Below are 547,538 nucleotides of genomic sequence, written 5' to 3'. Positions count from 1 at the left end.
GATTAACAAGAGTTGGAAGGGATCTTGGAAGTCTTCTAATCCAGGGGTCTCCAACCTTGGTCCCTTTAAGACTTGTGGACTTCAACTCCCAGAGTTCCTCAGCCAGCTTCAACTCTGGGAGTTGAAGTCCACAAGTCTTAAGGAGACCAAGGTTGGAGACCCTTGATCTAGTCCAAGCAGGAGACCCTATGCCATTTCTGACAGATGGCAGTCCAGTCTCTTCTTGAAAGCTTCCAGTGATGAAGCTCCCGTAACTTCTGAAGGCAACTTCTGTTCCATGGGTTGATTGTTCTCACTGTCAGAAAATTTCTCCTGATTTCTAGGTTGAATCTCTCCTTGTTCAGTTTCCATCCATTCTTCCTTGTCTGGCCTTCAGGTGCTTTGGAAAATAGGATGACCCCCTTCCTCCTCTCTGTGGCAGCCCCTCAAATATTGGAACACAGCTCTCATGTCTCCCCTGGTCCTTCTCTTCACTAGACTAGCCAGGCCTAGTTTATTTATTTATTTATTTATTTATTTTGTCACAACATCATACAAAAAGATTATATAGTATATAAACATATATATGAGTAAATGTTAGGAGGTATAAGCATATATATATATATATAGGAAGAAGAAAAGAAAAACAATAGGACAGGAACGGTAGGCACGTTTGTGCGCTTATGCACGCCCCTTATGGTCCTCTTAGGAATGGGGTGAGGTCAATAGTAGAAAGTTTTTGGTTAAAGCTTTTAGGATTATGGGAAGAGACCACAGAGTCAGGTAAAGTATTCCAAGCACTGATGATTCTGTTACAGAAGTCATATTTTCTGCAATCTAGATTAAAGCGGTTAACATTAAGTTTAAATCTATTGGTTGCCCTTGTATTATTGCAATTAAAGCTGAAGTAGTCTTTGACAGGAAGGACATTACAATAGATGATTCTATGAGTTAAACCTAGGTCTTGTCGAAGACGATGGAGTTCCAAGTTTTCTAAGCCTAGGATTTCAAATCTGGTGGGATAAGGTATTTTGTTGTTTTCAGAGGAATGGAGAACTCTTCTTGTAAAATATTTCTGGACACGTTCAATTGTATTGATGTCAGAGATGTGGTGAGGGTTCCAAACAGGCGAGCTGTATTCTAGAATTGGTCTAGCAAATGTTTTATATGCTCTGGTTAGTAGTGTGGTGTTTTTGGAAAAGAAGCTACGCAAGATTAGGTTTACTGCAACCGTTCCTGCAACCGTTCTTCATATGTTTTAGCCTCCAGTCCCCTAATCATCTTGGTTGCTCTTCTCTGCACTTTTTCTAGAGCCTCAACGATTTTTTTATAGTGTGGACAAAAACACACAAACATGTGCGTGAACCACACAAACATGAGTTTCCATCCCTATTTCTTCCTTTACTTCCCCCCCCCCTTTTGCAAAGCTATTCCATCATCAGAGCGGTAATAACATTCTAAATTTCTGAGTGTTTTTGGAAGGCAGCCTAACCCTAAGTTCAAGACAAGGTGAAAAATCCTTTTTGAAAAACTAAGCAAAACAAAACCCCACAACAAACAAATAAATAATAACTCAGCATGCACAATAATACCTCTATACAGGTAGCCTGCAACTTATAACCATTCATTTAGTGACTGTTCAAAGTAACAATGACATTGAAAAAAGTAACTTGTGACCATTTTTCACACTTATGACTGTTGCAGCATCCCCATGGTCACGTGATCAAAATTTAGATGCTTGGCAACTGGCATGTACTTACGACGGTTGCGGTGTCCCAGAATCATGTGATAACTTTTGTGACTTTCTGATGAGCAAAGTCAATGGGGATTCACTTAGCAACTATATTAATAACTTAACAACTGCGGTGATTCACTTAACAACTGTGGCAAAAAAGGTTGTAAAATGGGGCACAACTCACCAAACAACTCTCTTGCTTAGCAACAAAAATTTTGGGCTCAGTTGGGGGTTGTAAATCGAGGATTACCTGAATTACAGAGTGGCTTTTGCCTCTTATATAATAATAATAATCTTAAATAATATCTTAAATAATAATTCGAAAGCCACCTATCTTGTGATTGAACAGGCAGTTAAGCTGTTCCACAATAATAAACAATAACAACAACAATGAACAAATAAATAGCAGTTCTTCAATTGCCAATTGTCTAGATCTGGCAGCATTCATGAGCTTAACCTCGTTAAATTGTCTGGATTTTGCAGCTTTAAATCCAGATCCTGCAAACGGCGGATTCCCGTTTGCATTCTGCAAGGATTAAAACAAACTTTTCTGTCTCTTTGTAAAGGCTGCAGGAGATGAGACAATGGCAGAGACGGAGGTGGAGCAAACCAGCCAGGATGGACAGGTGTGTCTGGGTTTTTGTTTGTTTGTTTGCAGGAAATTCCATCTCCCCCCCCTCTTTTGTGTGTGTGTATGTGTGTTTCTACCTCCTTTAGCCCCTGTTATGCTGTTTTTACCTCCAACTGACAGAAGTGAGATTGAAGTTCGCTCATGTGCTGGCAAAGGCCTTGGGAACTGTGAAAAGGGCAGGGGGAATCGCTGAGTCCCTGCTCCCAACCCACAGTTTCTCTCGCGCTTTTTCTTTTCCGATTGTTTTGAAGGCCAGGAGTGCCAAAACTGGACGCCCTGAATCCTGAGGTCACGTGTGGACACTGGTTGTCCTGAAGTCAAGAGTAAAACCAGGTCACGCTTTGGGAATGTACAACAATGATCCTCTTTCATGCCTTCTCCGAAGCTGGCACGGTGTTGGAACAAAAGGCCATCGCGTTGGCACTCCGAAGCTCTGCCGAGGGAGGACGGGAGGGATTGATACTGGCAGCTCCAATACAACCAGAAGCATCTTATTTATGAATTATGCTTTGGTTGACCTTTGACCTTCTCCCCTCCTGTAAATTTGCTCCCGGAGCATCCATTCATCTCCCCCCCCCCCGCGCCCCAGGGGTTATTCTGAGATCCCTGAAGTCACCTGGAATTAAGGCAAAAGTCTTGAATTCAAGCCACCTTAAAATCCATCATGGTCAGCATTTGACCTGACTCCGCCAATTTTTTTAAGAGGAGGGGTGTGTGTGTGTGTGTGTGTCTTGCAATTTGGAAGGATTTAACACAGGTAAAGAGGGAAGCGGTGGCTCAGGGGCTAGGACGTTGAACTTGACGATCGAAAGGTCGGCAGCTCGGCGGTTCGAATCCCTAGTGCTGCTGTGTAATTGGGTGAGCTCCCGTTACTTGTCCCAGCTTCTGCCAACCTAGCAGTTTCGAAAGCACGTAAAAAATGCAAGTAGAAAAATAGGAACCACCTTTGGTGGGAAGGTAACAGCGTTCCGTGCGCCTTTGGTGTTGAGTCATGGCAGCCACATGACCATGGAGACGTCTTCGGACAGCGCTGGTTCTTTGGCTTTGAAACGGAGATGAGCACCGCCCCCTAGAGTCGGCAACGACTAGCATGTATGTGCGAGGGGAACCTTTACCTTTACCTAATACAGGTAATCCTCAATTTACAACGGTTCATTTAGTGACCGTTGAAAGTTACAACGCACTGAAAAAAAAGTCTCTTAAGAATGTTTTTTCACGCTTCCAATCCTTGCATCATCCCCATGATTATGGGATCAGAATTCAGACGCTTGGCAACTGACTCATACTTACGACGTCGCAGTGTCCCCACGTCAAGTGATCCCCTTTTGCGACCTTCTGACAAGCAAAATCAATGGGGAAGCCAGATTCACTTAACAGCCGTGTTTCTAACTTATCGACTGCAGTGATTCACTTAAAGACTGTGCCAAGAAATGTTGTAAAATGAGGCAAAACTCAGTATTGTCTCACTTAACAACGGTAATTTTGGGCTCAGTCGTGGTCATTAGTCAAGGCTGCCTGTAGTTTACCTTCCCAGCTCAGAGAGTACCCAAGACCCCTGAGCTACTGTATAATACTGCCTTATCGATAGTTTACCTCCATAATAGAAAGCCGCCATCTGGTCATATTTTATAGGTATGGTAAATTTGTACATGTAGAATACAGATGGTCCTTGACTTACAACCGTATGCCTGCCCATTGTTGTGGTCCGTCAGCAGCCTACGGAGCTGGCAACAGAGTTGGACAGCGATGAGGCTGAGGTGAGGCCAGGGCCATTGGGAAGTGAGGTGCGAACTCCAGAGCTTCCAGAGACTGATAGTAGTGAGGCAGAGGAACAGGAGGAGCCTGTTCCTAATGCACGCATGAGAAGAACTGCCAGAAGACAAGAGCAGCTCAAGCAAAAAGGACAACTCAGGAGTAGGGCCAAGAGATGATTGGCCCCTCCCATAAGGCTTAAAACAGACCAGCACCAGTGTTTCAGCTTTGCCGGAAAACAACGTTATAGCTTCGTCTTCTGCTGCGTGTATGTCTTTGTTTTTGTGGCTTCTGGACGTTTGCCAGGAAGGGCCTTTGGCAGTTTGCCTAATTGGACTAAGGTTTGTGAGATAACTGAAGAATTTATGTTGGGAGGCATTTGTTTTACTTTGAGTTGAATGTTTTTGAGTTGAATTTGTTTTACTTTGAGCTGAATGTTCGAACAAAGTTTGTTTTTCCACGGACTAAGTTTATTACTGCCTACTTGGGCTTGGGTCACAACACCCATCATGGTCATAAATTGTGAGCTGTGAAGTCAAGAGTTGTGAAGGTGAGGGAAGCATGTTCTCCAGGGGCCTAGAAGAAAAACAGAACTATTTATAGTTTTAAAAACCTGGCAAATCTATACTCGAGATGACTTCACTGTGAGGGATTATATGAAATGCTCCTTCATTAAAAAAAATTCTTATTTACGGAGGCTAAGTGCATTCAAGCTTATGAACCTTCATCATGTGCCCTACCCAAAGAGGAGACCTGAACAATTCGTGTTTCTAATTTAGAATCATAGAATTCTAGAGCTCGAAGGGTTCCAGGAGGTCATCTAGTCCACCACCACCCTGCTCAGGGGAAGAATCCAACTTAAACTACTACTGACAGGTGGATCTCCAGATTTCCCTTCAGCAAATCGATCTCTTTTTGGGAGAATTTGTTTCAATGTGGTTCTCTTATTGTTAAGAGATCTTTTCTTATACTGGTAGTCCTCCACTTACGACCACACAACTGAGCCCAAAGTTTCTGTTGCTAAGTGAGGCTTCCTTGCCATAGTTGTTCAGTGAATCACTGCGGTTGTTCAGTTCGTAATGCAGTTGTAAAGTGAGTTTACAATGGTTTCCCCATGGATTTTGCTTGTCAGAAGGTCACAAGAGAGGATCACATGACACTGCAACCGTCATAAATGTGAGTCAATTCCCAAGCATCTGAATTATGATCATGTGACCTTGGAGATGCTGCAGCGGTGGTAAGTGTGAAAAATGGTCGTAAGTCACATTTTTCAGTGCTGTTGTAACTTTGAATGGGACACTGAATGAACCATGGCAAATCAAGAACTATCTATATCCAGGTGGAATCTGCGTTTCTATATTTAGAAGAAAATTCAGGGATGACAGTTTTAACGTGAAAGTCAGGAAAGGGATCAATGAGCCTGCATCTTCTGCTGGCTCCTGAATCATGGCTCCTGAATGGTTTGGACTAGCCGACGTTTCAAAAACAGTCTGCCTTCAAACTTCAAAAAACCCTGAAGATTTGGAGAGAAAAAAAAACCCCGTAGTTCACACCTTTAAAATTTTCCCATGCCTAGAATTAAAGAACTCCATTAAAAAAAGAAGAAGAAGAATCTAATCCGGAATATCTAAACCAAACTGAGATTTCCAAGATTACTCAGAAGGAAATAAAATAAAGTTGTTTAACGATCGGACGAATAACTTCTCTTCCACCGCCTCTCGTTGATTGCAGCTCCTGCAATCCCTGCCAGACCATCTTGCCTGGGATTGATGGGATGTGTAGTCCACCATTTACAGAAAACACCAGACCGTGGAAGATTTTGCCAGCTCTCCTCAAAGTACAGCTTTGAGCATCCTTTTCCCTTAAAAAAAAAGAAAAAAAAAGGATTAGGTGAACTTTCTGAATGCAGGCGCCCGGCCGTAATTTTCATGGGAGAATCAAAACATGAAAGGGTTGGGCTGCAGCTTTTCCTCAACCAAATTCCCTTTCTCAGCTGGTTTTTGTTTGTTTTGGTTTTTTGTTCTCATTTTCTTCCTAGCCAGTTAATACAACTGGAATAAGCCAGGCGGTGGCCCTGGGTGGGAAGCCTTCAGCAGGCAGGAGAGACACTTAACCCTTTCCTCAGCCCCTGGAGAAGTCCTGCAGATCCCCCCTCCCCACTTGAAGCCCCCGTTCCTTGGAAAATATGAATTTGGAGCAGCAGATGCATTATTCAGTTGCGGCTTTGTTTTCCCTCCATCCTCAATGCAACAGGCAAGCCCAAACTTGGCTTCCTCCTGAGAGTCATGAGTGGAGACGACTTTTGGAGGGACCCTCCCTCAGAGATGGAGCAGACGGGTACAGACAGAAGACTGCAAAATTGGGGTGAGGGGCCGTCAAATAAACCATCCAGACTAGACAAGCGAAGGTTGGCGGTCTGTACGAGGCCTCGCCTCGCCTCAATCCGTGCTGAGGATCAAAGCACCTCCTCAGCCATTTGATGAGACAGAGAGAGAGAAGTAAGCCCAGCTGTAATGAAAATAAGAGCGGTAATTATGAAGATATTCCTTTCGGAGAATATTAGTGGTTGTTTTCATCTTTAGGTGGGAATGGCCGTTTTAATGCATTTGAATGAACCTTAAGAGTTTGCTTGCCAGCTGAAGCCTCAACCTATGCAAAGCGTTTTCGCCTCCTTCTTGGTTGAACGGCTGTACTTTCCTCGGTTCTCCCTGCCACTGTCCCTTTTCTAGCGGTTCTCCTGGCTGAGACCTGCAAAGGCGTGACACCTTCGGCGCTTGCGAGGTTTCTGCATGTTCCAGGTGGCAAAGATGCAGCACTCGTTCTTATAAAGAAGCAAATAATAAGTGAATAATAAATAAGACAGGTTGGTGTATTGGTTAAGGTGCTGGCCTAGAAACCAGGGGACAGTGAATTATAGTCCTGCCTTAGGCACAGAAGCAAGCTGGGTGACTGGGCCAATCACCAGCAGACTGAGAGTTCTAGTCCCACCTCAGGCATGAAAGCTAGTGGATGACTGGGCCAATCACCAGCAGACTGAGACTTCTAGTCCCACCTCAGGCACAAAAGCTAGTGGGTGACTGGGCCAATCACCAGTGGACTGAGAGTTCTAGTCCCACCTCAGGCATGAAAGCTAGTGGGTGACTGGGCCAATCACCAGCGGACTGAGAGTTCTAGTCCTGCCTTAGGCACAAAAGCCGGTTGGGTGACTGGGCCAATCACCAGTGGACTGAGAGTTCTAGTCCCACCTCAGGCACAAAAGCTAGTGGGTGACTGGGCCAATCACCAGCGGACTGAGAGTTCTAGTCCCACCTCAGGCACAAAAGCTAGTGGGTGACTGGGCCAATCACCAGCGGACTGAGAGTTCTAGTCCCACCTCAGGCACAAAAGCTAGTGGGTGACTGGGCCAATCACCAACGGACTGAGAGTTCTAGTCGCACCTTAAGCATGAAAGCCAGCTGGCTGACTTTAGGCCAGTCCCTCCCTCTCAGCCCAACCTACCTCACAGGGTTGTTGTTGTGGGGAGGAAGGAGCCTTATGTATCTTTGTTGCCTTGAGTTACTTATAAAGTAATGGAAGCAGGGTAAAAAATAAAGGGTCACTTAAGAGGCACAGGAATAAGAAAACTGTTTGTTGTTGTTTTTTGCCTTGGAAGGACCTTTTCGTATAGCTCAGTTATTGGTTCATTCCCACACATTGCGGTCAAATTGGGTGGGAATCTTGCCTGTGATAATGCACATAATTATCTCTGGTGAATTGCATGTGCGTTATAGAAATCGTGGGTGGCAAATAAAACCCATGAAAAGGAGCACACGAGATTGCTTGAAAGGAGGAAGGAAGGAAGACTGCAGCCCTGACCTCCTTCCCAAGGCACAACTTAAAATGTTTTCAAAATGAAAAGTTGCTGCCGAATGGCAAAGAGAAAAATAAGTTAAAAGAATAGCGTCTAACAAGAAACCTCGGTTTACCTCAAGTACCCTGGGGTGCTGCAGTGGAATAATCAAGAGTATTATACTGAAAGCTTTTTTACATTCAAGAAGGGAAGATGATTGGCGTAAAATTGTGCAAACAGCAGGATTGCTTGCTGGGGGAGGGGGGGATATGCAGCCGACAGCAAGATCGAATTGAAAGCTTTGAAAAACAATCAAACCGAAGTGGATTCTGATAAACGAGGGTTTGACAAAGGCTCCAAAGCCAGAGATTTGCAGGATTTCTGGGGCACCCAAAGGTTTCCACATGTGCTGGATTTCAATAATTTTTTCCCCCATTTCTAGCCTGCAGAGTGATGCTTGCTAGAGATGAGACAAATTTGAGGACCAAAACAGTCTGGAAGACCCAAGATGGCAAAAGGAAGACCTCGCCAAGTGGACAGTAGTAGATGCTGTTCACAAGATGGGAAAGAAGACCTTAAATGGAGCAGAATGGAGAAGTAACGGATAGAACAGAACAGAACAGAACAGAACAGAACAGAATAGAATTCTTTATTGGCCAAGTGTGATTGGACACACAAGGAATTTGTCTTGATGCCTATGCTCTCAGTGTACATAAAAGAAAAGAATCAAGAATCATAAGGTACAACACTTAATGATAGTCATAGGGAACAATAAGCAATCAAATCATATTAGGAAACAGTCAATATAAATCTTAAGGATACCAGCAACAAGGTTAGAGTCATACAGAAATCGTGGGTGGGATAAGTGGCTCCCATAAGTGGGAGGAGATGGGTGATAGGAACGATGAGAAGATTAATAGTATGAGAAGATGAAACAGCTGTCCAGTGCGCATGCATGCAATGAAACACGGAAGAGCAGCTGGCGAGGGCACGTGTGCCCGCAGAGAGGGCTCTGTGTGTCACCTCTGGCACGCGTGACATAGGTTCGCCATCACAGCCCTATAGCATTTCAGACAAATGATTGTCCGATGTCTTCTTAAAAAGCTCCAGTGTTGGAGCACCCACAACTTCTGCAGGGAAGTTGTTCCACTGATTAATTGTTGTCACTGAAAAGAAATTTCTCCTTAGTTCTACAGTTCTCTCCTTGATAAATTTCCATCCATATAACTGTCTGGTTTGGTTCTGCAACCCAACAAGACAGACACAGACTTCAGAGGATCATTAGAACTGCAGAAAAAACAAGGGCTACCAACCTGCCTTCCATTGAGGACCTGTATACTGCATGAGTCAGAAAGAGGGCTGTGAAAATATCTACAGACCCCTGGCATCCTGGACATAAACTGTTTCAACTCCTACCCTCAAAACGATACTATAGAGCACTGCACACCAGAACAACAAGACACAAGAAGCATTTTTTTCCGAACGCCATCACTCTGCTAAACAAATAATTCCCTCAACACTGTCAAACTATTTACTAAATCTGCACTATTATTATCTTCTCATCATTCCTATCACCCATCTCCTTCCACTATGACTGTAACTTTGTTGCTTGTACCCTTACAATTTATATTGATATTGTTTCCTGATTGCTTATTTGTACCCTATGACTATCATTAAGTGTTGTACCTTATGATTCTTGATGAAAGTATCTTTTCTTTTATATACACTGAGAGCATATGCACCAAGACAAATTCCTTGTGTGTCCAATCACACTTGGCCAATAAAAAATTCTATTCTATTCTATTCTATTCTATGAATATTCTATGAATATTCTATTCTATGAATATTCTATGAATATTCTATTCTATGAATACTCTATGAATATTCCATTCTTGGATGATAAGCAAAACACCTTCAAGGAAAAACAAAGAAAGTCCAGTTGCCTGTTGAAAAAAGCACTTTTGGGACAACCATGACCTGGATGACTGAGAATCTCCATAGATAGTTACAATACCACTAAAAAGGTATAGGGCTTCGTTCTCATGGCCGCCATCTTGGCTTTTTTGAACCATCTTCTCCCTGCAAACAATCTTTGCATCTGAAACAACATTTTCCCTTTGCTCCATGGCAAAGCCAGTTGAATAGTGAAGTGGACCGTGAGGCCTGAATCTGTGGTGTTCTCTTCCCTAGGAGATCTCCTTAGTGCTCAAATCAAGCAAGGATTTTAATATTTTCTTTCTCCGCTTGGCTTTTCGCTTCTCCTTATAATGCAACAACTGTTTAGTCACAGTTCTGGAATGTTTATTGCTTTCATTTCAGGAATCACGGTGGTATTTTTATTGTTTTCTGGATGGCTTTTTCCAGGCACCCTGCATGGGAAAGGCAGGATAATAAAATACTTGAAACAAATAAATAACTGATAAAAGAACAAGGCCGCAAATGAGAACACTTCCCTGGCATCTGTCCTCTGATCTCTGACAAGGAAACCATCTGTGTTGATCCTGCCGGGGTTCGTAACTCCTTCCCTTTGCAGGGCACATCGGACTAAGCCATGAGGATTCAAGAAGAGGGCAAACTGTGCCAGACGAAAAGCAAATGCCCATCATATGCTGAAAATGGAAAGCAAGTAATAGTCCTAAAAGTAGAATTAGCCACACCAGTCAAGAATGGTTGCAGGAATTGGGTTGGTCTAGTAGTCTAGTGAAAAGAAGGATTAGGGGTGACATGATGGCAGTGTCCCAATATTGGAGGGGCTGCCACCAAGAAGAGGGGATCAACCGATTGTCCAAAGTACCAGAAGGCAGGACAAGAAGCAATGGATGGAAACTAATCAAGGAGGGAAGCATCCTAGAACTAAGGAGAAATTTCCTGACAGTTTGGCAATTAATTGAGAAGTTGTGGATTCTCCATCACTGGACATTTTTAAGAGCAGATTGGACAACTATTTGTCTGAAATGGTATAGGGCAGGGGTCTGCATACTTGGCTCATTTAAGACTTGTGGACTTCCACTCCCAGAGTTCCTCAGCCAGCTTTGCTTTCAATTCTGGGAGTTGAAGTCCACAAGTCTTAAAAGAGCCAAGTTTGCAGACCCCTGGGATAGGGCGGTGATGGCTACCCCCCAAAATGCAAAGTATGTGTGGGGTCCCCACATGCACCCCTGTACATGCATACATGGCCCCCTGCACGCGCCCCACCCCACCATGTATGCGCTGGCCACCCCCACACATGCCCCGCCCCCACACACGTGTGCCACCCTGCGCTTGCGGTCACAGCCCCCACATGCACCCCGCCCCACATGCATCCGCACCCCCCCCCCACACGTACCCCATCCCGTACATGCATGGTAGAGACTCGAAGACTAGGTGGCCAATGGGAGGCGCGCACGCACGCATGGCGAAGCTGAACTGGGACGACGGCTCATTTGCCCACAAAGAGGGCACTGTGTGCCACCTCTGGCACGCGTGCCATAGATTCGGCATCACGGGTATAAGGTCTCCTGCTTGAGCCAGGTTGGACTAGAAGATCTCCAAGGTCCCTTCCAGGGGTGGGTTCTAAATTTTATTACTACCGGTTCTGTGGGCGTGGCTTATTTTGTGGGTGTAGCTTGATGATCATGTGACACTGGGCGTGTCTTGGCGGTCATGTGACTGGGTGAGAGTTGCTTGGCCGTCATGTGACTGGGTGGGCATGGCCAATAACAATAAATAATAAACAAAGTATACAAAACAATAAGAGGTACCAAAAACCAACTTTCACACTTTACACACACACACAACACAACACAACATAACTGACTCACACACAATGTAAAAGCAGCTGCACTTCACCCAAAAGGGCCCCTGAAACAAGCAGGAACCTCACAAAGCCACAAAAAGCCCCAAAACCAACTTTCACACTTTACACACACACACAACACAACACAACAGACTCACACACACACACACAAAATGCCACATACAGCTTTGTGAGATTCTCTGTGTTTGTGTAATTAGAGTGAAACACTACAGAAACACACCAAATCTCAGAAAGCTGCACAAATATTTTATTATTTTATTTATATTTTTTAGATCAGGGGTCTCCAACCTTGGTCCCTTTAAGACTTGTGGACTTCAGCTCCCAGAGTTCCTCAGCCAGCAAAGCAGTTGCTGACTTGATCAGATGGATTCTAGGCAGGTTTGTGGACTTCAACTCCCAGAGTTCCTGAGCCAGCAAAGGCACATGGATTGCAGGAAGGCATAGTCAGTTGCAGCTGATGCAACTGATTGGAGAAGCGAAGGAAAGCGAGCCCGAAAGGAGCTTACTTAATAAAGTAAGTGAGGAGGGGGGATTGGGTGGGCCAGAGGAAAAAAAGTTTTTAAAAGGATCCTCTGAGGATCCCTGCTCAGCCACGCAATCATCAGAGGGTTTTTTTTTTCTTTTAAAAGCCTTTTTTTGGGCTGAAGAAAAGAGGCTTTTAAAAGTAAAAAAAACACAAACCTCTGATGATCGGAGAAATGGTTCAGGGGCGTGGCCAGCCAGCCATTACTACAGGTTCTCCAAACGCCAGCAGAGTTTTACTACCGGTTCTACAGAACCGGAGCAAACCGGGGAGGGGTCCCTTCCTACTCTGTTATCCTGTGATTCATATTCAAGTCAAGCCTGCTTTGCAGTTTAATTCATAAGCCGTTGATTCTCTACCATCCATCTCCAAAATCATTCCAAAATTGGAGAGCAGATAAATCAGAATTTTCCAACCGTGGTAACTTTAAGATGCTTGGATTTCAATCTCCCAGAATTCTCCTGGCAGCATGCTGGCCTCGGTTCCTAACAATGAGAATGTCAAAATGATGAAGGATGAGTTGGGATATCATGATATATAAGCCAAGTCCTTTTTTACCTGCATTAGGGTGTCAGAATGACACACACAAATACATAAAGGATGGAGTTTGCTTAAGGAAACCATAAAATACAGGGGTGAGGAGCAGGGGTGGGCTTCAAAAATTTTAGCAAGGGGTTCTCTGCCCGGTTGCTGGGTGGGCGTGGGCCTCCTGTACCACTGTGGGGGAGGGGGGGTTGCCCTCCCCGGGCTCCGGAGGCTTTTCTTGAGCCTTCGGGTGGGTGAAAACAGCCTCCCCAGGCTCTGGAGGCCCTCTGGAGACTAGAAACGGGCCCATTTCTGGCCTTCCTGAACTTCCAGTAGGCCCGTTTTTCACCCTCTCCGAGCCTCCACATGCGCCCTGCAGTTACCTGCATCCAAAACAGGCCACGTGGGGACTCCTGGGAGGGGTGGGGAGGGATGCGAGGGGTCAGGCAGGAGTGGGATTTGGGGGGTTCTCCAAACTGCACAGAATCTTAGCTAGCGGTTCTCCCGAACCCCTGCGAACCCCCAGCAGCCCACCCCTGGTGGGGAGATTCCCAGCTAATCAGAAGACTACCTTTAATATACTTTTGGGGTTATCATTGTCTATTTTGAAGAAGTAAGAGAGAGACAGTTTGGTCTAGTGGTTAAAATGCTATCCTATAAACCGAGAGACATGGCTGACTGAGGAATCCTGGGAGCTGAAGTCGACAGATTGTAAAGTTGCCCCACCCCTTACCTGGAGTTGTCCACCTCTCACCTGGAGCGCTCAGGGCAGCTAAAGGATGAGATGCACTTTTTTAAAAATGCGGTCTGCACTTCCCCAAAGGTGCTTTTTTCAGGAGGCAACTGGACTTTCTTGTTTTTTTTCTTTTGAAGATGTTTCGCTTCTCATCCAAGAAGCTTCTTCAGCTCTGACAGGATAGTGGGGAATGGAAGGATTTTATATTCCTTACAGATTTATATCCTTCTATTCCCCACTATCCTGTCAGAGCTGAAGAAGCTTCTTGGATGAGAAGCAAAACGTCTTCAAAGAAGTCCAGTTGCCTCCTGAAAAAGCAACTTTGGGGACAACCATGACCTGGATGACTGAGAATCTCCACAGACTCTCTGCACTGACAGCACTTGAAGAAAAATTGACATATCTGGTTAGGGAGAAGACAATAACTAAATTCACCAATGATTGGAAACCTCTTATGGACGTTTTGCTGTAAGTGGGAAGAAAATGAACATGGGATTTTATGGGTTTGACTATTAGAAAGGGTAAAACGTTGGAAAAAGAACTTATGAATTTTAGGCAGAGGATAAATACAAAAGATTTATAACTGCTGTAAAGAAGATTGGAACTCAATCTATTCCTTTTCTTTCTTTCCTGTCTCTTCTCCTCCTTTTTAATCTACCATCTTTTCTTATTTTTTTTAGTTTTCTTATCTTCTTAAGTTTTTATTGCTTTCATCCTGAAAAAAAAATCATTCTTAATAAAAAAAAACATTTAAAAATGCTGCCTACGCTAAGCACTAAGGAAATATTTTAAATGTTTATGATGTGGAAAGCGAAGCAGGAAAGTACTGTTGACTAAATGCTGATGTGTGCCAAGCTCATTAGCCCTTTACTTTAAATCTCCAATTGCCTATTTGATGCTAAGAAAGGTATTTCATAAATGTACACAAAAATACGAGTAAAACTGCAAGATACGTGTTCCTTTCAGAATCTCAGTGTTAATCACGTCTTAGAAGCTGGATTGCTTTTAAGAAATGATTCCAGTAACCAGCTTCTGATTTTGAAATGGCTCTTATGTGTCTCTAAAGCAGTTTTCAATTTTTAAATTCTAATTAGGAAGCATAAGCTCTTTGAAAATGCATAGAAAGCTTTTTAAGAAAACGATGGAGTAGCATTGCCTACTATACTCTAGTCTGTCTACACGTACATACATACATATATATATATATATATATATATATATATATATATATATATATATATATATATATATATATATATATATATATATATATATATATATATATATATATATATTTGTTTTCTGAGGTTTTCACGGGTGTTTGTATATAGGTCTTTGGTTGTTCGGGTTTTCTCCCGTGTAAAATTGGAAGTGTCTTGGCGACGTTTCGACGAAGTCTCATTCGTCATCTTCAGGCTTCAGCTTCGTGCTTCTGGGAGCAATGTGTGATCGCAGCTGTTTCTTCCTTTTAACTAATATATATATATATATATGTAGGTCTTTGGTTATTCGGGTTTTCTCCCACGTAAAATTGGAAGTGTCTTGGCGACGTTTCGACGGTCTCATTCGTCATCTTCAGGCTTCAGCTTCGTGCTTCTGGGAGCAATGTGCTTCTGGGAGCATTGCTCCCAGAAGCACGAAGCTGAAGCCTGAAGATGCTATATATATAGATGTATATATATATATGGCAAGAAAGATGGTGTGTGTATGTGTGCATGCGTGCGTGCTTAGTGAAACATTTGTTAAGTGAGTTTTGCTCCATTTAAAGTCCTTTCTTGCCATAGTTGTTAAGTGAATCATTGCAGTGGTTAAGTTAGTCACAGGGTTGTTAAGTGAATCCAGCTTCCCCGTTGACTTTGCTTATTGGAAGGTTGCAAAAAGTGAACATGTGAACCTATAATTTTCAGTGCTGTTGTAACTTTGAACGGTCACTAAATGAACTGTTGTAAGTCCCTGTAAAAGGCTGGGTTCAGACACAGCATTAATATTGGCTATTTAGGTACAGAACATTAGAATTTTCCTCTCCTCTCCTTACAGTTCTCTTCCCTCTCTCCCTCCCTCTCCCCCTTCCTTCCTTCCTTCCTTCCTTCCTTCCTTCCTTCCTTCCTTCCTTCCTTCCTTCCTTCCTTCCTTCCTTTCCTCCCTCCCTCCCTCCTTCCTTCCTTCCTTCCTTCCTTTATCCTTCCTCACCTCTCGTCTCCCTGCCCTGCCCTGCCCTTCCCCTCCCCTCCTTACTCTTCCCTTCCCTTCCCCTCCTAATCCATCCATCCATTGCTGTTAGACTCCTCAACCTTTATTTTTTCCATTTCTTGGCATTTCCTCAACTTTAAGCCTCCCAGTTATAATTGAACAAAAATCCAGTTTTCCACTACATCAGGCGTTCCTGTCTAAGAAACTTCCCGAGTTGTGCTGAAATCCCACCCCATCTGAAGTTAAATGGCAAGACAGCTTCTCCCCTCCATCTTCCCATCCTCCCTCTTGGTGCCTGAAACCTGTTCCATTATCAGCTCTTGACAATCTTTGTCTCAGGTGGTTCATCGGCTCCTTGCTTTGTGCCTATTTTTACTGCACTCTGCAATTACAGCTCAGCCAAGCTATAGAGAGAAAGGCCCACCGTACTGTAATTTACTGAATGGGGATATATCATTAGAAGATTTAGTGCTGATTATACTGGAGTCTCGGTGGAAAGCAAAGATTACGGTCCCCGACACGACATGAAAAGCTGGATGTCAGAAGTTGAATGCCAACCAATTTCTCAAGAAGGCTGCATACGACTTACCAGAAGCACCAGCTCAGTAAGTATCACTTGTTTTGCTTCCATGAAGATTGAGCCATGTAGACCAGGAAGGAGATATAGAAGAAAGGCTGTATACTGGTTTACCTATTGAAGTGTCACAAGGAAGGCCATAAAATGGAACAATGGTCATTTGATCCAGTTCTACAGAGGAGTGATTGAGTCTGTCATCTGCATCTCTATAACTGTCTGGTTGGGGTTCTGCAACCCAACAAGACAGACACGGACTTCAGAGGATCATTAGAACTGCAGAAAAAACCATGGCTACCAACCTGCCTTCCATTGAGGACCTGTATACTGCACGAGTCAAAAAGAGGGCTGTGAAAATATTTGCAGATCCCTCGCATCCTGGACATAAACTGTTTCAACTCCTACCCTAAAAAGGACGCTATAGAGCACTGCACACCAGAACAACTAGACACAAGGACAGCTTCTTCCAGAATGCCATCACTCTGCTAAACAAATAATTCTCTCAACACTGTCAAACTATTACTAAATCTGCACTACTATTAATCTTCTCATCGTTCCATTCACCCATCTCCTTCCACTTATGACTGTATGACTGTAACTTTGTTGCTTGTATCCTTATGATTTATATGGATATTGATTGTTTCCTGATTGCTTATTTGTACCCTATGACTATTATTAAGTGTTGTACCTTAGAATCCTTGATGAATATCTCTTTTCTTTTATGTACACGGAGAATATATGCACCAAGACAAATTCCTTGTGTGTCCAATCACACTTGGCCAATAAAAAATTCTATTCTATTCTATTCTATTCTATTCTATTCTATTCTATTCTATTCTATTCTATTCTATTCTATTCACAACTGTTTCACTCAGCAAGGGGGAATTTTGGGTTCAATTGTGATCGTAAGTCGAGGACTACCGGTATTATTGGAGTGTGCTGGTAAATGCTGGGCCAGTTCAGGCTAAGGAAGGGTGGAATTCTGCAGCTGATCTGTTATCTTCTTTAGTCTCTTTCATCTGACCCCTCCTTTTTCTTTAGGTCTTTGATGTTTGAATGTATTTGTCAAATTCGGAGGAAGAGACGGGAGCCATCCCTTAAAATTCCTTGCGACAAAAGGCCCGTCCTTCTCTCATTTTGCCAAAGGAAAAGATGGGACAGGATGATTGAAGAATTCCTGATAGGAAGCAGCACCAATTGAACGGAAAGCCTTAGAGGGAAATGTTCACAGCCATTCTTTCCAGAATTCCTTGATGGTAGTACATCTCAAGGTATGCTCAGGCTTTCAAACCCATCTTATGGCCACCTTCAAAACCTAGAGGTTAGATTTATGCACAGTGCCCTAAGCCCAAGTGAACACAAGTTCCAATATTTGAGGGGCTGCCACAGAGAGGAAGGGGCTCAAGCTATTTTCCAAGGCACCTGAAGGCGAGACAAGGAATAATGGATGGAAACCGACCAAAGAAAGATTCAACCTGAAAATAAGGAGAAATTTTCTGACAATGAGAGCAATCAACGGAAGTTGCCTTCAGAAGTTGTGGGAGCTCCATCATTGGAGGCTTTCAAGAAGAGACTGGACTGCCATTTTTCAGAAATGGTGTAGGGTCTCCTGTTTGGGCGGGGGGTTGGACTAGATGACCTACAAGGTCCCTTCCAACTCTGTGAATCTAATCTAACCAAATGGCACAGGTAGTTCTTGACTGACTACAGTGGAGCCCAAAATTCCTGTGGTTGAGCAGAATTTTGTGAAGTGAATTTTTGCCCCATCTTACAACTTTTCTTGCCACAGTTGTTAAGTGAATCACTGCAGTTGGTAACATGGTTGTTAAGTGAATCTGGCGTCCCCATTGACTTTGCTGGTCAGAAGGTTGCAAAAGGGGATCGCATGAGCGTGGGAAACAGCAACGGTCGTAAGTAGGAAGCAGTGAAAATTCAAGTGTCTGAATTTAGATTACATGATCATGGGAAAGGCTATGAAGATTGCAATTGTGAAAAATGGTCATAAGTCACGTTTTTCAGTGCCATTTTAACTTTGAACGGTCACTAAATGAACTGTTGTAAATTGAGGACTACCTGTATTTCTTTCACTCATTCACACAACATGCTATATGCATTGCAACTGTATATGATGGCTTGCTTAACCACATGCTGGCTTACAAACTACCCAAGTCTATTTGGATCAAGATCAGCATGTCATAAATGCCTTTGGCCGAAGCCTTTGCTGTCTTTTTTCTGCCAATTCCTGCATCAACGCTAGTAGACTTTCTTTTTAGGAGAGTCATGTATGTAGATTTATATCATGAGCTGAATTGTGGTTTGTTTTAGTTCGTTGAGTAAGTCACATAATACAGAAGCCTGGCTCAAACAAACTTGGTTTAGTGCAGGGGTGTCAAACTCAAGGCCTGCAAAGTGTTTAGATCTGGCCTGTGGGACCGCCCTGGAAACAATGAAGGACTGACCCATGGTGCCTCTGTCAGCAAAAACAGGCTCCCAAACTCCATTTTCGACTGCGATGGCCTCCTGCAACCCTCTGCCAGTGAAAACGGAGCTCCATTTTCATCGGGAGAGGGTTGCAGGAGGCCGTCGCAGATGAAAACGGAGCTCGGGAGCCTGTTTTCACAGACAGAGGGTTGGAAGAGGCCGTCGCAGCCGAAAATGGAGCTAGGGAGCCCGTTTTCACGGGCAGAGGGTTGCAGGAGGCCATCACAGGTGAATATGGAGCTCAGGAGCCCGTTTTCACAGGCAGAGGATTGCAAGAGGCCATCGCAGATGAAAATGAAGCTCGGGCGCCCGTTTTCATGGGCAGAGGGTTGAAAGAGGCCGTCGTAGCCGAAAACGGAGCTCGGGAGCCCATTTTCACTGACAGAGCACTCAGGCCACCACAGGCACCTCCGACATGAGTGATGTTAAGCTGATCATGCCCACCTGGCCCCCTGAGATCAAACACCACTCTGATGCGGCCCTCAGTGAAATCAAGTTTGATACCCTTAGTGCGCTTAGTGCGACGTTCCTTCAGCCAATCTTTGCAGCTTTAGAGGTTGTCCTGGGTTACACTCTCAAGTGAGCCCCAAATTTCCATTTGCTAAGCAAAAAAATAGATGAGTTTTCCCCCCATTTTATGACTATTCTTGACACACTGGTTAAGTGACTTGCTGCAGGTATTAAATGACATGGTTGTTGAATGAATCTAACTTCCCCACTGACTTTGCGTGTCAAAAAAGGTCACAAAATGTGATCACAGGACCCCAGGATACTGCATAAATACGTCATAAATACATGCCAAGCATCCAAATTTTGATCATGTGACCATGGAAAGGCTGCAACCCTTATGTGAAAAATGGTCCGAAGTCACTTTTTTCAGTGCTGTTATAACTTCGGTCACTAAATGAAATATGCTGTTTCCCCCAAAATAAGACATCCCCTGATAATAAGCCCAATCGGGCTTTTGAGCGCATGGCAATAAGGCCAAGCACTTATTTCAGGGTTCAAAAAAAAATATAAGACAGGGTCTTATTTTCGGGAAAACATGGTATCTAAGCCAAGGACTACATGTAGGGCATGATGGGTTGCCTCCGGTTCAGACCGGTTTTATAGAACTGGTAGTAAAACCGGTGGGAGGCTCCGCCCACTGACCTGAACATCATCAAAAGTTATCTGCGCATGTAAGCACGCGGGCATGATGCAAACCAGTAGGAAAGGTAAGTAGAACCCATCCCTGATGTAGGATTGTTTTATCAATTGATCTTGTTTAATATGAAATGACAAGTTTGTATCTTCTATTTGCTCATGTGTTGTGTTGTTGAAAAATGGGACATAAGCTTGAGAGCAACTTCATTTGAAGGACCTCTACCCAACCCACAAGAGTGGAGAGGCAGGTATGTTATGGGTACCTTCTCTTACGGAGGTCTATCTGGTGGGACCAAGAAGGGCCTTTTCCATGGTGGCTCCCTCCCTGCAGAACATCATCCCTGTAGAGATACGACTGGCCTCCACTTTGATTCCTTAAAGACAAGATTTGACCAATGGGCCTAGGGATCCTAGACCCGTGATGGTGAACCTATGGTACGTGTGCCCAAAGTGACACACGGAGCCATGTTGGCCTGGCACACGCGGCGGCGCCCGTTCTTCTTCGGGGGTTTTCTGGCACGGATGCGCACACAACGATCAGCTGGCCTTCTTGCATGCGGCAGTGCTGTAAACTGGAAGAGCTGGTCTTCTGATTTCCTGCATGAGCGTGCGCGGCGGCCAGCTGATCATCGTGTGCGCATGTACGCCAGAAACCCGGAAGAGTAGCTGGCTGAAACTGGAAGTTCAGTAGCTGAAACTGAAAGTTCATTTTGGGAGGGTGCCCTGGGCAGCTCCTCTTCTGGGTTACAGCCCAGACACTCGGCACTCGGTGCCGAAAAAGTTTGCCATCACTGCCCTAGACTGATACGGAGTCCGTCAAGTGCCTGGTTTGATTGTTACTGCCAGAGGTGGAGTTTAATGGGGTTTGTATTTGGGCATTATTTCTCTAAGCTACCCAGAGTCACTCTGAGTTGGGTGGACATGCCAATTTTCTAAATTGTGCTGTTTAATTACTCTGTGCTAGTTAGCGATTTTGGCCCCTTCAGATCAGGCTGGTGTTCCTGGTAACTGTCTGGATAAGTCCCTTCAGTTTTCTTGGCAAGATATTCAAAAGTTGTTTGCCATCATCTTCCTCTTCCCAGGACTGAAAAGGAAGAACTGGCCCCAAATAACCCAACTGGTTTCATGCCTCAGGCAGGAGTAAATCTCCAGTACTAGTAGTAGTAGTAAATACTACCTGCTGGCTTTAACCACTGCACTAAACTGGCTCTTAACAACTTTTAGGCGACTCCTTTAATTAGGACCTGAACAGCTCTGGAATCTTTTCAGAAGCCGGGCAAGAAAACACAACTGCTCTAACATCTGGCTGACCTTGGTTGTCCTTTAAGCAGGTTTTATTGTGTGGGATACACCTTTATGGGGTTTTCCAGCCTTCTGGATGACAGAGATTGCAGTAACTTCTCGGAGTTCAAAAAGTCACAAAAGGAAGGAAGAGCCCAGAAGCTGAATTTTTGTCTTCTGAAAATAAATGTCAGTCAACCCCAGAGGGAAAAACAAAAGAGGCATTCTTGCACTTCAAAGCTGGACTACAACTTTTGACGAATAGCCTTGAAAAATAGCCTTATCAACATATCTTACCTAGTTGTTTTAGAAAGAATTGCACAGCCGAAAAAGCTTGGGCAGTATGCAATGACTTTTGCTTCGTTTACAAAAATATTAGGAAGTATTTTCCCCATTTTTTAAAAGAAAAAAATGCAAAACAAAAGTCTCGTGACAAAAATTAAGTTTTTTTTTTCTGAATACCCGTAGTCCTTGATTGACAATTGAGCCCAAAATTTCTGTTGCTAAGTGAGACATTTGTGTGAGTTTTGCCCCATTTTATGATCTTTCCTGCTGTTGCTGGTAAGTGAAGCACAAGTTAGTAACACGGTCGTTAAGTGAATATGGCTTCCTTCCCATTGACTTCGCTAGTCAGAAGGTCGAAAAAGGTGATCACGTGACCCCAGGACACTGCAACCGTCATAAATGTGAACCACTTGCCAAGCGTCTGAATTTTGATCAAATGACTCTTGCGAATGCTGCAACTGTCGTTAAGTGTGAAAAACGATCCAAGTTACTTTTTTCAGTGCCATTGTAACTTTGAATGGTCACTAAACGAACTGTTGTGAGTCAGGGACTACCTGTATTTTGTCTTTTCCTTAAGTTTTCATTGTATAAGGGTTTACAACAGGGATGTCAAACTTGATTTCATTGAGGGCCGCATCAAGGTTGTGTTTGACCTCGGCGGTGAGGGGTCGGTATGGCCAGGGTGGGTGTGGCCAGCTTGACATCACTTGGGTCGGGAGCGCCTGTGGGGGCCCAAGCGCTCTGCCAGTGAAAATGGGCTGCTGAGGTCCATTTTCACTGGCAGAGGCACCACGGGCCAGTCCTTCGCTGTTTCCAGGTTGGCCCCGCGGGCCAGATCTAAGCAACCCGCGGGCTGGATTTGGCCTGCGGGCCTTGAGTTTGATATCCCTGTTTACATTGATGTCAATTCCAAAGAAATGGAAGTGGAAATGGAAATGGAGTTTCTTTCTTTCTTTCTTTCTCTCTCTCACACACACAGAGCCATCACCTAGCCTGGTGTCCCTGTTTGGTCACAATTTTCATCTTGTGCCAAGCTGAGTCCACTACCCTTTCAAGCAACAGGCTACAAACAGCACACTATAAGAGAGAAAACAGCCACCAATTGTTAATTTTTATCTTTTTTTTTTAATTTGGCATTTTGTTATTTGCATTTATATTAAAGCAAAGTGCATCTTTTCTTATTTTTCTTGTTTATACACATTGCACAATACATAAATAATGATGCTTATAAAACGTCTTTGTATTTACAAGTAATAATATATTTATATATAACATAAAATACATTTTTCTTTAATAAATCTCAGGGTTTTTTGTTTTGTTTTTTTAAAAGAAGTCTGCTGTTATTTTTATTTTTTTTTCCAAAGCACTTCAATGCTAAAATTCCACGGACGATGCTTTTCTTCTTTAGCATTTAGAAAAATAGCTTATGTTAAGGTCTAAACGTGCTCATTGAGCTAAGAACAGTGTAAAATTATCATACTAAGTGTATGAATCGAAGAAAAAAAAAATACTAACATACTAGCCAAATGACTGCAGTTTCTGGATGCAAACAGTTATTATCTTAAATCTGATCAAAACAGGGGACAGGGAGTAGATACTGAACGTCAGCTTTGTCCGTTGAAAAGAGAAAAGGGGGGGTACCAAGTCTGACTTGAAAATCCATTTGAAAAGTCCAGGCCAAATAATTTTTTTTTGGGGGGGGGGCGGTGTTTACAGGCATTGTAAGTGATAGCCAAGCCCAGAAAAATGGCTATTTCTTTCCCAAACCTGTGCAGCAGCTTCTTCTGTTTTTTGTTCCATCCACAAGGTCAGTCAAAAGCAAGGGTCTCCAACCTTGGTCCCTTTTAAGACTTGTGGACTTCAACTCCCAGAGTTCCTCAGCCAGCTTTGCTGGCTGAGGGACTCTGGGAGTTGAAGTCCACAAGTCTTAAAAGGGACCAAGGTTGGAGACCCCTGGTCAAAAGGATTAAAGTTGCAAGTAGATACCATAGAGAGGAAGGGAAGGAAGAAACCTTTTTACACCCGGTTGGCTAAACTCTTGCATTTCTGCATTAACGTCCCCACAGTGACTCTTGCAAAATTGTGCCGGTGGCTATGCACCACCCAGCCTCACCTTCCTCAGACCGGCAAGGAGCTGCTTTGCTTTATTTTATCATTTTATTAATTTATATTTCATCTCTCTTCCCTGCATCTCTCTTGCAACGAAGAAAACAGACGGAGTGACCGACCTGAAGCAAGGTAGAACGATCCATGGGGTTTCAAGTTATCCAGAAAGGAAGGCATTTTGCCGAACGGGAGTGATCCAGGACCATTCGTCTGGTTCTAGAATGCAATGCAAGTAGTCCTCGACTTACAACCGCAATTCAGCCCCTGCAAAGGTTCTGTCGTTAAGCAAGACCGCTTTCAGTGAGCTTGGGCCCATCTTGCGACTTTTCTTGCCACTGTTGTTAAAGTGAGTCGCTTGCAGCTGCTATAAACTAGTAACACGGTTGTTAAGCGAATCTGGTTTCCCCGTTGAGTATGCTTCTCGAAAAGTTGCAAAAGGAGGCAATCACGTGACACTGCAACCGTCGTAAGTATGAGTCCGTTGCCAAACGGCCAATATTCTGATCACGTGACCATGGGGATGCTGCAACAGACGTCAAGTGTGGGGAAAAAATAGACAGACGTCACTTTTTCCCCCCCAGTGTCGTTGCAACTGGTCACTGAACGAATGGTTGTAAGTCAAGGACTAAACTGTAACTGCTTGCAGGAATCTATTCTACCAAACCTCTTGCAAGCCAGATAAAACCCCAGACCTTCCTTCCATCTATGGCCACTGAAGGAAACCCAATCTTGGTGTATTATGGCACTTCTAAGCGTGGATTGATAAACTCTGCTGAAATCAGCAGAACACCCCAAGTGCGCAGAGGTGGTATGTATTTATCAGAGGAAACACAGGATTCTCTTGGGACAAAGGGAGGCAAGAAAGAATAACACAGCCCGAATCCAAGAAAAGGTACAGTGGAGACCGTAACCTGCAAATCCTGCAAAATTGTGATTGAATCCCAATTGAAAAGAGAGCAGTATGAACCTCTCTTTTAACCACAACTTAAACCTTTTCCCAACTTTCTCCCTCCATGGGAATCTCCTTTCCTTCTGGGTTGTTGGTCATCTACATTTTTTAAAAAAAAGAAGTAGTATCTCCACATCGCCCGCCCACCCCAAAATAAAAAAGACAAGAGAAAAGGAGGGAGGGAGAAAGAAAGAAAGAAAAGAGAAATCTTCCCATAAGCTATTTCTCAAAACAGAACAAACAAACAAAAAACGTTTGCACACCATAGCAAGCACTCAAAAGGAAACGTTTTAGCAGCAAAGTCATTATAAAATGTCACTGGTTGAGCAGCGGTTCCCAAGCTTGGATACCCTGGAAAGTGGGTGGACATCCAATTCCCAGAACTCCCTTGCTGACTGGGGAATTCTGGGACTTGACGTCCACCTCCCCCCCCCCTTCAAGACGCCAAGCTCGGGAAGGCCTGCGGTTGAGTCATCGGTTATTAAAAATAATCTCCAGCCAGCACGGACAACTGCTGATGAACTGTCTTGTATAGCACTGGCCCCAGCCTTTCACGAAACTGATCTGCACCGTGAAACCCGTCCAAGGTTGCTGCATGAATTCGTGGTCGTTGGGCCTCTGCAAACTGTACGCTTTCTCGTAATCGAAGGCTTTGATGGAAAAGCCCGGAAACACTTTGTGAACCAACAACGTCCTGGAATCCGGGTTGTCCAGTGTGGCCGACTTGATAAAAATCGGATAACTGCTGCGGTTATAAAGCCATACGCCGTCGACTTCTTTGCTCAACTGGATGCCATAACCGATCTTGGCACGGACTTTCTGCACCAGATGGTTTTTATTGTCCGAATTGAGCTGTCCGAGACAGAAGCCGTTCCCCTGAGGTAGATCGTAAAAGATATCCAGGGAAGGTTCTTGGACCGAATACAGGCGCCCAACGCGGGTCTTCTCCTCCCAATAGGCCACCACGCACCAGTGTGAGAGATCCCCGTGTTCCTGTAGAACTTGAGAATCTAGGAAAAGACGAGAAAAGAGAGAAGATCTCAGGTTAATCTCCTAAAAGGCCAGCGTTTGGACTGAAACAATTTAACAGGCCTGAATACAGGAAGTCCTTGACTTATGACAGCTGCTTAGTGACCAGAGTTATGGTGGACCCATCCAGAAGATACGTATGACCCGATTCTGAAGTTCAAGCTCAAGGTTTAGGATGTTTTTTTGCTGAAAATCAGCATTTATTTCCAGTTAACACCCAATAGTTCACTTATCAGCTACCATGTTTGCTTAATACAAGGGTAGTCAACCTTTTTATACCTACCGCCCACTTTTTCTAACCGCCCACCGTTCCACAATAATGGTGATTTAAAAAGTAGGGAAGTAACTTTACTTTATAAAATTTATAATTTGACAAAACCCCTACCGCCCACCATGAAAGCTGGAACGCCCATTATTGGGTGGTTGGGACCAGGTTGACTACCACTGGCTTAATAGATGTTGTCTTTGCTTAATGGCCACTGCAAAAAGTCATAATATCGCATGAGTGATCTCTTTATGATGTATAATGTCCATAATGGGTATGATTGTTATGGTCATAAGTCAAGGACTTCTTGTACAATGGCCTGGGGCAGGATGTTTTTTTTTTGCATCTATAAACATTTGTTTAACGATAGAATAACAGAATACAGAATAATAAATGATGTGACTTGTATCAGCGTCACTGTCAAAGAAACCAGGCCATTTGTGTAATTGATTGATATCATTATGTAAATGATGTTGGCTTACAACAATTCTGATTTAATGGACTTTTATGAATAACAGACCATCTCACCCCCTTTCTGTTATAATGAACTTTATACTTCTCAAAACCTTTTGAATCAAAAGGGACTGAAGTGAGAAATCTTGACAGCATATCCATTTTCAAACTGTACTTTAGCCATTTTTAACCTTTTAAAAACACATCTGTAAAAAAGAATAAAAATCCTAGCATTTGGTTTAACTTGGCCAGATTCAGATTTTTACTGATTCCATGAAAGTTCAATGGTGTCTCCACATCTTAGAACAGCGTTTCTCTACTTTGAAGACTTGAAGATGTGTGGACTTCAATTCCCAGAATTCCCTAGCTAGGTTGGCTGTTCCATGGATTTTACTGTCACTTTTGAGCACTTAAGAGTAATATTTGGCCAATGGGTCTCTTTAAGCTGATAGAGACTTCATGGCCTTACTCCCAAAGTCATAAAGATCAGATGTGAATATGGATTTGGAAGCGAACAGACTACAGTTTAGGTGACCTCTTAAAAACCCTCCATATATACGGAATCCTACACTGAGGGATGACCTAAGAAGATTTCTTTCAGATTCATCTTTGCATCCCCTTTCTTTCAATTGCCAACAATTTATATTATTCATGGACCGCGGCCAAGCAAATCAGTTGTGAAAGTAATAGGCGAAGAAGATGCTTTAAAACTGCTTTATGCTGTGATATCTTCTATATGCCATAATTCTCCCACCCACCCTGCAATCCCACCTCCCCCTCCTCTCTCTTGGCAAGCCCTCGCTGCACCCTTTCAGTCCAAGCCAAGAGTAAATCAATGGCAGATAACATCTTATCGAAGACCTGCTAATTGACCACAGATGTCTTTTTGTGATGTCAAATGTGTGTAAGCGGAACTGACAACACACAGCCTAACCCCACTGAATGGATCAAACGTTTCTTAAAAGATGGTCCGCGCCATTAACTTTCTTCTTGCTATATCGCAAGTCATTAAAGTAATTCGAAACTGGAAAACTAGACCAAGATATCCCTTTAGCATAGGTAGTCCTCGATTTACGACCTCAATTGGAACCAGGATTTCCAACTGCAAAGCAAGGCGGTTGTTAAGTGAATTTCACCTGATTTCAGGACCTTTCTTGGCCTCGGTTATTAAGCAAATCGCTGCAGCTACTAAGTGAATCGTGCGGTCGTTAAGTAAAAACCTGGCTTCCCTCATTGATTTGGCTGGTCAGAAGTAAGCTGGGAAGGTTACAAATGGCGATCCCATGACCTTAGGGGTACACTGAAACCACGGTAAGTACTGTACGGGCCAGCTGCCAAGCCCCGAATTTTGACCATATGATTTTCGGGACGCTGTGGCGACGGTTGTAAATTGTGGACCAGACGTAAGGGCTGCTGTAACGTAGAACACTCGCTAAACAAAAAAAGTTGCAAATTGAAGACGACCTGATTTAGAGGCCGTTGCTCATGCCTAGATTTCTGCTCATAAATCAAAAATAAAGAAATCCAAATTGAATTGCGGGCTTCACTCTCCTTTCTCACCAAAGCCCTTCTTTTTTTTAAAAAACTATGTTTGGCGTTAAAACAGGGGGGGTCAAACTCAAAGCCCGGGGACTGGATCCGGCCCGTGAGGTGCTTAGATCCGGCCCGCAGAGCCACCCTGGAAACAAGGAAGGACCGACCCACGGTGCCTCTGTCAGCGAAAAGAGGCTCATTTGAGGCTGCAACGGTCTCCTGCAACCCTCTGCCAGTGAAAACGGAGCTCGGGAGGGCTGCATGCAGCCCTCCCGAGCTCCGTTTTCACTGGCAGAGGGTTGCAGGAGACCGTTGCAGCCTCAAATGGAGCTCGGGAGCCTCTTTTCGCTGGCAGAGTGCTCAGGCCACCACAGGCCCCCCTCAAAACGAGTGACATAGAGCTGGCCACGCCATGCTCAACCCGCCCAAGGTCAAACACAACCCTGGTGTGGCCCTCAATGAAATCGAGTTTGACCCACCTCTGTGTGTAAAAGAAGGGGCGAAGGAAATTACTACAAACTTTCCATGATGGAAATCAAAGGCCAGTTCTTATTCCGTGCTCTTCCTCTTCAAATCTGGAAGCGTTCTATTATTTTCTACCGCTTTTTCAAGAACCAGAAAGATGCAGAAGAGCCTTGCCAATTGTTTGCCAATTGGATGATTTTGCTGGAAGTTGCCCTTCTGCAAAGTTTTAATCCATACGCTGGCCAGCAGCCTAAACATTTCCAAACTTCCTTGCGACGGTTATTTATTTACGTATTCTCGAAGCAGGACGGATCAAATTTCCATCTAAAAATTATTTTAGCCAAAGACAGAAAGCTAAAATAGGTTGTTATTTATTACTGTCAAGGAAGTCCCCCACGTCTGCTTGAAAATCAGGCCAACGAAGCAAAAGAAAAAAAAAATCAATACAATTTCTATCCTAGACAATCACAATGAGCTCCGCGAGCAAGTCTATGCTCGTTTTTATTTATTTATAGCATTTTTTTGCCCTATATTTAGTCCCGGAGATTCGCAGAGCAGTCTGACACAGACAAAATAAAAATGGCTAGGCTTTCACACAGCTTAATAGCCTGGAACAGGGGTCTCCAACCTTGGCAACTTTTAAGCCTGGAGAACTTCAACTCCCAGAATTTCCCAGCCAGCTTTGTTGAAGTCCTCCAGGCTTAAAGTTGCCAAGGTTGGAGACCCCTGGTCTGGAAGATATCACACCAAAGGAGAAAAAGCAGGAGGAGGGAAGAGGAAATAAAAACATTTCAAGACAAAAACACAGTGAGCAATGAAATTTAGGATTATATTGAATATTTCTTTTCACACTTGCTGGGGAATTCTGGGAGCTGAAGTTCACATATCTTACAAGTTTTGGGGGAAAAAACCACTGATTTAAATGAATTGGTAGAGAAGGGCACCTCTCTTTTTCAACACACCTTTGGGCTTTCTTTTCTTTTTTGCTCTCTCTACTTCTTGTACCTCTTTTACTAGTGCTGCACAATGTTGCCTCTAACTATGCCCACTGAAACCCAGGATGGGAGAACTGAACAAGCCATGGTAGAAACAAACTTCAGTTTTTGCATCAAGAATGCCTTTCACCACACTCTCCCACAATGGTCTACACAGCAGGGGTCTCCAACCTTGGTCACTTTAAGACTTGTGGACTTCAATTCTGGGAGTTGAAGTCCACAAGTCTTAAAGTGGCCAAGGTTGGAGACCCCTGGTCTACAGGACAATTCTTGCAATCTGGACAGGGAAAAACGTGGTTCACCTTTACAACTATTTGGGGAGGCATTTTTCCCCTTAAAAGAAAAAAACAAAAACGAAAGTCTCTTGCTTTCATGCCAAAAGCAGCAAAATGCAGACAAAGAGATCGGCAGGCATGAAAATAAATAAATTAGGTAGGCCTATGGAGATTCTCAGTCATCCAAGGTCATGGTTGTCTCAAAGGTGCTTTTTCAAAAGGCACCTGGGCTTTGTTTTTTCCTTGAAGATGTTTCACTTCTCATCCAAGAAACTTCTTCAGTTCTGGGTATATTTTACACCCAGGGTATAAATAAGGGTATATTTGTGCTGAAGGCTTTTGGGAGCCACTGCAAGAAAGAAGGCCCTCCAGATTGATTCTCACCTTCCCAAAACCTGCGCGGATGCCCCTGGCAATCCTGAGACAGACTGGTGTCAGTTAAAGAGACAGTTTTCGGATTACCTTAATAGCTGCAGCCTAGATAAATTGCAGGGCTTCCTCTGGGTGTGTGTGTGTGTGTGTGTTTGTGTAGAAAGAGAGAAGGAGAGAAACTTTCATTATGTAGTTCCCTTAAAACAGAGGTCTTCAGACTTGGCAGCTTTAAGACTTGCGGACTTCAACTCCCAGAATTCTCCAGCCAGCATAGCGATGCTGGCTGGAGAATTCTGGAAGTTGAAGTCCGCAAGTCTTAAAGCTGCCAAGTTTGAAGACCTCTGCCTTAGAACATAGTGGCACACCTCACAAGACATTGTAGTGACCTCGTTGAGAATGCAGAGTGGGTTTGAGTTGTCTTTCCCAAAGAGCGACCTAGTTCAGACCGAACACAGATAATCCTCAATTTACAACCACCATTCGGATGAGAATTTCTGTTGCTAAGCAAGGGGGTTGGTTTAAGTGAGCCGGGCCTGATTTTATGACCTTTTTTGCCATGATTGTTAAGGAATCATTGCAGTTGTTGGTCGCTAAATGAATCCAGCTTTCCTCATTGGTTTTGCTTTGTCAGAAGCCAGCTGGAAAAATTGGGAATGGCGTGGAAGGATTGGGAATGGCCTGGGACTCTGCCACCATCTTAAGTATATGCCGCTTGCCAAGTCTGAATTTTGATCACATAAACACACGGGGGATGCTGCAAACAGTTTTAAGGGCAAGGATTGGTTCTAAGTGACTTTTTTCGGTCACTCAAAATATGCTCAACAGCTATGCATATTTTAATAAGCTATGGACATTACTTAGGGTTATCATTGGAATTCCCACACAAAATGTCCATGAATGAGGCAACCGCTTCTGGATTTGATCCAGAAAGAGTTACCTCAAATGCCAAAAGATTCGTTATGTGTTTTAGGCCCGTATTTTTCAACCTTGGCAACTCTTTATGATGTGTGGACTTCAACTCCCAAAACTCCCCAGGCGAAGTAGCTGGCTGGGGAATTCTGGGAGTCGAAGTTCCACATCTCTTAAAAGATTAGCCAAAGTTGATACAACTAATCTAAGGCCAGCATAAAAGTCAAATGAGGCGCATTTGTATCAATACTTTTCAGATTCTCCCATCATTCACTAGTCTAAAATTCACAGCCGTCTAACTTAAGTTAGACCTGGAGATGCACCTGCTCAAATGCAGATGAACATCAAGTTTACAACTCAACTGAAGAGCGATCTCTTTTATTTGTTGCCTATTTTAATGATAACACCTTATAACACACCTCCTTCCTCAATTGCTTTTCACTGTACAACTTCCAATTGTTTTGTGGGAGCCCACTTCACAGATTGTCTCATTATTCAGCCCCCCAGCTGGGCAATTTGTTCAGAAGCAAAAGACCACATTGGTAAATACGTCATGGAGACAGAAGATCCCAGCTTATTTACATGTCAAGCTGCAGGCAATTAGCATAATTTGCTAATCATTCTGGAGAAAGAGGCAGGCTCCAAGCTGTTGGATGATTATGCTGCATTCAATCTTAGTTTAGCTCTGCTGAAATGCCTTGGCTTCCATGGTGAAAAATTCACATTTTTACTTCTCTCCCAATGTCTCAATAGACCAGGGGGTCAAACTCAAGGCCTGGGGGTCAGATCCGGCCCATGGGGTGCTTCAATCTGGCTCATGGTGCCACCCAGGAAACAAGTGAGGGACTGGCCCACGGTGCCTCTGCCAGCAAAAACGGCCACCTGAGCTCTGTTTCTGGCTGCGATGGGCTCCTGTAACCCTCTGCCAGTGAAAATTTTCTCTGGCAGAGGATTGCAGGAGGCCGTGGCAGCTGAAAACGGAGCTCGGGAGCCCGTTTTCACTGGCAGAATGCTTGGGCCACCACAGGCGCCCCTGACATGAGTGATGTCAAACTGGCCATGTTCCCGCACCCCCGAGGTCAAACACAACCCTGAGACAGCCCTTAATGAAATAAAGTTTGACATCCCTGTCCAAAAGCTAAGCATAGGAAAGAAATTAAGAGTTTTGGGGGGGAGAAATCAGGGGTGAAATGCTTCCGGAATAGACCGGATTGCGCCGATCATGGCCGGTAGTTAGGCAGAGCAAAGCTGCGCCCACCCGCCCAGGTGTCATTACTTCCTGGTTTTAACCAGGAAGTAATGTGTTTTTTACCTTCTGTGCATGTGCAGGTTTTGTGCATGCGCAGAAGGTCTCCATGTGCATGTGCACTTCTGAACCGGTAAGGAAGGTAAGTAGATTTCACCCCTGGGGAAAATATTTTCTGAGGTTGGCGCAGTGAAAAATGGCAGATAGGAACCCCTCTGGAAATGGTTGCTCTTTGTTGGGCTCAAGCACCTACGATGGTATGGTTGCCACAGGTGCATGGAGAGGATTTCTTCAGGTAGAATCCAAGTGGCCATTTGAACTGCCCAGCAGGTGGGGCCAGGGTCAACTAGACTCATAATGCACTCCCAACCGATGTAATTTAGTGTAAGATTAAAAAGCAGGACAATATAGCTTAGTCAACCAACTATAGCTAAAAATACCGACTTAGGGCGATATATGAACCCAATCAAACTCACCTACACCTTCCAAAATGTTACTCAATCAAAGATCAGGTGGGAAAATAAACGTCTAGACGCGGTATAGGAAACAAGACCACCGGTCTTCCTGAAGATTTTAAGAAACCCAGAGCTGTGGTAGTGCTACCTTAACTAACTCAATACGACAGAACCCACTCAATGAACATTGAGGTGAGGTTTTATTTTTATTACAAATCCTTTAAAACCTTTGAACTCCTGGAATATTCTGGAAAGGTTTTCTATGACTGAGAGTTATTGTGGCCTGAAAGCCACCAGTCAATTTAAGGAATATCAGCCTTCTCTACTTCTTTAAAAAAGTGAAAAATAAACTAATAGACTTCTATCCCAGATTTTTTTTTTTTCTCAAAAGATGGCTTCTCTTATTTTTCTTCCACCGGCCAAATCCCGACCGTTCCTTCTTATCTTGGCCTCACTCTTTCCACATCTCCTATAAATGCTTCCTTTTGAGGAGATCTGTCTTCTCCATTCATCATCAGAAGCCACTGAGCTACCAGAATCTATGGGCGGGGGGAGAGAGAAGTCAAGTTCTTAATTATAATTATGGGTTTCAATTGTACACACATAACTACCAGCCTGTCTTTGGACACATACCAATGCCCGAGAGTCTACCTTGAAGTATCTCTAGTCTTATCAATGTTGTTGTTATTGCATCCCTATGTAGAGAACAGGTAAATAGGATCTGGCTGCCTCTTGATTTTGCACACTTTGCTAAAAACTAAGAGGAAGGGCATGAAATTTGACAAATGGGTTAAAACAGGGCTCTCCAACCTTGGCAACTTTAAGCCTGGAGGACTTCAACTCCCAGAATTCCCCAGCCAGCAATCATCAAAGCCACATTCATATCCAAGGTTACAATGGCACATGGCAGCATAAAATTGGGAAGTTTGGCAACAGATTCATATTTATGACGGCTGCTGGGTCCCCAGGTCCCCATTTTTTTTGCAACCTCCTGACAACCAAAGTCGATGAGGAGCTGCAGGTTAAGGAACTTAACACCTGCGGCAAGGAAGGTCGTAAAACGGGGCAAGATTCCCTTAGCAACCGTTTCACTTTGCAACTGAAATTTTGGGCTGAGGAGTGGGATGTATGTCAAGGACTACTACCTGTATTTCAAAAAGCAGAGCCGAGACCTACCGAAGGGGGAAAGGAAAGACGGTTGGAATTAAATAATTAGGCTGGCCGTATACCAAACAGCATAGAGGCCATTTACAGTAAATATTATGAATGGATCTGGCTGGATTTCTTCATTGTCTCTCTCTCTCTCTCCCTCCCTTGCAAAACCTCTTTTCTTTTTCCTGAGCTAAGTAGAAATTTGGCCTTCAGACACGACAGTACTCTGTAATTTGCATGGCTGATGAAGTCTATAGCCTGCGACAGAGACATGGAGTCAGTTGGCTTTAGTCTAACCACTAGAGACAGGCAGGGCTGCCCTCTTTGGTGTGTGCATTTGTGTTTTTTCTAGCTATAAAGCAAACTCATTCACGGTCTGCGTGGCTCCGGCTTGCTAGCTTTTAAAGAAAATACAATTAGGCTTAAAAAAAAAATCCCCCCCCCTTCTTCTTCTTCTCTCTCCCTCCCTCTTGCATTCTTCCTCTTTGGATTGTTTGCAGCAGTAGTAATTGATTACTTGTCATAATTAGAAGGCAGCAGTGACTAATGAAGCATTTATGAATCAATTTTTGTTGGCTTTTCAAATATTCTTGTAGACATGTATGGAGACTGGGGTCTTTTTGTTCTGGGCCCCTCTCTTAAATACTGTACACACAGTCAATCCTTCCCAAAAAAATAATTCTAGGCGCTCCTGTGCTTATTTACACATTATTATAGTTCCATTATTCCATTCATTGCAAAGAGAACATGTTCCAGCTGAACCTAACATTTGGAGATATGAAGATATCAATTTGGGGAAAATGTTTTGGACTTTCATGCAAGGCAAAAAAGAATGAATATTAATTCCTTAAAATAGATTTCACTAATCACCTGCAATTTCAGACTTCTAGACCAAAATATCTAGAAAATACAAGCAGGTTGGAATAACAGAGCTGGAAGGGACCTTGGAGGTCTTCTAGTCCAACCCCCGGCTCAAGCAGGAGACTCCATACCATTTCATTCAGACAAAATGGTTGTCCAATCTCTTCTTAAAAGCTCCCAGTGGCTGGAGCACTCACAACTTCTAACTTCTGTCAAGAAATTTCTCCTTAGTTTGAGATTGGTTCTCTCCTTGATATCATATAATCCTGGGACACTGCGATCGTCATAAATATGAACCAGTTGCCAAGCATCTGAATTTTGATCACATGATCATGGAGATACTGTAAAGCAGAGGTCTTCAAACTTGGCAGCTTTAAGACTTGTGGACTTCAACTCCCAGAATTCTCCAGCCAGCTATGTAAAGGTTGTAACTGTGAAAAATGGTCATAAGTCACTTTATTCAGCGCTGTTGTAACTTTGCACGACCACTAAATGAACTGTTGTAAGTTGAGTTATCTGTAACTATCTTGAGGAAGGCAGAAAAATCTAGAGTCCAGCAATGTACAAGTGACTACTGACTACTGACCTCTGGAGAAACTAGACTCTTTGCAAATATCAATGGGCCTTGAACAAGATCTCAACAGATTTCAAAACAAAGCCCAGCAAGCAGTAAATTTATAAGGCCTACTCAATGCCATTAAGGCCTAATAATGGGTCATAAGAGTTTTAAAAAAAAAGTGACTTCCATATCCAAGACCAAAATTTGTTTTATTAACTCTCTGACAACCCTGTTCTAAAACGGAACAGTGCTGTTGTAACTTCAAATGGTCACTAAATGAATGATTGTGAGGACTACTGTACCTATGGGCCACCTCTTTTAGTGCCTATTGGCTCCCTTGCTCCACCTGATGTTTTACATTTCTGAAACATTCTTCTTTAATTAAAGGTAAAAGCCAGCCTCTCGTATCAATTTACATACCTCAAAACTGGTCCCTCAAGCTGTCTTAGCAAATAATTTTAAACAAATACATTTGTGCAGGGTTGCAACCCAGCATTTTGAGTAAAGAGCAACGTTCACCTGTCCCCTAAACATCAAAGGTAACCAAGAAGAAGAAAGGAAACCATGTGAATCTACAAGCTAGGTGTGTGTTGTGTAGCTGCTTGTGTTCCCACAGTGGCCAGGTTGTAAACCAATTCTTCAAATGCCAAGCAGCCCCAAGAGGGCTTAAAAAAAAAAGAGGGCTTTAAAAAAAAATTGTGACCCATCTAAGAGCCAAACTAAACACATCTGAGGAGTTTTTCTCCCAGTTTCATTGAACTTGAAGACTGACCAGGGCAAGTCATCGTATTTTAAAACTGTTTATTCCTTATCTTTTAAGAAAATAACAGCCGGAATATGGCATTTGTGTATTAAGTGAATTCCGAAAGGTTTTCTCCCTTGGGAAAATGCAACTGATAAAAATCATCTTTCCAGATCATCAGGCAAGGCTTCCTAAACAAACAAATAAATCTTGTGGGTTTTTGGTCTGCTTTTGAACTTTTGCAGGCTTTTTGCAAGCGCGGTGCTGCTGCCCTGTACCATATTAAAAAGTCCCAGAATCACAAAAGGGGGGAAGGTATCCTGTTGCCCCATCCTTCCTATTTAACAGATGACATTTCTAAAACTTTGTTCACTATACTTGCCAAGATGTCTATATTAAGAAGGCTTGTAAAAAACAAGACAGCCAAACCTGTCCCCTCCCCTTCCTAAATGGAGTGTAGCAATACCAAGATTAATGCCAAATATTTAGCAGCGTTCATTTTTTCCTCCTTCCCTGCAGACGGCATTCCTTCCAGCTACGCTCCGATTGCGCATAAGGGTGGGAGCATAAAACAGAAGAGAGACCGCTCACGATAGCAACTGCGACACCGGAACAAAACTTCTCTGCTTGCAAAACCCCAAAAACTCAAATATTTGCCCCAAAATCTCTGAATAAGAGCACCACCGTCCCTGTCCTAATGTTCCCTTTCATTATATTCATTTTATGTATTCAATTCATGCTTATACTTAAATGTATTATCTAATATGTACTCAGCAAATACATAAATTAAAACAGCTCCCCAGCTTCCAAGATCTCCAAAACTCAGAGTTTTACCCCAAAGCCTTTCAATTATTATTTTCCCCCCCCTGGAGAAAACAGCAAAGGAAGAATTTTTTCTGAAGGTTTCTTTAAAGATGGGCGAAACAAGTTATTTCTGAATATCGTTTTTGGGGATTCTTGTGCCTTATTATAAAAGATGCAAAACTGGGTAGACAAGACAGCCTGCTGAATGTTTTACCAAAATTGCCAGCCGGTTTAAAAAGTTCTGTTCCCGGATTTGATAGGAGGAAAAATATCCCCTGCTCTACTACCCCCATATGCCGTCTTCCTCCGCCAGCCTTTCTCCCTCCCTCCCTTCCTTCCTTTACAACCTAATACCCTCTTTCTCCTCTGGCCAGGCCTCTACTTAGAGGCAAAACCAGCATTCAGCGCCAGGCTGGAGACAAGACTGCAGACTGGAAAAGTTAATCATTACTTCTGTCTGCCTTCATAATCTAATCACTTCTGTGCCTAAGCGTATACAGAAAAAACCACTTCTCTTTCTCTCTCTCTCTCTCTCACACACACACAGGCAAGCAGACAGGCTCAACTGCCTTTGCCAAGCTGATGCCCTCTGGACGGCTGTCCTGCAGACCGGGATTCGTGGGACTTGTAGTCTGAGCAGCTCAGGAAGGGCACCCGAATGAGGAAAACAGAGGATTTGGCTAGAAAACACTCTGTGCCAAATTCACTTCCTTTCCCCCCAACTGGGATTCCACCGCCCAGAGAATGAAAAATCGAGGGGGGGGGGGCGCGGAGAAAACCCTCTTCCTAAAAATAAAAGAGGAGGTTGCCTTTATGATTTCCCCAACCCGTTGGCACCCCTCCTGAACGCAGGGAGTTAACAACACTTAACAAATCTGACATCTTTGTAAGTAATTAATCCTCCCCGCATTCCTGGGAAGCTAATGGCACAAAACAAGGAATGGCGAGAGGAGAGGAATGACTTTTTAGTTTACTTTAAAAAAAAAAAGGCTAGACAGCACTTTATTCTTATGACAAAGCCGCCCTAAAGAAGACAAGCCGGCTGATCTTTTTGCTGCTAGTAAAAAACAAGACACAAGGCAGGCTGTACCTTCCTTGTTCATCTCCACAAGTCATCAGCTATCTAGGGCTAGGATAACCCACCTGATACTCCACCTCCCCTTTTTGGGGTTTTTAACTACAACTCTCATCATCCTTTGCCACAGGGAGCAGAGATCCCCAAGTCATATGCAGGGGTCTCAGTTGGGGCTTCTCCATCCAACCAAGGCAGCTAGCCGAAGATAAAATTTCAAAAAACCTCAAAACCCTAGCAAATACAGGTAGTCCTCGACTTACAACAGTTCATTTAGTGACCGTTCAAAGTTACAACGGCGACTGGAAAAAAAAGTGACTGATGACCGTTTTTCACACTTACGACCATCTGCAGCACACACACCCCATGGACACGTGATCAAAATTTGGACGCTTGGCAACCGACTCATGATGACTGCAGTGTTTCCAGTAATCCTCCTTTTGCGACCTTTCGACCTGCAAAGTCAACGGGGAATCCGGATTCACTGAACAACCGTTGTTACCAGCTTAACAGATGCGGTGATTCACTGAACAACCGTGGAAAGAAAAGTCTACTATGGGTCAACGACCCGATTAACAAAGGTTTCACTGAGCCATCTAAATTTTGGGCTCCATTGTGGTCATAACGCACAACCACAACGGAGCCCCGAATTTCCGTTGCTAAGTGAGACAGAGGTTGAGTGAGTTTTGCCACATTTTTATAACCTCTCTTGCCGCAGTAGTTAAGTCCTATCACTGCAGATGTTAAGTCAGTAACATGGTTGTTTTAAGTCAGGGGTCTGCAAACTTGGCTCTTTTAAGACTTGTGGACTTCAACTCCCAAAGTTCCTCAGCCAGCTTTGTCTTAAAAGAGCCAAGTTTGCAGACACCTGTTTTAAATAATCTGGTTTCCCCTTTGACTTTGCTTTGTCAGGTCGCAAAAGGGGACCACATGACCCCGAGGTAAATATGACCAGTATAACTTCAAATAGTCACTAAATGCAAAGCTGTAAGTCAAGGATTATCTGTATATAATAAATTGAATGCAGTTGTTGTTCAGGCATTAAGTTGTGTCTGACTCTTTGAGATCCCATGGACCAGAGCATGCCAGCCCCCCTTGTCCTCCCGTCCCCAATATCTCCTGGGGTTTGTCCAAATTAAGGTTTGTCACCATCTAACCCCCTCTCATTCTCTGCCATCCCTGTCTTCTTTTGCCTTCAATCTTTTCCAATGTCAGGGTCTTTTCCAATAAGTAATTTAAAGGTAAAGGTAAAGTAATTTAAAGGTAAAGAGGCTAGCAAAAAAAATATATATAGGTAAGTCCGAGGGTTACAACAGCAACTGGGAGTGGAATTTCCACCACAGCGCGTAACATGACCAAATTGCTCAGTGATAACAATTCCAGCACTCTCCGTTGCCTGTTGTTAAGTGAGGACCACGCGGGTCATTATGTGAGAACTGATGGGAAGAGGCAGGAATCTAGGCAGGCCAGTGGATGAGAGCTATAGAAAAACAGTCATTACAGAGTGCAAAAAGTGGGGAGTGTGTTGGCTAAGTCTTAAAATGTATATGGCAGTATGAAGAAACTTGTTAAGTTGACCAATTTTCAGGCATTGCTATAGATAGACTGGCTAAGCAAGTTCCTTGCAGAGGAAAGTTTCAAACCAGGAACTCTGGAGGGCCAGGGACAGGGGTTATTCCTCTGCTCTGGTCCTGTTAGACCTCTCAGCGGCTTTTGATACCATCGACCATGGTATCCTGCTGCGCCGGTTGGAGGGATTGGGAGTGGGAGGCACCGTATATCGGTGGTTCTCCTCCTATCTCTCTGACCGGCCGCAGACGGTGTTGACGGGGGGGCAGAGGTCGACCGCGAGGGGCCTCACTTGTGGGGTCCCGCAGGGGTCGATCCTCTCGCCCCTGCTGTTCAACATCTATATGAAGCCGCTGGGTGAGATCATCAGTGGCTTTGGGGTGAGATACCAGCAGTACGCTGACGACACCCAGCTGTACTTTTCCACCCCGGGCCACCCCAATGAAGCTGTTGAAGTGCTGTCCCGGTGTTTGGAGGCCGTACGGGTCTGGATGGGGAGAAACAGGCTCAAGCTTAATCCTCCAAGACGGAGTGGCTGTGGATGCCGGCATCCCGATTCAGCCAGCTGCAACCGCGGCTGGCTGTTGGGGCGAGTTATTGGCCCCAAAGGATAGGGTGCGCAACTTGGGTGTCCTCCTGGATGACCGCTGTCGCTTGAAGATCATTTGACGGCCGTCTCCAGGAGGGCCTTCCACCAGGTTCGCCTGGTTCGCAGTTGCGCCTTCCTTGATCGGGATTCCTTATGCACGGTCACTCATGCGCTCGTTACCTCTCGCTTGGATTATTGTAATGCTCTCACATGGGGCTCCCTTGAAGTGCGTCCGAGGCTTCAGTTAGTCCAGAACGCAGCGCTGGTGATAGAGGAGCTGCACGCAGCTCCCATGTAACACCTCTCCTGCGCAGGCTGCACTGGCTACCTGTGGCCTCTCGGGTGCACTTTAAGGTGTTAGTCACGACCTTTAAGGCGCCCATGGCTTAGGACCTGGGTACTTACGGGACCGCCTACTGCTACCACATGCCTCCCACCGACCCGTACGCTCTCACAGAGAGGGACTCCTCAGGGTGCCATCCGCCAAACAATGTCGGCTGGTGGCCCCAGGACGGGCCTTCTCTGTGGGGCCCCACACTCTGGAACGAACTCCCCCCGGGCTTACGCCAGATATCTGACCTTCGGACATTCCGTCGCGAACTGAAAACATATCTTTTTATTCGCGCGGGGCTGGCTTGAATGAAATTTTAAACTTAAATTTTTAGCAATTTTAATGGGGTTATTGGTTTTATGGTAAATTTCTTAAATTTCTCAGGCTCATTTAATAAGTTTTTAACTGATTTTAATTTTGTATATTGTATATTGTTCTTTGTTGGTTTTATTCTGCCTGTACACCGCCCTGAGTCCTTCGGGAGAAGGGCGGTATAAAAATCAAATAAATATAAATATAAATATAACTGCTTAATTTATAGTCCAATTTCTTAGCCACTCTATTTCACTAGCTCTCGATTAGTATTACAGTACATTAAGCCTCATTCAACTCAATGGGACCTATCTATCCAAGATTTCAGAGGATCGCATTAAAAATGTCCTAACGTAGTTGGGACCTGTGAATTTGTCACGTTCTCTTGGGCTCTCACCTGATTGAAATGAGAGCATGTGAGCAGTTTTTTCAAAAATATCTTTTCCTCTTTTTCTTAAATTGCCCCAAATGACTCAACTTAGGGGGTCTGCCGCCAGCGAGAATGGTCCATACATCCGCCATCACAGAAACTTTATTTTTTTGCTTCTCAAATCAACATGTCCAGTAAAAGTGATAAAGGTCCCCCTGCTCAGTGGTGAAATTCAATTTTTTTACTACCAGTTCTGTGGGCGTGGCAGGGGAAGGATACTGCAAAATCTCCATTCCCACCCCACTCTGGGACCAGCCAGAGGGGGTATTTGCCGGTTCTCTGAACTACTCAAAATTTCCGCTACCGGTTCTCCAGAACCTGTCAGAACCTGCTGGATTTCACCCCTGCCCTTGGCCCATAAGGCAAGGACCAGCCCTTTAAAAGTTCCTTGCTTTGGTTCAGCGATCAAATGCATTTATCTATTCCGACAAAAGGTAGCATCGAACAAGGTTTCTCCAACAAAGAACTGGGAAACAGAACTCAACCTACATCTATAAATGGCAACCAGAAGGAAACTATTTTATCTTGCTGCTCTGTGTTTGGCTAAGGAGGGACATCTAGTAAATGAAAGAAAAAATAATCTCTTTCAGCCATCTAAAGTGCATTAATTTGAGGAAGTCTGGTTTAGGTAATTTTCAAAAATTCATCCTTGGGTAATCTTTCTTATTCAATCAGGTCTGCTATGGAAATCCTCAATACCCTTAGCATTGTTAGATTTACTCTGGAATATATCCATCCATCCAAGTCCCACTGACCCTCAGGAGGTAAAGGAAAAATTGCCCTGAACTCTTCAATACAAACACACCCACCTATTCTGGAACAGTGTTTTTCAACCTTGGTGACTTTAAGATGTGTGGACTTCCAACTCCCAGATTTCTAGTACCTGGAGAATTCTGGGAGCTGAAGTCCAGACATCTTAAAAGTCATCAAGGTTGAGATGCGCTGTTCTAGAATACGAGCCTGGGAGACGGTTGCAGTCATGTGATCCCGGGGGTCATGTGATCTCACCTTTTGCGGCCTTCTGACAAGCAACGTCAACGATGAAGACAGATTCTGTAAATCAAGGATGACCTGTATCCTTTCCCGCTATCTCGAATGTATTATTGTATGTACTGGAAAAGAACACCTTCATTCTTCCTTGGTGTGTGTTAGGATTCCTCTGGAATACTTTACAGACGCCGCCGAACTTGTGATCTTGCTCAAGTTCTTGCTATTTGTCTATCAAACTTACTGAAAGTTCCAGAGCATCAAAGAGTATCTGTAAATTAAGTCCACCCACTTGCCATTCCAAGTGATACAGCCCGAGGCCATCTTTAAACGCAATAAAGTGAAAGCTCTTTAAACATTCTCAGCTCAGGTTGATTGGGCTTCAGAAATTAATCAGCTTCTGCCCAAGTGTGACTACGCAACTTGCCATAAAATGAATCTGGAGCTTTTTAGAAGGCGGATATTAAATTACCAGGCAATAAACTTCCATTGAAACTTGGTCATTTGCCTTGATTTGGAAAAAAAAAATAGACAATAAAAAAAAAATATTTGAACCTCTTTGTCAACAGAAGGGAGCCTGTGACGAGGGTCTTCAAACAAATTACAGGTAGTCCACGACTTACAACTGTTCATTTAGTGGCCGTCTGAAGTTACAGTGTCACTGGAAAAAAGGGGACTTGTGACCATTTTTCACATTTACGACCTTTGCAGCCTCCCCATGACCGCGAATTTGGATATTTTGGTAACAGGTTCATATCTATGATGGTGATCCTGACAAGCAAAGTCAATAGGGAAGCCAGATTCACTTAACAATAACCGTCTTACTAACTTAACCGCTGCAGTGATCCACTTAACAACTCTGGCAAGAAAAATTGTAAAATGGGGCAAAACTCACTTAACAACTGTCTTGCTCAATTAGGGTGATAAATCGATGACTACCTGTACCATAAAGATTAACCCATGTGTGTTTATCAGATGCCTATTTTATATACATGCACAGTCTGTTCGGATAGATCTATTTATAGGTATAACCTTGCTTAATCTGAATAAACAAAAAAACAGTCTTTTTTGAATGAGCTAGGACAGGGGTCTGCAAACTTGGCTCGTTTAAGACTTGTGGACTTCAACTCCCAGAGTTCCTCAGCCAGCTTTGCTTTGCTGGCTGAGGAACTCTGGGAGTTGAAGTCCACAAGTCTTAAAAGAGCCAAGTTTGCAGACCCCTTCACCTAGGAGAACCCAAGAAAGCCATTCCTGTTCTCCAGATAGAGCTCAAAGTCTTAATCTCCTACCAATGGATCTTCATTTTGCCACATTTTACATGGAACCACATTTTACACGGAAACTTCTTTCTCGTTGTAATAAAAAATAATGATTGATGATAAAAATGTAATTGACAATGATTAACAACGGAAGAGGAAAAATCAAGCAACCCAAAAGACTACGCCTAATTCTCACTCGTTGGCATGTAGCATGCCACTAGATCTAATGCAGTCAAGAGACCCACATTTTTTTCCTTGCGTTTTTGTATACATTTAAGTGGAACTTAGCATAAAATTCCTGCCAAAGCAGAATCGCGGCTGGTGGTTTTTACATTTTTTAAAATCACGCCAGGAAGAAAAGGGAACAACCAACTGGATGAAAACGTCCATTTGTAGGCACTTTTGGAACAAATAAAGCAAAATGTAATAAGCGTTATGAATTAAAGAGGGATTCCTTCACATTTGCAAAGACTGTCTTCTGTAAAATGATTTTAAGTATTTCTTTAGATTGCCTTGACCCCCCAAATGGGGTTTTAACATTTTAAACATTTCTTAGGCAGCTGTGGGCAGGATCAACATCTCTTCTATATACAGAACTTTCCAGAAACAGGAGGAATACTTCGTCATATCAGTTGGAATCAGTGGTGAAATTCACATTTTTTTTACTACCGGTTCTGTGGGTGTGGCTTGGTGGGCGTGGCAGGGGGAGGATACGGCAAAATCTCCATTCCCACCCCACTCCAGGGGAAGGATATTGCAAAATTTCCATTTCCACTCCACTCTGGGGCCAGCCAGAGGTGGTATTTACCGGTTCTCCGAACTACTCAAAATTTCCACTACTGGTTCTCCAGAACCTGCTGGATTTCACCCCTGGTTGGAATGCCTTTTCCTTCAGTTCTCCTGTAGTCTTCCCCTTTTTTGTCTATCCCATAGTCTAAATGGATCGATCTCTCAGCAGACTGGATGGTCAGAGCTTTTTAAAGTTTGTTTGTGGCTTTCTTCTTCCTATCACAATTCATCCCTCCTAAAGATTTTCCCCAGTGTATCCTTTTTAAATCCCAGAATTCCCCAGTCAGCTTGACTGCTGCTGAGAATTCTGGGAAGTGAAGGCCGTATATGTATATCTGGAGTTTTGTTGATTTGGTGAATCTATCTGAAAGATTGAGAATGGGATATATGCACCATCTCAAGGGTTGATCATATGTACAAGCTACTCAAAGTAATGATATTTACAAAAGAGTCCTGGAAATAGAGGAAGTGAATAAACAAGGATTTTAAATCTTTAAAGACTCACAACAAGCAAGAATTATTCCCTTTGCTATCCTCACAGAAAAGATTGCTTCAACAAATATCTGAACCAGATCTTTGCAAAATGGCAAATTTATGCATACTAGAACTGCAGCATTTAGAATTCTAATTCAACAGAACATTTGTAGCTCAGGGTTGAATTGCGAAGTCTCTGGCGGTCCCCGAACTTGGTTTTTTTTCTTGCAGACAGTTTCATTATCCACATCTTCAGAAGATGGGAAGATGCTACCTAGTTGGGTAATGAAAGGTCTACAAGAAAACAACCCAACTCAAGAGAGCAGAACTCTAATTCAACATGTTTATTGGTATATGACATTTTCAAAGTGCCTTACTAACATTTGCGTGTGCTTCAAAACATCATTTTCAAATCAAAATGCAGAACGTTTTCATAAGGAGTGTTAAGTCAACTTCTTAGGTGATGGGCAGGTTGTGATGGACCAGCCCATCTAAAACAGCTGCAGAAGGCCGATTTTTGCAATGAAAGGTCAATGCTCATTTTTCCAAAGGTCGTCCTTTAAGCAGCTCACTTTAGAGACTCCTCCATTCCCGAGATACACCTAATTTTTCAGGCCTAAATGCAAGATATCTAAAATCGTCCCTCATTTTGCCACTCAGTAAGTACACTTCATTCAGTCTAAAATTATGTATGGAGAAACTGCAGACCTAACAGTTGAAAAACAGGACACACAACGCTAACGTGTAGACTTTCAAATGAAGGAAGTTTCAAAATTGTGCCGGTGGGTATAGGTGGAGGGGGGGAAAAAATAAAACAAAAGAGAGACAACGAAACAAGCCAAGCCACCTCAGATTTTGTTCAAAAGGCCTAACTAACTCTGTGGCGCAGTGGTGCCTTGCTGTGTTTTGACAAATCTTCTCATACTGACAACTACAACCTCAGGCTTTCATTATTGTTATGAAAACAAACCAACGCCAAAAATGAAAGGGGAAAAAAAGTCAGACCAAAAAAACACTCTTTGCTCTCCTTTTCCTACAGAAACCCTTCTCTGTGTTAAGAGAGCCAGTTTGGTATAGTAGTTAAGGTGCTGACTTAGAAAAACCAAGAGATTTCTAGCTTTAGGCATGAAAGTCATTTGGGAGCCTTTGAGCTGATCACCAGTTTTAATCCTGAGTTAGGCAAGAAAGCTGTCTGGACAATTCGCAGCCAATCACCTGGAGATTGTGAGTTCTAATCCTGCCTAAAGGCTGGATTATTGGGGGCCAGTCACCAGATGATTGTAAATTCTAGTCCTGCCTTAAGGCACAAAAGCCATCTGGACAATTTAGGGTCAATCCGGCCAGAAGACTGTGAGTTCTAGTCCTGCCCTAGTCCTGAAAGCTGACTGGGTGACTTTGGACCGGTCTCTCTCAAATCAGTCCAACCCACCTCACAGGGTTGTCACTGTGAGGGGGGGGAAGGGGAGAGGAAGGTTTTGTATTTATTTATTTTATTAAATTCACACTTTGCCCATCTCGCAATTCAAAGCGACTCTGAACAGTTTATATACAGTGTAATATGTATGCTCGCCATCTTGAGTTACTTATAAAGTAATAAAACTGGGATAAAAATAAAATTTAAAAAAACCAATAAAATAAAAAACTAAGTTACTTGGCTAGGAAAGACTAAGTTTCTGCTTTGTGCTTACTCAAGAAAGGAAGTCAGCTTCGTAATCCAGGCAAGAAAGCATCTGGTTCTTGATATGTACGAATCTGGGAAGCCAGTCAAATTAGATGCAAATGCAAAATTAAAAAGATAGCAATAATACTCTCATCACCATCTCATTCTTCCACGTATCGGCAACTTGCCCTTAGTATCAGTCAGATCCAGGCATCTGGAATAACTGGGTTTGAATAGATACTCAACAGAAACTATGAGGACTCAATATTGGTTGTCAACTCATTCGTTCCAAAGGACAAAATTTGTCTTGCACTCCAGGGGAGCCTGGAATTACAATACAAAATCAACCAAAGGGCCTAAACCCATCTGTGTGCAATAATTGCATGAAATTAAATGGCAATTTGCGTATCATTTTCATGAACCTAGGATGAGCCAAATTATCACTGATGTGCATGTTGGTGCATTGGTTTTGGCTGAATTCTCATTCTGAAAGCTTCAAACTATTAAAGAGGAGACTCTTTATCATCTCTGGTGTTCTTGAGATAAAGCCAAGATTTATCAGATTTTTTTTTTTAAATCTTAATTCAGAGATTTGTAAAACAAAGCTAAAACTGAAACCAGAAGTCTTCCTTTTAGGTTTGATGGACAAAGACCTTGAAAGAAAATCTGGGGTTCCATTACTATTTATGTGGACAGCAGAGAAAACCTTATATGCACAAAGATGGAAAGAGACACTAATTTGCACCATGGAAGAATGGATGATGAAAGCGATGAATTGGCCAAGATGGCAAAATTGACTGCTTTAATTAAAGAGAAGAATGTGTCTCATTTTACTTGGAAACCACTTATGGACTTTGTGCTTGAAACTGGAAAAAAAATATGAAACTTTGATTTTAGGTTTTGATGATTACAATGACTCTGTTGTTACTGAAATGACCTGAAATACTGAGAAATGTAATGCATTTTCTTCCAAATATCTCTTCTTTCTTCTTTAACTTTTCACTTTTATTTATATTTTATCTTAATCAATTTCAATGGGGAAAAAAAGAAACTTCAAAGGGTGGGAAAACCTGGAGAAAAACCTTTGGATTTAGACCTTCAAGTTGTGAAAATCTGAGGATCTGCAGACAGGATTTCACAAATGTTGACTATCAGACTATGAATTTTCAAAACAAACTCATCCGTCTGATCGTAGGCAGAAACAGAAAACTCAGCTCCATCTGTGACTAATCTTAGCCAGGCCAATTCAGTATCTCATTCTTATCAAAGGTTAGTTTGGAATTTATCTCTAATGTGGTTTAAACTTCTCAGCAGATCTGCAAACACTTTCTTAGACATCTCCCTGGAATCCAAGGCTAGCTGGAAAAAACGGGAAAAATGTTAGGATCTGGGAGAATTTATTGTTTGAGTCCATCTGAACCTACTTCTCTTCTCTTCCTAACTAGTCAGAATAACAAAACCCTACCCCCCCCCAAAAAAAAAAAGCAGGAAGATTTAGGATCAAGGTCACTGCTTTCCCGATTAAGATGGAGACAAAGAAATGCGATTACATGATCATTAGCAAGAAGCCATAATCCCCCCTCTCTCTCCACATTTGCTTAAGAAGGGGTTAAATTGCAGGTTTTTTTGCAGAGGCCAAATCCACCAAGATCGCTATAAAAGTAATTTCCGTGTGTGTTTGTGTGTGTGTGTGTGTGTGTGTGTGTGTGTGTGTTCTGAAACAGAAAAAAACTTTCAAAGGAATTTCAGGGGGGGAGCAACAAGAAAGAAAAGCAGTGTAGCTCCACGCTTTTCAAGGCGAATGAACACACTCAAGAGTGCTTTAAAAGGGAGATGCAACAGAGACTGATCCCACCCACACCCTCCTCTCTGCAAGGTTAAAAGGGTAACGAAGCACCGAGCAAATTTTTATGAAGTCTTTCCTTTCTCTCTCCTCCCCCCCCATCTCCCCCCCCCAAATCCGGCTCCACCGCCATCATCGTTCTCCCCCCCCCTCCTCTTGAAACCGAGATAATGACGCTGGGTGGGAAACCAACTTTTCAGTCTCAGCAGTAACTTTTTAACGGCTTTTTGGGGAAGGAAGCGGAGAGAAAAATGCAAAGGGGGGCGGGGGGGCGGGAAAGATTTCTCCCATAAGCCGAGACAGGAGGCGGCGGGCAGCGTTCAAGTAGAGGTGACTCTGCTATTCAAATATTTTTTGAAATAATAAAAATAAAACCAAGCCTTTCGGACACAACGCCGCTCGCTCTTGCGCTCTTTTTGAACAGCGGGACTCTTAAAGAGGTTGATCTCCCTCTTTTGGCCTTTTGTGATGCAATATCCTCTCCTTTTTCTCTATTTCCCCCGTTTTTTTTAAGAATGGGGTGAAAGTTACTATTATGTCTTTAAGCAAACATGCCTCCCCCTTCTATAAAACATGACGCTTTTTTGGGGTGGGGTGTCATTTGGGGTAAACTCTGAAGAGGATAATGCTTGCCCAAAATATTACAGGCTGAAGGTTTGCCAACCTCTATTATGTTGTGTACCTTCACTGCTTTCATTGATGGGCAGCCTATATTTTTCAGACGCCTGTAGGCTTTTGATTAACCAGTCACTCCGGTCCACAAGCCAAGGATTAAGGGATATGCCCTCTAATTCAGAGAGCTCGCTGTGATTTATTTTTTATTTTTTTTAAACCTCCCAAATTACCACCTCGAGCCGTTTTGTGTCTCTGACATCTGGGGAGCAAATGTAAAAGCCAAGATAGCAGCTTCCATAGAGTGGCAGCCATTTTGATTTTTTTATTTAATTCCCTGTACGTCCGATTCTCTCTATACGACGATTGTACCTTTTTGACCATTGGACCATGCCCACTTAATTATGGTTAATTTCATCTTTGTTCTTATTGAGCAGATGAATTCCTTTTCCAGGTCCTTGATGACCTCTGAGCTTGGTTGCTTTCTTGCAGGCATTGCATTACCCAACTAGGTGACATCATCAGTGCAGTAGCAAGTGGTGTTACCTTGTTGGGAAATGAAACATCTTCCAGAAAACACCCAAGCTCAGAAAGCGACAAGGACAACCCCCCCTCCACAATTCTAATCTGAGCTACAAATATTCTCTTCTATTGGTACTGAGTTTTATTAAACCATGGGTTTCACACATGAACTGCCGCACAATGCTTGAGTCACATGGATGTCACACACAAGCTGTTAAATTTGCCTAATCCGTCTCTCCTCCACAGTTCAGCAGAGGTAGAGATTGTATCGGCAGAATCTGGCTCAATCACGCACCAAGGTTAACTTTGAAGGACGTTACCTCAAGGCCCAGGTAACTGACAGCAGAGCACCCATGAATGCAGCTATTCAAATGTGACCGAGTTAAAAAATAACCCCAGAGAGTTTAGAAGAAATCGGTCCTTGCATCGCGCCGTGAATTTATGACAGATTTTTTTTACATCTCTTGTTAGCAGCCTTAACCTGGAAAGATTTGAATATGATCCAAAGTTGTGAAATGGTGTTTAGGCAGGCAAGCTTCCCAGTCACACCAAACAGTTGAAGATGAAGCGCGTGCACACACACATCCCTAGACTGACAACCAAAAGAAATATATCCCATGTAGGGCACCCTGATTAAAATTCCCTTGCACGAAGCTGCAGACAATGTGGCCCCACGTGATGAAATGACTTACACATTCCCTGCAGCTTAACACCAAACAAAATTAAGAGTACACCCAAGATTGTTAATGTTGCTTAAAAGAACTAATTAAAAGCCAGCGGCTAAAGATCCCAGGAGCTGCCAAGCTTTTTTGGTTCTCACCATTTTGCCAAGTGTCCTGAAACAACACCAGCCCACATTCCTGTTTTTAACAACGCAGTTCCTGAACAGGGTGGAAGACTGTTCCCCAGCGACACCTTAGAACAAATTCTATGAAAACACACACACACACAACGCAACAACCAGCACAACCAACTGGCCCGTAAAATGCCCAGTTATTTGGGTAAAAAGTTAAGGAAGTAAATATGAACTTTGCTTTCTTCCTGTGCCACAACTTGAATGAAAGCCAGGTAACTGCACTTAATATCATTGAACTGAAAATAAACTGCAAAGGAAACTATCTGAGACACTGGGCAGGGAGCCAACCTGCCTTCCATGGGGCACATTCAATCCGATTCAGAAACGTGGCCCTGGCTGGCATGACCTTTGTTGAGGGTTGTTATGGCTCCTTCCTGAATCTTTGGGGAAACCTGAGGCCCAACAGTTAGGAAACACTACCGAAAGGCTAGATTCCTGCAATTCTTCAACACCATCTATGTTGAGACTCCAGAAGGAGGACAGGGAAGAAGAGTAAGATGGTCAGGGGCGACTAGAGGCTAAAACGTACGAAGAACAGTTGCAGGAATTGGGTATAATGAAACGTTTAGTTTAATGAAAAGAAGGATTAGGAGTGACACCATAGCAGTGTTCCAATATCTGAGGGGCTGTCATAAAGAAAAGGGAGTCAAGCTATTCTCCAAAGCACCTGAGGGCAGGACAAGAAGCAATGGATGGAAACTAATCAAGGAGAGAACCAACGTAGAACTCAGTTAATCAGCAGAACGGCTTGCTTTCAGAAGTTGTGGGTTCTCCAACACTGGAGGTCTTTAAGAAGAGATTGGACAACAAGTGGGGGTGGGACTAGAAGACCTCCAACAATTCCCTTCCACCAATTCCGAAATCCAATATTTAGGTTTCAGTCAGCCAGCCATCATGGCAGCTGCGTACCACAATCTTCAATCAACACAACATCCACCTTTACCATCCTAGAGATCTGTCAAGGGCCGTAGACTGCTTTTCAGCAAAGCTGAAAATCTTGGCGTAACCCGAGTTACTCAGGAACAAGCAGTCAAGAAGACGACTAGCTCTTAGTAGACCAGTCACAAAGGCTTTGGGAAAGATAATTCAGATACCGTGATGTGTCTATGACTAAAAAGATTAAGAATTGCACAAGCCATGACATTCCCAGGGGACACTATGAGAGAGAAACTCAGAAAGAAGCAGAAGACGACAAATGACACTTTTGAACTTTGGCGTTGAAGAAGACACCTGAGAAGATCGTGGTCAGCCAAGAAAGCAAACGAATGGATCATCAAACAGATTGACTCAAAAGTTCTCACTCGAGGTAGAAATAACCAGGCTTGATTTAATTCCACTTTGGACACATTTATGTGAAGAAGACCCAGCTCTCTGGAGAAAGCTCCGAAGACAGCAACCAGAAATAAGGTGATGGTGATGGATGTGCCATTGGAAGACCTGAAAGGTCAGGTCAGGACAAGGCGGTTTAGGTTAGGACAACACAAGGCACTAGCTAAGTTCAAAGTTAACCTGTTGCAACTCAAACAACTAATTATAGACAGAAATTATAAAGCATGGGAAGAATGACTGGAAGCAAAATCCGTCAGAAATTATCCCGAAGCACCTGAGGGTTTGCATACTTAATGAAAGAAACAATGGACGTTTCTTTGTGACACAGAATATCCCACATAAATGCATTTAGAAAAACCCCATGGCTGGCATTCCAGGGTGGCAGCCGATCTTATGAAGAGAAACTGCAGGAAATTTCCATTGTAAATTGAGTTTATTCCGTAGCTTTTGAAGAAGAGCTTTGAGAAGACCAGGCTGGAAGGTTGAGACTGAAGACACAGTATGATCTTCTGCCGCTCGATGGATTCCAGATGGGTTGAATTTCCTTCATCCTTCCCCAGCCACATAATTATGGACCGTAAGAATTAAAGAAATGAGGAAAGCTGAGAAAAATTGCTCCGTGGATTGTGGGTTCTTTTTTTTTTTTTTTGTTACTTGCATGTTTAGGCGGTAAATCTCAAAGTATAAATAGTCCTCAATTTACAATCATTCATTTAGTGACCATTCAAGGTAACAGCGGCTCTAAAGAAAGTGGCTTATGACCGTTTTTCACACAACCATTGCAACAGCGCCCTGGTCACATGATCAAAATTTATGTGCTTGGCAACTGGTTCGTACTTACGACGGTTGCAGTGTCCCAGGATCAAGTGGTCACCTTTTGCAAGCTTCTGACAAGGAAAATCAATGGAGAAGCCAGATTGACAGCTGTGTTACTAATTTAACAACTGCAGTGAGTCACTATAACTGTGGGAAGAAAGGTCTTTAAATGGGACAAAGCTCACTTAACAGCTTGCCTTGCTTAGTAACAGAAATTTTGGGCTCAATCGAGGTTGTAAGTCGAGGACCTGTATATTCCCAGTTCATCAAAGGCCATGTAGCTGCATGATCAACTTTCCAGTCTTCCAGGTGAAACCATATTAGGGAGAAAGAAGAAGTTAAATCTATTTTCTGCCAGCCAATTATATGCCATACTGCAGCTTTCTTAGCCTCTGACTCTTCAAGAATGTGGCCTCGATTCCCAGAATTTTTAGCCATGCCAGTTGCATAATTCCATAAGTGGAAGATCACACATTTGAATGCAATAAACAGACTGTCACATACTCAAGTTCTCCTTTTCCCCCAATTCAATAGCAGCAATAGGCCTAGTTAGCACATCTATTACAGCTTCTCCTGCATCAACAGGTGGCAAAATGGTTAGAAGGCAGTATTGGAGACAAACTATGCCCACAGCCAGGTGTTCGATTCTGACCGTCTCAAGTTTGACTCAGCCTTCCATTTTTCCAAGGTCAGTAAAATGAGGACCCAGATTGTCGGGGGGCAATAGGCTGACTCTGTAAACTACTTAGAGAGGGCTGTAAAGCACTATGAAGTGCCATTGCTATGAAAACCATACCATCGTGAGCAATGGGTTTGCTTAATGACCGTGGTATTCGCTTCACGACTGCCACAGAAAAGACCAGAAAATCAGATCAAATAACATGGCCAACCTTTTAATGACTCTTGATTTACAACTGTAATGGGCAGGCTCCATTGTGGTTGTAACTCAAGGACTGACTACCTGTGTTCACACTATTTAAACCAGCGGTGGGGAACGATGTCCCCTTTATGACTTGTGGACTTCAACTCCCATAATTCCTGAGCCAGCCTGGCAGAGGAATTCTGGGAGTTGAAGTCCACAAGTCATAACATCGTTCTCTATCTCTGAATGGAAGCGTTTTCCACTTTACATAACCAGCCACTACTTGGTTTTATTTTAAGCAGGGTGGAAACCTGTCACTATTTTCTTGAGGAAAAGGGAAACTGGGAATCTTAAGTACCTGGTGAGGCACCCAAGATACTGGATTCTTCTTTTAGCTCCCTCCTCTGTTCCTCCACTTGCTCTTCGCTCCAACCGCAGCTATTTAAAATTATCCATCTGACTCAATTGCCAACCCTTTTTACATGTCCGAGGAAACCATCTCAAAATGCTGTAAGTTTTCACCACTTCCTCTGGGTGAATTTTATTTAGCTGGCAGATACATAAATAAATTCACGCTCACAAACTTTAGGATTGTGCTAAGATTGTTAAAACGCACCTCTCTCTATATATTGCTACGCCAGGATCTTTGAAAAAGAAGCTTGCAAGAAGCTTGAAAAAATGAGGAATGTGAATGCAGACAGGAAAAAAAAGCTGCATTAGAAAAACCACTCACCAAGTTTTTATGTAGCTCTTGATAGCAAGGGCTGTTTTTAACAAGAGTATGGCTCCCCCCCCCATCTCTCACTGCAAGTAAAATCCATCAAATTCCCACCAAAAGCTGGACTTTATTATTAATGGCTTCTATCCAGATACGCCATGAATTTTAGATACCCAATGAATTTTAAATTGGTTGCAACTTACTTCCACTGCTTCTACGGAATTCGAGCTATAATTCTCCACACTTACCTAGGAATCATGAAGCGTGGCCAAATATAACAACCTCTCATGCCAAGCTGGGATATTTTAAATCCCACTCTTAGTTACAAAGCAACTTTAATTGGACTACAGCCAGTACTATAAACAATTAAACAAAAATATTTTATCAACGGGGGTCTCATACCAGCAGGGGTGAAAAAGCCAAAATGGAGCTACGCCTGCACAACTGACACGTTTTTTTAAAAAAAAACTTATTCCTTTTTAAGATGTCACGACGCGTATAAAAAGAAGTGGGACTTTTATTTGCACCGTTGCCTCTGCCATCTTGGTTGCTCCCTTGCAGGCATCCGTCTCATAAATTTCAATGAAGATGAAATCAAGAACAGCTGCAGTGGATTAATACAATCACTGGGGGAAAAAAATAATCAGAACTGGGGATTCTTTACTTAAATAACTGTTAATCAAGTTCTTCAATTTGCTTTGTTAACTCCCAAAGGAGTATGTTAATATTCCTCCCTAGGAGTAAAGGTTGTAAAGGCCTCAAGTTGATTCACTTTAAAAGGAAATATAGGGAGTCCATATTTACGTTGCTAAGTGAGGCATTTAAGTGAGTTTTGACCCAGTTTACGACTTTTCTTATTAAGCTGTTAATTGAATGGCTGCAGTGGTTAAGTTAGTAACACAGTCATTAAACAAATTGTTGTAAGTCAAGGACTACCTGTATTAGCAATTCGGGGTTGAACTGGGGGGCCCTTGGTGTTTTTCAGAGATTATCAAGGATCCCGCCGCTCACTTTCTATTTGTTGCTACTTTGCCAGATCTCTGGTTGTGGCAAAGTTGCAATCAGCAACATCAGTGGTGAAATCCAATTTTTTTTAACTACCGGTTCTGTGGGCGTGGCTTGGTGGGCGTGGCTTGGAGAAGGATACTGCAATATCCCCAGTCCCTCCCCACTCCTGGGGGAAGGATATTGCAAAATCATTCATTCCCACCCCGCTCTGGGGCCAGCCAGAGGTGGTATTTGCCAGTTCTCCGAACTATTCAAAATTTCCACTACCAGTTCTGTTCGCTGAACCACTCAAAATTTCCGCTACCGATTCTCTGAACTGCTCAAAATTTCCGCTACCGATTCTCTGAACTGCTCAAAATTTCCGCTACCGATTCTCGGTATAGGGATAGGAGGAGGAGAAGAAGGAGAAGATAGAGGGTTAGAAAGGATGGTAGTGAGAAGTGGGAAAGAGGAGGGGAAGTAGGAAAGCGAGGAGAAGGTGGTGGGGGAAGTTTAAGAAGGATGAGAAGGGAAGAAAGGATTAAAGGGGGGAGTGGCAGTCGAGCAGCCCTGACTGAGTATAATTTGAGTATAGGACTGATTGTTGGATAAGTGATTGTATTGTACACTGGTCAAATTGTGGGAATTATTATGGAAAAATAAAAAAATTTTGCAAAAAAAAAAAAAAAAATTCCGCTACCGATTCTCTGAACTGCTCAAAATTTCCGCTACCGATTCTCTGAACCGCTCAAAATTTCCCCTACCGATTCTCTGAACTGCTCAAAATTTCCGCTACTGATTCTCTGAACCGCTCAAAATTTCCGCTACCGATTCTCTGAACTGCTCAAAATTTCTGCTACCGATTCTCTGAACTACTCAAAATTTCTGCTACCGATTCTCTGAACTGCTCAAAATTTCTGCTACCGATTCTCTGAACTGCTCAAAATTTCCGCTACCGGTTCTTCAGAACCTGCTGGATTTCACCCCTGAGCGACATGCACCATACAATACAACTTCCAAAGATCTCTGGTGGATCACCAGCTTGATATCCTTGCTATAGGTCTTCAGTGTGTTGTTCTTCTAACACTGTCCATGAAATCTGTGGCACACCCAAAGGTGCTTTTTTCAAGAGGCAACTGGGCTTTCTGGTTTTTCTTTGAAGACGTTTCGCTCCTCCTCCAAGAAGCTTCTTCGGCTCTGAAGAAGCTGCTTGGATGAGAAGGGAAACGTCGTCGAAAGAAAAACCCAGAAAACCCAATTGCCTCTTGAAAAAAGCACCTTTGGGACAACAACCATTGATTGGGAATCTCCGTAGACAAATCTGTGGAACATTTTTTACAATAAACCATGGGGAATGTCTGTTCTGCACTTTGCGCAAATCTTTAAGTATAGTCTGTATGGAAGTAACACTGGACAAAGAAGGGACAAAGTAAAATAAAAGTTTAGAGCTCAAAAATCTACATGAAATGACTCGCCCAATTCCCCGTCTCTCTTCATACTGCTGACTTGGTTACGCTGTCACGAGGAGAAGATGTATGAAGGGAATTCCTGCACTCTATCCTAGCCTGGTAGGCCTCCTGCCTTATTTCAAAGACACGACTGCTCTCATCTTACTTCTGTCTCGGATAACCTTGTCCTTTTGTGGACCGGCCTTTTTTTTTTTTTTTAAGATAAGCCATTTCAGGTTTCTGCACCCAGTTTCTTTTGCAAAAATTCAACCAACAAGGAGAGAGAGCATCTCCAGCTCATTTACTTAGAGAGTGGCTTACTTATTTGGGCACGGCGGATTTCTATAAATACCAAATTAAGAGATTTGAGGAGTGGGAAAGGCTTAGCTGAGATAAGCTAAGACAGAGGTCTTCAAACTTGGCAGCTTTAAGACTTGTAGACTTCAACCCCCAGAATTCTCCAGCCAGCGTAGCTATGCTGGCTGGAGAATTCTGCGAGTTGAAGTCCACAAGTCTTAAAGCTGCCAAGTTTGAAGACCTCTGCTATAAAGGTTGTAACTGTGAAAAATGGTCGTAAGTCACTTTATTCAGTGCTGTTGTAACCTTGGCCACTAAATGAACTGTTGTAAGTCGAGTTATCGGTAACTGTCTTGAGGAAGGCAGAAAAGTCTTAAAGCTGCCAAGTTTGAGGACCTCTGAGCTAAGACAAGTGGGTCTTCGTTTATTACAAAGACATCAGTTGGTGTTAACATAAAAGGGAAGGGAAGAGACTGAAATATAATTGGCATTTGTATGAGTGACATCATCTCACCCATGCTGAATTGGAGAGCTGGACACATAGCAATCTCCACTACCCATGTGGTAGCCAGGAATGGAGGTGGGGGGGGGGGAGAAAGGAAATTATGGTGAAGAGACACAGACAGTCAAGGAAGATGAATGTTTATCTCTTCATAATGGGCCCAGCAAGGATCAAAAGTCAGACAGGATTTTTCCAGAATTACTTTCCATCTCATAATGAAAGACAACCAACCAACCAACCACCCGCTCTTCAGAAGTTTCTTATAAAAAAAGGAAAAAGAAGTGAATGGAAGAATAATTAAAGCTATGCAATTGCCTGAGCCGATCTGTAAGCCAGAGACACCAGGTTGCAATAGATCTTCACTTCATGAGACGTGGAGGTAATCCTCGCTTTACAACCGTTCAAAGTTGCAACACTGAAAAAAGCGACTGTTTTTCACGCTTAGAACCATTGCAGCAACCATGATTGCATGATTGGACTCTGGGCAACTGGCATGGATTTATGATGGCGCGATCCCCTTTTGTGACCTTCTGACAAGCAAAGGCAATGAGAAACCAGATTCACTTACCAACTGTAGCAAGAGAGGTCATAAAAGCAGGATGGGGAACTCCCTTAACTGTCTCACTTAGCAACGTAAATTTTTGGTCTCAATGGTGGTCGTAAGTTGAGATCCAGCTGTAATTTTTTTCCTGCCTTAACAAATAAATGACTTAACATATGACTATCATTAAGTGTTGTAAGTATTGTACCTTGATAAAGGTATCTTTTCTTTTATGTACACTGAGAGCGTATGCACCAAGACAAATTCCTTGTGTGTCCAATCACACTTGGCCAATAAAAAATTCTATTCTATTCTATTCTATTCTATTCTATTCTATTCTATTCTATTCTATTCTATTCTATTCTAAAGAGTATTTTAAGAGTAAGACATTATGCTGGATAGAGCAGGTGCAACTTTCGAGCTACATGAAACCAGCGTTGAGGTTTTGGTATCTCACAAAACAAGAGGGGAGTAAGATTAAAAAAACAATTGTGCCCATGGAAAGCTTACTCATTTACATCGACCTAGCTTTATTATCCTCACTTCCAACTGTCCTCATTTGCCCAGAGTGACATCACCGCCTGTCGTAATACTCCCAAGGTTGCTTTCTCCAGCATCTCACTCATCTTATTAATATAGCTACAAGGAACAGTAGCAGGTGATGAACTCCCTGATATGTAAAAATATTTTTAAAAGAAAATCTCCCCCTACTCCAAGTAATTCTGACAAGTCTTTCCTACCCCCGGGGAAATGTCAAGTTTCAACTCAACTCCTGATGACTGGAGATATTCAACTGGACTCCACGCTGCTAAATAACTCAAACGAGACTGGGATGTAATTTGAAGTACAATGGGAACACGCCACTGGAAATGTAAGCATTAACACGGAATGGCTGCAAACAATCTTGATAAAATAACTCCCGCCCATTCAGGCATTGCTAAAATTTGAAGCCGTTCCTCTGCATGCACCAGATGGCTAGATAACCTTCCTCCAACCTTGCTTGGGAATAAAATACTGAATTTATATTTGCAGGAGAAAAGGCAGGCCGGCTTCAAACAATGCACAGGGCACAGCTTCGTGGGAAAACAAATATGCGCGCAAGCATAACTGGTCTACAAGCCAAATACTCAAGAGGGTGCAAAGCTAATTCATAAAGCCGTTGGAGAGTTGTTGGTGAATACAAACAGTCCTCGATTTACAACTGTTCATTTAGTGACTGCTCAAAGTTACAACGGCAGCACAAAAAAAAAGGTGATCTGCGACCATGTTTCACCCTTACAACCACTGCCACATCCTCATGGTTACATGATCAAAACTCAGGACCCTCGGCAACTGACTTATATTTATGACGGTTACAGTGTCCCGGGGTCATGTGGTCCCCTTTTGCGACCCTCTGACAAAGCAAAAGTCCACCGGGATTCACTTCACTAAATTAACAAATCGCAGGGACTGTAATGGCGACTATGACTTTCTCCAGGTTAGAAGAAGCTCAGATATTCAGGACGTGGCCTGCTGTTTTTTTAACCAGGATAAGATACCCTCCTTTCTGCCCCCCTCACACAAGCATGGGAGGTCACTGCAACCTAGGAATCTCCCCCCATAGCACTGGCTCTGGACAGCACTGTAAACATTATCCATTCCTGCTCCGAAGACATAAAGCAGGCATTGAATGAATGAGGGAGGGAAAGGTTAGCCGAGAATGATTTACCCCAGGAGGACAGGATTAAGGGAGAAAGGGTGGGGGGGGGGGGGAAGGAACAGATCCAAGCCGCAAATTCCACCCCATTTTTTTCCTCTCCCCACCCCCCCCTTCTTCTCAATTTGAGGTTTTAACCTTTTGGAAGATGCTCCATTAAGAAAACAAGAGTGAAACTCGCTCCTAGGAATTCAGTTTGGCTGGTCTGCCCAAGTTCCTTCTCCTCCCACCTATTTCCTTCCCCGTTTATTTTTCCAAGCGGGCCAGATGACATGAAAAGAGCATCAGGGAGTGAATTAAAGGTCATTGCTGCAGGAACCGGTCCTTTCTGAAGACCCCCACTACAAGGATTAAAGTTCTGACATTCCACCCTCCTTCCTCCCCTTCTCTCAATATACACAGGTAGTCCTCGACTTGCAACCGCTCGAAGTTACACCAGCACTGGAAAAAAGTGACAAAGAGCATGTTTCACACTTACGACCGTTGCAGCGTCACATGGACAAAATTCAGACTGATTCACGTTTATGACCGTGGTAGCATCATGTGATCCCTTTTGGTGACCTTCTGACCAGCAAAGTCAATTTGGGAAACCAGATTCACATAACCACCGTGTTAGTAGTTTAACAACTGCAGGGACTCAACAGTGGCAAGGAAGGTCGTAAAAGGGAGCAAAATTCACTTTAACAAATGTCTCACTTAGCAACAAACATTTGGGGCTCAATTGTGGTCATTAAGTTGAGGACTACCTGTATCTGACTATCATTATGTGATGTATCATTGTTAAATTTGTACCCTATGACTATCATTAAGTGTTGTAAGTGTTGTACCTTGATGAAGGTATCTTTTATGTACACTGCGAGCTTATGCACCAAGACAAATTCCTTGCGTGTCCAATAAAAAATTCTATTCTATTCCATTCCATTCCATTCTATTTTCACACTCCTTTTCTTTTCTCCAGCCAAAAGGAACCCAGTCCTCCCTGAACTCCAGTCCTTTTACTCTTCCCATCCTGAACTGAGCTTCATTCATTGGCCGGAAGTCCACAGCTTCTTCAATCAAGCCAGGATGGAGAACAACAGCTAACGGAACAAGTGAAGGACAAGGTCAGGTTGGATATTTTCAAAAGCAGCTGGTCTCTTTTGCTTGTCCTTCTAAAGCAGATCACCCACACGCATCCTCTGGACATCGTCTTCCTAGAGAATCCGCTCAGTCCCATAAAACAGAGCAAAATTCCTCTTATTCTTCTCTCAAAGCTCCCTCTTTCCGATATGTATTGAAGATGGACAGTGATTAATATATGTAATTATTTATATGAATGTGTGTGTGTGTGTGTGTGTATACACACCCATACACACCTACACATGTTATGTATACAGCATGTGTATGTGTTATGCATGTGTACACTTTTGAGAGCAGGCCACAGAATTTCATTTTTAATGTGTGCTAGTGTGCCTACAGTAAAAAATGACAATAAAGGCTGTCTGTCTGTCTCTCTATACATCCATCTCTATCTAGTTGTCTATCGATCAATCATCTATTATCTACCTATATCTATCTATCCATCCATCCATATCTGTCTATCTATCTGTCCATCCATATCTATCTATCTATCCATCCATCCATCCATATCTGTCTGTCTGTCTGTCTATCTATCTGTCCATCCATATCTATCTATCTATCTATCTATCTATCTATCTATCTATCTATCTATCTATCTATCTATCTATCTATCTATCTATCTATCAATCTATCTATCAAGCATCAAAAAAACACCAGCTTTTCTCTGAATTCTTCAAATGGCGTTCAGCTACGAGAGTGTCTGCCCTCCAAAAGCTCAAATACCTTCTTCCATACATACAGGTAGTTCTCGACTTACAACAGTTCGTTTAGTGACCATTCGAAGTTACAACGGCACTGAAAAAAGCCACATACGACCGCTTTTCACACTTACGACCTTAGCAGCATCCCCGTGGTCACCGGATCAAAATTCAGGATGCTTGGCAACGGGCTCATATTTACGACCATTGCTGACGAAGTCGATGGGGAAGCCTGATTCACTTACTGGGTTACTAACCAACCGTAGGCAGTGATTCACCGAACAACTGTGGCAAGGAAGGTCGTAAAATAGGTCATAAAACTCAACTACAGAAATTTTGGGTTTAGTTTGTGATCGTTAAGTCGAGAACCACCTGTATGCAATGAAGGTTGACTCAGCCTTCCATCCTTTATAAGGTAGGTAAAATGAGGACCCAGATTGTTGGGGGGCAATAAGTTGACTTTGTATATAGTCAGACTATTGCGTGACATAGTGTAAGCCGCCCTGAGTCTTCGGAGAAGGGCGGGATATAAATGCAAATAAATAAAAAAAAAAAAGGCCAATTTATTCAGACTACAAGGCACAGACCTGTTTATGAGAAAACCAAACATGTGTTCAACTATAGAGAATCTACAAACCCACATTCTCTAACTGTAGATAGTCTACAAGCCTTAATCCTCAAAAAAGATGCAGGAATATTCCGGAAAGTCATCTAAAGGCAGGGGCCTCCAACCTTGGCAACTTTAAGCAAAGCTGGCTGGGGAGTTCTGGGAGTTGAAGTCCACCAGGCTTAAAGTTACCAAGGTTGAAAGCCCCTGATCTAAGGGGTTGTTGATAAAGAGAGCACATCCGATTTGCAGCATAAACGAGATTTCTTTTTATTTCCCAGGTTGGCATTTGTAGCAAAGGCAAGCATGGGACCTTTATCAAGAGATCTGGTTGCAATTCAGAACGCGGCCAATTCAGAAAAGGCAGTTTCTTACCCACTTCAAAAACATATGAAAGAGGAAAGAAGCAGGGGAAAGGAGAAAAAAGAAGGGGGAGAGGAATGTTTACTTTCACTAACTCATCCCCTATTTAAACTTCAGTAAGTTATTACAACTTTTCATTGCAGATAAAAGCAGCCCAGATGTCCGATAACCGCTCATTTAAAAAAAAAAAATCCACTTTCCAGCAAGCTATCTCAGGGGTGCAAAGGCAAAAAGAAAAGAAAAGAAAAGTCAAGAGTCAATGAACATTTAGCACTTTAGAATAGAATAGAATAGAATAGAATTTTATTGGCCAAGTGTGATTGGACACACAAGGAATTTGTCTTGGTGCATATGCTCTCAGTGTACATAAAAGAAAAGATACGTTCATCAAAAGAACTCCTATGTAAAATCTTGACTGGTGCGATCCCAAGTCCTACATTTTAAAACAGAAAACCTCAAAGTTGCGAATGCTTCTTACTTGTCTTTCTAGCTAGGCAAACATGTAATGCTCTCTACATGGGGCTCCCCTTGAAGTGCACTCGGAGGCTTCAGTTAGTCCAGAATGCAGCTGCGCGGGTGATAGAGGGAGCTACGCGTAGCTCCCATGTAACACCGCTCCTGCGCAGACTGCACTGGCTGCCTGTGGCCTTTCGAGTGCACTTTAAGGTGTTGGTTACGACCTTTAAAGCGCTCCATGGCTTAGGACCTGGGTACTTACGGGACCGCCTGCTGTTACCACATGCCTCCCACCGACCCGTACGCTCCCATAGAGAGGGACTTCTCAGGGTGCCGTCCGCCAAACAATGTCGGCTGGCGGCCCCCAGGGGAAGGGCCTTCTCTGTGGGGGCTCCCACTCTCTGGAACGAGCTTCCCCCTGGTTTACGTCAAATACCTGACCTTCGGACATTCCGTCGCGAACTGAAGACCCATCTTTTTATTCGCGCAGGGCTGGCTTAATTGGATCTTAAAAGGGAATTTTACCAATTTTAAATGGGGTTTTAATTGACGATGATTTTTAACATCAGGCTAATTTTGAATAAGTTTTTTAAGGGTATTTAAATTGTGTATATTTGTATTGTTGGTTTTATTTTGCCTGTACACCGCCCTGAGTCCTTCGGGAGAAGGGCGGTATAAAAATTAAATTAAATAAATTAAATAAAAATTCAAGAATTGTTCCAAATTTATCAGAATTCTTTTCTTTGGTCCGTGAAAACAATCCTTCCTCTTCATTAAACATACTTGCAAAAGTATCATTAAGCGTATTAGGTTGGGTTGGGTTCATTCTAGGCTCTCTACAAGAAACACCAAATTTGACAAAGACCCTCCAGAATCCGGAGAGAGGAGATTAAAAAACAACTGCAAGGATGAAAACTTTCAGAGAAAAACATCTTTATTATTTATTATTACTATTTTTTGTCTTTTTCCCTCCCGGAGAAGTTATCTAAGGCTTCTCTCTTAAGAAAGCATTCTGCTAACCAGGCGAGCAATGCGATTTCCTGCTGCCCCCAAAATCCCCACCCTTCTTTCCTTTTTCGGCAGCAGACCAGACAGCCCGAGATGTTATCGAATTCACAAACCTTTTAAAAAAGAGGCTCCTTTTAAAAAGCTAAAGTCTTCGTTTGCTCATTTCATGTGGTATCCTGCGGAACTGAGCCCCACCCTCTGGCATATTTCATTTTTTTTTCTCCCCCTCTCCTTTTTCAACTATTGAAGCATTCTTATTGTACAGCCTGATTTCTTCTTTTTTTGGTAGAGTTTTCCCTCCCCGCCCCTTAACTTTCTTCTACACAACTCTTGTTTCAAGAAAGTTGAAAGGGAATCCATGTTTTTTTAAAGCGAGTGATGGAAAACCTTACACTTCTTTTTTTCCTTGCCTTCTGATTAATTCTTATTAGCTGCCTTTGAACATGCAGAATCATCTCCTCTCAAATAACACGCGGAGGGGTATATATTACATTGGGGGGGCTGGAAAGCAAACAAGATTCACATAAACACAAGCCACCGCTGAAAGCAATTCTTAAAAGACTGAAAAACCCGCACATACAAACAAGACACACAAATGTGGAGCGCACTTACTGGGGAGGGGGGAGATGGGGGGGGAAGGATAGTCTTCCCGCATTCCAGTTGTAAACTAATGAATGGGAGTACGGATCTTGTATAAATCCAACACCGGATTCCTCTCGGCCAAAGAAAACTAACTTTCAATAGGTGCGCAAGTCCAAACGAGTATTTTTTGGGGCACTAAGCAAAAAAGCTATTAAGGGTTTGCACGCTGCATCAACCAGGAGGAAAACGGGAAAGCTACAAGGCCTTCCTGTGGGATGAGGGTTGGTTGGCTGTTCAAGGGTTCCTCTGTAGAGCAGGGGTCTTCACAACCTTGGCAACTTTAAACCTGGTGGACTTCAACTCCCAGAATGCCCCAGCCAGTCCACCAGGCTTAAAGTTGCCAAGGTTGGAGACCCCTGCTCTAGAGTAGCGTTTCTCAAAACTTTATACATGTGGACTTCAGCTCCCAGAATCCCACCCCCCATTACCCCCAGCCAGTATGGTGCTTCTCGGGGCGGGGCTAATCTTAAAATGTTCTTTTTTTCCAAGTTCTTCTCCTCCTCCGAAGATCAGCCATTCCCAGATTAAATTGCAAGCCACCAAAAACGCCTTACACCCAAAACCTTAATCACCAGAAGCCAGCCTCAACTTGCAAACTTGCAAAAAAAGCAGGAGCCTGCTCTGGCACACCCTGTTAACAGTGGACAGTCTATAATTTAGCTCTCTGTGCATAAATCACCTAGGCAGACGTTGCCTTCAGCGGAACTGTGGTGCTTGCCAGCCTACCAGCATCTTTGTCTAGGCTCCCATACAGCTCTCGACGACGGAGGACAGATAGTAGCTTGTAAGACCAGAAATGTGATATATGACCAACTTAATTCCACAGCTGGTAAAACTCGGTCTTACAGCCGTGCAATCGGAGGCCAGGCCAGATGTTGATGAACTACAGTTCCCAGCAGGGGTGAAATGCTCCCGATTCTGACCGGATTGCGCGGGGCGGGTAGTTTGGAGAACCGGTAGGAAAAATCCTTCCCACCACCACCACCCATGCCTCGCTGTTCTTCTTCTCTGTCCCTGAAGCTCTCGGTGGTGATATAGCTGCAAACAGCCTTAAATGACTGCTGCGGCATTTCAAAGGGCCACAGCTGATCAGTGCTGTAGTGCCTCTATTTTTAAAGAAGGTAGACCGGCGCGCTCCGAAAAAAAGGCGATTAGTAGACCAGTGCCTCTATTTTTAAAGAAGGTAGACTGGTGCGCTCCCAAGTTTTGTATACTTTGTTTATTATTTTTATTATTTTTTATTATCATTGGCCATGCCCATTCAGTCACCTGACCACCAAGCCACGCCCACCAATTAAGCCACGCCCACAGAACAGGTAGGGAAAATTTTTAGATTTCACCCCTGGTTCCCAGCATTCCCAGGAAAGGCTATTTTTTTGCTAAGGATGCTGGGAGGAGTAGAATTGTTTAATGAAACAAAATGGAAAGAAGACAGACCACGCTACAAAAAACCAAAACTTGAAAAACCCTTACTCCTGTTCCTGGCCTGTAGAACTAAAGTGCAACACATTTAAAAATGCTCAGAAATAATCAAAATCTGGAACATCCAAGGTAATTATTCTCTTGAGGCTAGATTATCACACACATTCTTATAAACTGGAAGATTTTCCGATATGGGGCTGTGGGGGAAACGAGACTTCTAGCAGAAAATGCAAAATAACTGTGACCTATTTGCAACCTTTTATGAAAATGCAACAGAGGATTTCAAATCACAAGGAAAATGCAGACTGATTTATGTCTGAAAAACAGGGGAAATTCTGCACAACAATCCATCCATTCCACATCTGCTCGTTGGTGAGATCCTTCAGCGTGCTTACACACTTCATTAGCTCGACTTTCTCTTCATTCCCAACACTGGTGAACATACAACAGCTGTCCAACCCCCGATGTCCACAGATGGCACAACCACCACTTCCAAAATTTCTAGCCCCCGAGGGAAAACTCCTGCTAAGATTTTCATTCCTGGAAAAGCATTAGATCTATTCTACCAGGCAACAGGGGTTATATCAGGATGCTGCTTACAACACAGATTCACAACTAGGTGGCAAAGAGCCATCAAGTTTCTCAACTGTGTCTACTTTTAAGATGCATGGACTACAACTCCCAGAATTCCCCAGCCAGCTGGGAGGTTGAAGCCCACCTATCCTAGAGCCAACCCAGTTAAGAAACACTGCCCTAGAGCAGGGGTCTGCAAACTTGGCTCTTTTAAGCGAAGCAAAGCTGGCTGAGGAACTCTGGGAGTTGAAGTCCACAAGTCTTAAAAGAGCCAAGTTTGCAGACCCCTGCCCTAGAGTAGCATTTCCCCATCTTACCAACTTTAAGGTAGTTGGACTTTCAACTCCTAGAATTCTCCAGCCAGAATCATGGCTGGCTGAGGAATTCTGGGAATTGAAGTCCACCTATGTTAAAAGTTGCCAAGGTTAGGAAACACTGTTCCAGAGGTCCAACCTCCTTTGTGAGGGGAAAAAAAAACATACAACAACAAAAGGGGCACAGAAGAGATCTTGAGTCTTACCTGCGAGCCCCTCAGGGGCCAGAAAATTAGTTCCCCTCGTTTCGGTGGAAGAAGGCACAGACTCTGGACAACTCGCTATAAGACAAAAACGAATGGAGAAATAAGTATGACATGACGCTGACTCCCTCCCCAATACTTTAAAGCCAGGGTTGGGCTGCTGGGGGTTCGCAGGGGTTCGGGAGAACCTCTAGCTAAGATTCTGTGCAGTTCGGAGAACCACCAAATCTCACTTCTGGCTGGCTCTGCCCACCCCACCCCGTCCCGCCCTCCCAGGAGTCCCCACGCGGCCCGTTTTGCATGCAGGTAAGTGCAGGGAGTGCACTGAGGCTTGGAGAGGGCGAAAAATGGGTCTACCAGAAGTTCGTGAAGGCCAGAAATGGGCCCACTTCGGCCTCCAGAGGCCCTCTGGAGTATGGGGAGGCTGGTTTCGCCCTCCCGGAGGCTCAAAGAAAGCCTCCAGAGCCTGGGGAGGGCAAAAACATCCACCACCGCCCCCCCGCTGTGGTGCAGGAGGCCAACTAGGCCACGCCCACAATGGCCACGCCCATCCAGCAACCGGGCAGAGAACCCCTTGCTAAAATTTTTGAAGCCCACCCCTGTTTAAAGCCCAATACAAGGAGGTCTCTAGCTAAATGAAGCAATATTCCACAGAGTTTACTAGGAAGCGATTACTAATTGTCTGCACAGAGCTATGTTTCATGCAACACCGAACCCTCGTCTGCTCCATCATTAGTCAAAGAGAGGAAGATTATAGACTGGCTGCAAGTCATCCTCCCTCCCAATGCACAACCCCTTTTCTTCAGTTCAACTGGTTTTGTTTTCTTGGTCAACCCCGGCGACCGAATTCCAATTTGCTGAACCAAAGCTGAGAAATCCAGAAGGAATTTTCATGGCTACCGTACGGCCTGTCAAATTGAGAAACTCAGCCAAGCCGGATGGCTGAAAAGAAAACATATTGCCAAAGATGTTTCATTCTGTTCTCCTTAAAAGAAATATATATATCAGTGGTGGGATTCAAATAATTTAACAACCGGTTCTCTGCCTTATTATTATTATTTATTTGATTTTTATACCGCCCTTCTCCCGAAGGACTCAGGGCGGTGTACAGGCAAAATAAAAAACAGGCAATACAATATACAATTTAAAATGCAAATTAAAAAACTTACTGGGGAGGGGGGAGATGGGGGGGGGCTTAATGATTTCTTCCAACAACCAGTTCACCAAACTGCTCAGAAAGTTAACAACCGATTCTCCCGAAGTGGTGCGAACTGGCTGAATCCCACCACTGATATATAGGTATTCCTCGACTTAAGGTAAAGGTAAAGGTTCCCCTCGCAGATATGTGCTAGTCGTTCCCGACTCTAGGGGGCGGTGCTCATCTCCATTTCAAAGACGAAGAGCCAGCGCTGTCCAAAGACGTCTCCGTAGTCATGTGGCTGGCATCACTCAATGCTTGGCGGAACACTGTTACCTTCCTACCAAAGGTGGTCCCTATTTTTCTACTTGCATTTTTTACGTGCTTTCAAACTGCTAGGTTGGCAGAAGCTGGGACAAGTAACGGGAGCTTACCCCATTACACGGCACTAGGGATTCAAACCGCTGAACTGCCGACCTTCCAATCGACAAGCTCAGCGACTTAGCCGCTGAGCCACTGAGACCCTTCAGTCCTCGATTTACAACCGTTCATTTAGTGTCCGTTCAAGGTTACAATGGCTCTGAAAAAAGAGTGACTTATGACCCACACGACTGTTGCAACCTCCCCACGGTCACGTGATCAAAATTCAAACGCTTGGCAACTGACTCGTACATGTGACAGTTGCTGGGGTCAAGTGATCCCTTTTTGCGACCTTCTGACAAGCAAAGTCAGTGGGGAAGCACTTAACAACCGTGTTACTAACTTAACAACTGTTGTGATTCACTTAATAACGGTGGCTAGAAAGGTCGTAAAATAGGGCAAAACTCAACAACAGAAATTTGGGGCTCAATTGTGGTCATAAATCAAAGACGGGCCTGTGTTTCGCTGAGAATTGCCCCTCTCCCTATATGTTAAAGCAGGAGTCTCCAACCTTGGCAACTTTAAGACTTGTGGACTTCAACTCCCAGAGTTCCTCAGCCAGCTTTGAATTCTGGGAGTTGAAGTCCACAAGTCTTAAAGTTGCCAAGGTTGGAGACCCCTGTGTTAAAGTATGGTCAACTTATTCTCTCTATCCTACCCCAAATATGCTTCCCCATCAAATCATTGGAAAGTGTAATCTTTTAAAGCTGAGGCCAGGAAAAATACATAAATTATAAGTTGAATCTATCGCTCTGCCCAGCCAAAAACCGCTGGCACTTGGTCAATATGGCTACGTAAATTTGAACAACCTGTCGGAAGAGAGATACGTTCTTTAGAACGGCCTATTTTTAAACAACCGAAAATTATTTTTCCAATAATTGCATCCCTTCTTTCACAGATATGGAAAGAACCCACTTTTTAATGCCCGTCACATTCCATAATCTCCTTTTTATCAGAGTTAAGTATAACCCTGAACAGGAATATACAGTTGAACAGGATGCACTTAATCAAACTGAAAACAATGGAACATACAGGAAATTGAGTTACTTGTGAAATACTGTAGACTTTCTCAATGTGTGGCATTTCAGTGGTCTAAGGAAACAGCTATTTTATAATTAAAACTTTAACAAAGGGGGAAAGTGGCCATCAGACAAATGCTTTGGTTTGGAGACTTCCCTTAACCAAGGATCTAGGCCTCATTGAGGCAGTTTGGGTAATGCCATCTCATAACAAGGGGCAAATTAGGTGTGTGGGTGTATGGGGGGGGGAGAGGAAGAGAAGAGACAAAGTGCTGTACGGAGTATTGGAATGTAGCTCCTCCTCTTCAGATGTCACATGCACAAAAGGGGTGGGGCTTATACGATGACGCTCCATCCCGCATCTTGGTCATTCCCCTCTCCCTGGACACCTGAGGCCGCCTTTAACTTTGCACCCTTCAACTATTTCATCACTTGTAACCCCCAACAAGCACAATGTCACACACACAATGTATTTTTACATTTGCAACTTTACATGAAATCATTTAAAGCGTACTATTCTGAATGCCTTGAAGAACATCAACGACTCATATAGTGAAATTCGCTAGGACAGATCCTAATGATATAAAGAAGACTTTTAAGACTTTCACCTAAGCAGATCTATTAGATCTGGGCTGCAAGATCTGTAGATCACTGGACAGCAAGCAAACGATAAAGAGTTTTGTGTCTCTGTTTTGCCCTGGTTTCTGACCAGAATTTAGCAGCCAGATACGGCAGGCTTACACATGAGTAACACGGTGCTAGTTCAGCTTTTAAAATCAGCTTTTGCATCAAAGTGAAACCAACGAAAACGCCCCAAACCATCAAGGTAAAAACAGTGAAAGTGAAAACATGAGGTAACAGCATGACAAGATTTCACCCATCATGGGGGGAAATGGAAATGCACAATAATGTGGAAATACATGCACCAATTTTGTCTCTCTGCCCCTTCCAAAAAGACCACACTGCTATCTCTTTGGTCATCTGCGCATAGTTATAATAATTTACCATCCTGTTTTACTACTTATCTTCTCTTTTTTTTTAAAAAAAAAAAAAACCTATTTTAATTGCACATCTTTGAATATTGTATTCGATTAACCTGAGATTTTACAACCTCTTTACAAGTTTTTAGAACATCCTGATCTTGGGGAAATACCCCATTTTTATTTATCTCACAAGAGCTGATTATTGGGGAGGACGATATTGGATGTCCTCTAGTTGCCATTTCAAGAACAGAATTTTGTAGTGAATTTTGTAGAAACAACTATCCTCAATGAGATGAAGGCCTATTTTGGTAAAGAGAAATTGCCAAATCGATGCCCAACAATATTTTGACTTAATTCAATGGGTTTGTTATTGGCTTACAATAGGAAGAATTAAATCTAGTTGTGCACTTCTCATTTTAATGCTTTTCTTGCTTTCAGACGCAAAAGTGGCCTCTAACCAAGACAGATAGATAGTCCTCGATTAACAACAATTCGTTTAGTGACGGTTCAAAGTTACAATGGCACTGAAAAAAGTGACTTATGACTATTTTTCACACTTAAGACTGGTCACGTGATCAAAGTTGTAGCAAAAGAAATTTTGGGCTCAATTCAGATCATTAAGTTATTCCTATACACACTGCAATCAGTTAATATACAGACAGATGAGGCTATCTTTCACAAAAATTTCCTGATTTAATCATTGGACAAGTCGCTTATTGGTATCTGAAAATGATCCTGTTTAGACTCCACAGTTGCTAATATTAAACTCCTTAAATTAAGTGTTATGGCTTTCTTAAGAGTTCACGAGAAGTCATCCTGAATAAGGCATTTAAGAGTGACTAACACCTCACTCAACACTTCATCTAAAAACATTTCTGACAGTAATGGTATCTTGTGCCAGGATGCAGAGAGAGAGAGAGAGAGAGAGAGAGAGAGAGAGAGAGATGTAGATGATAGGTGATAGATATAGATGATAGATAAGGATAGATATAGATGATTGATAGATAAGATAGTAGATAGATAGATAGATAGACAGACAGACAGACAGATAGATAGATAGATGGATGATAATCTCATGAAGACATGAAGTCACAAATGCATTTACTTTAAAGCAGGGGTCTCCAACCTTGGTCCCTTTAAGACTTGTGGACTTCAACTTCCAGACTCTGGGAGTTAAAGTTCACAAGTCTTAAAGGGACCAAGGTTGGAGACCCCTGCTTTAAAACACCGCTTCTCAACTTCAGCAACTTTTAAGATGCGTGGACTTCAACTCCCAGAATTCCCCAGCCAGCCACGAAATCCACCCATCTTAAAACCCCTGAAATTGAGAAACAGTTCGGAACTGCTAAACTCAAGAGCATAGCTGCAACGGGGTTCAAATATCCTGACTCGAAAATATATAACACAGCAACAACTTTTCAGATTTACTACACTTCCTGAAGCTCTGGAAACCAGTCTTTAAAAAAAAAAAAGAAAACCAAAAGGCCAGCTTTGATTGCAGCTTTGATTGAAACCCCTTTTTTCTCCTTATCTGAATGCGAAATTCACCTTTTGACACATACCAACTGCTACTTTGGCATTAAGGGCTGATTAAATCCACACCATTTGAATATAACTGGTGTCTGGGCATAGTTAAAAATTTGTGAGCTAACTGCTACAAGGCCTTCATAGATAGAGCCCGGGGACGTGGGCTATTCCTCCATATGGTTAATAGTACTCTATAAAAAGAGAAAACGGCTCCGGAAATGAACTTTGAATCTTCAAAACAGGCTTACTACTACAGCAACCTGAATCCTTTCCTATGCAGGGGGAAAAAAAAGAAAGAAAGAAAACTCTTCCTCTGAATTCAAACCATTTCTTGAGCAACACACTTTGGGTTTCAAGTACCCAAAGGGAGGGGGGAAGGGGGGAAAAAAAGAAACCCCCCTCCCAAAATTTGCAAGAGAATAAAAGACATACAATTTCCTTACTTGCTCTCCTCACAATGGCCTTGATTAAACAGGAAGTTTGATGAGAGTCAGAGGTTATAATAACCACCTGCAGTGACAGACTTATGAATTATTTTTGTCTCCTGTTCAGGGCTCCACTGCCAAATGGGCTTCGAGGAAGAGAAGGAGTCTTCCGGAAGCGCCTTTGCCTTTTTTACACTTCCGACTGGCTCTATTAATCACTTCCCATTAGCCGATACGCAGAACTTTTCCTTTCAAAAAACCCGGCATTGTCAAGGTTTGTGGTTTCTTTTGACTGTTTACACATCATTCACTACTGAATAAATATTGCTCTCCTTTGAGCTGAGAAGCAGGGCCTGCTTGTACAGCAGGAGGGAGGTTTGTAAACACCTGCCCGTAGGTTTTATTCCTAGCATCTTTACCAAAAAACAAAAACCGATAGCCCCTTCTGCCATTACTTCTCTCCCCTGCCTCCCCATTGTGGCTGGCTACAGGCCATACTTTTTTTGAATGTCCGTACAGGGACAGCTGTTGGTAAAAAGGAAAATTAAAAAAAGGAAAGGCTTTCCTTAAAACCTCCACAAAGTTTAACCAACTTTTTACACGTAAGCCTTGGACAGCAAAGGTGACAAACAAATAAGTATCGGAGAGCATAGAACACCAGATAGAGGTCACTAGAAGGCAAAATCATGAAACTAGGCATCTCACTTATGCTGGCCATATCGTGGGAGGGAATTGACTGGAGAAAGGAAGGATGTTTGGAAGAGTTAGTATGCCAAAGAACACAGTGGGTGGACACTTATCAAGTGTTGAACTGAACTCAGAGCTGAACTCAAAGAAAGTAGTGCAAGATCAGAAGATGCGGAGAGACCTGGCCCACAGTTGTCATCAAGAGTCATCAGACACAACTAAATGGATAACATCCTTTTTCTCATCATCTGTAAACCAAATATAACAACTAAAATGTAGGTCTAGGAAAGCAGGTTCAAATCCACCCCGAGCCAGCCCATTCTCTGTCAGGCCATCCCTGCCTCTCTATGTTGAGGTTGTGAGGAGCAGCAACCTTGAATGATAAAGCTATCCAAGATGTGAGAAAGGTATGCCTTTCTTTTTTTTTTTTTTGGGAAATTTTCACACATTCCTAATTTCATATTCCAAGCAAATATGTTTGGGATTGGAAAGTTCCTTAGCATTCAACGGAAATCACCATAGCAGAACTGGATTGAAAGGAAATAAGCACAGAATGAGATGAAGATCTCTTGGAGTTCCAGATAATTAATTCTCCTTCTCCTACAAAGCTCATCAAAGTAAAGCTTGGATTATCCATTACCAAATAAGTTAGCTGCAGGAAGTACCATCTGATCTTAGATGGCCACCAGCTCAATTTAGGTGGAATCTTAAGGAACCTCAGATTTTTACCCAGATGGGAGACTATCTATACCAATAATAGCTCAACAAAAAGGAAAACTTGACCTCTCTCCTGCTTTGCATTCATTTGGTTTCAGCTGTGGGGTGAATCTCAGTCAACTGTGATAAATGCAATAAAATCCTACTTTTGGCAAACCATGACCATGTGAATCCAATCAGGACAAGATACCCCTTCTGAGTGCATCAAAATTAAAATTAGTATCTTTTGCCTCTCTCTCTCTCATATACACACACACACACAGAGAAATCTCCTCCCCAAATTCTCTTCATCATAGCAGCTTTGTTGCTATAGCAAGCCAGAAATTCTTTGTGATATGCTATAAATCACACAAGGAACTACCAGAAGATCCAGATCTTCCAATCCCTGAGGCAGAGTTGCTTGTTCAACTGCAACAGCTTCTCCTGCCCAAGTCACAACAGAAAGTTCAGAAGGCCACAACAGTGTACAGCAGACATACATCACAAACTTGTTTCAAGATCAGCAACCTTAATGAACTACAACTCTTTTTATCCACAGTAAACACTGCCAATGGCAAGGGTGCTGGGAACTGTAGTCTAGTAGCAACCGCCTTTGCTATATTTAGGCCTGCCTAGCTTTATAATCTTCTACCTTCGGTCACCTTTTCACCTATCTCCATAATCCTGTGTAGGCAAATGCTAACCCACCTTTAAGAGAAGACCAAAAACTGTAATTACTTGCAAGCATTCTCCTTTCACAAAGTGGGTGAGGAAACCACGGATAAATGTATCTAAGACAGATCTCTTAAAATTTGAGGGCTCATCTGAAACACGGAAATGTCACAATAGGCCATGAGATCAAGGTCATGAAGAAGTCCCAGTGAGGTTGTATACAAGAGTTTGTGAAACTCCATTCTACAAAAACTGAGTTGACACCTTGCAGAAACAGATTTTCTGCAACTGATCAACAGAATAAATGCTACCGGCTCACCTAAAAAAATAAAGGGATGGAAATAAACTTGTTCCCCAAATTGATGCATTCAAGATGGCTCCTACGGCTATCAAAATTATCATCCAATACAGGTAGTCCTTGACTTGCAACAACTCACTTAGTAACAGTTCAAAGTTGCAACAGCACTGAAAAATGTGACTTATGACCATTTTTCAGAGTTACGACCTCTGCAACATCCCCATAATCATGTGATCAAAATTCAGAGGCTCATATTTATGACAGTTGCAACGTCCAGGGGTCACATGATCGATCCCCTTTTGCGACCATCTGACGAGCAAAGTCAATGGGGGAGCCAGATTCACTTAACAACTGCAGTGATTCACTTAACAAAGTAAGTGGCAAGTAAAAATAGGGCAAAACTCACTTTAAGAAATTTCTCACTTAGCAGTTACGGTCAAAACCCGAGGACTATCTGTATTCAATAAACACAGCGTTTTTCCTAATCCCAATGGTCAAGAAAATTAGCTCATTCCTGAAGCGCATTATCTCATTCCTGGATCCCTTTCCTGGTCATACAACAATGTGACCAATCCTTGGGAACTTGATAACCCCTAACTTGTTTCTTAGAAGGACAGATCAGCACTTCCTTCTCAAGCTGTTTCATCTAACTGTAATTTTCCAACCTTCCTACTGGATAAACTTGGCAGAGGCAGCACCAGTTCTCATATCCTTCCTTAGCATGGTCCCTTATGCCAAAGAACTCACAATGTACCATAGTATCAAAGATGGACCACTTTGTCAAGAGCACCCAATGTTTTTCAAGGACCACCGTTTAAATTGGGCAAGCTTAATCAGATCCAGAGAACAAAGCAACTATTGTCCTTTTTTTTTTTTGGATGAGTAAGGATGAGAAAGGTAGGTGACAAGCATGAGTTTGTAAGAGGATCTTTCGAAGCCATGCCCAAATTATATCCTTCCCTATCATTAGGAGGTAATCTGTGTGGACAACCTCTCTGTAATCTCTATTTTTGCTCCATTAATTGTCAGAAGAGATATGAAGTGGTTTTGTGGAATTTTATTTCTCCTCCACATTTCTGGGGCTTCCCCCCTCCCCCCCCACTCTCTCTCCCTCTTTTCCACAATGCCAGCCTATTTATCTAGCAGAGGGTGAGCCCGCTGCCAGCCAAAAGTTTATGCAGACAACCGCAAGAGCGCTTGGTGCCAGCCTCAAACGGGCTTCTTCCTTGGCAGCTTGCCACTCAATTACAAGCAACAAGCATGCCGAGCAAACTGTGCTAAAAACATCCGTGTGCCTCTTTGCATTTTTTTTTAAAAATACTTTATTTGGGCCCAATAAAATGCAAAACAGAAGGTTTCAGGAAATGCTGCTTACCTGAAAGTGCACTTCTTCTAGGATTAGTCATTTAAAAATAAATAAATTAAAATGTTCCAAATGTTCCAGATATTATAAAAAATAAAGTTGACAGGAAGCTATGAACTTTCATTTTGCATCTTAAAATGAAAGATTTATTTCATCTTTATGAAATATGAATTTTCTTTTCATTTTCCAAAGGAAGAGTCTGGAGATCCCAGCTACAATCCTACAGTCACTTAAAACTTGGCAGAGGAACTATGTGAACTTACTTCCAAGTAAACAGCCAGAAATCTTCTCAGAGATGATTTAAATAATTCCCCTGCAATAGTGCAGAAGGCTGAACTAGAGGATCTTTAGCGGTCCCTTCCAACTGTAAAACGCCATATATAAAAGTGCAGATGCCCTATTGCAAGAGGACCTGATTAACTAAAAAAAAAATGGAATAGCACCAAAGACACAGCTAGAAAATCCAATTTAACGCCCTCTCCTAGAATGTATATAGACTGACTTTGACTGCAATCCTATATCTATAGACCCAGGCATGAGCCCTTTAGAACATGGATTTGTTGCCATAAACAGGTATCTACAAGAACAGCCCTTGTAAAAAGTTCTTAGACAGCCCTTTTTATTCAGGAGTCAAGCTCACTTATCATAATGGGAAATCCTTCCGATTAACTTGGCAAACCCACGGGCAAATTAAGAGCTAAAAAGAGCAAAATAATAGCAGCAATACAGTCATAAAAAAAATTCAAGAGTTTGGAATAAGGGAGGACAATGACAGGAGAGGGAGAGAAGAATGAAAAAGAGAGAAAGAGAGAAAAAGAAAGAAAAGAAAAAAGAAAGAGAGAGAGAGAGAAAGAAAAAAAGAAAGAAAGAAAGAAAGAAAGAAAGAAAGAAAGTTTGCCACCCAACGCTAGTTTTACTTAGTTTAAAAATGAGGTCTACTTACCCGTTGGTTTGAGAAAATCCATTGGGTATCTGGAGTAAGGAGGCGGGGGAGACTCTGGAATTAGAAAAGTACAGAGAAAATAAAATCAGAGCCATGGGAAGAGGGGGGGCAGAGATAGGAACTTATGATAAGAGAGGCATTCTTGTAACAAAACTGTTTGTCTTAGCCTGGCGCTTGGAGGCAGGGCAACTTGGCGGTAACTGCCTTGATATTTAACTGCCAGATAAACAAAGGGGGCCTCACTGGCGCCAGCCTCTTGCGCTATCTGTGCTCCTGTAGCTGTCTCGGCAGGGGCTTTCTGGCTGCACCCAGCGCTCCAGTCCTGGAAATCGCCAATTGATCCAGTGCTCCCGATAATCCCAACTCCACTTACTTGGCAAATGCAATTTAACAAAAAAACGTGGGTGGGGGGGGGAAGACAGGAGGGGAAAAATAGCTGGGGGGGGGGGAGGCACCCAATACAGATGCATTGTTCTCCCTGCCTGGCACCCCCCACTCCAATTGAAAAATCCGCCTGCACTTGGACATAACACAGCGCCTAAAAAGTTTGCAAAGTGGGGAGAGAAGGAGGAGGAAGAAGAGGTGGGCTAAAGGCTTTAATATATATATATATATATATATATATATATATATATTGGAAGGGGGGGGGAAGGCAAGGCTGCCCACTAATGGGGTTTAAATCTACCAAAGCAAGCCTCTCCCTTCCAGATCATGAACTTAATCCCCCCCCTTTTAAAAAAAAGGGGGGGGGAGAAAGACCCTTTGCAATTTCAACCATGCTGCGGGGAAGATTCTCTTTCTCTTCTCTATCCCACCCACCCCCACTTTTTATTTTATTTATTTTTTTAGCCAATGTGGAAACTTAAAGGCAACTTGGCAAGAGGAGAAAAGCAAACAAGATTGAAGGCCTGGAAATTATGTGTTGGCTTTTATAGTTTTGAGGCAAAGAGGCCCAAGGTAGGCGGGAGGGCACGGAGGATGCAGGAGCCAGCCAAAGGTTGGAAGGCACTTTTTTTTTTTTTTGGCTAAAATGGCTAGATTTGTGTATTAAAACTAGAAAATCTCTTTTATTTAATTACACACCCTGGGCTTTTTTTTTTTTTTTTTGCACAAAAACACTGCAACACTGCCTGCCTGCCCCTGGTTGCATCACCATTTTAAAAATAATTTACTGTTCAAATTCGGAAACATTTCTTTGCTGAAAAGAACCCTAACACATAAAGCTGCCATCTTCATCCATTCCTCCCCCTCCTTCAAATGGAAGGCACTTCAAATGCACACATCTTACACAGGAGACTCTCAATCATTCCGATCAGGGTTGTCCCAAAGGTGCTTTTACAAAAGGCAATTTAATTGGGTCATTTTTTCTTCCAATTTTTTAATGCACCCACAAAAGTATCCAAAATGCAAGCCGATTTTCAGAAGGGGCCTAAAATCAAGGCTGCCCAATTCTGCCTCCCACTTCCACTTTTTCAAAATTCCACTTGGAATATCAAGAAAGAAATTAAAAGCCTCTTTTGGGGGGGGGGTGTCTATGTTTACATTTATTTCCCTTCCCCTCGAGAGGTTGGTGGGACACACACAAACACACACAGAATCCTGGCTGGGACAATACTCACATCCCAAAGTGGACCTTCCTAACCTATAGCCAGTCGCCTTTCCCCGCTCCTAAACTGATGCAGGTGCAGGAGATTTAAGGATAGGATCCTGGCATCTCAGGTCGGTTCACCTGAATTCCCTAATGTTAGATCCCCACCTCACCAAGGGGGATCCCAGAGGAAGTTTCCAATCAAGGCAGCGACCCCACCACCACCACATCTCAAGTCTCAAAAGAGGGTGAAGGCTTTGTTTTGCAAACTGCGGGCATTTTGGGGAGGGGGGAGAGAGGCTGGGGGAGGAAAGGGGGAGGAGGGGGGAGAGTCAGCGTTGGCAAGAGCCCGATGCAAGCCGGCTTTTTTTTTTCTTTTCTTTCCCCATTTTTCGGCTCAGCACGTACCTAACTCGCAGAGTCTGCTCAGGTGATAGGGGTTGCAGCAGGCTAAGTCCAGGTGAGTTTTCCCGTAAGATTCACAGCCGCAAAGCCGCTTGACTTCCGAGCCAGGCCGGAGATCGGGCCATCGGAAGATTTTGCAAAGGAGCAGCGGGAGGGAGTACCAATGCTGGCCCAGTTTGGAGTCCACTTTGGTGGGCAGCAGGAGGCAGGAGGTCCTGGTGCCTCCGCGGGATTCGACGGCTTGGAGCAAGGTCTCCAGGTGCTTCTCCTTCAGCCGCTTCAGCACCGAGTGGGCCAGCGCTTTCAGTTCAGCCTCCGATCCGCCGTGCGCCTTGGCCGCTTTCCCCGGCTTGCCCAGGCAGCAAATCCGGCTCCCGCCTCCTCCTCCGCCGGCCCCATGAGGCCGTCCGTCCGCAGCGCCTTCTGCGACCTCGCCGGCGCCTTCCTCCCCGCCGGGCGCCCGGCTCCGCCAGAGTCTTCGGACGAGCACCGATCGTTTGGTCCTGAACATGCGGGACGAGAAGAAGGTTCCCCGGCTAAAAAACGGGCATGTCGTCCGCAATTCATGAAGGAGTCGGGAGCCGAGTCCAGGCAGCCAGTAGAAGGAGCCTGAAATGATCGGGACGAAGAGGGAGCTGGGGGGCGGCGGAGGGGGCGCTGCTGCTGATGCGGCGGCTGGAGCGAGACCCAAAGCGAAGTGCAGCATGCGCCAGTCTTTTAGCGGAGTCTCTCGGCTGGAAGGCGCCCGCCAAGGCTCCCCTTCCCTTTCTTCTCACTTGATGATGGAAAGGGGGCGCCGGGAGAAGCAGACCCCGAAACGCAGCGGCGGGGAAAGCTGGGATCCGCCCGCCCGGGGAAAAACCGGCATGCCAAACCGGGGACTCCTCGGGAGGTGGGGGGGGGGGTCGGGTCGAAGATGCCAAAACCGAAGCGGAGGGTCAGATCGCGCCCGCCGGGGTTCTCCTCCGAACCCTTCCCGGCACCACCACCACCCCCAGCCCGCCCGTCCGTTCCTCCTTCCTTGCCCCCCCAAGCGAGGCTTTTAGTTAGATCCTCGGCGGCGATCCAAGGAGATCGAGGAACCCCTCCAAAAAAATACTCAGAGAGGGAAAAGAAAGAAAGAAAAAAAAAACCCAAGCAAAACAAGAAGTCCGAGGGATCAATTCAGGATCAGATCTTGGGGATCGAGGCAAAAAAAAAAAATCTACCTGTTTCACGCACACAAACAAAAAAAAAACCCCAAATAGGCAAGAGAGCGAAGAAGCAGCAGCCCCTTTCGTGGGCCGGTATCCAACGGCCGAGGCTGCGAAGCTTCTCCGGCCAGAGCCCCGCCGCTTTTTCCGCCCGTCGGGGTCTCCTCCGAGGAGGAGGGCGGGGTGGGCGCGCGTGCCTCCTCCGCCGGGCCGCCCCCACTTCTTCCTCCTCCTCCTCCTCTTCTTCGGCCCTAGGAGTCGCCGGCTCCCTCGGGACTGTCTGCCCTTCGCTCGGCCGCTTTGATCTTCCTGCCGGCTCGGCCGGACCGACGGAGCCGCGTTTGTTTGGTTTCCTCGCCCGTGTAGACGGAGAGAGAGAGAGAGAGAGAGGCGAGGCGAGAGAGAGGCTGGAAGCTCGGCGATCTCCTCCTCCTCCTCTTGCAGCAGCTCTCTCCGCCCCTCCGCGCGTCTCCCCGCCGGCGCCTTCTCGCGGGCAGCCCCAGAAGCAGAAGGAGGGGAAGGCGGAGCGGCGTCAAAGGAGGACCCGGCCGGGGACGGGCAAACAAACCCAACCGGGGTCCGCCTTGGCAAGCCTTTGTGGGCAGCGGCGCTGCAGTGCTCGGGGCTCGGCTCCTTCTTCTTCCCCTCCACCTCCACCCGCCGGCTCTCGGCTTAGCTGAGCTTAGCTCGCCCGCCGCCTCCGCCTCCTTCCAGTTTGTGCAGACGGAGGAGGAGGAGGAGAGGGAGGGAGGGGCGCTCCCGCCCGGCGGAATGGAAGAGGAAGGCTTGCGGGCGTCGGGAAAGGGGGAGGGAGGGAGGGAAGGAATCCACCTCTCTCTCTCTTTTTTTTTTTTCTCTCTCTCTCTCTCTCTCCTTTCGCCTGGCCCTTTTTTCTTTCTCCTCCTCCTCCTCCGGCCCCTTCCCCACTCCCCACTTTCTGCCTCGCTTTCCCTCCTGCCTTCCTTTCCCCGCGCCTGCCTGCCTGCTTGCTTTTTAACCCTCCCCCCAAAAAAAGGTACTTTGCACAACCCCCTCCGCCTCCTTTTCTTCCCCACCCCCCACCCCTTTTTGGGGGGTTTTAAATTGAGCGGGTGATGCTTGCGATGAAGCCGCCCCTAGTCTTTCTTGCAAGGGGGGGCCGGAGGAAGAAAATCATTCGGGGGGTGGGTGGGGGGAGAAGCGAGTGGCAAGGGGGGCGAAGCAAGGAGGGGCTGGCAAAAGGGGGGGGAAAGGAATGCAACGGGGGTGCAGCGCGAGCGGCCGATCGCTTTTGCTTTCTGGGCTCCGCACCAGCCGGACGGACGGACGGCCCCAGCCAACCTCGGCTTCTCTTCCTCCGGGCCTCGCCTCCCCCTCTCCTTCCCTTCTCTTCCCCTCCCCTGCCTGCCTCGTTTGCTCGCTCGCAGACTGTGCAGCGGCTCTGCTCTGCTCAGGCGCCCCGCCTCCTCCTCCTCCCCCCCCCCTTCTCTTCGCTCTGGTCACGTGGGCGTCTAGACACCCTGTCGCTTTTTTATTAAAAAAAAAAAAAGAGGCTGTCTTGCGCGAAGACGGCGTCGAGTTTCTGAAAGCTATTTCCCCCCCCCTCCCCTCTCCTCCCCTTCTTGCAATTCCTGAGAAGGCAAAAGAGGGGGAGGAGGAGGAGGAGGAGGAAAGCCGTCGGTCTCGGAAAGATTGAAGGAAGAAAAGTCCCTAGGAGGAAAACAAACCCAAAACTCCGAAGAGTCGCGTATTAAAAGCAGAAATTCCCCCCCCGCCCCGAACAGGGGTCGATGGATCGTTTTTAGACACACACACACACACACCAACCATCCGCTTTTGCTTTTCTTCGTTTTTTCTAAGAGCGATGGATGGGAAAAACCTGAAAAAGTTTTGCAGAGTCTTGGTGACCTTTGAATAAGGCTAATAAATGCGGAAGATTTCCCACCCTCCTCTCTTTTACCGCCAGTTGATTTACTTGGTTTGTTTGCTTGTTTCAAAAAAAAAAATAGCTTTCGTTCGCTTGCTTGGTGCGGAAAAGGGAAGAAAGAAAGAAAAAAATCCCCCTGAAACTTTATTTTCAGAGGCGAACCGGCAACCCGGTCTTGCGGCACCTTGAAAGGCAAATCCGAATATGACGGCACGGGTTTTAAAATTGTATAGGCGCGATAATTTCGGATCCCTGCGCGAATCTCTAATCCGCAACGGATCAAGTTGCTGGGGGTTTCTGCGCCTGGTGTGTTTGGGGCTTTGCTGGGCTGGGTAGCGGGATGGGGTGGGAGTGGAGATCGCTTTTCCAAGCCTTTCCGAAGGATCTCATTGAGATTCATGGGGCGCATCCTGACAGGCTGACTAGAACAGAACAGAACAGAACAGAACAGAACAGAATAGAATAGAATAGAATAGAAAATATGGAATGGAATAGAATAGAATAGAATAGAAAATGTGGAATAGAATGGAACAGAACAAAATAGAATAGAATAGAAAATATGGAATAGAATGGAACAGAACAAAACAGAATAGAATAGAATAGAATAGAATAGAATAGAATAGAATAGAATAGAAAATATGGAATGAAATGGAATAGAACAGAATTGAACTGAATTGAATTTTTTATTGGTCAAGTGTGATCTTTGTCTTGGTTCATAGGCTCTCAGTGTACATAAAAGAAAAGATACGTTCATCAAGGTACAACACTTGGAACACAGAGTTGGTCTAGAACAGTTTAAAGTTGCCAACGTTTGAGACCCTGGTCTAAAAATCACCATGCAATATAGAAAGATTGTGTGAATTTGTTCCGGCTACTATGTTAACCTGGCCATATTTTCCCCCAGCATAAATTGCCCTGAAATGGAGCAATTTCCACCCCCCACCTCTTGCAGCAGATGCTTTCACAATCCATTTTGAAATGAATAGTCCCTTCACATCCTTGCAAGTTTTGCTGAGGCCCCAATCCGGTGTTTTTAAAAACTTTTAAGATGGGTGGACTTCAACTCCCAGAATTCTCTCAAGCTGGCTGAGAATTAAAGAGAATCTTAAAAGTTGACACATTCTGTCTGGGGAATTCTGGGAGTTAAAGTCCACCTATGGCTGTGATGGCAAACCTATGGCACACGAGCCAGAGGTGGCAGGCAGAACCCTCTCTGTGGATACGTGCGCCATCGCCAGCTGGTCTTCTGTTTTCCAGTGCGCAAATGTGCGCCAGCCAGTGGACTTTGAATGCACTGCGCCAGCCAGCTGATCTTCACGCATGCCAGAACACCAGAAACCCGAAGACTAGCTGGCTGGTGTGCATGCATCTGCGTTTCGGTTTGGGCATTCAGTGCCGAAAAGGTTCACCATCACTGACCTATGGTATCTTTAAAGTTGCAGATTCTGACGGGAACTCTGGAAGTTGAAGTCCACCCATCTTAAAGGGCCAGGTTCTGACTGGGGAACTCTGGGAGTTGAAGTCCACCCATCCTAAAATTGCCAAGTTTGAAAAGCACTGCCTTAGACCCAGAGCCGAAGAGGGAGCTGTGTGCCCAGTGCTTCCTTCACCCAGCAAGACTAAAGAGGGTCCCATCTGCTTAGAATTTGGTTGGGAGGTGATCAGGAAATCCCAGTGTTTCATTTATTTTTATGTTATTTATTTATATTATTAGCTTTAGAAATAATTCAAGGCGGTGAATATATCCAACACACACCTTCCTCCTCTTATTTAGCAGCCTGAGAAGTCAAAAGAACATCCAGGAAAGACGCAACAAGAAACCACGTATATCTCTAGTTGATGAGGATGCCATGAGTGTGTTTAGGAAGTTGTCAGGATCCTAACTGAGCTTGAAGGACATTGTTGGAAAAACTCCTCTGAGTTTGCCACATCCGTTCCATGTTGAGATGTAGACGTGGCTCTTCCTCAGCTTTGTGGCCAACAGGTTATGAGATGGGTAATAGAAGGTGGGTGGGAGATCTCTTGTTCAACATTCTGAGATTGGGGTATCTCCAATTCCATGTCAACCTCCAATTCCAAGGAAGTTCCCTGAGAAATTCTTTAACAGTCCAATTCAGTCTTCCCGTCTTCAGTTCTGAGTTATCCCAGATTTATGCTTAGAACTCAGAGGGAAAATGATCTTGTGCTCCATTTGGTCCAGAACATGGTCTTTGGAGTTCTGACAACACCGAATATAGTGTTACGGTGTTGGTGATCACCTTTAAAGCCCTTCGTGGCATGAGGTCCAGGTTACTTGAGGGACTGTCTCACCCCACTGGGACTGCCCTGTCCCAACTTGTGATGGCAGAGGAGGCATGCTAGGGGTCCCGTCAGCCTGATTATTCCAACTGGCAGGGTCCAGGAAGAGGGGCTTCTCTGCTGTTGCCCCCGGAACACCTTGCTTTCCAATGTGAGGTTGGCTCCAACCCTCCTGTCCTTTCATAAGGGCCTAGTTTTGCCAGTTGCCCCATTGTTTCCAGTGGGGGAAGAAGACAGTGGAGGTGGCTGATGGAGTAACAGCAGATCCCACCTCCCCCCATTCCTCCCCCACCCTCCCTGCATGTCCTTAAATTTTAATCTTTGGTTTTAATTCATGTTTTCATGTCGATATATATTTTTATAATAGTCATCCAGAGTTACCTTATGGTAAAATGGGCATCCAATAAAGATAGATAGATAGATAGATAGATAGACAGACAGACAGACAGACAGACAGACAGACAGACAGACAGACAGACAGACAGACAGACAGACAGACAGACAGACAGACAGACCGACCATCATTTGTGTTGTAAATGTTGTACCTTGATGAAGGTATCTTTTCTTTTAGCATAAGCACCAAGACAAATTCCTTGTGTGTCCAATCACACTTGGCCAATAAAAAATTCTATTCTATTCTATTCTATTCTATTCTATTCTATTCTATTCTATTCTATTCTATTCTATTCTATTCTATTCTATTCTAGATAGATAATAAATAAATAAGGAGTGGCCTGGAAAGGTTGCCTGTCCAATTCCTCAACCAAATTACCCACCACTCTCATGTGGATTAAAACATTAACAATGAAAAGAACAATTTTAAGATAATTAGAAATGCATTAGAGCAGAACAACAAAGCCAAACAAGTTTCAGCAAAGAAGACTAAAACTAGCTGAAATAACTTTTTAGAAACCGCAACTACAGAATAGCTTTTTCTGTCATTAAAAAAAAAAGGCAAAAGAAAACTAATACTTTGAAAGAGCAGCTGCAGCAGCTGTTGGCATGCTCGCATCTAGTTGCACGGTCCAGTCCACAGATCATGTGCGCCAGAAGGACAACCAATATTTGGGGGTGGGGGGAATTAAGTTTCTTAGTTTCCCCCCTTTTCTTCATGTAGGTGGGAGATGGACACACTGGGGAGGGGCTAAAAAAAGACGGCCACCAGAACCTCATGATCTTTACAACCAGATCTAATAGCAGTGTTGCAACCACCATCTTGATTTTATGGATGGCTTTCCGTGGATGCCCCTGATGGCCAGGAATGGAGCTTTGTGTAAAGTTTTACTAGCCCAACATCTGTGGAGATTCTCAGTCATCCAGGTCACGGTTGTCCCAAAGGTGCTTTTTTCAAATGCACCTGGATTTTGTTTTTCCTTGAAGACATTTCGCTTCTCATCCAAGAAGCTTCTTCAGTTCTGAAGTTGTAATTGTCAGTTCTGAAGAAGCTTCTTGGATGAGAAGCGAAACGTCTTCAAGGAAAAACAAAGTCCAGGTGCCTTTTGAAAAAACAGTTTTGGGTTATTAGCCCAAATAATTGACCTGCTATACCAGAATAGAATTCTCAGATTAGAGTTTCTTTATCTCTCTTCCAGTAAGCTGGGCTTCAGCCAGAAAGAAATTTGCAATTAACACAGTTCCCAGAGTTACCCAACTGACTTTCATGGCTGAGGCAGGACTTGAACTCACAGTCTTAACCGCAAAACTAAACTGGCTTTCTGGCTTTTCATGCCTTAAAGATGTTCACAGTTCTGATCAACTCCCTATTGCTCTTTCTGGAATATCTTGAGCTTTTTCCCCATTAATATGGTAGTTTCTCAACCGAGGATCCAGATTGTTGGGGAGGCAATACAAGTTGACTTTGTATATAATATACAAATGGATGAGACTATTGCCTTACACAATGTAAGCCGCCCTGAGTCTTCGGAGAAGGGCGGGATATAAATTCAAATAATAAAAAAAAGAAAGAAAAACAATAGGACAGGAACGGTAGGCAGATTTGTGCACTTATGCATGCCCCTTATGGTCCTCTTAGGAATGGGGTGAGGTCAATAGTAGAAAGTTTTTGGTTAAAGCTTTTAGGATTATGGGAAGAGACCACAGAGTCAGGTAAAATATTCCAAGCACTGATGATTCTGTTACAAAAGTCATATTTTCTGCAATCTAGATTAAAGCGGTTGACATTAAGTTTAAATCTATTGGTTGCTCTTGTATTATTGCAATTAAAGCTGAAGTAGTCTTTAACAGGAAGGACATTACAATAGATGATTCTATGAGTTAAACTTAGGTCTTGTCGAAGGCGACAGAGTTCCAAGTTTTCTAAGCCTAGGATTTCAAGTCTGGTGGGATAAGGTATTTTGTTGTTTACAGAGGAATGGAGAACTCTTCTTGTAAAATATTTCTGGACACGTTCAGTTGTATTGATGTCAGAGATGCGGTGAGGGTTCCAAACAGGTGAGCTGTATTCTAGAATTGAGAATTCTAGAAGAAAAGAAAAGAAAAGAAAAGAAAAAATCCTTGAGAAGGCAGGCAGAATTACTTAACCCCTCCTCGTTTTATCTGATGCCGGCATTTAACTTAATTCAGATTCATTAGCCTTCTTTCTTGATGCCCTTTCTTTTAACACGGAAAGCTTTGGGGTATTGCAGACTGACATGTGTAAGCTGCCGCAGTTCTGAAATTAAAAATAATCATAATTTGCTCTGCTTTGTAATGCCATTCCCCTTTATTATACAATTGAAAAATGACTATGGTTAATACGGAGCCAGACAAAACCGTGGGCCTCAACAGGCTGTCTCCAGAAATGACTACAATTCTTGGGTTTGTGGGGCAAAGTGGTATTTCGAGAGTCTGCTTCCCAAAGGGGTATGCTTCTGGAAATCTTAGTCCACAACTACCTTTGAAGAGTTAATGACAAGTGATAAACCTAGGTTAATTTGCAATGCAATTCAACATTTGGCAGACAGCTGGAGCCGAGGAACTGTTAAAGTAATTGTCTAACTAACGGCACTAGGGTGTGACAATTGGAGTATAAACCAGAAAACTAGACATGTCAGAGATATAATCCCCCTGCAATCTCAGGCACCACAAAGAAGCAAGGAAATGATCCTTCTCCCTCCCCCTCCCATCCTGAACGATTAAAATCACAATTCTTGTTACAAAGATCTGAGAATCTGTTCCATTAAACTACTGTATTTTCTTCTAAAGACGCAGAATAGAATTAGGCTGTGTCCTCTCTTGACTATCCATCTAGCTATCTCATAATGGGAGCTGTTCTACCTTTTTACATCTTATGTTGTGGTAATGCCATTATTCAACCAATTAAAGGCTTACAAAATCGAATGCAAGAGGGTTTTGTGTTTCTAAGAAGCCTTAATCAGACATGATGGTTAAAAATCCAGGAGATGATGGGTTACTAGGCTTAAAGATTCATTCTCTGGGTTGCTGTGAACAGGGCCCGCCAGGTAATATATTCCTGTCTAACTTCTGCAGAAGACACAGGGCATTTCATTACAAGACACAATTCAGCTATTGCCATGTTCATTTCAATGGGGACTTTGTGGTAAAACTAGTACCAGGCAGAGAAATTATCTTTTCCCCCCTCCATACCTACTAGTAGTTCTTCTGATCCAGTTTGAAAGGAATATAGTAAATCTGATAAAATTCTTACAGGTAGAATGTTATGAAGTTGCAAGGAGACCATTTAGTGGTTGAGGCACCAGACTAGAAACTAGGAGATTCTGAATGTCTATGGAGATTTTCAGTTATCCAGGTCATGGTTGTCCCAAAGGTGCTTTTTCAAGAGGCAGCTGGACTTTCTGGTTTTTCTTGGAAGACGTTTCGCTTCTCATCCAAGAAGCTTCTTCAGCTCTGACAGGATAGTGGGGAATGAAAGGATATAAATCTGTAAGGAATATAAATCCTTCCATTCCCCGCTATCCACTTACGGGACCGCCTGCTGTTACCTTATGCCTCCCATCGACCCGTACGCTCTCACAGAGAGGGTCTCCTCAGGGTGCCGTCCGCCAAGCAATGCCGGCTGGCGGCCCCCAGGGGAAGGGCCTTCTCTGTTGGAGCACCTACTCTCTGGAACGACCTTCCCCCCGGTTTGCGCCAAATATCTGACCTTCGGACCTTTCACCGGGAATTAAAAACTCACTTATTTATTCAAGCGGGACTGGACTGATTTTTTAAATTTTAAATTTTTAATTTTTAATCCTTTGTAATTTTATATGGGGTATTTTAGGTTAGGTCAATCTGACGGTTTTAATTCGGCCACTATTGAATAGGTATTTTAAATTGATATTTTAACTTTGTATACTTGCTGTTTTTATCTTTGGCTGTACACCGCCCTGAATCCTTCGGGAGAAGGGCGGTATAAAAATTTAAATAAATAAATAAATAAATAAATAATAAATCCTGTCAGAGCTGAAGAAGCTTCTTGGATGAGAAGCGAAACGTCTTCAAAGAAAAAACAAGGAAGTCCAGCTGCCTCTTGAAAAAGCACTTTTGGGATAGGAGATTGTGAGTTCTAGTCACACTTTAGGCATGAAAACCAACTGGTGACTTTGGGCCAGTTACTCTCTTTCAGCCAAACTCACCTCACGGGGAAGTTATTGCTGTTGGGGAAAATAAGAAGAGGAAGGAATAATGCTTTGCTGGGCCTACCATTTTGACTTTTTTGACCCCTTCCCCTAAGCAGAACCCTGACTTTGAGACATGGCCTCCACAGAAGGTTTTCCTCCTGTGGAAAAAAAATTGGAATCAATGTTTTGCCCATGTCCCTCCCGCCCCCTGATCCAAAAATTGGTTGGGCAACTTTGAAAAGAGGTTTCTCCTCAGTTCTAGCGAAAATATTCAGAAGTGACTGATCACCTCGAGACAGACAATAATTCAGAAAAAGGGGTCTGAATCGAGGGTGGCCTGCTGGGGGTTCGCAGGAGTTTGCGAGAACCTTTAGCTAAGATTCTATGCAGTTCGGATAACCCCCAAATCCCACTCCTGGCTGGCCCGCCCCGCCCCGCCTCTTCCAGGAGTCCCCACACAGCCTGTTTTGGATGCAGGTAAGTGCAGGGCGCATGTGAAGGCTTGAGGAGGGCAAAAAACGGGACTAGCGGAAGATTGGGAAGGCCCATTTCCAACCTCCAGAAGGCCTCCAGGGCCTGGGGAGGCCATTTATTTATTTATTTATTTATTTATTAATCATACTTTTATACTGCACTATCTCCCGTAGGACTCAGGGCGGTTCACAGGCATATTAAAAAACAATATAATAAATAAGCATTAAAAACCCAATTAAAACTAAATATTATCATGGCCAAATCACTAAAAACGATAAAAACCCATTAAAAAACCCTTAAAATTTAGTTAAAACATTTTATTCTTAGGCTAGTCCTGCGCGCTGAAATAATAAAGTCTTCAGTTCACGTCTGAAGGTCTGGAGGTCGGGGAGTTGTCGTAATCCCGGAGGAAGCTCGTTCCACAGGGCTGGTGCCGCCACAGAGAAGGCCCTCCCCCTGGGGGTCGCCAACCTACATTGTTTGGTCGACGGCACCCTGAGGAGGCCCACTCTGTGGGAGCGCACGGGTCGCTGGGAGACAATCGGTGGCAGAAGGCGGTCTCGAAGGTATCCCGGTCCTAAGCCATGGAGCGCTTTAAAGATGTTAACCAAAACCTTGAATTGCACCCGGAAGGCTACCGGTAGCCAGTGTAGACCGTTCCAGAGGCTCAAGGAAAACTTCCAGAGCCAGGGAAGGACAAAAATGTTCCCCCCACCATGGTGCAGGAGGACAACTCGGCCACGCCCACCATGGTGACACCCACCCAGCAACCAGGCACAGAACCCCTTGCTAAAATTTTTGAAGCCCATCCCCTGGTCTGAATAGTTCTCAGCCTCAATATATTATTTAGGACAGGGGTCTCCAACCTTGTCAACTTTAAGACTTTTGGACAAGCTTTGCTAGCTGAGGAACTCTGGGAGTTGAAGTCCACAAGTCTTAAAGTTGCCAAGGTTGGAGACCCCTGATTTAGGAAGATGCTTAGAAGATTGATATTATTCTTTTGTCAACTTCTTGGACAAAAATGAAAGAAGCGTAGATTCCATTAATGGACCCAAGATATTATAATATTGAAAGCAACCAGCTCTTTCCTTTGAAGTTGCTGACATGCCTCCTAAAAATTTGGACGATCATCCTAAAGTGGTTTTTTTTTTTTAAACAAAATTCAGTGCTTTTAAGTTCCACTGTCTTCCAGAGGGATGCTCATGTTTCCTATTAGATCGATACTATTTAAAAAGACTTCCTTTGGCTGAGTCTAAGGTTTAATTTTATCCTTCTTGTTTACAGGGTAATCCTGGGACTTCCCATCCTATTCGTTGGAAATGTGCCTCTCCCTGAGAGTTACAAAGTAATAATTGGGATCAATATTTTTAAAAAAAAAAAAAAAAGATCAAGGCAGGATCTTAAGACAAGGGGGAACTTCTAAAAAGTTATCATCCTGCAGTTTTCTTGACAAAGAAAATGAAATAGTTTGCTGTAGTCTTCAACTTATTTAAACTCTGTTTCAATAATTGGTAGTTTAACCTTTTGTACTTGCTTTTACGACGTTGTTAGCTGCCCAGAGTCATTGGGCAGTGAGATGGTTAGCATATAAATATAATAAATAAATAAATATCCTCCTCCTAGGAAATAATTTACTGTTTTCTAAAACTTCTCAATCTTCCTTTCAACCCTTGATCTTCCTTTATTTAATTGCAGGTGGTCCTTGACTTACAACCATTCGTTTAGTGACTGTTCGGAGCTCCAATGGCACTGAAAAAAACGTGACTTATGAACGTTTTTCACACTAACAATCTTTGCAGCATCCGCCTAACCGCGTCGTTACTAATTTACAACTGCAGGGATTCACTTAACAACTGTGGCAAGAAAGGTTGCAAAATGGAGCAAAACTCACTTAGCAACAGTCGTGCTTAGCAGCAGAAATTTTGGGCTCCATTGCCATCATTAAGTCAAAGACTACCTGTATTTAATTCACAGGGAGTCCCGATTCCCTCACATTTCTGGTGCTTTATTTAAATTCTCCCCAGACGCAGCCCTTCAAGGTTATGACATCAAGATTTCAGGGTGTTTAGGGTTTTTTTTGTCTTTTCCTCTGTGCTTTTTACTTCATTTCTTGAGCTTGTCTTCTTACTCTCTAGAAAACCGCAAAGCTCCAAACTACAGTTCATTCTCAGTGTATCCTGAAGCCAGGAATAGTTTGGTCATCATATTGAAGGCTATGGATTTTGCTGTCTGCTTCTAGTTTGCAATGTTTATTTTAGTTAACACCAAAGACTTTAGAAATAATCCTTGACAGACTGTATATTTTGGGCAGAAATGTTTATATGTTTCCCAAAGCGTGGCTTTGCTGCCCATTGAAAATGTCTCTGTTTTGTTGCTATTTCAACTTATCATTACTCCGGCGACGCATAAATCAGGATACATTCAAGATGGATTTTTCTCAAACTCCTCCGAAGATCAATTATTATCAGACTTCTATTGGTTTTCTGTTTCATTAGTACAGCTGAATCGCTTCGGGTTAGAACTTAATGACTTTTTACTTCTGGAAGAGAAGGGGGGGGGCTGAGGGCGTAAACATTTTCCCTGCCAACAAGGAAATGGATGTTGGCATTTTGAGAATTCCCACTGAATTGCCAAAAAAGCCAACGCAGTCCTAGGCTGCATTAACAGAAGGATAGAATCAAGATCATGCTTAATAATAATAATACCACTTTATAATGCCTTGATAAAATCACACTTGGAATATTGCATCTAATTTTGGTTGCCCCTATATAAAAAAGATGTTGAGACTCTAGAAAGAGCGCAGAGAAGAGCAACAAAGATGATTAGAGGACCAGAGACTAAAATATACAAAAAACGGTTGCTGGAATTGGGTATCTCTAGTTTTAGAAGAAGGACTAAGGGGGGGTGACATAATAGCAGTGTTCCAATATCTAAGGGGTTGCCACAATGAAGAAGGGGTCAACCTTTTCTCCAAACCACATGAAGGCAGGACAAGAAGCAATGGATGAAAACTCATCAAGGAGAGAAGCAACCTAGAACTAAGGAGAAATTTCCTGACAGTTAGAACAATTAATCAGCGGAGCAACTTGCCTCCAGAAGTTGTGGATGCTCCTAACACTAGAATTTTTAAGTGGAGATGGAACTACCTTTTGTCTGAAATGGTATAAGGTTTCCTGCTTGAGTGGAGTGGGGGGGGGGGATGGACTAGAAGACCTCCAAGGTCCCTTCCAGCTCTTTTATTCTGTTAATTGCTTGTCCACCTCTGAAGAAGAATCACAATATGGACTGTTGACATTTGAACTTGTAAGTAGCTTCTTGCACTGAAGTGAACACATGCCCAGGAAGAGAATTTCCATAGAAGTCCAATCAAACTTTAGATTTTAAGTGTTTTGCAGTGATGGTGAAGGAGACAATGAAACAGCGTTCCATACCTTCTGAGCATCATGCATGGACCAGCAGAACATTTGTGGATGGTGAAAGGACTTCTGAAATCTATTTCAGTATAAAAGTAGACCCTTAACTGCACAATGTACATCTTTGACAACAGCCTTGAAGAGTAGATGATCCCCATCTTGAGTTTTCTCAGCCAAAACACCATCTAGAGCAATTTTGATATTGGGTGTGAACTTCAGTTACTGGAATCTTAAGGATTAAATAATATGTTTGATCAAATCTGGTTGACCCCTTCGGTCCTGGCAGTTCTTAGATTATTAAATGGAACAAGGAAGGGATATCTGGCTGAATCCAAGGAGAAAGAGAAAAAGAAAGATAAAGAGGGTATCAAACTTCTTTTAAAAAAGCAGTAATTCATTCTAAACAAACCTAGTCCTAACCCCAATAACTTGAACAACTACAGTCAAGATCAAGTAAGGTACTCATACCACTCTATAAAGCAAGACATTGAGACTCTAAAAAAGGTTCAGAAAAGAGCAAACAGGATGATTAGGGGACTGGAGACTGAAAACATATGAAGAACCGTTACAGGAACTGGGCATGGCTAGTCTAGTGAAGAGAGGGACCAGGGGAGAAATGATAGCAGACTTCCAATATTTGAGTGGCTGCTGCAGAGAGGAAAGGGTCTAGCTATTTTCTAAAGCTTTTTTAGTGTTAATTTTAATTGGCCAGTTTATAATTAGTTTTTTAATATGTTTTTAAATTTTGTCTATGGACTAGTTGTTTTTACTTGGCTGTTCACCCCCCTGAGTCCTTCGGGAGAAGGGCGGTATAAAAATCTAATAAATAAATAAATAAATAAAGCACCCGTAGGCCAGACAAGGAATAATGGATGGAAACTGAATAAGGAGAGATTCAACCTAGAAATAAGGAGAAATTTTCTGACAGTGAGAACAATCAACCAATGGAACAGAAGTTGCCTTCAGAAGTTGTGGGAGCTTCATCACTTGAGACTTTCAAGAAGAGATTGCACTGCCATTTGTCAGAAATGATGTAGGGTCTCCTGCTTGGGCAGGGAATGACCTACTGGATGACCTACAAGGTCCCTTCGAACTCTGTTCATCTATGATCTGTAGTCCAGTGGCCAACTATTCTCTTCCTGAGTAAAATGGCCAAGAATAAGCAGCCCTTGTAATTCTTATATGATTATTGAGAACTAGTGCAATTTGATTTGTGGACAAGACTATCTTAATTCTGTTGACTGACCATATTAAATCCCCAGGCTTTCTCAGTAGCTTCTGGTATCATTGACCATGATATCCTTCTAAGCTGGACATGGTGGAACAATTTGGAACTCCTTCCACTTGTACTTGCATGGTTGTTTCCAGAAGCTATCTATTAATATTAATTAATTAATTAATTAATTAATTAAACTAAACTACAAACTAAATTACAAACTACATTAATTAAACTATTTAATTAATATCAACTTGTTTGAACTATGGTGCTGAAGAAGGCTCCTGCATATTCTTTGACAGCAAAGGTGATTAAGAAGCAAATACTGGAGTCCATAATATCAGAAATGTCACTAGAAGGCAAAATCACAAAATTGGGTCTCACTTACTTTGGCCATGTCATGCAAGGGAATTCACTAAGGAAGCCAATTATGATTGGAAGAGTTAGTGGTCAAAGGAAACCAGGTCACTAAAGAACACGGTGGCTGGATACCATCAAAGCTGACACCAGCCAGAACACAGAAAAACTCAAAGAAATAGTGCAAGCTCTACAGATTAATGCAGTCTGTTATTAACACAGCTGCTTGCAATTACTGCAGGTTCAAGTCCCACCAGGCCCAAGGTTGACTCAGCCTTCCATCCTTTATAAGGTAGGTAAAATGAGGACCCAGATTGTTGGGGGCAATAAAAGTTGACTTTGTATATAATATACAAATGGATGAGACTATTGCTTAACACAATGTAAGCCGCCCTGAGTCTTCGGAGAAGGGCGGGATATAAATTCAAATAAAAATAAAAAAAATAAAAATAAAAAAAGATCGGAAGATGGGGAAAGATCTGACCCATAGAATCACAAAGGTTCAGACACACACTGAATGGACATCATCATCATCCTCATTAACAGAGGGATAGAATCAAGATCACATGAAGTGTTAATACCATTTTATAATGCCTTGGTAAGGCCACACTTGGAATACTGCATTCAGTTTTGGTTGCCACGATGTTAAAAAAGATGTTGAGATGCTAGAAAGAGTGCAGAGAAGAGCAACAAAGATGATTAGGGGACTGGAGGCTAAAACATATGAAGAACGGTTGCAGGAACTCGGTATGCCTAGTTTAATGAAAAGAAGGACTAGGGGAGACATGATAGCAGTCTCAAGGGTTGCCACAAAGAAGAGGGAGTCAAGCTCTTCTCCAAACCACATGAAGGCAGGACAAGAAGAAACGGATGAAAACTAATTAAGGAGAGAAGCAACTTAGAACTAAGGAGAAATTTCCTGACAGTGAGAACAATTAACCAGTGGGACAACTTGCCTCCAGAAGTAGCGAATGCTCCAACACTGGGATTTTTTAAGAAGAGGTTGGATAACTATTTATCTGAAGTGGTGTAGGGTTTCCTGCCTGAGCAGGCGGTTGGACTAGAAGACTTCCAAGGTCCCTTCCAACTCTGTTATTCTATTCTATTCTATCTATTCAGACCTGACCATCTGATGACCATTCTTTAGATTTGAAAAAAAAAAATGAGGTTGGAGTGGCATCTAGGAGCCTTATGCCTACTGTCACAGCGATGGGCACCATATTGCAGATCTTCATCACAGGGTAGAACTCCTAGAACAGGGATCCTCAACCCCCAGTCTGTGGACTGGCACTGGGCCACGGCATGGCAGAAACCAGGCCGCGCAAACAAGCAAAGCCCCATCCGTGGGATGCAGGCAGCACATGAAACCACGCCCTCTCCGGTCTGCGGGAAAACCCTCTCTCCATAGAACTGATCCCTGGTGCCCAAACAGTTGGGGGCTGCTGTTCTAGAAGACCTTTTCCAAAAATTCCTGCCAAACTAAGTGAACTATTTAACCATCAAGAAGCGGGTCTTTTGGAGAACATCCAGCTTTTCAAGGGTTGCCAAGAACAGGGGTCTCCAATCTTGGCAACTTTAGGCCTGGTGGACTTCAACTCCCAGAATTCCCCAGCCAGCTGGGGAATTCCGGGAGTTGAAGCCCACCAGGCTTAAAGTTGCCAAGGTTGGAGACTCCTGGCCTAGAATCGTCTCTCTGATCTCTTTAGTGTTGGGTGAAGATCAGTAGTGGGTTTCAATTTTGTTTGCTACTGGTTTGCTCATGGGTGTGCGTGCACATGTGTGCAACACTTCTGCGCTTGCACAGAGACATTTGGGCAGGTGGGCGGAGCCTCCTGCCGCTGCTGCTACCAATTCGCTGGATCCAGGGCGAACCAGTAGCAACCCATCACTGGTGAAGATCCATACAGTACAAAGTACGTTCTGTACATTTTAATGTGACTTTTGCATTCTGGGTTCCTCTGAGCCAGATTATATAATGGGTTGAATTACCCGAGGCTGTGATTTGTGTCTCTTTTCCTTTGGTTGCTTTTAATCTAATGGCTTTGCGCTCTGTTCAGCATCCAGATTATTTTTATGTTTATGTATTGCAAATCACCCAGAGAACTTTTTAAGTTATACGATTTCCTACTAATGTTGCAAATAAATAAACAAAAAAAAAGTTTGCTAATGGCCGTGTAGAAGAGGTACAATCTTGCCAACACATGTTTTTAATAAGAACAAGACAACACATCCACATTTGAAAAGCATTTTTGCACCGTTTGGGTAGGTGGTAAATTATAGATTTGGATTCTGTTACAGCCAGAGATTCACTGTCTCAGGGAGCTGGGAAACTATCAGTTCTTCCTCTTATCACATAATCTACCTAAATACAATTTTATTATATGCATCAATCGTGGAGGATAAACCCAAAAATTCAGTCCTCGGTTGGGTGGATTGTGTTTTTACCATGCATTTACATATACTAAATGCACCTTAATAAGTACATTTTAAGACCTCTGAGCAGGGGTGAAATCCAGCAGGTTCTGACAGGTTCGGGAGAACCAGTAGTGGAAATTTTGAGCAGTTCGGAGAACCGGTAGCAGAAATTTTGAGCAGTTTAGAAAACTGGCAAAACCTCTGGCTGGCCCCAGAGTGGGAAGGGAATGGAGATTTTGCAGTACCCTTCCCCTGCCACACCCACCAAGCCACGCCCACAGAACCAGTAATAAAAAAATTAGGGTTTCACCCAGTGGTGGTATTCAAATAATTTAACAACTGGTTCTCTGCCCTAATGACCAGCTGGGTAGGCGTGGCTCAGTGGTCATGTGACCGTGTGGGAATGCCCAACTCAACGTCACTCACATCGATGGGCGCTTCGCCTTAGCTGTTACAATGTAATAAGGGTTAACCAGAGAGGCAGTTTCTGTAAGCAGGGCAATAAAGATTAGGCTAGAAACACCATCAGAATGTTCCTTCCTGCCTTCCGTACAGGATTAGCCCTGTAAAGTGGAAAAATACAAAATAAGATGTCTTCCAACAACCGGTTCTCCGAACTGCTTAGAAAGTTAACAACCGGTTCTCCCGAATAGGTGCGAACTGGCTGAATCCCACCACTGGTTTCACCACTGCCTCTGAGCATTTCATGACATCAATTTTAGGATTAGCCCTGTTGGTCCACTGGGCAGTCTTACCAATCAATCAACACATGAATAGTGTTAAATTGGCATTCAGAGTAGTGTGGCTGCCTAATCCCTGGATTATTATTTCAGGGAGTCTTCGATGTACAACAGTTCGTTTAGTGACTGTTTGAAGTTACAACAGCACTGAAAACAGTGACTTACAATCGTTTTTCATACTTACGACCATTGCAGCATCCCTATGTTCACACAATCAAAATTCAGACACTTGGCAAGCGACTCATATTTATGACGATTGCAGTGGTCTTGGGGTCGTTGATCCCCTTTTGTGACCTTCTGACAAGCAAAGTGAATGGGGAAGCCAGAGCCACTTAACTACCATGTTACTGACTTAACAACCGCAGCGATTCACTTAATAACTATGGCTGGAAAGTTCGTAAAATGGGCCAAAACTCTCAATTAGCAACAGAAATTTTGGGCTCTATTTTGATCGTAAGTCGTGGGCTACTTGCATTCATTAGCAATCTGGGAAACCCAATGGGGGAGCTTCATACTGGAGGTGGTTGAATAATTAAAATTTATTTATCCCGCCCCCACCCCCACCCTGGTATGTCTGGCTCCCTTCTTTGTCATCTTGTGTTAATAATTTTATCTGCTGTGGTTTTGTTTTTTTTTAAATTACGATTGATGACTTTATTATTGCAATATCCTTCCTGTTAAAGACTACTTCAGCTTCAATCGCAATAATACAAGAGCAAACAATAGATTCAAACAATGTTAACCGCTTCAATCTTGATTGCAGAAAATATGACTTTTGTAATGTAGGAATTTAGTACCCACTCCCCTCCTAGAAGAATGAAATATTTTAGAAAATATTTAAAAAGGCAGAATATATTTCCCTGGATGAGAAATGGAGAAACATGCTCTTGGAAAGCGGCCCCCACCTTTGTTAATAGCCCCAGAAAGACAAAAGACATCTTATCTACAACACAGAAGACCTTCAGCTCCAGGGTGATGGGATTAAGACATGGCCCTCATGACAAAGATAGGATTAGCCTCTACCGATTTAGCAACAGAACCTTACCACATGGCAAGGCTCAAGCAAGCTTGAGAGACAACCTACAACATTAGCTAAGACTCCCACCCCCGGGAGTGTGACAACCAATCAGGATACTCTTCCTGTGCCCCAGAAAGTTCAGAGCTCAGAAAAAGCATAAAGCCAGGGAGCACACAGGATCTCGCCCCTTTTCTGTTCAGGATCTCAAGCCATGTGATCCTGGCCACCATTAAACCATCTTTCCAAGCAGTCTCCATGTTTCCAGTGTCTTTGTCCCCACTTGGAACTGAACACAGATGGATATTTCTTCCAACAGTAACAGAGTTAACGCTTGGAACACACTACCTGACTCTGTGGTCTCTTCTCAAACTCCCAAAAGCTTTAACCAAAAACTGTCTACCATTGACCTCACCCCATTCCTAAGAGGACTATAAGGAGCGTGCATAAGTGCACAAAAGTGCCTACCGTTCCTGTCCTATTATTTTCTTTCATTATATGTGCTTGTATATAATGTTGTGACGAAAAATAAATTAAAAAAAATGTTTTTATGTTGTAAGCTGCCCAGAGTCATTGGATATGAGACGGGAGGCAAATCTATTTTATAAGAAATAAATACATAAAACAATAAATTATACAGGTGTTGATGATGAGAATAATTTTAAAAATCCAAAACAGGCCTTATAGTGACTCTGTAGTTGCTGATTTAAATTGTTGCATCCCCTTCCCTCCACTGTTCCTTTCCTAAAGATACTCATCCATTTCTGCAGCTCTCATTTAAATATTAAATAGCCCATTAAATTGCTAGACGGTGTGGCTGCAAAGATTCACAATGGAGCAGGTTGGGTCTTTTCCCACACCTTATGGAGAGAGACTAGCTAACAATAGGCAGAAAACACAATTATTGTACTTTAAAAGCTGATGTTGTTAACTCTACCTGAGCTTAGCTTTTAAGTGGGAATATCCTGTTTTGTTTTGTTATTTTGCATCTTGGACGTAGACTGGAAATTGATGGAGGAAATGGCCTATTGGTTTAGCGCTGTAGGCTTTCTAGGGTCCCTCTTACTGGAGCCAGGCTCATCCCCAGGAGACATAAGAGTTCCTCCAAAACCACCGCTGGCTATTCATAGACTATCCTAAAAACATTTCAGAGTTTGCAAAGTCCAGGTGGGCTCAGAAGTTAAAATTCCCCTGCTAGGTTTCTAAAACTAGGTGAAGTTGGAGGTCCTGTCTTCTTGGCTCAGTTTTATTTTTATTTATTTATTTTATTTATTTATTTGTTATCGTCCGGTCTCCAACCTTCGCTTTGTGACGAAGGTTGTAGAGAGTGTGGCGGCATGTCAATTACCCCAATACCTGGATGAATCTGTCTATCTAGACCCGTTCCAGTCCGGCTTTCGGCCTGGATACAGTACGGAGACGGCTTTGGTCGCGTTGGTTGATGATCTCTGGAGGGCCAGGGACAGGGGTTATTCCTCTGCCCTGGTCCTATTAGATCTCTCAGCGGCTTTTGATACCATCGACCATGGTATCCTGCTGCACCGGTTAGGGAGTTTGGGAGTGGGAGGCACCGTTTATCGGTGGTTCTCCTCCTATCTCTCTGACTGGTCGCAGACAGTGTTGGCAGGTGGGCAGAGATCGACCGCGATGCCCCTCATGTGTGGGGTGCCGCAGGGGCCGATTCTCTCGCCTCTCCTGTTCAACATCTATATGAAGCCGCTGGGTGAGTTCATCAATGGCTTTGGGGTGAGGTACCAACTGTAAGCTGATGACACGCAGCTGTACTTCTCCACCCCAGGCCACCCCAACGAAGCTATCGAAGTGCTGTCCTGGTGTCTGGAAGCCATACGGGTCTGGATGGGGAGAAACAGGCTCAAGCTCAATCCCTCCAAGACGGAGTGGCTGTGGATGCCGGCACCCTGGTACAGTCAGCTGCAGCCGCGGCTGGCTGTTGGGGGCGAATCATTGGCCCCAGTGGAAAGGGTGCGCAACTTGGGCGTTCTCCTGGATGGGCGGTTGTCTTTTGAAGATCACCTGACGACCGTCTCCAGGAGAGCTTTTTATCAGTTTTGCCTGGTTTGCCAGTTGCGCCCCTTCCTTGACCGGGATGCCCTATGCACGGTCACTCATGCTCTGGTTACCTCTCGCTTTAATTATTGCAATGCTCTCTACATGGGGCTCCCCTTGAAGAGCACCCGGAGGCTCCAGTTGGTTCAGAATGCAGCTGCGGGGGTGATAGAGGGAGCCGCACGTGGCTCCCATGTAACACCACTCCTGCACAGACTGCACTGGCTACCTGTGGTCTTTCGGGTGCACTTCAAGGTTTTGGTGACTACCTTTAAAGCGCTCCATGGCTTAGGGCCAGGGTACTTACGGGACCGCCTGCTGTTACCGAATGCCTCCCACCGACCCGTACGCTCGCACAGAGAGGGACTCCTCAGGGTGCCGTCTACCAAGCAATGTCGGCTGGCGGCCCCCAGGGGAAGGGCCTTCTCTGTGGGGGCTCCCACCCTTTGGAATGAACTTCCCCCTGGACTTCGTCAACTGCCGGACCTTCGGACCTTCCGCCGCGAGCTGAAGACCTATCTGTTTATTCGCGCATAGGATTTAAATAGTTTTAAAATTTGATATAATTTTATAAATTTTATGGGGTTTTATTATTTTAATGTTTTAATTCGGCCATACGTCTAATAAGTTTTTTAATTCATTGTTTTATTTGTATATTATTGTCGTTTTATCTTGGCTGTAAACTGCCCTGAGTCCTTCAGGAGAAGGGCGGTATAAAAATCCAATAAATAATAATAATAATAAAATAATAATAATTTTGTCACAACAATATATATAAGTATCATACAAAAAAGATTATATAGTATATAAACATATATATGAGTAAATATTAGGAGATATAAGCATATATACATATACATATACATATACATATACATATATATATATATATATATATACAAATATATATATATATATTTGTATATATATGAAGAAGAAAAAAGAAAAACAATAGGACAGGAACGTAGGCACATTTGTGCTCTTATGCACGCCCCTTATGGTCCTCTTAGGAATCGGGTGAGGTCAATAGTAGAAAGTTTTTGGTTAAAGCTTTTGGGATTATGGGAAGAGACCACAGAGTCAGGTAAAGTATTCCAAGCACTGATGATTCTGTTACAAAAGTCATATTTTCTGCAATCTAGATTAAAGCGGTTAACATAAAGTTTAAATCTATTGGTTGCTCTTGTATTATTGCGATTAAAGCTGAAGTAGTCTTTAACAGGAAGGACATTACAATAGATGATTCTTAGGTCTTGTCGAAGGCGACAGAGTTCCAAGTTTTCTAAGCCTAGGATTTCAAGTCTGGCGGGATAAGGTATTTTGTTCTTTTCAGAGGAATGAAGAACTCTTCTTGTAAAATATTTCTGGACATGTTCAATTGTATTGATGTCAGAAATGTGGTGAGGGTTCCAGACAGGCGAGCTATATTCTAGAATTGGTCTAGCAAATGTTTTATATGCTCTGGTTAGCAGTGTAGTGTTTTTGGAAAAGAAGCTACGCAAGATTAGGTTTACAACTCTTAGAGCCTTTTTTGCGATGTAGTTGCAGTGGGCTTTGGCACTTAGATCATTTGATATGAAAACTCCAAGGTCTTTAACAGGGTGGGGGTCATCTGTAAGGTAATGTCCATCTAGTATGTACTTAGTTTTAGGGTTCTTTTTTCCAATATGTAAGACTGAGCATTTGCTGATTGAGATTTGGAGTTGCCAAGTGTCTGTGGATTTTTCAGTTGTTGCTTGCTCGCTTATTTATTTATTTTATTTTGTAGTTTGTGTTAGCGCTGTGCAGGTGTGGCTGTGTGGAAGTCCAAGTGTACAACTTTTCCAATTTGATGAAGAGACTAGTGTTTGTCTACTTTGATCAGTTTAAAATAATAATAATAATAATAATAATAATAATAATAATAATAATAATAATAATAATAGGTCTGGACTTTGTTATTGTTGTTAGTTGCGAAGTCGTGTCCAACCGATTGTGACCTCATGGACAATGTTCCTCCAGGCCTTCCTGTCCTCTACCATCCCCTGGAGACAGGGATTGAAATCCAGCAGGTTCTGGCAGTTTCAATTTTGAGTAGTTCGGAGAACCGGTAGTGGAAATTTTGAGTAGTTCGGAGAACCGGCAAATACCACCTCTGGCTGGACCCAGAGTGAGGTAGGAAGGGAGATTTTGCAATATCCTTCCCTCAGGAGTGGGGAGGTAATGGGGATTTTGCACTATTCTTCTCCTGGAGTGGGGTGGGAATGGAGATTTTGCAATATCCTTCCTCTGCCATGCCCACCAAGCCACGTCCACCAAGCCACACTCACAGAACCGGTAGTAAAAAAATTTGGATTTCACCACTGCTTGGAGACCATTTAAGCTCAGTCACTGACTTCAGTAACTCCATCCAAATTGGAGCCCCTCCCCCCCAAAAAAATTGATAGTGGTTGTTGTTAGTTGCGAAGTCGTGTCCAACCGATTGTGACCTCATGGACAATGTTCCTCCAGGCCTTCCTGTCCTCTACCATCCCCTGGAGACAGGGATTGAAATCCAGCAGGTTCTGGCAGGTTCAATTTTGAGTAGTTCGGAGAACCGGTAGTGGAAATTTTGAGTAGTTCGGAGAACCGGCAAATACCACCTCTGGCTGGACCCAGAGTGAGGTAGGAAGGGAGATTTTGCAATATCCTTCCCTCAGGAGTGGGGAGGGAATGGGGATTTTGCACTATTCTTCTCCTGGAGTGGGGTGGGAATGGAGATTTTGCAATATCCTTCCTCTGCCATGCCCACCAAGCCACGTCCACCAAGCCACACTCACAGAACCGGTAGTAAAAAAAATTGGATTTCACCACTGCCTGGAGACCATTTAAGCTCAGTCACTGACTTCAGTAACTCCATCCAAATTGGAGCCCCTCCCCCCCAAAAAAATTGATAGTGGTTGTTGTTAGTTGCGAAGTCGTGTCCGACCCATCACGACCCCATGGACAATGTTCCTCCAGGCCTTCCTGTCCTCTACCATCATTTGGAGTCCATTGAAGTTCACGCCTCCTGCTTCAGTGACTCCATCCAGCCACCTCCTTCTTTGTCGTCCCTTTGCCCTCAATTAAATTCCCAGCATTAGGCTCTTCTCCAGGGAGTCCAGGACTTTAACTCCCAGAATTCCCTAGGTTGAAGTCCATGCTGGCTGCTGGGGAATTCTGGGAGTTGAAGTCCAAACCTTTTAAAGTTGAGAAAAACTAATCTAGACTCTTGAGTGAGAGAGCGAAGGGAAGAACAGAGAATTACGTGGAAGGTCAATGAAACGGGGTTCCATTCCATTGGTTTTCTCGTTCTTCAAGACTTCTTCCTTGTCCCGTCTATGCCAGGAAAGGAAATATAGAAAGTTGCCACCGCTTGTAGACATACATGTGCACGAAGCAAAAGACGAAAACTCTGCCCAAGCTTGAGGCAGGTCCCTGGTAATTTAAGTAAGCAGCAAGGAAGGCAATTTGGCTGTCATTCTGTGTAATGAACTGAGGGAGATAGTCTGAAGATGAAGAGGGAAGATTATGGAGGACAAGAAGGGCCCGCAGCAGCAACTTCGCAGACAAGCCAGCCCTCCACAAGGGGATTGTGGCCCAGAAGTCTGAAACCGAGCGATCTCTGGCACAGAGTTGGTTTTTCTCTAAATCCAGCCTTCTCCAAGTGGGAGGGAAGGCGCCCCAGCTTTGCAACGGAGCCAAAAAAAAGAGCAAAGTCGAAGGTTAGGCTTTGCATCAGTGGTCATATTCAGCCAGTTCTATCCGATTCAGGTGAACCAGAAGTGGGTATTCAGCAAGTTCTGACCAGTTCTGGAGAACCGGTAGCGGAAATTTTGAGTAGTTTGGAGAACCGGTAGTAAAAATTCTGATTGGCCCTGCCCCCATCTATTCTTTGCCTCCTGAGTCCCAGCTGATTAGGAGGAAATGGGGATTTTGCAGTAACTTTCCCCTGGATTGGGGAAGGAATGGAGATTTTACAACATCCTTCCCCTGGAGTGGGGTAGAAATGGAGATTTTACACTATCCTTCCCCTGCCATGCCCACCAATCCATATCACGTCCACCAAGCCACGCCCACAGAAGCGGTAGTAAAAAAATTTGAAACTCACCACTGGGGTGAACCAGTTGTGGCGGATACAGGAGGCTCCGCCCACCTGCCCTGATGTCATCACATCCTGTTTTTGTTGCTCTGCGCATGTGCAGAAGGCTCTGCGCATGCATGGAGGTGATGTGTGCGCTCACATTTGCGAACCGGTAAAGAAAGTCAGTGAATACCACCCCTGGTTTGCATCAATGGGAAGAGAAGGAAAACCCATTGAGAAGGTCTCTGGAGTAACTCACTGTTCTGAAAATGAAACAACTCTTAATAAATAAATACAGGTACAGATAGTCCCCGACTTACAACCGTTTGTTTAGGGACCGTTCAAAGTTACAGCGGCACTTGAAAAAGTGACTTATGAAAACCGCCCTGAGTCCTTCGGGAGAAGGGCGGTATATAAATTAAATTAATAAAAAAAAATGACCATCGTTCACACTTATGAGCATGATCAGGTGATTTACATTTGGAAGCTTGGCAACTGTCTCACATTTATGACGGTCGCAGCGTCCCGGGGTCACACGATCACCTTTGTGACCTTCTGACAAGCAAACGCAGTGGGAACGCCAGATTCATTTAACAGCAGTGTTCCTAACTTAACAACTGAAGTGGTTCACTTAACAACTTCAGGCAGAAAGGTGGTAAAATGGGGGCCAAAACTCACTTAACTCACTCACACAAGAGTGAGTGGCGCAGTGGTTAGAGTGCAGTACTGCAGGCTACTTCTGCTGACTGCCGGTTGACTGCAATTTGGCAGTTCAGATCTCACCAGGCTCAAGGTTGATTCAGCCTTCCATCCTTCCGAGGTCAGTAAAATGAGGACCCGGATTGTTGCGGGCAATAGGTTGACTCTATAAACCGCTTAGAGAATAAAGCACCATGAAGCGGTATATAAGTCTAAGTGCTATTGCTATTAAAACATTTCTCGCTTAGCAACATAAATTTGGGGTTCAGTTGTGTTCGTTAGCTGAGGACTACTTGTACTCCTCCAGTTATGACCCCCATTGGCACCGGAACGTCTGTTACTAAGTGACGGAGTCATGAAGTGAATTGTGCCCAATTTTATTAGCCTTTTTGCAGCAGTTGTTAAGCGAATCATGCGGTCCCTAACTGAATCCAACTCCCCACTTCCCAGTGACTTTGCTTGTTGGAAGCTGGCTAAGAAAGTTGCAAGCGATGATCATTTCACCCCAGGATGCTGCAACAGTTGTAGGTACACGCAGGTTGCCAAGCACCCAAATATGGACCATGTCATGTGCCCAAAAAGATGCTGTGGCGGTCGTAAGTGTGGAAACTGGTCATTAGTTACTTTTGTTTTAGTACCATCCTAACTTCAAATCGTGGTTAAGCGATTGGCCATAAATCAAGGACTACGTATAATTAAAAGGAAGTAATGCAGTTAAATAATAAATAATGCCTTGCAAGAGGCTGGAAGTTAAGATTGCTGGCCCCACCAACTCCTTTTTCTTTATATCTTTTTTTAAAAAGTCACAGATAATTGGGAGGGGGCCCTTGTCACAGCATGTACATAACTTCAGGGGCTCATGGTTATTATTTTCCATTTTAAAAAGATGCTTTTTCTAAAACAAAACAAAACAAAAGCCACTTATTCTGCAGTGCAGTTCCTGGATGCGAGGATAGGTAGTCCTCCACTTATGACCAATCACTTAGAGCAGGGGTCTCCAACCTTGGCAACTTTAAGCCTGAAGGACTTCAACTCCCAGAATTCCCCAGCCAGCTGGCTTAAAGTCGCCAAGGTTGGAGACCCCTGGCTTAGAGAACGTCGATTATGGTCGCTAAGTCGAGGGCTACCTGCATTTTAAAAGTAAGCCCTTACACTGCAGTTCTCTCTCTGTCCCTGGAGTTCTGCAAAAGGGAATTCCAGCCCTTAAAAATAAATCCCATTTTTGGCAGGTGGCATGCAAAGACGCAGTTATTAAATTCAGGTTTAATCAAATCATAATTAAACCCCAACCAACTCCCTTAGGTATAAACCCAAAGCGCTGAGCTTGGGTTTGAACTAGGCTTACAGCCCCATGAGAAAACAGAAGCATCCCATTTTGGAATTTTTGACGGAGTTATTTAATTCAAAAACCACTTTCATTTAATTTATCCCACTTACCAAGTGCTTACTACAGGATATTTCCAAGCTAATCATCTGGAAGGAAAGAAAGAAAGAAAGAAAAAAAAATTGGCCAGCTCCCAGGGGTTGGATAAGCGATGCCTATCTGAAAAGCCAGAGTTGTTAGGTGAATCACCCACACTTACTGAGAACTCAAACCAATTTTTTTATATATATATAGATATAAAAAAGTTCACGGGAGACAGAAACAGACAGCTTGTGCCTAGAATCTCTTTAGTTGTGTCCCTTTACCCTCCGCGTACAACACCTGGGTCCAAAATGCACATTTCCCATAACAACAAGAGCTTCAGGTTTGGATGCCCAAGGCTAAATAGACCTGTGCCCTTCCTTATAGACCAAGCCTTGCCAAAGAAAATGAGGCATCATGCTTGGAACTTTTATCTCCCAAGGATTAAAGGAATAGCTGACTAGGATGAGTTGGTGTTTCACTCCTAGTAACGAAAAGCTGAACATTCGGACTGTTAGAAGGCAGGGCTCCAGCTTTGGAGAATGAGGAGGTTCCTTAGATGTGGAGGATGTCCCTGTAGTCCTGAGGCCTTTCCAGGAAGCCTATCTGCCAATGGGCCATCATGACATGCCAGCTACTGTACAAAGAAGGATGTCAAGAGGGTAGAATTTGGGCAGCCCCTGAAGAAAGAGAGATAGGCTCTCTTGGCGTCTAGACTGGCTTTAGCAGTGAGCGAAGGCTGTTTTTCCCTAATTAAAAACAAGGAGCGTCAACCACAGGCTGAACGCAGCCGTCAAAGGCTTTTATTGGAGTGGCTTAGATTTCTTACCTTTCAGGGGAACCTAAGCCAGTCCCCCCAATTTGCTAGCGTCTCCCAAAGGATTGGCTTTAATTCCTAAAAATTCCCAAGCGAACTTTGCCCAAGAAAGTTGGGAACGCTGCAATCTGCAGCCATATCGGAAAAGGCTGGTCAATTTGCACAGGCTGCAATCTACTCACTAGGACTTCCAGGGAGGCCCAACATTGGCAGCTTTAAGACTAGTGGACTTCAACTCCCAGAATTCCCCAGCCAGCCAGTTGGGAGTTGAAATCCACAAGCCTTCAAGCTGCCAAGTTTGGAGACCGCTGATCTCTGCCATCTTTTTGGAAGAAAATTTTGCAGGATTTACAGCTCTACGCAGCGTGCTGACCATTCCCCAAAGTGGAGACCTTCCCATCTGCTCTTCCCATAATCCCCTAGCCTGCCAACGTTTCAGGTGCCTGCAAGAGCCAATCCGACATACAAGTTGGAAAGGCTGGCATATGGTAGATAGACAAGAGAACCAAGCCATGAGGTCTTTACCCTGACAGCTGTCCAGCACTGCAGCCTATTATCACCCTTTTGCCCACCAGAGAATTTACGTTGAGTTTAACAGCTTCGTTTGTACTAAGCTATCTCTTGAGTATCCAGGGCCAAGCAGCAAAGGACTTTAACCCCCCTGCTCAAGTCACCGTCTAATCCCGTGATGGCGAACCTATGGCACGCGTGCCAGAGGCGGCATTCAGAGCCTTCTCTGTGGGCACATGCGCTGTGGCCAGCTACTCTTCTGGTTTCCGGCGCTCATCAGCTGGTCTTCGCAGGCGCCCGAGTGTCAGAAACTGGCCTGAAAGACGGGCAAAAATGGCCAAAAAACAGGCCGTTTTTCAGATCATTTTTTTGGTGCGTTTTCAGGCCATTTTGGGCTGTTTTCAGGCCACTTTCAGGCCATTTTTGGGCCATTTTTCGTGCTGTTTTCAGGCTGTTTGGGGGCTGTTTTGGGGGCCGTTTTCAGACCATTTTTTTCTGAAAAATGGCATGTAAATGGCCAAAAAACAGGCCATTTGTTGGGCTGTTTTCAGACTGTTTTGGGGGGCATTTCTCAGGCTGTTTTCCGGGCCGTTTTCCGTGCCATTATCAACCCAAAAAACAGCATGAAAACGGACAAAAAATGGCCAAAAAACAGGCATGTGCATGCCAGCCAGCTGGTCTTTGGGTTTCCGGTGCTCTGGCACGCGCACATATACGAGCATGCACTTTGGGCACTTGGTGCCAAAAAGGTTCACCATCACTGGTCTAATCTCTTTTTAAAAACCTCCAGTGATGGAGCAGCCACAACTTCTGGAGGCAAAGCTGTTCCACTGGTTAATTGTTCGCACTGTTAGGAAGTTTCTCCTCAATTCCAGTGTTTTTTTTGTTTTTTTTTGTTTACATTTATACCCCGCCCTTTTCCGAAGATTCAGGGCGGCTTACAATATATAAGGCAATAGTCTCATTCTATTTGCATATTTTTTTTTTTTTTTTACAAAGTCAACTTATTGCCCCCCCAACAATCTGGGTCCTCATTTTACCTACCTTATAAAGGGTGGAAGGCTGAGTCAACCTTGGGCCGGGCTCGAACCTGCAGTAATTGCAGGCTCTGTGTTCTAATAACAGGCTTCTCTATTGCCTGAGCTATCCCGGCCCCGGTTGCTTCTCTCCTTGATTAGTTTCTGTCCACTGCTTCTTGTCCTGTCTTCAGATGCTTTGGAAAATAAATTGAGCGCCTCCTCTTTGTGGCAGACCCTCAGATACTGGAATACTGCTATCATGTCATTCCTAGTCCTTCTTTTCTCTAGACTAGCCATACCCAATTCCTGCAATTGTTCTTCATGTGTTTTAGTCTCCAGGCCTTTATGTTTGTGTTGTGTTTGTGTTGTGTTGTGTTTGTGTTGCTCTTCTTTGCACTTTTTCCAAAGTCTCAAAATCCTTTTTCTAACCCTAATGTGATCAAAACTGGTGGCAGTATTCATATAATACTATGCTTATGACGTTATATATTATATAATTATATGATATTTTATAATATAATTAATATTTTATAATATAATATAATTAATGGGACGTAGTGGCTCAGGAGCTACGACATTGAGCTTGTCAATCGAAAGGTTGGCAGCTTGGCGGTTCGAATCCCTAGTGCTGCCATGTAACGGGGTGAGCTCCCGTTACTTTTCCCAGCTTCTGCCAACCTAGCAGTTTTGAAAGCACGTAAAAATGCAAGTAGAAAAATAGGGACCACCTTTGGTGGGAAGGGAACAGTGTTCCGTGTGTCTTTGGCGTTGAGTCATGCCGGCCACATGACCATGGAGACGTCTTTGGACAGCGCTGGCTCTTCGGCTTTGAAACGGAGATGAGCACCACCCCTTAGAGTCGGGAATGACTAGCACGTATGTGTGAGTGGAACCTTTACCTTTACCTTTATAATATACATAGTATACATAATAATATAATACAATATAATTTCAGGAACAGTTTTTCCCCAAAGGCCATCACTCTGCTAAACAATAATTCCCTCAACACTGTCAAACTATTTACTGAATCTGCACTACTATTAATCTTCTCATCGTTCCCATCACCAATCTCTTTCCACTTATGACTGTATGACTGTAACCTTGTTGCTGGTATCCTTACGATTTATATTGATATTGATCGGTTCCTGATTGCTTATTTGTACCCTAAGACTATCATTAAGTGTTGCAGCTTAGAATTCTTGATGAACGTATCTTTTCTTTTATGTACACTGAGAGCATATGCACCAAAGACAAATTCCTTGTGTGTCCAATCACACTTGGACAATAAAAAATTCTCTTCTCTTCTCTTCTCTTCTCTTCTCTTCTCTTCTCTTCTCTTCTCTTCTCTTCTCTTCTCTTCTCTTCTCTTCTCTTCTCTTCTCTATAAGCCATTACAACAGGGCTCCTTGGCAACTTTAAGAAGTGTCCCAAAGGTGTTTTTTTCAAAAGGCAAGTGGACTTCTTTTTCCCCCTTAAAGATTGAAGAAGCTTCTTGGATGAGAAGCAAAATGTTTTCAAGGGAAAAACAAAGAAGTCCAGTTGCCTTTTGAACAAGCACCTTTAGGGCAACCGTGACCTGAATGGCTGAGAATCTCCATAGACATTTAAGACATGTGGACTTCAGCTCTTAGAATTCCTCAGCCAGTCATGCTGGATGGTGAATTCTGTGAGTTGAAGTCCACAAGTCTTAAAGTTGCCAAGGTTGGGGACCCCCTATATTACAATGAAGAAGCCAACAAAAACAAAAACTGTTTATAGACTGAAGCTGAAATGGATGTTTTGAGAGTAAAGATTTGTGTTCTTTAGGGCATTTTATCCTAATGTTTCATTGGCAGAGGAGATCGATCATGCAACACGCAAGGACCAGTGGTGGTATTCAGGTGGTTCGTACCGGTTTTCAGGCAACCTGGTAGCGGAGATCATGGGCCCCGGCATTAAGGCATCCTATTTAGCCACGTTCTCGAGGCTGGGTGCATGCGCAAAAGGCACACACACAAGCACAGTGTATGCATAGAAGGCTGGCAAACCAGTGGTAAGAATATGTGAAACCCACCACTGGCCAAGATCTGGATCCATATAAGAATGTAGGAAGTCTGCGAGAACAAAGGTGGTGTCATGGTTATTGTTTATATATTATTAGACTTTTCTTCCATCTTTATTATGTTTATAAGGAAGTCAAGATGTTGAATATACCTAATATTCTTTCCTCCTCTTGTTTTTCCCACAACAACTGCATGAGGTGGGTTGGACCGAGAGAGAGTGACTGATCCAGAGTGATCCAGCTGGCTTTCGTGTCTAAAGTAGGACTAGAACTCACATTCCCCTGGTGATTGGCCAAAAATCACCCAGCGAGCTTTCGTGCTGAGGGCAGGACTACAACTCACAATCTCCTAATTTCTAAATCAGCACTTTAACCAGATGTTGATTAACCAGCAACCTAAAGTTCAAACTCCCTTTAGCCATGATAATTCAATGGGTAACCATCTGGCTTACATCCTCTCTTGTAGATAAACTAACTTGCGTAAGGCTTATTGTGGGGAAAATGGGAGGAAAGGATGATCCATATGCCATCTTGAGCACCTGAAAGAAAAGAAACAAATAAAATGGGAACAGTAGAATATCTACATCAGGCCAAAAACAATCTTTGCTCAATCAGCCAATGGTTTGACATAGAACAGGGATGTCAAACTCAAGGCTCGTGGGCTGGATTCGGCCCAGGGGTGCTTAGTGGCCTGCAGGGCTGTCTTGGAAACAGCAAAGGAACGGCCCACGGTACCTCTGCCAGCGAAAACGGGCTCCTGATCTCCGTTTTCGCTGGCAGAGGGTTGCAGGAGGCCATCCTAGCCGAAAACGGAGATCAGGGGCCCGTTTTTGCTGGCAGAATGCTCGGGCCACCACAGGTTCCTCTGACACGAGAGGCCACGCTCACCCTGACCACCCAAGATCAAACACAACCCTGATGTGGCCCTCAATGAAATCGAGTTTGACACCCCTGACATAGAACATAGAATCCTAGGGCTGGAAGAGCCCTCCGAGGTCTTCTAGTCCTGGGGTCTCCAACCTTGGCAACTTTAAGACTTGTAGACTTCAACTCCCAGAATCCCTCAGCCAGCAAAGCTGATTGAGGAATTCTGGGAGCTGAAGTCCACAAGTCTTAAAGTTGCCAAGGTTGGAGACCTCTGTTCTAGTCCAACCCCCTGCTCCAGCAGGAGACCTTATACCATTCCAGTCAAATAGCTGTTCAGTCTATTTCTGAAAACTTCCAGTGATGGTGCACTTACAACTCCAGGAGTCAAGCTATTCCACTGATTCTTCTCATGAAAAATTTCTTCTTACTTTAGATTGGATCTCTCTTGAATGATCTTTCATCCTTTACCTGTTGTCTTGCCCTCATGATAATATACTTCACTCATCACAAATCTCCTGAAGCTAGATATAATGTTGACTTTTAGCTCTCGGTACACTTTTATCCCTGAATTATTTCCAATCTGCTTTTAAAGCCATGGAAGGTAAAGGCTGTAATGAATTCCACCACTTGCTTGGATGCTGTATGAAGAAGATATTTGGTTGATGTCTTCTCCAGCTACTTCCAATCAGCTCCAATGGATAGTTATCAAAAGCAAAAATCACACTAGACTGTATTTCATGTCTTGCTAAAGCTGCAATTCTGCAACCAAAGCTGTAAATAGAATAGAATAGAATAGAATAGAATAGAATAGAATAGAATAGAATAGAATAGAATAGAATAGAATAGAATAGAATGGAATGGAATGGAATGGAATAGAATTTTTTATTGGCCAAGTGTGATTGGACACACAAGGAATTTGTCTTGGTGCATATGCTCTCAGTGTACATAAAAGAAAAGATACGTTCATCAAGGTACAACATTTACAACACAAATGATGGTCAATATATCAATATAAATCATAAGGATTGCCAGCAACAAAGTTACAGTCATACAGTCATAAGTGGAAAGAGATTGGTGATGGGAACAATGAGAAGATTAATAGTAATGCAGATTTAGTAAACAGTTTGACAGTGTTGAGGGAATTATTTGTTTAGCAGAGGGATGGCCTTCGGGGAAAAACTGTTCTTGTGTCTAGTTGTTCTGGTGTGCAGTGCTCTATAGCGTCGTTTTGAGGGTAGGAGTTGAAACAGTTTATGTCCTGGATGTGAGGGATCTGTAAATATTTTCACGGCCCTCTTCTTGATTCATGCAGTATACAGGTCCTCAATGGAAGGCAGGTTGGTAGCAATTATTTTTTCTGCAGTTCTAATTATCTTCTGAAGTCTGTGTCTTTCTTGTTGGGTTGCAGAACCAAACCAGACAGTTATAGAGGTGCAAATAACAGACTAAATAATTCCTCTGTAGAACTGAATCAGCAGCTCCTTGGGCAGTTTGAGCTTACTGAGTTGGCGCAGAAAGAACATTCTTTGTTGTCCTTTTTTGATGATGTTTTTGATGTTAGCTGTCCATTTTAGATCTTGCGATATGATAGAACCTAGAAATTTAAAGGCTTCTACTATTGATACTGTGTTGTCGTATTGTGAGAGGTGGAAGTATGGAAGGGTTGAGATGATATAGACATAGATATAGATGTAGATGATATATAGATGATATATATATAGATGTAGATGATAGAATATGCATGCTATTATGTATCATTCATTTTGTCTATGAGGGAAGTCAGATGGCAGCCAGTAATTTAAGCCCCACTCCTTTTTGTACACATGTAAAAAAGGATGGGGAATTCTGGGAGTTGAAGTCCACAGGTCTTAAAGTTACGGAGATTAGACTCCTCTGATCTAGATCAAATCTTAGAGAAGCAAGTTAGTTCAGCAGTCATAAACTGCTTTCCAGAATTGTGCTAAAGAAAAGACAAAAATGTACAAAGCCTCACCTTATGCTAAAGTGAGTTCCAACCTCTGTAAAGGGGAAATGGGATATTTGATAAATACATGTTAAAACAACAACAACAACAACCCTTACCTCTTCAATATATTTTCTACAATGCTGCCTTCAAGACTCTCTTGTTCCCCCCCCCATCTGATTTCAACTCCTTTTAACTTCTTGCTTCTTATAAAAACGACCGTTTAATTAAATCAGTGATGAATTTATTTTGACGCTTGCTCAGAGCTGTGTGTCAAGAGAAGGAATCAATTAATTCAAAGCCAAAGGTTAAAAGGAAATAAAATCATAAGGATTCTGGTGTTCTAGTTATTTAAAAACAACAACAACAGGAAAGCAAAGCAAAGCAAAGCAAAAACCTCTGAAAAGACGCACATAATCCACAGACAGAAAGACAATCTTTGGTTATACTTGATGGTAGGAAAAGGCTGGAAGGCTCTAGAATTATTTTAAAAGAGAAAGCCAAACAATTATTATCTCCTAAAAACCTTACCAAAACCAGGAGGTTAAGAATAAATGATTTCATCTATCCATAAACAAATGTTTTCCTAAACTGGTCAAGTTTTAATCACCACTGTCCCTAAGAGCAAAGCAATATTGCAATGCTTGTAATTGCAATTAATGGCTCCTTCATCTACTGCACAATATGTGTAGCTCAGGTTTTCCAAGACTACTTAATTAAACCTGTTCAAGGAGTTATAAAAAGGCAGTTTCAGACAACCTGCCGATCCAAATAATTAGCTAACTGCCATAAGGACGATGACAAATATAAGAGCCAGAAATAAGGAAAATGAGAAAAAAATAATTAGTAATAATGTAATAGTTGCAATAATGTTAATCAACTATATAAGTTAACAATCAACAATGTGCACTGTCCATAACAGGGGTCTCCAACCGTGGCAACTTTAAGCCTGGAGGACTTCAACTCCCAGAATTCCCCAGCCGGCAAAGCTAGTGGGGAATTCTGGGAGTTGAAGTCCTCCAGGCTTAAAGGGCTAAGGTTGGAGACCCCTGGTCCATAATATACCACCCTTCATACCACTCTTTTAGATTTAGGATGGTGATATGTTGCTTGCAAAGATCCTATTGTACACAAGGGGGAGTAAGGTTACTGGTAGCCATACCTCTTTGCAGCCATCTAGTGGCCCTCCATATCTTTGCAACACAGATCTGATTTAATTCAAAGCAAAGGTTAAAAAGAAATAAAATCATAAGGATTCTGGTGTTCAAAACAAAACAGGAAAGCAAAGCAAAAACCTCTGAAAACACTCACACCCACCCATAATTACACACATTTTTCAAGCTGGTTGTTGAAATAATTTGTTTCCTGGATTTGTACAATTTATTGAAATAATAATAATAATAATAATAATAATAATAATAATAATAATAATAATAATAATAATAATAATAATAATAATTATTATTATTCTTTATTTATCTTTATTCATTACACATGAAACTCAGTCAACTGAACATTAAAAAAGGCATCACAAATACCATTGGCTGGTGTTAATGGTTCATATGGGTTGCTGCCAGCATCCTAGGTATCAACCAAGTACCTTCAAAAGATGTACAAAGTTCCAAGTGGCACAGTTTTTTGCAGTTCTGCTGGTGTTATCGGTTTTCTACAACTGTGATATCTGTTGTTGTTGTTGTTGTTGTTGTTATTATTATTATTATTATTATTATGGTCAAAGGGAGAAAACATTCAGAAGTATCCAGAAATGATCTTGCATATTTCCAAGATTTAAAGATTCAACGTTTTAAGGCACATATAGCCAGGAGATTTCTGTATAGCACATTTCCTGAAATTATCTTATGGAAAAGCTCACAATGAATGGTCATTTCATAATAAGTTTCCAAGCGCTTTTCGTATTATTTGAGTAGCGCAGCCATCAAGTAACGAGGCTGGAGACCAGGGTAGTGACAACAGCTCTTTACTTCTGCACCTAAGATGGCGCCGACGAAGGCTGCCTCGGTGAAATGCTCTCTAATTGTTTCTTTATTTCTAATTGTTCTCTGTGACTCACTACGGATTTCCTACTCACGAGACCATCTGCTAAAAATTAAGGAACATTTCTTTAAGGAGCAGCTTTCTTTAATCTCACCCCCGCCTGTCTTTACAAACACGGAGGAGATTCTAACACAGGAGGAGGCAATTCCCACGGAGCCATGGATTACTAAAAAAACCAAACGACGGAAACGAAGGAAACGAGGTAAACGATCTGGGATCTTAATCAAGCTAAGAACTCGCACTAAAACTCCTCTGCCTTCAATTTTCCTAACAAATATACGCTCACTTGCAAATAAGATGGATGAAATACTTCTCTTAAACAAATACTATTCTGATTTTCGCAATTCAGCAGTCCTATGCTTCTCTGAAACCTGGTTAAATGAATCCATTGAAAATAGCAGCCTGAACATTCCAGGATTTCAAATTGAACGATCAGACAGGGTTCCAGAAACATCTGGTAAAAAGAAAGGAGGAGGCTTATGCCTATATATTAATTCAACCTGGTGTCAAGATTTTAACATAATTTACAAATTCTGTGACAACAATTTAGAGACTCTAATTATCAATTGCAAACCTTACTATTCGCCTCGTGAATTTTCCTCATTTCTTCTAATTGCTGTTTATGTCCCACCACAAGCCTGTGTAAACGAGGCATTACGAACTCTAGCTGACCAAATCATGGAGGCTGAAGCCAAACACCCTGATTCACTGGCCATTGTTTTGGGAGATCTAAACAAGGCAAACTTAAGGAAAGAACTACCAAAATACTTTCAGCATGTCAATTGTCCCACCAGAGGCAAGAATACTCTAGACCACTGCTACACAACACTAAAAGATGCCTATCGGTCTTTACCACGTGCAGCTGTAGGACACTCTGATCATTGCATGATTCACCTTGTACCTGCTTACAGGCAAAGACTTAAAGCCATAAAACCAATAATTAAATCAGTGAAAACCTGGACGGAGGAATCAGAATTAAAGCTACAGGCATGTTTTGACTGCACTGATTGGAATATTTTTAAAGATACCTCTGCAGACCTGGATGAACTCACAGATACTGTAACATCATATGTCAGCTTCTGTGAAGACCTATGTACCTACAAGGAACTTGCGAATACACAGTAATAACAAACCTTGGTTTACACCTAAACTTAAGCAGCTCGACATTCCAAAGAGGAAGCCTACAGAAAAGGTGATAAAATGCTGTACAATCAGGCCAGAAATGCACTAACAAGGAGATAAGAGCAGCAAAAGAAGCTACTCTGAAAAGCTAAAGAATCAATTTTCAGCAAATGAACCAGCAAACATGTGGAAAACTCTTAAAAATATCACCGGCTATGGCAAACCTCCTTCCCAGGCTGAAGGTAATCAACAACTGGCAGATGACCTGAATGAGTTTTACTGCAGGTTTGAAAGGAAACTACAGCCACCTATCTCCACAACCCCCATCTCAGACACACCAACAACAGCCAAGCCTCCTACAACTGACCCCATTTCATTGGGTTCACAACCCCTAGTGATCACAGAAAAGGAAGTGCAGGACCTATTTCACAGACAAAAGCCAGGAAAAGCTCCAGGCCCAGACAAGATAACTCCTTCTTGCTTAAAAGTCTGTGCTGACCAATTGGGCCCCATCTTCACCCATATTTTCAATAAATCACTAGAGATGTGCTATGTTCCTTCTTGCTTCAAACGCTCTACCATCATCCCAGTGCCAAAGAAGCCCACCATCAAGGAACTGAATGACTACAGACCAGTTGCTCTAACATCTGTAGTCATGAAAACCTTTGAAAGGCTAGTGCTTTCCTACCTGAAAACCATCACGAATCCGCTTTTAGACTCCTTGCAATTTGCATACCGAGCAAATAGATCAACAGATGATGCTGTTAATATGGCTCTGCACTACATCCTACAACATCTTGAGTCTCCAAAGACCTATGCAAGGGTCCTCTTTGTAGACTTTAGTTCAGCATTCAATACCATCATTCCAGACATTCTTCTAACTAAGCTAAACCAGCTACAGGTACAGACTTGTAAGTGGATCACAAGCTTCCTAACAAACAGGAAGCAGCAGGTGAAGCTAAGCAAGATCACATCAAATACCTGTACAATTAGCACAGGGGCCCCCCAAGGCTGTGTGCTCTCCCCACTTCTCTTCTCTCTGTATACCAATGACTGCATCTCCAATGATCCATTTGTTAAGCTACTGAAGTTCGCAGATGACACAACAGTGATTGGTCTCATTCGAGACAATGACGAATCCGCATATAGGCGAGAGGTCGAACGACTAGCCTTGTGGTGCAACCAAAACAATCTGGAACTGAACACACTCAAAACCGTAGAAATGGTGGTAGATTTTAGGAAAAACCCTTCCATACTTCCACCTCTCACAATACTTGACAACACAGTATCAACAGTAGAAACCTTCAAATTTCTGGGTTCTATCATATCAAGATCTCAAATGGACAGCTAACATCAAAACATCATTAAAAAGGACAACAAAGAATGTTCTTTCTCGCCAACTCAGTAAGCTCAAACTGCCCAAGGAGCTGCTGATCCAATTCTACAGAGGAATTATTGAGTCTGTCATTTGCACCTCTATAACTGTCTGGTTCGGTTCTGCAACCCAACAAGAAAACACAGACTTCAGAGGATAATTAGAACTGCAGAAAAAATAATTGCTACCAACTTGCCTTCCATTGAGGACCTGTATACTGCACGAATCAAGAAGAGGGCCGTGAAAATATTTGCAGATCCCTCGCATCCTGGACATAAACTGTTTCAACTCCTACCCTCAAAGCAGCTATAGAGCACTGCACACCAGAACAACTAGACACAAGAACAGTTTTTTCCCGAAGGCCATCACTCTGCTAAACAAATAATTCCCTCAACACTGTCAGACTATTTACTGAATCTGCAGTAATTAATTTAATTTAATTAATTTAATTAATCGTTTCATAGTTCCCATCACCAATCTCTTTCCACTTATGACTGTATGACTATAACTTGTTGCTGGCAATCCTTATGATTTATATTGATATATTATCATCAATTGTGTTGTAAATGTTGTACCTTGATGAACGTATCTTTTCTTTTATGTACACTGAGAGCATATGCACCAAGACAAATTCCTTGTGTGTCCAATCACACTTGGCCAATAAAATTCTATTCTATTCTATTCTATTCTATTCTATCAATGTGCAGGTTTGACTGGCTCTCTGCATAAAGACACCCATTGTCTTTGTTTCTGCATTTCCTTGCAGAGTTGAGATTCTTGAAGGATGTTTCCTGGCCAGGATCTTGTTGGAAAGGTCAGAGAAATAAATTATTCTTGCGTATAACCGTGTCTGAGTTCATTCAAACTTTTAAGGCATGTCCATGACATCTGCCGCAGTTGGTAGACTTTCTAGCTTCTTCTACAGCTTGTTCTGGTTTGGGTTATGTCTTATCTGATCAAGAGTTCTGAAAAACCTGACAGCTTCCATATTTTTGTTCTTGTTATAATTCTGTTATAATTAAAAGTGGTATTCAAGCTATCAGACTTTTCTATATACTGGATGGACACAGCTGTGATTTGTCACCGTGCCAGCTCTTCGGAACAGCATCCCTGCATCCTTACATTTTGATGATGTTTAAAAAGTGGGAATGGAAAAAGGGAATCTCAAGTCCTGGAGCAGAATTATAGTTAATAAAGATAGTCCTCGATTTACACCAGTTCATTTCATGACCATGCCACTGTATAATGCCTTGGAAAGGCCACAAAAACATCATTAAAAAAGGACAGCAAAGAATGTTCTTTCTGCGCCAACTCAGTAAGCTCAAACTGCCCAAGGAGCTGCTGATTCAATTCTATAGAGGAATTATTGAGTCTGTCATTTGCACCTCTATAACTGTCTGGTTCGGTTCTGCAACCCAACAAGAAAAAAACACACTTCAGAGGATAATTAGAACTGCAGAAAAAATAATTGCTACCAACCTGCCTTTCATTGAGGACCTGTATACTGCACGAATCAAGAAGTGGGCCGTGAAAATATTTACAGATCCCTCACATCCAGGACATAAACTGTTTCAACTCCTACCCTCAAAACGACGCTATAGAGCACTGCACACCAGAACAACTAGACACAAGAACAGTTTTTTCACTCTGCTAAACAAATAATTCCCTCAACACTGTCAAACTATTTACTGAATCTGCACTACTATTAATCTTCTCATAGTTCCCATCACCAATCTCTTTCCATTTATGACTGTATGACTATAACTTGTTGCTGGCAATCCTTATGATTTATATTGATATATTGACCATCAACTGTGTTGTAAATGTTGTACCTTGATGAACATATCTTTTCTTTTATGTACACTGAGAGCATATGCACCAAGACAAATTCCTTGTGTGTCCAATCACATTTGGCCAATAAAAATTCTATTCTATTCTATTCTATTTGGAATACTGCATCCAGTTTTGGTCACCACGATGTAAAAAAGATGTGGAGATTCTAGAAGGACTGCAGAGAAGAGCAACAAAGATGATTAGGGCAGTGGGGAAATCCAAATTTTGTTACTACCGGTTCTGTGGGCGTGGCTTGATGAGCATGGCAGGGGAAGGATACTGCAAAATCTCCATTCCCACCCCACTCTGGGGCCAGCCAGAGGTGGTATTTGCCAGTTCTCTGAACTACTCAAAATTTCCTCTGCCGGTTCTCCAAACTGCTCAAAATTTCTGGTTCTCCAGCACCTGTCAAAACCTGCTGGATTTCACCCCTGGATTAGGGGACTGAAGACTAAAACATATGATGAATTATTGCTGGAATTGGGTATGCCTAGTTTAATGAAAAGAAGGACTCGGGGTGGCATGATAGCAGTGTTCCGATATCTCAGGGTTGCCACAAAGAAGAGGGAGTCAAGCTATTCTCCAAAGCACCTGAGGGTAGAACAAGAAGCAATGGGTGGAAACTAATCAAGGAGAGAAGCAACTTAGAAGTAAGGAGAAATTTCCTGACAGCTCAATTAATCAGTGGAACAACTTACCTCCAAAAGTTGTGGGTGCTCCAACATTGGACATTTTAAAAAAGAAATTAGACAACCCTTTGTCTGAAATGGTATAGGGTTTCCTGCCTGAGCAGGGGGTTGGACTAGAAGGCCTCCAAGGTCCCTTCCAACTCTTATTCCATTAATTCAAAGTTGCAACAGCACTTAAAAAGTGACTTATCACCGTTTTTCAAATTTATGACCTTTGCAGCAGCCCCATGGTCACATGATCAAAATTTGGATGCTTGGCAACTGTTTCAGATTTATGACGGCTGCAGTGTCCCGGAGTCATGTGAACTTTTATGAACTTCTGACAAGCATAGTCAATGGGGACGCCAGTTTCACTTAACAACCATGCTGCTAACTTAACAGCTGCAATTATTCACTTAACAACTGTGATAAGAAAGGTCATAAATTTATTTTTCATATATTTTTTCTAATATGTTCGTTTTTAAATTGTCGTTTTAATTGTACATTTTTGTGTTTTTTATCTTTTGGCTGTACACCGCCCTGAGTCCTTCGGGAGAAGGGCGGTATAAAAATTTAATAAATAAATAAATAAATAAAAGGGGGCAAAACTCACTTAACAAATGTCTCACTTAACTTAAATTTTGGGCTCAATTGTGGTCATAAGTCAAGGATCACCTGTAACTTCTACCATGGACAGTGCTACAATTTTTTTCAGAAATATTCGACATGGCTTTATCCTGGCACGTTTAAACTTGGTAGACCATTTGAGATTAGCAACACTTATTTTTACATTTTATTTAATGCAGTGTAGATTCCCCCTGATCAGATGATTCTGGGGAGATTACATTTTTAAAAATGTAGAGGGTATTCTGGCCTAAGAACTTATTAAGATAACGCAGAGGCTTGTCTGATGCAAGAACACTTTAATAACTGACAGGAACAATAACAACCATGAATCAACTTCGGTTGGTTTCACCCATTAAGAACAAGACCCCCTTAGACAGCTGCTTAAATACTAGCTGTCAAAACAGAGGAACCAATAGGAACACTCCAATTTCCCGCTCCTTTAGTGCCTGCGTCTCAGCCAATCAGAACGCTTGGCAACTAGCCCGGCTGAGACGCGGTCGTAACTATGAGGACATAACATGGGGAGTGGGGAGAAAGAGAGCATAGCTATCAGATAAATTGTACTTAGGATCATTTTAAACAGATTAGAGCCTTACATGAAAAGGGAATTGCCCAGGGGTGAAATTCACTTACATTCCCTACCAGTTCGCAAATGTGCGCGTGCTGCACAAATTAAAAATATTGTGTAAAAGTTTGCACAATGTTAAATTCACTTTCCTTGGTACTGATGTGTAGATTGACCTCTTCAATCCAGTGGACATTGTGTTCTCCAGATCTGCTGATATGATTTAATTAGAACTTTCATTAATTCTTGCGTACATATTCATCTTCAACCTGAACCTAGCTATGAAGTTCTTTGCATCAATGATTGGGACATTTATGATAGAAGGGTATCGGGGCAACCTACAACACAGATATTCCTTGAAAAATAGTACATAATTGACGTAATACACCAAGAAGTATGACAACATTTCTTATCTTGTCTTTTTTAGGAGAAACACTCCATAATAACTACAAATAACTATATAAAGTTAAGTCAGTCTTTAAGCCCATTGTTAAATCTAGAGTTCTAGACCACACAGAAGCATATTTTCTGAGTTTTAAAGCATGGAGACTTTTCAAGAATGAGTAATAAACTCATATCCCAGATCCTTTGTTTAAAATCCGGAGAGTCAATTTATTTTCAATCACGTAAAATTATTTTTTCTGCCATGGCCTATGTTTGATAGAGCTAAAACTCAGGGTGAGTGGACAAATTCACTTTTTAGTACAGTATCAACATTACATTGAGATCCTTATCCACAGTATAAATTTTCTTTTCCAAGTTGTCTTAACATATGCAGTGACTTGGAACCACAAATAAGGTTGCAGCTGTTCCAAGATCAAACCATATGAGTGAAAAAACCCTAAAATTTCAGAGGTTGCTAAACTAGAGCTTCTGGGCCATTCTGTTTAGTTAGGTTTAGGGTTTAATATTTTTCCAAATGGATGTCATTAAGTATTTCAGATTTATGATGCAATCTACCAATATCTTTGAAATAACAGAAATAATAACAGAAATAATAACAGAAATCAGCCAACTAAAGAAAAGATAACGTATCTTTTCTTTTATGTACACTGAGAGCATATGCACCAAGACAAATTCCTTGTGTGTCCAATCACACTTGGCCAATAAAATTCTATTCTATTCTATTCTATTCTTTTCTATTCTAAAGTGTTGATTCCTTGTTTAACACAAGCAACCCAACACAGGGGTGTCAAACTTGATTTCATTGAGGGGCGCATCAGGGTCAGGGGTGGGTTCTACTTAGCTTCACTACTGGTTCACATCGTGCCCGCGCACGCATGCGCTCACTCATGTACGCCCACTCTTCTGCGCATGCACAGAAGAGTTTTGATGACGTTTGGGTCAGTGGGCGGAGCCTCCCGCCGGTTTTACTACCGGTTCTATAGACCGGTCTGAACTGGGGGCAACCTACCACTGATCAGGGTTGTGTATGGTCCCGGGAGGGGGGGCCGGGCACGTGGCTGGGGCATGGTCAGCTCGACATCACTCGTGTCGAGGGGGCACCTGTGGTGGCCACCTGTGGTGGGCAAGTGCTAAGGCAGGACTTCCCTCAGGTCCTCGCTCACTCTCATTATAAACTCCTCCCTCCCTCCCTCCGTTGTGTCTTTAGTTTGTTTTGCTAGCCTTCTGCCAGCGAAAACGGAGCTCAAGTGGCTGCACGCGGCCTCCGTTTTCACTGGCAGAGGGTTGCAGGAGGACGTCGTGGCTGAAAACAGCCCGGGTGTTGTGTCTTGCCCACTCTCATAGCAGCCGGGGCCTTCTTATCTGCTCCCGAACACGGAGGAATGTATGCCTCCCGGCCCCAGTCCTGGCTCCATGCCCAGACAAGCTGAAGAGGAGGGGGCACCTCCCGGTCCCAGCCCTGGCTCCATGCCCAAGCAGGCTGCAGAGGAGGGAGCATCCCCCAGCCCCAGCCCTGGCTCCATGCCCAGGCAAACGGAGCAGCTAGACCCCTCCCCCTCCTCCACAGCATGTGAGCCTGAGGAAAGTTTATTTCCAACAGCTGCTGATTGGAGTGACCCTCGTATCAGAAGACTGGATAGGCGGAGGCAACAGAAGGAAGGGAGGGGCAGGCCTTAATGAGTGCTGAGTCATGGAGCCACACCCCATGGCCTATATAAAGGATCTGCTTTCTGGCAGTCTCTGAGTCAGGCAAAGTCGAACTTATCTTGCTGAAGTCACTTACTGGTCTCCTGCCTGCTCTGAGGACTTTGCTAGGACTTTGGGCAGAGCTGCAGAGGCAAGCCTGATTCGGATTTCCCTGACCCGGCCGTCAGCGGAGGAGTGGGACACGACATCGGGAGGGCTGCATGTGGCCCTCCTGAGGTCTGTTTTCACTGCCAAAGGCACTGCGGGGCGGTCCTTTGCTATTTCCAGGGCAGCCCCACAGGCCAGGTCTAAGCACTTGGCGGGCCAGATTCGGCCCATTGGCCTTGAGTTTGACACCCCTGCAGCAGAAGATCTTGCCTGCTGTTTTCATATTTGGGTTATTCCACAGCATCACATTTTCATGAGATTTCGGATCAAAGTATGTAACCTTTTGCCCAAACTGTCTTTCATGCCTAAGGCAGGACTAGAACTCACAATTTCCTAGTGATTGGTCCAAAGTCACACAGTTGGCTTTCATGCCTAAGCAGGACTAGAATTTAAGAGTCTGCTGGTTTCCAGGCCAGTACCTCACCGTTGAATGAATTATAGTTAACTAAAGGATAATTAGAACTGCAGAAAAAATAATTGCTACCAACCTGCCTTCCATTGAGGACCTGTATACTGCACGAATCAAGAAGAGGGCCGTGAAAATATTTGCAGATCCCTCGCATCCTGGACATAAACTGTTTCAACTCCTACCCTCAAAACGACGCTATAGAGCACTGCACACCAGAACAACTAGACACAAGAACAGTTTTTCCCCGAAGGCCATCACTCTGCTAAACAAATAATTCCCTCAACACTGTCAGACTATTTACTGAATCTGCACTACTATTAATTTTCTCATCATTCCCATCACCAATCTCTTTCCATTTATGACTGTATGACTATAACTTGTTGCTGGCAATCCTTATGATTTATATTGATATATTGATCATCAATTGTGTTATAAATGTTGTACCTTGATGAACGTATCTTTTCTTTTATGTACACTGAGAGCATATGCACCAAGACAAATTCCTTGTGTGTCCAATCACACTTGGCCAATAAAAATTCTATGAACTATTCTATGAACTATAAAGTCTAGATACACATATAGAAATACATATGTGACGTAGTACTCAGATATGGAGGGCTTCCGATTAGAATACAGGACTTACTTTTTAGAGACACTCGTTTCTGTTTCGAAACCTATCTTTATACCTGCGTATAACCACTGAGTGAATGGAAGCATTGTGTACTCACTAAAAGTTTATAATGCACATACTGTATGCTTCAAGTTTTGTCTGTCAAGATATATGTTTACACTGATTAGACAAGTAAAATAAATAATCTACAAGGACATTGTCTGTAGCAAGTTACCCTTAGCCTTGTCATATGTGTGACCCAAAGTTCAATGCCATCAAGAAACCAATGACATTAAACTATTACTTTGTTGTACATCTGACCTTTTTAGCTTGCTTACTCAGTGTCTGGCCACAGTCATTGACGAAATGTACTTTGCTTTAGTTTTTGGGAGCGTCTAGGGCAGGGATGGGCCACCTCAGACAGTCCTCGACTTACGATGCCAATTGAGCCCAAAATTTCTGTTGTCAAGTGAGACAGTCGTTAAGAGAGGTTTGCCTCGTTTTATGACCACAGTTTTCTTACCACAGTTGCTAAATGAATCACTGCAGCTGATACATTTGTAACACGGTTGTTCAGTGAATGCGCCTTCCCCATTGACTTATGCTTGTCAGAAGGTTAGAAAAGGGGCCCGCACATGACCCCCAAGACACCGCAACCGTCTTCAATACCAGTCAGTAAAATCTCCATTCCCACCCCACTCCAGGGGAAAATTACTGCAAAATCCCCATTTCCTCCCGATCAGCTGGGACTCGGGAGGCGGAGAATAAATGGGGGTGGGGCCAGTCAGAATTTTTACTACCGGTTCTCCAAACTACTCAAAATTTCCGCTACCGGTTCTCCAGAATTAGTCAGAACCTGCTGAAACCTACCTCTGAAGCCCACCTCTGGAACTATCTATATTGCCCCTTCATCGATCGACTTCAACTCCCAGAATTCCCGAGGCAGCTCAGGAATTCTGGGAAGTTAGCTCATAAACGGGCCGTAGTTACTCTAGCGAAAGGCCTGACTTTTTTCTTTTTTTTTACTGACAGAAAACACTCAACATTCATGTCATTCCGACTTAAGGTGCTTCTAAGTGAGACTTTACGGTTCAATCACCCAGCTGCATTCAAATGATGGGCGTCGAGACTCTACCTTCTCCTTGAAACCCTGTTTTCATAACTCTTTCCACTGAGTATGGATCAGTCGCTATGTCAGCTGTTTCTGGAATCACCTTCAGACACCAGACGGCTGTAAAACTCTCTGCAGAGGCGTACCCTTTAGCTCATTCAGGGATGTCACCTCCTAAGGAAGACACCACGTTCTTGCCAAAGACATTTTGGTCTGGAGAATTTTGATTAGGTACCTATATGCCATACATGAGAAGGCCCAGCCCCGCAGTCTTACTTTCTGACCTCACCTCCAAAGGAGAAGCAGTTCGTTTTATTTTTATTTTTATTTCTGCAACGTCAGGGAGCTGCATTAACATAATTCCAAGACACTTCCTTTCCCCCCCCATCCACCCCCCCAAAAAAAAATACAGGGGAAAAAAAACCCAACCCCAACCCTAATTACCATTTAAATAAAGTCAGGCACTATATATGTGAAACTTTTATTGTATGGAGAAACTCAAGAGATTATAATGTATTGCTCTTAAGGTAGATCTTAAAATCCAACCAAGTTTGAAAGAAAATGGTGCTTCTTACTTTTGAAATTCACTTAGATGGAGTGGATTCGCTTCAGCTTTGGAATGTAATGGAAAATTACACAACTGGATTTGACTCCTGTTAAGATGGCACATAAGTAGCAAAATCATTCTGCCAAATTGCCTTAAGAAAAGGGTTATTTTTTCATTTGTGGTGGTCATGTGATAAAGTTATACCCCTTTTGCAATAATAATAATAATAATAATAATAATAATAATAATAATAATAATAATAATAATAATAATAATAACAACAACAATAATAATAATAGAGAAATAACTACAGGAAGTTCTTGACTTAGGACCGTAATGGAGTCTGCCCATTATGGTCATAAATTGGGTTAGCACCAGAGGTGGGTTTTAGCAGGTTCTGACCAGTTCTGGAGAACCAGTAGCGGAAATTTTGAGTAGTTCGGAGAACCGGTAGTAAAAATTCTGACTGGTCCCGTCCCCATCTATTCTCTATCTCCTGAGTCCCAGCTGATCCGGAGGAAATGGGGATTTTGCAGTAATTTTCCCCTGGAGTGGGGTGGGAATGGAGATTTTACAGTATCCTTCTCCTGCCACTCCCATGAAGCCACACCCACCAAGCCATGCCACGCCCACCAAGCCACACCCACAGAACCGGTAGTAAAAAAAAATTGAAACCCACAACTGGTTAGCACATGACCAGATGAGAATCTATGATTCTCATAGAATACTCATTGATAGTGGTTGATTAAATGAACACATGGTCGTTAAGTGAACCCACTGTTTGCTGTGTGATTTTTTTGTGAAACCAGAAGTAAATGCTGGTTTTGGGGAAAAAACATAAATTGTGCTCACGTGATTACAGGGTGCTGAAACCACTTGTAAATGTAGGCTGGTTGGAGAATGAACGAAATGCAGTCATGTAACGGGGGTGGGGTGGGGGACTGGGGGGGGGAGAGGCTGGCTATTGGAATTTTGGAATTGGGTCATTAAGTACTCTTGAGGATGGGGCCGTCATAAGTCGACGATGATTTGTATCATCACTAAAAGAAAGAATTGAATGCTCTCTAGGGCTAAGCCAAAACAACAATTGTGTAATACTGGCAAACTTTAGATAATATAACAACTGAGTTATGGATTAGTAACGTCTCTCAAATTGCCGCGTTAACAAAAACCATGGCAGGTAAGTGTAAAGGGACCCCGAAGACTTATGTGCTGCACCTCACATTCCCTGGCTGAACATTTTCTTCAAATTGCCATGTTATCTTCTCCCCTCCCTGAGTGTGATTCAGTGTATCAATATGCTTTGAGTCACAGCCATGACAATCCATCTGCCCTCTGAGGCTGCAGTGCCTAGGCAGGAACCCACAGGCATCTCTCCATCACAAAACTTTACAAAATTGAAAAGGAGGAGGGCAGGGGGGGGTGTCGGCTTTTCCTTCCTTCCTATCTTCCTTCCTTCCTTCCCTTCTTCCTTCTTCCTTCTCTTCCTCTCTCATCCTTCTTTCCTTCTCTCCCTTCTTCATATCTCCTTCCTTCCTACCCTCCCTCCTCCACCTTCCTTCCTGCTTACTTCCTTGTCCCTCCCCTTTCCTTCCTCCCTTCCTTCCCTCCCCTTCCTTGCATCCTTTCCTTCCCTAGCTTTCCTTCTTTCTTCGCTTCCTCTCTCATCCTTCCTTCCTTCTTTCCCTCCCTCCTCTCCCTTCCTTCCTTCCTTATCCCTCCCCTTTCCTTCCTTCCCTCCTTCCCCTTCCTTGCTTCCTTTCCTTCCCTCCCTCTTTTCCTTCCTTCACTCCCTGTCACTCTCCCTTCCTTCCTTCCTTCCCCCCCTCCCCTTCCTTCTTCCTTCTCTTCCTCTCTCTCCCTTCCTCATCTCTCCTTCCTTCCTTCTCTCCCTCCTCCACCTTCCTGCCTGCTTCTTTCCTTCCTTATTCCTCCCATTTCCTTCCACCTTTCCCTCCCTCCCTTCCTTCCCTCCTTTTCCTTCTTTCTTCTCTTCCTCTCTCATCCTTCCTTCCTTCTCTCCCTCCTCCACCTTCCTGCCTGCTTCCTTCCTTATCCTTCCTCCCTCCCTCCTCCCTCCCTTCCCTCCTTTTCCTTCTTCTTCTCTTCCTCTCATCCTTCCTTCTCTCTCCCTCCTCCACCTTCCTGCCTGCTTCCTTCCTTCCTTATCCCTCCTCCTCCTCCCTTCCCTCCTTTTCCTTCTTTCTTCTCTTCCTCTCTCATCCTTCCTTCCTTCTCTCCCTCCTCCACCTTCCTGCCTGCTTCCTTCCTTCCTTATCCCTTCCTCCCTCCCTCCCTTCCTTCCTTTCCTCCTTTTCCTTCTTTCTTCTCTTCCTCTCTCATCCTTCCTTCCTTCTCTCCCTCCTCCACCTTCCTGCCTGCTTGCTTCCTTCCTTATCCCTTCCTCCCTCCCATTCCTTCCTTCCTAGCTCCGTTTCCCTTCCCCCACCCCCAAGTCCCGGGAAAACCGAGGTCAGACCCTCCAAGTGTGAAGGGGAGGGAGGAGGGTCTTAGTCCCCCGCCCCCACAACAGGAGCCCTCCGGGGGTCCCAAAGGGGCGGCTGGAGCTCCAGTTGCAGAGCAGACGACTCCAACTCCCATCGTCCCCTGCCTTGCCCCCAGTCGGTTCAGCTCCCGCGCCGCGTCTCCCAAAATGACCCGGAGGAGCCTCCCCTTCTCCCTTCTTCCCCCGTGCCGGGCTTGGAGCTCCGGAGCGCCCCGAGCGAGCGGGGCTGTTGCCGGTGGCTCCGCGGACCGTCCCTCCCTGGCCGGCCGGCCTGCCTGCCCTCGCCCGCCCTTTGCTCGGCTGCTCCGTCCCCGCCCCAGCGCCGCCGGCGGCGGCGGCGGCGGCTCCTCTGATGCCGATGACTCAGGCGGCGGCTCGCCAAGCCAGCCCGGCAGTCGCCCCTGCCCCCGCCGCTCGGGCGATGAGTGGCTGCCGAGCCGGAGGGGGCCGGGCGGGAGGGCCGGACGGGGCCAAGCCAGGCCAAGGGCGCAGGGCGGCGCGGGGCCCCGCGGGCGAGGGAGACGGCAGGCGCCGCCCGGACCCGCTTGCGCAGCTGCCGGCCGCCCTCCAGCCCGACGGGGGCCGGGGGGGCGGCTGCAGGGAGCCGGGAAGGGGTGGAGGAGGGGGCCGGTCCCGTCCTGCGAAGAAACGCCCGTCTTCCGCGCGGAGTGCGGAGCTCTCGACCGGTCCCCGGTGCGAATTCTGCGCGGTCTTTCAAGCCCACCTCGCAGGGCTGTCTCGAAAGGGAGGGGGAAGGGCGGAGAAAACCCCTCCCCCCCCCGGTTGCATCCTTTGTTTTCATTGATCATATTTAGGTTTTCATGTGTACCTATTTTTATGTCTGTAAGCCGTCCAGTTATCTCGTGGTAAGATGGGAGGGATGGATGGATAGAGACAGATGATAGACAGACAGAGAGATTAGATAGTATACATATTTGTATACGTGTGTACATACGTACTTACGTACATATATACATATCTATATATGTTTTCTGAGGTTTTCGCGGGTGTTTGTATGTAGGTCTTTGCTTATTCGGGTTTTCTCCTGCGTAAAATTGGAAGTGTCTTGGCGACGTTTTGACGAAGTCTCATTTGTCATTTTCAGGCTTCAGCTTCCCAGAAGCACGAAGCTGAAGCCTGAAGATGACGTTACGCTGAGAAAACCCAACAACCAAAGACCTACACACACACACACACACACACACACACACACACACATATACATACATACACATACATACACACACACACACACACACACATATTTGCTGACAAAGATAAATGATAAAGACAATTTGCTGCTCCCTCCCATATTTGAGTAGAACAGGTTGCTTCATAGTAACCCCCACCCCCACCAAATAGATCAATCGATAAATAGAAAGATTTTATTGGCTACTCACCTACCACAATACAGAAATTATGTGTATAATATACTACCCAACCCAGAGTTGTCACCCAGGGTGTCTTTAACAGTAACAGTTGGATGGGACCTTGGAGGTCATCTAGTCCAACCCCCTGCTCATGCAGGAGGTCTGTACTGGGGTTTGAACCACCGAACTGCCGACTTTTTGATTGACAAGCTCAGTTTCTTAGCCATTGAGCCACCTAGTCAGGTGATGGGTGTACAATAATGCAGATTTGTATTTATTTACACACTTCCAATTTTACACGGGAGAAAACCCGAACAACCAAAGATCTATATACACACACCCGTGAAACCCACAGAAAACATATATATATATATATATATATATATATATATATATATATATATATATATATACATACATACACACACACACACACGTGTATGTATATGTTTGTGTGTGTGTGTGTGTGTGTAGGTCTTTGCTTATTCGGGTTTCTCCTGCGTAAAATTGGAAGTGTCTTGGCGACGTTTTGACGAAGTCTCATTTGTCATTTTCAGGCTTCAGCTTCCCAGAAGCACGAAGCTGAAGCCTGAAGATGACGAATGAGACTTCGTCGAAACGTCGCCAAGACACTTCCAATTTTACGCGGGAGAAAACCCGAATAAGCAAAGACCTACACACACACACACACACACACACACACACACACACACACACACACATATACATACATATACACACATACACACACACACACACACACACACATATTTGCTGACAAAGATAAATGATAAAGACAATTTGCTGCTCCCTCCCATATTTGAGTAGAACAGGTTGCTTCATAGTAACCCCCACCCCCACCATATAGATCAATCGATAAATAGATAGATTTTATTGGCTACTCACCTACCACAATACAGAAATTATGTGTATAATATATACTACCCAACCCAGAGTTGTCACCCAGGGTGTCTTTAACAGTAACAGTTGGATGGGACCTTGGAGGTCATCTAGTCCAACCCCCTGCTCATGCAGGAGGTCTGTACTGGGGTTTGAACCACCGAACTGCCGACTTTTTGATTGACAAGCTCAGTTTCTTAGCCATTGAGCCACCTAGTCAGGTGATGGGTGTACAATAATGCAGATTTGTATTTATTTACACACTTCCAATTTTACACGGGAGAAAACCCGAACAACCAAAGACCTATATACAAACACCCGTGAAAACCTCAGAAAACATATATATATATATATATATATATATATATATATATATATATATATATATACATATCTATATATGTTTTCTGAGGTTTTCGCGGGTGTTTGTATGTAGGTCTTTGCTTATTCGGGTTTTCTCCTGCGTAAAATTGGAAGTGTCTTGGCGACGTTTTGACGAAGTCTCATTTGTCATTTTCAGGCTTCAGCTTCCCAGAAGCACGAAGCTGAAGCCTGAAGATGACGAATGAGATTTCGTCAAACGCCGCCAAGACACTTCCAATTTTACACACACACACACACACACACACACACATATACATACATATACACACATACACACACACACACACACACACATATTTGCTGACAAAGATAAATGATAAAGACAATTTGCTGCTCCTCCATATTTGAGTAGAACAGGTTGCTTCATAGTAACCCCACCCCACCATATAGATCAATCGATAAATAGATAGATTTTATTGGCTACTCACCTACCACAATACAGAAATTATGTGTATAATATACTACCCAACCCAGAGTTGTCACCCAGGGTGTCTTTAACAGTAACAGTTGGATGGGACCTTGGAGGTCATCTAGTCCAACCCCCTGCTCATGCAGGAGGTCTGTACTGGGGTTTGAACCACCGAACTGCCGACTTTTTGATTGACAAGCTCAGTTTCTTAGCCATTGAGCCACCTAGTCAGGTGATGGGTGTACAATAATGCAGATTTGTATTTATTTACACACTTCCAATTTTACACGGAGAAAACCCAACAACCAAAGACCTATATACAAACACCGCGAAAACCCCAGAAAACAAATATATATATATATATATATATATATATATATATATATATATACATACACACACACACACACGTGTATGTATATGTTTGTGTGTGTGTGTGTGTGTAGGTCTTTGCTTATTGGGTTTCCTCCACGTAAAATTGGAAGTGTCTTGGCGATGTTTGTGAAGTCTCATTCGTCATCTTCAGGCTTCAGCTTCGTGCTTCTGGGAAGCTGTAGCCTGAAGATGACGAATGAGACTTCGTCGTAACGTCGCCAAGGCACTTCCAATTTTACACGGGAGAAAACCCGAACAACCAACGCCCTATATTCAAACACCGCGAAAACCCCAGAAAACAAATATATATATATATATATATATATATATATATATATATATATATATATATATATATATATATATATATATATATATATATATATATATATATATGTCTTAGGTTTAATATATATATATATATATTAGAATGTGAATAGAATTCTTTCTTGGCCAAGTGTGATTGGACACACAAGGAACTTGTCTTTGATGCATAGGCTCTCAGTGTACATAAAAAGATAAGATACATAATTATTTATGTATATGTATTATGTATATGTGTGTGTAAATAAATACAAATCCGTACATTATTGTACAACCATCACCAGGCACCCTCCAAACACGCAAGCAGACCCTTCCTGAATTGGGTTACTGTGGGTTGGGTTACCCTGCTGGCTGGGGACTCTGGGTTGGGTAGTCCCCGCACCCTGAAAGGAAGGGCAACCTTAACCTTAACCCACCCAACCTGGTGCTCCTCCTGGTGACAAAGTGGAAAGGCAACTCCTCCCTAATGGATGGGGACCCGCCCTGGGAGACGCTTTCCAGGCCCCGAAGGAGGTGGGCTTTTTGGCTTTTTTTGCCTGGCTGCCAAAGCCTTGGGAAGTCGTTGGGAAAACTCCCCAATGCCCCTGGGTGGGTCTCCAGCTTCAAAGCTTGGCAGCTTCCAGAGAGGCCGAGGTAGTGACCACAGCCTCCTTCGGGGTCAGAAAGGAAAAGAAGGGGGGGAAAGATTCGGGCTGGAGGTGAAAAACTGGTTCTGCCGCTCGGGGATTGGCGGAAAGCGGCTGTGACATCACACCTTGGCAGATGCCTAGTTGCCATGGCTACAAAGAGGGTGTTGCAAAACTCTCAACCCTGTTTGTCAAGCTTGGCCACTTGGAGAGATGTGGACTTCAACTCCCAGAATTCCCCCAGCCAGCCTTGCTGGCTGGGGAATTCTGGGGGTTGAAGTCCATACCTCTCCAAGTGGCCAAGCTTGACAAACACTGTATTAAAGGCAAGCACTGACCCCCCCACGAATGTACCACTGGTGGAGTTTCCTAAAATAATGAAATGGTATGAAATGAAATAATGAATAATAATAAAATTGAGTGGAGTAGAGTAGAGTAGAGTCGAATACTGTAGAATAGAATAGAATAGAATAGAATAGAATAGAATAGAATAGAATAGAATAGAATAGAGTACAGTAGAGTACAGTAGAGTAGAATACCGTAGAATAGAATAAGAGTAGAGTAGAGTAGAATAGAATACTGTAGAATAGAATAGAGTAGAGTAGAGTAAAGTAGAGTAGAATACTGTAGAATAGAATAGAATAGAATAGAATAGAATAGAATAGAATAGAATAGAATAGAATAGAATAGAATAGAATAGAATAGAATACAGTAGAGTACAGCAGAGTACAGTAGAGTAGAATACCGTAGAATAGAATAGAGTAGAATAGAGTAGAGTAGAATACTGTAGAATAGAATAGAGTAGAGTAGAGTAGAGTAGAGTAGAGTAGAATAGAATAGAATAGAATAGAATGAGATAGAATAGAATGGAATAGAATAGAATACAGTAGAGTACAGTAGAGTAGAGTGAGTAGAGTAGAATACCGTAGAATAGAATAGAGTAGAATAGAGTAGAGTAGAATACTGTAGAATAGAATAGAGTAGAGTAGAGTAGAGTAGAGTAGAGTAGAATAGAATAGAATAGAATAGAGTACAGTAGAATACAGTAGAGTACAATAGAGTAGAATACCGTAGAATAGAATAGAGTAGAGTAGAGTAGAATAGAATAGAATAGAATAGAATAGAGTACAGTAGAGTAGAATACCGTAGAATAGAATAGAGTAGAGTAGAGTAGAGTAGAATAGAATACTGTAGAATAGAATAGAGTGGAGTGGAGTGGAATGGAATGGAATGGAATGGAATGGAATAGAATAGAATAGAACAGAGAACAGTAGAGTAGAATACCGTAGAATAGAATAGAATAAAATTAAATTAAATTAAATTAAAAATAAATAAACAAAATAAAATAAAATAAATAAAATAATAAAATGAAATAAAATAAAATAAATAAATGAAAATAGGTCAGATTACCTGAAATGCGTGGCTAGGGAGAACCTAAAGGTAGATTTGGTGTGAAACAGAAGCAAATCTGTCTCTCAGCAGGATGAGGGAAAACAAGGAAAGCTTTACTCTCACAGAGAAATGACCTCGGACTTTGGTTCTATTTTTAGGGTGAATTACATAGTTAAAAAAAAAACGTGTCTGCGGTGATGGGGTGTGGGTGGGAGCCGCCGTTTCATCTGCCTCTTTGCTTTGGAAACTCAAGTGGTTTCAGGGGTGGATTGATAACCTGCTTTCGCCTCTCATCCAAGTTGGTTCGCTGCAGGAAGCTGTTTGCGGGGCAGCCCTTGAAGAGGGTTCAGTAGCAACGGGGTAAAACGGCGGCAGCTTGCTTGTTCCTCAAAACAGGACAAAACCCCCCAGATAAATAAGTATCTTTGTGCCCATCCGCGGATTTAATCTTACCGCTTAGGGACTTTCTTTCCAAGAAGATGGATTTGAGGCTAAGAGGACTAGACAGGTAATTCCAGGGGTGAAATGTTCCCAGTTCGGACCAGATCGCCCGATCCGGTAGTGATGATGGCGGGTGGTTCGGAGAACCGGTAGCAAAAATCCCTGCCCCCCCGCCCTAGCTGAGCCACGCGATCATCAGAGTTTTTTAAAAAAAACTTTGAAAAGCATTTTTTCTTCTGCCGAAAAAATGCTTTTAAAAGTAAAAAAAAAAAAAAGCCTCTGATGATTGTGGGGCTCAGCTGGGATTGTCAGAACCCTTTAAAAGCTTTTTTTTCCTCTGGCGGTCCCAGCTGAGTTGCCTGATCATCAGAACCTTTTAAAAGCATGTTTTCTACAAGCTCTTTGGCGGAAGAGGTTGTCGGAAGAAAAAAAAAAAAGTTGGCCACGCCCATCCAGTCACATAACCCGCCCCCAACAAGCCACGCCCACAGAACTGGCAGTAACAAATTTTACATTTCACTCCTGGGTAGTCCTCAATGTACGACCACAATTGAGCCCAACATTTATGTGGCTAAGTGACCACATTTCTTAAGTGAGTTTCCCCCCCCAAGTAATGACTTTTTTTGCCACATTTGCTAAGTGAATCGCTGCAATTGTTAAATTAGTAACAAGGTTTGTTAAGTGAAACTGGTTCCCCCACTGACCTTTACGAGTCAGAAGGTTGCAAAAAGGGGAATCACGTGACCCCGGGACACAGCAACGGCCATAAAGGTGAGTCAGAGGTCAAGCATCCAAATGTAGATCATGTGACCATGGGGTTGCTGCAACGGTTATAACTATGAAAAATGGTAATAAGTCACGTTTTACAGTGCTGTTGTAACTCTGAACGGTCACTAAATGAACTGTTGTAAGCCGAGGACTACCTGTACTTTCATTTGGTCCGACAAGGATCTTTTTACAACATGAGGCTTTTAAAGTTAAGCTAAATTTTATTGTATCTGGTTATGTGTCTTTTCACTGGCCATTTTTAAACCTTCAGTTTGACAGGTGGTCCTCGATTTACAACTGCAAATGAGCCTAAAGTTTATGTTGCTAAGTGAGACATTCGTTAAGTATGTTTTGCCCCGTTTTATGACCTTTCTTGTCACAGTTATTAAGTGAATCCCAGCAGTGGTTAAGTTAGTAACATGGTTGTTAAGTGAATTGGGTTTCCGCAGGGGTGGGCTGCTGGGGGTTCGCAGGAGTTCGGGAGAACCTCTAGCTAAGATTCTGTGCAGTTTGGAGAACCCCCAAATCCCACTCCTGGCTGGCCCCGCCCACCCCACCCCTCCCAGGAGTCGCCACGCAGCCTGTTTTGGATGCACGTAAGTGCAGGGCGCATGCAGAGGCTCGGGGAGGATGAAAAATTGGCCTACTGGAAGTTGGGGAAGGCCAAAAACGGGCCCATTTTTGGCCTCCAGAGCCTGGGGAGGCCGTTTTTGCCCTCCCGGAGGCTCAAGGAGAGCCTCCAGAGCCCAGGGAGGGCAAAAACACCGCCCCTACCATGGTGCAGGAGGCCAACTAGGCCACGGCCACCATGGCCACACCCACCCAGCAACTGGGCAGGAACCCCTTGCTAAATTTTTTGAAACCCACCCCTGGGTTTCCCCATTGACTTCGCTTCCCCCGTGGCCCCAGGACACTGCAACCGTCATAAATATGAATCAGAGTTGCCAAGCGTCCAAGTTTTGATCACTTGAACTATGGGGATGCTGCAACGGTCCTTAAGTGTGAAAATAAGTCACTTTTTTTTTAATAAAAAAGTTTTATTTCCATTTTCCAACAACCTATTCAATGTATAGCAGGGGTGTCCAAACTACGGCCCGCGGGCCAACTGCGGCCTGCGGGTCAGTTTTTATTGGCCCGCAGCAAATTCTGAAAGTATAACTGAATATGGCCCTTTTCGGCCGCCTCCTGGTGCTTGCCCGGTGGTTCGCTGTGAGGCTCACGGCTCCTCCCCATGGGCGGGGAATAATGAAGGGAGGGGGTGGAGGAGGCGGCGGCGAGCGGGAAAGAGGCTGCTGGCCGTGCCCGACCCCAGCAGTTTTACCCTCGCCTTCCTCGGGCCGCCTGGCGAGGCTCCTCGTGCCTCCACCCCTTGGGCAGGGAATAACGAAGGGAGTTTCAAGTTCATACCAAATACAAAACAAAAGCCAAGATCAGGGGTGTCCAAACTTGGTCTCTTTAAGACTTGTGGACTTCAATTCCCAGAGTTCCTCAGCCAGCTTTGCTGGCTGAGGGACTCTGGGAGTTGAAGTCCACAAGTCTTAAAGAGACCAAGTTTGGACACCCCTGTTCTATGCCCATAGCCACATCCACTCAGTCACATGAGCAGTTAGCCATGCCCACCCAGTCACATGAGCAGTTAGCCACGCCCACCAGTCACATGACCACCAAGCCACACCCCAAAATAAGCCACGCCCACAGAACTGGTACGAAAAAAATGTAGACCCCCCCCCATTCAATGGCGTGGCCCGGGCCTTTGCTTATTTTTCTGTATTTGGCCCTCACCAAAAAAAGTTTGGACACCCCTGATGTACAGTCTCTTATTCAACATTAATCATTAACTTTCATTGATTACTTTTATTTCATTTGAAATAAAATCGGGGCTGCTCAGCTGCCATTTCAGAAGGGAATGGAAAGGGAGAGAGGAGTAGAGAATAGAATAGAATAGAATAGAATAGAATAGAATAGAATAGAATAGAATAGAATAGAATAGAATTTTTTATTGGCCAAGTGTGATTGGACACACAAGGAATTTGTCTTGGTGCATATGCTCTCAGTGTACATAAAAGAAATGATACGTTCATCAAGGTACAACATTTACAACACAAATGATGGTCAATATATCAATATAAATCATAAGGATTGCCAGCAACAAAGTTACAGTCATACAGTCATAAGTGGAAAGAGATTGGTGATGGGAACGATGAGAAGATTAATAGTAGTGCAAATTTAGTAAATAGTTTGACAGTGTTGAGGGAATTATTTGTTTAGCAGAGTGATGGCCTTCGGGGAAAAACTGTTCTTGTGTTTAGTTGTTCTGGTGTGCAGAGAGAGTGAAGGAAGAAAGTAGGTAGGAAAGAGAGAGGTAGAAGAGGGGGAAAGGAGAGGAAGAAGAAAAGGGAAAGAGAGAGGGTTAGAAAGGGTGGAAGAAGAGAAGAGTGGGGAAGGAGGAGAGGAAGTAGAAAAGTGAAGGAGAGGAAGGATGAAGAAAGTAGAAGAAGGTAGAAGGAGGTAAGGTTGTGTTAAGGAAGGAAGTGATAGCTGGGCAGGTCCGAATAAGTCACTTTTTAAAGTGCTGTTGTAACTTTGAACAATCACTAAATCAGGGGTCTCCAACCTTGGTCCCTTTAAGACTTGCGGACTTCAACTCCCAGAGTTCCTCAGCCAGCTTTGCTGGGAGTTGAAGTCCACAAGTCTTAAAGGGACCAAGGTTGAATAGTTGTACATGAAAAACTACCTCTATATTGTTTTATCATAATTCCGATTCTGGGCTGCCTTTTCCTTTTGTTACAGATGCTGCAGGAGGGTAAAGTCATGAAGCGAGATAAACGGAAACCCAACCAGGGGACTGGAGGCGTGGACTGGAAGAGTGAGCAATCAGGAATGATCCCAGCCCTGAAGAAACTCCTTCTGTTCTGTTCAAATGCAGCCGGTATGCAACACTTCAGGTGAGGCAACCTCAGTTCAATTTCCTTGCATAACCTCTGTCTCGTATCGCCTCCCCGGTTTCAGTTCCTGATGAGTATTTTTTTTTAAAAAAAACACATCTGATCAACCTATTGATCTTCCTACTTTATGAGCATGGTGTAAGTGCCCATTGTACAGATAGAGCTGGAGAGTACTTTGCATATTTAATGATGCTATGTAAATAACATGAAACATTTGAAACATGCACACTACAGTCATAGGAAGGCGGGACATGACAGTGCTGTGAGTATCTTTAAGAAAAGGAGAGCAGTTACACAGGCAATCCTTGACTTATGGTGTAATAGAGAATGGAACTACGGTTGTAAGTTGTGGAGGTCATAAAGAGTGGGGGGGGTGTCACCGTGTGTCCATGCCCAATTTTACAAAAATATTTTGTGGCAATCCTTGAGTGAATGCCGGGGTTGTTAAACAAATGCATTGGGGGGGAAACTTCGTAAATTGAAGTCATGTGACTGCAGTTGTCGGAACTTTGAAATCAAGTCTTAAGTGGCTCTGGGTTGGTTCTGTCTTAACTTTGAATATCACTAAGCATAAGTCAAGTACTTACGTCATAAGTTCTTTGTTGTTGTTAGTTGCAAAGTCGTGTCCGACCCATCGCGACCCCATGGACAACGTTCCTCCAGGCCTTCGTGTCCTCTACCATCCTCTGGAGTCCATTTAAGCTCACGCCTACTGCTTCAGTGGCTCCATCCAGCCACCTCGTTCTCTGTCATCTCCTTCTTCTTTTGCCCTCAATCTTTCCCAGCATTAGGCTCTTCTCCAGTGAGTCCTTCCTTCTCATTAGGTGGCCAAAGTATTTGAGTTTCATCTTCAGGATCTGGCCTTCTAAAGAGCAGTCAGGGTTGATCTCCTCTAGGACTGACCGGTTTGATCGCCTTGCAGTCCAAGGGATTCGCAGGAGTCTTCTCCAGCACCAGAGTTCAAAGGCCTCAATTCTTTGGCGCTCAGCCTTCCTTATGGTCCAACTTTCACAGCCATACATTGCAACTGGGAAAACCATAGCTTTGACTCTACGCACTTTTGTTGGCAGGGTGATGTCTCTGCTTTCATAAGTCCTTGGACTACAGGTATGACCCTAATGGAGCCTGCCCATTACGGTCAGATGTCATAATGGTTGGTTTTAATTTTGCAGCGGTCGCTAAGCGAACGCCATGGTTGTTAAGCAAATGCTGTGGTCAGTAAGTGGACACTGCGGTTGTTACAGGAATGCCGCAGTCATTAAGAAAAGCAATACTTCACTTCGGGCACAGCTTTGCTGAAAAGTGGAAGTCAATCCCAGCTTTTGGCAAAACCGTCATTAAAATTCAGTCATTTGACTGCAGGACGTTAGAATTGGTGTTATGGTGGCACAGTGGTTAGAGTGCAGTACTGCAGGCTACTTCTGCTGACTGCCAGCTGACTGCAATTTGGCAGTTCAAATCTTACCAGGCTCAAGGTTGACTCAGCCTTCCTTCCATCCGAGGTGGGTAAAATGAGGATCCAAATTGTTGAGGGCAATACGCTGACTCTGTAAACCGCTTAGAGAGGGATGTAAAACCCTGGGAAGCGGTATATAAGTCTAAGTGCTATTGCTATAATGTGGACATGTTACTGAACACCCAAACTTGGTGGGCCGTGATAGCTCAGGCTGGTAAGAAGCCTGTTATTAGAACACAGCAGCCTGCAATTACTGCAGGTTCAAGCCCGGCCCAAGGTTGACTCAGCCTTCCATCCTTTATAAGGTAGGTAAAATGAGGACCCAGATTGTTGGGAGGGGCAATAAGTTGACTTTGTAAATATACAAATAGAATGAGACTATTGCCTTATACACTGTAAGCCGCCCTGAGTCTTCGGAGAAGGGCGGGATATAAATGTAAATAAAAAATAAAAAAAAACCAAAAAAAAAACCCTTTAATCATGTGGCCATAGAGGGAGACCAACAATTGGCACTTCGAATCCATTTTGTAAGTCCCCTTTTGGGATGGGTGGGTCAGTCATAATTTTGAAAGCTAGCTAACTGACCGGTCGTAATTTGAGGGCTACCTTTTATTCAGATACGCTACAAAGGTTTTGTGCATTTATTTCATTAGGGCCAAAGAGCTGTGATACCCTATATGGGAGTCATAAGATGAGGAATTGAGCAAAATCTGTTGACCGTCAGAAGTCTCACCCTATTTTTAGAATTCTACATTTTTGCAGAATGGAGTAATCAAAACATTTTTTTAAGGAGAGATTCTAAGATAGATGCACCCTCACCTGTGCACCAAATGAACATTAAAAAGGTGATCTGGATTAATGTTCCATTGTGTGAGCTGAAAAGCTACCACTCATCCTATAAAACAGGGGTCTCCAACTTTGGCAACTTTAAGGCTTGTGGACTTCAACTCCCAGAATCCCTCAGCCAGCAAAGCTGGCTGAGGGATTCTGGGAGTTGAAGTCCACAAGCCTTAAAGTTGCCAAGGTTGGAGACCCCTGCTATAAAAGATTGATGTATTGTTTCAGGCAGAATACAAGTACTCCCCGATTTACAACAGTTCATTTAGTGACCATTCAAAGTTACAAAGACACTGAAAAAAAATATTTATGACTCTTTTATGACTATTGCAGCATCCCCATGGTCACGTGATCAAAATTCAGACACTTGGTACATATTTATGACAGTTCCTGTGTCCTGGGGTCATGTGATCGCCTTTTGCATCATTCTGACAAGGAAAATTAATGGAGAAGCCAGATTCACTGAACAACCCTGTTACTAACTTAACAACTGCAGCTGGCTAGTCTAGTGAAAAGACTGGGGACTGGGGCTGACCTGATAGCAGTGTTCCAATATTTGATATTTGTCACAAAGGAGAGGGGGTCAACCTATTTTCCAAAGCACCCTGAAGCAGGGGTGAAATGCTCCCAGATCGGACCGGATCGTGCGATCCGGTAGCTATCGTGGCCAGTAGTTCAACGATCCGGTAGCGCCACTCACCCGCCCGGGTGTCATTACTTCCTGGTTTTAACCAGGAAGTAATGTGTTTTGTTTTGTTTTGTTTTGTTTTTTGTTTACATTTATATCCCGCCCTTCTCCGGAGACTCAGGGCGGCTTACAGTGTGTAAGGCAATAGTCTCATTCTATTTGTATATTTACAAAGTCAACTTATTGCCCCCCCAACAATCTGGGTCCTCATTTTACCTACCTTATATAAAGGATGGAAGGCTGAGTCAACCTTGGACCTGGTGGGACTAGAACCTGCAGTAATTGCAGGCAGCTGTGTTTTAATAACAGGCTTCTTACAGCCTGAGCCACACCGCGGCTGCGGTTATCTGCTGTGCATGCGCAGAAGGTTTTGCGCATGCGCAGAAGGTTTTGCGCATGCGCAGAAGGTTTTGCGCATGCGCAGAAGGTCCGTGTGTGCATGTGATGTGCATTCGCGGCACCTGCACTTCTGAACTGGTAAGGAAGGTAAGTAGATTTCACCCCTGACCCGAAGGCAAGACAAGAAACAATGGATGGAAACTTATCAAGGAGAGAAGCCACCTAGAACCAAGGAGAAATTACCTGACAATTAGAACAATTAACCAGTCAAATGGCTTACGTCCAGAAGTTGTGGGTGCTCCATCACTGGAGGTTTTTAAGACGAGATCGAACAGCCATTTGTCTGGAATGGTTTAGGGCTGTGATGGCAAAACTCTGGTACGTATCCATAGTGGGTTTCACTTACCTTCACTATCAGTTCCGAACTGTGAGGGCTTGCATGCTTGCTTCGCTCCCATGTGGCACTTCTGCGCATGTGCAGAATGTCCGTGATGATGTCTGGGCAGGTGGGTGGAGCCTCCCGCCATGGCCGCTATCTGTTGTGACCCAGGTTCCTGGACCCGGACTCCTGGACTCGGATGATTCAAAAAGTGAGGGAGAAGACCTGGCAAGCCCTGCTTCTCTTGGGCCCTCTCCCTCCCTGGCACCCACTCAAAAGGAGGAGGAGGGGCCGGCAAGGCCTGATTCTCTCAAGCCTTCTTCTGATTTGGCAATGCCCCAAGAACAGTTTTGGAGTGATACAAGACTGCGCAGACGTGACCGGCGCACGCAGCAGAAGAAGCGTTGGGATAATTCGGCCACCATTGAATAAGTATTTTAAATTGATTTTTAACTTTGTATATTTATTGCTTTTTATCTTGGCTGTACATCGCCCTGAGTCCTTCGGGAGAAGGGCGGTATAAAAGTTTAATTAATAAATAAAATAAATAAAATAAAGCCAAGGAATGATGGTCATGCAGTGAGATCTGCAGAGACTATAAATAGGAGGCGGGACTTCCTGGTTTTTTGTCTTGGACAAAGCAATGAATTTGCGCGGGCAAACTGTATCAATGGAGGGAAGAATATATTCGTGAGTAATTCTGGCCTTATCTATAATTTCTTCGTTATCTCCAGAAACTTGGCAGGCCCGTGGGTAGACGTGGCCAGGACATTTATCTATGTAAATAAAGTAGAAGAGGAGGCCTTTGACTGACTCTTTGTTGGGAGTATTGGGGGAGGGAAACAGAACACTATCTGTACACCCAAACTGGGGCGTACTGGTATAAACTCACCAGTGGCATGCATGCCACAGGCAGTACGTAGAGCCCTCTCTGTGGGCACGCGAGCCGCTGCCCTAGTTCATCTCTGCCATGCAGGGGGTGCGCGTGCATGCGCGGGGGAGGAGTGAATGCGGGGTGTATATGTGCATGTGCAGGGGGGCGATGCATGCATTCATGGGGGGCAGGGGGCATGCGCGGGGGCGTGCATGCCCTGCATATTGGGGGTTTGGGCATGCTTTGGGCACTTGGTCTGGAAAAGATTAGCCATCACTGTGCAGGGACTAGAAGACCTCCAAGATCCCTTCAAACTCTGTTATTCTGTTATTATTCTGTTATTCTGGCCTTAAAATTTATTTATTTATTTATTTTGTCACAACAATATATGTAGGTATCATACAAAAAGATTATATAGCATATAAACACATATATGAGTAAATATTAGGAGGTATAAGCATATATATATATATGTATATAGGAAGAAGAAAAGAAAAAAACAATAGGACAGGAACGGTAGGCACGTTTGTCCGCTTATGCACACCCCTTATGGTCCTCTTAGGAATGGGGTGAGGTCAATAGTAGAAAGTTTTTGGTTAAAGCTTTTAGGATTATGGGAAGAGACCACAGAGTCGGGTAAAGTATTCCAAGCACTGATGATTCTGTTACAGAAGTCATATTTTCTGCAATCTAGATTAAAGCGGTTCACATTAAGTTTAAATCTATTAGTTGCTCTAGTATTGTTGCAATTAAAGCTGAAGTAGTCTTTAACAGGAAGGACATTACAATAGATGATTCTGTGAGTTAAACTTAGGTCTTGTTGGAGGCGACGGAGTTCCAAGCTTTCTAAGCCTAGGATTTCAAGTCTGGTGGGATAAGGTATTTTGTTATTTTCAGAGGAATGGAGAACTCTTCTTGTAAAATATTTCTGGACATGTTCAATTGTATTGATGTCAGAGATGTGGTGAGGGTTCCAAACAGGTGAGCTGTATTCTAGAAAATGTGGGAATGCAGCTTCTAACAGCTAATTTAATTAACTGCTTTAGGATTATCTGTGAACCCAGATATTTTCCCAAGTAGCTCCTTTGATATGCACTACGAGGACTTCGATTGGTCCAAATGTTGCTTGGAGCTCAAATCACAAATACAAATCCTAGTTTCCAGGCATTCATTTTGTCAACCAGATTTGGTCTCCAGACTTCATGCAAGGAGGGGCTTTTCACGTTGAATTTTGGCCTAAAGGCACAAACTAATTCTCTTTTCAATTCTCTACAGGGGAAAAATAGTCTATCACGGCTAAAATTTTATCTCTGCCAACATGGATTTTGAGGATGCCAAGAAATTACTTTTTAAACATATCCTTGCTGGGTTGTTTTAATCGTATATTTTATTTTTCAAATGCAGTGGGATGCTTTCGAGGTTCACCGGTTCGTACAACAGTGTTTCTCAAACTTGGCAACTTGGAAATGGGAAGACTTCAATTCCCAGAATCCCCCAATCAGCATTGCTGGCTGGAGAATTCTGGGAGTTGAAGTCCGCCCATCTTCAATTGAAAAACACTGTCCTAGCGTTGGAGAAAGCTATTTATCTCTTTGAAGTTTATATTTGGGCCATATGGAGTCCAACCCCAGCTTATTGTAGAAATCTAAATTAATGCCTCTTGAGAGGTGGCTGTTTAAGCCAAGGGTCTCCGACCTTGGCAACTTTAAGACCTGTGGACTTCAACTCCCAGAGTTCCTCAGCCAGCAAATCAAAGCTGGCTGAGGAACTCTGGGAGTTGAAGTCCACAAGTCTTAAAGTTGTCAAGGTTGGAGACCCCTGCTCTAAGCACCTTCTTTTTCCAGCAAAGTGGAGTTGGCCACCTCAAGGGTTCCATGGTCTAGATGTTCCTAGGGACCTTAAATCTTTTTTAAAAAAAGCGGGTTCTATTTCCAGGTGACATTTTTTTCAGTATGTGAAGAAGCTGTTGTATATTTTGGATGTTCTTTTGAAGGCTGAAGCTGCCCAGCTCTTTCAGTCATTCTGCTGGGTTTCCAGGGAAACGTCTAGTCTTAAGCAGTTGAAATAGATACCCAGGTTCACATTTCTTGGCCTTTCGGTATTGCACAGAACTTTAGATGAACTTGCAGAAAGTCAGAATTACCTGGGTTGGCTTCAGGCCAGGAAAGAAACACACAGTAAACACCCTTAAGCTTGCAAAAGGAGTTATTGGATCATTAACCACCTCAGCAGACAGGATGTGAACCCATGAAATCGTATTATGCGTTCCTTCGCGTTGCACAAGCTTGTCGTGTCACAAAAGTTTTGCCTTTCCCCTTCCACCCTGTCTGAGGAAAGGAGATTTCCCTACCTACTGAAAAACCTTCGTGAATTGTTCTCGAAATCATAATGATAAGAGACATCCAGTAAATTAAATTACTGAGGATGCCGCTAGACAACTACGTGGGGAAGAGAGCGGGTGTATGTGTGCCTGTGTGATAAAAAAAACGCCTGCTAGGTGCTAATTAATCAAGCTGATTAAGCCTCAATTTGCAGGTTATCTTGGCAGCTACTGAGTGTGAGCTTTCATGCCAAGCCAGTCTGCACATTGTAGTTAACAAAAAAGCATCAATAATACACATGGGTATGAGTTTGCATCCCCCCCTCTCTCTCTCACCTGTGTCTGTGTGTGTGAGAGAGAGGGAGTGAGAGAGGGGTGGGTGGGAGAGAGAGAAAGCGAGGGAATGAGGAAGAGAGTTGGGAAAAAAGAGAGAGAGAAAGAAAGGGGAGAGGAAGAGAGAGAAAGGGGAGAGGAAGAGAGAAAGAGAGGAAGCAAGAGAGAGAGAAAAAGAGAGTGAGAAAGAGAGAGAGAGAGAAAGAGAGGGAGGGAGGGAGGCCGATTCTTGTGATGTGGTATGGAAAGAATTAAGTCGCTAACACAACAATCAGCCTTTGCTTATTATGTCAATCGGTCAGCACAATCATAATGCAAGTTAGATGGTTTAGGAATCTACCTACAGTTGTCTAGCTCTGAATTGTCTTTCTCCAACTCATGTACGAGCAAGGGAATTCCAGAATGAATGCTTATAGACTAGGGCAGGGGTGAAATGTTCCCGATTCGGACCGGATCACACGATCCGGTAGCGATCTTGGCTGGTAGTTCAGAGAATCGGTAGCAATCGCGGTGTGAGGCTCCGCCCACCCGCCCAGCTGTCTTACTTCCTTTTAACCAGGAAGTAATGTGTTTTGTACCCTCTGCGCATGCGCAGAAAAGTTTTGCGCATGCACAGAGGATGTGTGCATGCATGTGACGCAGGTGAGCGAAGCGGCCGTGAACACGTGGCATGTACACTTCCGAACCGGTAAGAAAGGTAAGTAGATTTCACTCCTGGAATAGGGGACTTCATCCTTGGCAACCTTAACACTTTCTTAAAGACTTGTGGACTTCAACTCCCAGAATTCCAAGCATGCTTAGAATCCTGGGGGTTGAAGTCCACAGGTCTTCAAGTTGCCAAGGTTGGAAACCCCTATTTATAGAAGACATTGTAGGAGAAGAATCCTGTTGGTGCAGGGTAGCCAAAATTCAGGAGACACCCGGTCACCCCTTTTCTGACAATCCACTTTATTAATAAAGGAAAATATTTATAGCTCAGGATTGAAATGAAGGGTCCTTGGTGCTCTCTGAACCTGGTTGCTTTCTTGCAGATGTTTTATTTCCAAACTAGGTAACATCACTAGCACGCCTCCCACCGACCCGTACGCTCTCACAGAGAGGGTCTTCTCAGGGTGCCGTCCGCCAAGCAATGTCGGCTGGCGGCCCCCAGGGGAAGGGCCTTCTCTGTTGGAGCACCTACCTTCTGGAACGAACTTCCCCCCGGTTTGCGCCAACTACCTGACCTTCGGACCTTTCGCTGTGAATGAAAACTTATTTGTTTATCCAAGCAGGACTGGCTTGATTTTTAAATTTTCAAATTTTGAATTTTTAATAATTTTATATGGGGTATTTTAGTTTGGGTCAATTTGACGGTTTTAATTTGGCCATTATTGAATATGTATTTTAACTGATATTTTAATTTTGTATATTTAATTGTTTTAATCTTGGCTGTACACCGCCCTGAGTCCTTCAGGAGAAGGGCGGTATAAAAATTTAAATAATATAATAGTAGTGGCCAAAATTGTGGAAACCTTTTGGGAAAAGTGTATTTTCTAAAACTAGCTAATAACACCACTTTTTTTTATTAGTACCATAAAATTATATATCAATGGAAAGATAATTTAATCAAGAATGTAATGCAATAACTTTTATGAAGGGTTTGCTATTAGAATTGCAGTTACAGTATAAAGAAGAAAAGTGAAACACGTAGAAAAAACAAGATATGCAAAATTTATCACCATGTCAGTTAATATTTAGTTGGGTAATCTTTAGCATGAATTACAGCCTTACAACGTCTTCCCATGGAGTGAACCAAGTCTTTGAGTTCTGCAGCTGTTCTAATGTGAAACCAAGATTGAACGATGGCTTCTATTAACTGGGTTTTATTGCCGGGTCGCTTCTGACTAACAAGTTTCTTTAGTCAGCTCCATAGATTTTTCAATTGGGTTAAGATCTGGGCTATTCCCCAGGCCATTCCAGCAGTGGAATAGGATTATCTTGAAACTCCAAAAATGAAAAAAAGTGGTGTTATTAGCCATCAAACCTCAAAAATACACTTTTCCCAAAAGGTTTCCACAATTTTGGCCACTACTGTTTGGGTAATGAAACATCTGGAAGAAAACAACCAAGCTCAGAGAGCCCCAAGGTTCCCTCGTAACCGACTTTATTAAAAGGCAAGGCCTTTCACTGCGTGCATCTGATGAAGTAATTCGAGTTTCCGCCTTTTAATAAAACGCGTTAGTTGGAAAAAGGACATTTCCTGAAAGTTTTGGGGTTTTTTGTTTTTTACTCATAGAAGGGTAATAGAGATGCAGCTTGCAGCTTCTCTATCCTGGAATATTCTGAATGCCACAGGCTATCCCAAGAGACTCTGGCACGCATTCATGCTGGCAACTATGATAGTCTCTTGCGAATTCAAAACATCCCAAGCCAGATGTGTAATCAAGATTTTTAACCGTGACCAAAGTGGCCTATATTACAGCAAAGAGAGTTGAGGTCCTTTCATGTATGTGTACAGTATGTGTGGGCATGAACATATATGTTTACACATGTGCAGGCAGTCCCATGTCGTTCATAGGGGTTGAGTTTCCCCTCACCGTTAGCCACGCATGCTGTCCTTGATGAGAAGTCGCCTGTCCGTTGCAGTTTAGTAAGATTCTCCGTTTGAGCCAGCGTTTGTAAAACGATATTTCTATATTTACTTAAACATCTATTTAAAGAGAAATCCTTCATAATTACTCACCCCCAGATAGATGATACTGTTTTGGCTGTGTTTATTTAGTTTCTATTAGCAATTGGCAAAATGTCTGCTCTGGTCTTAAAAGAAGATCTAGATGAATAGCCACTTGATCATAAAATAATGTTCCTTTCTTTTTAATTTTTTTTTTAAAGAAAAACTTGTGGGAAATGGCATGCAGAAGTCCACGGAGCATTAAAAAAAAAATCTCTCACAGGGATGGATGCAGGGGTGAAATGCTCCCGGTTTGGACCGGATCGCCCGATCCGGTAGCGATGGTGGCGGGTGGTTCGGAGAACTGTTAGCAAAAATCCCTGCCCCCCCCACCATGTCCAGCTGAGCCACGTGATCATCAGAGGTTTTTGGGGTTTTTTTACTTTTAAAAGAATTTTTTTCTTAGGCCGAAAAAATGCTTTTAAAAGTAAAAAAAATAAATGATTGCGCGATTCAGCTAGGATTGTCAGAGCCTTTTAAAAGCATTTTTTTCTACAACCTCTTCGGCCGAAGAGGTTGTAAAAAATGTTTTAAACGGCTCTGACGATTCCAGCTGTGTTGCCTGATTGTCAGAGGCTTTTTTTTTCTTTTAAAGGCAAAAAAATGCTTTTAAAAGAAAACAAAAGCCTCTGACGATTAGGCAACTCAGCTGGGATTGTCAGAGCCTTTTAAAAGCATTTTTTACAACCTCTTTAAAAAGTAAAAAAAAATGTTGGCCATGCCCACCCAGTCACAGTACCCCCCTACCAAGCCACGCCCACAGTAACAAATTTTACATTTCACCACTGGATAGATGGATTAAAGAGAAGAGGCTAAAATTCTCAAATGGATCAAGCAACATTTTAAACTGCCCCGTCTGAGGGCCAAGGCAATTGCTGAGAGAGGCCTATCTTCTTCAAACTAGTGCCCCCCACTCCCGATGAGTAGGGACCACAGCACCCAGAATCCCCAGCCAGCAATAAGAATCTGCTTTCCATTTTGCAAAGGAAGGCACACACTGAAAAACAGCACCTTTGGACCTTGAAAGGGCCAATCTGCTAGAGATGGACAGTTGATATTTGGGGGGGGGCTAGATTTCTCTTTTTGGGGAGCAGGAAGTTGCAGCTAAGCAACCCAGAGCATGACAGAGACGTAAACAGGGTGAAAGGGGGATATTCAGTGAGCAATGGGAGTTATCGATGGGGTGTTTTGTTTTCAAAAATGATCGAGTCTGTTTTAAGATATATATTATCGTTTTCCAGTTCCATGTCAAACTGTAGATCACATTGTGACCAGTTTATTTATTTATTTATTTATTTTGTCACAACATTATACAAAAAGATTATATAGTATATAAACATATATATGAGTAAATATTAGGAGGTATAAGCACCAATATATATATAGGAAGAAGAAAAGAAAAGAAAAAAAACAATAGGACAGGAACGGTAGGCACATTTGTGCGCTTATGCACGCCCTTTATGGTCCTCTTAGGAATGGGGTGAGGTCAATAGTAGAAAGTTTTTGGTTAAAGCTTTTAGGATTATAGGAAGAGACCACAGAGTCAGGTAAAGTGTTCCAAGCACTGATGATTCTGTTACAGAAGTCATATTTTTTGCAATCTAGATTAAAGCGGTTGAAATTAAGTTTAAATCTATTGGTTGCTCTTGTATTATTGCAATTAAAGCTGAAGTAGTCTTTAACAGGAAGGACATTACAATAGATGATTCTATGTGTTAAACTTAGGTCTTGTCGAAGGCGACGGAGTTCCAAGTTTTCTAAGCCTAGGATTTCAAGTCTGGTGGGATAAGGTATTTTGTTCTTTTCAGAGGAATGAAGAACTCTTCTTGTAAAATATTTCTGGACACGCTCAATTGTATTGATGTCAGAAATGTGGTGAGGGTTCCAGACAGGCGAGCTGTATTTTAGAATTGGTCTAGCAAATGTTTTATATGCTCTGGTTAGTAGTGTAGTGTTTTTGGAAAAGAAGGTACGCAAGATTAGGTTTACAACTCTTAGAGCCTTTTTTGCTATGTAGTTGCAGTGGGCTTTGGCACCTAGATCATTTGACATGAAAACTTGTAAGCTGAAGGCATACACCGGTCCAATATCTGATTTTTTCAAAATAATAAACAATGCAGCACTTCTAGATCAGGGGTCTCAGTAGTTCAGAGAACTGGTAGTAAAAATTCTGACTGGCCCCGCCCACTGGCTCCATCCCAGCTGGTTGGGAGGAAATGGGGATTTTGCAGTAACCTTCCCCTGGATTGGGGAGGGAATGGAGATTTTACAGTATCCTTCCCCTGCCATGCCCACCAAGCCACACCCACCAAGCCATGCCATGCCACGCCCACCAAGCCACACCCACAGAACCGGTAGTAAAAAAAATTGAAACCCACCACTGGACTTGGTCGTAAGTACCCCAGAGTGTCCGTCGTAGCTTTGAATGTTCACTAAGCTACTACCGGTTGTAAGTTGAGGACTAGCTGTACTGTAAGTGCTCTGTCTTCCAGCTTTTTCCGTTTCCCTCTAAATACCTTAAGGCAAGTGTTTGTCTTAAAAATAATGTGGAAACAGGTTTTTTTCCATATCGCAAAGTATTTATGAGACTCGACAGTTAGCTTTGGGTCTTTTCCCAGAAGGAAGCCAAGAGACGTGAAATGTGCATTACTTGGAGATTGTGTCACAGCCTGGTGTGCAATAGAATAGTATACGCATCTTTGGCATGCCCACACAGTCCGTCTGTGACAAAAAGAAGAAATGGGCAAAAGAGAAGACGGGGAGATGAAGTAATCGCGACTCTCAGAATCGGATGAAGTATTTCAAGGAAGATTGTCGAAACCGATGAAGAAACAACAGGGAAATCTCAGCCTTCAGTCCTGCCATGGCTAGAGACAAACGGAGAGTCATCCATAAATCATACCGGAGTCTCTTGCAAGTTTGGCCAAGGGAGAGAGTTTTGATGTGTCTTAGGTGTGGGACAGCCCTATAGGATGGGTTTCCTTTGATAGATCAGTCACCAGTGGAAGAACTAGGTTTGTAGGTGAAAAGGAAAGTATTTCCTCCTGATCTTTTTCTCTTCCTTCCTTCCTTCCTTCCTTTCTTTTTTCTTTCTTTCTTTTTCTTCTTTTTTCTTTCTCCTTTGTTCCTTCCTTCCTTCCTTCTTTCCTTCCTTCCTTCCTTCTTCCCACCCTCTCTCCTACCTCCTTCTTTTCCTTCCTTTTTCCTTCCTTCTTCCCACCCTCTCTCCTACCTTCTTCTTTTCCTTCCTTCCTTCCTTCCTTCCTCCCACCTCTCTCCTCCCACCTTTTCCTTCCTTCCTTCCTTCTTTCCTTCCTTCCTTCCTTCCTTCCTTTCTTCTTTCCTTCCTTCTTTCCTCCCTGCCTCTTCCCCTCCTTCCCTCCCTTCCCCATTTCCCCTCCCTCCCTCCCTCCCTCCCTTTGTAGAACTATGTTTTCCATCCTGATCAGTGGTAGATTTCAAATTTTTTTACTACCGGTTCTGTGTGCGTGGCTTGGTGGGTGTGGCATGGCTTGGTGGGTGTGGCTTGGTGGGCGTGGCAGGGAAAGGATACTATAAAATCTCCATTCCCACCCCACTCCAGGGGAAGGATACTGCAAAATCGCCATTTTCTCCTGATCAGCTGGGACTTGGGAGGCAAAGAATAGATGGGGGCGGGGCCAGTCAGAATTTTTACTACCGGTTCTCCGTACTACTCAAAATTTCTGCTACCGGTTCTCCAGAACTGGTCAGAACCTATTAAAACCCACCTCTGATCCTGATCATGGTTTTTATCCTTCCTTAAATGGAAGAATGTCTAATTAAGGTAGCCACATCTGCTGCCCACAGCAGTCTTCAGAACATGGCATTCTTGGTTCACTACAACAGTTCTGTTCTTTGCCTTTAATAAATAGACCACTTTGTGCTGCCTTCACTCCGTCATCTCCAGGTCTTTGTGATAATCTCTGGCAGGCATAATACTTCTGAGTAGATCAGGGGTCTCCAACCTTGATCCCTTTAAGACTTGTGGACTTCAACTCCCAGAGTCTCTCAGCCAGCAAAGCTGGCTGAGGAACTCTGGGAGTTGAAGTTCACAAGTCTTAAAGGGACCAAGGTTGGTGACCCCTGGAGTAGATAGTGTAGGCCAGGGGTCTGCAAACTTGGGTCTTTTAAGACTTGTGGACTTTTTAAGACTTCCTCAGCATTGCTGGCTGAGGAACTCTGGGAGTTGAAGTCCACAAGTCTTAAAAGAGCCAAGTTTGCAGACCCCTGGTGTAGGTTTCTTAGGAGCTTCAGGTGAGCTCATATCAGCACAAGTTTTCTTTTCCCTAAAATTAAGCACTCTGTGAACTCCTGGACTTGTCCTCAGGAGTTGGCATTCAGAAAGTTTTAACTTGTCACCTTTCAGGGATACGTTTCTTTGTAGGATAGCGACAGACGTCTCCTCCAGACCCAGAAGGGAGGTTTCAGCGCAGCCCTTATGAAATGAAAATTTGGGAATGACAATTCAAAGCACCGATGGAAACTGATAAAGCCAATCAGGAGGGCAGAGAATTTTGCAGGTTATTTCCACGGAAGCCACTTCAGTAAATTAAAAGGCCATTTCAAACTTTAAAGCTACTCATGGGATGCTGACATTTTAACTACCGGTATGTAAATAATCTACAATGAGTCTTCCCTCAACCGGAATACTCTACATTCAAGGAAGCTGTCTCAATGAATAATCATTGAAGCCATTTAAAGTATTTACAAGGCGATGGCACAAACCCAGCACAGCTATAAGCAGAGGGATGAATGACCACATCAGAATATTGGTTTCCTTATCTCAAGCATCTCACACACACATAGAAAATACACCCAAATAGAGAGAGCATCATAATTCTGTTCAATAAACTCCTACGGGCAAATAGGTATCAGTTGGGCTAGGTTGGAAAATGACAAGCAGTTTTCTGTTAGGCATACCTGACTCAGTCATATGTGGAAATAGAAGTAACTTGGTGTGAGTAGGGAAAGCGGCTGTATGAAAGTGAAGATCTCTGCTATTGTTGCAACACGGTTGCATGAATACGCAAAACTCTTAGTTGTCTTAGCTGTTTAGGCTCATAGCACCTGTGGCTCATAGCTAGGCGCGCAACCTTCAAAGGCGGAACCTCACTTACCTGTTTTGAAAATTGTCATATATTCTTTCCGCATGGAAGCATAGCAACATGGACAAGGTTAATATTTAGTATCCAAATCCAGAAATCAATGAAAATGCTTGCTTGGTCTCATTGTCTAAGATGGGACCACAGATACTTAGGTAAATTGGTTGGACAATGGACCTTAGAAGGGTAAAACAAATTCCATTGGGATGTAGTTGCTTTTGGCTTTATAGATTTAATTGTTATTAAATACTATGTTGTATCCTGTATTTGAATTTATATATAGGAATTTATATATAGGAATTTTATAACTCCCAATACAGATTTAGATGATAGATAGATAGATAGATAGATAGATAGATAGATAGATAGATAGATAGATAGATAGATAGATAGATAGATATAAAGATATAAAATGATGGGGAGAGATGGATGGATGCAGATGATAGAGAGAGAGATACAGATAATAATAGATGAGTAGCGATAACGGTAGATGGATAGAGATGGTAGATAAATGGATAGAATTATAAATAAATAAAACCAATTATTGTATTTTAATGCTATATTTCTACTTAGTTTGAACACCCAAAACAAGTAACAAGTCTATTACAACATAATTTAAAACCAATATAAATATAAACTGTTAAAAACATTAGTTCTTCTGACTAGTAGGGCAGCAGACAAAAACAGAAAGATTGGGATAAACCAGGATCCATAACCATAATTTGAAGTTGGTCAGGATCAGGTTATTCTGACTTCCATATCTGGTGTGTCACAGTTCAACATATAAAAGCCTGCTATTACTTACATAGCTTCTTTGGTAAAGAAAGCCAAAGTCTCAAAATCTAATGTAACTGAATGCAATAAACAACAAAATATTATCTCAAAACTAAGTTCTTACTGCTAAAGATCTTTGACATAAGCTTTTTGCAAGAGCTGATCTCTATCCCAATTTTATAATGCAGATTTTCCTCCTCCCAAAGTTTTAATACCAGTATGCATTTAGAAATGTGGTTTGATTGAATAACAGCTATTAAAATACCAAACTTGGTTTTACTGGCGCTATCAGCATGAATCAGGAAGTGGGAAGTTTCTGGGGTCAAGAGGCCAACATTTAAAAAATGACTGTTGAAAGGTAGCTCAGAAGATGGTGCCAACCTACCAGCCAAGATTTTATTGGTCTGATAAGAATGGCAGTGTATTATAGTCTGTAATCTGCAAAAAAAATAATAAAATAAAATATGACATTTGTGTTTGTCTCTGCGTGAGTCTGCCAAGTTTTACCCATATTTATGAGGGCTCACCTTGCACAATCTTATGCATCTGTGGCTGTGTTCATACAATACATTTTAAGCAAGTCCCTTAAAGCTTAACGGCTGCTGTTACGCATCTGAAGCTTGGCTTCTTTTAACCATTTTTGTGGGTTGACGAAGTTGTCCAAAATCCAGCCATTTTGTAATTTTACTTCACTATATTATGCGAATTCCAGAAAATGGATGAACTCAGCAGTCATGTTAAGTATGGGGAGATAAAAACAAACAGGGGTCTCCCACCAAGATAAGAACCACCCAATCAGGCAGTTATTCAAGGATACCATACATGATTATTTTATTTTATTATTTTATTTTACTTTATTATTTTATTTGCTTTATTTTATTTATTTTACTTTATTATTTTATTTTATTTTACTTTATTATTTTATTTTATATTTTATTTTATTTTATAATTATTTCATTTTATTTATTTTTTTAATTTTATTTTTTACCAAATTTCTACACTGGCCATCTCCCCTGAGTGACTCTGGATAGTTTGACATCCAATGGAGTTTTTTTTTTGTTTTTTTTTAAACATAATTAAGAAAGAGGGTTAAAAACGGAATTAAAAGGGAGTTGAAGTTTTATTTATTTATTACATTATGCACGGCTCACGCGTCATCAGAGAACGATTCTCAAAACTGAGAGGTTAAAAAATAAAGAATTGGAGGGAGCACCCTCAAGACACCAACCAGCCCCAGGATTGTAGTCTATCACTGTTAGAAGCCATGCCAATTGCCAGAGCCAGGTCTTGATGCTTATCCCAAAGGGATAATGGGGTACCCAACTCACTTCTGGGGCTAAGATGTTTCAAAGGAGTGAGGGTAGCGAAAAAACATCTCTCTTCCTACATCCCACCAGTTGAAATTCTTTACCTCATAGGATCTTCAACATAATGACCCTGTCTGATCAGGTGAGATGGGTCAACATAATTGGGACAAGATGGTTCCTCAGGTAACCTGGTCCCATGCCATGAAGGATTTAGAATAGAATAACTGTTGTGACCGAGGCCCAAGTAGTGATTACTAAACACAATATCGGCCTGAACAAACTTATTTTATTAAAATAGCTGAGAATTAATCAATTCTCGGCTTAGTCCAAAACAAATTCTTAATAAACAGTCCTGCGGCCTTATCACCAATCTTTCTTGTCTTTGGCAACTTGCCAAAGGCTTATAATAATAATAATAATAATAATAATAATAATAATAATAATAATAATAATAATAATAACAATAATAATAACAATAATAATAATTTAATTTTTATACCGCCCTTCTCCCGAAGGACTCAGGGCGGTGAACAAGCAGATAAAATAATACAATACATTTCAATAAAAACACTATTTAAAAAACTTATTCCAAGGGCCTAAATTTAAAATACAATACAAAATATAAAATAAACCCCAATAAAATCCATGTTTAAAAACCCTATTAAGCCAGTCCTGCTCGGAAGAATAGATATGTTTTAAGCTCGCAGCGAAAGGTCCGTAGGTCAGGAAGTTGTCGAAGTCCTGGGGGAAGCTCATTCCAGAGGGTAGGTGCCCCCACAGAGAAGGCTCTCCCCCTGGGGGTTGCCAGCCTACACTGTTTTCTTGGCAAACCCCCCATAAAGTTCAAGAGACGCTGACAAGAAGCAATGGAATTCAACGTTGCTTTTCCACAAAGAACCCAATGGCTCGTTGCTGCTCTTTTAAGCTTTATGGGAGTGGCCAATCATCTTCTGGCCTTACTCCCGAGTTGTCCTTTTTGCTTCAGCTACTCTTGCCTTCTGGCAACTCTTCTCATGCATGCACTAGGAACAGCTCCTACTGTTCCTCTGCATCTCTGCTGTCCGCCTCTGGAGGCTCTGGAGTCCGCGCATCGTTCCCAGATGGCCCTGGCTCCATCTCTGCCTCTGACGCAGAGCCCTCGTCCAGGCTTTCCCCTGACTCCAGAACTGGCCTATCATCCTCCCAGCCTCCTCACTGTCTGACTCCACTGCCAGGTCCGCAGGCTGCTGGCGAACCACAACAATAACAGAGTTGGACGTGCCACCCCCATTGTGAACTGGTAGTAAAAGGTAAGTAGAACCCATCCCTGCTCCAGTCCCCTAATCTTCTTTGTTGCTCTTCTCTGCACTCTTTCTAGAGTCTCAATATTTTTTTAACATTGTGGTGACTAAAACTGAATGCAGTATTCTAAGTGTGGCCTTACCAAGGCATTATAAAGTGGTATTAATACTTCACGTGATCTTGATTCTATCCCTCTGTTAATGCAGCCCAGAACTATGTTGGCTTTTTTGGCAGCTGCTGCACACTGCTGGCTCATATTTAAGTGATTGTCCTCTAGGACTCCAAGATCCCTCTCACAGTTACTACTATTGAGCAAGATACCACCTATACTGTACCTGTGCATTTTTTTTTCCTTGCCTAAATGTCAAACCTTACTTTTTTCACCGCTGAATTTCATTTTGTTAGAAAATGCCCAACGTTCAAGTCTGTCTGGCTTTGAAGTCCGGCTTTAAAAGTGATAACCAATAGCTTGAACTGGAGAATATTGCAAGAACTAGAAAACCTTTTCATGAAAACAATGCAATATGTAAAGTGTAAGATGCAACACAAGGCTTTTGTTTAGTAGATTCATAGTTCTAGTTTTCAGGGTTTCCCCACAACATCCAGGTGAAAGGTGTTGGGCTGAGAGAGAGGGACTGGCCCAAATCACTCAGCTTTCTTCCATGCCTGAGGCAGGACTAGAACTCTCTTTTGGTGATTGGGCCAAAGTCACCCAATCAGCTTTCATGCTTAAGGTAGGACTAGAACTCATTGTCTCCTGGTGATTGGGCCAAAGTCACCCAATCAGCTTTCATGCTTAAAGCAGGACTGGAACTCATTGTCTCCTGGTGATTGGGCCAAAGTCAACCAATCGGCTTTCATGCTTAAGGTAGGACTAGAACTCATTGTCTCCTGGTGATTGAGCCAAAGTCACCCAATCAGCTTTCATGCTTAAGGCAGGACGAGAACTCATTGTCTCCTGGTGATTGGGCCGAAGTCACCCAGCTGGCTTTTATGCCTGAGGCAGGACTAGAACTCACAGACTCCTGCTTTCTATGCCAGCACCTTAACCACTACACCAAACCGATTCGTGATTATTATAAGTGTGATTATCATATTATTATTAGTAACGATGTTAGGGTTAATTGTTGATATATTTTAACAATTAAAATTGATTTTGTGTTTGTGTGTTTGGGATTTATAACCATCTTTCAATGGACTAGGAATGCTCAAAAAGTGATCCATTAAACATCAATAAATTAGAGAGCCTAATTAGAGCCCTGGGCTTAATTGTTGCCAAACATTGTGCAAATACTTGATTGCAATGTGGAAAAAAAAATTCAAATCTTATCTGTCAGGCTGATAAGAGCAATAACATCAGTGTTGTTGATTGAAAAGCTTCTGACCAAGGTTTCTAATCTCCTATTCTTTTTTTTCCAGTTGTTTCTTTTTGAATAATCGTATGAAACTACATCATCACAATAGGTGCCAGCACCTAGCAGGCTTAAAAAAAAGCTAAGAGGAAGTATCCTTCTCTTTTTTTTTCTTTTTGTCCGTCCAATCATGTCCGATTCTTGGAAATTGCTTGGAAAAATCCTTGCAGTCTTCTTGGCAAGATGTTCATCAGCGGTTTGCATTGGCTCCTTCCTAGGGCTGTTGTCAAGTGACTGGCCCAAGGTCACTCAGCTGTCTTTGTGTCCAAAGCAGAACTATAACTCATGGTCTCCTGGTTTCTAGCCTGAGGCTTAACCAAACTGGCTCTCAACCCTTGGTCAATACCAGTGGTGAAATCTAAATTTCTTTCCTACCGGTTCTGTGGGCATGGCTTGGTGGGGAGGGTCATGTGACTGGGTGGGCGTGGCTATGTGACTGGGGGATCAAAAGACAGAAACTCAGAAACAATGTCCTGCTGGAGCAGGGTTGGACTAGATGACCTCCAGGTCCATTCCAGCCCTGGATTATCCTCTGAAGCTGCGTCTAGTGCCAGGTTTGTAGTCCTTCCATCCTCTCCTTTTCCCTCCCTCCCTCCGTCCCTTTCTTCCTTCCTTCCTTCCTTCCTTCCTTCCTTCCTTCCTTCCTTCCTTCCTTCCTTCCTTCCTTCCTTCCTTCTTTCTCTCTCTCTCTTTCTCTCTCTCTCACACACACACAACCCCCCACCTCCCACTTTTTAATTTATTTATTTATTTAGATTTTTATACCGCCCTTCTCCCGAAGGACTCAGGGCGGTGTACAGCCAAATTATAAAAACAACACAATGTACAATTAAAACAAAAACTTAAAACAAGCATAATCTATAGATGGCCGAAATGTAAAACAAACAAATTTAAAACCCTTAAAATTTATAAATAATAACCCCAATTAAAATTGTTTAGAATTAAAAATTTAAGCCAGTCCCGCTTGAATAAACAAATGCGTTTTCAGCTCACGGCGAAAGGTCCGAAGATCGGGTAATTGGCGCAAACCAGGGGGAAGTTTGTTCCAAAGGGTAGGAGCTCCTACAGAGAAGGCCCTTCCCCTGGGGGCTGTCAGCCGACATTGCTTGGCGGACGGCACCCTGAGAAGACCCTCTCTGTGTGAGCATACAGGTCGGTGGGAGGCATAAGGTAACAGCAGGCGGTCCCGTAAGTACCCGGGCCCTAAGCCATGGAGCGCTTTAAAGATGGTAACCAAAACCTTAAAGCGCACCCGAAAGACCACAGGAAACCAGTGCAGACTGCGCAGGAGCGGTGTTATGTGGGAGCAGCGTGAGGCTCCCTCAATCACCCGCGCAGCTGCATTCTGAAGCCTCCGGGTGCACTTCAGGGGAAGCCCCATGTAGAGAGCATTGCAATAATCCAAACGAGAAGTGACAAGAGAGTGAGTGACCGTGCATAAGGCATCCCGGTCAAGGAAGGGGCGCAACTGGCGGACCAGACGCACCTGGTAAAAAGCTCTCCTGGAGACGGCCGCCAAATGATCTTCAAACGACAGCCGTCCCTCCAGGAGAACACCCAAGTTGCGCACCCTTTCCATTGGGGCCAATGACTCGCCCCCAACAGTCAGCTGCAGTTGCAGCTGACTGTACCGGGGTGCCGGCATCCACAGCCACTCCGTCTTGGAGGGATTGAGCTTGAGCCTGTTTCTCCCCATCCAGACCTGTATGGCTTCCAGGCACCGGGACAGCACTTTGGCAGCTTCGTTGGTGTGGCCCGGGGTGGAAAAGTACAGCTGCGTGTCATCAGCGTACAGATGGTAACTCACCCCGAAGCCACTGATGACCTCGCCCAGCGGCTTCATATAGATGTTGAACAGGAGAGGCGAGAGAATCGACCCCTGAGGCACCCCACAAGTAAGGCGCCTCGCGGTCGATCTCTGCCCCCCTGTCAACACCGTCTGCATCCGGTCAGAGAGATAGGAGGAGAACCACCGATAAACGGTGCCTCCCACTCCCAAACTCTCCAACCGGTGCAGCAAGATACCATGGTCGATGGTATCAAAAGCCGCCAAGAGATCTAACAGGACCAGGGCAGAGGAACAACCCCTATCCCTGGCCCTCCAGAGGTCATCCACCAACGCGACCAAAGCTGTCTCCGTACTATGTCCGGACCGGAAGCCAGACTGGAACGGGTCTAGATAGACAGCTTCATCCAGGTACCAGGGAAGCTGCCATGCCACCACACTCTCTACAACCTTCGCCACAAAGCGAAGGTTGGAGACTGGACGATAATTTCCTAAAATAGCCGGGTCCAGGGAAGGCTTCTTGAGGAGGGGTCTCACCACCGCCTCTTTCAAGGTGGCGGGGAAAACCCCTTCCAACAATGAAGCATTTATAATTCCCTGGAGCCAGCCTCGTGTCACCTCCCGTGTGGCCAGCACCAACCAGGAGGGACACGGGTCCAGTAAACATGTGGTCGCATGTAGCCTCCCCAGTAACCTGTCCACGTCCTCGAGAGCCACAGCATCAAACTCATCCCAAATAACCTCAACAAGACGCGTCTCCGTCATCTCATTTGGATCATCGCAATTTTGGTCTAAACTATCCCGAAGCTGAACGATTTTATCGTATAGATAACCGTTAAACTCCTCAGCACGTCCCTGCAAGGGGTCATCCCGCCCCTCCTAATGAAGGACAGAGCGGGTCACCCGAAACAGGGCGGCTGGGCGGTTATCTGCCGACGCAATGAGGGTGGAAACGTAAGAACATTTTGCCACCCTCAGTGCCACTAGGTAGGTCTTAGAAAAAGACCTAACTAGTGTCCAATCAGCCTCGGAACGGCTAGACCTCCAGGTACTCTCTAGGCGTCTTCTCCGGCATTTCATCTCTCTCAGCTCCTCAGAAAACCAAGGAGCCAATTGAGATCTGCGCCGGGTCAGAGGCCGCAAAGGCACGACACGGTCCAAAGCCCCAGCTGCGGCCTGTTCCCAGGCCGCTACTAGTTCTTCAGCCGTGCCGTGGGCAAGATTCTCAGGGAACGGCCCAAGCTCCGTCAGGAACCTCTCGGGGTCCATCAGGCGCCTGGGACGGAACCAACGCATTGGTTCCGTCTCCCTGTGGTGGTGAGCGGTGGTCCGAAAGTCCAAGCGAAGGAGAAAATGATCTGACCATGACACAGGTTCCGTCAGTAAATCTCCTAATTCCAGATCATTTAACTACTGTCCAGAGATATAAATCAAGTCCAGTGTGCCACCCCCAATGTGTGTAGGGCCATCAGTTACTTGAATCAGGTCCAAGGCCGTCATGGAAGCCAGGAACTCCTGGACCGCTGTTGATGACAAGCCGGCCGATGGCAAGTTGAAATCCCGCATGACCAAAAGTCTGGGAATCTCAACCGCCACTCCGGCAAGCACCTCCAGCAGCTCAGGTAGGGCTGTAGTCACGCAGCAAGGAGCCAGGTACATGATCAACAAACCCATCTGATTCCTATGGCCCCACTTCACAAGGAGGGATTCACAACCGGCTATCTGAGGTACAGTGGACTCCCTCGGCTTTAGACTTTCTCTAATCACAACTGCCACCTCTCCACCCCTACCTTGGGCTCTCGGCTGATGGAATGCTCGGAAACCCGGAGGGCACAGTTCAAGAAGGTACACCCCCTTCTGTGCCCAACTAGGTCTCCGTAATGCCCGTAAAGTCCGCGGCCTCCCTCTGAATAAGATCACAAATCAGGGGAGCCTTATTAACCACGGACTGGGCATTGCACAGCATCAGCCGAAGACCCAAACTCTGAGGGTCTTGACCATCCGGGGAACGAATACGGACTGAGGGGCCGGAGCACATGATCGCTTTTAAACAGCGAACACGTGCCACAAAGAACGATGCAGCCCCTCGCCTCCACCATATCTGCCCCTCCCACTTACCGTACAGATGGAACGATACTCTACACTATGAACACCCCCTTCCCCCCCCCTTCAGACTAGGTAGAATAATGTCGTGAGCAGGCACAGGGACTGGACATACCCTCCCAGACGGGTTTCTCCCCTTACCTGACTCTTCCCTCCCCCCCTTTAAAAAACCCCTCCCCGACGAGTATCCCCCATTACCCGACTTCACCCTCCCTCCCCTTAAAAATTTATCTAAAAAACCCCAAAGGTTCCTTCTTGCCGCATGCCATCTCTCTGGGTCCCAAAACCCATCCTTGAGATAGGCCCCCGATAACATAGGGGGCCATTCCTGCGAGGCGGGGGAACCTCGCAGATGATGGAGTTCCAACGAAGAGTATCTCATATCTCATATTGGGCCAAACTTGTTGTTTGGTTGTTAAAAAAATGCTTTTAAAAGTAAAAAAAAAAAAGGATTTTGACCATCGCGTGGCTCAGCTGGGCAAGGGGGGGCAGGAATTTTTGCTACCGATTCTCCGAATCACCCATTGCTACCAGATCAGCTGATCTGATCCAAACCGGGAGCATTTCACCCCTGGATAGTACCCACAAAGGGTACTAGGTTGGGGGATTAAAAATAACAAAATCTTCTTGCAGGAAGACAATCAGAGGTGGTATCCAGACGGTTCAGACTGGTTCACCCGAACCGGTAGTGGAAATCGTGGGTCGGCCTGTCCACCTGCCCTGGCTCTATACCGTCCTATTTAGGCATGTTTTTGAGGCTGGGCGCATGCGCAGAAGGCAAGCAAGCGAGCAAAGCGCATGCACGGAAGGACGTGCGCATGCGTGGACGAGGCAGGCACGAGTGAAATGAATGCGTGTGCGTGCATGCGCGCTCACATTTGCAAACCGGTAGGGAAAGTGAGTGAATATCACCCCTGAAGACAATGGCAAAGTCCTTCCTGTTAGGAAATATCAGAGCACAATTCCCCCCTCTGGTTTTCTCTGAGGTTTTCAGCTGAGACTAAAATCCCTTTGGAAGCTGAACTTTGCATGGCTGGATGCGGAACGAAGCATGACCTGGAAATAATTTGGTTGCCATGGCTTTCCTGGGTGCAGCCTCCCAGAAGCAGAGAAGCAGCAGCTGGCAAGCAGGTTGGGTATGAATGAGCATCTGTGCTCTCCAAAATAGGCCTTGGATGGCAGAGTCCCCTTGGGTGGCCCTACGGGTCATTTATTGGGGTTTATGAAAACTGTGCTGAAGACTCAAGCGCAACACATATTCTAGATAACTTAGGAGCATCTATGCTTGGCTCTGGTATTCAAGAAGGAGGATAATATATAAGTGATAAAAATTTGAGTTCGAGAAGATGGACAGTAATTTGAGAAATGGACTTATGAAATTTGAAGGAATATACAAGTGGGAAAAAAAATTGAATTTGAGAAGATGGATTAATTTTAAAAATGGACTGTAAGAAGTAGTAATATGTGAAGTTGGTATTGCTTCTCTTCTTTTTTTTTATTATTCTTTCCTATCTTTTTATTTTTATTGTGAGGGGATCTAAAGTTTTAAATTTTTAAAGGTGGGAGGTTATGTATATTTTGTATACGTTAGATTGTGATTGTTGGTCATAATACCCGGTATTTGCTCTGGGAAGTCTGGGGAAGGGGAGGAGGGGGAAGGGGGAAATGATACATGGATTGATTATTAATGTACAGTAATTTTTGAAGATATGAAATTAAAAATTTTTAAATGATATTGGGGATGCTCGACTGCCATTTCAGGAAGAAAAGGAGAGAGGAGTAGAAGGAGGGAAGAAAGTAGGTAGGAATGAGTAGAGAAGGAGGAGGGGAATAAGAAGGTTAGATAGGGTGGAAGAAGGGAGGAGTGGAGAAGGAGGAGAGGAAGTAGTAAAGTGAAGGAGATGAGGATGGATGGGAAAGTAGTAGAGGGTAGAGAGGGAGGTTGTGAAGAAAGGAAGTGGCAATCGGGCAGGCCTGAATCAGTAATAAATAAAAATTTAATGATTAATGATGGATAATAGTTTGTACATAAATATGATGTTGGAAAATGGAAATAAAAATTATTTATATATAAGAAGGAGGATAATGATGATTAAGCTGGCTGGGTAAGTCTGGGAGTTGACGTCCACAAGTTTTAAAGTTGCCAAGTTTGAAGACTCTTGTTCTAGGCCAGGGGTCTGCAAACTTGGGTCTTTTAAGACATCATCATCATCATCATCATCATCATCATCATAATATCAGAGTTGGAAGGGACCTTGGAGGTCTTCTAGTCCAACCCCCAGCCCAGGCAGGAAACCCTACACCATTTCAAGACAAATGGCTATCCAACATTTTCTTAAAAATTTCCAGTGTTGGAGCATCCACAACTTCTGCAGGCAAGTTGTTCCACTGATTAATTGTTCTAACTGTCAGGAAATTTCTCCTTAGTTCTAGGTTGCTTCTCTCCTTGATTAGTTTCCACCCATTGCTTCTTGTTCTACCCTCAGCTTTGCTGGCTGAGGAACTCTGGGAGTTGAAGTCCACAAGTCTTAAAAGAGCCAAGTTTGCAGACCCCTGTTCTAGGCTAGCAAGTTGATTCTCTGGATGGAGGAGATACAGCCTCAACGTCACTGCAGAAGAAATATTGAACTGCCGCTTTAGTGTAGAGATTGTACACGAAACAGGAAGTGGATGCCTTCTGGTTTTTTGACCCAGGAAGCAGAGTGTCTTAGAACAGCTGTGTCTGCAAGGGGGCAGAGTTCTGATTTTCATAATATGGGTCCCAAACTGAATTATGATCAGGCCTCTGCAAATTAAAAATAACTTGTTTTCTTAAATGCAGGTAGTCCCGAATTTACAAACATTCATGTAAGGATTACTCAAGAGTTACAACAGGACTCGAAAAAGTGACTTGGTCCTCACACTTACAACCACTACAGCATCCCAAGAGTCACATGATCAGATTTTGAGCGATTGACAAATCATTGCAATGTTCCGGGGTCATGTGGTCACCATTTACAAACCATCCCAGGAGGTTTCCAACAAGCAAAATTGATGGAGAAAGCTGGATTCGCTTGACAGTATGATTCACTTAACAACTGCAGTGATTCACTTAACAACCATGCTAAAAAGGTAAAATTGGACATGACTCGCTTAACCATATCACTTGGCAATGGAAATTCTGGTCCCGATTGCCATCGTAATTCGAGGACTATCTGTAGTTGGGGCTTATTCATGAACAAGGATTCATCAATTATCCCAATCAGATTGACCTACTTTTATAATGTACCATGTGCTGTATTTCTATCTGATAATCATTTGGGACCATACAATCTTAAGAGTTGAACGTTACAAGGGGAATTCATTTATGGAATATTCCTCTCCACTTTTAAGTATACAACAGGTTCTCCAAAGTTGTAGCAGGCAGAACAAAAGTCTAATTAGGACATCAAGACAGAGTTCTCTATCACAGATGTCTGCTTGGGTGGGGGGGTGAGGTTGGACTAGATGACCTACAAGGTCCCTTCCAACTCTGTTAATCCGTATCTGTATCAGATGCTCTCCAGATGCATTGACTTCTATCTCTAGAATTTCCCACCAACGTAGTAGCTGTTAAGAATCCTAAGAACGGAAGTTGGTCAGATTTGGCTCAGAGACGAGCCATCTTGCATCTTTCTGCATTGAACCTTTTCCCCCAAATTCCTATTTTCTTTGTCTAGGCTTCTACTGAGGCTCCAGACCAGGGATGTCCAAACTTGGCCCCTTGGAGAGTGGTGGACTTCAACTCCCAGAATTCCCCAGTCAGCAACTTGCTCATATTTATAGCTCATGCTGACTGGGGAATTCTGGGAGTTGAAGTCCACCACTCTTCAAGGAGCCAAGTTTGGACACCCCTGCTCCAGACCATCCCAAGATCTTCATTCATAAAATTTCTGACCAAATTAACCAGGAATCGGCCAAACGCATCGCACGTTCTCCATCCTCTTTCACTAACACAGCTGCAAAGAAAAATCCAGAAGTGTTGCTTCTGGTTTTTTTTATTTTTTATTTTTTTGTTAACCGCAGTGTATTGTGTCAGCCAGTTTGACAGACTGTGGTTTATATTAAAAAAAGGGAATTGAAAAAAATGGCTTGCTTCAAAGTTAAAGTTTTTGATTCCTTCTTCTAGATATGTTTTTCCTCCATTATTGCACCAAACTGGAATGAAGCCAGCTTTCCACACAATACAGTATCTCTTCCACAAGATTTCTTGTTTTCTGAGGTTGCCCTAATTGTCCACCTTTTCCTTGAGTAATATTTCCTAACAAATCAGCTTAATTTAATAAAAGAACTTCCCCTGTCAAATCTCAGCTTTGCTTACTCTGCCTCAGTGGCTTGCATAGCCACCATCAACAATGTCCATAATGCCTTCACATATCTAAAGGTTGTTGCAGTGATAAAAAAAAAAGCCACATCTAGAGATGAAAATACTCCCCAGTTCTAGATCTGGATATAGTGACCGCTGCTGCCACGGAGATTCAAAATGGTGGCAAACAATGCTTGTCATGGCATGAAAAACAGCCAAAGGGAATAGAAACAAGCTACCACTTTGAATTCCTGAGACTAACTAGAACAGAGGGTCTCCAAACCGGCAACTTTAAGATTTGTGGTGGCTGGGGGATTCTGGGAGTTGAAGTTCACAAGCCTTAAAAGTTTCCAAGTTTGGAGACCTTTAGTCCAGAAGAACAGCAACCCATCTGCATCCCTCCAGGATGTTTCGTACCTCAATTCCCATTAGCCTCAGCCAGCAAAGCTAGTAGCAAGGAACTGTATTTAGTGCAACGCAAAGCTTGTGGAGGGCACCAAATTGCTTACCTTGTTTGAGAATCATTGCAATATTTAAACTCCTTTATTATTCTCAGGGTTATCGTAACGTTTAGCAGCACTGCACTTTTGTCCTGTCACCAGAAATGACATGCAACCATTTATGGAAAGTCGAAACACTAATAATATCACCTTTTAGAATAGAATAGAATAGAATAGAATAGAATAGAATAGAATAGAATAGAAGCTCGATGGGACCTTGGAGGTCTTCTAGTCCAGCCCCCTGCTCAAGCAGGAGGACCTATACCATTTTAGATAAGTGGCTGTCCAGTCTCTTCTTAAAAACCTCCAGTGATGGAGCACCCACAACTTCTGGAGACAAGCCATTCCACTGGTTAATTATGCTCACTGTTAGGAGGTTTCTCCTTAATTCCAGGTGGCTTCTCTCCTTGAGTTTCCAACCGTTGTTTCGTGTCCTGCTCTCTGGTGCTTTGGAGAATAATTTGGCAAGAAACAGACTCACCAGTCAGAAATTTGTCAAGAGTCACAAAGTGAAGCAGAAACCAGTTTATTGCATGTTAAATATGCTCTTGGAAGAAGAGTGGGGTGGGGGCTAACAGTTAGACACACAGAGTTATATATTTCTCCAGTTTTTTATTCCCTCCACCTAAACCAGGGGGTCTCCAACCTTGGTCCCTTTAAGACTTGTGGACTTCAACTCCCAGGAACTCTGGGAGTTGAAGTCCACAAGTCTTAAAGGGACCAAGGTTGGAGACCCCTGACCTAAACCACAAATCTTCCCAGGATGCCTGTTTCTCCTCTCCATGAATTTCCCCACGTTTAATCTCTTTCCCCATCTTTTGTCCAGTTCCCCTTTTTTCCAGACTACCGTTTGTCCCTTGCAGCGTAAGCGTAATAAATGAAGGCAAGCGGTTAATTAATTTCTCCACTTTATACGGTACTAGACGGTGTGGTTAAAATTGTTAACTAATCTGCTTGCCCAAGCTGACTCGCTTATCGGAATAGCAGGCCCTTCCTGTTTTCCAGTCTTGAACTTTTTACCTTTAACGTCCCAGCGTCCCACTGAACTTTTAAACCCACACCTCTTAAAAATTGTTTTCTTTGCAAAAAACCAAAACCAACATTATCTCCATCAGTTTCTTTCAATTTGACCCCCTCTACTCTGTGGCAGCCCCTCAAATACTGGAACACTGCTATCATGTCACTCCTAGTCCTTCTTTTCTTTAGACTAGCTAAACCCAAAACCTGCAGCTGTTCTTCATGTGGTGTAGTCTCCAGGCCTCTTATTAATTCCCACTTACCATTACAGTGACTTTAGGGCAGGATTTTCTGCTTGTTATGAAATCACTTTTCCCTGTTATGTCATTGCAAGTGTTCCCGATTTGGGATGGCATGCTACTGTTCGCGGCAGCTTAAACCTGCTGGTTCATCACCTACTTTGCAGAGCAGGGGTCTCCAACCTTGGTCCCTTTAAGACTTGTGGACTTCAACTCCCAGCAAAGCTGGCTGAGGGACTCTGGGAGTTGAAGTCCGCAAGTCTTAAAAGGACCAAGGTTGGAGACCCTGTTGCAGAGGATGGAATCCCCCTTAAATTGGTCCAGTCCTAACAATGGTCTTTAATACCTATATAAAGATACACTTTCTTTGGGTGCTATAACAGTACAATGTCTACAATTCTTGCCATGCAAGCAGAAGGTGACTGGATTTGAAACATAGCAAAAGTTCTTTTTTTATTAGTCTTTTCCCCCTCCCTGAGCGTTTTACATTTCCCTGCGCTTTTTTTTAAAACAAAGCAAAAACCTCCAATGGTACAAGATTTGGCCATTTCTCCAGTCCACCTGAGTGAAATGGATTTTATCTTCAGCTTCCCGATTGCTCAATAAATCCATTTGAAAGCTATTTGAAAACTGGGCTGAAACAAATCACAGAGTCTCCTTGGTTTATGGCCCACCATTGAGCCCAAAATTTCTGCTGCTAAGGAAGACGACGGTTAACGGAGTTTTGCCCCATTTTACGACCTTTCTTGTCACAGTTGTTAAGTGAATCACTGCAGTTGTTCAACGAGTAACGCAGTTGTTAGATGAATCCGGCTTCCTCATTGTCTTTGCCCCTCAGAAAGTTGCAAAAGGTGATGATCACATCACCTCAGGAAACTGCAACCGTCATAAATACAGACAAGGGTCGGAATTATGATACCATGACATGGGGATGCTGGAACAGTCGTTAAGTGTGAAAAACAGTCAAAAGTCACTTTTTTCAGGGCTGTTGTAACTTTGAACAGTCACTAAATGAATAGTCGTAAGTCAAAGATTACTTGTACTTAATAATTAACAGAAAGCTTACTCAGTACATTGAAATATTTTTTAATTCTGTAATAGGGCCAAAAGTCTCCCTTCAACAGGACTTGTGGGAATATATGATAATAATAATAATAATAATAATAATAATAATAATAATAATAATAATAATAATAATAATATCAGAGTTGGAAGGGACCTTGGAGGTCTTCTAGTCCAACCCCCTGCCCAGGCAGGAAACCCTACACCATTTCAAGACAAATGGCTATCCAACATTTTCTTAAAAATTTCCAGTGTTGGAGCATTTACAACTTCTGCAGGCAACATCAGTGGTGAAATCCAATTTTTTTTACTACCGGTTCTGTGGGCATGGCTTGGTCGGTGTGGCTTGGTGGGCATGGCAGGGGAAGGATACTGCAAAATCCCCATTCCCCCCCCCCCGGGGAAGGATATTGCAAAATCTCCATTCCCACCCCACTCCTGGGGGAAGGATATTGTAAAATCCCCATTCCCTCCCCACTCCTGGGGGAAGGATATTGCAAAATCTCCATTCCCACCCCACTCTGGGGCCAGCCAGAGGTGGCATTTGCCGGGTTCTCTGAACTATTCAAAATTTCCGCTCCTTTTACTTTTAAAAGCCTCTAATGATCCCAGCTGAGCTGTGTGATCATCAGAGACTTTTTAAAAAAACTTTTAAAAGCATTTTTTCGGCCGAAGAAAAAATGCTTTTAAAAGTTAAAAAAAAACCCCTCTGATGATCGCGCGGCTCAGTTGGGCATGGGGAGGGGGCAGGGATTTTTGCTACTGGTTCTCCGAACCACTCGCCGCCATCGCTACCGGATCGGGCAATCCGGTCTGAACCGGGAGCATTTCACCCGTGTGAGACCCATAAAAAAAATTGATGGCTTATACCTTTGTGGCCAACATCTTGAGTTTTTTTTTTTAATCACATCCTGCTTCCATGGATTTTTTTTACCTATCAATGGTAGTTTGTCTTTGATTGTCTCAAACAGTTCCCAGTAATGGGAACTCTAACCCTGAGGCTTAGAGCAAGTGAGCCCGGCCAGGAAGGTTGTTCGCTGTTGTGGTTGTTTAGACTTGCATTGAGTTTTCTATTTGGTTTCCCTCTCCTCACACACACATACACAAACACACCTTTGTTTACACTTGTGTCTTGGCTCACAGGCTTGACTCTTCCCAAGCCACTTAGGTTGTTCACTTTGGAAAAAAGCTGCTTTATGCATCAAGAGAGCTAATAATGGCTGAGGCACAGCAGATCCTGTTTTCAAGGAAAACAGAGGATCATGGCCACTTATCCTCCTCTTTTAAGATACATTTTTGATTGATTAATTTGTACTCCTCCTTTATTACAGGTGGCCTTCGACTTACAACACCATTCAAAGTTACAACGGCGCTGAAAAACGTGGCTTAAGTTACGACCTTTTTTCACAGTTACGACTTTTGCAGTAGCCCCAGGGTCATGCGATCGAAATTCAGATACTTGGCAACTGGTTCAAATTTGTGACGGTTGCTGTGTCCCAGGGTCACGGGATCCTCTTTTGCGACTTTCTCACAGGCAAAGTCAGATTCCGTTAACATCCGGGGTACTAACTTATCAACTGCAGTGATTCACTGCAAGAAAGGTCATAAAATGGGGAGCAAAACCCAATTAACAAATGTCTCACTTAACAACAGAATTTTTCGGCTCATTTGTGGTCGTAAGTTGAGAACTTACCTGTATTTTTACAAATAACTCCAGGTGATGAACGTATCATTTCTCCTCCTATTTGGTCACTGGCCCAAAGTCACCCAGCTGGCTTTTGTGCCCTAAGGCAGAACTAGAAATTTCTGTCTCCTAGTCATTGGCTCAAAGTCACTTAGTCAGTTTTCATGCCTGAGGCAGGACCGTCTCCTTGGCCATTAGCTTTCATACCTAAAGCAGGATTTGAACTCACGGTCTCCAGCTTTCTAGCGTAGTGCCTTAACCAGAATGAATGAATGAATGAATTCATTAACTCTGCCAATCCTTATCCCACTACAGGAAGTCCTTGACTTTTGACTGGTTGCTTAGTAACCGTTCAAAGTTAGGATGGACCTCAAAAAAGAAACTTATGACCCAAATTCGAAATATTGATTCCTGCTTCCCGGTCACCGCAGGCACATGACAGCCTTTTGGCCAATCAGAAGACTACATTTCCAACCACCTGCCATGTTGGTCATGTGACCTCAATTTTGCCATTTACTTCTGGTTTCCAGTAAAAAATTCCCCACAGAAGCAAAGGGCTCAATTAATGACGGGGGTGTTCACTTAACAACTGCAGCATTCTCTTATATAACCACCTTATTTACTTAATGACTGCTGCAAAAGAAAAAGGTCAAAAAATCGGTTACGGTCAAATGATGGCTCTCTTTAGGACCATCATGACTTACGACCAAAATTGCGAGGTCAATTATGGTCATAAGTCAAGGACTACCTCTAGATGCCTAGCAAGGTGAGCACCAGCGTGTGCGAACACAGATCTTGGCTTTCGCTGCCTTTACTTTTAGAAGTACCTTTGGATTTTGTCCCGAAGACAAAGAGGCATGCATTAGCAAAATCTAATTTTATTCCACCGGTTCCTGCCTCAAAGCAGTGCCAGCAGGAAACATGATTCCCTTAAAACTGTCTTGGTTAATGGCTGATTTGCTTGACTGACTTGGAGGGTAATTACACATTTCTAGTCCAGAGTTCCTTCAATTGCATCCAAGTAAAATGAATGAATTCTGACCCTCTTCCTTCTTTTTAGCTCACTGGGGGGATTGTTCATTTAATCGTCTGCTGCTCTGGCAGACACAATTCCAGAGTCCTCTTTACTCTACAGATGTTTGGCTGTCTGCACACTGTGGTTTGGTAATAAATTATTGGGTATGCATCCTAGGTTAGCACTGTGCAGGTAGTCCTCGACTTACAACACTTCGTTTAGCGACCGTTCCAATTACAGGGGCACAGAAAAAATGTGATTTAGGACCATTTTCCAGAGTTATGACCTTGGTAGCATCCCTATGGCCGCGTGATCAAATTCAGATGCTTGGCATCCGATCAGCGGCGAAATCCTCTGAAGTCTGCTACCAAGTGTGTGCTTCGCTTGCGCAACGCTAAAAAAGGAACATTTTGAAGCCTTCCGAGTCTGCAAAGGTAAGTAGAACAGTGAGGGGGGGGGGGATCCACTGTGCCACATGATATAGATTTATTAGAAAACAGGAAATGCGATGATTATAGCTAATATAAATCGTGCGTCACAACTGATTGTCGCCCAGCTGATCGTCGGAAATACCAGTTTGGCCGAACCGGTAGCATTTTTTACTGCCAGTTCGTCCGAACCGGTCCGAGCAGGTAGCATTTCACCCCTGCATCTGACTCATATTTATAATGGTTGAAATGCCCTGGGGTCATGTGATCCCCTTTTGTGACCTTCTGACAAGCAAAGTCAATGGGGAAGCCAGATTCACTTAATAACCGGGTTATCAACTAACCAGCTGCAGTGATTCACTTAACAACTGTGGCAAGAAAGATCGTAAAATGGGGCAAAGCTCACTTAACAAGAGTCTCACTTAACCACATAACTTTCGGGCTTAATTGTGGTCGTAAGCCGAGGACTACCTTTACCTCCTACTCATCTTCATGTGAAGTCTTGCACAAATAACAAATTTTGTCTATGATGTGATTTAAGAATGGATTGCATTAAGGCAGTGTTTCTCAACCTTGCTGGGTTGTTTTAGTTGTGTGTTTTATTTTTCAAATGCAGTGTGATGCTGCTTAGCAGGTTCACAAAAACCCTTAAAAAACTTTAAGACTTGTGGACTTCAACTCCCAGAGTTCCTCAGCCAGCAAAGCAAAGCTGTCTGAGGAACTCTGGGAGTTGAAGTCCACAAGTGTTAAAGTTGCCATGGTTGGAGACTCCTGCATTAAAGAATCCAGTCATGATACAGGTAGTCCTCAACATACAACAGTTTATTTAGTGACCGCTCAAAGGTACGACGGCACTGAGAACGGTGACTTCGGACCGTTTTTCACAGTTACGACCTTTGTAGCATCCCCATGATCATGTGATCAAAATTCAGATACTTGGCAATTGCTTCATACTTGTGACCACTGCTGTGTCCCAGAGCCACATGATCTCCTTTTGTGACCTTCTATAACAACCAAGGTCAATGGGGAAGCCAGATTGACTTCACAACCAGATTACTAACTGATCAACTTCAATGATTCACTTAACAACTGTGGCAAGAAAGGGTGTAAAATGGGGGCAAGACTCACTTAACAAATGTCTCACTTAACCACAGAAACGTTGGGCTCAATTGTGGTCATAAGTCGAGGACTACCTGTATAGAGTCCCTCAACAGGCGAGTGCGTTGATGGCTGTCACCCTCAAAACAAATTTGGCCCTTAGAAAAAACCCACGTAGGTTTTCTCAGCATTTTTAATCAAGTTATAACAAAATGTAGCTGCATTTTACACAGCTCGTGTGGAAATTTGTGAAGTAAATTAACTTCCTCTCAGGAAGCACTACGGGTAGTTCTCAACTTAGGACTACAATTGGCACAAGAATTGCCGCTGCTAAGCAAGGGGATTGTAAAGCAAGTTCTGCCCAATTTTACCATTTTTGGCATGGTTGTTAAGCGAAGCACTGCAGTTGTTAAGTGAATCACTTGGTTGTTCAGTGAAGCCAGCTTTCCCCATTGACTTTTGCTTGTTGGAAGCTGGCTGGGAAGATTGCAAAAGGCAATCTCACAACTATTATAAATACATACCGGTTATTGAGTGCCCGCATTTCGATGATGTAACCAAATTATGTAATTATGCAGATGTTGTGACCGTTGTAAGTATGAGGACTGTTTGTAAATCACTTCTTTCAGAGCTGTTGTAACGTAGAACAGTCACCAAATGAATGGTTTTAAGCCGAGGACTGTATCACACGTTTCAAAACATGGTTTGTTTCAAATATTTTCAGCGCTAACTCATCCTATGTGTGTTAGCTCACATGTTTTTTCTCATTGATGAAATGTGGACAATAGGACCTTGGCCACTTTAAGATATCTGGACTTCAACTCATCTTTACGTGACCAAGGTTAACAAATACTGCTTTACTCCAACCCCTTGCCAAGGGCAGGAATCCTCAGGCCATCCCAGATAAATAGTTGCTAGGTTTTGTTTAAAAGACCCACATTGACGGAGTCCCCACAACTCCAGAATTATTATAGGTTGCTGCCCTGTGGAAAAACAAAATCTGGTTTTTCAAGTTATCTTACACATTCTCTCTCATTTTTGCTCTCTTGCCTCATTGCCTGGATGAACTTAAAGTGGTGGTTTAAGGGGGAAAAAACAAAATAAGTGGTGTGGAACTATTATTTTGGAAACTGTATTTTTGTTGCTGCATTTTTCTGTTTGGTAGCCACATCACACTTCGGTCTCATATTCTGTTTGTGTTCTATTACCACTCCGAGATCTTTTTGACAAGCACAACTGCCAGAGTTTTCCACTTCCTGTATTGCAGTGTTTGTTCAAATATGAAATGACTGAACGAAACAGGAGGGTGCTATCACATTTAACTGCCGGTCGCTTTTGAGAAAATGAGTCCAAAATCTGAAAAGAAAATCATTTATAATATATACGTATCTCAACATCTAGGAATATACAGGTAAGCCTCGACTTACAATCATTTGTTTAGTGACCGTTAAAACAAAACTGAAAAAAGTGATTTAGGACTATTTTTCGCACGACCTCGACCACGTGATCAAAATTTGAACACTTGGCCCTGGCCTGTAATTTATGATGGTTGCAGTATCCTGGGGGGGGTCATGTGACCACTTTGATTCAACCTTCTGACAAGCTGTAAATGGGGAAGCCAGATTCACTTAACAGCGGTGTCACTAACTTAACAAGTGTGCTGAGTCAGTTAACAACTGTGGCAAGAAAGATCGTAAAATGGGGCAAAACTCACTTAACAACTGTCTTGCTTAGCAACGGAAACTTTGGGCTCAAAAATTGAGGACTACATATGTATAAAGGAAGGGAAAAAAGATACATAGAAAAAAAGACATACCATATTTTTCGGTGTATCTTCCGCTCCGGACTATAAGACGCACCTTCCTTTTTTGGGGAGGAAAACAAGAAAAAAAAAATCTGCCTCCCAGCAATTTGTCTCCTTGCAGCAAACAGCCCGATTCAGTTTCAGTTTCAGTACAGCCCGATAAGCACAAGAAAAAAAAATCTGCCTCTGCCTCCCAGCAGTTTGCCTCCTTGCAGCAAACAGCTCGTTTCAGCTTCAGCTTCAGCACAGCCTGATTAGCACAAGCAGCTGATTGTCGGTTGGATCGGCCTCCCGATGATCAGCTGTTTCAGGCTGCAGGGATTGCCATAGCCTATTGCCGCCTCTGCGCACCCCATTTTTTGGGGTGGGTGGGGTGGGGGTTGGCATGGGCTACATTCGGTGTATAAGACGCAGCCAAATTTTCACCCTCTTTTAGGGGGGGAAAAGTGTGTCTTATACTCCAAAAAATACGGTATTCCCCAGCAAGGAAGCTAAATTGTAAGAGACTTTTAAAATTATCTATTCAACAATACAGTATATTCCCCTAAATGACATTGGGTTTATTCAAAGAAGTGCTATTTCATTTAGGGCAGTGTTTTTATCAACTTGGTGAACATTAAAGATTTCCATTTCCAGAATTGCCAGGCAGCCATTTAAGTGAATCATTTCAGTTGTTAAATGAATCATGTGGTCATTAAGTGAATCTGGCTTCCTAGCGTGACTTTGTCAGAAACCGGCTAGGAAAGTCCCAAATGGTTATCATGTGACCCCAGCCAAGTATCCATGTTTGATCACATGACCATGAGGATACCACAATAGTCGTAAGGGGAGGAGCAGCTGTAAGTCACTTTTAACTTTGTAACTTTACTAAATGAATGGTTGGGACCATCCATAGCTTTGCTGGCTGAGGAACTCTGGGAGTTGAAGTCCACAAGTCTTAAAGTTGCCAAGGTTGGAGGCCCTTGCTCTAAAGCTTCTCTCAAATATCTTCAATTTTTCTACTTTCTTGTCAATTTTTGACACGTATAAGGAGGGGGGAAAGTTGTCATTTTGATTTAGACTTCTGCTTGGGCTAGCGTGACTAGGAGTTGACTGCTCATCTTTGAAGCCCCCAAAGTTTGGGATGATTGTTGTTTTTAGTGGTTGACTTGGCCAAAACGACAAAGTCATTGACATGGAATGAAATAAGCCTAGCAGAATTTAAACTAACCCACCCACCATACCATGCAGACTAACTTCACCGATATTTAGATTTATTGTTTTAACATACACAAAATAAACTTGTCGTAAGCCTCTGTTGGGAATAGGGTGGAGATCATTGTTTAATATAGCGTTTCTCAACTTTGGCAGCTTGAAGAGGTGTGGACTTCAACTCCCAGGATTCCCCAGCCAGCAAAAAGTTTTTGCCGTGGCTGGGGAATTCTGGGAGTTGAAGTCTACACCTCTTCAAGCAGCCAAAGTTGAGAACATGGCTGTAGTAGAACGTGACAGTTTGAATGAATTGAGGCCGGTGGATTTGAGGATAAAACTTTTCATATCTCTACAGCTGTTTTCAGACATTTAGTGCTGGGCTCCAAATCAAATCATATTATGGCTTAGCACAGGGGTCTCCAATCTTGGCAACTTTAAGACTTGTGGACTTCAACTCCCAGAGTTCCTCAGCCAGCAAAGCTGGGAGTTGAAGTCCACAAGTCTTAAGGTTGCCAAGGTTGGAGACCCCTGGCTTAGCACACTACTCTGTGAACTGATCATGGACAGCGGTGGATCACATTAAGTTACTACTGGTTCGCGTACAGGCTCACTTCATGCACGCATCTGCCTTCTGCATATGCGCCTGGCCTTCTGTGCATGTGCTTTGCTTGTGTGCCTTCCGCGCATGCGCCCAACCTCAAAAACATGCCTAAATAGGATGGCATACTGCCAAGGCGGGTGGGCAGGTCCACCCGCGACTTCCGCTACCGGTTCGGGTGAAGTGGAGTGTTGTTGTATCTTTGCAGTATTGGCTTGGATCAGGGGTGAAATCCAACAGATTCTGATAGGTTCTGGAGAACCGGTAGTGGAAATTTTGAGTAGTTCGGAGAACCGGCAAATACCACCTCTGGCTGTCCCCAGAGTGGAGTGGGAATGGAGATTTTGCAGTATCCTTCCCATGCCACACCCACCAAACCACGGCCACAGAACCGGCAGTAAAAAATTTTGGATTTCACCACTGGCTTGGATCATATTTATGGCACAATGCCGTCATTTCCAAGAAGAAGAAAAAATAGTTGAGAAGTAAAATTATATATTCACGTCCACATACAATAAAACAGGTGCTGAAGAATAGGACGGAACAGTAAATCTAATTCTTGCTTTTCGGATCATTCATTTATACAAGTCTCCAATTTCTCATCCCCTCCACCTACACAGGAAAGTAGGGATCACAACTTGTGGGAGTCTTAGGAAATAAATCCACAAATACTGGCTGCATTCACACATTGCCTTAATCCACGTCAACATGTCATTCAAGATGACTGGGAGGCTTAATGTGCTGTGCGAACCTAGCCAACTGGCCATTATTCAAGAATCTATGAACGGAGAAACCATAATCTGTGAATCAAGTCTAGATATGAAAGTGTTCTTGGCTAATCTTGGTGTGGGACCATTTCAGAAATCCAGATAGTAAACTAGTAAGTGAAAAACAAGCTGGGAGAAAGTTGTTGCAAGCCATTTTTATACAGGTAGTCTTCGATTTATGACCAGAATTGGGATTTTGTGTCACGAAGTGACGTGTTTGTTAAAGCGAGCCCAATTTTACAACCTTTTTGCTGTGGTCATTAAGCGAATCACATGGTTTTTAAAGGAATCTGGCTCCCCCCACTGACTTTGCTTGCTGGAAGCCAGCTGGGAAACTAGCAAAAGGTTATTATCACATGACCTGGGATACTACAACTGTCATAAGTGCGAGGATTGGTTGTAGGTTACTTTTTTCAGCAGCATTGTTAACTTCCAATGGTCACTAAACAGATGGTTGTAAGGAATACCTGTTTTGAAACCTGTCTTGCTAGGAAAGGTTGCTTCATTCATTTCACAGAATGCCTGTCTCCAACTGGCACATAACAGAAGCTCATTTAAAAAAAGTGGAAAACATGTTATATGTCCCTAAAAAAAACCCCACCATATGAAACCACCCTCCTCCGACACCTGAAGTAGACTCATATTTTCCAAGGCCTTTGGAAACTTTATCAGGGAAGGAGCCCTATAATTCTCAGAAAGATCAATGGAGATCTTTCAATCAGAATACAGCTGGAAGGGACCTTAGAGATCTTCAACCTTGATCCCTTTAAGACTTGTGGACTTCAACTCCCAGAGTTCTGGGAGTTGAAGTCCACAAGTCTTAAAGGGACCAAGGTTGGAGACCCCTGTTCTAGTCCAACCCCGTGGTCAAGCAGGAGACCCTCTACCATTTCAGACAAATGGCAGTGCAGTCTCTTCTTAAAAACCTCCAGTGATGAAGCACCCACAACTTCTGAAGGCAAAGCTGTTCCACTGGTTAATTGTCCTCACTGTTAGGAAGTTTCTCCTTCGTTCCAAGTTGCTTCTCTCCTTGATTAAGTTTGCATCCGTTGTTTCTTGTCTTGCCTTCTGGTGCTTTGGAAAATAGGTTGATCACAATAGATTGATGTCAGACCTATCTTAGAACGGGGGTCTTCCAACCTGGCAACTTTAAAACCAGAGGTTGGTTTCAGCAGGTTCTGACCAGTTCTGGAGAACCGGTAGCGGAAATTTTGAGTAGTTCAGAGAACCGGCAATACAAATTCTGACTGGCCCCACCCCCATTCTCTACCTCTCAAGTCCCAGCTGATGGGAGGAAATGGGGATTTTGCAGTAACCTTCCCCTGGAGTGGGGTGGGAATGGAGATTTTTCAGACTTCCCCTGGAGTGGGGAGGGAATGGGGATTTTACAGTATTCTTCCGCTGCCACGCCCACCAAGCCACGCCCACCAAGCCATGCTACGCCCACCAAGCCGCACCACAGAACCAGTAGTAAAAAATTTTGAAACCCACCACCTTTGTAGACTTCAACTCTCAGAATTCTCCAGCCAGTATGGCTGGCTGAGGAATTCTGGGAGTTGAAGTCCACAAGTCTTAAAGTTGTTAGAGACCCCTGGATAAAAATAAAGCCACCCAGCAAAGTGGTTTTACATCCAGCAAAGAGTTATCCTTTTGCAGCGATATTTGGCTGCAGTTTGTGGTTCTTATAGAACAGTTTTCAAGACTTCCGACAATACTGGCTTGCAATTATCTTCTTCAGGAAGATTACTTTTTTTCTTCAACTTCCTCGTTTCGTGTACAGTCATGGGTCTTCCTGGATGTCCCCCATCCAAACACTGACCGCTTCTGCCCTTGCTTAGCTTTGGCAGGATCACCTACACTGGAGAGTGCTGCCCACTGCTGGAAATAACACACTGCAGTGTTCTGAAGGAGAGTTAGCAAGGCTACATCGGTCCAAATGGGGTCAAACACGGTTAAAGGTGGTTCTTGCCTTAGGGGAAAAACTGTGCTCTTCAGAACAACGATACAGCCCCAGGTGAGGAATTGTATGTTTTAGAACAGGGGTCTCCAACTTTGACAACTTTAAGACTTGTGGACTTCAACTTCCCAGAGTTGAAGTCCACAAATCTTAAAGTTGTCAAGTCTAAAGTTTTGCTGGCTGAGGAATTCTGGAAGTTGAAGTCCACAAGTCTTGAAGTTCTCAAGGTTGGAGACCCCTGTTTTAGAAGACAGGTAGTTTTCTAACCCGTCCAGAACCCAGGTTGAATGTCAACTAATTGCATAAATGCATCAGCTATTATGAGCACCACTGTTGGCTTGGATGGAGATCTTAAGCAGTGGTGGTGGACACGGATACACACATCAAAGGACTTGAAACTGAGTCCTATCAAGGGAAGTTGAAGAACCAGGCACAGACTTGCGAAGACAGAAGTGGGTGTCTATTACAAACCAAGATGACAAGAAACAGCAAAAAAAAAGAAGGGGGGGAAAAAAAGCATTGGAACACCATGATGTAAATTGCGGCCTGTCGGAGCTGCATTTTGACACTGGACGCAGGAACATAAGTCATGGGGTTTGTGTCTTGACATTTCAACACCTGTTTTGATATTTGCTTTCCTTCGCTGCCTCTTGAAGGCCTATATCAAGGGGTTTCCAACCTTAGCAACTAACTGGGGAAATCTGGGAGTTGAACTCCACATATCTTAAAAGTTGCCAAGGTTGCTTACACTGAGAATGAGAGAACATAGAAGCAGCACTGCATGGACTGCGGAAAAAAGCCAAAGGCTACTACTCCATCATCCCCTAATACAGGGTTACATAAGATTAGCTTGAGAGCCAGTTTGGTATAATGGTTCAAAGTCCTTTCCAACACTTATTCTGGTTAGCATCTCAGGCTAGAAACTGGGAGACTGGGGATTTTAGTTCATCTTGGGCAAAAAGCCATCTGGGTGAACTTGGGCCAGTCCCTCTCTCCAAACCCTAAGAAAGAGGCAATGGCATTCTACTTCTGAGAAACATGCCACAAAAACTGCAGGGACTTACCCAGGTTGTCTCCACCAGACACAATTGAAGAGAAAGTAGGAAAAAAGATGACCTAATAGAAACAATCGTGCTTGAAATAAAATCCTTGTTGATCCTGGACTTGGGATGGGGAACTGATGATAAACTTGAAACTTTGCTGTACAGGTAGTCCTCGACTTACGACCCCAATTGAGCCCTAAATTTCTGTTGCCAGTGAATCAAGTGAATCACTGCCATTGATAAGTTAGTAACCCGGTTCTTAAGTGAATCTGGCTGCCCCATTGACTTTGCTTATGAGAAGGTCGCAAAATGTGATCACATGACCTTGGGACACAGCAACCGTCATAAATATGAACCAGTTGCCAAGCATCTGGATTTTGATCACAAGATCCTGGGGATGCTGCAAAAGTTGCAACTGTGAAAAACGGTCCTAAGTCAATTTTTTTCCAGTTGTAACTTTGAATGGTCACTAAATGAACTGTTGTAAGCGGAGGACCAACCGCTAGCCTCTGAAGTAGCCCATGTGAAGGACATTGGGAAGAGGAGGAGGAGAGGAGGAGGAGAGAGTGGAACCAACTTTGCTCCAGAAATGGAGGTAGTGACAGATTTTATTTTCCTGGGCTCCAAGATCACCGCAGATGGGGACTGCAGCCAAGAAATTAAAAGATGCTTGCTCCTGGGGAGGAAAGCTAGGACAAATTTAGACAGCATTCTAAAAAGTAGAGACATCACCCTGAAAACAAAAGTGCCTATAGTCAAAGCTATGGTTTTCCCAGTTGCAATGTATGGCTATGAAAGTTGGACCGTAAGGAAGGCCGAGCGCCAAAGAATTGAGGCCTTTGAATTCTGGTGCTGGAGAAGACTCCTGCGAGTCCCTTGGACTGCAAGGCGATCAAACTGGTCAGTCCTAGAGGAGATCAACCCTGACTGCTCTTTAGAAGGCCAGATCCTGAAGATGAAACTGAAATACTTTGGCCACCTAATGAGAAGGAAGGACTCCCTGGAGAAGAGCCTAATGCTGCGAATGATGGAGGGCAAAAGAAGAAAGGGATGACAGAGAATGAGGTGGCTGGATGGAGTCACTGAAGCAGTAGGCGTGAGCTTAAATGGTCTCCAGAGGATGATAGAGGACAAGGCCTGGAGGAACGTTGTCCATGGGGTCATGATGGGTCAGACACAACTTTGCAACTAACAACAACAGCTATCGATTTTTTTTGGGGGGGAGCTCCAATTTGGATGGTCACAGTGAATGATGTGAAGATGAAGAGACGAAGGTTCTCACAACCTTCGCATCGCACTTGACATCATACCTTAAACCAGAAACTCACCAGCCAAACCATCAGGGTTTGGGTAACACACCTCCACAGAGATAAAATAAAATAATAAAAAAAAAAACCCAAGTGCAAATGCACTTTTTCCACTGACCTAGCTTTTGGGAGTGGGGTGGGGGTTGGACCAGGTAATTCTGACTTCCTGCAAGTTCATCTAAAGTTCTGTGCAATACCGAAAGGCCAGGAAATGTGAACCTGGGTATCTATTTCAACTGCTTAAGACTAGACGTTTCCCTGGAAACCCAGCAGAATGACTGAAAGAGCTGGGCAGCTTCAGCCTTCAAAAGAACGTCTGAAGTATACAACAGCTTCTTCACATACTGGAGAAAATGTCACCTGGAAATAGATCCTGCTTTTTTTTTTAAAAAACATTTAAGGTCCCTTAGAACATCTGGACCATGGAACCCTTGAGGTGACCAACTCCACTTTGCTGGAAAAAGGAGGCGCTTAGACCAGGGGTCTCCAACCTTGGCAACTTTAAGACTTGTGGACTTCAACTCTCCATCTCCCAAACTGAGATGGAGGAATGCTGATGAGATAATTTATGTATTAGATCAGGGGTCTTCAAGCGTGGCCGCTTGAAGACTTGTGGACTTCAACTCCCAGAGTTTGTTTGTTTGTTTGTTTGTTTGTTTGTTTACATTTATACCCCGCCCTTCTCCGAAGACTCAGGGCGGCTTACAATGTATAAGGCAATAGTCTCATTCTATTTGTATATTTTTTACAAAGTCAACTTATTGCCCCCCCAACAATCTGGGTCCTCATTTTACCTACCTTGTAAAGGATGGAAGGCTGAGTCAACCTTGGGCCGGGCTTGAACCTGCAGTAATTGCAGGCTACTGTGTTCTTAATAACAGGCTTTACCAGCCTGAGCTATTCCGGCAAAGCTGGCTGAGGAACTCTGGGAGTTGAAGTCCACAAGTCTTCAAGCGGCCAAGCTTGGAGACCCCTGGACTAGATGACCTACAAAGGTCCCTTCCAACTCGGTTAAATCTCTTCCAAGGTGTGAGAACTTGGCAGCCCAGAAATGGAGAGACGTTGGTTCCAAAGTCCCAAAAACAAGAGCCGGTTTGGTTGGCTTGGCTTATCTCGAGATCAGCGGCTGAGCACAAAAGCCTCTCTTAGGCAAACCAAGAGGGTCGCAGCCCTCCCCTCTCCCCCGCACAAGCCAGGATCCCTTTCCTCATCCCACCCGAGTTTCTGAATGGTCGCGCGGGAATCTGCCGCCGGGCTGCCCGCCTGTTCTCCCCCTCCTCTCTCTCTCTCTCTCTGCCCGGCCCAGCGACTGACTTCTGGGGGCCGGAGAGCATACGTGACTTATCGGAGCTGCCCGAGAGAGGCAGCCAGCGCCGGAGGAGCCCGTCAGAAAGGCTGGGAATCTTTCCCACAGCGAGACCAGGAAGAAAGGCAGACTTCCCGTCTCCAAGTCCTGTGGCTTTTCAGATGCCAATCTCCTCCAACCCCCACAAAGCAGCCCCGGCAGGACAAATGACCCCACAGAACTGGCCATCCCGGCCTAGGCGGCTGGGTGTGAATGTGTGGCTGTGGAAACACACACACACACACAAAAAGGATGGCTACTCTGTGTGTGTGTGTGTGTCTGTGTGTGTTATCAGGACAAGCCTCTCCTGTACTAAGAGGAGACTCGGAGGTTTCTCCTGCTCTGTGGGTTGCACGGACCGCATTTTCCGTCTGTCCACAAGTCCCAGGGCAGCACACACACAATAGAATAGAATAGAATAGAATAGAATAGAATTTTATTGGCCAAGTATGATTGGACACACAAGGAATTTGTTTTAGTGCATCTGCTCTCAGTGGACATAAAAGAAAAAAAAATACCTTCATCAAAGGTACAACCTTTACAACACAAATGATGGTCATAGGTTGCAATTTAACCCTTAATGATAGCAACAAAAAGTTACAGTCATAGAGTCATAAGTGGAAGGAGAGGGGTGATGAAAACGATGAGAAGATTAATAGTAGTGTAGATTTAGTAAATAGTTTGACAGTGTTGAGGGAATTATTTGTTTAACGTGGAAGCAAAGCAGGGGTGAAATCCAGCTGGTTTTGACAGGTTCTGGAGAACCGGTACCGGAAATTTTAAGCAGTTCGGAGAACCGGCAAATACCACCTCTGGCTGGTTCCAGGAGTGGGGGGGGAATGGGTATTTTGCAGTATCCTTCCCTCAGGAGTGGGAAGGGAATGGGGATTTTGCAATATCCTTCCCCCAGGAGTGGGGACGGAATGAAGATTTTGCAATATCCTTCTCCTGGAGTTCTGTGGGAATGGGGATTTTGCAGTATCCTTCCCCTGGAGGGGGTGGGAATGGGGATTTTGCAGTATCCTTCCCCTGGAGGGGGTGGGAATGGGGATTTTGCAGTATCCTTCCCTCAGGAGGGAATGGGGATTTTGCAGTATGCTTCCCCTGGAATGGGGAGGGAATGGGGATTTTGCAGTATCCTTCCCCTGGAGTGGGGAGGGAAAGGAGATTTTGCAATATCCTTTCCCCTGGAGTGGGAAGGGAATGGAGATTTTGCAGTATCCTTCCCCCAGGAATGTGGAGGGAATGGGGATTTTGCAGTATCCTTCCCCTGCCACACGCAACAAGAGACGCCCACAGAACCAGTAGTCAAAAAAATTTGGATTTCACCACTGAATCAAAGGGATCGTGGAAGGGAAACCCCTGAGATCTGAACAGCAGAATAACAAAGAGTTGGAAGGGTCCTTGGAGATCATCTAGTCCAACCCCTTGGTCAAGGAGGAGACCCCGGCCTATATCCTTTCTGACTGATGGCGGTCCAGTCTCTTCTTGAAAGCTTCCAGTGATGAAGCGCCCACCGCTTCTTGAGTTTAACGTTTTTATTGAGTTATAAAACATTGTAAAATTACAAAAGTAAATAGAAAAGCAGTTGGGGGGGGGGCGAAAGAGGGAAAGAGAAGTGAGGGATAAGAAAAAAGAAAGAAAAAGAAGTATTGACTTCTGACTCGGTTGCGGTAAAATAAGGCGTTCACATCATCTGAAGGCAAGCTATATCTTCCAATCCAGGCGTCTCCAACCTTGGCAACTTTAAGACTTGTGGACTTTAACTCCCGGAGTTCCTCAGCCAGCTTTGCTAAACTCCCCAAGTCTTAAAGTTGCCAAGGTTGGAGACCCTGTTCTAGTCCAACCCCCTGCCTAAGGCAGAAGGTCTTATAGAGCAGGGGTCTCCAACCTTGGCAACTTTAAGCCTGGAGGACTTCAACTCCCAGAATTCCCCAGCCAGCTTTGCTGGCTGGGGGATTCTGGGAGTTGAAGTCCACCAGGCTTAAAGTTGCCAAGGTTGGAGACCCCTGCTCCAGGCTTAAAGTTGCTAAGGTTGGAGACCCCAGCTTTGCTGGCTGGGGGATTCTGGGAGTTGAAGTCCACCAGGCTTAAAGTTGCCAAGGTTGGAGACCCCAGCTTTGCTGGCTGGGGGATTCTGGGAGTTGAAGTCCACCAGGCTTAAAGTTGCCAAGGTTGGAGACCCCAGCTTTGCTGGCTGGGGGATTCTGGGAGTTGAAGTCCACCAGGCTTAAAGTTGCCAAGGTTGGAGACCCCTGCTCCAGGCTTAAAGTTGCTAAGGTTGGAGACCCCAGCTTTGCTGGCTGGGGGATTCTGGGAGTTGAAGTCCACCAGGCTTAAAGTTGCTAAGGTTGGAGACCCCAGCTTTGCTGGCTGGGGGATTCTGGGAGTTGAAGTCCACCAGGCTTAAAGTTGCTAAGATTGGAGACCCCTGTTATAGATGTAGTCCTCGACTGACGCCCTGTCATTTAATGACCATTCACAGATACAACGGCCCTGAAAAAAGTGACTTATGACCGTTTTTCACACTTACGACCGTTGCAGCGCCCCTGTGGCCAGGTGATCAAAATTCAGAAGCTTGGGAAAGGTTCGTATTTTTGACGGTTGCAATATCCCGGGGTCATGTGACTCCCTTTTGCGACCTTCTGACAGGCAAAGTCAAGGGGGAAGCCATATTTGCTTCACAACCGGATTGCTAACTTAATCAATTTCAGTGATTCATTTAAAAACTGGCAAGAAAGGTCATAAAACGGGGCAAGACTCGCTTAACAAATGTCTCCCTTAACGACAGAAATGTTGAGCTCAATTGCGGTCGTAACTCGAGAACTACCTGTACCATCCTAGTCAAACGGTTGTCCAATAATTTCTTGAAACCCTCCAGCAATGGAGCACCACAAAGTGCTATTCCATTGGGATAGGCAAGCTATTCCATCGATTAATCTCACCGTTATGAAATTTCTCCTTACTTCTAGGTTGAATCTCTCTTTAGCTTCCACCGAAAAGCTTCCTCTATATTTATTTATTTATTTATTTATTTTTTCAAATTTATATACCGCCCTATCTCCCTAAGGACTCAGGGCGGTTCACAGGCAGTTAAAATACATATAAATACAAATTAAAAAACAACAATTAAAAAACTTATTCTATTGCCTAATTTAAAAACAATATAAATAATAAAAAACCCCTTAAAACCAATAACTTTAAAATCTAATCCAGTCCCGCGCAGATGAATAAGTGCGTTTTAAGCTCGCGACGAAAGGTTCGGAGGCTATAACAAGCTTCTTGTTCTGCCTTCTGTTGTTTTGGAGAATTAACACATTTTGCTACCAACCTGCCTTCCATTGAGGACCTGTTTACTGCACGAATCTAGAAGAGGGCCGTGAAAATATTTACAGATCCCTCGCATCCTGGACATAAACTGTTTCAACTCCTACCCTCAAAACGACGCTATAGAGCACTGCACACCAGAACAACTAGACACAAGAACAGTTTTTTCCCAAAGGCCATCACTCTGCTAAACAAATAATTCCCTCAACACTGTCAAACTATTTACTAAATCTGCTCTACTATTAATCTTCTCATCGTTCCCATCACCAATCTCTTTCCACTTATGACTGTATGACTGTAACTTTGTTGCTGGCAATCCTTATGATTTATATTGATATATTGACCATCATTTGTGTTGTAAATGTTGTACCTTGATGAACATATCTTTTCTTGTATGTACACTGAGAGCATATGCACCAAGACAAATTCCTTGTGTGTCCAATCATACTTGGCCAATAAAAAAATCTATTCTATTCTATTCTATTCTCTTCCCAGGGCCCTGGGCCTTTATTGTGATTGCCATTCTTGCTTTCGTTCCTGCCCATAACTCAGGATTGGCATCACAGGGCATCAGGGAAGGTTTAACAGATTTACAGAGTTGGAAGGGACCTTGCAGGTAACAGTAACAGAGTTGGAAGAGACCTTGGAGGTCATCTAGTCTAACCGCCTGCCCAAGCAGGAGACCCTACATCTGCCTGCACCTAGGATCGAACTCACAACCTCCTGATTGTGAGGCAAGAGCTCCCACCTCTAGGCCCCGCAGCTGTTCAGGTACCACTGTCAATAGTGATGTTCCCAAGGGTAGGCTGCTGGGGGTTCGGAGGGGTTCGGGAGGACCTCTAGCTAAGATTCTGTGCAGTTTGGAGAACCCCCAAATCCCACTCTTGGCTGGCCCCGCCCACCCCTCCTCTCCCTTCCCAGAAGTCCCTACATGGCCTGTTTTGGATGCAGGTAAGTGCACAGCACATGTGGAGGCTTGGGGAGGGTGAAAAACGGGCCTACCAGAAATTCGGGAAGGCCTCCTGAGGGCTCCGGAGGCTGGGGAGGCTTCTTTTCGCCCCCCTGAAGGCTCAAGGAAAGCCTCTGGAGCCCGGGGAGGGCAAAAAAGCCCCCCCCCACTATGGTGCAGGAGGTCAACTAGGCCATGCCCACCATGGCCATGCCCACCCAGCAACTACTGCAATGCTCTCTACATGGGGTTCCCCTTGAAGAGCACCCGGAGGCTCCAGCTGGTCCAGAATGCGGCTGCGCGGGTGATAGAGGGAGCTACCCGTGGCTCCCATATAACACCTCTCCTGCGCAAGCTGCACTGGCTGCCTGTGGTCTTCCGGGTGCAATTCAAGGTGTTGGTTACCACCTTTAAAGCGCTCCATGGCTCAGGACCGGGTTATTTATGGGACCGCCTGCTGCCACCGTGTGCCTCCCATCGACCCGTGCGCTCCCATAAGGAGGGCCTCCTCAGGGTGCCAGCCAAGCAATGCCCGCTGGCGACCCCCAGGGGGAGAGCCTTCTCTGTGGGGGCACCTACCCTCTGGAATGAGCTTCCACCAGGACTTCGACAGCTTCCTGACCTCCGGACCTTTCGCCGTGAGCTGAAGACATACTTATTCTTCTGCACGGGGCTGGCATAAAACTATTAGTAATTTTAATTGGGTTTTTTACGGTTCTAGTGTGTATTTTAACTAATGGGCCAAATTGAATAGGTTTTTTAATGGGTTTTTTAACTGTATATTGTATGTTTTATTGTGTTTTTACTTGGCTGGAAACCGCCCTGTGTCCTTCGGGAGAAGGGCGGTATAGAAATTAAATTATTCTATTCTATTCTATTCTATTCTATTCTATTCTATTCTATTCTATTCTAACTGGGCAGAGAACCCCTTGCTAAGATTTTTGAAGCCCGCCCCTGGATGTTCCCCACCTCTAAGAAGAAAAATGGTGGGAATCTCAGAAGGGTGATGGGTACGTAGAGAGCTCAGAACAGAATAAGAGAATTGGAAAGGACTTTGGGGGTCTTCTAGTCCAGCCCCCTTCTCAAACAGGAGACCCCATACCATTCCACTGAAATGCCTATCCAGTCTCTTAAAAACCTCCAGTGTTGAAATACCCACAACTTCTGGAGGGAAACTTCTACTGGTTGATTGGTCTCCCTGTTAGGAAATTTCTCCTTAGTTCTAGGTTGCTTCTCTCCTTCGTTAGTTTCCATCCATTGTTTCTTGTCTTGCTTTTAAGTGCTTTGGATTTTATCTGTCTTGAGCCTAGCTCAGTCAACCGCGACACAACGGCTATTACGCTTGAGAGCCCAAAGAATTGCAAGCTGCCTTTGAATGTGTGGTCATCTGAATGTGGTCATCCCTTCCTTATTCTGTCCGGTTGTTGCTTACTGTGGATAGGTTGACAATCCAGGAAACACTGGAGTGGCTATTTTTGGATGCTCCCCAAAATTCATTACACATTGTTATTATTATTATTATTCATTTATTAAATTTATATGCTGCCCGTCTCATCATTAAGAAGAGAGATGCTTGTGAAATATTCAGTGTTCTTGTGGCACATAGCAATTGTCCTCTAACATTCAAATCAGGATTGGCTCTAATCTGAATCTCGAGGACGGATGGAATAAGGCAGGGGTCTGCAGACTTGGCTCTTTTAAGACTTGTGGACTTCAAGTCCCAGCTTGGCTGGCTGAGGAACTCTGGGATTGAAGTCCACAAGTCTTAAAAGACCCAAGTTTGCAGACCCCTGGAATAAGGGATTGTTTGGTAAACGTTCTCTTTTCTTTTCTTCTCATCAGGGTTGAATCTTACCCTTCAGAGGATAAGCATTAATTAAAAATTGAATGATGGTGTGGCCCAGTGGTGAAATCCAAATTTTTTTACTCGCGCGACTTGGTGGGCATGGCTTGGTGGGCGTGGCAGGGGAAGGATATTGCAAAATCTCCATTCCCACCCCACTTCAGGGGAAGGATACTGCAAAATCCCCATTCCCTCCCCACTCCAGGGGAAGGATACGGCAAAATCCCCATTCCCTCCCCACTCCAGGGGGAAGGTTATTGGAAAATCTTCATTCCCACCCCACTTCAGGGGAGGATACTGCAAAATCCCCATTCCCTCCCCACTCCTGGGGAAAAGATATTGCAAAATCTCCATTCCTACCCCACTCTGGGACCATCCAGAGGTGGTATTTGCCGGTTCTCCGAACTACTCAAAATTTCCACTACTGGTTCTCCAGAACCTGTCAGAATCTGCTGGATTTCAGCCCTGATGTGGCCTTTAAGTTGATGAAAGTTGCACATTGTTGTCTCAGAGAGGTTGTACTCCAGGGGTGGGATTTAGCTGGTTTAGACCGGTTCGGGCGTACCGGTAGCTCCGGCAATCAGATGGGCCCGCCCGCCCCTGCGTGCTTTACTTACCTTTATCCTCTCAGCTGATTCACACGGCAGAGCGGATCGCCGTGCCTCAGTTGTGTTAGTCCCCAGAAGTAACCCGGAAGTTTAGTTTTGTCAAAACTGTGCACGCACACACAAAGCGCATGCACGCATGCGATACACATGATCACCGAACCGGTTGTTATACCGGCCGGTTCCCACCACTGTTGTACTCTCAATTCAGCTGTAGATGCAGTTTTATTTCAAAGGTTGTTTTAGTTACACTTCATTTTATGCCCTTCCCTGCCCTGAACAGGGCAAAGCACAGCTCATAGATGAACTGGAAAAAAGAAAAGAAAAGAATTACACCACCACCTCTAAGAGGGCTCATTTCTATCCCATCCGATCATTAAGAAAACAACTACATTTGTTTAAGAGTCGTCCTCTGAAATTATTTTCCTCTTCCCTCCTCATCCTTTGCTCCTCTAGTGCTGTGTCCAGGAAAGTTTTTTGTAATTTTTTTCTTTTTTTGTAATTGCACATATTACTTTGGATGAAGAGCCCAGGAAAGGGACACTTAAAAAAATTAAGTAATTTATTTCTGATGTAGAATTAGCCTTACTGGATTGGTATTTGTGGCATGCCAGGGAGGCAGGAAAAATTGTGATTCGGTGCCAACTAAAACCCTGCCAAATGAGTCTGTTTCTTTGGCTTTCTTGTTCTCTCTTTCACCCCGGTCTAGCGGCGGCTACATAATTCAGCCGCCAGGGAGTGGCTCTGCCCTCTTTGCTTCCTGATCTGGGGCAGCGGGCACAGGACTGGCACCAGGAGCAGCCGGCCGATTAGCAATCCTGGACGTCAAGCTGTTGTTTGGCAGGGAGGGTGAAGCAACCCTGCCTTAATACTTGGGGGGAGACATTTTTTTTTCCTGCAGAAACCCAAAGTTCTATTTGAAATTAACCTTATCCAAGCCAAAGCCACATCTGTTTGTTTGGAAATACTTTTTATTGAGAGCAAGAAAAGTGTGTGCCTTTTTATAGTTATGTCTTAATGGTGACTTTTAAATAGTATTCTATTCGGCAGTTCGAATCCCTAGTGCTGCCATGTAACGGGGTGAGCCCCAGCTTCTGCCAACCTAGCAGTTTTGAAAGCACGTAAAAATGCAAGTAGAAAAAATGGGAACCACCTTTGGTGGGAAGGTAACAGCGTTCCGTGCGCCTTTGGCATTGAGTCATGCCGGCCACATGACCACGGAGACGTTTTCGGACAGTGCTGGCTCAATGGAGATTGAGCCAAAGGGCCGTGGTAGTTATTAAAACACAGCAGCCTGCAATTACTGCAGGTTCAAGCCCGGCCCAAGGTTGACTCAGCCTTCCATCCTTTATAAGGTAGGTAAAATGAGGACCCAGATTGTTGGGGGGGCAATAAGTTGACTTTGTAAATATACAAATAGAACGAGACTATTGCCTTATACACTGTAAGCCGCCCTGAGTCTTCGGAGAAGGGCGGGATATAAATGTAAATAAATAAATAAATAAAAATGGAGATGAGCACTGCCCCCTAGAGTCAACAACGACTAGCATGTATGTGCAAGGGGAACCTTTACCTTTTTTAGTGTTCTATATTAAAAAGTAGAGACATCGTCCTGCCAACAAAAGTACGTATAGTCAAGGCAATGGTTTTCCCTGTTGCAATGGATGGCTGTGAAAGTTGGACCATAAGGAAGGCTGAGCTCCAAAGAATTGAGGCCTTTGAACTCTGGTGCTGGAGAAGACTCCTGCGAGTCCTTTGGACTGCAAGGTGATCAAACCAGTCAGTCCTAGAGGAGATCAACCCTGACTGCTCTTTAGAAGGCCAGATCCTGAAGAGGACATTCAAATACTTTGGCCACCTAATGAGAAGGAAGGACTCCCTGGAGAAGAGCCTAACGCTGGAAATGATGGAGGGGAAAAGAAGATGGGGACAACAGAGAATGAGGTGGCTGGATGGAGTAGGTGAAGCAGTCGGTGTGAGCTTAAATGGACTCCAGAGGATGGTAGAGGACAGACAGGAAGGCCTGGAGGAACGTTGTCCGTGGGGTCGCGATGGATTGGATACGACTCCGCAACTAACAACAAAGTGTTCTATAATGACATCTTGTAGGTTATCTCCCAAAGTCACTTTTATGTGAGATGGGCGGCTCTACAAATGTGAGAAATAAATATATATTTTTTAAAAATCAAAATGTTATAATAGCAGGGGTGTCCACATTTGGAAACATCAAGACTTGTGGGACTTCAAATCCCAGACTTCCGACTGGTGAACTCTGAGACCCCAGTTATGGCTGGCTGGGGAATTCTGGGAGTTGAAGTCTGCAGGTCTTAAAGTAGCCGAGGTTGGACACTCCTGTGTTATGGTGAGAAGGAACAGCAGGAATAGCTCAGGGCTTTGTAGCTGCCCCCAACAACTTCTACACAACTATTCCAACCACAGTACTTCTCTTTGGCTGGATTTTGGTGCTGAGAACCATCTCACTACCCTAATTTTGAAGAAATTGAAGAATAGTTTATTGGCTGCCTCTCCTGGGCATCTTTACATGGAAAAGGACGAAACGGGCAGCATCTGACAACTTCTCTGTTGTAAACATCTTTCTTGGTGCCTTCGAGGTTTGTGGTTCTCTTAGTGGAAATCCACCACTGGCCTCATTTGTCCTCCACTGAAGTAGCTACTAGATTCAATCAGGCAATTGTACTCCCTAATATTATAGGCAGTCCTCTACTTATAACCTGTTGGAAGAAATATCCATCTGGTTCAGTTTCAATCTGAGAGAAAGGCACTGGAGACAAAATGGAGGCTGGAGGCTGATTGGAAAGATGGCTTAATGATGAACAGAACCACCAGGCACATAGTCCTGGTGCAGCTGACCACATGGAGTTGAGAGTGAGAGGTTTTTATACCTTCTCTTAGACATTGAACTTGAGCTTCCTGTTCCTGTGCAAAAACATGTATTCTATTGGCTGTTGTCAGATTCCCATGGGACCATGTACAAATCCTAGGAGTTTGTCTGAGTTGTGTTTGGTTGAGGTTTGGCTGATGCAATGAAGGGGCCTATTGGGTAATATCTATTGTGGCTGAGGGCTGGAAGATGATTGGAAAGATGGTTTAATGATGAAGTAGAACCACATGGATGGTCCTGGTGCAGCTGATCACATGGAGTTGAGAGTGAGAGGTTTTTTTACCTTCTCTTGGGCTTTGAACTTGAGCTTCCTATTCCTGTGCAAGAACATGCATTCTGTTGGCTGTTGTAGGGATCATAGCTGGCTCTGTAGGTTGTCTGAGTTCCCCAGTTTGGTTGAAGCTTGGCTCATGCAATGAAGGGGCTTGTTGGGCAATTCCTATTGTGGATGAGGGCTAACCCTGCCTTTCTTCAGACCTTGCTGCAGGGAGTAATGGATCACCAAATCTGTATTTCTAAAAGTTGGCCTCAGCTTAGTATCTGCTGGGGCGCAGAGAGCTGGGGCTCTGAGTTTCTGTCTCCCTTAAGATTTTTATTTCTCTTTCAGGGGAAATGTTTTATCCTACCTTTTAAAATATTTCTCACAATGTGTCATTCTTCTAGGAGAGGGGTGGGTTCTAACTTTCTACAAACCATTTGCTTAGCGACCAATCAAAGTTACAACAGCACTGAAAAATGTGACTTACAGCGGATCGTCACACTTGCAACCGTTGTGGTAGCCCCACAGTCAGGTGATCAAAATCCAGGCATGCATTTGCAATGTTTGGAGCATCCCGGGATCATGTGATCTTCATTTGCGACCTTCCCAACCAGCTTCTGACGAGCGAAGTCATGGTGGGAAGCTGGATTCCCTTAATGACCATGATAACATGTTTTCACTTAACAACTGCACTTATTTGATTAACCAGGGGGGAAAAAATACAAGGTTGTAAAATTGGGCACAACTCACTTAAAAAAAAACCTAGCTCAACAAAGGAAATTTTCATCCCAGTTGTGATCGTAAGTTGAGGACTACCTGTAGTTGATGAAGATTAGGGGACTGGAGGCTAAAACATATGAAAAATGGTTGCAGGAACTGGGTATGTCTAGTTTAACAAAAAGAAGGACTAGGGGAGACATGATAGCAGTCTTCCAATATCTCAGGGGCTGCCACAAAGAACAGGGAGTCAAACTATTCTCCAAAGCACCTGAGGGTAGAACAAGAAGCAATGGGTGGAAACTAATCAAGGAGGGAAGCAACTTAGAACTCAGGAGAAATTTCCTGACAGTTAGAAACAATACGTGGAACAACTTGTCTGCAGAAGTTGTGAATGCTCCAACACTGGAAATTTTTAAGAAAATGTTGGACAACCATTTGTCTGAAATGGTGTAGGGTTTTCTGCCTGGACAGGGGGTTGGACTAGAAGACCTCCAAGGTCCCTTCCAACTCTTATTATTATTATGAGAGCTAAAACATTCAGAAAGTTGTTCCAGGAAAGACAAATACAACTCGTAAGCTCACTGCTAGTATTTTTTTAAACTCCAGGTAGTCCTTGACTTACGACCACAATTGAGGCCAAACTTTCTGTTGCTAAGCAAGACAGTTGTGAAGCGAGTTTTGCCCTACTGTATCGTCTTTCTTGTCACAGTTGTTTAGTAACACGGTTGTTAACAGTAGTAGTTTTCACTTACCTTCGCTACCGATTTGGAACTGTGAGCACACGCGCAGTGCTTCTGCGCATGCGCAGAGCGTCCATGATGACATCCAGGCGGGTGGGCGGAGCCTCCCACCGCTGCTGCTACCGGTTTGCCCGAACCGGGGCGAAACCCACCACTGGTTGTTAAGTGAATCTGGCTTCATTGACTTTGCTTGTCAGGTTGCAAAAAGTGATCACGTGACCCCCAAGACGCTGCAACTGTCGTAAATATGAGTCAGTTCCAAGCGTCTGAATTTTGTTCATGTGACCATGGGGAAGCTGCAACAGTTGTTAAGTGTGAAAAAGGTCACTTTTTTCAGTTGCAACTTTGGTCACTAAATAGATGAAGGGAGAGTCTACCAGCATCATAGAATTAAGATTAAAATCCAATGAAATTTAATTATGCAATGAATTCAGTGTGTCATGGAACAAAGCGAGGTGGCCCTTAGAAGATTCAAACTGTTAAGATTAATATTTCTCAAACTTGGCATGTTTGAGGTGTGGACTTCAACTCCCAGAATTCCTCAGCCAGCCATGCTGGCTGTGGAATTCTGGGAATTGAAGTCCACGCCTTTTAAAATGGCCAAGATTGGGAATCACTATGTTACAGACCATTGCACTCTACTGAGAATTGGTCATTGTTGGTCACAGTTGCATTTTCCCTTCCGCTCAGGGTTGCCTGCAACCGGACTGGCTGCGATCGGTCTAAATCATCTGAAAGATGCCTTTAGGGTAGGGGTCTCCAACGTTGGCAACTTTAAGACTTGTGGACTTCAGCTCCCAGAATTCCTCAGCCAGCTTTGCTGGCTGAGGGATTCTGGGAGCTGAAGTCCACAAGTCTTAAAGTTGCCAACGTTGGAGACCCCTGCTTTAGGGAAACTGCTCTACAGTGGCTGGGCAGCTGTGAGCCGGAAGGTTTGCTGGGTAAGGGAAGGGGAGGCCCAATCCAGGCCTACCTGGAGTAGCTGTGCAGTGCACAGTGAACCACCAACCTGAAGGTATTCCTTCATTTTTGCCTTGCATCAGCCTTGGGCAGTGCTTTAATGTTCCTGCAAATTTTTAATTCATTGCTTTGGCTGCATAGACTTAACTGCCTCTTTAAAAACCTGTTCTTCCTGACCTGCTTTGCTCCATCTTATTTTTAGCAAAGCCACTTTGGCTGGTGGGGGAGGAAGGACCCCTTGCCATAACTGCTTGACATGCTGGCTTTCTACATTTTCATAGCTTGCTTGTCTGGGGACGGCCCTCACGGTTGTGATATTTTAAGGTGAGATCACACACACAAAGACTGGGAAGGCAGCAAATGATAACCACAAGAGTCGGTATATTTATATATATTTATACTGATTTGATTGTTTCCCGATTGCTTATTTGTAGCCTATGACTATCATTAAGTGTTGTACCTTATGGTTCTTGATGAAAGTATCTTTTCTTTTATGTACACTGAGAGCCTCTGCACCAAGACAAATTCCTTGTGCAGCCAATCGCATTTGGTCAATAAAATTTCTATTCCTATTCCTATATTTATTAAGTGAGTCTTGCCCCGTTTTACGACCTCTCTTGCCAAAGTTGTTAAGTGAATCCCTGCAGTTAAGTTAGTCACATGGTTTTTAAGTGAATCTGGCTTCCCCATTGACTTTGCTTGTCAGAAGGTCGTAAAAGATGATCACATGATCCCGGGATGCTGCCAACCGTCACAAATATGAGTCAGTTACCAATCGTCTGAATTATGATCATGTGATCATGGCAATGCTGCAATGCTCGTAGATGTGAAGAATGGTCATAAGGCATTTTTTTCAGGGCCGCTGTGACTTTGAACGGTCACTAAACGAACGGTTGTTAAGTCAAGGACTACCTGTAATTTGAGTCATTACAGCAATCCTAAGCAAATGGTTTGAGGGGGAAAAAATACTCATAGACCAACATGTCCCACCTTCGACCTTTCATTTAAGGGTCTCTCTTTAAACCAAGTATGATCCGGTTCTGTTCTATTCAGTTTTGGTCTCCACGATGTAAAAAAGATGTGAAGACTCTAGAACAGTGATGGCTAACCTTTTTGCCATTGCTTGCCAGGAGGGGAGGGGGGGGTGTCGCACATGGCCACACCCATAATTTTATGCACCCTGCCTCCGCGCATACGTGCACGACACCCCTCCTGCTCCCCCCGGTGGGACTGGAAGTTGGCAAATGGGCTGTTTTTGGCCTCCAGAGGACCTCCGGGGGTGGTGGGGAAGGCCATTTTTGCCCCCCCCAACTTCTAGAGAGGCTTTGGAGCCAGGTGAGAGAGAAAAACGGCCTTTCCCCCCCCCCCCACAAGGCCCTCTGGAGCAGGGGTCTCCAACCTTGGTTCCTTTAAGACTCGTGGACTTCAACTCCCAGAGCCAGCAAAGCTGGCTGAGGAACTCTGGGAGTTGAAGTCCACAAGTTTTAAAGGGACCAAGGTTGGAGACCCCTGCTCTGGAGGCAGGAAACAGCCTGTTTCCCTACTTCTGGTGGGCCCAGAAGGCCTGAAAATCAGCCGGCCAGAGCACACATGCACGCCGGAGCTGAGCTCACCTGCCCACTGATATGGCTATGCATGTCACCTGTGGTACGCATGCCATAGGTTTGCCATCATGGCTCTAGAAAGAATGCAGAGAAGAGCAACAAAGATGATAAGGGGACTGGAAGCTAAAACATAGGAAGAACAGTTGCCAAAACTGGGTATGTCTAGTTTAATGAAAAGAAGGGCTAGGGGCTCCCACAAAGAAGAGGGAGTCAAGTTATTTTCCAAAGCACCCAAGGGTAGAACAAGAAGCAATGGGTGAAAATTAATGAAGGAGAGAAGCAACTTAGAACTGAGAAATTTCCTGACAGTTAGAAAAAGTAATCAGTGGAACAACTTGCCTCCAGAAGTTGTGAATGCTCCAACACTGGGAGTTTTTAAGAAGAGGTTGGATAACCATTTGTCTGAAGTGGTGTATGGTTTCCTGCCTAATCAGGCGGTTGGACTAGAAGACCTCCAAGGTCCCTTTCCACTCTGTTATTCTATTCTATTCTATTTTGAGAGTGTTATCCTGCTGACAGACAGCGTCCCAAACTCTTTTGCAAAGTTTCTTTGCAGTGTTTTGGAAAAGGTTATTCAAAGAACTCCAACATAATCACATCCAACTGGATGAATCAATAATCAAGATATGGCCAATTACGTTAAATAACTAAACGTACAGCGGGATTTATTTTAATTCACTCGGGTTTTGTTAAGATACTGCTTGCATAATCCTTTTTAATGATGCATTACCTTGCACGAGGTTTGACCTACACGCAGCCTGGAGATGGACCCCAAAGAGGAGTCCGCCAAAAAATGAATTTTAACACAACAATGCATAAATCAGACATTAATTCTCCATGAATTTTTCAGAGGGAGTCAACTTGGCTGAGCCAGAAAGACAGCGCTTTGTGAGAGTATAACTAAAGAGAGCCTTTATTTCAAATTAGATGGCCGCCCAATATTATATTCCCAACACAAAACATATTCCGCTTTACAAAACTGCCCGGAGAACAAAGATAGACTTACAATGCCATTGTTGTGATCTGTAAAAGTTCAAAGCAGAGTTTACATAAACAGTCACTGTTTTCCCATGTATTTTGGAAAAAAAAACTCAGGCTTTGTACATACAACCATGCCAAGCACTTGATTTGGGTTCTGCAAAAAAACAACCAAAAATCCAGAAAAGGTGCTTTGAATGAGATAGGCTCCTGGAAAATTTATCTTGGTTTGTTTCAAATCTCTTATTGGTGTGTTTTTCAACCTGGACAACTTGAAGAGGTGTCTGCACTCTCCCAACCAGGAATGCTGGGAGTTGAAGTTCACGCATGTTAAAGTTGCCGAGGTAAACACTGATTCATTATAAAGGTATTATTCAAGAACATATGTGGTCTCGGTTAATGATGATTAATTGTGACCAGGAACTCGCAAAGGATGCGATGATTGTAAAGTTTGATGTCATATGACCGAACCAACTTACAGTATAATGGCAGTTTCAGTTGTGGTCTTTAGGCAAATTCCGCGTGGCCGTTAGGTGGGACATCACATGATTGCCATTTGTGAGTTCCTGCTGGCTGCCCCAATGACTCTGCTTATCAGAAGGTGGCACTGAAGCTCTCAAATGGCGATCAAGTAATCACAGGGATCGTAACCACAGCGACTTTGGGGACCAGTTTTCAGCCTCCTCGTCCAGAGCCACTGTAATCTTTAAATGGTTGCTGGACAAATGATTATTAATCGGATTGGTACTTCTTCAATGGGATTTGCTTCATTTGCTTCAGTGTGGAACCAGTATGGAATGGGGAGATCCAGGCTTTGCTCATCTCTTAGGCATAGGAGCCAGTTGCATCCTTGGGCCAGTCCCTCCCTCTCAGCCCCTCTCCAAGAACCGGCCTCTTGTTGCATTGTGTGCCGATAACTAACAGAGTGTATGCCAAAATTAGCGGACATTGCAAATGCTAAGAAGAACCACAAGTTTTGTTTTGATGAATCGGAAGGCAACTGTGGCGGCAGGGCCACCAATGTTGCCTGTAATGATTTAACAAAACCCTGAGAGTTCTGCCAGCAACTGCCAAGACACCTGGTTGTCGAAAATGTATTTTAATAATAACAGAAATAAAATGAAATGCGACTAACAAAGAATGAACTCTGATTTGCAGCGTTCGCAATAGCTCAGAATCTTCCTTCTAGGGCAGCTACTTCGCCATGTTCCATGATCTTGACTGAGCCCATTTTGGAGGTTTTAATTCTGTGGAAAAGGTAACCAAAAAGGAGAGCTCATCTATGAAAACACATTCTTGGGAGCCGCTTAGTTACCCGTAAAATGAAAGTTAAGCTAGAGAGAATTACTGGATTGTTTGTTTTTAACCCTCTCTCGTCTTGAGGGGAAATCTTAACCATATATCACGGCAAAGAATTCCCAGGGATGGTGCTTTATGTTGTAAAAGTCAGAAACAAATATATAGACCTGTCTCGGATTGCAGTTTCCATGCGTCGCAAAGCTTTTGTATTGCTCCATGGAGGACACTATATCAAACTCTTAATTTCTGTATAAATCTCTTGATTTGGGTCTGTTCCAGTCCTAAGCGAGCTGCCCCATGCTTGAAACACGAAAAGCCTTTCTACATCAGAGAAATCATTCTTCTTGTAATAGAAGTGTGTGAAACGTCCCCCCCTCCCCCCGAGTGGTTTTGGAAACCTGAGACCAAGGTAGCCTTTTTAGAGCAGTGCTGCTCAATATAGCAATTAAAGATGGGTGGACTTTGACTTCTAGAATTTGTCCAGCGAGCGCAGATGGGAAATTCTGGGAATTGAAGTCCACCCATCATTAAGCTGCCAACACTGCTCTAAAAGTTAAGGCTGCAGATTCTGTTCAATTCTGAACGGGTGTTTTAGAGCAGAGGCCCCCAACCCGTGGACCAGCAACAGGCCACAGCATGCCAGAAATCGGGCTGTGCAAACAAGCAAAGCCACATTTGTGGGATGCAGGCAGCACGCGAAACCACACCCTGTCTGGTCCACGGAAAAACCTCTCTCCGTCGAACTGGTCCCTGGTCCACAAAAGGTTGGGTGGGGGGCGGTGGTGCTGTTTTAGAGGATAAACTCACCTCTTGTCTGCAGCTTTTTAAAGCGGCTGCATCTTTTTTCAGGCTGATGTGGCTGCTGCAGCAGGCAACCTTAAGATCCCAAGAAAAGCCAATGCCGCTTTAAAGAGCTGCAGATAGCTGCGACATGGGCATTTCCTGCACACTCCAACAATTCTTTCCCAAAGTGAAAGCCTGACCATCTCCTGTACAGCCAATAAAAATGACAGAATTTAGCCATTTCCAGCATCAATTCGCACAGGTAAAATATTCAACTTTTGTCTTTTTAAGCTGCCCCTTTCAAACATTGAATTTTCCACAGCTTGCAGTCAACAGTCATTTATTTGAAGGAGAGGGTTGCAGGACATTCAGCTCCTTTCAAACACCGTGTCAAATATTTCTCCTGTTATCGGTTCGCCTTCCGATTTTTAAAAATCAGTGCTCCTAATCCCCGCTACCCCAAATCTGTCTCTGTGCAAAACTGAATGAACTCAATCGCTATGCAGTTTTCTTTACAGCTGCGGGAATAAGTAAATATGATTGTATTTTAAGCAGCGATTTTTTACAGAATAGACAGGAGGGAGGAACAATGCTGGTCAGGAGGTTAAAAACCAATCAAAATAATTTGTGAAAAGATAATTAAAGGGGGAATCGTCTTTCCACACATTGCCAGTCTCACATGCTGTCCTTCTTCTGAATGCCATATTTTTTTCTGTAAAAGAAGTATGGTGGGCAACACAATTGTTGATCTTTTTTGTTCCTTAACTTGGCAGCCTCGCACAGGGCACTCTCTCTCTCTGTGTGTGTGTTTTGAAAATAACAATGCTACACTAAGTGCTTTCCCCTTTTTCTCTCCTGTAGCACGTTGTCGATTCTCTTTAATGTACACAACATGGACAGTTTATTTTGAAACGTGCATGCCTGCAAATTTCTGTCAAAAACCAATTTATCTGAAAGAAGACTAAGAAGTGTGTGTTTCTGGGGAGGTTGAGAAGCAACAGTGAAATTTCGGAGAAATCCACACTCGTGTAATAGCACTTTTGAAACTATGAATCGTGAGCTGCTCTTAATCTTTTTAAACTTTTCTAGATTTGCAGAGCGAGAAGTGGTAGTTTTAGTGCCTTCCAAAATGAAGCATTAAAAAAAAAGTATTAATGCCACAAGATTAATTTCATTTCAGTTACACCCAGTGTGAAAAGGTACCAAGGCTGCAAAGATCAAGTTGGAAGCCCACAGCAAAACCTCAAAGGCTTTTGCAGATACGCTTAAGAGTAGACAGGAAGAAAAATCAGCTTGCAAAAAGGCTGACTTCCCAAAAAACAAAATATATTTTCATTTACATTATTTTGGTTTTTTTTTTTCCAAAAGCTGATTGCTGTTAATATCTCACCTCACCTCGAGTTCTTCCAACCCAACTGCCAGTGTTGATGGAAAAAAAACAACAACTCCATCTCTTGGCTTGACAAACAGATAGATTAAAAATTAGCATACAGTCTTAATGGAGTCCATGTGGCATTCTGGCTTTCTAACATGCTCCCAGGAAAATAATAAGTGGGGCTATACAATAGTAACAAGCATCCTTCTTAGGAAATCTCAGCTGGGAAGGAGTCATTTTAGGAAAAGGGGCCGGCAAGGTAGGTTTGCGTTTCCTTTTGGGTTTCAACCCGAATCCCTCGTAAAAAGCTGGATATCTTGCGGGTTCCAGTAAAGAGCCACGGCAGAGTTGTAGACAAGGGACCAAACATACGGGATGAAGAACTCTTCGGGTTGCTCTTCCTCCACGTACTTGAACTTCAGCTCTGGGAATTTCTGCAAAGGAGAAAGAAGAGCGTCAGGAATAGGGGAAGATGTGAAGGCCTGAAGGAGCGGAGAAGTTGAAGAACTTCTACCTATGAAGTCATGTTTGGGGACGGGAGCACAAGCCTTGATGGATTCCTCTTCAGCAGGGTGTCCAACTCAAGGCCCAGGGCGTGGGTGAGTGTCGGATCCGGCCGGCAGGGTACTTAGATCTGGCCGCCAGATCTGGAATGGCCCGCTGTGCTTCTGCCAGAGAAAATGGGCTCCTGAGCTCCGTTTTCGGCTGCCCTGCAACCCTCTGCCAGTGAAAATGGAGCTCGGGAGGGCTGCGTCCTGGGCTGAAATGCTCCCGGTTCAGACCGGATCAACTGATCCGGTAGCGATGGTGGCGGCTGGTTCAGAGAACCGGTAGCAAAATCCCTGCCCCCCCTTCTCCCCGCATGCCCTGCTGAGCTGCGCGATCATCAGAGGTTTTTTTTTACTTTTAAAAGCATTTTTTCCTCGGCCGAAAAAAATGCTTTTAAAAATAAAAAAAAAAGCCTCTCATGATCGCGTGGCTCAGTTGGGAATGTCAGAACCTTTTCAAAGCATTTTTTTTTACAACCTCTTTGGCCGAAGAGGCTGTAAAAAATACTTTTAAAAGGTTCTGGTGATCAGGCAACTCAGCTGGAATTGTCAGAAGCTTTTTTTCTTCTGACGATCCCCGCTGATTGTCGGCCGAAGAGGTTGTAGAAAAAATGCTTTTAAAAGTAAAAAAAAAAAAAGTTGGTCACGCCTACCCAGTCACATTTACTCCCCTCATCAAGCCACACCCACAGAACCGGTAGTAACAAATTTTACCTTTCACCCCAGCCAAAAACAGAGGTTGGGAGCCTGTTTTCGCTGGCAGAGCACTTGGGCCGCTGCAGGCGCCCCTGACATGAGTGATGTCAAGATGGCCACGCCCTCCCTGGCCCCCGCGAGGTCAAACGCAACCCTGATGCAGCCCTCAATGAAATCGAATTTGACACCCCTGCTCTTTAGGAAAGAAATCATAGAAGATAGGATCACACAGCTGGAAGGGACCTTGAAGGTCTTCATGACCAACCCACTTCTCTATGCAGGAGTCCTTAAACAGGTAGTCCTTGACTTACAGCAGCTCATTTAGTGACCATTCAGGTTTGCAACGGCACTGAAAAAAAGTGATTTACGACCATTTTTCACTCTTATGACCACTGCAGCAGACCCATGGTCACGCAACCAAAATTTGGACGCTCGGTAACTGACGAATTGGACGGTGGCAGTGTCCCAGGGTCATGTGATCCCTTTATGTGACCTTCTGACAAGCAAAGTCAATGGGGGAAGCCAGATTCACTTAACAACCGTGTTATTAACTTGACAACTGCGGTGATTCACTTACCAATCGTGGCAAGAAGGATGCGGAAGGGGGAAAAACTCACTTAACGGGTGTCTCAAATTCAAATTCAAATTTAAACCTTTATTGTCAGAGTTCAAGACGTGTACTATGAGATTGGCTGAGCCTCCCTTCGTGCACACACCCACACACACACCCACACACCCCAACACAATACAACTCGGTGAAAGGCAGAAAATCCCTACCCCACTGAATTCTGCTAACAAACACCCAGTCCTATTGCAGCAGTGTGAACATGTTACACGCTGCGCCGGCCCTGCAGTCCATCATACTACGTAGTTATGCAGTTATTTCTCATTCAGGAGCCTGACAGCCCACGGATAAAAACTTTTTCAGCCTGTTTGTGCGGCTGGCTATGCTTCTACAGTATATCTCCTTCCTGATAGTAGAATAAAGAAGTGCTGACCAAGGTGTGAGTCATCCCTGTGTCTCGCTTAGCCACACAAATCTGGGGCTCAATTATGGTCATAAGTCGAGGGCTACCTGTACCACCCTAGTCAAATGATTGAGGGAAGAAGGAGGGACTGAGTGTTGTTTAATGGGTTAGTGGCAACCACCCATAAGAGGAATTATGTTCAGGTGTAGAGTTTCACTTAAGAATTCTCTTGCTCTCCTAATACTTCTCCGTCCAGATTGAGAATTCTCTTGCTCTCCTAATACTTCTCCGTCCAGATTGATGGATGACAGCGCTGGCTGGCTCTTTGGCTTTGAAACGGAGATGAGCACTGCCCCCTAGAGTTGGGAACGACTAGCACATATGTGCGAGGGGAACCTTTACCTTTTTAAATCCTAAATCCTGATTAACAAATCTCAATGAACAAGGTATATTCTAATAAATAATATATAGAAAGATAGGAATGTGCTGGAATCCATGCTCCGACAATGTTACTTGAACCATAGCTACTCAATGTTAACTTGGTCTTCAGAACTGTGCAAACCAACCAATGGGTAAATATGTATTTCAGATCTTGTCCCAAAGGTGTTTTTTTTTTTCAAGAGGCAGCTGGATTTGTTTTTTCTTTGAAGATGTTTCGCTTCTCATCCAAGTAGCTTCTCATCCAGAGCTGCAGAAGCTTCTTGGATGACAAGCAAAACATCTTCAAAGAAAAACCAGAAAGTCCAGCTGCCTCTTGAAAAAAGCACCTTTGAGATAACCATGACCTGGATGACTAAGAATCTCCATAGAATCAGAGCTGAAGAGCACTGCAGACCAGAACAACGAGACACAAGAACAGTTTTTTCCCAAAGGCCATCACTCTGCTAAACAAATAATTCCCTCAACATTGTCAAACTATTTACTAAATATGCACTGCTATTAATTTTCTCATCGTTCCCATCACCAATCTCTTTCCACTTATGACTGTATGACTGTAACTTTGTTGCTGGCAATCCTTATGATTTATATTGATATATTGACCATCATTTGTGTTGTAACTGTTGTACCTTGATGAAGGTATCTTTTCTTTTATGTACACTGAGAGCATATGCACCAAGACAAATTCCTTGTGTGTCCAATCACACTTGGCCAATAAAAAAATTCTATTCTATTCTATTCTAAAGAAGCTTCTTGGATGAGAAGCAAAACGTCTTCAAAGAAAAACCAGAAAGTCCAGCTGCCTCTTGAAAAAGCACCTTTGGGACAACCATGACCTGGATGACTGAGAATCTCCATAGACATGTATTCTAGATCTAACCAAACAAGAAAAAAAAACTTTGTTGTGGTACTAAATACAGGAGAATTCTAGACATCCTCACTTTCTAAGATGAAATACACTGGACAGATGATACTGGCCTCACTGATTTTATCTGCTATTTTCCTAGACTGGAATGTATCTTAGAGGCAAGATGGTCTGGTTCAGGGGTCTGCAAACTTGGCTCTTTTAAAGACTTGTGGACTTCAACTCCCAGAGTTGGGAGTTGAAGTCCACAAGTCTTAAAAGACCCAAGTTTGCAGAGACCCCTGGTCTGGTTGCTTGTGACAAGAGCAGCAATCAAAAAATCAAAAAATGCACCTTTTATCTCTACAAGAGTACAGAGGTGGTGTGGGCAAATTACGGGCAGTCCTCGACTTAGGACTACAACTAAGCCCCAAAATGTCGCTAAATGAGCACAGGAAAGTGAGCTTTGTCCCATTTTACGACCTCCACAGTTGTTCAGTGGATCACCGCCGTTAAGTTAGTAACACCGTTGTTAAATGAATCCGTCTCCCCCACTGACTTTGCTGGTCAGGAGATCGCAAAAGGTAGGTCACATGACCCCGGGATAGTGCAACCGTCATAAATATGAGTCACTTGCCAAGTGTCTGCATTTTGATCCCGCGACCGGGGGGGGACGGACGCGGCAATGGTTGCGAGTTGTGAGAAAGTTGTTTGAACGGTCACTAAACAAATGGTTGTAAGTTGAGGACTACCTGTGCAGGATTGAAGCTCATCATTAGGAGATTTTCTTGCACAAGAAAAATTGAAACAATCGAGAAAGTATAACAACCACTTCAAAGAAACAATTCCTATCGCTTAATCCTTTCCGAACTGAACCTCTTTCTTAGAGCTGCTGTAGTGCGTGTGAGTCCAGCCAAACTAGGCCAGTCTCAAGTCCCAGACCTTTGTGATGTTATTACTTCTTTAATCAACCACAGAGATTTCCCCTGTCTCAGATGTCTGACTTGGTGGTTGGGACAGGAACGTGTAGCCAGACAGGTCCAAAGTTTACCAGACTGTCTGAGCCACCGAGATTGTGATCGGATGCACAACCACAGGAAGTTCTAGCAAAGAGATGCAAAACCGAGAGACAGACGTTGCTTTCCTGCTTTTAGTGCATCGAAAAAAGTATGAAAACAAAAGATAGAAATCTCAAAATTAGTAAGAAAAAAATAATAATCAAATACGGCTTTGCTCACAAAGGTTTTAATACGGACTCCTGTAACCTGGCAATTTCCAGATACGTTGGAAATGGCTTCAGTCCTTGAGTAACCTGGGAGCTGCTGTCCCACCCACGTTTTGCAGGGGTCCTGGGTTGGAGAAGCCTGATTTGATGCGGCTGAGAGTAAAAATGACCCTGGATAGGTTACATTTGGATGCTTAACAACTGACTCACATTTCTGGTGGTTGCAGTGTCCCGAGCTCACGCGATTCCCTTTTGAGACATTCTGACCAGAAAAGTCGGGGGTGGGGAGGGGAACCAGATCCACTTAACAACCGTATTATTAATTTAACAACGGCAGTGATTCACTCAACAAAGGTGGCAAGAAAAAGTCGTAAAATGGGGCAAAGCTCACAACGAATTTCTCACTTAGCAATGTAAATTTTGGGCTCAATCGTGGTCGTAAGTTGAGGACTACCTGTAGTGGGCTGTTTTATTACTAACCTTGTGGAAATATTCAGTTGTATAATGTATATAAATAACACATATAAATAATATAACATGTGAAATAACGACTTATATCATCATGACAAACATTCCCAGGGGAACATGACAAAGGCCCTGTAGCAAACCCATTTGTTCTTCTTGACCTATGGAGAAGCTTTGTCATGAGCCACTGTTCTGTGGTCGACAAAATCGACAATTCAGGTAATCCTGAATTTCAAACTGCCCCATTATGAAAGTCCCATTTACACCAAACACTTATAAAGTCTTTTTCAGCCATTGTGAAATCTTCATCCCTTTATGCAGTTAATTCCAAGGCAACCTATTGGCCTGGTTCATTGGCATAAGGATTTCTAAAAAACTGCTTACATGCCATTACATCTACATGTCATTGTCAACTCTTAACAACTTGGTTTTCTTAATGATGATTGACCCTAATCTGGTCTTTTTTTTAAACTTAGAAGTCAACACTGTCAGACTATTTACTGAATCTGCACTACTGTTAATCGTTTCATAGTTCCCATCACCAATCTCTTTCCACTTATGACTGTATGACTATAACTTGTTGCTGGCAATCCTTATGATTTATATTGATATATTGACCATCAATTGTGTTGTAAATGTCGTACCTTGATGAAGGTATCTTTTCTTTTATGTACACTGAGAGCATATGCACCAAGACAAATTCCTTGTGTGTCTAATCACACTTGGCCAATAAAATTCTATTCTATTCTTGTCACTTTGAATATACACTAATTGGCATACATTAAAATGAAATTCCATTGCATGCTGCTCTCAAAGGGATGCCCCCTCTTTGGAGTCTTTGGGGTCTTCCAAAGTGCACTACTGTAACTGACTCCATCTAGTGGTGGGCTGCAACTGGTTTAACAACCGGTTCAGTGAGTGCATGCGCGCTTAACGCTCACTTTGTGTGTGCGCACACCATTCAAAGCCTGCCCATTTTAAGCTCCAAAACTTAACTTCTACTGCAGTGCTGATGAGCAAAACAGCTGAGGCGCGGTAATCCGCTGTGCTGCGCGAATCAGCTTAGCTGAAAACACAGATAAATATAGGAGAGGATAGGGCAGGGGCGGGTGGGAGGGGCCAACTGCTCACGGGAACTACCGGTTCTCCTGAACCGGTCCGAACCGGCAGAAGCCCACCATTGCATCTATCTTGCTGCTAGTCATCTCTTTCCTCTTTCCTTCCAATTTCCCTAGCATTACAGCCTTTTCCCAAGAGAGATCTTTGTGTAATGTGTCCAACGTAGGATAATTTGAGCCTGAGCGTTTGTGCCTCGATTGAGAACTCTGGATCGGCTTGTTCAACGATCCATTTCTTTGTTTTCTTGACTGGATAGAGTTTTCTCACGAGTCTTCTTCAACGCCAGAGTTCAAAAGCATCAACACTCTTGCTATCTTGCTCTTTCAAAGTCCAAACTTTCACACAGGGAATACGATCATGGCTTGCACAGTTCTGGTCTTTGCAGGTATAGAACATCTGGTCATCTTAATATTGTTTCCAAGATCCTCATGCCTGTCCCACCAAGGGTTAGTCTGCAAGGGTTATTTCTTAAGATATTCAGAAAGAAATAAGGTACAGAAAGGGAAAATTTATATATGGTGGAAAAAGCTGTAAATTTTATTTATTTTGAGTAATTTGGGCCAAATCATTCAATAGTCATAAACTTGGATTTCTGAACACATTAGAAAGAGTGCGGAGAAGAGCAACAACGATGATTAGCGGACTTGAGGCTAAAACCTTTTGCAGGAACTGGGTATGTCTAGTTTAATGAAAAGAAGGACTAGGGGAGACATGATAGCAGTCTTCCAATATCTCAGGGGCTGCCACAAAGAAGAGGGGACCAACCTATTCTCCAAAGCACCTGAAGGCAGGACAAGAAGCAATGGATGGAAACTAATCAAGGAGAGAAGCAACCCGGAACTAAGGAGAAATTTCCTGACAGAACAATTAATCTGTGGAATGACTTGCCTCCAGAAGTCGTGAATGCTCCAACACTGGAGGATTTCAAGAAAAGATTGGACAACCATTTGTCCGAGATATGGTATAAGGATTCCTGCCTTGGGCAGGATGTTGGGACTACAAGACCTCCAAGCCTGTGATGATATGAACTATTGATGTATTATCCAGTGTATATCCAGTGTATTAGTGGACACTGGATGTCCACTGCACTTTTAAGTACTGTCCTCCCCCATTACAGTATCGACAAACAGCATCTGCATCACTTTCCTCTCTCTCCCTCCGCCCCCCCCCACCGCCGCCTTCGACAGAGAGTCGCCTCCACAAACACAGGGAGATGTTTCGGTTGAAGTGTCTACATGGTATGCAGCCATGCCTGCCTGATAATATCTTTATGCCTTTTTTTGGACTTAAAAGACGAGACATCCAGCCATGGAAAAACTCATAGTTAAGAGAAATGAAGCAGAGCAGTGGAAATTTACAAGGCAAAGTAGCACCCACCTGCTTTCATCTGCAGACATGCTAGGCGACTCATTATAATCTGAATGCTAAATGAATTTAAAGGACCAGCCGCGTGGTTCTCCCTCTCTCATACAGACATATTCAACTCCCCCCCCCCGATCTTCCTTTAAGTAGCTTACAATCAGGGGTGGGCTGCTGGGGATTCGAAAGAACCTCTAGCTTAGATTCTGTGCAGTTCGGAGAACCCCCAAATCCCACTCCTGGCTGGCCCTGCCCCCCCAGTCCCCACGTGGCCCATTTTGGATGCAAGTAAGTGCAGGGCGCATATGGAGGCTTGGAGGGGGGAGTTCTGGAGGCCGGAAACAGGAGGAAAGCCGCCGGAGCCCGGGGGGGCAAAAAGGCCCCCCCACCATGGTACAGGAGGCTGACTAGGCCACGCCCACAATGGCCACGCCCACCCAACAACCGGGCAGAGAACCCGTAGCTAAAATTTTTGAAGCCCACTCCTGCTTATAATTAATGGCTCTGGTGGCTCTACAGACTTACGGGACCGCCTGCTGTTACCACATGCCTCCCACCGACCCGTGCGCTCTCACAGAGAGGGTCTTCTCAGGGTGCCGTCTGCCAAGCAGTGTCGGCTGGCGGCCCCCAGGGGAAGGGCCTTCTCTGTGGGAGCACCTACTCTCTGGAACAAACTTCCCCCCGGTTTATGCCAATTGCCCGACCTTCGGACCTTTCGCCGGGAACTGAAAACTTATTTATTTATCCAAGCGGGACTGGCCTGATTTTTTAAAATTTAAAATTTAAAATTTTAAAATTTTATTGGGTATTTTATAGGGTCAATTGGACGGTTTTAATTTCGGCCTTTATTGAATAAGTTTTTTAATTGTTATTTTAGTGTGTATATTAATTGTTTTAATGTAGGCTGTACACCGCCCTGAGTCCTTCGGGAGAAGGGCGGTATAAAAGTTTAATTAAATAAATAAATAAAATAAATAGTGCAGTCTGTTATTAACACAGCTGCTTGCAATTACTGCAGGTTCAAGTCCCACCAGGCCCAAGGTTGACTCAGCCTTCCATCCTTTATAAGGTAGGTAAAATGAGGACTCAGATTGTTGGGGGCAATAAAAAGTTGACTTTGTATATAATATACAAATGGATGAGACTATTGCTTAACACAATGTAAGCCGCCCTGAGTCTTCGGAGAAGGGCGGGATATAAATTCAAATAAATAAATAAATAAAATGCTCCCAGGTCATCCTTAGGGCATCCGTACTGGGAAGCACAGCTTCCCATAAAAATGCTCCTTTGCTTTAAGAGCAGACCGTGTTCTCATCAGTGAAGGACCCGCGGTGCTTGGGCTGTTGGCAGACTTTTGCTGTGAACTGTATAAGTTATTCCGACCGTTAAGGAAAATCATGACTGGCATATTTCTCTGAAGAAATATTTGTTCGTTTCTTTTCATCTTCTCCTCTTCCTGTTTGTCAAGATGCTATCGGTTTCCTAAGCCTAACTACTCTCCCTTCTCTCTCCTCCAGGATGTGAGTAGAAGAGCTTTGTGGGACTCAAATATTTTTATTTAATTTTATTTATTTTTTTTGGCACCAGAGTTCTTTTCGTGTCTCTTGGCTTATTTCATCCAGTTAAGAGCCATGATGGCGAACCTATGGCACACGTGTGGCACATGTTGTGGTCCTCCAGCAGCCTGCGGAGCTGGCAATGGAGTTGGACAGCTATGAGGCTGAGGAAGAACTTGGGCCAGTCCTGGAGGCTGGGGAAGGCCCGGATGAGGGCTTTGCATTGGAGGCAAAGATGGGGCCAGGGCCATCGGGGAGTGAGGTGCAGACTCCAGAGCCTCCAGAGACTGACAGTAGTGAGGCAGAGGAACAGGAGGAGCCTGTTCTTAATGCACACATGAGAAGAGCTGCCGGAAGGCAAGAGCAGCTCAAGCAAAGAGGACAACTCGGGAGGAGGGCCAAGAAATTATTGGCCTCTCCCATAAGGCTTAAAACAGACCAGCAACAGCGTTTGGGCTTTGCTGAAAAACAATGTTGGTAGCTTCGTCTTCTTGCATTTATTTTTGTATCAGTGTTTACTGAATATTTGCCAAGAAAGGCCTTTGACAGTTTGCCTAATTGGACCAAGGTTGGTGATAGGACTGAGGAATTGTGTTATGAAGAATTTGTTTTGTTTTAGTTTGGACGACGCTGAGAATGAGTTTAATTCTCAGCTGTTCTAATGAAGTCTGTTTGTTTTTGAACTGTTTGCGTCTACTACTACCTACTTGGGCCTGGGTCACAAGCACAACAGCACACAGAGCCATCTCTCCAGGCACGTGAGCCATTGCCCACTACTCTTCCGGGTTCTGGTGCGCCGGCCAGCTGGTCTTCAAGCATGTGGGAGCGCTGGAAACTGGAACAGCAGCCGCCCAACACACATCGGAAAGATGATCTTCCGGTTTCCAGCATACGCATGCGCACCGGCCAGCTGCGCGCCAAAAACCGGAAGACCAGGTGGCCGGTGCACGTGCCAGAAACCGGAAGATCATCTTCCTGGCGCATGCATGCATACCAGGCGGCTGCTCTTCCAGTTTCCGGCAGGCGCACCAGCCAGCTAGTCTTCACACCCTCATTCATGCCAGAAACCAGAAAATGAAGAACCCCGCTTTGGCCGTTGCTGCTGAAAAGATTCGCCAACACTGAGTTAGAGCCTCCACATCACAAATAATGCATGACAACCCTTCCCCCTCCCAGTTCTCTGCTCTCCATCCACCCATCTTTCTTTCTTTTTTTGATAATTGTTTTGTATTTCTTCTTGTGTTCTTTTTCATTGTTTATTTTATTTTATTGTTCTATTATCTAACTTCTGCTCTATGCAGAAGTTTCATTCCCCCCCCACCCCCTTTGTATTGCTGAAACCTGTCCAGAGTAGCCCTAGGGTGAGACAGGTGGCAAATAAATTAAACAAACAAACAAACAAACAAACAAATAAATAAAGGGCCTCTGGTGGCTCAACAGACTAATGCAGCCTGTTATTAACAGCAGCTGCTTGCAATTACTGTAGGTTCAAGTCCCACCAGGCCCAAGGTTGACTCAGCCTTCCATCCTTTATAAGGTAGGTAAAATGAGGACCCAGATTGTTGGGGGCAATAAAGTTGACTTTGTATATAATATACAAATGGATGAAGACTATTGCTTGACATAGTGTAAGCCGCCCTGAGTCTTCGGAGAAGGGTGGGATATAAATGCAAATAAAAATAAATAAAAAAATAAAAAAATAAAAACTAAAAGCTTCCGATATGAAAAGAACCATCCAAGCTCCAGCTAAATGGTAAAGCAGAGGACCAGAAAAACAAAAAAAAAAACCAAATGAACCCCATTCTTGTCCACTTACCTCTACGATTGATAGATTGATTGATAAATCTGCACTACTATTAATCTTCTCATTGTTCCCATCACCCATCTCTTCCACTTATGACTGTATGACTGTAACTTTGTTGCTTGTATCCTTACGATTTATATTGATATTGATCGGTTCCTGATTGCTTATTTGTACCCTATGACTATCATTAAGTGTTGTACCTTATGATTCTTGATGAAGGTATCTTTTCTTTTATGTACACTGAGAGCATATGCACCAAGAAAAATTCCTTGTGTGCCCAATCACACTTGGCCAATAAAAAATTCTCTTCTCTTCTCTTCTCTTCTCTTCTCTTCTCTTCTCTTCTCTTCTCTTCTCTTCTCTTCTATTCTATTCTATTCTATTCTAATATGATAGCAGTGTTCCAATACCTGAGGGGCTGCCACAAAGAAGAGGGAGTCAAGCTATCCTCCAAAGCACCTGAAGGCAGGACAAGAAGCAATGGGTGGAAACTAATCAAGGAGAGAAGCAACCTGGATACTAAGGAGAAATTTCCTGACAGTGAAAACAATGATTTGGTGGAATGGCTTGCCTTCGGAAGTTGTGGGAGCTCCAACACTGGAGGTTTTCAAGAAGAGACTGGAAAATCATTTGTCTGAAATAGTATAGGGCAGGGGGTTGGACTAGAAGACCTCCAAAGAGCCCCTTCCGACTCTGTTATTCTGATTTGTCCTACGTACTGGCATTAAACGTGGCTTTGTGTATCTATTCCTTTTTTGTTGCCTCACCTCCAGACTCAAGAGTTGTGAGTAGCTCGTTATGATTAAGGACAGAAGGAAACAGGGATTGAAGTTTGTGGGAAGCAATGGGAGCCAATCACGGTTTTCTTTTGGGAACAATTTCCAGGGTTTTCTCATTTAAGGGGGCTGCTGGTTTTGCTTCTCGATATGTAGAACCAGGAAAAAGACTCCATGGACAGTAAAAACTCATTGTGAGAAGGAACTTTCCGAAGACCTTCCGGCAATCTGGAAATTTACAAAAGGCCCCAACCTTCCCCTGCACATTCTTCAGCGGCTGCTCTTCGTTATTTATTTATAACATAGTTTATTGCCGAATCTACAATACTCAGTTAAAATATCCAAAAAGAATAAAACCTGCAAGAGAATTAAAATATCCATGGGAATTTCAACATCCACAATTCAGTCAGTATCCAAGTGCATTAAGATTGATTGACTGACTGACTGACTGACTGACTGATGATTCGGCCGAAGAGGTTGTAGAAAAAATGCTTTTAAATGCCTCTCACGATCCCAGCTGAGCTGCGCGATCATCAGAGGCTTTTTTTTAACTTTTAAAAGCATTTTTTCAGCCGAAGAAAAAATGCTTTTAAAAGTAAAAAAAAGCCTCTGATGATCGCGCAGCTCAACTGGGCATGGGGGGTGGGGGGCCGGGGAGTTTTGCTACCGGTTCTCCGAACCACTTGCTGCCATTGCTACTGGATCAAGCGATCCGGTCCGAACCAGGAGCATTTCACCCCTGAAATGTATCATATAAAACAGAGGTTCCCAATCTTTTTCGGTTTGCGGCTCCCATAACACTTCGGATTTTTTCCGCGGCTCCCTTAATAGGTACATCCGATTTTTTTTTTAATTTTTGTCTTTTTTTCTGAATTTTTTTCTGAAAGCTGAAATCTTTTCTGTTAACTTTAAAATGTGCATATTGCCTCCTTGTAAAGAGAGATTCAACACATTCAACTTTTCAAAGATATCACATAGGTATGTGAGTTTAATCAAAAAGTCTGTTTCTACAAAGTGTTTGGCATACTCATGTTTTGCTGATGGACGCGCCGTCTCCTTTGATGGGAGCGGCCTCTGTGGAACTTTCCCAGGCGTGGGGGTCCCTGCTTAGGTCTCGGAGTTTGGCCTCTCGCGATCCCCTTGTTCCCTCGGGTCTCCGCCTTGTGGAGGAGGTGGCTGTTCTCGCCTCCAGCCTGGCTCACCTGGGAGGAACTAACGAGGTGGTTTTGCTATTTTCTGCGCAGCCCCTCTTTCCCGATGCCGTCGAGCGTGGTGGCCGCGGCCGTGTTGGGCAGCGTGTCGGGTGGTCTGGGAGGCCAGTGGCGTCGCGGGCAGACTGGAGGGGAGGTGCGCCGTTGCTTCGTCAGGCGGCGGGTCTGGGCGGGCGCTGTGGTTCAGGCGGGCGGGCGGGGCCGGAGCTCGCGCTTCTCCTTTGGTCCGTCGTCGGCGTCTGCCGTCTTCCTGCCTGCTGTGGCCTGCCCCGCGGGGGGTGTGGGTGCGGCTGTGCGGGGGTCCCTTGGCTTTTGGAGTTGTCCCGAGTTGCGGTGTGCGAGTCCCGGTTGCTGCGGCCGTGTCTGGCTTTGTGCGTCTGGGATCTCGCGGCACCGCGTGTGGAGCGGACGCTGCTTCTTCGCGGCTCCCTTGTGGCGGTGGCGCGGCTCCCTGGGGAGCCGCGGCTCACAGTTTGGGAATCACTGATATAAAACAATAAAAATATTTACAAAAAACCCGTTCAGGAGGACTCTGTCTCGAGACAGATATATTGAGCAACAGTTGACGAAAATGAGAAGATACCATTAAACAAATGTTGTAAACTACTGACAAAAAAAAGGCATGAATGTAGGTTTTAGTGCCCAACCGTTGTTTAAACATTTGTGACCCCACTAAGCACACAAAGCGATTGACTTTTCTGGAAGGTAAACACAACCTCTTCGGGTGTTTCTGAGTTTGGGGAATTAAAAATGAAAAAAAAACCCGTCATCTGAAGAGCGGCATTCCCCCCCCCCCCCGTTATGAAAAATACAGCCCTTGCTCCGATCGCCTCATCCTACTGCAGAAAGGAAGAGGAATATATTAGGGAACTACGGGAGACAACTTTTATTGACCTGAAACTGAAATGAAATTCTCCCTTGTGAGGGATTTGTGTGGAAGAGCTGCTTAAGCAAAAACATCCTCTTTTGAAACTCCCCCGTTTCCTCGCTGAAATGCAAATATTTTGCACCGTGAATGAAGATCAGGAGCCTGGACTTAGATAAAGGATCCTTAGGAAACTCCTGCACGGTGAAATTAGTGCTATGGTGTTCTGAACTTTGGCAACCAGTTTTGGTCACCACACTGTAAAAAAGATGCTGAGACTCTAGAAAAAGTGCAGAGGAGAGCAACCAGGATGATGAGGGGACTGGAGGCTAAAACATATGAAGAACGGTTACAGGAACTGGGCATGGCTAGTCTACTGTAGAGAAGGACCAGGGGGGACATGATAGCAGTGTTCCAATATTTGAGGGGCTGCCGCAGAGACGAATGGGTTCAAGGTGTTTTCCAAAGCACTTGAAGGCCAGACAAGGAATAATGGATGGAAACTGACCAAGGAGAGATTCAATCTAGAAATGAGGAGGAACTTTCTGACAGTGAGAACAATCAACCAGTGGAACAGAAGTTGCCTTCAGAAGCTGTGGGAGCTTCATCACTTGAGACTTTCAAGAAAAGATTGGACTGCCATTTGTCAGAAATGGTGTAGTGGCTCCTGCTTGAGCGGGGGATTGGACTAGATGACCTATATACTATTTTATGTGCATGACTGCATTCCCACTCATGCTAGTAATACTATTATTAAATTTGCAGATGATACTACAGTGGTGGGACTCATCTCTGGGGGGGTGTGGGGGGATGAGTCTGCCTATCGAGATGAGGTGGACTGGTTGCTTTCATGGTATGGAGACAGTAACTTGGTCCTTAACACCAATAAGACCAAGGAGCTTATAGTGGACTATAGAAGGAATAGATCAGACATCCAGCTCTTGCTTATCAATGGAGACCGAGTGGAGCAAGTGGCCAGTTTTAAGTTTCTGGGTGTTATCATAAAAAGAGGACCTGACCTGGGGCACTCATATTGCAGCACTGGTCAAAAGGGCCCAGCAGAGATTATACTACCTGAGACTTCTCAGGAATCAAAACTGATGAAAAACTGCTGGTGACCTTCTACCGCTGTATCACAGAGAGTATCTTAACTTACTGCACCTGTGTATGGTTTGCCAATTGCACAATGGCAGATAGGACAGCGCTCCAGAGGGTCAACATCATTGCCCAGAGGATCATTGGTTGCCCTCTCCCCTCTTTGGAAAAGCTTTATAGCTCACACTGCCTTAAGGAAGTTCAAAACATTCTTAAAAATCCATCTCATCCTGGGCACCCTTTTTTTTTTTTGAACTATTACCATCTGGCAGACGGTACAGGATAATAAAACCAAGGACAAATAGGTTGAAAAAAAGCTTATATCAAAGGGCAGTAATTATATTGAATTCTACTGTATAGTGCAATATTAATGCAATATCAGGGGTTTTCAGTTCAATTGTATAGAATGTGAAGGATGTGCGTTCGTGTTTTATTTTTATAATTATAATGTACACTAAAGATGACATTTAATTTCATTGTACGAGGTGCAATGACAATAAACTAAACTAAGCTTCCACCTTTCCCAACATCAGGGTCTTTTCCAAGGAATCGTCTCTTCTCATTAGGTGGCCAAAGTATCTGAGCTTCAGCATCAGCATCCGTCCTTCCAAAGAACAGCCAAGATTGACTTCTTTTAGGATTGGCCAATTTGACCTCCTTGCAGTCCAAGAGACCCTCAAGAGTGTTCTCCAACACTACGACCATCAATCCACCATCAAGTGCTTGAAAGCAAAACCTGGGCACTTTCCAATTCAAAATTCTTTTGCAAGACTGGGATTTATCAACAGAATCCAATGGCTTTTGGGCCGCTGCAGGAGTCTACGTCATAACTCTGCAAATAAACAATGCTTACTTTATTGGAAAATGTATGGGATGCATCGATCTTTAGGTGCACAGATGAAGCCCAACAGTGATAATCTATTTTTTGTATTTCTATATGATATGCTGGCTAAAATTGAACAGACCCACCTACAAGGATTTTTGCACTTCAGGAGTGATACAGATATTAATGAAAACATTATTAATACAATTATTTTAGGGTAATCCTAATTTGGGGCCCCCCCAAATGCCAGGCTTTTTTTTTTTTACATACTAAAAAGCAGAGACATCACCCTGCCAACAAAAGTGCGTGTGGTCAAGGCTATCGTTTTCCCAGTTGCAATGTATGGCTGTGAAAGTTGGATCATAAGGAAGTTGGATCATAAGGAAGGCTGAGCGCCAAAGAGTTGAGGCCTTTGAACTATGGTGCTGGAGAAGACTCCTGTGTGTCCCTTGGACTTCAAGGCAATCAAACCGGTCAGTCCTAGAGGAGATCAACCCTGACTGCTCTTTAGAAGGCCAGATCCTGAAGATGAAACTCAAATACTTTGGCCACCTAATGAGAAGGAAGGACTCACTGGAGAAGAGCCTAATGCTGGGAAAGATTGAGGGCAAAAGAAGAACGGGACGACAGAGAACGAGGTGGCTGGATGGAGTCACTGAAGCAGTTGGCATGAGCTTAAATGGACTCCAGAGGATGGAAGAGGACAGGAAGGCCTGGAGGAATGTTGTCTATGGGGTCACAATGGGTCGGACATGACTTCGCAACTAACAACAATAAAAATCCCAGGCTTTACCTTAAGAAGTTCACATGAAAGTTTTGACATTCAAGCAAGATGTCTTACTTTCCACAGCTTCTTAGCGGAAAGCACCGCTTGAAAATATGGGGGATACTCTATGTCAGGGGTCCCCAACCTCTGGGCCGTGGCCTAGTACTGGGCCACAACCCATTTGGAACCGGCCCATGCAAGCAGTGGGTAAGTGTGCCTGCCCCGCACAAGGAACCATTTCTTCTCTCCCCCTGCCCATCTGCAAAGCTGGAAAAGTTGGGGGCCATTGCTCTATGCCAGGGGTGTCCCAACCTTGGCAACTTTAAGTCTTGTGAACTTCAACTCCCAGAATGGCTGCCTGGGGAATTCTGGGAATTGAAGTCCACAGATCTTAAAGTTGCCAAGGTTGGAAAGCCCTGCTCTATGCTTTGATTCCGCTGACAATGTTTCTTTGTAAGGTTATGATTTTACGGATAAGGAACAGAAAAGACTAATAAACAAAGTGAGACAGAATTATTGGGAAAGTCGGCAATATAATGAAAGAAAAGCTCCTTCCAGTGCAGGGTATGAATTTAAGAATGCTTCACTGCGTAATTAGTTTTTGCTTGCCTGACGGATAATAATTTTATCTGTGCAGGCGCCCCCGCTCTCTTCCTCTTCTGATATGAGAGATTTATCTAACCTATTGCTCCACAATAACCTTCTCTCACTCAAATGTATTTCTCCTTTGATCGCCCTCTAAATTGCCCTACTACAAACTTCACTGTAACCCCTTCTTAAAAACTGTGAAAATAAGAGCTTTTTTTTCCTCATTTGCTTTTTTCCATAAAACCAGGGCTTTTAAGAAGAGACTGGACAGCCACTTGTCTGGAATCATATAGGACAGTGGTGGTTAACCTTTTTGGTGCCGAGTGCCCAAAGCGCGCACAAATGCATGTGTGTGTGCCGAACCCCCAAAATGCAATGTGAGCATGACCCCCATGCATGCACACGCGTCCCCCGTGCATGCGCCCCAGCCCTCCCCGTACATGAACCCCGCCCCCTCATGCCTCATTTTAGCTTCCAGGCTGGTGCAGGAGGCTTTCCAGGCCTGAAACGGGGCATGGGGAGGCCTTGCCCTGCGCCCTGTTTTGGCTGCCATGTTGGTGGAGGAGGCCCAAAACAGGGCACAGGGGAGCGCACACACAAGAACCCCCAAATGCAATGTGAGCACCTTGCACGCATGCGCCCTCCGCCCCCACATGCATGCACGCATCCGTGTATGTGCCCTGTTCCCTGCGCATGCGTGGCAGAGTCCAGCTGGCCAGTGGAGTCGCGCATGCATGCGCGGTAGAGCTGGGCTGGGGTGACGGCTGACGTGCCCGCAGAGAGGGCTCTGCATGCCACCTGTGACATGTGTACCATAGGTTTGCCATCACGGATATAGGATCTCCTGCTCGAGGAGGGGGTTGGGCTAGAAAACCTCCAAGATCCCTTCCAACTCTGTTATTCCCTTCTGGGATGAGGATGAAGATGAAGGTGAAGAGAGGTTTGCTTACTTGTTTGAGTGTTTGCACGGTTCCCAGGCCGCCCTGCATTATTTCTGCCCAACTTCCTGTTGGGTTAGAAAGAATAAGGAGAACAGCTTGAAAAGACAGGCTGTTCTTGTCAGAAGCCTGAATGGGGTTTGGAAAGAGGCTTTTGCGGGGAGCACAATGAAATTAAGACTGCTCTGTAACTTACCCCAATGTGGGGACTTACCCCAACGTTCAGTTAAAAAAAAAAAGGCACGAAATGAAGCGTAGCTGAAACCTTACCGCAATGCTGAGTTACAGAGTCTGTGAAAAAGCTTCCCTGCCCTCTAAGCACGGATCAATTTTTGGTGGGACAAATCAAGAACGCACCTTCTGGGACTTTGATGTACCCAGGCCCTGCAGGGACGCTGTCCGAGGCCTAGAATGGTGCAACGCAAGTTACTTTTGAATCACGGCTTCAGGAGAGAACTGAGATTGCCCAAATCCCCTCCTCTCTCGCCCTCATTTCAGGGGTGAAATGCTCCTGGTTCGGACCAGATCATCTGATCCGGTAATGATGGTGGCGGGTGGTTCGGAGAACTGGTAGCAAAAATCCCTGCCCCCACTCCAGCTGAGCTGTACGATCATCAGAGATTTTCTTTTTTTTACTTCTAAAAGTATTTTTTCTTCTGCCGAAAAAATGCTTTTAAAAGTAAAAAAAAAAGCCTTTAATGATCACGCGGCTCAGCTGGGATCATCAGAGCCTTTTTAAAGCATTTTTTCCCTCTGGCGATCCCAGCTAAATTGCCTGATCATCACAGGCTTTTAAAAGCATTTTTTTACAACCTCTTCGGCTGAAGAGGTTGTAGAAAAAATGCTTTTAAAAGTGAAAAAAGAAAGAAAGAAAGAAAATTGGCCACGCCCACCCTGTCACATTATCCCTACCACCACCAAGCCACGCCCACAGAACTGGTAGTAACAAATTTTACATTTCACTCCTGCCTCATTTCCAACCTCCATCATCCTCTCCTTTAATGCCACCACATTAGTGGTGGGTTGCTACCGGTTCTCACCGGTTCAGGAGAGCCGGTAGCAGAAATCTTGATATGAGCGCGAACCACCAAAACTCCTAACGTCAGCTGGGCCCTCCCGCCTGCCCCTACGCTATACCTACCTTTATTCCTTTGTTTTTAGCTCAGCTGTAAGGCGCGGCAGAGTTGTTTGCCATGCCTCAGCTGTTTTTTTACTCAATGCGCTTGCGCGAAATGCAAGTTTGGCACGCGTGCGAGGGAAGCAAGCATGCGTGTGATGATTGCGCACAAAGCGTGTGCGTGATGCGAACCGGTGGTAAAACCGGTTCGAACCCACCACTGCAACACATGAACCTCCAATTCCCACGTCAAGACCGAAGGATGGATGGAACCCGGCTACACAGGAGAGCTGTGGATGATGGGATGATAAACTAATCTGGGGGTTGAGCGTGCCAGGGACTGTTCTGCCACATTTACGCTTCAGAGATTAAGTAAACATCTCTTCAGCAAGCTGAAAGGATCTTTTCTCATTTTAAAAATAGCTTCTGTTTTGGGGTTGCGTTAAAAAGCCCTTTTCATGTGGGAGAGGAGCTGAAGGAGCGGCCGGTGAGTCAGCGGGCAAGATTTTTCTGACCGAGAATCTACAGACACCATTCTCCAGGGGAGCATTCACGGCAAAGAGACCAGCGAGCCACTGCCCGCTGGGTGAAAGGTGACGGCTGGCACCCACCCCAGCATCCATAAAGACCCCCCCCTGCTGCCTGTTTCAACCCTGGAGGGGGAGAAACAAGGGAGCCCCCTCTGCCTCGATCGGCCAAATCAAGAAAACTCCTGCCCTGCTCAGCAGAAGAAAAGTCTCTCAGCCTCAGGACTCCATTTTGGCTGCAGGAAGAGCTGCAGAGGGTCCAAAATGGACCCTTCCCTTTCCTTGTCCAAGTCCCTTGAAGGCTGTGCCAAGCTCTGCCCCATTTTACTTCCAGCAGCGACCTCCCCCAAAGCGAAACGTTCTGGGGCAAGCCATTGCAAAACTTTTGCAAAGGAAGACATTCTCGATTTTGGACGTTTTTAATCTGAGCAAGCCAGACCTGTAAATATTACAGAATGATAACAATTACTTAAGAAACTAGAGACAGACTTGGTGTCACCAGTTGTTAACTTTCTGATCAGGCCAGTTTAAGGAAGTGGGCCCTTATCTGTCTTAGTTCAGGACATGCTGACTAACGCCCCGACGGAGGCAACAGACCTTTGGCTCCATAATCTTTGTGTATTGGAAAATATACGCGGCTGGCTGACCCGGTTCACTTCTAAGTTAACCGAAGGACCCAGAAGCAAATAGGGACTGGGTTGCTGCCTGGGTTCAGAAGGGCAGACGTCAAAATTGGAGAAAAATCAAATGTGATTATTTCTGTTTAGAGAAAGGAGACAAGAGCAAAGTCTTTGAGAGTTCATTTTTCTGAGAGAGACAACAAGCAAAGCAAAAAAAACACACACACACACAAAAAAACCCCAAAAAACCTGATAGCGATGGAAGAAGAAGATGCCTTCAAGCCAGGGCTGGTGTGTTTTGTTAGTTTGCCATGACTGCGTCTCTCCAGTATCTCTAGTGCAGAGTCTCAATGTGGTAACAAGTCTCAATGTGGAGCCCCCACAATGACCTACGACTGGGGTCTCCAACCTTGGCAACTTTAAGACTTGTGGACTTCCAACTCCCAGAATTCTGGGAACTCTGGGATTTGAAATCCACAAGTCTTAAGAGTTTGCCAAGGTTGGAGACCCCTGATCTACGAGATCAGAAAAACTGCCTTCATCCATCCCAATTTTATATTCTGTGATTGGGGACCTTGAGACCTTAGGAGGACAACTGAGTAACCTGAGCAGAATGGAGGAAATAGCTCAAGTGCTGCTCATCACTTCTTTCGACTACAACTTGCAAGTCAAGAATGGTTAGAAGGCAGACGTGAAGGTGTGAAATTCAGCACCCATAAAACTGCTCTTGGGGTCCTTAGTAAGTCACAGGGTTGTGGTGGGAGCAGAAGTTGCAATCCACAGAATTTTGGCTGCCAAGGTTCAAACTCCCCAGTTAGCAAATTTGAGGGCTGGTTCCAGCTAGTCTTAATGGGAGGTGGAGTGAGAACAAACCCAGGATCCTGCAGGGTTTTGAACTCTCTCCATTCCTGTTTAATATGTACAGGAAGCTGCTGGGTAAGAGCATCCAATGAATAGGATGAGGTATCATCACGTCAGATAATGTCCACCTTTTATCTCTACCCCAAAGCGATGCTATTAAAAGTTGGGTGTGTCTGGATGCTTTGGGGATCTAATTCAACTCTAGCAACGTTGAGTGGAGCTCTGGATTTTTCCTATCTCTTGTTCAGAAAGGGGCTGCCCTGCTCAAAGGAAATCACGATATAAAAAAGACGTGGAGATTCTAGAAAGAGTGCAGTGAAGAGCAAAAAAACCGATTAGGGGACTGGAGATTAAAACATATGTCTTGTTTAATGAAAAGAAGGACTAGGGGTAACATAGAATAGAATAGAATAGAATAGACTTTTTTTTTTATTGGCCAAGTGTGATTGGACACACAAGGAATTTGTCTTGGTGCATACGCTCTCAGTGTACATAAAAGAAAAGATACGTTCATCAAGGTACAACATTTACAAGACATTACATGATAGCAGTGTTCCAATATCTCAGGGGCTGCCACAAAGAAGAGGGGACCAACCTATTCTCCAAAGCAGCTGAAAGTAGGACAAGAAGAAATGGATGGAAGCTCATCAAGGAGAGAAGCAATCTAGAAATAAGGACAAATTTCCTGACAGTGAGAATAATCAATCAAGGGAACGGCTTTCCTGCAGAAGTTGTGGGTACTGCTCCATCAGTGGAGGTTTTAAAGAAGAGATTGGACAACCATTTGTCTGGAATGGTATAAGTGCCTGAGCAGGGGGTTGGACTAGAAGACCTCCAAGGTCTCTTCCAACTCTGTAATTCTGTTAAAAATAGTGTTCGGTGTCCTAGTTCCTGTCTGAGAAATGGATAGCAGTTGTGAGCAGGAGATGCTTCACACAGCTTGTTGCACATAATTGTGGCCATTCCTTGGATTGAGAGGCTCACAGTCACTCATGCCTTAGTCACTTCCCAAGCAGAGTACTAAAATAAGTTTATCACAAGTTCCCATTCCTACCCCCTTTTCTTACAAATCTCATTCTCTTTTCCTCCAGACGCCTCAACCTTCAGACGCTTCAAAATATGACATGTATTTCATATACTTCCTCGCCTCTCGGTTTGCCAAGATCTCTTCTTAGTCATTATAGTCCTCTGCAGTGTTTCTCAACCTCAGAGACTTGAGGGTGGGTGAACTTCAACTCCCAGAATTCCCCAACCACTGAGGCCTTTCATCTGAGCCAAAGCAAGGCCGTTTCCCTCACTTGTCAAAGCTGGATTGCGTGTTTCTTTAGGAAATTGAACATTTCATCCGAGCATGTTTCGATTTAAAATATTTATATCTAGCTGACTATGCACATAGCCATGTCAGCTCAGCCAATTAGCCACAGAAAGTCCCTGCTTATAAGGACAGTATGGATTATGGAAAAACGTGGTGCACAGACCTTCCATTATACTCTGAGTGCCAGTCAAGTAGGAATTTAATGCAGAGATAGAGCATTACATGAAATCATCATGTTTGAGCTTTACTATAGGATGCAGAGTCGGGAACGACTAGCATGTATATGAGAGGGGAACCTTTTATAGGATGCAGAAAATATGGCCTGACCTCTGAGCTGACCTCTCCTAAAATGAGAACCTCTTGTTAGGAAAGATGTCCCAGAATGACTACAGAGTAGTCTTCGATTTACAAACATTCGTTTAGTGACCGTTCAAAAGAACAGCCCTGAAAAAAGTGACTTATGACTGGTTTTCACACTTATGACGGTTGCAGCATCCCCATAGTCACGTGACCACAACTCAGGTACTTGGGCACTGGTTCACATTTATGACGGGTGCAGTGTCCCGTAGTCATATTTTGCAAGCTTTTGATCAGCAAAGTCAATGGGCAGCTAGATTCACTTAACAACCATATTACTAATTTAACAACTGCAGTGATTCACTTAAACAACTCTGGCAAGACAGGTGGTAAAACTCACTTAGCAACTGTCTCACTTAGCAACAGAAATGTTAAGCTTAATAGTGGTCATAAGTCAAGGACTACCTGTAGTTGGGGCCTGTTCTTGGGGTCAGCTACCCACCCCAGTTTGAAAAACATGGATTTGAGGCTCTTAGGAAAAGTTGCGGGAGATGTTTAAATAAGCTCCAATTAAGTGCCCCGATGACAAAGCGTTTTTCTCTTGAGTTTCTGTAGAACTGAAGTCTTGCAGCCTCTGGGATGACTCAGCGTCTGGCCATGAAAGGGGACCCAGTGTGGCCAAGTCAGAATGAAACTGAATGCCAGCAAGACTGTGAAGTAATGATGAACTCTGCAGAACTTCATTTATTTCTCCTTTTCCTAGGCTTTGGAAAGATGATGATTCTCTCTGCCAGGCCAATTTTCTTCAGAAAAAAGAATCAGCTAAAATTTGAGTTGCAGCCTATTTGCAAATCACATCGCGGAGAGTGGTCTAAGAGATGCAACAGCACACAGACATGCAAATTTCAAAACAGAAAGAGTGGGTCCCAAGGGTTTATAACATTCAGCAATTGCTAGATGGCATTTGCTTGCCTGACCTCTGCTCGGAGCCTCCTTCCAGGACAAATCACAGAACAAACTGTCCCTTGCTCCTTCCAAAAAAATGTGGATTTCCAAGAAAATGCTATATATTTCATATGACTGAACAGATGTTATAGATTAAAAACACAAAACACGCCTTGCTTAAATTAAAAGGATATAATTTTATTGGTGGCTAGTAGTCTTACATTCTATGGTACTCATTTTTTAGGGTGCATATGCATTCTTAACAGAGGTGGGGTTCAGCAGGTTCTGACCAGTTCTGGAGAACAGGTAGCGGAAATTTTGAGTAGTTCGGAGAACCGATAGTAAAAATTCTGACTGGCCTTGCCCCCATCTATTCTCTGCCTCCCAAGTCCCAGCTGATCGGGAGGAAATGGGGATTTTGCAGTAACTTTCCCCTGGATTGGAGATGGAATGGAGATTTTGCAGTATCTTTCCCCTGCCATGCCCACCAAGCTACGCCACACCCACCAAGCCACACCACGCCCACCAATCTGTGCCATGCCCACCAATCCATGCCACGCCCATCAAGCCACACCCACAGAACCAGTATTGAAAAATTTTGAAACCCACCACTGATTCTTAAGTATGTGTAGAGAAAAGTGGTCCATGGTGCTTTTTATACAGGCAGTCCTCAACTTACAACCATTCGTTTAGTGACTGTTCGAAGTTACAACGGCACGGAGAAAAGTGACTTATGACTGTTTTTCACACTTACAACCGTTGCAGCATCCCCACGGTCGCGCGATCAAAATTCAGACCCTTGGAACTACCGATAGCTCATATTTATGATGGTTGCAGGTTATGTGATCTACTTTTGCAACCCTCTGACAAGCCAAGTCAATGGGAAAGCAAGATTCTTTTTACAACCATCTTACTAACTTAACAATTGCAGTGATTCACTTCAGTAACTGCGGCAAATGGGGCAAAACTCACCCGTCTCACTTAGCAACAGAAATTTTGGGCTCAGTTGTGGTAACAGGTTGAAGACGACCTGTGCTGGCACATGACTGCTAAGCTGTCTCTTAAGTGAACTGCAATTTCTCCAAATATAGATTAGGCTGCTGCTTCCCCCATCAAAGCTTCAGCATTTTCCCATGGCTCCCAAGCAGAACTAAAAGCTGGTGAAAATGTTGATTTCTTGTTCTAGATCTTTGCACAGCTGACAGTACAAGAAATTGAGTTTCTTCACGCTTAAAGACATCATCAACCCACCCTTGTTAAGCTCTAAAACGGTAAATAATTTTGTGCTGGTTGTAGGGTTTTAACAAGGACCTATGAACAGGTGTCTAATCTTAGCAACCTTAAGATTTAGGAACCTCAACTCCCAGAATTCCCCTGCCAGCCATGCTGGCTAGGGAATTCTGGGAATTGAAGTCCACAAGTTACCAAGGTTGGACACCCCTGATCTATGGACTACCTAACTCAGAAAGCTCTGCTCTTTTAAATACTGTCACCTATGGAATGAAGATACCTCTTTTTCCCCTTTCTTCAAAGGCATTAATTGTACATACATGTAATTAAAGGTCTGCAAAGAAGAGATCTCTCTTTTTACCTTATTTGGGTATGTTCAAGGAGTGGGATGTCATAGCAACTAGAATCTAGGCATAATCAACCTTAACTGATGCTTTAGAAGTTCCCATCTGCCACTAAATCAATGAAGGTTTCTAATTCTTGTATCGTAAGAGAAATTTGGTTAGAAATATCAGATAACAGGGATCCAAAGCAGAACTCTGAGAAAGTTATGGACCTGAGTTATCATTTACACAAAGACAATACTGCATGCAGTTATCTTTAACAATTTTGCATTGGGAACGCCATTCTCTCAGTCTGAACAATGCCCTCCTATAATTTCTCCTTTGGTAAATTTACTTTTCATTCCACTTATAATGTCATACTGTTATTACTCATGTCACATCATTTTCTTTGAATCAATGAATCAATGTTCTTAATAACTCCAGGCTCGGAGAATCAACTTTTCCAAAATTGCAATAGGTTGAACCTTTTTAAAAAAAATAATGTACAGAATCGTTTATGTACTCAAAATTGCTGCATGTTCTCCTGCAGCGTGAAAATATCAGCCCCGTGATGTTTCTGCCATTATATAAGATTGAGCTAGGAACTTAGGGATATTTGAAAATGGTTTTTCTTCTTCTTTTTTTAGAAAAGCAAGAACAAAAATTGCTCAGCGAATCAATGTTAAATATGTCAAATGGCCTAAATATACTGTAATAATATAAAAACTGCTAGGAAGGGTGGAAGGGAGAAAATTTGCTTCCTGGCTACCTCTAAGCAATTATAGTTGTTCAAACTTTTGGTTGCAAGAATACTTTTAAAACCTAGACTGTAGTGGAGACGCAATTTACTCACATGTGAAAAAACTCACTTCCTATTATTGTACTAAACAAGCTAATTTGAGTTAATCACCTACAGCTCTATATGATTAACTGGTCTGTAAAGGAATACTGAGGAGCAGCCAGTCATACAGATACAAAAGGCAGCCTCTTTTAAGGAACAGCTGCTGCATTTCTTTTTTAACAGAGGGGAGACGCTTACTGTAAAAACAGCAAAAAGAAAATGGGAATCAAATAGATGCTTTGTCTCCTCTGTCGATCACCCTTGCCACGTTCAACTTCATGCCTTTACTTTCTTCTAGAGATAGCAATAGCACTTAGATTTATCTACTGCTCCATAGCCAGTGGTGAAATCCAATTTTTTTTTCTACCAGTTCTGTGGGCGTGGCTTGGTGGACGTGGCAGGGAAGGATACTGCGAAATCTCCATTCCCATCCCACTCCAGGGGAAGGATACTGCGAAATCCCCATTCCCTCCCCGCTCTGGAGCCAGCCAGAGATGGTATTTGCTGGTTCTCTGAACCACTCAAAATTTCCGCTGCCGGTTCTCCAAAACCTGTCAGAACCTGCTGGATTTCAACCCTGTCCATAGTGCTTTACAGACCTTTTTAAGCAGTTTACAGAATTAGCATATTGCTCCCCCAACAATCTGGATCCTCATTTGACCTACTTTGGAAAGATGGAAGGCTGAGTCAACTTTGAGCCGGTCAGGATCAAACCTCTGTGGGCAGAGTTAGCCTGCAATACTGCTTTCCAACCACCAGGGCTCTTAACCACAAATTCACAAAACACAAGTAACAGTGATAGAGAAGGAAACTTATTTGCTTAAAACTTATCTTAAAAATACTCTCTCAGTTACATATGAATTGCATGGCCTGATTAATGTAGAAATGCCAGGCTGAGACAACAAGAAACTCACCATCTGGGTTTAGCCAAGTTACTTGTTTTTAAGGACTTGTAATACTGGCTATATTGAAAATGAGAATATTCCCATGCTGCCTTGCAGGATCATTATATGTACATGTTCAGGATAGTTATAGAATACAGAATAATGAGGTTGGAATGGACCTTGGAGGTTTTCTAATCAAAACCCCTGTTCAAGTAGGAGACCCTATACTATTCAGGACAAATGACTGTCCAATCTCTTCTTAAAAACCTCCAGTGATAGGAGGACCAACAACTTTTGGAGGTAAGCTGTTCCACTGATTAATTGTTCTGTCAGCAAATTTCTCCTTAGTTCTAGGCTGGACCTCTCTTTAATTATCTTTACTCATCTGTTAAACTACTGAATTTCATAGATGACACAACAGTGATCGGTCTCATTCGAGACAATGATGAATCCGCATACAGATGGGAGGTTGAACGACTAGCCTCGTGGTACGACCAGAACAATCTGGAACTGAAGACACTCAAAACCGTAGAAATGGTGGTAAACTTTAGGAGAAACCCTCCCATGCTACCACCTTTTACAATACTAGACAACACAGTATAAACAGTAGAGTCCTTCAAATTTCTAGTTCTACCATATCTCAAGACCTAAAATGGACACCTAACATCAAAAACGTCATCAAAAAGCACAAGAAAGAATGTTCTTTCTGCGCCAACTCAGAAACTGCCCAAGGAGCTGCTGATCCAGTTCTACAGAGGAATTATTGAGTCTGTCATTTGCACCTCTGGTTTGGCTCTGCAACCCAACAAGACAGACACAGACTTCAAAGGATAATTAGAACTGCAGGAAAAACAATGGCTACCAACCTGCCTTCTATTGAGGACCTGTATACTGCACTAATCAAAAAGAGGGCTGTGAAAATATTTACAGACCCCTCACATCCTGGACATAAACTGTTTCAATTCCTACCCTCAAAACGACACTGTAGAGCACTGCACACCAGAACAACTAGACACAAGGAGAGTTTTTTCACGAACGCCATCACTCTGCTAAACAACTAATTCCCTCAACACCGTCAAACTATTTACTAAGTCTGCACTACTATTAATCTTCTCATTGTTCCTATCACCCATCTCCTCCCATTTATGGTTGTATGACTGTAACCTTGTTGCTTGTATCCTTATGATTTATATTGACTGCTCCCAATATGATTTGATTGCTTATTTGTACCCTATGACTATCATTAAGTGTTGTACCTTACAATTCTTGACAAATATATCTTTGATGTACACTGAGAGCATATGCACCAAAGACAAATTTCTTTTGTGTCCAATCACACTTGGCCAATAAAGAATTCTATTCTATTCTATTCTATTCCATCCATTACTCCTTGTCCTTCCTAAAAATTATGAATTAGTAATAATTATGAAAGGGTCTCCATTTAACAATAATTACCTCATTTGTAGAAAAATGTAGCCTCCTATTTTTTTCTGTCTTAAGGAAGTAGAGAAATAATGGGGCTGGACCAAGACAATATGACCTCTATGTTCTTTCTTAGACAACATCTCATCTCCCTAAACTATTTTGTCTTCAAGTATGGAGAAGAAAAGCATGTAAAGATGTTTTTAACAGCCAGGAGAGCTTTGAAAACAAGACTTTGGAATGTTTTCAACACCGTCCATGATGGATAGTTACCTGGAAAGAAAGACTCATTTGTTTAGCCTTCATTTTAAGCTGCTTTTATCCCCGTGGGGTCTAGACTGAGGAAGGTCAATGGTTGGCACAGACAAGGCCTGGTCTTGAGGGATCTCTGTAAATCCCAGGAAGTGGCAAAAGAAGACAGACAAACATCTTCACTGGGTCACAGAGTAGCCGGCTGGAAAAAGCAAACGTTAAGGAGATGAACTCAAGTGCATGAAGAGAGGTTGAGCTACAACAGCCTTCGTTTTCCACTGAGTCATTCCAAATAAACAAGCCAAAACTTCAGCAGCATGACTGTAAAATAGCTGGGTTTCAGGAACAGATCATAAGACAAGATGAAAACTAAATACGGCTCTTTGAGGGAAGAAAAACATGGGTATTAATGCCAGCTAAAAAAGGGATGAAATAAGAGTTAAAATTACAAACAGTTAGCCATGCCCTGAACGCCAGGCAGACAAAACAGAAATGAACATTTTATGTATGTACTTGTAGCCTGCCTTTATTATTTTTTACAAATAACTCAAAGTGGCAAACTACCTAATACTCCTCCCTCCTCCGATTCCCCCCCCCCCGGCAAACAACCCTGTGAGGTGGGTTGAACAAGTGACTAGCCCAAGGTTTGTCTGAAATGGTATTGGGTTTCCTGCTTGAGTAGGGGGTTGGACTAGAAGATCTCCAAGGTCCCTTCTAATTCTGTTATTCTGTTAAGGTTACCCAGCTGGCTTTCATGGCTAAGGCAGGATTTGAACTCACGGTCTCCTGGTTTCTAGCCTGGTGCCTTAACAATTAGACCAAACATCTTCAAGAGGAGTATGTAATAGGTTAAAAATAGTTGAGATGAGGCTACAAATGAGGTTTGGTAAAGAGGATCAGAATTCCAAATGTTTTATGGAAGATCAATGGTCAGTGCATATTTATTTCAAAACTAAGCTGCTAACCTGGGACACAAGAGTATTTGTAGTAATGTCTTTGAAATGTCCGTGTTTTTGACTCATGCTGGGTGGATTAAAAAAAAAAAGTGAGGAAGCTATATTTTAAACTAATTTCATTCGTTGACTGAAACTCTGCAGTTTCTTCCATATGTTTTTTTCCTCATCCCTCTTTCGTTCATCTTTATGGTATATAATTTAGTTTGAATTGAGAGTGTGACTAGTTTAAGGTCACCCAGTTAAATTTCCACACCTAAAGGTAGCCTTGAAACACGGGTGGGATTCAGCTGGTTTGTACCGGTTCGGGCAAAACAGTTGTTAATTTTAATCTGGTTCGCCGAACCGGTTGGTCCAAGGACTGGCTGACCCCGCCCATCCTGCCCCTCCCCTCCCAGGAGTCTCCACACAGCCCGTTTTGGATGCCAGACATGGGGAGGCTCTGCGAGGGTGAAAAACTGGAAGTACCAGAAGTCCAGAAATGGACCCATTTCCAGCCTCCGGGGAGCCTCCGGTGTCTGGGGCAGGCAGTTTTCACCCTCCTGGAGGCTCCAGAAAAGCCTCTGGAGCTTGGGGAGGGTGAAAACGTCCCCCCCCCATGATGGAGGAGGCCAAGTAGGCCACACCCCCATGGCTACACCCACCCAGCAACCGGACAGCAAACTGGTTGCTGAAATTTTTCAATCCCACCCCTGCCTTGAAATCCGTGTTTCCCTGCCTAATTCCCCATTGTACTTCATGCTGGAGTCTTGGTTTATTGTTTTTTAAAACGATGCATTATGAATACAGGGTAAATCAAATCTTGAGTTAGTTGGGAATTCTTCTGGCAGGAGCAGCTCAACAAAACTCATATGTAACTCAAGAACTCCCAATGGGCTCTCTTCTTAAGAATAAACCAAAGCTTCTCACTCTGAGGAGTTAACGGATGAATAAAGTAGCTTTTGATTCACATATAACAATAAACTGTGGACAAAGCCATCAGGTTAGCCATTGCAGCTGGCAGGATGATCCAAATGAAAGAAATTAACAGAATAACAAAGTTGGGAGGGACCTTGGAGGTCTTCTAATCCAACCCCCTGCTCAAGCAAGAGAGCCTGTAGTACTATTTCAGACAAATGGATGTCCTGAGTAATATCCTAATGTTACAATTGTTCTTGAATACCGTAATCCAAAATTCTAAGGAAATATGATTTATCACTGCATACAAATACTGCCATACCTTGCAAGAAAATGAAGATAAGCTATCTTTCTCAGGGAAAATATATTTAATAAGGAAATGTGGTGGACTCTGGTATTTTGATGAATCAACCGAGTGACAGATGCATTTGCAGGTCTGTCTAAAAAGATAAAAGCCTACAAGAATCAAGAGCCCTAATAAGGGACTAGCAACTTCTACTGTTACCATCTATCTCCACTTCCATCGGTGATGAGCTTGAAAGCCGTTTCCGAGACAAAAGCCAGCGTATTAACTTCAGTATATTAACTTCATATTTAACAGCTTTGCTGGACACAGATTTTTGGATTTCTTTGGAAAGTTAACAAAAACAGTTAACATTATACACGTATGGGCTGAAACAATTCCCTGTTGGCAAAGCTGTGTTCTATGCCAGACTTTGAGGAAACAATTTTAATTTTGGAGCTCTTTGGCATATAAACTTCAGGCCCAAATAAATGATAAAATCCCAAAACATTTCCCAGTCCTTTATTTTTCATTTAGGGTATGTTTTTACTGCTTGCCTAATTTAGCCTGAAACAAAGGCTATACACATCATAGAATGGTTTGCAGATGTTGAAAATAGCATTTTGCTTGTATCTAGGGAAGCATCATGTATGTTTGCGTGTCTCTTTGTGGTTTTCTCTTTCTCTCCTTCCCTTGGAACTATACTCCGAAGGACAAAATGCTTACATATATGTATATTCTGAAGAGTGCCAAGCCTATAGGGCTGCCAATCATGCGTGGCTTGCCAGGAAAAGATGTGATTTATACACATGTGCCATTCGTGAGTAAATACTGTTTGCACGTACTTAACACTCAGAAAAGATAGCAAACAAATTGAGCTGTAATGCACACTATGGCAAATGGCTTCCCAAACTAGTCATCCTGAATTATCATTTTAGGGAGCTTTTTTTTAAAAAAAAAAAGACTCAGGACTGGTAAAACAAGGATCGGTTTATAATTTTGAATGATTTAAGTTTCATCTTTTTCACAGAAACTTACTGGTTTTCTTATAGACAAACTAAGCCGGTACTTTCAAAGATTCAGCAGAGGTTATAGAGCATTTATTGCACTAACATTGGAACCTATTCGACATTTCAGCCTTTGTAAAACAGAATTACCAGGCTCGGAATCTGTGGGCTAGATATATAATTTGATCCTGTTTTCAATATTTCCTCAGTTTACCTCAGAGATGAAAAGAAACCATGATTAGTGAATATGCATAAGCCAAGATCAATCTTTCCCCACAATCATGTTGGCTTTTTTCAACCTTGTCCTAACTAGGAGTTGCTTTGCTGGTGCCCTTTATTAGGAGACATTAGTACAGTGGTTCTGAACCATAGCAACTTTAAAATGTGTGGACTTCAACTCCCAGTATCCCCCAACCAGCCATGCTGACTGGGGAATTCTGGAAGTTGAAGTCCACACATCTTAAAGTTGCTAAGGTTGAGAAACACTGCTTTAACTAAACTCTAGATCAGTGATGGTGAACCTTTTCGGCACCGAGTGCCCAAACCAGAACATGCGCGCAATGTATGTGAATTTGCGCGCACCGGAGCACCGGAAACCCGAAGACCACTGGCACATGCATCCCTGTTTTTTTGGTCGTTTCTCAGGCCATTTTTCAGGGAAGTTTTCAGGCCGTTTTTTGAGGCCTTTTGGGGCCTTTTTTCCCGTGAAGACCAGCTGACGACACCAGAAAAGCAGCTGGCGATGCCACGCGTGCCCACGGAGAGGGCTCTGTGTGCCACCTCTGGCACGCGTGCCATAGGTTCACCATCACTGTTCCAGATCCAGCATCAGCAAGATCACCCGTTTCATGGGATCCCTTGCTTTGGCAGCTGAGGCCTACTGGCCCAGAACAGCCCCCCCAAAAATCCCAGGTTTGCTAAGAAGACAGTGGTGGTTAGAGGTCTCCAACCTTGGCAACTTTAAGACTTGTGGACTTCAACTCCCAGAATTCCCTTTAAGACTTGTGGACTTAAGACTCCCTTTAAGACTTGTGGACTTCAACTCCCAGAATTCCCTTTAAGACTTGTGGACTTCAACTCCCAGAATTCCCTTTAAGACTTGTGGACTTAAGACTCCCTTTAAGACTTGTGGACTTCAACTCCCAGAATTCCTCAGCCAGCTTTGCTGGCTGAGGAATCCTGGGAGTTGGAAGTCCACAAGTCTTAAAGTTGCCAAGGTTGGAGACTCCTGGTGGTGGTGACACCATTCCAGTTTCAAGGGAAAAAACATCACAACACCGAAAAACAAACAAACAAACAAACAAACAAACCCCGATCCACCCCGCAGCTTTTGAGTCCAAATGGTCAGGAAGCATGACTTTCCCGTTGTTGATGTTTTTAATTATTTAAAGGTAGCGAATAAATATCAAGACAAACTTGATGAATCTCCTTTCCCCCCCCCCCCCAACCGAACAGGGCTCCTGTCAAAAGAGGCTTTCAGAAGCGCAAACGAAGCCAGAAGAATGCACTCTGTAAATTTCTGAAGCCGAGCGCAAACCAGATTTCGTCAGTGAGGTTTGGCAACCGAAGGCATTCTGTAACTAGTTTTCATTTCCTGATAAATGAACGGTCCGGTGGGAAAAGCCAGGCCGAGGGTTTTTTTTTGTTTTTTTTTTTGCAATTGTGGAGACACCACTGAAAAACTCCTCCATGGAGCCAGACTGCCGAGCCAAGCAAGCACCAAGCCGAGGAGGAGGAGGAGGAGGACGCTTGGAAGGCCCAGAAGATCCCATTAAAGCTCTCACTGAAGAACAATGTGTGCTTTTCACACATGTGACAGCCTTTTAAAAACCCAGAGGGACCGGAGCCCACTTCCTGTATGGCTCTGTTGAGCCGCTGTGCTGGAAGAAGGTGAATTAACACCGGCGAGCTTTTTAGCTACGCTTCTGAACTGAGGCATTTTGAAAAAGAATAAACCTCCAAATCAATTTTGAAATGTTACCGATAAATAAATAGATTAAAAATCAAAGTTTGGGGACGAAAGAAACTTTGGATACGTTGTTGTTGTTTTTTAGCCTGCCAAAAATGCAAATGAAGCTTCCAAATTTTGAAAGAGCCAATAGCTAGATTGTGTTTTTAGGAATCTTAAAAACTCTTGTTTTTTAGAATCTAATGTAGTAAACCACTAAAATCTCACATTCAACAAATGATCGCGAATGCATCAAATGGTACTGGCCTATCTGTGGCCTGCCCACCCATCGTGGTCTCAAAGGAATAGCATATTAAAAACCGAAAACACTGCCACAAATTCAGGCACTTCATGACATAGGTCCCTAAGTTTAAACTATTCCATTCATGACAATACCAACAGGTGCATCTGAAAAGAATGCATGTGACACTAACTGTATGAAAACATGTTTATTTCCTGTCTCACAGCACATATAGGGGTGGCACCATGGCTCAGTGGTTAAGACTCTGGGCTTGTCATCTGGAAAGCCAGCAGCCCAGGTTTGAGACCCAAGCACCATGAGATGGGATGAGCTCCTGTTACTTGCCTCAGCTCCACTCCGCCTAGGAGTTCGAAAGCATGCAAATGCGAGCAGATAAATGGGTACCACTTTACTGGGAAGATAACAGTGCTCCATGACATCAGGCTGGTCACATGACTGTGGAAATGTCTTCAGGCTGCACTGGCTCATTGGCCTTGAAACAGAGCAGAGTACTACTCCTTATAGTCAGCAACAACTAGCGGAGTAAAATCCACAAGGACTCTTTACTTTACATAGCACTTATAATAAAACAGTACAAATAGTCTTTAACTTACAGTCACAATTGGGACCAGAACTTCTGTTGCTAAGTAATTTACTTGTTAATGGAGTTGTGTCTGATTTTATGATTTTTTTTTGCCACTGCCATTAAGCAAAATCACTGTAGTCATTAAGTGAACTAGACAGTTATTAAGTGAATCTGGCTTTTCCCATTGAGAAGCCTCCAGGGAAAGGTCAAAAATGGTGATCAAATGATTTCAGGATGCTGCAACAATTTTAAATACGTGCCAGTTGCCAGTACCTGAATTTTGTTCATGTGACCGTGAGGATGCAATAGTCATAAGTCACAGGACCGATTGTAAGTCACTTTTTTCAATGCTGTTGTAACACTGAGTGGTTGTTAAAATGAATTGCTCTAGGTTGAGGACTATCTATAGTGTAAAGTTGGTAAAATATGCTAACAATGATGTCTTCAACAAAATAGCATGCCACTTAACACCACTGTGAAGAACAGGAAGTTAATTGCCACATGACGGTCTGTATACCAATGACTGCATCTCCAACAATCCATCTGTTAAACTATTGAAGTTCGCAGATGACACAACAGTGATTGGTCTCATTCGAGACAATGACGAATCCGCATATAGACGAGAGGTCGAACGACTAGCCTAGTGGTGCAACCAAAACAATCTGGAACTGAACACACTCAAAACTGTAGAAATGGTGGTAGACTTTAGGAGAAACCCTTCTATACTTTCACCTCTCACAATACTCTACCATACTCTACCATACTCTACCATACTCTACCATACAATACAATACAATACAATACAATACAATACAATACAATACAATACAATACAATACAATACAATACAATACAATACTCTCACAATACACAACACTCTCACAATAGGGCCTCTGGTGGCTCAGACTGCTAAGACAGTCTGTTATTAACACAGCTGCTTGCAATTACTGCAGGTTCAAGTCCCACCAGGCCCAAGGTTGACTCAGCCTTCCATCCTTTATAAGGTAGGTAAAATGAGGATCCAGATTGTTAGGGGCAATAAGTTGACTTTGCATATAATATACAAATGGATGAAGACTATTGCTTAACATAGTGTAAGCCGCCCTGAGACTTCGGAGAAGGGCGGGATATAAATGCAAATAAAAAAATAAACACAGCATCAACAGTAGAAATCTTTAAATTTCTAGGTTCTATCATATCGCAAGATCTAAAATGGACAGTTAACATCAAAAACATCATCAAAAAAGGACAACAAAGACTGTTCTTTCTGTGCCAACTCAGAAAGCTCAAACTTCCCAAGGAGCTGCTGATCCAGTTCTACAGAGGAATGATTGAGTCTGTCATTTGCACCTCTATAACTATCTGGTTTGGTTCTCCAACCCAACAAGAAAGACACAGACTTCAGAGGATAATTAGAACTGCAGAAAAAATAATTGCTACCAACCTGCCTTCCATTGAGGACCTGTATACTGCACGAATCAAGAAGAGGGCCGTGAAAATATTTACAGATCCCTCACATCCAGGACATAAACTGTTTCAACTCTACCATCAAAATGACGCTATAGAGCACTGCACACCAGAACAACTAGACACAAGAACAGTTTTTCCCCGAAGGCCATCACTCTGCTAAACAAATAATTCCCTCAACACTGTCAAACTATTACTAAATCTACACTACTATTAATCTTCTCATTGTTTTCATCACCAATCTCTTTCCATTTATGACTGTATGACTGTAACTTTTTGTTGCTATCATTAAGGGTTAAATTGCAACCTATGACCATCATTTGTGTTGTAAATGTTGTACCTTTGATAAAGGTATTTTTTTTTCTTTTATGTACAGTGAGGGCATATGTACCAAAACAAATTCCTTGTGTGTCCAATCACACTTGTCCAATAAATTCTAAATTCTATTGACATTTATTAATGTATTAAATTTCAAATTAACAACTCCTTTGGTTTGCTGTTTGGCTAACTGATGCTAATTAAGAAGATATTTCAGCTAGGAAGAAATACTATAGTTAAGGATCTTGATGTGAGGCTGAGCCTTAATTATTTATTAAATTGATTGACATTTATATAGATTTATATTCCTAAAATACAGATTCTACCATCTCATCAACGGCTTTCGCTTTATAGACCTAGGAGCATGGCAAAGAGGGTAATTTGATATAACTAGAAAGGAGCTTACTTTTCTGATTTTAAGGAACAGATCCAGGAAATGAATTTTGTTATTTAGCTGAAAAGTCTCTGGGATCTACAAATTGGAAGAGAACACTATACATTGGCAGCAGTGGTGGGTTTCAAATTTTTTTACAACCGGTTCTGTGGGTGTAGCTCAGTGGGCGTGGCTTGGTGGGTGTGGCATGGGAAGAATACTGCAAAATCTCCATTCCCTCCCCAATCCAGGGGAAGGTTACTGCAAAATCCCCATTTTCTCCCGATCAGCTGGGACTTGGGAGACAGAGAATAGATGGGGGTGGGGCCAGTCAGAATTTTTACTACCGGTCCTCCGAATTACACAAAATTTCCGCTACCTGTTCTCCAGAACTGGTCAGAACCTGCTGAAACCCGCCTCTGATTGGCAGAATCGGCTAGATTTAAGAATGAATGCAAGGACTGCATTAATTTTATATAGTTATCTATGGTCATTGCATGGATTTTTTTTCCTTTTGTCATGTTTAGCTTCTTAATCACTATAAAATATTTACGATTTCTTTTTTCCGGTGTACAGTATAATCATGATATTCCTTTTTCTCTCCGTTGGTGGTGCAGGGTTTTTGTTTTGTCATTTTGGTACTTCATTATTTCAAAAGAAATAAATGTTTTAAAAGGGCAGCTTTCTCAGGAATTTTATAAGCAAGGATGACAAACTTAGGCGCTCCCTTTCTACATCTCCCCACAAAAGAAGGATCCCCTTTTATTATTATGTCCAGCAACCAAAGAAAACAATTATTTTGCATATATTCCTTTGGAATATTTTCCTAAGCTATCTGTGGCACAGCCATCACAGCATCTTGCAGTTAACAACTCCATATGCCGAAGGAACAATTTCGCGTTAACTTTACCATTTCATTGGAAGAATTTTGCATTCAGAGGTGAATTTGGGGGGGGGGGAGAGGATGCATCATATTTTATATCCTTAGAAGAGAATATTTATAGCTCAGGGTTGAATTATTGGGGTCCTTGGTGCTCTTTGAGCATGGTGGTTTTCTTTTTTTTTTTAATTTGTTGAAAATTTTTATTAATTTTACTATATCAATACAACACAACACAAACATATATAACACAAACACATAATATGTGTTTTCTATTTACATGTCAGTTTCCTTCCACATACTTTCTGCTTTATGTATTCCCCATTTTTCCCTTTTTCTTATCTTTATCGTCCCTTTATATCCAGTTTTATTCATTTACAATATTTTATAGATTTATCACCTTCTCTTCTCCATCATTTATTCGTATTTATTTTTCCTATTCTCTAACCCATCGTGCCACTTTGTCCATACTTGATAGTGTTCTGTCTCTTCCTTTTATTTCTTTCGTTAATTTATCCATCTCCACACAGTCCAGAATATTTTTGATTATTTCTTCCTCTGTTGGTACCTTTTCATTTTTTCATTTTTCTAGAACTGTGCGTAGACAATCTTTGCAGCAGTAATTAGACTATAAGACATTTCATTACCAGACTAGGTAACATGATGAGTGCACTGATGAAGTTACCTAGTTTGGTCATGCAATGTCTGCAAGAAAACCACCAAGCTAAGAGAGCACCAAGGATCTCACAGTTTACATCCATTCTGAGAAATAAACAAGTACTGGTAAACAAAAATGAGACTTTTGTTGATATTTTCCTGGTTAACAGATTTATTGAAGCACAAATGGTATGCAACTAAAGCCCACATTATCTGATGTGGGAAAAACTTGTAGCACAAAGTATTTGCACCTTTTGGCTGAAATGAATTGAAACTGACACCAAACTCTATAAGATTATTTTCAGAGGCTCTCTCTTAAAAATCCTTCTTATAGTACACCCATGCATGGGTTTCTCCAAAGCTATAAAGAACCCAATTATTTGCTTGCATGACTGAGGTGGTATATAACTTGATTAAATATAAATAAATAGGATATTTCCTAAAGATCAAACTCCTGTTCCTTGGTAACCATTAGTGGTGGCTTAGCTGCAGCTATGCAAAATGCTAAGCAACTAAGTCCTCACATTCTTGGATGCAGGACAAAAATAAGGTTGTTAAGTTACAAAGAAAAAATGTTTTATGGAGCGCTCCCTAAAGCGGAAAAGCTGGCTAATTATGTACTGTCACAGAACTCTGTGGCTTGCTTACCGTAAAAATTGGATACGACATGAATGAGCTTTCATGGCAGAAATTCAAGGAATTCTCGCTAATGGCCTTTGCCCATGTTGAGGGGGAAAAGTTGGGTTTACACTCCTTTTTCAACAGGGACCAACGGGTGCCACTGAAGCATTGAGAGGACTTTTTATAGCTTGAAGGCCAGAAAGACAAGTAAAATAAATGGAATCATTCTTTCTTGCATTAGTCAGCATTTCTGCCTTAATTTTCCTTCCTCCTCAGTGGCACATTCCCTTATTGCTGTCTGATATCTTTTCTCTATAACATAGATTTCTCCATCTCCATGGGTCAGCTGGGGAATTCTGGGAGCTGACGTCTGCACAGCTTTAAGTTGTTGAGATGGAGGAATGCTGACAGAGATAATTTATGTATTAGATCAGGGGTCTCCAACCTTGGCAACTTTAAGCTTGGTGGACTTCAACTCCCAGAATCCCCCAGACAGCAAAGCTGGCTGGGGGATTCTGGGAGTTGAAGTCCACCAGGCTTAAAGTTGCCAAGGTTGGAGACCCCTGTATTAGATGTTATTACATTAGAAGTAATTTGAGGTAGTGAACATGCCTTACTACTCCTATTTCTCCCCAAAAAACAACCCTGTGAGGTAGGTTGGGTTGAAGTCACCCACCCAGCCAGCTTTCATGCCGACGGTTAAACTAGAACTCACCATCTTGACCCAAAGTCACCTAGCTGGATTTCATGCCTAAAGCGGGACTAGAACTCGTAGCCTCCTGATTTCTAGGCCGGCACCTTAACCGCTACACTGGTTTAATTATCATGCTTAGTGTTTTGACTAAACAAAATCAGGAATATTGTTTAACTCCGGAACTGATTGGCAGCTACAATATGAAAGCCAACTCCAGGTGCTTTGAATTCTCTGGTTATTCACAATTTAAAAATAAATTTCCTACAGCCCATCTGGGCGATTTCTCCTTCTCTATAGTTATATTTATTGAAATATGCACTAGAGGATTTTGAGGGCTTATTGATACCTGGGGTGAGGTAAGAGTGCACATCCCGCGTTTCAAGCATTAAGAATAATATATAAATAAGGTCATTTCAACACATGTGATCTCGCTTGCAGAATTATACAGGTTGTGGATGCCATGATAAACACCACTGCTGTTAAATCAAGCAATCCTTTGACCAATCTTAAATGTAACTAGGACCTTATGTGGAAAAATAACTTCTCTTTCTGGCAGCAAAATAAACTAATCCTTGCAATGAACGAGATTTAAAAAAAAACTTTTTCAGGAAACTTTAAACTTCCCTGATAGTTTTAAGTCAAGAAGAGATATTTTATTGGTTATGTTGATGGCATTTTCAATTCCAGTACTTTATTTTTCGGACTATAAGACGCTCCGGACTATAAGACACACATTAGCCTTAGAGGAAGAAAATAACAAAAACAAAATCTGCCCGTTCACCGTGACCCGTTTGCCGTTGATTTGGCCCATTCACCACGGCCCCTTCGCCACCGCCATGGCCCCTTCGCCACTGCCACAGCCCCTATGCCGCCACAGCCCCTTCGCTACCACAGCCCGTTCACCACCGCCACCCATTTGCTGGTGATCGTGGCGATTGCTGGTGAATGGGCAGCAATGATAGGCGGCAGCAGCAATCCCCACCATCTAGAACAGTGGTTCTCAACCTTTATAGTGCTGCGACCCCTTTATTACAATTCCCCATGATGTGGCGACCCCAACCATAAAATTATTTTTGTTTTGAATTTATCGCACTTGAAGCCGTATTGGCTAGCGATTTGAACTGCTTGCGATTGCCTTGAGGATGGAGGCATTAAAGCGGAGACTCCTCCCCTATTAAGTTTATCGCGCCTGAAGCCAGATTAGGCTAGCGATTGGGAGTGATTGCAGCTGGCTTGAGAGGGAGACATCAGAGCAAAGATTTCTCTCTTTTTTAATTCATCGCGCCTGAAGCCGAATTCGGCTAGCGATTTGAAGAGCCTGCAGCTGGCTTGTGGAGTCAACCATTGGAGCACGATTCTTCGACTCGCAAGTGTACTTCCCATATTTCCAATGGTCTTAGGCGACCCCTGGCAAATCGTCATTTGACCCCCAACAGGGTCCCGACCCACAGGTTGAGAACCGCTGATCTAGAACAGCTGATTGGCGCCGCAACAACCGCCCTCCCTACCCTTGCTACAAATTCACTCTATAAGATGCACAGACATTTCCACCCACTTTTTTTTGGGTGGGGGGAAGTGCATCTTATACAGTGGTGGGTTTCAAATTTTTTTACTACTGATTCTGTGGGTGTGTGGCTTGGTGGGGTGTGGCGTGGCTTGGTAGGCATGGCAAGGGAAGGTTACTGCAAAATCCCCATTTCCTCCCAATCAGCTGGGACTCGGGAGGCAGAGAATAGATGGGGTGGAGCCAGTCAGAATTTCCACTACCGGTTCTCCAGAACTGGTTAGAACCTGCTGAAACCCACCTCTGGTCTTAATAGTCTGAAAAATACGGTAATTCATTTTGTCGATATTTCATATAACCACCTGCCAAAATGCAATTGCTTTAATCTTTTTTACAAGGTTTAGATTTCAGCAATAGGGTGTACTGAGAATTATTACAGTAATAAGGGGTCACTGAGTCCAAACCACATTCAGCAAAGGAAACCAAATTAAGATTATTTATACCCAATGCTTATCTAGAGCCTGCATTAATATATCCTATGAAGATCTAAGAGTTTTCTCTAGAAGACCAGATGACAGGAATTGAAGTTCATCAGATCTGCCTGCCAGCTACAGCTAAAAAAATAAAAAGAGAAAGAGTCCCCACCCATACCCCTCCCATGTCCAAAAAAAAAAAAAGATTATAAACTGCCCAAAGACAATGTATAACCAGAAGAGGGGGAAAATCCATCTAGTAGCCCTATTCGCATCCTTTCTTGGAATTTAGTCCATTGTAGACGTATCATTCAAGTATAGGTAGTACTTGACTTCCAACCACAATTGAGCCCAAAATTTATGCTGCTAAGCGAGGCATTTTTAAATGAATCTTGCCCTGTTTTATAATCTTTCTTGCCACCGTTGTTAAGCGAATCACTGCAGTTGTTAGTTAGTAGTAACATGGTGGTTAAATGAAACTAGGCTTCTCCATTGACTTTGCCTGTCAGAAGGTGGCAAAAGCTGGTCACATGATCCTGGGACCCTGCAACCGTCATAAATATGAACCAATTGCCAAGAGTCTGAATTTTGATCATGTGACCATGAGAATGGTGCAATGGTCGTAAGTATGAAAAATGGTCATAAGTCACTTTTTTCAGTGTTGCTGTACCTTTGAGTGGTCACTAAATGAACTGTTGTAAGCCGGGGACTATCCGTATTCACAGATCTGGGAGAACCAATCCAGATTCTTCTTTAAAAACCATTTCACGAATCCACCCAACCAAAGCACTGGATTGCCGTGCCTCTCAAATTAATCTTTCTTTCCGCGCATTTAAATCTTAGCCGCCTATTCTCAAGCTTATATTTCAAAATTCAAAACTGTGATTTTCCCTATGGGGAAAAAAAAGCAATATTTTTCTGTTCCAGAGTCCCACAACTACAATTGCTTGATGATTATAAATGTTTGCTTTTGGAGATTCTCGCTTACAGACCAGACATAGTTATCTTATCCAAAGGAATTGTACAGTACACCCATGGCTTAATATTCATTTTGGGATTAAGAATGTACTAATTCTAAGAGCCTCCTTTGGTTATTCATCCCTGTAGCTAGTTTAGTCCCCGTCCCCCGTCCCCCCGGAAATTTAGTGCATTTGTAATCATCTGCTGGGGGGTGGGGAGCCAGTATTTTGGACTGCTGGAGGGAAAGAGGATTTGCATAGAAATAAACTGAAGAGAGCACAATTTTTCCCTTCCTGTTTGAATTTTAAGGGACGGATTTCAATGCTCTGCTATGAAAGATTTAACCAACACGAGCTATTATATGCAATGCAGGCATAAATAATAAAGCAACTTACAGGTAGTATGTGGGAAGACAAAGGAATAATAATTACCTTTTTAAAAAAAAAACCCAGAGCAATGGACAAATAAAATTAGGAAACTTAACAGGGGAAAACCATTGATAAAATAAATGTTTTCTCTTCGAATAGATCAACTGACAGGAAATTTATTTCAAAAGCATTCAAAGGCGATCTCTTGAAAGGCTATGTGTATCCCATAAACCTGAACATCGGCTTCCAGTTAGTAAATGTCTGGCATTCGGAACAGGTTAACCCACATATCACCCCAAAAGAGGGGGGGAGGGGCAGCTATCTGCCTAACCTCCACAAAAAATGCTGAGATAACTCCCAGACAAGGGTTTCGTTTTCCAGAGCCCCAAATGCTCAATCCAGAGATCTTTTCACTCAAAGGAAGGAAGGGAGGAAGGAAGGGGGAAGGAGAGGGAGAGAGAGTGGGTGGGGGTGGGGAAAGAGATACAGGAAAGAGAAAGAGACAAGAGAAAGAGAGAGACAGAGAAAAAGGAGGGATGGAGGGAGAGAAAAAAGAGAGTGACAGGAGAGAGATAGAGAAAAAAGAAAGAGAGAGGCAGAGAGAGAAAGTGAAAGAGAGAGAGAGAGAGAGGGAAAAAAAGAGAAAGACACAGGAGAAAGAGAGAGATGGGGGAAAATGGAGGGATGGAGGGAGAGAGATAGAGAGGGAGAGAAAAAAAGACACCAGAGAGAGATCAAGAGAAATAGAAAGGCAGAGAAAACAGGAGGAGAGAGAAAGTGAAAGAGAAAGAGAGAGAAATAAAGAGAAAAGAGAGAGAAGAAGAGAGAAAGAGAGAGACAGAGAAAAGAGGGATGGAGAGAAAGAGAGAAAGGGAGAGAAAAAAGACAGGAGAGAAATAAAGAGAAAAAGAGAGGCAGAGAAAAGAGAGGGAGAGAGAAAGTGAAAGAGAGAGAAAATAGAAAGAGACAGGAGAGAGAAAGAGAGAGAGAGAGAGAAAAGGGAGGGAGGGACCGACAGAGAGGGAGAGAAAAAAAGAAACAAGAGAGAGAAAGAGAAAAAGAGAAAAAGAGAGGCAGAGAAAAGAGAGGGAGAGAGAAAGTGAAGGAGAGAGAGAGAAAGTGAAGGAGAGAGAGAAAGAAAAGAGAAAGAGACAGAATTTATTTATTTATTTATTTATTCATACTTTTATACCGCCCTATCTCCCTAGGGACTCAGGGCGGTGTACAGCCATATAAAAACAACATAAATATACAAAGTAAAACATTAATCTAAAAAACTTATTAAATAGGCCAAATATTTAAAATAGACATATAAATAATAAAACCCAATTTAAAACCAAATCTAAAATTTAAACAATTAAAATTTAAAAATCTAGTCCAGTCCTGCGCAGATAAATAGATGTGTCTTAAGCTCGCGGCGGAAGGTCCGAAGGTCAGGAAGTTGACAAAGTCCTGGGGGAAGCTCGTTCCAGAGGGTGGGAGCCCCCACAGAAAAGGCCCTTCCCCTGGGCGTCGCCAGTCGGCGAGAAAGAGAGAGACAGAGAAAAAGGAGGGAGGGAGGGAGAGAGAAAGAGGAGAGAAAAAAAGACGCAGGAGAGAGATAAAGAGAAAGAGAGAGGCAGAGAAAAGAGAGGGAGAGAGAGAAAGGAGGGAAAGAGGGAGAGAGAAAGAGGAGAGAAAAAAAGACACAGGAGAGAGATAAAGAGAAAGAGAGGCAGAAAAAAGAAAGGGAGAGAAAGGGAGAGAGAGAGAAAAAAGAAAGAGACAGGAGAGAGAAAGAGAGAGACAGAGAAAAGGGAGGGAGGGAGGGAGACTCTGAACTTTGGAAGTAGGAAAAAAAGATAAGAGGGAAGAAGACCCAATGCCTGCTTGGACTAATCCACCAGATCTTTAAGTGCCTCCTTCTCATCATCTCATGCCATAAAATGGAAACCCTGCAAACGTGGGCCGCCTTGTCTAGGGAAGGAGACGGCTCTATCTTTGAACGCCGCTGCCGCCTCCCTCCCTCGAGACCCGGGCTATTAACATGGCTTTATCTCCTCCTCCCACAAGGTGAAGGGAAAATCTTAAGAGCTGGATATTTCAACACCTGCCGTTTTATCTCCTGGCTCCTGCTGCTATCATCTAAGGCGGTTAATTACCCAGTTTGGACTTCTCCTGCAGGAGACAAGCGAAAAAACAGCCAGCAGCACTTTTAAACTGACAGCTAATTATGTTTGCACTTATCTTGAACAGCAGTCAGAGCAAGAGGCTGTCTCCTTTCCCAGTTCTCGAGACCTTGACTTGCCAAATAAATCATGCCTTTTGTGCTTTGCAAGCTCTCCGCAAGACAGGTGGGCTCCTCGACTTACGACCGCAACGGAGCCCAACATTTCAAGGGTAGCCAAAAGAGGTCATAAAAGTAGGGCAAGGCTCACTCGGACCACGTCTCGCTTGGCAACAGAAATGCTGGGGCTCGATTGCGGTCCTAAGTCGAGGACTACCTTGTGCGGGGTTAGGCATATCTGAAGTTGCGGGCCGTTCTGGCTATGGTTGTTAAGTGATCCACAGCAGTTGTTGAATTAGTTAACACAGTTGTTAAGTGACTCTGGTTTTCCCCCCATTGCTTGCTAGAAGGTTGCTGAAGGTGATCACATGACTCCGAGACTCCGCAACCGTCATAAACGGTTGCCTAGTTGCCTCGACTTACAACTGTTCATTTAGTGACCGTTTGAAGTTTCAACTGCACTGAAAAAGGGTGACCGTTTTACACGTTTATGACTTTTGCAGCACCCCTATAGTCATATGATCAAAATTCAGAGGCTTGGCAACCGACTCATATTTATGACGACTGCAGTGTTTTGGTGTATGTGTGTGTGTGTGTCATACAATCACTTTTTGTGACCTTGCAACAAGCAATGTCAATGGGGAAGCCAGTTTCGCTCAACAACTGTGTTGCTAATTTAACAAATGAGTGATTCTCTTAATATCTGTGGCAAGAAAGGTCGTAAAATGTGAGTAAAACAAATGTCTCGCTTAGCAGCGGAAATTTGGGCTTCGATTGTGATCATAAGTTGAGGACTATCTGTATGTGCTTAGGTATATCTGAACTTAAAGGAACACAGTAGCTCAGTGGCTAAGATGCTGAGCTTGTCGATCAAAAGGTCGGCAGTTCAGCGATTTGAATCCCTAGTGCCGCGTAACGGGGTGAGCTCCCGTTACTTGTCCCAGCTTCTGCCAACCTAGCAGTTCGAAAGCACGTAAAAAATGCAAGTCGAAAAACAGGCACCACCTTTGGTGGGAAGGGAACAGCGTTCCGGGCGCCTTTGGCATTTAGTCATGGCGGCCACATGACCATGGAGATGTCTTCGGACAGCGCTGGCTCTTTGGCTTTGAAACGGAGATGAGCACCGCCCCCTAGAGTCAGGAACGACTAGCACGTTTGTGCGAGGGGAACCTTTACCTTTACCTTTTTATATCTGAACTTAAAGGCTCATGGTGGGTAGCAGGGTCTTCTGAAAGAACAGCCAAGAGCTTTTTGCAGGATCAAAAACTGCAGCAGTTCCCCTCTTAGGGATCTGTAATGATCCACCATTGAACTGGAATATTCAAGAAAACGTAAGAATATCACACACCATATATGTTCAGTGGGAAAGTGAACGGAGGATCAGACATCCAAGTATCCTTAGTTACATTTGCAGTATATAAACACTCTCTTCTCAATTATCTAAACAAATGTAAGTCCTTGTTATCTTAACTTACAGCTTGTTCCTGTGTATGATGTTACTCTAAATAGCTTATTTGAACCTCCTGTTTCTCCTAAAGGGGCAATTGTTGATTCCAAGAGGTTGTTTTTGGGGTATAGAAATAGTCCTCGACTTACAACAGTACTTTTAGCGACCGTTTGAAGTTACTGAAAAAAAGGGACCATTTTTCACACTTAAAACCACTGCAGTAACTCCATAGTCATGTGATCAAAATTCAGCCGCTTGGCAACTGGCATGTACTTATGACGGTTGCAGAGTCCTGTGATCGCGACCTCCTGTCCTGGCAAACAAAGTCAATGGGGAAGCCGGATTCACTTTACAATCCTGTTACTAACTTTAAAACTGTAGTGGGTCAACCCTGACGTTGGCCTGAGCGAGGCCAACACTGGAGCTGAGGGTTAGGAGGGAGTAGAGATAAGAGGGGGTTTGTAGCCAAAACAAAATACTTTCTCTTGGGAACCAAGGGCATGTCCAAAGGTGGCCGGAAAGAGGCGGAGCGACGTTACTAGGCAACCAGACAACACGATGATTGGACCATGTGACTGACTGTTTGGGGAAGGGGGAAAACTTTTCACTTTTAACTTGGGGAAAACCGCAGGAATAGTCAGACTCGGTTTTCACCAGCCTGTGTCAATACGATATTTCCAATAAATAAGTTCTTTGAAGAATCTACCTGCCTCCGAGTCCTATTTATCATGGGAGTATTACTTGGAACCCTGACACCGTGATTCACTTAACAACTGTGGCAAGCAGGTTTTGTAAAATGGGGCAAAACTCATTTAACAACTGTCTCACTTAGCGACAGAAATGTTGGACTCAATTAAGATTGTGGTACTTAATTTTATGAGGGGAGGTAGAGAGTTCCTATGTCTAACTTGGCATGTATCCTAATCTAATGGGGAATGTACCTGTCTCTCATAACAAGCAGCTACCGAGCTTGGAAAATGATTTTTGATTCAGCTCTTCCCTGGAGGTTCAGCTACATGTCTTTTGCACAATAACAGAAGATGGTTGATTTGCCCACAGAAATAGTTCATGCGCAAGGGAAATCTGGCCACAATGGTTCGCGCGCTTGAATGACCTTTGGATTAGATTACCTTCACGCTTTCTATTGGTGGCTGTCCTTCAAGGTGTCCCAGAAACTTCATGTTGTGTCTGCGCCCCCGGAGCCGGGCCCCCTGCCAGAAAGTGACTTGGAAAGTGAGGGGGAAGGGCCACAGGACTTACCTCGGGAGCACCGGCTTCCCTGGCTCAGCTCCAGGAGCCAGAGGCAGGCCAGGTGGAGAAGATAATGAGGCCTCCGTCCTTTGACTCTTTCCCCCCCACAGGCCATGCCTCCAGACCCGGCTGATGGCAATCAGGCCTGGATAGACCCTAGGTTTCGTAGGCAGGAGAGGCAGGAACAACAGAAGCAGGGGTGGGGCAGGCCTAGGAAGTGCTGAGTCATGGAGCCATACCCCACAGGATATAAAAGCAGCAAGGGCTGCTATGCCTCTCCGTAGCAGGCAAATCAACTCCTTGACTAGAGCTGAAGTACTGTTTGTTGACTCATCGGCATCAAGGGAGATAAAAGAGACACTTGGCAGACACTCGCTAGTTTGCTGCCAGAGCTGGTAGTGGCCGGCTAATTAAGTCATCGCTCGGACTGAGGCGAGGGGGACAGAACACTTCATTTGTAATCCCCTCTTTATGAGCATTATAGCCAGGGTGAGAAGTTTTCTATCAAAATATATTTTACTCTTTATACTGTTTCCGTCTTCCCTTAAATATTAACAGAATCCACAATGGTCAGCGAATCGGTGTCTTCACTAGCTAATTAATGGTCAAGCTGAAACGAAATTAAGCAAGTAAAAATAGCCAACAGGGGAAAATTCCCTTCTCAAACTTCCTCAACCGCCCCAAAATAAGTGACCCAGACCTAATCCACATATCAAAGGTTGAGGTCTGCAAACACAGAATTAATTAAATTAGATCTCTCAGAGGAGCTGCATGTTCACAAGAATAAACATACGCACGCACACACATACACACCAACCTTCAGCCTTCCACCCTTTATAAGGTAGGTAAAATGAGGACCCAGATTGTTGGGGGGGCAATAAGTTGACTTTGTAAAAAAAATATACAAATAGAATGAGACTATTGCCTTATACATTGTAAGCCGCCCTGAGTCTTCGGAGAAGGGCGGGGTATAAATGTAAACAAAAAAAAAAAACCTCAAGTATCGCTCTAGAATCAGCGTGTAGACACTTCAAGATCCCCCTATTAAAAAAATCTGCCGCTGTACCCCATTTCTCTGCAGCCTGTCCCTAAAAGCAAACTGTTTTGCTTTTAGGAATAAATATTTTTTCTTTCTTCACAGCTCTCTGGATCTCATTTTTATTTATTCTTGTGCAACCCCGGCTCGAGTTAGAACCCCCAATTATTCTTCTGACACCAGGAACAATCATACTCTGCTCATTCTAATAAATGGCAATGAGTGCCTATTTTAGCCCAATTCTGGGGCCCGGGTGGCCCAGCAGTTAGAACGTGCAGTATCGCAGGCAAACTCTGCTCACTGCCAGAAGTTCGAACCAGACTGGTTCAAGGTTGACTCAGCCTTCCGTCCTTCCGAGGTCGATGAAATGCGGAACCAGATTGTTGGAGGCAATATGCCGACATTGTAAGCCGCCCAGAGGGTGCTGTAAAGCACTGTGAAGTGGTATACAAGTCTAAGTCAGCAAACCTTTTAGACACTGAGTGCCCAAACTGTGTGCGCGCGCATGCCCACACTGAAAGTTGTACATGCGTGAATCTGCGCATGCATGGACGTGCACAGACAGCTCAAATGAGCGCATGTGCGCATGCATAGCAGAGACCCAAAGACCAGCTGGCCATCAGGAGGCAGGGCATCCCAACACTGGCACAGCACAGCAAGAGGCAAGATCTTTTTCTTTCGTGAGCTTCTGTTTCGTCGTTTGCAGGGAAACAGCTCATGAAAGAAACGCCACAGAGATCTGACCTGGGGTGATGGCGCACGTGCCAGCAGAGAGGGCTCTGCGTGCCACCTCTGGCACGCGTGCCATAGGTTCGCCATCATGGGTCTAAGTGCTATTGGTAATTCAAAGCACTAGGGTTAATTTACAGAGCCCTAAATAGCTGGAGAGGGATGCAGTGGCTCAGGGGCTAAGACGCTGAGCTTGTCGATCGAAAGGCGGCAGTTCAGCGGTTCGAATCCCTAGTGCTGCCGCGTAACGGGGTGAGCTCCCGTTACTTGTCCCAGCTTCTGCCAACCTAGCAGTTCGAAAGCACGTAAAAAATGCAAGTAGAAAAAATAGGGACCACCTTTGGTGGGAAGGTAACAGCGTTCCGTGCGCCTTTGGGGTTGAGTCATGCCGGCCACATGACCACGGAGACGTCTTCGGACAGCGCTGGCTCTTTGGCTTTGAAACGAAGATGAGCACCACTCCCTAGAGTTGGGAACAACTAGCACATATGTGCGAGGGGAACCTTTATCTTTAAATAGCTGGAGACCCTCTCTCGATGTCATCTACCTTAAGAACGTTAACAGAAAAACCTCTTTTGGGGACTTTGGGTGTATGATGTAAAAACAAAGAAGGGACGTTTGTCTTTGCATGAAATTTCAGGAAACTGAAAAACAGATAGTAGTCTTAAAATTAGTTTTGCTGCACTCACCCGGAGCCTGTCTTTGGGTAGGGCGACAGCTCCTTGTTTGATAATTTCGAGGACCCGTTCCACTGACAGCGCAGCTCCAGGATGCTCAATCCGTGAGCTAAAGAAGCTGATCACCTTGAATGAAACAGGAAATAGAGACAATAACATGATTTCATGAAGTAGTGCCAGGAATCTGTCCGCCACATTAAAAAAACAAAATTTGAAAATCTGCACAACTGGATTATGGTGATGACTGAGTGGTTTCTTAATGGGTGCTCGCCAGCTATATAGCTGAATGCCAGATTAAAACTAAGACTAAATATTTATAAACCGAATGAGCCAGAATTTAAGTATTGTTTCAAATCTGCTTCTTATTTGAGAATTGGGATTCAAAAATGTCCATGTATCTATATAGCAAATGGTTTTCATCCTTTTTTTCACTATGCACCTCCTTTAAATACCTTTTGTGGCCACGGACCCCCAAGATTTAACTCAGGATATAAATCATAACATTTCTTCAAACTTTTGCCAACCCCCTGTGATATCGCTCCCCCCCACAGGCGCCCACATACCACAGGTTGAGAATCACTGCTGTATAGGACAAAAACCAGGAAATTAAGTTGTAAATACCCACCATTCAAATTTTACCATTATGTACCTTCTACTGCCTTAGTCATTTAGTGCATACTAGCACCATATACCAGTTTCTTAAAATAATTACTTTGCCACAAAATGACTTTTATGGGAGTTATTGCGGGGCGGGTGTCAAGCCTCCAAATGTTGGTCAGTAGAAAAACACCACATTCACAAAAAGGGAAGTTCCTGTCAGGGCCACACATGAAAGTCTAATTAAACTGAATTATCAGTTTAATTTAGTCATTTATCTGAAATAGTATAGGGCCGTGATGGCGAACCTATGGCACGCATGCCACAGGTGGCACGCGGAGCCATATCTGTGGGCACATGAACGTTGGCCTAGCTGAGCTGCAGCTGAAATCAGCATGTGCTGGCCATGCTGGGCCCACCGTAAGTCAGGAAACGGGCCTTTTCTGGCCTCTGGAGGGCTCTGGGGTGTGTGTGTGTGTGTGTGTGTGTGTAAGGCCGTTTTTATCCTCCCCAGACTCCAAGAAAGGCTCTGGAGCCTGAGGAGGGCGAAAAACGGGCCTACTGGGCCAACCGGAAGTCGGGAAATTGCCCGTTTCTGGCCTCCGGAGGGCTCCAGGGGGTTGCAGAAGGCCATTTTTGCCCTCCCCAGGATCCAAGAAAGCATCTGGAGCCTGGGGAGGGCGAAAAATGGGCCTATCGGAAGTCAGGAAATGGGCCGTTTAGGCCTCCGGAGGGCTCCGGGGGGTTGCGGAAGGCCATTTTTGCCCTCCCCAGGCTCCAAGAAAGGCTCTGGAGCCTGGGGAGGGAGAAAAACAGGCCTACCGGGCCCATTGGTAACCTTTTAGTCGTCGCGTGCCAAAAGTGGGGGAAGCATGGGGTGTGTCACATATGCATGGGTGGGGGGACGAGGCACCGGAGGGCATTGAATTATGGGTATGGGCATGCACGCACACGACCCCCCCACTGTGCTCCCCCTGCTTTTGGCACATGATGGAAAAAAGGTTAGCCATTACTGGTATAGGGTCTCCTGCTTAAGCAGGGGTTTGGACTGAAGGCTTTTTCTTCAACTCTATTATATTCTATGTTCTATGATCTGTTCCTAACAGCCTATGCACAGGAATATTCTCAAATAAGTTAGTGCTTGTTTAGGGGTAGATACAAGTCAACAGAATTCAAGGGAGGTTGGACTGCTTGTGGCTACGTAGCGATTCTAGATTGATCCCTCTTTTGATTCTGCCATCCTCCCAAACAAGCTGGTGGAGCCTCAAATAAACCCATAACTATCTCTGGTAAAGATGGTTTCTTTACCTCTCAAAATATTGCCCCTACTTTGCAAGGTACAATTGACCATTCATTGCATTCCATTCATCCATTATCCAAATGTAAGTATGTCTCTCTCTCTAAAACAGCCATCCCCAGCCAGAAGTCTTCTGTAGATGGGGAGACTACAATTCCCAGAGTTCTCAATCAACATGTTGGAAAAACCATTCTAAAGTATTATGTACACATCTGCTGCTTTTTGTTACAGGTGCCTTCAACCACTTCCCTAATTTTCCTAAACAATCAAACACCAACGGTAGGTTGTTATTTCTTAAAAATCCCAGTAGATGCATGCTGCCATTTTAGCAGGCTGCACTTGTTTATGGTCTGAACTGGTCCAAGATAACCCAGGAATACTACATCTCAAAAAAGTGTATCCTGAGCCAGAAGTGAAATCCAGCAGGTTCTAACAGGTTCTGGAGAACTGGTAGTGGAAATTTTGAGCAGTTCGTAGAACCGGTAGTAGAAATTTTGAGTAGTTTGGAGAACTGGCAAATGCCACCTGTAGCTGGCCCCAGAGTGGGGTGGGAATGGAGATTTTGCAATATCCTTCCCCTAGGAGTGGTGAGGGAACGGGGATTTTGCCGTATCCTTCCCCTGCCATGCCCACCAAGCCATGCCCACCGAACCGGTAGTAAAAATTTTTGAATTCCACCACTGTCCTGAGCACAGATGACTACAATACGAAGGTGAACACTTTTCCGAAGGTCATTGCTGCATATAAGCTCTGAAGAGAGATCCTACCAGCAGTTGTAAGAAAAAGGTAAGTGATTTCCTATAACGATCACTGATGTCATTGAAAAGCCACAATACTACTGCCTTTACCAGGAAGAAGCTACTTGTGGCTCTGGCCCCCAGGCCGGGCCTCCTGGAGCCGGATGACTCAGAGAGTGAAGAGGAGGAGCTGGCAAGGCCTCCTTCCCCCCTGGATCTTCCTCCTTCCTGGCACCGTCTCAGATTCCACCTGCAGGCCAGGAGGAGGAGGAGGAGCTGACAAGGCCTCTTTCCCCCCGACCTCTCCTCCTCCCTGGCAACGCCCGAAGAACCAGCTGCTGAGGATCAATCTTGGCTAGATGCGAAACAGCGACGCCGAGAGAAGCGTGCGCAGCAGAGGAAGGGGGGGGGGCAGGCCCAGGGAGTGCTGAGTCATGGACCCACACCCCACAGGGGATAAAAGCAGGAAGAGTGCTCCGTAGGCCCTTGTGTTGGACAAAGTCATGGACTACTGGCTCTTGGACTGAAGGCTGGGATTACTGGTGAGAACTTTAGATCATCCTGCAGACTCCTGGTTGCCCTGGCAACGATCTGTTGGCACGCTGCTAAGAGATAAGGACTTGGCTGGCACGTGAAGGAACGTTGCCAGAACTTTTGTTGCCAGAAGGAACCCAGCCAAGTGTAAATAAATTGTTGGCAGACCACTTCGGCTGGTGTATTGTGTTGGGAAGGAAGGGAGGGGACAAACACTACTCCATATACACATGGACTCCCCAACATCCACAAGAGGGAACTCCACTCTGACCTATTCTCAGCAGCATCAACTCGAGTCACTTACAACTCTGCACCACATTCTAACCACTTTCATTAGCTTACCAAGAATTTCCCGTGGTCTTTTGAAAAGCACCTTTGAGATATCCTATTTGGACTTCCTTTAACTTCCACTTCAATGCCTACCTTGCTTTGGTTTTGCAGTGTATTATAAGAAAAGTAAGGTTTTACCTTCAGGCAAGAAAAACCAAACGCACAAGTGTAGACTAGGTGGTACCTAACTCAACGGTAGTATCTGCGAGAGGGGTCTTGAAGTCTTAGTGGACAATCAATTAAATATGAGCCAACTGCTACTGCCAAAAAAGCCAATGCAATTCTAGGCTGCATTAACAAGGGATAGAATCAAGATCACGTGAAGTGTTAAATATCACTTTATAATGACTTGGTAAGATCACCCTTGGAATATTTTATCCAGTTTTGGTTGGTGTGATAAAAACAAGATGTTGAGACTCTAGAAAGAGTGCTGAGAAGAGCAACAAAGAGGATTAGGGGACTGGAGACTAAAACATATGAAGAACGGTTGAAGGAATTGGGTATGTCTAGTTTAATGGAAAAAAGGACTGGGGTGACATGATAGCAGTCTTCCGATATCTAAGGGGATGCCACAAAGAAGAGGAGTCAACCTACTGTCCAAAGCACCTGAAGGCAGGACAAGAAGCAATGGGTGGAAATTAATCAAAGAGAGGAGCAACCTAGAACTAAGGAGAAAGTTCCTGACAGTGAGAACAATTAATCAGTGGAACTGCTTGCCTCCAGAAGTTGCGAATGCTCCAACACTGGAAGTTTTTAAGAAAAGGTTGGACAACCATTCCCCTGAAATAGTACAGGGTTTCCTGCTTGAGCAGGGGGTTGGACTAGAAGACCTCCAAGATCCCTTCCAACTCTGTTATTCTGAAAGGGATCTCAACCAGTCCAGCAATGCCTCTAAATATACATCTTATCTTGAGAAATCAGGTAGACAGGAATACTGGCCCTGCCATTGAGCCTGCTAACATTCCTTTAACAATCTCCTTCAAGGACTTTCCTTTGTACTCAAGAATTAGACACCCACCTGGAACCATTAAGCCTCATTAGGCCTTTACAACTCTGCCGCTATTAGTAAAACAAAAAGAGAGCTGATGGCCTGATTATCCGGGGATTCAAATGAGACACACCATTCCTGTAAGCAAACTACAGACGCTGCCTCCCTAATCTGGGGCAGCAGCAGCACCCAAGGCTTTGGAGGAAACAAAGTGCAAAGCAAATGAGAAATTCAGTAGGAAAAAAAAGTATTTACTCACTTTGTGGATATCACTTTGCTGCTACTAATCATTTCTTACTGCAAATCCTAAATCAATTTATTTCAAAAATGTGAAGCGTTCTAGCAACCAATTAGAAGTACATCTTTTTTTTTAGAGCACTAAATCACAAGTAGCGCTTGCAATAAAATGGATTTTTTTAAGGCGGGGTGGAGAAATGTGCCTTTTTTATCAGCTACGTCTGTTTCAGGTTCCAAATACTTTGCTATATTTTTCTCTAGGATAGGGATTGGCACTGTTGGAAGAAATATCCATCTGGTTCAGTTCCAAGCGGGGAGAAAGACTCTGGAAACATGGAGGCTGATTGGAAAGATGGTTTATTGATGGACAGGACCACATGGGTTTGAGGTCCTGGGCAGAGGACCACATGGAGTTGAGAGTGAGGGTTATTTATACCCTCTCCTGGACCTTGCCCTTGAGCTTCCTGTATAAGAATATGTACTCTATTGGCTGTAGTCAAACTCCCGTGGGGCCATGTGGGGTCATGTTTGTCTGAATCAAGTTTGGTTGAACCTTGGGCTGACGTAATGTCCCCAGGTGATTTTGCAATGCAGTGAGCCCTGCTGCTAGATAATCCTATTATGTCCTGGAGGGTCATGTCTTAATTCCATCACCCTGGAGCTGAAGGTCTTTTGTTTTGTAGATGAGCTGGCCCAGTCCCGCTGGGGCTATTAAGAAAGGTGGGGGCTGCTTTTCCAAGAGCATGTTTCTCCTTTATGGAAATATAATCTGTCTTTTTAATATTTCTCATTCTTCTAGGAGGGGTGACTTCCCTCAGCAACCATGGCCCCCTTATGACCTGTGGACTTCAACTCCCAGAATTCCTGAGCCAGCCATGTAAAACTTTTTTTCCACACTTATGACAATTACAGCATCCTGTGGTCATGTGATCAAAATTAAGCCGCTTGGCAACTGGCATATATTTATGATACGTGCAGTGTCCCAGGGCAAGAAAGATTGTAAATGGGGCAAAAGTAACTTAACAACTGTGTTGCTCAGCAAAGAATTTTTGGACTCAATTGTAGTTGTAAGTCAAGGATTATCTGTAGTACCTGCTCAGGATAACTATCTCCCTCGTTTTAAAACCTGTTAAATCACAATTGATCATTTAAAAATAATGCCTCTGCATTGTGAGTACATAAAGACTTTATGGTAAAGCTATGGCAAATCTGGACAGCATACTAAAAAGCAGAGACATCACCCAGCCAACAAAAGTGCGTCTAGTCAAGGCTATGGTTTTCCCAGTTGCAATGTATGGCTGTGAAAGTTGGACCATAAGAAAGGCTGAGCGCCAAAGAATTATGAACTATGGTGCTGGAGAAGACTCCTGCAAGTCCCTTGGACTGGAAAGTGATCAAACCGGTCAGTCCTAGAGGAGATAAACCCCGACTGCTCTTTAGAAGGCCAGATCCTGAAGATGAAACTCAAATCCTTTGGCCACCTAATGAGAAGGAAGGAAGGACTCCCTGGAGAAGAGACTAATGCTGGGAAAGATTGAGGCAAAAGAAGAACGGGACGGGAGAGAATGAGTTGGCTGGATGGAGTCACTGAAGCAGTTGGCGTGAGCTTAAATGGACTTCAGAGGATGGTAGAGGACAGGAAGGCCTGGAGGAATGTTGTCCATGGGGTCGCGATGGATCAGATACAACTTCACAACTAACAACAGCAAAGACTTCACAAAAGCAAACAACTGACAAAGGTAGCAAAAGGTTTAATTGTTCTTCAGCATTTATTTAGATTTCCCTTCTAGTCTCAGAGACCTTTTTGTTGTTGTTGTTGATCAGATCGATTAATCTAGTAGGAAAATTCTCGATACAACAAAACAAATAGCCAACTTTCTATAACACGCATGGCTTCAGTCCAGTTTTTGCAACAGCCTGCAAGAAGAAACCCATCACGTTCGCCAGAAAAGGAGTCCATTTACCGTAGTTCTGGAACAGACTTCAGCAATAAATGAAAACAGAATTCATACTAGCCTTGGTTACTAAGTGACCCAGATGTTTTTTATCTGCACAATATTAGAGCTGTTATAGCCCAAACCCACAAATCTAAGCAAGCGTAATTCGTGTATTCTACAAATAACATTAAGCACAGCTTTAGGAATATAAGATGCACGTTGCATCTTTCTACTGTTGGTCTTTTTTCTTGGCATCATTTGAAGACCACGGGGAGAGAGAGAGAGAGACATGGAAACGATCGGTCTTCCTTGCTCTCATCTAAAGCAACAGGGGTGATTAAAATCTCTTCAGCAAGGGATTCCTTGGTTTTATAGGTAGTCCTTGACTTACAACCATCACTGAGCCCAATTGCTAGGCGAGACAGTTGTTAAAGATGCTCTGCCCCATTTTGCGACCTTTCTTGCCAGCATTGTTAAGTGAATCACTGTAGTTGTTAAGTTAGTAACACGGTCGTTAAGTGAATCTGGCTTCCCCACTGCTTGCCAGAAGGTTGCGAAAAGTGATCGCATGACGACCACCCCACCACCCCCGGTCATAAATACATTCCAGTTGCCAAGCATCCAAGTTATGATCATGTGACTATGGGGATAACGCAAGTCGTAAGTGTGAAAAACAGTCATAAGTCACTTTTTTCAGTGCTGTTGTAACTTCAAATGGTCACTAAAAGGATGTAAATCGAGGTCCACCTGTACCAAGGAGTAGCTTAAGACTTAGAGATACTGTCTAGTTTAGCTATCGGCTGTACCCTCTTGTGGAGACGATCAGATTGGGCAAGTTACATTGATCATCTTTTTGTCTTATTGCCGTGATGGCATGCAGAGCCATTTTTCTGGGCACGCGAGCTGTTGCCCAAGTGACCCGCAGCTGTGCATGCGTGCGCACCCCAGCTGGTGTTCAGGCCTCTGGTGCGCATGTGCGCAGTTCAGAGGACCCAGCTGGTCTTTGGAGCTCTCCTGCGCATGCGTGCACGTTTGCTTATGTGCACGAGTGTACTGGTGCACGGCGTGCGCATGCGCAGATGGCACTTGTGCGTGTGCATTGCACATGCGAAAACCATGTGCATGTGCGGAATGGTGTGATTGCACGCACATTTCCCGGTGGGGCGCACGCGCGAAAGCTGTGTGCATGCGCAGATGGTATGGTTGTGTGCACACCACACGATGGGGGCGTGCACAAAATCTGCGCAGTGCGCATGCAGCACATGGGGAGGAGCCGTGCCAGTAGTGGGTTCCATTTACCTTCGCTACCAGTTCGGAATTGGAAGTGCGCATGTGCATGTGCTTACTTTGCTCATGCGCAGCAGTTCTGCGCATGCGCAGAACCTCGTATTGGAGCCTCCCGCCGCCGCCACTTCCTGTTTGCCTGAACCGGGACAAACCGATAGAAACCCACTATTGAGCTGCGTGTTAGCACGGACGGCATATGCGTGCGTAAAGTGCACAAAGCATGGACCTGCTCAGTTCGCCACCACTGTCTTATTGAGTTTAAAAGACTTGGAAGAACTCCATTTCCAATCCTGCTTCTGCTGTGAAGTCTCTAATTTGGTTCCTTCTACTGAAGAGCTCAAGGATGGTTCCACGTCCTAATTTGTCAAAACAATCTGTTTTCTGGAGGAGGCAGGATTGTTCTCTGGGGTTTTCCAACACCTTTCCTCATGAGGAGACAAAAGATTTCAAGATGCGCCGCATGAGTAGGAGCCTTATTTTTTAAAAAGAAAAGAAAAGGAAGGAAGGAAAGAAGATGGCGAGGCACAACAAACACCGAGGCACCATGGAAGAAGTTCATTATCAGAGGTCACTTCAAAAAAAGAGTTTTGCTGGTAACTCGTGCGTCGATCACGTGACCTTGGGGATGCTGCGACCGTTAAGCGTGAAACATGGTCATAAATCACTTTTTTCAATGCCGTTGTTAACTTTGAACAATGACTAAACAAATGTTTGTAAGTTGAGGACCACCCGTAGAATAAATCTGTGATGGGGAACAGGAAGACTATGGGCCAGCTGAGTCAGTCAGTAGAACTCCAAGGAAAAGGAAGTCCTCCTCATCCCTCTTCCCGGAGATGGCTTCCTCTTTCATTGTTTTCTCCTGTTCTCCATCCTTCCCACTCAAGGAGAAGGTGGGTGGAGCTGATCCAGTTGACATTCCTTCATTACTGCTAGCAAGATCCACTCGGCTTAGCCTGCAACTCCACTCTTTAGGGAAGGCTACCTCTCAGGTGCAGAGAACATAACTTCTAGGGCCTTTGCTGCCATGGGCGTAAGCCACAAGGTAGGTGATGCGCAACCATCCTGTGGTGTTCATTCCAAAGTGCATAGCTAAGTGTCTATGGAGAATCACAGTCATCCAGGTCATGGTTGTCCCAAAAGTTCTTTTTTCAGGAGGCAGCTGTCCAGTTGCCTCTTGAAAAAGCACCTTTGGGATACCTGTGCTGGGGGAGACAGGGAAAGGTGGCTGCCTCGTCTTGTCCAGATCATCACAAAATAGATCACTGGGAGTAAATATTCCATTGTTTTCCTACATTGTTTCTTCCTAATAGCTGATATCCATGTTGTGGCCTGCCAGCGGCCAGCGGAGCTAGCAGCAGATTCAGATAGTGACAAGGTTGAGGAAGTCACTGGATCTGGGGAAGGCTCTGATGAGGGCTCTGTGTCAGAGGCAGAGAGGGGGCCAGGGTCGTATGCCAGCTATCAGCTGCCTTCAGAGTCAGACCTCAGTGAGGCAGATGAACAGCTGGAGCCTGTTCCCAGTGGTGCATGCACAGAGCTGCCAGATGAAGGGAACAGCTAAAGAACAAAGGTCGACTTGGGAGTAAGGCCACAGGTGGACGATGAATGGCCCCTCCCAGAGGGAATAAAAGAGGAGTGAAAGGGGAGTGGGTTTTTGCAGGAACCAATCTGTTCATTTGGTGGTTTCAGGAGTGTGAAGATTTGTCCATGATCTGGATAGGATACTCAAAGGAACAAATGATAAAATAATTAAAAATATATATAATTACTTAGTACTGAATTAGAAGAAGAACAGGTAAAAGAAACAACGATAGCCTGGGCAAAAAAATTTGGATATTCAATTGAGTTAGATAAATGGCAGCAGCTATGGGAAAGGAATTACAAATTAACAATGTCCACAGCATATAAGGAGAACCAATATAAAATGTTTTACAGGTGGCATATTCCACCTGAAAAATTGGCAAAAATGTTTAAAGGTAAATCAGCTAAATGTTGGAAATGCCATCAGACACCAGGATCGTATTATCATATCTGGTGGACATGTCCAGAAGCGAGAAATTACTGGATTAAAATTAAAACGTGGTTAGAAGAAATGCTACAACAACATATAGATTTAAAACCTGAGCTGTTCCTATTGGGTTTCCTACCAGAGAAAATTAGTAAAGAAAACATATATTTGATTATATATGTAATAACTACAGCAAGGATAGTATTTGCGCAAAGATGGAGAAAATCAGAGAAAATCCCTTCACAGGGGGAAGTAATTAAGAAAATATTGGCTCATGCAGAAATGAATAGATTGACTTTGAAAATTAAAGAAAGAGAGGAATCGGAATATTTTAAGGTATGGGGACAATTTTACCATTAGTTAGAGGAGAGATATATATAGGGTAATGTTGCAATGAAACAAGGGAAGAAGAATGTAAAAAAGATGTTGAGTATTTTAAGGAATATTTTAAGGTATGGGGACAATTTTACCATTAGTTAGAGGAGAGATATATATAGGGTAATGTTGCAATGAAACAAAGGAAGAAGAATGTAAAAAAGATGTTGAGACTCTAGAAAGAGTGCAGAGAAGAGCAACAAAGATGATTAGGGGACTGGAGGATAAAACATATGAAGAACGGTTGCAGGAACTGGGTATGTCTAGTTTAACAAAAAGAAGGACCAGGGGAGACATGATAGCAGTGTTCCAATATCTCAGGGGCTGCCACAGAGAAGTGGGAGTCGGGCTGTTCTCCAGAGCACCTGAGGGTAGAACAAGAAGCAATGGGTGGAAACTGATCAAGGAAAGAAGCAACTTAGAACTAAGGAGAAATTTCCTGACAGTTAGAACAATTAATAAGTGGAACAACTTGCCTTCAGAAGTTGTGAATGCTCCAACACTGGAAATTTTTAAGAAAATGTTGGATAACCATCTGACTGAGATGGTGTAGGGTTTCCTGCCTGGGCAGGGGGTTGGACTAGAAGGCCTCCAAGGTCCCTTCCAACTCTGATGTTATGTTATGTTATGAATGGGGAGAGTGAAGATAGATAAATGTATTAACAGCAAAGCAAGAAATGTTGGGAGAATGTTACAATAAATGAACGGATAATACCAAGAAATGATGAATATAGGAGGAGTAAGAAGAAGACGACACAAAAGACATACGCAGATGATACACTGAATGATTATGTATTGTATGTTTGTTTGCCTATAAAATAAAAAAATGATACATTTTTTTTAAAAAAAGAAGATCTGTCCGTGAATCTCAGAGTCTTTGTGCCAAGTCTTTCCTTGCGTTTGGAAAATATTTACAAGGCAGCTTTCCAAGCTAGATAAGGTCTGTAGTCATAAATTCACCTTTGAAAGACTGTTTGCCAGGCCTTTGCTGAAGGTGAATGAGAGGAATTCACTGTTTGTTTAATAAAAGGAGGTTCAGGATCCTGCTTCGTGCTTTTTGGGGAACCCTAGGTCAGAACAATTCAGGGATAGAGGGTAACAGAAGGGAGTTCATTAAAACCTGTATCAGGAAGGGAGGCACATCTGGCCTTTATTCATGCCCTGCAATAATTATTTGTATGTTCTAGGACAAATTAGATTTATGGTTGGGCAATCAACCTTGACCAGAAAGATTAATCTGCTCTGTACATTATTAGCTTCCAGGTCTGATGTAAAATGCTGATGTTGAGGTTTAAAGTCTTAAATAGTCCCATCCAACGTATCTTGACAATCCTAAACCCTAATTTCATTTTGTCTTTTCCATCGTCCAAGGCATAGTTGGTGGCTACTCAGGAGAAGATCTTCCAATCGTAATTGCTTTCTCGGGTGAATTCCCCTGCATGACATGGCCAAAGTAAGTGAGATGCAGTTTTGGGATTTTTCCTTCTAGTGAAAACGCCTGGTGTTATGCATTCCAGTACTCGTTTGTTAGTCACCTTTGCTGTCCAAGGAATACGCAGGAGCCTTCTCCAATACCATCGCTCACACAAGTCGATTTTCTTCCTGTCTTCCTTTTTTAAGATCCAACTTTTACAACCATAGTTGTGATATATGCTTATTACACACTGGGCTTCCCTAATGATGGGTTTTGGAAAGCAACTCAAAATTTTTAAACAAAATATTTTTTTTTACAGGACTTTGCAAGGCCTGGCAAGAGTAACTAATGTTATTACTTTTTCTTTTTCTTTTCTGTTATTTAGGACTGTAATACTGTTCCTATCTTGGCTTTAATATAGCAACTTTTATTTCGATGTAAACCTCCCATGCTGATCACTTGACGGAAAAGTTTGGAGAAAATATTTTAAGCAAATGCATATGAAAACATTATTAAACAGCTCTTCAGGAAAAAAAACAAACTATAAATTCAGTTTATCAAATAATGACGACTGACAAACGGCATTATTGAAACGTCTTCGCCAAGAATTCGTTAATAAATTCTGATTTTCAACATTTAGCATAGATCCAGCATTTTCCAATCATTGTTATATTTGCTGATTAGCTTTTTGAGAGTGTTAAAATTTATTTTTGTCTGTTACAATTCCTCTGAGCTTATTGAATGGATTTATTTCTTTCAATAAACTGATGTTCACAACTGTGTTTGTAATAAAATAATACTATCTTCCAAGAGAGTTTGGCTGGAGGAAGAGCATTTTTTTGCTCATTTATTTTAAAATGTGTCTAGATTATTTTTTATATGTTTCTTTCGGTGCCCTTCAGCGGTTAAGGCAGCGTATTCTCATATCAAAGCAGCAAGAAATAAAGAAATATTCTCTCCTGCTCTAAAGCCATTTTAATCTGAAGCCTTATCAACTACATCCGATCTTTTCTCATTTCTCTGCAAGGAAATGTGGAGGCATTTTTGCCAAAATAGGCTTCTCGCATTATCAAAAAAAATATTTAAATTCTCCTATGTGAGCCGCTTTCATATGCCACTAAAAAAAATTTAATGGTAAAGCACAATATAAAAACATTGATAAATCTAGTAGATCAGGGATATCAAACTGGCGGCCCGCGGGCCGGATGCGTCACACACAGGCCACGCCCACCCAGCTCCGTGACTGGGAAAAACGTCACGCAACGTGACGCTGAAAGTTTGACAATGTTATAGTAGATGAACAGTTAATTTGAGAAAACAAATAGGGCAGCGTTGGCGAACCTTTTCAGCACCGAGTGCCGAAACATGAGCGCACGGGCATGTGAGCAGGGGACCACCAGAAACTGGAAGAGCACCTCCCTGGTGCACATGACCACCGGAAACTGGAAGAGCAGTTCCCCGGCGTGCATATACATGACGGGAAGCTGAGCTTCCAGTTTCTGGCGTGCGCATGCACGCCTGTCACCTGGTCTTCTGGTTTCTGGGAGGCATGCAGACGTGAAAACCAGCTGGTTGGTGCGCACCAGGACCAAGAAGAGCAACGGGCGACGGCTGGCATGCCTAGAGAGATGGCTCTGCGCGCCACTTCCGGCACACGTGCCATAGGTTCGCCATCACAGACCTAGGGACTATTTCAATGGGAGGTCTTAAAGAGAGACGAAAGATGGCATTTGACAGTGAAGAGGCCTGTCAAAATACGGCCTAGGAAATTCCATTACCCTCACATCCAGCAAAGATATTTCTGACCTCTTCGAAAGGTTCACTTTTACAGATTGCGTAATCTTGAACCCTAATTGTCCCATGACAATGAAAACCTTTTACAGGCAGACCTCGACTTGCAACCATTCATTTAGTGACCACTCAAAGTTACAAAGGCACTGAAAAATGCGACTCATGACCGTTGTTCGCACCACCATTGCAGCATCCCCATGGTCACACGATCAAAATCTGTCATGTCCCAATCCTCCGCTGACGGCCGGGTCAGGGAAATCCGAATCAGGTGTGCCTCTGCAGCTCTGCCAAAGTCCTAGCAAAGTCCTCAAGGCAGGCAGGAGACCAGAAAGTGACTTCAGCAAGATACGTTTAGACTTTGCCTGACTCAGAGACTGCAGAAAGCAGGTCCTTTATATAGGCCATGGGGTGTGGCTCCATGACTCAGCACTTATCCAGGCCTGCCCCTCCCTTCCTTCTGTTGCCTCCGCCTATCAAGTCTTCTGACGCGAGGGTCACTCCAATCGGCAGCTGTTGGTAATTGACCTTCCTCAGGCTCACATGCTGTGGAGGAGGGGGAGGGGTCTAGTTGCTCCGTTTGCCTGGGCATGGAGCCAGAGCTGGGGGCTGGAGGTATTTCCTCCTCTTCAGCCTGTCTGGGCATGGAGCCAGGGCTGGGGCCGGGAGGCATGCTAGGACATTCTTCAGCGTTCGGAAGCAGATAAGCAGGCCCCGGCTGTGGTGAGATTGGGCGAGACACAACAAAATCCAGACAATTAGCCACTGGCTCTTATTTATGACGGCTGCATTGTCCCGGGGTGCATGTGATCCCCTTTTGAGACCTTCCGACAAGCAATGTCAATGGGGAAGTCGGATTCACTCAACAGCCATGTTACTAACTTAACAACGGTTGTGATTCGTTTCAGCACCGTGGCAAGAAATGTCTTAAAATGGCCCAAAACTCACTTAACAACGGTCTCATTTAGCAACAGAAATCTTGGGCTCAATTGTGGTCGTAAGGTCGACCTTTTCCCAGGCCTGCCATTTGACCCTTGGAAATAACAGAAGTTCTATAGCCACAATGATATTCAGTCCAGTAAAACTTATTTTAGGCTTTATAGACTAGAGAGAACCTTATTCTGGGTAACGGCCATTACAGAGCAACTGATGCCTGAATTTGCATACAGGTAGTCCTCAATGTACGACTGCAAGTGAGCCCAAAATTTAGGTTATTTAAGTGAATTTGTCCCATTTTATGACTTTTCTTGTCACATTTGTTAAGCGACTCACGGCAGCTGATCGTCGCAAAATGACTCCTGAACATTGCAACTGTCCTAAATATGAGTCAGTTGTCAAGCATCTGAACGTAAATCACATGACCACTGGTTGTTAAGTGTGAAAAATTGTCGTAAGTCACTATTTTCAGTGCCACTGTAACTCTGAAGAGTCACTAAATGAACTGTTGTTAAATCGAAGACTATCTCTATTTTTTTTTTTTCTGTGTTTCTCTTTTTTTTCCTCTCTGTGTTCGGTTGAATAGTTTGTTAGTCAAAAAGCAGAACTTCCATTTTTTCCCAATCTTTGGACAGTGCCCACGAACTGCTTGTCGGCAATCAAAACCACAGAGTTGGAAGAAGTTATTCAAGGTGTTAAGTCTAACCCCAGCATAATGCAGAAATCCAAAGGAAAGCATCCCCATCAGCCTCCATCTGGACAAACCCAATAAAAGGAAGTCCTCCATCAGTTGTTTTTTTTTAAAAAATTACTGTCTGTCTTTAGGAGTTAACATTCTTTTACTATTCTTTTCCCATTGGCCTATAAAAAAAAAAATCACAAATTTATACTTGATGCGGATAGAACTGCAAGGCAGCCCTCCCACTTACAAAGCATTCATATAGCGACATTTCAAAATTACGGTGGCATTAAAAAAACTTATAAAAGGTTCTCATACTTATGACCATCGTAGCATCCTTATGGTCATGTGACCAAAATTTGAGAGCTTGGCAACCTGCCTGTTTTTAGGATGGATGTAGCATCCCAGAGTCGTAACTCTTTGCAAGAGTTTTCTGTTTTCTTCTCTCCTTCCAGATGTAATTACATCTTCCTCTTGCCATATTTTCCTTCCTTCCTTCCTTCCTTCCTTCCTTCCTTCCTTCCTTCCTTCCTTCCTTCCTTCCTTCCTTCCTTCCTTCATTTATTTTTTTCCCTTCTCTGCTTCAAAACCGTAGAAATGGTGGTAGACTTTAGGAGAAACCCTTCCATACTTCCACCTCTCACAATACTAGACAACACAGTATCAACAGTAGAAACCTTTAAATTTCTAGGTTCTATCATATCGCAAGATCTAAAATGGACAGCTAACATCAAAAACATCATCAAGAAAGGACAACAAAGAATGTTCTTTCTGCGCCAACTCAGTAAGCTCAAACTGCCCAAGGAGCTGCTGATTCAGTTCTACAGAGGAATTATTGAGTCTGTCATTTGCACCTCTATAACTGTCTGGTTCGGTTCTGCAACCCAACAAGAAAGACACAGACTTCAGAGGATAATTAGAACTGCAGAAAAAATAATTGCAACCAACCTGCAACCTTCCATTGAGGACCTGTATACTGCACGAATCAAGAAGAGGGCCGTGAAAATATTTACAGATCGCTCACATCCAGGACATAAACTGTTTCAACTCCTACCCTCAAAACGACGCTATAGAGCACTGCACACCAGAACGACTAGACAAAAGAACAGTTTTTTCCCGAAGGCCATCACTCTGCTAAACAAATAATTCCCTCAACACTGTCAAACTATTTACTAAATCTACACTACTATTAATCTTCTCATCGTTCCCATCACCAATCTCTTTCCACTTATGACTGTATGACTGTAACTTTGTTGCTGGCAATCCTTATGATTTATATTGATATATTGACCATCATTTGTGTTGTAAATGTTGTACCTTGATGAAGGTATCTTTTCTTTTATGTACACTGAGAGCATATGCACCAAGACAAATTCCTTGTGTGTCCAATCACACTTGGCCAATAAAAAATTCTATTCTATTCTATTCTATTCTATTCTATTCTATTCTATTCTATTCTATTCTATTCTATTCTATTCTATTTCCTTTCCAGTGACTGCTTTCCCACATTTTGGGGGGATTATTTCTGTTTAGCAGGAAGAAGGAGCCCATGTGTATTTATTTCTATGCATTTGTGGTTTTCTGCCTATAAACGATCTATCTCCAGAAAAAATGGCTGCTGTATTATTATTATTATTATTATTATTATTATTATTATTATTATTATTATTATTATTATTATTATTATTATTATTATTATTATTATTATTATTATTAGTTTTTTGTCCTGGTATTTTTATATATTTTGGCCAGCTCATGAGGCCAACCATACCTAATACTCAGTAGTGGGTTTCAAATCCCGTTGCTATCAGTTTGCTTGTGGGTGTTCGCGCACTCAATGCTTCTGCCGGGTGGGTGGGCGGAGCCTCCCGCCATCACCGCTACTGGTTCGCCCAATCCGGGGCAAACCGATAGCATCCCACTACTGCTAATACTCCTGCTTCCTATTTTCCCCACAAAACATCCCTGTGAGGAATTGAATTTTTATTTTTTAGTTGTCTTGGCTCCAATGTTTTTGGAGTGTGGCCTATGACAGGCGCACACCCACACCCACATCCACACCCAGAGGCACACAGATATACAAGAATATGACATGCATCTATTTATGGAGTGGGAATAATCCAGAATTGTTTTTTTGATGGATCTATCAGGAACTTGGGCATTGCAACTATTATAATGGAAGAATTGTGTATCTTATGTGTGAATATCGAAATAAAAGTAGCTATTTTCAATTGTAAAGAGCATTTTCACAGAGATTATTAAATACCTACCAGATCTATGTTCTGCATTATATCCTGGAAAGACGGGTGAGTTCGAAATTGCTCAAAGAGATCCCGCTTATATAGCAGGGCATACACTAAATTGGGATTATGATGGAGGGAATTTGTTAAGCAGGAGTTGATTATTTCTAACATCATTCGAATGACTTCTTCAATCACATTCAAATCCTGGGCCTAAAAGAAAGATACAAAGATATTTCTAGTCAGGACAGGTATTAACAAACATACAACAGAATACTTCATTACTTTTTCCCTAGGTTATTGTTCAAGAAAAAAATTAATCAAACTTTCTTACAAACTTGTAAGAGCCGAGGTGGCGCACTGGTTAGAGTGCAGTACTGCAGGCTACTTCAACTGACTGCTAGCTGCAGTTCAGCAGTTCGAATCTCACCAGGCTCAAGGTTGGCTCAGCCTTCCATCCTTCTGAGTTGAGTAAAATGAAGACCGAGATTGTTGGGGGCAACAGGCTGACTCTATAAACCGCTTAGAGAGGGCTGTAAAAGCACTATGAAGCGGTATATAAGTCTAAGTGCTATTGCTATTTTTAGCAGAACAAATAATTTTGATGGAATATAACGCTTTTATTTATTTCCATATTTGATTCTCAGCAACATTAATTTGCCTGACAATTTAAATTAAAAAAAAATCATCCATCTCAAAAGGTTCGACAGACTGACTGATTTTGTTATTTTTAAAAATGTAAGCAATTGTATGTGACCTCTTAGATAGCTTTAAATGCAACAAATGCAAACAAATACATGTGAATTCCATCGAACTGCACAGTTCTGGGGGAATTATAAGGTGGTTTTTTTTTTGATAAGGACCCAGAAACAATCCCAATGTAATTGTCTTTTATTATTTTACACCAGCTATACTAGGGATCTTTTTAGTATTCAGCAGTCTGAATACTAAATAAATAATAAAACTGTTGTGGAAAAATAAGCTGACTCTGGCCTTAAATGCCCAGCAGTGAAGGGCTATTTAGGATATTATAATGGTAGCAATGGGGTTAAAAACTGGCAGTGGCAAACCACTTCTGAAATCTTGACAAGAAAACTTCACAGGCTAGTCCAGGCAATTGCCAGGAGTCAATACTGAAAGCACCAAATAAATAAATACATAAATAAAATTAAGATTGGGGGAAATGCACAAGCTGAAATGCCTTATTTGAAAATCATCAAAAGACAGAGTTGTGGTAGAATTGTCGGGTCCTTTATTGCTCTCTGTCGTGTCCCACCCCCTACTCCGACGCATGAGTCAAGGAAGTCTGTGGCAAACTTGGCAATGAAGCCTTTGCAGCTTGCCAAGTTCCTTCGAGGTTTATCAGGGCAGGCAGGAGTCCAAGTTGTGACTTCAGCAATAGGGTATCAGCAAACTCGATAAGACTTTGCTTGACTCAAGGTTGGAATGCCAAAAGCAGGTCCTTTATATAGGCTTTGGGGTATGGCTCCATGACTCAACATTTATCCAGGTCTGCCCCACCCCTCCTTCTGCTAGCGTCGCCTCTCAGATCTCTGGAAGCGAGGGTCCTCCCACCCTCAATTGTCTTCAGCTGGATCTGCTGTCAGTAATTCCAGCACCTGGCTGGCTTCCTCTGACGACTGAGCCAAAGGAACACATGCCGTATGAGTGAGGTTTATTGGGCTTGTTCGTTCACTCCTGGCATTCTCTCCGGGCATGGGGCCAGGGCCGGGGGCTAGAGGCATGACAGGCCGTTCATCTTCATTATCAGACTCGGAGTCTGATAAAAGACCCGGTTGGAGATGGGAGGGGCCCGGCTGAGGAGAGGAGGGAGGATGAGTCACAACACTCTCTGAGCTTAGTTGCTTTCTTGCAGACGTTTCATTACCTAACTAGGTAACATCAACAGTGCTAGGCTAGCCATTTCCTAGTTGCCCAGTGGCAAACACCATTAAAGTTGACACCAGCCAGAGCACAGAAAAACTTAAAGAAGTAGTGTAAGATTCGAAGATGTGGAGAGACCTGGTCCAGAGAATGGCCAAAAGGCGGATACGACTAAATGGATAATATCAGCCTTCCATCCTTCTGAGGTTGGTAAAATGAAGACCCAGATTGTTGGGGGCAATATGCTGACTTTGTAAACCCCTTAGAGAGGGCTGTAGAGCACTATGAAGCGGTATATAAGACTTATTGCTATTGCTACCATCATCATCATCACTTCATTGATCCCTCCTCAATAGAAAATAGATCCAATCGTATTCAAGAATCTGTCAGATTCAGAAACAACCTTCCAAAATGATCATTATAACAACTAACCATTGCATTTAAAAATATCCTTGGCAGCAGCAGGAGTTGCATGCAAAGAGGCTATAGAGATGAGAAGGGAGGTTTTACCCCCTACTATGCAGAAGGAAATGAGTGGGGTATTAGCAGAGTAACCCCGTCTTCTACCTCCAATGTAGAAATGTAGCAGAGTGCTGAGAAGAAACAGGTTTAATTTATTCCCCCTTTTCAGCTAGCTAATAGTTTACTTTTGGACTTTTGGAAAACGGGAAGAAAGTGGTTAGAGAACAAGCAGGAAGTCAAGGACAAAATGTATATAAAAATGTGAAAAACTATCAACGAAGAGTAGCATTCTTCATTGTCTTAAACCATCAATACAAAGCTGAGATATCTCTGAATACAGACATGGCATTAGGGCAGATATAAACCATGTTATAAAAACATTTCATCATTACTAAAAATGTTTGATTTTCTTGTGCAGTAACTTTCGTACCCTGCTGCAAAACAACTAAAGTACGGAACTGGAATTTCTCCTCAAGACAGAGGCTTAAAAGTAAGGAAGGTTTTAGCAATTATCCTTCAATGCGACAGCTGCTCTCCATGTGAAAAAGGTATTTTATTAGCCTAGTGTTTTTGTACATCAGAGCTTAGGCTTCTGAAAGAATTCTGAACATTCCCCTTGTTAAAACTTTCCCTTGGCTTCTAATTCTGAAATAGTAACAACAGCCAAGATAACTATCCAAGTGGTCTTTGGATCTGTTTAGATGCCGGCTCTCCCTGATTTGCGTGACAAATTCTATAATATCAAACAAGTTCTTTGTAAAAGAAAGTTCTCTAGATACAAAGGAAGATGTGAAATCCTTTTCTAAAAGAAAGCCACTCAGAATTTGGTATAGGAGAAAGAAAGAAAGAAAGAAAGAAAGAAAGAAAGAAAGAAAGAAAGAAAGAAAGAAAGAAAGAAAGAAAGAGGGAGGGAGGGAGGGAGGAAGGTGGGTGACTGAATTTAACAATCTGAATTTAACAATCTGCTATCTACTTCATGAACATAGCAAACTCATTGACGATTGAGTACAGAATGTCTGAGGTAAACAAAAGCTACTATAAGCATTTCAACCCTATATTAGATCACTTAGCTCTAGTACTGTGTTGCTGTAATCCAACTCTCAGATGTTTGCTACTAATCCAGCTATAAACTGGGCCAAGAGTGATTTGACCAACATGGTCAGGACACCAATGTAATCTGGACAAGGCTCTCCTGGCTGTAGCTACCATTTGAATTTCTGCTTATTCTTAGATTGTGGACCTGATCTTTGAAGGGTAATATAATCCCATTCAAAACAGGTTTAAATCCTATTCCTGGATCTGCCAGTTTCCTAACCAGGAGCCAGGGGTGGGATTCAAGTAATTTAACAACCGGTTCTCTCCCTAATGATTTCTTCCAACAACCAGTTTACCAGACTGCTCAGAAAGTTAACAACCGGTTCGCCCGAAGTGGTGTGAACTGGCTGAATCCTACCACTGCCAGGAGCCTTTTCAATCTCAGGATCTGTACCAGTGTTGTGTGGACTTCAACCTCCAAAATTCCCAAGCCAGCCATTGAGAATTGAAGTCCACACATATTAAAGTTGCCAAGGGTTGAGAAAAACTCATCTAAAGCTTCACCCAGCCAATTATTGCTGCATGGCATCGATATTTCTTTAAAAAAGAAAAAAGAAAAACTTGGTTTAATTAAAAAGCATCAGAAAGTCTGCTTTGTTTGTTTTGGGTTACTATGGGAGAAACATATGCATCTCGTTTATCATCATTCTAGGAAGTTTTCAAAAGCACAGCTTGAATTTCCTGTGTTTTCAATAACAACAACAACAACAAAAAGGTAAAGTCTTCAGTAAAATTTATGTAAGGGGGGGGAGGAGAAAGGGAAATGCGCAAGTGTGCTGCATTTTAGATTTAAGGTATAATCCGTCTTCATAGGCAACTTTTCAGTGGTATTTCTGCAGCAGGATTCTTTATGTAGTTAAATTTATTCATATGTACACAGAACTGTTTCCAGACAAATTACGCTATTTGCAGGATAAACAACAAAATATATTAGAAGAACAATGATCCCTTCAGAGCTAACCTGCTTTGCAACTCAAGGATTAATTTGAACGAGGAACCGGCATCTCTTCTGATGATCCCTATGGCAAATCTGAATATCTTTAAAGCCAGTCTGGGATTGCATTTGCAAGAAAAAGGAAGGATTTTATAAAGAAAGAAATATACGATTCTCGCTGCTATAGTAATATGAATAATCAGATATTTAATCCTTTTGGGATATTTTCCTTTAATGAAAAATCGTACTCGCATAAGCCTGGAAAATGTCCACTATACCAACCGAATGTGTAATAATCTGGAAAAATTTTGAATGTGCAGAAATGGACAAACTTACTATAGAATTAAATAATAAGGAAGACTCGGAATACTACTCAACTTGGGAAAATTGGTATCAGTGGATAGAAAATAAAAACAGGAAATGTATAGAACAAAATAAGATATAAATTGTGTTTACATATATCTGATTAAAGGGACGCGGTGGCTCAGGGGCTAGGACGTTGAGCTTGTCGATCGAAAGGTCGGCAGCTCAGCGGTTCGAATCCCTAGTGCTGCCGTGTAATGGGGTGAGCTCCCGGTACTTGTCCCAGCTTCTGCCAACCTAGCAGTTTTGAAAGCACGTAAAAATGCAAGTAGAAAAAATAGGGAACACCTTTGGTGGGAAGGTAACAGTGTTCCGTGCGTCTTTGGCATTGAGTCATGCCGGCCACATGGCCATGGAGACGTCTTCGGACAGCGCTGGCTCTTTGGCTTTGAAACGGAGATGAGCACCGCCCCCTAGAGTCGGCAACGACTAGCACGTATGTGCGAGGGGAACCTTTACCTTTTACCTTTATATCTGATTAAGTAGGAATATCTGGGAATATATGAACAGAGTTAAGAATTGTGTACTGTCAGAACGACATTGAATTGTACAATCATTATGGACATATTTTTGTTATAGATGTATTTTTATTTTTATTTTAATATTTTAAAGTTTAATACAGGTTTTTTGAAAATAAAAAAGAAAGAAAGAAATATAAAGCACTCTCTTCATTACAGTGCTTAGATCAACATAAGCAGAAATATCCTCCAGGCAATGTCCTGATATGCTACTATGTCAGGGGAAGGATATTAAGGTAATTCATCTTAAAAACAAATAGGAGCCCAACTCCTTCAAGACAAATGTTTATTTAGTGCAATAGGATGTTCCCCACAGTGACCAACTACTGTATCTCATTCTTGGAAAGCCTGCAGGCAAGGAAAGACAGAAACCTTCTCCTGGTGCTTCCCAATAACTGGTATTCAGTGGCAAATCTTTCAATAGAGAAGTCATTTAGGGCAGAGGTGGAGAACCGTGGCCCTTTTACGACTTGTGGACTTCAACTCCCAGAATTCCTGAGCCAGATGGCTCAGGAATTCTGGGAGTTGAAGTCCACAAGTCGTAAAAGGGCCATGGTTCCCTTCCCCTGATTTAGGAGATATGACATCAAGTCTTCCTCTATATGAGGACTGTAGGTATTTCCCATGAAGAAAAGCGCCTGGGAAACATTACAACGGGACAAACCCAAATAATTGTAAGCCGCCCTGAGTCTTCGGAAAAGGGCGGGATATAAATTCAAATTTTAAAAAAATATGAATATACTCTATTTTCTGGGGGGGGGGAATAACTGTGGGAACTATGAGGGGAATGAATTCCTGATGTTCACTGACTGAAGCTGATTCCCAGGAAATTGGGTTTCACCCCCACCCCCTTTGGTAAATACAGGTAGTCCCTGACTTATAACCATTTCTTTAGTGACTGTTCGAAGTTACAACAGCGCTGAAAAAAAAAAGTGGCAGGACCATTTTTCACACTTTACTGCAGCATCCCCGTGGTCACATGATCAAAATTTGGACACTTGGCAACCGGCATGTACTTATGACGGTTGCTGTGTCCCGGGGTCATGTGATCCCCATTTGTGACCTTCGGACAAGCAAGGTCAATGGGGGACCCAGATTCAGTTAACAACTGTGTTACTAACTTACGAACTCTTACTGATTCACTTATCAACTATGACAAGAAAAGTCGTAAGATGGGTCAAAATACACTTAACAACGGTCTTGCCTAACAACAAAAATTTGGGGCTCAATTGTAGTCATAAGTTGAGGACTACTTCTACTGTAAATTTAATTTGATGCAAGTAGAAATCTGAGGCGGCCTTAAAAGATCTCTACTGTTAATACTGTGTTGTCTAGGTAGTAGAATAGGAGGGATTCTCCTAAAAAACTTTTTTTATTTTATTTTTTTATTTTATTCGCATTTATACCCCGCCCTTCTCCGAAGACTCAGGGCGGCTTACACTATGTTAAGCAATAGTCTTCATCCATTTGTATATTTATTTACAAAGTCAACTTATTGCCCCCAACAATCTGGGTCCTCATTTTACCTACCTTATAAAGGATGGAAGGCTGAGTCAAGGGCCGGAATAGCTCAGGCTGTTATAGCCTGTTATTAGAACACAATAGCCTGCAATTACTGCAGGTTCAAGCCCGGCCCAAGGTTGACTCAGCCTTCCATCCTTTATAAGGTAGGTAAAATGAGGACCCAGATTGTTGGGGCAATAAGTTGACTTTGTAAAAATATATACAAATAGAATTAGACTATTGCCCTATACACTGTAAGCCGCCCTGAGTCTTCGGAGAAGGGCGGGGTATAAATGTAAACAAAAAAACAACAACAACCTTGGGCCTGGTAGGATTTGAACCTGCAGTAATTGCAGGCAGCTGTGTTAATAACAGACTGTCTTAGCAGTCTGAGCCACCAGAGGCCCATATATCTACTATCTAAATCTACTATCATCTCTACAGTTTTTTTATCGTAAGCGTTTTTTTATTGAGTAATAGAGCATCATAAAATACAAAACACAAAAATAAACAGGAGAGCAGTGAGGGGGGAGGGGAAAGGGGGAAGAGAAGTGAGGAAAGATAGGGAAAAAGAAAAAAAGAAAAAGAAGCATTGACTTCCGACTCGCTCTATTACAGTAAAATAAAGCATTAACATCAAATCGCAATTTTTGGTTTTCCATAATAGTATGAACCAGTGGTGGTATTCACTTACCTTCGCTACTGGTTCACAAATGTGAGTGTGCACGCAGAGCGAGAGTGATGACATCTGGGCGGGTGGGCGGAGCCTCCCACCGCTGCTACCAGTTCATCTGAACCGGTTAGAACTGGCAGAATACCACCACTGGTATGAACAAATCAATTCTATAAAGATCTGTCAGTCTACTCTGTAAAACCCAAAGTCAGAGTTTCATTCTTTTCCACATGGAGTACGAAGTTTAGAAGCGGTCTCCATGTGGAAACCAAAGTACTGGTGTCCTTTTCTGTAATCAAAGTGGTCAGTTTTGCCATTTCAGCCAACTCCATCAACTTCTGCAGCCATGGTAGGAATCGAAGTGTCCTTCCATTTCTGTGCATACAAGGGTCTTGCTGCCATCAACATATATAATGTACAACAAAGTTCCAATTTGTTTCTCTATCATCTCTACAGCTTTGAAGAGAGACGCGGTGGCTTAGTGGGTAATACGCTGAGCTTGTCGATCGAAAGGTGGGCAGTTCAGCGGTTCGAATCCCTAGTGCCGCATAATGGGGTGAGCTCCCATTCCTTGTCCCAGCTTCTGCCAACCTAGCAGTTCGAAAGCACGTAAAAAAATGCAAGTAGAAAAATAGGGAACTCCTTTGGTGGGAAGGTAACAGCGTTCCGTGCGCCTTTGGCATTGAGTCATGCCGGCCACATGACCACGGAGATGTCAGTGGACAGAGCTGGCTCTTCGGCTTTGAAACGGAGATGAGCACTGCCCCCTAGAGCCAGGAACAACTTATTTATTTATTTATTTATTTATTTATTATTTTATTTTATTTTCAGATTTTATACCGCCTTCTCCGAAGACTCAGGGCGGCTTACACTATGTTAAGCAATAGTCTTCATCCATTTGTATATTTATTTACAAAGTCAACTTATTGCCCCCAACAATCTGGGTCCTCATTTTACCTACCTTATAAAGGATGGAAGGCTGAGTCAAGGGCCGGAATAGCTCAGGCTGTTATAGCCTGTTATTAGAACACAATAGCCTGCAATTACTGCAGGTTCAAGCCCGGCCCAAGGTTGACTCAGCCTTCCATCCTTTATAAGGTAGGTAAAATGAGGACCCAGATTGTTGGGGGGGGGCAATAAGTTGACTTTGTAAAAATATACAAATAGAATGAGACTATTGCCTTATACACTGTAAGCCGCCCTGAGTCTTCGGAGAAGGGCGGGATATAAATGTAAACAAAAAAACAACAACAACCATGGGCCTGGTAGGATTTGAACCTGCAGTAATTGCAGGCAGCTGTGTTAATAACAGACTGTCTTAGCAGTCTGAGCCACCAGAGGCCCATATATCTACTATCTAAATCTACTATCATCTCTACAGTTTTTTTATCGTAAGCGTTTTTTTATTGAGTAATAGAGCATCATAAAATACAAAACACAAAAATAAACAGGAGAGCAGTGAGGGGGAAGGGAGAAGGGGGAAGAGAAGTGAGGAAAGATAGGGAAAAAGAAAAAAAGAAAAAGAAGCATTGACTTCCGACTCGCTCTATTACAGTAAAATAAAGCATTAACATCAAATCGCAATTTTGGGTTTTCCATAATAGTATGAACCAGTGGTGGTATTCACTTACCTTCGCTACTGGTTCACAAATGTGAGTGTGCACGCAGAGCGAGAGTGATGACGTCTGGGCGGGTGGGCGGAGCCTCCCACCGCTGCTACCAGTTCATCTGAACCGGTTAGAACTGGCAGAATACCACCACTGGTATGAACAAATCAATTCTATAAAGATCTGTCAGTCTACTCTGTAAAACCCAAAGTCAGAGTTTCATTCTTTTCCACATGGAGTACGAAGTTTAGAAGCGGTCTCCATGTGGAAACCAAAGTACTGGTGTCCTTTTCTGTAATCAAAGTGGTCAGTTTTGCCATTTCAGCCAACTCCATCAACTTCTGCAGCCATGGTAGGAATCGAAGTGTCCTTCCATTTCTGTGCATACAAGGGTCTTGCTGCCATCAACATATATAATGTACAACAAAGTTCCAATTTGTTTCTCTATCATCTCTACAGCTTTGAAGAGAGACGCGGTGGCTTAGTGGGTAATACGTTGAGCTTGTCGATCGAAAGGTGGGCAGTTCAGCGGTTCGAATCCCTAGTGCCGCATAATGGGCTGAGCTCCCGTTCCTTGTCCCAGCTTCTGCCAACCTAGCAGTTCGAAAGCACGTGAAAAAATGCAAGTAGAAAAATAGGGAACTCCTTTGGTGGGAAGGTAACAGCGTTCCGTGCGCCTTTGGCATTGAGTCACGCCGGCCACATGACCACGGAGATGTCAGCGGACAGAGCTGGCTCTTCGGCTTTGAAACGGAGATGAGCACTGCCCCCTAGAGCCAGGAACGACTTATTTATTTATTTATTATTTATTTATTTATTTTTCGTATTTTTATACCGCCCTTCTCCGAAGACTCAGGGCGGTGTACAGAATAAATAAAACATAGATATCCAAAAATTTTAAAATACAATATTCAATTATATGTGCGAGGGGAACCTTTACCTTTACAGCTTTGAGCGTGTTCAGTTCAAGATGGTTCCGACCGCACGCACAGGGCCAATTGTTCAACTTCCCGTCTGTATGCAGATTCGCCATTGTCTCAAATGAAACTAATCATCATCATCATTTCTAAGTAGAATCTGCCTGACCCACATGTACAAGATGGGGAATGGAGATTGGGATCCTGCCGCTACAATCCGCTGTAATGATTTCTTACTGTGGAATTACTTTACTCTTCCAGATACGTCAGGCATGCTGTTTATTTACTTTCTCTAGTTATGAAAATGATTTTATTTCAGTAGGCCTTTGGCAATTGACTTTTAGTATTGTTATGGTTGTATGGGATTTGGGTTGCCATTTTCCTGTCAGCTGTCAACTGCTTGAAGTCTTTGAAGCTGGGTGGGATGTAAATTCATGTTCATAGAGATTAATACCACAGAAAAGAAATGATTTATTTGCTGGAATTCACTATGTAAGCAATTTCCATTTTCAACCACTCGGAAAAAAAAAAAAGTCTAAACTACCAGAGGAAAACATTTTAAGGAGATAAGTAGGGATGGAAAAATACAAAAGGACCTTTTGGAAGCATGGATCGGTTTGCGGCAGTGACTGGATGAGGAAGGACGCATGTTTAATGTGTCCGATGGCAAAAGTTAAGCATTTTAAAAGGATCCAAAATGGATTACGGACGTGAACATTCCTCCTCGGATATCATAAAGTCCTCTCTGTTGGCTGGAGAAGATAGGTTTGTACTCAAAATATTTGGACTGGTTGGGAAAGATTGCTGTAAACATTAATGAAGTAGAAAATTACATAAATGAGGAGGCAGGGGAAAAAAAGCAGAGTTTAGGAATTTAACCTCATGCGTGTGTATACTCAAGAATAAACTAGACTAGGCTGAACTGAAGCACTTTCCTTGAGATGGTCCCAATAGAGGAGGGAGAAGCTCTTGGTAAGCGGGCTAAGAATTTCCCAGGTGAACAGTCTAAGGCAGGGGTCTCCAACCTTGGCAATTTTAAGCCTGGAGGACTTCAACTCCCAGAATTCCCCAGTCATCAAAGCTGGCTGGGGCATTCTGGGAGTTGAAGTCCTCCAGGCTTAAAGTTTGTTTGTTTGTTTGTTTATTTATTTTATTTTATTTTTCAAATTTTTATACCGCCCTTCTCCGAAGACTCAGGGCGGTGTACAGCAAAATAAAACACCAATAATCAAAAATTTTTAAAATACAATATCCAGTTAAAAATCTAATTCAATAGCTGTATGTTAAAAATATTAAATAAAAAATTACAAAATAGATTAAGACCCCTATTAAAAGCCCACTAAAAACCCACAGTGTTAAAATTAATCAATCGATTAGGCCAGCCCCGCTTGGTGAAAAAAGAAGGTCTTGAGCTCGCGCTTAAAGGTCCGAAGATCAGGGAGAAGACGCAGTCCCACAGGCAGATCGTTCCACAGGGCCGGAGCCCCCACAGAGAACGCTCTTCCCCTGGGGGCCGCCAGCCGACATTGGTTGGCCGACGGTACCCTGAGGAGGCCCTCCCTGTGAGAGCGCACTGGACGATGGGTAGTACCTGGCGGCAGCAGGCGGTCCCGTAGGTATCCCGGTCCCATGCCATGGAGCGCTTTAAAGGTGATAACCAACACCTTGAAAAGCACCCGGAAGACCACCGGCAACCAGTGTAGCCTGCGCAGGAGAGGTGTTACATGGGAGCTACGAGGTGCTCCTTCAATCCCCCGCGCGGCCGCATTCTGTACCAGTTGGAGCCTCCGGGTGCTCTTCAAGTTGCCAAGGTTGGAGACCCCTGGTCTAAGGTATGCCAAGAGTGGAGATGGCCATCCATCATAGCTCTTACTGGCTTGAAAGCTCTCCCCGATATCCTAGCAGTATATCTCAGAACGAATTACACAGAACTAATTACCACAGCCCGAGTGATTTCAGCTTGAAACTGCTATCTGATATTTTTTTTTCCTTACAAAAACCAAGTCACAATTAGATAGCATAGAAGACTTAAGACTTGGAATAACTTTGTCACTTTCAACGTACACTAATCGGCATACATTAAAATGAAATTTCGTTGCATACAGCTCTCAAAGGGTCATCGCCTCCCTTATACACTACGTAACCACGACAACATAAATACCATAGAGTAACTCAGAATGTGAAGAAGATATAACTGCATCTACTGTGATGACTGTACAACTTACGATCACAATTGAGCCCAATATTTCTGTTGCTAAGTGAGAAACCTGTTAAGTGAATTTTGCCCTGTTTTATGACCTTCCGCGCCACAGTTGTTAAGTTAGTCACATGGCTGTTAAGTGAATCTGGCTTCCCCACTGACTTTGCTTGCTAGAAGGTCACAAAAGGGGACCACGTGACCCTGGGACACTGCAACGGTCATAAAGAGGAGTCAGTCGCCAAGCGTCTGAATTTGGTCATGTGACCATGGGGATGCTGCAATAGTCCTAAGTGTGAAAAGTGGTCATAAGTCCCCTTTTTTTTTCCAGAGCTGTTGTAATTCCGAACAGTCACTAAATGAACTGTTGTAAGTTGAGAACTACCTGTACTGAGAAATATATTTAAAATAAGATTAATATGTTAACTGAAAGTGCAGAACTGACTTTATAACTATGTTTTACGTGCAGGACAGTGGTGGTTTCAACTGGTGTAACAACCGGTTTGCTTTGCTTTGCACGTGTGCCAAACTTGCGCTCCACGCATTGTATTTCAGAACAGCTGAGGCGCGGCAATCCACTCTGCTGCGTCTATCAGCTGGGCTAAAAATGAACGAATATAGGTAGGTATAGCTCAGGGGCGGGCGGGAGGGCCCAGCTGACGGTCGGAGTGAACTGGTTCACTCTCAATTCACCATCGCCGCTACCGCCCCCCCCCCCTCGATGCAGGACCTAATGAAGACATTAATAATCATTTTAACATGAGTCACCATGATATTTTTGTTATTCATGTGAAGAGACAACAAATTCCGGACTTGTCCCTTAAAACACAAAAAATACAAACAGGAAGGAAAAGATACGATAACTTTGGAGAACTTGGAGAACAGGCGCATCATACCATTGTTCGAAAGTAAGCGTTGTTTGTGACATTCCCTATTATTTTTAAAGTTTATTCTCTTTAATGCTGGATAAGAATTCTGATAAACATAAACATTTGTGACGCCATTCGGCTTCCTGTCTCCTAGACTGGGAGCAAGAACTGCAAAGGGATGCACCAAAAAATTTAAAAATATAAATCCCTAAGGGAGGATATAAAACACATTCCAAAGGCCTCTTGGGAAAGTGTATAACTGTGTTGGCAGCTATGGGAAAAAATAGCAATAGACTAAATAAGAATTGGAAGAAACTATCAATTATACTAAGCTTCTGATGCTGATTATGGAAATGTGTAAACTGGGATCTTACAGCAATTCTGACTTTCAATACCATGTTTCCCAGAAAATAAGACCAGGTCTTATATTAATTTTTGCTCCAAAAGACGCATTAAGGCTTATTTTCTGGTTATTTTGGGGAAAATGTGGCACTAAATGCATCCAACTGGCTGACAATCTTAACTGGGGCTTATTTTGGGGGTAGGGCTTTTATTGTAAGCATCCTCAAAAATCATGCTAGGACTTATTTTCCGGCTGGGTCTTATTTTCGGGGAAACAGGGTAGTATCAATCTAAGTCGCATTAAAATACACGGACCTCCTACTGTCACATCTAAGATCACGTTTATGCCAGAAATGTACAAGCTTTTGTAACAGTCCTATATAATAAGAAACATAGAATTGTTGAGTTGGAAAGGAGTATTTAGGTCACTGAGTCCAATAACCAGCTCAGGGCAGGAATCCAAATTAAATCATCTTTGACAGATGGCTGTCTGGCCTCCCACATTCAGGGAAGGAGAGACCAATACTTTTCTAGGTTACAGCATTGAAATTTTTGTCTCCTGTTGAGGGTAAAATCTTCTTACTATGAAGAAGGCTTGAAACAGTCAGGTGGGAATTTTTGATTCTCATCTTACAAAAATTCTTTCTAGAAGTGAATTTCCAGAACTTGGAAAGGTAAGAATGCTAGTATTTAAATTCTGGGATGAAAATATATATACAGGGCAGCATTCCTGGGTACCGTTAGCCAAAGAACATCATGTATGCCCCACTTCCTAATTCTCTGCAATAAATCTACTTATCTAACCTTCTTGCTTCCAGCTTACATATATGGAATACCTGGTGCAGTGGGTTTCAAATTTTTTTACTACTGATTCTCTGGGTGTGGCTTGGTGGGCATGGCACGACTTGGCGGGCATGGCAGGGGAAGAATATTGTAAAATCTCCATTCCTGCCCCACTCCAGGGGAAGATTACTGCAAAATTCCTTCCTTCCTTTCATCCATCCATCCATCCATCCATCCATCCACCAGGCAAGGTGAGCCAAATTAAGCACTTCAAGATGCAGTAATGAGAACTAGCCTGGAAGCTATATTGCCCTACCTTTGTAGATGTATTTTCAAAAGTGACAAAGTTAAGCGTGTAGTTTGCATTCATGAGAGACAAAACCACCACGCTATCTTTTGCAAATCCACTTTGGAGCCACTTAATTGTCATTGAAAGAAATTCTGTCAGCTTGGGAATGATTGCTAGCTCCCAAATTAAAAGTGAGAACTCGAGGCTAAGATTTCTGGAGAATTTTTTTATTAACAAGGCCGTAAGATGCATACGCAAAATACGGTGCAAACAATAACCCACAGCAATAACAACAATAACAAAAACTAAATATTTTTGAATACCACACCAGTGTAACAGGAGTTCCCCCTGTGATTCAGATATACAAACAAGCTGAAAAGAACAGTGTGGGAACTGTAAAAATCCTGAGGACTTCTTCATTTTCCCCAGGCTGAGGGTGTGTTGACAAACATGGCCAAGCTGTGTTTTTTTTCCCCCTTCTCCTTATGTGAGGAAAAGCAAAAATTAGCAGCAAGCCTTAAGAGCTTTGCCTTTGGGTTTCAATTCAACCTAGTTTCTTCAGAAATACAACAGATTATAAAAAAGGACGATCTACGAAGTAGCAGTTGCTTGGAGATTAACACTCTCCTTTTCCCTCAAATATATGGAGCACTTAGGCCAGTGAGGGCTAACCTTTTTGCCATTGTGTGCTAGGAGGGGTGGGGGTCACGTGTGTGCGTGCCCACACCCATAATTCTATATGCCCTGCCCCCCCCCACTCCTGGCACATGATGGCTCCAGAGCCTCTCTATGAGGCTGGGGAGGGCGAAAATGGCCTCCTCCCCCTGAGGCCCTCTTCACCCTCCCCAGACTCATAGAGAGGCTTTGGAGCCAGAGGAGAGAGAAAAACGGGCCTTCTCCACCACTCCCATGAGCTCATGTGAGCTCATGCTGTTTCCTGCCTCCAGAGGACCTCCCCAGGTCCTCCGGAGGCAGGAAACAGCATGAGCTCACATGCCCACTGATATGGCTACGCGTGCCACCTATAGCACATGTGCCATAGGTTCGCCATCACGGACTCAGGCCATATGGATTGTTGCCACTAGTAAAACAAAACAAAACTAAAAGACCTATTTTTATTTTCTCAAGTTGTTAAAGCAGGGGATGGAAAACTATCGAAACAAGGCTGCTCAAAATATTACCCTGTTCAAGAACAACAAAATCCTCCTGAATTTGAGCGGCAGAAATCTGATGCAGCCATTTTTGAATCCGAGTCTGAAAACTCAATTTTCCGTAAGAGGAAATAGGCAATATCAATTTCCTGCCCTTTAATGATATCCAAATCCAACCAACTTCTGGAGCCAGCCAGCTTATTTTGCCCAGGAAGCCCAAATCTTGGCTCCTTTTGAGAGGTCTAGGACAACTCGTTGCAGCCAACTCGGCATGGCCAACTCTCCACGGCACGGGTCTCCAACCTTGGTCCCTTTAAGACTTGTGGACTTCAACTCCCAGAGTTCCTCAGCCAGCTTTGCTGAGCCAGCTTTGCTCAGCCAGCTTTGCTATGGCCAGCTCGCTGCAGCCAATTCACCACGGGACAATTCGCTGTGGGGCAATTCAACAGGGATTAGTTCTTTTCATTATTCATCAAAGCATTATAAAACCTGATAGTGGATTTGCAAAAGATAGTGTGGTGGTTTTGTCCCTCATGAATGCAAACTACATGCTTAACTTGGGCCAACTCGCCATGGCCCGCTCACCACAACCAACATGTCATGGCCAACTTGCCATGGCCAATTCACTGCAGCCAACTCACCGTGGGACAATTCGCCACGGAATTCATGTCATTCCTTTTATTTTTGTTGACCACATTTTCACCAAAATTATTTTACCTCTTTACCAGATGTCTGCAAGGAATATAAATCCTTCCATTCCCCACTATCTGGTCAGAGCTGAAGAAGCTTCTTGGATAAGAAGCGAAATGTCTTCGAGTCCAGCTGCCTCCTGAAAAAGCACCTTTGGGACAACCATGACCTGGATGGCTGAGAATCTCTACAGATTATTATAATAAATACATAATACTAAATGCACAAAATTGTGGCAAGCCTCTGCAGACTATATTGCCAGGCACGCGGCAAAGACACGGTAGAAAAACTGTCGTGTTGGAAATTTTATACAATCGCTGCAAAACCATGTGGTGTTTCTGGATCTTCCTCCTCAATCGAGCAAAATGGTGGAAAACAGATAAGGAGGAAGACTCTACAAGCAGCCTGAGTAGGAAAGTTGGAACCGGGCCTTGTGGAGGCTTAGATGTTTGTGTTTCTGGTTATATCATCTTACTTTTCCTTCTTTTGTGTGTGTGGGTGTACGCTAGCACGAAGAAGCACACTCTCCAGGATAAAGGTTGGACTACATAGAGCAGGGGTCTCCAACCTTGGCAACTTTAAGACTTGTGGACTTCAACTCCTGGCTGAGGAACTCTGGGAGTTGAAGTCCACAAGTCTTAGAGTTGCCAAGGTTGGAGATCCCTGACATAGAGTGTGCATCCTTAAGGGACTTAACATAACATAACATCAGAGTTGGAAGGGACCTTGGAGGCCTTCTAGTCCAACCCCCTGCCCAGGCAGGAAACCCTACACCATCTCAGTCAGATGGTTATCCAACATTTTCTTAAAAATTTCCAGTGTTGGAGCATTCACAACTTCTGAAGGCAAGTCGTTCCACTTATTAATTGTTCTAACTGTCAGGAAATTTCTCCTTAGTTCTAAGTTGCTTCTTTCTTTGACCAGTTTCCACCCATTGCTTCTTGTTCTACCCTCAGGTGCTTTGGAGAACAGCCTGACTCCCTCTTCTTTGTGGCAGCCCCTAAGATATTGGAACACAGCTATCATGTCTCCCCTAGTCCTTCTTTTTGTTAAACTAGACATACCCAGTTCCTGCAACCGTTCTTCATATGTTTTATCCTCCAGTCCCCTAATCATCTTTGTTGCTCTTCTCTGCACTCTTTCTAGAGTCTCAACATCTTTTTACATCGTGGCGACCAAAACTGGATGCAATATTCCAAGTGTGGCCTTACCAAGGCATTATAAAGTGGCACTAACACTTCACGTGATCTTGATTCTATCCCTCTGTTTATGCAGCCCAGAACTGTGTTGGCTTTTTTAACAGCTGCTGCACACTGCTGGCTCATATCTAAATGGTTATCCACTAGGACTCCAAGATCCCTCTCACAGGTACTACTATTGAGCAAGGTACCACATATACGGTACTGGTGCATTTTGTTTTTTTGGCCTAAATGTAGAACCTTACTTTTTTCACTGTTGAATTTCATTTTGTTAGATAGTGCCCAATGTTCAAGTCTGTCAAGATCTTTCTGTAACTTGAGCCTATCTTCTGGAGTGTTGGCTATTCCTGCCAGCTTGGTGTCATCTGCAAATTTGATGAGTTCCCCATCTATCCCCTCGTCCAAGTCATTGATGAAGATGTTGAAGACTGTTCTAGTTGAAATGACAGCTTTATTTCTCCAAGTCACTCAACCTCAAGGTTGCCTCGAAAATATAGTACGCATGCTGTGATATTTTACCTTTTCTTCTGGTGCTGAAAGTAACTCTATGATGTGTTGTTCTATGTACTTTTACGCATAATTAGAATTGTTGATGGACATCTGCCAAATCCATGTACCTGGGAGGAACCCCCTCTCTCTCTTCCTCTCTCTGTGTGTATGTGTGTGTGAGTGTGTATCTCCTGCTCACCTAGCAGCTTTAAAGCATGCAAAGGTGAGGAGATAGATAGGTACCACTTGGGTGGGAAGGTGACAGCATTCTGTGCCCTTTGGCATGTAGCCATGTTGGCCACATGATCATGGAAGCATCCTTTGACAACACTGGATCCGTCGGCTAAGAAATGGAGATAAGCACCGTCCCTAGAGTTGGAAACAACTGGACAATGTATAGTGTATGTATGTGTTTGTGTATGTCTGTGTGTCTTGTAAGGCATTATTTGAAGAAGGCATCTCTTACAGTGTCCTAACTCTTTATATTATCATTCTGTTAAAAATCTGACTGATAGTCAGACCCATGTCTCATGCACAAACTCACTCAGCTCATGCGTCTTTCTTGCAAATAAACACTATCTCAAAAGCATTTTCCCATCAACCACAAGCAGACACTTAACGCAACATGAATAACTGGCAGACAATGAGTCAATGAGTTCAGTACATTAGTCTACGTTCATTTTTAGTGAATAAACCGAACAAAATCACTACATCAAGCATATAGCATATATATATATTTGTTTTCTGAGGTTTTCACGGGTGTTTGTATATAGGTCTTTGGTTGTTCGGGTTTTCTCCCGTGTAAAATTGGAAGTGTCTTATGACGCTTCGATTTAAGTCTCATTCGTCATCTTCAGGCTTCAGCTTCGTGCTTCTGGGAGCAATGTGTGATCGCAGCTGTTTCTTCCTTTTAACTGCTAGTGGGGGTTTGAACTGATTGGGTGGGAGCTTGGCTGTGCTCTGATTGGATGGGGGTTTTTCTGTGCTCTGATTGGATGGGGTGTGTCCTGTGTTGGTGGGGGCTTGGTTGTGCTCAGTCTAGTCTGTGCTGCAGGGGATTTGAGCTGGTGAGCTGCATAGCTGTTGTTTGGCTTTGTGGTCGTGCTACATCTTCATAGTGGGTGTCAGTCTGCTGCATGAATGGATTGAGGGGTTTGAAATGGCTAATGTTGCAGCTGCGTCTGGCTTCTGGTCCTTGGTCGTGCTTCATGATCAGTGTGGGTTTGGGTCTGCTTTCTGGGTGGATGTGGTGGTGACATCCTGTGTGGACCTTGTGAGTGTGGGTCTGGTGTCATTCCTCGTGTTAGGGACACGCTTTGTCAATAAGGGCGGGTTTCAAATGGCTGGTAGGCGGAGGTGTCATCTCGCTTGTTCATGCTGTGTGGGCGTTTATCTCAATGGCTTCTCTGATTATTCTGTTGTTAAAGTGTTCAGTTTTGGCGATAGTTCTGGTCTTTTAAAGTCAATATCGTGTCCTGTGACTTTAAAGTGTTGGACCAGGGAAGAAGTTGGTTCCTCTTTTGAATGAGTTCTTGTGTTCTTCAATGCGCACTTATTCTTCTGTTGGTTTGTCCAATGTATGTGGTGGGGCGGTGCATGGGATTTCATATACTCCTTGATTTTCTAACTCAATTTTGTCTTTGGGGTTTCTTAGGATGGTGGATATTTTTCTGTTTGTGCAGAATGCTGTCTTGATGTTGTGTTTGTGGAGGATCTTGCTGATTCTGTCTGTGGTGCCTTTTATATATGGGAGGAGGGCTGTGCCGCTTTTCTTGTTCTCTGTCTTGGATTTTAGTGGGGGTTCTTTTGGATTAGCTTGGTAATCTTATTTCTTGGAATCCATTGGATGTTAGTACGTTAGTGAGAGTGTCTAGTTCGGGTTTTAGGTGTTGTTCATCAGCTAAGCATTTTGTTCTGAGATGAGTGTCTTGGCTACGGAGTTGATCTGTGCTGGGTGGTGGTGTGATAGTGCGTGCAGATAGCGGTTTGTGTGTGTTTTCTTCTGGTAGATGGTGTGTCCTAGGGAGCCATTGGGTTTCTGTAGACTAAGACATCCAGGAAGGAAGTTGGTTATTAACTTCTGTTTCCATGGTGAACTGTATTTTGGGGTGTAGGCTATTGAGGTGTGTGAGGAAGTTGTCAAGTTTTTCTTTCCGTGTGGCCAGATTATGAAGGTGTCGTCTACATATCTGAGCCAGAGTTTGGGTTTGTGATCAGATTTTTCTAGAGCTTGGGTTTCAAAGTGTTCCATGTAGAGATTGGCAATGACAGGTGAGAGGGTGATCCCATGGGTGCTCCTTCTATTTGTTTGTATTTTTGTCCATTATAGATGAAGTATGTGTTGATAGGCAGTGGTTGGTCAGATCTAGGATGTGCTTGGGGGTTATATTTGTTTTGGATAGCTGTCAAGGCTTCTTTGATTGGCACTTGGGTGAAGAGGATATGACATCAAAGCTCACGAGTAGGTCGCTGGGCTGTAAGTTTTGTTTCTTTATGATCTCTATGAACTGGAATGAGTTTTTACGTGTGAGGTGATGGATTCTGCATAGGGCTGTAGTTGTTTGGCGAGAAATTTGGCTAGGTTTTGTAGAGGTGAGCCTATGGAGCTGACTATGGGTCTGAGTGGGGTTCCTTCTTTGTGTATCTTGGGGAGGCCATAGAGCTTAGGGCATCTGGATGATTTCTCTCTGGGAATGATTCTTTGTTGGATTTCTTCGCTGATGGGGAGGCTTTTATTTTGGATCTAGTGGTTTTTCTAGGTAGGTGGTGGGGTCTGTGTTTAGGGGCTTGTATGCAGGGCCTTGGAGTAGGTTGGTTAATTTGGTTTGGTAGTCAGATGTGTTCATAACCACCGTGGCGTTGCCCTTGTCTGCTGGTAGGATTATTATGCTGGTATCTTTTTTCAGGTTAAGTAGTGCTGTCTGTTCCTCTTGGGTAAGTTGCTTTTGGGTGGCTTGCTGGTGCAGAGGATGTTGGAGATCTCGAGTCTGATTTTGTTAGCGCCATCGGGTTGATTTTGGTCAGGCTGGTTTCAACTCCATATAATGGTTTCAGTGGGGATGTATTTGGGAGTGACTGCAAAGTTGAATCCTTTGGAAAGGACATCGGTTTCAGCTTTGGTGAGGATCCTATCTGAGATGTTATGCACTGTTTGTTTCATGTGTTGCTGTGAGGGTGGAGGGGTTTGTTTCTGGCGTTCTTGTAGTCTTCGGAGTTTGTTGGTGTGCGTGTCTGTCTTGAGGGTGGTCTGTGTTTCGGCTCTCCAGACGGCAAGTTGTTTGGATTTCTCCCAAAGTGCAGGGTGCATCTTGTTGCTGAGTGTGAGGTGAAGTGTGAGGAGAGCTTTGTTGATTTGATCTAGGAGGAATCTTTTGTGTGAAGTTCATTTCTGATTAAGGCCAATTCTGTTCTTTTAGGATGCGTTTGGTGGCTGCAGAGTTGGAGTGGAATTTCAATTGGAACCATGTGGTGTTTCTGGATCTTCCTCCTCAATCGAGCAAAATGGTGGAAAACAGGTAAGGAGGAAGACTCTACAAGCAGCCTGAGTAGGAAAGTTGGAACCGGGCCTTGTGGAGGCTTAGATGTTTGTGTTTCTGGTTATATCATCTTACTTTTCCTTCTTTTGTGTGTGTGGGTGTACGCTAGCACGAAGAAGCACACTCTCCAGGATAAAGGTTGGACTACATAGAGGGGTCTCAACCTTGGCAACTTTAAGACTTGTGGACTTCAACTCCTGGCTGATGAACTCTGGGAGTTGAAGTCCACAAGTCTTAGAGTTGCCAAGGTTGGAGATCCCTGACATAGAGTGTGCATCCTTAAGGGACTTAACATAACATAACATCAGAGTTGGAAGGGACCTTGGAGGCCTTCTAGTCCAACCCCCTGCCCAGGCAGGAAACCCTACACCATCTCAGTCAGATGGTTATCCAACATTTTCTTAAAAATTTCCAGTGTTGGAGCATTCACAACTTCTGAAGGCAAGTCGTTCCATTTATTAATTGTTCTAACTGTCAGGAAATTTCTCCTTAGTTCTAAGTTGCTTCTTTCTTTGACCAGTTTCCACCCATTGCTTCTTGTTCTACCCTCAGGTGCTTTGGAGAACAGCCCGACTCCCTCTTCTTTGTGGCAGCCCCTAAGATATTGGAACACAGCTATGTCTCCCCTAGCCCTTCTTTTTGTTAAACTAGACATACCCAGTTCCTGCAACTGTTCTTCATATGTTTTATCCTCCAGTCCCCTAATCATCTTTGTTGCTCTTCTCTGCACTCTTTCTAGAGACTCAACATCTTTTTACATCGTGGCACCAAAACTGGATGCAATATTCCAAGTGTGGCCTTACCAAGGCATTATAAAGTGGTACTAACACTTCACGTGATCTTGATTCTATCCTCTGTTTATGCAGCCCAGAACTGTGTTGGCTTTTTAACAGCTGCTGCACACTGCTGGCTCATATCTAAATGGTTATCCACTAGGACTCCAAGATCCCTCTCACAGGTACTACTATTGAGCAAGGTACCACATATACGGTACTGGTGCATTTTGTTTTTTTGGCCTAAATGTAGAACCTTACTTTTTTCACTGTTGAATTTCATTTTGTTAGATAGTGCCCAATGTTCAAGTCTGTCAAGATCTTTCTGTAACTTGAGCCTATCTTCTGGAGTGTTGGCTATTCCTGCCAGCTTGGTGTCATCTGCAAATTTGATGAGTTCCCCATCTATCCCCTCGTCCAAGTCATTGATGAAGATGTTGAAGACTGTTCTAGTTGAAATGACAGCTTTATTTCTCCAAGTCACTCAACCTCAAGGTTGCCTCGAAAATATAGTACACATGCTGTGATATTTTACCTTTTCTTCTGGTGCTGAAAGTAAGTCTATGATGTGTTGTTCTATGTACTTTTACGCATAATTAGAATTGTTGATGGAATCTGCCAAATCCATGTACCTGGGAGGAACCCCCTCTCTCTCTTCCTCTCTGTGTGTGTATGTGTGTGTGAGTGTGTATCTCCTGCTCACCTAGCAGCTTTAAAGCATGCAAAGGTGAGGAGATAGATAGGTACCACTTGGGTGGGAAGGTGACAGCATTCTGTGCCCTTTGGCATGTAGCCATGTTGGCCACATGATCATGGAAGCATCCTTTGACAACACTGGATCCGTCGGCTAAGAAATGGAGATAAGCACCGTCCCTAGAGTTGGAAACAACTGGACAATGTATAGTGTATGCATGTGTTTGTGTATGTCTGTGTGTCTTGTAAGGCATTATTTGAAGAAGGCATCTCTTACAGTGTCCTAACTCTCTATATTATCATTCTGTTAAAAATCTGACTGATAGTCAGACCCATGTCTCATGCACAAACTCACTCAGCTCATGCGTCTTTCTTGCAAATAAACACTATCTCAAAAGCATTTTCCCATCAACCACAAGCAGACACTTAACGCAACACGAATAACTGGCAGACAATGAGTCAATGAGTTCAGTACATTAGTCTACTTTCATTTTTAGTGAATAAATGGTATCTCACCGAACAAAATCACTACATCAAGCCTCTCTTTTCATCTTGAGGAAATTTAAACGAAGGTGGTGTAATACCTCTCTCAACAGAAGCCTGTCCTAACCAGGGAGCTAAGTTCCTCTCTCTTGTTTCACAGCTGAAGAAAGAAGAAGGCAGAAGGGGGGGGGAGAAGGAAGAAGAGAGAAGGGAAACGAGAGGGGAAGGAAAAGAAAGAAGAAGGGTGAAGAGAAAAGAAGGAAACAGGGAGAAGAAGGGAGAAGGAAAAGAAGGAAGAAGGGGAGAAGAAAGGAGAAAGGAGAAAGGGAGGGGAGAAGAAGGGAGAAGGGGAGGATGTCTGCTCCCACAGTATCTGAATAATTGCCCATTATTCTTTATTACCAACTAGTTATGGTTACCTCCTGTCAACAAATTCCATGTTTTTTTTAAAAAATTAGCATTCCAGTTGCTTTTATATTAGGGACGCGGTAGCTCAGGGGCTAGGACGTTGAGCTTGTCGATCGAAAGATCGGCAGCTCGGCGGTTCGAATCCCTAGTGCTGCTGTGTAACGGGGTGAGCTCCCGTTACTTGTCCCAGCTTCTGCCAACCTAGCAGTTTTGAAAGCACGTAAAAATGCAAGTAGAAAAATAAGGGACCACCTTTGGTGGGAAGGTAAGAGCATTCCGTGCGCCTCTGGCGTTGAGCCATGCCAGCCACATCACCACGGAGACGTCTTCGGACAGCGCTGGCTCTTCAGCTTTGAAACGGAGATGAGCACCGCCTCCTAGAGTCGGCAACGACTAGCACGTATGTGCGAGGGGAACCTTTACCTTTACCTTTGCTTTTATATTGATTCAGGAAGCGCACAGTCCTCAACGGGGCCTACTGAAGATCGTGCAGCTACAGTTCTTTCTTCAGTAACTCCAGACAATTGTTTGCAACCTTCTATGTTGTCTAGAATCTTCATGCAGCAAAAAATGATATATTCCCTCAAAACGGTATAAATGTCCACCCTAAAATTTTTTGTTCTTCTAAAAGGCAACAGTCACGCTATCGTTCAACCAGTGGGTCTCTAGGCCGAAGCATGTAAAGGGAAATTAAATACAACTTCTAAAATACAATTTGCTTTAAGGGACTAAAGTAATGTAGGGGAGCAATTTAGCATCTACCAATGCATGAAGACAGTAAGATTACTAGGTTTTTTTTGCTTCTCTGCTGGGGGAATGAAATGAAGGGCTATTTATAAAGGACTCCTTGCTTTGGCTATAATCAAATATAATAACAAGACAGAACAAAAACAATCTTTTTCTGGAAACCACCTTTGTAATACTCCTTTTTAATAACCCTCCTAATGGCCAAATTAGAAGGACCCCAACTAAAGTCATTCATCCCACATAAAACAAACATTGCCTTTTCTTCTTAGCTTTGTTTTACTAGCTATATTATTTCCAGATGATGCTTGAGGGGGTTAAGGTTTTTTTTTTCAAGAGTTAGATGTTGAAATTGGCAGCTGCTTTTTATTTACTGTAGGCAAATCTAAGATGAATCTAAACTGGGGAAGGGGGCTTTCATCAGCTGTTGATGGAGCATTGGCTGGAAAAAGAGGACAGCATCTCACCCAGTAACTACCTATATATAATTACAGGTAGTCCTCAATTTAGGGCCACACTTGAGTCTAAAATTTCTGCTGCTAAGCGAGACAGTGGTTAAGTGAATTTTGCCCCCATTTTACAACCTTGCTTGCCATAGTTTTTTTTATTATTATTATTTACATTTATATCCCGCCCTTCTCCGAAGACTCAGGGCGGCTTACAGTGTATAAGGCAATAGTCTCATTCTATTAGTATATTTACAAAGTCAACTTATTGCCCCCCCCCAACAATCTGGGTCCTCATTTTACCTACCTTATAAAGGATGGAAGGCTGAGTCAACCTCGGGCCGGGCTTGAACCTGCAGTAATTGCAGGCTGCTGTGTTCTAATAACAGGCTTCTAACAGCCTGAGCTATCATTAAGTGGATTACCGCAGTTGTTCAGTTAGTGACACGGTTGCTAAGTGAATCTGGCTTCCCCACTGACTTTGCTTGTCAGAAGGTCGCAAAAGGGGATCACTTGACACCGCTCCCCACCCCCCGGGACACTGCAGCCGTCACAAACATGAGTCGGTTGCCAAGCATCTGAATTTTGATCACGTGACCGTGGTCGTAACTATGAAAAATGGTCGTGAGTCATATTTTCCCCGTGCTGTTGTAACTTCAAACGGTCATTAAATGAACTGTTTTAAGTTGAGGACTATCTGTATAGAGTTTTGATCCCTGGGAAAGATGCTACATGCTCTTGATGTGTCCATGCCATACAATCAAATCTGCAAAGCAGGGAACCAACTGTTCAGTTTAAGGATCTTGTAAGGAGAAAGGATTAAAAAAGAAAGAAAGAAAGGAAATCAACCATGTTCACAGATGTATCACAACCATATTATAATTTTATTTAATGCGCTGTCTGGGAATTTCTCATTAAATCCCTTCCCAGGTACAAGTCACCAAGTTTACAAAGCGATCCATTTGTGCTTCAGGTCTGACAAAAGCTTTTTTTGATATTTTTGGGCTTCAGGCAGGAAAAGACCAAACCACCTTCTAGGTTGGGCTTAATACCTGAAGGGACCAGCGGCTCAGCCTGTCTACCGCAGCTACGAGTAGCTTTAAAAGACTTAAAAGAGGTTACTTAAAATTACTTAAAAGAGTAATGCCAATGAATGACTCCTTCTGAACTGGCAACACCCTTTGTACGTCAAATACATGCAAGCCAAATACATTGCAGTGTTAAGTTAACTTCATTCATTTTTCTATGTGGGATGCTGAAGACTGGAGAATTTGTAAGGTTTCCTGGCAGTCCTTGGGGTTTTCCTGTAATCTTGGCAAACAATATTTCAAAGCCACACTTGACCTTTGGAAGGTGAAACTGGTCCAGGCAGTTGATAAAATTGCCTCTGAATGACCTCTCTCATTAAGAAAAATCAAACTTGGGAACTGCAGGGGAAGCAACGCGTGGGTCAAAGTTTCATGTGGATGGAAAACTTGGGAACAGTCTGAATAAACAGCCTCCAGCTTCTCTCAAGGCATACTCTGTGGTTGGGCACAATTATATTATTCTTTTCCACAAGCATTCATATTTGCAGAAAACCCTTCAAGGGATGGTCTAATTTACTGCATATGGCCACGCCCACCCCAAAATAAATAAACATAACTTAATAGGTTGTTGTGATCTATACGAATAACACTTCCCTTGTTTCCATGCCGACCTAAACGTTCAACGGATCCAGTTGAAGTCATAGATATTTTTCGGCTTACAGATGCGAATTAGTCCCCAATTCTTCCCCTTCCCTGGCTTCAGTAAGTAGCCAAGAGCAAACTGTGTAAATGGAGTTAAAAGTGAATATTTGCTTGCAACAAAGAATATTTCCATCATTTCCAAAAGAGGAAAGGATTTTGTGATAAAACCATCCCTGTAGCTCACCATATTTCTCATTTCTTAAGAAGTCTCCAATATTACATTTTTGGGGAAAGGTTTGGATATTAAAAGGGTATCTCGGCTCAAATTATTTCCGGGTAGTATAAACTATTTGGATGTATTTAAACCATCTAAAAAAATCAAGGCAGTCATAGGCTGCATTAATAGAGGGGTAGAATCAAGAACACGTGAAATATTATTACCACTTTATAATGCCTCGGTAAGGCACACTTGGAATATTGTGGTTTTGGTTGCCACAATATAAAAAAGATGTCGAGACTCTAGAAAGAGTGCAGATGAATCAAAGTTGGAAACAACTGGACAGTGATGATTAGGGGACTGGAGGCTAAAACATATAAAGAATGGTTGCAGGAATTGGGTATGTCTAGTCTAGTAAAAATAAGGACTGGGGTGACACGATAACTGGTCCCAATACTTGAGGAGCTGCCACAAGGAAGACGGGATCGACCTATTCTCCAAAGCATTTGAGGGCAGGACTAGAAGCAATGGGTGGAAACTAATCAAGGAGAGAAGCAACCTAGAACTAAGGAGAAATTTCCTGGCAGTGAGACCAATTAATCAGTGGGATGACTTGCCTCCAGAAGCTGTGAATGCTCCAACACTGGAGGTTTTTAAGAAGAGACTGGATAACAATTTGCCTGAAATAGTATAGGACCGTGATGGTGAACTTATGGCACCCGTGCCACATATCAGTGGGCATGTGAGCTCAGTTCTGGCGCGTGCTGGCCAGCTGATTTTCGGGCCTTTTGGGCCCACCAGAAGTAGGGAAACAGGCTGCTTCCTGCCTCCGGAAGGCTCGGGGGGGTGGTAGGGAAGGCCTGTTTTTCTTTCTCACCTGGCTCCAGATCCTCTCTAGAAATCTGGGGAGGGCAAAAACGGCCTTCCCCACCCCCCTGAAGGTCCTTTGGAGGCTGAAAACGGCCCATTTGCCAACTTCCGGTCCCACCCACAGTAAAAAATGGGCCTTCCAGTCCCACGGAAGTTAGTAAACGGGCCGCTTTCGGCTTCTGGAAGACCTCCGGTGGGGTGGGAAAGACTGTTTTTGCCCTCCCCAGACTCCTAGAAAGGCTCTGGAGCCAGGTGAGAGAGAAAAACGGGCCTCCCACACCATCACGTGCCAGGAGTGGGGGAGGGGGTTTCGCGTGTGCATGCACAGTGGCGGGGCGCATAGAATTATGGGTGTGGGCACACGCGAGAGTGACCCCCCCCGACCCCCCCTCCTGGCACGCTATGGCCAAAAGGTTAGCCATCATTGGTATAGGGTCTCCTGCTTGAGCAGGGTGGTTGGACTGGAAGAGGTCCCTTCCAGCTCTTGTTATTCTGTTCTGTTAAATCTGATTTCAGTAAAGCTTACACACAGTAACTGTTTTTCCTTCCAAAATCTTACTTAGGAATCCTTCTATGAAATATGTCAGTGGAGTCAAACTCTGCAGTGCCATGACTCCCTGAAAATGATAAATAAATACATCTGGGTGGAACTCTTCCCCTCCCTGCCAAATAAAACGGATGATTTCATTGTGATTTAGAGTTAAGAAAGAAACGCGTGTAATCGTTTTTAACAATTGCGTTTTAATCTAGGCATCCAATGCAATGCTACAACCTTGCATCTTTATAAAATAAAACCTTCTCATCAGAAATAGAGAACAAAATAATCCATTCTCAAACCATCCTTTTAATGGGATGGATAAACTTGCCCAGTTTTTGCTAAGTCAGCCACTCGCAAGATTTATTTTGGATCAATGCTTGTGTGTGTGTTTTTTTTTAAAAAGATATATATATCGGCAACTGTAGTAACACATGATTTTGTAGCCAGCTCATCCAGGCTCAGCAGAAGTGACCAGGGGCGGCAATAAAATATTTTTATTTTATTTTATGACAAATAAAAATAAAATAATAAATAAATAAAATAAATAAAAATCCTGTTTTGAATGTCAAAGCCCACCTCTACCCCACCCCCAAATTTGAGAAGAGAAAAAGCAAAGCTGAGATTAATTATTTCCAGAAGCGCCGAAGCAGAATTTGAACCAAATTCTTGCCTTTAAAATATACTTTATAAAGCACTTGTGATTTTAGTCTTGATGGGAGCTAGACAGGAAGAGCAGCCAGTGAGGTTAAATTCTATTTTAGCATTTTCATCAACCAGGCCTCCCTTTTTCCCTCCCCTTTCTTCTTTCATTTCCCTTTTTTCTAGCAAGACATTAAATCCACAGGTACCAAGAAAAATGAAACCAATCTAAAAATAATAATAATCTGAAGGTAATGTGTTCCCTACAAGCAAATAGAGTAACACATCAAGATTATTTATTAAAATGTTATGTTAAGCAGACTTGGAAAACCTGACTGAGGAAACATACATAAGTTTTACAATTTTTACCTATTTTTTAAAAAAATACGGAACAACTGTCAGATGTGTATTAAACGTGTATTGGAATGTTCCTTATAAACATATATTTTTCTCGGTACTGTATCCCTTTTACTGGGACGTACGTTCTAATCGTGCAAAAACGTTACTTTTAAGCCTAATTAGAATTAATAAAGATGCTACTGCATTATGTTAAGATTTAAAATCAGCCTTCCATCCTTTATAAGGTAGGTAAAATGAGGACCCAGATTGTTGGGGGGGCAATAAGTTGACTTTGTAAATATACAAATAGAATGAGACTATTGCCTTACACACTGTAAGCCGCCCTGAGTCTTTGGAGAAGGGCGGGATATAAATGTAAAAAAAAAAAAAGTTTCTTTGGAGGAAAAAGAAAAAGCATCTACTTCACTAGGCCATGCACCGTACATAAAGTCATAATTTTGGAAGGGGCCACACAAACCAACCCCTTTGCTCAATGTCTACATTGATTAAAACTTATTTAATTACTTTGGATTTAACAAGTATAGCAAAACAATATATTAATTAAAGCTGCAAAATATCCAAGAGCTAAGAGAACGAAGATATGTGCTATATTTAATTTTTAATAGATTTTATTCAATTTCTGTCTCTTTTTTTTTGGTGAAGACCTCTAATTAATATGGGTTTTTTTTCCCTTGTGCTTTTGAATCAATATTATTACTGGCAAACTCTTGGACAGGCCCTTGCAGTTTTCTTGAAGATTTTTTGGAAATGGTTTGCCATTGCCACCTTCCTAGGGCTGAGAGTAAGTGACTGGCCCAAAGGTGGGACTAAAACTCATAGCCTCCCAGTTTCTAGCCTGGAGCCGTAATCACAACACAAATTGTGTTCTTCCTTCCCTTGACAATTCCATTGCAATGGGAACCATTTGCAAATGCTCAAGATGGAAAAACTAAAGTGTTTGCTAAAAATCACCATGGTTCTCATTTTGCCATTTGCAAGGTTTCTTTCTTTCTTTCTTTTTTTAAAAAAAATATCTTTAGCAAGTTTCAGACATGATGTCACCAGTCAAACTTCCTATATTTTGGTGATGGTTGTTGCTAGGCTGTCACACTCTTTGAACAGACTTGTGCAAACCGAGGGGATGCAATTTCGACTTCTTCCTTAAAAGATTAAATTTCGATACTCACATAATCTGGAAGTGGAGAATCGGCAGCAGACAGGGAACTTCTCAGAGACTGTGTGGCCTGTTCCAAAACTTTGTTGTGCTTTTTGGACAACAGTGAAAACAAGCTGGAGGGGAAGGGAAGGAAAAACAATGATGTTGTTTTCGTAGGAATCAATCATTCTGTTTTTATGAAAGAGGGGTGCCAATTTATGTATAGGCCAATGTTTCTCCAGCATGGTAACTTGAAGATGTGCACACTGGGGAATTCTGGGAGTTGAAGTCCACACATCTTTAAGCTGGCAGGCTTGAGAGACATTGCTATAGGCCAGGGCTGGGCAACTATGGCCCCTTTATGACCTATGGACTTCAACTCCCAGAATTCCTGAGCCAGCATGCTGGCTCAGGAATTCTGGGAGTTGAAGTCCATAGGTCATAAAGGGGCCATAGTTGCCCAGCCCTGCTATAGGCTCTGCCTTGTAGAGATAAACCCCCCCCCCAAAAATAAAAGTTTATAAAGTGTTTTTCTCAGAAATTGAATTCTATAAAGGATGTATTTATTTTGAAAGCAGGACATTTCCAAAGTTGTTCACAAAACAAACACTGTATTTGGACAGCACGAAAGAAAAAGTCAATACTCTGCAGATATAAATTAATCCAGAACCACAATTCAAGCTAAAGAACTTGGATAATTCCTGCTCTTTATAGCCCTTTTTTTCCCCCCATGAAACTTCCCATAGTCCCTGCTATCACAGTAAGTTGGGAATTTATTGTTTTTTGCCACAATTTTAGGACATTCGTTGGCTTAAAAGTATATCCCCCTATTATAAACAATTTTTTAAAAAATTAACCAAGGCTTAATGTTAATATTTCTAATTCAAAAGCCAGCCCGAATTTTTTTTTCTGCAGAACCCAGCAAAAGCTCCGTGTGGAAAATTGAAAAATCTGCTAACAGTGTCCTTTGCACCAATGTATTAGTTATCAAAAAATGCCTTATATTCTCCATCCATTTGCAGCCTTTATAAAAGTGAGCATTGTACACCTTCAAAAGTGTCACATGGGAATGGGCCAAACTCTTCAGTCAAAGATTGAAGCAAACAAACAGAACTTGAAATCCAGAGCTTTTTACAGGTAGTCCTTGACTTACGACGACAGTTGAGACCAAAATTGCCATTGCTAAGTGAGGAAGTTTGTTAAGAGAGTTTTGCCCCATTTCGCGAACTTTTTCCCCACAGTTACTAAGCGAATGACTGCAGCTGCTAAGGCAGTGGTTCTCAACCTGTGGGTCGCGACCCCGTTGGGGGTCAAATGACGATTTGCCAGGAGTCGCCTAAGACCATCGGAAATATGGGAAGTATACTTGCGAGTCGAAGAATCGCGCTCCAATGGTTGACTCCAAAAGCCAGCTGCAGGCTCTTCAAATCGCTAGCCGAATTCAGCTTCAGGCGCGATGAATTAAAAAAGAGAGAAATCTTTGCTCTGATGTCTCCCTCTCAAGCCAGCTGCAATCACTCCCAATCGCTAGCCTAATCTGGCTTCAGGCACAATAAACTTAATAGGGGAGGAGTCTCCGCTTTAATGCCTCCGTCCTCAAGGCAATCGCAAGCAGTTCAGATCGCTAGCCAATATGGCTTCAGGCGCGATAAATTCAAAGCAAAAATAATTTTACGGTTGGGGGTCGCCACATCGTGGGGAATTGTATTAAAGGGGTCGCCACATCGTGGGGAATTGTATTAAAGGGGTCGCAGCACTATAGAGAACCACTGTGCTAAGGGAATCGTGCGGTCATTAAGTAAATCTGGACTTGCCCGTTGATTTTCTTGTCAGGAGGCTGCAAAAGGGGACGTAAAATGGGAAGGTTACAAATGGTGATTACACGGGACAGTAGAACTATCATAAATGCATGCCATGTACCAAGGTTCTGAATTTTAGTCATGAGATCATGGGGATGCTGGAATGGTCATGTGAAAACGGTCCCACGTTGGGGTTTTTCCAGTGCCATTGGAGCTTTGAACAGTCACAAAACGAATGGTTGTAAGTCCAGGACTGCCTGTTTTATTTCTAGAAAAATAGGGCATCCAAATTTCACACTCTAGGGAAGATAAAGACGTTGGAACAGGTGTAGATGTTCAAAAATATATCTGGTAGCGTACATTTGTAGTGATTACAACAGTGGTGAAATCCAATTTTTTTTGACTACCGGTTCTGTGGGTGTGACTTGGTGGGGGTGGGGTGGCTTGGTGGGGGTAGCTTGGTGGGCATGACACGGGAAGGATACTGCAAAATCTCCATTCCTACCCACTCCAGGGGAAGGATATTACAAAATCCGCATTCCCTCCCCACTCTGGGGCCAGCCAGAGGTGGTATTTGCCAGTGCTCCGAACTACACAAAATTTCCGCTACCGGTTCTCCGAACTTCTCAAAATTTCCGCTACTGGTTCTCCAGAACCTGTCAGAACCTGCTGGGTTTCACCCCTAGATTACAAGATCTTGTTCCTTCCTTGATCCCAGATCTGACTTAGCTCTGGTTTTTATCAACTTTGGGGCTCTTGAAAGTTGGAAAAAGATTTATAAGTGCTTCCATACTTCAGGAAGTCAGTAGCGTTTTCATTGTTCTCCTCAAACTTGATAAATGCTACTGATTTCCTGGAGATTCTCAGTCATCCAGGTCATGGTTGTGCCAAAGATGCTTTTTCAATAGGCAAATGGACTTTGTTTGTTTTTGCATGAAGTCGTTTTGTTTCTCATCCAAAAAGCTTCCTCAGTTCTGATGCAAGAACCAAGAAGCTTCTCCAGGTCAGTCAGAACTGAAGAAGCTTCTTGGATGAGAAGCGAAACGTCTTCAAGGAAAAACAAAGTCCAGTTGCCTTTTGAGAAAGCACCTTTGGGACTACTGGTTTCTTATTGCTTTTTGGATCTCCTTGGAGTCTAACTGTCTCTTCCAAAAGCTACCAAGAAAGCTATGCAAAGGACTGTGTCCGTGTCAGTATAACTTGGGATGGAGAATTAAATTTCAGAAAGAAAAATGCAGTTTTGTGGGAGAAATGCGGTTGAATGTGGACCAAGAGAACCTGTTAAATAGTTAAACTTATTATTTCTATCTCTATTTTACTGGATATCAATTTGAATATATCTTAATTATGCATAAATCCAAGAAAAGGAACACATAACAACTTATTCAAACTCTACTGTCAATACAGGAAGCCCTCAATTTACAATAATTCATTCAGTGACGGTTCAAAGTTACAATGGTACTAAAGAAAGTGACTTCTGGCCGTTTTTTCATACTTAAGACCTTTGCACCATCCCCATAGTTATGCGATCAAAATTAAGATGCTTGGCAATTGACTCATATTTATGATGCTTGCAATGTCCCGGGGTCGTGGGATCCCCTTTTGCGACCTGCTGACAAGCAAAGTCAGCGGGAAAGGCAAATTCACTTAAGAACTTGTGTTATTAACTTAACAACTGCAGTGATTCATGTAAGGATGATAACAAGGAAACTAATAAAATGAAGCAAAATTCAATTAACAACTGTCTCGCATAGCAACAGAAGTTTTGGGGTGCGTTGTGGTCCTCAGCTGAGGACAACATGTAAAACATTCTTTAGAATATAATAGAAGTCACAAGATTGCTTTTGAGTTCTTGCTTTATGGATTGTACAGTCTCTTTTGTGCAGTCCATATATCACAAGATACAAAGACAAAGAGGCATTTTTTAAAAAAACAACAGAATGATATTCACAAACCACAAACGCAATTCCCACATGTTTCTCTGTGAAATAACCATAGCATTTGAAAGGCTTAATATTAGCGTAATTTAGAAGCTAGGAGCTATTTGTTTGAACCAATCCTTCCTGTTACTCAGGTCGATCAAAGCATGTTTAGCTTGCCAAACAATTCACTCCATAGGAACACAACTTTCTGATGGTGTTTGCAGTTAGAAGGAAAACAGAGGCTCTGTTTCCCTTTCCTTCAAATAACAACTCACAAGAAATTATTTTTTTCTCCTATCTACAAATGTAATGCCATTAAATAAAGTGGTTCACCAAAGTTAACAGTTAATCCCAAAATACAGATCTCAGATAAAGACTTGCTGCTGAAATGAAGTCTTTCAAACCACTCGGGGGAAAAAAATCAGAAACAGCATTGATTTATAAAATTAATGACCACTATTATATATTATGTTTAATGTATGGGAAATAAAAGGAGGTTAAGCTCTTCATTTAGAACAGGAGTGTCAGACTCGATTTCATTGAGAGCCGCATCAGGGTTGTGTTTGATCTTGGGGGGCCACGGTGGACGTGGCCATCACGACATCACTTGTGTTGGGGAGGGGGACGCTTGTGGTGGCCTGAGCGCTCTGCCAGTGAAAACGGAGCTGGGGGGGGGCACGCATGGCCCTCCCGAGCTCTGTTTTTGCCTGGGACGGCCTCCTGCAACCCTCTGCCAATAAAAATGGAGCTCGGAGGGGGGGGCACGCATGGCCCTCCCAAGCTCCATTTTTGCTGGCAGAGGCACCGCGAGCCGGTCCTTCGCTATTTCCAGGGCAGCAGGTGAGATCTAACCACCCTGCGGGCCAGATTTGGCTCCTGGGCCTTGAGTTTGACACCCCTGTTTTTGAAAGACAAAATATAATTTAATAGGTAAACAAGGAAGATCAATCTTCCTGTATTCAAAAAGGATGATATTTGGGGAGATTATGGAACAGGATATTTATTTATTTATTTTATTTATCTATCTATTTATTTATTTATTTATTCTTGTCAAACACAACAGTATATATAAGTATAAGCATGAGATAACCATACGAATTGGATACAATCAAAGGGAACATTAGGACATTAGGAACGGTAGGCACGCTGGTGCTCTTATGCACGCCCCTGACAGACCTCTTAGGAATGGGGTGAGGTCAATAGTAGACAGTTTTTGGTTAAAGCTTTGGGGATTTTGGGAAGAGACCATAGAGTCAGGTAGTGTGTTCCAAGCATTAACAACTCTGTTACTGAAGTCATATTTTCTGCAATCAAAATTGGAGCGGTTCATTTTAAGTGTAAATCTATTGTGTGCTCGTGTATTGTTGCGATTGAAGCTGAAGTAGTCTTCGACAGGAAGGATATTGTAGTAGATGATTTTATGAGTTATACTCAGGTCATGCCGAAGGTGGCGGAGTTCTAAATTTTCTAAACCCAGGATTTCAAGTCTGGTGGCATAAGGTATTGTGATCAGAGGAGTGGAAAACTCTTCTTGTAAAATATTTCTGGATATGCTCAATTGTATTAATGTCCGAAATGAGGTGTGGGTTATATATAACAAGACTAATCCAAAAGTACCTTGTAGTACAGTGTAGTTATTACTACAAATCAGCACGGGTTTATCCAGCAGACTAAAACTTATTTATCAGACTAACTAACTATCCAGACTAATTTTTGTAAATAACTTCCTTAACAGATTGTGGGAATGCAGTAGTCATAATTTAATTTGATTTCTTTGAAGGATCTGAAAGAAACTTTCCATGTCATGCTAATTAAACTCTGATGACACGACAATTAAGTGGCTACATAGATGGATCAGATAGATGTCGGAGCCAGTTTGGTGTAGTGGTCAAAGTGCTATCCTAGAAGATCTAGGTCTCCCTAAGGCACGCAAGCTGGCTGCATGACTTTGGGCCAGTTGTACTCTCACAGACCAACACAACTCACAAGGTTGGTATTGTGGGAAAAATAGAAGGCCGGGATATTAAATATGATTATTGCCTTGAATTATGTATATATATAAAAAAACTGGATATAATAATAATGGGGCAGCACCAGGCAATTACAGGCCAATCACTTGCTCACCAACAACTTTCAAATTGCTAACTGATGTAATTCAGACAGTCCTTGACTTACAACAGTTCATTTGGTGACTGTCTGAAGTTACAACGCCAATGAAAAAAAATGAGTTATGACCGTTTCTCACATGACTTATGACCATTTTTCACACTTATGACCCAGTGGTGGGTTTCAAATTTTTTTACGACCGGTTCTGTGGGTGTGGCTTGATGGGCGTGGCATGGCTTGGTGGGCATCGTTTGGTGGGCGTGGCAGGGGAAGGATACTGTAAAATCTCATTCCCACCCCACTCCAGGGGAAGGATACTGTAAAATCTCCATTCCCTCCCCAATCCAAGGGAAGAATACTGCAAAATCCCCATTTCCTCCTGATCAGCTGAGACTCGGGAGGCAGAGAATAGATGGGGGTGGGGCCAAGCAGAATTTTTACTACCGGTTCTCCGAACTACTCAAAATTTCCGCTACCGGTTCTCTAGAACTGGTCAGAACCTGCTGAAACCCACCTCTGTTAGGACCGTTGTGGCAGCCCCATGGTCACATGATCAGAATTTGGATGCTTGGCAACTGACTCATATTTATGACAGTTGCAGTGTTCCTGGGTCAAGTGATCACCTTTTGTTACCTTTTGACCGGCAAAGTCAAGAGGGAAACCAAGTTAACTTAACAACCGGGTTACTAACTTATCAATTGCCGTGATTCACTTAACCACTGTGGCAAGAAAGGTGGTAAAATGGGGGCAAAACTCACTTTACAACAGAAATTTTGAACTCCATGGTGTTCATACGTCGAAGACTACTTCTAGCTGAATGAGGTCCAACAGCATCTAGTTAAAAATGAGCTCTTTCCACCTGAACACAAAGGAAACTGCCCAAACTACAGAGGAGCAAATGATCAGCTCCTAATTGGTAAGCTTTTTTTTTGTCGCCATGTAAATGTATACATCCAGACTAGACTGTGTTGTTTCTCTGTGTTGTATAATATGTGTGGGTATATGCATAATTTTGTGTTTGTTTATTTATTTTGTCATGTTTATGTAGTGTATATTAGAGGCAGTAACCTTTGAGAGCTGTATGCAATGAAATTTCATTTTAATGTATGCCAATTAGTGTACATTCAAAGTGACAATAAAATCTATTCTATTCTATTCTATTCTATTTTCCAATATTCTATTCTATTCCATTCCATCCCATCCCATCCCATCCCATCCCATTCCATTCTATTGTATAATATTCTGTAATATTCTCCAATATTCCATTCCATTCCATTTCATTCTATTCCATAATATTCTATTCTATTCTCCAATATTCTATTCTATTCTATTCTATTCTATTCTATTCTATTCTATTCTATTCTATTCTATTCTATTCTATTCTATTCTCCAATATTCTTTTCCATTCCATTCCATTCTCCAATATTCTATTCTATTCTATTCTGTTCTGTTCTGTTCTGTTCTACTCTACTCTACTCTATTCATATTCATATTCATATTCCACTGAATTTAGAAACCGCAAGAGAAGAATGACCAATTTGAGAATATCTGGGATTGATTACATGAAGTCATTCAACTCCCTGCCACGTGACTGGATAATCATATGCCTAGAAATAACAGGAGTTAGTAGAGACATCAGAAGCTTTGCGCCAAGATCAAACACCTGGCCAAATCCAGTCATTAGGGACAGAGGGAATAGCAGAACTCAAACCCTGGATAGAAAAACAGGACACAAAGCAATGAACTTGCATTACAGCTGGCAGATTCCAACTAAATATTTCAAATAGTTCCTAGCTGTAAAAGCAGTTAGGCCGAGAAGCCAACTAACCATAGAGGTGATGGGCTTCCTGTCAGGTGATGTCTGAGGCTAGAAGTCATCTGTCTGGGATGCTTTAATTCGGATTCCAGCACTAGGAAGTTGAAGTTAACGGTCTAAATTGTCAGTTCTATCCTCCATGTTTTTCAGCCATGCGAAACAATGAGCTTTGGCTTGGAAGGAAACTGAACCTACAAGTGGGAGGGCTGAGACAGCTTTATGCACAACGATTTGGCTGACTAAAGGAAGAGACTAAGGATCAATGGAGTGAATGAGAAAAAAAAATTACCGTACTTTCTGGAGTGTAAGACACACTCCCCCCCTCCAAAAGAGGGTGGAAATCTTGGTGTGTCTTAATGCACCGAATACAGTCATTTTTGGCCTCTTGAAACCCTGGCCCACACGTCTCGTTTTTGCCAAAAACAGGCTGGTTTTTCGCAAAAACAGGACGCGCAGAGGGTTTGGGAGGCTTGGAGAGTGTTCCTGGGGGCTGGGGAGGGCAAAAATGCGATGCGTGGGGGGTTTGGGAGGAGAAAAACAGGCCCATTTTTCGCAAAAACAGGACACAGAGAGGGTTTGGGAGGCCTGCAGAGTGCTCCTGGGGTCTGGGGAGGGCAAAAACTGGGTGTGCAGAGGATTTGGGAGGCCTGCAGAGTGTTCCTGGGGGCTGGGGAGGGCAAAAACCGGATGACTGGAAGCCAAAAACTATTTTTTTTCTTGTTTTCCTCTTCAAAATCTTGGTGTGTCTTATACTCCGAAAAACACTGTAGATTCTTGCACAAGAATATTCCAGTTGATATCTTGATGGCTCAGAGTTTTTTCACAACAGACTTCCTCCAGTCATCTGAGGAACCAAAAATTATTGGGAGGGGAGGAGATTTTAACGGAACAAACGGATCCAGGCGGATATGAGATACAGGTAGTCTTCGACTTACAATAGTTCCTTTAGTGACCGTGTGAAGTTACAATGGCACTGAAAAATGTGATTTATGACTGTCGTTCACACTTCCGACCGTTGCAGCATCCCTGTGGTCATGTGATCAAAATTCAGATATTTGGCAACTGACTCATACTTACGACGTGTCCCAGATCATGGGATCCCCTTTTGCGATCTGCTGACAAGTCAAGTCAGGTTCACTTAACAACTGTGTTACTAACTTAACTGCAGTGATTCACTTAGTAACCATGACAAGAAAGGTCGTAAAATGGGAGGCAAAACTCACTTAACAAATGTCTCACTTAGCAACAGACATTTTGGGCTCAACTGTGGTCGTAAGCCGAGGACTAGCTAAGCTCAAGACTCTGTGGGAGCCAGATGTGTCACATTAATCCTTTAAGTTCCTTTCTTTTTATCAAAACATGGACAATTACTCTTTGTAGCCCTCGCACTTCCAATTTCCTAGCTATGTCTAGGAGATTAAGTGTGGCCAAAAAAAACTAAGATATCTGCAATATTCCTCAATCAGTTCTGAATATTTGATGTTTAAGTGAGCTTTGGATTATGGTAAGACAGTAAAAAGAACATTTCAGAAGAAGTTGGTCAGAAAGAGAAAGAGAGCCTTTGTCTCATGCTACCAAGGCCATGAAAGTTTCCCCCCCCATCTTTATTATCTCTGACAAAAAGTATGGAGCCCGAGAGACACCCCCCCCACCTTATCAGATTGACACCGTATTCCATTTATGTGGAAATTTACCTCATTTCCATACAAGAAATGTGATACGTTCTCTGAAAACTGAAATAAAATCAGCAAAACATGACTTTGAAATGAAAACAGCCACTCTTTCGCAAATTAAATCAATCCATCAACAAGTTCATCATATTTTGTTGTTGTTGGTTGAAAGAGAACGTATATTCTGAATTCAATGGGAATCCAAGAAGGATTTAAGGGTCAGCATTTTTATATAATGACAAAACAAAAATGGGTTCCAAATGTTGGATAAACATATTTATATCTTACAACTGCAGCAAGCATTTTTAAAAGCTATAGCTTTGGAACAACGAAGACTTTTATATACTTGGCAGGGGACACTCCAATTTTACAACTTCACCTCTGCATTTCACAACTTCAGTTTATTATGCAAAACCAGACTCAACAGCAAAATCCTAACATCTAGCTACTATACACTAAAGCAGTGGTCCCCAAACTTTACAGCTTGGTGGCCCAGCTGTGGCCTATTTGCAATAGGGCTGCACGAGCTGTGCACGCCCGCTTGTCTGTTCTTGGCACACCACTTGCGTGGCCTGGTTGCAAATAAACTGCTGCCCGGTAGTGGGCTGACATCTGGGGCTTGGGGACCCCTGCCGTAGAGTATATGAAGATTGATCCCAGAATCTGATGGGGAAAGAAAAGATTCATGTCCCTCTTTTAAAGTCAACATTTCCTTTGCAGGTGCGATGGCAGAAGCAAAAGGAAATGGAAATATGCTAATTTGAAAAGGTGCTAGAAATCAAGAAGCCAGAGTTGCATTCGGAATGGCAGGAAATCAGCACAACAGATTGCAGGTAAGTCCTCGACTCACAATAATTGAGCCTGAAGTTTTGGTTTTACAGTAAGTTGCAATGGTTGTAAAATGGATCATAAACATGACTTTGCCCGATTTTACACCTTTTTTTTTTTTTACAATGGTTGTTAAGCAAATTCATTGTTCTGTATGGGCGTTTTTTTCCCCCCTGGAAACTGGAAGTAAATACATATTATTGTAAAAATAATGTTTTAAATTGTGGTTACTTGACTGCTGAATACTGCAAATGGCTTGTACATGCAGGTCAGTTGCCAAGTGCCCAAAATGCAGTCACCTGTGAACGTGTCTCCCTCCACTGTCAACTTAAAATCTGAGTCTAAATCTTTTTTTCCCTCAATTATAACCTTGAACAGTTGTTATGCACCTGGTCATAAGGCAACTGGTTATAAGGCAGGGGTTGCCACAAAGAAGAGGGAGTCAAGCGATTTTTCAAAGCACCTGAGGGCAGGACAAGAAGCAACGGGTGGAAACTGATCAAGGAGAGAAGCAACCTAGAACTAAGGAGAAATTTCCTGACAGTGAAGTACAATTAATCAGTGGAACAATTTGCCTCCAGAAATTGTGAATGCTCCAACACTGGAAGTTTTTAAGAAGAGATTGGATAACCATTTGTCTGAAATGGTCTAGGGATTCCTGCCTGAGCAAGGGGTTGGACTAGAAGACCTCCAAGGTCCCTTCCAACTCTGTTATTCTGTTCTGTTCATGGACTATCTGTATACAGATTTATACCTGGGAAAGTAAATATTGTTTGAAGCCAGGAACACATTAAAAGGGATGATTGTGCAGGATCGTTCCTTTGTTGTTTAACTTGCTAAAAGTTCAACAATTATCCAGAAGATTGAAGAGTTCAACATAAAAGGTTTCATCTCTTATTTCAGTATTGCTAATTTTCTGTCTAACCTTCTTAAACCACTGTGGGAGGACATGCTCCAAGAACACAGTACTGCAGAGTGATTAACATGAATGCTAAGTCACTTGAAATGTAAATAGGGAACTGAGATAAATTTAAAACATTACACTGTTTAGTATGCGTCTTTTCATTTTTTCCCCTGTCTTTTCTCAGAAAGATATTTGCTTTGCTTTTAAAAACTCTATTAACCCTATTATTTAGGGATTACATTATGCTGTTGTGTGTTTGTTGCCTGAAAAATGGCCAGAATCAGTAAATGTTTTGCTTGCATTCAAAACATAATAATCAGCAGATGCTTTGTCCAGATATAACTCAAATAAGAACCACAGAGATAAAATTCCCATCTTTAAAGTTTCCTCCAGAAGAACAGGAGTTGATCTTTTTAATTGACCCACAAAGAATAACACTTCCCAAATTGCAGAACTGTGCGTAACGGCATTGCAAGGACAGCAAATTGCTACCTGTTGACCTGCCCAGCATCTTGTTCCTGTGCCTGATGTTCGGACAAGTGGCAGGAGAAGAGGAAGAAAGACAAGGAAAAAGTTGAACCTACCAAGATTGAGGAAGTTCTCGATGAAGCCAACAGTTTTATGTTTGAAAAAACAAAAGAACAATATTTCTCCCTAGATTGCATTTAATCAGGATGATGCAGCATTCTTCCAAAATCTATGACATCTTTTTGACTCCTTAGATCAGCGGTTCTCAACCTGTGGATCGGGACCCCGTTGGGGGTCGAATGACGATTTGCCAGGAGTCGCCTAAGACCACCGGAAATATGAATCGCGCTCCAATGGTTGACTCCATAAGCCAGATGCAGGCTCTTCAAATCACTAGCCGAATTCGGCTTCAGGCGCGATGAATTAAAAAAGAGAGAAATCTTTGCTCTGATGTCTCCCTCTCAAGCCAGCTGCAATCACTCCCAATCGCTAGCCTAGTCTGGCTTCAGGCGCGATAAATTTAATAGGGGAGGAGTCTCCGCTTTAATGCCTTCGTCCTCAAGGCAATCGCAAGCAGTTCAGATCGCTAGCCAATATAGCTTCAGGCGCGATAAATTAAAAACGAAAATAATTTTACGGTTGGGGGTCGCCACATCGTGGGGAATTGTATTAAAGGGGTCGCAGCAATATAAAGGTTGAGAACCACTGCTCTAGAAAGAGTGCAGAGAAGATGATTAGAGGATGATTAGGGGACCGGAGGCTAAAACATGAACGGTTGCAGGAACTGGGTAGGTCTAGTTTAATGAAAAGAAGGACTAGGGGAGGCATGAGAGCAGTCCTCCAATATCTCAGGGGCTGCCACAAAGAAGAGGGAGTCAAACTATTCTCCAAAGAACCTGAGGGTAGGACAAGAAGCAATGGGTGGAAACTAATCAAGGAGAGAAGCAATCTAGAACTAAGGAGAAATTTCCTGACAGTGAGAACAATCAATAAGTGGAACAACTTGCCTGCAGAAGTTGTGAATGCTCCAACACTGGGAGTTTTTAAGAAGAGGTTGGATAACTTTGTCTGAAGTAGTGTAGGGTTTCCTGCCTAAGCAGGGGGTTGGACTAGAAGACCTCCAAGGTCCCTACCAACACTGTTGTTCTATAGAAGCACATAAATTGAGCATAAATCAATTCTCCCTCATCACTGTATGCCACATATATTACAGTGCATTGGGTCCAGATTTAGACGAGTTTAAAGCAGACCTAATTCAATTCCAATTTAGGACTATTTTAATTATTGTTATGGACTAGGACATTGATTAAAAAGCTTTTTGGTGGGTACGATTTAATTACGCTAACCTTAGAATATTAAAATGTGTTTAAATCTGTCCAAGATTTTATCTGGGATATATTATTAATACAGATAGCACAGCCCCTCTTGCATTGGGTCTTCCTAATAATGAAAAAATTGGATCCAAACAAAATATTTGCAGCCACTCTTATGTACCTCCTTTTTTGCACACATTTATAAAAACAGATCTTTGAATTAACTTTTGTCGGGCGGGGAGGACTATCTTCAGGTTCTACCGAAATATTTGCCTGGGACTAATAATGAAATTTGCTTTCATAGCATCCTGCAGGCATTACCCCCCAAAAAAAGAGCAATCCCATCAAATTACTTTAATAATGCAGCTTCCTAATACGCAGCAGACTCATTCTGTCAAAATTTCTCTGAGTGATTCAGACAAAACTGTGCCAGAGGCAAGATATGAGATTACATTTTTTAAAAAAAATACTGTATATTCGTTGCTTCATTTCTGCTATTTTTTTTAATTATACAAATGTGCCCACAGTGTGGTGATTCAGCCACCTCTCTGCTTCCAGTGTTCCCAATTCTAAGCCTTTTGATTAGGTAAGATGTAATAAGTCTGGGACGTGGTGGCTCAGTGGCTAAGACGCTGAGCTTGTCGATCGACAGGTCGGCAGTTCAGCAGTTCGAATCCCTAGTGCCGCATATCGGGGTGAGCTTCCGTTACTTGTCCCAGCTTCTGCCAACCTAGCAGTTTGAAAGCATGTAAAAAAAGGCAAGTAGAAAAATAAGGATCACCTTTGGTGGGAAGGTAACAGCGTTGCGTGCACCTTTGGCGTTTAGTCATGCCGGCCACATGACCACGGAGACGTCTTTGGACAGCGCTGGCTCTTCGGCTTTGAAACAGAGATGAGCACCGCCCCCTAGAGTCGGGAACGACTAGCACATATGTGCGAGGGGAACCTTTACCTTAATAAGTCTGGGCTAGCATTCCTTTTTGGGCACCAGATTAAAAGCCGTCCTTGTGCTGGAGGCATTGGGTAAATAACAGAAGGAGAAAGAAGCAAAGAGGTGCCCAGTTACAGCAGGATGTCCCAAAGGTGCTTTTTCAAAAGGCAACTGGACTGATTTTGTTTTGTTTTTTTCCTTGAAGATGTTTTGCTTCTCATCCAAGAAGCTTCTTCAGAACTGTCTTCAAGAAGAAGAAGAAAAAACAGTGAAAATCCAGCTTCTTCGGAACTGAAGAAGAATTGAAGAAGAACTTCTTGGATGAGGAGCGAACCGTCTTCAAGAAAAAAGCAAAGTCCAGTTGCCTTTTGAAAAGCACTTTGGAGACAACCATAAGCTGGATGGCTGAGAATCTCCGTAGACAATTGCAACAAGACTAATTCCATTCTGCTTCGCTTTCCTGATAGACCTGTTTGGGCTGATTTTTCCAATGCTTTAGGTCAGGATTTTGTCAGGGCTGCCGTGGGAAGGCCAGTTCCTATAATTAAGAGGCCATGCAGTGTTTTGAGTATGCACTTCAAGGCAATTTTGTCTTGGCTTAAAGATATTATCAATATAATCAGTTACGCGAAAGGACATGGCTTGCTGTGCACCAGCTTGTTCCTTCTGTTTCAATGTACAGCAAAGATGCTTGAGAAAGAAGGAACACAACATTCATGTGATGCTCCTCATTTTTTTAAAACAATGGAAGGCCGTTGTTACTGTCCGTTCATATCTGTAGGTGAGGATAATGATCATAATAATAATGTACGAAATGTATAAGCCATCCGAATCTTAGGGACTCTAGTTATCGTTCCTGTTGTGACCTAAGCCCAAGTAGTTATTACCAGACACAATCAATTCTAAACAAATGTATTTTATTAGAACAGCTGAGAATTACTTCATTCTTGGCTTAGTCCAAATTAATTCCAAAAGAAATCCTACAGAAAAAATCCTTCGGCTTTATCACAAACCTTTGTCTTCTTTGGCACCCTGTCAAAGGCTTTTCTTGGCAAAGCCCCACAAAGTTCAGAAACAAGAGACACTGACTAGAAACAATTGTAGCAACATTGCTTTCCTACAAAGAGCCCAAGAGCCATGCTGCTCTTTTAAGCCTTATGGGAGGGCCCAATCATCTCCTGGCCTTACTCCCAAGTTGTTCTTTTTGCTTTAGCTGCTGTTGCCTTCTGGCAGTTCCTCACATGCGTGCACTAGAGCTTCTCTGTTGCCCGCATCTGGAGGCTCCAGAGTCCGCACATCGCTCCCAGATGGCCCTGGCCCCACCTCTGCCTCCGACGCAGAGCCCTCGTCCGGGCCTTCCCCTGACTCCAAGACTGGCCCATTTTCCTCCCCAGCCTCCTTACTGTCCGACTCTGCTGCTCCACAGGCTGCTGATGGACCACAACAGTTCCCAAGCTGCTTGTCCTCCAAATATTTATTACATATACCATGTTTCCCTGAAAATAAGACCCTGTCTTATATTTTTTTGAAGCCCGAAATAAGCACTTGGCCTATATTTTCGGGGAGGTCTTATTATTTTGGGGCATGTGGAGCAAGACGGGGCTCCTCTTGCTGTCTTACCTGATTTCCAGCTCTGTCTCCCTAACCCTAACCAGAGGAAATGGCGGGGACCGGCTATGCAGGTGGTTTAATATTTTCGGGGGGGGGAGCTTATTTTAGGGAGGGGCCTTATTTTCAGGGCAGGGCTTATTTTAGCGCATGCTCTCAAAAGCCCGATTGGGCTTATTATCTGGGGAGGTCTTAATTTAGGGGAAACAGGATATTGGTAGTTCTCAACTTAAAACAATTCATTTAGTGACCATGGGAAGTTACAATGGCACTGAAAAAAGTGACTTAGGAACATTTTTCACACTTACGACCTTCTGAGCATCCCCATGGTCATGTGATCAAAACTCAGAGGCTTGGCAATATTTATGATGGTTGCAGTGTCCTGGAGTCCTCTGTTCCCCTGATGCAACCTTCTGACAAGCAAAGTCAATGGGGAAGCCAGATTCACTTAAGAACCATGTTACTAATTTAACAACAGCGGTGATTCATTCAACAATTGTGGCAAGAAGAGTCATAAAATGGGGCAAAACTCAGTAAAAAAGTCTATAAAGTCTATAAAAAAAGTCTATAAAGTCTATAAAAAAAACAAATAACAGATAAATCTATATTAAAATTACAAATCGGCATCCAATCGTGTCAGTTACACATGGCCTAACTCTACTACAATATCAATCCTTAAACTGTGAGGCCCATAGTCATTAAATACTAAAATGCAAAAGACTAGTTACACAAAAGGGTTCATTACATTAGTTATGTAAAATAGCTATGGTAGATTAATCGCGTGTTCCCGACGAATCCCCAGTGCTGCTGTGAAGAATCTAGCCACCTGCGCTGTAATCACAGTCTGTTTGTCCTCAAGCAGCTACTGGAGATAAGCAGTGACAGAACGGCCAAGATACCTATCAATTGATTATTGGGAGGATATGTTTTTTGAAATATCGGTATAGAAAGAGCATCTAAGGCACGGGTGTCAAACTCAAGGCCCGGGGACCGCATCCGGCCCGCTGGGTGATTAGATCTGGCCCATGAGGCCTCCCTGGAAACAGCGAAGGACTGGCCCTTGATCACGATGGCTGCAGGCGGCTCTCCCGAGCTCTGTTTTCGTTGGCAGAGGTTGCAGGAGGCTGTGGCAGGCAAAAATGAAGCTCGGGAGCCCATTTTCGCTAGCAAAGTGCTCAGGCCACCACAGGTACACCCAACATGAGTGATGTTGATCTGGCCATGCCCACCCTGCCCCCCCCCCCCCGCGGTCAAACACAATCCTGATGCAGCCCTCAATGAAATCTCAAATGGACAGCTAACATCGAAAACATCATTAAAAAAGGACAACAAAGAATGTTCTTTCTGCGCCAACTCAGTAAGCTCAAACTGCCCAAGGAGCTGCTGATTCAGTTCTACAGAGGAATTATTGAGTCTGTCATTTGCACCTCTATAACTGTCTGGTTCGGTTCTGCAACCCAACAAGAAAAACACAGACTTCAGAGGATAATTAGAACTGCAGAAAAAATAATTGCTACCAACTTGCCTTCCATTGAGGACCTGTATACTGCACAAATCAAGAAGAGGGCCGTGAAAATATTTGCAGATCCCTCGCATCCTGGACATAAACTGTTTCAACTCCTACCCTCAAAACGACGCTATAGAGCACTGCACACCAGAACAACTAGACACAAGAACAGTTTTTTCCCGAAGGCCATCACTCTGCTAAACAAATAATTCCCTCAACACTGTCAGACTATTTACTGAATCTGCACTACTATTAATCGTTTCATAGTTCCCATCGCCAATCTCTTTCCACTTATGACTGTATGACTATAACTTGTTGCTGGCAATCCTTATGATTTATATTGATATATTGATCATCAATTGTGTTGTAAATGTTGTACCTTGATGAACGTATCTTTTCTTTTATGTACACTGAGAGCATATGCACCAAGACAAATTCCTTGTGTGTCCAATCACACTTGGCCAATAAAAAAAAAATTCTATGAAATCGAGTTTGACACCCTTGATCTAAGGCGACCCCTGGCAAATCGTCATTCGACCCCCAACAGGGTCCCGACCCACAGGTTAAGAACCGCTGTTCTAGAGTCTCCACATCTTTTTTTACATCGTGGCGACCAAAACATTCTGTTTTAACATCTGCATAACCCAGTGATGTCGAACCTTTAAGGCTCAGTGTGTCCAAAAATTTGAAAAATGCCTGAGTTGACTTTCCTGGTGTGTCACCCCCAAGAAAACAATTCATCTCCTATCCCACTTCCTATCTAGGTCACCCTGAAGCCAAGCCTGGGCCTGCCCTGTATTTGTGCCAGATTTGGAAGATCTGCAAAAACTGCCCTGCCCTCTGGCATGACTTCTGGAGGGGTCCGGTGGCTGCGCAAAGAGCATGGCTGGCTGGGGAATTCTGGGAATCGAAGTCCACACATCTTAACGTTGCCAAGGTTGAAAAATACTACTCTATTGGCTCCACTTTATCCTTGAAGGTGAGGAATTCAAATAAGTGAAGCAGATAACTCTCAAGGAGAATTGTGGTTCCCCCGCCCCCGCCCTCCTGATAATGACTCAAAACCATTTTTTAATAGCCCCAACAGCATGACTGATGGATGTGGAGGAAGTTACAGATTTCTCAGGTCTGTCCCCTGTTTGCCAAGAGGCTCCTTCCATTAGTGTTCTGTCACAGGAAATGTGGGTTTGGAAATACGAGCTGCCAAAATACTTTTGTACTTCTACCCAGAGCTTTTAATGTCTAAAACGGCAGCAATGCATGCCATTTTTATTATTTTGCTACCGATACACTCAGGCGCTGGAGACGCAGAAGCTGACTTCTCATGCAACGTTCTGCTCTATTTCCTTGATGTTGCTAGAAATGCAAATATTTCCTGATTCTTCTGAAGGCTGTTTGGAGGATGAATCATTGCAACTGGGCTGATTTTTTTTCTTTTGAGTTCAAAATGTTCGTCGACATTTTGCAACGCACTTTGGGGAGGGAAGCCAATGAGGTTGGGGGTGGTGGCAGGAGTTGGTATAACCCCAGTGATTCTCTGCCGAACTGCCTTGCTTTGACTGGATGGGCAGCGAAATGTCCCTCAAACTAATAGCAAAAATTAGTCCAGTTGCAATTATTCAAACTTCAGACAACCTACAGACAATTCTACCTGGATGATTGAGAATCTTCAGTGACATTACTGATTCTTCCTCTTAGCAGCTAAAACAGACTAAAAACCTGCCTCCCACCCCCCAAAAATGGGCTTGATTTCCAATGATGACATGGATATGTTCACCTATGTCATTTAGAATAACAGAGTTGGAAGGGACTTTGGAGGTCTTCTAGTCCAACCCCCTGCCCAAGCAGGAAACCCTATACCACTTCAGACAAATGGTTATCCAACATCTTAAAAACTTCCAGTGCAGAATTCACAACTTCTGGAGGCAAGTTGTTCCCCTAATTGATTGTTCTCACTGTCAGGAAATTTCTCCTTAGTTCTAAGTTGCTTCTCTCCTTGATTAGTTTCCACCTGTTGCTTCTTGTCCTGCCCTCAGGTGCTTCGGAGAATAGCTTGACCCCCTCTTCTTTGTGGCAGCCCCTGAGATATTGGAACACTGCTATCATGTCTCCCCTAACCCTTCTTTTCATTAAACTAGACATACCCAGTTCTTGCAAACATTCTAAAAACCTAGTTTTCTTTGGCTACAATGTAGATTTGCCATTGCTTGATTCCAAAATGCTATTTTTACTTCCTGGTCCAGCCGATCACCCTAATTCTTCAGCCTTTTGCGATCATCCAAGGTTGACCAAGCACAGCTTCACACATTATCAGCAAGCTACCTTAACCAGATTCTCAAATCTGGTATTTCCACGGTCTCCTCCTTCCGTGCCAGCAGGGAATTCTGGGAGCCAAAACTCAGCACATTTGGATTAGAAAGGGAATACGGAGTTATATAAGAAAATAATTTTCATTCCTGTTTCAGCAGGGTTTCCTAACCCGCCCTGAATTTAGATAAATTCAATCCCAAGATTTCATTCCTACAGATGTTTGCTATTCCTGGTTTTAATCTGAACAGTTTGATAACCTCTCTTACAGCTACGTTTTCCTCTTCTATAAAGACTATTTTTTTAAAAAAGTCTTTCTTTATAGACAACTATTGTTTGTTCTTGAGCAAAGGAAACTATTTTAAATTGCATGCCATGTTTTCTTTTTCTTCTTCCCTTGACAATCAAGCTGGTTTTATTTATGTTTACTGTGTGGTCTCTCTGCCTTACATGCTTGCATAGTCAAAATACTACTATTCCCATTATGGATGATCTCCATGTTCTGGTCAAATTTTGTCATGCGATTTCCCCCCCCCCCTTGTTCTCCCAAAATTCTTGGCACCGATCATAAAAAAAAACACTAAAGAATGTGCAAAGTGAGTGTAGCATGAATTTAAATGCGCTATTTTATTTGGAGAAACTATACTGCACCGTGTTCTTTGTGGGGGACTTTTAGCATGCATAACCTCAAGCTTCTCCACAAATTTGAAAAGTGAGTCAATAATACTCTTAATTTTTTTTTAAAAAAAGATTTTCTTATCTTAATTTGGGGGAACAATCAATTAAATATATAGTCTCTCCCATTTGCACCTAGTTGAAATTCATTCAATTGGTCCTTAGCGCACTCTGCTAAAACATAGTGCTTGGGTATTGACCAAATATGAACCACATCTTTGGCTCTGACTAATAGAACAATTCCATAAGAACAAGATAAAAAAAAACAAAAAACCACTGCCGTGAGATTTGCTTAATATGTTTTCACGTTCCTTTTGACTTCATCTCTTGAAAGAAGAAAAAAGTACTCTACAGCTGCAGTCCCCAATATTTTTGGCACCAGGTACTGGTTTCGTGGAAGATATTTTTTTCCACTGAATGGGGGAGGGAAAAGAAAGAGCTCTAAGACAGGGGTCTCCAACCTTGGTCCCTTTAAGACTTGTGGACTTCAACTCCCAGAGCTTTGCTGGCTGAGGAACTCTGGGAGTTGAAGTCCACAAGTCTTAAAGGGACCAAGGTTGGAGACCCCTGCTCTAAGAGATTCAAAAAAATTTTTTTAAAGGGGGGGGGTGTCCAATTGAGGTTGAAATTTAGCCATATAGCCTCTGCCAAGTCTTATACTCAAACCACTCATCAATCAAGTTGCAACCACAACTATATTTTCAGTTGACTAAGAAAAGGAACCAAAAAATACAGGCCGGCCTCCTGTTTCATTTCCCTACACTAGTCTACTTTTCTTGTACACATGCAGGGCTCCTACTAAGTCTACCTCAAGCTGGGTTTTTACTCTTTGCTTACTTGGCATTCTTATCACCAAAGTTTTCAAACAACAACAACAACAACAAACGGCTCAGGCAAATCAGGATCCTACACAACGGGGGGCCTCCGGGCTCCGTGTGGCTGGTGAAAGGAAGGGGGGGGGGCAAGAGTGTGAGTTCTTCTCACACGCATCTGTGTAGGGAAATCTTTAATCATAGTGAGCCATGTGGAAACAGAAGGCATTATATTGTGGGTTTCCTTTCCCCTGCAGGTGGCAATCAATAGGCGTGAAGAAATATATAACGTGGCTGCTTTGGGGAAGGAAAATAAAGAAAACTGTTATTATTAACTGTTATTATTAGCAGATGCTTTCTGAGTAGATTGTAGGTTGCAGTTTGGTCTAGTGCAGGGATCTCCAACCGTGTCAACTTTAAGACTTGTGGATTTCAACTCCCAGAATTTGCTGGCTGAGGAATTCTGGGAGTCCAGAAGTCCACAAGTCTTAAAGTTGACACGGTTGGAGACCCCTGGTCTAGTGTTTAAGGCACCAGCCTAGAAACTGGGAGATTGTGAGTTCCAACTCTGCTTTACCTATAAAAGCCAGCTGGGTGACTCTGGGCCAGTCCCTCTATCTCATCCCTATCATCTCACAGGGTTGTTGTGGTGGGGAAAAAAAACTAGAGGAGGAAGGAGTATTAGATATGTTCACCACCCTGAGTTGTTTATAAAAATGATATTAAGTGCGATATAAACAAAATAAACAAATGTTGCCGAGAAAATTTCTACGGGAATGAAAATATGGACTTCCCAATTAATAACTAGCTCTCTACATGCCTTGAAAATATAGAAGAGAATATAGAAGAGAATATTTGTAGACTGTGAAGTCTTTGGTGCTCTCTGAGCTTGGTTGTTTTCTTGCAGACATTTCATTACCAAACTAGATAACATCATCAAGACGCCAGTTTGATAATGAAATTTTCTGCAAGAAAGCAGCCAAGCTCAGAGAGCACCAAGGATCTGTCCTGAAAAATATGCTGTACAATGTAATGAAATATGAAAGGTTCAGTTCTATTTCCACCTATATTACTCAGACAATAACCAGTGTGGATATGAAAATGAAGCTGATTTGGGAAAGGAGTAATGTTATATACAGGTAGTCCTCAAGTTACGACCAGAATTAAGCCCAAGTTTTATGTTGCTAAGTGAGAAATTGGTTAAATGAGTTCTGTCCCATTTTACAACCTTTCCTGCCACAGTTGTTAAGTGAATCACTGCAGTCCTTAATTTAGTAACACAGTTAAGTAAATCTGGTTTTTGTTTGTCAAAAGGTCACAAAAGGAGATCACATGACTCCGGGATGCTGCAGCCATCACAAATGTGACTCAGATGCCAAGCATCTGAATGTATGTAAATCACGTGATCATAGGGGTGTGAAAAATGGCTGCAAGTCATTATTTTCAGTGCCGTTTCAACTTCGAACCATCGCTAAAGGAACGGTTGTAAGTCGAGGACTACCTGCACTTACAAAGGAAATCTACATTCCACTTCTGGGAAGAACGGACACCCTCCCCAGCTCTATTCTATTCAGTGTGAAACCACAATTGGCTTGCTTTTTTTATACTGCGCGTCAGTGGTGGGTTTCAAAACTTTTTACTACCGGTTCTGTGGGTGTGGCTTGGTGGGCGTGGCATGGCTTGGTGGGTGTGGCTTGGTGGGCGTGCCAGGGGAAAATACTATAAAATCTCCATTCCCACCCCACTCCAGGGGAAGGTTATTGCAAAATCCCCATTTCCTCCCAATCAGCTGGGACTCAGGAGGCAGAGAATAGACGGGGGCAGGGCCAGTCAGAGGTGGTATTTACCAGTTCTCTGAACTACTCAAAATTTCCGCTACCAGTTCTCCAGAACTGGTCAGAACCTGCTGAAACCCACCTCTGCTGTGCATGCATGTACGCTACACGATACAAACAGCTGGTTTGTTAGTAAAAAAAGTGACTGGCAATCTGAAATCCGCCCGGCCTCCCCCCGCCCCGCCCCCTTATATGTCCCCTTCGTTCATGCACAGGCTGGTCACATGCAGCATGCAGTAAGTGGAGAGCAGAGGTTAATAACCTGGAAGCATAGGATCTGAGAATGTGAGAACAAGTTAAAGACAAGAGTTCCTCTCCATTGTCACTGAGGCTCGAGAAGCAATGCTCCAGCGTAGAGCAGTGGGATTGGCGGGGGAAATACAATTTGTCCAAGACATAGACATATCTCCGCAAGTGGCGGCAGGTGTAACTGCAAGACAAGGGTAGAGGGAGGAAAAGAAAGAAAACAAGAAAAGAAACAAAGAAAGAGGAATTTTCCTTTAACAAAGCTGCACCCAAACACGATCTAAATAAAAGTTCAGCGGCAGATGTCAAAGAGCAAAGCAATACTTTAAAAAATTTTTTTTAAAAGTACAGGCAGAAAATCTGGATTAATCAACCAAGGGTTTCCTGCCCGAGCAAGGGGTTGGACTAGAAGACCTCCAAGGTCCCTTCCAACTCTTGTTATTCTGTTGTTATTTTTAAAAATATATATATATATATAATATATGCAAGAATTCAGGATGATTTCATTAACGGCGCAAAAGAGGCTGCTGGTTTTGGCAGGGTGTATACACACCAGGGGTTTGTAGATTTTTTAAAAAAAAAAATTTCTGAGGTAAAAACAAAAAAAAAATCCAAACCATCTTTTCGTGCAACTCGAAGAGGCAAGGCACTTGTGCCAAGATGTAATATAAAATGTTATGGGAACAGTCGTAGAGTTTGTGTGGTTTTCTACAAGCTGCCATCTACAACTAGAGAAATGCAAAAGCCAAATTCAGTCATCCATGACGGCTTTCCCACCAACTTAGAATCTTAGCCGTTAACAATAAGTCATTTTGCCGCAGTGGTTAGGGAATGATGGACTGGTGAATCCTGCAGGGCATTGGATCAGAGTCGGTGTGGCTTCTGAATTCAGGAAGGTTTGTCTTGTTTTACAGCAAATTCCGTTGTCTTTATCTCTTGTAAAGAGAAGCTTTGTGATCAACGTTATTCAGACATATGCTTTCACTTGATCTGACTTGGTGCTTCGCTCCAATTGTGCTGGATCGCTCCTCCATCATCCTGAGCCAACGCAGATAGCATCAAGTTGAAAATGTATTAATTTATATTTCGTATTTCTTCACTGCCCATCTATCTCAGAGTATTTGATTCCCCTCAACAAGTACATCAAGGTCAAAGCACACAACTGAATTTAGTAAAGGTAAAAGTAAAGGTTCCCCTCGCACGTATGTGCTAGTCGTTCCTGACTCTAGGGAGCGGTGCTCAGCTCCGTTTCAAAGCCGAAGAGCCAGCGCTGTCCGAGGACGTCTCCATGGTCATGTGGCCGGCATGACTCAATGGCAAAGGCGCACGGAACGCTGTTACCTTCCCACCAAAGGTGGTCCCTATTTTTCTACTTGCATTTTTTATGTGCTTTCGAACTGTTAAGTTGGCAGAAGCTGGGACAAGTAACGGGAGCTCAGCCCGTTACACGGCACTAGGGATTCGAACCGCTGAACTGCTGATCTTTCGATTGGCAAGCTCAACGTCTTAGCCACTGAGCCACCACGTCCCTCTGAATTTAGAGCAAACAACTGAATTTACAGCAAGGTTATTTGGACATAGATATCTCCCATTAAGTTCAACGGGGACACATTTTAAGCTCAAGTGGAGGTGTGTCATCGCCCCAAGTTCTGGGAATTTCAGGGACAACTTCAGTTCCAAGTGTATAATTTCCTCTAGCTCAGCTTTTCAATTTCAGCAAAAACGGAAGAGAGACGCCTTTCATTTCTAACAACAAAACGTTGCATAGAGAGGAAACACTTTGGTGGAAAACACAATGATGGGGAACAGGGTCAGAGATATGACGAGAACGTCCTGCTCCTTCCCTAATAGGAATGAAATCCCCAGAGAGCCCCTCATGACACCTGATTTTTGTAAATATATTGAAGGTGACTCAGCTGGCTTTCATGACTAAGGCGGGACTAGATCTGACAGTCCCCTGGTGATTGGCCCAAGGTGACTCAGCTGGCTTTCATGACTAAGGCGGGACTAGTACTCACAGTCCCCTGGTGATTGGCCCAAATGGGCTCAATTGTAGTCACAAGTCATGGTCTACCTGTATTCTTACGGTTGTGTTTCCCAACCTGTGCAAATTGAAGGTGAGTGGACTTCAAATCCCAGAATTCTCAGTATTGGCTATGCTGGTTGTGGAATTCTGGCACTTGAAGTCCATCTATATCTGGAAATGACCATGGTTGGGAAACCCTGTCTTATGGGTAGTGAATTCACTAAAGACCAGCGGGAGTTTTTCCTGTGTCGATGTGTGATCTGCCCATGAAAATACACACCGGATCCAAAGCCCAAAGATATTGTGGCATATTCTGTGAAGACATCAGTCTGAGCAACTGATCTTGCCCTTATTCTGTTCTGGCTGCTCACAACAAACGCAGAGCCCACAGCCAATTTCCAAAGATGTCGTGTTTATTTTAATGCGAGATTGACTTGGCTTTAGTTTTATCAAGCTGTCCTGATTTCTCCCACAGGAGGGGAAAAAAAAAAGAGAACAGATTTGAACTCCACATTTGGTAAACGCTCTATACAATGATGCCGTTTTCTGCAGAGCTCTTTAAAACAGCAAACGGCTTTGGTTTTTTCAAGAAACAAAAATATGTATTTAAAATCTGCATTTTATTACCAAATCAATGAAAAGGAAGTTATTAAGGCAAAAATAATAACATTCTCTACAACTCAACCCCTTAAAGCAACCAGCATTCCTCTTCCCTCATAACGGAGTGAGGCAAAGCAACATGTGCTACCCACAGCAGATTATGGGCGGAACATTTTCCTCCTACAAACAGCCAGCTTAATTTCTAGCTATGTGGCAGTAATGCACTAAAATGCTTAATATCACTATCTAAAAAGTCAGGATTCGGAATGTCTGGTTAACTGGAGCCTGGGAAATCAATACGCGTGGTTTGGAGTTTTCCTATTGAAAACAGTTGTTCTTACTTAAGGATGAAACGCTGCCATTTGGGGAGATAATGAAACTAATAAAATATCTCTAATGCCTTCTCAATGTATAAATTTTTTTTCCAAGGTTATGTGCTGCATAAATCTGAAGAGTTATTAAAAAAAATACTTCAATGTGTTTTATTAAAAGATATCTTTTTAAAAAAAAAAAATCTTTACGTTCTTGAACTACTGCTCTGTAGGATTCAGAGTGAGCCCAAACCAAATGAATATGAAAATAATTTCTCTGGAGAATAAGTGAGCGATTTCAGAACAAACTGAAGATCCCTCTTTCAAAAGACTGAAAAATTGCGAAAAGCTATTTCTGAAAGAGGGTCCATCAGTTTCTAGGTGACCAGCTCCTTGAGAACATCTGCTCACATCCTTCTAAATGTTGTTGTTCAATCACTAAGTTGTGTCTGACTCTTTGCAACCCCATGACAAGGGCAGTGGTGAAATCCAATTTTTTTTACTACCGGTTCTGTGGCTGTGGCTTGGTGGGCGTGGCAGCGGAAAGATACTACAAAATCTCCATTCCCTCCCCACTCTGGGGCCAGCCAGAGGTGGTATTTGCCAGTTCTCCGAACTACTCAAAATTTCCACAACCAGTTCTCTGAACTGTTCAAAATTTCCGCTACCGGTTCTCCAGAACTTGTCAGAACCTGCTGGATTTTACCTCTGGACCAGGGGTCTCCAATCTTGGCAACTTTAAGATTTGTGGAGTTCAACTCCCAGAGTTCCTCAGACAACTTCGCTCACATCTTTCTAAATGTTGTTGTTTTTGTTGTTGTTCAATCATTAAGTTGTGTCTGACTCTTTGCCACCCCATGAACCATGGGTTTCCAACCTTGGCAACTTTAAGACTTGTGGACTAATTCCCAGACTTCCTCTAGGAGTTGAAATCCACAAGTCTTAAAGTTGCCAAGATTGGAGACCCCTGCACCACAGCATGCCAGGCTCCCATCCTCCCCTGTCTCCCAGAGTTTGCCTGAATTCATGTTCATTGCGCTGATGGCCCTATCTAACCATCTCCTCCTCTTGTCATCCCTTTCTCTTCCCTTCTGTCTTTCCCAATATCATGGTCTTCTCCAAGGAGTTCTCTCTTCTCATTAGGTGGCCAAAGTATTTGAGCTTCAGCTTCAGGATCTGGCCTTCCAAAGGACAGTCAGGGTTGATTTCCTTTAGGATCGACTGATTTGATCTCCTTACAGTCCAAGGGACTTTCAAGAGTTTCTTCCAACACCACAATTCGAAAGCATCAATTCTTCGGTGCTTAGCCTTCCTTATATATTCCAACTCTCACAGCCATAAATTAAATTACATTACAGGTAGTCCTCGACTTAAGAACAGTTCGCTTGGTGACGTTCAAAGTTACGAAGGCACTGAAAAAAATGACTTCTGACCATTTCTTCAGACTTACGACTGATGCAGCATCCTCAGGATCACGTGATTTACATTTGGATGCTTGATCACGGACTCACATTTATGACCGTTGCAGTGTCCCAGGATCATGTGATCCCCTTTTGGGACCTTCTGACAAGCCAAGTCAATGGAAAAGCCAGATTCACTTAACAATTGTGTTACTCACTTAAAAACCACAGTGATTCACTTAACCACTGTGGGTAGCAAAGGCCATAAAATGGGGTAAAACTCAGCAAGTGTCTTGCTAAGCAACGGAAATTTTGGGCTTCATTGTGGTCATAACTCGAGGACTACCTGTATTGTCCCACTGTTCAGCTATTTTATTTATTTTTTTATTTTATTTATTTAGATTTCTAGACCGCCCTTCTCCCGAAGGACTCAGGGCGGTGTACAACCAAGATAAAAATAAACAATGTACAATTAAAAACAAATTAAAAAACTTATTATACATTTTGGTCGATAGATTAAAATATATAAAAAAACTAAAAAAACCCAATTTAAAGACTTAAATAACATTTAAATTTAAAATCTAGACAATTTAAGAAAGCCCCGCGTGAATAAACAAATATGTTTTCAGTTTGCGGCGAAAGGTCCGAAGGTCAGATATTTGGCGTAAACCCGGGGGAAGTTCATTCCAGAGAGTAGGAGCCCCCGCAGAGAAGGATCTTCCCCTGGGGGCCGCCAGCCGACATTGTTTGGCGGACGGCACCCTGAGAAGTCCCTCTCTGTGAGAGCGTACAGGTCGGTGGGAGGTATAAGGTAACAGCAGGCGGTCCCGTAAGTACCCAGGCCCCAAGCTATATCATTAGAATGAGAGTTGGTTTATGTGTGGAACATATGTAGTTGAGGTTTTAGCCTATTCTCTGTTGACATACAGTTAAATACTGTTTGAGCCTTGTTAGATCTGGTCTGGATTGAGGAATTGGCATCTGGTAGGATATTTATATGTTCATTCTCCATCTGATATAACTAGACATATTGCACTCCATTAGAAGGACGCTGGAATCAGGAGTGTAGAACGCTAAAGGTTAGAGCAATTGCCCAGATGGGTGGCCTCTCAACACTGGGTTCCAGCATGTGTGAAACTGTATACAACATCCTGGCAAACATAAAGACCTTGAATTTCTCTTTTATTTTTTAAATATGTCAGCCACTGTGAATTTGGTCCAGAACTGTTGCCAGGCCTTACGTATGTTCTCTGAAATGTAGTAATGCCTAACATGCATGGAAATACTACTATAATTTTTGCAGTTGCCAGGTGGTTCAACTTTTGAGTGCTTGAACAGGATCCCTGAGAGGTGGTTTTAAAATTAGAGTGTGTTTTTTTTAAAAATAAAATTAATTTTTTATTTTTTTTTAGTATTTGTGATGAGGAAAAAAAATGGTATTAAGGGACAGAAGAAAAGAAACTTTCAGTCCAGCAATTTGATAGTTTCCTTAGTGTTTCAGATAGAATTGAGTTTATGGATATGATTTTTTTAGCCAGCTTTCCTCAAACTTGGGTGTCCTCAAGATATGTGGACTTCAACTCTCAGCATTCTCCAGCCAGGATAGCCATTGCTGAGAATTCTGGGAGTTGAAGTCTACATCTCTGGAAGAAATCCAGCTTGGGTGTACAAAATTAATGACAGTCCCCAACATTTCCGGCTCTGCGGACTGGCAGCAGCGGGGGGGAGGAGGGGGACAGGGGATAGTTCTGCTATCAGGTAGTCCTCAACTTACAACAGTTCATTAGTGACCATTCAAAGTTAACAACATCACTGAAAAAAGTGACTTATGACCATTATGACTTTTGTAGCATCCCCATGGTCACATGATTTACATCCGGTTGCATGTCCCGGACTCATGTGAACACCTTTTGTGACCTTCTGACAAGCAAAGTCAGTGGGACAAATCAGATTCACTTAACAACCGTGTTACTAATTTAACAGCTGCAGTAATTCACTTAACAAACGTGGCAGGAAAAGTCGTACAGTGGGGCAAAACTCACTCAACACATTTCTCACTTAACAACAAAAATCTTGGGCTCAAATTGTGGTCGTATGTTGAGGACTACCTGTAGTTGGTACAGTTTACATAGGCATGGCATGTAGGTCTCTGTAATGAATAAAATCTTAAGAGGGGGGAAAAAATAACATCGCCTTTGAAATGAACCTATAAAAATAACCAGACCAAAAACGAATTTCCAGTGCTAAATATAAAACACTTTTAAGTGGGTATTAACAAGGAATAATTTCTTCTGAGCTGCTCGTTACCGTTTTCTTACTTTGGGGAAGCTGGCCTTGCCAAAAACTATGAGCTGTTCATCTTACCAAAAAAATGAATGGGGAGAGCACTACACTTTTTATGGAAACTAGCATTTTCTGTCCAAACACCAGACATTAATCCGCATTCAATTTTGCAGTGCCTGCTTTATAGCACCAATACAGATAGTCCTTGACTTACAACGACAACGAAGCCCAAAAATTTCTGTTGCGAAAGGAGACGGGTAAGTGAGTTTTGCCCCATTTTATGACTTTTCTTGCCACAACTGTTAAGTGAAACATTGCGGCTGTTAAGTCAGTAACATGCCTGTTAAGTGACTCTGGCTTCACCATTGACTTTGATCGTCAGAAGGTCGGAAAAAGGAGATGACAGGACACCGGGGCACTGCAATAGGTCGTAGATATGAGTCAGTTGCCAAGTGGGTAAATTTTTGATGACATGACCATGGGGATACAGCCACAGTGGCTGTAACTGTGAAAAACAGTCATGTCATCTTCTTTCAGTGCCGTTGTAACTTTGAATGGTCACTAAATGAGCTGTTGTAAGTCGAGGACTACCTGTATTAATACACACCTTGGTTCTCCCCCATCATGTTATTCAAGAAATGATTACTAGCTGATAACCTCAACTCTAACTCTAGAGTTTTGGTTGGCTGGTTGCTTAGGGATTTTTCAATGTTACGATGCCCCCCCCCACAAAATATATTTATAAGCCAATTGCAAATTTCTGACAGCTGGAATCCTCCCCACCCCCACCCCAAATCCACTCAACAACACCATTGTATTTATGGCCATTTGCAGCATCCCATTACTATGATTTATATTTTTACCGAAAACAGTCATTTCCTTCCAAAAATGACCCCATGAAGTGGGATTAATGACCACAGATTTACTTAACAGCCATGGTGGTTTGCTTAACAACTGCCACAAAAAGATTGTAGATCGGGTTTGGTCACATGATGACCCATCCTGCCTTACAACCGCAATGGGAAGTATCCGTTGTGGTCGTAAATTGAGGACTTATCTGTATTACTATTTTGCTCCGTTTCACACAGAAATCCAAGAAGCTCTAAACGCCTTCAACAGACAGACCACCTTGTGCTTATGTTCAACAGCACATAAATATTTTGGCGGTATGGTTGTAATTTGATTTTATATTCCTTATGTTATTTTATGCATCTCACCAAAACTCTGAAAGATATTTGATGTTTCCTTTGCGGCTGTGTGTTGGATAACGCAATGAACGTATCTTTTCTTTTATGTACACCGAGAGCGTATGCACCCAAGACAAATTCTTTGTGTGTCCAATCACACTTGGCCAACAAAATAATTCTATTCTATTCTGTTCTGTTCTGTTCTGTTCTGTTCAGTGGTGGGATTCAAATAATTTAACAACCATTTCTCTGCCCTAATAATTTCTCCCAACAACCAGTGTGCCAGACTGCTCAGAAAGTTAACAACCGGTTCTCCCGAAGTGGTGCGAACTGGCTGAATCCTACCACTGATTCTATTCTATTCTATTCTATTCTATTCTATTCTATTCTATTCTATTCTATTCTATTCTATATTTTCTTTTCTTTTCTATTCTATTCCATATTTTCTTTTCTGTTCTATTCCATTCCATTCCATTCCATTCCACTCCATTCCATATTTTCTATTCTATTCTATTCTATTCTATTCTATTCTATTCTATTCTATTCTATTCTATTCTATTCTATTCTATTCTATTCTAAGTAGAGGGGACTTGCTTTTCTATCCCTTTCCATAAAACTTATTAAAAACTCTGAATAGTTGAACAGAGCCATTCTCCTCCACTGCTTAAGTAGTGTGTGAGCATAACAAGCTGGACCCGTGATGGTGAACTTATGGCATGCGTGCCCGAAGTGGCATACAGAGCCATGTCGCCTGGCACGTGTGGCTTTGCTGGTTCCTCTTCTAGGATTCTGGTGCGCATGAGCATGTGACAATCAGCTGGCCTTTTTGCATGCAGCAGTGCCGGAAACTAGGAGAGCTGGTCTTCCGTTTTCCTGCGTGAGCATGTGCACCAGCCAGCTGATCGTCGCGCCCGCTATGCGCGCCAGAAACCCAGAAGGGAAACTGGAAGTTCAGTAGCTGATACTGGAAGTTCATTTTTGGCCAGGCACATGCGCCCTGGGCAGCTCCTCTTCCAGGTTGCAGCCCAGACGCGCATGAACGCTCCCTTTTCGGTACATGGTGCCAAAAAGGTTCGCCATCACTGAGCTAGACCAGGGGTCACCAACCTTTTGGACCTCAGGGACCACTAAAGTCATAATTTTAAATCCCGTGGACCACTAATATGATCTGCGTAATGACTAGCTGGGTGGGTGTGGCTAGGTGGTCATGTGACTGGGTGGGTGTGGCCAACTTGATGTCACTCACGTTGAAGGGCGCCTCGCCAGCCTCTACTCACCCCTCCCCTCCCAGCCAATCCTCGCCTCCCCACCAGGGCTCCTTAGGGGCCCAACAGGAAGCAGTTGTTGGAGCTAAGCAGCCACCCTAAGAAAGAGTTGGCAAAACAGCTCAGTTCAAATTGGATCTGACCGAGAAGGAGGCTCAACAGAAGCTGCTCACGGAGGACTATGAGCAAAGGCTTTCCAAGCAAAGAGAAGACCTGCATGAGTGCAAGACCAAGTACCAGTGCCTGAAGGCTCAGTGGGCTGTGATGGTCAGCCAGTTCCAGGCTATGAGGCAGTCCCACTGGAACAAGGCCCTCCGGCTCTTCACCACCAGTAGCACTTCCCTCCAGCCTTCGCCCAAAGCCCCGCACCAGGAGGCCGAAGCAAACCCCAGTCGAATTTCTGCCCCCCTTCGACCCGCACAAAAAGACCCTGAAGGGGGAAACTCTCTGTAGCAACACAAACATTCATTGCACATATCCAATCCAGGAGCCATAATTTGAGGACCCCTGATTTAGTGCAATATAAAAAATGCAAATAATTTTTCTGCAGACCACCAAAATTTTCTCACGGACTACCAATTGGTGACCGCTGAGCTAGACTGAAGGCTGGGCTGAGAAAATGGTAAAGGCATATTATTTGCATTACAGGTAGCCCTCGACTTACGATAGTTCATTGAATGATTGTTCCAAGTTACAAGGGCACTGAAAAAAGTGACTTACGACCGTTTTTCAGAGTTACCTTTCCAGCATCCCCATGATCATGTGATCAAAATTCAGATGCTTGGCAACTGGTTCATACTTATGACCGTTGCAGCATCCCAGGGTCATGTGATACCCTTTTGCAACCTTCTAACAAGCAGCTTCACTTAACAGGTTACTAACTTATCCACTGCAGTGATTCACTTAACAACGGTGGCAAGAACGGTTGTAAAATGCGGCCAAGCTCACTTAACAAATGCCTCACTTAACAACAGAAATTTTAGGTTCAATTGTGGTTGAAAGCTTGAGGACTATCCGTAGTAGCATAATGACATCTCTCTGCAGTTTGTTCAATCCTATTTTAATTTTTGATATCATAGGGGGGGAAAGTATATTTTCATCTATTCCTTTCGGTTTGGCTGTTAATAGCTCGTATCAAAATTCACATATATAATAATAATAACAGAGTTGGAAGCAACCTTGGAGGTCTTCTAGTCCAACCCCCTGCCCAGGCAGGAAACCCTACACCACTTCTGACAAATGGTTATCCAACATCATCTTAAAAATTTCCAGTGTTGGAGCATTCACAACTTCTGCAGGCAAGTTGTTCCACTGATTAATTGTTCTGTCAGGAAATTTCTCCTTAGTTCTAGGTTGCTTCTCTCCTTGATTAGTTTCCACCTGTTGCTTCTTGTCCTGCCCTCGAGTGCTTTGGAGAATAGCTTGGCTCCCTCTTTGTGGCAACCCCTGAGATATTGGAAGACTGCGATCATGTCTGCCCTTGTCCTTCTTTTCATTAAACTAGACATACCCACTTCCTGCAACCGTTCTTTATATGTTTTACCCTCCAGTCCCCTAACCATCTTTGTTGCTCTTCTTTTTTCATTCTCTTACACCAGGGGTGTCAAACTCAAGGCCCGGGGACCAAATCTGGCCCATGGGGGCCACTGTGGAAACAGTGAAGGACTGGCCCAATATGCTTCTGCCAGCAAAAATGGACTCTTGAGCTCCGTTTTCGGCTGCGACAGCTTGGAAGCCCGTTTTCACTGGCAGAGTCCTCAGACCGCTACAGGCGCCCCCAACATGAGTGATGTCAAGCTGGCCACGCCCACCCCAGCCCCCTGAGGTCAAACACAGCCCTGATGCGGTCCTCAATGAAATAGAGTTTGACACCCCTGTCTTAGACAAGTAAACTGGTAGAAACTCAAGGTCACAACAATCTGAAATGAAATTCTTTCTGAAGGAGAAAATTAACTGCAGCCTTCATTAGGCAGCTCAACTGCAGAAGGTTTCATTCTCAAGTTGTATATTACAGCTCTTCCTGTTCACACATTTACTCCTAAATAAGCAACAGATGTGATTTTTGTTGCTAGTGAGATCAGCTGCTTTGCATAAGAATGAAAAGGAAGGCCCCTAACCTGCCATAGGAAATGAAATACCTCTTCAATATTGTTCTGCTTGGCCAAAATCTTGAAACCATCTTGAAAGGATATTTATCAGGTCTTCCAAAATGTTCACTCCAAAGGCAAATAATAAATAATAGTTTGTAGTAAGTATATTAAACTGCCTATTTGCTTACGTTATCTTTCACTTAAACACGCTGCTGGAATGTTAGCCGCAACTGTAATTTTTTTTTTTAACCAGTTTATGAATTCTGATGTAAACACAAATTGGGTTCAGTTGATGAAGCAGCTTCAAATCGTAGTTTGATATTTTGATTTGGTAGCCTCGTGTACTTTTGAGTTGGTTAATCTAAATAAAACTAAAAATTACCGTAACAGGCGTTTAAAAATTAATTCACTTTCCTGTCATCAGACTAAGAGAAGAGCAACGATTGGCGTTCTGGTGAGATGAATTCCACTAATCCTCAAGAAAGAGGAAAATCCTTCCATATTTATGAGTAGATTTTGTTTCTGGTCATCAACACCAAAATAATCTCCTTTTTACCCTACATTTGTATGCATCTTTGTGGGAAGATGTATGTCCTGCATGGGGGCGTAATGAGCTTTTATCTCTGTTTAGGGTGATTCAGAATTAAAAAAAGGGAGTCTGACAAGGATGCATATTACCCTCTTATCTGTAATTTATACAGTTATGATGGCAGGTTTTGAAATGATTGCTGGAATCAAAGCAGGAGGGCCCCAAACACTGATAATTTAAGATAGGCAGACAACTGCTGCTTTGCTAGCCAAAAGTAAAGAAAGTGGAGAAGAGTTCATTAAGAAAGTTAAAACTGGAAAATGAAACATCTGGATTAATAGTGAACATTAAAAAGAAAATAATAATAATAAAAAGCCAAAAAGACCATCGACCAGCATACTTAGTGGACTTAGAATTCACGGTGGAAAAATGATGGCAATAAAATGGCTTGAAGAAGGCTGAGAGAACTCAGCTAACTATTATCAGGAGATCAGAGTAGTGACATAGTAAACTTTAGAAAACAACAGGAAGACTGAATAGAATAGAATAGAATAGCAGAGTTGGAAGGGACCTTGGAGATCTTCTAGTCCAACCCGCTGCTTAGGCAGGAAACCCTACACTACTTCAGACAGATGGTCATCCAACATTTTCTTAAAAGTTTCCAGTGTTGGAGCATTCACAACTTCTGCAGGCAAGTTGTTCCACTGATTAATTGTTCTAACTGTCAGGAAATTTCTCCTTAGTTCTAGGTTGCTTCTCTCCTTGATCAGTTTCCACCCATTGCTTCTTGTCCTGCCTCAGGTGCTTTGGAGAATAGCTTGACTCCCTCTTCTTTGTGGCAGCCCCTGAGATTTTGAAACACTGCTATCATGTCTCCCCTAGTCCTTTTTCTTCATTAAGCTAGACATACCCAATTCCAGCAACCGTTCTTCATATGTTTTACTCTCCAGTCCCCTAATCATCTTTGTTGCTCTTCTCTGCACTCTTTCTAGTGTCTCAACATCCTTTTTACATCGTGGCGACCAAAACTGAATACAGTATTCCAAATGTGGCCTTACCAAGACATTATAAAGTGGTATTAACACTTCACGTGATCTTGATTCTATTCCTCTGTTTATGCAGCCTAGAACTGTGTTGGCCTTTTTGGCAGCTGCAGCATACAGCTGGCTCATATCTAAACGGTTATCCACTAGGATTCCAAAATCCCTCTCACAGTTACGACTATTGAGCTAGGTACCACATATCCTGTACCTGTGGATTTTGTTTTTGTTGCCTAAATGACTGGAGGTGGTTGGTTTAATGGAGGAAAGGAAAGAGCTTCCTGTATCTGAGAGAAAGGAAGGAGAGTATGAGATACTGGGCTGTGACGTCCTGGGAGTAGGATGTAAGGTGTTGGAAAAAGTGAGGCCAATCCTGGAATAGAAAAACTAGATTCAAATGACTGTGGAGATTCTCAGTCATCCAAATCATGGTTGTCTCAAAGGTGCTTTTTTTCCAAGAGGCAACTGAAATTTCTTGTTTTTCTTTGAAGACGTTTTGCTTCTCATCCAAGAAGCTGAAGAAGCTTCTTGAATGAGAAGGGAAACATCTTCTAAGAAAAACAAGAAAGCCCAGTTGCTACTTGAAAAAAGCACCTTTGGGATAGATTCAAATGAGTTTTCATTTTTCAATTTAAGGGTTTTTGTTTTGGGGCAACCTACTTATCTCGTAAGTAGTGCAAGGTCAGAAAACGTGGAGAGACCTGGCCCATAGAATCGCCAAACAGACATGACCGAATGTATAAGACCATCGTCATCACCATGTATCTTGTGGATTCATAAATTTGGCTTTCTGCGGAACGGAGAGTTTTATAATGTTCTTTTTAAGTCATTCTGTAAAGCCTTTTTGTGATGGAAGTTTTGACATTTCACATACATCCACGAGCCCCATAGGAGAAGACAGCCTCCCAAAACAGGCAAGTGCTAAACTTACCTGGTAAGGCTAAAAGTTAGTTATACAGGCAATAATTCTGAAGTAAGCATTAAAAAGAATATATTTTTTTTTTTCAAAACTACGTTTCCCCAAAAATAAGATCTCCCCGGATAATAAGCCCAATCAGGCTTTTGCGCGCATGTGCTAAAATAAGCCCCCCCTGAAAATAAGCCCCCCCGAAAATAAGCCCTTCCCGAAAATATTTAACCACATGTGGAGCCGGTTCCTGCCATTTCCTCTGGTTAGGGTTAGGGAGACAGAGCTGGAAATCAGGTAAGACGGCAAGAGGAGCCCCGTCTTGCTCCATGAGCCCCAAAATAATAAGACCTCCCTGAAAATAAGGCCAAGCGCTTATTTCGGGGTTCAAAAAAATATAAGACAGAGTCTTATTTTCAGGGAAACATGGTATTATTTTAAGCACATTGGCTTTCAATATTTTCTGGCAGGGGCTAGTGGATTTAATTCTTTAACTTCTGTATTAAATAACTGCTATTTTATGAGCACCTTCATCTGCGCCACATCATTTGCAAGGTAGGGATAACTTGATATATAAAAAGACCACTAGCGTATTCTTAAATTCTGAAAACATACAGCTGCGTATACTAAGTAGCATTATAGTTTGAGATAGCAATATTATCCATTCTTATGTAAGCATAATTTAATCATTATTGTAAAGATTTCTAAGTTTTAAGACATAGCCATACAAGTCCCAGGATCCTTTGTAGTTCATAGAAATACAAAAAGGAATACATTTATACAACACCATTAACAAAGTTAATGGTGAAAACTACTGGATTCAGAGGAAGATTTTCAAATTCACACTGCATTACTTCAAGCATTTAGGCAGGAGTTATATCAGGTACTAAAATATCAGGTAAATGTTGACTTAAATGTAAATGTTGACGTTTTCCCAAGATGGCGCTGACGAAGGCTGCCTCGGTGAAATGCTCTCTAATTGTTTCTTTATTTCTAATTGTTCTCTGTGACTCACTACGGATTTCCTACTCACGAGACCATCTGCTAAAAATTAAGGAACATTTCTTTAAGGAGCAGCTTTCTTTGATCTCACCCCCACCTGTCTTTACAAACACGGAGGAGATTCTAATACAGGAGGAGGCAATTCCCACGGAGCCATGGATTACCAAAAAAAACAAACGACGAAAGCGACGGAAGAGAGGTAAACGATCTGGGATCTTAAACAAATTAAGAAGTCGCATTAAAACTCCTCTGCCTTCAATTTTCCTAACAAATATACACTCACTTGCAAATAAGATGGATGAAATACTCCTCTTAAACAAATACTATTCTGATTTTCGCAATTCAGCAGTCCTATGCTTCTCTGAAACCTGGTTAAATGAATCAATTGAAAATAGCAGCCTGAACATTCCAGGATTTCAAATTGAACGATCAGACAGGATTCCAGAAACATCTGGTAAAAAGAAAGGAGGAGGCTTATGCCTATATATTAGCAGAAACTGGTGTCAAGATTTTAAAATAATTTACAAATTCTGTGACAACAATTTAGAGACTCTAATTATCAACTGCAAACCTTACTATTCGCCTCGTGAATTTTCCTCATTTCTTCTAATTGCTGTTTATGTCCCACCACAAGCCTGTGTAAACAAGGCATTACGAACTCTAGCTGACCAAATCATGGAGGCTGAAGCCAAACACCCTGATTCACTGGCCATTGTTTTGGGAGATCTAAACAAGGCAAACTTAAGGAAAGAGCTACCAAAATACTTTCAGCATGTCAATTGTCCCACCAGAGGCAAGAATACTCTAGACCATTGCTACACAACACTAAAAGATGCTTATCGGTCTTTACCACGTGCAGCTGTAGGACACTCTGATCATTGCATGATTCACCTTGTACCTGCTTACAGGCAAAGACTTAAAGCCACAAAACCAATAATTAAATCAGTGAAGACCTGGACGGAGGAATCAAAATTAAAGCTACAGGCATGTTTTGACTGCACTGATTGGAATATTTTTAAAGATACCTCTGCAGACCTGGATGAACTCACAGATACTGTAATATCATATGTCAGCTTCTGTGAAGACCTATGTGTACCTACAAGGAACTTGCGAATATACAGTAACAACAAACCTTGGTTTACACCTAAACTTAAGCAGCTACGACATTCCAAAGAGGAAGCCTACAGAAAAGGTGATAAAATGCTGTACAATCAGGCCAGAAATGCACTAACAAGGAGATCAGAGCAGCAAAAGAAGCTACTCTGAAAAGCTAAAGAATCAGTTTTCAGCAAATGAACCAGCAAACATGTGGAAAACTCTTAAAATATCACCGGCTATGGCAAACCCCCTCCCCAGGCTGAAGGTAATCAACAACTGGCAGATGACCGGAATGAGTTTTACTGCGGGTTTGAAAGGAAACTACAGCCACCTATCTCCACAACCCCATCTCAGACACACCAACAACAGCCAAGCCTCCTACAACTGACCCCATTTCATTGGTTTCACAACCCCTAGTGATCACAGAAAAGGAAGTGCAGGACCTATTTCACAGACAAAAGCCAGGAAAAGCTCCAGGCCCAGACAAGATAACTCCTTCTTGCTTAAAAGTCTGTGCTGACCAATTGGCCCCATCTTCACCCATATTTTCAATAAATCACTAGAGATGTGTTATGTTCCTTCTTGCTTCAAACGCCTACCATCATCCCAGTGCCAAGAAGCCCACCATCAAGGAACTGAATGACTACAGACCAGTTGCTCTAACATCTGTAGTCATGAAAACCTTTGAAAGGCTAGTGCTTTCCTACCTGAAAACCATCACGGATCCGCTGTTAGACCCCTTGCAATTTGCATACCGAGCAAATAGATCAACAGATGATGCTGTTAATATGGCTCTGCACTACATCCTACAACATCTTGAGTCTCCAAAGACCTATGCAAGGGTCCTTTTGTAGACTTTAGTTCAGCATTCAATACCATCATTCCAGACATTCTTCTAACTAAGCTAAACCAGCTACAGGTACCGGAACAGACTTGTAAGTGGATCACAAGCTTCCTAACAAACAGGAAGCAGCAGGTGAAGCTAAGCAAGATCACATCAAATACCTGTACAATTAGCACAGGGGGCCCCCAAGGCTGTGTGCTCTCCCCACTTCTCTTCTCTCTGTATACCAATTACTGCATCTCCAATGATCCATCTGTTAAGCTACTGAAGTTTGTAGATGACACAACAGTGATTGGTCTCATTCGAGACAATGACGAATCCGATATAGACGAGAGGTCGTACGACTAGCCTTGTGGTGCAACCAAAACAATCTGGAACTGAACACACTCAAAACCGTAGAAATGGTGGTAGACTTTAGGAGAAACCCTTCCATACTTCCACCTCTCACAATACTTGACAACACAGTATCAACAGTAGAAACCTTCAAATTTCTAGGTTCTATCATATCGCAAGATCTCAAATGGACAGCTAACATCAAAACATCATTAAAAAGGACAACAAAGAATGTTCTTTCTGCGCCAACTCAGTAAGCTCAAACTGCCCAAGGAGCTGCTGATCCAGTTCTACAGAGGAATTATTGTGTCTGTCATTTGCACCTCTATAACTGTCTGGTTCGGTTCTGCAACCCAACAAGAAAACACAGACTTCAGAGGATAATTAGAACTGCAGAAAAATAATTGCTACCAACCTGCCTTCCATTGAGGACCTGTATACTGCACGAATCAAGAAGAGGGCCGTGAAAATATTTACAGACCCCTCGCATCCTGGACATAAACTGTTTCAACTCCTACCTCAAAACGACGCTATAGAGCACTGCACACCAGAACAACTAGACACAAGAACAGTTTTTTCCAAGGCCATCACTCTGCTAAACAAATAATTCCATCAACACTGTCAGACTATTTACTGAATCTGCACTACTATTAATCTTCATAGTTCCCATCACCCATCTCTTTCCACTTATGACTGTATGACTATAACTTGTTGCTGGCAATCCTTATGATTTATATTGATATATTGACCATCAATCGTGTTGTAAATGTTGTACCTTGATGAACGTATCTTTTCTTTTATGTACACTGAGAGCATATGCACCAAGACAAATTCCTTGTGTGTCCAATCACACTTGGCCAATAAAATTCTATTCTATTCTATTCTATTCTATTCTATTCTATTCTATTCTATTCTATTCTATTCTATTCTATCCTATCCTATCCTATTCTATTATGCTCCTGTGCTCTCTTGTTACTCCATGGCTAAGTAGATTTTGAGTGGAAAGTTCCATAGTTATTGTAGTTAAAAAGGAAACAAAGCACCGAATTAAAATTGAGCTGAATGGAATTTCCTCCACCTAAATCCCGACAAATTTGCAGTCTCGTATAGTCTAAAATTATCCTTGTTTTTCATCTTTGTCCAGAGTCTACTAACATGCTATAATCAGAATAAAAAGAATAACAGAATTGGAAGGGACTTTGGAGGTCTTCTAGTCCAGCTCCCTGCTCAAGCAGGAGACCCTATATACCATTCCAGACAAGTGGCTGTCCAGCCTCTTCTTAAAATCCTCCAGTGATGGAGCAGCCACAATTTCTGGAGGCAAGCTGTTCCACTGGTTAATTGTTCTCGCTGTTAGGAAATTTCTTCTTAGTTCTAGGTTGCTTCTCTCCTTGATGAGTTTCCATGTACATTGCTTCTTGCCTTGCCTTCAGGTGCTTTGGAAAATAGGTTTACTCTCTCTTCTTTGTGGCAGCCCCTCAAATATTGGAAGGCTATTATCATGTCTCCCTTAGTCCTCTTTTTCACTAGACATACCCAGTTCCTACAACCGTTCTTCATATGTTTTGGCTTCTATCAATTTCTATACATAATCTATCTATAATCCTCAATCTCTCACTGCTTTTCTTCCCAGCAAACTCTTCGAAGTCAGGTAATGTTATTTTATTATAATACAGAAACATTCTTTGGGGTTGCCCAATTCAGACAAAGAACCAAAGGCCACAGATTAAATCCGTATTGCATTGTTACACCAATCCGTGACCTGCATACCTGCATCAAACTAAGGCTACCAATATGTAAGAGGCACATTTACTCGATGATATCATCACATATGTTGTCAATTTGATATCGTTACAGTTTCCTGTGAATGCCCCTGTAAAGAATTACAGCTATTCTCACAAGATGCCAATTCTGTTGCAATGAAGCACAATCAAAACACAATTAAGACTATTTTTAGACTGTATTAAGTGGTTACCAAGGCAGGAACTAACTACTAATCTTCTGTCAAAAATCAGAAAAGTCTCTTTTCTATGATGTTAAGAGTTTGGATCTTGAAATCTGACCAGGAAATAAAGCTAAGAAATAAAGATATCTGATAACAAGCTGTCTAGAACAGATGTCAGCAACCTGTGGCTCCGGAGCCGCATGTCGCCCTTTGGCCCCCCTCTGCTGCGGCTCCCTGTCCCATCACTGGCTGGTCCCACCCCACCTCTCACCCTCCCCTCCCAGTCACTCCTCGCCTGGCCTTGGAAATCCAAGAGATACAGAGAGGGAGAGAGAGAGACATAGATACAGAGAGAGATACAGAGAGAGGAGGGAGATAGAGAGGTAGAGGGGGAGAGAAAGAAATGCAGAGAGAAGGAGAGAGAGAGAACACAGAGGGGAGAGAGAGAGAGAGAGAAAGAGATACAGAGAGAGAGAGAGAGAACACAACTGGTTCTTTGCCCTAATAACCGGCTGGGTAGGCGTGGTAGGGGAATCATGTGACTGGGTGGGAGTGAGTGATGTGGAGTTGGCCACGCCCACCCAGGTTTTGAGGTTCCCGGTGTTTGTTTTTTTTCCCTGTGGGAAATGGGTCCAAATGGCTCTTTGAGTGCTTAAGGTTGCAGACCCCTGGGCTAGAAGGAAATGATAGCTCCAGCTGTTGAAAGTCACTAAAGGATTCAAGAAACCCAGTAGGAACGCATCTTCTCCATTTATTCCTCCGCCCAGGTTATTCCTTAAGGTGCATGCCACCCCAAACCCAGCTACAAAGCAAAGATGGACAGAAATAATCAGTGCCATCCCCAAAACTGCTTGGAGTTGAAAGATTTCATCATGGCCTCTGGTGGCTCAACAGACTAAGCAGTCTGTTATTAACACAGCTGCTTGCAATTACTGCAAGTTCAAGTCCCACCAGGCCCCAAGGTTGACTCAGCCTTCCATCCTTTATAAGGTAGGTAAAATGAGGACCCAGATTGTTGAGGGCAATAAAAGTTGACTTTGTATAATATACAAATGGATGAAGACTATTGCTTAACACAATGTAAGCCACCCTGAGTCTTTGGAGAAGGGCGGGATATAATAATAATAATAATAATAATAATAATAATAATAATAATAATAATAATAATAATAATAATAATAATAATAATAATAATAATAATAATTTAATTTTTATACCGCCCTTCTCCCGAAGGACTCAATTCACTCAAAATTCAAATTTAAAAAAAATGACTCAAAATTCAAATTAAACTCAAAATTCAAATTAAAAAAAAATGGCTGCCTCTCTTTTGGTACCATAATGAATATCCCTTAGGGCAGGGCTCTGCAAACTGGGCAACTTTAAGACTTGTGGACTTCAACTCCCAGAATTCCTCAGCCAAGTTTGCAAACCCCTGCCTTAGGGCAAAAGATCCTACTGAGATATTCTTTGCTAGTTTATCCAGTACAAACAAAATAGCAATAGCAAAAGCCCTTAAGACTTATACACCGCTTCACGGCGCTTTTACAGCCCTCTCTAAGCGGTTTACAGAGTTAGCCTATTGCCCCCAACAATCTGGGTCCTCATTTTACCCACCTCGGAAGGCTGGAAGGCTGGGTCAACCTTCAGCGGGCTAGAATCGAACTGCCGAACTGCAGTCAGCCGGCAGTCAGCATGCAATACTGGATTCTATCCGTATCTGACCATGTTTTCTTTCATAATCTAAGCCTCTTTTTCTATTAAAAAAAGACAGTGGTCAAGAAATTAAATACTCCTGCATTACATACATGTAAAAGGCATTAAGGTGGTTTTTAAGACCCAGTTATTCAATTAATCCATTGCTGTCTTATCAGCAATCCTGGAAAATAAAGGCACAAGTGCCCCTTGTTTTTCTCTCTATGGGCAGTCCTCGACTTGTGACCACAACGGAACCCAAAATTTCTGTTGTTGTTTGCTAAGTGAGTTTTGCCCCATTTTATGACCTTTCTTGCCACAGTTGTTAAGTGAACCACTGAAGTCAATAAGTTAGTCACACTCTAATGTGTTGCACTGAATTTTAAATAGAATATTCTCGAAAGATCTTATGTAAGAAAGACCTGGGGGGAAAATTATATGGTTATAGAAGCTATAAGGGAGATATTCTCTGAATTTGATTGGATTTTTATGCTTTAGCTGGTTTTAAATACTTTAGGATTAATTTGTTCTATTGATTTATATATTTTATTACTGTTAATTGTTAATTTTTTTTTTTTGAAGGATTTTGGTTATGTTAAGAGGAAGTCAGAGCTAGAGAGGGAAAATTGGTATAATAGTTTTGGGGAAAAATTTTCTTAGCATATGTTTGTTTTATTTTTAACTATACCTTGTGCTTGTTCCGGGAAGTCAGGGGGGAGGGGGGAGGGGATTAGTGAAGGGAGGGGGGTTGGGGGGAAAGGGGGGGGAATTTTTTTTTTTTTGTAAAACTTTTTGAATAAAAAAAAATAAAAAATTAGTCACACGGTTGTTAAGTTAGTCACATGGCTTCCCCTTTGATTTTGCTTATCCAAAGGTTGCAAAAGGGGATCACATGACCTTGGGGCACAGCAACGGTCGTTAAGTATGAACCGGTTGCCAAACATCTGAATTTTGATCACACGATTATGGGAATGCTACAAAGGTTGTAAATATGAAAAACGGTCATTTTTTGTCAGCACCGCTGTAACTTTGATCGCTAAATGAACTGTTGTTAAGTCGAGGACGACCTGTGTTCCAATATTTCTCAACCTTGGCAACTTTTTAAGATGTGTGGACTTCAACTCCCATAATTCCCCGTCCAGGCTTGCTGCCGCAAAGGTTAAGAAACACAGCTCCATTCAGATGCCAGGCAGAAACGATGGCTTCGGCCTGTGGTTTTTCTGAGAAAAGGTAATACGGCACTCGACAAAACTATATAAACACGAGAAAGGCTTGCTACAGAAGTGGCAATGCTAAGAGAAACAAATAAGAGATTTTAGAGCTCAGAGTAAGCCAAGTGGGAACAAACATCCTGAAGAGATTTCTAGAGACTAAGCAAATAGACTTGCCGAGCCCAGTGGAAGACAGCAGGGACTGCCTGATTTCCTGCATCGTGTTGTAATGTGATTTTCCACGATTTTAGTTAGCACGGTATACGTACTGTGGTTTGTAAACTCTGGCCTTTCTAGCTTTAATGCAATGAGGGTAGCCAATCACAAATGCCCGTTCCACAAAGCACAGTTCAAACACAGGTAAATCCTTGATTTACGAACGGTTGTGTTGTGTCTTGCCCGCCCTCAGAGCAGCCGGGGCCTTCTTATCTGCTTCCGAACACGGAGGAATGTATGCCTCCCGGCCCCAGTCCTGGCTCCATGCCCAGACAAACTGCAGAAGAAGGAGCACCTCCCGGCCCCAGCCCTGGCTCCATGCCCAGGTAAACGGAGCAGCTAGACCCCTCCCCCTCCTCCACAGCATGTGAGCCTGAGGAGGGTTTATTACCAACAGCTGATTGGAGTGACCCTCGCATCAGAAGATTGGATAGGCGGAGGCAACAGAAGGAAGGGAGGGGCAGGCCTTAATGAGGGCTGAGTCATGGAGCCACACCCCATGGCCTATATAAAGGATCTGCTTTCTGGCAGTCTCTGAGTCAGGCAAAAGTCGAACTTATCTTGCTGAAGTCACTTACTGGTCTCCTGCCTGCTCTGAGGACTTTGCTAGGACTTTGGGCAGAGCTGCAGAGGCAAGCCTGATTCGGATTTCCCTGACACGGCCGTCAGCGGAGGAGTGGGACACGACAGGTTGCTTAGTGACAGTCTGAAGTTAGGATGGATCTCCCTGGGAATACTTATAACCTGGATTCATGATTACGATGATTGACACCCCCCAAAAAAAGCAGTCATGTGACCGCTTTTTAGACACCTGGCAAATGACTGTTTGCCGCATCCTATGGTCATGTGACTGTGTTTCACAAAAAAGAGCATTGATTTCCAGTTTTCAGAAAAACCTCGCCCATTGCAAACCACTGGTTCATTTAACGACCGCTCCAAAAATCTAGATTTTAAAATTGGATGGATCATGTAGGTGACCCCATTTATGGTCATCATGCATTACGACTAGGATGGCCAGGCTGTAACCTCGAGGATTCCTCGTGTAGTTGGTGAACCTAATTGGTTTTCAAGGGCATCCTACGTTTCAAACAAGGTGTCAGTTTTTCAAGAGTGTTCTAACTATCAGCTTATGATATGACTAAAAATGCTACCGCTGCTCTTTCCTGTGAGAGCCTATTGTTGGAGGGCTTGCTTGATTTCAACTCCCAAAATGGCTGGCTCAGGAATTCTGTTGAAGTCCATAGGTCATAAAGGGGCCATAGTTCCCCACCCATGGTCTAGAGCAGAGGTCTCCAAACTTGACAGACTTTTAAGATTTGTGGACTTCAACTTCCAGAATCCCCCAGCCAGCACTTGGAGATTGGAGTTTGGAGACCCCTGTTTAAAGCAAGGAACAAGATTCATCTGTAAGCAGATGTTTCAGGGGTGAAATCTAAAAATTTTCCCTACCGGTTCTGTGGGCGTGGATTGGTGGTCAGGTTACTGAATGGGCATGGCCAATGATAATAAATAATAAAAATAATGCAAAACCTGGGAGAGCACGGGTCTACCAATTGCCTTTTATTTGGAGGTATCGGTCTACCTTCTTTAAAAATAGAGGCACCGGTCTATTAACCATTTACAGTGCGGATCAGCTATAGTGCGGCCCTTTGAAGCGTCGCGGCAGTCATTTAAGGCCATTTGCAGCTATATCACCACTGAGAGCTTCAGGGACAGAGAAGAGGAACAACGAGGCGTGGGCGGGGGGGGGGGGGGCAGGGATTTTTGCTACCGGTTCTCCGAACTACCCACCCCCATCGCTACCGGATCACACGATCCAGTCCAAACAGGGAGCATTTCACGTCTGAGATGTTTAGTCACATGTATGGTAGGGAAATAGCTTTCACTTCTGTTACTGGCAAGACTTAGTAAACAGGAGAAAAATCAAAAATGAAAGACAGTGAAGTGTTCAAAGACATATGAAAGAGAGGGGGGGGGGAGGGAGGTGTGGCGAGCGGGAGGGAGGGCTGGGATCCAAGCACTTAACATTTCTACAATATGCAAATAGATCTGTGTGTTTTGTTTATTCATTAACATATTGCTGTTGCTCAGTGGTGGGCTCTAACCAGTTTTACCACCGATTCGCATCGCGCATGCGCTTTGCGCGTGATCGCCGCGCGTCTGCTCACTTCGCTCCCACATGTGCTAAACTTGCATTTCGTGCAAGTGCAGTGAGTAAAAAAACCCCACCTAGTTACAGCGAGTAAAAGTGGCAATCCACTCTGCCGCGCCTTACAGCTGAGCTAAAAACAAAGGAATAAAAGTAGGTATAGCGTGGGGGTGGGAGGACCCAGCTGACGTTAGGAGCGAACCGGTTCGCTCTCATATCAAGATTTCCACTACCGGCTCTACCGAACCGGGGAGAACCGGTAGCAACCCACCACTGGTGTTGCTGAAGGAAAACAGCTATTTATTTATTTGTTAAATTTATTTGTCCCCCTCCCCTCCCCGTGTGGCTACTCTGAACAGCTTACGACAATAAAACTGGGGGGGGGGATGACAACAAATATAAACGTAACAATAGCAGAGAAATAAAATAATAAAAATAAACAATGGAAGTACAATAGTTTAAAAAACATGGGGAGTGGGACTAGAAAGCAGAGGGTGGGGGGAGATGGGGTCAGGTAATTAATCCAGTAGCCATCTCAGTGACATTCTCCCCTATTGGGTCCCTATAGGAGATGACAGGCTGAGCCCGAGGGAGCAGTCAAATGCATCATCAGTCTCGAGTCCCTTTGCACCCACCCATAAGCACTCTAAGTCCAGCCCACCTTGAATTCTGTTGACTCTTATCTATTGCCAACTCACTTTGACTGTTCAGATTCTTGTAGAGCAGGGGTCTCCAACCTTGGTCCCTTTAAGACTTGTGGACTTCAACTCCCAGAGTCCCTCAGCCAGCAAAGCTGGCTGAGGAACTCTGGGAGATGAAGTCCACAAGTCTTAAAGGGACCAAGGTTGGAGACCCCTGTTGTAGAGAGCTTTAGCATATAATAAACTTATATATTCATCTGAACTGCCTGGACTCCTGATTTTCTGCATCTGAAAATCCCCAGGCCAACAAGCAGAGCCAGGTCTCCAAGTCCTTGCAGAAGGATTGGAGGGTAGGGGCAAATCTCACCCGCAGGGGAGGGGGCAGGATGGATACGATAGGATAGATTACCTAGGTTGTTTTTTTTTAATTGTGTAGGTGAGAATTTCGAGATCAAGGACGCAGTGATATTCGAGCAATGGACTAAAGAATCCTGAATGTTTGGGGTTCCATGTTAAGAAGATTAATGGTTCAGGCAATTAATTTAATGTATTAAGTTCTCTGAGTTTGGAGACACAGAGACACCCTTGTATTGGCAAATAGCAACAGCTGCACCATGCAGGTCTAGTGAGGAATTGAATGTGCACAAAATAATTGCGGACACTGCCTGGTCTTCCCGAAGCAGATTTACAGGGAGGGATTTCCTCGGCAGGCAAATCACATGGAGAAAATTCCTCAAAAACAACGAATTTTTAAACATTAAGAAGGGATATTATGCAGCTTCATCAATCCACATAAAATCCTTCATATAATCACAAATAACCACTATTTCAGAACCCTCGCTTCATAGGCATCTGTAACAATTGCACGTATTTCACGTAACTCAATAGTATATTCATTGATTCAATACTGAGTAAGCAGCTCTATTTCCAACACGTTACCTACTCCTTGCTTTTTTTTCAGAGTAAGCAATATTAATGTTTGCCATCCATACCACCCGTAAACATTTACTCTAGACTCCGTGAAGCTGAACAGAACTTCAGGGTCAATATTTAAATTTAGGGATTGGAGGTTCGAGTCTCTTTCCTGAAAACAAAACTTAGCGGAATTATTCTGCACAAGACTTGCATTTACCTGATGATCCTCTGCGCGGCATATTGATGAAGGGAGCGGAACTGTGCGGACATGTTGGCTAGAGCTGCCAAGCAGTTTGTATGAAGGTATTTGTCCTGTTTGAGATGAGACGGGGAAAAACATACACACACACATCAGATTATCCTTCCTGTACAACTGCGAGGCCTGTTGAAAGGAAATAATTCTTTTCTGTTTACTGGAGGCAGAGTTGCCATAAAAACAAGCCCAGGCTGTGTGTTCTGATTTGAGGGTTAAGTAGCACTGATAGCTTAAGTCAGGGGTGTCAAACTCAAGACCCGGAGGCTGGATCCGGCCCACGGGATGCTTAGATCTGGCCCGCGGGACCGCCCTGGAAACAGCGAAGGACCAGCCCACGGTGACTCTGCCAGTGAAAATGGAGCTCGGGAGGAACACATGCAGCCCTTCCGGGCTCCGTTTTCAGCCACGAGGGCCTCCTGCAGCCCTCTCCCAGTGAAAACGGAGCCCACGGCCCTCCTGAGCTCCGTTTTCACTGGCAGAGGGCTGCAGGAGGCCCTCGTGGCTGAAAACGGAGCCTCGATGAGTGATGTCGAGCTTTTATGATCCATTTTTGAAGTCATTAAGTGAACCAATGGTTTGATATGGGCTGGTTTTGCCAAAAACCAAAAGTCGGAGCTGTGGTTAGAATGCAGTATTGCAGGCTAACTCTGCTGACTGCCAGCAGTTCGATCCTGACCGGCTCAAGGATGACTCAGCCTTCTATCCTCCCAAGATCAGTAAAATGAGGGCCCAGATTGTTGGGGGCAATAGGCTGACTCTGTACACTGCTTAGAGAGGCTGTAAAGCACTGTGAAGTGGTATATAAATCTAAGTGCTATTGCTAAATGCGATTTTCCCATAAAACCATTGTAAAATGCGATCACATGACCAGGGATACTGCAAACAATTGTAAGTGTGGGCCATTTGCCAAGTGTCCAAACTGCAGTCAGGGGGTGGGAGGGCAGCCATCAGAACTTTGAATTTGGGTCATAAGTACCCCCCCAAAAATGTTTGTCATAGCATTGAATGGTCGCTAAACGATCAGTTCTTAGTCGAAGTCTACCTATATAGCATAACAAAAATGACCTTGATAAAGTTATGCAAAATATATTTTAGGTCTACAATAACCTGATGACAACTGGAAGTGGCTCAGACAAACACTTCCCTAATTCACTGAACTCTAAGTAGTAGTAGTAGGTAGCAATAGCAGACTTATATACTGCTTTACAGTGCTTTACGGCCCTCTCTAAGCAGTTTACAGAGCCAGCCTATTGCCCCCAACAATCTGGGTCCTCATTTTACCAACATTGGAAGGATGAAAGGCTGAGTCAACCTTGAGCCAATCAGGATCGAACTCCTGGCAGTCTGCTGAATTAGCCTGCAATACTGCACTCTAACCACTGGGCCACTATGGCTCCTAACTGAGGTACAACTCAATCAGACTTAGAATCATAAGGCTGGAAAGGATCACAGAGGTCTTCTAGTCCAACCCCCTGCTCAAGTCAGGAGACCTGATGCCAGCCCAGTCAATGGTTGTCCAGTTTACTCTGTTAATGCTGCACTGCTCCTCGCCATTACAACTCACTCTACCTGTTGCAGGCCCGATGCCGGGTTGCCTAAGATAGCTTTGTGTATTCGATGAGAGGAAAAAAATGAGTTACTAAAGTTTGAGCATTTATATTTTTTTACTCCTTGATCAACTCTGGTGCTTTGGTTACAACTGACATTTCCCATATTTTCTTCCTCGTTTGCATCTATTCCTTCTCTCTAGAGCAGGGGTGTCAAACTCGCGGCGTCACGTGACATATCGGGACTCCCCCCTCCCATGCTAAACTGGGTGGGCATGGCCAGCGCGTGATGCATCTGGCCTGCAGGCAGCAAGTTTGACAGCCCTGCTCTAGAGCAGGGGGCTCCAACCTTGGCAACTTTAAGACTTGTGGACTTCAACTCCCAGAGTTCCTCAGCCAGCAAAACTGTGTTGTGATGTTTTTTTCCTTGAAACTGCCAGGGGTCTCCAACCTTGGCAACTTTAAGACTTGTGAACTTCAACTCCAGAGTTCCTCAGCCAGCAAAGCAAAGCTGGCTGAGGAACTCTGGGAGTTGAAGTCCACAAGTCTTAAAGTTGCCAAGGTTGGAGACCCCTGCTCTAGAGCATGGGTGGGGAACTATGGCCCCTTTATGACCTATGGACTTCAACTCCCAGAATTCCTGAGCCAGCCATTTTAGGAGTTGAAATCCACAGGTCATATAGCCCTCCCAACCCCTGCTCTACAGTAATGCAACACTGGGGTTTCATTTTAGATTTCTTTCCGTCTTAGCTCTTCAAAAAAAGAGAAAACCCCACAGGGTTTTACTGTTTCATGAAGGACAGTAAAAGCCTGCTTCTTTATAGAGTATTAGCTTTTGTTAGGAAGTTTGGTTGCCAGTGCAGGAAAGCGAAATATCTATTCCACTTCAGCTAAATCCCAGCTGCAAAACTTACCCTCGTCCTTGTCATATTGTACTGAATGGTCCTGATTACGACAAGAATCAGAAGACTCCCCAGTGAAATTTCCGTCAGCACCCGTTCTGAGTACCAAGTAATATTTTTCAATATCTGCAAAGAGAGAGAGAGAGAGGAACACAGTGTATTAACCTTGACAAGCGAACGTCATGCTCTCAATTCAGGGTCTATTTCCCAAGGTAGAGAAGTGATGAATGAAACCTCTAGCATGATCTATATTCCAATGTCAAATATTTAAAATAAAAAATAAAATTAAAAAATCACCCTTTTCAAAGACGTTGAGGCCTGACAGCTATAGAAACCTCTCCCACAGGAAAGAATTGTGAAGAAAAGCATGACTATATTGGTTGTTTAACGGAACGATTTGAATAAGAGCGAATGTAATTGTGTTAAACCGTAATTAGAAGGCCAGCCAAAACTGGGCAAAGGCAAACTAACCATGGCTTCCACTTTCCTATTCGGAGTCTAGGGGGATCCCTAAATAGGTCATCTGATTCTGTATCTGTTGTGACCCAGGCCCAAGTAGGTAGTAAAAAACTCAGTCAGTGTAAAAACAAACAAACTTTATTCGAACAGCTGAGAATTACTTCATTCCCAGCCTTGTTCAACTCAAATTAAAGCAAATTCCTCCCAACACAAATTCCTCAGTCCTATCACCAACCTTGGTCCAATTAGGCAAACTGCCAAAGGCCTTTCTTGGCAAAAGTTCAGAAGAAGCCAATATAAAATAAATGGAACAAGACGAAGCTATCAACATTGTTTTCCTGCAAAGCCCAAACGACGTGGCTGGTCTTTTAAGCCTTATGGGTGGGGCCAATCATCTCTTGGCCCTACTCCCAAGTTGTCCTTGTTGCTTTAGCTGCTCTTGCCTTCTGGCAGCTCTTCTCATGCGTGCATTAGGAACAGGCTCCTCCTGTTCCTCTGCCTCACTATTGTCAGTCTCTGGAGGCTCTGGAGTCCGCACCTCACTCCCCGATGGCCCTGGCTCCACCTCAGCCTCCGATGCAGAACCCTCATCTGGGCCTTCCCCAGCCTCCAGGACTGGCCCATGTTCTTCCTCAGCCTCCACACTGTCTGCCTCCGTTGCCAGTTCCGCAGGCTGCTGGCGGACCACAACAGTATCACTGCAGCTAATGGAGAACAAGATTGCTTCTGGAAAACAGTCACACCTTGTTGGGATTCAATTTTTCACTTGTTTCTCCATATCTTTATACCCTCCGGGCACTTAGAAGACCAAGTTTTCTAAAATATCTTTGGCTTGGCCCAAAGAAGCATATCTGAGAATACACTCACCCCTGAGGTGGTATTCAGCCGGTTTCTACCTGTTTCGACGAACCAGTAGTGGAGATCGTGGGTTTGCCCGCCCACCCTCCCCAGCGCTATGTCGTCCTATTTAGCCACGTTTTTGAGGCCGGGTGCATGCGCGGAAGGCACGCGTGCAAGCCAAGCACATGTGCAGAAGGCCGGGAGTATGCATGGAAGGTGCGTACGCGCAGTGAACCAATGGTAACAATATCTGAAACCCACCTCTGCCTCACCCCAAATAGATGATGCCTCCTAATAGCTTCACATAGACATTGAAAAGCAGGAAAGAGAGAAAGGGAGAGAGAGGGAGGGAGGGAGGGAGGAAGAAAGGGGGGAAGAGGGAAGGAAAGAGAGGAGGAAGGAGGGAGGGAGGTTGGGCATGGGAGAGAGGGGGAAGAGGCAGAAAGAGGGATAGAGGGGGAGGGAGGGAGAGAGGGAGGGAAAGAAAGAAAGAGGGAGGGAGGGAGAAAGAGGGAAGGAGAGAAAGAATTGGGAGTGGGAGAGGGGGTGGGAGGGAGAAAGAGGGATAGAGGAGGGAGGGAGGGAGGAAGAGAGAGAGAGGAAAGGCGAAAGGAGGGAGAGAGAGAGATGGAGGGAGAGAAAGGGAAGGAGAGAGGGAGGGAGAAACTCCACCCCTAGGGAGCAAAAAACAGGTCAGCCTAGCTTTCCCGATCGCAATTGGACTCATTCAGGATGGACTGGAAGTATCGTAACACTTGGCTCTCAAATTCTAACTCTTGTAGGTGATCCAAAATAAAACAATTATCTATGGTATCAAACGTCATTAAGAAAGTTAAAAAGCACCAGGAGGAAGACATTCCCTACGTCCAAGTCTTTCGACACAGATCATCAACCAGAGCAGTGTAGGAGGTTTGCGGTCTTTGCCTAGATCTAAATAGATCAGTCCCTGGCCATTTAAGTCAGCAGCCCTTTAATCAGTCAGTGGCCATTCCTCATCAATCAGTTAGAACTGAAGAAGCTTCTTGGATGAGAAGTGAAACGTGTTCAAAGAATTCCTTTTTTTAAAAAAAAACATGAAGTTGCCTTTTGGAAAAAGCACCCTGGGGAGATCCCATAGTGCCTCTAAACCAGGGGTCTCCAACCTTGGTCCCTTTAAGACTTGTGGACTTCAACTCCCAGAGTCCCTCAGCCAGCAAAGCTGAGTGGACTTCAACTCTGGGAGTTGAAGTCCACAAGTCTTAAAGGGACCAAGGTTGGAGACCTCTGCTCTGGGTCTAAGCCTTCTTGACTCTTTGTTGTTGTTGTTAGTTGCGAAGTCGTGTCTGACCCATCACGACCCCATGGACAACATTCCTCCAGGCCATGCACCAATTTAGTGCTGACTGGCTGTTAATTGACCGATTTTTGTGTATGAGCATGGACAATAAATCAGCTTAACTAGAGCTTTACATCAGAGGTGAGATTCACATAATTTACCTATTGTTCTCTCAGCGCCGAAAATGTGAGCGTACGTGCCTTCCGCGCATGCGCCCGACCTCAAAAACGTGCCTAAATAGACAGCATAGACCGGGTGCCATTTTTGCTACCAGTTTACCTGAACCGGTCTGAACTGGCTAAATACCATCTCTGCTTCACATGTGGCCCTGATTCTTTGTGCCTGTTGTGTCTGCGCTCCCCCGAGCCGGGCCCCCTGCCAGAAAGTGACTCGGAAAGTGAGGGGCTGGCTGGCTGAGGAACTCTGGGAGTTGAAGTCCACAAGTCTTAAAGGGACCAAGGTTGGAGACCCCTGCTCTAAACCATTTGTGATCCATTTCATACATGCTTATTTTCTTCCGCTCATTCTCCTTCCTCTGTTGCATCATGGAGCTGACTATTTGCTCATTTCTGCCAGGCTTGCTTGCAAACTTTTGGTACCCACCGCACATCCTTGGATCTCAGGCACCTTTGGGGCTTGTGGGGGCTTCAATTTTCCTGCTATCTCCCCACTTCCTTTTAGCTTCCACAAAGCCTCTCTCGTCCCCAGAGACGCAGAATAATTCCAAGTCCAAAAAGACACCATGATAATAAACAGCCCCGAAGATATATAACCAGCACGTACTGGTATTTGCTTTACGTGCAAGAGTTACAGGAAAATTACTGTAAAAGAAAAGCCAGTTCACTCTCGCATGGTGTGCTTTCGGTTTACTATCAGGCTGTAAATCACCAACAGATTCTGCGTTCATCATTGTCGTGTCCCACTCCTCCGCTGACGGCTGGGTCCGGGAAATCCGAATCAGGCGTGCCTCTGCAGCTCTGCCCAAAGTCCTAGCAAAGTCCTCAGAGCAGGCAGGAGACCAGTAAGTGACTTCAGCAAGATAAGTTTGACTTTTGCCTGACTCAGAGACTGCTAGAAAGCAGATCCTTTATATAGGCCATGGGGTGTGGCTCCATGACTCAGCACTCATTAAGGCCTGCCCCTCCCTTCCCTCTGTAGCCTCCGCCTCTCCAATCTTCTGATGCGAGGGTCACTCCAATCAGCTGTTGTTGGGAGTAAACCCTCCTCAGGCTCACCTGCTGTGGAGGAGGGGGAGGGGTCTAGCTGCTCCGTTTGCCTGGGCATGGAGTCAGGGCTGGGGCCGGGAGATTCTCCTTCTTCTGCAGTTTGTGTGGGCATGGAGCCAGGACTGGGACCGGGAGGCATACATTCCTCCGTGTGCGGGAGCAGGTAAGAAGGCCCCGGCTGCTCTGAGGGCGGGCAAGACACAACAATCATCGAGCACGAGGGTACAAACAGGAATCCTCAACAGTTAAACTCTTAATGGGTGTTTAACTAAACATTTGACTAACTCTTGTTAATCCATCCAGACTGTGTGCTTAACAGATGAACATCAGAAATGTCCTGTTCTCAAGTCTTTTCAAGAAAACCAGACGCTAGACTTCTGAATCACCAGCTCACCATGAGCTAGCCACCTTCTACTTACACACAATGTCTGTGACCTAGCCCTCCCTTCCCTTAAAATATTCGAGGAGAGAAGCAGTGGTGAAATCCAATTTTTTTTTACTACCGGTTCTGTGGGCGTGGCTTGGTGGGTGTGATGTGGCTTGGTGGGCGTGACTTGGTGGGCGTGGTAGGAGAAGGATACTGCAAAATCTCCATTCCCACCCTACTCTAGGAGAAGGATACTGCAAAATCTCCATTCCCTCCCCACTCCCGGGGAAGGATACTGCAAAATCTCCATTCCCACCCCACTCCAGGGGAAGGATACTGCAAAATCGCCATTCCCACCCCACTCCAGGGGAAGGATACTGCAAAATCGCCATTCCCTCCCCACTCCCGGGGAAGGATACTGCAAAATCGCCATTCCCTCCCCACTCCCGGGGAAGGATACTGCAAAATCTCCATTCCCACCCCACTCCAGGGGAAGGATACTGTAAAATCTCCATTCCCTCCCCCCTCTAGGGGAAGGATACTATAAAATCTCCATTCCCTCCCTACTCCAGGGGAAGGATTCTGCAAAATCTCCATTCCCTCCCCACTCTAGGTGAAGGATACTGCAAAATCGCCATTCCCACCCCACTCCAGGGGAAGGATACTGCAAAATCTCCATTCCCACCCCACTCCAGGGGAAGGATACTGTAAAATCTCCATTCCCACCCCTCCAGGGGAAGGATACTGCAAAATCGCCATTCCCTCCCCACTCTAGGTGAAGGATACTGCAAAATCGCCATTCCCTCCCCACTCTAGGTGAAGGATACTGCAAAATCGCCATTCCCACCCCACTCCAGGGGAAGGATACTGCAAAATCTCCATTCCCACCCCACTCCAGGGGAAGGATACTGCAAAATCTCCATTCCCACCCCTCCAGGGGAAGGATACTGCAAAATCGCCATTCCCTCCCCACTCCAGGGGAAGGATACTGCAAAATCGCCATTCCCTCCCCACTCCAGGGGAAGGATACTGCAAAATCGCCATTCCCACCCCACTCCAGGGGAAGGATACTGCAAAATCGCCATTCCCTCCCCACTCCCGGGGAAGGATACTGCAAAATCTCCATTCCCACCCCACTCCAGGGGAAGGATACTGCAAAATCGCCATTCCCACCCCACTCCAGGGGAAGGATACTGCAAAATCGCCATTCCCTCCCCACTCCCGGGGAAGGATACTGCAAAATCGCCATTCCCTCCCCACTCCCGGGGAAGGATACTGCAAAATCTCCATTCCCACCCCACTCCAGGGGAAGGATACTGCAAAATCGCCATTCCCTCCCCACTCCAGGGGAAGGATACTGCAAAATCGCCATTCCCACCCCACTCCAGGGGAAGGATACTGCAAAATCGCCATTCCCACCCCACTCCAGGGGAAGGATACTGCAAAATCGCCATTCCCACCCCACTCCAGGGGAAGGATACTGCAAAATCGCCATTCCCACCCCACTCCAGGGGAAGGATACTGCAAAATCGCCATTCCCTCCCCACTCTAGGTGAAGGATACTGCAAAATCGCCATTCCCTCCCCACTCTAGGTGAAGGATACTGCAAAATCTCCATTCCCACCCTACTCTAGGAGAAGGATACTGCAAAATCTCCATTCCCTCCCCACTCCCGGGGAAGGATACTGCAAAATCTCCAGTCCCACCCCTCCAGGGGAAGGATACTGCAAAATCTCCATTCCCACCCCACTCCAGGGGAAGGATACTGCAAAATCGCCATTCCCACCCCACTCCAGGGGAAGGATACTGTAAAATCGCCATTCCCACCCCACTCCAGGGGAAGGATACTGTAAAATCTCCATTCCCTCCCCACTCTAGGGGAAGGATACTATAAAATCTCCATTCCCTCCCTACTCCAGGGGAAGGATTCTGCAAAATCTCCATTCCCTCCCCACTCTTGGGGGAAGGATATTGCAAAATCTCCACTCCTGCTACACTCTGGGACCAGCCAGAGGTGGTATTTGCCGGTTCTCCGAACTACTCAAAATTCCCGCTACCGGTTCTCCAGAACCTGTCAGAAGCTGCTGGATTTCACCCCTGGAGGGAAGAAGGTAGCATTTGCTTTTCAACTCAGTTAAAGTGGTTCTGGAAAGGTAAGCAAAGGAGGAAGAGTTGATAATCTTATGGAAGATGGGATAATTATATTAGCGTGTTTCCTTGAAAGTAAGACCCAACTGGAAAATAAGCCCTAGCATGATTTTTTTCAGGATGCTCATAATATTAGTCCAACCCTCCCACCCCCCAAATAAGCCCCAGTTAAGATCGTCAGCCAGACAGGATGCATTTAGTACAGTATTTTCCCCGAAAACAAGACCTAACTGGAGAATAAGCCCTAATGCGTCTTTTGGAGCAAAAATTAATCTAAGACCCGGTTTTATTTTCACGGAAACCTGGTAACGTTCATCTCAGATCATCCACGTGCTTTTAAGGATGAGTGCTATTTTTACTCAGCAACTATCAATTGCTAAAGTACAGGTAGTCCTCGAGGTACAACAGTTCTTTTAGTGACTGTTCAAAATTACAAGTGACTGCTGACCCTTTTTCATGGTTACGACCACTGCACCACCCCCATGGTCATGTGACCCCCTTTTGCAACCTTCTGACAAGCAAAGTCAATGGGGAAATCAAGATTCGCTTAACAACCCTGCTACCAACTTAACAACTGCAGCGATTCACCTACCAGCTGTGGCAGGAAAGGACATAAAACGGGGCAAAACTTACTTAATGCCTGTCTTGCTTAGCAATGGAAATGTTGGGCTCAAATTGTTGTTGTAAATCAAGGATTACCCATAATCAGTGCTTTGTGAAATGGTACCTACCAAAATTAATCTAACGACTCAATCAATAAATGGGGGTTGTTTAATCCACAAGAGGAAAATACATTCAAGGACTCTTAACAGGCAACAAAATAGAAGGACGTGCAACAAAGGGGAGAATGGAAAAAATCCAGCCTGAATAATGCCCCTGGCTGGGGCATTCTGGGAATTGAAGTCCTCCAGGCTTAAAGTTGCCAAGGTTGGAGACCCCTGGATTATTTTATTTTATTTTTCCTCTTTTTGACCACAGGACAAAAGCCGAGTCTGTCCAAAGTTGCTTAAAATAAACAAAGCAGCTTCTGGAGAGCCCTCACTTATCCCTAGCTCCTTTTTTTTGAATTCCTTCTTTTTTTGTGTTTTCCACACAAAAAAAGAAGGAATTGAAAAAAAGGAGCTCGGAGACGTATACCAAATTTCATCCCAATATAGTTCTGCTCATCTGCATAATGTTTATTCTTTATTCTTCCTTTAAAACAGGTACGATGTTGAAACTTCTGGTCATTTTTCTATTCGTTCCCACTGCGAAAAGCACCTAAGCAAAACGTTAACAGAGAATCCTACTGTCTGTCCAATTGTTCCATCTATAAATTCTCATGTCTGTTTGATTATTTGCAGCCTTCTGTTGGGTGAAAAGTTGCATCACTGGGCAATCCTTTCAGATGAACCAATGAACCTCAAATGGGCCAATTTACAGACTGCATCCAAAATCCAGGTCCCATGACTCCCAAGAGGATTGAAATGTGGCAAAGGAGTGGCTCTTTCAGTGCTGCTACATCATGTGATCATCTTGTCCAACACTCCCTGTCAGCTTCCTACAAGGAAATTCTATGGGGAAGCCGTCAGGAAGTCGAAGGTCACTCTCGCTGCTTTTTTTGCCTGCCTGTGGTTGTTCTGTTTCTCTGCTTAAGTAAGGAAATATTTCTGAAACAATGACCCACGGGGTCACAGATTGTCTAGTTAAACAATAAAAGCAGAATACATGGCTAGAATATAGCAATAGCACTTAGACTTATATGCCGCTTCACAGTGCTTTACAGCCCTCTCTATGAAGTTTACAGAGTCAGCCTCTTGCCCCCAACAATCTGGGTCCTCATTTTACCGACTTCAGAAGGATGGAAGGCTGAGTCAACCTTGAGCCGATCAGGACTGAACTCCTGACAGTCGGCAGAATTAGCTTGCAACATTGCATTCTAACCACTGCGCCACCACGGCTCTATATATAAGGACTACGATATTGGTTCCATAAATCCAAAGGTTTTATAATCAGTAAGATATTTTTTTAATTACTCTGGATATTGATTGTTTCCTGATTGCTTATTTGTAGCCTATGACTATCATTAAGTGTTGTATCATTAGGTGTTAAATTTGAACCCTATGACTATTATTAAGTGTTGCAAGTGTTGTACCTTGATGAAGGTATCTTTTCTTTCATGTACACTGAGAGCATATGCACCAAGACAAATTCCTTGTGTGTCCAATCACACTTGGCCAATGAAAAATTCTATTCTATTCTATTCTATTCTATTCTATTTTATTCTATTCTATTCTAGTGTTATTAATTTCCATTTTTTCCCCCTTAGCAATATTGTTATATAATTATTTGGATGGTATTCTTAGCATTCTACATTTTCAGTTTTATTTCAAAATAAAATACAAAGTGACACATAAAGAGAGGGATAATGCTCTCCAATTTCACCTCAACAAGGTTTTCAACAATCCAAATATAACACGACAGTCTTGCATTTAGTAAGTGATGCAAAGTTGCCTTTGAAATCAAAATAATGTAAGCTGGTCATGACTAATTTTTCAGCGGAATAGTCAACTTTGCATCGTTGCATTTGCAACTGCAGTCACAATATAGCCTAGGGCAAAAAAACCTTGCAAAATTCTTTACTTTCAATATGTTTTTAATTAATGCTGCTTAAAAGTAGTGAGTATATCCGAAAAGTATTTGGAATAAAAGCTGCAAGAGGAAAAGTAAATGAGGACCCATTAAAAAAAATGCTGTACTGAGAAAATAGACATCCAACTCATGCATAAAAATTTGCATTTGTCTTCATTAAGAAAGACATTTGCTCATTATTTTGTATTCAATTAATCATGCGTGCCTTCTGAATATGCACAACTTACAACTTCATGAATGGATTGATTGAAGCTGTCATCTTCAGTAAGGATTAACAAAATTATCAGTGCCATATAAACGTGATGTGAATTCCTTTCTTCAACATGATAAAGAATCTCAAGAATTGGCAAAACCTCAAGAAGGAAAACAAAATAGAGATAAATGCAAATTAATATTAGGATGCCTGAAACAAAAAAAATCCAAGCTTTAATATTCTCCTGATTTTACCTAAAAACTTTGCCAGCTTGGTCTAATGGTTAAGGCGCCAGGCTAGAAACCAGGTGACTGGGAGTTCTAGTCCCGCCTTAGGGATGAAAAGTAGCTGGGTGACTTTTGGCCAATCACCAGGTGATGGTCTTGATTCCCCGCCTCCCCCAAGTCATAACCCAACTCCTTAACCACTGAACATACCCAGCATCCTCTAAAATCCCCACCTACCCTAAAGTCCATTAGCTGCCGCTGTTAGAATACCTACAATCACTTCATTCAGATGTTCAGGGAAGCAGCTATACCAGTGATGGATAACCTTTTTGGTGCCGAGTTCCCAAAGTGCGCACGCATGAGCGCAAATACACATGCGCGTGCCTGAACCCCCAAAATGCAATGTGAGCAACCCCCGCGCATGCGCCCTGCCCCTGTGCATGCACATGCATCCCCCCGCACATGCACGTGCATTCCCACGCATTCACTCTCCCTGAGCATGCATGCCCACCCACCCCCGCGCCCCGTTTTGGCTTCCAGGTTGGTGCAGGAGGCCTTCCAGGCCCAAAATGGGGCATTGGGGGTGCGCACGAACCCCCAAAATGCAATGCAAGCACCATATGAGCACACGCGTCCCCCGCATGCGTGGCAGAGACCCGAAGACCAGCTGGCTGGCGGGAGGCGTGCACGCATGCACGATGGAGCTGGGCTGGGGCGAAGGCTGGCGTACCCGAAGGCTGGCGTACCCACAGGGGGCTCTGCGTGCCACCTGTGCCATAGGTTCGCCACCACGGAGCTATACTCTCCAGCGTCTGGTTCTCTCAGCAATCCAAGAAACCAACATTTCACAAGTGAGATTTCCTATTCCATTTTTTATTTTTATTTTTGTACTTGATTAGTTGCACGCAGGACAAAAATATTTACCAGGTTTTCCATATCTGTCCGGGCCAACATGTATGTTCGAACATTGCTGTTCTGGTGCAAAAGAGTATACAAAAGGAGGGTAGCATGGTCAGAGTTCTGCTGCTCGCATAACGTGGTGTACAAACTATTAAAATTGATCTGGAAAGCGTGAGGAGTTGGCGAGGACAAAGCTGTGCTATCTGGAAGGAAAAACAAACAGCATCAAATATAACCGTGACTCATTTTTTTCGACCTTTCTTCCCATCTGGTCCCAACTGAACAAAGTTAGCCTTCATGGTGTGACTCGGTAGCCTTCAAACCGCAAACCAACAGGCTTCGGCCTTGCCCTTTCCAGAGACTCTGTCCATCACCATAGGGAGATATTTCTTATTTATTGGCTCTGCCGTTCATAGGAGAGACTGATATGAATACAAATCGCTTTACGTCAACAGATGGAAGAGTGATTTAAAATACAGAATCTAATCGGTGTTCATCCTATAACCTTCTAAACGGCCAAGAACTGGGAATCTCCCGGTGAAGTTTTACAAGCAGGACTGCCCAGTTTCTGTTATGTCTGATTGACGGCTATCGAAGAGTAGAACTGATAATGCTGATTAGCTGGAACGGCTGATCCAATTTAGAGAAGGCAGCTTGCAACTAGAAAGGCCAATGATCTGATTCAGGCCAGGGAGGAACTGCGCTGTTATCTCTTTGCAAGGATATCTTCTCGACTCCCTTAGTTGCGAAACTAAAATGCACACACACCGAGAGGGCACCGATAGGAGGAATAAAAGTTGGTGGGAGGAAGAGTTCCTGCAATAAATGAGCCTCCTCTGAAAACTGCCTCCTGTTCAAGAATTTCCTACCAGCAGAGCTGAGTTCCTATTGTGATATCCAGACAGAGAGAAAACAAAATTAAAAGGGGAAAGGAATTTATGGGGAAAATGAACATGGGAAGATGTCATTTCCAAACCATCAACGCTTCCTAGAATATGTTCACTCGCCATCATAGTTTACAAGCAAGGTTTGAGTTTGAACACCACAGAAACTTAAAATGGACCTTTGGCCATTTACCCAAGAGAAGTCATTTTCACATAGATCAGTGAGAGTTGTTCTAAAACAGGGGTGTCAAACTCAAGGCCCACAGGGGGCTTAGATCTGGCCCACAGGACTGCCCTGGAAACAGTGAAGGACCGGCCCGCAGTGCCTCTGCCAGAAAAAATGGAACTCAGAGGACTGTGCATGGCGCTCCTGGGCTCCGTTTTCAGCCGTGAGGGCCTCCTGCATCCCTCTGCCAGCAAAAACAGAACCTGGGGAAGCTGTATAAGCCCCCCCACCACTGGCTCCATTTTCGGCTGCGATGGCCTCCTGCAGCCCTCTGCCAGTAAAAACAGGGAGTGCCCACCCCCACCCCTGGCTCTTTTTTCACTGGCAGAGGGCTGCAGGAGGCTGTAGCGGCCGAAAACGGAGCCTCAATGAGTGATGTCAAGCTGGCCACGCTCATCCAATCCACGCCCACCCTGGTCACACACACACACCGTCTCTCCCGCCTCCCCGAGGTCAAACACAACCCTGATGGGGCCCTTAATGAAACTGAGTTTGGTACCCCTGCTCTAAAACGTTTGTAGCATGCTGCTAAATCATTCTCTTTCAATTTTGCATATAACACATTTCTCTGTATATATTTCCAGTATATGTCTTCTGCCGCAATTATCCCCACAATGAGATTTAATTTTTAAAAAATAGTAACCTTTTTTCCTTGAAAAGCAATCTTAAAAGTACACTGTGGTTAAACTGGGCAAATTTATATGCGTACCATTAAAGGAGAACATAGGTAGCAATCCACTTATGACCAAAATTGAACTCAAAATTTCTGTTGCTAAGCAAGACAATTGTTAAGTGAGTTTTGTCCCATTTTACAACCTTTCTTGCCACAGTTGTTAAATGAATCACTGCAGCTGTTAAGCTAGTAACACGGTTGTTAAATATATCTGGCTTTCCCTTTAATTTTGCAGGTCAGAGGATCACAAAAGGTAGGCCCCATGAACATTGTAAGTCACTTTTTTCCCCAATGCTGTTGTAACTTTGAATGGTCATTAAACAAACAAACAAACACTAAACAAACTGTTGTAAGTCAAAGACTACCTGTATGTAGCTCAGGGTTGAAACGAGAGGTCCCTGGTGCTCTCTGAGCTTGGCTGTTTTCTTGCAGATGTTTCCTTACCCAAACTAGGTAACATCATCAGTGGCAGAGCCAAAGGTGCTTTTTCAAGGTGCTTTTTCTTTGAAGACGTTTGAAGAAGCTGAAGAAGCTTCTTGGATGAGAAGCGAAGCGTCTTCAAAGAGAAAGCAGGAAATTTCCACAGGAAATTGGCACTTTTAAACATACCTTGTGTGTTCTTGAAGGACACAACGGATTGCTTATAAGGGTTGGGTGTATCTGCAGCATCCGTCAGATTTACTAAGACGAGCAGCAACAACAGACTTTGATTAGCAAGAGGTGATGACTCTTCCTGTTGAGAAGCTCGCTTGCTTCCTGCACCTCCTAGTGTAAAGACTGACCAGAGGCCAGCTAAATGAAGAGAGAGAGAAAAAATATCGGTTTTACACTCCTCAAATTAACTTACTTTAACATTTGAATGACATTTAAACTTAAATGTAATTTTCTAAAAATTAAGAACTGGTAAAATTTAAAAAAAAAACACAACTTCTTGGAAGCAGCCACCAGCAAACTTGTTTGGTATTATTGTCAAAATTACATGGATGAGTCTAAGTAGTCACCAGGAATAAAGCTAAACTCAAAGAAAACCTGTTCTATACAAGGTGAGACTAAACGTATCACCTTTCTAATATGGATTACTGATCAGTAATAACCAAGAGTCAATATGAAATTCACTTGAACATTGGGAGCATATGAATATATTAAATAAGTAATTAAGTAGGCATGTAATCTACTGTTGTGACCCAGGCCCAAGTAGGTAGTAATAAACTTATTCCGTAGGGAAAAAAAACTTTATTCAAACAGCTGGGAATTACTTCATTCCCAGCGTCATTCAACTCAAAGTAAAACAAATGCCTCCCAACACAAATTCCTCAGTCCCATCGCAAACCTTAGTCCAATTAGGCAAACTGCCAAAGGCCCTTCCTGGCAAATATCCAGAAGCCACAAAAACAAAGACGGATACAAAGCAGAAGACGCAGCTACCAACATTGTTTTCCGGCAAAGCCCAAATGCCATTGCTGGTCTGTTTTAAGCCTTATGGGAGGGGCCAATCATCTCTTGGCCCTACTCCCGAGTTGTCCTCTCTGCTTGAGCTGCTCTTGCCTTCTAGCAGCTCTTCTCATGCGTGCATTAAGAACAGGCTTCTCCTGTTCCTCTGCCTCACTACTATCAGTCTCTGGAGGCTCTGGAGTCCGCACCTCAGTCCCCGATGGGCCTGGCCTCACCTCAGCCTCATCGCTGTCCGAGTCCGTTGCCAGCTCCGCAGGCTGTTGACGGACCACAACACCTATATCCACAAGAAAGTCATTGTATTATGTGAGAATACTATACCTGTAACTTTTAAGCTTTTATTTGGGGGGGGGGGACCAGAGATGGTATTCAGCCAGTTCGTATTGGTTTAGGCAAACCAGTAGCAGAGATTGTGGGTGGGACCCCACCCTACCCACTCTCCCTGGTGCTATGCCGTCCTATTTAGGCATGTTTTGAGGCTGGGCGCATGCGTGGAAGGCACGTGTGTGCATGAAGCGAGCGTACGCGCGGCGAACCAGTGGTAACAAAATGTGAAACCCACCGCTGGGGAGGACCTCAGTTCCAAAGCTGACCAAACGGAAGACCTCCAAATTAAATGCCAAATATTGCTTGAATGCATGGCATATACAAGACATAGCACAGTTATAAGCTCACCGCTGCCCCTTAAATTAAGACTCTCAATTTCAGACGGCAGATTTGGAAATGGAGAAAGGGGTCTATCATTTATAAGGCCAGGGATGAACATAAAGACAACTCTCTGGATGATGCCATGATTGCAGTGTAGATTGTAAAGCCACATCATCATATCTTATCAGAAGCCAAGGCACACCGCTGTTTTCAGTAACTTCACGGTATATTAAACATATTGGTCAGCCTATCGATTACATGTTTTTTTCCTGATGTGCAGAAAAGCAAGTCATGTTTTATGAAAGGCAGTAACAGAAACGGAGCGGGAAGGGATCTTGGTGGTCATCTAGCCCAACCCTCCTGCTTATGCAGGAGACCTATACCTTTCCAGACAAATGGTTGTCCAGTCTCTTCTTAAAAGCCTCCAGTGATGGGGCACCCACAACCTCTGAAGGCAAGCTAGTCCACTGGTGGATTGTTCTCACTGCTAGGAATTTTCTCCTTAGTTCTAGGTTGCTTCTCTACGGTGGTTCCCCCACCATAGAGTCTCCTCTGAGCACGGCGTCCTTTTTCCTCTGCTGACTGGAAGTCGGTTCCTCCACCATAGAGTCTCCTCCTAGCATGGTGTTCTTTTTCCTCTGCCGACTGGAAGTCGGTTCCTCCACCATGGAGTTTCCTCCTAGCGCGGCATCTTTTTTCCTCTACCTGTCCTAGCCGAAAGCCCTATCAATTGTGGAGCCGACTAGCAACAGGGAGCTGCAGCAGAGGGATGAAAGAGCCACATGCGGCTCCAGAGCCCCGGGTTGCTGATCCGTGCACTAGACTATGCATACCCAATTTTTACCCAGACAAAGTTTTTTGATAATGGAAAACACCCTTAGGACAGTAGTTTGTATCGCTGTCTAAAATTGCATTACATTACAAGAAATTTGTGAAAAGTACACGTCAGGAAAAGTGCATACAAAATGAGATATGATTATGACAACTTTTCATGTAAATCTGATGGAGGAGGTGATTGCCATGGAAATGGGTGAAAAGGAGCTCTTGAGAGATGAAAAAACTGAATTCAACATCCCAGAATAAATACGCCATTCTAGAATAGACACATCATGCACCCCACAGGCATAGTGTTAGCAGCTTATTAACTATACAGACAGCAGAGAAGCAAGCATTGAATTTGCAAGCATGACAATGGATTCTTCAAATGGATTTCTATTCAAAATGCCGGTCCCTTTAGATCAGGGTTTTTTTAAACTTGGGAATTTTGCGATGTGTGGACTTCAACTCCCAGAATTTCCCAGCCGGCAGAAAAGAGGCCAGTGATCTCTTAAATCTTGTTTCAAAATTATTCTCCATCTACTCTCTCAGTTCAGTCCAGTCTAGAAGTTCCTCTCAGAATTGGACAGATTCTGCCAAAAATAAGGAGCTAGAAACCGTTTACTTTAAAAAAAACAACAATATAGCATATTTTCATGAATAAAAAAGAATTTTGAAGTTGAAATGTTCAAGAAATATATCAGACCAACCTAGGGTAAACTATTAAAAGTCCCACAGTTTTTCTTTTTTTTGTCACAACATAATAATAATAATAATAATAATAATAATAATAATAATAATAATAATAATAATAATAATAATAATAATAATAATAATAATAATAATAATTATTTAATTTGTATACCGCCCTTCTCCCGAACATCATATACAAGCACATATATTGAAAGGAAACAATAGGACAGGAACGGTAGGCACTTTTGTGCACTTATGCATGCCCCTTATAGTCCTCTTAGGAGGACTCTTTTCATTTTGAAAACACATCCTTATTTTACCTTCATCCTCTTATTGCAAAGGTCAATTCTGACCACTTTATTTCTGGAGTTTTAGATCAGGGGTGTCAAAATCAAGGCCCGCAGGCCTGATCCAGCCCACGGGGTGCTTAGATCTGGTCTGTGGGGCTGCCCTGGAAACAGCAAAGGACAAGTCCATGGTGCCTCTGCCAGCGAAAGTGGAACTTGGGGAGTGGGGGGCTGTGTGCGGCTCCCCTGAGTTCCACTTTTGCTGGCAGAGGGTTGCAGGAGGCCATCCCGGCCAAAGATGGCCCGGGGTGCCTGCGCATGGCCCTCCCAAGCTCCATTTTCACTGGTAGAGGGGTATGAAAACAAACTAAAAACAAAACAAAAGGAGAAATGTCTCCCCTCTTGCATTTGAGCATGCAAGGAAGGACAGGAAAGGAGAAAGGGAAAGGGGAAAGACAAAGAAGGAAAGACGAGCAAGGAAGGAGAAATAAGAAAAGAGGGGAAGAAAGAAGAATGAAGAGGGAGGGAAGGAAGGAAGGAAGGAAGGAAGGAAGGAAGGAAGGAAGGAAGGAAGGAAGGAAGGAAGGAAGGAAGGAAGGAAGGAGGGAGGGAGGGAGGGAAGAAAAGAAAGGAAGGAGGGAGGAGGAAGAAAAGAAGGAAGGAAGAAAGAGAGAGAAAGAGAGAGAAAGAGAGAAAGAATGGAAGGAGAGAGGGAGGGAGGCAGGGAGGAAGGAAAGAAGGGAAGGAAGGAAGGAAGGAGGAAGGGACAGAAGGAAGGAAGAAAAGAAGGAAAAGAAAAAGAAAGAAAGAAAAGAAGGAAGGAAGGAAGGAGGGAGGGAGGGAGAAAAAGGAAAGAAACAAGGAAGAAGGAGGGAGGGAGGGGTGAGGAGGGAGGGGGGATGATGAGAGGGAAGAAAGGAGAGAGAGAGGGTGGAAGGAAAGAAGGAAGGAAGGAAGGAAGGAAGGAAGGAAGGAAGGAAGGAAGGAAGGAAGATTATAATGAGAGTGAGGGAGGGTCTAAGGGAAGTCCTGCCTTAGCACTTGGCCACCACAGGTGCCTCCCCGCCCCCGACATGTGGGTGCCGGCATCCCGGTACAGTCAGCTGAGTCCTCGGCTGACTGTTGGGGGCGAGTCACTGGCCCCGATGGAGAGGGTGCGCAATCTGGGCGTTCTCCTGGATGAACGGCTGTCTTTTGAAGACCATTTGACGGCCGTCTCCAGGAGAGCTTTCCACCAGGTTCGCCTGGTGCGCCAGTTGCGCCCCTTTCTAGATCGGGATGCCTTATGCACGGTCACTCACGCCCTCGTGACGTCTCGCCTGGATTACTGCAATGCTCTCTATATGGGGCTCCCCTTGAGGGGCATCCGGAGGCTTCAGTTAGTCCAGAATGCGGCTGCGCGGGTGATAGAGGGAGCCCCTCGTGGCTCCCGTGTGACACCTATCCTGCGCAGACTGCACTGGCTACCTGTGGCCTTCCGGGTGCGCTTCAAGGTGTTGGTGACAATCTTTAAAGCGCTCCATGGCATAGGGCCGGGCTATTTACGGGACCGCCTACTGCTACCAAATACCTCTCACCGACCCGTGCGCTCTCACAGAGAGGGACTCCTCAGGGTGCCGTCAGCTAGGCAGTGCCGTCTGGCGACACCCAGGGGAAGGGCCTTCTCTGTGGGGGCTCCCACCCTCTGGAACGAACTCCCTCCAGGACCTCGTCAACTTCCGGACCTCCAAACCTTTCGTCGCGAGCTTAAAACACACTTATTCATCTGCGCGGGACTGGATTAGATTTTAAAGTTATTGGTTTTAAGGTTTTTTTTACTATTTATATTGTTTTTAACAATTTGGCAATAGAATAAGTTTTTTAATCGTCGTTTTTTAATCTGTATTTATATGTATTTTAATTGCCTGTGAACCGCCCTGAGTCCTTAGGGAGATAGGGCGGTATATAAATATGAAAAATAAATAAATAAATAAATGAATGAATGACATCGAGCTGGCATGTCCCCCGTCGCCACGCCCCTCCAGCCCCTCCCCCACAAGATCAAACCCAACCCTGACGTGGCCTTCAATGAAATTGAGTTTGACACCCCCTGTTATAGATAATCAACTCCAACCAGAGACCAAATTTTATAATATATGTGGCTGAAGACATGATAAACGGATTTTCCTTCTTTGGAAACTTTATCAGCATGAAGCGCTTAATTGCACTGCACACAGAGCTGGCCCGTGGGTTGTGTATCAAAATGCTGACCCATTTGCCAAACCACGGCGTTCAAAAATGGAAGCGTCTGGCTGGCCACTGTGAGAACCGGGGTGCTGGAAGAGATTAAAAAATGTGCTAAAATCCCCTCCCTTCCACTTGGCAGAATCATTTGTCTCCTGTGAAAAGAATACTGGAGGCAGATTTTTGGGGGAGAGATGGGGGTGTGGGAGTTTCTGAGGGGCGGGGGGGGAGTTGAGGCTTGGCCTGGCTTGGTTTTAAAGAAAGGGTCACTAAGAATTTTAAAATACTTTTGTTTGGGCCTTGTAGATTTGAACAGGCCTTCAGAATGGAGCCGTTTTTTTGTTTTTGCTTTTCAAAATGCCTAAACGCATCTTCAATTTTCCTTTCCTTGCTTGCTCCGGCTTCTCCGTCATTCCTCATTTCTCAGTCGTTAAATTTTATACAGGTAGTCCTTGACTTACAACAGTTCGTTTAGTGACCATTCAAAGTTACAATGGCACTAAAAAAAAAGGGACTTATGTGTCTGTTTCTCACACTTACGACCATTGTAGCCGCTCCATGGCCATGTGATCAAAATTCAGATGCTTGGCAACTGACTCGCAGTTACGGCGTAGGTCATATCGTTAAGTACGTGTAGTCCTCAATTTATGAGACAGATGTCAAGTGAGCTTTGCCCCGTTTTATGACCTTTCTTGCCCAGTTGTTAAGTTAGTAACTTTATCATAAAATCAACCTGGCTTCCTCATTCACTTTGCTTGTCGGAAGACTGCAAAAAGATGATCATGTGACTTCAGGACACGGCAACCGTCATAAATATGAGTCAGTGGCCAAGCAGCTGAATTCTGATCACATGACCATGGGGATGCTGCAACAGGCATAAATGCAATGGTCCAAAGTGTCATCATTGCTGTTGTAACTTTGGTCATTAAACAAATGGCTGTAATTCAAGGATTATCTGTGATTGATTGCTTAGCAACCTGTTGTGTCTTGCCCGCTCTCACCGCAGCCGGGGTCTTCTTATCTGCTTCCGAACGCTGAAGAATGTCCTAATATGCCTCCTGGCCCCAGCCCTGGCTCCATGCCCAGACAGGCTGAAGAGGAAGAAATACCTCCAGCCCCCAGCTCTGGCTCCATGCCCAGGCAAACGGAGAAACTAGACCCCTCCCCCTCCTCCACAGCATGTGAGCCTGAGGAAGGTCTATTACCAACAGCTGCAGACTGGAGTGACCCTCGTGTCAGAAGACTTGATAGGCGGCGGCGACAAAAGGAAGGGAGGGGCAGGCCTGGATAAGTGCTGAGTCATGGAGCCACACCCCATGGCCTATATAAAGGATCTGCTTTCTGGCATTCTCTGAGTCAGGCAAAGTCTAAACATATCTTGCTGAAGTCACTTTCTGGTCTCCTGCCTGCCCTGAGGACTTTGCTAGGACTTTGGCAGAGCTGCAGAGGCACACCTGATTCGGATTTCCCTGACCCGGCCGTCAGCGGAGGAGTGGGACACGACACAACCATTTGAAATTACAACATACCTCCCCAGGCCTACTTATGACCTGGATTTCTTCTGATGGCCACCGCCCTGCATGGTCCTGTGGTCATATTTTGGGGCCCCAGCAACCGGGTGGCATTTTATTTTTTGGCAGAAACTTTCTGGCAAAAAATGCCCAGTGCAGACACAATGGATTCAATTAATGACCGTCACAAAAATGGTAATAAAACTGGGCATAGTCATGTGGCGACTACTTAACAACAGGGCTTAAAAACTCTAATTCCAGTCTCAATTGCAGGCATAAATTGAGGCGGTCCTCGCCTTACAACGGTTCATTTAGTAACCATTCAAAGTTACAACGGCACTGAAAAAAGTGACTTATGACTGTTTTTCACATTTATGACTGCTGCAGCATTCCCTGTGGTCATGTGATCAAAAGTCTGACACTTGGCAACTGACTGAAATTTATGACAGTCGCACTGTCCCCGTGTGTGTGTGTGTGTGTGTGTGTGTGTGTGTGTGTGTCTCACGTGATCTCTTTTTGCGACCTCCTGACACGCAAAGTCAATGTGGAAGCCAGATTCACTAAACAACCCTGTGAGTAACTTGACAACCACAGTGATTCACTGTGGGGCAAAACTCAGATAACAGAAGAAGAAGAAAAAGAAGAGGAGGAGGAGGAGGAGGAGGAGGTGGTGGTGGTGGTGGTGGAGGAGAAAAGGAGGAGGAGAAGAGGAAGGGGAATGGGAAGGAGGAGAAGGAGGAGAGGAAGAGGAGAAGAAGAGGAGGAGGAGGAGGAGAAGAGGAAGAGGAAGAGGAAGAGGAGGAGAAGAAGACAAAGAGGAGGAGGAGGAGAGGAAGGGGAAGGGGAATGGGAAGGAGAGAAGGAAAAGGAGGAGGAGGAGGAGAGGAAAAGAAGAAGAAGAGGAGGAGGAGGAGGGAAGGAGGAGGAGGAGGAGAAGAAGAGGAAGAGGAAGAGGAGGAGAAGAAGACAAGGAGGAGGAGAGGAAGAGGAAGAGGAGGAGAAGGAGAGGAAGGGGAGGAAGAGGAGGAGAAGAAGAAGAAGAAGGAGAAGGAGAAGTAGAGGAGGAAGAGGGGGAGGAGGAGGAGGAGGAGGTTTCCTGGCTGTGTTAATTCTTGAAGGTGCCCTCTGGGTTGCTCTCCTTCTGGTGGCAAGTATTTTTGCCAAGATTAGAGAGACTGAAAAGGCCTTCATGAGCACCGGCTGTGCCATCGTTTTTTTTAAGCCAATTTGTCCAACTGCCTGACACACTCGGACTCCCTAGGCAAGAAAACAAATAGCTGCACAGATATATCAAGGAAGCCTGTTTTTAAATTCCCATTACCTGGGTATCTTAATCACAAGGTGAGATGCTATGCGAGCTCTTCCTCATGTTCAGACATATACAGGTAGCCCTCGACTTACAACCGTTCATTTAGTGACCGTTCGAAGTTGCTACAGCACCGAAAAAAGCGACTTGTGACCGTTTTTCACGCTTACAACCTTTGTGGCATCCCCGTGGTCACCTGATCAAAATTCAGACCCTTGGCAACTGTCTCATACTTATGACCATTGCCGTGTCCCAAGGTCACGTGATCCCCTTTTGCGACCTTCTGGCAAACGAAGTCAATGGGGAAGCCAGATTCACTTAACAACCGAGTTACTAACGTTATCAACAACAGATTCGCTTAACTGTGGCAAGCAAGGTCTAAAATGGGGCAAAACTCGCTTAAGAAATGTCTCACTTAACAACAGACCGTTTTGGGCTCAGTTGTGGTAGTAAGTCGAGGACTACCTGTAAAATTGTTGCTACTCTAATACAGAACCTGAAGAATTTACCTCATGGGGCTACAAAGGCTAACAGCAACGCCGCACGGTTTTCAAAAGAGCGTCCAAAATTTTGCAAACGGCTTTTACCAGGATTTTTACAGTGGCTGCATTGTACAGTGTTAAAACGTTCAAGCTTAAACCGGGGCTTTTGCACGAAGATAATTGACCAATACCAGTTGGCAAAACAGAAAAGGGACAACAGAAAACTAATTGTGAAAGGATTGTTTCTGGGCGACACGAAGTCTGGCAAAATTAAGACCAGGAAAATTAAGCTTTAAATAATACTTGAATGCGGGTAGATTGGCTTTGCTTTGAGATATTAGCACACGAGCAGTTTTCATGCGAAGAGGACAAGATTTAAAAGTATTTACACAAGCTTTAAATAGCAACAGCGTTTTACTTTGATTAGGTCAAACCGGAGACTGAGGTGGCCTTGGATAAGTCCACTGATTCTTTGGTGGAAAAGAAAAGGAAAAGGACAATTTTGGGGTTGTTTTTTTAATGTTTTGAGAAAGTGGTACTCTGCAGGCCATCTCTGCAAGCTTCTTTTGCTGCCGTAAAACTACATGCGATATCACTGTTCCTATACTAATGAGGAACCTCTTGCTAACCTTAAATGATCCTGAGACTGTCCACATTTTTGAAGAACTTGACCCTTGATTTTGAAATCTGGTTTATTCTTAAAAGAATCGGTCAACAGAAGAACAGAGTTGGAAGGGACCTTGGAGGTCTTCTAGCCCAACCCCCTGCTCAGGCAGGAAACACTTCCATTTCAGACAAATGGTTGTCCAGTCTCTTCGTAAAAACCTCCAGTGTCGGACCATTCACAACCTCTGGAGAAAAGCTGTTCCACTGATTGATTGTCCTAACTTTAATAATAATAATAATAATAATAATAATAATAATAATATTTTAATTTGTATACCGCCCTTCTCCCGAAGGACTCAGGGCGGTGAACAGCCAAAATAAGATACAAAAGAAACAATACATACAATACTAAAAAAAAAACTTTAAAAAACTTATTCAAATGGCCAAATTTAAAATGTAATAACGCCCCTATAAAATTGACAGAAATTTCAAACCCATAAAATGAAATTAAAAGTTTTAAAAATCAAGCCAGTCCAGCAAGGCGGAATAAATAGGTTTTAAGTTCGCGGCGAAAGGTCCTAAGGTCAGATAGTTGTCGAAGTCCAGGGGGAAGTTCGTTCCACAGGGTAGGAGCCCCCACAGAGAAGGCCCTCCCCCTGGGGGCCGCCAGTCGACATTGTTTGGCTGACGGCACCCTGAGGAGTCCCTCTCTGTGAGAACGCACCGGTCTTTGGGAGATAGAGGACGGCAGTAGACGGTCCCGTAAGTATCCCGGTCCTAAGCCATGGAGCGCTTTAAAGGTAGTAACCAATACCTTGAAGCGCACCCGGAAGACGACAGGTAGCCAGTGCAGTCTGCGCAGGATAGGTGTTACATGGGAGCTTCGAACTGCTCCCTCAATAACCCGCGCAGCCGCATTCTGGACTAACTGGAGTCTCCGGGTGCTCTTCAAGGGGAGCCCCATGTAGAGAGCATTTCAGGAAAATGTTTCAAACATTAGAAAGCAAATTTGTTGAATCTATGCTTTGTGCTGATATGCCAGTTAAAGCAGAATTAAGCAACATTCCTGTTGCACGAGGCCCCTGGTTTCCATCAGCCGCCCATCTCATTTTTCAGATGGAATCAATTCTTTAGAAGAAATTGAACTTTTATGACAATGGCATCTTTTTTTCAAGTTCATGGGGTAGAACTGGAAAAAGTTGGAACCTTTTACTAAACAGTAGAGAGGTGCTGTGCTTGTGTAATTTCTGAAGTTTCCCCCCCCCCAATGTGTATCTGAGTTGTGTGGGTTCATGTGCTTTCTTTTACTTTTAAAAAAAAAATAGACAGCTAACATGCTGCAAAGAAAAGCGACACCTTTATCAAAAGCAGCACAATCATCATTATTTGTAAGGATGTCTCCAAGTTTCACAACACTAAAAGCACAACTGCAAAGCACTAGAATAGAAATTATACAGAGAAATATATACAGAGATGGAAAGAAACCGGGGAAATAATTCTCCAAAAGGCTGAATCAGAAGAGGAAACTACAATAAAATATTCCAGAAATATAGTAGTCCTCAACTTACAACCATTTGTTTAGTGACTGAAGGACTGAAAAAAGCAACTTATAACAGGCCCTCATACTTAAAACCACACCAGCATCTCCACAATGAGGCGATCAAAATTGTGAGCGCTTGGCAACCAGCATGTATTGTCGGCTTCTGACAAGCAAGGTCAATGGGAAAAGCTGGATTCATTTAAGAACCACATGATCCACTTAAACAGCCACAATGATTTACTTAACAACTGTGGCGAAAAGGTCACAAAATCAGACAAAATTCACTGTACAACTTGCCTTGTTTAGCAATAGAAATTTTGGTTCTTATTTGGTCTCAATTTGGTCATAAATTGAGGACTACCTGTATGGATATTGTCCAGAAACCTCAATGACCTGAAAATTGTAAGGAATGCTAAATACACCATCAAGGTGTTTTTTTCTTTTTGGAGTAAAGAATAACTACCGTGTTTCCCCGAAAATAAGACCCTGTCTTATATTTTTTGAACCCCAAAATAAGCACTTGGCCTTATTTTTGGGGAGGTCTTATTATTTTGGGGCATGTGGAGCGAGACGGGGCTCCTCTTGCTATCTTACCTGATTTCCAGCTCCCTAACCCTAACCAGAGGAAATTTCCAGTCTCCCTAACCCTAACCAGAGGAAATGGTGGAACCGGCTGCGCATGTGGTTAAATATTTTCAGGGAGGCTTATTTTCGGGGGGCTTATTTTAGTGCATGCGCTCAAAAGCCTGATTGGGCCTATTATCTAGGGAGGTCTTATTTTGTCCAAAACAGGATTCCACCCTGCAGATAAGAGTTTGTACTGACCAGGAGTTAAGTCTTTGGACTCCAAAGTCCTTTTCTATTTCTTTTACCCTGATCTCTTAATACAGTTGACAATAATCTTTTTAATAATCCCTTCCACCTGTTATTCAGCATTACTCTTAATACAGTATTAATCTACATGGCTCCCTCTCTCTTGCCTGCTCATGCTTGTAAAACTATGTGTTTTCCTTTAGCAAAATAAGCTGAAGGAAGTACCTACGTTAGGAGGTAATGGGATGGGAGTAGTTAAGATCCAAGTGGAAAGAAAGAAAATAGGTACTGCAAATTACCCACTTGCATTGGACTCTCGACATGTTTATTTAAGGAATTAGAATCAGGAGCCATCCGAGCCTGAGGAAGAATAAACCTGCCAGAAAGTCAGCTACTTCTAAAGGCCTCTTTCATCAGATAAGAAATGTCTGCCTATGTTACTAAGTCAAGTATGAGACACAGAGAGCAGATTCAACTAGACCAGGGTTTTGCAAACTTGGTCACTCGAAGATGGGTGGACATCAAATACCATTATTCCCCAGCCAGGGGGCTGGGGAATTCTGGGAGTTGAAGTCCACCCATCTTCAAGTGACTAAGGCTGAGAAACACTGAAGTGACTAGGCCAGGGGTGTCAAACTCATGGTCCACGGCCCGGATGCGTCATGTGCTGGCCACGCCTACCCCCAGTTTAGCAAAGGGGGGGGAGTCGCGATACGTCATGTGGCAATGACCTGGCAACATGAGTTTGACACTCTTGGAATAGGCCATTCAGAAAATAGCAACTATGCACCAGTGGTGGGTTTCAAATTTTTTTACTACCGGTTCTGTGGGTGTGGCTTTTTTTTATTTTTTTATTTACATTTATATCCCGCCCATCTCCGGAGACTCAGGGCGGCTTACAGTGTGTAAGGCAATAGTCTCATTCTATTTGTATATTTACAAAGTCAACTTATTGCCCCCCCAACAATCTGGGTCCTCATTTTACCTACCTTATAAAGGATGGAAGGCTGAGTCAATCTTGGGCCTGGTGGGACTAGAACCTGCAGTAATTGCAGGCAGCTGTGTTTTAATAACAGGCTTCTTACAGCCTGAGCCACACCGCGGCCCCACTGCGGCTTTGTGGGTGTGGCATGGCTTTGTGGACGTGGCTTTGTGAGCATGGCAGGGGAAGGATACTGTAAAATCTCCATTCCCACCTCACTCCAGGGGAAGGATATTGTAAAATCTCCATTCCCACCCCACTCCAGGGAAAGATTACTGCAAAATCCCCATTTCCTCCCGATCAGCTGGGAATTGGGAGGCAGAGAATGGATGGGGGCAAGGCCAGTCAGAATTTTTACTACCGGTTCTCCGAACTACTCAAAATTTCTGCTACCGGTTCTCCAGAACTGGTCAGAACCTGCTGAAACCCACCTCTGCTATGCACCCCACAATATGCAGAACATTTATTAGAAACTGTTCGTAGATTTCCCAATTAAATTTGATTTTTAAAACGAATGCCCCAAACCTCAGGAACTTGCTGAATCTCTCACAGTTTCAGAGTTCTTACCTAAAAAAAAAAATCTCAAAAAAATTAGGATGAGAATGCCAAAGGCGTTAAGATCTCAAGGGACAAAGCCAATCTCTTGCAACACTCTGGATTGTTTCACCCCTTCTATTGCATGGTATCACACGGTGCCGTCCCCAAAATTTGCTACCCCCTAATTAAAATATCAATTGAGGGACGGACGTCTTAATTGCATTTCTGAGCCCAAGCACAAAGATAAGCACCACGGTTTCCACATGGGAGATAAAAAAAGAATCCTGTTCTTTCTCCCAGCCACTTCAGCAGATCTTTTGCGTCTCTCAACAGATCTGAAGAATGTAACGTTCCCAAGAAGGACAGATTAAATTTCCCTCCAGAAAACAGTATTTCCCAGACTTACTCTTCTCCCCCTTATGGCATCACACCAGTTCCTAGACTGCAGCAAGGAGGACAGGCACAATTCCCTCCATTCTGCTCACTTACACAACTTAACAACTGTGGCAAGAGGGACCATAAAAGGGGGGGCAAAACTTGCTTAACAACTGTCTCGCTTAGCCGCAGAAATTTTGGGCTCAACTGTGGTCGTAAGTCAAGGACTGCCTGCAGATTGCAGGAGCTGATCTAAACACACACACACACCTCATTGCAATAAGCCTGCGCTTTTTAGCCTGTACGAAGGTCAACTCCATTTCCCTAAAAAGGAATACTCTTGAGGTCATTTGTGGTCATAAATCGAGGACTACCTGCATATTGCAGGAGCTGATCTAAACACACACACACACACATTCAATGCAATGCAATAATCCTGCGCTTTTTAGCCTGTACGAAGGTCACTTCCTTTTCCCTACTAAAGGAATACTCCGGAGGCTTGTTCCCGAGCCAAGAGTTTGCTTTTCCACCGCATTTTTACATATTTCGTAGGAGAAAAATACTCCGTTGTCATTCCGCTCTCAAACATTTATTCCTTATGTGCGCATAATTGTTGTCAGTTTCGGTTAACGTCATGCAAGAGGACGGGATAAGCCGGTATCTCTGCCAAGTTGTCTGGATCATGCATCCTCTGGCACGGCCGGGCGTTTCCAGAACGAAGAGCTGACAGGGTGAGTTAAGATAGGGAGGTCTTGTGACCGACCCCTGCACATCAGTGGCACCAGCGAGGCTAGACCAAGGCTCCGGCTTCTCGGCTTTGGCATGCTTGTTTCCTGACTGACTGGACATATTTGCTCACCGGCCAACTCTGTTCCTAGCTACTCCCCCTTCCCACCCCCCTCTTTCTCTCTCTCTTTCTCGCGCCCGCTCTCTTCTGCAAACCCAATCCCTTTTGCTCCTATAATCGCAACCGCACCAAAGGAGGGGTTTCGTCCTATCACTTTTAACACATAATTTCAGGCTTCGTAATGTAAACACCATTAAAGGTTGGAGGATATAGACAGCTTGCTAATTAGGCTGACATTTCAACCTTTTTTTTAAAAAAAAAAAAGCATGTGGCCTTTTGTAAGCAGCACTGCTGAGACAGTAATGACCTCAAGAGGAAGAAACTTTTTTTAAAAAAAAAAATCAGCCATATACATTACCCTGTTAGATAAATTTGATATACCGTGTATGTACACACATCCTCTTAAAAGCAAATCAGTTCAGCTGTTATTCCAGGCAGCAAGGGTGCACCAAGACTAATTTCTTCTGCAACAATGGATAGGGGTCAGTGGTGGGATTCCTTTCCCTTCCCTACAGGTTTGCAAATGTGAGAGCGCTCTGCGCATGCACACGGGCTTCTGCGCATGCGCAGTGCTCACGCATTATGTCCAGGCGAGTGGGCGGAGCCTCCCACAGTCGCCACTACCGATTTTCCCAATCAGGCTGAACCCCACCACTGGCAGGGGTCCCCTGTGCCTGTTTTGTTTTTTTAAAAAAATTTTCTATAAATATAATATAATATAACAACAGAGTTGGAAGGGACCTTGGAGGCCTTCTAGTCCAACCCCCTGCCCAGGCAGGAAACCCTACACCATCTCAGTCAGATGGTTATCCAACATTTTCTTAAAAATTTCCAGTGTTGGAGCATTCACAACTTCTGCAGGCAAGTCGTTCCACTTATTAATTGTTCTAACTGTCAGGAAATTTCTCCTTAGTTCTAAGTTGCTTCTTTCTTTGATCAGTTTCCACCCATTGCTTCTTGTTCTACCCTCAGGTGCCTTGGAGAACAGCCCGACTCCCTCTTCTTTGTGGCTACCCCTGAGATATTGGAAGACTGCTATCATGTCTCCCCTAGTCCTTCTTTTTATTAAACTAGACATACCGAATTCCTGCAACCGTTCTTCATATGTTTTAGCCTCCAGTCCCCTAATCATCTTTGTTGCTCTTCTCTGCACTCTTTCTAGAGTCTCAGCATCTTTTTTACATCGCGGCGACCAAGACTGAATGCAATATTCCTTACCAAGGCATTATAAAGTGGCACTAACACTCCACGTGATCTTGATTCTATCCTTCTGTTTATGCAGCCCAGAACTGTGTTGGCTTTTTTAACAGCTGCTGCACACTGCTGGCTCATATCTAAATGGTTATCCACTAGGACTCCAAGATCCCTCTCACAGGTACTACTATTGAGCAAGGTACCACATATACGGTACCTGTGCATTTTGGTTTTTTTGCCTAAATGTAGAACCTTACTTTTTTCACTGTTGAATTTCATTTTGTTAGATAGCGCCCAATGTTCAAGTCTGTCAAGATCTTTCTGTAACTTGAGCCTATCTTCTGGAGTGTTTGGCTTTACTTTGTTTTATCCCAGTTATCATATTGTCTTCATTGTTATTCATCTTAGCATGAATGTCCTTGGCAATTAAGTAATAGGAAGCTAATACAGGTAATCCTTGACTTACAACAGTTCATTTAGTGACCATTCAAAGTTACAGCAGCACTCGGGGGGAAAAATTGACATGATCATTTTTCACGCTTATGAATTTTGCAGCGTCCCCATGATCATGGGATCAAAACTCAGATGCTTGGCAACTGGCATATATTTAGGTTTCAGTGTCCCAAGATCATGTGGTCACCTTTTGCAACCTTCTGACGAGCAAAATCAATGGGGAAGCCAGATTCACTTAACAGCCATGTTACTAATTTAACTAATTCACTTAACAACTGTGGCAAGAAACATTGTAAAACTTACTTAACAACTGTCTCACTCAGAAACAGAAATTTTGGGTTCAATTCTACAGAGGAATTATTGAGTCTGTCATTTGCACCTCTATAACTGTCTGGTTCGGTTCTGCAACCCAACAAGAAAAACACAGACTTCAGAGGATAATTAGAACTGCAGAAAAAATAATTGCTACCAACTTGCCTTCCATCGAGGATCTGTATACTGCACGAATCAAGAAGAGGGCCGTGAAAATATTTGCAGATCCCTCGCATCCTGGACATAAACTGTTTCAACTCCTACCCTCAAAACGACGCTATAGAGCACTGCACACCAGAACAACTAGACACAAGAACAGTTTTTTCCCGAAGGCCATCACTCTGCTAAACAAATAATTCCCTCAACACTGTCAGACTATTTACTGAATCTGCACTACTATTAATCGTTTCATAGTTCCCATCACCAATCTCTTTCCACTTATGACTGTATGACTATAACTTGTTGCTGGCAATCCTTATGATTTATATTGATATATTGATCATCAATTGTGTTGTAAATGTTGTACCTTGATGAACGCATCTTTTCTTTTATGTACACTGAGAGCATATGCACCAAGACAAATTCCTTGTGTGTCCAATCACACTTGGCCAATAAAAAATTCTAAAACATTATGGCTGTAAGTCGAGGACTACTTATACAAGAAACAATTTAATCAGCAAACAGATCTTGGGCTGAATTATTTTACAAGTAAGATAGTACTTGACACTACAGGGCACTGCCCATCAGAACAACTAGACCCAAGGACAATTTTTCCCCATACCATCACTTTGCTAAACAACTAATTCCCACAACACTGTCAAACTATCTAGAAAGACCGTAAATTACCATTCATTATTCTCATTTTCCCTATTATCTACCTCCTTATCTTCTTATGACTATAACTTGTTGCTTGTATCTTACAATTTAAACTATTCACTTAGCATCCTAGTGTGATTTATGTTGATTGTCATGACTATCACTGAGGGTTGTATCTAATGTTTTATGATGAATGCATTTTTACAATGACTATGATACTGATCTATCACTATTGTTGTATGTACACTGAGAGCTTATGCACCAGAGACAAATTCCTTGTGTATCTAATCACACTTGGCCAATAAAGAATTCAATTCAATTCAATTCAATTCAATTCAATTCAATTCTATTCTATTCTATTCTATTCTATTCTTTTTTCTTCTTTATTTTTCAGTTGTTTCGGGCTGCTCTTTTACCATTTACCTTTCTTTATTTTTATTTTTTTTAAAATATATTTTAAAACAGATTACCAGGGCAAATATCAGTTGATTATGAAATCCAACTCTTCTATCTTAAGCAGGCTAATTTCTATTAGTATCCAATTTCTGCCAAGTGTGATCTTACTTCATGCTAGAAGAATATAATCTCCTGGCTGCCATGAAAAGTTCTGGGTTTTTTCCCCCTTTGTTCCCAATTTATTCTTCCAACATTTTGCTCTTTTCCTCATATTCTTCTTTTAATCCACTATAAATGGACTTGAAATAAACTGGGAAATGGAGCTGCTATGGTTGCTGTAACCATAAAAATGTATGCCATAATAACTTAAAACTGCCATAAAATTCTGTTACATTGGCCACAAATGATTAATGCAGCTACTATGTGGAAAATTAAGACCCCATTGTGAAAGCCACTTAAAACTTAATTTACATACTTAATTTTATCACAACCTTTCCTCTTCTCCTCCCCTTCTCTTCCTTCCTCCATCTCTTCCTACTTTCTTCGTTCTCCCTCTTCTTCTCTTTCCTACTTCCCCTTCTCTTCCCCCACTCCTCTCTTCTTCCCCCTTTCTAACCTTCTCTCCTACTCCTCTTTCCCCTTCCTTTTCTTCCTCTTTTCCCTCTCTTCTATCTCTCTCTCTACTTTCCCTCTCTTCTTCCTTCCTCTCTCTCTACTCCTTTCCCTCTCTCTTGTCATTTCCCTTTTCAATTCAATCTAGAATGGTATTCGAGCAGCCCCGATTATCTATTTGCATCCATCTTCATTTCAGTTTCTTATTTGTTTAGTAGTGATATCTGTTTCATCATTTGTGTACACTTTTATAAAAATCTCACTTTTTCCCTTTTCTCCCCCCACTTCCCCCTTCTCCCTTTACCTAGGCATCATCAACTAAAAATGAAAGTTAAAAGATAAGATGAATGGAAAATGATGGATAAAAGATTGCACGCTCAAATATGCTTATGAAAAATAAAAATAAAAAACTTTTTGAAAAAAAATCTATTCTATTCTATTCTATTCTATTCTATTCTATTCTATTCTATTCTATTCTATTCCATTCCATTCCATTCCATTCTTGGATTTACTATCATATTGAACAGGGGTCTCCAACCTTGGCAACTTTCAGACTTGTGGACTTCAACTCCCAGAGTTCCTCAGCCAGCAAAGCTGGGAGTTGAAGTCCACAAGTCTGAAAGTTGCCAAGGTTTTAGACCCCTGATATAGAATAGTAAAACTGATTCTTTTCTGAATGGCTCTAGGACATCTATTTATTATTTCCAGGTGTTATAGGCCACTCCAGCCGAGTGTAACTCTGCAGAGCCTTAGTTACATAAGCAACATGGTGTTCAGTGTGAAAACTGGAAAGCAGAATAATAGAGTTTGAAGGGACCTTCTAGTCCAACCCTCTGTTCAGGCAGGAAACCCTATACCAGGGGTCTGCAAACTTGGCTCTTTTAAGACAAAGCTGGCTGAGGAACTCTGGGAGTTGAAGTCCACAAGTCTTAAAAGAGCCAAGTTTGCAAACCTCTGCCCTATACCATTTGAGACAAAATGGTTAGCCAACATCTTCTTAAAAATTTCCAGTGTTGGAGAATTCACAACTTCTGGAAACAAGTTGTTCCACTGATTAATTGTTCTCACTGTCAGGAAATTCCTCCTTAGTTCTAAGTTGCTTCTCTCCTTGATTAGTTTCCACCCATTGCTTCTTGTCCTGCCCTCATGTACTTTGGAGAATAGCTTGACTCCCTCTTCTTTATGGCAGCCCCTGAGATATTGGAAGACTGCTATCATGTCTCCCCCTAGTCCTTCTTTTCGTTAAAGTAGACATATCCAATTTCTACAACCGTTGGTCATACTCTCACATCGAATTCTCATTTGTGAACAGAGATAGAATTGGGTTGCTGCCTGAAGTTGCAGAAACACGTTAAAGGGGAAGTTTGCAGTATAGTATAGCACCACTACAGAAGAATTAAGAAGAAATGTAAATTACAACTTAGAAAGTTATCTTTTTTTTCATTGTTCACTTAATTAGAATGAAGTAATAGGAAAACCATCACTGCAATCTTTACATGCCAAGGGTAAGCTGTAAGCTGAATTTTGAAAGCTTCCATCTGCCTTAGTTGGCAAAGCCTTCCTCTAAAATCTATTCAATTTTCACTGAATTTCAAATCCATTAATTTATAGTTTCAGATGTCCTCATAAGAGAAGATCTTTCCAAAAATCACACATTCCATAAACGCAGCTCTTTAATTTTCAGTCAAGCAAAGTTCTGGCAAATCAAAGTCCTGCTGAAAATATTCCATCAGGTCACGTGACTTTCAGAAGGCAAAACTTAATGCTAATGGATACTGGCAATGGGGATTAAGAATAAAACTAATAGTACAAGCCCAGCTATGCAAACAAAACTTCACATCAAACAGGAATATAAAGAAAAAGAACAGGAATATACCATTTTGGTCCAATGGTTGCAACTGAGCTACACTGATTTGTGTTTTTTTTTTAAAAATAAAAACCACTTTGCTTTACTAAATGCAATTATATAAATGCTGTAGTTGGCTACAAAACATAGAACAACCGACACAAATCTACTGCTATGCAAGGACAAGGTCCAGTAAAAACAACTTAAAATTATAGCTATGGAGAAAAATGAAGGAGTTCCTTCAACTTCTGCCATAGAAGATAGAAACCGTTGCTGGAAATCAACCAAGGAGGAGTTAAGTGAGATGCTAAATCACATCATACAAGCCTACAGTAGAAGACGTCATTCTGACCGCAGAATTGAACTTATCAGGGAAGGATTTACACCAGATGATTATCTACAATCCACTTAAAACATATTTAGTATAGCAGAATTACTAAAAGTACAGAAAGGATTCTGCCAAAAATATAGAGGACAAGTAAGGGAACGCTATATAGGCTTACAATTGAGCCCCAAATTTCTGTTGCTATATCAGCCAGTTGTTAAGTGAGTTTTGCCCCATTTTACGACTTTTCCTGCCACAGTTGTTAAGCGAGTCACTGCCTGTTGTTACGTTAGTCACACGTTTGTTAAGTGATTCTGGCTTCCCCATTGACTTTGCTTGTCAGAAGTTCGCAAAAGGGCATCCCATGACCCCAGGACACTTCAACCGTCATAAATATGAGTCAGTCACCAAGCAACTGGATTTTGATCACGTGACCTTCAGCTCCAGGACAATGGGATTAAGACATGACCCTTCAGGACATAATAGGACCATTTAGCAGAAGACACAGAGCCCATTGCATTGCAATCTCCTAAGGACATTGCATCACCCAGCAAACTTCAACCAAACTTAGCTCAGACAAACATGACCCCCACATTGCCCCATGGGAGTCTGACAAGAGCCAATAGAATACATGTTCTTGCACAGCGACAGGAAGTTCAAGTGCAAAGCCCAAGAGAAAGTATAAAAGCCACCCTCTCTTAACTCTATGTGGTCAACTACCCAAAATCACACGTGCTTGGTGGTTCTGCTTCATCAATAAATGGACCCTCTTTCCAATCAGTCTCCAGCTTCCATGTTGTCTCCCAATGCCTTTCTCATAGCTTGGAACTGAACCAGATGGATATTTCTTCCAACAAGAGAATGCATGGAACTGTTGTGACCTAGGCCCAAGTAGGTAGTAATAAACTTAGTCCGTAGAAAAAAAAACTTTATTCGAACAGCTGGGAATTACTTCATTCCCAGTGTCATTCAACTCAAAGTAAAATAAATGCCCCCCAACACAAATTCCTCAGTTATCTCACAAACCGTAGTCCAATTAGGCAAACTGCCAAAGGCCCTTCCTGGCAAACGTCCAGAAGCCACAAAAACAAAGACGTACACGAAGCAGAGGATGAAGCAGAAGACGCAGCTACAACGTTGTTTTCCGGCAAAGCTGAAACACCAGTGCTGGTCTGTTTTAAGCCTTATGGGAGGGGCCAATCATCTCTTGGCCCTACTCCCGAGTTGTCCTCTCTGCTTGAGCTGCTCTTGCCTTCTGGCAGCTCTTCTCACGCGTGCATTAGGAACAGGCTCCTGCTGTTCCTCTGCCTCACTACTATCAGTCTCTGGAGGCTCTGGAGTCCACACCTCACTTCTCGATGGCCCTGGCCTCACCTCAGCCTCATCGCTGTCCGACTCCGTTGCCAGTTCCATAGGCTGCTGACGGGCCAGAACAGGAATAGAGGAAAAACCTTTAAATACACCGTGTATTTTATGTACCACCTGCTCTTTCATGAGATTCTTAGCAGCCTCCGTCTCAATCTGAACAAGCCCATCAGCTCAGCTTCTGAAATACTGAACCAGTCAATCTCTTCAAACTATCTCTGGGCCCTTCAACAAAACAAGTTTTTCAAAACCACAAACACGGTCCAAAAAGATGAAGCAAGTAACGTTTCTCTGAAGCCCTTGATGACTACAGTGGAACAATCCCCCCCCCCCATTTACTCCACTTTACAATTACTCCAATCCTGAAATTTTAAATGCAGTTTAAGTAGGTATTCTCTTTCATGCATCTATCCATTTCAAGATTTAGCTGTGTATTTTTATCCTGATTTTTAAAAATTCCTTTGTAGAATAGATCAGAAGCTCATCAATTTGTTTCACAATGGTCCATCAAATGTTTCTGGGATGCTGTCTGCAAAACAAAGCGACTCCTTTTCTACTCTACTTCCCCTGCAACTTGCATTTGAAGACATATTGACTGTATTTCCATTTATGACTGTATGACTATAACTTGTTGCTGGCAATCCTTATGATTTATATTGATATATTGACCATCAATTGTGTTGTAAATGTTGTACCTTGATGAACGTATCTTTTCTTTTATGTACACTGAGAGCATATGCACCAAGATAAATTCCTTGTGTGTCCAATCACATTTGGCCAATAAAAATTCTATTCTATTCTATTCTATTTATAGCTTCTTGATATATTTTGTTTTCTTTAACATTTTTTTCCATTTGTACGAAGCTCAGAGTGGCTATGGAGTTGGGCAGCCTTAAAAGTTAAGTAATTAGAAAGTATGTTTGCAGGACAAAAACTCTCAAAACACAGCCAAGCAAAATTGCCCGTCATATCAAGGGTGCTTTTGCAGATGCTTTCGTAAATACATTTTTGAACAATTAAAAGGAGCGGGGCTATTTTGAGTTTGAGCAGGAAGAGAATGGAAGCAAGTAAAAAAGAAGAGAGGAAGAATGAAAAAAGTACTGCGGAGGCATTTGACAATGCTCTAAAATACTATCTTTATAAGGGAGGCTTCTCATTAGTATCGCTGCAATGTTTTTCTCGTATGGAAACAGCTTTTCTTTAAATTAATTTCAGAAACTAAATGGGATGGGGAAATGAGAATAGAATAGAATAGAATAGAATTTTTTATTGGCCAAGTGCGATTGGAGACACAAGGAATTTGTCTTGGTGCATACGCTCTCAGCGTACATAAAAGAAAAAGATACGTTCATTAAGAATTCTAAGATACAACACATAATGATAATCATAGGGTACAAATAAGCAATCAGGAAACAATCAATATTCGATTGTTTGCAGAAAGCAGGACTGGAGACTCTCAACAAAATCCCTTAAATTTAGATCCATCGATCATGTTCCTTCTCTGTTTTCTGCTAAAATATTGTAGGAAGTTAGCACCTACCCCTTTCCTAGGAAAATGAGATATTTTAGGAAATATTAAAAGGGCAGAATATTTCCCCTAAACGGGAGGCAGAAACTCAGCCCCCCCCCCCACTTTGTCAATGGGCCATTAAGGCCTGGGCCAGTCTATTCAACATAACAAAGATCTACCTCTTTCAGGCAGAGCCATGGTAGGAACTGCCCAAAGCCCTTTCATTACCTCATCACCCAGCAAGAATCAACCAAGCCTGGGACTCAAAAGACAACCTACAAAGTTACCCCTGAATGGCCCCCCCATGGGAATCTGACAACCAATCAGAAGACAAGCTCAAATTCAAAGCCCATCAGAGGGCATAAAACCCAGGCGCTCTCAGCATCTCTGCCCTTTTTCTGCTCAGGAACTCAAGCCATGTGATCCTGCTTATCAATAAACCTTCTTTCCAAGCAACTTCTATGAATCCAGTGTCTTTTTCCCCACTTGGAACTGAACCCAGATGGACATTTCTTCCAACAATATAATACATGTCATTTTCTTCCTTCTGCACTCCACCATGCCAACCCCTGAAAATAAGGCAAGTTAGGAAAATCAGGCAAGCCAAATTATGCAAAATGTCTGCATCTCCGAATGAAACGCGTGAATAAAATGCAGAAATGCCGTTTTAGAGACTGATTTATGGAACTCGGCTTGTACAACAGGGCCTTTTCCTCTTCTCATAAACATAATGCACTCGTCTGCCAATTTTAAAAAAATCTTAACAATACATCTGTGTACTAATAGAATGGCATGAGGCAAATCACAAGAACTGGATAAGTAGAAATGCTTATTCCCTTGTGAGAGACATCTCAAGATATCTTCTGTGTTCAAAAAACTCCCTTTTCCCCCTTCAGAATTCTAAGTATTTGAAAAGTATGGAAAGGAGTTCTTCCCCTCTTCATTCTTTGCCCTATATTCATATTACATCCAACTTTAAAGGCCTGAGTGAGTAACGGAGAACGTTAAAACAGATGTTTTGAAGGTCCTTGTTTTTAAAAATATTTTTTACTATAAGTTTTAATAGCAATAAGTAAGAGAAAACACAAACTAAATTCAGAGGGAATCAAGGTAAAAGAGAATAAAAGGGGTGCAGGAAAAAAGAGAAAGAACACAAGAAATATTTGAAAGACTAGCTTCCGATCTTCGTCACAAATACAAACTTAATAATTCATCACCTGCTATAACACTGCATGCAACTATCTCTTCTTCCCATAACCCATCCTTCATCCCTACTTCAATCCATGAATCATTAATTTTCTTCCTATCTCAAAAGTCTCTTCAAGGCTTTAATTGACTTTAACCAGAATTATAGAAATACACCAGAAACATCAGCCTGGAAACATCTCAGATTTAAATTCTGTCATTAGCATCTATTAACTCTGACTTTTGTGATGTTAAATCTCTCGATTTTATTTGGAATTCTGTGGGCTAGGTGCATGAAGTCAGGAAACAGGACCGAGTTCAAAAGCACTACAAGTTTATTTCATGCTACCCACAGTATATACAAGAATCTGAACTACTAATAATCAAGAGGAACTGCCAACAGATAAGAGTCCAGGGACTTCAGGGGAGGGATGGACTTAGGCTTCTTAGGGGCCTATAGCAGTGGTGAAATGCGGCTAGATCTATCCGGCTCACGTGAGGAGGTAGGGCTGGTGGCGGCAGGCTCTGCCCACCCACTGGGACGTCATCACATCCTGTTTTTGACCCTCTGAGCATGCGCAGAAGGTTCTACACATGCGTAGAAGAGGTGCGCGCGCTCACATTTCCGACCTGATAGCGAAGGTAAGTGCATTTTACCCCGGCCTATAGAGACTCTAAACTGATGATGCATTTGACTCCGCCCTCAGTCTCGGCCTGGTCGTTTCCTACATCACAAGTTAAAATGATGTTGCAGTCCCCTTCAAAAAAAAAAAACATTAAAAGAAAGGAAGATTCCACTTTTTAAAAAAAATAAATAAATTCTACAAACAGGACAATCAAATTAGACAGATGGGAAGGCTAAGCTAGAGGGATTGGTCCCTAGCATCCCTCTAGAACGGGGATCCCCAACCTGTGGGCTGCAGCCATGAAAGATTTAAAACCGGGCCATGAAAAAGGCCAGCGAGTGCAAGGGTATGCACATCCTCAGTTGCACAAAATGGAGCTGAGCACACCAGTTTGCCGGCCACTCACGTGGAACCATTCCCTTTCTCTCCCCTCGCCATCACTCCGCCAAGCTGGACACATTGGGGAACTCTGCTCTAGACCTTAACTGTGAAGCATAAATTCCTGAGGTCTAACTAGTGCATATTCAAAAGAATGCATTCCTGTCTATTTCTCACCAGAACAGAAGACCAGACATAAAAAAAAAAAATACTTGGTTTCTCAGTAAGCCGTATCAGCAAGGCAGAATTCTCAGTTTGGAAGTAAAGAGCAAAGTATTACTTGAACATCGTTCCAAGAGGATTCTAAGAAAAAGCAACAGATCCCAAAGCATCTTTTGACATTCGATCTCATAGTTTCGTCCACAAAATTGAAGCAAAGAGCAGGGATGATGTAGCTGTAGGTCTGGTCTTTTTTCTTCAGGATTTCAATGAAGGGTACCACAGATAATAATGTGAAAGGCCACTCTGGACAGAAACCTTTGCTCAACTCGTCAGACATTCACAATCAAAGGGAAAAGCCAAAAAAAGAAAAAAAGGAAAAAGGAAAAATGATCCCACATTGGGTCTTCCAGGAAACTTTACAAGTTTTCCCGGAAGGCCTCTTCTGTAGCATCAGGAAGGTTATGCTGCCATTTTCCTCTGGCTTACGAACTCAAATTCCTGGTGTAGCAACGCCCAGAGTTGAGCTGCCCCCTTGATTAATCTAAAAGGAATGTTGTGGTCTCCCATGGAATGGGTCAATACCATTTGATCCAGCCTCAGGCCGTAATCACGGGATTCTTTTTGCAAATTGGTGTTTGTTTCTGAATCATAGGTGATGCGTTTTCCTACTGGGAGGAGTGCAATTCTGGGGCCAAGAAAGTCTGTAAACTAAAAAGACTAAAAAGATGGGCTTGTCTAGAATTAGCCTCCTGAGACTAACATCCAAAATGAACGATACGATCCATCCCGGATTGATGGTTCAGTTACAAAGATGACATTTTCCACATTGTACTGGGGTTTTTTGGGGGGGCTACTTGTAGTGTAAGAGTGCCCAGAAACGTATCAATAAACAACGGAATGAACATAGAACACAAAATAACAGAGTTGGAGGGGACCTTGGAGGTCTTCTAGTCCAATCCCCTCTACCATTTCAGACAAATGGCTGTCCAGTCTCTTCTTAAAAGTCTCTGGTGATGGAGCACCCACAACTTCTGGGGGCAAGTTGTTCCACTGATCAATTGTTCTAACTGTCAGGAAATTTCTCCTTAGTTCCAGGTTGCTTCTCTCCTTAATTAGTTTCCATCCACTGCTCCTTGTCCTGCCTTCAGATGCTTTGGAAAATAGGTTGATCTCTCTCTTATTTATGGCAACCCCTCTTATATTGGAACAGTACTATCGTATCATCCCTAGTGCTTCTTTTCACTAGACTAGACATACCCAATTCCTGCAACCATTCTTTGTATATTCGTATATTCTCTGTGGCTCAGATTGGTAAGACAGTCTGTTATTAACACAGCTGCCTGCAATTACTGCAGGTTCTAGTCCCACCAGGCCCAAGGTTGACTCAGCCTTCCATCCTTTATAAGGTAGGTAAAATGAGGACCCAGATTGTTGGGGGCAATAAGTTGACTTTGTATATAAATATACAAATAGGATGAAGACTATTGCTAACATAGTGTAAGCCGCCCTGAGTCTTCGGAGAAGGGCGGGATATAAATGCAAATAAATTAAAATTAAATTAAATTAAATTATTTTAGTCAGTCGATCTATTGGTTCATCTGGTGATGGAAGTTACACATGGAATTTTGTGTCTTGCATTGGGAAAGGAGTACTGGTAAATCATAAAATTAACAAATTTTATGATTTTATGATTAACAAATGGAAGAAGAGTACCGTCTAATATCTATATATATTTACCTATGTAGTATGACTGCAGTATAATTTTTATTATCCTTATTTCTTTACTATCTCCTCATTGGGACTATTATCATTATGATTATTATTATTCTGTTGCTTTGCATATGCATTGGGAGTTTTTGCACCGGAGATAAAGTCCTTGTGTGTCTAATCATTAGATGGTGTAGTGTAGTGTAGTATTCTATTCTATTCTATTCTATTCTATTCTATTCTATTCTATTCTATTCTATTCTATTCTATTCTATTCTATTCTATATATATTGAGCATATGTGAAACTAGGAGAAAAGGAAAACATTGAATAGAGTTGAAAGAAAGTAGTGGATTGAGTGGATAGCTATAGAAACATAAAGCAACAAGTTGAATTATAAATTAAAAGGCTAGTATGTATGCCAAAATTATATAGATTACAGGTGTTTATAAAAATAGGAACTCAGATTGGTGATAGCTGCATCTTATACTGCTGAGAATGACAATGGAACCGACAGAAAAGGATATTTACAGATCAGGGTTGAACTATGAAGTCCTTAGTGCTCGCTCAGCTTAGTTGCTTTCTTGCAGACATCTCATTTTCAAACCAGGTAATGCCATCAGTGCATTGCATTGCACTGATATTATCTAGATTGGTAATGAAATGTTTTCAAGAAAACAAATAAAGTTCTAGAGCATCATGGATCCCACAACGATAATGGAAGAACCCAAAATGAGTTTTGGGAAACCTGAAGCCATATGAAACATGAAAGCCTCGAACTACGTCGTCTACGTTTCGAACTATGCTTAGTTCATAAGATTATTGACCAAAATGTTCTACCTGTAAATGAATACTTTAATTTCAACCATAATAATACAAGGGCCATCAATAGATTTCATCTCAATGTAATTCGCTCTAATCTTAATTGTAGGAAATATGACTTTTGCAGTAGAGTAGTAAATGTCTGGAACACTCTACCTGATCCAGTTGTTGGTGTCTCTAATCCACATACCTTTTACTGTAAACTATCTACCGTGGACCTTTCATGTTTCTTAAGAGGTCCCTAAGGGGGCATGCATAAGCGCACCATCGTGCCTACCGTCCCTGTCCTACTCTTCCCAATTATATGTAATCATTCTATGTGTTTCTGGCAATGTTTTGCCAATTTATATCCTTTTTTTTTGTGCCAATTTTTTTTTCATTGGTCCATGTCTGTGTCTACTCTGTTACTATTGTGGTCCGCCAGCAGCCTGCGGAGCTGGCAACGGAGTTGGACAGCGATGAGGCTGAGGTGAGTCCAGGGCCATCTGGAAGTGAGGTAACATAACATAACATAACAACAGAGTTGGAAGGGACCTTGGAGGCCTTCTAGTCCAACCCCCTGCCCAGGCAGGAAACCCTACACCATCTCAGTCAGATGGTTATCCAACATTTTCTTAAAAATTTCCAGTGTTGGAGCATTCACAACTTCTGCAGGCAAGTCGTTCCACTTATTAATTGTTTTAACTGTCAGGAAATTTCTCCTTAGTTCTAACTTGCTTCTTTCTTTGATCAGTTTCCACCCATTGCTTCTTGTTCTACCCTCAGGTGCTTTGGAGAACAGCCTGACTCCCTCTTCTTTGTGGCAGCCCCTGAGATATTGGAACACAGCTATCATGTCTCCCCTAGTCCTTCTTTTTATTAAACTAGACATACCCAGTTCCTGCAACCGTTCTTCATATGTTTTAGCCTCCAGTCCCCTAATCATCTTTGTTGCTCTTCTCTGCACTCTTTCTAGAGTCTCAACATCTTTTTTACATTGTGGCGACCAAAACTGGATGCAATATTCCAAGTGTAGCCTTACCAAGGCATTATAAAGTGGTACTACGTGATCTTGATTCTATCCCTCTGTTTATGCAGCCCAGAACTGTGTTGGCTTTTTTAGCAGCTGCTGCACACTGCTGGCTCATATCTAAATGGTTATCCACTAGGACTCCAAGATCCCTCTCACAGGTACTCACAGGTAGGGACAGCGATGAGGCTGAGGTGAGGCCAGGGCCATCGGGGAGTGAGGTGCGAACTCCAGAGCCTCCAGAGACTGATAGTAGTGAGGCAGAGGAACAGGAGGAGCCTGTTCCTAATGCACGCATGAGAAGAGCTGCCAGAAGGCAAGAGCAGCTAAAGCAAAGAGGACGACTCGGGAGTAGGGCCAAGAGATTATTGGCCCCTCCAATAAGGCTTAAAACAGACCAGCAACAGCATTTGGGCTTTGCCGGAAAACAACGTTGGTAGCTTCGTCTTCTACTTCGGCCACGTCTTGCATTTATTTTTGTGACTTCTGAACATTTGCCAAGAAAAGCCTTTGCCTAATTGGACCAAGGTTTGCGATAGGACTGAGGAATTTGTGTTGGGAGGAATTTGCTTTAATTTGAGTTGAAGGACGCTGGGAATGAAGTAATTCTGAGCTGTTTGAATAAAGTTTTTTTTTTTCACGGACTGAGTTTCCTACTACCTACTTGGGCCTGGGTCACAACAGTTACTTGTTTTCTTGTATTTGTTGACAAATAAAATAAAATAAAATAAAATAAAATAAAATAAAATAAATATTTTGAACCAGGGCAAACCAAGGGAATAATAGAGAGCAGAACCTGGACAAGAGTGTACATGGGGCCATTCAACCAGTCAAAAATAATTTTAAGACGTGGTCATGAAAGCCAAGGAAGTGAATGGAATGAGACTGAATGCTTGAGAAAGGACAGGAAGCGTAAACATGAGCCCTGCAGGGGGCGGAAAAAAACAGATGGATCGCCCAACAGAATGAATAGAAAGTGGTCACAAGGAAAGATGGGGAAGCTGCATAGAATGGAATGAAAAGAATTAAGTTAAAAATGTGCCCTACGGAATGTGTTGAGCTTGACAAAGGATGTATACATATATTGTGGAAAATAGAATCAGAACAAGGAATGCTTAAGTTTAAAAGAGGGAGAGAGAAACTGTAGAGAGATTTTGCTGGCAGAAAGCTCATGGATAGCATGTGGTCTGTGGCAAACAGTGAATTATTTGTCAAAATATTTTTTTTTAAAAAATGACTGTTTGCTATATGGAAGTGTGAGGGAGGGGGATGTCATAGAGGAGGGGTCTCCAACCTTGGCAACTTTAAGACTTGTGGACTTCAAGTTCCAGAATTCTTCAGCCAGGCTGAGGAATTCTGGGAGTTGAAGTCCACAAGTCTTAAAGTTGCCAAGGTTGGAGACCTGTCATAGAGGAGGGATGTTAAACTTGATTTCATTGAGGGCCGCATCAGGGTTGTGTTTGACCTGGGGGGGGGGGGAGAGTGGATGTGACTAAGGTGGATGTGCCAGCTTGATGTCACTCGTGTCCTGGGCACCTGTGGTTCTACAGAGGAATTATTGAGTCTGTCATTTGCACCTCTATAACTGTCTGGTTCGGTTCTGCAACCCAACAAGAAAGACACAGACTTCAGAGGATAATTAGAACTGCAGAAAAAATAATTGCTACCAACCTGCCTTCCATTGAGGACCTGTATACTGCACGAATCAAGAAGAGGGCCGTGAAAATATTTACAGACCCCTCGCATCCAGGACATAAACTGTTTCAGCTCCTACCCTCAAAACGACGCTATAGAGCACTGCACACCAGAACAACTAGACACAAGAACAGTTTTTCCCCGAATGCCATCACTCTGCTAAACAAATAATTCCCTCAACACTGTCAAATTATTTACTAAATCTGCAATATTATTAATCTTCTCATTGTTCCCATCACCAATCTCTTTCCACTTATGACTGTATGACTGTAACTTTGTTGCTGGCAATCCTTATGATTTATATTAATATATTGACCATCAACTGTGTTGTAAATGTTGTACCTTGATGAACGTATCTTTTCTTTTATGTACACTGAGAGCATATGCACCAAGACAAATTCCTTGTGTGTCCAATCACACTTGGCCAATAAAAAATTCTATTCTATTCTATTCAAGTGCTAAGGCAGGACTTCCCTCAGACCCTTCCTTACTCTCATTATAATCTCCTTCCTTCCTTCCTTCCTTCCTTCCTTCCTTCCTTCCTTCCTTCCTTCCTTCCTTCCTTCCTTCCTTCCTTCTTTTTCCTTCCCTCTTCATTCTCCTTTCTTTTTCCTTCCCATCTTCCCTTCTTTTTCTTTCTCTTTCCTTTTTCCCTTTCTCCTTTCCTGTCCTTTCTGGCGTGCTCAAATGCAAAAGGGGAAACATTTCTCCTTTTCTTTTGTTTTCGGTTTGTTTTGCTAACCTTCCGCCAGCAAAAACAGAGCCCCTGTTTGACGCCCCTGTCACAGAGCAACCTAAAAAGAGTGCAGCAGGAGAGTGTATTTAAGAAGTACGTGCGCCAGAACAAGAAGAGATAGCATCAAGAGTTGAACGGGCGAGAAACGAAAATGTGCCGTGAATGACCGTATTATTTAAAAAAGGAAGGAGGAGAAGAAGTGAATGACCGCTCAAAGAAGTATTCCAGGGCATTTTGATCATTACAGACAATATGAATGAAATCCAAATTGCAAAACAATATATGAAGGAAGAGCAAACGGGTCAAGCGGAAGGGCAAGACTGAGATAGAGTCATAGTTGAGAAATGAGATCATCCAAAAGAGAGAGACGTTTCAAGAACAAAAAGCAACGCGTGAGGCAGTGTTCAGACATGGTGGAACCAAGGGTGGCTTGCCAAGATAGTAAGATAAAGACAGCTACAGCCCAGTGAATGGGGTTGCTGCAAACCAGATTTAGCTTGTTTCCTTTCCTTTCCTTTTTCTTATCTTATTGTTTTAATGTCAGCGTTCCAAGTAATGCACCCATAGGAAAGCAGAACTCCGAGGCAGGTATATTCCTTACGGGGCGATTTATTGGATACAACATGTTGGCACAACTGATGAAAACTGACTCTGAAAGCTCCTTTGGTTTTCACCAGATTAAAAGGTAAAAGTTCCCCCTTTCCCCAAGTCATCAGTCACACTGTCCAATCGAGATGCTGGCTGGTTGCTTGGTTACTCCACTCCTCCTCCTCCCAGCCACTTGTTGGAAGGACCTCGGTTCCCACAGGAAAACATTTCGTTTTGACTACAAACCCCCCCAGCTAGCTATGTTGCCCCTCCCTGTCCCTTCTTCTTCCTTGTGGCAACCCTGAAGCCTCCAAGATGGCCTCAGCCAGATTCACATCAGGGTTGACACTGAAGTTATTACAACTTCTTATTCCTTTTCTGCACTTATTTCTTTTCTTCATAACATTGCGTCCTTCAAAAAGGAACAATGAGAGGGGTGGGCATGTATAACAGGGGTCTGCAACCTTGGTCACTTTTAAGACTTGTGGACTTCAACTCCCAGAAGTCCACAAAGCTGCCAAGGTTGGAGACCCCAATCATGTAGAGGTGGTCCTTGATTTACAGCAGTTTGTTTAGTGACTGTTCAAAGTTAGAACAGTGACGTATGGCCATTTTTCACCGTTACAACCTATGCAGCATCCCCATGGTCATGTGATCAAAATTTAGATGCTTGGCAACAAGTTCATGTGTATGACAGTTGCAGCCTTCCGAGGTCATGTGATCCCCTTTTGTGACCTACTGACAAGCTAAGTCAATGGGGAAGCCAGATTCACTTAACAAACTTATCTTAGTGATCAAGATGACTAACTTATACACTGCAGTGATTCACTGAACAACTGAAGCAAGAAAAGTCATAAAATGGGGCAAAATTCACTTAACAAATGTCTCCATTAAGAACAGAAATTTAGGGCTCAGTTGTGGTCGCAAGTTGAGGACATACTGGGTTACCATACAGATTTGCTGGCGGAAAGCAAATCTGCTTTACGCCAGCAAATCTTGCTCTTTTGGAAGAAACTCCAACTTTGATGGAAGCTGCTACAGTCTATGTACACTTGCTTTGACTAAGCGACATGAGAAATAAAAAATAATATTTTTTTAAAAACTACTAAGTAAGACTGAGAACAAGGCGAATGGTCAAAAGGGCTGACATTTTGGGTTCTCTTTAAAAGGAAATAATGGATGCAAGTCAAAACAAAATTAGTTAGTTCTGTGTGCAAGGAGTTGCGAAGGAAAGGAAGTTAAAAAAAGAAATGGCAAGATTCAATTCAAAAAGACACTTAGTGAAAAGAGAGAAAACAGACCAGAACGCTAGAAGAATTTAAAAAGAACAAAACATTTAGACTCATATACCGCACCATAGTGCTTTTCAGCACTCTCTTAGGACAGGGGTCTGCAAACTTGGCTCTTTTAAGACTTGTGGACTTTAACTCCCAGAGTTCCTCAGCCAGCTTTGCTGGCTGGGGAACTCTGGGAGTTGAAGCCCACAAGTCTTAAAAGAGCCAAGTTTGCAGACCCCTGTTTTAGGAGGTTTACAGAATGAGCATTTTGTCCCAACAATCTGGGTCCTCATTTTACCCACCTCGGAAGGATGGAAGGCTGAGTCAACCTTGAGCACTGTCAGGATCAAACTCCTGGCAACAGAGTCAGCCTGCAACACTGCATTAAAACCACTGTGCCACCAAGGTTCATCTTACCCACCACAAGCTGTCAGGTTGGTAGTGCTTAACAAGTAGTCTTGAAACTTACGAACACCATCGAGCCCAAAGTTTCTGTTGCTAAGCAAGGCCGTGGTTAAGTGAATTTTGCCCCATTTGACAACCCTTTCTCGCCAAAGTTGTTAAGTGAATCACTGCAGCTAAATGTGCAACACGGCTGTTAAGTGAATCTGGCTTTCCTCCATTGGCTTTGCTTGCCAAAAGGTGATCACCTGACTCAGGGATAGTGCAACCGTCATAAATATGGGTCAATTGCCAAGCATTTGAACTTTGATCACGTGATTATGGCGATGCTCCGACAGTTTCAACTGTGAAAAATGGTCATAAGTCACTTTTTTTCGACACCATGGTCGAAACGGTCATTCAACGTATTGTCAAGTATCTGAATTTTGATCACATGTCCATTGGGATGATGCAACAGTAGAACATGTGAAAAATGGTCATAAGTCACTTTTTTTGAGCTGCAGTGGTGCAGTGGCTTGAATGCAGTATTGCATCCTGCCCACTACCAGGTGTTTGATCGTAACAGGCTCAAACTCAGTACTACAGGCTACTTCTGCTGATTGCCTGCTGACTGCAATTTGGCAGTTCAAACCTCACCAGGCTCAAGGTTGGCTCAGCCTTGCATCCTTCCCAGGTGGGTAAAATGAGGACCCAGATTGTTGGGGGGCAATAGGCTGAATCTATAAACTGCTTAGAGAGGGCTGTAAAGCAATAGAGTAGAGTAGAGTAGAGTAGAGTAGAGTAGAGTAGAGTAGAGTAGAGTAGAATAGAATAGAATAGAATAGAATAGAATAGAATAGTCTTCTAGTCCAATCCCCTGCTTAGGCAGGAAACCCTACACCACTTCAGACAAATGGTTATCCAACATCTTCTTTACAAATTCCAGTTTTGGAGCATTCACAGCTTCTGCAGGCAAGTTGTTCCACTGATTAGTTGTTCTAACTGCCAGGAAATTTCTCCTTAGTTCTAGGTTGCTTTTCTCCTTGATTAGTTTTTATCCATTGCTTCTTGTCCTGCCTTCAGGTGCTTCAGAGAATAGCTTGACTCCCTCTTTTTGAGATTTTTCAGTGGGCTTTATAACTCTGACCACTAAATGAATGGTTGTAAGTTGAGGCCTATCTGTATGTACCATTTCCTGATAAGCTGGAAATTAATAATAGAACTGGTCTGTGGAGGAGTTTCTCAGGATCAAATGCAAATGGATGCCATCTTTTCAGCTTATAAAGGATTCTTGAGAACAGAAAGGTTTGTTAGCTTCCCCTTTTCCCTGGGCATTATCCAAAAGGGCTCTGCCACACTTTGATGATAACCAAAAATCTTAATCCACATTTCTTCCTCTGAATTCTTTATATTCTTCACAATTACGGGGTCATTTCGTTCCATGCCAATCACCCCAAAAAATGTCACTGAAGAAACCAACATGTCACCTTGTCCAATTTATGTTGTTGCCACATAAAACCTCAGCTCTCAATTATCTATAATAAATAGACCCAATCTGGGAAGGAGGTGATCAAATTTAATCTCTGACAACTAAGCTATTAGCTTTATCCACACACTGCTATTTTGTTAAGGGCCAAAACACTACTTTAGTCTTAAGCTAATTTGGTTGGGCAAATGTTCACAGAAGAAGAAAAAATGTTTTTGATGGCTTGTTCAAAAGGAAAACAGCCATTTATCAGAGGTTCTATTTTAAAAAAAAACTTGTGTTGGAAACTGTACCTTGGCAGAGTTTGGTTCTTTTAAAACTTTTGGGTGGGGGGGTGAAATAATGTTGCTTGTTATAATCTTGCTAACAGCTTGGCCTAAATTAAAAGAAATAAATGTCAAAACCAGAGACTTCCTTGCATGCTTGACCTGGCCTTTCAATGCGTAAATAAACAAAAATGAAAAGAGGAAAAACTTCCCTGAAACCTTCACATCCAAAGAGGCAAATTAGGATAAATTTCCTTCCTTCGTCACGAAGGTTGCCCAAATTCTATCAGAACTCTTTTCTTAATATTGACAGTCACTGCCATCTTGGTCTTAGGGAATGTGTGTGTGTGTGTGTGTGTGTGTGTGTGTGTGTAACTCTGCCCATGTGGAAGCTGCTGAAAAACACTTTCCTGTGAGTGACAGTAACTCCATTTTGCCCACTGAATATTTCCAGGAAAATCTGATTCAGCTCAAATGTTTATAACACGTCTATGGCAAAGGCATGAGATGTACACCGTTAGAAAGCCTATTAGCAAACTCACAATGATTGGGCTGCAAACTGGGAGCAGACAGCTAAATTAGCGGGGAACTGGATCGACAAAATAACATTAAAAAAGACATACGAACGTGCTGGAGAAGCATCCATATTCATATTGTTGGGAAGATAAATCTTATGTGTTTTACATCATGTGCTGGCTAACGTGTCTCCCCTCTCCCCCCCCCCCAAAAAAAATCACTGAATCATTCTGAGGTTTAAAAAAACCTCAAAATATCACACGCAACATTAACAGCCTTCAGACCACAAGGAAAACACGTAGTCATGTCCCTTGCTTAACATCCCAACATTGGGAGTTAGGTATTCTTTCAAGATAAGAACACGTATATAATCTTTAAAAGATCAGGCTTGAATTTCTATGGATAAAGTAACTTATGGGAGTGTCGTGTCCCACTCCTCCGCTGACGGCCGGGTCAGGGAAATCCGAATCAGGCTTGCCTCTGCAGCTCTGCCCAAAGTCCTAGCAAAGTCCTCAGAGCAGGCAGGAGACCAGAAAGTGACTTCAGCAAGATAAGTTCAACTTTGCCTGACTCAGAGACTGCCAGAAAGCAGATCCTTTATATAGGCCATGGGGTGTGGCTCCATGACTCAGCACTCATTAAGGCCTGCCCCTCCCTTCCTTCTGTTGCCTCCGCCTATCCAATCTTCTGATGCGAGGGTCACTCCAATCAGCTGTTGTTGGAAGTAAACTTTCCTCAGGCTCACATGCTGTGGAGGAGGGGGAGGGGTCTAGCTGCTCCGTTTGCCTGGGCATGGAGCCAGGGCTGGGGCCGGGGGATGCTCCCTCCTCTGCAGCCTGCTTGGGCATGGAGCCAGGGCTGGGACCGGGAGGTGCCCCCTCCTCTGCAGCTTGTCTGGGCATGGAGCCAGAACTGGGGCCGGGAGGCATACATTCCTCCGTGTTCGGGAGCAGATAAGCAGACCCCGGCTGCGGTGAGAGCGGGCAAGACACAACAGGGAGGTTGAAAATGTTCTTGCCTTACTTTCTTCTTTTCATTTCTGTTTTTTCCTATCTGCTGGAGCAATCCAGACCCTCAAATCCAGACTGGTTCTTTCTGCTGGCAACATGATCTAGCACAGTGGTGGCAAACCTTTTACTTACCGAGGGCCGAACAGGAACGCGCTTTGCACACTGCGCACGCTCACATGTCAACCGCGGTAATGTGTGGCTCCTCCCCATGTGCTGCATGCACAACCGCACCATCTGCGCATGCGCACAGCTTTCGTGCGTGCAATGCAGGCACGCAAATGCTATTTGCGCATGCGCACACTGCGCACCAGTCATCTCGCGCTCATGCACAAACATGCACGCATGCGCAGGAGTGCTCCAAAGACCAGCTGGGTCCCCTGAATTGCACACATGTGCACCAGAGGCCTGAACACCAGATGGGGCGCGCGTGCATGCGCAGCTTCAGGTGAGCTTGGCGATGGCTCGCGTGCCCGGAAAAATGGCTCTATGTGCCAGTTCTGGCACGCATGCCATAGGTTCGCCATCATGGATCTAGCAAATACCTGCAAGCAGGATAACAAAGTTACAAGTGTGGGAAAATTAGAATAGAATAGATAGAATAGAATTTTTTATTGGCCAAGTGTGATTGGACACAAAAGGAATATGCTCTCAGTGTGCATAAAAGAAAAGATGCGTTCATCAAGACTCATAAGGTACAAGACTTAATGATAGTCATAGGGTGCAAATAAGCAATCAGGAAACAATCTCAATATAAATTGTAAGGATACAAGCAACAAAATTACAGTCATACAGTCATAAGTGGAAGGAGATTGGTGATGGGGAACAATGAGAAGATTAATAGTAGAGCAGATTTAGTAAATAGTTTGACAGTGTTGAGGGAATTATTTGTTTAGCAGAGTGATGGCGTTCGGGAAAAAACTCTCCTTGTGTCGAGTTGTTCTGGTGTGCAGTGCTCTATAGTGTCGTTTTGAGGGTAGGAGTTGGAACAGTTTATGTCCAGGATGAGACCTGTCACATAAGTAAACTTACAACTGCAATGACTTGGGACCATAGTTCTGGGCTCAATTATGGTCATAAGTACTGTACTGTACTGCATCTATTTGACTTACATAAAACCATCTAAGCACTTAAAATAGAGCTAAAAATGGCAACCAGCCAACTTCCGATCCTGTCAGTTAAAGAATTCCGACTATCAGGATCCAGAAGAAGAGCCTTCCCTGCTGTAGCACCCATCCTTTGGAACAGGGGTCTCCAACCTTGGTCCCTTTAAGACTTGTGGACTTCAACTCCCAGAGTCCCTCAGCAAAGCTGGCTGAGGAACTCTGGGAGTTGAAGTCCACAAGTCTTAAAGGGACCAAGGTTGGAGACCCCTGCTTTGGAACATCTTACCCTCTAAGGCAGGGGTGTCAAACTCAAGGCCTGGATCCGGCCTGCAGGGTGCTTAGATCTGACCTGTGGGGACACCCTGGAAACAGCGAAGGACCAGCCCGCAGTGCCTCTGCTAGCGAAAACAGAGCTCGGGAGGGTCACGGACGGGACTTCCAAGCTCCGTTTTCACTGGCAAAGGGCTACAGGAGGCCATCCCAGGTGAAAACGGAGCTCGGGAGCCCGTTTTCACTGGCAGAGCACTTGGGCCACCACAGGTGCCCGCAACACGAGTTGAAGTCTACAAGTCATATAGGGGCCATTATTCCCCACTTCTGCTTTAAAGTAACATCTGCCCCCCTCCCCCCACCCTCCTATCCTTTCACAAGAGCTTGAAGACCTGGCTCTGACGGTTGGCTTTTGGACCCAGTTGGGTAGTTCCATGACAGAGGTGGCTCCTGGATTGATGGCAAACTCCTGCTCCTCCCCCCACTGCCCTCGCTTCTCTCCCCAGCCATTTTTGGGGTTATGATATTTGATGTATTCTTCTTCTGCGTTCCTTTTTCATCGTTCCTTTTATGATTCTACTCTTTATGGCTCTACTCTTTTCATTTCTTCCTTTTTATTTCTGTAAGCCACATAGAGTAGCCCCACAGAGAGATAGGGCGGCAAATAAATTTTAACAAATAAAATAAATAAATGACATCACTACTGTCCGGACGGATCTTTGTATCCCATTAAAGAAGACTAGAAGCCCCTAATTCAAATGCACCTAATACTCCAATTGTGCCCATAAGGATCTTGGTTAGATGTTGGAAAGACCACAGAAGGTAATTTTTTTTTAATGCTAGGATCCTTCAACTGTATTTTGAGTTCTTCTACTCTACGAGATACACCATGGGTTCTGATTTTTGTGGGGAGAAGTGAAGACAGTCCTGCTTTTAGTTCTCCTTATCCCATCCAAAGCATACTAAAAAGCAGAGACATCACCCTGCCAACAAAAGTGCTTATAGTCAAGGCGATGGTTTTCCCAGTTGCAATGTATGGCTGTGAAAGTTGGACCATAGGAAACGCTGAGTGCCAAAGAATCGAGGCCTTTGAACTCTGGTGCTGGAGAAGACTCCTGCGAGTCTCTTGGACTGCAAGGTGATCCACCCGGTCAGTCCCAGAGGAGATCAACCCTGACTGCCTTTTAGAAGGCCAGATCCTGAAGATGAAACTCAGATATTTTGGCCACCTAATGAGAAGGAAGGACTCACTGGAGAAGAGCCTAATGCTGGGAACGATTGAGGGCAAAAGAAGGAGGAGACGACAGAGAACAAGGTGGCTGGATGGAGTCACTGAAGCAGCCGAGCTTAAATGGACTCCAGGGGATGGTAGAGGATAGGAAGGCCTGAAGGAATGTTGTCCATGGGGTCGCGATGGGTCGGACACGACTTCGCAACTAACAACAACATCCCACCCAAATCCATTACCAGATCCATTTCATTTTATTTGACTTATACAAGCTGCTATCAAAATAGAGTCATGAAATATCCACAGCTTACATTAAAAAAAGAAAGAAAGAAAAATTACTAACCCCCAATTGCTTATAAACTCATCAATAAGCGATGGTGCAAATCCATGCTCCAAACTAACTTGGCTTCTGTTTCAAGGAGCAGATGCTCAACTCAAAAACGTGCACCTGTGCTGACCCACCGCCCTTCACCTAGCAGAAATGGGGGAGCCACAAGCAGGATGAGCTATAATTTCTCAGCTTGAAATGAAAGAAGTGTCTCTCCGTGAAGTTTTATTCCAAGGGTCAAAGCCATGTGCTTTTACTGCCTCCATGAGGACAATCCAATGCACGGACAGGCTCAGTTTCAAACTTCTCTTGAAAGTTAACCTGAAATTCACTTTAAACACAGCTGAGCAAAACAAGCACTGACAAGGTTTTATGAAAGATATCGCACTTTACATGATGAGCCGATTACAGGTAGTCCTCGACTTACGACCACAATTGAGCCCAACATTTCTGTTAAGTGGCCCATTTGTTTAAGTCAGTTTTGCCTCATTTTGCGATCTTCATTGCCAGGGTTGTTAAGCTGTTAAGTGAATCACTATTGTTCTTAAATTAGTTAAGTTGTTAAGTGGATCTGGGTTCCCCATTTTTTTTTTTTTTTTTTGCAAAATTTTTTTATTTTTCCATAATAATTCCCACAATTTGACCAGTGTACAATACAATCACTTATCCAACAATCAGTCCTATACTCAAATTATACTCAGTCAGGGCTGCTCGACTGCCACTCCCCCCTTTAATCCTTTCTTCCCTTCTCATCCTTCTTAAACTTCCCCCACCACCTTCTCCTCGCTTTCCTACTTCCCCTCCTCTTTCCCACTTCTCACTACCATCCTTTCTAACCCTCTATCTTCTCCTTCTTCTCCTCCTCCTATCCTTTCTTCTCCCTCCCTTCTTTCCTCCCTACCCACCTACCTACCTACTTTCTTCCTTCTTTACTCCTCTTTCCTTACCCTTTCCCTTCGGGAGTGTTTGCCGAGCAGTCCCGACATTACACCATTCCAACTTGTTTAATTCTACTATTATTCCTGTACAATGGCAACCAATCAATTTATAGTCTTCCCCTTCCCCGCCTCCTTCCCCCCCCCCCCCCGAGACTTCCCAGAACAGAATACAGGGTATTGTAACTAACAAACATAATCTAAAATATAACATAAAACATATTCCATTGTGGGTTCCCCATTGACTTGGCTTGTCAGAAGGTCACAAAAGGTGAATATATGACCCTGGGACACTGCAACCATCAGCGATATGAGTCCGTTGCCATGCATCTGAATTTTGATCACATGACGTGAGGATGGTGCAATGGTCATAAGTGTGAAAAACGGTCATAAGTCACTTTTTTTCAGTGCCGTCTGAATGGTCGCTAAATGGACTGTTGTTAAGTCGGGGACTACCCGTACCAGCTTCCTTGCACACAATGTTACCTACTGATTGAAGGAGATGGGAGATATTACAGCCACACCTCTCTAGCATCTTCACTTCAAACCCAGCTCTTTAAAAAAAGCCTTACTACTTTTTCTCCTTAATCCAGACCCCGATATCAATTCTGCAGGTTAACCCAGAAAAGGAATAGGTAATATGGCACCTCTAGGTCCTATTGTTGTTAGTTGCGAAGTCATGTCCGACCCATCGCAACCCCATGGACAACGTTCCTCCAGGCCTTCCTGTCCTCTACCATCCTCTGGAGTCCATTTAAGCTCACACTGACTGCTTCAGTGACTCCATCCACCCACTTCATTCTCTGTCGTCCCGTTCTTCTTTTGCCCTCAATCATTCCCAGCATTAGGCTCTTCTCCAGAGAGTCCTTCCTTTTCATTAGGTGGCCAAAGTATTTGAGTTTCCTCTTAAGGATCTGGCCACCTAAAGAGCAGTCAGGGTTGATCTCCTCTAGGACTGATTGTTTGTTCGCCTTGCAGTCCAAGGGACTAGCAGGAATCTTCTCCAGCACCAGAGTTCAAAGGCCTCAATTCTTTGGTGCTCGGCCTTTCTTATGGTCCAACTAGGAGCTATAGTTATCCAGAAACCATGTAATTAAGCGACCTTTGAAAAGCAGTTGAGAAATGGCTGAAATCTTGCATGGTTGCCAAACTTCATGTGATTTTAGATACATGATATTGCAAAATGCCCTTGCATTACTCTCTCCTTATTTACAAGAGATTTACACGCTCATGGAAATTCTGTTGAAAGTTGAGCCATTTTTAATTAGTTTAATTTATTTAGCACCAGCACAATTGTGCAAGACTGTGCAATGACACTTGTGATGTAAAAAAACCTACCCATTTCTGATACTGATTCTTGCAGCCCCCCCAAATCCTACCTGTTCAATACAGGTCATCCTAAATACTATCACAAATTCACAATAAGCACCATGTTGGAAGAGACAATCCAGCTGAGAATAAAGAGAGAATATTGAGGTATTATGCTACAAGGTCTAGAATATTATGCATAACTAGTGAGAGAAAGAATAATATATATCTAGATCAGGGGTCTCCAACCCTGGTCCCTTTAAGACTTGTGGACTTCAACTCCCAGAGTTCCTCAGCCTACTGGCTGAGGGACTCTGGGAGTTGAAGTCCACAAGTCTTAAAGGGACCAGGGTTGGAGACCCCTGATCTAGACCAGATCAAAAATTGAATGTGACTACAGGTGGTCCTTGGCTTACAACCTTTCGTTTAGTGACAAAGTTACAACGGCACTGACAACCACTTCTCACATGACCGTTGCCAGCATTCCCCATGGTCACATGATCAAAATGTGGTTGCTTAGCAACTGACTCATGTTTATGACGGTTGCAGTGTCCCCAAGTCATGTGATCAGCTTTTGCAACTTTCTTACAAGCAAAGTCAATGTGGAAGCCAGTTTCACTTAACAACCATGATAGTAACGTTACAACCGCAGTGATTCACTTAACAACTGTGGCAAAAAGGTCATAAAATGGGGCAAAATCACTTAATAAATGTCTCTCTTAGCAACATAAATTTTGGGCTACATTGTGGTCGCAAGTCGAGGAATAACTGTAATAGTAAATGCCAAATTATATGGGAGCTCGTTAAATTTCCAAGCATGATACTCACATGGTCTCTTTAACAAGATTTATTGAAAAGAATGCATAAGGTTATAAAAATCCCAGCAATTGAACTATTTCCCATTTAGTACCAAAATATTCCAGTGTACATTAAAGTCTGCAAACAGAATCTGAGGAGGCAGGTTTTTCCACTGATAACAGAAAAGCTTGCCGAACCATCTCTTAAATCTTTTAACAACTCTTGCAAGAAATAACACAATATTTTTTTTAATATATGCACAGATCTCATAAAAGTTTTCTGAGTAGCTTTCAAGAGACAACCACGCAGACCATGAAAAACTCAAGCACATTACTGAGAAACACAATAATAGAATAGAATAGAATAGAATAGAATAGAATAGAATAGAATAGAATAGAATAGAATAGAATAGAATAGAATAGAATAGAATAGAATAGAATTTTTTATTGGCCAAGTGTGATTGGACACACAAGGAATTTGTCTTGGTGCATACGCTCTCAGTGTACATAAAAGAAAAGATACCTTCATCAAGGTACAACATTCACAACACAAATGATGGTCAATATATCAATACAAATCATAAGGATTGCCAGCAACGAAGTTACAGTCATACAGTCATAAGTGGAAAGAGATGGGTGATGGGAACAATGAGAAGATTAATAGTAGTGCAGATTTAGTAAATAGCTTGACAGTGTTGCGGGAATTATTTGTTTAGCAGAGTGATTCAAATTATACAGAGTATTCAAATTATATAGTGGTTGACTGGTTAAAAGAAATTTTGCTAGCATCAGAAAGTTGTTATCTACTACACTTTGAGATGGAGCATGGTCCACATTAAGAGGAATTTGAAATTTGAGGAGAAAGAATTTTCAAGAACGTCCGTTAGTAGACAGATATAATGATAACAACAATAATAAAGACCTCACACTGTTCTAGAAAAGATGATGTGATTCACTGATGTGGAGATAAGACAAACCGATAAAAAACAACCGGAGAAAATAAAACTATATTGTGGTTCGCACATCAAGATTGAAAGTTTGTGCAGAAATGGATAGACTTACAATGGATAGACTGACAATCAAACAGAAAGAACATACAAAATATTATCAAACGTGGAATTTATTTTATCATTGGTTGGGAAAAAGGGGTGGAGATTAAAAATGTAATCCGTATTGTTAAAGCAAATTAAATACCTAGACAACATGATGTTTATTAAGCACTAATAAATGTAAACAATAGAAAGTTAATAAATTTTATTTTTAAAAAAAGATTGAAACATTGTATAGAAAAAATGGAATGCAATATCAATTGCACCGAGCTCTTGGTGCAATACCCAAAGGACTCACCGAATATTTAGAAATTATAAATTTACTGGCCTTAATACTACTAATTTCGCAAAAGATGAACCTACTTGGAACAACATACATTTCGCGGTGATAACTTTTAGGTGCCTGGCTAGGGAATGTGACAACCTGTCACAGCCAACTCGCTACGGCCAACTCGCCACAGGACAACTCACTGTGGAACAATTTAGCAATTCTGTTTATTTAAATCCAATAAAAAATTATTTTAACTTTTGCCATTCAATTTTCATTCTGTCACTCATTTTGCATCCTTTCTTTAAATGATTTTGTTCCACCATTTCTTTGATGTGAATGTAACTTTTGTCCCGCAACGAGTTGTCCTGGGGCAAGTTGGCCGTAGCGAATTGGCCATGTCAAGTTGGCCGCGGCGGATTGTCATAGACCCACTTGGCTAGTGCCTAAACAACTGAAGTCAACACACTGTTGATTAGACAGAGATTTTCAATTAGATGAATTGAGCAATAATAATGCTTCAAGGACAAACTTCTGAAAATTCATAAAAGGACAAGGACGTTTCAATGACAACAAAAAGGAACAAGGACAACGATGACGTTTCTAACAGAAGTTAGAACACGTACAGAACGTACAGTTGTGGAAAGTGAACATATAAGCCAGGTGATCATTACTGACAAACCCTGAGTTTGTTGACTGTTGCTACGTGTATCGTAGACCATTTCAGGCAAATGATTGTCCAATCTCTTCTTAAAAACCTCCAGGATTGGAGGATCCACAACTTCTGGAGGCAAGTGGTTCCACTGATTAATTGTTCTCACTGTCAGGAAATTTCTCCTTAGTTCTAAGTTGCTTCTCTCCTTCATTAGTTTCCATCCATTGCTTCTTGTTCTGCCTTCAGATGCTTTGGAGAATAGCTTGACTCCCTCTTCTTTGTGGCAGCCCCTGAGATATTGCAACACTGCCATCATATCACCCCTAGTCCTTCTTTTCTTTAAAACTAGGCCTACCCAGTTCTTCATATGTTTTATCCTCCAGACCTCTAATCATCTTTCTTGCTTTTCTCTGTACTCTGCACAGTTGACTCTTTTTGGAGTCAACTCAACTCAACTTAGCTCAAACAAAATGTCACATGTTCTTTAATGATCTATTTGATATTAAAACCACCCAGATTTGGGCAGCATAGAAAATTGTTATGATGATGATGATGATGGTTGGTCATTCAGTCAGCTAGATATTTAGACTGGATTTGGCCTTTTTATCCAATCATTATTATTATTATATTCACAAAAATGTGAAATCACATCTGCCAGTTCTGTAGCTGTGCTGGCCTTCCTATGCATCAAGTTCTTCCTAGGATGTCCATAATATATCAATATCATACAGTATGTGTGGACTACTACTACTAATGATAATAATTTATTAATTATTGAGAACAGATTATATTGTTGTATAAAATTAATACAGAAGAGAAAGAACTGGAGAAAATAACAAAATACAAAGTAAGCAGAAGTAGAACAATGGTGGCAAAAAAAAAAAAGCAAGAATAGTACCAATAGTAACAGGCGCCTTGGGTGCAATCCCAAAACAACTGGAGCACCACTTGAACATCATCGGCATTGACCAAATCCCCGTCAGTCAATTGCAAAAGGCAGCTTTCCTCGGAACAGCTTACATCCTGTGACGATGCCTTTAACACCATCAAACATCAACATCTGACTATTCCAGGTCCTTGGGGAGGACTTGATAAATGGATTTTAAAAAAGCCAAACATCTGGATGATTGTGAGAATCAAAACTGTTCCATTACCAAAGCTACAGAGGATTCTGCTGTTGTTGTTAACCTGACTTGAAACCAATAATGGCTAAACATAGACCTACAGATGCGTAATACTTGCATCTCAAATCATCCAAGACCCTTCTTCACTGCTTTCTATTGCCTTAAGCAAAACATTAAGGATCTAAATATGTTTAGGATTAGCATTTAGTTCATTGTGGGGTCTTTAACTGGGAGGAAGTGCAGACAATTTGGCTTAATTGTTTTTTTGTTGCAGGAGAGTTACACAGAGGGAGGAGAGAAAGAGGAAATAAAACACATATGAAGGTCTTTGTACCACACACAGAGCGAGCGCTGTGGTTAGGGCTTGTTAGCATTCCCTACAGACATGGAATTGATTCATACTGAAAATAGATACCCAAACAAGCAGGGTAAACCAAATGTGATTTCTATCGCAATTCAAGGGAAGGCCAGTGCTTTGTACATTGTATATCACTGTGCCAGAACATTCATGTGCTGACATTGTATAGAAAGTAAAGTACAACTGGGCGTGCAGCTGCTACCGAAATGAAACAAAAACTAATTGCCAATGTTCACAAAAAAGATGGTTCTTGAGATGAATTACAATACTTTTTCATGGGATTTACCAAGGAGATGAAAAGGCAGTGCAAGTAGAATAACTGACTTGTCCAGAATGCTCAGTCTTACATATTGGAAAAAAGAACCCTAACATCAAGTACAAACTTGATGGACATTACCTAACTGACGACCCCCACCCTGTCAAAGATCTTGGAGTTCTCATATCAAATGACCTTAATGCCAAAGCCCACTGCAACTACATAGCAAAAAAGGCCCTAAGAGTTGTAAACCTAATTTTACGCAGCTTCTTTTCTAAAAACTCTACACTACTAACTAGAGCATACAAAACATTTGCCAGACCTATTCTTGAATACAGCTCATCCGTCTGGAACCCATACCACATCTCTGACATAAATACAATAGAAAGAGTCCAGAAATATTTTACTAGAAGAGTTCTTCACTCCTCCGAAAACAACAAAATACCTTATACCAACAGACTTGAAATCCTGGGATTAGAAAACTTACAACTCCGTCGACTTCGACATGACCTCTGTTTAACACACAGAATCATCTATTGCAATATCCTTCCTGTAAAAGACTACTTCAGCTTCAATCGCAATATTACAAGAGCAAAAAATAGATTCAAGCTAAATGTCAACCGCTTCAAACTTGATTGCAGAAAATATGACTTCTGTAACAGAGTTGTTAATGCTTGGAACTCATTACCTGACTCCATAGTCTCTACTCAAAATCCCAAAATCATCTGTCTACTATTGACCTCACCCCATTCCTAAGAGGGCTATAAGGGGCGTGCATAAGAGCACAAAAGTGCCTACCGTTCCTGTCCTATTGTTCCCTTCATTATATCAAATATCAAATTGATATAGTTGATGCATATTTTTTTTACATATATATATATATTTTCTTCAAAATATGTTGTTTTATCTATGACAATTGTTTGTGTATACTGTTGTGACAAAAATAAATAAATAAATAAATAAAGAATCACAGGTTTGAAAATCTCACTTGGCATTACAGTTGAAGACTTCATGATCTATGGGACTAAACATACAGCCAATCTGGTCTAGCGGTTAAAGCATCAAGCTAGAAACCAGGAAACTGTGAGTTCTAGTCCCGCCTTAGTCATGAAAGCCAGCTGAGTCACCTTGGGCCAATCACCAGGGGACTGACAGATCTAGTCCCGCCTTAGTCATGAAAGCCAGCTGAGTCACCTTGGGCCAATCACCAGGAGACTGTGAGTTCTAATCCTGCTTTAGACATGATAGGTCACCTTAAACTAGCATCTCTCACTCAGTCTAACTCATCTCAAAGGGTGGTTATTGTAGAGATAATATGAGGGGAAAGGAGTACAGGTAGTCCTCGACTTACAACCACCAGTCAGCTCAACATTTCTATTGCTAAGCGAGGCAGTTGTTGTGAATTTTGCCCCATTTCACAACCTTTGTTTCCACGGTTGTTAAATGAATCACTGCAGTTCTTAAGTTAGTAACACGATTATTAAGGGAATCTAGCTTCCCCATTGATTTGCTTGCCGGAAGATTGCAAAAGGTGATCACATGATCCTGGGACACTGCAACCGTCATAAATATGAATCGATTGCCAAGCATCCAAATTTTGATCACGTGACCAGGGGGATGCTGCTAGGGTTGTGAGAAAAATGGTCCCAAGTCACTTTTTTCAGTGATGTTGTAAGTTCAAAAGGTCACTAAATGAACTGTTATAAGTCGAAGACTATCTGCATTAGTTATGTTCACTGGCTTGAGTTATTTATAAAAATAACGCGGGATATCAATAAATTTAAAAATACATTATATCTGTTAACTCCGCTCTTCGAATGCAAGATAGAACAAAGTGAAATGACATAGGAATATAGGTTCCAGATAACAACGAAAGATGCTACTTCTATTTCTTATAAAAGGAAGAAAAGGTTTATACCTGATTTAGCATCTGACCAGACGTGGGTTTCACCAGGTTCTGACCAGTTCTGGAGAACCGGTAGCGGAAATTTTGAATAATTCGGAGAACCAGTAGTAAAAATTCTGACTGGCCCCACCCCCATCTATTCTCTGCCTCCCAAGTCCCAAGCTGATTGAGAGGAAATGGGGATTTTGCAGTAACCTTCCCCTGTTATGCCCACCAAGCCATGCCACACCCACCAAGCCACACCCACAGAACCGGTAGTAAAAAAATTTGAAACCCACCACTGCATTTGACATGTCCAAAACATACTCACACACAGACAAATAAAAGCATTAAATGTCAGATGGACAAAGCTACAGGCAGCAGTAGCACCAATAAAACTCACTTGCTACTCCTGATGCAATTCCATAGAGCAGTCCACCTCCTTCGGATTCAGGCTGGAAGACATCGGAATTTGGAGGAGGGCTTCGTTCTTGACGGATGAAGTTATATAACAAAGTTTTCACTAGTCGACTGGTGTATGAGAGACTGGTAATACAAAAGAGTCAAAGTTTGAAGTGGATTTGGGACTGCACCAGAACGCAGTCAAATCATTCCTTTCTGTTCCTCTATTTTTGCAAAACTATCTAAAACAGGGGTCTCCAACATTAGTAACTTTAAGGTTTGTGGACTTCAACTCTCAAAGCTGGCTAAGGAACTCTAGGAGTTGAAGTCCACAAGCCTTAAAGTTACTAAGGTTGGAGACCCCTGATGTAAAACGCAAAAGTTTAAGTGCTCTTTTAAAAATGAAAACAGATCACTAAGAGATAACATCTCGTGTTAAAATCCCTAATTCAGTGTTTCTTAAGCTTGGTGACTTTAAAATTGTGGACTTCCACTCCCAGCATTCCCCAGCCAGGGGAATGCTGGGAGTGGAAGTCCACATATTTTAAAGTCACCAAGCTGGAGAAACACTGCCCTAATTTGGTGCCTACTAGACACTCTTAACTCTTCTGAATTTTAAAAAAGCTAATATATTTTAAATGTGTTAACAGAACTGCTAAAAAAAGGTGCTAGTCTGTGAAAATGAACGCAAGTTTCCCATGGCCTTTTTATATATTCAGAAATCATTTTATGCGACTTAGGTTTTATAGATTCGGAAAATAAAGATAGTTTGCCACTATTCGTTCTGGGAGAGTGGTCCAAAATACAGGCACAGAGCAATGAAGGTAGAATAAATGTACATATCTGTGTCAGCCTGCTCTTAACCTGGTTCAAGTAAATTAAAAAAATTCTAATTCCCACTCTTTAAGAGAAAGAAAAACAATAAATACTTCCCTGCAAAGCAAAACTTTAGGCTTAAACTATCTGGGGCATTCTAAATATTTGAAATATACAGTAGTTCCCACAATCTCTTCTTGCCACTGGACATGCTGCTTGGACTGATGGAAGCTAACATCTAAAACATCTAGAAAACAATGGGTTTCTAACTGCTGCTATGAAGTGTTGTTGTTTTTTTAAACGCTGTAAAAATGCAGAGCCATTCTAATTCACTCCATATCCTAAAATTATGAAGTGGAACTGCATACAATACTTTCATCTCAGTATATTTATTTAACAACCTGTTGTTTAAGTGAGATAAAAAATAATTCGTATTGCCCAGAGAGTCAATCTGTTATCAGCTTGGGAGATCTTTCAGGAGCACAAATTAACCTACAGCTAAATAAAAATATTTGCTTTGACAGGAGTAAAATGCAAGTGCTACGCTCGTTAAAACTCAAGAATAAAAGCTACCTACATGTGTTTCTCCAAAAATAAGACCCAGTCTTATATTTTTTTGCCTCCCAAAAATGCACCAGGTCTTATTTTTGGGGAATGTCTTCCATTGCTCACCTCGCCATCGCGACACCAACAGCCCCAGCCAGCTGGCCCACTTCTTTTGCGACTGCTTCGCGTCACTCGCGTGCATTGCCCCTGATCTCCGTTTCGCCACCAGAGGCCTTCAGGAAAGGCCTCTGCAGCCGATAAGAGCACTCCAGGTTGCGCTCTTTTCCAGAAGGGCCTCTGACAGCAAAATGGAAGCCAGGGGGCACCGTTACTGTCAATCCGGAGTTCGTTTCTCAGCTACAGAGGCCTTTCCTGAAGGCAGCTGGCAGCGAAACAGAGGTTGGGGGCGATGCGCACAAGCGGCAGCAAGCGGCTGCAGAAGAAGTAGGCCGGCAAGGTGAGACAAGTGTTGGGGGGTGAGCAAGGCCTGGCTGCAACTGTCTGAAGGTAAGCAGCTCTACACACCCATCCCCACCCTTGCTTGATTTTTAGCCATGCGCCTCACCCCATCCCATGCAACTAGGTGCAACGGGGTGGGCGGGCTCTTAACTAGGGCTTATTTGGGGGGGGGATAGGGTTTATATTGGGCGCACATGTAAAAATCAAGCTAGCGCTTAGTTTCTGAATAGGGCTTGTTTTTGGGGAAACACGGTACTTATAAAATAGCACTGCAGTCTAACCTACCATCGGCCATGCATAAGATACTTATGAAGGATGCTCTTCCGCAGAATTTCCTTGTGGAAAAGCTGACAGGAGAGAAAAACGACCAGTGTTGTCACAGCTTCCAGCGAAATGCTGTATGTAATGTCTCTGCAACGAATGAAGAAGACATAAAGTATTAATCAACACCAATGAGTACGTATTTACTAGGAGTCTTTTTACACGTTATATGCAAATATTGGCTATAATGAGCCTGGCTCAAAAGAAATCCTTGACAAAAAAAACCCTCCCCCAATTCTCATTGCACTGATCCACAGGATCTCTTCCTTATGTATTTACATATAGGAAAACCCTGAAAGCGCGGCGGGAAGAAGATAATTCAACGGTATGTGGATGGACTCAAGTACAGTAGCAATGGGTGCCCCGTTGGAGGTTCTGAAGGACCTGGTTGCAGATAGATCCCCTGCAGAAAAATTGATGTGGCCACTAAGAATCAACCCTGACTTAATGGCACATAATCAATCAGACTGCACCTCTCAATAGTCATAGAACACAGAATCGTAGGGCTGGAAGGGACATGGAAGTCTTCTAATCCACCCCCCTGCTCAAGGCAAGAGAACTTATACCATCCTGGTCAAATCAATCAATCAGAATAGAGCTGCAAGTAACCTTGGAGGTCTTCTACTCCAACCCCTTGTTCAAGCAGGAGTTCCTATACCAGTGTTGGTGAATCTTTTCAGCATCGAGTGCCTAAACGGGAGCGAGCGCACTTGCGGGAGAGCACCGTTAACCAGAAGAGCAGCTCCCTGGCGCGCACAGGCGGGAGCGCCGGAAACCAGAAAGCCAGCCAGCTGATCTTCGCGTGCGCTGGGAAGCTGAGCTTCCGCTTTCCAGCATGCGCATGTGTGCCAGTCACCTGGTCTTCCAGTTTCCAGTGCTCCTGTGTGCACTAAGATTAGCTGGCCAGCGCGCATGTGTACACCGGAACCTGGAAGAGCAACGGACGATGGCTGGTGTGCCCGGAGAGATAGCTCTGTGGGCCACTTCTGGCACGCATGCCATAGGTTCGTCATTACAGGTATAGGGTCTTCTGCTTGAGCAGAGAGCTGGACTAGAACAACAAGTCCTGTTACGTGACCCAGGGCCCACGGAAATGGCATGCGAGGCAAACATGAAGCTGCATTTGTGAAAGCAGCGCATATGCACAAAACTATTCCCTCTCCCCTTCCGCAGCTGCTGCCTCTGCTGGTCTGCCGACCTGGAACGGTTGGAGACGACTGGACTAAAGGCCTCCAAGGTCCTTTCCAACTCTATTATACTGTATGTTTCTGAATTCAACCTGGCTTCCCTTTAAAACAGCGGTTCTCAACCTGTGGGTCGCGACCCTGTTGGGGGTCAAATGACGATTTGCCAGGGGTCGCCTAAGACCATCGGAAATATGGGAAGTATACTTGCGAGTCGAAGAATCACGCTCCAATGGTTGACTCCACAAGCCAGCTGCAGGCTCTTCAAATCGCTAGCCGAATTCGGCTTCAGGCGCGATGAATTAAAAAAGAGAGAAATCTTTGCTCTGATGTCTCCCTCTCAAGCCAGCTGCAATCACTCCCAATCGCTCGCCACTCCTAATCTGGCTTCAGGCACGATAAACTTAATAGGGGAGGAGTCTCCGCTTTAATGCCTCCGTCCTCAAGGCAATCGCAAGCAGTTCAGATTGCTAGCCAATATGGCTTCAGGCCCGATAAATTTAAAAAAAAACAGTTTGCCGCTTTTTTCCCCCTTCTGCGGTTGGGGCCGCCACATAGTGGGGAATTGTATTAAAGGGGTCGCAGCACTATAAAGGTTGAGAACAACTATCTAAATGGCTCTCCTTTCCCATATGTCTTGAAAGCTAAACTCTGCACTTGTTGAGGAGTCCCAAATCTCTTTGTGTGTGTGTGCAATTTCAAGAGGGTTGAAATCCAAGTTCGGGTTTTATCTGTGTTACCACGCCGTCTCCTATTTAGAATTTTGTAAGAATTATAGAGTCTTGCCTCAGAAGAAGCAATCCCTTTTAATCCGTTTGGCTGCCCCTTTTTTGTACTTCTTATCGGGTTCTTTTTAATTTCAGCGATCTTGTGCGGTAAGTACTTTTTTTTTTTTTAATCTCAGGCTTTTCAGCCTCGCTGATCTGCGATACCAAAATGGCATCAAGGCTTCGCAATGTTTATAGTGGTGGCTCACAACTTGGAATGCCCAGATGTTTTGTGCTGATAAGAACGGCAGGATAACAATATTTGGGTACCCTTGCTGGGAATCACTGACCTATAGACTCGTCCCACGTCAGCTTTTCTGAACAAAAGCCATTTCTTATTCTTCATCCCCTAACAAGTCGAATTTCACCGGAAGCATCCAAGATTAAAAGTTCGCTAATTTAGGACGGTTGCCAGAAGAGACGGATTCAAGCATCAACATTCAAATAATAAAGGAAAAGGGCTTGATTGCCACACTTCCCAAGGGTTGACCAGAAAAGTGAAAGGCGAGTTGCCAAAAAAGGATGAAGCCAGTTCAGGATACTGAAAGGCGAAGCTCCATGTTTGGTGATCTCCGGGGAATGTGATCTTTCCTCTTGGCAACGCTCTCCAAATTAAACATCCACTAATGGCAAACATGCATGCAAAGAATACACTAGCAATGCTTGTTTGAGAGATGTTTGGGAAGCTTCTCGATTTACTTCTGAAAAATAACGGGAAGCCAAAAACCCAACAGTGACCTCTTTTGCCATCCTCTTTATTTGAAAAGAAAGAACAGGAAATATTCCCAGTTCATTCTTCCACCTCCATGGAAAGGAAGGGAGTGGATTCAGCGGCTACAAAAGGGAATTAAGATGTCTCGCTCGTGAGTCATTCCTTGGACTGCAGACAAACTTCAGGAACGCTCAGTGCTCCCATCTCTCATCCTATCTACGTTTATATTCATCCGTAAAAATGAAAGCAAATATATATATATATATCTGTTAAGTCACGCAAAATTACATCCAATTGCTAAGGTTTCCACGCTTGTACCAAGTCAGCCATTCTATAAAATGAATAGAAACATCGGCAGAGATCGCGTGCTTTCAGATGGAACATCAAACCATAGCTTGACCTTTAGGAGCGAGAGCAAATTTAACTTGCATGTTTCTTATCGCTCTCTTTGCTTTTAAACAAGCGAGGAAATTAGAAATTTTCTTGTTTGGGTCAAGGAAAAAAAATACACCTCGCAGCTACATCTTTTTTTTTTAATTTGAATTTATATCCCGCCCTTCTCCGAAGACTCAGGGCGGCTTACATTGTGTTAAGCAATAGTCTTCATCCATTTGTATATTATATAGAAAGTCAACTTTTATTGCCCCCAACAATCTGGGTCCTCATTTTACCTACCTTATAAAGGATGGAAGGCTGAGTCAACCTTGGGCCTGGTGGGGCTTGAACCTGCAGTAATTGCAAGCAGCTGCTGTTAATAACAGACTGCTTTAGTCTGTTGAGCCACCAGAGGCCCTGGGGAGCACAGTGCCATGTGGGAAACGCCATCTGTTGAATTTAGATACAGCAACAACGCTACTCATTCCGATAGGAAGCTTCTAATCCCCTCGCTTTCCAAAGGAGGAAGAGCATTTAAAATTAAGGGACACTTGTGCTAAAGCAATTTTGCATTTATAGTATAGATTTCCAAATTTTCAAGCTGGTGCCAGATACGGTTTTTAAAAATTAGCTGCTATTTTCTCGGAGAGAAAATTCATGCTCTTTAATTTAGCTCTGCAGACTGTAAATCTTGAAAAGTTCAGAGTTTTATTTTCCAGTGGTTTCAGCAAATAAAGGACTGTAAATAGAACATAAACTCCCAGGGCTGAAAGGGACCTTAAAGGTCTTCGAATCCAACCCTCTGTCCAAAGCAAGTGTTCTGTCTCCGTCCTCACTCTGGAGTAACGAGCTGGCCTACAGCCAGTGGGTTCACGGCTCCTATCAGTCCTGGCCGATAAAACGCAGCTATACCTGCCAAAAAGTTCAAACAGATTAAGACTTCAGCTCACTTCGACACGGTTCAGCTAATTTGCTTCCCGTGGAACTGAGAGCAGTCCCAAAGCTCCTTATATATCAATATACAGTCTGCAGAGCTAAATTATATTCCCTTTGATGACGCCACCTCTCTAATCTTCTGAAGCGCAGGTCGTTCCAGGCTTGATTAGTATGATTATCAGCTGCGTCTGAGGGCGTAGCCTGAGGAAGGGAGGAATCAGGGGATGTCAGCCTCATTACGCCCTCCGACTGGCCTGGTTCTGGCTCCTGGAGCCGGGCCAAAAGAATCGGTGCTTCTGAGGTAAGCCTTAACGGCCCTTCCCCCTCACTCTCGGAGTCACTTTTGGGCATGGGGCCAGATTTCAGGGGCTGGAGCCACAACAGCAAGGGTCTTATATCATCCCAGTCAAATGGTTGTTCAGTCTATTTTGGAAAATCTCCACTGATGGAGCACTCACAAATCCAGAAGGCAAACTATTCCATTAATTGTTCTCTCTATCAGAAAATTTCTTTTTTTTTTTACTTCTTTTTTTGTTTTTTGTTTACATTTATACCCCGCCCTTCTCCGAAGACTCAGGGCGGCTTACAGTGTATAAGGCAATAGTCTCATTCTATTTGTATATTTTTACAAAGTCAACTTATTGCCCCCCCAACAATCTGGGTCCTCATTTTACCTACCTTATAAAGGATGGAAGGCTGAGTCAACCTTGGGCCGGGCTTGAACCTGCAGTAATTGCAGGCTTTGTGTTCTTAATAACAGGCTTTACCAGCCTGAGCTATTCCGGCCCCTTACTTCTAGGTTGGATCTCTCTTTAAAAGAGATTACTATCCACCCATTACTTATCCACCCATTACTACTTCTTGTTCAGCCCTCAGGTGCTTTGGAAAATAAACTAAGGTTTACTATGTCTTTCCCCTTGCCATTTGATCTAATCATAATTCTTGGTGGCTGAAGTGAAAGTTACAAACAGATCTACAGAAATGTTCAGGTAACAGAAGACAGATTACAAAAGTCAAATAAACGCTGTTATAGCCTCTGACATTTTAAGGATTCTCCCGGTATGAACTGCCAATTATACTTAAAGATTTACTATAATATACTTCAGATATTAAATAAATATGTGAAATAACCAAACCTCATAGCTTTTACCTCAAGTTCAAATGTAATATATTCAATTCCTTGGCACAATCCAGAACATGCACAACATATTTCTCGTCGTTTCCCAAATTTTCTCATTTGATTATTCTATATCTTAGATGAATTCCTGGACACTGTCCAGTTTTAGTCTCAGACTGGGGGGAAAAAAGATCCCTTTTTGGGAATTTTAATTAGAGAAGAGTGCTCATTTGGACCAGCAAACGGCAATCCATCAGGCAAGTTTGGTTGGCATGAATTTAATTAGGGATCAAAATTCACTTTCAGCTTTGAGGCAGAGCCTATCCCTCCATGAGAAACAGAAAGGACAATTTCCTGTTGGTTTCATTTGCCACATGAACCCAGCAGGAAACCATAATCTGCTTTGCCTGCTCTTTCACTTAACATAAACAATGATTTGCTTTAGTGCAATAAATCCTAGCTAGTGATTGGCTCAGTGTCCATAACTGTATCTTAGCATGATGTGAAAACATACTAGTCGGGAAATATGCCTAGTTTGGTTTTGCATGCTGCTCAAAGCTCTTCAGGAACCCATCGAGATATATGGCATGAATAGCTACTATAGAAGGGGAGGGAGGAACGCCTTAGGAATTGGCCAAGCAAGCTGTGATTACTTCGTCTACATGCAAGAGACAGGGTTGAAATGAGGGGTCCTTGGTGCTCTCTGAGCTTGCTTGTTTTCTTGCAGATGTTTCATCACCCAAACTAGGTAGCGTCATCAGTGCTAGTCAGTCTAGCACCATGATGGCAAACTTATGACATGCGTGCCACAGGTGGCGTGCGGAGCCATATCGGTGGACACACAAGCTCAGCTCCAGCACACACGTGCGTGCTGGCCAGCTGATTTTTGGGTCTTCCGATGGGGCCAGAAGTTGGCAAACGGGCCATTTCCGGCCTCCGGGAGGTGAAGGCCGTTTTTGTTCTCCCCAAGCTCCTAGAAAGGCTCCAGAGCCTGGGGAAGAGCAAAAAACGGGCCTTCCAGTCTCACTGGAAGTCGGCAAATGGGTCATTTCCGGCCTCTGGAGGGGCTCTGTTGGGGGCGGTTTCGCCCTCCCCAAGCTCCTAGAAAGGCTCTGGAGCCTGGGGAGAGAGAAAAATGGGCCTACCAGGCCTACTGTGCCATCATGTGTCAGAAGCGGGAGGGAGCAGGGAGGAGCGCACGTATGTGCAGGGGCAGGGCGCATAAAATTATGGGGGTGGGCCCGCATGTGCGTGATACCCCCTCCTCCCCGCTCCTGGTACACGATGGCAAAAAGGTTAGCCGTTACTGGTCTAGCACTTGATGATGTTACCTAGTTTTGGGTGATGAAACGCCTGCAAGAAAACAACCCAGACACACCAAGGACCCTTCATTTCATCCCTGAGCTACAAATATTCTTCTTTATTGGTAAGGGGGTTGATTAACAAGCAAGCCCATCGTTTAACGTGATTTGCGTATTTCAGGAAGACGCCCACAATTAAGGAGAAACTTCCTAACAGGGAGGACAATGAACCAGTGGAACAGCTTGCCTTCAGAAATCATGGGCGTTCCATCACTGGAGGTTTTTAAGAAGAGACTGGACAGCCACTTATCTGAAATGTTATAGGTTCTCCTGCTTGAGCAGGGGGTTGGATTAGAAGACCTCCAAAAGTCCCTTCCAGCTCATTCTATTCTACTCTTAAGACTTGGGGTATAATGCAGAAAACTACTGCCTCATATCTGCTTCTAGAATATATTGTTCTGCAGTGAAGCCTCTCTTTTTTTGACAGTCTAAGTCACTCCTAGTCAAGAAACATTTAAATACAGGCTTCTGAAACCAATTTTATAGAATTATGGATCCTGGCTACTGATTTTACAGGACTGCACTCTTTGTTGTTAGTTGTGAAGTCGTGTCCGACCCATAGCAACGCCATGGACAACTTTCTTCCAGGCCTTCCTGTCCTCTACCATCCTCTGGAGTCCATTTAAGCTCATGCCAACTGCTTCAGTGACCCCATCCAGCCACCTCATTCTCTGTCGTCCCCTTCTTCTTTTGCCCTCCATCGTTCCCAGCATTAGGCTCTTCTCCAGTGAGTCCTTCCTTCTCATTAGGTGGCCAAAGTATTTGAGTTTCCTCTTCAGGATCTGGCCTTCTAAAGAGCAGTCAGGGTTGATCTCCTCTAGGACTGACCGGTTTGATCGCCTTGCAGTCCAAGGGACTCGCAGGAGTCTTCTCCAGCACCAGAGTTCAAAGGCCTCCATTCTTTGGCGCTCAGCCTTCCTTGTGGTCCAACTTTCACAGCCATACATTGCAACTGGGAACACCATAGCTTTAACTATAGACTGAACTCTAGTTGCAGACTATTTTGGATGTCTGCTTAACACCCTATTCTCCCATGCTGCCAACGTTTATTAATATTTTCATATTATTCTATTCTTTCACCTCCAGCTTTTCTTCTAATCTGCCACAAACAGAAATTATCACTGTTGCAGGAAGTATGGATAATGGCTTTTTGCATTATCAGAAAGACTAAGTCTCATCACAAATTCATGAAAAAGCAACTGCCCCCCCGTTAATGAACAACTGGCGACAGAATCAGGTTTCAAGCGCACAGGGCTTCCAAAATAAAAAACAAAAAACCAACTGTGCCTTTATCAAAACGCCAAATGCTTGTACAGCATCTCACGAAATGGTCAATCAACAGTACAGAATATTAAAAAGCTGCAAGAGAGAAATCTGAAATCTTACGGCTAACCCAGAAAAATAAGAACCTGAAAACAAGTTTTTTGAGGGGCTGCCACGAAGAAGAGGGAGGGGGGGGTCAACCTACTCTCCAAAGCACCTGTAGGCCGGACAAAAAAACAATGGATGGAAACTCATCGAGGAGAGAAGCAACTTGGAATGAAGGAGAAACTCCCTAACAGTGAGGACAATTAACCAGTGGAACAGCTCCCTCTTCAGAAGTTGTGGCTGTTTCATCACAGGAGGTTTTTAAGAAGAGACTGGACGGACACTTGTCTCAAATTGTACAGGGTTTCCTGTTTGAGCAGGGGGTTGAACTAGAAGACCTCCAAGGTCCCTTCCGGCTCTATTCTGGTTGCATTGTAAGTTCTGTCTACTTTGGTAAATGTCTGTGGAAGATTCTCAGTCATTCAGGTCATAGTTGTCTCAAAGGTGCTTTTTTTCAAAAGGCAACTGGACTGGTTTTTTGTTTTGTTTTTTGAGGGAAAAGAAAATGTCTCGCTTCACTGATGAAGCTTCTGGGATGCTTCATTTTTCTTTCTCAAAAAACAATAACAACCAGCCCAGTTGTCTTTTGAAAAAAAACAACACCTTTGAGTCCACTTTGGTAGAAAATTCTTCATCCATCCATCCATCCATCCATCCATCCATCCATCCATCCATCCATCCATCCATCCATCTATCTATCTATCTATTTATTCGATTTGTATACCGCCCTTCTCCCAAAGGACTCAGGGTGGTTCATAGCCAATAAAAATACATATAATAAAGTTAAAAAACAATATAAAAAACTAATTCAATAAATGGCCTAAAAATTGAAATAAGATTAAAAACCCCATTTAAAAACCCCATTTAAAACTACATTTAAGCTAACCCTGCACGATGGAACAAAAGCGTCTTCAGCTCGCGGTGAAAGGTCCGGAGGTCGGGGAGTTGATGAAGCCCCGGAGGCAGCTCATTCCAGAGGGCAGGAGCCCCCACAGAGAAAGTCCTCCCCCTGGGGATCACCAGCCGACATTGTTTGGCCGATGGCACCCGGAGGAGGCCCTCCCTGTGGGAGCGCACAGGTCGATGGGAGGCAACTGGTGGCAGTAGGCGGTCCTGTAAGTAACCCGGTCCTATGCCATGGAGCGCTTTAAAGGTGGTGACCAACACCTTGAATTGGACCCGGAAGACCACGGGGAGCCAGTGCAGACCGCGCAGGAGAGATGTCACATGGGAGCCACGAGGTGCTCCCTCTATCACCCGCGCAGCCGCATTCTGGACCAATTGGAGCTTCCGGGTGCCCTTCAGGGGGAGCCCCATGTAGAGAGCATTGCAGTAATCCAGGCGGGATGTAACAAGGGCATGAGTGACCGTGCAGAGGAAAACCCGGTCTAGAAAGGGACACAACTGGCATATCAGCCGAACCTGATAAAAGCTCCCCTGGCGACGGCCGTCGTATGTTCTTCTAAAGACAGCCATGCATCCAGGAGGACGCCTAGATTGCGGGCCCTCTCCGTGGGGGCCAACGACTCGCCCCCAACAGTCAGCAATGGAGTCAGCTGGCTGTACTGGGCTGCCGGCATCCATAGCCACTCGGTCTTGGAGGGATTGAGCCAGAGCCTGTTTCTCCCCATCCAGACCCGTACGGCCTCCAGACACCGGGACATCACTTCGACTAGATCAGTGGTAGTCAATCTGGTCCCCACCGCCCACTAGTGGGCGTTTCAGGTTTCATGGTGGGCGGTAGGGGTTTTGTCCGATACTGAAGCACTTTCCTTTTTTTTAATTTGACTTTTTAAAACATTTTCATAGCATTATTTAAAAACATTTTCATTAGGTTTTCATAAAATTCCCCGTGACAATTTAAATTTCTGAAAATATACTATTTGTATTGCCCGTGCATAAGTTTAGTTTACGTTACGTAAGTGAAACTAAATGGCGCTATAGTGCAACCGCAAACAAAAGAGCCTCGTCCCAGAATAGCTCGCGCATCTCCCCCCACACCACCCAGCTGTAATAGACAAGCAGAGCTGGTAGCTAGTGCCCCCCACAAACACAATCCACGATGCATGAGAGGCATGCGCAGACAATGATACACAGCGCATTACTGTGGAACCGGTGGGCGGTTAGAAAATTTTACTACTAACAGAGATACAAAAGTGGGCGGTAGGTATAAAAAGGTTGACTACCCCTGATCTAGATAAACATGAGGTAACAAAAATCAAAAGTAGCTATCGGGCTAATTTACTGAAGGTTAAGGAAAATCTCTGAATTTATAAGGAAATTTATCCTGAGCAGATGTGGTATTCAGCTGGTTCATACTGGTTTGGGCAAACCAGTAGTGGAGATTGCAGGTGGGCCCGCCCACTTTCCCCGGTGCTATGCTGTCCTATTTAGCCACGTTTTCAAGGCCGGGTGCATGCGCAGAAGGCACGCATGTGAGCAAAGCGCATGTGCAGAAGGCCGGGCGCATGTGCAGAAGGTGAGCACGCGTGGCCAACTCGTGGTAACAATATCTGAAACCCACCTCTGATCCTGAGACCGAAAGAAGACAAAGTAAGTTCTAAGGCTGCCCTGGGCAAAATCCTGCTAAGGCCAAATTAATTTCTGTGCACTTTAGCTTTTCTCCAGGGCAATATAGTCAAAATAGTTATTGTGCTAATCCTGAGACACACGCAAACAATATTTACAATTTCCCATGGTTTTCCACTCAAAAACACTTCAATTCATCTGATTGCTATCAGACGGGGCATGTTAACATCCCTTTTTAAAAAAAAATCTCATTCCCTAACCACCTCTTTCTTGTTATCTTTTGCAAATACTTTTTTGCACGTAACCTAAAAATTCAGAAACAGCTCCCGACATTACATTTAGTGGATCCAACAGAAATAAAATTTGTTCTGTGTGTTTTGACTGACTATTAAAAAACTGGTTATCATAATGTGGACTGAAGTTTAATTATGGAATTCTAGAAGAATGAGTATTTTTTTTAATTAAAAGGGAGTTAAAATGCATAGCCTATAATCATTATTATTTAAAATAGATACCTGAATTTCCAATTAGCAGGGCCAGTTTTTATTTGGTTAGATTTATCTCCTGCTTTTTCTTCAGGAGGTCAAGGTAGTATGTGGAGATCTCCCCCTTTTAATATGACCATGAGGCCTGAGGATGATTGGTATTGCAATCACAATGCATCTGGAGAGAACCCAAATGGAAACAGAACATATGAAATCTACTTACAAAAGAGGGACCTCAACAATCAGCTGAATGAGGCAGCAAAGTAACTCTTCCATAAGATCTTCATATTCAGATCCTAAAAAAAAAAAGTAAGGAAATTTTACTGGATATTTCAATGTTAGCGCAGTAATCTTGCTTTCAAATTTCATCTGGATTCCCAGTGACCAAAGTTTAAACTTCACCATCTTTTTTTTTAAAACAGTGTATTTTTTTTAAAAAAAAATGGCTCAAAAACAGCCGGTTGAAATACAGGCTAGGAATTGGATTCAAATTAAAAATTCCATGTTTTCAGATTGTTACTATTACACCTCCTAAATGGCAAAAATTAACTCTAGATTATCGAGAAATTGGTGAAAAGCCTCTATCATACAGAAATCAAACTTGAAGGAAAGAAAGGAACTAGTGAAGACATTTTCGGTAGAAAAGGAAGAAGAAAATGAGACAGAAAACTTAATTTATAATTCTTTTTGTTTTATCATTCAGCTCCATTCAAGCAAGTATTATTCTTTGCAGAATAAAAAAAAATCAGGGCTTAATTATCCAAGAAAATTTGCAGGATGACATAGTATTAAAGGTAAACGTAAAGGTTCCCCTCGCACATACGTGCTAGTCGTTCCGGACTCTAGGGGGCGGTGCTCATCTCCGTTTCAAAGCCGAAGAGCCAGCGCTGTCCGAAGACGTCTCCGTGGTCATGTGGCCGGCATGACTCAACGCCGAAGGCGCACAGAACGCTGTTACCTTCCCACCAAAGGTGGTCCCTATTTTTTCTACTTGCATTTTTATGTGCTTTCGAAACTGCTAGGTTGGCAGAAGCTGGGACAAGTAACAGGAGCTCACCCTGTTACACGGCAGCACTAGGGATTCGAACCGCCGACCTTTCGATCGACAAGCTCAACGTCCTAGCCCCTGAGCCACCCCTTGACATAATATTAGTCTTCCAATATTTGAGGGGTTGCCGGAAAGAAGATTGGGGTCAACCTATTTTCCCAAAGCACCAGAAGGTAAAACAAGAAACAATGGATAGAAACTAACCAAGGAGAGAAGTAACCTAGAACCAAGGAAAAACTTCCTAACAGTGAAAACAATCAACCAGTGGAACGGCTTGCCTTCAGAAGTTCTGGGCGCTCCATCACTGGAGGCTTTTAGAAGAGATAGGACAGTCACTTGCCTGGAATGGTATAGGACAGTGGTGAAATCTGAACTGGTTCACTACCGGTTTGCTGGCTGCGCATGCGCGCACCACGCACCAAATGCAAGGGGCGTGCACGTGAAGTGCACGCCAAAAGGAGGCATGGGGTAAGTAGAACAGCGCACAGAGGGGTGGGGTGATCAGCTGTGGCGTGCAAACTTTTTTTTTTCTTTTAAAAGCGTTTTTAAAAAGAGATGGGAAGCGGGGAAGCAGGTGACCGGGCATTGGGGGGAGGAATGAAGGGGGGCCAGGGACTTTTGCTACCGGTTCTCTGAACCAGGGGTCACCAACCTTTCGGACCTCAGGGACCACTAAATTCATAATTTTAAATTCTGCGGACCACTAATATGATTTGCCTAATGACCGGCGGGGTGGGCATGGCTAGGTGGTCATGTGACTGGGTGGGCATGGCCAGCTCAATGTCACTCACGTTGAGGGGCGCCTCGCCAGCCTCTATTCACCCCTCCCACCCACTCCTCTCTTGCCCACCCGGGCTCCTTAGACCCCAACAGCAAGCAGTTGTTGGAGCTAAGCAGCCACCATGAGAAAGAGTTGGCAAAACAGCTGGCTCAGTTCAAATTGGATCTGACCAAGAAGGAGGCTCAGCAGAAGCACCTCACTGAGGACTACAAGCACAGGCTTTCCAAGCAGAAGGAAGATCTGTGGGAGTGTAAGGCCAGGTACAGCTGCCTGGAGACTCAGCAGGCTGAGAGGGTCAGCTAGTTCCAGGACATGATGCAGTCCTACTGGAACAAGGCCCTCCAGCTCTTCACCACCAGCGGTGCTTCCTTCCAGCCTTCACCCAAAGCCCTGCACCACGAGGCTAAAACAGACTCAAAGTCGGAATTTCTGCCCCCTTCCAACCCACACAAAAAGATCCCGAAGGGGGAGACTCTGCAGCAATACAAACATTCATTGCACGTACCCGTCCCAGGAGCCATAGTTTGAGGACCCCTGATTTAGTGCAATATAAAAAATGCAAATATTTTTTCTGCGGACCACCAAAATTTTCTCGTGGACCACCAGTGGTCCATGGACCACCAGTTGGTGACTGCTGCTCTGAACCACCGGCCGCCATCGTTACTGGATCGGCCGAACCGGTCCGAATCGGGAGCATTTCACCCTTGGTATAGGATCTTCTGCTTAAGCAGGGGATTGGACTACCTGATTTCCAAGGTCCCTTCCAACTCTGTTGTTCTGTTACTCTGCTCATCACAAACTACAACTAGGGCATGTCCCAGCACGTAAGTGATCATTGGTTAACTTTTCGTAAGGCGAATGAAACTGAAGCAAATTGAAAATATATTTGCAGGGGGAAAAAATGGTCTCTCATTCAGAAATCAATTAGGTTCTACGTTTCCATTGGTCAAGCAAGGCCGAGGCAGCAGAAGGTTAAAGACGGCCAACCGTTTGCCGACTGAGATGCAATTAGCAATTCTTTCAGCTTAACCCTTCCACACAGAATTATCAGCATCGCACAGAATTATCGGCACTGCACAGCTGACAAAATAAGCTCTGGGAAAGAAATGCCTTTCCCTCCAACCCAGTCATTAAGCCAAAGCCTAAAAATCCAATTGCTTTCATTTGTCTGCTTCACTGCATCCCAAAGCAACCAGATCCTGGTCCCCGCCCTCCCTCCCCCCCCCCCCCCGCCCTTTTACATTTTGGCTTCTCGGGAACATCTCAGTCCATTGTACCTACAGTGTTTACAAACTTTTGGGGAAGTTTTTTTCAGTGCAAGTGAGTTTACAGGATTATGTCCAAGCACAAAGGGAAGGTTATACGCCATCATTATCCAAGCTTCGCAATTCATCCCGAAGAGAGGAAATTATTCCAATTTTATAGAAGGGTAAACTAAAACAGGAAACAATCAACTGGCAGAAGATCAGAGCGCAGCAGAGATCACACCGAAGAGGAATTCCAATTTCCTGGCTTCTGGATCCTGCTCCAAACCAATAGACCACACACAAGCACCTTATTTTTCTTTTTTTCCCCCCCAAAGATTGTTTGTTAAACGAGGCAAAAATAATATTAATAATAATAATAATTGTCACTTTCTTCAACCAACTTAGCCCTGGATGTTTTTGCTGCTTTGAATAACAGGAACAATTCTTTAAGCCTTTGTCCTAAAGGTGCTTTTTTACAAGGAGCAACTGGTGTTTCTTTGAAGACGTTTCACTTCTCATCCCAGAATCTTCTTCAGGAATGAAAGGGGAATGTTGGGGAATGGAAGAACTGAAGAAGCTTCTGGGATGAGAAGTGAAACATCTTCAAAGAAAAAGAAGCAAGCCCAGTTGCTTCTTGATAAAGTCCTTTCGGGGCAACCATGACCTGGATGACTGAGAATTTCCATAGGCATCTCACTAAGTGTTTGCTTGTCTGAAACAAAATAATATAAATACTTCTTCATAATTGGGAAAGAATTTAGTGACTCTCTCCTGTCCCAATTCGAACTAAGAAATGGGGTGAAGGAAAAACAATTAGAGGTAGTCCTTGACTTATGACCACGACGGAGCCCAACATTTCTGTTGCTAAGCGAGACAGCGGTTAAGTGAGCTTTTCCCCATTTTAAGATCTTTCTTGCCACTGTTGCTAAGTGAATTTGTCTAGCATTTCTCAAGTTAGTCACGTGGCTGCTAAATGAATCTGGCTTCCCCACTGACTTTGTCAGAAGGTCACAAAAGGGGATCGCATGATCCTGGGACCCTGCAACCGTCATAAATAGGAACCACTTGCCAAGCGTCTGAATTTTGATCATGTGACCACGGGCAGGCTGCAACGGTTGTGAGAAAAATGGAAGACTGCTATCATGTCACCCCTAGTTCCAGTCGTGGGATCTTATCGGTTTAACAACCGGTTCAGTGATCCAGTTCGCTCCCAGCTCATTGTGGGAGCTACCGGTTCACCCAAATCGGTCCAAACCGGTAGAATCCCACCCCTGCCTAGTCCTTCTTTTCATATAAACTAGACATACCCAATTCCTGCAACCATTCTTCATATGTTATAACCTCCAGTCTCCTAATCATCTTTATTGCTCTTTTCTGCACCCTGTCTAGACTCTTAACATTTTTTTCTATATCATGGATTGTTTCCTGATTGCTTCTTTGTACCCTATGACTATTATTAAGTGTTAGATCATTAAGTGTTAAATTTATACCCTATGGCTATCATTAAGTGTTGTAAGTGTTGTGCCTTGATGAAGGTATCTTTTCTTTTATGTACACTGAGAGCGTATGCACCAAGACAAATTCGTTGTGTGTCCAATCACTTGGCCAATAAAAAATTCTATTCTATTCTATTCTATTCTATTCTATTCTATTCTATTCTATTCTATTCTAGTTGTTGTTAGTTGCGTAGTTGTGCCCAACCTATCGCGACCCCATGGACAACGTTCCTCCAGGCCTTCCTGTCCTCTACCATCCTCTGGAGTCCACTTAAATCTCACGCTGACAGCTTCAGTGACTCCATCCAGCCACCTCGTTCTCTGTCCCATTCTTCTTTTGCCCTCAATCGTTCCCAGCATTAGGCTCTTCTCCAGTAAGTGCTTGGCTGCAAATACCAAACTTCTTTTCCGTTTCAATTTGTCTCGCAAGAGACCCACAGGAAGCCCTAAAACATCCATTCTGGCATTGAGGGATGCCTCAACTTTTGCATACAACTCTATTTAGGATAAAATGACTCCTGAACGATGTATTGTGAAAGGCCAACCAGGAAGCGTAAGAACAGAACGATAAATATCTTTCGGCCAAGGTGTGATGCCATTGGTTTTGTTGGAATAATTCAATATTTACCATAAGAGCCTGGGGTTTTTTCCTCATAGGTGAAATGAAGCTGCAATTCCTCTTCTGACATCTGACAGATCAACACTTTCAGCAGGCAGCAGATAATAAACAGGGCGTTCTGCGCCTGCCAGATAAAGAGGTGGCTGGAAGAGAAACAGGAGTTTCAAGAGCCTGTATACCAACCATATAGGAAGAAAATAACTTTCAAGATATAGGTAGTCCTCAACTTACAACCATTCGTTTACATTCAAAATTGCAACGGCACTGAAAAAAAGGGCACTGACATGTGGGCGTTTTTCAGACTTACGACCGTTGCAGCAATCCCCGGTCATGTGATCCAAATTCAGAGGCTCGGCATCTGGCTTGCATTTATGACGGCTGCAGTTGCCCTGGAGTGGTGTCCTCTCTTTCAGTGACCTTCCAACAAAGGAAGTCGATGGGGAAGCCAGATTCAGCTTACAACGGTCTTATTAAGAACAGGCAAGAAATGTCATAAAATGGCTCTCTCTCATTTAGCAACAGAAATTTTTGGGCTCAATTGTGGTTGTAAATCGAGCACTACCTGTATTCGTTATGATACATTCATGACATTAAATGCTCATTTATTATGTCTGTCTGTCTATCTATCTTCTCTCTCACATACATATTAATCTATTAATCATCTATCCATCCATCTATCCATCCATTCATCCATCCATCATCTCCTCTCTCACACACACATATACACATCTATTATCTATCCATCCATCCATCCATCCATCCATCCATCCATCCATCCATCCATCACCTCTCTCTCACACACACATATACACATCTATTAATCAACTATTCATCCATCCATCCATCCATCACCTCTCTCTCACACACATATACTGTACACATCTATTAATCATCCACCCATCCATCCATCCATCAGCTCCTCTCTCTCACACACACATATACACATCTATTAATCAACTATCCATCCATCCATCCATCCATCTCCTCTCTCTCACACACATATATACATCTATTAATCATCCATCCATCCATCTCCTCTCTCACACACACAAACATCTATTAACCATCTCTCTCTCACACACACACCTCTCTCTCACACATGCATATACACATCTATTAATCATCTATCTATCCATCCATCCATCCACCCATCCATCTCCTCTCTCTCATACACATATACTATACACATGTATTAATCATCTATCCATCCATCCATCCATCCATCTATCCATCCATCATCTCCTCTCTCTCTCTCACACACACATATACACATCTAATCTAATTTAAATAAGTTTTTTAAATTGTATTTTAATTGTATTTTGTTTTATTCTGCCTGTACACCGCCCTGAGTCCTTCGGGAGAAGGGCGGTATAAAAATCAAATAAATAAATAAATAAATAAATAAATAAATAAATAAATAAATAAATAAATCTATTAACCATCCATCCATCCATCTCCTCTCTCTTACACATATATACACATCTATTAACCATCCATCCATCCATCATCTCCTCTCTCTCACACACACATATACACATCTATTAATCATCTATCCATACATCTATCTCCTCTCTCTCACACGCATATCCACATCTATTAATCATCCATCCATCCATCTGCTTTTGTTTGTTTGTTTCTATCACAATATTTTTATAAATAACTCAAGGTGGCGAAAATATCTAAAACTCTTTTACCCTCCTATTTTCCCCACAACAACCTTGTGAGGGGCCTTGGGCTGAGATAGAGAAAGAGACGGGGATTGGCCCAAAGTCTCCCAGTTCTCTTCACATTCTCAAATAGATGTCAGCAGATCAGAGGAGTAGATGTATTCCATAAAATTAGGAAGGCACATGGGCAAAAAAACGAGATATGTCTAACACTGATCTAACAACATCCTCAAATCTTGCCTTCTGTATGTGTCGATTCCCCAGGTTCTAGGTTTTGGCCTCCCCCTCTTAACTATTTCTAGCCCATCGTCAGAGCTGCCCTTTTGAAGACTGCTACCACCCCTGCCAAGTTTACAATCAGACTTTTCCTGCTGTGAGAAATAAAGATTTCCACCTCACCAGCTTTAATCCTTATGGATAATACCCAATTTATGGGAACGCTTACAGTGGACTCTCCAAATGCCTTGGCTAACCCCAAAATGTTCTGCCTTCTTTTTATACCTAGTCCTGTTTTGTTAAAACATATAGGATGTTTTACTGAACAGGAAAGTACTAAGTTCCAGATAATGCATGAAGAGCTACTAGCTGCGGTCCTAAAACTTGACAAAGGGGGTTGGGTAGGGTGGAATAGGAATAGGAATAGGAATAGGAATAGGAATAGGAATGGAATGGAATGGAATGGAATGGAATAGAATAGAATAGAATAGAATAGAATAGAATAGAATAGAATAGAATAGAATAGAATAGAATAACCTTATTGTCACTTTGAATGTTCACTAATCAGCATACATTAAAATGAAATTTGATTGCCTACAGCTCTCAAAGGGCCACCATCTCCAATATACACTACATAACCATGACAGAGTAAATAATACAAAGCATGGGAATCATTTCATAATATCGTACAATGTTATGAAGTCGCTTTCTATAATCCATTATCTATATATATATTAAAAAACTCACTGAGTCACCTCCTTTCTTTGGAACTGTCAAGTAGAAAAAAATCCTTCGTCTCTAATTCTAATGTCACCGGATGCAATATGACCTTAACAACGTGGCGTATTCAGGATAATTAACACCGTGCAGAACATATGGTAATATTACTCAAGCAGATACGTTTTTACAGGCTAGCGACTACCTTTTTGGAAAGCTAGAGTCACAGATGCTGGGAGAATTATGTACAGTGTGTCTGGTCGTATTAGACAGATGGACAGAATCAAGCAGGTTGAAAAAACAGAGTTGGAAGCGAACTTGGAGGTCTTCTAATCCAACCCCCTGCTCAAGCAGGAAACCCTACACAATTTCAGATGATTGGTTGTCTAATCACTTCTTAAAAACTTCCAGTATTGGAGTACCCACAACTTATGGAAGCAGATTATTCCATTGATTAACTGTTCTCACTGTCAGGAAATTTCTCCTTAGTTCTAGGTTGGTTCTCTCCTTAATTAATTTCCATCCATTGTTTCTTGTCCTGCTTTTGAGTGATGGAGCATTTGACATGTTCTTTTTTTTTTTTTTAAATGGGAATTGGGGGATACCTATTTTGCCTTTCTTGGTTTTAGAAAACGTTACCACTAAGTCAATGCATATACTACAGTTTTTGTGTGCTACCTGCCACGAAACAGTAGCAAACATTATCATTAGAATAGAATAACAGAATTGGAAGGGACCTTGGAGGTCTTCTAGTCCAACCCCCTGTTTAGGCAGGAAACCCTACACCACTTCAGACAAATGGTTATCCAACATCTTCTTAAAAACTTCCAGTGTTGGAGCATTCGCAACCTCTGGAGGCAAGTTGTTCTGCTGATTAATTGTTCTAACTGTCATTACCTCAAAGTCATTTTGATGGAAATGTTTACTGGAGCTGAGACCATTATACAAGGACTCAGACTTCCCTCACATCCTGGACATAAACTGTTTCAACTCCTACCCTCAAAACGATGCTATAGAGCACTGCACACCAGAACAACTAGACACAAGAACAGTTTTTTCCTGAACGGCATCGCTCTGCTAAACAAATAATTCCCTCAACACTGTCAAACTATTTACTAAATCTGCACTACTATTAATCTTCTCATCGTTCCCATCACCCATCTCCTTCCACTTATGACTGTAACTTTGTTGCTTGTATCCTTACGATTTATACTGTAATTGATTGTTTCCTGATTGCTTAATTGTAACCCATGACTATCATTAAGTGTTGTATCATTAAGTGTTAAATTTGTACCCTATGACTATCATTGTTGTAAGTGTTGTACCTTGATGAAGGTATCTTTTCTTTTATGTACACTGAGAGCATATGCATCAAGACAAATTCCTTGTGTGTCAAAAAGAGGGCCGTGAAAATATTTGCAGATCCCTCGCATCCTGGACATAAACTGTTTCAACTCCTACCCTCAAAACGACGCTATAGAGCACTGCACACCAGAACAACTAGACACAAGAACAGTTTTTTCCCGAAGGCCATCACTCTGCTAAACAAATAATTCCCTCAACACTGTCAGACTATTTACTGAATCTGCACTACTATTAATCTTCTCATCGTTCCCATCACCAATCTCTTTCCACTTATGACTGTATGACTATAACTTGTTGCTGGCAATCCTTATGATTTATATTGATATATTGATCATCAATTGTGTTGTAAATGTTGTACCTTGATGAATGTATCTTTTCTTTTATGTACACTGAGAGCATATGAACCAAGACAAATTCCTTGTGTGTCCAATCACACTTGGCCAATAAAAATTCTATTCTATTCTATTCTATGCATCAAGACAAATTCCTTGTGTGTCCAATCATACTTGGCCAATAAAAATTCTATTCTATTCTATTCTATGCATCAAGACAAATTCCTTGTGTGTCCAATCACACTTGGCCAATAAAAAATTCTATTCTATTCTATTCTATTCTATTCTATTCTATTCTATTCTATTCTATTCTATTCTATTCTATTCTATTCTATTCATAAAAATACTATTAGCTCGGCCCCCTCGTTAGCAACTATGTGCATTTCAACTAGGGTTGGGTTTGGTATTTGTGCTTTAAAGTTAACAAAAATCAGCAAGTAACATAACACACTTACTTCTGACATTCTGCTGAAATTTTTAATTCTTTGGTTCTGGAAAGGAAGACTTTAACCAGCGAGGCAAGGTTTCCTGTCCGAGGATTATTCTCCACTAGAAAGAAGAGCAGAAAAAGTTAGATAATATTTCAGATTGTACAATGATTACACCTAGTTGAAACATGAGGTTTGCAAGCCTATGTCCTCTTACCAGGGTATTACACTCAAACTCAACAAAGAATGTGCCTCTTTCTTTGTAAATTTGTTCAGCATATTTACTGAGCTGGTAATCTCAGCCAGGCATACCAGCAGATGTTGAGCCATTAGAGAAACCTCAAAGGTGTCACATCTCAAACAGATGACACAACATGCTTTAAATGTGGAAAAAAAGGAAAATTCAAGATGTCCCAAAGGTGCTTTTTCCAAAGGCAGCTGGACTTTCTTGGTTTTTTTTCCTTGAAGACATTTCGCTGCTTCTCATCGAAGAAGCTTCTTCAGTTCTGAACTGAAGAAGGTTCTTGGATGAGGAGCAGTGGAACATCCTCAAGGAGAAACCAAGAAAATCCAGTTGCCGTTGGAAAAAGCACCCTTGGTACAACCATGACCTGGATGGCTGAGAATCTCCATAGAAAATTGAAGATGGAGCTCTTGATAGCAACCCTCTTGTTTTCCATGTCTGATTCTAATGTTTCAAACCATTTCATAAAGTTCAGACAAAGTGTCGTGTCCCACTCCTCCGCTGACGGCCGGGTCAGGGAAATCCGAATCAGGCGTGCCTCTGCAGCTCTGCCCAAAGTCCTAGCAAAGTCCTCAGAGCAGGCAGGAGACCAGAAAGTGACTTCAGCAAGATAAGTTCGACTTTGCCTGACTCAGAGAATGCCAGAAAGCAGATCCTTTATATAGGCCATGGGGTGTGGCTCCATGACTCAGCACTCATTAAGGCCTGCCCCTCCCTTCCTTCTGTTGCCTCCGCCTATCCAGTCTTCTGATGCGAGGGTCACTCCAATCAGCAGCTGTTGGAAATAAACTTTCCTCAGGCTCACATGCTGTGGAGGAGGGGGAGGGGTCTAGCTGCTCCGTTTGCCTGGGCATGGAGCCAGGGCTGGGGCCGGGGGGGTGCTCCCTCCTCTGCAGCCTGCTTGGGCATGGAGCCAGGGCTGGGACCGGGAGGTGCCCCCTCCTTTTCAGCTTGTCTGGGCATGGAGCCAGGACTGGGGCCGGGAGGCATACATTCCTCCGTGTTCGGGAGCAGATAAGAAGGCCCCGGCTGCTGTGAGAGTGGGCAAGACACAACACAAAGCCACAGATGGCAGTTTCATAAAGTTCTGACCAAGTCCCAGATCTCAAAAACAACTGATCTGAATCAATATACCGACAAGAGTTTGGAAAGCCAATAGTTTTGTTCATGTTTAAATTTCAGGAGGGGAATTTCAGACGGGGTCAAAATGCAGCATTTTGAAGAAGCATTTGACACCCAATGCCAAGCAATTATCATGTTCCATTTCTGCTTTTACCACCTACACATATTATCTTCTGAATAAATGCATTAAAATCCTTTTTTTTTTAAAGTGAGAAAAACAACCTGTTCCACTAGAACTTAATACAACTGCACCCAAGCTACTTCCTGTGATAGCACGCAATATAAAGCAAAAACTCGTGAAAACGTTTGGCTCAAATAGCACATGCGGGTACAATATGACTACTTCAAACCCTTAAAACGAAGTGTTGTTGTTTTTTTCAATCTCATGTGCAGGCCACAGATGGGAGATATTACATGCATCACAAATACAAAGGGTTGTAGAGCAATTTGCTAGGAAAGCTGAGAATATGCACAGCACGGAAAGGAAAGCTAAGTATGGAAAGAAAGGCTCGGCTGACTGTAGCATCATACCTAAAGACTTGCAGACGGACACAGAAGCTTCGTCCAAAAGTTTTAACTCGGCGCTGAAAACAAAAGAAAAATGTTTATTAGACCTGATGCAGTTGAGTTTGGGCACATTCATCATCCATTTCAAAAACAATGAGGTTTTGATCAAGGAGAAAAGTTGTAGCTCAAGTATGAAACGAGGAGTCAAACAACAGAGTTGGAAGGGACCTTGGAGGTCCAATACAGGTAGTTCTCAATTTACAACCACAATCGAGCCCAAATTTTCTGTGGTTTAGAGAGATGTTGTATCAATAAGTATTAAATTTGTACCCTATGACTATCATTAAGTGTTGTACCTTGATGAAGGTATCTTTTCTTTTACGTACATTGAGAGCATATGCACCAAGACAAATTCATTCTGTGTCCAATCACACTTGGCCAATAAAAAATTTGTTTGTTAACCGTGTTTTGCCCCATTTTGTGACCTTTCTTGCCACCGTTGCTAAATGAATCATGGCAGTTGAGAAGTTAGTAACACAGTTGTTAAGTGAATCTGGCTTTCCCATTGATTTTGCTTGTCGAAAGGTCGCCAAAGGGGATCACATGACCTTGGGACACGGCAACGGTCGTAAGTATGAACCGGGTGCCAAGGATCTGAATTTTGATCACATGATCATGGGGTTGGTACAAAGGTGTGAAAAATGGTCATAAGTCACTTTTTTCAGTGCCGTTGCTAAGTGAGACAGTTGGGTCAGTTGCCAAGCATCTGAATTTTGATCCTGAGGATGCTGCAAAGTCAATGAGAAGCCATATTCATTTAACAACCGTGTTATTAACTTAAACAACTGCACTGATTCACTTAACAACTGTGGCAAGAAAAACCATACAATGGGGCAACATTCGCTTAACAAATATCTCACTTAGCAATCTAAATTTTGGCCTCAAAATTTTCTATTTTCATATTTTCTATTAGGACCAGTGGTGGGCTGCAACCAGTTTAACAACCAGTTCTGTGAGCACGCACTTCGCGTGTGCACGCCTAATGCGTGTGCGTGCAGCATTCAAAACCCAGCAATTTGAAGCTCAGTTGTTTACCTGCTACGGCAGCCCCGGTAAGTGGAACAGTGGAGGCGCGGAAATCAGCTGTGCTGCGCGAATCAGCTGAGCCAGAAAGAAGGAAATATAAGACAGGATAGGGCGGGGGCGGGTGGGTGGACGGGGCCAGCTGATCATCGGAACTACCGGTTCGCTATAACTGGTCCGAACCGGCTGCAGCCCACCACTGATTAGGACATATTTTAGATACAAGGAATAACAACATATTCTATATCACTCTGACCATGTCTAAATGGAGTTGAAACAGTTTATGTCCAGGATGTGAGGGATCTGCAAATATTTTCAGGGCCCTCTTCTTGATTCATGCAGTATACAGGTCCTCAATGGAAGGCAGGTTGGTAGCAATTATTTTTTCTGCAGTTCTAATTATCCTCTGAAGTCTGTGTCTTTCTTGTTGGGTTGCAGAACCAAACCAGACAGTTATAGAGGTGCAAATGACAGACTCAATAATTCCTCTGTAGAACTAAATCAGCAGCTCCTTGGTAAGTTTGAGCTTCCTGAGTTGGTGCAAAGTTGGCTGAGGAACTCTGGGAGTTGAAGTCCACAAATCTTAAAAGAGCCAAGTTTGCAGACCCCTGATCTAAGGTGTTGGCTACTCCTGCCAGCTTAGTTTCATGAAATGCTAAAAAAAAAAATGCTTTTATAAAACAACTGTGCAATCAGCAACTATATTATCACTGAACTCCAAATTTTAGCCAATTCTGGTAACCACCCATTATTTGCTGATGGCAAGGCCAAACCCTTTGTTTTATATGATGTCCCCAATTTTTTTTTTATTTTTATTTATTTTATTTTATTTTATTTGCATTTATATCCCGCCCTTCTCCGAAGACTCAGGGCGGCTTACACTATGTCAAGCAATAGTCTTCATCCATTTGAATATTATATACAAAGTCAACTTATTGCCCCCAACAATCTGGGTCCTCATTTTACCTACCTTATAAAGGATGGAAGGCTGAGTCAACCTTGGGCCTGGTGGGACTTGAACCTGCAGTAATTGCAAGCAGCTGCTGTTAATAACAGACTGTCTTACCAGTCTGAGCCACAGAGGCCCCTGTGCTTAGTTTCTTAACAACGGAACTCAAACCTATGAGGAAAGATCACTTATTTCTTTGTACAGGAGTACATTCTCTCTCTTTTTTAAAAAAAAAAATCAGTTTTGTTGATAAATATTTTATTGTGAGATAAAATATACGAATAAAAATTACCATATTTTTTGGACTATAAGGCACACCATGATTTCAAAGAGGCTTTTTACCAGGTCCGCCTGGTTCGCCAGTTGCGCCCCTTCCTTGACCGGGATGCCTTATGCATGGTCACTCACGCTCTTGTTACCTCCCGCCTGGATTATTGCAATGCTCTCTACATGGGGCTCCCCTTGAAGAGCACCCGGAGGCTCCAGTTAGTTCAGAATGCAGCTGTGCGGGTGATTGAGGGAGCCACACGTTGCTCCCGTGTAACACCACTCCTGCGCAGTCTGCACTGGCTACCTGTGGTCTTTCGGGTGCGCTTCAAGGTGTTGGTTACCACCTTTAAAGTGCTCCATGGCTTAGGGCCCGGGTACTTACGGGACCGCCTGCTGTTACCTTATGCCTCCCACCGACCCGTACGCTCACACAGAGAGGGTCTTCTCAGAGTGCCGTCCGCCAAGCAATGTCGGCTGGCGGCTCCCAGGGGAAGGGCCTTCTCTGTTGGAGCACCTACCCTCTGAATGAACTTCCCCCTGGTTTGCGTCAATTACCTGATCTTCGGACCTTTTGCTGTGAATTGAAAACGCACTTGTTTATCCAAGCGGGACTGGCTTAATTTTTAAACTTTTTGAATTTTAATAATTTTAATTGGGGTATTTTTATGAATTTTATGGGTCAAATTTGACGGTTTTAAATTTTCAGCCATTTATTGAATATGTTATTTTAACTTTTGTCTTAATTTGTATATTGTACTGTTTTATTCTAGCTGTACACCGCCCTGAGTCCTTCAGGAGAAGGGTGGTATAAAAATCTAAATAATAATAGTAATAATAATAATAATAATAATAATAATAATAATAATAATAATAATAAGAAGAAGAAGAAGAAGAAGAAGAAGAAGAAGAAGAAGAAGAAGAAGAAGAAGAAGAAGAAGAAGAAGAAGAAGAAGAAGAAGTAAGAAAACAAGTTTTTGCTCTCCCTGGCCCTCAGGAGCACTCTGCAAGCTTCCCCAAAAATGGGGCTCCCTCTGCACGCCCCATTTTTCACAAAAATGGGCCCATTTTTTTGCCCATTTTTGCAAAAAACGAGGCAGGTAGAGGGTCCAGGGGGCTGGCGGAGTGCTCTTGGGGCCGGGGGAGGGCAAAAAGTCCCCATTTTTGCGAAAAATGGGGAAAAATGGGCCTATTTTTCAAAAAACAGGGTGCACAGAGGGTTTGCAGAGTACTTTTGGGGGCTGGGGGAGGGCAAAAATGCCGTTTATGTAAAAATTGGGCGAAAAATGGACCTGTTTTTCGCAAAAATGGAATGATCAGGGTGGGGCTTTGGGAGGCCAAAAATGGCTGTATTCAGTGTATAAGACGCACCAACATTTCCACCCTCTTTTAGGGGGGGAAAAAGGTGTGTCTTATACTCTGAAAAATATGGTAGTAAAGTTAAAAAGAGAAAGATGCAAAGAGACATAGAAAAGAACTAGTGATTTTTGACTTTTTTTCATCGCAGCAGAATACAAAATGGATTACAGCTTCAATCATTTGCTTTACCTTTCTAAATATTTCAAAAGCCATTTTTATAACAACAAAAACATTCTAACCATCAAAATCTAAAATTAGAGTTTCCTTTTTTTCAGCTTCGAGTACAAAATTCAGAAGTGGTTTCCAAATGGAAACAAAACTAGGTAAGTTCTTCTCTTTAATTAAAACAGTCGATTTTGCCATCTCTGCCAACTCCATCGCCTTAACCATCCATTCTTCTATGGTGGGAATTAATGTACCCTCCCATCTCTATGCATCCAAAAAAGCCTTGACTTACAACCATTCATTTAGTGACCGTTTTGATGTTGCAACAGCACCGAGAGGAATTGACTTGTGACTATTTTTCACATTTATGACTGTTGCAGCATCCCCAGTGGTCACATCTTCAAAATTCAGACACTTGGCAACTGACTCATAGTTATGACGGTTGCAGTGACCCGGGGTCATGTGATCACCTTTTGCAGCCATCTGACAAGTAAAGTCAAGGGGGAAAACCAGATTCACTTAACAACCGTGTTACTAATTGAAACTGCAGTGATTCACTTAACTAACAACTGTGGCAAGAAAGGTTATAAAATGGGGCAAAACTCACCTGTCTCACTTAGCAACAGAAATTGTGGCCTTACGCTGAGGACCACCTTTATTCTCACCACTGTTAACACATATAGTAATAAAGTTCAAAGAGTCCATCAAACCTAACAGGAAATCTTCTGGTTTATATATAGTTCTTTTGAAGATCTTCTGAATTGGGATAAAAATACTGATTTCCATCACAAGTCCATCAGAGATGATAAAAAGTAATAATACCCTCTTTACAATTCTCAAGCTACTTTGAAACACAAGACCATGCTGTCTGCCCAAACTCTCAAGATGTGCCAGAAATCTGAGTAGGTTGCTTTCATGGCCTCATCCAGCACAAACGGACGTTTCTTCTCTTCATGTTCATCTACGCATGGAAAATGATGCAGAAAGGTTGTTCTGACCCAGGTTCCTGGACCCGGACTCCTGGACTCGGATGATTCAGAAAGTGAGGGAGAAGACCTGGCCAGCCCTGCTTCTCTTGAGCCCTTTCCCTCCCTGGCACCCACTCAAAGGGAGGAGGAGGGGCCGGCAAAGCCTGATTCCCTGGAGCCTTCTTCTGATTTGGCAACGCCCCAAGAACAGTTTTGGAGTGATGCAGGACTGCGCAGGCGTGACCGGCGCGCGCAGCAGAGGAAGCGTTGGGACAAAGCCAAGTCATAATTGTCATGCAGTGACATCTGCAGAGACTATAAATAGGAGGCGGGACTTCCTGGTTTTTTGTCTTGGACAAAGCAATGAATTTGCACGGGCAAACTGTATCAATGGAGGGAAGAATATATTTGTGAGTAATTCTGGCCTTATCTGTAATTTCCTTGTTATTTCCAGAAACTTGGCAGGCCCGTGGATAGACGTGGCCAGGACATTTATATATATGTAAATAAATCAGAAAAGGAGGCCTCTGACTGACTCTTTGCTGGGAGTATTGGGGGGAGGGAAACAGAACAAAGGTCTATCGCAGTGGTGGCAAACCTTTTACTGACCAAGTGCCAAACAGGTAGATGCTTCGCTTAAGCGCAGCTCCCCCCGTGCGCTGCGTGCACAACCACACCCTCTGTGCATGCGCGTGGCTTTCGCACAGCTCCCATGTGCTGCCTACGCAATTGCACCATCTGCGCATGCACACGGCTTTCATGTGGCTCCGCTATGCGCTGCACATGCAATTGCACCATCTGCGCATGTGCACAGCTTTCACGCATGCATTGCATGCATATGCACAAACGTGTGTGCATGCACAGAAGAGCACCGAAGACCAGCTCTCCTGTGTTTCTTCTGGAGACTGGATCTCCGGAACTGTGCACCTGTGCACCAGAAGCCCGAACACCAGCTGGGGCACATGTGCATGCACAGCTGCCGGGTAGTTGGGCGACAGCTTGTGTGCCCAGAAAGATGGCTCTGCGTGCCACCTCAGGCATGCGGCCATAGGTTCACCATCACAGGTATATCGTGTAACATTCAAGTGGTCATCAGGGGGGAAAAATCATGGCCATCAACGGCCATTTTCCTTGAGTGGTCCAAGAAACTGAGGGTTACATTTATATTTTCTCCATTATGGCGTGACACATCCATCTCTATGCTGGTAGTCCTTGATTTACGACCGCAATCAAGCCCCAAATTTCTGTGGTTAAACAAGGCAGTTGTGAAGTGAGGTTTGCCCCATCTTAAACCCTTCTTGCCACGGTCATTAAGTGAATCACTGCAGTTATTAAGTTAGTAACACGGCCGTTAAGTGAATCACTGCAGTTATTAAGTTAGTAACATAATTGTGAAGTGAATCACTGCAGTTATTAAGTTAGTAACACGGTTGTTAAGTGAATTTGGCTTCCCCATTGACTTTGTCAGAAAGTAGCCGAAGGCGATCGTATGGCCCCGGGACTCTGCAACCATCATAAATAGGACATGTTGCCGCATGTCCAAATTTTGATCATGTAATCATGGGGATGCTGCAATAGCCGTTAAGTGAGAAAAATGGTCATAAGTCATTTTTTTCCCAGCGCCGTTGTAACTTCAAAGGGTCACTAAACGAATTTTTGTAGGTCAAGGACTACTTGTATTTCCATGTTTGCCTTCACATGTCCTGCATTTTTATTTTTTATCTGAAATTCTACTTCATGCTTCATGCAAACCCACGAAGAACCCTTCGTTATTTTGAAAACTGTTGTCCAAAGTTATGTCAGGGACTTTCCTGCTATAAACAGCATTACTTGCTGCTAATAGTGCTCGCGGCAAGGAGAGGTCAGGAAAACGGCCGTTGCCAGAAGTCATTTCTTCCCAAGTTGTCTGCCACCCACTCTGTGCAATCAAAATCACCGCAAAAGGTCAAAGGGCAGAAATCCACTTGAGAGCTATCCTGAAGCTTCCAGTATACTCATGCGAGGATGTTTTGGTTCATTCCCAGCCTGCCTACTCATGGGATAATTATATATCATCTCTCCGTGTCCTCCGTAGGCTTCCATACTGGTGGATCTACTTGATGGGCAGGCTGAGGTTCAAACCCTCTAGAGATCCAGGCAGGAAAGTAAGTTCATTTCAGGGTGGTCTGGTTATTCCTCTACCCTCAAAGCAGAGCCTTATGGGAATAAGATTCAATGAAGCGATTCTTCCAGGAACCATACTTTTTGTATGTATGTATGTATCAGGGGTGAAATGTAAAATTTGTTACTACTGGTTCTGTGGGCGTGCCTTGGAGTGGTGGTAATGTGACTGGGTAAGCGTGGCCAACTGTTGTTTTTTTTTTAACTTTTAAAAGCATTTTTTCTACAAGCTCTTCGGCCGAAGAGGTTGTAAAAAAATGCTTTTAAAAGCCTCTGATGATCAGGCAACTGAGCTGGGATTGCCAAGAGGGAAAAAAGCTTTTAAAGGGTTCTGACGATCCCAGCCGAGTTGCCTGATCACCGGAATCTTTTAAAGGCATTTTTTTACAACCTCAACAAAAAATGCTTTTAAAAGGTTCTGGCAATTAGGCAACTCAGCCAGTGTTGTGTCTGCGCCCCCCGAGCCGGGCCCCCTACCAGAAAGTGACTTGGAAAGTGAGGGGGAAGGGCCATCAGGACTTACCTCTGGAGCTCCGGCTTCCCTGGCTCAGCTCCAGAAGCCAGAGGCAGGCCAGATGGAGGAGATAATGAGGCCTCCGTCCCCTGACTCTTTCCCCCCCCAGGCCACGCCTCCAGACCCGGCTGATGGCAATCAGGCCTGGCTGGACCCTAGGTTTCGTAGGCAGGAGAGGCAGGAACAACAGAAGCAGGGGTGGGCAGGCCTAGAAAGTGCTGAGTCATGGAGCCACACCCCACAGGATATAAAAGCAGCAGGGCTGCTGTACCACTTTGTGGCAAGCAAATCAACTGCTTAACTAGAGCTGAAGTACTGTTTGTTCCTGGCTGACTCATCGGCATCAAGAGAGATAACAGAGACACTTGGCAGACACTTGCTAGTTTGCTGCCAGAGCTGATAGTTACCGGCTAATTAAATCATGGCTCGGACTGAGGCGAGCGGGACAGAACAGCTGGGATCATCTGAGGACTCTTTTAAAAGCTTTTTGTTTTACAACCTCTTCCACCAAAGTCCCACGGAGAACTACAATGCTGATCGAGCCCTCGAAGAAATCCAGTTTGACACCCATCAGCAATCAGTGCCCCATCTGCAAGTCTCCATCTGCATTGTCGCTATAGATTTTTTTGTTTTAAGTATGCCTTCTTCAGCTTTTTTTTAAAAAGAGATATAAATATTGTATAATAGAATAGTATGCTGGCTTCCTCTTCATCCTTGGATTTCCCCCTACATTCGGTATGACTGTTGGTTTTGGAAAGAGCGTTAAAGCTCTTTCATTTATTCATTTTATTTTTGTATAGTGCCTGAACACTGTTTCTAAGTGAGAAGCCAGCAACAAAAATGGGACTTTTATTCAGACACATTGACAGACACAGACTGACAGATTTAACTGACTTGGTGATATCCTTCGAGGGTCTTTAAATTTTTTTTTTGCAATGTTACAAAAAGTTGACTGGGGAATCCTGGAAGTTGAAGTCCACATATCTTAAAAATTGCCAGGGTCGGTCGAGAAATATTGCCCCAAAGTGTAAGAGAGGATATCAAAGCTCAAACTCTGCTGGGTTTTTTTTTCCCCTGCCTTTCCAGAAATGTTGAGGCATGCAGGATGGCTGCAAAGCACAGCAACACCACTAGAAAAAGAATGCATGTTTTGGGCCTGATGAGCACTGAAGGTATTATTTATTGCAAGGCACTGAGAGACCACAGGAACTCACCCGCCGATAAATCTAGCATGATCGTTAAAAATAATGAATAGGAGTATCTGATCATGCAAACCCATTTGAGAGGAATCACTCCATGTTAAAGATTATTCGTTTTTTCTCACACACTTAAACGCACACTGCAGGGCAGAAGCAACGGGATGGAATAGGACTATAAAGCCAGGAAGTCTAAAAACATCCTATTGATTACACACAAGAAGTGTTGGAGCTTCATCTCCTAGGTGGTCCTTTTTTTTCTTAACTCAAGAAGCAGACAAGTGTAATTAAAAACAAATGGTTAAGAAGGAGGAAAAAGAAAGAGAAGGAGAAAAAAAGAAAAGGGAAAAAAAGAAGAACTGAGCACGCGTCACAGTCTCTTCAATGTAAAAATTGGGATTTCCCTAATTCGCTCCACATTTTAAAGGACTCTAGCTGGCTACTGGTAATCAAGATGCATTCCAAACCCAGAATAATTCAACTAACAACCATCTCTGGGTCCCCGTTCAGGAAAACAAAAAACAAAAAAGCTTTTCTGTCTTCTAAGTATGAAAAATGAATATATGGAGCCACAGGGATAGGAGCTATTTCCACGCGTGGGCTGCTGGGGGTTCCCAGGGGTTCGGGAGAACCCCTAGCTAAGATTCTGTGCAGTTCGGAGAACCCCCAAATCCCACTCCTGGCTGGCCCCACCCACCCACCCCTGCCCCTCCCAGGAGTCCCCACGCGGCCCGTTTTGGATGCAGATTAAGTGTAGGGCGCCTGCAGAGGCTTGGGGAGGGCGAAAAGCTGGCTGAGGAACTCTGGGAGTTGAAGTCCACAAGTCTTCAAGTTGCCACGGTTGTAGACCCCTTGTCGTGTCCCACTCCTCCGCTGACGGCCGGGTCAGGGAAATCCGAATCAGGCGTGCCTCTGCAGTTCTGCCAAAGTCCTAGCAAAGTCCTCAGGGAAGGCAGGAGACCAGAAAGTGACTTCAGCAAGATATGTTTAGACTTTGCCTGACTCAGAGAATGCCAGAAAGCAGGTCCTTTATATAGGCCATGGGGTGTGGCTCCATGACTCAGCACTTATCCAGGCCTGCCCCTCCCTTCCTTCTGCCGCCGCCGCCTATCAATTCTTCTGAAGCGAGGGTCACTCCAGTCGGCAGCTGTTGGTAATTGACCTCCCTCAGGCTCACATGCTGTGGGGGAGGGGGAGGGGTCTAGTTGCTCTGTTTGCCTGGGCATGGAGCCAGGGCTGGGGCCGGGAGGTGTTTCCTCCCGTCTGGGCATGGAGCCAGGGCTGGGGCCGGGAGGTGCTTCCTCCTGTCTGGGCATGGAGCCAGGGCTGGGGCCGGGAGGCATACTAGGACATTCCTCAGCGTTCGGAAGCAGATAAGAAGGCCCCGGCTGCAGTGAGAGCGGGCAAGACACAACACCCCTGAACTAGACAACCAAGAGAATGCTTAACAACCTAACCAAGAAAGAGCGAATTAAAAAACAAAAACAAAAAAACAGTGGAAGATCAAAAGCAGTCATTCATCTCCTACACCCCCAAAAACACCTCTTTGTGAAATTGTATTGTTACCAGGGACTCCAACATAAAAATAGCCAAAGAACTTACAAAATAGCTTGGACATCTCACAGAAAGAAGCAAATATTTTTGTCAACTACAAGGCCTCCAAAAAAACAAACAAACCCTAAAGATCTACAAATAGAAGAAGGGGAACTTATGGTTTGCTGTCAGAGCACTTTTTAAATCCATAGACCCAGAAATGGAACGAATGGAATACAAGAGAAGACAGCACAAGGAACAGGGAACGGAACGGAACGGAATGGAACAGAACGCAAGAGAATAGAGTATAGGAAATAGCAATAGCACTTAGACATATACCGCTTCACAGTGCTTTACAGCCCTCTCTAAGCAGTTTACAGAGTCAGCCTACTGCCCCCAACAATTTTGGTCCTCATTTTACCCACCTCTGAAGGATGGAAGGCTGAGTCAACCTTGAGCCTGGTGAGATTTGAACTGCCAAACTGCAGGCAGCTGGCAGGCAGCAGAAGTAGCCCTGCAGTACTGCACTCTAATATGGAGTGGAATGGATTAACAATAGCACTTAGCAATAGCCCTTAGACTTATATACCACTTCACAGTGCTTTTACAGCCCTCTCTAAGCGGTTTACAGAGATTCGACCTGCCAAATTGCAGTCAGCCGGCAGTCAGCAGAAGTAGCCTGCAGTACTACACTCTAACCACTGCACCACCGTGGCTAATAGAATGAAACAGAATATAGAATATTTTGTTTGGCCAAGTATGATTAGATATACAAGGAATTTTTTTTATTTATTTTTTATTTATTTATTATTAAATTTCTATACCACACCATCTCCCGAAGGACTCAGGGCGGTTTACAGCCATATTAAAATACACAATACCAATACAAATATAATAAATAACAATATTTAAAACCAAATATTTAATGGCCAGATCATTAAAACGGTCAAAGACCGATTTAAAACCCATTTAAAATTTCACTAAAATATTTCTTAGGCTAGTCCCGCTCGATGGAATAATAAGGTCTTCAGTTCACGTTTGAAGGCCCGGAGGTTGGGAAGCTGTCGTAACCCCGGAGGTAGCTCGTTCCATAGAGTCGGTGCTGCCACAGAGAAGGCCCTCACCCTGGGGGCCACCAACCTACATTGTTTGGTCGACGGCACCCTGAGGAGGCCCGTTCTGTGGGAGCGCACAGGTCGTTGGGAGGCAATCGGTGACAGAAGGCGGTCTCGTATATATCCCGGTCCTAAGCCATGGAGCACTTTAAAGGTGGTAACCAGCACCTTGAATTGCACCCGGAAGGCTACCGGCAGCCAGTGCAGGCCGCGCAGGATAGGTGTTATATGGGAGCAGCGCGGTGCTCCCTCAATCACCCGCGCGGCCGCATTCTGGACTAGCTGGAGCCTCCTGGTGCTCTTCAAGGGGAGCCCCATGTAGAGAGCATTGCAATAGTCCAGGCGGGAAGTGACGAGGGCATGAGTGACCGTGCGTAAGGAGTCCCGGTCAAGGAAGGGGCGCAACTGGCGAATCAGGTGAACCTGATAAAATGCTCCCCTGGCGACGGCCGTCAAATGTTCATCGGACAGCCGATCGTCCAGGAGAACGCCTAAGTTGCGCACTCCTCCCTTGAGGGTCAAAACCTCCCCCCCAACAGTCAGCGATGGTGTAAGCTGACTGTACCGGGACACCGGAACCCAAAGCCACTCAGTCTTGGAGGGGCTGAGCTGGAGCCTGTTCCTTCCCATCCAGACCCGCACGGCTTCAAGACACTGGCCCATCACCTCAACGGCTTCGTTGGGGTGGTTTGGGGTGGAAATGTACAACTGAGTATCATCAGCGTACAGATGATAATCCACTCCGAAACCACGAATAACCTCGCCCAGCAGCTTCATGTAGATGTTGAACAGGAGAGGCGAGAGAACAGACCCCTGCGGCACCCCACAAGTGAGGCGTCTTGGGGCCGATCTATGCCCTCCTGCCAACACCGTCTGCGAGCGGTCGGAGAGATAGGAGGAGAACCACCGATAGACGGTGCCTCCCACCCCCAATCCCTCCAACCGCCGCAGCAGGATACCATGGTCGATGGTATCAAAAGCCGCCGAGAGATCTAACAGGACCAGGACAGAGGAACATCCCCTGTCCCAAGCCCTCCAGAGGTCATCCACCAACGCGACCAAAGCCGTCTCGGTGCTGTACCCAGGTCTGAAACCGGACTGGAACGGGTCCAGATAGACAGTTTCCTCCAGGTATTGAGGAAGCTGATATGCCACCACATTCTCAACAACCTTCGCCAAAAAGCGAAGGTTGGAGACTGGACGATAGTTCGCTAATACAGCTGGGTCCAGGGAGGGCTTCTTGAGGATGGGCCTCACCACCCCCTCTTTCAAGGCGGTGGGGAAAGTGCCCCCCAACAAAGAAGCATTAGTAACTCCCAGGAGCCAGCCTCGTGTAACCTCCCGTGTGGCCAGTACCATCCAGGAGGGATACAGGTCCAATAAACATGTGGTGGGATTCAACCTGCCCAACAACCTGTCCATGTCATCGGGAGTCACAGGATCGAACTCAGCCCAGATAACACTCTCAAGACTCGTCCCCACCATCCCACCCGGATCTATCCAATCAGTGTCCAGTCCGTCCCGAATCCGAGCGATTTTATCGGACAGATGCTGTACAAAATCCTCAGCACCCCCCTGTAGAGGGTCCTCCCAAGCCTCCTGCCTAAGCAGGGAGCGGGTCACCTTAAACAGGGTGGCTGAGCGATTATCTGCCGATGCGATAAGGGCGGAGAAATAATTGTATTTCGCCGCTCTGATCGCCACTAGGTAGGTCTGAATATGTGACCTCGCTAGTGTGCGGTCGGGTTCAGAGCGGCTGGACTTCCAAGCGCTCTCTAGGCGTCTTTTCCGGCGCTTCATCTCTCTCAGCTCCTCGTTATACCAAGGAGTTGGTCAAGTTCGTTGCCGGGTCAGAGGCCGCAAAGGCATGACGCGGTCTAAGGCCCCAGCCGCCGCCTCCTCCCAGGCGGCGACCAGTTCCTCGGCCGAGCCGTGGGCTAAGTCCCTCGGAAACGGCCCAAGCTCCGCCAGAAACCTCTCTGGGTCCATCAGGCGCCTGGGACGGAACCATCAACCAGTTCCGTCTCCCTGCGGTGTGGTGCAGCGGTTCAAAAGTCTAGCTGAAGGAGTAAATGATCTGATCATGACAGGGGTTTAGATATTAACTCCCCTAACTCCAGATCATTTAGCCACTGTCCCGAGACAAAAATCAAGTCCAGTGTGTTACCCCCAGTGTGGGTGGGACCATTAACTACCTGGGTCAGGTCCAAGGCCGTCATGGAAGCCATGAACTCCCGGGCCACTGTCGACGATTCGCCTGCTGACGGCAAGTTGAAATCCCCCATAACCATAAGTCTGGGGGTCTCAACCGCCATCCCGGCTATCATCTCCAGCAGCTCGGGCAGGGCTGCCGTTACGTAGCAAGGAGCCAGGTACGCAATCAGCAAGCCCACCTGCACCCCACGGCCCCACCTCACTAGGAGGGTTTCACAACCAGCTATCTGCGGGACAGCGACCTCCCTCGGTTCCAGACTCTCGTTGATAACAACCGCTACCCCCCCACCCCTACCCTGGGCCCCTGGCTGATGGAATGCACGGAAGCCTGGTGGGCACATCTCAGTAAGGGGAATTTCTCTTCAATGCAGAAGCTCTCTGTGTAAATGCAAAACCACAGAGCAAATAATCATAACAGCAATACCAATAAGAGGAAGTAGTAAAGAAGATAAGAAGGATAATAATACTATAGCCCTACTACATGCGTAAATATCCTTAGGCATAAAGACAGTGCTGTGGGAATTAGGTTTTCAGTAGAGTGATGACACAAGGGGGAAAAACTGTCCCTATGTCTAGTTGTTCATGCTTATTAGCGCCATCTGGAGGGGAGAAGTTGAAACAGTTTATGTCCAGGATGTCTATAGATATGTTCTCAGGGCTCCTTCTGACCCACGCAATATATGGGTCTTCTGTGGAAGGTAGGCTGATTGAAATTGTAGTGAAAAGTATTGAAACTACTGCAGCAACACTACACAACATATCCAACCTAACCCAATACACCAAAATTTCAATTTCGTCAACATTGAAATACTGTACCCAGAATCATGGACCTCATCAACCTCTGTTTTACTACCTACTTTCAATCTGATGGACAAATTATACCAACAAATCAGAGGAATACTCTTGAAGTTATCACTCTCAGGACTCATAGAAGGAACTATATAATACAGCATCTAGAAACTATAACACTCCGGCACACATACAAGTAAAAATATAGATCCGGTATGTGATTGAGAAACTACTAGAGAAGATAACATGGAATAATCAACAACATCTTCAAAGGATTAAAATTCAGAAGGGAAGAAGAAAACAACGATATACGACCCTTCCTGGATATTCTCATCAGCAGAGGAAACAGCAGCAAATTAGAAACACAAGTCTATGAAAATATGACCCACACTAGCTAAGTGCTCCATTGCAAAATTAATCCAACTTCCCGTAAGAACGTTATTCAGATGAGCCCTGCAGCAACCCGGAACACCAAAAAAGGGAAACAGGCCCCCTTATACAACATCTTCATAACAAAATGGATGCCCGCACAACTTTATCAAAAAATGCCTGACCACTGAAACCACCATCAAAGGATGCTGTACATCCCAAAAAAAAAAAAAAAAACCACAGTGCAGAAACAACCAACAGACTATCATAACCATGCAGCATCACCATAGCACACAAACTAACTGAAGCTCTCCAAATCCTATTGAGTAAACCAAAGGACCAGTAGCCTAAGAAGGGGGTGGGGGGGAAAGCAGCAGTTCACCTACAATTTACAGTCTAAAGCAGAGATGTCCAACTCGATTTCATTGAGGGCTGTGTTTGACCTTGGGGGAGGTGGAGGGGGCATGGCCAGGAGGGAGGCCAGCTCAACGTCTGTTGTGTCTGCGCCGCCCGAGCCGGGCTCCCTGCCAGAAAGTGATTTGGAAAGTGAGGGGGAAGGGCCATCAGGACTTACCTCTGGAGCACCGGATTCCCTGGCTCAGCTCCAGGAGCCAGAGGCAGGCCAGGTGGGGGAGATAACAAGGCCTCCGTCCCCTGACTCTTTCCCCCCCAGGCCACGCCTCCAGACCCGGCTGATGGCAATCAGGCCTGGATGGACCCTAGGTTTTGTAGGCAGGAGAGGCAGGAACAACAGAAGCAGGGGTGGGGCAGGCCTAGGAAGTGCTGAGTCATGGAGCCACACCCCACAGGATATAAAAGCAGCGAGAGATGCTGTGCCTCTTCGTAGCAGGCAAATCAACAGCTTAACTAAGAGCTGAAGTACTGTTTGTTGACTCATCGGCATCAAGGGAGATAACAGAGACACTTGGCAGACGCTCGCTAATTTGGTGCCAGAGCTGATAGTGGCCAGCTAATTAAGTCATCACTCGGATGGAGGCGAGGGGGGACAGAACAATGTCACTTGTGTCGGGGGCACCTGTGGTGGTCCAGGTGGGGCTGGGGGGAATCCTCCTGCAGCCCTTTGCCAGTGAAAATGAATCTTGGGAGGGCTCATGTAGCCCTCCCAGGCTGTGTTTTCAGCCACGATGGCCTCCTGCAGCCTCCTGCACGCGGTCCTGCATGCGTCCCTCCATTTTTGCTGGCAAAAGGCTGCAGGAGGCCGTTGCGGCCAAAATCGGAGCCCGGGAGGGCCACAGGCAGCCCTCCCAAGATTCATTTTCACTGGCAGTGAACGGTCCTTCACTGTTTCCAGGCTGGCCCCGCGGGCCAGATCTAAGCAACCCCCAGGCCAAATCTGGCCCATGGGCCTTGAGTTTGACACTCCTGGTCTAAAGTTTTATAACAGCCATTATGTAGGCAGAAGACTAAAAGACTGAATACCAGAGGTGGGTTTCAGCAGGTTCTGACCAGTTCTGGAGAACCGGTAGCGGAAATTCTGAATAGTTCAGAGAACTGGTAGTAAAAATTCTGACTGGCCCCGCCCCCTTCTATTCTCTGCCTCCTGAGTCCCAGCTGATGGGGATTTTGCAGTAACCTTCCCCTGGATTGGGAAGGGAATGAAGATTTTAGAGTATCCTTCCCCTGGAGTGGGGTGGGAATGGAGATTTTACAGTATCCTTCCTCTGCCACGCCCATCAGGCCACTCCCACCAAGCCATGCCATGCCCACCAGACCACGCCCACAGAACCCGTAGTAAAAAAAATTGAAACCCACCACTGCTGAACACATCCATGGATACCAACTAGACATCAGAACACGAAACGAAAACTGCTTAATTTCATAACACATGGCCAACCTCAACCATAGTTTCAACTGGGAATCTGAGAGCATCCTAGACTAAGCTAAGTCCAAAATCACTCAGGAATTCCTGGAAGCTTGGCATTCAGATATATCAGTCATCATTACACACAGATAGGAACCATATTTACATACACTTCAAGCGACTAAAGAAGGAAACAAAAAGATCAGAACATATCCTCTGTAGCAGCCAACGCCCAGATATGCAGGGATTAACACCAGACAATCAAGCAGAAAACAATACCCTAATCAAGGAACTACCAGGGAGAAAACCACACTCTCACCAACGCTGTCAGAGCAGCGGCCTTCAACTTTTTGGGCACCAGGGACCGGTTCCATAGAGAGAGGTTTTTCTGCAGTCCGGAGGGAGTGTGGTTTTGTGTACTGCCTGCATCCCACAGATGGGGTTTTGCTTGTTTGTGCGGCCTAATTGCTGGCATGCTGCGATCCGGTGCCAATCCACAGTCCGGGAGTTGGGGACCCCTGAGTTACTGTATATAAACAGGGAGCAAACCCCAGACTCACTAATTCTGATGAAGTTACCTAGATAAATTATGAAACGTCTCCAAACCAAAAAAAAAAAAAAAATCAAGTGCAAAGGACTCCAAAAGATTGCTGGGGCAGGAAAACCCACACATTTTCATTGAAAAAAAAGCAATATAACAAGCAATTAAATATCTTAATGTCTTTTTGTAAAAACTGTATGATTACATCTTACCTTTAATAAAGATTATCCTCATTTATGAATATTATTTCAAGTGCTTAAGTGGCACAATACAATCAGCCATAACTGTCATGGTTTAGTGTGTTTAGCAAAACAACAGCACTGTATATACAAAGACTTTATCATACATGTCTACAGGATTATAGTTTTACAAAGCACTTTCCATAATAGATGGCCCCAGTTATTCAGCGAAAACTTAATGTTATTATCAACCTATTATGAATGAATTGCTTACACACATGTAGTTTTTATGTGGACAATTAACACAAAATCGTCCCCCACTGCTAAGAGCTGGATAACTCAACATTTCAGCTGTCTTTGGGAACCAATTAAGGCAAACTTTCCAAGTCAACTGTCATGCAATAATAATGGCTACATTTTGGACGGGAGAGAAAAAAAAGGTGTGTTTGATTTCTGGGAGAACTACAAAGGCAAAGATTTTGCCTATTTGGACAGAAAATAAGCCCATGTGTCATCTACAAAGATTCATGAAGTGACATGAAAGCAGCAGACTAACACTTCATATTTATTACATTTCCTGTGCGTCATAACCCCTACAAAGGCATTGCTCAATTGAAATGAATCAGTACCAAGCAAAAAAACACGAGTTTTCTTCAATATAGATCCTTTTCATTAGTCCATAGTGTTGCACTGTTAAACTTCAAGCTGCTTTCTGCTTTCGAAAAACTTACTGGCAACAGGGGGTAAATGGTATTTTTTCCAAGCACAGAAGTGTATTTAGCAGAGATACAGCAAACGTAAGGGGGGGGGAAAAAACACCCAGACTTAAAAACTAAAGACACTATGGATTTGACCTTATTAATAAAGTTTTTTTTTTAAAGCAGGAAGCGTAAATATCCTCTCCAATATGAGGCCCTAGCAACATTGACAGACAAAGACATTGAGAAACAAACTTCTTGGGTTTCTCCCAGGTAGCTAGCATGAAAAACAAATTGCTTGTCCGGTTGATGGCAGAGTTCTGAGCTGCTCGTCTCTTCTCTTACAGCAGGGATGTCAAACTGGCGGCCCGCAGGCCAGATGCGCCACGCACAGGCCACGCCCACCCCATCTCCGCGAAGGGAAAAAAAGTCACGATACGTCACATGATGGCAACGTGATGCTGCTGCAAGTTTGACCCCCGTGTCTTACAGGTAAAATAATGTCATGTGGGGGTCCTTGGTGCTCTCTGAGCTTGGTTGTTTCCTTTCAGACGTTTCATTACCAAACTAGGTGACATCATCAGTGCTAGTAGGGAATGGGGTTTGCTCTCATTTTATATATTAGTGGCTTGCCCTGTCAGTGTTAGTGGGAGTGATCTTGATGGTTCCTTGATTGGGCTATTGTTCACTGTTAGCTACCGTGTTTTCCCAAAAATAAGACCCTGTCTCATGTTTTTTTGAACCCCGAAATAAGCGCTTGGCCTTATTTTCGAGGAGGTCTTATTATTTTGGGGCACGGGGCTCCTCTTACTGTCTTACCTGATTTCCAGCACTGTCTCCCTAACCCTAACCAGAGGAAATGGCAGGGACCAGCTGCGCATGCGTTTACATATTTTCGGGGAGGGCTTATTTTCGGGGGGGGAGTATTTTCGCGCACATGCTCAAAAGCCCAATTGGGCTTATTATCAGGGAATGTCTTATTTTCAGGGAAACAGGGTAGTTTGTCTGAGTTGCTTGGAGTCTTGTGTACTTCCTGATTGTTGGTCTAGTATTAATTAATGTTGATCTTGTGTTCATTAATCTCTCCTTATTTGGGTGTCGATTACCGTTGAGGAGGTGTTTTAGTTTTTTTGTTTCTGTATTGGCTTTTTGTTTGTCTCTTTTGAATGGTATGTAGATATTGTTTATCTCAATGTGCCAGTTGATGGCTGATTTGTCTGTGTGCCTGCCTTCCAGGAATTCTCTGATGTTTTTGGACCTGGCTTGATCTAGGATGCTCAGTTTCCCAGTTGAAACTATAGTTAAACCGGTCTATGTGTTCTGGAGTTTGACTGCTAGTTGGTGCTCATGGATGCCATAAGCACCAACTAATGGCAAGGCTTCCCCTGCCTAGACAACAGAGAGCTAAAAATGTCTTCCTTTCTTTTTTTTTTAATTTGAATTTATATCCCGCCCTTCTCCGAAGACTCAGGGCGGCTTACACTGTGTCAAGCAATAGTCTTCATCCTATTTGTATATTATATACAAAGTCAACTTATTGCCCCCAACAATCTGGGTCCTCATTTTACCTACCTTATAAAGGATGGAAGGCTGAGTCAACCTTGGGCCTGGTGGGACTTGAACCTGCAGTAATTGCAAGCAGTTGCTTTTAATAACAGACTGTCTTACCAGTCTGAGCCACCAGAGGCCATAATCTTGCCATAATCAGCATGACTACCGGGATAACGTTAAAAATATCCTGACAACATACACAGAAATAGAATGGAAAAGATTCCAACATCCATCCTCAGAGTAGTGATTCTTATTTACCAATGCAAGAGACAACTTAAAAGACAATTTCCAAAGGATTTGTGTTCTCCGCTGTGTATATTTATATACTTGCATTCTTTCTGATAAAGTCATTCTGAGGTTAGCTGAGGGGGTGTTTGCTGCTGCTGCTGCTGTTTTCTTGGCAAATCTTTGCAAAGTTTATGATAACTATTATATCTCACGGAGTTTCTTAACATTAAGAAGTTTCACAACATTTAGCGGCAGAAAATGACTAAAACGGTCAAAATGAGGTTGAATTAAGCAACCTTTTAATCTGCTTAAACTGACACTAACATTTTTGCTTTGCCTTGCCTTGCCCAATTGAAGCCCATTCTTGTTTCCCAAAATAAATTGATAGGTTTGGGAACATAGGTTTGAATAAGCTCAAACCTTGAAGTAAACCTTTGATCAATAAGTGACTGGGAGCTATGGTGGTGCAGTGGTTAGAATGAGTATTGCAAGCTAACTCACTGCTCACTGCCAGGAGTTCGATTCTGACCGACTCAAGGTTGACTGAGCCTTCCATCCTTCCGAGGTTGATAAAATAAGGACCCAGATTGTTGGGGGCAATATGATGATTCTGTGAATGCTTAGAAAGGGCTGTAAAAGCATTATGAAACAGTATATAAATCTAAGTGCTATTGCTATCTAACATTTATCAACACCCAACTATTTTTTTTTGCCTTTTTTGCAATAAAATGTCACCAGACAAAGTTTTAGCATCCGCTTCTGCACAAATTCAGACAAACAATGTTCCAATGTTTGAGGGGTTGCCGCAAATAAGAGGGAGGTCAATTTATTCTCCAAAGCACCTGAAGGCAGGACAAGAACCAACGGGTGGAAACTAATCAAGGAGAGAAGCAACCTAGAACTATGCAGAAATTTCCTGACAATTAGAACAATTAATCAATGGAACGACTTGCCTCCAGAAGTTGTGGATGCTCTCACACTGGAGGTCTTTAAGAAGAGATTGGATAGCCATCTGTCTGAAATGGTACAGGGCCGTGATGGCAAACCCACAGGTGGCACGTGTAGCCATATCAGTGGCACACGTAGCCATATCTAGGAGTCTGGGGACAACCGGAAGTTGGCAAATGGGTAGTTTTTGGCCTCCAGTGGGCCTCTGGGGAGGTGGGAAAGGCTGTTTTCACCCTCCCCAGACTCATAAAGAGGCTCTGGAGCCCAGTGAGAGAAAAAAAGGGGCCTACCAGGCCATCGCATGTCAGGAGCAGGGGAGGGAGCAGGAGGGCTGCGCGCACATGCGCGAGGTGCATAGAATTGTGGGTGTGGGCATGTGCATGTGTGATCCTTCCCCGCTCTCCCTGCCTCCTGTCATGCAATGGCAAAAAGGTTAGCCATCACTGGTATAGGGTTTCATGCTTGAGCGGGGGTTGGACTAGAAGGCCTCCAAGATCCCTTCCAACTCTGTTATTCTGTTCTGTTCTGTTATCCCCTCTTCATCTCAAAAGCCTTGTGTCCTTTTGCTGCTTGTTCCGAGTATTACAAGGCTGGGACCCCACTCCTTCCCATTAAGTTTTTTCAGTCAAACGGGCAGAAAAAAAATGCCTTCAGCCATCTCTATCACTATCAAGGCAGGAAGAATCCATTTCCTCATCCACAGCTAGTCAATCACTTCTGTCTTCCAAGATAAAGTAGGCACAACAAACTTGTCCATTATCTGTGGACTGTCGTAAAGGAAATAGTTCTGAATCTTTTTGTCCAAAAGTCGCACTTGAACTCCCTGTGACTTCTACACAACTCCAGAGCAGAGCCAAGAGCCACCCAAGCAGTCTGAAGACATCGAAAATGTGTATCAACTGCCCGTAGACTATCAGCTCTTTTAAAACAGGCACAGACATCATCACAGGAAAAAATCAAAAGATAGGGAACATAAATATTTATTATTTTGCTGCATGTCAGTGTTTCTCAACCCCTGGCAAACTTTAAGATGGGTGGACTTCAACACCACACTGGCTGGGGAATTCTGGGAGTTGAAGCTCACCCATCTTAAAGTTGCGAAGGATTGAGAAACACTGCTTTATATAATTCCCCTTAGTAAGGGACATTTATTGTGTACTTTGTCTGTAAAAATCAGTTAAATGCCTCAACTTATTCTTAATCCTAGACCAGGGGTCTGCAAACTTGGCTCTTTTAAGACTTGTGGACTTCAACTCCCAGAGTTCCTCAGCCAGCTTTGCTGTAAAAATCAGTTAAATGCCTCAACTTATTCTTAATCCTAGACTAGGGGTCTGCAAACTTGGCTCTTTTAAGACTTGTGGCCTTCAACTCCCAGAGTTCCTCAGCCAGCAAAGCTCCCAGAGGAACTCTGGGAGTTGAAGTCCACAAGTCTTAAAAGAGCCAAGTTTGCAGACCCCTGTCCTAGACTTATCTTTTAGCCTTAAATGAGCCTTCCAAAGTAACTTCCATGGATATTATAGTATATATAGTATATATAGTAATTATACCTTTCTTATGATCCTTCACACACATAAAAAAAATAATTACCCTCTTCCCTCCAGTTGTATTATGAAATTATACAGGACTACATTATAAACTATTCACAGGAAAATAAAAAAATTAAATGCGTAAGACCTACCAGTAATTTATTGCATTCCCTTTCTTTTAAAAACCCCTGTATTCAAGCCGCATAAAAGTTAGCTATTTTTAGGGTTTTCCATTAAGGGGTCAGACGTCCTGTTCTTCAACCAACCTTTTGTAAAAGCCCAGGAGAAAAGAACAAAGCGAAACAGAATGCAATGCATTCAGGAAAGCATATTGTGTTGGGTTGGATTTTTTGTTTTCTTTTGGTTTTTTAGGCAAATTTGACTTTAGATTTGATACTTTCCAGCAAGAATACAATACACCCATGTGTAAGAGCAAGTACAGGCAGTCCTCGACTTACAACCACAACGGAGCCCAAGTTTTCTGTGGTGAATGTTTCTGCTGAAACCGTTGTTGAGTGAGTTTCGCCCCGTTTGACAACCTCCCTTGCCATAGTTGTTACGTGAATCGCTGCAGCGGGCGAGTTAGTAACCTGGTTGCTAAGTGAATCTGGCTTCCCCATTGTCCGAAGTTCGGAAAAGAGGGTCAAGTGACCCTTATGATGGCACTGCGACCGTCATGAATGTGAATGCGCTGTCACGTGTTGGAATTTTGATCACGTAAACATGGGGATGCTGCAAAGGTCATAAACTGTGAAACATGGTCGTAAGGCACATTTTTCAGTGCCGTTGTAACTTTGAACGGACACTAAACGAATCGCTTTACGTCGAGGACTACCTGGATGCCATAAAAGTAATCAAGAGGCAAGGAGCCTTAACTGGATCCTTCCTCCCACCCTTCACCAAATGTTAACACAAGGAAATAGAAGGATAGAGATAAAGATACTTGAGAGAGATAAAGAAAACTCCTTCCCCATAGATACTTAAGAGATTGGGCTGCACTGTTCAATGAAGTTCCACAAATGAAGCCCAGGTAGCATCAAAAGAGCAGGCAGAGCAGAAAATGTCACACTAAATAGGGCAAATAAGCAGGAGCTGAGGTGTGTGCACGGGGTAGACCAGGCACTGTTCTGTCCCCCTCGCCTCCGTCCGAGCGATGGCTTAATTAGCCGGCTATCAGCTCTGGCAGCAAACTAGTGAGCGTCTGCCAAGTGTCTCTGTAATCTCCCTTGATGCCGATGAGTCAACAAACAGTACTTCAGCTCTAGTCAAGCAGTTGATTTGGCTGCTACGAAGAGACACAGCAGCCCTTGCTGCTTTTATATCCTGTGGGGTGTGGCTCCATGACTCAGCACTTCCTAGGCCTGCCCCACCCCTGCTTTTGTTGTTCCCGCCTCTCCTGCCTACCAAACCTAGGGTCCAGCCAGGCCTGATTGCCATCAGCCGGGTCTGGAGGCGTGGCCTGGGGGGGAAAGAGTCAGGGGACGGAGGCCTCGTTATCTCCTCCACCTGGCCTGCTTCTGGCTCCTGGAGCTGAGCCAGGGAAGTCGGTGCTCCAGAGGTAAGTCCTGATGGCCCTTCCCCCTCACTTTCCGAGTCACTTTCTGGCAGGGGGCCCGGCTCAGGGGGCGCAGAATCAGGGCCACATGTGAAGCAGAGATAGTATTTAACCAGTTCAGACCGATTCAGGTAAACTGGTACCAAAAATGGCGCCTGGGTCTTTGCTATCTATTTAGGCACGTTTTTGAGGTCGGGCGCATGCGCGGAAGGCACGTATGCTCACATTTTCGGCGCTGAGAGAACAAAAGGTAAATTATGTGAATCTCACCTCTGATGTAAAGCTCTAGTTAAGCTGATTTATTGTCCATGCTCATACACAAAAATTGGTCAATTAACAGCCAATCAGCACTAAATTGGTGCTTGGTAAGAGTCAAGAAGACTTAGACCCAGAGCAGAGGTCTCCAACCTTGGTCCCTTTAAGACTTGTGGACTTCAACTCCCAGAGTCCCTCAGCCAGCTTTGGGACTCTGGGAGTTGAAGTCCACAAGTCTTAAAGGGACCAAGGTTGGAGACCCCTGACCTAGAGCATCCATCCATCTATCCATCCATCCGGATTTAGACCATTTATTGAAACCAGATTCCAGTCTGATTCCTCTCTTGACTCCGCTCCATCCCCCCTCCCCCCACAAGATTCTGTCTGTTGTCGTTCTACAGGGTTTTAAAAATTGCAATTCTATATTAAAACAGTTATGCTGCTTTCATAAAAGTAATGCACAGGAAACTGGGACGGAAGCTCCCCACTGTCACTGAATCCTGGTAGTTACTTCGGAGGAAAAGTTCTCTTCCCAGAGAATTAAATGGCAAGTGGGAATTAAATGAATCCTAATGAGTTTCCGGTTGTGAAAATATCTTGACACGGTCAATCAATTCATATCTAAAAAATGGATTTGCCACAAGACAATTTGCTCTTATCAGCAAGTTAGTCCTTTTTTAAAAAATCTATTAATCCTACACGAGCACAGTTTTACTGTTGTAAGGGAACCTGTTGTGGGTCTTTTTTGTCTTTGAAGTGTATCCCTATTCACGCACGTCACCCCTTCGAAACAGAATTGGAGGGTCAGAAATTGCAGGAAGATGGAGGAAATTCATCCCTTCAGTCGCATCCATGATACCATGAATGGATAGAGTTGCCCTTGCAGAGATGAACGGCATACAAGATGGATGGATGGATGGATGGATGGATGGATGGATGGATGGATGGATGGATGGATGGATGGAAAAACAAAAGCCTTATTCTGCTTCTATTGAATTAAGGCCTTTCAACTCTGGTGCTGGAGAAGACTCCTGCGAGTCCCTTGGACTGCAAGGCGATCAAACCAGTCAGTCCTAGAGGAGATCAACCCTGACTGCTCTTTAGAAGGCCAGATCCTGAAGATGAAACTCAAATACTTTGGCCACCTAATGAGAAGGAAGGACTCCCTGGAGAAGAGCCTAATGCTAGGAAAGATTGAAGGCAAATGAAGAAGGGGACGACAGAGAATGAGGTGGCTGGATGGAGTCACTGAAGCAGTCGGCGTGAGCTTAAATGGACTCCAGAGGATGGTAGAGGAGAGGAAGGCCTGGAGGAACATTGTCCACGGGGTCGCGATGAGTCGGACACAACTTCGCAACTAACAACAACAAATTGTATTGATTCATATAAAGCAGACTGAGTAAAATAGTTAATTTATTTATTTATTTATTATTCAAATTTTTATACCGCCCTTCTCCGAAGACTCAGGGCGGTGTACAGCACAGATAAAACATGGATATTTGTTTCTTCTTCTTCTTCCTCTTCCTCCGCCATCTCCTTCCATTTAATTATTATTGCATTATATTGTTATCTCACCTTTAATATATATTGGGGCAACTCATTCAGTCAAATTATTACCCCCCTAAGACAAAAAGCAATGTGAATTGAATTAAAAAATAAAGCACACCCAGAGTAGGCAGAAGGCTAATCTAAACAACGAACACATGAATGAGTGATTACCGTAGTTAAGGCTCGGTATCCCCAAGAGGCACTAAAGAAAGTTTGTTTATGGTCAAGAAGGCTTGGTTAATCTTAGGATTATGTCGGGAAACCATTACTGTTTAAACAAGCTCACTTAACAAGAACGGTTCCCATACATACAAATACATCATGCAGCATGATAAATATAATCATTTTTAGCAAAACCTTGGAACCCTTCAAGGAGACAGAATAACAAAACAGAGTGATTCAGATGGAATGCCGAACCCTGAGCCCACAAAAGGATGAGCAACCTTTTGGCATCCAGAGGTCCCAGTTTGTTCAGGAAGCCGCCGCGGCTGTTGTCAATGCAGTTGTAACATGTAAAGCTCTCAAAGTCTGTATGGGGATGGGAGAAGAGGAAGGCTTACCTATCTTATCCCCCCCCCATCCAAGCCCCCACCTGATAAAAAACAAGGTTAGGCACCCATTTCTGGCTGGTTGCTTGTTGCAATTTTAAAATTTTAAAAGCATGCAAAGTTCGGTTCTGCAACCCAACAAGAAAAACACAGACTTCAGAGGATAATTAGAATTGCAGAAAAAATAATTGCTACCAACCTGCCTTCCATTGAGGACCTGTATACTGCACGAATCAACAAGAGGGCCGTGAAAATATTTACAGACCCCTCGCATCCAGGACATAAACTGTTTCAACTCCTACCCTCAAAACGACACTATAGAGCACTGCACATCAGAACAACTAGACACAAGAAGAGTTTTTTCCCGAAGGCCATCACTCTGCTAAACAAATAATTCCATCAACACTGTCAAACTATTTACTGAATCTGCACTACTATTAATCTTCTCATCGTTCCCATCACCAATCTCTTTCCACTTATGACTGTATGACTGTAACTTGTTGCTGGCAATCCTTATGATTTATATTGATATACTGACCATCAATTGTGTTGTAAATGTTGTACCTTGATGAACGTATCTTTTCTTTTATGTACACTGAGAGCATATGCACCAAGACAAATTCCTTGTGTGTCCAATCACACTTGGCCAGTAAAAATTCTATTCTATTCTATTCTAAAAAAGTCTGTAGAATTTCAAGTTGAATGCTTGAAAGGTAAAGTTAAAGGTTCCCCCGCACATGCGTGCTAGTCGTTCCTGACTCTAGTGGGCGGTGCTCATCTCCGTTTGAAAGCCGAAGAGCCAGTGCTGTCCGAAGACCTCTCCGTGGTCATGTGGCCGCCAAGACTCAACGCCAAAGGCACATGGAATGCTCTTACCTTCCCACCAAAGGTGGTCCCTTATTTTTCTACTTGCATTTTTTATGTTTTTTCGAACTGCTAGGTTGGCAGAAGCTGGGACAAGTAACGGGAGCTCTCCCCGTTACACGGCAGCACTAGGGATTCGAACCGCCGAACTGGGCCTCTGGTGGCTCAGGCTGGTAAGACGGTCTGTTATTAACAGCAGCTGCTTGCAATTACTGCAGGTTCTAGTCCCACCAGGCCCAAGGTTGACTCAGCCTTCCATCCTTTATAAGGTAGGTAAAATAAGGACCCAGATTGTTGGGGGCAATAAGTTGACTTTGTATATAATATACAAATGGATGAAGACTATTGCTTGACATAGTATAAGCCGCCCTGAGTCTTTGGAGAAGGGCGGGATATAAATACAAAAAAAAAAAAAACTGTCAACCTTTCGATCGACAAGCTCAGCATCTTAGCCACTGAGCCCTTTTACTCCTGGTTTAGTGCCAGGTAAATAAACCTCAAGTTTCTATGTTCCCATCCTTCTGCTCCCTGTAACACTTTCAGATGAGGCTAAACGATGATTGCAGAATGGGTTTACAAACCACAGCAGGGCTGGTTCTAAATCCAGAAGGATTTAGAAGAGATAAGAAAGAGCGCCTGTATCTATTTCATTAGAAATGTGTGTGCTGAGAAGATATCCCAGCTTGAGTACAACAGCAAAACATACACATAGTATATGTGACTGCAATTCTCAACAACAGTTGTGGTATTTCATTAAAGAAACAATTTACGTTTGACGTAACTTAACTGGTAGTTGAAACATCCACTCCAAAACTAAATTACTCAGCTACCATACATCAGCGCCATCTAGTGTTCAAGACATTTTTTCTGACCGTTTTTTGATTATTGGCAGAGAAATAAAGGGAGACTAGTGTAGGTCTATTTCAAGCTATTTAGTTCTGATCAGCTAGCCATACCCTTCTGGGATTCGAGCCTGGGCTTGCTTGCACATTGGGCAGCTGTATTAACCACTAAGCCACAGGTTCTCCTCGCTTTGTCAGAAGCAGTATGCTCCTTCCCATATTTGGGTAGACCAGGCTGCTTCGATAGAAAACCCATTTAATCTTTCCTGGTGAGGAGAACCTGTGGCTTAGAGGTTAATACAGCAAAAAGGTTAATACAGCTGCCTAATATGCAAGCAAGCCCAGGTTCGAATCCCAGAAGGGTGTGGCTAGCTGATCAGAACTAAATAGCTTGAAATAGATCTATACTAGTCTCCCTTTATTTCTTTGTCAGTAATATAAATTTAACACAAAATAGTTTGTCATGAAAGCTGGATTAGGGCTGAAAGGCAAAAGGAAGCAATATGCTCCTTCCCATATTTGGGTAGACCAGGTTGCTTCGATAGAAAACCCGTATCTTTATTTCTATATATCTATATCTATATCTAAAATATAAAAAGTACTGTTAAATACTTACTGAGCACCGAAACGTGCTCACACTGAATACAAATATTTGTTTGTTCACAGCATAATAAGAAAGATTAGAAATAGGATGAAATCTTTCCATATCAAGAAAAAATTATCAGGAAAGCAGGAATAGTCAGAATTAAGAGCAAATAGTACAGTAACATTAAACACACACATTTTAAAAAGTAACAACCCTAAAAGGAGAACAAATAATTGTAATATACAGGCAGGGCAAGATCTAAAAGGAATGGGTTTACAAGTAGTCCTCCACTTATGACTGCAACTGAGTTCATAAATGGAAACGGCCCTCTGGGACCGGGAGTTGGGAAACAGGCTGTTTCTGGTCTCCAGAGTGCCTCCAGGGAGGTGGGGAAGGCTGTTTTCGCCCTCCCCAGGCTCCAAGAAAGCATCTGGAGCCTGGGAAGGGGAAAAAAAGGGCCTACTGGGCACACCGGAAGTCAGGAAACAAGACATTTCCAGCCTCCAGAGGGCCTCCGAGGGGGGATGGGGAAAGCCTGGGGAGGGCGAAAAACGGGCCTATAGGGCCCACCATGCCATCGCATGCCAAAAGCGAGGGGAGCGTGGAGGGGTCGCACACGCATTCATGGGGGGGCGGGGCGCATTGAATTACGGGTTTGGGCATGTGTGTGACCCACCGCTTTTGGCACGCGACGGCAAAAAGGTTAGCCATGACTGCACTATAGTGTAGCCTTTATTGTCATCGTACATCATGTATACAACGAAATTGGTTACACTACAGATAAGCCTCAACTTAGGACCACTATTAAGACCAACATTTATGTTGTTAAGTGAGAAATGTGCTAAGAGAGTCTGCTCCGTTTCACGACATTTCTCACCACGTTTGTTAAGTGAATCACCGCGGTCCTTAAATTAGCAACACGGTTGTTAAGTGAATCTGGTTTCCCCTTTTGACTTTGCCTGTCAGAAAGTCACAAAAGGGGGATCACCTGACTCCGGGGACACTGCAAAGGTCATAAATGGGAAGCATCTGAATTTTGACCATGTGACCATGGGGATGCCACATCGGTCATAAGTGTGAAACATGCCCCTTTTTTCAGTGCCGTTTTCACAAGCCCCTTTTTTCAGTGCCGTTGTAACTTTGAACGGTCACTAAGTGAACTGCTGTAAGTCGAGGACCACCTATGATGGCAATTCTTGCTGACTGTCATTTTCTGGTCTGAAGAAAGTCATTAGAGTCCTTGTGTAGAATAGACCCTTTTGAATCCCCAAGAAAACCAGGCAGTGTTTGTTGTAATGTTAATCAACTTATTCAACTACAATGGTACCTTGGCACTGCCTTGAAACTCATCGAATTTGAGTTTCGGCGCATTTTGGCGTGAACGTTTTGTCCTGCTACTCATTGTTTGGTACTCAACGCACAAACTAGTGCGTGGGTGTCAGCTGCCTTGTGACATACTACATCAGTGATGGAGAACCTTTTAGAGACCGAGGGCCTAAACTCCAATCCAAAACCCACTTATTTATCGCAAAGTGCCAACACGGCAATTTAACCAGAATAATGAGGTTTTGCTACCTAAAATAATGATAAACAAGGCAGAGTTCAGCTAATGTTCAAAATGTTTTTCTAAGAAAAAAGTGATAAATGCACTTTTATGCCCCCTTCATTTTTTTTCTGCTTTTGAAATGTTACGTTTAGCAACAATAAAAAAGAAAAACTTTTGTAATATCATTTCTCTCCCTCCCTCTCTCTCTTTCCCCCTCTGTCTTTCTCTTTCTTTCTCTCTCTTTCCCCCTCTCTCTCTTTCCCTCCCTCCCTCTGTTTCTTTCTCTCTCCCTCTCTCTCTCCCTCCTCTGGAAGAAACGTGATGGAGCTGGGCTGGGGCAACAGTGCATGCCCACAGAGAAGGCTCTAAGTGCCACCTCTAGCACGCGTGCCATAAGTTCGCCACTACCATACTGTTGTGTCTCGTCCTCCTTCCCCGGGCCCCTCCTGTCTACACCCGGGCCTGTTATCAGACTCGGAGTCTGATAATGAAGATGAACGGCCTGTCATGCCACCAGCCCCCAGCCCTGGCCCCATGCCCGGACAGGATGTCAGGAATGAACAAACAAACCTCACTCCTACAGCGTGTGAGCAGAGAGCCAGCCACGTGCTGGAATTACCGACAGCAGATTCAGCTGAAGAGAATTCACAGTGGGAGGATCCTCGCTTCCGGAGATCTGAGAGGCGACACCAGCAGAAGGAAGGGAGGGGCAGGCCTGGATAAATGCTGAGTCATGGAGCCACACCCCACAACCTATATAAAGGACCTGCTTGTGGCATTCCAACCTTGAGTCAAGCAAAGTCTCATCTAGTTTGCTGAAGTCACAAGTTGGACTCCTGCCTGCCCTGAGAAACCTGGAAGGAATTTGGCAAAGCTGCAGAGGCTTTGTTGCCCTGCTTGATACGGACTTCCTAAACCCGGTCGTCGGAGGGGGAGGGGGACACGACACATACTACATGATTCCTTATGGGAAAAATGTGTTTGGTATTTATCATTTTTGGTACTCATCGTGACTCCTGGAAGCAATTAACGATGAGTTCCGATGTACCATTGGATTCCAAATTAAATAATTGAGACTGCCAGAGTAGTCTTCCATTTACAACAATTCATTTAGTGACCATTTGAAGTTACATTGGCAAGGGAAAAAAGTGACTTGTGACCAGTTTTCACACTTGCAACCATTGCAGCATTCCTACAGTCACATGATCCAAATTTGGACAACTGGCATGTACTTATGACAGTTGCACAGTAGTCCTGGGATTATGTAATCACCATTTGCAACCTCCCCAGCTGGCTTCTGACAAGAAAAATCCAATGGGGGTGGGGGGTGAGCCAGATTTGCTTAATGTCAGAGAGTTGAAGTCCACAAGTCTTAAAGTTGCCAAGGTTGGAGAACCCTGTCATAGGCAACTCATCTGTGAACAGAGTTCTAGGAAAATTACTATATTTTTCGGAGTATAAGATGCACCTTAGTTTTTGTGGATGAAAATAAGGAAAAAGCTGATTGGTGGGTGGACCGCCTCCCCAAATACTGCCAATCAGTTGTTTCCAGAGGTGAATTTTAGCAACAGGTTCCTTGGTTGTGAGCTCTGTGCCTTTTTTTTTTTTTTTTGCTTTTTTTTCTGCCTCTGAAACTTCTGAAACAGAGCTTCAGAAAAAAAGCCTCTGAAACTTCCTTTCTGAGGCTTTTTTTCTGAAGCTCTGTTTCTGAGGCTTTTTTCCTGAAGTTCTGTTTGGAGGCTTTTTTTCTGAAGCTTCATTTCTGAGGCTTTTTTTCTGAAGCTCTGTTTGGAGGCTTTTTTTCTGAAGCTTCATTTCTGATGCATTTTTCAGCCACTGAAACCTCCGTTTGAGAGGCTGGACGGGGCTACATTCGGAATATAAGATGCACCCAGATTTGGGGGGGGGGAAAAGGTGCGTCTTATACTCCGAAAAATACGGTACCTTTTAAACAAAAAAACACTGGCTTTTTGTTCAACTAGCTAAAAAGCCAGAGAATCTCATTAAAATGGTAGTTTTCCTGTATACACAATGGCACACATTAAAAGGAAATCCCAACGATGAACCACTCTCGAAAGAAGGAATGCCACCCACCAAATAATGGCACCATCCCAAGGATAACAATAATGTAATATAATAACAACAGCAGCAACAGCAGCCAAAACTGCCAATTAATACAAAAAGTATGTATGTGTGAGGGTTTGTGTGTGTATCACAATCCATTCTGTGTACATTGAGGTGGGGGGAAGAGTCTTCAGCCTTAACAAGGTTGATACTCTATGGCAGTGGTCTCCAACCTTGGCAACTTTAAGACTTGTGGACTTCAACTCCCAGAGTTCCTCAGCCAGCTTTGGGAGTTGAAGTCCACAAGTCTTAAAGTTGCCAAGCTGGCTGAGGAACTCTGGGAGTTGAAGTCCACAAGTCTTAAAGTTGCCAAGCTGGCTGAGGAACTCTGGGAGTTGAAGTCCACAAGTCTTAAAGTTGCCAAGCTGGCTGAGGAACTCTGGGAGTTGAAGTCCACAAGTCTTAAAGTTGCCAAGCTGGCTGAGGAACTCTGGGAGTTGAAGTCCACAAGTCTTAAAGTTGCCAAGCTGGCTGAGGAACTCTGGGAGTTGAAGTCCACAAGTCTTAAAGTTGCCAAGCTGGCTGAGGAACTCTGGGAGTTGAAGTCCACAAATCTTAAAGTTGCCAAGGTTGGAGACCCCTGCTCTATGACACAACATTATTACAGAATCTGGTTGTTCTGCTTTCACTATTAAACATCATTGTTAGATGTGTAACACCTACCTATTTGTTGGGATAGTAAAGCTGAAAGAAAGCAACTGATTCCAAAACGGGTCATTCTCAGAGATGGCCTCTCGTCCCGACAGTTTCTTTAAATATTCATTTTCCGGAAGGTCGTGAATGCTGCTGCTTGCTGCTCCCATCTTCTCATTAATCCAGTCTGAACCTTTTTAGGGTTTCATGCCATCGATGAAAAGCCTGCAAACCAATGGAGAAAATACAATAACATCGTCATTGTCTGCAGTGTGTCTCGAAATATAGGTAGTCCTCGACTTACAGCACTTCGTTTAGTGACCGTTGAAAGTTACAGCGGCGCTGAAAAAAAGTGACTTAGACTCGTTTTTCAAAGTTACAAGCTTTGCAGCATTTCCCACGGACACGTGATCAAAATTCAAGGCGCCTGGTTTAACTAGGTGTGGGCCACGGTGCCTGCAATTACTGCAGGTTCTAGTCCCACCAGGTCCAAGGTTGACTCAGCCTTCCATCCTTTATAAGGTAGGTAAAATGAGGACCCAGATTGTTGGGGGGGCAATAAGTTGACTTTGTAAATATACAAATAGAATGAGACTATTGCCTTACACACTGTAAGCCGCCCTGAGTCTTCGGAGAAGGGCGGGATATAAATGTAAATAAATAAATAAATAAATAAAAACTATAAATATTTCTTCCCTCATTTCATATAAAATGTTCTAGATTTATATTAATTGTGTTACATAACATAACATAACATAACATAACATAACATAACATAACATAACAACAGAGTTGGAAGGGACCTTGGAGGCCTTCTAGTCCAACCCCCTGCCTAGGCAGGAACCCTACACCATCTCAGTCAGATGGTTATCCAACATTTTCTTAAAAATTTCCAGTGTTGGAGCATTCACAACTTCTGAAGGCAAGTCGTTCCACTTATTAATTGTTCTAACTGTCAGGAAATTTCTCCTTAGTTCTAAGTTGCTTCTTTCTTTGATCAGTTTCCACCCATTGCTTCTTGTTCTACCCTCAGGTGCTTTGGAGAACAGCCCGACTCCCTCTTCTTTGTGGCAGCCCCTGAGATATTGGAACACAGCTATCATGTCTCCCCTAGTCCTTCTTTTTGTTAAATACCCAGTTCCTGCAACCATTCTTCATATGTTTTAGCCTCCAGTCCTCTAATCATCTTTGTTGCTCTTCTCTGCACTCTTTCTAGAGTTTCAACATCTTTTTTACATCATTCACTTCATTCTCTTAAATCGGTATATATTTCGACAATTCTTACTTTATAGAAACCTCTATCAAACTTCTTTAACATATTTTTTTATCTAACCATTCATAAAATAAATCCCATATCTTATAATGTTTATCTTTAATATTGTTCTCTAATTTCAAATGTCAATTTACTCATTTCAGCACATGCCATTATTTTCTTAATAACTTCATCTTGCGTTAGCATTTTCTCATTTTTCCAATTTTTAGCAAACACAATTCTAGCCGCTGTTACTACATTCACAATCAAATATCTCAATTCTCTATTATCTAGAACATTTTATATGAAATGAGGGAAGAAATATTCATAGTTAAACAAATGATTAATGGACTAAAATTCAAGACGCTTGGCAACTGATTCATATTTATGGCGGTCGCCATGTCCCAGGATCATGTGATCACCTTTTGTGACTTTGGGACAAACAAAGTCAATGGGAAAAGCCAAGTTCACTTAACAAAGGGGTTACTAATTTTATCGACTGCAATGATTCACTTAACAACTGCGACAAGACAGGTCATGAAGTGGAACTGGAAAACTAAGAGATACCATTCAGGTTAGTGCAGCTGGCTACAATCTTTCCGGCTTTGTGAACCAGCAGAGCAGGGGGGGATGGTTCCCCAAAAGCGGTGGGCAAGTGTGCGCAGCTCTGTTTGCGGAAGCAGCAGGCACATGCACACCCCGCTCACACAAATGGAGCTGCACGCAGTGGCTCGCTTGCCCACTGCACATGCAAGTGGAGCTGTGCAGACACACACACGCTCGTCCACCACTTCCACGGCCCCGTTCTGAACTGGCCATGGCCCAGTAGCGGACCACGGCCCAGAAGATGGGGACCTCTAAGCTACTTTACATTTTAACTAGTAGCTACTGGGATTAAAATTGCCACTACTAAGCAAGATGGGTGCTAATTAAGTGAGTTGTGCCTTCTTTTATGACTCTTTCCAGCGTGGTTGTTAAGTGAATCACTGCAGCTGTTAAAAGGGATGTGTGTGCTTGTTAAGTGAATCCAGCTTCTCCCGTTCACTTTGCTTGTCAGAAGCTGGCTGGGAAAGTCGCAAATGGCAATCATAGGACCCTGGTGGCTGCAACCGTCGTCGATGCAAGCCGGTTGCCAAGCAACCCAATTTGGTTCACGTAACCGTGGGGACGCTGCAGTAGTCATGAGGACCGGTTGTCAGTTTTTTCAGTGCTCTTGTAACATCATACAATCACTAAACGAACGGTTGTAAGTCGGGGTTACCTGCAGTTCCCCTGATTATCATCTTTGTCTTCGGCTTCAGTTCTGTTTAATACCTTCCCTTAACTTGCTTTTTTCCAAATAATGTGGGTTTCGGCATCACAAGACAAAAGATAGAAAGACCCACACATGGATTAGAGAACCAACAAAAGTATACAATATCATCAAGAGAATAAAAGAATTGAAATGGAAACGGGCTGGTCACATAGCAAGAAGAACTGATGGCAGATGGACCAAGGCAGTCATAGAATGGATCCCACTTGATAAAAAGCGTCCATCAAAAGAGATTTAAAACAACATGGATCGACCACCATCAGCAAGTACTGTGGGCCCAATTGGCAAAGGAAAGCTCAGGACTGCATTGGCTGGAAACATGCGGAAGGGGCCTGCAGCGGATAGACGAAGGCTAGAACGATGAATGTGGGTTTCGGCATCACAAGACAAAAGATAGAAAGACCCACACATGGATTAGAGAACAAACAAAAGTACACAATATCATCAAGAGAATAAAAGAATTGAAATGGAAATGGGCTGGTCACATAGCAAGAAGAACTGATGGCAGATGGACCAAGGCAGTCATAGAATGGATCGCCCTTGATAAAAAGCGTCCATCAAAAGAGATTTAAAACAACATGGATCGACCACATCAGCAAGTACTGTGGGCCCAATTGGCAAAGGAAAGCTCAGGACTGCGTTGGCTGGAAACATGCGGAAGGGGCCTGCAGCGGATAGACGATGGCTAGAATGATGAATGTGGGTTTCCAAGCAACGTGCTTAACCATCATGTTTTCAGTGGATTTAGGGACTCATAATCCTGAAGTCGAAGGGGAGGCAGTGGCTCAGTGGCTAAGACGCTGAGCTTGTCGATCGAAAGGTCGGCAGTTCAGCGGTTTGAATCCCTAGTGCAGCGTAATGGGGTGAGCTCCCGTTACTTGTCCGAGCGTCTGCTAACCTAGCAGTTCAAAAGCACGTAAAAAAAATGCAAGTAGAAAAAGAGGGACCACCTTTGGTGGGAAGGTAACAGTATTCTGTGCACCTTTGGTGTTTAGTGATGCCGGCCACATGACCACGGAGATGTCTTTGGACAGCGCTGACTCTTCGGCTTTGAAACGGAGATGAACACCGCCCCCTAGAGTCGGGAACGACCAGCACATATGTGCGAGGGGAACCTTTACCTTTACCTTTAATCCCAAAGTATTTGGGTTGGGGAAGGTTGGTCTACATGTAAGTATCTGGGAATAAGTCTCATTTAAATTAAGCTAATATATTTCTGGATAGGTAGAAATAGGACTGCACTGTTAATGAACAAAACAGTGCATATGTAAAAAAAGTAAACAAAACAAAACATTTTATTCCTGGATGGTTCATGCCAAATGAAGTTAGCACCTTATTGGTAGAGTTGAATATACTGCCTTCTCCCTATTCTATTCACAACAAAGATTCTTAGCTGTCATTTATGAATGCGCTAATTTAGTATAACAGAGGACAAAAGCTTGTCATATTTAATTGAAATTTAGAATGTGTGTGGATTAAAAAAGAAAGAAAGAAATAGAGATCGTGCAATTAATCTCTATCCATCAGCCAAGCATCTACACCTCTGGGATATGCAAGCCCTTAACTAGGTTAGCTAACATTCTTTGGCAGACTTAGAGACGTTTCTTGAATTATTCTTTAAAAGATCTGAAGTTTCCAAAAGCATGAGATTGATGGAAATGCAATCCCCCCCTCAAGAATTCCTAGAACGTTATCATATGGGTTTTATATCCAAACCAAACGCATGTATTGCAAATTCTAAAACACTTGTATATTTAATATAATGTCAGTTCTAAGAGCACGGTTGTCATCTGTTAAATCAAAGAAGCAAGCAAACATAATCTGAATGTCCGGTTGAGATCATCCAAGGACGACGATTCAATACTACGATGTTCAATGAATATTTGATAGAGGCTTAATGGTCCTTAGAGTTCACCAACCCAAATTCTCTTCGAAAGGGAAACCAAAAAAAATTTAAGGCACAAATTGCCCGAATTTCCACTAAATATATATTTAGAGGCTCTAGTCCAGGATTCCCCAATCTTTCCCGGTTGCGACTTGGAGCTGGGGAAGGGGGGAAAAGAGGGGATGATTTTGTGGGAAGGACGAGCACATGTGTGCGTGCGTAGGAGCCTGCGACATTTGTGGCGATGCTCGTGTGAGTTGGGCTGCAAGCGCCCGCAATGAGGTTCGCGTGAGTGGGACTGTGCGCACATGCAGATTAGCCCATGGCCCGGTTGTGGGCCATGGCCTAGAGATTGGGGACCCTTGATCTAGTCCAATGTTGGCGAACCCTTTACTTACCAAGTGCCGAACAGAAATGCACTTTGCGTGCTGCGCATGCTTGCATGCCATCCGCGGTAACACGTGGCTCCACCCCATGTGCTGCATGCACAACCACACCATCTGCACATGCGCACAGCTTTTGTGCGTGCAACGCAAATGCTATTTGCACATGCGTGCACTACGGTGATTTTGCACGCATGCACAAACACACGCGTATGCCCAGGAGAGCACTAAATACCAGCTGGGTCCCCTGAATTACGTGCATGTGCACAAGAGGCCTGAACACCAGATACGGCATGCGTGCATGCGCAGCTTCAGGTGAGCTTGGCGACGGCTCGCTTGCCGAGAAAAACAGCTCTGCGTGCCACTTCCGGCACGCGTGCCATAGGTATGCCATCATGGATCTAGTCCAATGCCATCATCATGCCATATGGGAGCCCTGGGCTTATTGACTGAAAGGTTGGCAATTTGAGACCCAAGCACCTAACAGTTCAAAAGCAAGTAGATAAATAGGTACCACTTTGGAGGGAAGGTAACAGCATTCCATGAGCCTTGGCGCATAGTTATTGTTGAGACTCCGGCTCCCAAGCCTGTCCTCATGGAGGAGGATGACTCTGAGAGTGAGGGGGAGGAGCCAACAAGGCCTCCCTCTCCTTTCTGGCAATGCCTCAGGTGCCAGCTAAAGGCCAGGAAGAAGGCGTGTCGGAGCCCCCACCGACAGAGGGTGAGGAGGTTCAATCCTGGATTGATCCCAGGCAGCATCGGAAGGAGAAGCGTGCGCAGCAAAGGAAGAGGTGTGGCAGGCCAAGAGAGTGCTGAGTCACTGAGCCACACCCCACAGGGGATAAAAGTGGGTGGAGTTGCTCTATAGCCCCTGTGACGGACAAAAACTACAAAGCATGAACTTCGGATCGTTTGTTTTTGAGTTAAGGCCTGGACTGTGCGAAGGAATTATTCTGTGAATTCTTGGCTGCCTCGGCAACGGCCTACGGACAAGTGGACTCCCGTCTCTGACAAAGCAAAGCTGGCTGAGGAACTCTAGGAGTTGAAGTCCACAAGTCTTAAAGGGACCAAGGTTGGAGACCCCTGCTCTAGAGCTACATTTTCGTTGGCAAAGATTTGCAGGAGGCTGTCGCAGCTGAAAACTGAGCTCGGGAGCCTGTTTTTGTTGGCAGAGCGCTTGGGCAACCACAGGCACCCCCAACACGAGTGATATCAAGCTGGCCGCGCCCACCCTGCCCCACTGAGGTCAAACACAACTCTGATGTGGCCCTCAATGAAATCGAGTTTGACACCCCTGTCCTACATAATCCTCAAATTCTTTTCCATCTAAAAGAAAGCAAACCAATATGAGTTTCTGTGCAGTAATAAAGCCGAGGGAATAAAGCTTTGCTTCCTCTTTTAAACAGGACACAGAGATAAGCAACAGATGCTGTATTTTTCTCATCGTGTTTTGGATGAGGTACAAAGGAAGCAAATATCTGAAGTTAGAAAAGATCATATCTGGAGTAATGAGGGAGAAATTTAAACCACTTTGGGACCCAAATTAATCGTAAGGGTATACAAAAACCTTACAAACAGCAACACTCCGGCACATCTCTTGAAGCATAATGTTAAAGCTAATACTATTCCAGCAGATTAAATTAACAGAATTGTTTGGGAGAACATGAATGAGAAATTCACTTATTTGCTTTCTGTAAAGTATGATGCAACTAAAAAGGTGACCTGGTTACTCAGAACACAAAACCAACAATTTGGAAAGCCCACTGAAAGCCGGAAAGTCAATGTTTGATTTCGGCAGTCACCTTCAACGCGTTATTTTACAGCTGTGCTTCAATGTACATGTACAATGTTTCTTATATAAACATCCTAGTTGAAGATCATAAAACTTTTTATATACCAAAAAAAATAATAATCCTTCTCACCTTCTGAATTTCAGATTGTTTGTCTTGCTTGGTGAATTTCAGTCTTCCTGTAGAAGAGAACACAACTATAAGATGGGTATTATGAAGTGAATCGAGCAGCGAGGTCAAACTTTCATTGTTAATTCTATCAGTCAACATATGTATGCAGAAAGTTATCCCCACAACCCATCCAGAATTGTTAGACGGTTAATGAGTAACTTTAGTACTCTAATGCATCCTGCTGCAAGCATTTTAATGCTAATGCAATCATTACCATCAGCCACTGATATGAAAGTGTCAAAGAGCTTCTGTCAAGGTATATCAAAGAATTCTAAAAGCTAATTTAAATAACATATCCACCACAGTATCTATATCTCTCACATTGTACAAGGAAGTTGTTACCAGCTGAGGCTGCAGGGCTGCATGTGGCTGCCCAAAGCTTGGTATATATCCGCAGGAGAGCTACAAATAAAATTAGCATACAGGTAGTCCTTGATTTACAGCCATTTGTTTAGTGACTGTTCAAAGTTAGGCTGAAAAAATTGACATGACCATTTTTCACTCTTATGGGAGAATTCTGGGAATTGGAGCAGGGGTGAAATGTAAAATTTGTTACTACTGGTTCTGTAGTAGTGGCGGCTTGGTGGGAGGGGGGTAATGTGACTGGGTGGGCATGGTGAACTTTTTTTTTTTTTACTTTTAAAAGCATTTTTTCTACAACCTCTTCGGCCGAGGAGGTTGTAGAAAAAATGCTTTTAAAAGGCTCCTCTGACGACCCCAGCTGAGTTTCCTGATCATCAGAGGCTTTTTTTTCTTTTAAAGGCAAAAAAAATGTTTTTAAAAGAAAAGAAAAGAAAAGCCTCTGACAATCAGGCAACATAGCTGTGATTGTCAGAAGAGCCTTTTAAAAGAATTTTTTCTACAACCTCTTCAGCCAAAGAGGTTTTAAAAGCCTCTGACGATCCCAGCTGAGCTGTGTGATCATCAGAGGCTTTTTTTTTTTATTTTTAAAAGCATTTTTTCGGCCACAAAAAAAATGCTTTTAAAAGGAAAAAAAAGCCTCTGATGATCACGCAGCTCAGCTGGGCATGGAGGGGGCAGGGATTTTTCCTACCGGTTCTCCGAACCACCTTCCGCCATCGCTACTGGATCAGGTGATCCGGTCCGAATCGGGAGCATTTCACCCCTGAGTTGGAGTCCACGCACTTTAAAGCAGCCAAGATTAAGAAACACTGCTTTTAGGTTTCAACCCCCAAATCTGAATTTTACAGCCCCAAACTTGTTTTGGACAAACAGTTTGCGAGCAATAAGCTGCCAATCCCTGGAATGGAGGATGAACAATTTTTACAATAAAGTGATCCTACATTTCTTTAAAAAAAAAAGGCTTTGTGATTGAAATGTGTTGGTTATTAACATCTAGCATCTTTTAAGTCTCCTCTTTGCTTCATGATACCAAGAAATACAACCTTGGGCAAAAAAAAAAGCTTCAAAGAGTTTAGTTTAAAATGTGCAGCAAGAACTGTAAGTTTAACATATATTACAAATTGAATCCAAATTACACGCCAAGAATTGGAGGCTAAATTTGTAAAGAACATTGCAACTAAAACCTGTTTTCTAGGAGTTTATGCATTTAGCGTTCTAGATTCCATATACCAGTAGTTCTTGGTCACTTGAAGAGGTGTGGACTTCAACTCCCTTGCTGGCTGAAGAATTCTGGGAGTTGAAGTCCACACCTCTTCAAGTGGCCAAGGTCGAGAAACACTGCCATATACTATTTTGGATACAAGTTCCCATTAATTCTTATTGTAAAATAAAGCAAAATGTTCATAGGTATATAACATTATAGCCATATATATATATGGGTCTTTGGTTATTCGGGTTTTCTCCCGCGTAAAATTGGAAGTGTCTTGGCGACGTTTCGACGAGTCTCATTCGTCATCTTCAGGCTTCAGCTTCGTGCTTCTTGGAGCAAGACACTTCCAATTTTACGCCGGAGAAAACCCGAATAACCAAAGACCTACATACAAACACCCGCGAAAACCTCAGAAAACATATATATATATATATATATATATATATATATATATATATATATATATATATATATATATATATATATATATCAGCTGCATGATTGGCATATTTAAATATCCTGAATACCATTTTTCAGATCAGCAAACTGAATATTATTTTTAGAGATAATTTAACACTGGATTATGCTGAAGAGCTAAACTTAAAGAGTTTACCTTAAAAAGCTAAGTACAGATAGTCTTCAACTTACAAACACAATTGAACTCAAAATTTTTGTTGTTAAGCAAGACATTTGTTAAGTGTGTTCTGCCCATTTATACCCTTTCTTTTATGGGTCGGACACGACTTCGCAACTAACAACAAAAAATAATCACTTAGCTATACTTATCAATCAGTCAATCAGAATAGAGCTGGAAGGGACCTTGGAGGTCTTCTAGTCCAATCCCCTGCTCAAGCAGGAGACCCCCTATACCAGGGGTGTCAAACTCGCGTTATCACGGCATCATCACATGACCTATCAGGACTTTTTTTTCCCTTCGCTAAACCGGGCAGGGGTGGAGCCAGCACATGACACATCCGGCTCACAGGCCGTGAGTTTGACACCCCTGCTCTATACCATTTCAGAGAGGTACTCTTGTCCAGTTTCTTCTTAAAAACCTCCAGTAATGAAGCATCTACAACTTCTAGAGGCAAGCTGTTCCACTGGTTAATTGTCCTCACTGTCAGGAAATTTCTCCTGAATTCCAGGTTGCTTCTCTCCTTGATTGGTTTCAATCCATTGTTTCTTGTCCTGCCCTGTGATGCTTTGGAAAATAAGTTGACCCCCCTCTTCTTTGTGGCAACCTCTCAAATACTGGAATACTGCTATTATGTCATCCCTAGTCCCTCTTTTTTCTAGATTACCCAAACCCAAATCCTGCAACCGTTATGTTTTCGTCTCCAGGCGTTTGACCATCTTAGTTCCTCTTCTTTACAGTTTTTCCAAAGTCTCAACATTTTTCTCGTAATGTGGTGGCCAAAACTGGGTGCAATACTCTAGGTGTGGCCTTACTAAGGCTTTATAAAACGGTACTAATATATAATTATAATATAATATAATTATCCTATTGTTCCCTTCATTATATCAAATTAACATAGCTGTTGCATGCTTTTGCGTATATATATATATTTCTTTTATGATGTGTTGTTTTTTTATGTCGATGTTTGTGTATACTGTTGTGACAAAATGAAAAAAAAAAAATTAGCATTTTTGACTGTTGCCACACACTGCTGGCTCATATTTAAGTGATCGTCCACTAGGACTCCAAGATCCCTCTCACAGGGAATGTTTGAGCCAGGTTTTGCCTAATCTGTATTTGAACCTTTACATAAATTAAATTATATTGACTCTATATAATTATATATATTATATCGATTCCATAACTCAAGAGTTATAGAGTTGTATTCCCGAACAAGCTACTGTATCCTTAAATTTAAAAAAATGCCACCCTGAATCAATCATGCACTTCCTGTCATGAATCCATTTGCTTCCTTTGGAATGCTTTTTTTTTACAAAAAAAATAAATAAATTCAGAATAGAAAACATGTTGTGGCAACAAAATGTCATTTGGAATATTTTGGCTGGGAAGCCGCAGAAATGCCAAACGAGGTATCCTTGGCAACCAGCTGCAGCGTCTGTGGATATCATTCTTGCCAGAATGAATAGATGGTGGGAGGATTTAATCCAATTTTTATAGTCTCTAAAAATTCATCTGCAGCAAATGGGGAATGAACATTTAGGTCTGTAGACCACCGAGTTTCAATTGCCTGAGGGAACAAGGACACTGGGAGGGTCTTAGGTGATTTCCATAGTTTTTGTTGACAACTTTTAGGGCAGCAAGGAAAGTAATAGGTTATGTATGCATACTGTGAGTTAAACTATAACGGTATTTATGTTGTGAACTGAAGCAGAAACCATAGTTTATCAAGGTGCCGTGTTACACAACTTCCACAATTTCGGCAAAATGAAGATGTGTGGAGTTCAACTCCCAGAATTCCCCAGGGATGTGAATTTCACACATCTTAAAGTAGTAGCTACCATAGTATTAGTTCTAAGGAAGATTGTGCTTGAACAAACGAAAAGATTTAAGATATTAGGAAGAGCTTGGCAACAAGCAGCCTGGCTTGTATCAATGTCACTTTCTTGAATGAAGGAAGGAAGGAAGAAAGGAAGAAAGGAAGGCAGGAAGGAAGGCAGGAAGGAACGAACGAATCCATCCATCCTTTACCAGCATCTACCGTTGCTTGAATTTATTCTTTACCCAGGTATCTTTTTCATCATTAATCTTCTCTTTTACCTAAAATACTATGGGTATTGAACTAAATGGAAAGAGGTGATCTGATACGTACAGGGTGAAATAGTTTTTACATGTGAAGACAGTGAAAAACAGATGTCTAAAACAGCCACGGGAGAAAGACATGGCTGCTTTAATAATTTGAAAATACACATTTTGGTGTGTAAGGACTTGGAATATAATCCAATTATTATATATTTAAGGCTTTACATTGGAATTGAAGGGTAGAGAGAATATGTGTGTAGCAAGAAGATATATTTTAAAATGAACTAGTTTCCTTTCCCTACATTAAATGTATACTATGCACTGACCTGATAATAAGAGGAACATTAGAAACAAGAACGCTTCTATTTATTGGTCCAGCCGGTTAAGATAGTGCCATGCTAAAAAAAGATAGATGTTTCAGCACTACATATATAAGCCTCCTTTAACTGCTATTAAAGGGAACATTGAAAAGCATTCTCGAATTGCATGTACTTCATAAAGATCTTATTCAAAAGATATAGAGCAGGTGTTGTGACGGGCCCCTCCTATCTCCAACTGGGTCTTTTATCAGACTCCGAGTCTGATAATGAAGATAATGGCCTGTTATGCCTCCAGCCCCCGGCCCTGGCCCCATGCCCGGAGAGGATGTCAGGAGTGAACGAACAAGCCCGATAAACCTCACTCATATGGCATGTGTTCCTTTGGCTCAGCCGTCAGAGGAAGCCAGCCAGGTGCTGGAATTACTGAGAGCAGATCCAGCTGAAGACCCTCGCTTCCGGAGATCTGAGAGGCGACGCCAGCAGAAGGAGGGGTGGGGCAGGCCTGGATAAATGCTGAGTCATGGAGCCACACCCCACAGCCTATATAAAGGACCTGCTTTTGGCATTCCAACCTTGAGTCAAGCAAAGTCTTAGCTAGTTTGCTGATATCGGACTCTATCGCTGAAGTCACAACTTGGACTCCTGCCTGCCCTGATAAACCTCGAAGGAACTTGGCAAGCTGCAAAGGCTTCGTTGCCAAGTCTGTTACGGACTTCCTTGACTCGTGCGTTGGAGTGGGAGTGGGACACGACAGCAGGGCTGTCAAACTCCTGGCCTGCGGACCGGAGGCATCATGCGCTGGCCATGCCCACGCCCGGTTTAGTGAAGGGGAAAAAAGTCCCGATATACCACATAAAGCCTCTGTGACGTGAGTTTGACACTCCTGATATAGAGGAACAAAAGACTATGACATTAAGCCAATTTTTACGTCTCAAAGGCAACGTGTAACTTCTTGGATCAAGGAACCAGCAGAATTAATTAATACAGCGTGCAGATTATCACATTGTGCAATAGGCATTCTTTCTAATAATAAGCTGACAAATGTTTATAAACTGTAAACAACATTATACAATGCAAAGCGTGCATGCACTACCCTTATCAATGTGCCCCAATTTTGACACTGGCTTCTTCATTCTTAGATTTCTGCCACTGTATTAGATTTCTTCCAGTTATCCTATTGCATCATATACAATTGGAAACTCCCAGTGTAAGTAATCTGATCCTCACAAATATCCTTCAAAGAAATGCTGTTTAAGAGCAATGCTATTTAAAGGGTAACATGCAGAAAGCATCCTGGCCTACCTCCTAAAGGTGCTTTTTCCTTGAAAATATTTCGCTCCTCACCCAAATTCAGAAGAACTGAAGAAGCTTCATGGATGAGAAGCGACACATTTTCACAGACAACTATGACCTGGATGATTGAGAATTTCCATAGACATCCTGGCATCTCCGCTATTTTGCATGTGAGATAAAAGGCATTAGCGCGTCGACTTACGACCGCAGTCGAGCCCAAAATTTATGTTGCTAAGTGAAAATTTGAGTTTTGCCCCATTCGACAACATTTCCTGCCAGTTGTTAAGCGAATCACTGCAGTTGATGAGTTACTAACCTGGTTGTTAAACGAATCTGTCTTCCCCTTTTGACTCCGCTTGTCAGAAGGGTGCAAAAAGTGATCACGTGACCCTGAGACACTGCAACGGTCATAAGTATGAACCAGTTGCCAAGCACCTGGCTTTTGATCACGTGACCATGAGGATGCTGCAAGTCTGAAAAATGGTCATAAGTCACGTTTTTCAGTGCTGTTGTAACTTTGAACGATCCCTAAATAAACTGTTGTAAGTCGAGGACTACCTGTACATAAATGTACTAAGAAGGTATGTTCTATATCAGGGGTCCCCAACACTCAGGGGTCCCCACAAACTCAGTGCCAGGCCATCCTCTCTCCCCCATCACGCCGCCGCTGCTACCTCCGCTGGTCTGCCAAGTTGGGAAGATTGGAGACGATTGTTGTTATTATATATATTTCTACAGTAGAAATTAATTCTACACTGATCGAATCGATTCATTTTCAGCCATCGTGAAAGTACAGGTAGTCCTTGATTTATAACCACAGTTGAGCTCAAAATGCTAAGCAAGACAGTTGTTAACTGAGTGATGCACCATTTTATCATCTTTATGCCACAGTTAAGCAAATCACAGCAGTTGCTCAATGAACCATGCAGCCGTTAAGCAAATTGGGCTTCTGCCATTGACTTCTGCTTGTTCTGCTTGTGTAGCTTCTTTTCCAAAAACACCACACTACTAACCAGAGCATATAAAACATTTGCTAGACCAATTCTAGAATACAGCTCGCCTGTTTGGAACCCTCACCACATCTCTGACATCAATACAATTGAACGTGTCCAGAAATATTTTACAAGAAGAGTTCTCCATTCCTCTGAAAACAACAAAATACCTTATCCCACCAGACTTGAAATCCTAGGCTTAGAAAACTTGGAACTCCATCGCCTTCGACAAGACCTAAGCTTAACTCACAGAATCATCTATTGTAATGTCCTTCCTGTTAAAGACTACTTCAGCTTCAATTGCAATAATACTAGAGCAACCAATAGATTTAAACTTAATGTCAACTGCTTTAATCTAGATTGCAGAAAATATGACTTCTGTAACAGAATCATCAGTGCTTGGAATACTTTACCTGACTCTGTGGTCTCTTCCCATAATCCTAAAATCTTCAACCAAAAACTGTCTACTATTGACCTCACCCCATTCCTAAGGGGACCATAAGGGGCGTGCATAAGCGCACAAAACGTGCCTACCGTTCCTGTCCTATTGTTTTTCTTTTCTTCTTCCTATATACATATATGCTTATACCTCCTTATATTTACCCATATATGTGTTTATATATTATATAATCTTTCTGTATGATACCTACATATATTGTTATGACAAAATAAATAAATAAATAAATAGAAATCAGCTGACAAATGGGGATAACAAATGGGGATCACCTGATCCCGGGATACTGCAACTCTCATAAGTACATGACAGTTGCAATCACCCTAATTTTGATCACATGATCATGGGGATGCCGCAACAGTCCAAGTGTGAAAAACAGTTATCAGTCCTCACCCAAATTCAGAAGAATGCCGCTGTAATTTTGAATGCGCACTAAACAACTGGTTGTAAATTGAAGAGTACCTGTAGCACTGTGGTAAAAGGTAAAGGTTCCCCTCGCACATAAGTGCTAGTCGTTCCCGACTCTAGGGGGCGGTGCTCATCTCCATTTCAAAGCCGAAGAGCCAGCGCTGTCCGAAGACGTCTCCATGGTCATGTGGCCGGCATGACTAAATGCCAAAGGCACACGGAACACTGTTACCTTCCCACCAAAGGTGGTCCCTATTTTTCTACTTGCATTTTTTACGTGGTTTTGAACTCCTAGGTTGGCAGAAGCTGGGACAAGTAACGGGTGCTTACCCCGTTACACGGCACTAGGGACTCGAACCACTGAACTGCCGACCTTTTGATTGACAAGCTCAGCATCTTAGCCACTGAGCCACTGCATCCCTAGCACTGTGGTAGCAATGGTCTACAGAGGTCTACAGGTCATGGTGAAAATAGCTGCAAATTGTTTTGTTTAATCAATCTAATAAAGCTAATGATATAATACAAAATTGTAAGGCATTTCATTATACATAATCCTGCATATCAGGATTCTAGATAAATGATGAAATCATTCATCTAAGATGTAGTGCTATTTTTAGACAGGTCACAACCATAATTGTGAAAGAATTCTAGTTTCATAGACGGCACATGCAAAGCAACCATGTAAAATCAGATACCTGTTCTGTTTAAACTAATTGTTAAGTGACTAAATTAATTCTTTCTTTGCATAATCTCTCTTCGGAACAGATGATATACGAAAGTAAAAGCATAGATGTCACACCTTCTCCCAAGTGAAGACATATTCATATCAAACCTCATGTTTAAATTTTAAAATAAAGATTTCTAGAAAGAATCTGAAAGAAGGAATGGGCAGCAACAGAAACATAGCAGAGAAAGAAATGTACATAAAATTGAAAATATTTATTTGTTTAAGCAACCTTGTAGATTATGAGACTATAAAGACTGTTTTATATTTTCAAGACTATAATAGGAATAACCATCCAAAAAAAAGCATTGGGTGATCAAGGAGAATTAAAAAAACTAAGCAGCATAAGTTTTGCTTTTCCCCATTATTAAGAAAAACAGAAGAAATACTATCGAATAGAAAATGCTACATACATGAGTTGGCACATAATTTGTAAAACTCCAAAGGAATATGAAACACAGTATAAAGATAAAGGTTCCCCTCGCACATACTCTAGGGGGCGGTGCTCATCTCCGTTTCAAAGCCGAAGAGCCAGCGCTGTCTGAAGACGTCTCCGTGGTGATGTGGCCGGCATGACTCAACGCCAAAGGCACACGGAACGCTGTTACCTTCCTACCAAAGGTGGTCCCTATTTTTCTACTTGCATTTTTTTACGTGCTTTCGAACTGCTAGGTTGGCAGAAGCTGGGACAAGGAATGGGAGCTTAGCCGATTACGCGGCACTAGGGATTCGAACCGCTGAACTGCTGACTTTTCGATCGACAAGCTCAGTGTCTTAACTTTTAGGCAACCAGGAGCCATTTAAAAAAAAAAAAAACAGTACTGAAATTGCTTAGGACAGGGGTGTGCTAACTCGCGGCCCAAGGGAGAATAACCAGTTTGGTCTAGTGCAGGGGTCTCCAACCTTGGCAACTTTAAGCCTGGAGGACTTCAACTCCCAGAATTCCCCAGCCAGCAAAGCTAGGAGTTGAAGACCACCAGGCTAAAATTTGCCAAGGTTGGAGACCCCTGGTCTACTGGTTAAGGCATCAGACTAGAAAGTGGGAGATGGTAAATTCAAATCCTGCCTTAACCATGAAAGCCAGTTGGGTGACTTTGGGCTAGTCCCTCTCTCTAAGCGCAACTCACGTCACAGGGTTGCTATGTGGGGAAAATGGGAGGAAGGTGTGTTGCATAGGTTTGCCACCATGAGTTATTTATAAAATAAAGCCAGGATCTATAAAAATACATAAAAAATAAAAAATAAAGTACCAGTAAGCCAACCAGAGGTTTAACACACAAGTATCTATTTTATGCAAAAAACTCTGAAGTGATTCGAGCCCACATATAGGCTCCCCAAAATTATTTTATGGTAGGAAAGACCTGATTCTGATATAAGGGATCTTCTCTCAAACTACATTTCAGAAGGAAGCAAAAGGAGGATTTCTCTGTTTAATCATGGCTATTCATTGCCTTCACATTAACTTGGGGTTGATGTGCATACAGGATAGGATTTTGAATCTCCTACAACCTCAATGACTCAATAAAACAATTGTATTCATACCGCAAACTAATTCAAGTTTCCAGACTTAGTTCAATGGTCTGGTTATTTTTTGATTCCCTGAACTTAATAACATTTTACCTTATATGACCCCAGTCATGGATTATTTCCACATATCTTATCTAGACTTTTGAGGTGTATGAACTTAATTGCCATGAAAATCTCTTTTCACTGGAGTTTTATTTACACACAGAACACTCAGAGGAAACACCATAAAACGAGGCCACAGTTCTACAGCAGTTATTCTATTCTTAGGATTGATATTATGACTTCCCAGCTCCAGGCGGACATAGCTTGGAGAAAAGAACGAGCACTTGAATTCACAGTTGGCATTGACAGGGTCCACAAAACAGACGGAACTAGTGGTCAGTTTTGAAAATCTAAATTAAACAATTTACAAACATTGCTAATCATATAATGGGTTAACTTTGAACCAATTATGTTTTAGCACGTTATGCAAAGGAGGCCACTAACATGCCTCATAGCCAGCCAAGGCTTGCCCGTTAGATTCTAAATTCAATTTGCAATTTAGCTTTCCTTGATATGGATTCTATGGCTCTCCCCAAAGACCATCATTCTAGGACTGATGGTGATGTTTACATTCATGTGACCTTTAACCTTTCAGAGGCAGGACAGCCCTGAACTCTCCAATGAGATCAAATCCCAACAGAACTGATTATAGCAGTGAAAACTATGTCTATGGGGATTCTCAACCAAAGTCACGGCTGTCCCAATTGTGCTTTTCTAAAAGGCAATTGGACTTTTCTTTTTATTTTTTTTCCTTTGAAAATGTTTCGTTTCTCAGAACTGAAGAAGCCTTTTAGATAAGAAGCAAAAACATTTTTAAAGAAAAAAAACCAAGAAAAGTCCAGTTGCCTTTTGGAAAAGCACCCTTTGGATCAGTGACCAGCAACTTATATATTGCTTTGAACAACAACAACAACAACAACAACAACAACAATAATAATAATAATAATAATAGAATAGAATAGAATAGAATTTTATTGGCCAAGTGGGATTGGACACACAAGGAATTTGTCTTGGTGCATATGCTCTCAGTGTACATAAAAGAAAAGATACGTTCATCAAGGTACAACATTTACCAACATCCACCTAAGATGGCGCCGACGAAGGCTGCCTCGGTGAAATGCTCTCTAATAATAATAATAATGATGTTTTAATTTGTATACCGCCCTTCTCCCGAAGGAACAAAGCTTGAACAAAGCTCAAGGAGAACCCAGAATCCACAGTAAATTCACTTAGGGACCGTTCAAAGTTACAACTGAAAAAGTAAGTTATGACCATTTTCCACACTTATGACTTGTTTCAGCATCCCTATAGTTATGTGATTTACATTTGGATGCTTGACAACTGACACACATTTATGACGGTGTACAGTATCCCGGGACCATGTAATCCCCTTTTTATGACCTTTTGGCTAGCAAATGCAATGGGGAAACCGGAGTCACTTAACAACGAGTTTAACAACTGTAGTGATTCACTTAACAAATGCGGCAATAAAAGTGGTGAAATGGGGCAAAAAACAATTTTCTCATTTTGCAATATAAATTTTGGGCTCAATTGTGGTCGTAAATTGAGGACTACCTGTTTCAACCCAGGCTGCCATTTTACTCCAGATTAACTCAAGCTATGCTATCTGAAATACTGATCCCATCAATAAACCTAATTAAGTGGTGGTTCCACCATAGTTTGTTTATATCAATTTCTATAGCCACCCTTTTCAGACATGTGATTCTGGGCGGTAAACCTATATACATATAAAAATAGTTAAAACCAGGATAGGCACCATACCTAAATAAATATATCTATGCATATACATGCATCACCCTGCCAACAAAAGTGTGTATGGTCAAGGCTATGGTTTTCCCAGTTGCAATGTATGGCTATGAAACTTGGACCATAAGAAAGGCTGAGCGTCAAAGAATGGAGGCCTTTGAATTCTGGTGCTGGAGAAGACTCCTGCGAGTCCCTTGGACTGCAAGGCGATCAAACCGGTCAGTCCTAGAGGAAATCGACCCTGATTGCTCTGTAGAAGGCCAGATCCTGAAGATGAGACTGAAATACTTTGGCCACCTAATGAGAAGGAAGGACTCCCTGGAGAAGAGCCTAATGCTGGGAAAGACTGAGGGCAAAAGAAGAAGGAGACGACAGAGAATGAGGTGGCTGGAGGGAGTCACCGAAGCAGTTGGTGTGAGATTAAATGGACTCCAGAGGATGGTAGAGGACAGGAAGGCCTGGAGGAATGTTGTCCATGGGGTCACAATGGGTCGGACACAACTTCGCAACTAACAAGAAGAAGTATACATACAATTCATATTTTATCTACCTCGCAGAGGGCAAGAAAAATAAAGACCTTAAATATCAATACAACCAAGAATCAGGTCCCAGGCTTTTACAATAAAAGTGTTGCCTGGCTTGACACAACACCCCAAGGGGAAGTCAAACGCATACTTTGAACAGCGCAAGGTGTAACAACTCCTCCCTCCCAGCCACCCACCCACCTGCCTGCCCTGGGCTGCCCTGCAATGGAAGGGGAGTTTGCCTAGGTCCTTAAGGCAGGGGTCTCCAACCTTGATCACTTTAAGACTTGTGGACTACAACTCCCAGAATTCCTCAGCCAGCAGCTGGCTGAGGAATTCTGGGAGTTGCAGTCCACAAGTCTTAAAGTGACCAAGACTGAAGACCCCTGCCCTAAGGCACTGCAGGGTTAAACAGAGAATGCATCCACACGTGCAAAAAAAAAAGCCAGCTTTCCTTCACCTCGGTTTAAGCTCACGTGGGCACACGAAGCTCTAAACCGGTGTTGGCCAAGCAATGTCTGGACCCATATAGCTCGCTTAGCACCACTTGGGGATGCAGGATCTCTGCCCGCGGAGGGGGGGGGAGCAGGGAGAGGATATACCCCTGGCGGGTTGTGGGGGGCAGCCGTATTTCTTCCCCTGCAGCAAGCATTTGCTCTCCCTGGCTCGCTGCCTTCCCCAATGGTCCGTATTTGCCTCCCCCCCATAGCCCCACCTTTTCAAGGCTAGCCGGCCCCGTTAGCAACCCCTTCCGGCGGTACCGACTCACCGGCTCCGGTTTCCCGGGGGAAGGAAAAGGCGGTGCGCACCCTGCCACTACCCCTCTGTCTCTCTGCGCACCCGCCCCCCCCACTCCGGATCTCTTCTGGGACCTGTCGCGCGTCCCCACCGCTGACTTGCCACCGCGCGCGCTCCCGACGCCCGGATTTCCCCAACCCACCTGCGCGCGACCGTTTTCTAGCCACGCCCTCCGTCGGCGCTCTCCATCTTTTCACGTCGTCACCACTTTCCCTTCTCCGGGGAGTGGAGGGAGGGATGCGGGGCGGGGGGTGTGCCGAGTGGGCGGAGATCACGTGCCCCGAGGCCGCCCCCCGCCCAGGCACGTGGGAAGCGGAGCTGCATGTCGGGAAATGAAGTCCTCCCTGAAGCTCTTGAGTTCGCAGTTGGGAGGGATTTTTTTCCTCCCCTTCCTTGGTCTCCGCCTACGCAGAAGCCATGTTGTTACCTAGGTTACCTGCGGAGTTAAAGCTTCCTGACGGTTAGAACAATTAACCAGTGGAACAACTTACCACCAGAAGTTGTGGTTTGTCGTTTCATAGTTCCCATCACCAATCTCTTTCCACTTATGACTGTATGACTATAACTTGTTGCTGGCAATCCTTATGATTTATATTGATATATTGACCATCAATTGTGTTGTAAATGTTGTACCTTGATGAAGGTATCTTTTCTTTTATGTACACTGAGAGCATATGCACCAAGACAAATTCCTTGTATGTCCAATCACACTTGGCCAATAAAATTCTAATTCTAATTCTAATTCATTTGTCTGAAGTGGTGTAGGGTTTCCTGCCTAAGCAGGGGGTTGGACTAGAACAGGGGTCTCCTCCAACCTTGGCAACTTGAAGACTTGTGGACTTCAACTCCCAGAAGTCCTTAACCAGAAAAGCAAAGGAGGAACTCTGGGAGTTGAAGTCCACAAGTCTTAAAGCTGCCAAGGTTGGAGACCCCTGCCCTAGTGGGACTAGGGGTGGCCTGGTTTTGCAAATGCAAACTCACATTTTGAAACATACCGCTTGGTGTCCCAAATGAAGCCCATTTCACAAAGGGGCAAGTTGATGCGACTAACAGACAAGTAATAAGGGGCGTGCATAATAATAAATAATAATAAATAATAAATAAGGGGCGTGCATAAGAGCACAAAAGTGCCTACCGTTCCTGTCCTATTGTTCCCGTCATTATATCAAATTAATATAGCTGATGCATGTCCTTTACTTATATATATATATATTTTCTTCATGATATGTTTTTTTTATGACAATGTTAGTGTATACTGTTGTGACAAAATGAAATAAAAAAAAATGAACCACAACACAGAGCATAACAGCCCTGTGGGGATCCCAAAGGTTTTTCAAAAGACAACTGGACTTTCTTGACGTTTTTTTCCTTGAAAAAAACTCATCCAAGAAGCTTCTTCGGTTCTTAGACGAGAAACGAAATGTTTTCAAAGGGAAAAACACTCCCAAGAAAGTCCAGTGGTCTTTTGGAAAGCATCTTTGGGACTGTAGAAATTCTCAGTCATCCAGGTCATGGTTGTCCAAAAAGTGCTTTTTCAGCAGGCAACTGACTTTGTTTTTTTTTTCCTTTTGAAGACGTTTCGCTTCTCATCCAAGAAGCTTCTTCAGCACTGACACAGGATAGCGGGGATTGGAAGGATTCATATTCTTTGCAGATAGCTGGTACTTTGCATTATTTAGTCTCTAAAGTTTAGAGGGTCATTGAAGTGTAGAAAGTTAGCACCCACCCTTCTCCTAGAAGAATGAAATATTCTAGGAAATATTAAAAAGGCAGAATATTATATTTTCCCTAAAGGAGAAACATGTTTCTAAAAGATATAAACTCAGAGCCTCAGCTCCCTGCCCCTCCCTCCCAGCAGATATTTTGGTGCAAACCTACCTACAAGACAAAGGCTGGGCCAGCTTATCTACAAAACAAAAGACATGGCCCTCAGGACATGATAGGATTAGCCCTCACTCAAGATGCAAAGCAGAACAAAGCCATTAAGCCCTAATAGGAATTGGCCAAAGCCCCTTCACATTACATCATCACCCAGCAAGATTCAACCAGGCCTGGGACTCAAGACAACCTACAAAGTTACCCCTGCATGGCCCCATGGGATTCTGACAACCAATCAGAGTACATTTCTTACACAGGCACAGGAAGCTCCAAGGCAGGGCCCAAGAAAGGCTTTAAATCTGTCCCCCTCCTTCTCTCCATGTTTCCACTGTCTTTCTTCACACTTGGAACTGAACCCAGATGGACATTTTTTCCAAAAGTGGGGGGAAAGGAAGTCCAGTTGCCTCTTGAAAATGCACTTTTGGGACAACCATGACATGGATCACAGAGAATCTCTGCAGAGATTTAGCTATACAATTTGGGATGAGCACCCTTTGAAGTAGGAAGTAGGAATGGATTTCCAGAGAAAAAAAAATTGCAGACTACAGGAACCAGGGGCAGTACTCAGGTGACCCTGAGGTCACAGATAAACCTCCAAGGGCTTCAGGGACCCTCTAAAAGGATGCAAATGACCAGCTGTCTGCAAGGAATATAAATCCTTCCATTCCTCACTATCCTGTCAGAGCTGAAGAAGTTTCTTGGATGAGAAGCGAAATTGTCTTCAAAAGGGGAAAAAACAAAACAAAATCCAGCTGGCTCCTGAAAAAGCACTTTTGGGACATCTTTGGGACAACCATGACCTGGGTGATTGAGAAGCTCCATAGACAGCTAAAGCTGCTCTCCCAGGGTCAAATGTCATAAATATATGTTGGTTGCCATGTGCCACTTTTTGATCATGTGACCGTGGGGATGCTGTAACAATTGTAAGTGTAAGGACTGTGGGTTTTTTCCCCCAGTGATTTATATTTTTGAATGGTCATTAAAGTTGTAATGTTGTAAAAGTTGAGGACTACCTGCATGCTGTACAACTTTGAGCTTTGCCATTTCTTAACTCACCCCCCCCCCAGTCTACTTGTCCAGTTCCAGAAATGCCAGCTATATCTGCAGCAAATGTAGGTATTTTGAATGGCATTTACTCAATACAAGGTCAGAGTAATGTTTCTCAATTTTGAAAATGCATGGACCTCAATTCCCAGAGTACAAGATGGACAACGAGCGCCCCTAAACTGGTGTGTTTGTAACCTAAACTTAAGTGTCTTAATTTTGGAATGCAAAAAAGGGGAGAGGGGAGAGAAGTGGGACTCAGCACGTAATATGTATATTGCTTTCACACTTTATTCAACTTCTAAATCAGTTAAATTTGCATTTTTCCTAGGCAAAGGGTTGTAGTCTCCTTATTTCACTAAAACAGATCTCAGATAAGTAATACATTTCTCTATCCCCAGAGAACATTTCCCATTCTCCCATAAAAATGCTTTGAATTGAAAAGGAGCCATGGGCATATCTTAAGGTGTAATCTTTACTTCATACGGGAGACAGGAATACTTCTCTATTACTTCATGAAAAGCATACATGGGTCTTAGAATGCACCAACTGAAAATCTACATTGCAGACAAAATAATACAGTTACAACAATAAGCAATAAGGTTTATTTGCTCTGGCAGTCTTGGAAGTTATTCGAATTAGGGAGGTAGATATTATCAACCAAAATACAGGAATTTGCATAAAAAGTTATGTTTGTTTATCAGCTCAAAAGTTTTCCCCTTTGTGGCATTGTATTGGTATTGTCCCCTCCATATGTAATATCTGCTTTTTAAAAGTTTTCTATACCATCGTGAGGAATCAGCAAAAGGGCAGCTCTGCAGATGCTAATTTTTGAAACAGCAAATTGGTAGTTATCGATACATTCACCATTAGAGTTCAAATATTTACAGTGCTACTTTCTTTTTAGCTACTGTATGATCTTTTGCTTAAAAAAAACAAACAAGCCTATGAATCCTCATCAATGAAGGATTTTAGGAATTTTTTTTTTGAAACAAGTAGCGAAATTGACATTACGGTTTTAATAAAATATGGACACGAAAACTGTTAGCACTCTTCAATTGCACCGCACATTAGGGTTCCAGCTACCCCAAATTTCAACAATAGCAAGACAATATATTAAAACTATTTTCAAGGACACAGCTAGAATTAATCCAAGTCTCTCTGGGGCAATGGGCGGTCTATACATATTCCAAATTTCCATTCAGATAAAGGTGCAATCAGTAAAATATCCACGTGGGGACAACAACTGTGAGTTCATTTCCTATAACAGCCTTGACCCCACAGCAGAAGAGTAACTAATCTGTCTTTTTGTCGGAGTCTTCTTTGGGTCCAGTTCCAGAAAATCCATTTGCAATGCCATTGCTGTTGCTCTGAAAGACAGGGAGGGAGGGGAAAAAAAAGAGATTTTAAAATGCACATTCATTCCATCATAGTTTTGAAAGAGAAAAACCAGAATGGTGACTAGCTGGCCCTAAGATGCCCTTCTTGGTCCTAAAAAAGATCAAATTCCTTTTAGATCAATGGTTCCCAAGCATGCAACCGGTAGTTCCTGCACGTATGCTGTTTCACTCACCTGCCACTCACTTCCAGCTGTATGGGCACGGACCAGCAATGTGTTGTGGTCCACCAGCAGCCCACCAGCAGCGGAGTCGGACAGTGAGGAGACTGTGGAGGACCATGGGCCAGTCCTGGAGTCTGGGGAAGGCCCGGACGAGGGCTCTGCGTCAGAGGCAGAGATGGGGCCAGGGCCATCTGGGAGCGATGCACAGACTCCAGAGCCTCCAGGGGCAGACAGCAGAGAGGCAGAGGAACAGGTGGAGCCTGTTCCTAGTGCACGCATGCAAAGAGCTGCCAGAAGGCGCAAGGTCAGCTAAAGCAAAAAGGATGACTTGGGAGTAAGGCCAAGAGATGATTGACCCCTCCCATAAGGCTTAAAAGAGCAGCAAAGGCTCTTGGGCTCTTTGTAAGAAAGCAACGTTGCTAAATCTGTTTCAAGTCGGCGTCTTTTTCTTTCTGAACTTTGTGGGGCTTTGCCAAGATAGGCCTTTGGCAGGGTGCAAAGCACTGTCTGGTAATAACTACTTGGGCCTGGTAATAACTAGTTGGGGCTAGGTCACAACATAATGGTCCCCAGCCTGTGCTGGGGACCCCTGTTTTAGATCATGCTTAAGATAGCCTTGGGGATAGAAGCGAGCTGAGTTGGAATCATCATTAATTAAAATCATAACTTTTCTATTGTTTATTTGCAGGTCTTTGCTTCATGACTGGCTGCTTAATGACTGTTCCAAGTTATGACAGGCCCCTTCAAAAGGTACTTATGAACCAGTTCCAATAGTGGCAAACCCACAACCCACAACCACATGACCACATTTCAAGCTCTTGGCAACTGCCTAACCTTTGTTGTCAAAGGTTGTAGTGTTCCAAGCTTCACTTTGTGATTTATAATATCTTTTGCCAGCAAAAGAAACACCTGGGATTGCCTTGACTCGCTTAATGACCAGAGTTTGCTTAACAACTGCTGCATTCGCTTTACGGCTACAGTGTTCGCTGTAACAAACAACATAAAAAGGGTCGTAAAATTGGATCTGTCATGTGGGTGCCTCTACATATGACCATCATGACTTCTAAAGCAATTCCAGGGTCCATTATGGTCATAGGTCAAGGACTACCTGTAATACGCTTAAGCCACTTCACCTGCAGCCATGTATGCCTATCCATGGAATTCTATTAAAACCGTAGAAGGTAACACCTTGCAGGGAAAGACTATATTCAGAGGTGAAGGGGGGAGAGGGTATTTGGACCACAGGAGGCAGGCCCAGTGATGTCACCTGAGCAGAGTGGAATTTTCCAGCTTCTTTGGTGAGTGAAGCTGGCTAAAAGAATGTCTTTTAAGCTTCCCAAAGGAAAAATGAGCTCGGGATGATGGGACAGAGTGCAGAGGGCTTTCAACTTCAGCAGAGCTTATGGGTCTCAATTCACCCCTTCAAACCCTAAAATTGAAGCCATTTAACAAATGGGGGGAAATGTGGCACGTATGTGACAATAAAGAAAATTTAACAGTGACTCAGTCCATGGATTATTAATTATTAATATTATTTAATAATTAATTGTTACTAATACTAATGATGCTTGTTAATTATTAATAGTATAATTTTGGAGACGGCAAGCACTATTTAGGCGCAGCCAGACATCCTGGCACCTATAGGCCCCATGTTACTAATCCTCACCCTAAAGCACAATGATATTTGCTTTCACACAAGCATTTTAAACAGGACACTTGTACAGTACATTCAGGCTTGTTCAGGGCTTCAACCACTGCAAAGCCAACCTTTTTCCAATTCTCTGCATCTTTTGTGTGGCCTTGACTTACAGGGGTGTCCAAACTTGGCAACTTTAAGACTTGTGTATTTTAACTCCCAGCTTTGCTGGCTGAGGAATTCTGGGAGTTGAAATCCACAAGTCTTAAAGTTGCCAAGTTTGGACACCCTTGACTTAGAGGCAATCTCTATTCTGTTATAAATATTCATTGGTAAATATACGCAAGATGAGAACAGCAGAGAAACGACCACAGGTAGTGAATGAGACCATTGCCAAGCCTTCAAGCTTAAAATGTTGCTCAACCAGGAGCAAAATTCAAAATGAATAGCTTCCTTTTCTTAGGTATATTCCAGATACCTAAGAGCCATGATGACGCAGTGGTTAGAATGCAGTACTACAGGCTACTTCTGCTGACTACTGGTTGATTGCAATTTGGCAGATCGAATCTCACCAGCTCAAGGTTGACTCAGCCTTCCATCCTTCCAAGGTTGGTAAAGTGAGGTCCCAGATTGCTCCTGGGGGCCAGGGAGGGCAAACCCTATTTTTTTTTTCTTGTTTTCCTCTTCGAAATCTTGGTGCGTCTTATACTCCGCTGCGTCTTATAGTCTAAAAAAAAAGTGGCACTTACTTTATAAAGTTCTGGCTGATCGATGAAGGAATCCTGCTTCATGAAATCGCCTCCATTTTCAGAGCTGTTCCTTTGGTCGGGCTTTGCCGTTTCCTGCACTGCTTTCTTGGGCCAAATGCGTTTAACGAAAGGAGAGATGAAGGGATAAAGATACGGCTCAAGGAACCTTTTGTAGACCCACAGCAGAACTGGAATGACGATGCAAGGAATACACACCATGGTTCTTTGTAGTGTGCTTTAAAAATGTGCTGGGGGAAGAAACACAACAGGTTGAAACCATTGTGTAATAATAACAACAACAGAGTTGGAAGGGACCTTGGAGGTCTTCTAGTCCAACCCCCTGCCCAGGCAGGAAACCCTACTCCACTTCAGACAAATGGTTATCCAACATCTTCTTTAAAATTTCCAGTGTTGGAAAATTTTGTAGACTAGGTCAGGGGTCTGCAAACTTGGCTCTTTTAAGACTTGTGGACTTCAACTCCCAGAGTTCCTCAGCCTGCTGGCTGAGGAACTCTGGGAGTTGAAGTCCACAAGTCTTAAAAGAGCCAAGTTTGCAGACCCCTGGACTAGGTTCATCCTCACCAATTTGGGGGACGGGATGGGACGGGACAGAGGACAACGCACTTTCCAAATCAGTCTGTATGGCACCTTTCTACATCTTGAAGCATTATACATAGGTTGGACTTCAACTCCCATAATCCTTGGGGGTGGCAGCCATGTTGGCTGAGGGATTCCAGAAGTTGGTCCTACACATTTGGGCTGCACCAGAACTGAGGAAAGTATTCACACCACATGATCATCTTAAGCTGGTTATGACCCAGTAGACCTTTTAAATACAGGTAGCCCTCGACTTACAACCACAATTGGGACCAGAATTTCAGTCGTTAAGCAAAACCATTGTTAAGGGAGTCGTGCATGATTCGGTGTCATCTTTTGACATGGTTGTTAAGGGAATATCTACAATTGTTCAGTGAATCAAAAGGTTGTTAAGCAAATCCAGTTTCCTCCATCATTAGAAGCCACCCCACCCAACCCGGGAAGATTGAAAATAGGTATCACATGACCCCAGACAGTACAACTACTATAAATATATGCCGTTTGCCACACACCCAAATTTTCATCATATGACTGCTAAATGCCCAAATGTTGATCATACGAGATGCTGAAATGGATGTAAATGCAAGGACCAGCTGCAAGGACCACTTCTTTCAGTCACCGTAATTTTGAGTAGTCACTAAACAAATGGCTATAAATCGAGGATACCCGTGTATCGTAATATTCTCTTGTTCCGACAATTACTTTTCCTTATCAGATATTAACAACAACAAAGTAGCAAAACATAATGAGGTATCATATTAGCCTTCATTAAAGTGAATATGGTTAAGTCCTTAAATATAAATATATTCTGATAATTTGGTACTAAACTAAATCTAAATCAAAACACGTTGCATTTTCGTTGCAAGATATAATCAGAAATACAGAGCGCTTCATAATATATTTTTGATCTTAGAGCTCCACCCGCTTGAATTTAGCTTATTTCAATTGCATAAGAAATATTGAATCAGACAGGGTTTTTTTATTATTATTATTAACAAAGTCAACTTTATTTGCAAATGCATAAACTCTGGCATCTAAATCGCAATACAAATATTGTGAATGCTGTTTTAGGCCATTACGGAGGGATCCATAAGGAGGTGACCAGGTGAATTTTTCTACTTGCTTTTTATGTAATTCATATACAACGGGTTCAGTTATGTGGTTATGGCTGCCTTGTTGATCTTTCACAAACACGACCTAGGCCATTGGCTTCCTATTGATATGGTATGGTATAAACAATAAACAATGATTAAATCTGGACTAGAGATTTCAGAGTGACATTCTGACAACCAATGACTTATTTTTTTAGTTAGTGTATTCTACGAAATTGTTCTCCAGCCAATCAAAAGAATGCAAATCAAAAGAATGCAAATCTGTCTGCAATCAAAAGAATGCAAATCCTTCCATTCCCCACCATCCAGTTTGAGCTGAAGAAGCTTCTTGGATGAGAAGTGAAACGTCTTCAAAGAAAAAACAGGAAGTTCCCTGGAAGGAGAAATTATTAGAAAAATTCTAGATTGTGCAGAAATGAACAGATTAACTTTGATGATTAAAGAAAGAGAGGATTCAGAATATTTTAAGATATGGGATAAATTCTACCATTGGTTAGAAGAAAGGTACAGATAAGCAACGGATAATTATGTACGAAAATGATAATAATGTATTTGTGGAAAAATTGTAAGTTTAAATTGAAGTGAAGAAAAAAGAAACAATAAAAAGATGGAGCCAGGAAGAAAACACCGAGACGTCACACGGAAGGAATTACTGATGTTTTAAATCTCTGTTTGTCTATAAAATAAAAAAAAATTTGTAAAAAAAGAAAAAACAGGAAGTCCAGTTGCTTCTTGAAAAAGCACTTTTGGGCCAACCATGACCTAGATGACTGAGAATCTCCACAGACATTTAACGATGCCAATCAAAGCTTTATAAAGGGATGGTGGTGCCCTAGCTCTCTAACTGTAACTTCTCTCCGAGGAAAACAATTGTTATTTTTGTTATAAATGGTAATGAATAGGTTTTTTTCTTCCATTTTGGGGTTCTAGATCACAACTAGTTCACATTTTGCTTTTCATATGTTTAAATGCAATTACTGTTTTAGTTTTTAAAAGCTAAGATATAGTTACAGAGACTTGCAACAATCCGGTTTTGTTTGCATTTTGATGACAACAACAATGATGGTTTGCTGCCCTGAGACAATGCATTCAGTTAATTATAGCTTGCTCGTATTCATGTTTCCTAGGTGGTTTGTCTATACCTCAGTTGTGTACCAGCTACTGAAAAAAGGATTGCAATTTTAATTAGTTAATTATACCAAAACTGGGACATGGTGGCTCAGTGGCTAAAATACTGAGCTTGTCGATTGAAAGGTCAGCAGTTCAGCGATTCGAATCCCTAGTGATGCATAATGGGGTGATTTCCCGTTACTTGTCCCAGCTTCTGCCAACCTAGCAGTTCGAAAGCACGTAAAAAATGCAAGTAGAAAAATAGGGACCACCTTTGGTGGGAAGGTAACAGTGTTCTGTGCACCTTTGGCGTTTAGTCATCCTGGCCACATGACCACGGAGTCGTCTTTCAGAGAGCGCTGGCTCTTCAGCTTTGAAACGGAGATGAGCGCCGCCCCCTAGAGTTTGGAACGACAAGCACATATGTGCTTATCGTTCCCGACAAGTGAGGGGAATCTTTACCTTTATATCAAACCTGAGGTGATCAGTTAGAAACATGAATTACTCCATGGATTTAAAACTTTATATAAAGTTTTATTATATCTGGATAAAGAAGAAGAAAATGTACAATAAATGCATCCCTGTAAAGAAAAGAAAATGGGCCTGGAAATTTTAACATTTAAAAAAATTGCAAAAAAATCAATTGCAAAAAAGTCCTCAAAAAACTAAATAAATCAAAAGCTGACAATCATTGCATAGCATCCATCCATTGCTACATATCAAATATAGAATGTTTCTTCTGATGTATTATAACTCCTATGTTAAATATCAACATAACACTTATTTATGTTGTATTTTATTACTATGTTGCTAGCATGGAAGAGTAACTAAAATGTTGGACTGGAACCTGGGAGACCCAGATTCAAGTCCACCCACAGATCATTTAACATGCTAGGAAGTCACTTTCTCTCTCAGCTTAGCCTGCCTCACAGGGTTGTTTTTAATGACTTTTGTTGTTTTATCAAAGTATATCACATGGTTTATGGAGAATCTCAGTAATCCAGATTATGTTTGTCCCAAAGGTGCTTTTTTAGCTCTGACTGGATGGTGGGGAAATGATTCAGAGCTGAAGAAGCTTTTTGGATGAGAAGCGAAACGTCTTCAAAGCAAAAATAGAAAGTCCAGCTGTCTTTTGAAAAAGCACCTTTGGGATATCACAGGGTTCTTGTTCTGTGGAAAGATTGGAGGGAATCATGAAAATAAATGAAGCATATACTAGCATCACAGTGAATGGCAATTCACCATCCTTGTCAGATTTCCAAAAAAAGCTAACCAAAGCCAAAACTAAAAAAGCTTGCTTAATCTTCAGATGGGAAACCACCAGAAAAACCCTGTGCTGTAGGTTATTATTATTATTTATTTATTTAATTTTTAGGTTGAAGTATGAAGTAGTCAATACTGCTTGGAGGAAGATAATAGAAAATTAATTCCATATCATTGTCAATAAAACTATATGATCATGCGGCATGCCTATGTTTTCAACCAGCTTAACCTTTGCTGTCATTGGCTTCCGATAATGATCAGGGGGAAAAAGTCATCAGTATTTTTCAAACTTGGCAACTTTAAGATGAGGGGATTTCAACTTCCAGTTTTCTGACACAAGTCTTTTTTTGTTTCTTATAATCAGTAATGCTTAATGATCATGATTCATTAATGAATTATTAATGAACACAAATTAATGTATTATCAATTGAAAAGCCATAGATGGAGAGATAGAGAAAGACAGGAAGGAAGGAAGGAAGGAAGGAAGGAAGGAAGGAAGGAAGGAAGGAAGGAAGGAAAGCAGCAGGGATGAGCTTTTGTATTGAGGTCATTCAGTGATCGAAAGCAACCTCTCAAATTTGCAGATGACACTAAGCTGGCAGGAATAGCCAACATCCGAGAAGACAAGCTCAAGATCCAAAAAGAACTTGACAAACTTGAACAATAGGCTCTATCCAACAAAATGAAATTCAATGTGGAGAAAAGCAAGGTTTTACACTTGGGCAGGAAAAACCAAAAATACAAGTACAGATTAGGCGAAATCTGGCTCAAAAACAATAACTCTGAGAGGGACCTTGAAGTCCTAGTGGAAGATCACTTAAACATGAGCAGCCGTGTGCGGCAGCAGCCAAAACAGCTAATACAATCCTTGGTTGTATAAACAGAGGCATAGAATCGAAATCATGTGAAGTATTAATACCGCTTTATAAATCCTTACTAAGACCACACCTGGAATACTACATCCAGTTTTGGTCACCCCATTACAAAAAAAGATGTTGTGACTTTGGAAAAAGCGCAGAGAAGAGCAACTAAGATGATTAAAGGCCTGGAAACCAAAACATACAAAGAATGATTGCAGGATTTGGGTATGGCCAGTCTAGACAAAAGAAGGACTAGGGGGGACATGACAGAAGTATTCCAGTATTTAAGGGACTGTCACAAAGAAGAAGGGATCAATTTATTTAACAAAATCAGAGGGCAGGACAAGAAACAATGGTCGGGAACTAATCAAGGAGAGAAGCAACCTGGAATTAAGCAAAAACTTCCTAACAGGGAACACAATTAACCAGTGGAACAGCTTGCCACCAGAAGTCCTGGATGTTTCATCACTGGAGGATTTTAAGAAGAGATCAGATGGTGACTTGTCTGAAATGATATATACCAGGGGTCTTCAACCTTGGCAACTTTAAGCCTGGTGGACTTCAACTCCCAGAATCCCCCAGCCAGCAAAGCTGGCTGGGGAATTCTGGGAGTTGAAGTCCACCAGGCTTAAAGTTGCCAAGGTTGGAGACCCCTGGTATATAGGGTCTCCTGCCTGAGCAGGGGGCTGGACTAGAAGGCCTCCAGGGTCCCTTTCCAGCCCTATTCTGATTCTCTGATTTAAAGGGAAACCTGCCCCTCCCCCACACTTTTAAAGTGACCGTTTCGAACAAAACATTCAAATGAGTTGGGGGCTTTACGAGGCCCGCGGAGAGGGAGGCATTAGCCAGAAGGCGGCAGGAAGAAAGAGCGGCGCTTCGGTGTCCCTCCGTCCGTCCGCCCATCACCTGCCCCACGGACCCGTCGTCTCACTCACCTGCGCGAACCTCCAACGTTTCCAGGTAGGAAGAGGGAAGCCGCTTCACTTCCGGGAAGGACGGCAAACAAACGTCACTTCGCGACCGCCAATGGGAGAGGAGGAGGCGCGCGTGACGCAAAGGAAAGACTCCGCCCTGACGCGGCTCCCGCGGCGAGCGCCATGACAGCGGAGGCAAGAGCGGCGGCCTCGGGTCGCGCGTGCGCTCAGAGTGACGCGCTTTGCAGGCGCTAACTCAGGGGGGTGGTGGTCTTCAAACTTGGCAGCTTTTAGACTCGTGGACTTCAACTCCCAGAATTCTCCAGCCGGCATAGTTGAAGTCCACGAGTCTTAAAGCTGCCAAGTTTGAAGACCTCTGCACTATACTGTTGTGACATAAATAAATAAATAAATAAATAAGTAAATAAATAAATAAATAAAACTCCTAAGGCAGGGGTCTCTAACCTTGGCAACTTTAAACCTGGAGGACTTCAACTCCCAGAATTCCCCAGCCAGCCACCTAATTTTTAAGATGATTCAAGGAGGTTATTTTTACACTCTTCCAGTGATGAAAATGTGTTGCACACACCTACATCATGGATCTTGAATGTCTAACGAGTAGAATTAATAGCACTTGCATCCCTCCCAATTCTTATAATTCCAATACATTCATGTGAATTACATTTTAAAAAAGATGACCCCACGAGGACATCCTATTATCTATTGCTCAAATGTGATACTCCATTTGCTTTTTTAGGCTGCTCTGAAGGCTACTCCATCTTCAAGGATTGCATGAGGAAATCTAGAAGTACAACAAAATAAGTAAAACAATAGATTTAAACTTAATGTTAACCGCTTCAAACTTGATTGCAGAAAATATGACTTCTGTAACAGAGTTGGTAACGCTTGGAACGCACTACCTGACTCTGTGGTCTCTTCTCAAAATCCCAAAAACTTCAACCAAAAACTTTCTACTATTGACCTCACCCCATTCCTAAAAGGACTATAAGGGGTGTGCATAAGAGCACAAAAGTGCCTACTGTTATGTATTCATGTTTGTACCTTTAAATATTTGAGCGGGAAATCAGCACGTTGCTGATTGGACGAAGCCTCCAGCAGAACTGTATAAAAGGAGAGGTTTTTCCCCCAGCCTGTTGCTGGGTTCACCCTATATTAAAGAGCTGTTGTCACTACCCTGGTCTCCAGCCTCGTTACTTCCAGAACCTAACATTGGCGACGAAGGTGGGATCTCGAGGCTGAGGAGAACCAGAACCGAGCTGAAGCACGATAGACCCGAACCCAGCAAATCCAGGGCAGAAAAGCAGAGATGGCCAGTTACACTCTGCCCGCACCGTTCGACCCGGCTAAGGAGAAATAGGGAACGTATATGACCCGTTTCGAAAGTTTCCTAGAAGCCAACGAACTGCACGGAGTTCCAGACAACCGAAAAAGGGCTTATTTCTTAAGCCACTGCGGTCCGGAGGTCATCGACATCGCGGAAGCCCTGGCAGAGCCAACGCCGTTGCAGTCGGTGTCGTGGCCAACTTTACAGACTTTACTAAGAAACCGCCGCTGCGCGCCGTCCAAATACGTGCGGCGGTTTGAATTCGGAGAGCGAAGGCAGATGGAGGGCGAATCCATCGGTGACTACATGGCCGCCCTAAGAAGAGCGTCCAAGGACTGCGGATACCGTGACCTAGACGAGGTGCTCCTCGAGCAACTCATCCGAGGGGTCAAAGACATCCGTTTGCGGCGACGGCTGCTAGCAAAGAGCAACCTAACGCTAGCCAACGCTCTGGACGAAGCCAGAGCACATGAAATGTCCTCCCAAGCGGCAGAGACACTGCAGAAGCCGGTCCCACAAAAGGCGAGCGCGAAGGCAACTCCGGTGCACCAGGAGGAGGTTCAGACCGAATCCGACGGTGAAGACGAGGAAGGGGTCTGCCGCACCGAGAAACGCGACAAAGGGGACCGAGACGAATGCGGAAGCTGCGGGGGTCAACACCAGCGCCAACGCTGCAAGTTTAAAGACGCGACATGTCGGCGGTGTGGGAAGAAAGGGCACCTAGCTCAAGTTTGTCGAGCGCCCAACCTTCCGCCGAAAATTCAAATCGGCCAATCAGAGCGCGGAATCGGCAAGAAAAAGAAAATGGGCCTGGAAATTTTAACATTTAAAAAAATTGCAAAAAAATCAATTGCAAAAAAGTCCTCAAAAAACTAAATAAATCAAAAGCTGACAATCATTGCATAGCATCCATCCATTGCTACATATCAAATATAGAATGTTTCTTCTGATGTATTATAACTCCTATGTTAAATATCAACATAACACTTATTTATGTTGTATTTTATTACTATGTTGCTAGCATGGAAGAGTAACTAAAATGTTGGACTGGAACCTGGGAGACCCAGATTCAAGTCCACCCACAGATCATTTAACATGCTAGGAAGTCACTTTCTCTCTCAGCTTAGCCTGCCTCACAGGGTTGTTTTTAATGACTTTTGTTGTTTTATCAAAGTATATCACATGGTTTATGGAGAATCTCAGTAATCCAGATTATGTTTGTCCCAAAGGTGCTTTTTTAGCTCTGACTGGATGGTGGGGAAATGATTCAGAGCTGAAGAAGCTTTTTGGATGAGAAGCGAAACGTCTTCAAAGCAAAAATAGAAAGTCCAGCTGTCTTTTGAAAAAGCACCTTTGGGATATCACAGGGTTCTTGTTCTGTGGAAAGATTGGAGGGAATCATGAAAATAAATGAAGCATATACTAGCATCACAGTGAATGGCAATTCACCATCCTTGTCAGATTTCCAAAAAAAGCTAACCAAAGCCAAAACTAAAAAAGCTTGCTTAATCTTCAGATGGGAAACCACCAGAAAAACCCTGTGCTGTAGGTTATTATTATTATTATTTATTTAATTTTAGGTTGAAGTATGAAGTAGTCAATACTGCTTGGAGGAAGATAATAGAAAATTAATTCCATATCATTGTCAATAAAACTATATGATCATGCGGCATGCCTATGTTTTCAACCAGCTTAACCTTTGCTGTCATTGGCTTCCGATAATGATCAGGGGGAAAAAGTCATCAGTATTTTTCAAACTTGGCAACTTTAAGATGAGGGGATTTCAACTTCCAGTTTTCTGACACAAGTCTTTTTTTGTTTCTTATAATCAGTAATGCTTAATGATCATGATTCATTAATGAATTATTAATGAACACAAATTAATGTATTATCAATTGAAAAGCCATAGATGGAGAGATAGAGAAAGACAGGAAGGAAGGAAGGAAGGAAGGAAGGAAGGAAGGAAGGAAGGAAGGAAGGAAGGAAAGCAGCAGGGATGAGCTTTTGTATTGAGGTCATTCAGTGATCGAAAGCAACCTCTCAAATTTGCAGATGACACTAAGCTGGCAGGAATAGCCAACATCCGAGAAGACAAGCTCAAGATCCAAAAAGAACTTGACAAACTTGAACAATAGGCTCTATCCAACAAAATGAAATTCAATGTGGAGAAAAGCAAGGTTTTACACTTGGGCAGGAAAAACCAAAAATACAAGTACAGATTAGGCGAAATCTGGCTCAAAAACAATAACTCTGAGAGGGACCTTGAAGTCCTAGTGGAAGATCACTTAAACATGAGCAGCCGTGTGCGGCAGCAGCCAAAACAGCTAATACAATCCTTGGTTGTATAAACAGAGGCATAGAATCGAAATCATGTGAAGTATTAATACCGCTTTATAAATCCTTACTAAGACCACACCTGGAATACTACATCCAGTTTTGGTCACCCCATTACAAAAAAAGATGTTGTGACTTTGGAAAAAGCGCAGAGAAGAGCAACTAAGATGATTAAAGGCCTGGAAACCAAAACATACAAAGAATGATTGCAGGATTTGGGTATGGCCAGTCTAGACAAAAGAAGGACTAGGGGGGACATGACAGAAGTATTCCAGTATTTAAGGGACTGTCACAAAGAAGAAGGGATCAATTTATTTAACAAAATCAGAGGGCAGGACAAGAAACAATGGTCGGGAACTAATCAAGGAGAGAAGCAACCTGGAATTAAGCAAAAACTTCCTAACAGGGAACACAATTAACCAGTGGAACAGCTTGCCACCAGAAGTCCTGGATGTTTCATCACTGGAGGATTTTAAGAAGAGATCAGATGGTGACTTGTCTGAAATGATATATACCAGGGGTCTTCAACCTTGGCAACTTTAAGCCTGGTGGACTTCAACTCCCAGAATCCCCCAGCCAAAGTTGCCAAGGTTGGAGACCCCTGGTATATAGGGTCTCCTGCCTGAGCAGGGGGCTGGACTAGAAGGCCTCCAGGGTCCCTTTCCAGCCCTATTCTGATTCTCTGATTTAAAGGGAAACCTGCCCCTCCCCCACACTTTTAAAGTGACCGTTTCGAACAAAACATTCAAATGAGTTGGGGGCTTTACGAGGCCCGCGGAGAGGGAGGCATTAGCCAGAAGGCGGCAGGAAGAAAGAGCGGCGCTTCGGTGTCCCTCCGTCCGTCCGCCCATCACCTGCCCCACGGACCCGTCGTCTCACTCACCTGCGCGAACCTCCAACGTTTCCAGGTAGGAAGAGGGAAGCCGCTTCACTTCCGGGAAGGACGGCAAACAAACGTCACTTCGCGACCGCCAATGGGAGAGGAGGAGGCGCGCGTGACGCAAGGGAAAGACTCCGCCCCGACGCGGCTCCCGCGGCGAGCGCCATGACAGCGGAGGCAAGAGCGGCGGCCTCGGGTCGCGCGTGCGCTCAGAGCGACGCGCGTTGCAGGCGCTAACTCGGGGGGGTGGGGTCTTCAAACTTGGCAGCTTTTAGACTCCTGGACTTCAACTCCCAGAATTCTCCAGCCGGCATAGTTGAAGTCCACGAGTCTTTAAAGCTGCCAAATTTGAAGACCTCTGCACTAACTCCTAAGGCAGGGGTCTAAGGCAACTTTAAGCCTGGAGGACTTCAACTCCCAGAATTCCCCAGCCAGCCATCTCATTTTTAAGATGATTCAAGGAGGTTATTTTTACACTCTTCCAGTGATGAAAATGTGTTGCACACACCTACATCATGGATTAAGTTATAGGAAAGCAGATCTTGAATGTTTAACGAGAGGAATTAATAGCACTTGCATCCCTCCCAGTTCTTATAATTCCAGTACATTCATGTGAATTTTAAAAAAGATGATGCCATAAGGACATCCTATTATCTATTGCTCACAATGTGATACTCCATTTGCTTTTTTAGGCTGCTCTGAAGGCTACCCCATTCCGTAAGGGGCGTGCATAAGAGCACAAACGTGCCTACCTACCGTTCCTGTCCTATTGTTTTCTTTCATTATATCCAATCAATATAGTTATTGCATACTTATGCTTATATATATATATATATGCTTATATATTATATAGTTACTTTCATGCTTATGCTTATATATACTGTTGTGACCAAATAAATAAATAAAAATAAAATAAAATAAATCTTCAAGGATTGCATGAGGAAATCTAGAAGTACAACAAAATAAGTAAAACAATAGATTTAAACTTAATGTTAACCGCTTCAAATTTGATTGCAGAAAATATGACTTCTGTAACGGAGTTGTTAACGCTTGGAACGCACTACCTGACTCTGTGGTCTCTTCTCAAAATCCCAAAAACTTCAACCAAAAGCTGTCTACTATTGACCTTACCCCATTCCTAAGAGGACTATAAGGGGTGTGCATAAGAGCACAAAACTGCCTACTGTTCCTGTCCTATTGTTCCCTTTCATTATATCAAATTAATATAGTTGTTGCATACTTTTGCTTATATATATGTTTATATGATGTGTTGTTGTTTTACGTTGATGTTTGTGTATACTGTTGTGACAAATAAATAAAAAATGTTCACAGGGTAGCATCAATGCGGAAGACCACTGTTATTTCGAGAGGTTTAGTGATGTGTTTTGATTTCTCCTTCACGTTCAGAAAAAGCTAGAACTTTAGCGCTCCTCCTGAGCCAGCCTGCTTGGCTTTTTTTCATCCTTGTTTATTAAATAAAGGAGAAGAGAGACGGATATTCACATAGCTTCAAAGCTTTTCCAGCTGTGAAAGTCTCTGACTTTCGATTTCCATCTCAGAATCACATATCAGACAGTCAAGGTCAGGTCTTGTATTCTCTTGAATGCATCAAGACTCTGAAGTCCTGGTTCCAGGTTTTGACAAAAACTTTGGGGTTGTTTGTTGGTAGCTTCTGCACAGATTAGCTTTGGGTCTTGTGGAAATTGGCCACCTCTGAAGTATCTCTGCTCTCATTATTAAGGAGCTCCTCTCAGTCTGTAAGAGATTTGTTTTACCCTCTTACTTGGTATGTATGTATTTTATGCTATGCTTTTAAACCTGTTTGCTTGAGCAGATGATGAAGTTTGTAATCCCTTTGTTTTCTGCTGTGCCTATTGTCTCTGGATTGCCGTTCCATTTGATCAGTGCCTTGATGCATTGCAAAACGTTATTGACAACGAAGATGGAATCCAGCGACAATGCCCAAATAGTGGGGAAGAAAACGTGCTAAGCAAGGAGATCGTAACCAAAGTTATATTCCTGGTGGACCCAGCGAAAGGTTTGGAGGCCGGTGGCTCAAATATTAAACCGGGTGACTCGATCAGTGTTAATACCATCACGAGTTGGCACGCTTTCGAGATTCAGCTCCTGATACAGTGCTTAAATGCATGCAATTTCTGGAAATAGGAGAGAAGAAGGAGTAGGGGTCAATGGGTAGATTAAGATGGGTCTTTCTTACTGTGTTCCATAATGTCTAGGAGCAATTAGAAGCCACTTGGAGAAAGGTACAGCAGCAAGCTGAAAAAGTGACTATTTTGAAAGATCAACCGGCTTTTATCAAAGAGAGATGCAACCTAGAATTAAGCAGAATTTTTCAGACAGTTAGAACAATTAATCATCTTGCCACCAGAGGCTGTGGGTGCTCTAATAGGGAAGGTCTTTAAGCCATGGGTCTCCAACCTTGGCAACATTTAAGACACAGCTCTGCAGTTACCCCCAAAGGGCATGTGTAGAAGTCAGTCTAGGGAAATTGGTTTACCCAAGGCTATTTTGAGTGAGATGGCTTTGATTACATTATTTATACACAACTTAGTCAGTGTTGACTGAGACAGTGGTCTCCAACCTTGGCAACCTTAAGACTTGTGGACTTCAACTCCCAGGATTCCCCAGGCAGCCATATTAAAGTCCACAAATCTTAAAAGTTGCCATGGTTGGAGATCCCTGTTTTCAGCCATTTGTCTGGAATGGTATACCGTCGTGTCTCCTGCTTGAGTGGGGATTGGACTAGAAGACCTCAAAGGTCCCTTCCAACTCTGTTATTTTGTAGTCTGTGTTCTGGATGAGATGGATGGGACTCAGGGAGACACCTCAGGTTGTCTATCTATATTACACTGGACTTCAATCGTGGCTTCACCAGTTAGAAACACGCAAGGATTGGGGTCTGAAAAAAGTGACTTATGACCCTTTTTCACACGACCATTGCAGCATCCCCCTGGTCACGTGGTCAAAATTAAGACGCCTGGGAACTGACTCACATTTACGACTGTTGTAATGTCCCGGGGTCATGTGATCCCCTTTTGCGCCCTTCTGACAAGCGAAGTTAACGGGGAGGTTAGATTCACTTTAACAACCTAACTTAACAAATGCAACAATGCACTGAACAACTGCGGCAAGAAAGGTCGTGAGATGGGGCAAAACGCACTTAACAAATGTTTCACTTACCAACATAAATTTTGGGCTCAGTGGTGGTTGTAACCAAAAGGTTATTGGTATAGGCAGGGGTGGGTTCTACTTACCTTTTCTACCGGTTCGCACTGGGGCTACACGTGCGCTTCTGCACATGCGCAGAAGCTTCCTGATGACATCCAGGTCAGTGGGCGGAGCCTCCTGCCAGTTTTACTAGAATAGAATAGAATTTTTTATTGGCCAAGTGTGATTGGACACACAAGGAATTTGTCTTGGTGCATATGCTCTCAGTGTACATAAAAGAAAAGATACCTTCATCAAGGTACGACATTTACAACACAATTGATGGTCAATATATCAATATAAATCATAAGGATTGCCAGCAACAAGTTATAGTCATACAGTCATAAGTGGAAAGAGATTGGTGATGGGAACGATGAGAAGATTAATAGTAGTGCAGATTCAGTAAATAGTTTGACAGTGTTAATGGAATTATTTGTTTAGCAGAGTGATGGCCTTCGGGGAAAAACTGTCCTTGTGTCTAGTTGTTCTGGTGTGCAGTGCTCTATAGCGTCGTTTTGAGGGTAGTAATTGAAACAGTTTATGTCCAAGATGCGAGGGGTCTGTAAATATTTTCACGGCCCTCTTCTTGATTCGTGCAATATACAGGTCCTCAATGGAAGGCAAGTTGGTAGCAATTATTTTTTCTGCAGTTCTAATTATCCTCTGAAGTCTGTGTTTTTCTTGTTGGGTTGCAGAACCGAACCAGACATTTATAGAGGTGCAAATGACAGACTCAATAATTCCTCTGTATTCCTTAAGAACCGGGGACAACCCACCACTGGGTATAGGTCTAAGTGCTATTGCTATTGCTAATTTAAGGGATTTTTTAAAAAATATCTTTTCCTACAGCTGCTTTTGTTAGAAAAAGGTGATTGGTGAAGAAACCTAGGCAATTTCAAAGATAATCAATAGTTTGATTATTGAAGAATAGGGAAGAATGGCCTTTTTATGGCTTGTGGAGTCCCAGAATTCCTGAGACCCGGGAATTCTTGGGAGTGAATTCCACAAGTCATAAAAGGGCCATCGTTTCCCCATCCCTGGATTATTGGGATAGCTTATCTGTTGCACAACCTCGAAGAATGTTTTGCATTCCAGTTTCCAGTATTAAACTGCCAGCAATTGGTTTTCTAGTAGCATTTCTCACCTTTTGAATAGCTGGGACAAAAAAAACCTACAGGTCATTTTTTCTGATCGGAGTCAGTTTGTCACAGATCCCATGTGTCTCGATTTACGAGCACAATTGAGCCCCGGACTTCTGTTGCTAAGCGAGACATTTCTTATGTGAGTTTTGCTGCATTTGGCAACCTTTCTTGCCACCGTTGCTAAGTGAAACACTGCCGCTGTTAAGTTAGTAACAGGAATCTGGCTTCCCCATTGACTTTGCCTGTCAGAAGGTCATAAAAGGAGATCACATGACTCCGGGACACGACAACTGTTATAAATATGAGTCCGTTGCCAAACTGCTGAATTTTGATCACGTGACCCTGGGGATGCTGCAATGGTTATTAGTGTGAAAAATGGTCATAAATCACTTTTTTCGGCACCGTTGTAACATTGAATGGTCACTAAATGAACTGTTGTAAATCGAGGATTACCTGTCCATCCATATTCTATAACAGGGGTCTCCAACCTTAGTAACTTGAAGGTTTGTGGACTTCAACTCCCAGAGTTCCTCAGCCAGCTTTGCTAGTTGAGGAACTCTGGGAGTTGAAGTCCACAAACCTTCAAGTTACTAAGGTTGGAGACCCCTGCTCTAAAACTCCCGCACCTGCTCTAAAACATGGCCTTCATTTGGAACTTGTAAAGAACCAGTTTATGAAATTGAAAGTTTTATCCCACTGAAATCATCTTCTTCTCAATTTTATACTACCTCTTCTTTTTCTACCATTTGGGGAAGGGGCTAACAGTAAACCTATTACTGTTTTTAACTATTTTCCGCCTGTTAGATGAGCAACTTTTTCCACCTGCCATGTATTTTGGGTTGCAATAGCTTTTGCATTTTGCCCAGGGTCACAAAAGCATCTAGTATAGGTATGCCTCAATAAATGATAATTTTAATGGTTGGGTTGGTTTTACTTTAACAGTACATGGAATCCTTCAACCCTATCCCGGATGTCCCAGTGTCAGTAAATGGCGGGTGGGGCCTCTACCTGCTTACAGCACCTTAAGGAAGAACGTGTGCCATTAAGCAAGAATGACAGATTTAACAGATTAACAGATTTAACAGATTAACAGAGTTGGAAGGGACCTTGTAGGTCTTCTAGTCCAACCCACTGCCCAAGCAGCCTGTTTGCAATAGGAACGAGCCATTTATACCAAAACAGACAATAAGTTGGAGGGGTCAAGTAGGGAATTAGCCTGGAATCGTTACGTAGACACAAGAGAGGAAGGTCCAATTCCTCTTGAATGCTGTCAAACATTATCTGGTCTTTCCCAGGAGCGAACTGCCAGTCTAGGAAGATTACTGTGAAATACTCTAGGTATCTAAGGAACAATAAGGAGTAGGGCCTTCTCTGTGGGGACAGTGATGCTCTGGAACGAACTTCCCCCTGGCCTGCGTCAAGTGCCTGATCTTCGGACCTTCCGTCGTGAGCTCAAAACACATTTATTCATTCAAGCGGGACTGGCATAACTAGTGTTGGATTTTATTTGGGTTTTCTTACTATTTTTAAATTTTAAATCTAATTTTTAACTATCAGCCTTTATAATTTGCTTTGTTTTAATTGTTATCTTAATTGTATATATTTTGTTTTTTACCCTTGGCTGTACACCGCCCTGAGTCCTTCGGGAGAAGGGCAGTATAAAAATTTAATAAATAATAATAAATAATAATAAATAATAAAGCTGTTAGTTTAAACTTTTCACCTGTGGATCTAGCTGTTCACACCTGACATTAATCTTCCCAATCTCATTAACATTTGCTCCCCAGAAGCAAGAAACAGTGACCGGGATGGCGACCTTCCCACAAGCGGAAGCCGCAGCAGACCAAAGGTTAATGGATGGTATTCTACAGCATCAGGATAGAAAGCAGAACGAAGTGGGGAATTTGCCCCAAAATGTACATCAGCTAATGCAAGGGGTGCAAAACCTAAACCTCACCCCCGCTCCCGCGACTCCAGTAGCGCAACCCATTTCGCACACAAGCCCTGTGAGTTTGCCAGAAAGATTTGGAGGAAAAGCGAAGAAGATGAGAACCTTCATTGCTCAATGTGAGTTGTTCATGAGAATCCAACCGGCAGCATTTCCAACAGACCGCTCAAAGGTATCCTTCATACTAAGCCTGCTAAAGAAATCAGCCGCTCGATGGGCGCGCCCAATCATTGAACACAATGACCCAGTCATGGACAACTACCAGAACTTCCTGGATATCTTCAGAGATCATTTCAGAGACCCGGTACCAGCTCTCTACCGGATCACAAAGCTTAACCAGGGTAACAAAGGGATCAGGCCGTACATAGACAAATTCAAATTACTCACAGCAGAACTGGACTGGAGCGAATCGCACCTAATTTCTATGTTTAGAAGAGGACTGGACCCTAAAATAGAGGATGAGCTGAAAATGCAAGGAGTTCCCCGGAGGTTGGACGAGTTATATCAGCGTTGTATCTATATCGAGACCTTCCTGGGAGAAATTCAATGGTTTTTCGGACATCCGGAGGGACCGAATCCGAAGTCTGGATACACAGCCTGTTCCCCACCCGCGGTGGCAGGAACTGAGTCGGAAGAAGAGGAGCCCATGCCAAGAGGAGCAAGAAGGAGATCAGTGGAAGCTGAGGAAAGACAGAGGCGCAGAGACTTGGCACTGTGTTTTTACTGTGGCGAATCGGGACATATGGTAAGAGACTGCCCAGCCAAACCTTCCTGATGGGAAGGAAGATCGTCCCGAAAGCAGAGCACGAGCAGAGGGGAAACAACGACAAGCCCCCCCCCGCTCGGATCGGGCCTTTGAATCACCAAATACGTTACGTTTCCCGTTACTTAGTCTTTAAAACACAGGCAGGAAAAAAGTCTCCCAGCTATATGACAGCGTTCCAGAAAACCCCCTCTTGCAGAAAAGACTCCGAAGCAAACATCTTTCAAAGTTCTTTTACTAGCATAGGTAAACTGGCACAACTGGATAAACTCCGAATCTTGGGGTCCGGGTTTTTCCTCAGTAAGACAAACTCCAAACTCCCTTGATCCCTCTGCCGATCACATGCTCCAATCGCCAACCATCCCATCTCGAGACATCACTCCGACCACTCCTTCTCCAGATGTAGACTCGGCCTGACATTGACCGGCAGGAAGAATGTTATTATGTCTAATGGCCCCTTCTACCAACCCCCCCCTCCTATTTTCCCACACATGGGAAAGTGGCAGCGCGGAAGCCTTCAGCTTAGTCTGGCTTCCAAAGCTGACACTATAATTGTTTCTGGAGCTCCTGCCAATTTTATAGATTTAGCAACTGTCGAAGCATTGCAGATTCCTACAATGAACTTTGTTACTCCCCTGCAGATCAAGACGAAGTATGGTCAACCCTTACACAGATTACAGTACCACTGCCATTAACAATTGCCCAGCATACACAATTTTTAATCTCTTCATGTCACGCGCAAGCTTCTTGTCCCCGTCGTCTTAGAGGTGGCGTGGCTGAAACGTCACAACCCTACAACACAGGTAGTCCTCAAGGTAGTTCGTTTAGCAACCACTCAACGTTGCAACAGGACTGACTGAAAAAAGTGACCGTTTTCCACACTTACGGCCTTTGCAGCATCCCCATGGTCAACAGTCAGATGCTTGGCAATTGACTCATATTTACGACGGTTGAAGCGTCCCAAGGTCATGGGATCAGCTTTTGCGACCTTCTGACAAGCAAAGTCAATAGGGGGATCCAGATTCACTTAACCACCATGCTACTAATTCAGGGGTCTCCAACCTCGGCAACTTTCAGACTTGTGGACTTCAACTCCCAGAGTTCCTCAGCCAGCAAAGCTGAGGTTGGAGACCCCTGTACTAATTGAACAAATGCAATCGTTCACTGAGCAACTGTGCCAAGAAAAGTTGTAAAAGGGGGGGGCACAACAATTCGTTTAACAAATGTTTCACTTAGCAACAGAAAATTTGGGCTCCATTCTTTTCTTTTTTTTTTGAATTTATATCCCACCCTTCTCCGAAGACTCAGGGCGGCTTACATTGTGTTAAGCAATAGTCTTCATCCATTTGTATATTATATACAAAGTCAACTTTTATTGCCCCCAACAATCTGGGTCCTCATTTTACGTACCTTAAAGGATGGAAGGCTGAGTCAACCTTGGGCCTGGTGGGACTTGAACTTGCAGTAATTGCAAGCAGCTGTGTTAATAACAGACTGCTTAGTCTGTTGAGCCACCAGAGGCCCTTCTGGTCATAACTTCAAGGACTACCTGGACACTGGAAGACAAAGACTCTGTCTCTTACCTCCCCAGCTTGCCAACTTCACCATGCATGCATGGCAAAAGCTCTCTGTCTTAAAGGGTAGAAAACCCCAAGCAAAGTTACTGGCTAAGTATAGGTAGTCCTCAACTTGTCATATCGTCATAAATATAAACCAGTTGCCAAGCATCGGAATTTTTTTTTTATTGAAAAAGTTTTACAAAGCTTTTTCCCCCCCTCTTTCCCCCCTCCCCACCCCCTCCCTTCACAACCCCCCCTCCCCCTCCCGACTTCCAGGAGCAAACCCAAGGTATAGTTAAAAATAAAACAAACTTATGCTAAAAATTTTCCCCTCCCAACTCAATTATACTCCTACAATTCTCATCAGTTCCTAACCTCCCACAAAACAATCAGAAATAATACATCCTAATCATTCAAAGGCAGTCTGATAACTCTTAGTCTGATATCTACTTTGAATATATTCAATCCATTTTTTCCATTCGTTTAAGTATCTTTCTTGTGTATTGTCTTTCAAAAAGGCTGAGATTTTTGTCAAGCATCTGAATTTTGATCATGTGACCATGGGGATACTGCAAGTGAAAAAAGAACCCTAAATCACTTTTTCCATGCCATTGTAATTTTGAACAGTCACTAAATGAGTGTTGTAAATTGAGGACTACCCGTACTAGATTTTATTCAAAATGAACATAATCTGACATTGAAAAAAGAACTGGAGTTGGAAGGACATATTTGTCATTGGTCCACGTGCTTACAATTAAAAGAAAGATTAACTTAGATATGAGAAGCCATGGTTTTGAGCCAGCAAAAAGTGAATTTGAAATTGCATGCATTGTGTGCTAAAGATGAACATGTTATTGCTAAGTTGTTATATAAGTTGTTGCAATTGACTTTGAAAAACGAGTATGATTTAATGGCTAAAGAATTTTGGAAATTTTGGAAAATATGTGGATTAATGGATTGAAATTTACACTGAATTATAATTTGAAAGAAAAGTTTGATAAGATGATGTATTGCAACCACTGTTGATTTCGAGTTTAGGGGCTTTCAGGGGAGTTTATATTTTATATTGATTTCTCCTTCATATTAAGAGAAATCTAGAAATGTAGAGCTCATTCTTAGCTGCTCTGCTTATTTTTTATTCTTACTTGGTTAATAAAATGTGTTGGGGGGTGGAATCTTCACATACCTGCATATGTTGAATAGTCTCAAGACTTTTGAGTCATGTACCAGTCAAACTGAGGTGCCGTTTTGATAAAAAAAAAAAATAAACTTTGTCGTTCTGGTTGTTTGTTAGACAACTAGATTGTTAGTACAGAATCTAGTATTGGATATCTAGGATGTCTTAGGATGTCTAAGGAGCTCCTGGCAGTTTGTAAGAGATTTGGGTATTATCTTGCTTGGGATGTATGCTTTTTGTGTTATACTTTTAACTCTGCTTGAGCTAATAATAAAGATTAAAATCCCTTTATTGACTTATTGTCTCTTGATCAAATTGAACCAACGGTGCCTGGTCACTTGATCACTGCCCTGACACTTGGCAAAATAACCAGATGTGGAATTGCTACATATCACCATACAATCGTTAAAGATAAATTCAGTTTTTGTAAGATAATGCAAGGCAGGATTTTTAGGTCCCTAAGAAATTCATGTTTGAAAACTGGATCGTTTCCTTAAACTCTTCATATTAGTCACCGTAGCTGGCTATATTTTTTACGGCTACTTTGAGTCATCTATAGCTGTTAAAATGTTAGATCAGTTTCAATAACATCCCTGCAACACCATTTAATTTAGACCAGTGTTCCTGGCAAATTTAAGATGGACTTAACACTCCCAGAATCCCCTACCCAGCATTTGAAAAGCACTCATTTACAACATGTTCCGTATGGGAGAAGCATGCCCCTTTTTGAGCTGCATATTTATAACTCGTGTGTCTGGGGTGTAAAATGTAGCTGGCCATTAAAAGGCAGCAAAAGAGGTATTTTTGTCCGAATTAATAGATTCAGTATCCCTAGCAAAGCAATGTCTCCATCAATGGCCACACATATAGTATAATGTTTAGGAGCCTTTGGGATTACAGCTAGCCACTATTCAAGTCTTAATCCCGAAGAACCGTTCGTACTGTGGAATTAACCAAAACAAATCTTGCATGTTCATTAATCTGTAGTAATCCTATTAATTTTATCTTTTGAACATGCTATTTTGTTATTGCAAACCAGATTCTGTTATTTCTGGGAGGATGTACTGTTTTTAAAATTGTGCTTTATTATAAATTGAAGGCAGCAAACATAGCTAATATTTTTTCTTCCTATTTTCCAAACAACTCTGTAAACTCGACCAAGTGTCACCAGTCACCCAGGCAGCTTTCACGTCTAAGGTGGGACTAGAATTCAGTCTCCTGGTTTCTAGCCCGGTACCTTAAACCATCTAGATCAGTGGTAGTCAACCTGGTCCCCACCGCCCATTAGTGGGCGTTCCAGGTTTCATGGTGGGCGGTAGGGTCTGTGTGAAGCACTTTCCTTTTTTTAAATTTAATTGACTTTTTAAAAAATTTTCATAGCATTATTTAAAAACATTTTCATTGGGTTTTCATAAAATTCCCCATGACAATTTAAATTTCTGAAAATATACTATTTGTATCGCCCATGCGTTAGTTCACATTACGTAAGTGAAACTAAATGACACTATAGTGTGACCTCATCCCAGAATAGCTCGCGCATCTCTCCCCACACCTTCCAGCTGTAACACACAAGCAGAGCTGGTAGCTGGCACCCCCCCCAAACCACGATGCGCGAGAAGCATGCGCAGACTATACATGGCGCATTACTGTGGAACCGTTGGGCAGTTAGAAAATTTTACCACTAAGAGATACAAAAGTGGCCGATAGGTATAAAAAGGTTGACTACCCCTGATCTAGATGGTGAATCTTTTTGGCACTGGATGCCCAAACTGGAACTCACATGCATGCGCGCCATAGCACCAGAAACTTAAAGACCAGCTGGCTGGAGCGCGCATGGGCACTGGCTAGCTGGTCTTTGGGTTTCCAGTGCTCCGGCGTGCGTGAAGACCAGCATGTGTGCTGGAAACTAGAACAGCAGCTGGCAACAGCATATGTGCCCACAAGGAGGGCTGTGTGTGCTACCTCTGGCACGTATGCCACAGGTTCGCCATCACAGAGCTAGACCAAAGTTCCTCTGATGTTGCCAAGAAAAAACATGGTTTGTATTGTACACACCTGTTCAGTTCTCCAACAAGCTCTTCTCTTAGAGGAGGATATATACAACAGCTGTCTTGTACATTAATTGAAAAGCAATTTTAAATTATTAACCTCTTGACAGGTTTGATGTCTATGGGAGGTCCCGGCAATGACCTACTAGCAGGCTGAACTGCTTGTTCCATCACCTGGCAGGTTCTCTTGCAAGAAAAACCTTTTAAACCCATTCTGTCAGTGGGTTTCTTCTAGGGCCTCTGGTGGCTCAGACTGCTAAGACAGTCTGTTATTAACACAGCTGCTTGCAATTACTGCAAGTTCAAGTCCCACCTGGCCCAAGGTTGACTCAGCCTTCCATCCTTTATAAGGTAGGTAAAATGAGGATCCAGATTGTTGGGGGCAATAAGTTGACTTTGTATATAATATACAAATGAAGACTATTGCTTAACATAGTGTAAGCTGCCCTGAGTCTTCGGAGAAGGGCGGGATATAAATTCAAATTAAAAAAAATTCTTAGGGTGGAACAATTCCTCCTGGATTCAGTGGGGTATTTTTTTAAAAGGAAATATAGTCCTAGAGCCACTGCAGTTTGCAAACCAAAACTAACATCTAAATTCAGTCGTTTAGTAATTAAAAGAATACTCTTTATCACTATGGGAAGGCTACTCATTCCTCTTCTTCAGAATTGTGGTACAGGTAGTCCTTGATTTATGACAATTAAGCTCAACATTTTTGTTGCTAAGCGAGACAGTCTTGTCTCATTTTAGGACTTTTCTTGCCACAATTGTTAAGGGAATCGCTACAGTTGTTAAATTTGTATCATGGTTATTTCACTGAATCTTGCTTCCCCATTGACTTTGCTGGTCAGAGGGTCACAAAAGGGGATCCCGTGACCATGGGACATTGCAACTGTCATAAACATGAACCAGCTGCTAAACTTCTGAATTTTGATCATGTGATCATGACGATGCTGCAACAATTGTGTGGAAAAACAATAATAAATCACTTTTTTCAATGCCATTGTAATTTCAGACGGTCACTAAACGAACAGTTCTAAGTTGAGGACTACCTGTATTATTCTAGCTTTGGGAAATATTGCTGCTGTTATTACAGAGATATGATAAATTGAATGGCCAAACATTACAACCAATTCACCAGCCAATGTATCACATTTTGAAGCAACCCAAGAAGCAAGAAAATGGAATTTCATACCTGCCTCAGGGCAGTTCTATTTGAAAAATCATGTTACATTTATGTCATATTTAAAATAAGCTCAGTTAAAATGAAGCTTAATTGTGAACTATAGTCTTCTCAAAAAAATACATAGAAAGTTGCATGGATTTGAAATAAAATTGTAGTTTTATTTGCAAATTGCATCAATGTTTATTCCCGAGCCATTAGTTTCTGCTTCTTCAATTTCTTTTGGGATATCTGGGGGGGGAAAAAAGATAATGCAACGAATCAGTACCAATTTGCCACAATCGTAATACATTTGCAGAATGTTACAATAAGCCAATGATCAGCCATGCAATGCATTTACGCATCATACCAAAGTCAGAATTCTTCACATTTTTACAGTAGCAAGCATGGGGGCAATCAATCCCAGTTGATTTTTCATGCAAGCCTTAGAAAATACAACACAGCAGGACAGTTTATGTGTTTTTATATGCAGAGGATGCCTGGCTTTTGATTCTTGTTAAAAGCCAAATTCCTAAAACAAGGCATGAATATGCTGGAGAATTTTTTTTAATGGACATTAAGACTCTCTTTTTGATATTAATGTATTAAATTAGATATTTTTAAATTCCTATTAGACTTCATAATCACTGTTATTTGTGGATCTTTAGGTCAGTGTTTCCAAACCTTACCCATTTTAAGGTGTGGACTTCAACTCCCAGAATACCCTAGTCAGCACAGTTGAACTTCACACATCTTAACATGGCTACAGCTGGGAAACACTGCTTTAGGCTGCTGGGATAACAAATCCCATTGCACTGCACTTCATACATGGGAACATTTTGTTGAGTATGAAAGATACTGAGACCCTGAGTTTTGTCTAATCCAGCTGGGTGACTTTGGGCCAGTCAATATCGCAGCCTAACCCACCTCACAGGGTGGTTGTTGTGGTGAAAATAGGAAGGAAGGGAGGAGTATTAGGTATGTTTGCTATCTTGAATTATTGATAAAAATAATGAAGGTGAAATATCTATCTATCTATCTATCTATCTATCTATCTATCTATCTATCTATCTATCTATCTATCTATCTATCTATCTATCTATGGTTGCAAGCACATGGATAATAAATTATGGCCCTTTTAATAGATTGACCTAAGTCAACATCTACAATAAAATGTTTAAACAAGTTGTCAGGAGTGCCATCTGGCTCCTCCAGCCATGGTTTGCCAGATGTGACTCTGCCATAGTCTATGGGGGAAGGGAGCTATGGGGTGGAGGGGGGAGGTAAGGGGGAATCGTAACTACTCTTCCTGCCCTCCTGTGACACCAGCTGGCTGCCCTAAGGTCAAGAGCCTGGGAATGGAATTGTCAGGCTGCCAAGATAGGGGCTGTTACCAAAACAATTTGAATATAATTGGGCAATGTGGGAGAATCAGGGGGAAAGATGGGAAAAGGGAAAGTTAACCTGGGAGCTTTGGTGCACAAACTCTTCAGTTCCAGTTTTACTACATTGTAACCATTTGGCATTAGTAAAAATACAACTTAATAATAATAACAACAGAGTTGGAAGGGACCTTGGAGGCCTTCTAGTCCAACCCCCTGCCCAGGCAGGAAACTCTATACCATCTCAGACAGATGGTTATCCAACATTTTCTTAAAAATTTCCAGTGTTGGAGCATTCACAACTTCTGGAAGCAAGTCGTTCCACTTATTAATTGTTCTAACTGTCAGAAAATTTCTCCTTAGTTCTAGGTTCCTTCTTTCCTTGATCAGTTTCACTGAGTCGAGTCTTTCTTTCTTTCCTAAGTGACCAAGTTGGGACGGCTGACAAAAGTTTTAATTATTGACTGTACCAAAGTGGCTTTTCTTTTTTTTCACATTTTGAGAAAAAGTTCATTATACGGCTGTCCATCTTAAAACGAATTCTCCGTGGCTCTCAATCAAATCTTGGGGAGGGGGTATATTACCTTCTTCTTTTGAGCAACTTCTTCTTCTGGTTTAGGGACAATCTGCTCCTTTTCTGTGAGGATCATTTCAATGTGGCAGGGAGAACTCATGTATGGATTGATGCGCCCGTGAGCTCGGTAAGTGCGCCTCCGCATTTTGGGGGCTTTGTTAACCTGGATGTGCTCAATTACCAGAGAATCAACATCCAGACCCTGGAGGGGAAAACATTTTGGAAAGCTCATTTTACAACGATTTGCAACAGTTCAGTCTAAATCAGGGGTGTCAAACTCAAGCTTTTGCCAGAGGAAATGGGCTCCCGAGCTCCGTTTTCGGCTCCCATGGCTTCCTGCAACCCTCTGCCAGGGAAAAGGGAATTTAGGAGGGCCCCATGCTCCATTTTCGCTGGCAAAGGGTTGCAGGCGGCTATGGCAGCTGAAAATGGAGCTCGGGAGCCCATTTTCTCTGGCAGGGCACTTGGACCACCACAGGCCCCCCCAGACACGAGTGACATTAAGCTGGCCACACATCTCTGCCATGCCCCCCCCCGAGGTCAAACACAACCCTGATGCGGCCCTCAATGAAATTGAGAGTTTGACACCCCTGATCTAAATCATACCTTTTCTCAAATCCCAGTCACCATTACATAGAGTTTAACAGAATTTGAAGGGACGATTTAGGTCATCTAGTCCAACCCCTCGATCAAGCAGGAGACCCTACACCGTTTCTGAGAAATGCCAGTTAAATCTTTTCTTGAAAGTCTCAAGTGATGAAGCTCCCACAACTTCCGAAGGCAACTTCTCTTCCACTGGTTGATTGTTCTCACTGTCAAAAAGTTCCTCATTTCTAGGTTAAATCTCTCCTTGTTCAGTTTCCATTATTCCTTGTCTGGCCTTCAGTGCTTTGGAAAATAGCTTGACCCCCTTCCTCTCTGTGACAGCCCCTGAAATATTGGAAGATGGCTATCTCCCTTCTCCCCTGGTCCTTCTCTTCACTAGACTAGCCATGCACAGTTCCTGTAACCATTCATGATGTTTTAGTCTCCACTCCCCTAATCATCCTGGTTACTCTCCTCTGCACTTTTTCTAGTCTCAACATCTTTTTTTATAGTGTGGTGACCAAAACTGGATGCAGTACTCTAGGTGTGGGCTTACTAGGGATTTATAGAGTGGTATTATTACCTGTGGATCGTGATTGTATCCCTGTTAATGCAATTTAATGCAAAAAGCATTGGCTTTTTTTGGCTGCCGTTGCACAATGCTGGCTCATATTTAGCTGGTTGTCCACTAAGATTCAAAGATCCCTCTCACAGTCACTGCTATTAAGCCTGGTTTCCCCTAATCTATATGTGTACTTTTGGGTTTTCTTACCTAAGTATAGGACTTTACTTTTCTCTACACTGAATTTCATTTTGTTAGATAGGGCCCAGTGTTCAAGTCTGTCAAGATCCATCTGGATCTTGAGCCTATCTTCTAGGGCGTTAGCTATTCCTGCCAGCTTAGTATCATCTGCAAATTTGGTGAGTTCCCCTTCTGTTCCCTCATCTAAGTTGTTTACCTTCTGACAAGCAACATCTGTGGGGAATCCAGATTCACTTAACAACCGGTTTACTAACGTAACTGTAGTGATTCACTTAACAGCTGAGGCAAGAAAGGTTGTAAAATAGGGCAAAACCCACTTAACAAATGTCTCACTTGATGACATAACTTTGGGGCTCAATTGTGGTCGTAAGTCGAGGACTACCTGTATAACATCATTCCTCCTTGCTAATCATTCCCCAATGAATGCAAAACCTAGGGGATTCTCCATTAGAGCTGAGGATGCTTGCTAGAAACAGTTCACACAGAATACTAAACTAGATTTGCCTTTGTTTGCTTTAACTTGACAGCAAACGCCTCTGGTTTAGGTTGAAGGCCTCTGATACAGTTAACATTACTCGAAAACCAGCATTGACCATCAGCGTTTCATGTTTTACCTTCAGCTCAGCATTGCTCTCCGCATTTTTGAGCATGTGCAGGAGGAACTCGGCACTCTTTTTTGGCCAACGGCCCTGGGTCCAACCCCACTGCTTGGCCTGCAAGAGGAGAAAAGCAGTGTCAATCTTCCTATCAATAAAGATGTTCCCAAGCTTTCCGCTTTTGCAGGTTGCTCAGAATGAAGGTTATATTCATGGTTAATCCAAAGGTGTCCTAAGATGTCATCACAGCAACCCTAAAAATGTTTGCGGGAACACACAAACTGATTTTAAAATACATCACATCCAAACAACTTAAGAATGTACTTAAAATTTTACCAAGGTTTTGTGTAAAATCCCAAATAATATGTCCGCCCTTATCTCTTCCACTCAGGAACTCAGAGGCAAAAATAAAGGACAATGCAGTCCAGAGATAGTTTTACCACATGCAGTAAATCAGAGTTTCCCAACCTTTTGCAACTTTTAAGATGCAAGTGCTTCAGTTCCCAGAATCTATTAACCAACGTAATTGAAATCCACGTGGTCTTAAAAGTCGCCAAGGTTGGGAAAACCCCACTAAATAAATACCCTCTATTTCCTACAACAAGCATAGTTGTGAACACATCAAAACTCCAATCTCTAAACAAGATACGAATAAATTAGTGTCATTTACTGGTATTCTCCTCTAGAGTTGAAATAATTGCTCTTTAAATTTCTCCTGAAACTTTTTATTATTCACGCAGATCTGTGCAAACACACACCTGTTTCAGAGCCGTACCTGTGCACATCTGCCAACACCACCATTGTAACGCCGGAATGGAACGCACTGCTTCTTCAGAGTCACGTCCTTTAAATATTTGGTGGCCTTCCGAATGTGCATCCCCTTGATAGCTTGGGCAGTCTCACGTGTGTTCTAAAGAAAATGGAACAGCTCATGGTGCTGGTTATTATTTTCAGAGCCCTACACGGCTTGGGATCGTGCTACACGAAGAACCAACGCTCCCTCATTACATCCACCCAGCCCACCAGAACGGGAAAGCAGGGTATTTTATTCGTCCCATCGATTAGGGGATGTACATCTGGATGAAAAAGGGCCTTCTCAGTGGTGACCCCTTCTGTATGGAATATCCTTCTTGCTGAGGTAGAATTGGCTCCCACACTTTTTAAGGCTTTTCTGAAAGGCCCTAAATACATGCTTTTGTCAGCGGGCCTGGTAACCCCAAATGGAGCTGATCAAACAATTAATTTGCTTGTGTTGTTACTGCCATGTGGGTGAGGTTTTTATACAGTGAATTTTAATACTGTAAGCCAGCGGTCCCCAACCTCAACAATCAGGTGTGATGATTTTGTGTGAGCAGCAGGCACATGTAATTCCATCTGTGTGCACAAAGGGAGCTTTGGGCATGTGTGCAAGTGGAGCTGCGTGTGCTTTGCCCGCCACTTGTGTGGTCCGGTTCTGAATGGGCCATAGACCAGGGGTTGAGGACCCCTTCTGTAAGCTACCTGGAGTCACCTACGTGTGAGTTGGGCGGCCATATTTATTTAATTAAGTAAAAAAGGGGGTAGACATATTCATTATTACTTTAGAGGGCAAGGACAGAACCACTAAATTAAAACCAAGGAAGGAGGTTCAAGGCAGGTATCAGGAAAGACTGACTGCCAGCTCTCAGGCTGCCTCATGAAACAGTGAGGTCATTTTCGTTGTAAGTCTTCATCCCAGGGTCATGTGTTCACTTTTTCCGACCTTCTGACAAGCAAAGTCAAGGGGGAAGCCAGATTCACTTAACAATCACGTTGCTAACTTAATAATTGCAGTGATTCTTGGTTTGCAAGTATTTTTGATTTCCTGACTTCCACCTTCTTTAAAAAGAGAAATTTCCCCCCCCTTCCTTTAACTGTTTAAAATGGCGTTTGAGACCAACTGAAAGTAGAGCGATAAAGGGAAGGGAAAGGAAAGGAGCCTTGCTGCGAAATCGAAACTGAATGGAGATTTTATCTTACTGTGTTGGACTGTGGATTGTTGGATTATATTAAGTTGTTTAAGTATTTCATAAGGGGATTCTCAGCAAGAACTTTGCCATGAAGGTTCTTTCAGAAGAATGGATTCGTGACTTTATACAGGATTACACAGAAAGAATGCATTTAATTATTCAAAAATACGAATTGATAAAAAATGGGGACGTTTTGGATGAGAGCTTGGAGGAAATTAACCAGTGTAATCAGGACTTGGAAAATGGAATGGAGGAGATACAAACAAAAGTGGATAAATATGAAGATATGATCGTGAATAAACAAGTTGATGTAAAGAAGTTTTCTTTAAATAGTTTGGATGAAATGCCTGAATTTGTGCTACAGGAGGCTGTCTCCCGAACCGAAAAAACTCACAGGGTTAATGCTTTCCAAGAGTTCTCTTTTTGGACTGATGAAATATACGGTAGTAATTTGTGGATTCTTGGACATAAGGAACTAGTAGGAAATATTGTGACTGACTTTTCAAAAGGAGTAATGAAGGAAAGACAGAGATTAATGCATCAAAAAAAATGGCAAGAGACAAAAGTATTATCCTTGAAACAAGGTTGTTTTGAAATATTAACAGACAAAAATATTAGTGTCCCTGAAAGACAATATGTGAGGAAGATCTGGAAGAAATGGGTTGATTATATGTTTTATATCTATCATAAAAGACTAGATATTTGGATTTATACTGGATTTTGACGAGGAAGGACTAAAGTTGAATAGATATTGTAATTTTCTGTATTGAAATTTTATAATGTGTTGTACTGAATTTTAAATAGAATATTCTCGAAAGATCTTATGTAAGAAAGACCTGGGGGGAAAATTATATGGTTATAGAAGCTATAAGGGAGATATTCTCTGAATGGGATTGGATTTTTATGCTTTAGCTGGTTTTAAACACTTTAGGATTAATTTGTTCTATTGCTTTACATATCTTATTACTGTTAATTGTTAATTTTTTTTGAAGGATTTTGGTTATGTACAGGGCTGGGCAACTATGGCCCCTTTATGACCTATGGACTTCAACTCCCAGAATTCCTGAGCCAGCATGCTGGCTCAGGAATTCTGGGAGTTAATCCATAGTCATAAAAACCATAATTGCCAACTATGGGAGGAAGTCAGAGCTAGAGGGAAAATTGGTATAATAGTTTTGAGGGGAAATTTTCTTAGCATATGTTTGTTTTATTTTTAACTATACCTTGTGCTTGTTCCGGGAAGTCAGGGGGGAGGGGATTAGTGAAGGGAGGGGGGTTGGGGGGAAAGGGGGGGGAAATTTTTTTGTAAAACTTTTTGAATAATAATAATAAAAAAAAAAACAATTGCAGTGATTCACGTAACAGTGGCACAAGTCATAAAATGCGGCAAAATTCACTTAACAAAAGCTTCACTTAGCCAACAAAAATTTTGGGCTCAATTGTGGTTGTAAGTCGAGGACTACCAGTATTATGGAGCTTCACCACTCATAAGATCTCTGGGGAACAATTATCAGGACTGGTAATTAGTGAAGAGTCTCTTAGGACAGGGAGCACAGCGTCTTCTGGCAAATGAGAATGGCATTAGAAACTTACTACTCCTGAGACTGAGCACAATCTAAGGCAATGAATGAACTCCCATCAAAATAGAGATAGTTCTCGACTTACAACCAATCGAGCCCAATGTTTCTGTTGCTAAACAAGACAGTTACTGTATTTTTTGGAGTATAAGACGCATTCCCCCCCCCCCAAAAGAGGTTGAAAATTTGGGCGCGTCTTATACACTGAATGTAGCCCTGCCCACCCGCTGGCCCCCACCCTTTGGCCTCTGCCTCCCAGCAATTTGACTCCTTGCAGCAAACAGCCTGTTTCAACTTCAGCACAGCCTGATTAGCACAAGCAGCTGATTGTGGGTTGGATCGGCCTCCTTGACCATCAGCTGTTTCAGGCTGCAGGAATGTCCATTGCCTACTGCCGTCTCTTTGTGCCCCATTTTTGGCCTCCGCTGTTTGCTGCAAGGAGACAAATTGCTGGAAGGTAGAGGCAGATTTTTTTTTTCTTGTTTTCCTCCCCAAAAAGGCAGGTGTGTCTTATAGTCTGGAATGTCTTATACTCTGAAAAATATGGTGAGTTCTGGCCCATTTTACCACCTTTCTTGCCACGGTTGTTAAATGAATCACCGCAGTGTTGAGTTAGTAACATGGTTGCTAAGTGAATCTGGCTTCCCCAATGACTTTGCTTGCTAGTAGCTTGCAAAATATAATCACATGATCCTGGGAGACTTGTAACCGTCATCAATATAAGCCAGTTGGCCAAATGTTTGAATTTTGACCATGGGGGTGCTACAGTAAAGGTCGTAAGTTACTTTTTTTAGTGCCGCTGTACCTTTACGTTAGTAACACAATTGACCCCATGGACTTTGTTTCTCAGAATGTGGCAAAGATGATCACACAGTCCTAGGAGAGTGCAACCATCCTAAATGTTAAGTTAGTTGGCAAGCATCTGAATTCTGACCTTGGGGATGCTGCAACAGTCATAAGTGTGAGAAAAGAATAGAATAAAATAACAGAGTTGGAAGGGACCTTGCAGGTCTTCTAGTCCGACCCCCTGCTTAGGCAGGACACCCTACAAAAGGTCGTAAGTCACTTTTTTTCAGTGCTACTATAACTTTGAGCAGTCGCTAAACCAATTGTTCTTAAGTTGAGGACTACCTGTATACACTTCTACCCACTCCTCATATTGCCAGAGGCAAGACCCGAATTACCTACCTTGAAATGGACCCGAAGGTTGGAACCCCTGGACTTGCATGCTACAAAGAAGAAAACAAGCAAAAATTAAAAAATGTTTGATCTTGAAACCCACCAAATAAACTCTTGAGAAAGTTACTTACATTTTGTGGGGTTCTCTGGGTCGAGTGAATAGCGGACCATTTTCAAAGCTCACCTAGGCAAAATTTGGAAAAAACAAACAAACACAAAGTTTCAGACTTCAAATAGTAACTGAGGTATGCCTTCCTATGCTGCTAAGGAAAAAAGCTGCTCAGAATTCATAGTATTTTCATTATTTACATCCAAAGGTGTCCTAAGATAGTCATCACCGCAGCTTCAGGTTTTACCCCCAAGGAACACCCTATCCCGCCCAGTGTCCCTTTCCCACTAATGAATCACATATAAAATTGTAAGATTTATAAAAGAATTGCAAAAACTGTAAAATTTCATCCTTGTTATATCTCAATTTGATTATCCTAGAACCAATGTTTAATTCAATGCCATGAATTAAAAGGTTACACTGCAGTGTTGTTAAAACGATGGTGAGTAAGATTTATTTTTCCGTTCTTATTTTAAATGGCAAGCCAACACAAAATACAACTAAAATTATAACACAGTTTGATTGGCCCATTTTACTAGGTAAAGTGGAATGTGCAAAACTGAGCTTGGATTCTGGTGATTTGATGGATCCATCCATATAATGTTTTTTGAAACAGGAAGGTTTTTTGCCAGTGTTCTATCAAGTTTTTCTTCAGTTTTTAATAAAAAATTCAATGGTTGTTACTATTTCTTTGGAGCCTCCCATCTGAGTATTAAGTCCATTCTTACTTCACCTTTTGAGGTCAGCCAAGGCAAACTACATGGAGTCAATGTCAGGTTAAACTTTGATTGTGTCATTTATTGATTGGGGAAACCCAGCATTGTCTTAGCATGTTTTGTGACCCACTCTAGTATGCTAATTGTAGTAATTTAACCCTCTGCAGCCCGTTATAAAAAGACCGCATCTGTGTTTTTGATTAACTCGGATTTAACATAATGTATACATACATTACAGCCCAAAATGTTTACGTTCCCTCTGCTCTGTATCAGCACAAACCAATCCTATTTCTACTACTAAGGAAATCAGTTTAATATTGAAGAGATCTGCATTGCAAAAGGTACCAATTCCAAAGAAAGAATTGAAAAAAACGTTCCCCCCCCCTAGATTTCCTTGAAATTTATTCTTTCCCATTAAGACATGGCATCAATAAACTCTCAGCCCCGCAAATCATCACACGAGAAACCTTAAAAGACCCAGTTTTCTAGAATCAATAAAAGCAAGGACTCCTGTAACCTCCAGATTGCATTTGTGCATCTTTAACCCTTGTCTACTGGAGAAAGGATGATAAAATGACTGCATCCCCCCCTTTCCTAAATTGCAATTTTCAGGAGCTTCCAGACAAGCAATACTAGGAGCTACAGCTCAGCAACGCGTGGAGAACGGCCGGCACCCTCGCTTCACCCGAGGGATGCCAACGTCAACCTCCATTGCTTTCATGGCAATGCAAACAGAAGCTACGCCTGCATCCCCCCCGCCCCTGACCGCTGCAAAATTATTCCTCCGTCGGAGTAAAAATGATATGCAGAAATGCCTCCCCCCTTTTTATCCAGACGGAATGGTTTCTTCCATCGCCTTACATCCGGGGCACTTTTTCACAACATTCCCCCTTATTCCCGTTTCCATTCGTCCACTTTCCTCTCCCCCTTCCCCGTTCCCAAAACGTGGAAATACCGCCACGGTCGCCCATCTTGAGCCCTCCCTTCTCCGTACGGGCCAGTTTCAGGGGGGCTCGTGAGCGGATGGCGCCCCACGGCCACGGATAAAACCGAAGGCGCCGCGCAGCGCCGTAATGCTCACCTTAAGACGGCCACTACCGCCGGGAAAAAGGAAGCCCATAGGATTCTGGGTGGCGTATGCGTCACTTCCGACTCTCCCCGAGCTGACGTCATTACTCCGCCGAGGCAGACTAGGAAGGGACCGTAGAGAAATTCCATTACCAAGAATGAAGCGAAGAAAATTTCCAAGGGGTCGCGTAGCTTCTTATGGGAATGCTTATCAGTGGCGGAAGCTGTTGCATTGATAGAATAGAATTTTATTGGCCAAGTGTGATTGAACACACAAGGAATTTGTCTTGGTGCATATGCTCTCAGTGTACATAAAAGAAAAGATACGTTCATCAAGGTACAACATTCAATTGTGTTGTAAATGTTGTACCTTGATGAACGTATCTTTTCTTTTATGTACACTGAGAGCATATGCACCAAGACAAATTCCTTGTGTGTCCAATCACACTTGGCCAATAAAAAATTCTATTCTATTCTATTCTACAACACAATTGATGGTCAATATATCAATATAAATCATAAGGATTGCCAGCAACAAGTTATAGTCATACAGTCATAAGTGGAAAGAGATTGGTGATGGGAACTATGAAACGATTAATAGTAGTGCAGATTCAGTAAATAGTCTGACAGTGTTGATGGAATTATCTGTTTAGCAGAGTGATGGCCTTCGGGAAAAAACTGTTCTTGTGTCTAGTTGTTCTGATGTGCAGTGCTCTATAGCGTCGTTTTGAGGTAGGAGTTGAAACAGTTTATGTCCAGGATCACGAGGGATCAGCAAATATTTTCACGGCCCTCTTCTTGATTCGTGCAGTATACAGGTCCTCAATGGAAGGCAGGTTGGTAGCAATTATTTTTTCTGCAGTTCTAATTATCCTCTGAAGTCTGTGTTTTTCTTGTTGGGTAGCAGAACCGAACCAGACAGTTATAGAGGTGCAAATGACAGACTCAATAATTCCTCTGTAGAATTGGATCAGCAGCTCCTTTAATTGATATTTAATTGAGCATTGTTTGCTGCTCTCTGATGAACCCCCTTGCAGTACAGTGTCTAAAGCAGAGGTCTCCAACCTTGGCCACTTTAACACTTGTGGACTTCAACTCCCAGAGTTCAGCAAAGCTGGCTGAGGAACTCTGGGAGTTGAAGTCAAGTCTTAAGCGGCCAAGGTTGGAGACCCTAATCTAAAGGAAAATTTAAGCTGTCATGAAATTAGAAAAACTGTTCTTGTGTCTAGTTGTTCTGATGTGCAGTGCTCTATAGCGTCGTTTTGAGGGTAGGAGTTGAAACAGTTTATGTCCAGGATGCGAGGGATCTGCAAATATTTTCACGGCCCTCTTCTTGATTCGTGCAGTATACAGGTCCTCAATGGAAGGCAGGTTGGTAGCAATTATTTTTTCTGCAGTTCTAATTATCCTCTGAAGTCTGTGTTTTTCTTGTTGGGTAGCAGAACCGAACCAGACAGTTATAGAGGTGCAAATGACAGACTCAATAATTCCTCTGTAGAATTGGATCAGCAGCTCCTTTAATTGATATTTAATTGAGCATTGTTTGCTGCTCTCTGATGAATCCCCTTGCAGTACAGTGTTTAAAGCAGAGGTCTCCAACCTTGGCCACTTGTGGACTTCAACTCCCAGAATTCAGCAAAGCTGGCTGAGGAACTCTGGGAGTTGAAGTCCAAGACTTAAAGCGGCCAAGGTTGGAGACCCCTGGTCTAAAGGAAAATTTAAGCTGTCATGAAATTAGAAAAACTATTAGAAAAAAAATCACACTGTGAAATAGTCCTCACCTTACGACTATAATTGAACCCCACATTTCTGTTGCTGTGAAACAGTGGTTAAGTGAGTTTTAATTCCATGTCACAACCTTGCTTGCCACAGTTGTTAAGTGAATCACGGCAGCTGTTAGTAGCACGGTTGTTAAGTGAATCCATTGACTTCGCTTGTCAGAGGGTCGCAAGAGGTGATTGCATGACCCCAGGACACTGCAACCGTCATAAGTATGAATCTGTTGCCAAGTGTCTGAATTTTGATTACATGACCATGGGGATGTTGCAGTGGTTAAGTGTGAAAAATGAGCCTAACTCACTTTTTTAATGGCGCTGTACCTTTGAATGGTCATTAAATGAACTGTTTTAAATCGAGGACTACCTGTAATGATGTAGAGCAGTGTTTCTCAACCTGGGTAATGCAATTACCCAGGTTGAGTAATTTAACACTTGCAAACTCCCAGAATTCCCCAGCTAACTCTAACCCAGAATATGACTCACTAAACCAGGAGTCTCCAACCTTGGAAACTTTTAAGACTTGTGGACTTCAACTCCCAGGATTCTGGGAGTTGAAGTCCACAAGTCTTAAAGTTGCCAAGGTTGGAGACCCCTGCACTAAACCACAAGTGGCCAGTTAGTGAATCCAACCATCTCATATATATCCCTTTGCATAAATAATACCAGTGCATGCCACTTTTTATCTAAAGTAAATTATTGTACATACTACTATTTGGATCCAGCCTAAAAATTCTGTGGAAGCTTTTTAAATTAAATAGTAAAAGATTTTAAAAATAGTAGGATAAAAAATAGCTTTCGCAAATATGGTTTTCCCAGTTGCAATGTATGGCTGTGAAAGTTGGACCATAAGAAAGGCTGAGCGCCAAAGAATTGAGGCCTTTGAACTCTGGTGCTGGAGAAGACTCCTGAGAGTCCCTTGGACTGCAAGGCGAACAAACCGGTCAGTCCTAGAGGAGATCAACCCTGACTGCTCTTTAGAAGGCCAGATCCTGAAGAGGAAACTCAAATACTTTGGCCACCTAATGAGAAGGAAGGACTCCCTGGAGAAGAGCCTAACTCTGGGAACGATTGAGGGCAAAAGAAGAAGGGGACGACAGAGAACGAGGTGGCTGGATGGAGTCACTGAAGCAGTCGGCGTGAGCTTAGATGGACTCCAGGGGATGGTAGAGGACAGGAAGGCCTGGAGGAACGTTGTCCATGGTATCGCAATGGGTCAGACACGACTTCCCAACTAACAGCAACATTGGAAATATATTTGTTTTCAGATATGGGCCAATCAACAGTCTACCACAAGATGGTGCTGTTTGCTATGAATTTGTCATTTGTTCCCTTAACAATAAACTTTTGACTTCTGCAGCACTCTCACTTTTCCATTCTAAAAAAATGGAAACAGTACAGTAATTAGATCTTCATTAATTTTACTTCTGATTCATTAAATGTGTTAGATTCATGGATAGAGAGACAGGAGGCACACTTAACTGCATCCAAAACAGGCTGCGTGAGGACTCCTGGGAGGGGTTGGATAGGGTGGGTGAGACTAGCCAGGAGTAGGATTTCGGAGTTCTCCAAATTGCACAGAATCTTAGCTAGAGGTTCTCCGAATCCCTGCGAACTCCCAGCAGCCCGATCCCTGCAGGAACCCCCCAGGTCTCCATGCCCTGAAGACACCGTCTTCAAGTATCTGGTTTGCTACCTTCAACCACCAGCTAAGAGGGCCGTGAAAATATTTGCAGATCCCTCGCATCCTGGACATAAACTGTTTCAACTCCTACCCTCAAAACGACGCTATAGAGCACTGCACACCAGAACAACTAGACACAAGAACAGTTTTTCCCCGAAGGCCATCACTCTGCTAAACAAATAATTCCCTCAACACTGTCAGACTATTTACTGAATCTGCACTACTATTAATCGTTTCATAGTTCCCATCGCCAATCTCTTTCCACTTATGACTGTATGACTATAACTTGTTGCTGGCAATCCTTATGATTTATATTGATATATTGATCATCAATTGTGTTGTAAATGTTGTACCTTGATGAACATATCTTTTCTTTTATGTACACTGAGAGCATATGCACCAAGACAAATTCCTTGTGTGTCCAATCACACTTGGCCAATAAATTCTATTCTATTCTATTCTATTCTATCTTCTAAGGATGTTTTTACCTGTTGTTCTCCATATAACCCTGCAGATGGAAGGAGATAGGGCTCTGATCCCTTGAACCTACCTTACTGGCACTTCAAAGGAAAACCATGAAATAGCAGTAGCACTAATATTCATCTTTACAGTGCTTTACAGCCCACTCTAAGCAGTTTACAGAGTCAGCCTATTGCCCTCAACCATTTGGATCTTCATTTTACTCACCTCGGAAGGATGGAAGGCTGAGTCAACCTTGACCTGGTCATAATTGAACTTGTGGCAGTGGGCAGAGTTTATTTGCAATACTGCATTCTAACCCCTGTGCCATCAAAGTTTCAAATTGTTTTCTTACAATTTATTTATTTATTTAATTATTATTTAGATTTTTATACCGCCCTTCTCCCGAAGGACTCAGGGCAGTGTACAGCCAAATTAAAACAATTCAATATGCAAAATTAAAATAACAATTAAAATACATATTCGATAAATGGCCGAGAATTAAAACCGTCGAATTGACCCATACTAAAAAACCCCAATTAAAATTATTAAAAATTCAGAAATTTAAAAATCAAGCCAGTCCTGCTTGGATAAACAGATACGTTTTCAATTCACGGCGAAAGGTCCGAAGGTCAGGTAATTGGCGCAAACCGGGGGGAAGCTCGTTCCAGAGGGTAGGTGCTCCAACAGAGAAGGCCCTTCCCTTGAGGGCTGCCAGCCGACATTGCTTGGCAGACGGCACCCTGAGAAGACCCTCTCTGTGTGAGCGTACGGGTTGGTGGGAGGCATAAGGTAACAGCAGGCTGTCCCGCCAAGCTGGTTGGCTACATAGAGATAAATCCTCAACTTACGATCATCATGGAGCCAGCTGTGATGGTCGAAAAATGGCTTGTCATGTGACCAACCTGCTTTTATGGTCTTTGTGTGTGTGTGTGTGTAAATCATTTATGTTTACGATTATAAAGGAAACCCATAGGCTGGTTTTGTCCCAAACTGGAAGTAAATGATGGTTTTCGACAAAAACATTATAAAATGCAATTGTGTGACCGTGTTATGTTGCAAACAGCCATTAATTAGGGCTAGTTGCTTGAGTGTGCAAAATATATTCCCACGACTGTGAGGAAAACTTGCTGTTGGAACTTTAGAACCAAATTGTTAGCAGCCCTGGAGAGGTCCATTATAATTTCAAATGACCACTTAGTGACTGGTCATAAACTGAGGACTATGTGTAGCTTATGATGGGACATGTGTGGCTACAGAATCCAGAATCCTTTTCCTCTTTGGGAGACAGGCTAATCTCAGGAGAGATAAATTTCTTCTTGTTAAAAGAAAACTAAAAAAACCCCAATATTGTCTTATTGTCACTCAGCCATGCTGTAATAAAGTGTAATGCAGCTTTCTGGAAACCAGGCGTTGGACTGCAAATCCCATATTGCCCAGCCACATCTGCATTTGGTTCTGTCGACTGGAAATAACAGAGTTCCTAATCTAGAAGAACTTCCTGGAAGTTACCAGGTTAGACAAAGCTAAGTTAGGGAAACAAACTCAGAAATCAAATTTCCCTTCTTCTTCTTCTTCTTCTTCTTCTTCTTCTTCTTCTTCTTCTCCTCCTCCTCCTCCTCCTCCTCCTCCTCCTCCTCCTCCTCCTCCTCCTGGGTCTACCTCATGTTCTTTTCCATACTCAATTTTCCATACAAATTTCCATATTAAAGTGGTGAATTTGTCTGGTTCTCGTAGTACATCCAGTCCTTCTATAGACTTCCCACTGATACACACACACACGTGCACGCCCCCCCCCACCGCTCAAAGGCCCCTACCCCTGGGGACAAGGTTGCATTTCTAAGAAAAAATTAAGCACGCCACTGACTTCACAAAGGGATGATTGACGCAAATCAATCTGTGAACAACACAGCTTCGAGCTCCAGTGAGAATATGTTAGCTAACCGAAGTTAATTATCAATCATTTTCAATTCTAAGGGGTGGGCCTCCTCTCCCTGCCTTAGGAGTGGCAGAAGGCAAGCCTTTTCATGTCATCGCTGTTTTTGTAGTCGTCTCCGGGATCTGTTTGTGTATCTTTTGGGAACAGAATTCAGAATTTTGTTCCTCGATTTATTTATTTATTTGTCAATCATATATAAGATAACAAGTAAAAGTATAAACATAATTTGGATACATGAAAAGAGTAAGTAAAAAGTAATATTAGGACAGGGATGGTAGGCACGCAGGTGTACTTATGCACGCCCCTTACAGACCTCTTAGGAATGGGGTGAGGTCTACAGTAGACAGTTTAAGCTTAAAGTTTTGGGGGTTTGGGGAAGAAACTACAGAGTCAGGTAGTGCATTCCAGGCATTGACCACTCTGTTACTGAAGTCATATTTTCTGCAATCGAGTTTGGAGCGGTTTACCTTGAGTTTGTATCTATTATTTGCTCATGTATTATTGTGGTTGAAGCTGAAGTAGTCATTGACAAGTAGGACATTGTGGTAGATAATTTTATGTACTATGCTTAGGTCAGATTGAAGTCTGCGTAGTTCTAAGTTGTCTAAGCCCAAAATTTGGAATCTGGTGGGATAAGGTATTTTATTGCGAGCAGAGAAGTGGAGGACTCTTATTGTGAAATATCTCTGGACTCTCTCGATTGTATTTATGTCCGATATGCAGTGTGAGTTCTAAACAAATGAGCTGTATTCAAGGATTGGTCTAGCAAATCTTTTGTATGCTCTAGTTAGTAGTACAATATTACCAGAGAAGAAGCTACGCAAGATTATAGAATAGAATAGAATAGAATAGAATAGAATAGAATAGAATAGAATAGAATAGAATAGAATAGAATAGAATTTTTTATTGGCCAAGTGTGATTGGACACACAAGGAATTTGTCTTGGTGCATATGCTCTCAGTGTACATAAAAGAAAAGATACGTTCATCAAGGTACAACATTTACAACTCTTAGTGCCTTTTTGGAAATGTTGTTACAGTGGGCTCTGGCACTTAGATTCTAGTGGCCCTCCCTGATTCTCTCTTAGGATCATTTTATAAACACTCATTTCACTTTGGCAGACCACAAGAACATCTGGATTCAAGTCACTTACCTACTTGTATTTGAAGCCATCCCAAATTTCCAGTCAAGAGATTTGGGATGGCTTCAAACAGAGGTAGTCCTCGACTTACGACCACAGCTGAGCCTGAAATTTCTGTCGCGAAGTGAAGTGTTTGTTAAGTGAGTTTTGCCACACTTTCTTGCCACAGTTGTTAAGTGAATCACAAGGTTGTTAAGTGAATCTGGTTTCCCCATTGACTTTGCTTATCAAGAGGTCACAGAAGGGGGGGTGTCACGTGACCCCGGGACCCTGCAACTGTCTTAAATACGAACCAGTTGTCAAGCATCGGATTGTAAATCATGTGACCAAGGGGATGCTGCAAAGGTCGCACGTATGAAAAAACGGTTGTGTCAATTTTGGCAGTGCCATTGTAATTTCAGACCATCCCTAAATGAACTGTTGTAAGTCGAGGACGATTTGTACAATTCTGAAGACTTATGGGTCGACAGGCTTTATTTTCACATATAAACCAAGGTTAATTGTCAGATGAATCAATGGTTTCATTATTCATGTTCTATTGAATGAAAAAACAATAAATCATGGTTTTTAATCAGTAACGGCTGAGTTCATAGACAGGTATTCCTCGACCAGTTATCCCAGCACTGAAAAAAAGCAACCTACGACTGGTTCTCAGACCTATGACTGTTACAGGATCCCTATGGGTAACATGATCAGAATTTGGTTGCTTGGCAACCGGAATGTTTTTAAGATGGTGGCAGTGTGTGATCACGTGATCACCGTTTGCGCCCGTCCCAATCAGCTTCTGACAAGAAAAGCCAATGAGGGAAGCCAGATTTGCTTAGTGGCTGTTTGATTCGCTTAACAACTACCCTGATTCACTTAGCAACCATGTCAAAAAAAGATCACAAAATCAAGTGCTGCTCACTTAACAACTGCCTTGCTTAGCCATGGAATTGTGGCCCGTTTGTGATGGTAAGTCAAGGACTTCTTCTGTATCACTTTAAGCCAAAACCTAGCAAACCGTAATAAAGTTTAAAGAACTACACGACATGACAAAACAATTTTTTATGTTAAGTGAGTTTTGTCCCATTTTATAACCTTTCTTGCTGCAGTTGCTAAGAGAATCATTGCATTTGTTCCATTAGTAGCGTGACTGTTAAGTGAATCTGGTTTCCCCATTGAATTTGCTTTTCAGAAGGTCGCAAAAGGGGATCACATGACCCCGGGACACTGCAACCGTCATAAATACATGCCAGTTGCCAAGCATCCAAATTTTGATCACGTGACCATGGGGATGCTGCAAAATTCGTAAGTGTGAAAAATGGTCATAAGCTCACGGAGTGAGCTCCCATTACTTCTCCCAGCTTCTGCCAACCTAGCAGTTCAAAAGCAGGTAAAAAATGCAAGTAGAAAAATAGGGACCACCTTTGGTGGGAAGGTAACAGCGTTCCGTGCGCCTTTGGCGTTGAGTCATGCCGGCCACATGACCACAGAGACGTCTTCGGACAGCGCTGGCTCTTCGGCTTTGAAACAGAGATGAGCACTGCCCCCTAGAGTCAGGAATGACTAGCACATATGTACGAGGGAAACCTTTACATATCTATATCTATATCTATATCTATATATCTATATCTATATCTATATCTATATCTATCTATCTATCTATCTATCTATCTATCTATCTATCTATCTATCTATCTATCTATCTATAATCTATATCCGCCATCTGTGTTTACTGGATTTACTGAGGCTCTTGAAAGTCACAATGGCTGATGCGATGTTCCTTTTCCCCCCAAGGAGTTCTTTAACTGAAGAGAATTTCATCGACGCACCTGAACACACAGGCACAACAATAGACAGAGCGTCTGATTTGACAGTTCTCCTTCAATTATTTCAGGAAATTCAAGATCGTTCAAGGAGAGACAGTAAAGCTAAGAGCGTTAGCAAATACCAGGGGAGGCACACCCTTTGCTGGGATGAATCAGGTTTACAGTTCCGCCAATCCAAATTTGGAAACGTTTTTAAGATTCCCACTTCCTAGGAATCCCTGAATCCACTTTTCAGAAATCCTTGTTAAAGCACGCCCGGCTTGTCTCAACCTTACTCGTTATGGATTATATAACCTCGCAGGGAAAGTTGAAATAAAAAGGACGAGTTTATGAATTCAGCATGTTCTCTGAACGGATCCCAATATATTTTCCTCAGAGGTGAATCTCATGTTTCCTTCTAAAGTTAAAGGTTCCCCTCGTAAACGCTGTTCCCTTCCCACCAAAATGGTCCCTATTTTTCTACTTGCATTTTTTACCTGCTTTCGAACTGCTAGGTTGGCAGAAGCTGGGAGAAGTAACGGGAGCTCATCCCGTTACACGGCAGCACTAGGGATTTGAACTGCTGAGCTGCTGATCTTTCGATCAACAAGCCCAGCGTCTTAGCCGCTGAGCCACCGCATCCCTCTCATGTTTCCTTCTACTCCCGTACAATTCCCTTTCTGTCCAAATTTGGATATCTATTTGCGATTCGCAAACTAAGGAGGTCCTTTTATTATAGCACGAGTTCAGATGATTTTGGTGATTTTATTTCTGAACAAAGCAAAAAAAAGTGCCCTTCAAGGATCCAATCCCATCCAAATTAACGATGTCCGTTGGGAAATTCCTCACATTACAGGTAGTCTTTGACTTAAAACCACAATTGAGCCCAAAGTTATGGTCGCTAAATGAAACATTTGTTAAGTGAGTTTTGCCCCCTTTTGCGACTTTTCTTGCCACAGTTGTTAAGTGAATCATTGCCTTTGATAAGTTAGTCACATCGTTGTTAAGTGGGTCTGGCTTTAATTGTGCTTGTCAGAAGGTTGCAAAAGGTGATCCCATGACCTTGGGACATAGCAGCGGTCATAAGTATGAACCAGTTGCCAAGCATCTGAATTTTGATCACATGATCATAGGGATGCTACAATGGTTGTAAGTTTGAAAAATGATCCTAAGTCACTTTTTTCAGTGCTGTTGTTACTTTGAATGGTCACTAAATGAACCGTTGTAAGTCGAGGACTCGCCTGTATTTTCAGATCCGTGGAAAATATCTTCCACAATTCCAGCTTTTCGCTGTGTGGTTACCATTCACACATGAATGCAAATAAATAAATAATGATGGGCTAAAATTGACACCTAACCTGTCATTCTGCTGATGTAGATCTCAATGACATCGGATTGGGGACTGAACGACATCAGATAAGAACATCACGGTGTACATTGTTGATTATTCAACCAATAGTCCTCAATTTACAACAGTTCATTTAGTGACCATTTAAAGTTAGACTTATGACCGTCTTTCACACTTAACAACCGTTGGAAGCATCTCCATGGCCACATGACCAAAATTCGGACGCTTGGCAACTGGTTCGTACTTACGATGGGTTGCAGCGTCCCGGGGGTGTGTGTGTCACGTAATCCCCTTTTGTGACATTCCGACAAGCAAAGTCAATGCGGGGAGCCAGACTCACTTAACAAACCGTATTACTAAGTTACCAAATTTCAGCGATTCATTTAACAGCAGCGGCAAGAGAGGTCGTAAAACGGGGCAAAGAAAATTAACTTAACGGATGTCTCCCTTAGCAACCAAAATTTGAGGCTCAGTTGCGCTGGTATAATTGCAAAGGACAGCTTTGTCCTGTTTTTCAATGTTGCAGCTAAGAGACCCTGTCAAATTTCTGCTACCTCTGCCTTTATTTTTTATTTTTAAAAAATATGCTTTTGCAGTCAGAATAAGTTTACTTCTGAGCCCGCCTAAGCCTCTTGCTGCCCTTTCGAAGACCTCACTTTATGTCTGTCTGGGGTTATTTGCAGTCAAAGCCAGCCTTCTCTGTCCCCCCCCCCTCATTCATTCCCCAGCCTGTTGCTCCTGGCTGTAAAATTCTTTCTCTCCATCCTTCTGAAAACCAGATTAGGTGGGGTAGGAAGGGACGATAGGCGGTTTGCTTGGCAACCGGGCTGCCTAAATCCTCATGTGCTCTTTATTCCTTGTTGTCTGTCTTGAAGGGAAACAAAAAAACATTGGGAAAGGAGAGAGAGAAAATGGGGGGTGGGGGGGAGAAACCGCTGCATCTTTGGAGAAATCAATCTTCACTGAAATCAGTTCTAAGGCAGTGAAAAAACAATCATCCGCTCTAAATAAAAACTCAGATATTAAGATCTTCCCCACCTTACGTTTTTCAGGGCATCCCCAGTTTGGATAGCTAAAATTTAAAAATTAGAAGCTTTTAGGACTATGCTTTTACTGCTTTGGATTATTTGAAGTTTGAAAATAGGTTCATTAACCTTAACACATCTATTTTCAAGTTCTAATTGTTTCAGATTAGACTAGACTAGACTAGACTAGACTAGACTAGACTAGACTAGACTAGAATAGAATAGAATAGAATTTTTATTGGCCAAGTGTGATTGGACACACAAGGAATTTGTCTTGGTGCATATGCTCTCGGTGTGAATAGAATAGAATAGAATAGAATAGAATAGAATAGAATAGAATAGAATAGAATAGAATAGAATAGAATTTTTATTGGCCAAGTGTGATTGGGCACACAAGGAATTTGTCTTGGTGCATATGCTCTCGGTGTGAATAGAATAGAATAGAATAGAATAGAATAGAATAGAATAGAATAGAATTTTTATTGGCCAAATGTGATTGGACACACAAGGAATTTGTCTTGGCGCATATGCTCTCGGTGTGAATAGAATAGAATAGAATAGAATAGAATAGAATAGAATAGAATAGAATTTTTATTGGCCAAGTGTGATTGGGCACACAAGGAATTTGTCTTGGTGCATATGCTCTCGGTGTGAATAGAATAGAATAGAATAGAATAGAATAGAATAGAATTTTTATTGGCCAAATGTGATTGGACACACAAGGAATTTGTCTTGGTGCATATGCTCTCGGTGTGAATAGAATAGAATAGAATAGAATAGAATAGAATAGAATAGAATAGAATAGAATAGAATAGAATTTTTATTGGCCAAGTGTGATTGGGCACACAAGGAATTTGTCTTGGTGCATATGCTCTCGGTGTGAATAGAATAGAATAGAATAGAATAGAATAGAATAGAATAGAATAGAATAGAATAGAATAGAATTTTTATTGGCCAAATGTGATTGGACACACAAGGAATTTGTCTTGGTGCATATGCTCTCGGTGTGAATAGATTAGAATAGAATAGAATAGAATAGAATAGAATAGAATAGAATAGAATAGAATAGAATAGAATAGAATAGAATTTTTATTGGCCAAGTGTGATTGGGCACACAAGGAATTTGTCTTGGTGCATATGCTCTCAGTGTGAATAGAATAGAATAGAATAGAATAGAATAGAATAGAATAGAATAGAATAGAATAGAATAGAATTTTTTATTGGCCAAGTGTGATTGGACACACAAGGAATTTGTCTTGGTGCATCTGCTCTCAGTGTACATAAAAGAAAAGATACGTTCATCAAGGTACAACATTTACAACGCAAATGATGGTCAATATATCAATATAAATCATAAGGATCGCCAGCAACAAAGTTACAGTCATACATTCATAAGTGGGAGGAGATTGGTTATAAAAGCCCAAAGCATAAAACTATGCAGTTATTAATCAGAGAAGTATAATACTTTAGAATTTGCTTTTGGGTTCATCCTGCTCAATGGAATGGAGTCAGAAGACATTAATAATTCAAAAATGTATTGATATATAGATAATCCGGTGGGTTATTTGTCTCAGTTGAAAATGACTTGATAGTACATAATCAATCAATCAGAGTACAGATAAAAGTAAATAATCAACCATGGCCGATCCCCTAGTTGGGACCAGAAGTTGTTAAGCAAGACGGTTGTTGAGTGGGTCACATCTAGTTTTACAACCTTTTTTGCCATGGTTGTTAAGTAAATCACTGCAGTTGTTAAATGAGTCATGCAGTCATTAAGTGAATCCAGCTTCCCCCATTGACTTTGCTTGTCGGAAGCCAGCTGGGAAAGTCACAGATGATGATTCCATCACCCCAGGATATGGCAGCTATTGAAAATACATGCCCATGGGCAAGTGCCGGAATTTTGATCATGTGACCATGGGTCACTAAACAAATGGTTGTAAATCAGAAAGAGAGAGAGAGAGAGAGACAGAGAGAGAAAGAGAAATCCAGCAGGTTCTGACAGGTTCTGGTGAACCGGTAACAGAAATTTTGAATAGTTCGGAGAACCGGTAGCGGAAATTATGAGTAGTTCGGAGAACTGGTAGCAGAAATTTTAAATAATTCAGAGAACTGGTAGCCCCCCCCCCAATTTAATCAGCATTCTCTTGAAGCCCCTCCTTCTGATCTCCATCTTCACTGGAGTACAGTATCTTTTTTTTGAAAAGATGGACACTTCTTCCAATGTTTTACAAACATGGTAAGAAAAGGTCCGGGGCTGCACTTTCTAAGTAGAATTTAATTGGCTTGGAAATGAACAAGAATGGAAGTAACCCTGTCATAAATGGCATTGAAAGGCCCTCTTGAAAGGAGGTTCCCTTGCTGGGAAAAATGCACATCCACGGAAACCACGTGTGTCAGAAACCAGGTCTCCCAGGATTGTGATGGATGGATGAAAAGCCATTGTTTGGAATGCTACACGGGTTGAGGTGATCTTGACCAAAATGCTGGTTGGATTTTCACATACAGGATATTCCCTTCTCTTCCATCTTGTTTTTTTCCTTCCTTCCTTCCTTCCTTCCTTCCTTCCTTCCTTGCCTTTTGTGCCCCCTCCTTCTTCTTTCTCTCCCTCTCTCCCTCTCTTTCCCTGCCTCCTGTCTGTGTGTAGTTTTCTTTTTTCTTCTTTCTTTCCCTCCCTCCCTCCGTTCCTTATTTCTCTCTCTCTCTCCCTCTCCTCCCTCCCTCTCTTTTTGTCTCTCTTTCTCTCTCTCTCTCCTTCCTTACTTGCCTTATGTGTCCTCCCTTTCTTTCTCTCCTTCTCTCCCTTTTTCCCTGCCTCCTGTCTGTGTGTCTAGTTTTATTTTTCTTTCTTCTTTCTTTCCCTTTCTTTCTTTCTCTCTCCCTCTCCTCCCTCCTTCCCTTTCCCTTTGTCTCTCTTTCTTTCTCCTTCCTTCCTTCCTTCCTTCCTTCCTTCCTTCCTTCCTTCCTTCCTTCCTTCCTTCCTTCCTTCCTTCCTTCCCTCTTTCCCTTTTGTGCCCTCTTTATTATTTCCCTCCCTCTTTCCCTGCCTCCTGTCTATCTAATGTTTTCTTTCTTTCTTTCTTTCTTTCTTTCTTTCTTTCTTTCTTTCTTTCTTTCTTTCTTTCTTTCTTTCTTTCTCCTTCCTTCCTTCCTTCTTCTCTCCCTTTCTTTTCTTTCTCTCTTTGTTTTTCTTCTCTTTTCTTTCTTCTCTCCTCTCCCCCCTCGCCTTTTCCTTCTAGCCTCTCCTTCTCTTCTCTCCCCCACCCCCTCTTTCTTCCTCTGTCCCCTCTGCCCCAATCTTTCATTTTTCTCCTTCTTTCAACTTCTAAGAAAAACCAGAAGAACCTTCGTGAAAGTTAATCTAGTTGAATGGCACTGTCATTATCTTCAGGGACAGGAGTGTGATGATAACAGAGTCTCTTTTAGATTCCCTGGCAGCTGGATGACCTTGGCTAAGCGGGGCAGCAGGGCAGCTTGTACTTGGACAGAGATAACCAAGGTATCTGTGGCTAAGATGGAAAGTTCCAAAAACGCCCCAGAAGAGGTCAACAGGAACCGTCAACCTTCCCCCAATACTGCTGGTTAAAAAAAAAAGTAGCAGAGTTATTCCTCGACTTATGACCATCATGGAGCCCAAAATTGCTGTCCCTAAGTGAGACATCTGTGAAGTGAGTTTTGTGCCCCATTTTAGGACTTTCCTTGCCACTGTCAATCAGGGAATTGCTGCCGTGGTTAAGTTAGTGACCCGGTTATTAAGTGAATCCGGCTCCTCCATTGCCTTTGCTTGTCAGGTCACAAAAACCTGATCACATGACCCCCCTGGGGAACACTGCAACGGTCATAAACAGGAGCAGTGTTGAAATCCAAATTTTTTTACTACCAGTTCTGGGGTGTGGCTTGGTGGGTGTGGCAGGGGCAGGGGATACTGCAAAATCCCCATTCCCTCCCCAATCCTGGGGGAAGGATATTGCAAAATCTCCATTCTCACCCTCACTCTGGGGCCAGCCAGAGGTGGTATTTGCCGGTTCTCCGAAGTACTCAAAATTTCCGCTAGCGGTTCTCCAGAACCTGTTAGAACCTTCTGGATTTCACCCCTGAACAGGAGTCAGTGGCCA

At 43.2% G+C, this 547,538-nt stretch overlaps 4 protein-coding genes, 1 long non-coding RNA gene and 2 other non-coding genes across 11 annotated transcripts; 1 reads left to right on the top strand and 6 right to left on the bottom strand.

Annotated features, from left to right (window-relative positions):
- Positions 1–23,339: 23,339 nt before the first annotated feature.
- Positions 23,340–80,694, bottom strand: SMAD7 (SMAD family member 7). Its single transcript, XM_058171075.1, has 4 exons — positions 78,707–80,694; positions 76,711–76,764; positions 66,543–66,617; positions 23,340–25,528 (listed from the first exon to the last, which is right to left on the bottom strand). The coding sequence occupies exons 1-4, from the start codon at positions 79,407–79,409 to the stop codon at positions 24,990–24,992; spliced, it is 1,371 nt and encodes a 456-aa protein (XP_058027058.1). The 5' UTR covers positions 79,410–80,694; the 3' UTR covers positions 23,340–24,989.
- A 119,780-nt stretch (positions 80,695–200,474) lies between these two features.
- DYM (dymeclin) lies at positions 200,475–491,662 on the bottom strand. Of its 4 annotated transcripts, none has more exons than XM_058170966.1 (18): positions 491,558–491,662; positions 478,239–478,285; positions 471,515–471,709; positions 438,834–438,886; positions 436,964–437,057; positions 432,221–432,354; positions 427,244–427,316; positions 416,151–416,276; positions 414,046–414,188; positions 364,898–365,080; positions 362,530–362,708; positions 361,413–361,538; positions 352,212–352,325; positions 349,712–349,806; positions 301,095–301,197; positions 270,617–270,799; positions 253,215–253,328; positions 200,475–203,282 (listed from the first exon to the last, which is right to left on the bottom strand). In XM_058170966.1, exons 3-18 carry the CDS (start codon positions 471,652–471,654, stop codon positions 203,133–203,135), a joined length of 2,010 nt encoding a protein of 669 aa, XP_058026949.1. In that variant the 5' UTR covers positions 471,655–471,709; positions 478,239–478,285; positions 491,558–491,662; the 3' UTR covers positions 200,475–203,132. The 4 variants fall into 4 exon arrangements, with proteins under 4 accessions (XP_058026949.1, XP_058026948.1, XP_058026953.1 ...); XM_058170965.1 differs by lacking the exon at positions 491,558–491,662 and adding an exon at positions 491,387–491,533; XM_058170967.1 differs by lacking the exons at positions 200,475–203,282; positions 491,558–491,662 and adding exons at positions 228,584–228,652; positions 491,387–491,533.
- LOC131192128 (uncharacterized) lies at positions 456,349–457,558 on the top strand. The gene is made up of 3 exons (XR_009153651.1): positions 456,349–456,829; positions 456,917–457,003; positions 457,078–457,558. It is a non-coding gene; the product is annotated as an uncharacterized LOC131192128 (long non-coding RNA).
- Positions 491,663–494,923: 3,261 nt separating the features above from the next.
- Positions 494,924–512,062, bottom strand: C2H18orf32 (chromosome 2 C18orf32 homolog). 2 transcript variants are annotated; one of them, XM_058170975.1, is made up of 3 exons: positions 511,974–512,062; positions 498,284–498,531; positions 494,924–495,707 (listed from the first exon to the last, which is right to left on the bottom strand). In XM_058170975.1, exons 2-3 carry the CDS (start codon positions 498,500–498,502, stop codon positions 495,633–495,635), a joined length of 294 nt encoding a protein of 97 aa, XP_058026958.1. In that variant the 5' UTR covers positions 498,503–498,531; positions 511,974–512,062; the 3' UTR covers positions 494,924–495,632. The 2 variants fall into 2 exon arrangements, with proteins under 2 accessions (XP_058026958.1, XP_058026957.1); XM_058170974.1 differs by lacking the exon at positions 511,974–512,062 and adding an exon at positions 504,161–504,306.
- Positions 512,063–521,882: 9,820 nt separating this feature from the next.
- On the bottom strand, positions 521,883–532,340 carry RPL17 (ribosomal protein L17). The gene is made up of 7 exons (XM_058170973.1): positions 532,276–532,340; positions 530,501–530,553; positions 530,379–530,419; positions 526,401–526,535; positions 525,644–525,742; positions 523,692–523,883; positions 521,883–521,977 (listed from the first exon to the last, which is right to left on the bottom strand). Exons 2-7 carry the CDS (start codon positions 530,538–530,540, stop codon positions 521,930–521,932), a joined length of 555 nt encoding a protein of 184 aa, XP_058026956.1. The 5' UTR covers positions 530,541–530,553; positions 532,276–532,340; the 3' UTR covers positions 521,883–521,929.
- Positions 525,813–525,877, bottom strand: LOC131193765 (small nucleolar RNA SNORD58). The gene has a single exon (XR_009154017.1). It is a non-coding gene; the product is annotated as a small nucleolar RNA SNORD58 (small nucleolar RNA).
- On the bottom strand, positions 530,645–530,712 carry LOC131193767 (small nucleolar RNA SNORD58). The gene has a single exon (XR_009154019.1). It is a non-coding gene; the product is annotated as a small nucleolar RNA SNORD58 (small nucleolar RNA).
- Positions 532,341–547,538: the final 15,198 nt, after the last annotated feature.

This window comes from Ahaetulla prasina, chromosome 2 (assembly GCF_028640845.1).
Source record: "Ahaetulla prasina isolate Xishuangbanna chromosome 2, ASM2864084v1, whole genome shotgun sequence".
NCBI classification, from domain to species: domain Eukaryota; kingdom Metazoa; phylum Chordata; class Lepidosauria; order Squamata; family Colubridae; genus Ahaetulla; species Ahaetulla prasina.
The sequence above is the reverse complement of the archived record's forward strand: the minus strand, read 5'-3'. Positions and strand labels throughout refer to the sequence as shown.

Bases quoted from the DNA above. Each gene is read 5' to 3' on its own strand.
- SMAD7 (XM_058171075.1), bottom strand. From the start codon at position 79,409: ATGCTGCACTTCGCTTTGGGTCTCGCTCCAGCCGCCGCATCAGCAGCA. The intron at 76,765-78,706 runs GTACGTGCTGAG...TTCTAATTCCAG, and splicing joins GAGCAGACTCTGCGAGTTAG to AGTCTCCCCCGCCTCCTTAC. The intron at 66,618-76,710 runs GTAAGTAGACCT...TTTGTCTTATAG, and splicing joins GGATTTTCTCAAACCAACGG to CGAGTTGTCCAGAGTCTGTG.
- DYM (XM_058170966.1), bottom strand. From the start codon at position 471,654: ATGGGAGCAGCAAGCAGCAGCATTCACGACCTTCCGGAAAATGAATAT. The intron at 362,709-364,897 runs GTATGTTTAAAA...TTTTCCTTCCAG, and splicing joins GTCCTTCAAGAACACACAAG to ATAGCACAGCTTTGTCCTCG. The intron at 253,329-270,616 runs GTAGGTATTTAA...GTTTCATTCAAG, and splicing joins TAATGCAGAACATAGATCTG to GTGATCAGCTTCTTTAGCTC.
- C2H18orf32 (XM_058170975.1), bottom strand. From the start codon at position 498,502: ATGGTGTGTATTCCTTGCATCGTCATTCCAGTTCTGCTGTGGGTCTAC. The intron at 495,708-498,283 runs GTAAGTGCCACT...CCTGTCTTTCAG, and splicing joins ATCAGCCAGAACTTTATAAA to AGCAACAGCAATGGCATTGC.
- RPL17 (XM_058170973.1), bottom strand. From the start codon at position 530,540: ATGGTCCGCTATTCACTCGACCCAGAGAACCCCACAAAAT. The intron at 526,536-530,378 runs GTAGGTAATTCG...CATTTTCTTTAG, and splicing joins ACCTTCGGGTCCATTTCAAG to AACACACGTGAGACTGCCCA. The intron at 521,978-523,691 runs GTAATATACCCC...TTCCCCCCCCAG, and splicing joins AAGTTGCTCAAAAGAAGAAG to ATATCCCAAAAGAAATTGAA.